Source organism: Pseudopipra pipra, chromosome 5 (assembly GCF_036250125.1).
Source record: "Pseudopipra pipra isolate bDixPip1 chromosome 5, bDixPip1.hap1, whole genome shotgun sequence".
In the NCBI taxonomy this organism is placed as follows: Eukaryota; Metazoa; Chordata; class Aves; order Passeriformes; family Pipridae; genus Pseudopipra; species Pseudopipra pipra.
The window spans coordinates 6,625,474-7,202,189 of record NC_087553.1 but is presented as its reverse complement, the minus strand read 5'-3'; the positions used below and the strand labels follow the sequence as shown (position 1 = coordinate 7,202,189).

Below are 576,716 nucleotides of genomic sequence, written 5' to 3'. Positions count from 1 at the left end.
GGTGTGATGCCAGAGTTCAGGTCATGAGATCCTTCATTGCTTTGGTAACAGTAACTTATTTTCATGCCAAAACATGTGGGCTTTAGCCAGCAGGACAGTCTGTGTTCTGCCACTAGCAAGTTTCTTTGCAATGAAAATAAACTCTGCTGCCAGTTCATCCAATAGATTAGCTTTTGCCTCTATTTCCAAGCTTTTTCAGGCCTCTGACTGGCTTTAACCTTCATATGGTGCTTGTGTGTCCTACAGTATTTGTGGCAGTTTGGATGGGGTGAATTTGTTTGCTTATTTCCTTTTTCTCAAATAAATTGGTAGCTTACACTTCCCCCCTTTTTAATGGTGAGAGGACAGTTCTCTGTGTTCTTTCCCTCCAGACTTCAGGAAGGTTAAAGGCCCATTGCAAGGTATCTGGAGCAGGGAGCCACGAACTCCCCTGCGGAGCTCCAGGCAGCTCAGAGTAGCTGAGGAGTAGCTGCCAACAAGCTCAGAGCAGGGCTGGCAGGGCAGGAGCCACACAGCTGCACTGCAGTTCCCAACCCTATTCCCCTGCATCATGTTTCCTGCACTGTTGCTAACAAACACAGCTCCCAAAGGGGAGCTTTCAGCTCGTTCCTGCGGCACAGCAGCGGCTCAGCTCGCTCCCTGTCCTTGGGTGGAACCCCAAATGCTCTTCATCAAACCAGTCCCTGCAGCCAGGTCCCCTCCTGGAACAGACCCCTCGGAAGGTTGCTGTGAAAGCACTCCCAGTGTCACAGGAATGTCCCTGAGGCAGGTGCATGTTTTGAAACGTGTAGGCTTGCTTTCATTTCTGGTTTGTTTTCCTTCCTTCATATCCCAGTTTCAGCTTCTGTCTTTCTTTCAGGTTCTTTTCCTCTTGTTGGGGAAGTGGTTTGACTGGAATGCTCTGCTGGCACCTGTGGCCAGTATTTTATGGGGTTTTTCACTGTTGTGAGGAAAAGGAACATATCTGGCTTCTATTCTTGAGAGAAGATATGATGTGGGCTTGTATGGGTTGCAGGGAAGTTTTTGCTTTATCATCTGTGGAAGAAAAGGGGATTCTGTGTTTCATGACAAAGAATTTAGTGGAAAAAAGTGCTATTCTCCCTCACCTCCCCCTGCTTCATCTATAAGCACATGGAGAGAAAGAAGATACGGAGTGAGAGTGGGGATTTTTGTGCTTGTGCAAGTAAAAGCTTGGGTTAACTGTGCTTTTCTTGATGAAGTACAGGAACAGCCAAACATGATTGCATTAAAAATTATGATAGTTCCCTTTTTTATTATTATTATTATCATCATTATCAGAGCTTCTCTCAAAGTCATACTAAGTACAAGTATTCATATATTAAACTTTTTAAAAAGAATGAAGAGAAAGCCCTGAAAACAATTTGTTTTCATGCTGCCCAGGGTTGTAAAATTAACAAGACCTAATTTTGCCCCCTTTACTGACCTTGACTAGTGCTCAGCTGAATGTAGAATCCAATTGCTAACAAACATCATCATGTCACAGCCCTGGACTCTTCTCCATGTTTACTGACCCCATCCATCCTGTAACAGCTGCTTCTGAAATGGACTGGGAGGAATTGTGCAAATGGTGGGGAATTTTTATGCACTCTGTTGGCCTGAATACATCTTTCACATGAGCACAGGGCCCTTTTATGTCCTGACTTCAAACATTCTTGAGGCTCAGAGCATCTTCTTCTGGAACTTGTAAGCTGAGATGACAGAATCATAGAAACATAGAATGGCCTGAGTTGGAAGGGACCTGAAAGATCATCCAGTTCCAACCCCCTGACATGGGCAGGGACACCTTCCACTATCCCAGGTTGCTCAGAGCCCCATCCAACCTGGCCTTCAACACTCCCAGGGATAGGACAGCCACAGTTTCTCTGGGCAACCTGTGCCAGGGCCTCACCACCATCCCAGGGAAGAATTTCTTCCTAATATCCAATCTAAACCTCCTCTATCAGTTTGAAGCCATTGCTCCTTGTCCTGTCACTCCAGGCCCTTGGAAGTAGTCTTTCTCCACCTTTCCTTTGGGTTCCCTTCAGGTCCTGGAAGGCCACAATTAGGTCACCCCAAAGCTTCTCTTCTCCAGGCTGAACAATCCCCAACTCTCTCAGCCTTTCCTCACAGCAGAGCTGCTCCATCCCTCTGATCATCTTGGTGTCCCTCCTCCGGACTCACTCCAACAGATTCGTGTTCTTCTTGTGCTGGGGACCCCAGAGGTGGATGACTTTGCAGCCCCTCAGCAAGGTATCTTTGGAGACTGGGCAACTTGTGCTTTAATCATGCATTTAATGCAACTGACTGGTTTTGCACGTCATTTAACAACTGTTTGGGTCAAAGGTGGGCAAATGGGTTTTACTGGTCTACAGCAGAGGCTGTCATAGTCTCTGAAGAGCTTGTAGCTCTATGGACTGTGAAAGTGTTTGGGTACCAGGCATCCATTTGGTTGTGAAAGCCCACAGAGGATCACAGGAGAAGGAATATCTGTGTGCCTAATGGAATCAGGTAGGAAAGGGCCATGAGCCACCTATGTTAAAATCATCCTGCTTATCTCTGTAAGTGCAGGCATGACTTGTGCTTATCTCTGCTACCTCACCTGGCTCACCAAAAATGCAAACCATGGGTTTGCTGGGAGGTGCCCTTCAAAATGTGTTGTACAACTTTCCTTTCCTTAAGAAGGGTCAGTGCTAGTCCTAAGCAGCTTGGCTGTGGTCCTGTTAATTAAGTAGCTGTCATTGATTTAAAGGATGAATCAGCAGGGACTTCATTTGCTGCTGGCTGAGAGCATCCAAGCAGTCAGTAAAGCTGCCAGAATGTGTTTATTCCTACATATCCCTACACTGTCCCCTACACGTGACATGGTCTTGTGTGGGGCTGAAACAAGTCTGGCTTCGCAGCAAACCATTTCTGACATACACGAGCTTATACTAATCCAACTTAAGGTTTATGCAGACCCAGTCATTCATAAGTCCATCAGTCACCCAGCCCCTCATGTGCGCTTTGAGCCCCTGGAACACACAGGGCCATCTGTTGCTTTAATGGAGGATTAATTTCTAGGAAACTCCAGTGCCTGGTATCAAAGCTGATATGCTTACATCCATGTTTGGCCAATTTTTTTAGTATTTTTATTCTGGGCAGCAGTTGAATCTCAATCAAGATAAATAACATGCGCATATCTTGAGATCACTCCAGCATGTGCAGTTTTCAGAGCAATACAGTCAGATTTGCTCAGTCCTGTGACTTCAGGTGAAGGCTTTGCCACTCTTTGTCCTGCTCCTGTAAATGTGTATGGAGATGATCAGGTATTGTGTCATTTTGAGGAAGAAAATCAAACAAAAGACATAAAATGAAACACATTATCACAGAATCAGAGAATGGTTTGGGTGGGAAGGGACCTTCAAGGTCATCTCAATCCAACCCCCTGCCATGGGCAGGGACACCTTCCACTAGCCCAGGTTGCTCCCAGCCCCATCCAACCTGGTCTTGAACACTCCAGGGATGGGATATCCACAACTCTGGGCAACTTGTTCCAGTGCCTCACCTCCCTCACAGGGAAGAATTTTTTACTAATATCCAATCTAAACCTACTCTCTTTTAGTTTGATCATGATGTCAGAATGAAACCAATGTTACAGATAAATCTATTTGTTTACTTTATTGTTATTTTTTTTGGCAGTAAATTAAAATATGTGCATTGATAAACATCAAATGCTTGTAAGAGGACAATGAGAAAGCCACTGTCAGTGTGAGGGAGGGGCCTGCAGCTTCATTAAATGGTGTGATAAACATTATGGGAAGTATCTGTTTTCCTCAAGCTTTGTTTTTCCTTGAAGGAGATGGTAGGTTTAGGGGGAAGACACACATTTCTGGAGATTGCTGTTGTTTTTCTGTCAGCATTTTCTGTAACAGCTTCTGCAGTGAAGGTTTTCTGAGTACCTAATATACAATTCCAACTTCCATTCGTAAGCTATCTAGACAAGGAAGGCTTGGAGTGCTGAGTTGCTGAGTGCTTGGAGCTCTGACTGGTCCCATGGATTCAAGCTGTACCTGAGCACTCCACCTTCAGTTAAATTTAGCAGCATCCAGCATTAGCACAGAAACCCAGACTCTACTGGAATAGAGATGAGTGCTCACACAGACCTTTTTTCTTTTTTTCATTCCTAATACTCAAAATTAAACAGCTTCTTCAGATTTGGTGGGATTTTAACTGAGGGATTGAATGCTGTTCAAACCTCACTGAAGAGGTACTAAATCCAAGAGCAACAGCTCTCTTTCTCTTCCAGAAATAATCACCATCTTTTTTTGGCTGCCCTCATTTGTAGCTTGGCTACACCAGGAGATGGAAAAGCTTTTAAGGAAGAGCTTGAGTACCAATTATGAATAAATTTTAGCCTCTATGGTTCTGCTAAAGACTAAAAAATGCCTGTCCTTCTCTTCCTCCGTATTGTTCTTTGCCTTTTGATCTCACTTCTCTGTCTTTCATAGGTTAGAAAAGACCTCCAAGATCATCGAGTCCAACCTTTCACTGAGCATTTGCATTTCAGCCAAATTCCTTCCTGTTATTCCATTATTTGATCCACAACAATCTCCAGCTTCTTACTAGTTTCCCGTATGTTTGTACTCTCTCCCCATTGCTTCCCATCCTTGACAGCCACTCTCCTGCTCCTGTCTCCTCCAGCTTCTAGTTTTCCCCAAGTGTTGAAAAAGTCTATGACTCATGTTTCTCTCTGCACAATTTCTGGAAAAAAAAAAAGGTGATGGGATGACTGGAGCAGGATCTGTATCACTCTGACCCACCACATTCCTCCAAGTCACATATTTAAGAATCTCTGGCCCACACTATTGGTTTGGTTAGTTTTCTTGGGAGCCTGTGGTGCATCCATGCCATGGGCTGCATGGCTGGCTCTTGACAGCAATTCTCTTGGCGGAAAAGCCTTTGGGGAGGGGAGCAGGAGACTAAACATCCCTGCTCTCTGCCTGTGCTGGTGCTGGATCATGCTGGTGTTGCTCCGTGCTGTGATTCAGTTCTGCTCAAACAAAGCCTCGACAGTCTCCCAGTGAGATACTTCTTGTTGACTCCAAATTCATTAAAAAAAGAAAATACCCCAAAACTGAGCTTATATTTGATTAAAAGGGCAATTGGTCAGACCAGTCTGAGCTATCTCCTTTGTTTTAACCTATCGTAAGCAGATTTCTTTCTGTGCTAACAAGAAAACATTTTGCTGCAGTCTACATTAAGCCCAGAGTCACTGACAAAATATTTGAATAGTGGGTTAAATATGATACAAATATCACTTGGTTTTTTTTTAATGGGATGTTTTTGAAATAGAGTGATTAATGCTGCTTGAATTAAATTAAAAATTAGAGAAAGAAATAAGGAGAAACCAAATATAACATCTGCAAGTTGGGAATGAGAATGCTGAGAACAGATTTGCCTCGACCCGATGTCTTTAAACTCTTCTTTTTTTAATATTCTTCCTGAACCTATGGAAACAATCTCTTTTACTACAAGTGTATGTTTTGTTGTGCTGATGCACAAACAGGAAACTAATCTAGGATTATTTTATTTATTACTCTCAGACAATACTGATTGAAAATTCTTGTATGAAGGAACAGAACCCATAGGGAACACAATGCCTATCTTGCCATGAAATCCTAGATCTCCACATTAGAATGAAGAAGCATTTAAAATTTATTGATTTCTTTAAATAATCAGCTCTCAACCCCTATGGCTGGAGCAACCCTGTTATGCTGTTGTGGTTTTTACACCATCCTGAGGTGTGTGCTTATTTTTAGGTTTAGTTTTTATGCCGTGCCTTGCTCAGTTCAGCGCTGCCCAGGGGGATCCAGGCATATGAGATCTCTCCAAGCTGATGGCTCAGTTTGCTCCCAGATGCACAAAGCCTGTGTTTTCAGAAGCCCTAGGCAGCTAGCCTGCTCCAGACTTGGAATAATAGAATCATCAAGGTTGGAAGAGACCTTAAAATCATCAAGTCTAACTGCCAACCACACTGTGACCTTGGATTTCCTCAGGCACTGTACCACACCTCCTGGCTGCATCATCTCTTCTCAGCTGGGCACATTCTGATTGCCACGACAAATAAAATTCATTAAATGTTAGTGTTAAAGAGCACTAGTGTACTGTGCAATGATTCGAAAAAAAATTGGCAATCAGGTAGATTCATATTTTATGTAAACATATAAAAAATGAAGGGTGTATTAAAACTGTCATTAAGATACTACTGAATCTTATTATATACTGAAATATATTATGCCCCTCTCCCTCGCTCTGGGGGGACCCCCCCCTGCAGTGCTGCCTCCAGCTCTGGGGGCCCAGCACAGCAAGGACATGGAGCTGTGGAATGAGTCCAGAGGAGACTGTGAAGTTGGTAAGGGGACTGGAGCAGCTCTGCTGTGAGGAAAGGTGAGAGAATTGGGATTGTTCAGCCTGAAGAAGAGAAGGCTTTGGGGTGACCTAATGGTGGCCTTCCAGGACCTGAAGGGAGCCCACAAGGTAGATGGGGAGAGACCTTTTCCTGGGATGATAGGACAAGGGGTAATGGCTTCAAATCGACGGAGAGTAGATTTTAGGAAGAAATTCTTTGCTGTGCCGGTGGCTGGGGCTTTCCCATCCCTGGAAGTGTTGAAGGCCAGGTTGGATGGGACTCTGACAACCTTATGTAGAAGGTGTCCCTGCCCATGGCAGGGGGTTAGAACAAGATGATCTTTAAGATCCTTTACAACCCAAACCAATCTGTGATTCCATGATGATTCTGTGGTTGAAAGTGACTCCCTGGCTACAGCAGCAGTGAAGTCCAAGCCCTTAATTTCCCTCACTGTTTGAAATATGCCTTCTGGCTTTGGGGATTTTCAGCCCCCCTCCTTGTCTTTTACATGATACAGGCAGAAAGACAAGGCCAAAAACGGGGATCAAATTATGGGAGAAAGGTGGAGAGTTACTTCAGGCTGAAGCCTGGTACATGTCCCTTGGAGCTGGAGACCTGCAGGTCCACCCACCAGTGTTGTCCTTGGTTTAGGGCCCCCTATCTATCTCAATCCACACATCACCATGTCCAGAGGATCAGGCTGATGGTGCAGCGTGTCTTCCCCTAAACGGGCTGAGAGGCAGCGGGTGTTTTTGGCCGCGTCTCTGCTGGTCCTGAGCTCGGAGCTGCTCTCCGCTGCGGGGTGTGGGGCATCCCTCGGCTGAGAGGCAGATGCCAGAGCTGTGGCCGCCTGGAGCGCGGGCTGTGCGGCTTGGGCAGGATTAGGAGCGGGTGACAGATGCACAAGGTGGCCTGAGGGCTCGAAGCGTGGCTGGCCAGGCGTAAATACCACAGCTTATACCGCAGGCTCGGGGGTCGGGGAGGGCTGGGGGCGCAGGGAGGCGGCGCGGGGAGGGAGGAGCGGGTTCAGACTCCGTAAGGTGCAAGGGAGAAAGGCAGCAGATGGGTTTTAAGGAGGTGGAAGGCGCATATCCCCGATTTAGGGCTTCGGCTGCGGGAGAAAGAGCCAGTGTTACAGCAGCGTGGGGGGATTCTGGATTGGGCAAACGCGGCAGGCTCGAGGTGGGATGTGAGCAAACAAATCTGAAGGCACGTAAGGATTTCTGCAGAAACGCGAGGCGTGTTTGCCTGTGCACACGCGGGATCACAGGTCCCGGTGCTCCTGGTGCCTTCCCTTCGCGGGTATTCCCGGGATCCCGCAGCCGGGTGTGGCTGTGGCTGTGCCCGTGTCTGTCCCATGCCTGCGAGATCCCGGCACTGGTGCTTCTGGCACTGGTGCTCCCAGCCCGGCGCTGGGATCGGGGCTCCCGAGGGACAGAGACCCCTCGGCAGCGACCGGAGCGGGGCCGCCACAACTGCGGAGAACCGGCGCCATCTCCCGGTGTCGGGAGAGAGGGAGGGAGGGAGGAAAGGTGGGAGGGGTGAGAGGGAAGGAGGAGGAAAGGGAGGAGAAGGAGGTAAGGAGGGAAGGAAGGGAGAGAAGAGAGGGAGGGAGGAAGAGAGGGAGGAAGGGAGGGAAGGCGAAGGGGAAGGCGAAGGGGAAGGCGAAGGGGAAGGGAGGCAGAATGAGAGTGGCCCCACTCGCTCCGTGGGGCGGCTCCCCCTGCCCTTTGTGACCCTGCGAGGCGGGTGCCCACAGCCCAGCAGGGCGCTCACTGAGCATCACCGAGGTGTGACAGGCCACCCTGCAGGGAAAGGGAGCACGCAGGGTTCGGAGATGCTCTTGGTCAAAAGGAGTGACGGAAGTCTGACGGTCCCCAAAAGCTGACAAAGTTTCATTATTAAATTACACACTCGGCATGGAACTGGGTGTTAGTCCCCAATTTCCTGGTATAAGCACACGTTGATGGGTTTGGAATAAAGGGACAGGGTGAAAGGGTCTGTTTGGTTTTGGTTCTGTTTGTTTGTTTTTTCCTTTGATGGAGGGTGAAGACTCAAAAAAAAGCTTCTGGCTTTCCTTGCAAAATAAGTTGTATGTCTGCATAGATGCTCGGTTTGGGCAGCTTCACAGAATCTCAGAACCTGTAACCACAGTGGGGCATCTGGTCCCACTTCCCTGCTCCAGCAGGGTCATGGCAGAGCACATGGCACAGGATTGTGTCCAGATGGTTCTGGAATATCTCCAGGGAGGGAGACTCCACACCCTCTCTGGGCAATCTGTTCAGTGCTCGGTCACTGCACAGCAAAGAAGTTCTTCCTCATGTCCAGCTGGAACTTCCTGGGCATCAGTTCCTGCCCGTGGCCTCTTGTGCCATTGCTGGGCACCCCCGAGCAGAGCCTGGTCCATCCTCTGCCCCCTCCCTGCAGACACTGACACACATGGATGAGGTCCCCTCTCAGTGTCTCCTCTGGAGGCTGAACAGCCCCAGCTCCCTCAGCCTTTCCTCCTCAGGGAGATGCTCCAGTCCCTGAATCATCTCTGCAGCCTCCGCTGGACCCACTCCAGGAGCTCCATGTCCCTCCTGTCCTGAGGAGCCCAGGACTGGACACAGCACTCCAGATGAACCTTATACTAGGGCTTCCTAAACTGGGAGGTTCCAGGAGGCCTAAAGTATAGGGCCATTATATCTTTTATTTATACCCAACCGAGCTGAAGTTAAACACCATCAGCTGCTTTACTACAGGAGAGCCCCTTTTCCTGCAAACCTTTTCACTCCTGTCCTTGAGTCACTCCAACTTCCTGATCATCATACCACCTGTACCACAACTTTCATCTCCATCTCTGTCTTAGGTTTGCAGACACACTGATTATGGGAGATTTATAGATGCAGAATATTGTGACGGTCACTTTTCCTCTGCATACTTTACCGAGGGAGGTAGAGTTCTGCACCAACATTTTACTGCATGATGTTGGATGTAGGATCAAGGGAGCTTACTCTCGTTACAGTATCAGAAGTATTTTTGGAGATTCTCTCTGCTAAATGCTGAAATGGCAAAACTTTGCAATGGTTAATGGTTTAAATGTGGCAGGTATGATTTCTACAGAATAAAGGTCTTTTTCTAAACATGGAAACAGCAGTAAACTATGAGTTACCGATATGGAGAATTGACTGGGAAAACTCACACTCTTCTAGATCTCCCACAGACAGACATCTCTAATGGATGTTCCAAGAATTGCCTTCAGTTTCCTCTCATAAAATTTGCAGTGTACTCTGTCAGAGGAGAGCTGTTTTGTATGGGATTGCTGCAGTTCTCACTGGATTTGAATGCCTACCACAGCCTGTTAAGCAAAGCAGAACTTTCCAGTGCCCTTGTCAAGCTTGTCTTTTCGTTTAATAAGATTTTAATTAAAAAAAAAGAAAGGTGAAATTCTTGAGTGACCATACTTTTAAGTAGATCACATCACACAGATGTAATTAGAGCTCCTAAATTCTGCAAGTTCTTCACGTGGAACTTGACATCTTCAGTGTGGAGTGATTTTTCTTCCTCCCCCTTCCACTCCTCCCCAAAAGGGAAATGGCTCCCAGGACATTAGGGCAGGAGATAGACTAGTGTGGTGAAACCTCAATGGTTTCATGCTAAGGCAATTTTATGACTAAATGCAACACAGAAAAATCATCATTGGAGACCTTCTACTTGGTGGAACCTTTAAAAAGCAGCTTTCAAAGTAAAATTCCAAGCAGGAAAAAACCACCAAACACCTCAGTTGAATACGATGCAATACGGATAACAAAGTTTTCCTATGTTTTGACAAATAAATTTGTAATTATTTACTTCTTTCTGATTCTCACTGTGTACTGAAACATTTCACCTGCACCTGTCATGGGAATTCATAAATTTAAGCACTTGATATTTCTTCCACGTTTGGTCTGGCAGCTTTACACTTTAGAGAACATTTGCTGATCTCTGTCTTTATTTCTGAAAAATGCTGATTAAAAAACTTCAGATGTTTGCAGGAAAGTTTAGCTTCTGAAAAAAAACTCAGACTCAACTAAATTTCAAGATAAAAGTTTCAAGATGCTCTTTGCTATGACTTAACAATTTTTAGGATTTTTTAATGTTTTTCCCCCGCTTAAAACCTTAAAACCACTTTGCACAACATTCTTTTCAAGTTTAAACTGTAATTAAAAAAAAAAAATCTTTAGGTTGAAATAGAATACTTCATTTCCTGAAAATACTTTTTTTCCCCCCTGCAAAAGATCACTCTTCTTGAGCTCTTTGGAGTTTTATCCTAATTCAGGAAAGAAAACAGTAAAAATCAGCATATCCAAATTTTTAGTACAACAGCAAACCATTTCCCACCTGGAGCCATGGGCACCTGGGTCTATTGGCCCGGATTTTTGCCTTATAGCTGAAAGTTCTTGTACTGACAACCCTGGATCAAGTCATGATTTTGCCATATTTAGAGGGGAAATATGGTTTGGGTTTCTCTTGTCCCAGGATATTGTCCTCCCAAAAGCGATGTTGTCTGAAGTCTTCAGCAGGTTTTTTCTTGTTCCAGGTTCAGCCTGAGTCACCTGAACTGAAACACCATCTGACAGACTTGCACAGGTCTGTAAGACATGATGAAATTACATAAATTAATTTTTACTGACGTGTCTCATGAAAGGAGCAGGAGGTGCAGATCAGGAAGCATCTTGTCCTGTGTAGGCAGTGGAGGAGGATCCATTGCAGTATATTTGCTTTATTTTCACAACAAAAGTTTCAAGTTCATTCATGGTTACACATTCTAAGGACATGGGTTACACTAATGCCCATATTCTTCACTGTTCTTTCAGATTAGGGTTGAAAAGGGGATGCAGCTCATTCAGCCTGTTTATTTTCCTTGGGTGTTGGTGTCATACCTTCGGAGTCTCTTTTCATTTGGGAAAAGAGAGAAGGAATGTGAATAAAAAGCAGGACCATATTTCCTAAGTGCACCAACAGGACTTGGCATCTCACCCTTCAGATCACATTACAAATGAGATTCAGCAAGTTTTTCAGTCTTTCCTGCCTCTAACAATCACTTTGAGTTTGATACCCTTTTTATTAGGGACGCATTTCTTTTGTAGATTCTCTGTTCAAAGTCCCTGTGTGTTCCCCATGTTTCTTCTCCATTTATCACCTCATATCACGTATTCAGGGTACTCCTGGGGCACGGTGATTTTTGTCTTTGTTAGTCACAAAGTATCTACTATATTGGTGAGTCTCTAAAGGCTCCTGGGAAGGACACGAAATATAAAATTACCCAGCTCTGTCTTCAGATCATCGTGATAGTCCTCTAATCCCAGTGCACAATATCAGATGCAGATGAATGTCACTATCTGAAGAAGAACAAAGATTCCAACTCCAGCTCAGCTAGGCAGTTCTGAGTGCAAGCTCTCGTCCTTCCCATCACCAGGTATAAATTTGTATTGGGCATTTAGTTTAACTAAAATCCTGGTAGATTGCCAGAGGATGTGGCTTAAGATGATCTGCCTTCAAAGCACTCTGTGGAAACATAAATTTAAAAGATTCCTTGAGGAAAGATTAGCTTGAGAAAACTTACTGGAAATTAAACATTCTTTTAACTGAAAGGTCTGTGCAAATGCAAAACCCAGTCAGAGCACTAAGGAACACTGAACTGGATTGTGTTTCTTCAAATAAAAAGTTTATTTGTGACATATTTGGTAAGATAAGGAGATATGGTATTACACCATTGTCTAAGGGCAAGGATTGCCTGTTACAGAGCTGTTTGTCTTCCACTTCTGCCATTTTCTTGATCTGGCCTTCCTGCTATTGAACTTCCCACAAATAATGTCGACTTGAGTACTGTGAAATAGTATTCCCCTCTTCACAGACACCACTATGAACTCTTAGACTTGTATCAGACAGATGAGATGACATTGCTTTTGTTTCCTTATTTTTGTACCCCACAGATGTTCAAAGACTCTCTTCTTGTCACCTGGAGGTCCTGTCCTCTGCAGGTGACTTCGACTGGCCCAGCAGTGATAAAGACCTGACCTAACTGGGTTCCTGAGCAGGACACTGGTATTTAGAGTAGGGTGAATGGACAAGGGATCCCTGGAGCATGAAACTAAAGAGTCCTGCTGTGCTGCTTTGCTATGCTTATTCATGCATGGGGCTAAGTGGAGATTTTCCTGTTTCCATTCCCCTTTTTTTGATTTTCCAATAAGTGGCTTCTGAGAATTTTCATGTTTCTTAGTGGGGAAGACCCAGTGCCCGTGCATTTTTTCCCCTACAACCTGAATTAAAAACATAGCTCAAAAAAGGGACTTGTGGTTTCTTTTCAAAAGATATTTAGCTGATCCTGGCAGCAGGCACAGACTGCAGATGAAGCAGATCCTTACAATGCTTTCTCATCTGTTCATCTGCTTGTGCCCATGCTTTTATTTTTGAACCAGAGATCACCTCTCTCTTCTGTCTGGGTACCTCTGAGCACAATGGGTGCTGGTAAGTGGAGATAATTCTGCAGTTCTGCAATAATCCAGAAAGCCCTTATTCAAAAATAAGTAGTGCCTCTCTCAGACATAGGAATATTTCAGTGTCCTTGAGATTCTCCTTTGGTTTTGCCTCTGCTTTAGCTAATATTTATCCTTATTTATGATTCTTTTTTGCAGCTGCCAGCAGAAGCCTGTGCAGCCTTGAGACTTCAGAGTCAGATGTTGGTGTTATGAGTCCTATTTTTGCTCTTAGTACTGGCAGGGCACCCACAGGCGGTCTGAGATGGCTCTGGTTCATATTGTCCCTTGTTGTCGTGTCTGTGTGTTAGAAAGAATATCTCTTCCCCTTGACTAGCCTTCCTGTTTATACTTTTTCATGTTTTCAAATGACTTCTCTTTTTCTGGACCTCAGCCACTCAGTAATAATTTACAATGCAAATGGAAATTACAGTCAATCCTCTCTTACGCTCCCTTGGTTCTAAGGGGTTCTGACATAAATATAAATAATATAATTACAGTGTAATCCATTCATGGACAAAATTCCTAGTCCTGGTGAGGACTTCCCGGCAAGATCAGGAAGTGCAGGAAGTCAGTGCCATCCATGTTATAAAGGAGTAACACCATCCTATAGAACTGACGTTATGGTTGCAGTATCAGTCCCTGTGGAGCTGCTGTTTGCTGCTGCTGCTGCTGGTTTTGTGGAAGTGAATAGTAATCAATATATTTTTAGTCTTTTTGCCATATATCCAGGGCCTGACACCACTGGAGAACCACCGAAGAAGGCTGAACATCTCCTTGCAATAACCTCCCTCTGTGCTCCAGTATCCACCAGCAGTGGAACCTTGTCAGGCTCCCTGTGTTTTAGGTGCAATACACCTAAAAATAGGTGGATCTGGACATAATGAAAAGTTTGAAGTTTGTAGGGATTGAAAGCTTTTTCCCCACAGGCCTCGGGGACTCAGGGCCCTGAGGGAAACACGACAGAGTTGGCCAGATGGGTTACAAATGCCTTGCCAAGTCAAGAAGGGAGAGAAGGAAGGAAGAGGAAGAAGGGGAAGAGGCAAGGCAGTAGTTTTCATGCAAAGGAGCTTCCCTTTCTGTACCTGCACTGGCTTTTGCAGGCAGGAGGTTGCTGTGATCTTGTCTTGCTCCCCGACGTTAATGGTGCCTTTTGCTGGTGATGTCCTTTTGAGATGACTACCAGTCTTCAACACTCACTGTCTGGCTCTTTAGAGTATCTGCCTTCCATATATTGGATTACTTTTATTGTTATTAAAATTAGAACAATAATTTCCCACAGGAGGGCTGACCAGATGCCCTCATTTAATCAGAACAGATCCCTTTTTTAATGCGTAATATCCAGCTGTCCTGGAACTTTTCAGAGCAGACCCATTAATCTCCATTTTCTTGGTGCTGAGATCCCTGAAACCCGTCAAGAATTGCTCACTAATAATTGCATCTCTGATCCTCTCATCAGGAGTAAAATACGATTCAAAACTCTAGGAAATGTTGATTAGTGCTCAGAACTTCTTTAATAAGAAAAGGAACTGACACTCTATTTCCAAGGAAATATTTAAGTGCCATCCCTGGGATGTAAAATGTTTTTAATGGAGTTCATTATGAAAGTATTTTTGGGTTATCTTTGATTTAGCTTGTGTGGTGTTTTCTCAGGCTGTAGGAATGTGGTCTGACAGAATGCTCATGAGAGAGAAAATACACATCTTTACATACTGGAGTGCTGGAAGGCTGGGTTGACTTTAGCTTGACAGTGCAAGAAAAGAAGTTTTCCTTAAGAATGATAGCCACTGTTGAAAATGAGGCTGATCCACAGGCTCTGAGTAACATGGAAGCTAAAAATCCTTGTCTCTCCTAACAGCATAAACAGCACAATTCAGTTGGATGGATGATTGGAGATATTTTTATTCCAGTCATAAGACCTTGGTGCACTGAGGGATAATTTTTATATTAAGTATTTTTTTTTTTTTAAATATTTGCTTTATCTGTTTTCACCAGGTTGGAATAAAGACCTCTAGGATAAACTTTTTCCACTTTTGGTGCTGTTTTAATTGAAACATGGTCTCTAATTCATAGAAATTCTTGGTGCACGTAAGATCTCGGTCTGAAAAGGAGAAGAATATGGTATAAAATCATGGGTAGGTACCAATGTGTTCGCTCCCTATCCCACAGAAATCTGCCACTCTGCTCAGATATTTATTGTCCACTGTAATTGTGACAAGTCTTTAAATCCTTTCAGTTGTTACTTAGATGCTCTGGGGGCTCATGTCCCAGGGTATCTAATTTCCATTTGGCAAGATAGCCAGAGTAGGCAGAATATGGATTAGATTTAAAGGCTTAGGTGAATTCCCAAAGCAGCATCTTATTTACACATATTTGCTTGAATGGAGAAGTAGGTTCTTTTTTATATAAATTTATATATATAAATATATATAATTTTTATAGAGTTTGTTGCCTGTAGTACACAACAAATTCCTTAAACAGTTAATAAAGAGAAAACAGGCCCTAGTTCGTTAGGACTTCTATTGACCTGGTGCTTTTCATCCAACCCAGTGCAGCAGAAATCCAAGGAGATTCCTGTCAGTGACAGCAGTTTGAGCGAGACAGCAAATGTTTTGGACATTGTGGTTTGGCAAGTGTGTTACAACTGCAGGGCATGGCTAAGGTTGAGGCTGGACTTGATGATATTGGAGGACTTTTCCAGCCTTAATGATTCCATGACTCTGTGATGGTCTACTTACCAAGAGGCACCCAGAAATATGGCCAGGGATACAGGGGAGGGCTCTGACAAGGGAGGCTGGAGCCTTTTCCATCAGAGAAGGGAAAGGAATGTTCCAGAAAACGATTCTGAACAAAGTATTTAGTGTGTGCTGGGGAAAATGAGAGTGAGCTGAACAAAACTTAGAAAGGCCCTTTGATGGTCAAAGAGCAACAGAGACGAGGGAGGAGTGTTGTCGTGTGGATGAGAAGTCAGTCATGGTATATTTTAAGCAGCCAGCAATAGATCCTTTCATACCTAAAAATAAAGACCTGTGGATCTCCTTCAAAACAAATGGAAGCAAATGAGATTATTTTCACTGACCTTTGAATTGAAGACCATAAATAGATGTTTATTCTCTCTTTCCCCTTCTGATGGAGAGGAAGAGGACATTTTGGGTTGCATAGCTCTTTGAGCTAAGCTGTTGACTTTGCTGATAGTTATGCACAGATCCCTCTCCGCTCCCAACCTTAGGAAAACAAGCACTGGATCTGGAGGTGAGATGAGCTGAGAATGGGTGAATTGTAGAAATGGCAGCCTCCAACATCCCTAAGCATGAGGAAAAGAAAAGGAAAATATTTTTTTACAGAAAACATCAATTGGGAAACTCTGGTGTCATTAGTGGGGGTGAGAGAATTGTTGTTTTTTGTTTTGTTTTTTTTTTAAGGTAGTAAATGAATGATTCTTCAGATACCTGTTCTAACTTTCCTTATACCTTGTGCTATGAAGCCATGCTTGGCAGTGAGCTTAGGGCTTCTGGGTGAGCAATAAAACATCTTAGAAAGCTTTTTCCTTGATTTCAAAGCAATGTATGTTTAAGTGACAGAAAGTGTAGGGTGCTAATTACTCCTGTAAGAGATGCCTGGAAAGGTTTTGGATCTATACAGAGTGGTCCCTGGTTTGCTTGATGTTTCCATTCAATCTTTGAGTTTTGTCTCTCTGGAAATACTTGGACAGTGTTGGGAACCAGAGTCCTAGTACCCCATCCCATCTCCCACAAATGGAAAACATCTCCAGTTGTGCCTGGATTATTATCTGACCGCGCTGTTGTGTTTGTCTTCAGAATCATTGCTGAGCTGTTCTCGTGACACCTCTTCATTTTTTGATGCCCTTTCTGTAAGAAGCAGAGCAGCAGCAGCAATGACAGCTCATGGAGCAACAATTAGTAGGGTAACTAGTTCACACTGCCTGCATTATTAATGTAATATTTTCTGTATTAAAATCTATTTTTTCTTTTTTTTTTTTTTTTTTACTATTTCTTTAGAGTAATTTTTGAAATCCTTTTGATTTGGAGGAATTAAGAGCAACGTACCCAATGTACCCAACCATTCTTTTTTGAGACAGGAAGCACCAGAAGTATTGAATTTTAAATTTAAAGTTTTGTACAAGTACCTTACTTCAGAAGCCATGTCCTAGCCCTCTTTTATCCACAAACACAGACTCAGCCATGCCCAGTGGTGCCAGAAATGGCTGCATCATGTGATTCTGTGAGTACTGAAGCGTGCAGTTCACCAAACCTGTGTCACTGTCAGGCAGCACTGGACTCTTTCCTCCTCTAACCCCCACAAAGGATGTTCCATCATCTCCTGCCACGGAATTGCAAAGGCAAATGGGAAGAGATTCATCCTCTCAAACAGATAATCGAAACTGCTCGATCTGTGAACCCCAAAGCCCAGTTCTCTTTATTTACTCCAAGAGGACGTACTCGTTAGGATTTAAGTCCATGGTTAACTTCAGGCACGCAGCTTCCCACGGGCCAGCCCTGCTCATGCTCAGAGATAAGAACTTACACTGTGATTCATCAAGCTGTTAAAATAAGCTTGCCAGGCTGAGTGAAGCCAGCAGGAAGAATCCTGCAGATAGCCATGTCCTTTGATATAAACCAACCAGAAATTTATCTCATGCCCTGATTCTGTCCATATCCTTAGTGCTCTGATTCTGTCTGTTCTAACTCTGAAAGCAGAGTTTTGCTCATTAATACCAAAATCATATTTGTCTGGCAGCCTTGGAAGACACAGATAGCTGCAGTGTGGAAGGAAGAGCCAGAAGGTGGTGGTTTTCCTTTATGTTACTGTGAATTAAATACCCATACACCTCTTTCCTTTGGGGAGAGACAGGAGTTGGAGAGGAAAAAATTTCTCTCATTTTGCCTGAGAATGAAAACAGTATTTGAAGGTTTATTTAGTTATTTCTAATGAAAAGGAGTTGCTTTGAATTCTCAGCTAACTCCTGTTTCAGGTATTTCTTTGAAATTTTAGGGCAGATATTTGCTGTCCTACAGCAGGTTACTTCTATTTAGAAGCTGAACTTATGACATAGCATTTTTTATCAGTGCCCAGCATTTTAGAAGAAACTCTGTGCTGTGAAGCTTATTCAATTGCATTCATCAGTAATGCAAGATTTTGCTGTTATGAAGGAATGGAGATTCAGGCCTTGGGGAGGGGATTCTAGCACTGTTGAGATGGATTATGGAGACCTACCCATGCATATTGCTTTTCTTTTTCCCTTGTCTTATCAGATACCACACCACACCTGCTTAGAAAGCCTTGTTTGCTGTTGAGTTGCCTGCATCTCCAGAAACTTGTTTTGCCTGACGTTTAGATAGAGTTTGAATCACTTTTCAAATGCAATAAAAGAGGTCTGAAAAACACTCAGTGATCTACTGTGGTCTTGGTACTGCCTGGACCCACTTTTCTGGCTCTGTTAATTTAGTTTAACTGGCTTATGAAGGCTCTCCAGTGAAAACATTCAGGCAACTAACAAAATAACATCTCTTCTTGCAGCACAAGAGCGGGAGAAACCTGTAAGATCCCAAATTTGTAATTAATTTGTAACATCACCTAAAGCAGACAAGCCTTTGGTTTTATCTGACAAGGCAGCAGTTCAGAAGGGTATCAAAACGAGTGCAGAGCTCTTCTGACCTCGGTAGGTGCTATGGGAGGGCACCACTTCATGATTAAAGGGGTGGGTGAGAATCATGGAATTTTAATGTAACAGTAACTTACGAGACACGCACAGGGCGAAGATGTTTGCAACACTTGGATGCTTTGTGTGATGCAGGACTGAGGCTTTTGAACTCCAGCCAGCACTGCTGGTCATGCTCCTGACATGCCTCCTAGCTGATTCCATGGAGATTTCCTTGCATTTTGCATAGAATGCCTCCTCTCAGATGGTGTTTCATATTCTCATGACTTCAGCCTGTCTGTTCTGAAATACCAGCATGCCTGCTGGTCACTCCTATATGCTGCAGTGGCTCAGTAATGCTGTTCTCTGGCTGATGTGGGGTTTCCCAAGGTTTCCCAGGGATACAGTGTTAGCATAACTGTCCTGGGTCTGTGTCCTGAAAGTCTATTTCCTCATCACTTGTCAAGCCACACTTGCCTTTTCTCCTTCTCCCCCCCCAGACTTTCTCTCTCCTTTTTGTGATGATGTTAGACTTTGAGTCTTCACTGGGACTCGCTTCAAGCTGAAGTAAAAGTGCTTGAAGGAAGGAAGGAAAGGATATAATCATTAAATTACAGGGACTCCTTAAACAACAACAAAAAAAGGGAATATTTATCACTGTAGTTTTTCCACAGTTTTGGGATGGGAGAGATGGTTCTCTTCTTTCAGCCAGAGAAAGATTTTTCAGAGCTTTAAGAGTAAATTAAATATGTCCTTTAAAATATATGATTGTATCGAATATAATGGTGTTTTTCTGCTGAAAAGACTATGCTCTTTGCAACAGTTTTTGCTCTGACTCAACTTCACAGTCCTCAGGAAGTTCTAACAGTGGAAGGAAGGCAACTTTTCCACCTAAAGGAAAAGGAAATAAGCATAACAGAGAACCTGAGAACACCCAATTTTTCATTCACAAGAGTATATAAGTACCCTGGTGTGGTAGCAGAGTTTCTTCTGGATGAGGAAGAACGTATGAGCCAAGTCCCTTAGTAACTTACAAAGTATCCTTCCTAACCAAGTTTTCCACTGCACTGTGCCTATATTTTGTATCCCTCTTCTGTGAGCAAGATTCCTGCTGCAGAACTTTTTACCTCATGCTGGACATGAGTAAACCTCCTCTCCTCCTGTTGTGTCTGCTGTACATTTTCTCGTCCCACTGACTCCCTTGGATGGACAAACCAGGGCACCAGGGGAATATGTGACTTAATACCCTGCAAGGAGACATTAACAGGTGAAGAAAAATGAAGTTGCACAAGTTTAGTCTCCACCACCAAACCAGTGAGAATACACACTTGTCTCATACCACAAAAAGGTGATAGTGAGAGACATAAGCTGCTACCATAAAAAGAACAATTTAGGATATATATATTCCGTGACATTTGGAATGTTCTCTTTCCATATGTAAGAGATGCAAGTGGCATTCTAGCTCATATACTCAGGCTGCAATGTGTCAAATATAACATGAAATTCCAAAAGTTTGATGCTGAAACAATGATGAATGTGTAGCAAAATTGTAGGAACTCACAGATCTAACTGCTGAGATCCCTTTTTCTCAGTGTACATACCATGTCCTTCATTATAACCATCTTTATATTAATATTCTTTTTTTTCTCTTCAGGCTGTGATACTGGTTATTGAACTTCAGCAATTGTACAGGCTGATAAAAAAGGACAAGTAAAGTGCAGATACAAATGATTATTCGCTACCTTCTGTGTCCATTGTTAATTTTGTGAAAGATTTTAATCTGTAACATGACAGATGTTTTTTGATATGATACCTTTGAAAGCAAAGTGCTTTAGTGCTCAGTGCTCTGCAGCTTTAAATTCTTATTTAAATACTTGTTTGTACTAAAGACCATTTTGTCCCCTGAAGGCCACAGCCTTTACCACTTGAGGCATCTTGAGGATACCCATCTTCCTCCTGGTATCTTCTTCCGTTCTTCTGATCCTGCTGGATAAAAATGGGCAGTAAATTGGAGAGAAAGGGGAGGACTGATGTCAGCTATTATGCTGTGACTGTGTGAGCTTCACTGACTTAGGAATTCATACCTGAAGATTGTAGTAGCTCATCCTGTACACACAGATAACTCCTTGCAGCAGCGTAAAAGTTCAGTCTATCCTAGTGGTGTTAGAAAGTCAGAACTTATTGTCATCTCAGTAAACTCTTGGGTTATCATTTTAAAAGTAGTTTAGGTACTTTGTTATCCGAAGTCCTGGTTAAAAATATTTAACCATTCATAGCCTTAGTGTCCCTAAAATGGTCGTGAGATTTAGAAAGCCTAGAGATTTAGAAAGGTTCTGTGATGATCATGAATAGATATCTGAGTATCTTTAGGAAATAGGGACCACATCTCTCTTTAGAAAATAATTCTTGACCATCTGGCCTGCAACCCTTCCCCTCATCAGGAGCACACCTTCTGTAAGAAGAGGCAGAAAACAGCTTCTGAATGCTTTCCCAAAATTTCTCTAGTAGTGGAAAGCGAATCAGGCTTCAAGACTATGCAACACCAAATGTGAAACTCTGAGGCAAGTCAGTCCATCAGTGTGCCATGTTTGTTCTAATTCACTATAGAACTTTAATCCTTCTGGGCATGAATATTGTCCAAATAGATATTGATGGTATGCTCAGCCTTGTTTTTCCCAGTGTTGTTTTGTTGGCTCATATCTCAGCAATTCCTTGCCTTTCTCTTCTTTATCTTCCTCCTCTGGTAAGGCATGTTTTCTGCTTCCCAAAATTTGAGCACATTTGAGCCTAGATATGTCTGTGCAGTCAGCCCATCTGGGTACCCTGGTATGCAACATCATCCGACCAGCCATCCCAAAGTCTCTACTCCCATTGTTCTCGTTTCCCACTGCTCTTCTCCCTCCTTCTGCCAGATGCTGCCTCATTCTCAGTCTGACTTGAGGATATTCAGTCAGTTTGACTTGCATCCCCAGCTGTTATTTGATTCCATTTCCCCCTTTTTCTCCCTCCTCCCCCACTCAGTTTTGATCTAATTCCAGAGTTTCATTATCTAATTAATTTGTTCTGGTAGACCTCTAATTTCTTCATCTTTTAATAGGTCTTATGAGATTTTTTTTTTTTTTTTCTTCACTTTGGAGCTTAGTGATGGCTTCTTTTCCCATTGAATATGTACAGGCTGCCAGACCTTTCTACCAGACTTCACCTCAGCCTCCAGCAGTCGCTGTTCAGTTCATGGTTGTTATCTGGCCTTTCCCAGCAGTTGTTTGGCTTAGAACCAAGAATGCAAGAATGCAAAAATGCCCGTGTGATGGTCTGCCATAGGCACTGTAAGACAGCTACCAGCTCACTTCAGAGATTTTCACTCTGGAAATGCTGGGTTATGGTTAATTTTTGAGGTTTGTTTGGAGAAAGACCGGAGAAGTTGCATATTCTGCAACGAAAAGATGTTCACTTGCCTTCTTGTCGAGTTTCAATACACAGGAATCAAAAAAGCCATGGATCATCTTGGCTGTGATGTAATGATGGTAATCCCTGAGATCAGAGTGCTGAGAGGAATAACTTTCTGTGCAGAAATTGGGGATCAGTTTCCAATCATCTTATCTCCTAGTTAAATATCTGGGTTTCTTTCTCCTAACAAGTCTCATCTAGGGCTCCTAGATATTGTGCAATATAAGTATAATATAAAAATTTTAGTGAGTAACTGCTGCTTGAATGAACAAGGACGGTGACTAAGAACTTGAAAAAATTGCACTTTGAGTTGCATCTTAGCCAAAGCACATGTATTTATTTAGGAGTCTTAGGGTTCTTCAGTAATATTTTGGTCTACTAAGAGTATATTATCACTTCCACATACAACAGGAGAAAGAAGGAGTGGGAGGAAGCATGAAGAAGGACACATTGATCACGTGAATTATGTGATCTTTATTTTTTTCCCACATAAATGCTACAGATTTCTCTAAAGATTTTCTCTATTTAGAGCTCCTTGGAGAACAGGATCCCCTTTTTTCTCTCTTTTTTTTTTTTTTTTCCCGGAGAAATATAGGGAATGTGGAGATTTCTAAGCTTCTGTACAATTCACTCTTATACTGATTTCTTGCAGGTGTTGAGGGCTGCCCATACTTGTGGAATGTTGTGTGGTGACTTCATAGAACCTTCTAGTACCTGAAGGGACCTACAAGGCAGCCAGAGATGGACTCTTTATCAGAAACTGTAGTGACAGAACAAGGAGGAATGGCTTCAAACTGGCAGAGAGTAGGTTTAGATTGGATATGATGGTGGTAAGGCCCTGGCACAGGTTGCCCAGAGAAGCTGTGGCTGCCCCATCCCTGGAAGTGTTCCAGGCCAGGTTGGATGGGGCTCTGAGCAACCTGGGATAGTGGAAGGTGTCCCTGCTTAGGGCAGGGGATTGGAACAAGATCATTTTTAAGGTCCCTTCCAACTCAAACCATTTATGATTCTGTGATTATTTTTTCCTATTGTTTAAAGCATGTTAGGGTAACACAGTTTTAGTCAAAAGCTCAAACTGTTCTTATCCAAGAAATGTACTTAAAACAGTTTATTTTTTGGTTTACTATGCATGGTTTCCGTCATTCTTGTTGGTTAATGAATTCCTTGACTGAAGTTTTGAGTTTGCTGTTCTGTAGTGATGGAAGAGAGATTCACATCCCTTTGGCCTCCATATTTAATTGACATTTGGTTTTGCCTTACCTCCAGAGAGCTTTTTAGATGGAGAAAAATCCTACCTTGGAATGAATGGGTAACTGCCCTACAGTAGCTGCTATGGGGCTGTGTTTTGGTTTTGAGCTGAATGTAGAGATGTTGGTAATAAAGAGATGTTTTTGTTATTGCTGAGCAGTTGCTTGCACAGAGCCAAGGCCTTTGCTGCTTTTCCTGCTGCCAATGCTGGTGAGGGCACTGGGGGTGCGTGGGAAGCTGGGAGGAGACACAGCTGGGGCAGGTGACTCCAGCTGACCAAAGGGACATTCCAGACCATATGGCATCACGTGCAGGATATAAAGGGGAGGGAAGAAGGAGGACAGGGGGAATGTTTAGGGTGAGGACATTTGTCTTCCCAAGTATATGTGATGTAGCCCTGCTCTGCTGGAGGTGGCTGAACACCTGCCTGCCCATGGGAAGTGGTGAAAGAATTCCTTGCTTTGATTTGTTCGTGCACAGAGCTTTTGCTTTCCCTATTAAACTGTTTTAATCTCAACCCAGTTGAGTTTTTTCTCACTTTTACCTTTCTGTTTGTCTCCTTGATCCCACTGTCAGGGCAGTGAGCGAGTAAGGGGCTTGGCTGCTGTCTGGGGTAACAACAGGACAACAACTAGTTTGAAAAATGTATGGGGCACTTCCAGTAGACTGTAGATGGTTGGGGTTTGTGATTATTTTGCTGTATAAATATCTAAGCTTATTCTGTCAATGAGGCTTGGCAGTCAACATGAATGCTGCTTGCTCACTGCACCACGGCTTCTCCACTTCATAACCCTGAAATGTGTCTTTCCTAAGAGCAGCTGAGTGTATTTTGTGTGACAGAGTGGTCTGGGCTGAAGCAGGCAGGGCAGGATACATAAGCCAGCAGGATACCTGCAGCAGGAGGAGACAGGAAAACACACGGGGGTCCATAAAACACCAAGGAGCAGATCCGGAGTGAGGCTTTGGGTAAGATGGAGAGAAATAAGTTTTTGTTATTCAAGCAGTAGGACTTTGTTGTAGCTTTGTTGGAACAGCTAAGCAAAAACCATAATTTTTGTGATAGAAAGTCTTTATTGTCCCTCATTTTTTATTTTAAAGGGAGAAAGAAGGACTTCAGTCCCCAAGCTCTGGCTGCATAGAGGAATGGGGCGTGGGGGTTTGTGTACATTTTATGAAGTACAGAGTTCAACCATGGATCCCAATGCTCATACGAGGATGTAAGCACAAGAAACAACCAATATGTCCAGGAAGTCCTCTACGTGGTCAGTAATAGTACTTTAAGCCAAATCATTTTGCATTCTTAGCAAAGAATAAAAGTTCTTTAAATCACAACTTCAGTGAAAACATTTCCCCAAGTTATCACAACTCAGCTGTGGTTACTTGGTGCAACCCAACCTTTTGTAATAAAACTTAGGTGCGTGAAGCTAAAGAAATCGTTTTCATTGGGCATTTCAGCAGGGATATAAACTGATTTTGACCAACCTGTAGCAATGAATACTCTGGACAGAACCTGTGCAGTGCTAAGGGACATCTTTACTCTCAGGATTAAGAGTGTTTTGTTATTGTGAACAGTCAGTGTTATGGCCTGAAGGGTCTGTGCTTTGTTTGATTACTGTAGGTTTTTCCTTTAGTTTTCCTGGATGTGATTTGACACATCAGACTTCGAGCTCCTCTAACTGATCTCCCACCCAAGAGATCTCCTGTTCAGCAGGCTATGGAGAAGTACAACTAAGGAACTGTGGGCACTTTCAGAAGGTGCCTGTGATATTTTCTGCTTTTCTTCATGCCTTCCCACGTGCTCTTGCATTCCTTGTCTACAGTCTTGCAGGTTCCCCTCTCTGTTCACCAGTTTCAAATTCTGCTTCAGTATTTGGCTGAAGGTTTGGAAGTGGATTGACTCACAGAAATGACAAAGGTAGCACAGCTTCATCTGGTAAAAGAAAAAAGGTTTTTAGTTTGTAGCTTTGTTTTCTGGAATTATTTACAAGAAAAATTAATTCAGCTAAGGGTGTCAGACAGAGTTCCAGTCACATTTGTGTTAAACAAAGAAACCCCTCCTTACAAGTACAGTAGTGAACTTTATGTGTCTTGTAGTCTCTTTTACTTACCAAATGAATTTTCCCCTTCCCATCATCTTGTTAGGAGTATTAAACATGTCTACTTAATATATCCTATACTTCTGTTTGTTCTGGCAAAATGAACAGGATTTGTGCTCAATTTCCCTGGAAGGTTTCAGAAAAGCTGCTTTCAGCTCAACTAGTAACAAGGCTCAGCAATGCTTTTGGTAGTTTAGAAAAAGCTCTGCAGGTATTTGGGACTGTTCCTGTGAGATGCAAAAGGTTTGAACTAAATGTAACTCCCAGCAGCTCTCAGCCTCTCTTGTTCTGCTGACCTTTCCCTAGAAGTCTAAGACAATTCAAAATGGTGAAAAGGAAACCATCTCTGAAAATCATTGTTATTTCTTCAATTATATCTTAATCTATACAATCAGCAAAAATCAGAAAAGTGTATCACAAAGTTCAGAGATTCATGAATTTGAGCAAGTAATAGTCAAAATTGCAACTGCCTGAAAAATCAGTGAATTAAGTGGGACATTGGGGAGATCTGTCCATTAGCTAAGACATCAAATGAATACAGTCAATAAAGTAACACAGCATGAAGACAGGACTGTAAAATACTAACCTCTAGAGCAGACACTTCTGCATTTAGCACTAAACCTTCTACAGGAACATTTTCAGCTAAATGATCGATTGAATTAATTAAACATTTTTAACATCAAACCCAAATTATTTACCCAAGAGTACTTGAAACAAATTTAGATTCCTGGATCTCTGTACACCGAATATGATACATTTGATGTGACCCCCTCTCAATCTACTTGCTTTTTGATCCCGTAGCATGAGCTGATTTCACTTCCTCCTGTAGAGCACAGCACGGCCTTTGCTGGATCTTTCTACTGCCAGATGCCTGGCAATTCTGAAAGTAGGAATTGCATGGCTAATAAGTTTAGGAAATGGTGACAGATGTCTTTTTCATAAAAGCTCATCTATGTGTGCTGGAATTCAAACACATGTTTAGAGCTTCGAAAATGGTATCAGATGATATTCAACCCTGTAAGAAAACAGGAAAAAGATACAAATAGTTCCTTAAAAATCAGAGGAAAGATTCATTCCTTGATTTGCATAGTCTTTGGATGTTTGTGGCAGCAGGCAGTGGTTTGGAGAGTGTGCTGACATCACTTGTTCATGACTCACCTTGTGCTGATGGCATCATTTTGAGTGCTGGGGCTGGTTGAGTCATTGCTTCACCTTCTCTTTCCAAGCTCAAAAAGCGGGTGTATCACTCTTTCTTGGTGCTGCAATTGCCTGGAAAAGAGCACCATCTTGTGCCTTCAGCCTTTAAGGTGGTGATTCTCACCTTTCTCCTCCAGGTCTGCTCATTGAACCAGGAGGTGCAGACACCCCCAGCTCTCCCCTTTCTCTCTGTTTGCCTGCTTGTCCTCATGACCCTTGTCATCTGGGAAAAGCACCCTGAGCCTGGTAGTTCCTTTTTAACATCCCCTGTTACTGCCACAAGCGATGCAGGCTCTGAAAATAAACAAGGAGTGGGATAAACAGGAGGTGAACTTACGGAAGCTGCCTCAGCCCCCACTTCTCGGGAATAGCTGGAGGGCACCACTCGACACCAAAGTGTGGCCATTTTCCCTCGCCCACACTCTTACATTTGAGGGTCTTGACATGTTTAGGATTGTAATTGGTTCTATCACAGAATATCCTGAGTTGAGACGGTCGACTCAATAGTTGCTGCTCCTTCTCCATTCTTCTACATCTCCACACATTTTCTATATATGCTCTTAATCCTTCCTAAAAGAGACACAAATGCTTTTTGGGAGCTGTCACATCACCCATTTTACCAAGCAACGATTTAGAGGATTAAGGTTATGAAGCTTTAGGCAGTACAGGGATATAGAGTCACTCCTATCAGTTGCTAACCAGGAAACAAAGTGCTAATTTAGATTTCTAGCAATATAAGGTTCACACAAGGTCAAGAAGATCAAAACATGCGAACATACAGTCTGACTTCTGTAAATTGTGAATGTGATGAGAGTTTAAGCAAATGTACCTCACTTATTGAGGGTTTTTTTGCACAAGCAGAGTACAAAATACTAAAGTGTTATTTAAAACATTACTGTGTTCCTAATCAAACCAGTGTATTAAATGAAATGCTTCAAAGAGGAATCAGTGCAAGAAACCAAAAATTTACTCTGCATTTCTGGATGCAGGACATACACCCACCTTTTGAAACATTATGGCTTTTTAAATTGACTGAAATTGCCTGTCCTGAATTGGTAGTCAGTCCAGAAAGATGTCCACTAAAATTTTTCTATCCAGTGCCCATGATTTTAGCCACATTTAGAATGTAAATTATTTCTCATTACTGTAAGTTATTTTACGTTACCAGTATTACTTTTTTAACAGCTGAAGGCAAAACCATTTTAAGCTTTTGAGTTTTTTTCAATTTAAGAATAAGTTATCTATTTGCTTAATTTGGTGAAAAATAGTTTCTTCCACCTCTAGCAGTGTCATGGTTCAGTGCTGCTGTGATCATCCATTGCAGGAAGAAAGGAGCCTTTTCTTCTCAGACATCTCCAATCACTTTTCAGTCTTTAAAGATCCTCCCCTGAGTATCTTCTGATGCTACACAGTACAATGTCAAGCCCCCACACTGGGTTATTAATAGCTTTTATTCTGAAATTATTAAACTGATTTTTATGTGACTTAATCTAATAATTCCAGACAGTAGCTTTTGCAATATGTTTATGTTTCCAGCTTGGTCACAGGGAATTTTACCTGCTGTCCAACTTCTTTATGACGGAAAGTGGAGGGACAGGCATTGATGTCTTTTCTGTGGGGACCAGTGACAGGACCCATTGGAATGTCCTGAAGTTGCATCAGGGGGGTTTATGTTGGATATTAGAAAAAGGTTCTTCCCCCAGAGGGTGGTTGGGCACTGAACAGGCTCCCCAGGGCAGTGGGCACAGCACCAAGGCTGACAGAGCTCAAGGAGCATTTGGATGATACCCTCTGGCACATGGTGGATTCTTGGGGCTGTCCTGTGCAGGGCCAGGAGTTGGACTTGATGATCCTTGTGGGTCCCTTCCAACTCAGAATATTCTGTGATTCTGTGACCTGATCCAGCAGCCTGGAATGGGATTAAGGGTTAGTAAAGGAGGAACTGCAAAGAGCAGAGATGTTTAAGGAAGTGGCTCAGCCATCCTGTTAAACACGCTACCGAAGCCCGTGAAGTCCCAGCAGGTTACAGGCAAAATCTGACATTTTGCACCTTAGTGGTAAAGGCAGGCTGGGCTTTGTAGCCACTTGAATTTTACCCTGTGGCAGGCAGGGGTGGCTGAGACATAGAGGGCACACTCTACTTCCTTTTCCCACAGATTCAAGATGTGCTTCTTACCCCACCCCCTTCAACTGGCTCCTATTCAGAACTGATTTAGAAGCAGGGCTGCAGCTGACCTGGGTGTGACTCGTTGGAATTGGGTCGTCCCACATCCGATTCCTTTCCTTCCTAAGGTCAAGATGTAGTGATAAGCTCCATGAAAGGTAAACTTTTGGGATGTGCTTCTGGACTGGAGGGCACTGCTGCCAACCCACCCAGCTTCTCTTTTCCCTGGTACACCCATCACCACCCCCGCTTGGTTTTTAATGGTGACCGACTGTATCTCCATGGAGGTCATTGCTAATGCGAAGTCTGGGAAAGAAGACAGTAAACAAAATTTGATCAGGAGGTATGGGATGAACACCTACTTTCCCAAATGCATTGTTACAGTACACAGGAGGCGGTGGGAAAAAATAGATCACACAGAAGTGCTCGTGGAAATTATCTTTCCTTTTTCGGTCTGCTCGGAGGAGATGTAAATATCCTGGCGTGTCGCTTGATCACAGAGTTTATATAATCTTTTCAAACTCTGTCTGGTAACAATTTGATTTTTTAGTTTCAAATATACAACCTTTTCTCAGTCTGGTCATTACCCTGAGCATGATAGTGCAGGTACTTTTATAGCCCTGGCTGAAGTCATTTGAGCATTGGATGGCCATAAACTGTTGTTACTCATAATATCTGATTTTTACTCCAGCATTTTACAAAAGTATGGGCAGATATTGATTCCAGGGTGCTCATGGCCCATCTGCAAAGTTGGGACTATAGAAATCAAGTTTGTTTTGCTGCAGAGAGCACAAGGACTGCCAAGCCACAGCTGCTGCACTGCAGAGTCCTCTGGAGGGCACTGTCTTCTCCTCTCTTCTGAGCTCACCAGAAAGGTGTTCAAGCTTATGGGAAGAAGCTCGAGATGTGAGGTTTTGTGCCAAAGATGAGCACTTCCTTTCTCTTGCTTGCCCTTCAGCTGTATGTTATACCTTGTCACATTTCTTTTCTCTCTTCCTCCATCCCCTTCTCCATGACTTGCTACTCAGCTGCATTGAACAGATGGAACAATTCCTAGCCTGGCAAAATTTGCTGATTCTCCCCATTTCAGCCGGACCCATCCTCTGAAGCCCCACCAAGACAGGCCCATGTGTCGAGCGGAGTGTGTAGCAGGGTGGTGGCTCTGCTCTGTGTCACTTTGCACTTTCATCCAGCCCTCAGAGGTTCTGAAGTGCTGCAAGCACGTGAGGTGTTCCACTAACTTCAATTATGCTTGTTTCCTGTTTCAAAGCTGCTTTTTATTGCCAAGTAGTGCAAAAAACCACATTAGAATAAATGAGATGCAGGTCACAGATTTATGGACACAATACCACAGCCAAGAAAATTAATCTAAAAATACCCTCTCAGTTCACCTGGTACAGCATTATGTGCAGATAAAGCCCAACAATATATTCTTTATGACAAATGGGCATTTTTTTTCTTCCTGTAAATTTACAGCACTTAGGACCTTGTTTGTGTGATGCTGATTTAAACTGAACTGGTGAAACAAGCTCAAGACCAATGTGATTAAATGAATGCTAATCTCATGCTGTCCCAGTTTAATGGCATTTTTTTTATTTTATCTGAAGTTAGCAATGATATACCTAAGGTCACACCTTCATAGTATTGAAATAAAGATTTGCCTGTTTGGGGTTTTTTTTGGGGAGGTGAGTTGTTTTGGTTTTGTGGGTTTTTTGTTTGGTTGGTTTGGTTTGGTTTTTATTTGGTTTCTTTTTAAGGCTCAACTATATGAACACTTTGCATGCAGCTGCAGTGTTTTATGATGCTGTTGCCCCTTCTGTGAAGGATTTCCCCCCACACAGGCCAGAATGCACTCCCTCTCCTCAGACACCGCAGGGAAATTCTGCCTCTTTGTGTACATCTTGTAGGACAAGTGAAACCACTGGGAGTCACACTGAAGCATCTAAGAAATGCTCCCACATGCCATTCCACAGACACTGTTGGGAAAGTGGTGACTTCACCAGGGCACTGTTAACAAATAACAAAGGTCAATGACATCTTGACACGGTGCAGCTGCTTCCTACTTAAATGGGAGTCCAAGCTTCTGCTGTATCAGTTTTTAAGCTGATTGAATTGGTATCTGCAGTTTCCTGACTAGACAATGCCTCACCAGTGAATCCAAACAAATCTGGCAAAAGAGGTGGATGAGAGTGTCTCACTGATGAACTCTGAACTTTTTTTCACATGTACTTTTGAATTATAGTGAAAGAAATGATAAATATTTAAACGGGAAAAAGAACACAAAAAACACCCACACTCCAAAGAAAAAACCTTCTTCCAATGTGTATTTAAGAAAGTAAACCCTGAAATACTTGGTTTAAAGCAAATAATGTCCTCAGGAACCTCACAATATATTCATATACACTCCACTGGTGAGACATTTCAGTGATGCCAGTATTAGCTTTGTGCTCTGGAAAATCTATTTGATAACTAATTATGTTTTTTCCTCTGTTCTAAAGTAATTTTTAGTACACTTATTAGAAATAACAATAAGAATTACTTTACCCAATGATCCAGGATGTGAAAGGGCATCAAAATTACTGGCTATTCACAGTGGGTATTTTGGTTATCCATGCAGTAGTCCTTTTAATTCTTGATGCAGTTCTTTATGCATAGGGATCACTAAAGCTTTGTAACATACTGACTGTAACCCAAGGGGGTTCATGTCCAACAAAATGCTACAGGCAGGGAAGGGACACAGAGCTGGACCTTCAGGAATTTTGAAAAGAAAGTACCCGGAGATTTCATCTGAGGTTTCTCAATTCATGTATCTGTCTTGGATTTTAGCAAACAGCTCCAGTGGAAAATGCATTAGAAAATGTTTTAAGAAACACTCTGAGGCTACTGCTTAGTGACCATGGGAAGCTAATTATTCCTCAGCGTGCTGTGAAAAAACTCCTGCCCAGATTTTTCTTGATGTTCATGCATTTAAACTTCCCGTGTGAGCATGGTTGTGTCTTATATATGGAGCTTCTCATGTAGGATGAGGTGAAAGGTAGAAGCCAAGCAATGCTAGTTGCTTGATCTAGTGAGCTGGCTGCTTTGGCAGGAGGACATAGGTTAGACCAGTCTCTCCTTTCCTCTCTGGACTTGAAGGGATAGGAGGATCTTCCCACAGGATCCCAGGAGATGCTCTGAGAGGGGCACAGGTCTGTGTAGCCCCAAGGATCATGCAAGTCCCAGTGATGACACAATTGAAAGTAGCCTAAGTGTGACACAATTATACTCATTTGTGTGTGACTTTATTGTGAGGTTGTTAAAACTTAAAGCAAGTTAAGATATGGACATAACTACTTAATCAGAATTAACTATTTTGGGAAAGCTTATTTGAAGCCTTGTCCCAGTCAGAGAGATATTCATTGTCTATTAGTGCTACTTATTTGTACTACCAAAATGCCTGCTGCAGAGAGAAGGGAAAATACAAGGTTTGGTTATTCTTGTTTATTCTCAAGCAGATATTTGCCATTATTTTGTCTGTAGTCTCTTTTGCATAACGAGCAGGGTAAGAGGTCCATTGGGAGCCAGAGAAACTCCTCTTGGAGCTGAGAACAGCCAAGGACAGATCTGAATAAGCCCTTGGAGGTCACAGTGCAATCTGAGGGTCAAGAGGAACACGATCCTCGGGCTGCCTGTCAGTGAAACACATTTCTGCCACTCTCTGAGGGGGTGGAAGTGAATGGGCAGGCGTGGGGGTGGTGCCTGGGTTCCAAATCAAGGCAAGGCAAGGGAAGAGCACACTGGGTCTTCTCCAGGATACACAAGTTCACAAATATTAGGGTCACAAGGCTGGCTTGTTGATTTAATACTATTCAGCTGTTCTCTGTTTGCATGTAACTGTAGACCTTTCCTAGCAAAACTATTTGTTATCCTATATTAATAATAGCAGTGTTTTTCAAAGTCACCTACCACAACCTGTCCTCACACATAAGTCTCAGACTCTCTTGGGGGATTCTGGGAAGGAATTGTTCTTATCCTACCCTAAGTTTCATGAGGTAGCAGACACTGCTTGTGTAATGTTTCTGCCCTTAAACCAGAGCTCCCATTTGGCTGTAAAAGCCTTGAAGCACAGAATGTTCTTTGTCATTGACCCACTGATTCTAAACTTGAAGTTGCATGTTCTCATTACAGCCAGGGAGTAGCATCTCTTAACAGAAAATAAACCAAAATAAAGTGAGGTTGGGCAGTCCAAACTAGCCAGAAAATTTAGGACCCTTTGTGATGGCTATGACAGGACATTGAATTATGTGTGATAGTTATTAATTCCTAGTTCATCTTATTTTTTTCAATCAATTTATTTTGGGATTTACAGGGAGACATGAAAGCATTTTTTGTGTCTGTATGCATGTGCTGCTTTTCTTCATAATAAGGACTCCTTAGGCTAAAACATGGCAGTCAGACTACTCCTTTATAGGTTCACTTTGAGTAAATTATTTGGTATTCCTTGAATTGGACAGCATTTGATTTAAGTACATATTTGGTTATGTAAAATATCTGCTATGATTAAAGTTATGGATTAAGAGATTTTCCTATTTGAGTTGTTTAACTAGGCATTCCTTATTTGAGACTCAGGCTTGACATCTCTAGCCAGGAGCATTTTCTAATTAAAGAAAATATTATTTTGAGGTCAGGCATGTACTAGTAGCCTTCAAATTAAATTAAAAATCCCCAAAACAAAACAAACAACAAATCCCCAACACGTTAGTCTAAGACCATATTAAGAGGATGTTTTTTATTTAGGAAAAATGCATTAAATGCTTAAGGAAAGAAAATGGGTATTTCTGTTTTTGAACTGGAAATATAATTCAGATCTGACATATCACTTATACACCATCATTTGGTAATTCTGGTGAAGCTGTACTCTGAGGAAAACAGGTTAGAAGGATAAATTAGATTCTGAAAAAAATTTTATTCAGAAACACTCAAAGTCTTTTTTGACTCCTTAAAGATCTGTTCCTTTTTCATGAGCAATTTTTAAGTAGAAGCAATCTCCTCTCCTGATAGAAGGCAGAGTAGCTCCACACTATTATAGCTGACAAAAAAACCCCCCAATCCTCAACAAACAAAAAACCAAAAAAAAACCCCCAAAAAATATTGGGTTTTTTTACATTGTGGCCCCAGTAAAACAGTTGCTGAACTGAGGAGTTATAAGATATCAAATCACCCCGGGCCTGATTTGAACTCTACCAAAAATTACTCGTGTGACCTTGGGTGAGTTTTTTATCATTTCTAAAACTGGCCATCTTAAAATGGCAGGCACCTAAATCTGTAGTTTCAGTTCTGCCCCTTTGGAAATGCTAGGAATAGAGTCTTGGAAGGATGTCTAATGCACAGTATCAACAAATATATTTTTGTCTATTTTAATCATCACACTTGAAACAAGCCAAACAGCTGAAACCCCACAGTTCATTGGTTGCTTCAACTGAGTATAAACAACCTTGTTCTGTACAGCTTTGCATGGCCCAACACTATTTTTATCATCATTTCACTAATAGGTGTCAAAGGCACTTAACACTTCTCTCATTAAGGCTCCTCTTACTGCAGTTGCCATGGGGCTGTGTGCTCTGAACCCACCCACAGTCCTTCACTTCCCAGCCCTTAGGGCCAGAAGCAGTGAGGAGGTGCCACCTCACCACGGAGGTCTCTGTCCCCCACCTCCCCTCCTGCTCTTTGTGCAACATCAGCCTGACAGGGCCTACACAATACAAACAATATCCCTGGTGTTCAGAATTGGTTTTTCAACTGTTGAGGTTTACAGCTGAAACCATGCAGCTACAATATGGTTTTTTTCTGCACACACTACTTAGAAAGTGGGGTGTGAGTTTTGCTGGGCTGGTTGCTCATTCACTGTCTAACACGTGTGTGTGTATAAATATCATAAAATCATAGGATAGTTAGGGTTGGAAGGGAACTTATAGATCACCTCATTCCAACCACCCTGCCATGGGCAGGGATACCTTCCACTATCCCAGGTTTACCAGAACCCCATCCAACCTGTCCCTTCCAGGAATGGGGCAGCCACAGCTTCTCTGGATAACCTGTGCCAGGGCCTCCCCACCCTCACAGGGAAGAATTTCTTCCTGATATCCAATCTAATCCTACTCTCTGTCAGTTTGAAGCCATTCCCCCTGGTCCTTTCACTTCAAGCCCTTGGAAATTGTATCTTTCTATCTTTTTTGTGAGCTCCCTTCAGGCACTGGAAGGCCACAATTAGGTCACCCCAAAGCCTTTTCTTCTCTGAGCTGAACAATCCCAATTCTCTCAGCCTTTCCTGTATGCATGTTTATGCACACATATGCATTTGTGTAATTATACAGGAAACTAGGCATAGTCCTTAAATCCTCCCTTTTCAATCTACAGCTGGAGGGAAGCAGACTGCTGCTGATTCTTGCTTCAAGTCCCTAAGCTGAGTGTTTACTCTCACCCCTGAAACATGGCATGCTGCTCTGTGGTTAAATACTCTCCCCCTGGCCCATTTACATTCAATTACTTTGAGAAAACCCAGATGTGGATACAAGTTCTACTTTTCATGGCTTCATTGGGAAGATTGTTGGAAGTACACAATATTCCTGTGATACATGGGGGGAAAGAGGACTGAACCCAGTGTGACCAATCTCTACAAGTCTCTACAACTGGTGCTGACACACTGGATTACTCAATATCAGCTTGTGAAAAGGTAGTGCTGCACTTGCTTGTGCAGAATCCACCAATTAATATTTACAAAGATATTATCCAAGGCATTAAAAATACCCACTGACAAGGCTGTCTTTGCTGTAAATGGAGAGCTGTTCTTCAGATGAGTGACCCCAGGAGGAATTTCCAGCAACTGCTACATCAAAAGGGAGTTTTCTTTCTACTCATCATTCTCGGAGGCCTAAAGCTGTGGTGCATCAATAAGAGTTCCTGTTTGTGTAATGTGATGCCACAAACCATGAAAACTTAACTTCAACAAGTTACTTGCTCAAGTAACCAGGGAAACCAAAAGCAGCAGCAAAATGTCCTTTTCCACCTCACAAAAACCCTCCCAAATGGTGACCAGTGCCTTGGCACAAACCTGTTGTTGTCTTTAAAGGGAAAGGTGAATTTCAGCCTCCCATTGGAAAAATCAATTGCAAACTGATCAGTGGGGATCTGCTGTTGGTTTCATCTCCGAAAATTCAATTTTTGTGGCACTTATGGTGAAAGGGAAATGCCATGTCTGCCAGTGCATTATTTATTCCTGTTAGCACAATAAGGGATTGACAGGCAAGATGTGTGGGAAGCCAGATGGAGTAAGGGAGCAAAGTGGGTGGTCATGACTTTAACAAGACATGTCCTCCTTGCAGATTATTCCTGTCAGGTTAGCCCTGACAGGACAACCACTTGCTGGGAAGAGCAGCCAGAGTGACTAAAGTCCAGGGACTACTGGCTGGTTAAAAAGATCCAAAAAAATCCCTAAACAAAAAAAAACACAAACAAACAACCAACAAAATTAATTTTCCATGCCTAACTGAGAGAGGCCAAAAATGCTAATAAGTTTCTAGTTTTTTACAAGGCTGTTGCTGTTTTCTTCATGTTTCAAAATATTATATTTTCTAAAGCAATAGAGTACTCATTACCTTTAAATATCATTTCATGTTTTTAACCAGCTTTCAAGGTTCTCAAGATTTCACATTTAAAGTTCTCATACATGGAAAATATGGAAATTGAGATCTGAGCAGATTTTTGACCAAGGCTTTGCTAAAAAATAAAATAAAATCTAATCAGTAATTTACATAAAGATGATTTAAGTTATTGACTGAAGTCACTGACTTAAATAAACCTGATTTCAGTAATGTTATTTAAAAAAGTGGGGTGCAGCAGCATGCAGTGACAGCCCATACATTGTTACTGTGTTGAAATATTGTATGAATCATGTATTTTTATATGTATATTATAAATATTATTATACCAGATCATGACTGAAGAGGTAGCAGAATTGGAAAAATTAAATATGCTATATTTTATATATATATAATATATATATAATGTATATATATTATATCTGAAGTCGTTTGGCTTGTTAAAATGAACACTAAATTCCAGGCTTATCAGGGTTAGATACTTAGAAATTATTCAACTGCTTCCAGCTACGAAAGTTGATGTAATGAAATGTTTTATCAGTACTCAAAGGCTTTGTCACCTACAGCTTTTAAGGCACACAGAAACTGTAGTTAATCAGGTTGTATGGAAATAGATGAAGTCAAGCTAATCAGCCTCTTATTCATTGGTCTAACTTCTAGCTCCTAAAGGCAAGGACTTCCAGAAGCTAAAGATGCCATGAATAAATCTAGGAGCTATGGAAACATTTGGACTCAGTGGTCTTGGATGTCTCTTCCAAAATAATTCTTTGATTCTATAAAAAGAGAGAAAGTGGCCATGTAACTACATGATCTGAGCAACAGTAGTGTAAGCTATGGAGAGCAAATGTGGGCAGCTACACACAATATCTGACTTTCTGCAGAAATATAAACAATGCCTGGTGCATGTTGATTTTTCCATGTGCACACTGACTATCCTATTACTGGCTACATTTCTGCACCAAGCAGAGAGAGTTTTCAAGGGAAAAGACAATGGGATGTCAACAGTGTTTCACTCTCACCTTCAAGGACAAAACCTGGCTTGCAAAATAATAATGAACAAAATTAAAAAATGTGCCAGACCCCTCCTCCTCTCCTGTCTCCCACTTTATTGATTGTGTCCATGTTTCTGTATCCTAGATTTCCCTGCTCATAGTAGCTGCTTACTCCTAGTAGCTGTGATGGAAGCTGTACAAGGGTAAGCAACTAGAACTGAGAAGCACATTGCTGTTAAAGTATGAGCAGGAGTAGAAACACAGCCCCATCCAAAGGACCAGAAAAAGCCATATTCACCTGTTAAAACTCATATAAGTCCTGTTTTGAGATGTTAAGAGATCCTTTTACTGGAGCTGGAGCAGTGCCAAGTTTGTCAGTGCCCTTTCCTGCCTTGGATTTACAGGTTTATGAACCAGCAGAAAACACACTTATTTTGACCTGGGTGTGTTTTCAGATGCAACTACATTGCCAAGGAACCAGTGCCCTTCCATAGATCTCATTTCAGGGCACGATAATACTTTTAATCAGTCAAAGTAGTTTTCCCTCTTAAACACAATTGTCCTATTAGATAATATGCCTTTTTATGACTAATCTCTCTTAGTTTCTTTATTGTAGCACTTTACAGTAGATGTTGTAATAAATCTTTTCCCTATTTTTATTTGCTTTAAATGGCAATTCAGAGCATGGGCTTCATCATCCTGCAGAAAGATCCTTTGTTTTCAAAGCCATAATATATCCTGCTTGGGAATACATGGGCCTCACCCAAGCAATTCCTCAACAAAAGTGTAAAAGAAATGTATGTTTTTTGGGAAAAGACACGCTAGTTTGCCCAGGTCACTTGATATCCCACTGCATAGGCTGAATACAAATTTGTTGTTGTAAGAAGAGATTTTCTGCCTTTGTTTAGGGCTGACTCAAAGGGCACCCTTTATGCTTCTGCAGTGGTTTTACTAGGAATAGACATATCTAATATCTACTCCCCCTGACACAAACACCTAGTGCTTTCCATACAGGCTTTGAAGTCCTATGGAGATTTCACTGATGGCTATCAGTAAAAAACTGATTCCCCATTTGGAAATGCCCATTGCATTCATTTTCTATGCCTCATTGTATCTAGGAGCAAGATTTATCCGGGAACTTGGAGTGAAGCTTTTTCCATTTAAAAAACAAGATATATTTGGATTTGTTTTGCTCAAAAATGTAGTTTAAAATATAGACTAAATAGAATAGATTAAACTGACAAAACTTTTACAATCTCAGAGATTAAGAAAAGATTTTCTTAATAAACAAAGAGAATGGCAGCTAATACATAAATACACAATAGAAAACTTTTCTAACAAGGTTCTCATTGTTTAAGGATTCTTCTTCAGATCATAGCCCTGCTTATCTTTCCAACAACAGTCTATTACACTGACATAACACAAGCTAAGCCAGGTAAATCGATATGGGGCTGGGTTCAATATTTCATTGGCCTTTAATCTAAACTAGGTTGTATTCAGAACCCTTTAGTCTGTTCTTGCTTTTATCTTGCTGGTTGCCTTTGTTAATGGATTATATTCTTTCTCTCTTTTAACTTAGTGATTTTGACCAGAAAGAAAAGAGTGTTTCTGGTTCAGACTTTAGAAGTGCATGACCAGTTGCATCTGGCATGAACTGGGATGCACTTAAAAAAACAAGTCAGTTTATATCCACTCTGTTTGAGAAAGAAGGTTTAAAAGCTTTTCCAGTTGCAGTTTTATAGTGGTTGCTTTTAACACCAGCTAGAGGAACTCTTGCTATAACTGGTTTTTGTTTTCATGCCTATGAAAGTGGATTTTAGGACTGAAGAATTAGCACAGCAGTTTCATCAGTGCTGTATGATGGGACAGTCATATCTTTCATATAAGATTGATTTCCTTGTAGTGTTTTAGTGGATCAGCTTTGGGAGTGAACTTGGCCTAAAAATGTGGAGAGGTTTTAGAAAACTATGGTATTTTCACCACCTGAAATTAGCCAGGAGTAAAATACAGAGTGTAGATCTCTCTCTCCTTCTCTCTCTCTCTCTATATATATATATTTATATAGATATGCCCCTTTCAATGCATGTGTCTACATGTAAATTTAGGTGTTATTCAAAATATGATACTTTTACATATATATTAATATACATTATGTACGTCTCATAAAATAACACAGAGTGTTATTGCAGAAATCTTTAATAAAAGAACCAACTCAACTACTCATCCACTTTTCTGTGTTCATCCCTTCAGTACTGATTGAAAATCCCTTTTTCCTCTGTAAAGCTTCTCTCTGAAGTCTTCAGAAAATGCACTCTAACTTAATGTATTTCAAGTGCAGCTATCCTGCTTTTGCTCTTTCAAAATACAGGCTACAATAGAGTTTAGAAACAGAAAGATTTCTCTCTCACACATTACAGAAATACCAAGATAAAAACAAAGAAATTGTGATATATGTATATATATATAAAATTTACTGTGGGCTTCACTTTGTTTCTCTTTATTCTCCATCTCAGTAAGCTAAATCTCATTTTATAAACCAACAGGAAGAGTTCTATTTAGGTTGGTAAAGATTATTTACTGTGAGGTTTCGGAGTAAATAATTCAATGAAAGTTGCTTCAAAATTAAAAAGATTCACTTATCTTTGTCAGCTGACTTGTTTATTTGGCTTCATCTTTTAGTTCCACTTCCTAGTTGTTATTCTTCTGTTCTTTCATGTTCCTAGATCACTTAAAGTGGATTTTTCTCCATCTTCAATTGTTAAGAAGCTCTTCAGTTATCAGTGGCTGTCCATATAGTGTCAGTACCAAATCTGTCCCTGTATTTTGGGTTTATATTCTGTGACTCTCTTATATTAATCCCTTTCTATGCTATTCTGGCTTATGTGGTATAATAAAATAAGCAAGAAAAAAAAAGAAAAAAAAAGATTAATAAAATGCAGTTTTCCTTCTGCGGTGCAATTTTCTAAAGGAGATTTTGTTCTCCATCTGCTCAAATAACTATGCAAATGTTCAGTCTTCTCAGAAAATGTACTGGAAAAAAAGACTTTTGTGACCCAAGAGGTGTCTGTAAAAGAAAGTGAACAGGGTACACAGAGTAAGGGAACACTTCAAAGGTACATTTGTGGGCATGATACTTAGAGGTATTTTAAGCTGACACATTAGAACAAAGGAGATTTGGTCCACCTGAGGTCAAGTAGTAAATACTTTGCTTAGTTTGGAGTCCACAAAAAATAAAAAGTAACTTCATTTCAGATCTCTTGATAATATACTGAAGAAAATCAGTATTAAGAAGGGTGACTTGACATGATTCTATCAAACACTTCCAAAACAAAACACTGAATGTTTCCCAAACAAGTCAAAGCTCTTTTGCAAAGAACTTTTTTTTTTTAATAGATTTTTGAGTAAGATTTTATTTTTAATGGGCATTTTTTGAAAGGATATTTTTCTTTCTTGCTGTCACACAAATCAGGACTTCTTACACACAGTAATATAAAAAAGGTAAGGAGGCCTCTGGGCCTTTCTCTTCCGACCACCATTTGTGCTTCACTTGTGCTGCATCCAGTTTGAGTGTCCCCAACATAAGAAGGACATGGAAGGACAAGGAACAAGTTCAGAGGAGGATAATGAAGATGACAAGGGAATTGGAGCACCTCCCCTATGAAGACAGGCTGAGAAAGTTGGAGCTGTTCAGCCTGGAGAAGAGAAGGTTGTGTGGAGGCTTCACAGCACCTTCCAGTACCTAAAGGGGCCTCCAGAGAAGGTGGAGAGGGAGTCACCAGCTGGAACTGTAGTGACAGGGCAAGGGGAATGGCTTCAAACTGACAGAGTGGAAATTTAGGTTAGATATACGGAATAAATTCTTTCCCATGAAGGTGGTGAGGCCCTGGCACAGGTTGTCCAGAGAAGCTGTGGCTGCCCCATCCCTGGAATTGTTCAAGGCCAGGTTGGATGGGGCTGTGAGCAACCTGGGATAGTGGAAGGTGTCCCTGCCCATGGCAGGGGGTTGGAACTGGATGATCTTTCAGGTCCCTCCCAATCAATGATTTATGCAAATGGTGGATGCCAATGAGTCCCAGGTATCATTTGGTTGTCAGGGAGCCTGTGGAGATAATGTAGGAGCTATTTATCATTTCCAAATTAGGCCAGATACCTACTGCTTTCTACACTTTCTACAGTTGGTCTGAAAGCAGCCCTGAGACTCTCTCTGGCTTACATCTAATGGGTAATTCATAACACTACTTAAGTCAAACTGTAGTGAGCAAAGTACTTCCAAGCCAGTCTGCAGGATACTTGATCTCTTGTTGTGGTGCCCATCCCTTTTAATGTTGGGCCCCTCTCCCCCACTCCTTTCCTTGGCGGCCCTACAGTTCCTGTTCAGGCAAGGCTTGTGCTGGCTCTAGGGAAACCACAGGATCCCCAGGCTTGACCACCAAGTGCTTTGGTGCTAAATTCTGCCATGTGAACCCACCAAGACACACTCAGGCGATGGGATGGTGCTCTGAGCCAAGCCAGCAATGCTGCTGCTCTGCTGCTGGAGGGTGGGAGAGGATAATCAAGAAAGGATCTGAGCCAACTGTGCTTGGAAGCTTTCTAAATCAGGCCTGAGCAGAGGTGTAGTGACTACACGGTGTGGAATCTGCCCTCCCACACATATTGCAGAGTAAGGTAATGAATGCACCCCCTGACAGGGCATTTGTGGTTTGATTTAAGCAGCAAAGAGGAGTCTGGAGTGTTCAAGCTGCCCAGTGGAGCAGTTCAGGGGAGCCCAATTGCTGTAGCGGGAGGGAAAGAGTTGTCCACACACTCAAAAATCAGAAGCCTGAGATCAACCCCCTTCAGTGCTTTCCGTGGGACTGAGTTGCATCCTTGAGCACCAGGGCATGTGGAGCCCTCAGAGAAGCAGAAATGCTGTGTATGGTTGGCATGGGGAAGTTTATGGGTACCAGGGGGGTGTTTGTAAGCTAAATGTGGAATTTCCACTGTGCCTGATTGCTAATTCTCACCATGAGAAGGCAGCTCCTTGCCATGGCCACTTTGTAGAAAACCAACTAAGAAGACTCCAGGAAACCTAAAATGTATTCAAAGTTCTTAAAGAAGAGGGATCTTTTTCTTTAGTTAAGGGTAAGGAAAATTCAGACATGACAGAGCTGCTGAGCCTCAGACTGGAGCAAAGCCAAGAAACCTGATGAAGTCCTTGCTAAAGCCCTGTGGGGACATGTCCAGATCTTGGCAAACCCCCTCAGCTGCCTGCAGGGAGCCGTGTAAACACACATTTGCAAACACTTGTGAAAGAACCACCTCCATTCACACAGGGCTTGGGTCTCATGCAAGCGAAGACCCTCTTTTCCTGGTTGTGGCAGTGAAACTAGATTGTCATATGTGTCTATTTTTAAGTTATTTCATGTAGCCAAAATGAGCTTTCGTGTAAAGGAGGGTCAGGTGTGGATCAGCTTACACAGATAGCATTCCAGGGATTTTGTTTGCCTGTCTTTTGTGGCAAAGGCAGAGCTATCCCAACCATTTCTTCAGGTTTCACCGCAGTGGCCCCATCCAACCCGGTCTTGAACATTTCCAGGGATGGGGCAGCCACAGCTTCTCTGGGCAACCTTTGCCAGGGCCTCCCCACCCTCACAGGGAAGAATTTCTTCTGTAATTTCTTCCATAATTTCTTCCACTTCTTTGACTATCCCTGGTTAGCCACAGGCATTCCATTTTTTAAGTGATGGGATAGGATTTAAAGCCTCTTCAGCCTTAGGAGTGAATTACACTGAATTCCTTACTTCCTAGATGAAAGCCCTATGTAATATCAGAGGTGACACTGGCAAAACTGGTGTATATATGCCCGGCCTATACAAAACCCAATTCTCACCTTCAAGAACACTGATTTTAGCATCTACTCCGTTAGTTTTCTTGTGTATGAGGCCCATCAGATGGGTCAGATGATTTTCCAGCTCTCTTGGCATGTCTCGTGTGCAGCTGGCATGCAGTTCCACGTGTAGCTAACATGTCACACGTGTATGTGCAACGTTTCCACCAAGGAACAGGAAAAAGATCTTCAGGAATTCAGGTTATCAAATAACTTCAGACTATTAATTATGAGGACTTCTGAAAAAAAAAAACCCCAAAGTGAATTGTCTATTTGTGATAAATGCTGGTTTATTTTTGGATGCGTTCTTGGCAAATATGACAACATGAAACCCTGAGAGACCAAGCTACTGAGTAGATTTTTGAAGGCAGCAGCTCTATCAGCAGAGTCTCTGCCAAGGTAATAACAACATATAATGAGCTGCTTGTTGTCAGAACCCTTAGGAGGCAGAAGGAAAAAAATGTCTTGGAAGCAGATAAACTTCACTTTAAGTTCTAATTTGAGTAGGAGAAGAGAGTGCTGAAAGATTGTCAGTAGATATAGAGATAAACTGAAAAAAACAACAACTTTTGGAAGCACAGTGGAAATTTGGGTCATTGTAAGGTTAGGCAAAGCATGGGTTGGGAATACACTGAAATATGTGCTTTTGTGAGTTTGTGTATGAGAGTAAGGGAATTTTTGGGGGTTGGCTTCCAGGTCTGATTTGCTTGTAAATACAGAGTGATACCCCAATGTGCCTGGAGGGCAGGGCTCAACTTTTGGAAATTGAATCTTGCACAAGGTTCTGTACAAGGGTTGTTAAAATAACTCTTGGAACCAAAGTGCCCATGTAAACAGCCAGTACTGCTGTCTGAAGAGCCACTCCTTTTGTCTGGAGGCAAAGGAACTTGTTTAAGGCTTGTGTGTATGTCTATGGGGAGAAACAGGTTTAGTGGCTTTCCTTTTAGAAAAGGATTTTGGGGATTGTCTGGAAGGAACACTTGGCTGCAACCTGAGTCATGGATCAAACTGCAAAGCAGAGGAAAAGGTTTCCGATGGTCCTTTTTTTTTTCCCTTCTGGGTAGGTGTTCACTTGCTGAGGTCTTTGGTCAATGTGCTGGTTGTTCTGGGAACTATTTTGAGGTTACATATTTAACAGTGGTTCTGGCATTTAATGGCTTCAGGAGGGAAACAGCAGGGAATGGAAGAAAAATTTGGACAACTGAAGTGGCTGGCTCCTTATTTCAAACCATCCTGTGCCTTCTGAAGTAACAGATCAGTGTGGGATCATGCCTGGATCTTAGTCTCCTCCTGATATCACTCCTTGGATTTCAGTGAACTCCTTTGTTTTAGATAGATGTGAGTGAGTACAGGATCAGGTCTCAGCTATGAGATACTTCAATTTATTTTTCCAGTGTCAAAATCTCGTGAGTTTTATTATAGATAACTCCTGGCATAGGTACAGAAAGCTGAACCTGGGAGCTGGTATGAACTGAAAGCTTTCATTATCTTGGGCCAGGAGTGTAATGTAACCGCAGAATAATTGGGTGTAAATACATTGTATATGCAATAGAAGTGGGGAGTTGTGACTTGAAGACTTAAAAAACAAGCATTTTTGAAGTTGAGACAACTAGATTTACCTTTGCTTTTCTTTCTAGAAGAAAGATTGAGTAAAACTCAACCAAGTGACACAATGATTAGGAATAAGAATGTGTCTTGTGGAGCTGAACGACTTATCAAACACAGGGTCTGTCCCAATAATTGATGTTGGCAGTGTGGATCTTAATCTGCAGTGAGTAGTGCCTTTCTTTCAAAGCAATTTTGCCAAAATGAGTAGAATTTACTGTGAATGCCTACACAGCATAGAATGGGAATGTATCCTCAACTTGTGAGAGTGCATAACATGCATGAAGTTCAGATTTGAAGAACAGAACAGAAGGCAGGAGCAGAGTTTGATTAGTTCTTGTACTCTGGCATTTAAAAGCTCCTAATTTACAGATTTCTACATTAGGTAACTTAAAAGTAGAGCTGAAAGGGAAAATCCCTGTCTCACCATAGCTGATAGAAACTCCAGAGGGGGCAAAATTTTACCTCTTTGTAGATAATGCTGATTTTGCCCATGAATGCGGGTTGAGCTGATAAACTGCTTTATCTGCCCCCTCTATGCCTGTGCAGTAATTATTCACTTCATGTTGCCTGAATTCCAGGTAGTTTCTAAGACAGTTGTTGTCATTCAATGAAGGATATTTCCTATAAAACACAGAAACAATTTCTGCTGAGAGGTCAGAATCACAAATTCACTGGTTTTCTCAGCCTCCACAGGAAGCTGTGGATTAGGAATTAGGTGTAAATTTGGTGAGCGTTGGGTAGATGTCTGATGAGAGTGAGCATAACACAAGAAAAATGGGGCAGGTATGGTAAGGAAAAGACTGGAGGCAAATTATGAAGCTAGAAGTAGCTGAGAAAGAAGAAAAGGACCTAAAGACAAGTGGACAAGGTCTAGTTGCAGGAGTTGAAGCCAACAAAATACTCCCTGCTAGAACTGGAAGGGAACTCAGAGCCACGCCAGCACACAGCTTTACAGTTTACTGGCAAGACACCATGGTCCACATTGGAAAAGCTAAACTGTTGCAGCTGTCCTCCACTCCATGAGCTCCAGGAACTGAGATTATACTGAGGTGACTCATACAAGTGTCAGGAAAATGCTGCATGATGAAGTGTCCTTTTTATTGACTTGGTAATTTTAGAGCAGACACCATGTGGGATCCCTGGTAACACACACACACAGGTTCTGCTCCCCTTTGACAAACATGAGACTCAGGATGGACTCCCAGTGGCTGCTGCCAATGCAATGGGTGGATCTGAGGAGCTTTACAACAGCACCATCTTTCAGGGCACAGCCTTGAATCCAGCACTAGATGTTGCAGTGGATGGCTTTGCATCCTGGCTTTGGTTTTGCAGGAGCTCTGGATCCTTGTGGCTGCAAGAGCATGCTAATTTTAGTAAGAACTCTGATTAATTTGGGCCTTCAAACTCAACTGTCACATGAGTGATACTCTACATTTTAACATCTCTATTTCTTGTCCCCATCAGTAAAGGCTGTTTTTTGGGAGAGCATTGTTCCTGTCTGTGAAGTTTTCATGGTGCTGTCAAACAAGCAAATACAGGATACTAAGTCAAGCATGTCTTTCCCTTCCCTCACTTTGGCAGTGAAGGACTCCAGCAGGTGATTTTTACTTATTACTTGTAGGAAATCCCACTGGGAAAATTAACCTTCTGTCTTCAGGACAGGATTTGAGTAAGTGTGTCCTTAGGCCACACAGAGAATGAGGAGAAATGAGAGAGGAGGATGGCAGAGAATGAGTACAGACCAGCACTTTGAGCACAGAGAGGGAGAAAGTACTTTAATATGAAAAGGTAAAAAAAGGACCAGGATCACTCAGTTCCAGAATTTATTGCATTTCAATCTCACAAAGGAGCTGAACTACAGTTCTTCAGGATCTACCTAATTTTTTACGTTTTCTATCTTTTTAATGCTTGACCTGACAACCTTTACAGTGTTCTAATACATTCCTGAGGGTGGGAATTCATGTACATACCCACTCACAAGCCAGGTGTGTGCACTATAGTTACTTAACATACACATTAGATACATACCTAAATTCAAAAACACTTCTAGAAAGCAGATTTTAGTTACCATCTATTGCTCTTATAACTGATATTCCTCACTTTGAGAACTGTTAAACTTTGGTTTTAATGTCTGAGCTTTACAAAACCTCTGGAAAGAAACTGATTATATAAAGATTGTTTCTTTAGTTAGACTAGCCTGCAGTCTATGTTAATAACCAATTAGCACTGAGATTTTTTCCAGTTTTTTTAAAACAATTGCCCCCATATTTTGCTTCTCTCTTATCTGCATCTGGTGAACAGGTGATTTATGTGTCTGGATACCTACAGCATACCGAGATTCACAAACTTGTGACGCATTGAGGCCAGAGCTCTCCATCATCCTGCATACCCCATATGGGCGAAGCATGACAAGAAGTCATCATTTCCTTTCAAAAAGTCCAGAAGAAAAGCAGAAACCTGCCTAGGATGTTGCCTGAGAAATGTCGAATCACAGAATGGTTCAGGCTGGAAGGGACCATAGTGGGACATCTGGTCCCACCTCCCTGCTCCAGCAGGGCCATCCCAGAGCACATGGCACAGGGTTGTGTCCAGACAGCTCTGGAATATCTCCGTGATGGAGACTCCATGCCCTCTGTGGGCAATCTGAAAGCACAAGGCTGGATTCAGTGACAGAGAGGTGCTTTAAGCACAAGGAAAAAGAAGAAGGCACAAGTAGCAGTTCTGTCTCTCTCCCTCTCTTGACAGGCAGAAATGTGTGTGATGTTGGCATCTTTTGAGTCACGAGGAACTTTTCCTGACTACCAAAGCCTTTGAGGATGATAAGACCAGCTTCCCAGTGACACCACAGGGTTCCCTCAGCACCGTCACCGGCACACCAACTAATCCCATGAACTGAGTGCATCTAACCAGTTTAAAGGCTCCCCAACTCTGTCTTCCTCATGTAATCATGAGGCAGTAATCATGGTGTGGTTCTTGGGGTTGTCCTGTGCAGAGCCAGGAGCTGGACTTCGATGATCCTTGTGGTCCCTTACAACTCAGGATATTCTCTGATTCTCTGGTTCCTCTACCGTGGTAATGTTATGTTCCCAGGATTAGTCTAAGTAAATTTAGGGATCTGGGAGACCTAAAGGCAGATCTTACCAATGAGAACACACGCAAAAGTTGTTTTGAATATCTAATTTTTTCCATTTATTTTGTCACTGTGTTCCCAATCCTATCGATCAGTGAGGCAGCTTTGCCCTTAAGACTTCATTTTGTATGGAAGCCCTTCCTGTTGCTCTTCATATCCTGGCTTGTTTCAGTTCCAGCTGAGCTTTGGGTTTTCTTACTCCATCCCTGCATGCTCAGGCAGTGCCTGTGTTCTCCTCCTAACCAGCCCAACCATGCTGGTATCACATTTACACTCACTTTCTGTGTTGAAGCTCAGGTAGATGTTTCTTGTTTACTCATGTTGACCTTCTGCCACGTATTGGCTTGAATTCCCACAAAGCACAATGTGATGCTGTTCTGCTTCGAGGAGACAGTGCTTGAAAACTCATTGGAGCTCATTTGAGCTTTCTTCCCCTCCAACGGGAAGTTGGGAACAAGCCAAAAGTTTCTCTCCTGAGGTCCAGAGCTGTGATCCTACTGTTGGCTTACTTAATTCTCTCAGGATCTTAAACCCCACCTTTTGATGACTGCAGCCAAGGCTTCCTTAGACTTTCACATCCCCGACCACTTCTACCTTTTTCATGAGCAGCATGTCCTGCAGAGCACATTTCCCACTCATCTCATGAATCCCCTGCATCATGGAATTGTCCTCAACCCACTCCAGAAATCACCTGGGCCATCCAACCCTTTTGCACCTTCAACAGATACTGGTACAGGTGACGTTCTCAGCAAGTATCAGAGCCTGTGACTGCAGGACTTCTTCTACCTGCCTGAAGAGAGTTTCTTCTTCTTTCTGCTTTCTCTTCTCAAGCAGGTGATCTGTAGCAGGTGCCTTTCCAAATATTAATCCGTACTCTGATCACTCCTCACAAACTCTTGATCAGTTTATGAACAGTCCCAAGGTTATTTGGGCACTTGTGCTGTCTCAGGTATTTCTGCTCTGGTCTCTCCTCCAGCTTCCATTTCTGGGGTTAAAGCAGTTGGAGTCACCTCAAGTTTATCTGTATGTACTGGTGTAAAATTACCTGCAGAAAGAAATGTTTGAGTCCAACTGTTGAAAGCAAAATTGAAATTCCAGATTAGAATTTAAAAAATAAAAATAGAAAAAAAATCTGTATTTATAAGCATTTATACTCTTGTGGGGTACTGGTGTATTTGAGAAAGCTAATAAGGGAAAATGGGGAAGAGGGAAGAAAAACAAAGAAACAAACAAAAAAGCAAACACAAAAAAAAGGAAGAATTTTGTAATTGGAAATGAATAAATGATTATGAACACTTTCTTCCTTCTTTTTATCTGCTGACGAGGTCTATAGCTTTAGATTAGCCCAGCAAAAGCTCATTTTCTGTAAACACGAGTCTTCTATTTACCGAAATTAGTGTCACAGTTGTGTGAGGTCTTTACCATGGAAGAAATTAGGCTTGCAGTCAGTGACATCCACAGCCAGGCTGGACGAGGGGCTTTGTACTGGACTTGATGCTCGATGCATTGGTGGAAGGAGCAGCAAATGAGGATACTGCATGTGTTTGGGAGAGGGAGAAGAGATAAACTGGCAAATTAGTCTCTTGAAATTTTGAGATAGGTGTACACACCCCACGATACCGTGTGTGAAATTACTTGTGCAAATTGACTTGGATATTCACTATCAAAGTCACTTTAATATTAATAAACCAACTTGTGGATCAGACTGGAATAACTTGTAAGAGAGGAATTGGAACAACTCAGTGTGCCATGTGGGTTGTCTTTCTTACATCCTTTCCCCAGCAGAGAGCAGCAACTCCCCAAGTGTTTCTTTTCATGTTCCTCCTTACAGAAGCTGTAAAAATGAGTCTTGATTCACTTCACATTTGAGTTCGTTCATCACAGGTTCAGTTAAACCTTCACAGATATTGGTTTTAAAAGTTCCCAAGAAAAGATAGTGAGAGGTCTGGTATTTCCTAGCACATACAGCTTGCTGGAAAACAGGATGAACAGATCAAATCCCTTATCTGGTAGTTTTTGTTTCGTTTCTATTAGCAGAATTTGCAGCATCTCTGTTTTAGACTTAAACTTTGTCTGGCTACTTGTAGGATAGGATCATTTGTTTTACTCCATCTCACACATGCTGGGATGATGTTTTTGATGAGCCTGGGTGAGATTTGCAACATTCTATGGTTTCATTTATGATTTTTTTTTCTAAATACCAAGTCAAGAAGAAGAAACAAAGTCATGTAACTGTTGAGACCCAAATGAATCAAAGAATGAGTTCTCTTTCTGTTGAAGATATGCAGCAAACATTTAGCCCTGCCAAAAAGGACTTTCTTAATATTTTAGAAAGCTATTTGAGAAGGATCATTGAAAATATTGGAGCTGTGTGCATATATTTTTTATGTGTTTGCTTCTTTATGAAGTACAAAGACACTCATTGGAGGAGATTAGGTGTGATGATAAAGAATTCTGTTTTATTTTTCCCCATTCCATTTTAGTATAAAACTTCAAGAATGCCATGTCAAATTTTCTCTTATTTTCTGGGGATCTTTAGAGATCTCATGCTTTGACTAAAAGGGACAAATTGTGATAAAAATTGAGCAAGATTTCATTCTTTCAAATTCGTTAGTAGTATAAATTAGGCAGTGAATAGCAAACACAGACAGCTCAATGTTTAAAGACTCTTTTTCCATGCATTGCTGATGTTCTTTTTCTGTCCTCTTGTGTCATCCCCATTCCACATGTTCTCTGGCCATGATAATCCGTAGAGCAGAAAAAGTCTCCTTGTTCTTTTGGCGCATCCTGGGTGGACCCAGGGAGTGCCAGTACTGTCAGTGTGTTCCTCCCAGTTTTGTGCAGGTAGGAAGAGGACAGGAAGGGATATGACATGAGCAGAGCATTCCCACATCCCTGTTAACACATCAGAGCTGCCCTAATGGCGGAAGTGAACCTATCTTAGCAAAAGCAGGAGCTCCAGAGAATCATATAATCACAGCATCAGTGAGGTTGGAAAAAACCTCCAAGATCATTTGTGTCCAACCTCTGACCGATCCCCACCTGATCACCCAGCCCAGAGCACTGAGTGCCGTGTCCAGTTGTTCCTTGAACACCTCCAGGGATGGGGAATCCACCACCTCCCTGGGCAGCCCCTGCCAATGCCTGACCACCCTTTCAGTGAAGAAATTCTTCCTAATGTCCAACCTGAACCTCCCCTGGCACAGCTTGAGGCCATTTCCTCTCATCCTGTCACTTGTTCCCTGGGAGCAGAGCCCGACCCCCACCTGGTTACAACCTCCTGTCAGGGAGCTGCAGAGAGTGAGGTCCCCCCTGAGCCTCCTTTTCTCCAGGCTGAGCCCCTCCTGCTCCCTCAGTTGCCTCTCATATGCCTGACTCTCTAGACACTAAAGAAAAAGTAGAGAAGGGAGAAGTAGAATGCAGCAGCCAAAAAAGCATCTGTTTTGTGTTTAAGGCCCTGTTTTACCTCTGAATCAGACCAGAAGATGGGACTGAAAAGTTTGCAGAGTACCAGAGCGGATCTACCTTTTCCCACAGCAGCAGCAGATGGATGGAAGATGGCCAGGAGCTGCCAGACTGTGGCAGTGCACAAGCAGTGGGAAGAGACTGGGGTTCCACAGGGGGAACTGCATAGGCCATACCCTAAATTTCTTCAACCTTGATGAAACTCCCCTTAGGATTCCTGCTCTGTTGAGCCATGGCCATCCTTTTCATACTGCTAAAGCCTTAAAAAGTCTTCTGCATGCTGGAACATTTCCCTATGATCTGAGTCTCCAGCAAACTGCTGTCATCACAGATGTATCACAAACAGCTCTTGCCCCAGGACACTGCATGGTGCTGAAGAACTACTTTCCTAACATTCCAACGAAATGCAGGAGTCTTCTCTTGTTGTCTCACAACACCTCCTCTTTATCCATTTTGCTTTTAAAAATTGTCAAATTGTACATTGTAATCTCTGTGTCATTAAATCTCTCTTTTGATATCTTTTCCCCAGAAAGAAAAGATATCCTATATCTTACTTGCATAAGGAAAGATGGTATTCAAATGTGGAAAACCACAACCACAATATTTTGATATCTTGGGCACATATCTAATTTTATAATAGTATAAAACTCTGTAAGAATTCCAAACAAGCTTTTACAGCAGTCTGAGTGCTGCTTTTATAAACCCAGATTATTTTATAAACCAAATTATTTTATAATCTTGATCTTCTATTACCACCTTTGTTTTGGTCAGGGGTAAGAGTATGAAATTTGTCAAATGACTGATACAATGTCACAGCTTTTCAGAGCCTGTCCTTTTCAGCAGTACCCTGGGATTGTATTAGTGTTAGTGAGGGACAGTAAAGGTTTGTCTCTGTTCTGAAAAGTGATTGTTGAGGATTTGATCCTTCCCATTAGCTCAACACTGCTGTGCCATGTATGCAGTCAGTGAGATGTGCTTTCCTTGGGAATAAAGGCAAGCCTTTATCCCTTTTAGCAATGCCAAAAGAGAGTGGAATCTTCCTGCATATACAAATGTACCAGCTCCCCTCTGCAGCACATTAAGCAGCTGCTCTGTCAAACTGCTCTTTGAAAAGCCTGTGTGGGTACCAGCATTACACAGATGCACCTGAAGAGCCATGTTAAAGGCAGCCACTTCCACAAGAAATTGTCTTTCCAAAAATCCATTTTCTTGGTTCTGAGTCAACGAGCTGGAATTCATTTAACCTGGAAGTTGGGGCTAGATTCTCGTAAATACACTTGCTGGTAGAGACACTTGAAAAACCAAATCTTGAAAGCTAGATATAGAAAGCAGGTTTGGGACGTTATTCAGCTGTCTAAATATCAGCATGTAACACCTTCTGAGCTGTTCTATGATACCAGGTTTACCTGGATCTGCTGCTTCAGAAGGGATTGGGTTTCCATGAATCCTGTGTCATTTCTGTCAAGATCATGTGAACGTCTTCAACATCCTCAAGTGCCTCCAGTTGCAGCAAATTCTTCTGTATGCACAAGTGAATTGCAGCTTTTGAAATAAAGATACAAAAGTATGGGTAGCGTTCAGACAGTTCTCAGAAATATTTTCATTTATTCATCTTCTATAACATCTAGAGAAATCTGCAGAGTTTGAGTTTTACATGTCAGATTTTGGTAGTGAAATGTTTGTAAATCATCTAATGGCCAAAAGATAATTGCAGACCTTGTCTGAACTGTTTGGAATCAATCAGATTTATTGGAGGGGTTTTTTTCCTGATGAAAAAGCTCTGGTTTTGAACAACTTAGATACTGTATGGGAAAATTACAGTTTTACTGGAATATTGCTGTTTTCTCTATGGAAAATCAAAACAGTATCTTCCCTCCAAAATACCTGGAAGACACTGGTCTGTTTGTCTCATTTTCATTGGAAAAAAAAGCAACAAATTTAAGAATTTCAGTAAAGGAGCACAGTACAATCTTGAAAGTAGAAAAAAAGGTGATGATCAAGAAGAAAAAGTATCTGGGTTCATAAACAATAGAATCCAAAAGGATAATTTTTGCTTTTTAAACTTTATTCTAAATTTAAATTATTGCAGGATTTTTTCCTGCATTGAGAAAGCAGGAATGATGATGCTTTTAGGCTAGGCAGCAAACAAGCCACCAGACTCCTCAAATGGAATATTTTAGAATTCCTGTCTCATGAACAACCCCCGGGTTTTTCTGTTTTGTTTTGTTTATTGTGAATCAATATGAACTTGTTTTCCAGCCTCTCAACATTTTCCATGGGATGTTGATTCAGTTTCTCCAGGCCACATCTATTATTAAGCTTTTGGGCAATAATTTCCAATGGCAAATAAATATAACAAATAAATTAATATGAGTGCAAAATCAATGTGATTTCTGGGAGTTATGCACTCAGCTGGAGTTTGGAATGAACTCTCTGAGATACGGATCTCAAGAATCTTGTCATGTCTCATGGCATCTTTCCCTACCTTTGGAAAGCAGCCTTGGTCACCCAGCCTGTGCATAACCATGAAACAGGTTGAAGCCCTGCACCTGAGGACTTCTGGGTTTTTATTTCCCAGAAAACAAATTTTGAAAATACAAAATGAGGTCCATGACCTTTCTGTATTTCTGTTACATTAGGAAGAAGGTTGGGGAGGACTTGATGATTGCGAAGGTCTTTTCCAACCTAAATGAATCTGTGTGATTCTGTGAATAAAAGGTCATCAGGAGCTCTGCATCAGGCTGCAGAAAGCTTTTCCCTTTCCCTGCAGGGGGCAGGGATATTCCTCCCGAGCACCATTTCCCACAAAGGCCAACAATCAGACTGGAAATTAAAACACAATCCAGCACAGCACCCTTGAAAAGCCATCAACACCGTTGCTCATCTGAGAGTCACACTGCATGGAGAAGAGCCAAACCACTGTTCCTTTGATCCATCTGGGAGACTGTCAGTGTGCCTGTGCCTCTTGCTCTGCCTCCTTCAGTGTCTGCTGGTGCGAGCGCTCAGGATCATGAAGGGTCTATGCCTGGAGGTTTATGTGCCTATGTTTCATAATTATCACCTATTCCCAGCTAAAGTGTGGTACTTTCTGGCCTCAAGTGAGGAGTGGAGGGCCTTGTTACTGATGTTTTATTCTCCTACTTACTGTAACCATTTTGGATTTCAGCCAGCACGTATAAACAATGTTCTTGTGCCTTTACAATTCTGCACTGCCATTTTAGCACCCTGGATATCAGCCAGTGCCCATAAAGTGTGTGGCATTAATTGAATTTCAGCTGGTTTCATAGACATTTGCTTTTGATAAATGAATGCAAGATGGACACGTTGGTCTAAAACAGGGATTGAACTTTGTGTTGGGAAGGGGCTGTATTTGGTTAAATTCTGTTGGTGACACAATTCTCAGCATTGCTTTTAACTTTAGTCTAACTTAATGCCAGATGAAAGATGCTTTAAAGAAGAGGATGGCAATGAAAAGACATCTTTCCAGTGGGGCTGGATGTTTTATGTTTTATGCCCATGTGGACACTCAGGCTGTGATGGAAATGACTTACTGCGATTTACCTCATTCCCATAATGCACTTGAGCATTACAGTATTGGACATGAATTCTTCTCATGTAGTCAAAAAGACTTGCTTTCATAAGTTCAAAGTGCCATTTCTCATTGATTAGAAGCAGAAAAAGACACAGAGATATCCCAACCCGGTGGTTAAGTGGTGGTGTGATTCTAAATTATCTCCTGAAACCTCTTTCTTTCATGGACAATGTGGAAGGAATAAATCAGAAACTACCACACCAGCTTTTCAACCTGTATTATTTCAGAGGAAAATTTTCTGCTTTTTCATTTTGTGTTGCAAAGAAGTGCTGAACTGGTAATATAATTGAAGGATCATCATAATATTTAAATTAACAGTAGGAATAACTCTTGGGTCGGGATTAAAATTTGTAAATAAGCATCAAAGCAACTTTATGAATTGCATCTTTTTTTGTGCTACTGTATTTCTGGTACCTTGAGCAGACTCTGTAGCAGGCAGTATCTCTAGAGTTACTGGAGATTAAATAACACAGGGGCCAGGGAAGAGAGAGAAGGGAGGTTGTAAACCATATCTGAACATGTGACAACTGTCCTTCGTGCTGTGTAGGAGGAGATGTATAATTTTATTTACTAATGCTATTTATCATTTTATTTGCTAATGCTATTTAAGAACCTAATTGCTTATGGTATTAAAATGCATAATGTTACAACAAATGGTGAAACTTCAACAGGCTCCTAAAATCCCATCGCCTCTTGTCTATCTTTTGTGGCTATTTTTAAGGTTATTTACACCACATCTCAAGCAATATTATTTTGGGGTCTATTTCTACTTAACATGCACATAAAGGCAAAAATTTAGGTGTTTCACTGTAATTAAAAGCTCTCAAGCAGAGACAGGATTGAAAGGGTTACCAGGAAATCAGAGATTGCAATTTTGACTGATTTAGGGGGAGCAGAAAGAAAAGCACACTAGAAATCATTCGTATGTGGAAAGGAAGCATCTTTTTATCTAGACAGAACATCTAGATATTAACTCACAGATTCAAATGCTAGCTAAATTTTATTTACAGTTTTGCAACTTTATCAAAAAAGTCAGAGCAGAAGAAGAAACAAACCAAACTTGTTTAAATAAATAGGTGTTCTGTTGCACAGCAAGGGGTCCAAAGAGTGGAATGCTCATATATAATTTCAAGGAGCTATCAAATTCACCCCTAGATGTTGTGTGATGTGTATCTTATACATGTTAGGATGTGCTGTGACTTTGAACCAACATCTTTCAGCTATTTTATAATGAGCATAGTAGAGCTGTGCATAGTCTTTTAAAGTTTTACTCTTCTGTGTGTGTCCTAAATTTCTTTTATATACATTTAGGCACCAGTACAGGCAAAAAAGATAAAGCAAGAAGCTGGTGTACTGCTCTCCTAATTTCAGTCCTACTGCTGCTGCAGAACAGTTATGGAGATAAAGAGAGCAATCTATTAATTCCCAGGTAATGCCCCAGTCACTAATCCCAGTCAGATAGATCTTGCTTGTGTTGAAGGTGGTTTTTTTCCCCACACATTCAACAAGAAACAAAGGAAGACACCAAAGAGAATTTTTCTAGACTGTTGATCTTTGGTTGCTGAAAACTGGCAACTCTACAGTTGGATTAAGAATCTGGGATTGCAGAAGCCACCTCAGGGCTCATAGCCCTCAAAGCAGGACATAGTGCACAAGGAAAACCTTTCATTGCAGCAGCTTCACAACATTCTCTTTGTGGAGCCAAATCCCCTGGAATGTGGCCTGTTCATGAGGGGAAGCAGAGGGGCAGGCACTGATCTCTTCTCTCTGGTGATGAGAGAAAGGCTGGAGCTGTGTCAGGGGAGGGTCAGGTTGGATCTCGGGAAAAGGTTCCTCCCCCAGAGGGTGGTTGGGCACTGACCAGGCTCCCCAGGGCAGTGGGCACAGCACCAAGGCTGCCAGAGCTCAAGGATTATTTGGGCAACACTCTCAGGAACATGGTGGGATTATTGGGGCTGTCCTGTGCAGGGCCAGGAGTTGGACTTGGTGACCACAAGGTGCCTTCCAACTCAGGATGTTCTATGATTCTGTGGTTATCTCCTTCCTTTAGCACTAGTCAATGCAAATTTTTATTTAAAGACAATGACAGTTTGTCAGGAGTGAGACCTATAAGACTAAATCATTGTGTTATGACAGCCCCAAATCCCCATGACAGACCTGTCAGCTGTACAAATTATTGCTCAGAGGAAGTGCTTATTTTCTTCCATGAAGGTTACCAATATAGGCCCACAATATTCATATGAATAAATGCCTTCAGATACTGCATCTCTGACTTTACTGACTGTCAATGTGATTCCTAACCAAACATGATGCAAATACAATTCTAGAATACAATATAAAATCTTAATGAAAAAAGGAATTCATTTTATGATCTGAAGGTGAAGAAATAGTTTATTTAAATGTTGTCTTGTAATTGTTGCTTACCTGTAAAAAGACAATTGTCTTGATGATCTATGAGAAAGATTGCTTTGATCAGTTGGGGATGACTGATTGTAAATTAATCAGAAAATTTCTGAGAGAGGGCAATACAACATATTCTGTATTTACTTGCATATTTACCAGAAATGTGTGGTTTAGGAATGCTGTAGAGTTCTAAAAGCATCCAAATGTATTAATGATTTTTTTACATTGTAATTGTTTGTTTTAGTTGCATCACTAACCCCATAAAGCTGAGGTTTTACAAGGTTTACAAGCTTCTTTGACTTTGAAGTCAGTTATTTGGAGTTCAGTAAGAACCAAAATGAAAAATACAAATTAATATGAGATCTGAACATATTTTGGGTTTAAGAAATAACTTATTGAGTATGCCCAGGACTTGTAAAGATATATATCATTCTCCTCTCTAATTTATCAAAGAATCATGGGATCATAGGATGGTATGGGTTGGAACAGACCTGAAAGATCATCCAGTTCCATGGGCAGGGACAGCTTCCACTAGACCAGGTTTCTCAGAGCCCCATCCAACCTGGCCTTGAACACTTGGAGGGATGGAGCATTAAAAAAGAAAATAAAAAAATTGTTCTTGTTTTGAGCTCCATCAGATTGATTCTTTGTACCAGGGAATCGTCACTGCTGTATTTTGGGGGAGTTTTAGACTGACAAGCAGAAGGAGAAAACATTTTAGCAGGTTTTTTTTTTCCTTTTTTTTTTTTTTCCATATGGCAGCTGCAGAAAACTCCTGAGAGGTCTGGCATGTTGTGAGCAGCCTGAGGGAGATGGATTAGTGAGTGTGGGGCAGAAGAGTTCATCAGAGATGCCTGAGAAATTGCAGAACTATGTGATAAACACTTTTTTTTTTAATCACAGGACTATCTTAACAAGCCCACAGTCTCTTCCTTCCTTCCTCTCCTCCTTCGTTTTCCTTCCTTCCTTCCTCCCTTCCTCCCTCCCTCCCTCCCTCCCATCTTACTGTGTCCTCCATTTAGGAATACCTGTCATTCCCGCATTCCCATATGGTTCTCACACTTAAAATATGGCAAGATTTTATATAATGAGCACAAGAATCCCAGCCCCAAACCCGAGGTTTCTGTGGTGTGGCTGCTGCACACAGGTAGTTTTCTCTGGCTTTTGGATTTCGAGCCTGTGCTGCTACACTGTCTCTTTTGCTGAGGAGAAATTTCTGCTTCATGAAACCTGGAACTTCTATAAAAGAAGCTCAAAATAATGAAGATAAATCACTGAGGACAGATCACAGAGGGTAAATACAGCAGCTATATCTGAGTGCCTTGAGGCTGGGGAACTTCTGTTTAGGAAAAAGTGTGTTGTCTCCAACTGTAAATTGCCACTTGCAAAATACAATGAACTAACCAACCACGCAGAGATGAGTTGAAAATTCAAACAAAGCTGCATCTGACTGAGTGCCACACAGAAAATATTCTCTACTGAGAAAGCTCTAGTTGTGGGCAGTGCCTGCATAGTCAACAGCTAATTTCTTCTCCTTGTGGTTTGTAAAGAGAAAAAAATCAACCAAAATCCCCAAACCTCATTTCTCCAATGAACCTCACAATATTTCAGGCATGATGAAGTCTGAAGCACAGTTCCCCACTTGCTGTTTTTCCTTTTGCTTCTCCCATAGGAAGCTTGTGGGCTCCAGCAGTGTCAGGACAGCGATGTGAGTGTCCCAAGGGCAGCACTCCCAGGAACTGTTCATCAGCCTCCAAAGCATATTTGGCATATGGTACTTTGAACCATTTAATGTCTAAGCTCTGATTTGGGTGCAGAAGAATTACTTTTCACTCTACACTCTACACCTTATACCAGCAGCAGTGAGGCTGAGAGCTCAACAGACCTTGTCTGACCCTAATCCCTGAGAGTACAGGGATTTGTTCTAATAAAGGAAGATAAGGGAAAAGAGTGATAAAACCTTATGTTTCTGTTCCCTCCACACCATCTCACGGCTGGCATGTGGAGCAGATGTGACAAATGCAGAGGGGACCCCACTGTTTTGTTGATAAAGGTGGTTGGATTGCTGGGACTAACACGCAACTTTCACAGAATCATGGAATCATAAATTCATAGAGTGATTTGGGCAGGTTCAGATTGGATATTAGGGAGAAATATTTCCCTATGAGGGTGGGGAGGCCCTGGCACAGGTTGCCCAGAGAAGCTGTGGCTGCCCCATCCCTGGAAGTGTTCCAGGCCAGGTTGGATGGGGCTCTGAGCAACCTGGGATAGTGGAAGGTGTCCCTGCCCATGGCAGGGGGTTGGAACTGGATGATCTTTAAGGTCCCTTCCAAGCCAAACCATTCTATGATTCCATGGTTCTAAGTTTAGGAGGCATGTGAGAAACTAGGCAGGAGAAACGTGTAATGAGAGTTCTTCACCTGAGATCTCAGTCCTGCCCCAGAAACCAGACAGGAGCTGGAAGCCACAACTGGGCTGCCACAAAACCTTGGATCCCCCTCACCCTGCAGGAGGACCTGCTGCCCTCAGAGTAAAACACTGCTTGCACGAGAAGGTGTGGAGATGTCAGTCTGCAGTATTTTATATGATGAAGAAGTTTGATTGTGTGTTTATTTGTTTTAGAAACCGAACAAAATCCCTGTGCAGTGGCATAGTTTTGTGCTGACTTGATGGGATATATTGAGTGAAAAGCTGGCAGGTGGGAGACATGATTTAGTCTCCTTGTTGATGTCCCTTCAACTCAGGTGGTGATTTTGTTGCCAGAGGAAAGGTTTAACATGTTTTATGTAATCTCTGAAGAAATCTTTCCCAGATCCCTGATCCAGCAGCAAATTCTTCATTAACTTGCCACTCTGTTACCAATTCCCTCATCCAGGGGTGAATAACTGATTGCTATCAGTCATGTCAATCCTTCTTATCATTCTGAAGGTGGAGAAACACCTGCTTTGTGGGCAGATTAATACCAGTTTCATAATGGATGGAGTAGGTTTTGGGGATGGGAGTTAAACACACCCTAATTAGGGGAAAAATGCAAAAGCATGACTGTTGGCTTTATTCCTCTGTTAGTGTTAAAACTGGAGCTGTTCCAAATTAAGATACTTAAATTTTAAGCTGTTGTTCTAAAAAAGATGGAATAATTACTCACTTTTCATCTCGAGGAGCCTACTAAGATTTCTTTGGACCCAAACTGGGTATTTTCCCCATTTTTTTTCTGCTAGAATTCTGCTGAGAATTCAGAAGCAGGGACTTGGGCTACTTCTCCAAACCTGTTTCTTTCCAGACAGTTAAAAGGTCAAACATTTGAAAACAATTTAAAATTAGGATTGCTGCCTAAAAAAAAGGAATGGAAAGAAAAAGCAGTTCTCATACATTTTTGAGAGGAAGGTTTTTCAACTATTCCAGTTTAAACTGTAGATCCAACAAAACAAGAATCATGGAGGTTTTATTACAGGCTCTCCAGATCAGAGCTGTATTGCCTGAGAAGCTTGTAAACATATTCACATCCTTCATGCAAACATACTGTTTCAGATATTTACTGATAATCTAACATCCCATATTTTATTAATTTAATCTTTTTCTGCTCATCAGTTTGGTTAGATTTGTCAATAAAATACATCAAGCTCTTGTTGCTTGACTTGATACTTGAAGACTGAATCTTCAGTTGCTAGAATTTCCATTCTAGGGTATCTCCATCATGTTGAGAATTAAGGAAAAGGTTTAAATATTTAAACCTTTTAAGTTTAAGGTTTAAGTGTTTAAAAAATAAACTATAAAATTAAAAGTTTTAAAAAAATTTAATATATATTCCCAGATTTGGCTTGATAAGTAAGTATGATAAATAGGTCATAATTGAAGCTTATCATTCCAGCTGCCTTTGAATAATGCTAAAAAAAATTGAAAGCTTATCAACTTAGGAGCAAATTTAATTTTACCATACAATGCTGAACCAAAAGTAATTTACACAAAAGTCCCAAAGAAAAATAAAACAGGAATTCTAAATTTTATCAAACTACTGTGGACAAACCAGACAACGACAGCATTTTCTGTAATACATAAAAGATAGGAAAAGAGAGTTCCAAAATGATGTAATAATAATGGTTTTAAAAATCAAATTAAACTCCCATAAAAAAAGTTAGTGATTTGGGATTTTTTTTGTTCACCACAGCTATTTTATAAACTTTGCAGTTCCGTTTTAAATCTATTTTCTAACCTAAGAAATCTATTTTCTAACCTAATCTATTTTCTACTAAGACAAGCTTAGTAATCTCTTGAAGTTGGTAGTCATCCTACCAGAGATTTAACCTTCAATGGTTTCTTAGCAGAGGAATTTTCCCAGCACTTGCTGTTCTGTAGTGGTAGAGGATCATATAAGGAACATACAGGTCTTCAGGAGTAGGGATTTTTTTGGAGGGATTGAGAATTTATTTACTGCGAGAAAACTGGAATGATTTAACTGAGAATAAAATTTTGAATGCATTAATATATTCAAGGACCTTTCCAAACCATTCCAGATCATCCTATACCCTTCATTACCTCAGCCCTAGCACAAAAATATTTTCCTAAATTTTTTTGTTTCATTCTCCTGCATTTTAGGGGCAAAGACATCATATTCTTTACTATCCTACCAGGCCATTGATCAACTGAGAAAGGAAAAGGGCCAAGTTCCTGGACTCCTGTAGGGGGGACAGAAAATGAAGTGACTAAGTCTGACCTCTCCTGTAGTGCAGATTCACCTCCTCGTCCTACATGTTCCTAAGGAAAATATTTTTAAATGCTTGGCATTCTGAGCACCTCCTGTTGAGCTGGGAGAGCTCTGCCCACCAGTTCAATAAAAAAAGTTTTAATCATCCCCTCATAAATAAATTTTTCTTCTTGTTGCTGCTATTATATTTTATGTAATGACAAAATTCCTCCAGCATGCAAACTGTGAAGCTGGAAACCAAAACCAGAGAGGTTTCCCTCTGCAGAAATCATTACAATCTGCAAATCTCCCGAGGAGCTCTTTTTTCAGCGTTTTCAAATCTTTCTGGTCCTCTCACAGAGCTATCAACGACTCTGTGGTTTGGAAATGAAGGGCAAATCTCTCTGTATTTACATGTGTGGGGAGTTAAGAGCTTAGAGGAGGAACAGAAAAGGCAGCAAAGTCCAACGTGCCTCTGTTAGGGCACATCCCAAGAAGAGGAAAGACTTGGTTTCCTCCATGGAGAAAATAGAAAAGGAATCTCACAGCAGTTGGTCATAAATTGCTGATGGAGGATACTTCTTCTCACTGGCTTTTTGGTAAAGCCTGGTTCGGTACCCACATTAGGGTGATGTGTTTAGGAGCAGCCTATGTAGCCAGATGAAGGGAGGAATCACCAAATTTGAGGATTTCTCCATGATTTAAGTTGTTCTGAGCAGTATTAATGGTGTTGAGACTTTTCCCCAGTTCAGAATGGCTTATTAAGCCAAGACCCATCTATTTCCAAATAGTTAGGCAAAAATTAAAAGCCTTGTGCATTAAAACCCTTTTCCCTATTGCATTAATTATTTTTGCAACTGTTAAAGGAACAGTCTCGACAGATTTTTATTATTTGACAATTTTCAAAGCTGAAATTTTGAGTTGCCTGTACATTAGAACAGTTTTAATTTTATTTTTTTTTACTGATGAGGGCCAAGACTAGAACATTATGTCTGCTTTGAGCTGTAGTAAACACAGGGTATAAAGAAAACAGTTTGCAGTTGTTTCACATACAACTGATTATAGTATGCAAACCCTGATGCCAGCTAGACCACTGCTAGATTCCTGCTAAATTCCCAACACCAGCAACAGGATAATCAGCTAATCTTGTAAGAGGTTTCTGCTCCCCTGGGGAAGGAATTGAGAACAGCCAGCAGCTATTAACCCAGGCTGTGCCCTTGGAGCCAAGGCTGGACTGCTCTGATGTCTCTCACAGGGAAACAGCACTGGCACCAGGATGTATTGCCAGTCTCTGTCCCAAAACTGGGGCATTGTAGGTGCTGAAGGGGGGTCAAGATTGGCAATATGGAGAAGTCAAAGAGGGCCAAGTAAAAATAAACCATGCAAGAGTCTCATACAATGTGCAAAATCAGCAGGGTCTCCACGGGTCCTTTCCAACGGCGCATATGGAAACAATGGAGGGATTTGGGTTTTTTTCCAGGCTTCTTAAGTCAGAAGGCTTGTTAAAACAAAAGAAATCCTGTCTAGATAAAAGAACCACATTGCAATGGTGGTCAAACACTCGAACAGTTTCTCAGAGTAGTTGTAGTTGTGAAGTCTCTGTTCTTGGAGCCATTGAAAATTTGAATGGATACAACCCTGAGCTCAAATTCAATATTTACTCATGGTCTGGTCAAGGGGCTTGGCCACAGGACTTCTAGAGGTATTTCCAGTGTAAATTATCTTGTGATTCTGTACTAGCTTTTGAAGGACCTTGTGTTATGAGGTAAATGCAGGTGCAATAAACATGGAAAGATTTTAAAAGGATCCCTCCTTCACTCTGGTTGCACCACTTCATTTCCAAGTTGAGGGAAAGAGTGAAAAGGCAGAAGCCATATGGCACTGGAATTGCCAGCAGCCTCAAAGTAATTTTTTGGGGATAGGAAGAGCAAAACAGATCAAGGTGGGAGTAGGAGCAGTGTGTGTGTTACACACAGGTACAATGGGAAACATCATTTGCCACAACCCATTTGAGCTCTCCTTCCATGTGGTATGTTTTGAAGCCACCACAATTGGAAACACATATGATCCCTTCCCTACTCTACACCATGGCAGGCCTTATGTACACAAATGCTTTAACTAATCCTTAATTTGCTGTTTCCTACTAAATCTGAAAAGCCCATGAAATACAGTGGTTATTGGCAGCCTCCGAGCTCTTGACTCACTGAATCATTCTGTTTATGTTACAAGGGAGAGGAGTCTGGCAAAGGCCTTGCTTGAAATGATTTAATGTGGTAACTCCTTTTAAAGGGATTTTTTTTCTTTATTTTTTTGCCTTTTCTTTGGGGGACTTTTTTTTTTTTTTTGAGGACCAAGGATCTTTTGTTTTCCCCTGCTTTTAGTCCTCCCAGCCTTGTCTTGACAACAACATAACAACTAACCAGAGGATTCCCTCCCCCTCAGATTTTAACACGAGATAGCTCAGCAGGCTTTTTCAAAAGAGTTGAACATCTGGAGATTGGGAAGTGGTGTCTTCTGAAGCACTTTCCTTCTTGATGCCTAACATCCTCCCTGGAAAGTTGAAAATGCAGAGATTTCAAGGTGCCATTATAGCTTTTGCTTGCAGGGACTTTGTTTTAATATGAGTCCTCTCCTCTCTTCTCCTCTCCTCTCCTCCTCTCCTCAAATCTTGATCTCTATTATGTGGCATATTTGTGTTGTTTTCAAAGGGTTATAGATATGTATATGAATATTCAATCTTATTCTGAATTTGACCACATTTTTTGGCATCCCTGCCTCTTAGTTTCTCACTGTACTTAAGCCTTACATGATTTTTTTCAAAGCTTTTGACACTTTGAAACTTCCTGCATTTAGATGTCATTAGATACCCATCATTATTCTGTTATGAACTGTCATGAACAGAAGCTTACAATATAATTACTTCCCACAACTCATTATTTTTTCAAACGCTGATATCTTGTATTTGCCCTTCCTCTCAGTTAAACATTTTCAGGCATTTCAATTTCTGTTTGGCCTTTTCTAATGTTGGGTAGTTCTCTCACACCTCACATGAGATAAGGATACTATAGGAAGGATTGTTTCCCTGAGATCTTTTTACCAGATATTTTACAGCCTGCAGGCAAGGAAGACCTCTCAACAGAATTAGTGTTGGGCCAAACAAACTCATGATAAGTCCACAGGAACATCTCAATGAGTGAAACACAATTTAAGCCAGCTGCAAATGCAGTGAACTGGGCCTTATACCTATCTTGGTGAAGTTATACAGTTATTTTATGATGTGGGGTTTTTTTTCCCACCAGTTCCGTATTAACTCCGCTGATATCCCTAAATATGCTTCTGCACAGTTCTGTGGGGCTGGTTCTCAGCACTGGTAAGATGTGGAAAAATTTAGCAGAGAAGTAGCAGCTCTGGAAACCAGAAAGGAGGAGAAGAATGGAAGAAGGAATGAGAAGAGCTAGGAAAAAAGTATTTCCAAATGGAAAAATTTGTGTAAGTAAATAAAAGATAGATGGATTCCCATTTTGCACACAATTTTGGAGGAAAACTATTTTTTCTTTGTAATATTTACTTCCTCTTATGCAGAATTATATTGATATCTTTGCTGGATTTATTTTTATTTTGTTTTGTTTTGTTTTGAACACAGTCCACCTGTCTTGAAGGTCATAGTGTGGAACTGATTTCAATTAAACACAGGAAATTAAGTTTATGATACTGATCTCTAAAATGATAGAATCCTCCTTGGAAGGCCAGGGCTGTTCCAGCTCCAGCCAGACCTCGGGAATGCCTTGGCAGGGACCAGTAAACTCAGTTTGATGTTCTTCTTTCCCTGGATCCCAGTGCCTAGGTCACACCCAACAAAAATCAGCTAACTATTAAGCAGGTTATCCTTTGTTACAGCCTGGAATCTGCTGTCCCTTTTATCTCTTCCCAGAAACTTTTTATCTCCCTGCTGAGGTGGCATTGGTGAAAATGAAAGTATTGTGGCTAATGAAGAGACACGAGAGAGACACTGAGAGCATTCTGTGGCTCATATGTTTGCTTTCTTTCTACCAGCCTTCTTTTGAGGGAGGCAGAAGACAAATTTCTTGGGCTTTTTTGACTCAATTTGTTACAGAAAGTTTCTATGGAAGGAGTCTTAAGTCATTTGTAACTTCCTACACTGTCAGATGTTAACACTGCCCAGCCAGGTGTAACATTGCTCTGTTTGTTTTCTCAGCAGCTTTCCTAAAAGCAGTGGGAGAGCTCCTCTAAGTACAACGAGTCTTGCCCGTGGCAGGAGAGTGTCTTATGTTTCTTGTTACTGTGCAAATTTTGTTGATTAGAAACAACTGCAAACCTTTGGGCCTTGCCCCGTTCAGCAGCCAAGAGAACAATTCCCTGTGCGTGTTCACATGGTTCCCACTCGCACTGACAGAGCCACCACCTCACACTTAAAACATAAAAATACTGCAGCAACTGCCTTCAGGGAACAGCTCTGTGGTATTGGCAGAGAGCAGGAACATTATTCCAGGGAAAAGCCCACGTGGCATTGTGCCTGTGGCTGGCACAGTATCCCTCAGAGCTCAGCATGACACGCTGGATGTAGGGAGGTATCCGTGCACACTTGTTCCTCTCTGTGCCCTCTTGAGGGACTAGAACAAGGACCTCTTCCTTAGAAAAGGGAGATCTCATATATAATACCTCCTGCTTGGGCAAGGGTTGGTGTGGCTCCCTTGGCCCTTTTGCCTTTTGGATCTATACAAAAAATCACAGCCTGAAGGGTGTTCAGTCTGGCAGAGGTTATTGTATCTGATGAGAATCGGCTTTGTAAGCGTTCCTGAATTAACAAACAAACAAAAAAAATCCCCAAAACCAAATAAACAAACAAACTCCAAATCAAAACAAGCAAACTAAAAAAAACAAACAAGGAGGGAGTGAAAAAAAACCAAACCACCTCAGAAAAAAAAAACTGATCTGAGTACAGTGTAAGAGTACTGCATAGAATTCAACAAAAAACTACTTAGAACTTGTACTTATCACAGAATCACAGAATCATTAAGCTTGGAAAAGATCGCCAAGATCATTTGTGTCCAACCTATGACTAATCCCCACCTTGTCCCCCAGCCCAGAGCACTGAGAACCATGTCCAGTCATTCCTTGAACACCTCCAGGGATGGGGACTCCACCACCTCCCTGGGCAGCCCTTTCCAGTGCCTGACCACCCTTTCAGTGAAGAAATTCTTCCCCATGTCCAAACTGAACCTCCCCTGGCACAACTTGAGGCCAATTCCTCTTGTCCTGTCCCTTGTTCCCTGGGAGCAGAGCCCGACCCCCAGAGAGTTGGGGCTACAACCTCCTGTCAGAGAGCTGTAGAGAGCAAGAAGGTCCCCCCTGAGGCTCCTTTTCTCCAGGCTGAGCCCCCTCAGTCCCCTCAGCTGCTCTTCACAGGACTTGTGCTCCAGACCCTTCCCCAGCTCTGTTGCCCTTCTCTGGACACCTCAATGTCCTTCCTGCAGTGAGGGGCCCAGAACTGGACACAGGATCTGAGGTGTGGCCTCACCAGTGCCCAGCACAGGGGGACATTCACTTTTCTGGTCCTGCTGCCACACTATTGCTGATACAGATTCTTATATTAAGAATAACAGCATTTCTTTGTCAAAATATATAAACAAAGAAACTACAGATTTTAGCAAATATTTATGACAGAAGAATGATCTTAGAAGAGAAAATGGATGCACTGATCATGGAGGGAGGAGTAGAATTTTTGCTGACACAAAAACGTCTTACAGATCTACTGTTACTGTTATCAATTACTTCTGAAATGCCCTAGAGAATGTAGTGAGATACTTGGAGAAAAATAAAGAACACATTTTTCCCTAGGAGAAGAAAAAGTTGGAAAAGAAGCATAATTCCTCACCTACATCAGTCCATAAACTGTGGCATCAAGTAGCTTGAATGATATCACTCTCATTTTCTAGTGAAACTTTTCATTAAGTGATTTGATTCTTAGGATTCAGACAATTAACGCTCTCTCAGGAAGATACAAGCTCCTTTGACCAAAACTACTGAACTGTGAGACAGAGACTGGGCTCAAAAGGAAACTTAAATAGTCAGAATACTTTGAATCAAATATTTTTCTGTCTGTTGCTGATTTAGGTTGGCAGTGAGTTGCTCACAAAGTACAGGCACTTTGCATAGGGTGAGTGAAGACTGTGATTGATCCTGTTGTTCTGGGCTGTAGTATGCTCAGCTTCTGCTCTTCTCAGCCTTCTGTGATGGGTTGAGCTTGGACTGCAACCAGACTCCCACCCAGCTGCTCTCTCAGTCCCCTTCCTCAACAGGACAAGGGGAGAAAATAAGATGCAAAAACTCATGGGTCGAGATACAGGCAGGGAGATCACTTACTATCATGGGCAAAACAGACTTGATGAAAATTTAATTTATTGCCAGTTAAAATATCTGGATGGTGAGAAAGAAAGACAAATTAAAACTACACCTTTACTCTACTCCCCTCCCTTTTTCCCAGGCTCATCTTCACTCACTCCCTCCTGACTCCTCCACCTCCCACCAGCCCAAGCAGTGAAGGTTGAAAGGGAGACAGTGAGTTATGGGATCAGTCTGTAACAGCTCCTCAGCCTCTCCTTCCACCCCACACTGTTCTCTTTCTCCATTGTGGGCTCCAGCTCCCCGCTCCAGGGGCTGCAGGGGAATCCTGCATGGGCACCTGCTCTCACCTTGGTGTCTGCAGGGATGCTTCTCACACAAGGTCACATTAAGTCAGACCAAGTTGTTGTGAACTCTGGGATCATTTTATCTCCCAATTGACTTTTTCTTGTAGAGGTATTGAGTCAGCACTGGTTCAGGGATCTGTCTAGCAGCAAAAATATAGGAGCAAGGAGAAACTACCTCTGGTTTATGAAGACAGAAAAGGGGGAAACTGTATTTAAAGAGAAGTGTGTTGGGCCAAGAGACTTTTCTTATTCCCACTACCAAGAGATTAATGTCACTTCAAGTCCCCTCAGACACAGAGGAAGATGATTACTAGAGAGGATGCCATATTTAGATCATCCATAATCGGAAATATATTTCAGTTCCACTGCATGCACATCAGCTCTGTCCATCCATTCTTTCCTTGGACACTCAAGGCTGCACACTGAACCAGGTGATGACAAACCTCATAAATCCAGGAGTAGCTTGTTTCCAACTTTCCTTGCACATGTTTGCCGGAGAGAAACAGTTTATTCTAACAATATTACAAGTAATAGCATAAGATAGTAACTAGGGCACTGATTGTTTGATCTTTTATTTGTCTTGTAAGTCTTTTTTATGATCAGTTACCTACAGGACCATCGCTGTTTTGTCTCAGTCATAAATCCCTTTGTCTCAGTCATAAATCCCTTCAATTAATTATTCAATTAATTGAATAATTGCTATTCACTTAAAAGGGAACAGGGCTTGTTTTTATTAGTTATCTGAAAAAACATGCAGGTCATGAGAAATTCCCAGGTTTCCTTGGAAAAACAAGTGCATTTCCAAAAGCCATTTTGAACTTTTGGCCTATTCAGTTTCCTTTTCCTACCAGCTGCAAAAACCCGGGGAAGTTTGGACTGTAGAAGGTTTTTAGTTGCTGACTGGCTTTTCCCTCAGGAAGAGTTCCAGTGCCGTGTCATCAGCTAAGCTCAAAAGATAAAAACCCAAGCCCCTTTTCTTGATCTTGACACCTTTTCTTTCCATCTGTGTTCAGTTCTTGCACCTCACCTGTCCCTTGTGTGTTTTAACATCCCTCAGCCCTACAGCTGGATATTCTCTGTCCTGATTTTCTTTTCTCTATGAAACTTCTTTCCCTAGTGAATTTTTGTTCCCTAAGTGTCTCTTCTCTGCCTCTGAATATGTTTTCTCTCCCTTACGTCACACGCACGTGGCCAGACCTGCTTCTTGCTCTCACTTTTGTTATTCTTCAGTCATTGTACAATAACCTTTTAATAAGGATTTTGAACAATAATAAGGGTTTTGAACTCTCTTTAATAGAGGAGAGAAAATAATGTTGTCCTTACTAAGGATTTCCAAACATATTGTGAAATTAGGTGTTTCACAAGCAGCAGCACCACTGAAGCATGATTCCTACTGAGTTTGTGCCATGAGGCTCAACTGGGCAGAAACTCTGATGCCTAATAAAACAACAAATTGTCTTAGTTTTTCACCCAAAGGGAACCTTAAAGGATCTCCTATGTTTCCTCAATTCCCTTTTATTAGTATATTATTGTGTCCCAATGAGTGTTACCTCCTAGGATAGACGTCCTCTTTGTGCAGACCAGCTGAGCAAAGAGTCTCTTTTCTGTGGTTTAACCCTTGGATCCCTTATGGGATGGCAGAGGGGGATGCACACAAATGTGTGCCCCCAGCCTGCCACATGAGGCCAAAGCTTGCAGCTGGACCATTAGCACAGCTCAGGAAAAGAAAACTTTGAAAACTCTGTGTTCCATTTCAATTAATTAATTAAATTTAGTTTATTAATTTAATTAATCTGGCTCTTGACAAGGAAACAAGATTAAGACTGAAGAGACCTAGGCTACTATTAAATGAGAAAAGCAAGATTATGAAGACCAACCTGCTTGGTTTCTTTATTGGTCAGTGATGATACTGTGCAATAATTAGTGCAGAGCTGTGTGACCGTGGTGATAGGGTTTAGTGAAGCATTCTGGCTCCTGGCAAGAGCAGAAGAAACAACACAACTGACCATCACCTTTTGGTAAATCTTCTTCTCCACAGGAACTCGTAGGTGGACAGAACGGAAATCAGTTAGAGGCAGCTAATTAATTACAAAGTGTTGTTCTTGCAGGACAGTAAAGTGAAGTGAGAGGACTAACATAACAACAACAAAACTGGGATTCTGAGCATGGCTGAAATGAAGCAACATTGCTTTGGAATATGTGGTGGGGAATCTGAAAATGGGATTGTGCTTTGGATCAGCACTGCAGTAAATCTCATATGTTTCTAAAGTAAGGGTTGTAACACTGGGGTGCCACTACCAAACCTTAGAAGCAATATATGCTTCACAAAGAAGAATCCAGTTAAAGATCTATTACCTTTTGCTGTCAATTATTATTTCTTGAAGTTGGAGGAGTTTTCTCTTTTTTTTTATTTTTTTTTAAAATTCTGGTTTTAGGCAAAAAAATAGTGTATTATGTGGAATTCAAGAAAGCACATGCCACAGGAATGTCATCCTACCCTTAGGGAAATAGCTGAGCAAACCCTAGGCACCAGATTTTCAAAAGCAAACTCACAAGCTGCTTTCTGCAACCTACTATATATTAGCAGGTGTGAATTAAATGTGCTTATCCCTCCCAGTGCTTTGCTGAGGCAATCCTTGTATAAGAACAAAACTACCTAGAGGGATAAGATCTCAAATGTCAGGTAATAAACCTTCCCTGTCCTCAGTAAATTTTAAAGTTCATATTTTTATAATACCGAAACCTAGGATATTTTTCTCCCTCCAGAGTTTTTTTTAGCCCTGAAAGATATATTGCTGATGAACACTAAGCACGTATAGTGTTTAATATTTGGCTGCACTGTTTCATACAAATAGAGGTAATTCTGGGTTAGTCACTGATATTATCTAAGAATAAAAGAAAAATATAAAAAAGAGGAAAATGACAAAAAAAAGTGTCTTTGCTAAACTTATTCCTGGTTTTTATTGGGTTGAACTGGACAGTAATAAAGGGGCCTCTCGATGATGAATTTGGCACTCATTTTTCTGGACAAATCTTTGTATTCGATTCTTGAGATGCCAATCTGTTATAAAGGACTGCTCCACAAGAGTCTAAGCCATGTCCAACATCTACTTCGCTTTGCTTTGTGAGCCTCCAGTATCCTGGAATACGTCTCCCAAGCCCAAAGTGGTGGCTTGAGCAGCAGGTGTTTGAGTGGCAGATATTCCTGCCACTAGAGGGTATGATGTCTCCATCATTTATACTTGGCCAGCCCTCAGTGGAGATGTGTGTACACTTGGCTTTTCCAGGAGTTTCAAAGCTGAGGCAAAGCTCCTCAGGGAAACCCAAAGGGATTGAAGTTCTTCTGGGTTTGAGCACCTAACTTCTGCAGGCTGCTTTGAAGATCTCAGCCTGAGATTACTTCTCAGAAAGCTGCAAGTGTGAGTGATAAGTGACCAATGGAACTAAAGGGAAAAAAATAATTATTGGGATTGGTGGGAAAACTTAATTAAAAGTCAATAACCAGAGTTGTTTAACAGACAGGGAACAGGAGAGGGAAATCCCAGCCTGCCATCCCAGGCTGAACACGGAGGGCTGATGTAACACGACATATAAGCCAGACATCCATTAATCATGCTTCCTTGTACTTGGGTGGTAGGATCTCTCAGCAGCCAAAACAAAGGTACCAAGGCTGAGTAGAAGCCCTGGATAAGAATGCAATTGAGGAGATCTCCGACTTTTAATTCTGAGGAGGAAAGAGCTCGTTCTCGGTCCACTGAGGTAGCAAGCTCTGTGCCTGCGCATCGGTGGTCCTCAACCAGAACAGAGGGTACCACAGCCCCAGCCAAGGACAAGGATGGCAGCTCTTCCTCTAGAGGACATGGGATTCTTCAGGAAGACAATGTATGTTCAGCTCTAGGATTTTCTTCTTCCAGGTGACAAATACATTTTTTCTCCTTCCAGCTACTGAGAAAACCGAGTTTTAAAAGTTACTTGTTAACCATTAGAAGGATCCATGCAAGTTATCATCCTAATTTCTAGCTTTTGGGAACAAGATGTATCTTTGATTGTCTGCCTGTACCTTGTTCTACTGCAAGTGGAATATCTGCTGTTCTACATAATGTACAAGCCCCAAGAAGAATATTTGCAGTCTAAATTACACTATGTGGAAACTCCTTCTTATACTTTTAGAAAAAGGGAAAAGACATTATCTTCTCAGTCCAACCCTTCTCTGCTTTGTGATCTCCTACAGAAAGGTTAAACAATAAAAAATATTTAAATCCATAGGTGTTGCACACGAAGAAAGAAGTTTTCGTCTAAACTGCAGGAGATACAAACCCTGTGTAAAAGTAGGGGAGTGCTACCTAGCCTTTTAAAGATATGTACTGATATGCAATCAAACACTGTTTTTAGGTCACCAGAACATCTTTTTTCAGCTAACAGAGTCAGAGCTCTTCACTGACCCTGCCTGCCTCCCACTCCCCTCAGAGCAAAGGTGCCTCCATGTCCCACAGTGCTGGGACCAGGGCACTTAGATGGCACCTGCCTGTTAACGTAGAAACACCAGCACCAAGTTCCAGATTTGCCACAGTCCAGCCTGTGAGTGTGAAGACATCAAGCAGTCTCAGAAGTATTTGCTCTGCTAATCTGGAGCACATTTAATGGCTATCAGATAACCTCACCATGGTGATTGCCAAGTGGCTTTTATGCCCAGCCCGTGGAAGTGCAGATGGCTGGGCAGCAAGACTGGCTTTATTGAGAGGGCAGTGCCTGAGGAAAGCAGCAACACAGAGTTTCTGTCTTAAAAAGCACTGTGAATGGGTCAGGGCTGCAAGGCATCCATGACTGAACTCTGTCCCCTCCATCCTGTATGTGGAGGGCCTAGACCTGTAAAACAAGTCTATGGTGAGAAGCCAAGTAGACATATGAGCAGAAGTGTCAGACGAGAGAAATTTTGACCTCTGGAAAAGGGGGCTACACTCAGCTCTGGGTAAAATGCAATCTGTGTTTATAGATTGAAATAGGATGTTTACCAGTCCAGTTTCTCTTCCCTAGCATAACCAAGAGTCTTGTCTGTCTTTCCAGTTTTTATCCTGTCAGAGTGGTAAACCCTATTTTTTTTTCCCGAATTATTCCTTAAAAAAGTAATTCTAAAAAAAAAAAAGCAGTCTCTCCTATTTTCTGAAGATGTGGTTATTTATTTACAACACTCTCAGGCACATGGTGGGATTCTTGGGGCTGTCCTGTGCAGTTGACCATGATGATCCTTGTGGGTCCTTTCCAACTCTGAATATTTTTTGAGATTTATTTACTATTAATTACTGAAAGCATTCTGCCACGTTTTTCTCCTGAAATACCTGTATACAGATAAAATGGGGGAATTCTCTGCACAAACTTCCCCACAGTTTTCAATGGAAGGAATGAGATGCTCACAACCAAGAGGACTATTGCAACAATAAAATATGTACAATCCATTAAAAACATACAAACAAAAAAAGAACACTTGCAAAGATATAAAAAAAGGTTTTAAAAGGATTATCTTGACAATAAAGAACATAAAAAGAAGGATTTATACGTTCTACCAAAAACATAGGGACTTGTCAAGAAACTGCATTGCAATTGAAGTGGGAATGATGTGGACTCTGTGTGAGTCTGGAAAAGACCTGGAAGTTGGAGTAACTACTTGTATTCTGTTATGAGTCCTTATTATATGATTTGATACTCAAATCCTAGTGGGTCCATATCAGTTCCTGCAGTGTAAACTGGCTTTAAATGCAAGTAACATACTCGTGTCACAGGATAGTTTTACAGCTCGTAGTAGCAGATGTGGTAACTTCCTTATCTCAACCCATGAGTTTTCTAGCTTTTACCCTTCCAGTTCTAGCTTTTTCCCTTTCCAGCAGGATGGGGGAGAAAGAACAAGTGGCTCGTTTGTCAGCTCAGGTTAAACCATGACAAAGCCTTTTGGAGTTCTCGTTCTGGAGGTTGTCTTACACTGGAGAAGCTACACTTGCTCTGCCTCATCTAGGACTTTATCTCCTGTGGTTTACCACATCTTAGCTGTGCAGATTGGATAGATTCCATGCTTGACTCGTGGATTTAGATACAGCAGTCACACCTTTGTCCATTTGTAAAAGTCCACTGAACCCAAAGAGCTCAACTGGGTGTAAATATGGGCATGTTTTCTCTGGCTTAAAACTAAACTCACTTTAGTGGATTTCCCCACAAACATTAAACGTAGTCTTCTCTAGAAATCAAGAGACATATAATTTTAGTGCGCCCTTGAAAAGAAGAACAAAATATCAAAATTACCCTTGGTAGCCACTTGCAAACTTCTTAATGTTTTCCAAATGCATTGCTACTTTCTAGAGTTATGATACAATACTGCTTATTATAGGATTGCATTACTGCCCAATTCTTCCTTGTCCTCGTAGTCCACAAGCATAACTCATGTGTGCATTCTGAAACCTGGAAATACCTAAGAGAAGACTCAGAATAATTTTCGTAGTCCAAAAACACAGAGCACCTGACACTCCTTGTTTACAGATGTGCCAACCTGAGCAGGTCAAGCAGACTTTGGGGGTGATTCCTCCTTTCCTTCTTGCTGGACTACGGCGCTCTCAGTCCTCCAATCTGTGGTGCTGAACAGCCTCAGCATTTGACTGAAAGCAGAAAGTTGATACATTTATGTTCTTAATGCCGAAAATTAGAGTCCCATCACGTGGGTCTCTTTATGGATGTGTGGAACATTAACTATGAAGCCAACAGAGTCAATGGCATCTCAACACTAAATGTGTATTTGGTGTGCAGGTGCTTTTGCATTTGGAGAAAAAGGAAAGATATCAAAAGCTTATGATTAATCATGCCCTGAATTATTAATTATTAATTACAAAAAAGTCTAAGGTGGACAAAGCTAAACATACTCTTATATAGGAACAGAAAAATCTTACCCGATGCATCTGTGAATTATAAAATAAGAATTTTATAAACTATACTGGGCTGCTTGTAGAAAATAGTCCTCCCCATACACACTTTCATTTTTGCTCAGTTTACAGAACTGAAACTTGTTAGCGTTGTTACATGAACTAGCACTTCCAGACACAAGTCTCCCTTTTCACTCAAAACTTGAGAAAATGGCCACTAACACCTCATGTGATGGGTGAACAAAGGGTTATAGTGAGGGGGGTTACATAAGCTGTTAACTCCCTCGAAGGCAGGGAGGCCCTGCAGAGAGACCTTGACAAATCAGAGGGCTGGGCAATCTCCAGCCCTGTGAAGTTCACCAAGGGAAAGTGCCGGATCCTGCACCTGGGATGGGGCAACCCTGGATGTACAGACAGACTGGGGCATGAGATGCTGGAAAGCAGTGCTGGGAAAGGGCCCTGGGGGTCCTGGTCAGTGGCCAGTTGGACATGAGTCAGCAGTGCCCTGGCAGCCAGGAGGGCCAACCCTGTCCTGGGGGGCATCAGAAAGGGATTGTCCTGCTCTGCTCTGCTCTGCCCTGCCCTGGGGCAGCCTCACCTGCAATACTGGGGCAGTTTTGGGCACCACAATATAAGAAAGACATTAAGCCATTAGAGAGTGCCCAAAGGAGGACAATGAAGATGGTGAAGGGCCTTGATTTGAAGCTGTGTGAGGAGCAGCTGAGGGCACTTGGTGTGTTCAGCTGCAGAAGAGGAGACTGAGGGGAGACCTCATTGAAGTTACAACTTCCTCGTGAGGGGAAGAGGAGGGGCAGGGACTGAGCTCTGCGCTGTGGAGACCAGGAACAGACCCAAGGGAATGGCTGGAGCTGTCTCATGGAGGGTTAGGCTGGATAACAGGAAAAGGTTCTTCCCCCCAGAGGGTGGTTGGGCACTGAACAAGCTCCCCAGGGAAGTGGTCATGACCCAAACCTGACAGAGTATAAGTGTTTAGACAATGCTCTCAGGCACATGGTGGGATTCTTGTAGTGCCCTGTGCAGGGCCAGGAGTTGGACTCTGATGACCCTTCTGTGTCCCTTTCAGCTCAGGGTATTCTGTGATTCAATGATTCTATGATTTCTTTTTATGAAGACTGTGAGTGTCAGTCACCTGTAGGCCCAGATGCACAATGCACGGTAATGGAAAAAAGGAAGTGATATATTTTAGACAGTGTTGAAACCCCCATCTTTACATTCCAAGTTAACATTAGAAGGATAAAGAAGTTGTGAAGTTAAAGGAAAACTTAATACAAAAGGCTGTTTTCAGTGATATATTCCTACAGGGAAAGCCTTTCCTAAATGTTCCACTCATTAGTTATAGTTTTAATAAGGCTTCTTTGAAACTTTTTAGAATTCTTTGTCAAAATAAAAATAGTAGTTCTTACTGTTTTTTTCTTTTTGTATCCCTGTAAAGTATACTTTCTCAAGTTCCCAAGATGGGTTCTCTAACAGTAAAAGGAAACTAAGCTTAAAGGCACTGTTTTTCTTCCAGCCTTCATCTTGTTGAGTTTGTGGTTAATTTTATATTTGCCTTGTGATTTTTAAATTCCTTCAACTTTAATTTCTCTGTTACTTCTTGAGACTATTATCTTATATACCCAAAAATGCCCTAAAAAACCATTTTGTAAAGGAAACAGAATTATTATAATACCTATTCTGTTCGTTGCTTTGGCAAATCAATTTGACAATAAGGGAAATTTAATAAAATGAAATTCATAAATACATAAAAATAAAACCTAATATCACTGTGGGGATTACACAAGACTTTAGACACACAGAGGCAATGTGTGTGGTGCCTGTTTGTGTTGTGTAGATTTATAACCCTGGGTCAGTTAGTAACTGCTGAGTCTAAAATGGGGATTTTTGGCTTTTTAATATCCCAGGTGGCACCAAAGTAGGTCTACAAGCAACCCCTTTTATGTGTGATGGAGGTAGCTGGACACAGCAAGGGTGTGAAGATCACCTGTCCTGGCTCCAGCATTGATCCTGCTGATGGGGAGTCCAGGGTCCTGGGGCTCATGTGCACCTGGGTTTTTTGGGGGTCCCTTTTTGCAGAAAAGTTTTCCCCACTCTGGAGATAAGTTTCTCATTTTTTGTGCAAATTAGTTATCACAGAATCATTTAGGTTTCAAAAGACCTCTGAGATTATTGAGTACAACCTTTGACTGATCACCATGTTGGCACCTTGGGAATTAGCCCATGTCATGAAGTGCCAGGTCCAGTCATTCCTTGAACACCTCTAGGGATGGTAAATCCACCACTTTTCTAGGAAGCCCCTTCCAGTGTTTAACAATCCTTTCCATGAAGAAATTCCTCAGGATGTCCAGCCTAAACCTCCCCTGGCACATCTTCAGGCTATTTCCTCTTGTTCTGTCACTGGTTGCCTAGGAAAGACTGCCCCCCACCTTGCTACAACCCTTTGCTTGACTCCTTGCAAAACATCAGGACCAAAACCATCTGTTTCACCAAATCCATCCATTATTCCATCGTGCAAATGTATGTGAGCTGCATTCCTCTGGGAGTTCCAAACCTTTGTGGGTCATGGCATTGTCCCATGGCAGTAGCAGTTTACGGAGTGTAATTTCTGCACCCACTCTGTCACCCTGAAAGGTTCAGCAGTCACAGGAGCAGCATCACACACTGGATCAGTAACACACCAGTCTAGCCACCCCTGTATTCTTTCTCTTACTGTGCCTTTCAGCTCATTTCAAGAAACCACTAACAGAACCTGTTGATCAAAGAGGAAGTTCTTTTTTTTTTTTTTAATGCTTCATTTGGAGGAGAGGTTGCACTCTAAATCACGAGGCTTTGTTTCTCCTTCCATTTACTCTTGGGCGTATTTTTCTTTCCCCCACTTCTTCCTGATGTAACTGTAGATGATACTCTTCATTATATAAGTGTCTTTGTTACTCTTGCTAAATGCTTAACGTCAAAGCTGCCTTGTGACTAATTAATCCCACATTAAATGGCACTGATATCCCATATAGGCCTCAGGAATCGCTATGCAAGAGGAACATTTTTGACATCGGTGTCAGGTGAGTTCTCCTTCCCCCATTAGCCTGAAGTAAACATTAGCACAGTATAGAGTTCTTCCATCTGTCAACATGTTCTATTCAAGTTAAGTGACCAAAATTCTTGATGCTAAACCATATCATTGCTAATCACAGAAATAAATGATATTTTGAAATCTGGAGTGTTTTCTAGTTCTACTTTCCTCCTTCAGAGTTGAGCAATACCAACACACACTCTGCAGCAGGATGTGTTCACTTCTTGAGGTGTCATTTTGATATGCTTGGAACTGTTCAGCTTTATAAAGTTCAAAATTTGCTCTGGCTCAAACAATTACAATCTGCTCTCTATACAGTGTAACAATAATGAAAGAATTGTGCCCACTGTCTTTGGGGAAAGTCAAGGAAAGTCATCAGGAGAACAGGCACAGAAAGTTTTAGAGATGCCCAGGAACCAAAACTATTCTTTTTGGTCTTAGCTCAAAATACTGAAAGATGTGCAAAGTGGGGTGGATGTGATGCCAAACACATGAATACTTTCCTCTGCATTGTACTTTCTTCTTTATGGGACCCAGCAGTGTCATTGCAGCCTCATTTGCACTGCTACTGTTCTGTCTGTGTCAGTATTTCCTTTGGAAAGCCCTATTTTCAGGGCTTTAGAAGCTGCCTATAAAAAGCTTTAATGGGCAAAAATTTTGGCAACCCTGATCTCAGTATGGGAGAAAGTCATTGAGTTTTAAGAGGGTTTATTTTCCTCTAAATTGTAACTCAAATTACTTTCCTTAAAGGAAAGTTTTCAGACTATCTGTGTCCTCTTGTGGCCTGGGTTAAAGAAGTCTTGCTGCTGAACATGAATAACACCTGTTGCCCAGTGAGGAACTTCATGGATGAGTCTCTTGGGTCACTTTTTCCCAGATCTCCCAGCTGTACTGTAGTCCTGGCAATTCTTGTACCAAGAAAGGGAGAGCAGATAAAACTGAGGGATAATTCATCACCCTTTCCCCACCCCCACCCCAATATATTCAAGGTACCAAATATAGAAGTTTCATATCCTGACCAATTCCTTTCCATTTGTGGAGGCCATAAACCAGGCAGATACATTTTATTTTTCTGGGTTCAGAGTTTAATTTCACAGTTTGAACATTCTTATTTACACCACAGGCCTTTTAGGCAGTCTGAACACATAAAGGCACGATTAAGAATGCATAAAGGTTATTGACACTCATTTTATGGGCCCTTTGAACTGTTCAAGTGATATAAAGGGAACACAAAGTAATAGGAAACAGAAACAGCAGTGTGTTAGTAATAAAAAAAAATGAGAAAAAAAATCTCACAGACTGGGGGGGATCTAAATTATTTGCTTCAGTCTTACTCCACCAACCTTGACTGTGTCCATTTGCAGTGGTCAGATGCCCTTTGCCTCCTATCCATGGGCTATCCAATGAGGAAATTTCTTCTGGTCTTAACATGAGCCTCATAGTGATTGCATGGATTTTATACCATGCCATGGCAGCATTACCCCTGGGAAAATTTTGCAGACGTGCTCCTGCTGCAAGCAGAAAAAGTTACTTGGTGTTGACCTGTGATGTCATTTTGGTCAATGGAATTGCAGTTGTGGGTGGTTTGCAGTGAAGCTTCCCCTTGTTATGCACCACTTATACTGCAAACAGGGCTGAAACACCCAGCCAGGGCTTATGTGCGTGCTGATGAGCAAACAGGACCCTCCAGAATATTTTCATTTCTTACCAACGTGACTCTGGATATCTTGAGAAATAACATCAAGAAAAAAAAAGGTGTGAAAACTTCTGCAATCCCTTCTGTAGCCACACCTTATTGCAAAGAAAGTAAAACACCCCACACCACCTTCTTTAATGTGCATATAACCTATATCTGTGCTCAAAGTCAAGGGGGATTCAATCTTAGCCCTTCTGTTAATGAAAGTACAGACTGATTGGTCTTATATGAAGGGATTCACTTTGCTCCTGTGCCTTATAGAGTCGTAGAATGGTTTGGGTTGGAAGTGGCCTTAAAGATCACCTCGTTCCAACCTCCTGCCATGGGCAGGGACACCTTCCACTAGACCAGGTTGCTCAGAGCTCCATCCAACCTGGCCTTGAACACTTCCAGGGATGCCTTCACTCTTCTGGATTAAAGGCATGCAGACTTTCAGGCTTTTCCATCTCTGATCACTCTTCTGTGGCTTTGTTTTTCCAGCAAGGCTGCACCTTTCCTGAACTGTAGCACTGGAGATGACACACATTGCGCCTGCTGAGGCCTTGGCATCACAGGTATGCTGCAGTGGTGCCTCACCCATGAAGGGCCTCTGAATCCATCATTCAATGTGATTTATCTTTTCCTGTTGTTGAGCTTCTTGTCACTCACAGTTATAGTCCTTTTTTTTGGTAGCGCTTCTGCCTGAGAATTATTTAATGTTTCATATGTTATTTGTTTGATTGTTCCTTCTTAATTGTATTGGTTTGTGCTTGGCTTCAATAAGATTCTTTTTGCTTATTTTGGACTGGTTTGCCAATTTTTAGAGATCTTTCAGATTCTGATCCAATCCTCCAAAGCACTTGGAACTTCCTTTTTCTCTATGTGATATTCAAGTCTTTATGAATCTCATTAAACACTTAGCCCCAGTTAATACTTTGTGCAAATAATGATTTTTTTCAGTTCTTAGACCAAACAAACAAAACATTTATATCTTGAACTTAAGTGATTTCTTTTTCTCTTAGAGAAACAAATTTAAAAAAAAGTCATTATGAGTCAAAGGAAATATTTTTGTTTTCATTGCAGACAATTCTAATACAAACAAAGTACTGGAAACGAAAAGCTTCATTAGGTAACACTGAAAAATAACAAAGAAATGCTGCTCTTTCTACCTAACCCAGTGCTTAAGCTGCTTACCCAGAGTATTGGAGATTTAGATTCACACTGCCTTCTCCCACAGAGAAATGTCAAATCCCCAGCTCCCAGGATACCCTGACCTCCAGACTCTATGGCAGAACTTTTCAGTCTCTACTTTGAAGTAATTAATTTTTACAACATGCTCAGGTAAGCACGGGCAGAGGGACAAGAACCAAGGCATTCCCCTTTCCAGGTGAGCATCCCAGCCAGAACAGGGAGATAACTACAATACAGTTGCTCTTTTGGTCTGTTCTTACACAGTGATAAAAATCTGGTTTTGAACAGCAGCCAGCAAGAGAAACCTTCCTCCCATCAATCTAAACCACAATATCCTCGATGTAGTGGTGGCCTTAAATGTGGAGCAGGGTGAAGTGAACAAACCTTCCTGGACTGTACTCTAGGCACATCTCTGCCCATGACCTCCTACAGATGCTTGGTGCCTACAGAGAACTTGTGACAGCTAGAAAAGCCACCAGAGCCTGCATTCTCTGTGTGCAAGGTGCTCAGCTATCTCCTTGGCTTCTCAGTTGCCTATCACTACCCATGATGGGGTTAAGGCAACTACTGATGTCAAATTATAGACTGGTTTAAAGATTTAGACCCTCTGGAGCAGCTCTTCTTTGCAAGACTAGTTTACAGCTACTTCCTTTGGTTCTCAACTCTTCCTCATTCTCTGGCATCTGGCTCCACCCAGGAAGATCCAAGACTGAGTCCTTCCAAAAGTGATAGAGGGGCCTCAATCAGCTTCTATTGAAAATGTCTGAAGAATTTCATAGCTTGGAGGCCCAACATGATGTTGTTGTGCCACAAGCCTAACAATAAATATGCTTTAACTGTTTTTTCTTTAGGTAATGTTACTCTGAGCTTCCAAATGTTGCCAAATGTTCTCAGACACATTAGAGTGCTTCCACACTCTAAAGCACACCACGATTGAGATGTTTAGAGAACATAATACAGAAACAGATAGGATTGGGTTTGAAATTCATTAGTTACAAATGTTGTACAAGATCTTCAGCGCTAAATAGTGGAACTCAAGAAAGCCAGTCCTACGTACTAGTGATTGGATGGAGTGGTAAAGAAAGTGCTGAATCCATCCTTCTGCTGAGCTGTGTATTCTCAATAGAAGAGAAAGATTTGTGCACAGTGAAATTGTGATAAAAGAAACCCTAAGAGACCCAGACCTCCATCCTAACCTTTTCAGATCGAGCACTATGGAGATGATTCAGGGACTGGAGCATCTCCCTGAGGAGGAAAGGCTGAGGGAGCTGGGGCTGTTCAGCCTCCAGAGGAGACACTGAGAGGGGACCTCATCCATGTGTGTCAGTGTCTGCAGGGAGGGGACAGAGGATGGACCAGACTCTGCTCGGGGGTGCCCAGCAATGGCACAAGAGGCCACGGGCAGGAACTGATGCCCAGGAAGTTCCAGCTGGACGTGAGGAAGAACTTCTTTGCTGTGCAGTGACTGAGCACTGAACAGATTGCCCAGAGAGGGTGTGGAGTTTCCCTCCCTGGAGATATTCCAGAACCATCTAGATACAATGCTGTGCCATGTGCGTTGGGATGACCCTGCTGGAACAGGGAGGGTGACCCACTGTGGTCCTTTCCAGCGTTTCCCATTCTGGGATTCTGTGATAATGTCATGAAATTCATAGCACACTGCAACAGCAAACCAGTGGCTCCTCACTTCCAGCATTGAAAACCAGGATTTCAACACATTAGTAGAGTAATAATAGTTTCTTCCCTCTTCCCCTCTGATCACAGCAATTCAAAATGATTATTTGTTTCTCTACCTAATAAAGGTAGTGAGATAGGAGCATCTCACAGCCACAGTGAATGAGGAAAAAGGGGATTGTATTTAATTGTGGGCTGCTCTGAATTGCCATGGCCTCAACTCAACAAAAGACTATCTCTTTTTTTAAGTAGCTTTCTTATGGTCAAATTTCAGTGAATAAATCTTATTTTTCTTTAAAATAAAAGCCCTAATGAACATAAATTTTAGCAGACTGGTACGAATGTGAAAATTCTTGAGTAATATATATGAGTGGATGTACACAAGTTTGGAGTTTAGAACTGCATTTTAACAGATTTCGGTGAGATCACACTAGGATTTGGGAGAAGAAATCATAAGGGCTAAAAGCCATATGTGTGGAATTTTCCCTGGAGTGAGGTATTTCTATGCAAGGATTCTATCCCCTGCTCATATGACATGTTAAACTCATGGTGGGCAATACACAGGTATAAAGGAAGGGGAAAGATAGGAGAGTTTTTTTCTCTCCTCTTGGGGCATTTTCTTTGTGGCTTGAAAGTTGAAGAACAAGTCCACTACAGAGAACTTTAAATTTAGTCTCCCCTTGGTGTGGGACACCACCATTTCAATATTTGCACAAGTGGCAAATTCTTTGGAGTTGGTTTTGTAGCCAACTGCAATCAAATCAAATATCCCACAGATTTAAGGTAGCAAAGGTCCTTTACTCTTTGAAAGAGCCTTGTTGAGTTTTAGGTCTTCTAAATACTTCAGAAATCCTTTTGGTTGCTAAACCAAAAACCATTGTGACATTTGTTTACAAATCTGCACCATTAAGGAAGATCTAGGTTGATACCTTGACTCAATGGGGATGCCAGAATTCCACCAAAAGGAAATATTCTAGGCAGACTTGTAAGTTAAAATGCTCACACTTTTTTTTACATTTTAATGCTATACTAGCACTGAATTAAAATGGAGTCCCGATGGTAATGTGCAATATCTGAATCAATATCACATGATTAGTGTCATGAAAATTAATATTAAATGATATAATAGCAATGGGACTCACAAAACAAGAAGGGATTTTTAGGGGAATAAAGCTCCTGGTGTCCATTAACTCATGCCTGACTAATGTTAAATTATGATCAAATATCTGGAAAATACTTGTGAGAGCTTCACTAACGCCCACAAAATGTACCCTGATTAATGCTATTATGATAAATTCTGAAAGAATTCATTATGGCTTAGTACTTTTAATAGATAGTTACCCATTAATTTCATCTCAACAAACTGTGGCATTATCAGCACCCCACTGATGACTATGAGTCCCACAAAGATGCAGTTTAAAAGCTCATGTTAACTGTGTCCAAACTCTTTATTTAAAGACTACCAATGACTGCTGTTTCTGTTTGACATGTTTCTACTGGAGCTTTCTGCCCTAACTGGAAATCAACATCTTGCCTTGTTTTGAGCAGCAAAACCTCAACTGGGCAGCATGAATTACACCATGTGCTTCATGGTCTGTGCAATCCAGTGCAGTCTCATCATATTCAACACAAATTTTACTTCATTTGCTAGAGAGAAAATTGCTTTGATTCAGATTCTGCTGTCACACACCAGATGTGTGGATTTTTTGAGGTTGTTCCCTGCTTACTTGATGTCTTCCACTTATATTTCCCTGTAGCTTATAGAAGGACCTGGTCACAGTGCCTTCAGTGTGCTGAGAATCTGTTTTATATTCTCTGAATGTAAAATAAAACAGTTTCTACTAAAATATTTCCCAGCAAAATTAACCTCCCAAATAAGTTAAGTGTTCCTTAACATCTAAAACATGAAAGACATTTACAGTTTATCCCAGTAAATTGTTAAAAATATGCTCAAGCACAGGGTAATTTACAAGGCATGGGAATAATATAAATTTAAATTAGACCTTTGTAACTTTGTGAAAATTACAGATGCTCTTTCCAGTTCCCTGTTACCTTCCTTTTAGTCGGATCTGCTCTCTGAACTTTAATGTACACACTCCTGATTTCACCCAAAACACATGTCAGGCCAGGGCAATGTTTTTGGAGCCTATGCTTTGCTGGATTTATGCTTGGATTAAATCCAGAAAAGCTCAGTGTATTCTTCTAAACAGAACTACATTCATACATACTCATATGTTTTTTTAAATCAAGGCATTTGAACATATAATGGCACTTCCTCTCAATTTATTGATCAGAAAATGGTTTACCAAAGTAAGAAGTATCATCTATGAGTCAGGACAGAGTTCTGCCAAGATTGTTTTCTGTGTAGCCAGTAGACAAATGAACAACAGAAGGTCTGTTCATTGCTTGTATGTCTTTTACTGTCCATATTTTTAATAGTTTATAGTCCCTTTTTTATCTACATTGTTTATGCCACTTAAAAATCATTTCAATATAATTTAAAAAAAATACCTTGACTTTTCCAGAATTGAGTAAAAAATGGATGCTACATTCTGATTAGCAGGGCAAAAAATTTACCATGGGACAGATTCATCCCTAGTGTGTGCCAGAGGTTAATTTGTCCCCATGCAACAGATTTAGAAATAATAAAATGTGCTTCCACCCTCAAATCATGTTACATCAAAAGGCTGCCTCTCATACCAATCTGTTCCCCGTTCTGAAGAATCACTCAAAACTGCTGACTTTGATGACAAAGTGATTTTTTACTGCTTTTTTTTTCCAAAGTCCATATTTGAGATTGCAACTGAAGAACATGCTTCTGAATATGGTAGAATTCAAAATATTTAGATGGCAATGCAAGCCTGACCTCAGTATGTGCTAAAGTGTTGACCCTGAAAAAGGTATTTGTCTGCACAGAGTAGGGTGAGGCAGCAAACTTCTGTTGCATCCAATAATTCAAGCAGGTCAGGAAGTGATCATCTTTTTTTCTGAAGGAAACTAAAAAGAACCTTCATACAAGACATTACCACCACCACAGCTTTTCTTTGTTGTTTTTTTTTTAAACATTATTTTCTATTTTTTAACTGGTCAAGATATCCCATTAAATAAGTAGAAGTGAAAATTAGACTCCTTTCAAAGAGTTCAGATAGCTCAAATAGTTCAAAATGTTCAAATAGCCTTGAATTTCAGGGAGTGATAAGGATATCTTCTTATCTGAAAAAGGTATATAGACATTTATATTTTTACATTTGCTACAGATGGTGCAAATCAAACACAGATTCTTCCCCTGAGTTGCAATACTGCTGCAGCACTGTGACAAATCTTAATGCGAGACTTTGTAGGGGAGAAAGGTGATTTTATTGCGATAGAAAATTAAGGCAAACCCAATTTCACTCATTCACCCTCAGGCTGTCAGACCCAAGCACCAGTGAACATGTGTCTAAGTTGTCTGTCCTGATGTCAGGATCCAAGACATCTGTATCCAGGTGAAGTGTCCAGTCGTCTTTGCAGTGACTCAGGGGACAAAGACACAGAGGACAATGGCTCCTGTTGAGAAATTACCATATCTTCAGGGTTCTTCTTATCCATCTTTGTGATCTCCCTTTTCTTATAGTCTTTATGACCTGACAGTGATTGTCACCTTCTGTGAGATGTTATGATTTATCCACTGTTTTGTGGTTTTTCTGAGATCCTTAGTCTATTCTTCCCTCTCCTACTCATCTGATCTTGTACTTCTTCCACAACCTTATAGTCGCATCTTTCTCATCATCTGAACATTGCTATTAGAATTCTCTACACCTAAACTTTCACTAAATCTTTCAGGGAAACTTAATGAATGAATTTGTTTTATACACCTATCTTTTTAGCTAATTTTTCTTCACTTTTTTTTTTTTTATATCTAGCACAAACTAGGGATCTTACTTTTGCTTCAACCAGAGACATCAAAAGGTGCTGATTTTCACAAAGGTAAATCATATCTCTCTTTTTACGTCAGTGCTTGCTTGACTGTTTTTCTTTTTTTTATGTATCCATAGGTACACATGTGTTCAAGCACTCACATGAAAATGAATAAACCCAATTGGTGCTTCAAGAGAGCAGTCAGGCCTGCAGCCTGCAGATTTGTCAGGCTTCAGCTGGGCCGGGCTACTAAGAGATCTCTGCAGCTGCATTCATGGCAAGCCCGACTCACTTTGAAATTCCACAGTAATCTGGTGGAGTCAAATGGCCCTTCACAGTTAGGCTGCCACTGTCAGGAGGTGTTCTTTGCCACATCTCATTTCAGTGTGCATGCACATGCATTATACTTTCAGATTTGCATGTCTGCATGCTGCAGTCAGGTCACCCGTGAGATCGCTGACAGTGCAGTAACAGTCTCACTGCAAATTCAGCTTGCATGGATCTGGACAGTATTTTCACATGAGATATGCCAGAAGATGACAAACTCTGGTACAGAATTTATTCTACTTTACATAATGTACCTTTGCATTCAGAGGTTTGCTACAAAGCCAAGGTACTTTTTTGTCCAGCCAGCTCCTCACAGATACTTCAGCACACACCCAACTACAGAGAGGAACTCGGTTATCCTGCGCTGAAATTCATGTGGCAAAAACTACACTGGTCACAGATGGCAAGTTAGTGCCATTTCAACTAGCCAAGACAGGCCTACAGGAACTCCAGCCTTCCCTTACAATCCTCCTCTCATGGAATTGTGACAGTTGGAATTGCATGGAAATGCAAGAGCATGGACTGGTACAATAAATGCTGTATTCCTGTATTCCTATCAAGCTTTATTTTCAAGATCAAAATCATTTAGACAAAAAACTCCATATTATCACCTTTGTCTCAGGTAGTCCTCAAGCTGATTGTTGGAGACTAGGAGACTATACTGGGGCAGTATCACTGGATATTTACTTAATTGTCGCTTGTTTTCCATGGAATATCCCATTTACCTTCTCGTGAGCCAGAATACTGAGTTGGATGGACTTCTGTCCTGGGATTCTGCTGTTCTTGCACTCAAATTTAATTTAAAATCAAACCATCTGTATTCAAGACCTGAAGTTATGAATAGACAGCATGATAATTCATGTAAACTGGTATTTTTTTCTGTGTTAATATTAAACAAGCAAATCTCTCAATTCTTCAAAATCTGGCCAGGCTGGGACCTGAAGGTCCACAGGGCTGACTGTCCTTCAGAGCTGTCAATTCCAGTTGGAAGAGGAGAGGCAGGAACTGGGGCAGGATTAGCCCTACTGAGTATTAGCTATCTGAAAATTAGATGTCTGGCTCAAGCTGCTCACAGAGAGCTCTCTCCAGTCAATGTATAAGCACCTCAAGGGAGTGATTCATCTCCCTCATCTGAGAGATTAAATTAAGTGAGGACAGATAAATGTAGGGGAAATCAATCTTGTTCTCAGTTTCACTCTCTTGTCTTTACTTCCTCTTTAAGTTTTTTCACCCTACTGATTATATTCTAAATAACTAGATAGTGATGTATAACAAGCTCAATAGAACTTATTAAATAAAAACTTATTAAACTAAAAAAAAAATGGATTTTCAAAAACTTCTTAGTCTACCAAGGTAAAACAAAAGAATGTTTTACATATTTTCTTCCCAGAGTCTGCAGGATACAGAAAGAGAAATTTGGAGACAAAATCTGTTGAAGTCAATCAAGACTTTTTTGTTCCTATGAGGAAAAAAAAAACAAAACAAACACCCAAGAGTATTCATTTCAAGGGTTTTCCTTTGCTCTGTTTTGTTTGGGTTGAGCCCAATCTTTTTCCCTTCCTGGAAAGAAAAGTTTCATTTTCTGTTGTAAAATTATTTCTACAATTACAAACCAACAACAAGGGTTAAGAATATGAACCATCAAGAGTTTTCAGAAGGAAAATGGTCTTATGGATCTGAGATTCCATTTTCTTCTGAATCGTGGCACCTGGGAAATTCTGAATTTTTTGTTTGCTTTCATTTCAGCCTAGAAAGGAAGAAATTTTGAATATTTAAAAAACCAATGCTTTTTCACAACTTGCTTTCAGTTTCTTCCAGAGGACTCTGACTGGTTCTGAGTGAGGAAGAACTGCTTCCAGAGCTGTCCATGAGTAAAGTCTACTCATTGCCTACAGCCAAAAATGGCCTTGTGTCTTGGGGCAATGACTTCCAAATCAGATTTCGGTTTTTTAGAAAAAAAAGCCCCCTAATGCTGCCAGCAGCACCTGTAAGAGAGGATACATGTCTGTGTGGGATGCTTCCTGAATCCAGACCTTCATCTCCATCTGGGTTAAAGTTTTATTTATCTGTCATTGGGGATCATATTTACATCAGCCTCACAGAGATGTTGCAAAATAATCTGACAAAAGTCAGGTCCTTGGAAACTAGATGGGATGAAATTATAAACATTTTATTTTTAGTATTCAGAAATTATTCTTTTAACCTGCCAAAACAGATGCTGTCTGCCTTTCTCTGTGCCCTCCAGGCTGCTGAACTCCGGTGAATCATGAGCAGAAATTAGCTCCAGACTTTGCCTGCAGACAGGGTGAGGATTGCATCAGACCTCATGGAAATAACAATATGTTCTCAAAGACCTGTTGGAATCCTTTTGAATCTGAAGATTGTGTTCAACAACTTCATATATGATTCTGCAGCTTTTTTCTTTTCTTAAAAAAACCTGCTATATAAAAGGTCTCTTGGAATCCACAGCCTTTAGCCCACTGAAATTTTGATTTGTTTTCTGAACTCTGCTGATTTTTCAATCATTTTCCCATGTTTGAAATTAGTAATTCTCAAAACTGTAATTGTGGATCTTTCAAATGAAAGAATGTATAAGAATACAATAAAAAAGTAGAATCAACAAAATTTAAAAAAGAACCCCAAAGAAATAGAAACCAGCCATGCCTTGAAAACTGAAATGAAACCCAAAAATGAGAAAATGTTAAGGCTCGGAGTACTAGGAAGGGAAAAACGCATAAAGAGTAAATAGTCAAAGATGATTTATTTAAGCTTCAGTTCTTTTTCTTAATTATGTTTTAAAAATGCTTCATTTTAATTATGAACATGAACAGTTCAGTGACCCAGCTTACAGACTTCAATAATTACAGTTCAACAACATGCAAAAGCTGTTCCTTCCACTATCTTTTCTTCTGATACTTGACCACTGCTGCTGCTATGTTTCAACTCAGCCATGTGCTACCAAAAATGGGAATGTTATGGAGAAAAAATGCCTGCAAACACTGACATTTCCTTTGCTGCATCATGAGAAATGCCACAGGACCAGTTGCTTACTGTATGGCCTCACTGCACAGAACAGACCCATGTAGAAACCATGTGCACCTCATTGCTTCCAGCTGGACAGACTTCCAGCTTAGAAAGACCCTGTGCTGGAGGTTTCCAGGGTGACCTGATCTGAAATAACATCACTGTGTCCTTGTCCAGTTCTTACACTCTTTGCCTGAGCACACACTGGCCTCTATCAATGGATTCAGACAAACAGAGAGTAGGTTTAGGTTGGATATTAGGAAGAAATTCTTCCCTGGGAGGGTGGGGAGGCCCTGGCACAGGTTGCCCAGAGAAGCTGTGGCTGCCCCATCCCTGGAAGTGTTGAAGGCCAGGTTGGATGGGGCTCTGAGCAACCTGGGGATAGTGGAAGGTGCCCCTGCCTATGGCAGGGGGTTGGAATGAGATGATCTTTAAGGACCTTTGCAACCCAGGGCATTCTATGATTCTGTGATCTAGACATGGGGTAGGTGATCTGATCCAGTCCACTGATGGCTGCACCACAAGTGGAAACGCTGTAGTGGGGAGGGATGAAGTCCAAACCTGGGACATGATCATCACACTACCAGGATCACTTCATCCTTTGATATGAGTTAGTGCCTCTGTGTGGTGTTGTGCTGCACCAGACAGATCAGCAGCTTGCTCAGAGCTAACTTCACATGATCACCCAGTCACAGAATCATTTCGGTTGGAAAAGACCTCCAAGATCATCAAGCCCAACCTTTGACCAATCACCTCTTTGTCAACTAAACCACAGCACTTAATTCCATGTCAAGACATTTCTTGAACACCTCCAGAGATTGTAACTCCATCACCTCCCTGGGCAGCCCCTTCAATGTCTGACCACTGTTTCTGTAAAAGAAATTGCTCCTGATGTCCATCCTAAACTTCCTCTGGTGCAGCTTGAGGCTGTTTCCCCTTGTCCTGTCACTTGTTGCCTGGGAGAAGAGGCTGACCCCCACCTGGCTACAGCCTCCTGTCAGGGAGTTGTAGAGAGTAAGAAGATCACCCCTGAGCCTCCTTTTCTCTGGACTGAACACCTGCAGCTCCCTCAGCTGCTCCTCACAGGACTTACTCTCTTGGCATACTTGGAGTTTAGAGTTTGAGGATGAACATGGGGCCATGAAAGCACCATTACACTGACACCACCAACTGCTGATGTGATGTTCAGCTGTATATTTACCATGGAACACAACCAACCAGGCATTTCAGGTACAAAGAGATAATGGAGACATGGTTCATAGAGGTGAATCACCTCATTTGTGCTGCTAAAATGCTGCTAATAAAATGTGATGACAGCTTCAGCGTTAATAACGTGTGCGCTATCTCTGTGATCAGCAGAACATTTATTTTAAAGAACGGTGTTTACTCCTTCCATTGCCTGTCCTAGTCATTCAAGACTGAACAAAAGATCATTTGTGTAGCACAGAGCTAGGCTTAATCCTACAAAGGTCTAAGCATTCTTGCAGCAGTGGACTTAGTCACATGCTTAACTTTAAGCATGTCAACAGCCCACAGTGAAATGAGCAAGACTAATTATGTCCTCAAAGTTAAGCATGCGCCTAAGTGCACTTTTGGATCACAGCCAGAATACTCAGCACCTTGCGAGGTTGATATTCCAGTGACCAAATTTTGGGTTGGAAGAATTTATGTTCAAAGAAAGCAAAATGACAGGAAAAAAAAAAATAAAGAAAAGAAAAAATAAAAACCCCTCCCATCTTTCTGTGAGCATTATCAAATTGGATCCAGGCCAAAACTTTACCATTCCCACCAGCACATGCAGCTGTTCTCTGAGGAAAGGGTGTAATTCCAACCCCTGGATAAAAGTGTACATTTCACGCATTTGCCATAAGGAGAAGTTTGCCATTTTTCACAGTTAAAGCAACTTTTCCTGGTTGGTGGTAGTTTCCTTGTCTCCAGTGAAAACTGCCTCAATTTCCTATGGAATGTTTACAGGCAGGAACAGGAAACAGTTTCATTTTATTACAAACCCAAAGTGCATTTCCCATTTCATCAGGCCTGTGAAATGTGCCTTTGAACCCCACAGGCTGAGCTGTGGCTCCAGGAACACTGGGACAGTTCTCAGGTCCTGCAGGAATTACATCAGGACCTCAACAAGTTGAAAAGAGCAACTTGTCATGGGCAGGGACACCTTCCACTATCCCAGGTTGCTCAGAGCCCCATCCAACCTGGCCTCTGACACTTCCAGGGATGGGGCAGCCACAGATTCTCTGGGCAACCTGTGCCAGGGCCTCCCCACCCTCACAGGGAAGAATTTCTTCCCAATATCCAACCTAACCCTGCTCTCTGTCAGTTTAAAGCCATTCCTCCTTGTCCCGTCACTCCAGGCCCTTGGAAATAGTCTCCCTCCATCCTCCTGTAGGCTCCCTTACAGGGCTGGAAGGCTGCAGTTAGGTTGCCTCAAAGACTTCTTTTCTCCAGGCTGAAAATATTTGCAGACACAGATCATTTCTCGGTGAAAAAATAGAGTAATATAAAGTGAATATGCTTTAAATGAGATTCAAGCTCATTGACTGCACTTGTATGAACTTTACTGTCATACTCCAGCACATTTCTGTCCAACTATGTCCCTTGTGCCTGAAAAAACTTTGTCATATGCCCCTGTTTCAGTGTGTATGGTCTTTGCTACCGTTGACATGAGCCAGAGCAGAAGTCACTCTATTTCCAGTAATCCACACGCTCAAACACACCTCTGTGAAACTGAGATTCCCCACTGCACAGCTTCCCAGCTCCTCCACAATGAATCTGACCTGCAAGTACTGCTCTGCTGTATTTAGTTTTTTCACCTGAATGCTCATTTTTCTCTGATGAGCGCCGACATTTTTCCTCAGACTGCTTAGATCCTCAGTTTTTCTCCTACTACTTGATGCTGCCTGTTCCACGCCTGGAAGTGAATGTAGCCCAGCAAACAATTTCTCATAGCTGAAGTAGAACAACTGCTCTTGCAGAGAGGAAATGGAAAGGGGGAGGGAAGCAGGAAAGAATCAAGTCCCTGAGCTTTGTAGCCGCCAGTGCTTTTCTAGCAATGCCCTCCCAACTTGCCAGAACCTGTCAGCCTAGCCTTCCTATTCTCACTTCCACTTTGAATTTCTGCTGGAATGTACTCGTTTGCTGATTTCCCGTTTGCTGTTTGGTGAGGTTAATGAGGAGCAGCTGCAGTACCTGTCCTAACTTCTTCATCTCTCCTCCTCCCCCCGGCCCTCTCTTTTGAAACCCATCACAAATGTACAGCTGCTCTGTCTTGGAGACCCTACACGGAGACTCCAAGCAATGTTTGTTAAACAGATCTTCAATTAGCTCTAAAATTCCCACGTCTAGCTCTGGAAACACTCAACTTAGCAGCTGAGTTTTCAGTTCAGTCATCTATCAACTGTACTAATTTTTAAACCCCAATCTCTCTCTAAACTCTCAGCACTGAAGGAGGATCTCACTTTCTTCCTCCACCTTTTCTAAACCACATAGTGACAGTTTCTGTTTTCTAAGAGGCCAAAAGACTATTTTGTCATTACATGTTCAGTTTTGCTTTTAATGCTTGGCATTTTCAGGTCCAAGTGACTTCAGAATTCACCCCTTATCCATCATCTATATAAGTCATTATATTCGGCCCATCACGGTGGGACAGGAGAAATGAGGTCACTTTCTTGGAAGGATATTAACTGCTCATTTATTTAATAAAAAAAGAATAATCTGTAAGCCCAGAAAAGTACATAATGGAGCAGGATGCTGTGACTGCCGCCTTCTGCTTGTTAGATATTCTCAGAATCACAGAGTGGATCAGGTTGGGACGGACCAAAGTAGATCATCTAGTCCCACCTCCCTGCTCCAACAGGGTCATCCCAGAGCACACGGCACAGGATTGTGTCCAGACAGCTCTGGAATATCCCCAGGGAGGGAGACTCCACACCCTCTCTGGGCAATCTGTTCAGTGCTTGGTCACTGCACAGCAAAGAAGTTCTTCCTCATGTCCAGCTGGAACTTCCTGGGCATCAGTTCCTGGCTTCTTGTGCCATTGCTGGGCACCCCCGAGCAGAGCCTGGTCCATCCTCTGACACCCTCCCTTCTTCATATTAAAATCAGTGACTACTTTTTTTCCCCCCAGAAAATCCCTTTAGCTCATTTTCTGCTTATATGTGAGGAGGCTGAAAGGGAAATCCAAGGTTCACATTTGTATATGGCCCGATTCAAGATTTCACTTGTTTTACTGTGTTGCCATGGCCATAGGTCCTTTCCAGTCCCGTGTAAACAGGTCTAATCATTTAAACATGGAGCACAAATTCAAGCAGTCTGGAAAAAGCAAGGCTTTTTCAGTGTAAAATGGTACAGAAGTTTGAGAGAAAAAGGCAAAGAAGACAGGTAGCAGGGGCAAACCTTCTGTAAGACAGCACACTCAGAGATATTTACTTTCACAAATGAATGCTGGTAAATATTTTATTTTGTCATAAAAAAAACCCAAACAAACATCTAAAATACTTTCTATAGGTTACAAACTTGTTTATCTAAGTTGCACAAGCTTTCTAGACATTCTAACACTGTTAATGCCCTCTCCTGCAAACTCTGAGGCATTAATGGTTCCTCTGTCCAATTCAGCAGTAGAAGTAATAGTAATACTGTAAATTTTTAGCAATCTGGAATAGTAGTAATAACAATCTGCAAATTTTTAAAGGAACAGGAATCTGAAATAATGTTTTGTTGGAATGAATATTTTCTTCTAAGATTCAACATGCTCCTCTCCCTCTGTGTTTTCATGCTAAGCTGGGTGAAAGCCTTGCAGTTCCTGGAGAGCAGATCCACACAGCATTTGAATGCCATGAGATGTCTGAGACATTCAAGGTTTATTTAAAAAAAAAAGGGAGTCATCATGAGAAATGTCTGTTTACTTCCCACTGGTGGAATTTGAGACAGTTCTGAGGAAGTAGCACTTAATAACAGTGCAACATTTTTGCAGTCACTGTGACATGAACTCAGTTTTTCTTGAGAAATTACATAGTTTGGAAAACTGTCAATGCATTGAGGGACAATACATCTTTTCCTGTTCCTTTTCAGAAAATTGTATTTTTTTGGTATGGCAGGACTGCTTTAACACAGGGATATTCTAAGACCAGAAGGGATCTTTTAACAGTTATAGTGAGGAAAATCAGTCTAATTCATTATGGAAAGGGCAAAAGTGACGGTGACAAATTTTTTAAAGTCTAAACCAAAGTATATTCCATGGAGAATCTTTCTTTCTTTCTTTCTTTTTCTTTCTCTCTTTCTTTATTTTTCTTCTTTCTTTCTTTCTTTCTTTCCTTCTTTTCTTTCCTTCTTTCTTTCTTTTTCTTTCCTTTTTTCTTTCTTTCCTTCTTTTCTTTCCTTCTTTCTTTCTTTTTCTTTCCTTCTTTTCTTTTTTCTTTCTTTCCTTCTTTTCTTTTCTTTTCTTTCTTTCTTTTTCTTTCCTTCTTTTCTTTTTTCTTTCTTTCTTCTTTCTTTCCTTCTTTTCTTTTTTCTTTCTTTCCTTCTTTTCTTTTTTCTTTCTTTCCTTCTTTTCTTTTTTCTTTCTTTCCTTCTTTTCTTTTCTTTTCTTTCTTTCTTTTCTTTCCTTTTCTTTTTTCTTTCTTTCTTCTTTCTTTCCTTCTTTTCTTTTTTCTTTCTTTCCTTCTTTTCTTTTTTCTTTCTTTCCTTCTTTTCTTTTTTCTTTCTTTCCTTCTTTTCTTTTCTTTTCTTTCTTTCTTTTCTTTCCTTTTCTTCTTTCTTTCTTTTTTCTTTCTTTCCTTCTTTTTCTTTTCTTTTCTTTTCTTTTCTTTTCTTTTCTTTTCTTTTCTTTTCTTTTCTTTTCTTTTCTTTTCTTTTCTTTTCTTTTCTTTTCTTTTCTTTTCTTTTCTTTTCTTTTCTTTTCTTTTCTTTTCTTTTCTTTTCTTTTCTTTTCTTTTCTTTTCTTTTTTCTTTTCTTTTCTTTTCTTTTCTTCCTTCCTTCAGGATCTTACACCTGCATGAACTCTTGCAAGTGTATATTCCTCCCTTGAGTTCTTTGCTATAAACTGGCATAGCTTTGCAGAGAGTCTTTTCCTTGTCCTTGAAATGCTGAATGATTAAGATACTCTGCTGTGAAGTTAAATGGTTAAATGCTGTAGGGCAATCCATTAATTTCCACTTGGGTTTTCCACCTCTAGGAGGAAGACCTAAAGCACTAAGATCCTGAACTGAAACAGTAAGCAGCAGAACTAGCAAAATTTATTTTATTATTCAATGCTACAGCTCCACCTCATCACTACAGGGGTTTTAACTTTTCCCACTCTCTGTTCTGTTGCCTTTCAAAACTTTTTTCATATCCATTCAAAAGACTTCAGGTACTTTGAGATATGAACTAAAAAAAATAAGTTAGTGGGATTAATGGAAGAGGACTATCCAAATCAGATCAGAACAAGTGCTGTTTCTTTTTCTGGTTTAGAAGATGAGTCATCTTTTTCACTGGATGATCAAGTTGAGTTGTAAATCCCTGGCTCATGTTAAAGAAATCTGACTTGAGGCCAATCTTTTTCCTCTTTAAAACAAGGGCTCAGATAACACACGGGAAAGTAACTTTTAAAAGCATTTAGCAGCTGGTGAATAAATAAATCAGAACAATGAGTTTTATGAATATAATATATTAGAAAGCTTGGAAAAGATATTATCTTCCTAATTACAGACTGTGAAACATCACTGCTTTGTGGTTGTAAACAAGTGTGAAAATTGACCTTGAGTCTGGAGGAATCATCTGTAGAAAGCATGTTGGATATGTATTTTTCCTATTTATTTTTCTTCACTTTTGCTGTGACTAGTAAATCAGATCTGGTTCATTCTTGGGCTTGGTTCCTGTTCTCTTATTTTTTTTACCAAGTTTTCATTATGTCTGCCAGTCTCTACAAAATACCTCAGGAACAATTAGGAGCAACTTGCAATAAACTATATAATCTTAGAATTTATATAAATGTGTGTATACTCATAATGGGTCTCACTTTGTAATTCTAATCTTTCCTTCATGTTTCCTGAGTAAGATCAGGCCATTTGTAAGCACTGCAATCATGAAGGAGTGAGAATTGTGCAAGCCAAGGGGAATTTCAGATTCTGTAATTTATTCGCGCAGTGAGGTTGTCATTAACCGCTGTCAGAAGATTTCATTTCAAGAGTTGTTATTATTGTGTGTCAGGAAAACCTTGAGGTGGAGAAACCATCGCGTTTGTGTGCTCAGTTGCTGAAAGGAATTTAGTCTGCTATTGGCCAAGGAACTAAAAGTTAGTATCCCAGAAAATGAATAGGATCTGATTACTAATCTTCCAGGCAATAGCAGAAATCCATATTCCATTGATTTTGGGGCACCTATAAATAGACTTTTGCTATTTTAAGTATTGTTGAGCAATAACCATTTGAATTGTTCACCGTGTTGATTACCAGACCAAGATATGACACTGCCAGGCTGGTGGACTGGCAGGATCTCACACCACAACTCTACAATGCAAAAAAGTATTCCATAGAGTGGAGGAAGGCTCAAGATGAACCAGAATTCCAGATGTGGAAAAGCAGGAAAAATGGTACAACATGTGACGATCAAAGACGTTTTCTGTAACTCAAGGAAAGCAAATGAAAGAAAAAAATTGTGTCATTTGAAAAAAAACCCAAACAACCCAAAACTAAAGCAGAAGAAAACCAAAACAACATTTACATTGTAATTAAAAATGAAGGTAGTTTGGTTTTGCAGATAGAGTAACCAAGAGCAGAGGCACAAGTCTTGACTCAAGAAAGAGATAACTGAAGACTTAAATATGAGGCCATAGGAGTGGGACCACAAACGGAAGGTAAGGAAGGACCAGAAGGAAAGGCTACATGCCTTCCAAGGTGTTTTCAACATTGATAAAATGTCTGGCATCATTTTCCAAACCTCATTAAGAGAGGGAATTTCCCAATGTACTAACAGAGACCAGATCTTTCAGTAGGCAGTGCCTTATCTTCGATTTAAGATACATTGCTGAATATTGATTTGCTGACTCCAATCAGGATGTTCTTCCAAGCAATTAGATCTTGTCTGAATATGTAGGAGTTGCTGCTTGCCTCTACTAATCCTGAGATTTCAATCAATACTCACGTACAAGATCCAACCAGCGCCAGAGAGAATGTGCGATGACTGACCATTTTAATGGGCACTCTGTCCACTGTGAGACATCCTCACTCCCACACAAACTCATATCTTCCAGAGAAGCCTCCTGCCTTGAATCATGCCCTGGAGGAACTGACTTCCTCTGCTGTCTGCCCTGAGTAGTCCCTGGTTCCAGTGCTCAGTTTGATGTTAGTCATATATTTCCTTTTCACCCCCTGATCAGACTGCCTGGAACAAATCCACATGTACAGCAATGAGGGGGAAATCTTTTGTTTCTTTGGTTGTGGCAACATGGAGGGAATATCATCATTCACGTCTTCAAGGCACCAGCAGAATATCAGTACCTTCCCTGGCCAGAGGATGGGGAGGGAGAAACTGTGACTCAGTAAAGCATCTCTGAGTCACTGCCCTCGCAGCAAACATCAGGGTGGTGCCACCGTCACCACCCTCCTCTCCCAGAGCTGCACTTGAACTCCCAGCCTGGCTCACTCCCTGTCTACATGAGGCTGTTCTCCTGAGGGATTGAGGTTTCTTCCCTCATCTACCTGATTTTGAAATTTGGATGACATTCTAGAAACTGTGGAATAAATGTAGAATCATTTCTTTGAAAGAAAAGAAAAAAAATGTACCCTACAAAGTCTGGCAAGACTTTAGGCACTTAACTAAACATTTCTGCATGCCAAATAATTCCCTTTCAAACTGGAAATAGGGTGACACAGGGGAGTTTATTTAAAACTGATAGAAAACCTGAGAACAACACAGAACTGAAGCTTTCCCAAACAGTTCTTCTCCTTTCTTGCAAATTCTTAGACACCAAAATAAAGACCAAGCAGGTGGTCTTGCCCTACAGCATGTAACCCTTATCTGCAGCTTCTCAGCAGAGTATTTTAATCACCCTCACAGCTTCTGCAGTGTCAGGTACCCCAGCTAACACAGTTTTCATAGTAACTACACATAAGAATTCTTACAATCACCCACAGGACATTATTTTCAGGTTGAGGAAAGTTAAAAACCATTTAAAAGCTATAAACCAGACACAAAGGACATTTATACTGCCTTAAAAATTGCACTATTTTTGCACTATTTATGAGCAAATCTAGGAATGACTCAGACTTGGTTCAGACCCATTAAGCCAAGAATTATATGCAATGCAAGATATTCTCACTTGCCATTGATATCAAGGCATTCAGACTCCTCCACAGGGTCCTTTATTTACAGCTTCTCCAGAGTCAAAGCAGACCCAAGACCCAGGAGTGAATCTGGGCTTTGTATGAAGAGTCACAAGGACAGCAGAAGTAAAAATTATTTGAGGGCCTGCTACAATTCAAAAGAACGTGTGGTCCTGGCAGAGTTTGAGGTGCTTCTGTAGGAAATCAATTTATTTCTGGCCCAGAAGAGTCCTGTGTGCATTCTGAGAGCTGAATAGGAAAAGGAAAACACTTCTAAATGCATTTGGATCAGTAGTTTTCTCTCCATTCACTGAAACTTCCTTCAGGAATTTACAGGAATTGTTTTAGTTAGTTGGTAATTACCACTCACCCACGGAAAAGCTTTTATTCTCTCACATTTTGAAATGGGCCTGAATGAACATAAGCAAGAGGAAATAAATTTAAAATAGAAATTCTGTTAAGATACCAGAGGTCATGTATGATATGAGAAAAAATGAAGGCAAGGGAAGAAGAAAACAAAAAGTTTATGTCTCTAAGAATCAGTCTGTTGCATCATCATCTTCAGAGTCATTGTGCCTGGCTTTTCTGTACTTATGTGTACTGCCATCACATTTATAGTTAGACCGTCCCTGAAATGTGTATTTATTCAGCTGTACTCCCCTTTTTTATTATTATTTTGGAGTAATATAAGTTCACCCACTAGTAAGAATGTGTATTCTGAAAAAGAAGCAGAAGCAGAATGGATCCATGTTTGTGCTATTTGGAGCCAATAGAAAGTCTGCTCAAAATGGGACTGCCAGGATATCCCTATTCCAGAATCATCTGCCCTGCCAGCACATCCAATATGCTCCAGCTCTGGATAGAAACGGTCCAGGGGTTTCTGCAGGGCACTCAGCAGGAGGTGGAGATGAGACCCTGTTGCTGCACAGGGTTGTCACTGATATGTGTCATCAGAAACATCAATTTAGGCCATATAAGGATTCGGCTTGGGACAACCATTTGAAAAGCAAGACCCTTGAAAGCAACTGGTGAGTGAAAATTCAAGGCAAACCATATGAAGAGAGCTTGGGCAGACCTAGGAAGTCTGCATCAGATCACATTTGTATCCCTCTCAGTTCAGCGTTTTGTTTCTGACTGCAGGCAGTGCCAGTTATTTCAAAAGAAAATCATCTGTAGACTATTGCAATTTATGCCTGGGGAAAGCCTGGTTTTATATTTATGGCCTGTGTTTTGAAGAGAAGATTTATATCTCTTTAAAAAAAATAAAAAAACAAAAAAAAACCTTGATAAATATTTGGTCTTTTGGACAAGACACTCTCCAGTCCCTGGGGAGAAGCATCTTGAAGAACCCTGTAAGGGGTTTTGGGGGCCTCAGACACACTGTTTAAGACTCAAGCCTCAGGGGTATGGGAGGAGCTTACGCTCATGCGAAGTTGCTTTAGGCTAGAAACAGGATAATTCCCTGGCAGATGTGAAATTCCCATCCATGCCACATGAAAAGCAAGTTTCTTTTTTCATGTAGAATTTACTCCGTGCTGACAGTGAAGACTGAAAACCACCCCACCGGTGTGAGGTGCTCTGTGCTTCCCAGGGAATACCCAGCAGCTTTCAGGGAGTTTGGTTCACCAGCCCATTCCCCTCTGCCCTGCCAAGCCCCACCTGTCCCTGGAAAGCAACAAACCCATCTGATCCACAGCTGGGAGATACGTCTCAAATGAGTCCTTTGAACCTGCTTCCTCCTTCAGAAGCACTCAGCTGACTAAAGATTTACTGGGCTGTCAGGGCAAAACAAGGCATCCAGGAGACCCCTTGATCCCATCCTCAATCTCATTAACTTCCTGCTTTGCCGAGTGCCCCGGTGGCCGTGTGTTAACGAAGGGCTGTAATTGGTAAATGAAATTGATTACACAACTCTTCAAATGAGGCAAATTGTCCATCTCCAGAGAAAAGGTATAATATTCCACCGTGCATAAATCAAAGGCAGGTCTCTTAAAAGCACTAGGTAAGTAGAGAGCATTTCAAATTGGCTACAAAGTGCTGGACAAAGCACTTGGTAGAAGGAAGGGCACGGGCAAAAATGACCTTAGCAGCTCTTTTCTCTCTCCAGTTTCTGTGATTCTATGAATTTTAATTCTGCACTGCACAATTTAATTACCACTTGCACAGAGCTGCAGAAAATGGATAGCCAGGCAGATCTTTTCTGTCATCTGTCAGCTGTGAGGGTGCTTAATTGTTCCTACAGAAATGTGGACATAAAATTGATTCGTGTCTATCCAAAGGACTGTACATTAGGGCATAACACTAGAAAAAGCTGTCAGAGGTAGTCCTAAAAACCCCAAACCTCTCTTCAGTAAAACAATCTGAACCCTGCCACGTTGCAAGACTACTCAATACCTTGTCATTTAATCATGTTCATATCTTCATATATCTGGGTTTGAATTGTTGCAGAGAGAAGAAATCAAGAGGGAATCAATTCCTTTACTCACTCTATTTATAGTAGCCATTTAACTAACGACTAACTTTGCTTTTTCCATCTTAGTTAGAGGAGAAATGTGTTTCTAGGCTATTCTTGGAAAGAAGGAATAATTCACTTTCTTTGTGAGATGCCCTTGTCACATTAATATCACACTTTCAACTCTCTAAAGGAGTCCTCCAAGCCTGGCGTCAGTTTTGTTCTGAATATTCTTCATATTATGCAGTTGCTCCTGAATCTGTAATGACAGCATAGAGACAAAAAGATCTTGGTGTCTGGCCATATAAATTCCTAAATTATGACCCTGCATATTCAGAGAATCATAGAATGGCCTGGGTTGGAAGGAAAATTAGGGATCATCTAGTTCCAATCCCCCTGCTGTGGGCAAGGACACCTTCCACTAGGCCAGGGTGCTCAGAGCTCCAGTTTAACAGTTTATTGCCTATGTATCCCTTAGCATTTCTGTTTGCTGCATCATGATTTTATGATTTTTCGGGGTCATTTTTACTGGTTTCAGAATTTCAGATGTTGCCCTTTGCAGTTGCATGTGTGATCAACATCTGCCTTGTCCATTCCAGTTCTTGGAGCTTTCTGGTGTGCAAACCTGATGTAGTCCACCAGCAGAGCTTTCGTTCCTAGGGCAGTGTGTCTGTTGTAAGGGACAGGTTACATAATTAAACATTTCTTGTGCATAAATATGAACCCTATTCTCATGCTGCACCTGGGCAGTTTCATCTCACAAATTCTGTTATTGCAGGAATTAAGGATCTGGGGGCATCTTTGATCTTCCTACTTTGGGGGTTTGGCCTGTGCTGGTTGGAGGTAGCAGAGTGTTCTGTGAGAAGTAGTTCTTGGTGATGGATGTTCTTTCATTCACACTAAACTAAAAACCTATCACTTGTGACAGCTGTGAGGAAGGTTTTACAGCCCAGATGATACCCTCAATTATTATCTTATTTTTTTTCCAAGTGGAGCTATTACTTTTAAATTATTAACCTGTGCTCAGCAAGTGCTTCTTGTATTGTGCTTCTGTTGAAAATTTTTTTCTCTTTCTTGCATTGCATTGATTTTCTCATCCAGTGTTTGATAGGTTAGAAGACCTAAAATGATCCCAGACAGAAAGTCCTTTCTCAGGGGAGACCTTCTCACTCTCTACAACTCTCTGAGAGGAGGTTCAGGCTCTGCTCCTGGATAACTGGTGACAGGACAAGAGGAAATGGCCTCAAGCTGCACCAGGAAAGGTTCAGGTTGGGCATCAAGAGGAATTTATTTGCTGAAAGGGTGGTCAGGCATTGGAAGGGGCTGCCCAGGGAGGTGACGGAGCCTCCACCCCTGGAGGTGTTGCAGGAACAACTGAATGTGGCACTCAGTGCTCTGGGCTGGGTGACAAGGTGGTGTCCAGTCAAAGCTTGTACTCAGTGATCTTGGAGGTCTCTTCCAACCTTAATGATCCTACGGTTCTATGATTCATCCTCCAAGATTTCTAAAAATGCCTAAGGATGGCAAGTGTTTAAGATTTTCTTCAGTTTAGCTGCATTTGGTAAACTTATTAGAAATTATTGGGTTCCTTAGTCTATAAAGGACTAATTATAAAATTATAACATGAATTCAGACAGGAGGACTAGGACCTTGAGTAGCTCAGGTTATCTCAAAGGAAGTTAGAGTGAGTAGTTTTTGCAATGAGGCAACAAATAATCATTTATATTCAAATGCTCTCACTTTTGATGACTTGATTTACTCCAACTCACTTGCACCAGAAGGGAAAGCACTGTTTTCTGTGATGTGCTGAATAAAGAAGTCTCCCTGAAAACCTAGTTTAACAGACAAATAAACATTTTAGCCATGGGAAGGCAGAAGCAGGAAGGCGTTGAGACTTGCTGAAAGCCACACTGGGTGTTACTGTCAGAGACCAGATTAGGATTTTGCAAGTCACTCATCAGCAATCTCACTTGATTTGGTATCTGGGAGTTACAAAGAAACTTGGCAAACTTTACTGGTTCTCCTAGCACTGGCACTGAGCTAGGATCCAGGGATAAGTTTGTGTAGGACAAAGATTCTGCCACAGCTACCTTTCCCTGTCATGTGTACTTGCAGTCTAAAGTGATTTGGCAGAAAGGTGCAAAAACTGTGGGTAGAAGCTGTAGTACACATTCTATGGGACTGTGAAGCAAGTTATGATGGGTGGTTTACTGAAAAATCCCTGCATTATGGTTCTGCTGGATTTGTTACTCAGGAATTCCTGTGGAACAGGAGGGAACCAGACAAACCAAGATTTTTTCTAGTTACTGCGTTTAAGGATTGTGTCCCTGATGAAATAACGAAGATAAAGATTTATTAAATCATAGAATCACAGAATGGTTTGGGTTGGAAGGGACCCAAAAGATCAAGTAGTTCCAACCCCCTGCCATGGGCAGGGACACCTTCCACTATTCCGGGTTGCTCAGAACTCCATCCAACCTGGCCTTGAACACTTCCAGGGATGGGGAAAATGGAGAATAATATCCACATACCTTCACACACATGTACCACTCTATTCCTAGAATCACTAATGAGTGTTAGGAATAGCTTGTATGGGGATAGAGCAAAACTTTAAGAGCATTTCTACTCTCCTCTGAAATTCTGGTAACTCAACAACCTGTTGATTTTGCTCAGTATCTTCAAGATAAAAGGCGAAGTTCCCTTTCGTGTTCACTCTGTAGCATTTCCTTGCACTGAGTACTTGCAGCTGAAGAATATATGACATTTTAATGTCTATTGCAATGTCCTTTTTCTCCACACACTGCAGTAGTTTGCCATCTCCAGTTCCTTCTGTGGAGGAGTGGGCAAGGATGGACAGCAACAGTTTGAATAACTAATGGCATTACCCCCTATCACACCAACAGAGCTGGATGTTCATGGTACACCATTCCAGTCCCAGGAGTTTGAGACCTGCCATCTCATGTTGCTCAATGAGTGATTTAAATCACAGTAATAGCAACACCTAAAACAATCCTCCCTAACCCAAGTGGAATTCCTAGCTGGACACAGACATATTCCCCCAGCTGCACAATTCCTACAAAAGTACTATTGAAAACTAACAGGTCAAAGACATTTGCAGTTAAATTCTACTGAAAGTGATAGTGTGAATCAATCTGAAATCCAGTAAGTGATGCCTAAACCCTTTCCAACTACAGACAGGAAAGCCTGCAATGTGGTACCGAAAGTGTGAAATAAAGCATCAATGAGATTGTAAGAGTAGAAAGTATAAATGGGGAAAATCTAAGACTGATCAGCATTTTAATTTGTGGCCCAGAGGGTTTTGTCACACAAATATTGCACATTTATAAATGCATATATACAATGCAATTATAGTGCTGTGTGAAAACATTTGGTTTCCAAAATGCATACCTGGGAAATATTACAGATATGTCAGGCAGATTGGGAACTACCTTAGTTTTAAAATGCCTCTGCATTTTCAATATTATGAGTGCTATATTGCTGTAAATTACTGGGTATTAATTTCAGGAACAATCAGAAGAATTACTTGGTGGCAGGTAACTGTCAGATAATGTTTGTACCTATAGCTGAGCAAATACTGCAGGATGTTTTAAAGATTATATTTTGATCAACCATTGTAGGAACAATTGCCTATTCTTAGAGATAAGAAAAGAAACAAACTCGTAATTATTCAAATATATGTCAGGTGGATATTGATATAGCTCTCTGGAAATTTATTCCTTTTCCCGCATTTAAAAGTTTCCATTGTCCAACTAGGGAACTTAAATATTAAAAAAAAGAGATAACACCAACCTTAGACACAGTTATTAATAGAGAATTTGCTGGCAAATAGATGATTAAAAAAAACCAAAAAACAACAAAGCAAAACACAATGAGTTTAATGGACAATTATAAGCAATAAAAACCTCCAGATTTTCACACTTCTTTTCAAACATGGTCTTGCTCTACTTGTAAAGACTGTGTGGATCCTATGGGATCAAAGTTATCGTGAAAGTCTGAGGACTTGAATTAGAATTAAAATTCTGAGGCTCTTTGTTTCAAGTGCTTCAATGTCTCGGTGACAGCACTAAATAGGATATCTCGTGGCACAAAAACTTGAAGAGTCCTCCCACAACAGTATCACATAGAAAGACAGCATTATTTCTCTCCATTATGTTTGCTGTCTGGAATCTTGCCACAGGGAACTGGGGAGACTCGTCATTGCTTTGACCTTAGTAATGAAAGCCATTGCTATCCCACATCCTACCAGTCAGCTGAACCAGCAGCACCAAAGCTACTCGAGCAGTTTGGAATTCCAAGCTCACACAGCAGGTCTTTTGGATATTTTGCTTTCCACACTGTTCATAAAAAGATCATAAAATTCACCTGATTTGGAGCCTTCCTGTGCTGGCTGCTCAGTTAAGCAGATTAAGCTGAGTCATGTCATTAAGCTTTATGTGGAGTGAACCATGACCCTTGTTCGAACTATCATGGGAGCTGCCTAAAATTCTACCTTGAGACTGACTCATCTGTAGAAGGTTTGTAAGGGCAGATGAAGCACTCTGGGTTGATCTATTTCTTTCTTTCTTTGGTAGGCCTTTGGGTTTTATGTAATGTACAGTCTCTAATGTGCTCTGGGGAGACCCTCCCCTGCAGTGCTGCCTCCAGCTCTGGGGGTCCAGCACAGCAAGGACATGGAAATGTTAGAGTGAGTCTGGAGGAGGCACCAAGGTGATCAAAGGGATGGAGCAGCTCTGCTGTGAGGAAAGGCTGAGAGAGCTGGGAATGTTCAGCCTAGAGAAGAGAAGCTTTGGGGTCAAGTAATTGTGGCCTTCCAGGACCTGAAGGGAGCCCACAAGGAAGATGGAGAGAGACTATTTCCAAGGGCCTGGAGTGACAAAAAAAGGAGGAATGGCTTCAAACTGACAGAGAGGAGGTTTAGATTGGATATTAGGGAGAAATTCTTCCCTGTGAGGGTGGTGAGGCCCTGGCAGAGGTTGCCCAGAGAAGCTGTGGCTGCCCCATCCCTGGAAGTGTTGAAGGCCAGGTTGGATGGGGCTCTGAGCAACCTGGGCTAGTGGAAAGTGTCCCTGCCCATGGCAGGGAGTTGGAATGAGAGGATCTCTAAGTTCCCTTCCAACACAAACCATTCTAGGATTTTATGATTCCATGATTCTACAGTGAAGTGCCAGACAAAGGTGAGTCGTGAATGGAAACTGGAAAATAGTTCCTTTGATCCAAACAAAAACTTGCTCTGGTACATTCAAAACCTACACATAGGCTGGTGTTTTACTTGGGACTCCTTTTTAGAAATGGTAGCAAAATCCCAAGTCTACACACTCCAGAGTGCTCCATTTTTCAACTTCCATTATTTTTCAGCTTCGGCTTGTATCTTCAGAGCTGGTATATACACTATCACGAATTCCCTTTGGGTAATTGAGAGAAGAATCATTAACTGTCTAAGAAGGTTGGTAATAAGTAGATATTTTGAGACAGTAGTCAAGATGTGCACGAGAAAATAGGGAAGGAGAAGAATAAAACCAGCCCAGGACACTTGCCTTAGAGGCATATCATAGCTCTGAAACACTCAGTTCCCAGTAAATTTATATCTCTGCCAAGTGTCTGCTTAAATATTTGGCCCCATAATCTAGGCCTACCTTGAAAAGAGCTTCCTGTTAGGAAAACTCTCTATTATCCAACTGCCTTATTCCTTCTAGTCTTTGTTTTGCTCCAGTCAAAGTTGATTTTCATTTAAATGGGGTAAACATAACAAGCTCTTTCATGAAATGTTAGATGTCAGCTGCATTCCCCTTTTTATTTAGTATATATTTCTTTACTTCATTTAAAAGAACTACAGCAAAACCACAAACTGAAACCAAATATCATCAAGCACTGAAAACAAAAAGGTGCTTATGTGATTGGAGTGCTGGGAAAAAAACCATCATTTTGTTTCGCAAAGTGTTTAGAAAAGTATATTTGATCTTCTTATTTCCTTCTTTGGGGCCTGATGTTTCAGCCATCGGTCCTGGATTTAATTCTGTGTGGTCCTGCCAGCAAATCTGGGGTCTGTTCCTGATTGTACTGCTCACCTACTGTGTGACATGGATTGAAGACCTTTAAGCACCTTGTGGTGCTTAAAGTCACCTGGATTTAAAATGGATGAAGAGGTGTATTTAATTTATTTTAAAAGTATATAAAAGTAATTTATTTTAATAAATTACTTTTATAAATTATATTTATTAATTATATTTAATTTGTGGCTTGATGCCAAAAGGCTTAAACATAAACAGTCTCCTCCTATTCATAGTACCTAAATGGGAGATAAAGCAGAATCGTTTTGTCTCAATTCTAATTTTTTGGGTTTGATGAACATGCAAGGTATGATCTGGGACTGTCCAATGCAAATTGCTCTGCGTCTTTCTTTCTCCATCCTCAATGCCTGAGCTCAAACCTGCACTTTGATTAAGTACTTTTTTGGGACTTCCTTTACCTTAACCTTTCTTATTTCCAGACTCAGGTACTGTTTTCGGGTGTCTCCTCAATATTTCTCCCTCCAGACTTATTATCTCAAACTTTAAACCATTTTTTAAAAAAATAATTCTAAATCAAGCTAAAAATACAGACCCCAGAAAAGGGAAATAAAGAGAAATTCCACCTCTCACACGTTTAATTCCTGTCCTTTTCTAATTTCATGCTTCATAAGATCTCTCTCATGTTTGGACTCTCTGTTCTGTCTTGTGTTTTGTCCACTCCAAGTCTAAATATGGGATATTTATTTTTTTGAATTTTGTCATGCTATTATTTCTGGTAATATTCTTTTAATTTAATTTTTATCTTTTTACAGTCCCAAATTCTGTAATGTCCTTTGAAACTATTTCTGTGGGAAGGACTGCTGGAGTGTGCTTTTCTCTCACATCACAAGCCTTTAGCAGATACAGCTACTCCATAAATAAACAAAATAAATAGGCTGAAAGATTTTTTGCTATCAGAACTATTAATTAGCATGAATTACCTTGGTTTATGTTCTATAGTTCTAATTTGTGATGACTTATATACATTTCTATAATTTTTATATTTGAGAAAGAGACATTTTGCCGTTTTTGTACTTTTTAATAAAACAACCTCCTTCCATGAACTTTCATATTTCAAGTGTTAAAATACCATTATATAAAAAAATACATTTTTATCCTTCTTAACAGAAGTATATCTTTGAAAAACAGAAGGATGGTAATTATCCAGCATTATTCTCCATAATCAGTCCTAGAAGCAGTGGGAAACATGAACATTGATAACTGGATAAACAGCACATTGACTGGGAATCTTGTTCCTTGGGAAGTCTGTTAAAAGCTGTAACTGTAAATGGGATAAAATAAATTTGTATGAGTAAGTGTAAAAATGTTACAGGAAATCTAGATAGAACTAATAAAAAATATTTAACACTGAAAAGAGAATTAGTAACTTAGTCTCATAACATGTTGCATGTGGGCTTCAATGTCACGTGTTAATAAACCAGATATGTCTCTTCCTTTATTTGAATCTACATAAAGCAAGTGTTGGTTTTAAAACTTCTGGAGCAGTCAGTCTAATACTTCAGAGTTTCCCTTTCCATTTGTATAAAATTATACCTGCGTGTACCCCTGTATTAAAATACATGATTTTAATTTATGTGCCACCTATGTATTTTTCTGTTCCATTCTCATGGTTTGGAAAGATTAAAGGGAATAGAACAGAATGGCGAGGCATTGGGTACTTGTCATGCTATGGTTTTCCCTGAAAAAGCAGGATTTGCCGCAGCAAGCAGGATTCCAGTACCAGAGACACTTAGACTTGACTTCAGAAAGGGTGTGTACAGGTATGCTTTTATGAACTTGATTTCAATGGGACAAGTTCATGTGCAGGATTATCGTGGATTCAAAGTAGGACTTGAATATCCTCATATTTCAGTCTTACAAAACCCCTGTAGATCATTTCCTACCACACAGCTCTGATAAAAACAACTAAATATGGTTGGAATGTAACACATGAGAAGAGTAGTTTTCAAAGGCTGCTTGCTATAGGTTAAGTGGGAGAACAGCAGTTTTTCATTTATTCCTCTGTAGATCTGCAGTCAAGAATTTCAGAGAAGGAAATAGATGTAGCAACAAACAGATGAAATGGTTGGGATTGCTTGGTCTAATGATATTTTGCAAGAATTTTTTTAAAAAGCGGAGGCATTTGTTCCAGATCCTTATCCAAACATTTATTTGTTTAAGCAGTTTCCACAGTAATTGGCTGTTGCAAACACCCAGAGTCTTACGGGGCTGGCATAATGGGCCTGCTCTTAATTCGTGCAAATAAATCACAACTTAGATGTCACTTTGCAATTCCATTTAGAAAACTTATAAAGAATGGTGAAAATATGCTGGTTTACTTTCCTTTTTTTTTTTTTTTCATACCATGGCAAAGAAATTTCTTTTCAAAGCTGAGCAGAACCCCAAGACAACACAACAACATTGGCACTGGTTAGCACAAGCCGATACTTTGGGTCATCATTGTTTCCAGTGTGGAAAATGGCTTTTAGTAAACTGTGCATGACATAAGTCTTCAAGTTATACCCAGATATGCACAGATGCCATATAAATGAATATATTTTCTATGTAAAGTTATTCTCTGCTGGTAATTTTCTGAAGTTCTGTGAGCATCTTCCCCAGAACTGGTAACAAGTACCAGCTAGAGCTGACTGGAAGACAAAAGTTTCCATTTTTATTAACGTTTTAGGGGCTTCAGCATTTGTTTGGTCCTGCTGTTTTAGGGGAAAAAAACACCAGAAACATACTGGAATAAAAATTTCACTGGAACGAAATCTTTCTTTCTTAGGAGAAATGAGAAAGCCCAGCCCTAAGATTGCAATACATATTGAGGGACACGCAGCACAACTGTGCCAGTGAAGGAGACCAAGGTTCTGTCCTCTGCTTTGTCTCCTTTGGACACTTGGATGACTGCTGTGGCCTCTGGGCTACAAAATGGTAGAATCACAGAATCAGAGAATATGACGAGTTGGAAGGGACCCACATTGAGTCCAACTCCTGGCCCTGCACAGACACTCCAACAATCCCACCGTGTGCCTGAGAATGTTGTCCAAACACTCCTTCAGCTCTGTCAGGTTTGGGGCCGTGACCACTGCCCCGGGGAGCCTGTTCAGTGCCCAACCACCCTCTGGGGGAAGAACCTTTTCCTAGCAGTCAACCTGAATCTTCCCTGGCACAGCTTCAGGCCATTCCCTTCGCTCCTGTCGCTGGTCACCAGAGACAAGAGATCTGTGCCTGTCTCTCTGTTTCCCTTCCCGAGGAAGCTGCAGATGCTGTGAGGTCTCCCCTCAGTCTCCTCTTCTCCAGCTGAACACACCAAGTGCCCTCAGCTGCTCCTCATGTGGCTTCCCCTCAAGGCCCTTCACCATCTTTGCAGCCTCCTTTGGACACTCTCTAATGCCTTAATGTCTTTCCTATACTGTGGTGTCCAAAACTGCCCCCAGACTCCAGGTAAGAGCAGAGCAGGACAATCCCCTCCCTAGCCCAGCTGGTGATGCCGTCCCCGATTCACCTCCAGGACAGGGTTGGCCCTCCTGGCTGCCAGGGCACTGCCAACTCGTGTCCAATTGGCCACCAACCAGGACCCCCAGGGCCCTTTCCCAGCACTGTTTTCCAGCATCTTATTCCCCAGTCTGTCTGTACACCTGGGGTTTGTCCCATCCCAGGTACAGGATCCGACACTTTCCCTCATTGAACTTCACATAGCTGGTGATTGCCCAGTCCAGGTCTCTCTTTAGGGCCTCCCTGCCTTCAATGGGGTCAACAGCTCCTCCCAGTTCTGTGTCATCTGCAGACTTGCTCAGTGTCCCTTCCAGTCCTGCATCCAAGTCATCCATGTAGAAGAGCACAGGGCACAAGCTGGAGACCTATGAAATCCCACTAGTGACAGGTCCCTCGTCTGATGTCACCCCAGTCACTGCTACCCTTTGTGCCCAAAACATGATCCACCCATCACAGGATGTGTTTATCTACCTGTGTGCTGGAGAAAATCAACCTGTTGTCTCATTAATAGACTCTATATTATTTATATAATTGAAAAAAAATGGCAATCAAAACAAACAGTCTTTGTTGAAATTGTCACTTCCAAACCTCCTGAAATATTTCCACAACAATATTTAGCAGTTACTCACAAGAGAACCACAGAAACCACAAACTCTGTATTTGTGCGTGTAAAGCAGAACAAACTTTATCCAATGCACCAAAAGTTAGATAAAAAAAAAATAAAATTTTTGCCCCCAGACAAACTTTTAAACAACAGATAAAGGATAGGAACAACCATCCCTCACATTTTTCACTAAATAATAGTTCTGTTTCTGAGCTGACAGAGATGATTTTGCAGGGAAGCAAACCTTTAAAATGTGCATCTGGAAAAGTGACACTTTTTACTCTATTAGATACTGCAGCAAACCGACCTGGTACAGATACTGGTTTTGTAGCTCATTGTAATCTTGTCACCCACATGCTCCTCCAAAACATTTAACTACTCCCTTTCATCTCAATTCAAATGGAATCATTTAAGACCTTTTAAAACCTATATTTAGCTTTAAGTTTCACATTTTGACAGACCCAATTGTATGGTGGTTTTTTTTCTCAGTTGTTTGTTTCTCTTTTCCAGCTATGCCCTGCTGGACGAAGGTGGTGCTATATTTCCCTGCTACACTTGCTTCTATTTCTCCTCAGAAGATTACTTAAAACATCCCTACTATTAAGTTGTATTCTTCAAGTTTCACTTCAATTTCTGATGGCTTACAGTGAAGGTGAAATGCAGTGTTTGAAGTAGACTGTAATGTATCATCCTCCTGGAAGGACCTTGCAAGGCTTTTCCATCTCTGCTGGTAGTTGCTGTCACATTTAAGATAACAGAAAATGCCTTGTAACCTGTCTTGTATGTAATTTTTGTGTTCTTAAATGGTCCAAAAAACCAAACTAAAGCCTTCTGTCATTCTGCTGCTCCAAAGATGCTTTTCTCAGCTGTCTGTCCTCTCAGTGTACGTGACATGCACTTGTTTGAAATATATCCAGTCAACAGCCAATTTTGACACTTAGGGAGACAAAAGAACACCTGCAAGGCTGACTGGAAATAGCAGGTCCATGAATTTTAGAGAGGTGAGTGGGAAGGGGCACCAGGAAGGACTGGAATAAGCATTGCAAATCATGCAGTTTTGTTTATTTTGACCTATAATTCAGAAGCAGAGGGAAAGCAGTAGAATTAGAAGTCATTACATTTAAAACTGATTAAAGGGAAGGGATATTTCAGTCAATGTCCAATTAGCTCCCCTTTATCTGTGTCTATTTTTCACAGTAAAAAAATTGTAAAAACACAAATACTCTATGTTTTTTTCATGTTAGAAAGTATAACTGAATATATCCCAGAAGTAGTTATATTAAGTAAAGATGTATCAGACTTATAAAGCTACTGTAAAGCTTACTAAGCCAGTTATTAATAGAATCATTCAATTTTTAAAATACTAATGAATACGTATTTAAAAATATATATTGCACAGTTTATAGGTACTATGAAGGAAGAACTCAAAATCTAATATATCCTTTAAAGTCACTTGTTTCTGGACATAAAATTTTTGAAATAATGAATGGTAGGATAATAATCAGTCAAGACAAGGATGGTTTGAATACAGTGATGTGCACATAAATGGGAATGCTGTGTGTGAGGAACAGAGGATTAGGCCGGTTCAGTTTAAAAAAATATTTTAAAATATTAAAAATCATGAATTTAAACAATTGTAAGAAACCACTCTCTCTTTAAAATAATTGAGATAAAAAGTAGGCTGCCACAGACTTTAAGAAGTCGCCCAGTCCATTCTCCCACCCCAGGCAAGGTTACATATAAGCAAACTTCAGTCTTATAACTCACCTGGCAAATGTTTGCCTAAATCTCTCTTTAAATCTCCAATGAAAGACTCCACAAATTCCCAAGCAAGCTAATCCAGCGTTTCACTATCTTGCCATTAAAAAGCCTTTTTTTTTTTCTAATTCCCACCCTAACTCTGTTGAGGCAATTCAAACACATCCTGTCTTGTCCTGTTCCTAGTGGCTATTATCATGTCTCTCCACATTCTTCCCTTCCCTAGACTAAACAAACCCAACGAGTTCCATCTTTTCTCACAAGCCATGATTTCTGAACCTCTAATAACTCTTGTTGTTCATCTCTGGAGTCTTGCCAATTGGTAGAAACATTTCTCAAACTGTTACCTGTCCCAGATGGGCTTTATCCATTTGAGAAAGAAGTATTGCTTCCCCTATCTTCTATGCACTCCCCATTTATACAGATTGTATGAGGATTCCTTTTTTGGATCAGGGTGAATCTGTTGACTCACATTCAAATTCCCTTTTGTAGGTCTACTGCCTTGGTCCACACCTTCTATTTGTCCCCTTGACTGTTCCTATCACTTGGTTTTCCTCATATTTTTTTTTCATTGGGGCATTTCTTTGAACTCTCATATTAAAAAAAAAAAATAAAAAAGTAATTTCTTAGTTCAAAAGATGAGATGTTCCAATCCAAAAGAGAAATTGTACATAGGTTTACGATGATGGAAAGACAGGGAAACAACAAACTTGCCATACAAAATTAGATTCATTTTCAGTACTCCACAGTTATCATTTTCAGTCTCTAATATCTTCTTATAAATGGTGACAAGGAAGTGATCTCTGGTACAAATTACTTCTTTTTGGCAACATTTGTATTTTGACTTAATGAAAAGAATCAATAACTTCTTACTTATCACGCATAAATAAAAAGAAAAAAAGTATGGGATCACTAAGCAAATGAATTAATAGAAGGACTTCAGAAAAAAGAAGTGAATGGATGTGTGGGATTTTCAGTGTTGTCCAGAAAATTTAGGAAGAGGGCAGCATTTTCTTCATATTCTTTTAAGTTTTTAGAGTAAAATTTTTCATTCACTTCAAATAAAAGAACAAGAAAAATTCCATATTTATATAGAAATACTTCATTCACAAGTCTTCGTCTTTCCTAGGAGCAAGAATTGTTCCATGATCAGCACAATGCCTGAAGCCTGATACCCCAGGTTTTGTGGTTGAGCTCTCCTCTGAATTACAAATTCTGGCCAAGCCTTACTTCATGACTAGAGCACTAACATTGCCCTGCTGCCCTGGTTTCCAATAATATTTTTCTACTCCAAGCTTTCTCTCATTAAGGATTGCTTTGGATCTTTTGTCCCAGCCCCCAGTTTATTGAAATTTGCAGTTTAGTGCATCTGAAAGCTGATGTTATCTGTCAGATCCAGCTGAAATTGGAAAAGGGTTTAGAAAGGACAATAGCAGGTATCAAACAGCTTGTTAACTTCAATCATGTTCCCATAGAAAATCAAGCTAGAAAGTCTGCCGCTCTCCATGCATTATCATACGCCTTCCTACAAAATACAAACTGCTTTGTTCAGGTTTTCTAGAAATAAATGGAAACAAAAAGTAGGTCTTGCTATAAAGGAAACTTTTTGGGGATCTGGGTATGAAACAAGACGAAGGAAAATTCTCTGTTGTCCAGAGAGAGTTTGGGTAAAACTTGTACGAACACTGAGAAAAGGGGTAAAATGAAAACCCCAATTTCATGCTGAATTGCAGCTGGCATGAGGGAAATCCTCTCCCAATTCGCTCTGTAGAAACATTATAATGACACTATCATTTAAATACCAGTGATAACACTGCTGAAGAACAGACACAGAATTTGAGCTGGCCAAAGATTTTAGGTTTTCCATTTCAAATGATTCACACATTTCTGTCATTTAGCCCTCTTCATATTGGGAACCCTCAGGTCAAAAGCAAACTGTGGAAAACACTACGAAAATTTATGAGATCTCAGTCTGGAAGTTTTCTGTGTTCATGTATCTGAAAAGTGAAGCAAAAGTCTGCTTGCCAATTTTCAGTTCTGATGTATTTTCTTTTTCAAGGGTAAACAAAGTCCAGTCCTCACCTCCTTCCTTCCAAACCAAAGAACTGACAGAGTCATAATTACATGTATTCCTGCTTTAATATTTATTTCTGAGGAAAAATTTTTTTTAAAAGAGTAAGACAGGAAATAAACTAGCAAAAGTATCTCTGATCTGCTTTGAACTTGATCATTAAATTGATAAGTTTTCCTACCTTCTTGTTTTTCCAAGGTCCCCTCTGTCTTTCCTTCAGAAATTCCTTTCATTGTTTCAACAGCAGTTCCCAGTTTATTAATTCAGGCTTAGGCATCCAGTTCTTTTAAAACGGGGTTCCCTCAATCATTTTCTGGTCATGCAAGTAACCTTCTTCTCAAATAGTATTTTTTTTCTCTCAAAAGCAAATCCACCAGTATTATATTTCCCTATCAGAGAACAAATAGATGAATTACAAATTCTTCCTTCTTCCCCCGACCTCCCCCCCACAACAGCCCATTGATTTCATGCACACTTTCCCAGAAAATCCAGCAGCTTCGCATTCTCCCTGCCCCCAAATCCACCAAGTTTCCCATTCCCACAGTCTACTCCGGCCACTCTGAGCACACCACGCTTCTTATTCCCAAGGACTCAATAAACAGCCCAGGAGTGAAGTGTCTCCTCTGGCAGCTCCTCTGTGTAGCAGCACCAGCATGACAGTGGCAGCAGATGGACTGCCTTTGCAAACCCCTGTGAGCAGCACGACGTGTCAGACCAGTCTTCCTGTGGGGCTCCAATTTTTGGCTGGTTGGCTGGGTAGGAAGTGGGAGAATCCGACCTCCCTCGTCTCTGTGAATGAGACATGAAACAAAAGCTTTCCCCTCCCTCATTGATTTCAGGGAGAGACAGGATTAAGTCCTTCACTTTGTGCAGACAACATAGACCTCCCCATCCTCCTTTGCTGGCTGGAAATGCTTCCCACTGCTGCATCACCTGCTGGAAAGGTGATTCCTGCTGTACACCTGCCTCCCTTGCTCCCAAACCACAGAAAAAAGACAGAGCTGTTCCCCTCATTCAGCAAAGAGCAAAGTACAGTGTCTGTGTGCGTGTGTGTGTGGTAAAGCTCCTCAAACCTTTTGGAGATATTTGGTTTGAAAACAATACTAATTTCTATCATGATGCCTTGAGTGTAAGTAATTAGTGAATTTTCAAGTATTGTATTCTGTGAAGTTAAAGAAATATAATTTAGGTATTTCTTTTTTGCTTGTTGGATTTAATAGGTTCAGCCCCCTAAACATCTATGAATGTTTTTATATCACTTAAGTTATTATATGGATATCAGTCTAGGCAAGTTCATGCAAGCCAAAGACAACGGGTGTTAGGAAATTCAACTGAAAATTCAAGGTTATTATAATGAAAGAGAAACTATTTAATTTGCCCTCATGGCAGAAACAAAATGAAGATCATGATTTGCAACATTACTTTGAGGAACAAGTCCCAAGAGCTGCCTTTTAATACTCTTTTGAAGTAAGTAAATTTATTATTATGTGACCATCCAAATATGGCTCATGGAACTCCATAATAAACGAAGGATGCTGTGTTTTGTTAATAAATATAACTTAATTAGCATTTTCATTCCAGTGACACTAATACTTACAACATGAAAAATTATTTTATTTTGAGTATATCATAAAATCAAAATACCTGATTTCTCACAGTGCTGATCTTGTACAAAAACCGACTTTCTGTCTTCTTTCTCTGCTTTGGAAACACACTCCAAATCTGATAAACTGAGAGAGCATAAAGTAGTTACAAGCTAATCCTTGTGGAGTGAGAAATCCTGAGATTTCTTGTTCCCCTCTCCCTTGGTAAGAATTAAAGACTTCCTCTTTCACATGGCAAATGTCTTTTTCCCACATATTTGGTGTCAGAGCTGTGTTTCATTAGGCCTTACAATTTCAAATTCCTTCAGTTCTCTTTTTTTTTACTGAAATCTATATTGTACAGGGAATACGAGTAGGAAGAATACACGTACTCTTCCTCCTCCTGTCGTTCTCTTTCTGAGCAGTTCGTTCCTTTCCTTGCATCCAGTACATACAGATGAGAACTAACAGCCTTGTGTTTGTAGGGTCATACATACCTTGCATATGTGCAGGAAAAATGCTGTGATTCCTGTTGGATCACTCATCCATGTCACCTCTTCCTCCATGGACCATTTACCCCTATTGCTTCCTTGCTGCTATTCCAAGGAGAGCAAACAGCAGAGTTGAAGAGGCAGCACAAATGTGGAAAAATATGGAGTAGAGGATGTTCTGCCTTGATAGAGGAAGTCCAGCAAAACCAGAATTATTATTATTATTATTATCACTAGTTTTACACTGTTTAGGGCTTCTAGAAACCCTCTTGGTTCCTCAGTTGACACCTCCTTGCATCAGTGAGGCTTAAAACTGTCCACCTTTCACATGAAAAACAGCTGCAAACACTGATGTTTCTGCATAAACATAACTCAGCAGTTATGTTCATAACTTATAACTTATATAAGTTATGAACATAACTTATAACAGTTCCCACCCTTTTGCCTTGGAAAAGCTGCCTCATGTGTTCCCACTCCCACTGCACATTAATAATTCTCCAACTGCTACTTTTAATAAACTGATTATGCACAGATCTCTACAGCTGAACTTGATGTGAATTCAAAACTCCCCTGTAAAATTAAGCACAGTGTTTTTAATGAGTTTGTAAGAGGTTCTGTGAGATTAGTCATATCTTAACTTTTGTGGTGTGAAAAGCACAGTGATTATTTGTTCCTGTACTCATCTCTACTGTCTTTGGTGAAATGAAGCTGAATGGAAGGTGAAAGCTTTACACCTCCTGCAGTGAACGTAAAGAGAGAGATTCCTTCTAAGGCAGCTTCTGAATGGGAACCAGTAGAGGTATTAAAAGGGGTATCACAGGTGCCACCTCAGGTAGGAGATCCCACCTAAGTCTAAGCATCAGTCCTAATGTGGAACCAGCCTTGCCTTGAGGATCTTTTCCAGGCCCCTACTCACCTCTTCAGCAATACTTTTGAAGGGGCTTGACCTGCAAGAGTTTGCACTTCTTTCAGAAGCCAAGCTGACAATGATTTTGCTGTTAGAAATTGCATTAAAACCCTCACAGACAGCAACTTTACAGAGCCACAGAATCATTAAGGTCAGAATGGACCTCCAAGATCAACAAGTTCAACCTGTGACCGAATCTTGTCATTTACACCAGAGCACTGAGTGCCACATCCAGGTGTTCCTTGAACATGTCCAGGGATGGGGACTCCACCACCTCCCTGGGCAGCCCCTGCCAATGCCTGACCACCCTCTCTATGAAGAAATTCTTCTTGATGTACAACCTGAATCTTCCCTGGTGCAGTTTGAGGCCATTTCCTCTTATCCTGTCCCTTGTTCCCTGGGAGCAGAGCCTGACTCCCACCTGGCTACAACCTCCTGTCAGGAAGTTGTGGAGAGTGAGAAGGTTCCCTCCAAGCCTCATTTTCTTCATTCTGAACACCTCCAGCTCCCTCAGACACTCCTCATATGACTGATTCTCCAGCCCCTTCCCCAGCTCTGTTGTCCTTGGCTGGACACCTCCAGCACCTCAATATCTTTCTTGTACTGAGGGCCCCAAACCTGGACACAGGATTTGAGGTGTGGCCTCACCAGTGCACCACAAACCTCCATCTGCCACATCAGAGATGCTCAGTGGATGTGCCCTGCTACGTGCAGAACATGCTCTACAACTCAAACTATGAGTGAACTCGCTTTGCTGGGATCTAAAGACATTGGCAGAAAAAAATTCCAGTTGCTCTTTTGAAGTGCAGTGACTGTGCCAGAGCAGGAGCCTTAAAATGCACCACGCAGTTTAATCTGCCTTTGACATGTTTGCTTTTAGCCCAGTTGTTTCTTATTAGAAAGCTCTTTCACTTCTTCTAGTCATTCATCAGCACTGCTGTATGAACACAGCGTTTAACAGAACACTGTGACCATCAGCTTCAGACATCAGCTGTTTTTCTGTTAAAAAACCCCAATCCTTCTGTGTTAGAATAACTGGGAAGTCATCTGAATCTCAAGGACACATTTTTATTAGCAGTGTTTAGGCTTATGTATTTTTATGTGCCCAAGTCATATGCACCCTGATTTACCAAATATATATTTATACATTTGTGTAAGTAAACAGACTGAAACACTAACTTACAGAGCTCTGCAGTGAGTGTTTAATGGGAAACACACTCCCTAGCACACTTCTGGCTCAGGCTAGATATCCTTGGTGTGGTTCAGGAAAGGTGACAGCCCAAAACCTGCATAGAACAGGCACTTCAGATGCATTCAGGGTAGAAGAAATTTTAAGCACATGGACAGAGAGCCAGATTGTGGCACTTGGCCCCTGGGCCAAGGCTGGTGCACCAGTCTGGGGCTGTTTTGTTTAGCAGTACAGAAGAAATCTACGTCCTATGCAATGTGGGTTTGTGTTTCTCCTGCGAAAAATAACACATGGAAATAGGTGACTTTATGATTAAAGGAGCAACTTAAAACACTCTGCCACTAGTGTTCCATTGGCCACATTTCCCCTCTGCTCACTCTCAGAGATTTGTTTTTTTGCAAAAGGCTCTAGCAGTGTCAGCAACACACAGCATTTTTGGAGAAAGGGGGGTGAGGTCTGAACTGATATACACAACGCAGAACGTGGTTCTGGTCAGGTTGCACAAGATTACATGGAGCAGAACTTAGAACCAGTATATTATTATTGTATGTTATCTATTAGTTTGCTTGACGTCCAGAAAAAGAGGGGTTTTTTTTTGATCTAGAACCACTGCAAATAACTGGCTAAGTAAGTTTTACTTTCAGATTTTTTATAATTAAATTTTTGTACACAATATAAGAATGGTCGAGAATCAATGGTAATATTAAGCAGTATTTCCATGTGGTTTGTTTGGGTTTTTTTTTGTTTTCTGTTTCTTTGAGAAACACTTTGGACAAAACTTTTAAAATACTAGACATGATCATGTGTTCAGAATTTTCTAGAAAAAAAAAAAGAGACCTTTGCAGAAAGCATAGTTGAGTCAAATTGTTTGGATTGCAGGAAAATCCTTTGTAATTACAACTTGTGAATTCAAAGCTTTCTTTTTTTCTGCAGCTTTTTCTCTTGGTCTAATAAAAATGTTATCTGTCCCTGCAAGGTTTGTCTGTCACTGTAAAAGCAGACATGATATACACTGCATATTTAACTAAAGACTGTCATTTTCTAATCAATATGATAGGTGAGATGAGAATAATTTAGATTTAGACTCTCCAGTGTTTAGGATTTTGAACCACTAATGGCTTTGAAAGAGTCAGTTAGTCCTACAAATATTTCAGGGCTTATATTGCTGTGGATTGGGCCACTTTTGCACACTGGTGCATAGATTGAGAAGCTCATAATCTGAAGATATAATTCAGAAAAGATTTAAAACTGTGCTTCATTTTACATGTGTAGGCAGTCCCAAAGAGATCAATGGGATAATTCATGTACATAAAGTTAAATGCACCCATAAATCTTTGTGAAGCTCTGACCCGAGGGGCCAGTCTTGTATTTATCTTCAATATAGATTTTAGTACTAGAGGCAATTTCATTGATGACTTAAATATGCTCATGCATAGTAGTATCTCATATTCATGTCTGAATGTATATAGTTGATCAAGTCCTTAGATAATAGAAGGAATGACAGAAAAGAGAGAACTCATTTTTTCAGTCTGCTCACTTTCAGTATTGTAACCCCAACCACCTTTAAATCCTTCTCTTTCCTTGCATTTTTACTCTTAAAAGTCAAAAGTCAGAAAATATTCATTAATTCTAAATTAATATGTTTCTTTAGTCTTCACCAGGACTTCTGATTCTATCACTGATGGGTCTTAACTTTAGTTTATAAATAGATTATTAGTGATGAATTGGCCTCCCCCTTACCCAAGTTCGGACTAGATCTTATTTGATTTTTTTATTATGACTGGTCTAGTGCTCCCTTTCCTGTAGGAATTCACTTTCCCTTCCCCTTGGCAAATATTATCTACCTTCATGTAAACTGCCTTGGTTTTGACCCTTTGCCAGTCACTAATGCATATTCAAGCATCTTCAGCTAAATATAATGGGGTTCAAAAAAGGACTGACCTCTTATTTTTACAGCTGTATCGCAGTTTCTCCTCCATGAGGATTTCAAATTTTATTTGTTACTACTGTATATAGTAACAAATTTTGTTACTATTCATCACTTCTCATTAAAGACGTCTCAGAAAGATCTTTTTTTATACTTATTGTGGGTCTCTGAAGTTGACACACATCCACCCTAAAATTCTAAAATTTGTGCTATGTTTATTAACTCTCTTCAAAGAATTAACAGGATTCTGATCACTTTCCTTTGAAGGACTGTTGCCTGAAAATTGTCTTCACAACTCAGTTCTGTAAACTTGAAACATTTTTTCCTAATGAGTTTCTTCATTAGGACCAATTGTCCACTCTGACTTTGAGCCTTAGCACAGAGTAGCTCTACAGAATTTAAGTAAAACATGCTGATATGAAAACACTGCAAAAGTAGAGGAAGAGACCACAACAATTTCAAATGTATGGCTTGGGACCATGATTCTGGTTTTCCTTCCTGAGTTCCACAGAAGATGACTTGTATTAACTGACAGGAGTCAGATTATGTTGGTCCAATAGGATATAGGATTGGAATCAATCCCTACATAAAATGATTAGACAGTTAGAAGCTGGAAAGAATGCAATCATTCATATTTACAATAATCTGCAAAACACTCTATATTGGTCTGAAAAACAGGCAGCACCTATAACCTGAATTTAACCAGTTAATTGGTGCCCATATGGGCATTCAGTGACCACGATGCTTTAACACCCAGCTGAGGCCCCCTGTCATGCCCAGTCTGAAGGCAGGATTAAAAGGCTGTTAAAGCACAAATTTGACTGATAAATATCCAGAAGAAATAGGCTGGAGACAACATGTATAGCAAGCCTGTGTAAGAGTATTCCCAGACAGACCACTGTCATGGTAATAGGATGGCTCAAACAACAGCCATGTTCACTGGTCATGGGCCATAATGAAAACCCTTGGGATGAGCATGGAGAAGTGATATACACCCTTCCTGGATATCTGTGGTACTGAGAAAAAAGGCAGGTGCTCCTAGAAATCACAAAATGCCTGTCTTCCAGGGAAAGTTTCAGATGCCTGAATTATTGATAGTTTTGAAGAATAGTACTGCTTTCTGATTAATAACAAAAGCAAAAAAAGAGAGAGAGTGAACAAACAGATCAGCCATAAAAGCCCCAACCCTTTCTAAATGCACAATTAAGTCTGTTTGGAAGTTCAAATCACACAGTTCAGCAAAACTTGAGCCCACAAACCCTAGGAAATTAAGGCTGAGGGCACACAGCTGCAATTTTGCTGTTCCAAACAGTCTGCTAAAAATGCCCAAATGCACATCCTCTCCCTTTGTGTTGCTCAGACCTCAAAGGTCTCATGCAATTTAACAAGGCCAAGTGCTGGTGCTGCACCTGGGTTGGGGCAACTCCTGGTGTCAACTCAGGCTGGGGATGAACAGCTGGAGAGCAGCCCTGGGAGAAGGACCTGGGGGTGCTGGTGGGTGAGAGGCTGGACGTGACCCACACCAGAAACCCCCCATGCCCTGGGCTGCACCCAAAGCAGCATGGGCAGCAGGGGGGGGATTCTGCCCCTCTGCTCTGCTCTGGGGAGACCCCCAAGGTGATCAGAGGGATGGAGCAGCTCTGCTGTGAGGAAAGGCTGAGAGAGTTGGGATTGTTCAGCCTGGAGAAGAGAAGCTTTGGGGTAACCTAATTGTGCCCTTCCAGTACCTGAAGGGAGCCCACAAAGAAGATGGAGAGAGACTATTTCCAAGAGTCTGGAGTGACAGGACAAGGGGGAATGGCTTCAAACTGACAGAGAGGAGGTTTAGATTGGATATTAGGGAGAAATTCTTCCCTATGAGGGTGGTGAGGCCCTGGCACAGGTTGCCCAGAGAAGCTGTGGCTGCTCCTTCCCTGGAAGTGTTCAAGGTCAGGTTGGATGGGGCTCTGAGCAACCTGGTTGGGTATAGTTTGGTGCACCCTGGTCTAGTGGAAGGTGTCCCTGTACATGATAGTGGGGCTGGAACTAGATAGTATTTAAAGTTCCTTCTAATCCAAACCATTCTATGACTCTAAGAAGGGACCTACTCTTCAACTCCTTCGCTGTGCTAAAGCAAACCTGGTGTTCCAAACACATGCAACAAGCTGCATTTGCTGCATACTTTGGGCACATACTCAAATAATAACTCCTTACCTACTCCATTGTAGCACCCTTTCATGCAGCTTACTTGCTCACAGCTGACAATATCCCTGGTAAAACAACCCCTGGCATCATTACTGAAATGAGCACCAACACAGCATCTGAGCACAGTAAAGCTGAACCTCTTGAAGTGCCCCTGCACCTGTTGCTTTTCATTCAGTAGCAGCGAAGGGTTGACAGACACGACCCCAAATGACCTTTCCTCACAATCCACACTCTGTCAAGGTTTTGCAGCCAGTGCCTCCCTTCACCATCAGACCATTTACACTTAATGAATGAAACTGGGTTTTATGGAGGTGGTTTTTAGCAGGTCCTAGTTTGGAAGAATGGAGCAATGGTTCATGGAATGGTTCATAGTTATGATACTGCACTCTGCAATTCAAATTACTCTAATTGTTAAATCCTTAAATAGGTATGAAAGGAAAGAGGGTGAAAGTTTGTTTACTTCTTAGAAGGAAAGTCTGTGGAAGAGACATTTAGGATAAGGCAACATGATTTAGGAGAAGGTACCTTAATGTTTGGTTCTAGTTCTGTAGTTTGCGTAGTTTACCTTCATCAAGTCACCCAGACCTTCAGGGTCACCAAGACCTCTCTTCTGCCTCTTTGTTTTACCTCCTGTTGGCAAGAAAATATAATTTCCATCCCTTACAATCATTCCATGGTTCAAAATTTATTTCTGAATCTCAGTAAATTTTTAATCTGACAAAACAACATCTCTGAAAACTGTCAAATAAAAATAGTCCAAAGTTCCGTTTACCAAATGTTGTTAAAATAATCAGTAGAATCACGTGGAAGACTGCATTCATCTCACATCACTTCACACATGCAGTTAAGGCATTTAGGGCACACTAAAAGTCTGCCAAGACTTTTTCTGCAGCTGATGGGAAGGATACCTAAAGTGGCAGCTTATCCCATTTTTCTGGAATGATTGAATACATTCCTGAAGATGCTGTTCTTTAATCACAAGGGCTGCCTAAATATCTAGCGTTGACAGGATACCTGTAAGACACTGATGTGAACTAATAATGTACAACCACTAACAGAACTTAAAAACCTCGTGAAATGAAACACACCTAGAAAATTAACACCAACCCCCAATTTTTATGTCATGTAAAGAAATGGATTTGTCTAAATTTGAAAAGCCATGGATGTGCTCATCCTTTTGAAAAATAGATGCCACGTCTTCTTCAGTCAGACTGCCTGAAAAGGGTCTGGCAACATTTTTGGATGGTTATCATTATAGCCATGTGTGCTGACTTGACAAGGTCTCTGGTCTTTCCATGCTCAGTGTTGGAAGAGTGCCCAGCCCCAGGAGGCTGGTTTGTAGGGCACTCTGGTCAGCCAGGCAACGAGAACTAATTTACAATCTGTGGACTGACAAATTTTCTGAGTTTCATTAGGACAAGGTTTACACCATAAAGAAGCTCATGAACACTGAAGAAGCCACTTCCTATGCTTTGTACTGCCCCTATCACATCTTTTTTTATTGTTAAAATGATACTTAATGGACTTCTGAAGCTCTTGAGGACATGTATTATTATATCCATATTACTTTCATCTTCTTTTCCTGTCTGAGTGTCTCATAATATTTTAGCATTCCACAGTGGGATGCAAATTTTAGTTTTTAATGTGCCAATAAATTGCACAAAGTGTCTTTCATTTGTCAGAGAAAATTTCTATTGCTTTAAAATACTGTTGTAGTTTTATGTCATTGCTTCTTTAGGCAATTTGCAGAAGCTGTAATGAGCCAGGGAGGCAGATGTCTAGAAATTTCAGAAAAAGCCCTCACATTGCACAGATTTCTCTGACTCACTGTCTTGTTAGACTGTAGCTGAGGTGTAATGTGGTCTGTTTCTCTGTTACTGTTTTAAACAACTATTTCATAAAACTATCAAGCAAAAATGACCTATGAATCATTAACAATGTTGTTTGCAAGATGACTTTCATCTTCCTCATGTTTTTCTATAGTAAATTTCCACTTTAATACAAGCCACAACTCCACCCTTAAGTGGAAATTCATTACCCTTAAGCTGAGTGAAGATATCTGCAAACAGAGCTTGGCTTTTGCACTTGTTGTTAACTATTAACAGTTAATAGGCTCTGACAACATGTTCAGTCAAGAGCAAGGCAGAACTGGAGGCAGTCCTCTGACTCTTGGTGGTTAAGAAAAGAGTGATGGGAGTCGCATGTTCGTGGAGACAGCTAGGGACAGAACATGGAGTTACAGGTACCTGTGGGGATTATTCAGATACTGATTCTGTACGTAACAGGATCCTGCCAGAAGCACAGACAATAATAAACCCTACTATTCATTACTTTCACAGAATCACAGAGTGGGCCAGGTTGGGAGGGACCTCAGTGGATTATCTGCTCCCACCTCCCTGCTCCAGCAGGGTCATCCCAACGCACATGGCACAGGACTGTGTCCAGACAGCTCTGGAACATCCCCAGGGAGGGAAACTCCACACCCTCTCTGGGAAATCTGTTCAGTGCTCAGTCACTGCACAGCAAAGAAGTTCTTCCTCATGTCCAGCTGGAACTTCCTGGGCATCAGTTCCTGGCCGTGGCCTCTTGTGCCATTGCTGGGCACCCCCGAGCAGAGCCTGGTCCATCCTCTGCCCCCTCCCTGCAGACACTGACACACATGGATGAGGTCCCCTCTCAGTGTCTCCTCTGGAGGCTGAACAGCCCCAGCTCCATCAGCTTTTCCTTCTCAGGGAGATGCTCCAGTCCATGAATCATCTCTGCAGCCTCCGCTGGACCCACTCCAGGATCTCCATGTCCCTCCTGTCCTGAGGAGCCCAGGACTGGACACAGCACTCCACATGTTCCTCACCAGGGCTGAGAAGAGGGGCAGGATTACCCACCGTGACCTACCGCCAGTACTCTTTCCAATGCCCCCCAGGATCCCATTGGTCTTCCTGCCCCCAGGACACACTGCTGGCTCAGGGACAGATTGTTTTCCACCAGGACCCCCAGGTCCTTCCCCACAGAGCTGCTTCCCAGCAGATCACCCCCAGCCTGTGCTGGTGCCTGGGGTTATTCCTCCCCACATACAGGACCCTGCATTTTTCTTTTTTTGACTTTCAGACAGTTCTTCTCTGCCCATCTCTCCAACCTATCGAGGTCCCTCTGAAGGGCTGCCTAGAACTCTGGGGTACTTCTTTATAGCTCAAATTTGAACAACATTGTGAGGAAATCTCTTTGATAGCCCAGAGGAGGAAAACTGGGATAGGAGCATAACACGAATAGTGAAGTCTGTGGCCACGTAGAAAGTGATCCATCGAATTACTGGTTCTGAGGTGGCCACATTCATGTTTTATAGATAACTGGGCTGCCAGCCATGAATGATGGCTACTCATGAACAACACAGAGAGTAAGTTGGGACTGTGGGCTTTCCATGTAAAACTTTGCCTGATGACTGAAGTCAGAGGCATCACAGGTAGCTGCTCTTGTGTTTTGACCTACACTGTTTGGCGTATCTTTTGCCTGAATCCTTTCATTCTACCCTACCAAACCTTTCCTAGAAAGCTTGCCTGGGAAGAAAGAATTTCAAGAATAGCATTTCCTTGCAGCTTCCTCAGACAAGGCTGACTGCAGTTTTCCCTGCAGGATGTAAAATAAGTGTAGACATTGCCAAACAAACAGGACTAACAGTGCTGTGAACTGCATTGTGTGTCTAGCAAGATGACTCTTCACCAAAGTTCAGAGGCTGGATTCTGATTCAGAAGCTAATGGGAAAAAAATGCCCCTGATGTCCTCAAATGAAAGCATATTCTGTCTGAAGAGGAGTTTCTCTAATTGTATGTGAAAAATTCCAGTCAGCAACAAAATGCATATGATGGAGTGGGTCCAGCAGAGGCTGCAGAGATGATTCAGGGACTGGAGCATGTCCCTGAGGAGGAAAGGCTGAGGGAGCTGGGGCTGTTCAGCCTCCAGAGGAGACACTGAGAGGGGACCTCATCCATGTATGTCAGTGTCTGCAGGGAGGGGGCAGAGGATGGACCAGGCTCTGATTGGGGGTGCCCAGCAATGGTACAAGAGGCCACGGGCAGGAACTGATGCCCAGGAAGTTCCAGCTGGACATGAGGAAGAACTTCTTTGCTGTGCAGTGACCAAGCACTGAACAGATTTCCCAGAGAGGGTGTGGAGTTTCCCTCCCTGGGGATATTCCAGAACAATTTGGACACAGCCCTGTGCCATGTGCTCTGGGATGACCCTGCTGGAGCAGGGAGGTGGGAGCAGATAACCCAGTGTGCTCCCTTCCTGTGCATACCCATTCTGGAATTCTGGAATTATGTGACTGTAGCAGCAAACATCAATCACAACAAATATATCACATCTCAGGGGAAAAATTGCTTCAACCAGTCAAAAAAGGGCAATTGGATGGCAGCAGTTCTGCTAGTGGAAGGTCACAATAATGCATGTAAAGTCAGAAGAAATTATATACTTTAATCACTTTTCTGATTCTTTATTTTTTTATTTCACTTTGAATTTGGTGCCTAAGCTAAGTTTCTAACAGTGACATCTTCATAAACTCACTTGACGTTGGTCAGCAAAACCTTCCTGACTTGCAAGCAGCATTTACAAGAGCCAAGGTGCTGGCCTAAACTTTTTTAATGTGTTCACATATCTTTATTCCTGCACATCACCAGTTTTTGACTGCCTGCCTGTGTTATAAACACAATAGCCTTCATGCTCCCAAATAAAGGTTTATTGAGAGTACCATGGAAAAGTTTATTACCTCTGAGTTTGAATGTGAAAATGTTAACCACAGACTATCCAAACAAAATCAGTGAAAAATCTGACAAGCAGTGACCTCTTTCTTAAAAATATTACTTTTTTTCCCCCCCATTGAGAAATCTCTTTGGTTTCTGTTTCTACTTTTTCCTTTGGATATAAATTGAGGACTAGACCATAGACAACTCTGTTATGTTACAGAGATTGAATCTCTTTTCCTTTTCCTTCTTCTTCTTTTTCTTTTTTTTTTTTTAATTCAAAGTTCAAGGGCTGAAGTGCTAAACTTTACGAGGCCTGTAATAGGACCTTGGCCTGAAAAATAGTAAGGAATAAAAATAAATAATAATCATCTAATACCAAGCACTTATGTCATGCCTTTCATCCGAGGAAGTCAAACCACTTTATAAACAGCAATGAATTAATAGAGGAATGTTTTGCCACAGGCAAAAGAGCGAAACAAGAAACCATCCTTCTACTCCCTGCTGCCTCCTGAACCCCACAAAGGCAATAATTCTGTGAGTGAAAATTATGTCGCTTTTTGGTGCTTACTTCTTAGCACTTCTGGAAACTTGGATCTTGTTCCTCTACACAAAGTCTCTCAGTATGCAAAGAGCCACGTGGCAGGATCGGTTCAAGTAAATGTCAGCCCTCTGTAATTTTCTTTTCCTCGTCTTTCTGCTGTGCCATTGAATACCAGGGGAGGAGATACAAATCACTGGTGCATTGATTTGTTACTCATTTGCTCCTTTTTTCTCTTAGTTGCACGTGGGTAGAAATAATTATTTCATGCTCATGAAAAATAGAGTGCTACTGAAGAAAGCCCAGAGTAAAGCAGTAAGAACAACTGGATGCCTAAAATATATAACCAGTGAGAAAAGGTCAAAATAGCTTGAAGTGTTCCTCTTAGGGAGGCATAAAAGTAATCATGGCAGCAACCATCAAGTGAGAAAAAATATTGCAGAGAAGAATAACCTGTTCTCCCTGAGCATTGTAACTAGGATGAAGAACAGAATCATAGAATCATAGAAATGTTTGGGATGGAAGGGACCTTAAAGACCATCTTGTTCCACCCCCCCTGCCATGGGCAGGGACACCTTCCACTAGACCAGGTTGCTCAGAGCCCCATCCAACCTGGCCTTGGACACTTCCAGGGATGGGGCAGCCGCAGCTTCTCTGGGCAACCTGTGCCAGGGCCTCACCACCTTCACGAAAAGAATTTCTTCCTAATATCCAATCCAAACCTCCTCTCTGTCAGTTTGAAGCCATTCCCCCTTGTCCTGTCACTCCAGACCCTTGGAAATAGTCTCTCCCCATCTACCTTGTGGGCTCCCTTCAGGTCCTGGAAGGCCACAATTAGGTGACCCCAAAGCTTCTCTTCTCCAGGCTGAACAATCCCAACTCTCTCACCTTTCCTCACAGAAGAGCTGCTCCAGTCCCCTTACCAGCTTCACAGTCTCCTCTGGACTCATTCCACAGCTCCATGTCCTTCCTGGGCTGGGGACCCAGAGCTGGAGGCAGCACTGCAGGGGGGTCTCTCCAGAATGGGGCAGAGGGGCAGAATCCCCCCTCCCCTGCTGCCCACGCTGCTTTGGGTGCAGCCCAGGGCACGGGGGGGTTCTGGGTACCAGCAAACACGGCCAGGGCAGGTCCAGCCTCTCACCCACCAGCACCCCCAAGCTCAAGTCCTTCTCCCCAGGGCTGCTCTCCAGCTGTTCATCCCCAGCCTGGACTGGCACCGGGGTCTTTTTCTTGTTAATGATTATGGAAGAAGTCTGAGCTGTCTCATTTCCTCTTTTAAACACCTAAATGAGGGAAGTGCCCCAAGTACAAAAGCTTCATCTTTGTGGTTGTGAGAATGAAATACCTCGAGCTAATTAGGTAATATATAATTAAAACAATTAGTTGGATAATTAACTAGATACAAACACAAGTTTTTCTCTAAGATTTGATGAGACTTTCTTGTCTCAACAAACTTGGGACACCAAGCTCACAGTTCATGAAACCAGAATAATTTACTTGTGTTTTAGGGGTTTTCCAGTCCTGAAATCAGACCTGCTCATTTCAGAGTCTTTTACCAGCCCACGAAAGCAAGAGAAATCTTAGGCTGCATTTTCAAAATCTTTTGCCCTTTTCAGAAAGCTAAATGTGCACTCTTATTTGTGATTTTGTGCTGTGCTATGCATATACAGACATTTGGAAAACTCCAGCTTCAAACCTTGGTTGTACAGATTTTTTTCCTGCTCACAAGTGAGGAACAAGACCTTGATCCTCTTGCTCACATGCACTGGATCCCAACATATCAACTAATTAAAAGATGTATTTAGACCCTGACAGCTCATAGACTATGAAATGGTACAAAACATTGCCCTTCAGATTGCATACATTTTACCTGACTAATTTCCGTCTTAGGTAGTTTTTTCTTCCTTTGAGTGATTCTAAGAAGTACTTCATTATGATTTCTTGCATCTTCTGTTTCCAGTGCACACATTCCAGCACTTCCTACCAGTTCAGAGACAGTAATGTTTTCCGAAGTGCTTAAAAGTCCTTTAAATTATGCTGACAGATGCATATTTTCAATAGAAGATTCTATTTTTTAGTTCCTCTACTGTTGCGTGCCTTACACTAGACATGTTTGAGCCCTGCTGCCAAGACTAAGACATGCATTTAAAGCTGCCATTTATTTCTACAAGAATTAAAGGGTAGAATTAATAAGGGAGTTGCTCATAGAAATTAAAAAAAAAAAAAAGGTGGGTTTTTTTCAATATTTAAAGGATTTTAATTCTGCATAAATAGTGCATGACAAAAATTTGTCTTGCGGGCGTGGCAAGAACCCCACATAACCTGAGCCTGAATGTGAATTTAGCTCTGCCTTTTTCTATGAGTGGTCATGTTAAAAACATTAAACCTCAGTGTAATCAGAATACATAACTAGTACAAAGTCACTTTTTTTAAAAAAATAAAAAAACCCTCTAGACAAGAAAAGTTCAAAAATCAGGAGGAGATAAAGAAAACTGCCTTGACCAAATGACCAGTTCTTTGTGCATCACGTTCTTCCCTTTGGACTTGTTCTCAGACCAGCAGGTATTATTACCTTCCTAAATTTCCATAGGCTCTACCCAATTCCCTAGAAAATCTGTGCCTTTTGACCACCCTTGAGGTTAGGTTGTCTTTGTGTCCTTGACTTCCTCAGGTATTTCCCAGCATTTTCCCCCTCCATGAAGCTCCTTCCAAGGCATTGTAGATGATTTCCAATCATAGGCATGTCATGCCTCCCATCAGTGTTGGAAATTTCTCTCCTTTCATGGAATTGTAGAATCATAGGATGGTTTGGGATGGAAGGGACCTTGAAGATTACCTAATTCCAACCCCCTGCCATGGGCAGGGCACCTTCTACTAACCCACTTTGCTCAGAGCCCCATCCAACCTGGCCTGGAACCCTTCCAGGGATGGGGCAGCCACAGCTTCTCTGGGCAGCCTGTGCCAGTGTGCATAAACACACACAGAGGCACAGTTTGTAAGGCAATATGTAGAGATAGGAATAGAAACTCAGTCCATTTGTCAGAGGGTTTTTTTGATTTCAAGTCCTGTGGGTGCATCCCTTGCTTCAACTGCATAGAATGTCTTACAGACCTTTTGGAGCTTCTTGAGAGCCAAGAGACACGTGGGTATGGGAAGTTACCAGCAAAGTCAGGTTCACAAATGATTCAGAAGCAAGAAGATTGACTGGAAGAAATGCTGAAATGAAATTTTGATAAATGCAAGCAAAAATATATATTCAGGATTCATAAATCAAGGTAGGTTCTCACTCAGTGTGGGGAGGAAGGAGTTGAAAACAGAAGGTTCATGAGGAGAGAAATCAAAGTTGGTTTTAGAGTTGTTTTCACTCAGGATTGGCCTTGAGGCTGGAAGGTGTTAAGAATATTCAGTGTGGGAAAGTTCTCATATTGTGGTTGCTTTTGAATTGTTTTCTGTCTGCCTTAAGAAGTGGAGTTTCTGCATAAGATAACAAGATATTGTGAAAACCCTGAAAACATTCTCTACAGTCCTGGGCCTTCAGGTGGCAGGGAAGAGAGATGAGAAGCTCAAAGGTTGTGGAAACACAGCTGGGTGAAGTGATGCCTGAGTTATGATGGACATCTACAAAGTAGCAAAAGATGTGAATAAAGTGACTGAGGAAGGATCGTTCCTTATTTCTTACAGAGCAAGAACTCAGGAATACCAGAGACAGGATACAAATTAAAAATTAGAAATGCTTTTGCACACAGCCAAATTACATAATTCATTATCCCAGGAGACTATGTACACTGAATATATATAGACACACTTAACAAGGTACGAGAGAAATTCCTGGAGGCTACACAGTTACTAAACATCATCTTAAAGATACAACCTCCAGATGTGGAAGCTTTTGTTTATGATTGTAAAATAATATGGCATCTCAGAATACAGATTACTGTACACATCCAGTATTTCCCTGTATATTGGGCCAGATGAATCTTTGGTCTCCCCTAGCACACCATATCTCATGCTTCATTAATATCTGTTATCCAGTGTCTGTTAACCAAAGTAAATCTTCTGGGCTTAAGTGATGCTTGAAGATTGATTACCTGGTTTTAGAGAGAGTGTATTTTATTTGTTCAGAAATAATCTATATCCTTTTATAGATTTAATTTAGTCTTTCAAAACCTCCATGAAGACTTGCATGAAAATACCTTATCAGGTATCTGTCGTTAGAGGATTTTAGAGTAGGTTAAATCATCATGCAATAGAAGGACTATTGATATATATTTATTGCAAGATAAAGTTGTGATTCAGGAAATTACTTCCTCAGTAGACAAAGTTACTGTCAACAGCAATACACCAGAAATTCAGGCTAGCATTTTATGGGTTGTTCCTCAGACAGTTAGCAAAAGAAAAGACATTGCTATGTCAAACCATTAAAAAATAGGTGTAAAAGTAAGGAATCTGCTATTTACAGTATCATTGTACACAATTAAAGATAACAAACCTTTCAGGGGAAAAAACCCCAGCCTCAACAGGACTGGAACTGGTTCTCCTGAGAAATTGGGGTCTAAGGAAGATCTGCAGCAGGTTCATTATGTGACTGCACAAATGCTGTTCCAAATGGTTGTGGACATGAAGCTCCATGTGCAAATGTGGAAGGAAAATAAAGAAGCCTTTAAAAATAAAAAGAAATAAACTAAAGAAAGATGCTGGGACTGACTCAGGCCATTTGATGCTCCTAACATTGTACAAATTGTTTGGAACAAGACCCATATTAGTGCTGGGAATATTTGCTGGCATCAAACCAGCATCTTGTAACTATGCCAGAAAGAAAAGAGATGTCTGAGGGAGAGGACAGGCACGGGAAGAATTTGGTTGCATGTCACATTCTAGGTGATATGACGTGGTTTGGCAGCAATTCCCCAGATGACCTCTGAAGTCAGGGTGAGTTAGAGCTGGCCAAATGAGTTGAGAATTAGAAATAAGGCAACAGAAGAAAATTGCATAAAAACCACTTCAGATTTCATGTCAAACCAAACCCCTTTGCAAAATGCTTAAAATGCATTTGGAAGCCACAAGAAAGTAAAAACACACCAAGAAGAAATACACAAAAAGAAGACATTTAATATTTTTTTCATTATTTGAATGTAACTAGTGTTACAAACTATTTCCCAGGCTGTTAATTGTTCAGGAAATGTCACCTCCATTAACATTTATTCCTTTAGTTTGTGGAAGACACAACAAAACATAATATGTCAAATCTAGCAGACATATCCAATTCACACATGCAAAAGGAAAAATGCCTTGTGAGCACTTACACAGTGATTTATCTTTACTCATAGAAGTAAACCTACAGAGTTTGAGAGAATGCTTTAGGGAATTAAATTAAGCCCTGTATGTTTGGGTGGGAGAGGAAAGTTTTAAACATCCTGCAATAAGGTAAGATACCCTTGTGTATAGCAATCCATAGGAAAATTAGTCATTTCAATCTCTTTTCTTAAGGTATTGCAGCTGCACAGCATTTAGTCATATTTACAGAGCTGCAGATAGGTGCCTTTGTTAGTTGTTGTGTACGAATGTACTGGAGATAAACTGGATGGAGTTCAAAGGGAAAAAAAACCCAGCCCTGATCAAGGGGCTGGAGGAACTGACACAGAGGGAAGAGGCAGAGAGGTTAAGTAAGAGCTGACTAAGGCAGGGGGAATGTCTGTCTGAAAACACAGAATTTACCACACAGGGAATGAAACTTAATTCGGGAAGTTATAATGGAATGGAGCACTCCACAAAAATAAAAATCTGTTCGGGTTTCTATTGCTTTGACTGTTATCCAGCAATATCCAAAGTCTTCCAGAGATACACATTACATAAATACTTTTTTTTTCAATTATTGATGATATTTCCTTACAAACATAGAGTCATAAAATGGCATAGTTGGAAGGGGCTTTAACTATCATTTTGTTCCAACACCCCTGCCATGGGCAGGGACACCTTCCACTAGCCCAGGTTGCTCAGAGCCCCATCCAACCTGGTCTTCAACACTTCCAGGGATGGGGCAGCCACAGCTTCTCTGAGCAACCTGTGCCAGGGCCTCATCACCCTCACAGGGAAGAATTTCTCCCTAATAGCCAATCTAAACCTGCTCTCTGTCACTTTGAAGCCATTCCCCCTTGTCCTGTCACTCCAGGCCCTTGGAAATAGTCTCTCCCCATCTTCCTTGTGGGCTCTCTTCAGGTACTGGAAGGCCCCAGTTAGGTCACCCCAAAGCTGCCTCTTCTCCAGGCTGAACAATCCCAATATTCCCAGCCTTTCCTCACAGCAGAGCTGCTCCATCCCTCTAATCAAACAAACTTGCAAGGATCTATCATTTAATTAAGGAATGAAGCTTCAGACAAACAGTTCAAGCCTGTAGGAATTCCTCCCCGTGGCTGAATGCCAGGATTGAGCTCTTCCCTGGGCAGCACCTTCCACAAGCCACTGGCTCAGTGGTATGGCAGTTTCATTACAGCTTTACAGCGTTTATAGAGTATTTAATTACTTTCTTACACCCTGTTCCTGTTTTAAGATTTGTTTAATCATTTGTGTCTCTATTTCTAATGGGGATTTCAGTTTCAAAATGGGCTTGAAGCCAGAGATGTAAATAGAGGGCACAATATATTGCTTCCTGAAAGATGAGACGGGGTACAGGGGAGGAGAAGAGGAGAGCGCAGAAAGAGAAAGGAGGATGGGTAATGTGGGAAAAAATGTGTTCTTAAGATTCAGGCTAATTGAACACACCAACAGAAGAAGATAGATGATCCTCCTGGGCAATTAGCAGACTAAGCAATATTAATAAAAGAGTCTCTTAGAGGGGACCTTCAACAGAGATAAAATGGCTCAGATGAAGGAGCTGCAAAGAAGAGCTCTGGAGAGTGATGTGGGAGGGAAGTGGGATGCACAGAGCAGCCATTAAATCAAAGTAGGTGGATTTGCAGCATTAAAGATAAGTAAAGACAAAGGTGATGCTTGACAGACAGGGTTGTCCCTCTGAACTTTACAAGGATACAATTCAGGAGGGATTAACCTTCTTAGATATGAAGAGTTTCCAACAAGCTGGGACAAGCTAATGATGGATTCAGAGTCAGCATTGGGTCTCTGTACTAAGCAGTTCTTCCAGTAGGATTTATGCCTGCCTGGCACAAATGTTCCATCTCACAGGAATCACAGATTGGGTCAGGTTGGAAGGGACCACAGTGGGTCATCTGGTCCCACCTCCCTGCTCCAGTAGGGTCATCCCAGAGCACATGGCACAGGGTTGTGTCCAGACAGCTCTGGAATATCCCCAGTGAGGGAGACTCCACACCCTCTCTGGGCAATCTGTTCAGTGCTCGGTCACTGCACAGCAAAGAAGTTCTTCCTCATGTCCAGCTGGAACTTCCTGGGCATCAGTTCCTGCCCGTGGCCTCTTGTGCCATTGCTGGGCACCCCTGAGCAGAGTCTGGTCCATCCTCTGCCCCTTCCCTCAGACACTTGTATACACTTATTTTCTCAGTTATCCTCTCTTCTGAACTAGTTTTTCACCTGGTCTTTTTTTTTGCCCTAACTGCTGTCTCAGGGAACATCATCCCATCCCAGTAACCCATGGAATTCTACCTTAAAAACTGCTCAGATTATTGCCTCACATCCCCTTTGCTCCTGCTGAACAGCTGTTGCAGGAACTGCAGTCCTTGAGAACTTAAGAATTCTTATCAAATTTCCAGCCTGGAGGTATTCCTGTCTAGGTTATACCCACTTGTTCTTCTGCCAATGTTTTCCTTTAGTTTGATCACTCTTCTCCCTTCCCAGTGTTTACTTAATTGCTTTTATCAGCTTGATTTAAGAGCTTGTTATGAAGTGGGTTTAACTGTCTTTTAGTTTGTTTCTAACTAGACTGTACAATGCCTCAAGGGGTTTGGCAGGGGTTTTCTGTTGTCATAATTCTCCGATTATTCTTAATCCTGTGAGCCGTTCCTCTATCAAGGATGGTATTGAGGTAATTAGAAACAGCAATGTTATGGTGTCACTGCTTAGACCAGGTTACTTAACCAAGAATATGCTGTTAACCAAAGCCCAGTCCCATTGACAGCTGTGAAAATTCAGAATGCAGAGTCATTTGGGGTCTATGGGCCCCCACAGAAATGATGCTCTGGAATTTTTAAGTTTAGGGTGACTGAACTGCTGCTTGGTCCAAGGAATAACTGGCCACTGTTCAAGTGGCTAGTGATGTTATTCAAATATGACTGGGATCTGAGTAAAGTGTTAGCTTTCAGCAGATATGCTCAGAAATAGCAATAATATTATTGATAATATTCCTGCCACTATTTAAACATTTATCTAAATAAATATACATTTAGATCTCAGTGTGTGTACAAGAACAGTCTGCTCCTCTCTTTCTCCAATATACTGCCTCTTCTTTACCAAGTGGGCTTGGTACCAGAAGGTAAACTTTGTCCTTTCTGTTTACTCCCATTTGGAAGTGTAATTCCTGCAGCGAGATGATGACCATGTCTTTTGCACTGTGGGCACCTAAGCCAACAGCCCTTTGATGGAAATGTTTTACATGTGGAAGCATCACATCAGTAAAGTGTCTGTAAGACTGGTATCTTACACGGAGTTTTTGGAGCAGTTCCCCTCACAGCAAACCCCTGATTGCCCCAGCTTTGTTGGGACCCTGCAGCCTGGGTGTGCTTGGCTCAGCTGTGGGAGCAAGTGAGAGAGAGCTGTAAGCTTTCCATGTACCTGCTTTGCTGCTCCTAAGCCAGCACACAGCATGTGTGTTTGATTTATTTAATGAATGGTAGTCTAATTATAAAGCAGAGGAAATCACCGAGGCATAAATTTGTGGCCTCCCTGAGATCACCTCACATGTTGGCAGGAATTAGTGGTGGGAGTTAATGCTGTGGCAGCAGCAGTGATGGAAGGAGGAGGGAGGATACCTGGAGGCTTTCTGTGACTCCTGGGTGGAGAGGAACAGGGCTGAGGAGGTGACAGCAACAGAAGAGGCTCAGTTGGCAATGGCTTGCAAGCATCTCCTTGAGTCCAGGGCGTTATGACAAGAGAAATAGGGACACTTGGATAAAAAGTGCAGAGTATTCTGAGAGCAGTCTGTTGAACTGTTTGGATATAGCATGAAAAACTGAGCCATAAAGGACTGCAGCTATACAGTGTAACTTTGTGCCCATTTTTGGCTACGTCTTGAATTACAAAAATTACAATGACTTCTTAGAAAGGAAAGCCTTGTCTTTCTACTAATATGCTGTAATATTCCTGGAAGGGAGCCAACGTGTCGGTTTAAGTACCCTCGCAAAGTGCGAGGGGCTGTGATATTTCCAAGTCACAATGCCAGCTCCAGCCTTTCTGGAATGTGTGCCAAAGTCTTTCCACCAAGAAGAATGCCTCACATTAAGCGTGTCATCCCTGGGCTGGCCCTCAGCTCCCTGCCCTCCTCTGGAGTCTCAGCTTTAACCTTCATTCCTGTATCCCATTTCCTCAGCCCCAAGGAAAAAAAAATTGCCGTGGAAACATCCCCCACCCCCATCTTCCCTTTACACATTAATGTGAAATGAAACATTCTCATGGCTGGCTGTTGAACAAGACAAAGCAATCCCGAGTGGGGAATTTTAATGTCACATTTCTTTCATAACCTGGATTCTGCCAAATGAACTCATCACTACAGGTTATGATTTGCAGGTGTCTAAGGACCCAGCCCTGCAGAGGTGATGAAAAGTATGGAAAGATCCAAATTTGAGGCCATCAGGGTGAAAAAAAGAAGTTTTGTCTGGGTACAGCATATTACAGAAAGGCTTTCTGAGATAACTTAGTCCATAAGACCATCTCCAGACTTGTGCAGCAATACAACCTTCTATGGATACATTAGACATTTAGAAATCCAGTTAAGCATCTTGTAGTTTAATGGAAATGAAAGTACAGCCCATTTTATGACTGATGGAAACTCAGACCCTCAGAAGAATATAATTAGATATATTTTCAAAATTTTTATGAGGTCAAACAACGATTCCTGAGTTGCACAACAAGAAATTTAATCTACTTTGTATGAGTATTTAAAAACAGCAACATATTGGTCTGTATCCTGACTTCTTTGGGCTTCAAATATTTTTCATTTTGCTAAAACATTGGAGACAAGGGTTTGTGTGTATGTGTGTGAGAATAAAAGGGAAGACACAAAAAAATCCATCCTCTGCAAGCACAGAGCAAGGAGAATTTGCACTTTGTCTGGAAAAAGGGGAATGATAATTACACTTCCACTGTCATTACTGGCACTGCTGATTTCCCTGGTTTCAGTTTCCCTGACATGCTGAGGGTCTGTTACAGCAAGAAGATGAATCTGAGAATGTCTTAATTCACAATTAATTTAAGTAACTTTCTATAGTACGAGAGTGGGAAAAAAAAAATCTCCAAACCAGCCTGAGAAACTACAAGACAATTACTAAAATAATAGGCTTTTAAAAATATGCATTTTAACTCAATTTACAATCTAAGGAGAAAGATTTTTAATATTTTGCTTTGACAGTGCTGCAAGATCAGTAAATAAAGAAGGGTCCCCCAACTAATGGACTGTGGATTGTATTGCATATTTTGATTGTTTTGCTTGCATTCCTGTTACAGCCTTTAAGACAGTCACCAGTAAACTGCTTTTTAACCATAAAAATTGAAACATCAGTTGTATTTTTGCTATTCTAGGTGTTGACAATGATATTATAAATTCCTGTTTGAAAGTCTAGTTGTGGGATCAAGGTTTCTTTCATATACAGAGAAACATCACCTGTTTCATTAGGCAGTTTCAACAGCCTTGGTGCCAGAACGTCAGAGATTTGGAAAAAAAATACAGGATATCACGACTTAATAGCAATGAGAAATTCACAGGAACGTTGCCTGGGTGTGGAATTATTAGATAGGAAGAATTCTGCTAGGAAAACAGGACTAATAAGCCTAATTTTGTAAAAAATAAGAGTTTAATGACCCATTTTCCTCCAGGAGGCCCCCATACACACTGTGCTTGTTTTCAGCTTGAGTGCATGTTCCGAGGTCTGAAAGGTGAGACCCACCATGGTAACGCCATGATATTTTACCCCATACTTGGCCATCATTTTAGCATCATTCTCAAGGGATTATCATCATTTACAACTGATATATCCTGTTCTTTAGTGGTTTGGGGATTTTGTTTTCTAGAAAAGAGTTTGGAGAGATAAAGAGTTAAGTACCCTGCAGCTCCCCTGGAGATGTGAAATCCAGGCAACTTGCTTTGAATTCTTCTGGTTTTCATTTGTTATTCAGTCCATCACTTTTCCTTTACAATTAACAGGAAAATATCAACTTTTCTCCCTCGTTGGATATTTTCAGTTTTTTATTTTGATTTGGGGTTGGGTTTAATAGATTTACATTTACAGATATGTGAATTTAGTGATATTTAATATTTATATTTAGTAATATTCATATTTAGTATATTTACATCAAGAGAGTTGCTTATTTGCCTGGATTTTTGGCACTTAGGGGAAAGGAAAAGAATTAAAGATTGACTTTATAGCTGTGAGAAGGTAGGCAGAATAACACATATCAAAATTTGGAAATCCACATATTCACAACAGGCTGACCATGAAAAACCTTGGAGTGCCTTTTGTCAGACTTTTCCTGGGCATAGTTTGTGACCCAGTAATAAAATTTGACAAAGCATGTGTTGTCACTTAGCAGTCTTTGCTTAGGGAGCCAAAAGGCTGGCTTGGCTTCTCCTTCTTCCTGAGGGAAAAAACTGTTGGGGACTCACCTTCAAACACAGAATCACAGAATCACTGAGATTGGAAGAGACTTCCAAGATCATCAAGTCCAGCCTGTGACCAATCCCCAGGTTGTCACCCAGCCCAGAGCACTGAGTGCCACGTCCAGTCATTCCTTGAACACCTCCAGGACTGGGGCCTCCACCACCTCCCTGGGAGGCCCCTTCCAATGTTTCACAATCCTTTCTATGAAGAAATTCCTTCTGATGTCCAACCTGAACTTCCCCTGGTGCGGCTTGAGGCCGTGTCCTCTTGTCCTGTCAAACACAGCACGGTCTCAGGAGTAGGGACACTATACGTGATGAGCTGGGACAGTCTTGCCTTTTCTTTGCAAGTGAGAGGATCAAGTTGCTTGGAGTTTCCACAGAGAACAGAATCATAGAATCACAGAATCTGCTGAGTCAGAAGGGACCCACAAGGATCATTGAGTCCAGCTTCTGGCCCTGCACTGGACCATCCCCAAGAGTCACACCACGTGCCTCAGAGCATCGTCCAAACGCTTCTTGAGCTCTGTCAGCCTTGATGCTGTGACCACTGCCCTGGGGAGCCTGTTACAGTGCCCAACCACCCTCTCAGTGAAAGAATCTTTTTCTAATATCCAATTTAAACCTCTGAGTCCATTTGCCACACAATTCTTTGTTCCTACACTATCTTTAATCTTAGGCTCTCACAGACACCTTTAAGTCCCTCCGAAGAGGGTTGTGCTCCCTTCTCAGCTATGCTGATGAAAATCCGGAGACTGTTATGGAAGTTTTAATCTTTAATTGACTCTGGCTACCACGGGAGCTGATCCTGTAAGAGGTCGAGTCCTGCTATGAAAATTAAAGGCTTTGGTTGTGATTTCACTGCTGCAAACCCACTGCTTTAATCGGGCCTGTTATTGGTTTACACGTGCGAGGGCCAGAGCAGCAGCTGAATGAAGTGACCCCCATGGAGGGCCTGGGCCTGTGGTTTGTTTATGGGAAACCGATACGGGGCTGGAAAGCTGGAGTGGTGATTACACAAACCACTCGCCTGCTCCAGCTCCGGCCCCTGTGCCAACAACAACAGCGGAGCGTGCCTTCGGAATCAAACCTGCTCGAGAAGCTGGGGATGAACGGAGGCAGCAGTCAATGAGTGGGACTCCTGCCAGCTCCCAGCCAGCAAGGGTGTTTTGTTCCTGTTTAATTCACTCAGGAGCCAGATTACGCTTGTCCTGATACGGGGTGCAATTCAGAGGTACCGCAGGAAACCAACAGGAATGTTTTGAGAGCTTTGGCACCATCCCCGACGGCAGCAGAAACCAACCATTCGGTGTTATCTCCTTCCTTTGTTCATTCCTTGACGCTTCCCAGCTCCTCTCAGCTTCTAATTTAACTTTGCCACTGAATAATGTGCTGCAGCTTGTTCAACTCCGTCTTCACTTTTAAAATTGGAATGATTCCATCGTCTTACAATATTGATTAGTGAACTTCAGACACGATAGTATGGAGGGAAAAGTCAGCAATGCAAATAGTATACATAAAATAAATAGAATTAAGCACAGTTACCTTTAATGACCCTGTGTATATATATATACATATATATATATATATATTTGCTTTAATATCAAGTGGGAGAGATTTATACATGTATAAGCTGCCTGTAAGTAGTCTCTAGAAAAATCAATGTTTCAAAAGACATAAATGCTTGTTGAGGAGCAAACAACATTTAGTTCTTCATCATTGAATGATGTGATAGAAATGGAAACAAGCCTTTGAAATCACTGGATAAATTATATGCTGTACTGCTCATCACAGAAAGGACAGAAGTCATGGGAGCAACAATGAAAAGGAGCTCAGAGGCAAAGATCCTCACCTGCAATAAATCAATACACCTTCCATTGAATCCACAGGTTCTTCAATTCTATGATCTTCCCACAAAAAATAGTTTCTTTGAAAATTTTATCGGTGCATTTAGGTAGGGAAAATGTTGGACAGTTGTTTATTCAGGGAACACAAACAAAAAGGTGCAAATTTTAATGTTATAAATTCTTGTAGCTCCTCTGAAGCAAAAGAAACAGCTGCTTACACCTCCTGTTGATCTAACACAGCTTAGCACCTTTCTAAAACATCTTCTAATGTCTCCAAGAACTCTCTTGAGGTTTTGCCATTTTGTTTTAATTAGATAGGGAGGAAAAAAGAACCCTCTAGAAAGATAAAGTGAAAGGCTGAAAGGAATGTAATGCAAATCTGTGGGCTAAGAAAAAAAAAAACCAAATAAAATTAAATTTTAAGCCGGGACAAAAAAGGCAAATGCTAAGATTTAACTTGTAAATTTATTAACACTATTCAGAAATTGCAAAATGCTTTAAATGTAAGACTCCTTAAATTTTAAAATTGATGTTAAAAAGGGGATACAAATAAATATATATGGAGAAGTTTATCAGAATTACCACTATTTATAACATTTTAAGAGAATATATGATTTTATGAAGTTTGTATTAATAATATTTGCTTCACGTTTTTTCAAAGGCACAAAACACTCCTCACTCTCTCTCATACGCCTAACTAGAAAGTAGAGGCACAGATAAATAGCACTTATTATGCTTTTAAGGCTGTTCAGAACTGACCTGAGATATACTTTACCCCCCTGATATCTGTGACTGACAGCTTTGTAGACCTTGGGGTTAGATGTGATCAGTCATGCAAAGAGTTTGGCCTGCATAGGAAACTGGTATTGTGAGATAACCTGAACTGCAGCTCCCAGGAATATTGTAGGAGACAGGGAGAGCCTAATTAGTGTGGAACTAACCCAAAAAAACCAATTCTGCTTCGAACATATTTTATGTTTTAGAATAACTAATATATTGCTTTTTATCTTGCCTTTTTTTAAAAAAATAAATATCTTATTTTTTTTCTGCTTTCCCTCCCTCTTCAATGAACAACCAAAACGGGGGGAAACTTTGTCTTCCTTCCTGAAAAGAAATCCAGTGGTTTTCATAGAAATTCAGACAAATATCACAAGGTAAGAGTCCAGTTTATGCCGTGGTCTCACCCTGGTGATGAAGAGGAGATATAACATGAGCAAGAAATTGCATTGGGCTCACCAGTTTTATTGATTTGTTTTCAGCTGAGTGTAAAACAATTTTATCCTCAGTGGGCTTTAAACACTTTGACTGTGGGAGCATAAAGAGAGTTTCTGAACTGCCTAAAACTTGATAAAGGGGTCATTTTACCTCCCTGGTGTTCACAAAGCAGTTTAAGGATCAGTAATACCTACTCCGTGTTCACAAAGCCAGCAGAAATCCACAATCACATCTAATAGAAGAAAAAGGTCTTTTGCTCCATGCCTTTGCTCCAGTAACCCAGACCAAAAGCCAGGACATTTCTCAGCAGAGCAGCCAGCAAGGGATCACAGTGCTTATCCACTTCCCTGGGGGCTGAAGTGTGTTTTTCCTTTCTTGTTATGTTAACCCCTGATACCAAATGTTAGTCTTGCCTGCCCTGTGTGTGACATTGGCAGGCACAAGGGAGTTACAAAAAAATCAGTCAAAAAAACCCCAGATGATTTTGGCTCTTCCCAGCAAAATAACAAGGATGGACCCTTTGTGTGGGCTTTAATTTCTATCCTGTGATCACTAAACACTTTGTGTGTTTTCTCAGTCATATCTATCCATAATGCAGGAGCTCTGGTGCCTAATCCACGTTTGAAAAGGTGCAAAGTGTACTTTTTTTTGGAGTTTTATATATGGAGAAGCCAGGAGAAGATTTGCCATCACCCTCCTACTCTCTTACCAGGAGGAAAGGTCAGAGCATAATCATGTGAGTCAGCCAACTCCAACTCTGCTCTGGGAGAAGTTATTAACAAAATATTCAGGATCAGATTTCCTGAGTCATTTGTACTGCACTTGGCCAGAACAGTCATCTAAGGGTGTTAACATCTTAATGCAAGCTGGGTGGAAATCTATTCATCAAAATACAATTTTTGCAATAAATACATAATTATAAGGTAAGTATTACAGTAGCATGTCATTCTCATTTAGGTTTTCCAGTCTTTTAGACTAAAATACTGACTGAACACTTTTTTAACATCTGATCCTGACTGGTCTTACTGTTAACTTTGAAATTCTTAAGTGGACTTTGAAAGCTGAATCCTTTTGAGTACAAAAGTTTCAAAATCAAAATAGTCTTTTAAGTAGAAATTCCAATAGTAGAAATTTTTCCTTGTGTAAAATGCTACTAAAATGTTGTTGTTTGTTTCACAGAAACAAAACCATTGGTTTGGTTTGGTTTGGTTTTTTAATCTGGTGGCAAAGTAAACATCTCATTTGAGATATTGGAAACGTTCAGTACCAGCACAAACTGTTCATCCTAATCTGGAACTAGTGACAAAAGAGTGTTTTTTCATGTCAGAGCTAGACTTTGGGTGCATTTTTGAGTAGAAAGAGTGACTATTCAATTGCAGCTTTTAACAACTGGCCTGAGTAGGCGGGAGTGTAAATAGTTGCAAAAGTGATTGTGCCTCAGGCCATTGTATAAGTAAAGTCGTGTCTTATCACCTTCCTCTGCATGTTGACATGATTTTGTAGCCTGAGTGTGCACGAAGTGTTATCTTTGTTTCTCTAAATTCCTCTGGCTGCAGTTATTCTTGTTCTTTTCAGTATTATTTGCTTTTCCAACCAGCTATTCCATCCACTTTTTTGTCTTCTTGTTTGCCTCCCACTTCCTACACACTCTCACTCTGCTTCACTTTTTTTTCCGCACAACTCTCAGAATCATTCTTATTAAAGGGTAAGTGACATGTTAAGCCCTTGGTTGGGACCTCAGAACTTGTCTTCTGGCACACAGTGCCAGGAGTGCAAAGCAGAAGGAGATGAAATGGTCTGTAAACTGGGGTCAGTGATAGTGGCCTGCACATGGGAGAGCTGCAATGATAGATCGGCCCTACAGAAAGAACCACAGAGTCACAGACTCACCAAGGCTGGAAAAGACCTGCAATATCATCAAGTCCAACCTGTGCCCATCCCCACCTTGTCAACCAGCCCAGAGCACTGAGTGCCACGTCCGGTCCTTCCTTGGACACCTCCAGGGATGGGGACTCCACCACCTCCCTGGGCAGCCCATTCCAGTGCTTGACAATCCTTTCCATGAAGCAATTCTTCCTGACATCCAATCTGAACCTCCCCTGGCTTAGGTTGAGGCCATTTCCTCTTGTCCTGTCGCCTGAGAGAAGAGTCCGATCCCCACCTGGCTACAACTCCGCTAGGTTGTAGCAAGCTGACAGAAATCACTGTAGATCACGCAGTACTGGCATTTCCACCTGGTCTGTGTTGGGAGATGAAAAAGAGCCATGAACTGAAAATCAACCAGAAGATTTTATCCCGAGGCACCAATTCTGTGCAAGCTGAAATTCAGAAGAACGAAATGTACCACACAGACAAGCTAAAAAGAATGAGCCTATGACCCCACCAGGTATCTGGGCAATGGGGACCTCTCTGTTGACATGTTGCTTCATTAATTCACACTCAGATGCTATCCCCAAACTCTGAATGTGTGTTCTTATATCTTCCTTTGACTCTGCCCTCTTTTCCTTTCTGATGTACCCATCAATCAGTGCATCCCACGCAGGCACACACAAGACAGTGACACAGGCATTAATTGCTAACCAAGCTCCACAGCACTGTGTGTGTGTGTCTGGGGGTGTTTTAACATCACAAGCCATTTATGTGTGAGCAGGGACATGTTTACTGCCTTTTAATAAGTAACCCAAGGACAATTTTGAATGTTCTTCATTTTATTAAGCTGATTCAGGATATCATCCCTGGGAAAAGCACAGTGAAGCATGGAAATTACCTTAAAGAACTTGAGACAGCAGCAGAAATGACATGTGGCATTTCTCTCAGTGCAGAGTAAGGCATGCTGCATGGTCATTTTTTTCCAAGTGAAACAATTATGACTTGCTGTAGGTATCACATCACAGGACAAAAGCCTGTGTGTGGGGGGAGGACTTAAAACTACGTTGCATGCTGGGGAATTTGTTGGTTCTAGATGGACATTTTTTAGGATTTTCTGCTATTTACTCACCTGCTCACTAAGCCACCAGATCTGTTACCTCGTTAGATACAGTAAAATATCCATTCTTTTCTTGAGATATCTTGAAAAATAGAAGTTATGCATAGAAGAAAAGAAAAGGTTGCAAAAAGCTAAGGGAAGATACAGGGAAAGTCTGGATCCCTTTCCCCACCCTCGACGTGGGGGAGCCCAGTTGTGGTTCCTTCTCCATCTGAAGAACCATTCCGACGTCTTGAAAGGACGGGGAAAGGGAACTCCAGCGCAGGGGTTTTTCAGGCCCCGAGCCTGGAGGGGAGAGGTGCTCCCTCCTCCCCCCAGCACCCACGTGGCCCCATGGCAGGCACAGAGACAGCACACCGGGCGTGGAGAGGAGGCAAAAGAGCGTTTATTGTTGGGGATGTCACATTTATAGGGTTAGGGAGAATCACAGGTTAACCAATTAGAAGTCTCAAGGGGCTTACAGGAACACCCAATCACAGGAAGGGGTTAACAAGGACCAATGGGACACCTCATGTGTTTACAAAGGGACCACAAAGAGCCATCCTAAAACATGTTCAAACAAGTTTCTCATCAGACTTAGTGCTACATCCCACCCTTTTTTATTCCTTAAAGATGAATATGTCTTTATTGATATATGGATTTTAAATTTACCCCATTCTCTTAGTGTCTGAGGGTGTCTCTATAAAACAGAATTTAAAAATGTTTTTATTGATGTATTCATAAACAAGTTTTTCACTTACACAAACTTCCAATTTACTGCTGAACCAAACAAACTACTTATTGCTGTTAATTTTAGTTTCATTAGAGTCCAAATGGTTGTTTTCTTCTGTTCCTCGGAGGCAGTCCTGGTGTCCAGAGGGGCTGCTGCGGCGGCTGCTGCCTCGGCCACATGGTGGGACGTGGGGGGTGCTGTGTGCGGCAGGAGCAGGGCGCAGGCGGGATCGACGGGATCGGCGGGGGCCACCAGCAGCGCCGGGGTCTCGGCGGGGCGGCGGTACCGCGGGTGTCCGGTCCGGTCTGTTGCGGGGCGGGGTGCGCCCCGGGCGGCTCGGCCGGTGGGAGCTGGAGCGGCGGGAGCGGGGCCGGCTGATGTAGGGGTTTCCCCAGAGCCGCGGCACGGCGGGGCCGGCCCGGGGCCGGGAGCCGCGCAGGGGAATTGCTGCGGAGCTGTTTCTAGCAGCTTTAACCCTTTTTTCGCCATGCTGGCGTGGTCTAAGTCCCTTGTTAGAAACGGGACTATCTTTAAGGTTAGCAAAACAGTCTTATTAGATGACTTGCGGATGGAATTAGATATGTTCTTTAAGCTTTCTTTTTCTCTCTTAAAGAGGCATGCACGCTTCTTGTAGTTACAGGTTTACAGGGGGAGAGGTTTAGGGAGTATGCCGAAGTCTGCTTATAAGGGAATATGCCGGGTCTGCTCCTTACCTGAATGTCCTCAGGAAGGTTGAGGTATTCAAAACAGGCTGCTCTCTTGTGGTGATGCCGTCTGCTAATACCTTGACGCTTAGACTCCGGTCCACCGTTGAGCACGACTTCGCCCCAGTCTGTGCGTTAGGACTGCTCTAATCTTCACAGAAGAGTTCAAACAATCTTGGCCTTCACCACGTGGCACCAATTACGGCGGATTGAGGGGGATTGGAGAAGACTTCGGGGCGTCGGGGAACACAGATGTCGCATCTGCGCCTTAGGAATCACCTATCTTCATAGAAGAGTTCAGTAAATTCGTTTCTTCACACGGTGGCACCAGTTCTGGATCCCTTTCCCCACCCTCGACGTGGGGGAGCCCAGTTGTGGTTCCTTCTCCATCTGAAGAACCATTCCGACGTCTTGAAAGGACGGGGAAAGGGAACTCCAGCGCAGGGGTTTTTCAGGCCCCGAGCCTGGAGGGGAGAGGTGCTCCCTCCTCCCCCCAGCACCCACGTGGCCCCATGGCAGGCACAGAGACAGCACACCGGGCGTGGAGAGGAGGCAAAAGAGCGTTTATTGTTGGGGATGTCACATTTATAGGGTTAGGGAGAATCACAGGTTAACCAATTAGAAGTCTCAAGGGGCTTACAGGAACACCCAATCACAGGAAGGGGTTAACAAGGACCAATGGGACACCTCATGTGTTTACAAAGGGACCACAAAGAGCCATCCTAAAACATGTTCAAACAAGTTTCTCATCAGACTTAGTGCTACATCAAAGTATCAAGGTGTGATGAGGAAAGTGAGCTAATCACTGAGGATGTCGAGTTTGGTAAGGACAGATTTAAACAAGTGATTGTTTATTTAATATTCTGGACCTAGCTCAGTATAATCATGTTTCCAAAAGGAAATTAGGGATTCCTGGAGTTTTGTTTTATTTGGAGTTGATGAGAGACAAAATATTTGTCTTTATCAGCTTGATCTCACTGTAACGCTGACTCGTGCCTTGCTGCAAGAACAATCTAATTTCAGGGAAAGTAACCATGCAAAAGAACTTTATCTGCTCTCACGATAAAAAAATTCATCTTATTCACTTCATGATGTTTAGGCAGAGACCACAAGAATTAATGGAAAGCCAAGATGCATACTTAGATTATAAACAGTGCCATAAAAACTGTCCTTAGTATCTTTAGATTGCAACTACATACACACATTTCAAGCCACTATCAATGATCCTTGTGAGTCCCTTCCAACTCAGCATATTCTGTGATTCTGTGAACATAATGATGTCTTGCTTTATGTCAAAAGCAAAGCTGGAAGGGATAGAGCCTGTCTTCAACAAACACTGCTGGCTACTGAGAGAAGCCATACTGGGGATTTGCCTTCAGCAGGAACTTCCCAGCAAGGAGAAAAAGCATCAAATTAATCACTAAAGGAAACATGAAAATCAAACACAGCATGTGCACTGGAGAGAACACACATGCCATAACCTCAGAACAGTTGTGAAGCCCCATAAAGTTTCCTATTGTTACTTGTGTGACCAGGCCTGTGTGACTCATGCACTGGCTTTGCCAGTCATGGCCCATTGTGTGACCGTGCCCATCTTCCTGCAATAAACACCCTCTGTGTCCTCTGCCTGATTCCTTCATTTTCCTCCCTTGCAGGGCAGTAACCTCAGTTGCTATTCTGGTCCTGGTGGGGCTTGATAAAGGAATGGCCCAACTACAGAACTGGAATGGGACACAGGACAGACAGCAAAACATGTGAGTAGGAACCTTTTATACAATTGTAGGCGTGGGTTGAACATCGATGATGTTTGGGAAGAGAGATTTGCCACAACCATGTAGCAGAACAGTATTTGGCATGAGCTGCCTCAGAGGAAAGAGAGAAGAATTACTTATAAACTAAGAACTTAGCTTAAACTTAGCTTCAGGCATGGACAGCCTGAAGCACAATCAGCCTCAACTGTCAGTAGTACTATTCAATCAAAAGAACACGCTGGATTTTTCCATTCAGCCTCTTTTTTTACCCACTACTCCCACGATGAGAAATGGGGTCAAAAGCCATAAGGTCCTCAGAATGAGAAGAAATTGTAATTTTAAAACCCTCTGTGCCTTTGCTTCTTTCCTTATCCCCTTACGGGCTGAACTTTTCATTCCAAATAAAAGTGGGGAGGGATGGATTCTGGGTGAAAAACATTTATTTGATTTAAAAAGACACACATGGCAATGAATAAAAGGTGTTCTCTTTCTTTTATTTGAGTGCCCTGCTGCCTGTTCACAGTTCTTGATGAGTGTGTTGTGCACCCTTGATCCTCTCTCTTCCCAAGTATCTCTCCCTCTGGATGCAGAGCAACAACATGTACCTTGCCCACAAGAGGGTGGGGGCACAGAGACTGACCTGGAGTGGTCCAGCTGCCAGATCTGCCTGGAAGCTGCTGAGGTGACCATCATTTGAAACAGTCCCAAATCAATCCAGGGAATTCTGAACAGTTCATTAGTTCACAGACAATCACAATGAGCTTAAACTTAACACTGTGGGAAGATGAATTAAATGTTTTTTCTATAGATCCTCAAGAGTATTTAGAAAGCGACATGAGTTTACCAGGCTTGGGAAATACCTTCTTTTTGTAAAAAAAGATAGGCCAGGATTGACAGAGAGCATACTTTGGCCTAGAGTTGTTTAAAACCCCCTGCCTGTACATCTGCATTAGCTCAAACAGGACTTCAGCTTTCGGCTGTCTGAAAGTTGATCCATACCACGTTTGCTGCCCTGCCCCTCCTCCAGCAGATGTGATTTCACACTAAGCTTTTAGAGAATTAAAATGTAGAAGCTCAGCCAAATGGGCATCAGCATCTATCAGATAAAAAGTTTGAATAAAAATTGCATTAGTTCAAATAAAATTGCCTTGTAAGGTCAGAACACACAAGTACTGCCTACAGGGGATACAAGCCAGTGCTGAGAAATGTCCCACTGACTGCAAAAGCTGACTTCTGCTATTAAATACACCTTGTCGGCTGTATTTTGAATCAAGACATTTTTTTTATGTTCTGAAAGACATAATCTCAGAACAAAAAGAGGAATCTTAACTAAATTATTTTATGAAAATAATCATTGCCCAATTGTATTTCCATTGTTACACCAACTTTTGGTTCTGCATGCAAGGGAGTGAGCAAGGCGGGGGAGCATTGATTTTCCTGGAGTGTTTTACTATCCAGCCTTCCTTTCTTTGTTTTGACCTATTTTCTATGTCTTCTGGTACTGACAAATGAGAAGGACACCTATATTTGACACTAAGAGTGGGAATGTAAACACAAACGTCAGGACATATTTCTCAGCAGCTGGAGTATGATCAGATGTATTCTGTGGAACTGAGCATTTCATTTCAGTGATGGGTTAAATTACCTGCTTGGATCTAACAGACACAGATAATGAAACCAGCGATGCTCTGAGGCCCTTCATTTTGGAACTGCTTGACCTCGTGGCAGATATTTTTATTTTCATTTTGAGAAAGTTAAACTTCTTGTCTTCTTTCTCTTCATCCTCTTTCAAATTGCTTCCAATATTATTCAGGTTCCACTGCACCTCAAAGATACAGAAGCATCAGTCCAGGTGAGAAAAGCAGTCCTGTGGTTTACCTCCCTATTGGGAAAATTCCCCCGGTGATAACAACACTTTATGTCCCAAACCAAGGATATGAATATCTAATAGAAACTTCCTGAATGATTTCGTTGGGAAGTTTTCTTCCAAACCTTGGTCAGAGTCCTAAGTACGTGATGTTCCTGAAAATATGGATTTTTCAAAGATGATCCAAGTCATGTGGTCATGGGAGAGATGGGCTGAGAGAGATTTCCTAGACCTTGCCTTGTCTCAGTGCAGGATCAATTACAGCCTTGTGGGTCCTGACAGTTTTCTTTACTCTGTCGGGGTGGACCTTCAATAAGGCAACCAGATCTGGAGCTTGGGTCTGCTTTTTCCTCATGTCTAACTTGACTAAATCGTGCTGCAATTTCTTCTTCCAGTGGTTCAGGATGTGATCTGCTCTCTTGGAGATGCAGAATTGCTCGAAGTATTCAATCATAACACCTTGCAAGTTCTCTCATCTTTGATAAGCAATTCCAATTTTCATTTTTCATCATATTGTGTGTTTTAAACTATCTTTAATCATGTTAATATATCTTTTAATCATTGCTTCTGTCATTTTCCAGGTCTTCTCTGATCTGACTATGATAAGAGCTGGATCCTGCATCCCAGTTGACATCTTACCAAAGTGCTTTATATGTCCCAGATTGGAATTTTTCTTCCTCACAAAAGAATGGTGCTGTTACTGGGAGTAACATTTAAAACTGAACCATTAAAAACTGAAGGCACCTTTTCCCAGTTCCAGAATAAATATTGGAACCAAACTTCTTCATATAGCTTTAATTTGATTTTTTTTCCTTAAGGTTTTTTTTACAGATATTCATGGAAGTTCTAGTTTGGCAATCATAACAAATGAGTAAGGGCTGCAAAAGTATGCTTATGGTTACAAGGAATAGATTTCATTTCCCAAAATGTTGCCTGTCATCAACTAACTTTGTCCTGCTGCAGCAATTTTGGATTGCTCCTGCAATAATGATCGTCTCTGAAAAAAATTAGATACCACCAGAAAAGGCAAATAAGTAGAGTAAAAAATATAAGTAAGTCCAAAATATGTGCTAAGCTAATAAATGATGTAGCACATTAGTAGTAGAGAGATTTGTAATCATCCATAAATCTAATCCAAAAACACAGCTATATATTGGCAAGTGTAAGTCCCCCATATATTACTTAATATATGGCTTTATTTTGATATAGGAGTACAGATCCCTACGTTCCAAGCATCAGGGAAACTTTGAAATGAAAAATATTTGTAAAACACTTAAAAATTTGGGGTGAATACTGCTGTGTTGCGTATGTAAAACTGCTGTGTTGTGTATGTATGTAAAACATTTCTCACAAAAAAGTACTAGTAGTTGTAATTAGTAGATGCAAAATAGTCTGTTGCTTATTATTTTAATTAACTCTATTTTAAAAATCCCATCTAATCTCACTTTGCTCACTCTTTGTCAAGGAAATAGGTTTGCAGGTGAACTGCATAAAAGGTAACTGTAAAATGTCTTGTTTCAGGAAGAGGTCTAAAGAAAAATGGCTTTTAGGGTGTGACTGTCATTCCTGCTTATTTACATGCATTTTTCCCATCCTATCTCTTGGCATGGCCACAGCTCTGGGTACCTGTTTGCCCCTGTGTCATCCTTGATCTACCATGCTAGTTGTTATGAGCTGCTGTAATTATTTTGAGAATTTAGTAGATTATTTTTTTTTTTGAGAAAGAGGAAAAACTGCAGAAGATAACTCCCAAGAAATCCATGTCAGAACCAAGTTTGATCTTGTTTCTGAATCCTGCTTGGAATTTTTATTTAATTTTTCTCACCTGTCTAGCCTGGGTGCAAAGAAAACCCAAATGTGAGTATATATGATGGCTCAAGAGAAGACTGAGAGGGGACCTCATCCATGTGTGTCAGTGTCTGCAGGGAGGGGGCAGAGGATGGACCAGGCTCTGCTCGGGGGTGCCCAGCAATGGCACAAGAGGCCACGGGCAGGAACTGATGCTCAGGAAGTTCCAGCTGGACATGAGGAAGAACTTCTTTGCTGTGCAGTGACCGAGCACTGAACAGATTGCCCAGAGAGGGTGTGGGGTCTCCCTCCCTGGGGATATTCCAGAGCTGTCTGGACACAATCCTGTGCCATGTGCTCTGGGATGACCCTGCTGGAGCAGGGAGGTGGGACTAGATGACCCACTGTGGACCCTTCCAACATTCCCTTTCCTGTGATTCTGGGATTCTATATAGAAGCCCAATGCTAATGAGGTTTCAGAAATTCTTTCAACTCTGAAATGGCACCATTTGTAGTCTTAAAACAATATTAACATAATGTTTAAATAAATATTTTCTAAAATAACCTATTCTTTCCCACCACCATTTCTCCCACCATGAAACCATACTTGAATTCATTTTTACTTTTAACAAAGCATTTGTAGCACATTTCAAGTAAGAAATTTTTCTAGAGGTGTTTTCAGACCCTTCAATAAATTCTGGAAACCTGAACAAAAGTGATTTTGACATTGGAAAGGTGAACATCCTCCTGTATTGAGGACCTAAGACAAAATGTTCAGAGTTAATCTCCTGCTTCTTCTTTGCCTTTACTTCAAAACTACCCTCTTATGAAGGGAGGACCACGTGGCTGGAACATATTTCCATCTCAGGTGTGTTTGTTGATGGATATAAAAACACCATGGGAACTGCTCAAACTTGCTGAGGCTCATATAGTGTCCCTGCAGTCACTTCCCCTTTCGGGATCTATTTGGGATTTCAACCACAAAGTGGTGCTGTTGCAAAAGCTAAACATTATGACACACACCCCCTGCTTTTAGAATGGCCCAAGGCATGCATTAAACCCAATAAAATTTTTATCTATTTGCATACTCACATGCATATCTTCCCTATAAATATTCAATTTTTTTATCATCAAACACAATCAGAGTGGTATCTGTTAATGCATAGAGAAAAATACGTGCCTTCAAAGTATATATAATATCACGTTTTGAAGTCTGGTCAAGTGCCTAATTAATCAGATCAATGTCTACTAATTATTCCAATTAAAAGTACCAGAATTCAAAGACGACTTTCCACAGCATGCTCTGAGCAATATTTCAGATTCTTCAAGGCAGAACAGAGCCTTGTTCTTGTTCAAAGTAACATTTTTTTTTTTTTTTATTTTGCCATGTCAGAACCTCAGACCCAAGGGCAACAGATGAAATAAGGTGACCATTTGGGAGCTTGATTGCTTCTCATAAAAAATTCAGCATAAAAGAAATCCATTTCTGCTAAGGGTTAGCATTAGGAAAAAACCACCCCACCCCCAGAATAATGGACGAAAAGGTGAAAATATGTAGAAAGAAGGAGCTTCTGAACAACAGAAACATCTGTAGAAGAAAGGTTAGAAAACTTGAAGGACCAAACATGTCTCCATTTTCTATAGCTGTGAAAACACCCTGCCTACAATGCTTTTTGCAGCGCACACGTATTTGGCAAGATTAAGGTGTCACGTCTCAAATTACAAGGCCTCTGATTGCCCACAGACCCAGACACAGGGTAAAACCCCTCTGCTTGTGCTCTGATAGGTTTGCCTCCCACCAAAGGTAGGCAGCCCCTCTGCTCAGGACATTTGCTTCTAGACTTCTCCTTTTGCTTCTTTTTTTTTTAACTGGGCTTGCTGCAAATGCGAAGTTCCCGGGCAAGGGCTGCCTTCACATGCTTAACCCTTTGCCTGTCTCCAGAGGAACATTCACCAGCCACAGGAAAGTTCTTCTATTCCTAGCACTGTTTGTCTACTTCGGGAGATTAAAAGCTGAGTCACATTTTAGGCATTTCTCAGATCTGACTGCAGTACCAGGGCTGGGTGGGGGACTCACAGGATTTAATTCTAGTTCCCTCCTCTTAGATGAAAAAGCACTAAATAGGATGAAAACAGCACTTAGGCACAGGGTGAATACAAAACCCGTTGATTCTAGAGTTATTCAAAGTTTGAGTGGTTTTTTGATTGGCAGAGCAGCAAGTTTTAGTAGAGAATTCTTAGGAGGCAGTGGTGGAAGATGACTCTTTCCTTCTCAGCACCCAAAGGGAACAAGCGATTCAGGCAGAATTTATGAGACGGATACAAATTGTAAAGTTCCCTAGAGAGTATAATTTTATGGCTGAAAACATTCAGGTAAAGGGCAACAACAACCAACATCATCCATATTTCAATCCATGGTGGAAAATATTTCAACAAAACTGTGACGACTCTCTAGGTAGATTGAAATGTCTTAAAGAAGATGGTACAATGCTTTGGCAGAATGAGAGGGCCAATCATCTTTACACAGGGAGGGGAGAAAGGAAAAATTCTTTAGTTAAATAGCAAAGGAAAAAACTCCATTAGCTAGTAAAGGAAGCATTCTTTAAGGAAACAATCTGGCAACCCTTAAGATTTAAAGTGTTGTATCACATCTTATATGACCACGTTCTTTTGGTTATGACTTGCTCAATTATGTTTGAATCAAACAGAAGATGACTTAAGCATGTAAATTTAGAGGGAGACTTTGAGGCATGCAGCTAAATTTATCAGCCATCTCTGTGAGTGATCACTCTAAATAAAAAGTTTGAAAAACCAGTCGCTGCTGGTTGCTGATGAACTTTCCATGTTTTTGGCACTTCCCATCCTTTACTTAATGGACTAATCTGCAAGTCAAAACAGGAGGAATGGACACAAATACATCCTAAAGCCTGTCCTTAACAGTGGATATTTCTTGCAACACTTATTTTTGTGTCATGGTGGGTGACTTCATTGACAGAAATGCTGAGCAAAGAAATAAATTTGTCTGAGATTCACAAATGATAGAAAGAAAAAAAAAAGAAAATAAAAAGAGGAACCAGAGTGAGAAAGCTTATGGCATTCTAGTTCCGTGTCTCTATTTCACCTGTTTTACATGTCCTATAATGACTTCTGAATATGGGTAAGAATAGCAACACATGCTGGCAATTTGAGCAAAATGTGTGCATGTGTGTCAGTGTGCATGTGGGAGACAGAGAGAGCATGGGGGAGAGGGGGGTGGGGGGAGTGCATGGACCATTAGAGTGCAAACACAGAGACATTCCTGCAATAAAATACTCATCTTCTGAGAATTGCAGTCTGGAAGAGATGGTTATGATTTAACAAAAGAATTCTCTAAAATGTTCCCTGGTGCTAATACTGTTCTTAATAATATGAAAAGATTTTGCCAGGAAGAGGAATAAGACCGTCAATCAGATTAAAAAAAAAAAAAAAAAAAAGAAAAAAAGAAGAAAATAGGTACAAGATGGTTTTTTTAGGGGGAAAATGACCTTTACGACAGTTTTATCATTTTCAAAAAAATGCCCTATTCTCTGAATTTCCCCAGCCAGGCGAGGTAGGTAGAGAAAGCAGAGTGTGGCAATAAAGGGGTTAATCCACGGAGCACAGAGCCATCTGGCTGAGCTGGTTTGTTATAATCGAGCAGATTATGTTCACGGGACTCAGAGTTTAAGGCTCCTCTCCCATAGAGTAACTCTGCACAACCCAAGCAGACCAACTTTGGGACTTTGAATGAACGTATTTACATCCACCTTTCTCTTCATGTCGACTTTTCTGGAAACATTCACACGGATGCCATGGTTACTCCTACCACGGTAAGGGAAATTTGACGTTTTCTAATAGGGTCCTAAGAGGGCGGGGAGGAGAGGGGGGGAGAGGGGTCTTTTAAAGAAGTATAATGGGGAGGAGGTGGGGGTCTTGTAAGCAGTAGATCTGTCCCACATGTTGCCTTTCCCATTGTGCCTCCTCCTTCCCCCACCCCTACTTGCCCTGCAGTTTAGTCCTGAGGTTCCCCTCTCCTGCGGCTCCTCACGCTGTTGTTAGGGTCCCTGGCAAGAAAACAGCAGAGGAGAAATACAAGGTGCTAAAGGAGTCTGATTTAAGAGGCAAGAGCAAAGGAGATTCTTCTTTTTAAGAGGGAAATGAGCAAGTTCAGATATAACAAAAGGCGTTGAAAGTCTTGACCGTGGGTTTGCAAGAACCAGCCTCAGTACGTAGCACGCTCGCCCTCCGGCAAAGTTAGAGCCCCTGACAAGCAAAGTCAAAATTCCCAATTTCTAGACCTCGTCTGTGTCAGGTAACCAGCTTCACTGGAGCTTTCTTTTTTTGTGTGTGTGCGTGCCAGACACTGGAAACCCTATTCACGACCTCTGAATCAGTCCTCATTCTCCTCAAACCCAAACACTAAATTCTCTGCGAGGAACTGGAGATCAAAAGACTCCCTGCACATCTGTGTCTAGGTGGAAAAGAAACACTCACTCTGTGCTAGGATGGCAGGGAAACTATTCCTATGCTGCAGGTTCCAGCGTTTGGTAAGTTCCTTCTAGGAATGCAGCACACAACTAATCAACGTAGACGCACATATAGAGAGCAAAATAGAAAGCTGTTTCTCATCTAAACAGCTGAAATGCAGCTTAGAGCGTCAGTTACTGGCGAGTCCTTATGGAGACACCAAACTGCTCTTAGCCAAGAGGGGAAAAAGTCCTTGAATGGTTCAGATAGTTTTCTGATCAGTTCTTAATCCTTCATTAAAATAAACGGGAAAGCTCTGTGTTGGTCCTATCTCCTGAACTATAAATATGCAGTATCTGGAGAGATGGATATTTTGGATTGAATAGGGCTGCTATGTGCACATTCTCTGGTTCCTATATTGCAAAACCAGTTATTTAGAGATGACTCTGTGAGTGTGAGGGGGGTTGCTTCTCCCCCCTCCCCCCTTTTTAAATAGACAGGGATGTGTGTTATATGGTCCAGGCAATTGTTATGAGCTACAACCTTTCAGAAAGCACTCTTTGCTCTCAGGCTTGTGTGATTTGTTGCATGAGGAGTGGAAATGGTATGTAAAGTTTTGCCTTTACATTGTGCCTTCAGGAAAATATCCAGACAAATAGGAGAGACATTCTCATGCACAGAAATACCTGATCTGTGCAAGCCTGTAAGTGGAGGAGTGGCGCAAGAAACACCTAAAAATGGGATGTAAGAAAAAGGAAAATCTAATAATAATTAAAAAAAAAAAAAGGCAAAAAAAAGCCTTGCTTTGTGTCAAGGCAGACAAAAGCAGCAGAGAATGGAAGGGAGTTCAGCATGGTTCCAGCTGCTAGTAGTAAAAAGACTGGTCTTAGATACACGTGTCAGTACCAGGAGCTCTGTGTGTGAGCGTGGTGGGGGGAGGAAAATTAGGCATGATTGCAGGTGGTGGACCCAAAACACGGGGAGAAGAGGCTGGAGCAGCAGAGCCAGGAGGGGAGTGCTTTGTGGAGAAGGGTGCTGTATGTTGAGGCACGCAAAATAAGTAGGTTTCAGAGGTTTTGTTTGGTTTGCTCTGTTGTGGGTTGTTTGTTTTTTTCTTTTTTTTTATTTTTCCCAGGGAAAGAAAAATGAAATTTTACATATAAAGATATATAAAAGGAGTCTGAAGGGAAAGTATGATGTATCAGGAATAAGGTGCTATGTATTATTGTTGTGCGTCGGGCTGATAAGGGCAGGTGAGCTGTGCAAAGGTGGTCAACTCAAAAAGGAAACTGCTGCAAGTCAACTGGAAAAAGAGGATCTTTGTGGGTGGAAAAAAGTGTAGAAGCTCGGAAGGGGAAGTAACACTTGAGAGAGATGGCAAAAGGTACAGACTGGAGGCAGGGTGAGGATATGAAAGGGACAAACAAGGGTGCCAGGGTCTGCAAGGGGGAGGTTGGGTATGGAGTGGGAGTGGAGGGAGAAAGGTGAAAGCGCAGGGCACAAAGGATGTTTGGAGGAGGAATTAAAATGTGAACTATTGGCTATTTGGAGAGAGGTATGGAAAATAATCGGCTACATGATGCTCGTGGGGGGCGTCAAAAGGAGACACCTTTGATTCTGTCAAGAAATAGATACGAGGATGTGTTTACAAGGAAGGTGCTATGAAAGGGGAGGCTTGCATGGTGGTGGAAATGTGCTGAGAACAGGAATGCAGAGGAAAAAATGAGCTGGATGGAGATAGGGTGATATGAGGGGAAAGGGATATAGGGTCCCATAACTATGAGAAGGGGTAGCTGATTAGAGAAATTTCAGAGGAGGTTGGAAACCTGCTGGAGTGTGCTGACTGAATACAAGGGAGAGATGGAGCTGAAGAAAAAGCCATGGGAAGGTGCTGTGAAGAAATTCAAGATAGTGGAAATCATAGGGGCAGGGTGAACAAGAATATAAAGACGTGGCAGGTGTTGAGAAGAATGAGAATGGGGAAAAAGTAAGGAATGTAGGAGGCATGAATGAGGAAGAAATGAAGAGCTGGGTTTTCTGTAAAGATGCCTCAGCAAGAGGTGGTTTAGAGGAGACACAGGGCAAAAGAGCAGAGGGTGAGAGGAGATTTAGGATATTATTGCTTAGTAGGCAAAGAGAGGAAATAATGCAATGGTGCAGTAGTGGTTTGGTCAGCAGAACAGAGGATGCCTCCTGACTGGGCAGGTGGAGTAACACAGGGAAAGAACTGGCAATATGTTACAGGGAAATCATTTGAGCCCAAAAATGGTGAGTGAGGAATAATGTGAAGACTGTGGGAGGAGGAGAACACATACACACACAAAAAAAATAAAAGAGCAATTTTCTGTTACAACAGACGTAGCAAATGTGTTTATATCTCTGTGGTAGGTACTGGCTAAGTGAAACAACAAGAGGGAATGGAACAAATGTGCTTGTGGAGAAATGACTAAAGATATCAAGGGGTGGGAGGAGAAGGAATGGGAGGGAAAACTACCTGGAGGGCTGTATAAGCCACATGGCTGTTCTAAGGTCAGAAGTAAAGTGTGAAGTTTGTGGGGAGGAGAGTGGAGTTGGGAGCTGTAGAGCATGAAGTGGAAGTGAATGGGAATGACAGTTCATGTTACAAGGGGTGAGAAGCTCAGCGTAGGTCGACACACAATGGTGTGTAAGGGAGGAAGGTACCTGTCAGCCCGTGCCTGCTCGCGAGGGCTGTGGAAAGAAAGGTGAAAGGAGTGAAAAGTTGTGCCTGATAAGAGAGATTTGTGCACACAGCATGGTCTGAATAAATGAGGGAAGCACAGGTGAGGATTGCAGACCTGGGTGTGGGGCCTGGGAGAAGGAAAACCGCTTATGGGGGAGGGAAGAGTGATGAGGAGTGAGAAAAAGTTTATGATGGTTTAAGCCATCTGTAGTTATCTGCCTCTTAGTTTAAGGCAGGCTGAGTGTACAAGGGGCCCTACGTGCATGCAGAATGAGAGCAGACTGGGAGTTCAGTGCAAGGGGAGAGAAAGCAAGAGGCACAGGTAAATCCATACAGTCATTGACGATAAGTGCATGGATATATGGGATGCTGGTTCTGTGTGAGGGTCGGGGACAGATACGCCCAGTGAGTGCTGTGCTTGTGCGACTGGTGGAGTTGCAGAGGGGAGCACGAGATGAGAACAACGCAGGAAGAAGCTGAAACCCTTTAGGGGCCTGTAAGTGTCCTGGAGTGCTGCAAGGGCCTTGAAGTTCCAAACAGCCACCCAGGCAGCCATGCTGGGGGGTAAGATGGCTTTCAGAGGCTGACTGGAGGATCACGTGTCCACCGCGCTTGTGGCACAACGCTCCGTGTCGAAATCAGTTATGTAAGGCACAGCACAGAGGTGAGTTTCATGAGTGCTGAGAAAGAAATGTTTGCATTTAGAAGGAGGGTAGGGAAAGATGACTAACCGAGAAAATGGTTTGGTGCGTGGGTAGCACCGAACGTGTGCTAGAGGTGCTTGCCTTCTGCTTGACTTGCACAGTAAGCAGACGCTCCTCCAGAGATTTTTTTTTTTGCAGGTTTTTTTTTGGTGAAAAACTGCTGAATAATCCTGAGAAAATCCTAGTATGTCTAACTACAATGTTTAAACCGGCTTCATTTTGAAGCATATTAATGTAGCTTATTTTTGTGAGTTAAAACTTCAGTGCTGCTGGCACAAAAAGGCAGGGAGATTTCTCTGGGACAAGTTAACAGGGCTACTAGGTAGTTAACAAGGTTCTTGGATGAACAACCATTGGTTTGAAGTGTGCATAAGGACTACAGATGTCAGTCAAAGGAAACAGGACTAGCTTTATCCATGGCTTGAAGCAGTGCAATTGGTTGAAGGTTGAAAACATAGGATACATCTTGGGTGTGAGAGAGAAACACTAAGAACTTCTTTCCCTTCAAAACAAATGCATCTGTTTTTCAAATGTGTTCTACGAGCATCTTCAAATTGTCCAGCTTGCCTAAGGCTTCAGTGTCTTCTTAAGTACTGCCCCACACTGGGTAGGAAAGTGCTCATTTCCACCCATAGCTGGTCACAAGATTGTGAGTAATCCTGGGAGACTTGCACTGGAAGAAGTCAGACCGATCACAAAGAACCTCTAAGCTTAAAAGTTGAAGCCTCTGAGCCCAGACCTTGCATACCATCAGTCACATGGATCGTGGTTTATGGGTCCCTTTCCTGTTTATTCCAAGGATCCATTCCTGCTAAAAAAGATAAGCAGGTTGTAAAATAATAGACAATTAGTGTTTGTGTAGCCATGGGTTGTGTAGGGAACCTATTGTCCTAGTTTTTTTACACTTGTTTCCCACTGTGGAGTCCAGCACAAGCTCTCCAGCTGGATAGTTTTCCTGGCAGTGCTTGCAGCTGGTTGTTGTCTGCAGAAAGCACCTTTCTCCTGTGGTGGGAGTGAACTTCCCATCATGGCAGGCCGAAGGTGGAAGAACAGTGGAGCATTTGTCCATGAGGGGGAGATGCAGTCCCAGACACCGGGATTCAACTTGTATGAACCGCAGACCACAGCCTGCTCAGCCCACTGCCACCAGTGTGACCCAGGGTGATGGCCTGGCCTCTGGGAAAATAAAAACCAAACCATGGCATCAACCTGCCAGCTGGCTGAGAAAAGGGAAAGGGACTGATGGGTACAATTCCTTCTGGATTGTTGCAGGAAGGGGATCAAAGCGAGAGCAACTGAGCTGTGTGGGGGGTGTTTGTGCCTGCCTGGACTCCTTCGCAGCCACGACACAGCCAGAGAAATGTGTTTGCAAGGGCTGGGACATCTGGGTGTCCCTGCAGATGTTTACTGGTGCAGGGCCATGCATGTGTCCCCCCTGGTGGTGACTGGGAGTGGACAGTGGAGAGCAGAGTGGCGTGGGCAGGGATGACAGAGGTGGATGGCAGCTGTTCCTGTGTGGGAGGGTGTTCGTGCATCTGTCGGTGGGGGATGTGGGGATAAGGCACTTTCCGAGGGGACAGATGGGATGTGCGTGTGAAGAGAGAAGCCATAAGGGTGGATGTGGAGTAGTTTCAAGGTTGTGCAATGAGTGCTAGAGGGAATACACACAGCTATGTTCCTGATTGTATCATGTCCATAGGGGAAAGGGACTCCCCCACAGAAAGCCTCAAGGAAGATTATACTTCCCTTAAAAGAAATACCACACTCAAGCACCCACTTCAGTTAAGTCTCCTTTCTTCACATTGTCCAAGTAAACTAAGCAAGGTGGCCCTTTCCTTCAGGGCAGAAAGCATTTGAAAGGTCAGAGCAGGACCATACACTCCTCCCTCTCTTATCTTTCTCTGCCTCTCTCTTCTCTTCACCTTTTCACGCACAGGCAAAAGGGTCTTTCCCAATTTGGCTTCTAAGCTGGTGTTCAAAATTTCTGTCTGAGGGAATGTGTGATGAAGATGTGTGTGAATGAGGATGCTGGTGTGTTGGGGAAGACTCTGTGTCTGAACATGTTGAAACAAAGTTTGTTGGGAGTTACCTGTGGCTCAGAGAAGTAATGCACTGGTTGCATTTCAATGCACATGGAAAGGATAACAGAGTATTCCATGTCTCCATCAGGCAGTGCTGGGAAACCAGTGTACATGGCTCGTTACCGGTCTGCTGGTACTCCAGAGGGAGTCACCACTTCCTAACCATGTAAATATACAGATTCTGTAGAACAAGGTCCTTCTGTGTTATCTACATCAAACCCACACCAGAGGTGATGGAAACGCTCTTGGGGAATTGCATCCTACAAGGAAAGATTTGCAGCACTCCTCCAACATTTCCTGTGCTTCCACTGTGCATGTCACCCATAATGGAACCACTGCAATAAATGGGCTTCTTCTCAGTTGCTCTTTCACTCCTTCCAGCAATAAATTCCTTTATTTTGAGTTTGCCCCTGCTATAGATCTTACATGTTTTGTCTTACATTAGCTGAGTTAGCATGTGAGAAAGTGTTAATCTAGTTAATTCAAAAATATGTATTTCTAGGCAGTGCCCTACAAAAATTCACCCACATTTGCCAGAAGTCTGAATCGATATAGTCAGAGGTAACTGGCAGTGAACTGTAGAGTTGCAGAAGGAAGAAGTACTTTGTGCTCTATGTGAATTTTTAAAGGCCTGTCCATGCTCTGAAGTGAATTCAGGTTGCGAGCATGAAATTTAAACCCAACAGCTGCTTCTGAATAGCTCTGTGGTTAGACAAGTTCTAAGATAGCATCCTCTCCTGTGGCTTCTGCCTCAACCAGGAGGTGGACACACTTGCCACAAAATCAGACTCTATCCCCTCAAGAGATGGGATTTGGGCAATGTTTTGTTTCTGCTTCAAGCCAAATCAAATACAGACCTTGTATATCTGAGGGAGACATTTCACCAGTTTCCCCAGTGTGCCATATGTGACATAAACTCATAGTACCACTAAATGGTGAGATCTGTGATGAGATTGGTTTCAGAAATCCTAAATGATAATGATAAGAGTGATGTCTTAGGGGAATAATATAAATAATATATAGTCAGTTGAGGTAAAAAATAAAAAAAAAAAACGTTCCTTAGATGCAATGGCTACGGCAGAAATATTTAAGAAATGCTCTGGAAGAATGTCCAAACATGTCTCCATGTGTCCTTTCTGTAGCATTCCCTGCACTTTCCTACACAGTCCTAGCACATGGTATGCACAAAACCAAACTGCAAGGTAGCAGTGAAAATAAACTCCACCTTGGAAACAGAGAAACTTTACCTTGCACTGGATCACGTAACAAACCCACAGCCATTAAGAAGGATATGTCATTTCACATGGTGGGGGTGGTCTTTCCTGGATTTGTATATCCAAAAGCTATAACATATTTATTCACTTCAATGTTTTCAGCTCCTGTGATAAGTAAAAAAAAATTCCTCCACTCATTTCTTAAATAATTTGCAGAGTCTTGTTTTACATGACTGACTTTCCAAATGAATGATGCAGATAATTCCACAACATAAAAAAATCCTCCTGAAAGGATAGGTTTTCTTTGCTGTTTATACACATTTGCATGTTATTCCACTTGGATCCCCCAACATCTTGAGCAACGTTCCTTCCTTGTCACTGTTTACTAAATATATTCCTCAAATAATTGACTTAAGCTGTCCTTTGTTTAATTCCATTCTTAACTCCATTCCATTCTTAACTCCATTTAGGAGTTAATATGTTGGGGTTTTTTTCTTTAAACTTTTTCATCTATTTTTTAATTATACTTTTTTCAGTTTTCTGACTTCCCTCAATTTCATTCACAACTTTCTGGCACTAGAGTATTCAGGAATAAAGGGGATGTAGCAAAAATAGGAGAACTCTTTCATTTCTTTGTCTGCCTTCTGTAATTACACTGACTTTTGCACTCTCTATTTCTCTTTTCCCTGTCTTCCTTCTACTATAAAAAAAATCTGTCTAATAAATATAGCACTAATTCATTGTTTAAATCACAGCTAGCTAATTCCCAATATTATGCTTTTCCAACTTCCTCCCTGAAATTTAATACAGGTGCTCTGAATTGATTTTCCCTAGATCTATTATCTTTGGCTCTTCTCCTCTGAATCTCTTGTTCTCTGCCCATTTTTCTAACTAATCTCTGTCCTTCTACATAAATTTTTTTTCTAACCTTTACGTTCTTTCTATCCATTTGCAGCCCATTCCTTCTCCCCTGTTCCGTTTTATTTCAGCTTTGCCCTTTAATGCTTTCAGACTGCTCAATGACACAACTGAAAGGAGTGTGAGGTCACCAGACACTGCTCCAACCTCACTACTTTTACCAGCACCCTGTTTTATGTCTTGCATCCAGTTTTCAGGCCAGGTTTATTTTGCAGATTAGAAGGGAGTCACATATAAGCTGAATGTCCATATGTGCAGGGACAGTGTAAACATGCAAGAATGTGAATGGGAAGAGGTCAATATGTGGTTGGCATCTGATTTCTTTGTCCTCTTCCTGCCCTTCCTAGCACTGCCCTTGCCCTCCCTCTAGGCCATGTAAGATTGCCATAGTTTTGCTCTTTGTTGCATTGACCAGCTCTTGGAATTTTTCTACAAATTGTGCCTGCTTTCCTCTCAGGGAAGTGTCCAAGGCCAGGTTGGATGGGGCTCTGAGCAACCTGGTCTAATGGAAGGTGTCCCCGTCCATGGCAGTGGGGTTGGAATGAGATGATCTTTGCTGTGCCTTCCAATCCATCCCTGTCTATGATTCTGTGATCTTGTCATCACAATGGTGTTCTGATGTATTTCACATCCACCTCAGCTCTGTCACTCACACAAGCAGCATCTATGCTCAGGCCAGACTCCCTCACAGTGGTCCCAACTGGCCCTTCCTGACCACCTCACATAGTTGCCCTCTAATTTCAGTTCTCTCTCAAGCACCAATTTCTTTAGTAACATAAAAAAACCTGAATGACTTAGGCTGGAAGAAGTGAGATCCTTCAAGATTTCAAACAAAATAAACTTCTTTTTTAAAATAAGAGGTGAAACTGTATGAGGAGTGACTGAGGTCTCTTGGTGTGTTCAGCTGGAGAAGAGGAGACTGAGGGGAGACCTCACTGCAGTTACAACTTCCTCGGGAGGGGAAGCAGAGGAGCAGGTCCTGAGCTCTGCTCTCTGGTGACCAGTGACAGGGCTTGAGAGAATGGCTTGAAGTGGTGTCAGGAGAGGTTTAGGTAAGATATTAGGAAAAGTTTCTTCCCCCAGAGAGTGGTGGGGGACTGAACAGGCTCCCCAGGGCAGTGGTCACAGCCCCAAACCTGACAGAGCTCAAGGAGTGTTTGGACAATGCTTTCAGGCACACGGTGGGATTGTTGGGGTGCCCTGTGCAGGGCCAGGAGTTGGACTCGATAATCCTTGTGGGTCCCTTTCAACTCAGGATATTCTATGATTCTATGAATAAAAAAGAGGGAAGACATTTTCATCTGATGAGCAATGAGTGGTATTATAACATCTCTGGAGTAACAGGACAAGGGGGAATGGCTTCAAACTGACAGAGAGCAGGTTTAGATTGGATATTAGGAAAGAATTCTTCCCTTGAGGGTGGTGAGGCCCTGGCACAGGTTGCCCAGAGAAGCTGTGGCTGCCCCATCCCTGGAAGTGTCCAAGGCCAGGTTGGATGGGGCTCTGAGCAACCTGGGATAGTGGAAGGTGTCCCTGCCCATGGCAGGGTTTGGAACTGGATGATCTTTAAGGTCCCTTCCAACTCAAACCATTCTATGATTCTATGACTTTTATGGAATAAAACTCATTTGGAGAGAGATGGCAAAAATCTCACCATATTGGAACACCTTTAGGAAATATTAACTTAATATGTCTTTCTTCCTACATGGGCTCTATATGGACTTAGAACAATGTATTAATACAAAAGCTATTCATGAAGCAATCAGGGAAGAGATTTTTTTTTCCTCTCTGCTGAGAGGTTCCATTTCTGTGTTCAAATTGCCTCTCTATGTTTGAAATACTCAAGAACTATGTTTAGTTTTTTGTTGAAAGGGTAACTGTTACAGTCTCTGAGAAATGTAAAACAATCTAAATACTACTATGAGATGAGTTTCAGGTGGAGCTTTTGTTGTTGTTTTGTTATTTTAATGAAACAAAACAAAAACAAACAAAAGCTTCATGGAGTTAAATCTTGCCCTGAGAAGCTAAAGCTGCTTTTCACATCTGCTAGGATAGGGAGTGGTCTCCCTTGGAAGAGTTTGCGTTTTGGGGAAACAGACATGTTTTTAAAGTCCAGTGATTTTTCTCTTTTTTTTTTTCTTCTATCTTTCCTCTACTAAGAAATCTTCCTGTTAATTTTACATTTCTGTCATAAGTTGCTCTCATTTGCCTCATTTGTCTGAAATAAGAGCTGATGAATTTTTAGTGTTATCAGTCCTTTGAACCACCATTAAGCAAATTTTGTTGGTTTAATTGTTCATTGGTGAGTTCATTTGTTTGCCTTAATCTTTCTCTGCATCTCCAGTTCAGACTGTGCCTTCACTGACTCGGTGTCTGGTTTGACACCAGCACGTCCACTGAACCCAATGCATTTATTTCTGATTTACACAGAATCAGGGGTCCCCAGCTGAGCAAACACAGAAACCCACCTGACTGCAGGCCAAATTCTGCCCTCAGCTGCACCCAGGGAATCCTACTAAAATTAATGGGTCTGTAACCTTGAATTTGCATATTTGTTGGGGTTTTTTTCCAAACAATGAATGCATATCCAAAACCTTTTAGTGTGCTAAATCATAAAAATCAGAGAGGGAGGAAAATATGCCTATATTAAATCACTGGTATATTTGTTCAGAAAAATTGCAATAAATCCTTTTCTTTGTTGTTTTCTTTTTTTTGCTGGAATTTGTCAGTTCCTCTGAAACAAAGCATTCCCCTGTTTGTTCTACTAAATCTCAACTAAGTCCCCGTGGATGCCAAAGTTTAAAAAGCTGGCAGGCTTCCCCCTTGCTCAAAACCCAGCGTCCTTGTTGACCCATCTGTTGGCTGTTAGAGACACCAGCCATCCACAGACCAGGGAACTGGTACTTGGAGCTGCAAGGATAACACCAGGGAAGCCTGTTAACCTGGAACAACCAAGAGCATGATGTTGTTCCCCCACAAGAGAGTCTGAAAGCTGCTGGGCTTGGAAGGTAAAGTGAAATTCCTCAGGACTGGAGAATTAAACCCAACAAAATCTATCTCCTAGCACAGTCTAATATCTCCTAATATGGTCTGTGGTTCTAAGATCCCAGTCAGCCAGATAGCATATTCTTCAAAGCTCTGTCATATCTAATTTTAAATTCATCAAGTGACTGGGCTTCCACCACTCCACTTAAAATTTTCATACCATCCCCCATCCAACTTGAGTGCCACTCATTACTACAGTATTGAGTGCTTTCCCATGTACAGTTGTTAGCAACAACACGGTCCTGGATGGCAGTAGGACAACTGGCAACAGACGTTTTTAGAGTAGCAGTTGGGTTCCCATTTAATTTTTCTTTAGTTAACTTCTAGAGATCATTTTTTTTTGATGGCATTCTTTGAGGAAGAAGTGAAAATAAAAGGTATCATTGTTGAGAGCAACAGAAATATTTTAATAAATAACTTGTTCGTGGAGAACAGCCCTTTCTCAAAAGAAAGAGGTTGCAGTGGTGGGGCTGCACCTCAAGTCCTGTGTCCAGTTCTGGGCCTCTCACTTCAAGAAGGACATTGAGGGGCTGGAGTGAGTCCAGAGAAGGGCAATGGAGCTGGGGAAGGGTCTGGAGCACAAGTCCTGTGAGAAGCAGCTGAGGGAGCTGGGGGTGTTTAGTCTGGAGAAAAGGAGGTTCAGGGGAGACCTCATCACCTTCTACTGAAAGGAGGTTGTAAGCCAGGTGGGGTTGGTCTCTTCTCCCAGGCAACAGGACAAGAGGAAATGGCCTCAAGCTGTGCCAGGGGAAGGTTTAGGTTGGACATCACAAAGAATTTCTTCACTGAAAGGATGATTAGACACTGGAATGGGCTGTCTAGAGAGGTGGTGGAGTCCTCATCCCTGGAGATTCCAGAAATCACTGGACGTGGCACTCAGTGCTCTGGGCTGGGTGACAAGGTGAGGATTGGGCACTGGTTGGACTTGGTGATCTTGGAGGTCCTTCAAAACCTAAATGATTTTGTAGGTCTATGAGAGGTTTAGTACCATCTCCCAAAGATAATTGATGTATCTGTAGCCCAGAAGCAACCGTGACAGAATTCAAGAAGGTAACTTTATACAAATTAAGATGCCTGCACCTTTGCTTATGGAGAGTCTCCAGATCCTCCAATCTATTAGCAAAACTGCACCAGGAGAAGTAGCCTTATTTCTGCTTCGATGACATTGCAGGGATCTCCAGGAACAGATTGCCAGAAACACTCTGCAGATTGATGTTAATACATCCCGCTGTGTACAGTGGTCCCTTCCTCCGCCAGGTCAATGCAAACACGCTGAGGGTCCTCTCAGGTAATCAGGCTGCTTGGTGGGACACATGAAATAAGCCATAGCCTGTTTCCAGTTCCCTCAGGACAACATGATCTTTTAGGATGACTGGAGTTAGAAATCTTCTTGGTCCTCTACAGGAACTGTGCCAAAGCACTGGCAAGAGAAAGGTGTAATCAGCTTCTCGCTATCACAGAATCGCCTGAGTTGGAAGGGACCTTAAAGATCATCTCATTCCAACCCCCTGTCATGAGCAGGGACACCTTCCACTATCCCAGGTTGCTCAGAGTCCCATCCAACTTGACCTTCAACACTTCCAGGAATGGGTCTTCCACAACTTCTCTTGTGTCAACCTATTCCAGGGCCTCACTACCCTCACAGTAAATAATTTCTTCTGTACATCTAACCTAAACTTCCCTTCTTTCAGTTTGAAACCATTGCCCCTTGTCCTGTCACTACAATTCCTGAAGAAAAGTCCCTCTCCACTCTCCTTGTAGGCCTCTTCAGATACTGGAAGGTGCTGTGAAGCCTCCACAAAACCTTCTTTCCTCCAGGTTGAACAGCCCCAATCTTCTCAACCTGGCTTCATAGGGGGGGTGATCCAGCCTCCTTATAAACTTCATGGCCTCCTCTGGACTTGCTCCAACAGTTCCATGTCTTTCTTATTTTGGGTGCATCAGAAATGGAGCAATATTCCAGGCAGGGTCTCACAAGAGCAGAGTACATATGGGCACCACAACCTTCCTTCAGTAAGGTCCATGCGTTTGATTATTTTCATTTTGATTTATTAATATCCCTAAATATTTATGGCTATTTGGGGAGACTTGTTTCTTCTAATTGTTTTCTGAATGTTTTACTGATTAACTGATATTTTTTAGTAATACATGGAAACTTATAGACTACAAAGTAGCATCCAAAATTATTTCCTGGTTACCTGGCAGATTTCCATTGATGGATTTCACTTTGGGTTTTTTTTCTCTTTTCCCATCCATCCGATTCTATTTTCCTCCTACTAAATTTTCTTGAATAGCCAGTTGCTAGCTCTGGAGATAACTAGCTTAACAGAGGCCTATTTCTGACCCCACTTACATGGAAGAAGCCTAATGGACCCCCAGGGAATAAGTTCATCTTGAGGCAGTAAAAATTTAGCCCAGAGTCAAGACCTGAGAACTCAACAGAGAAACTATTAGAAATAACCAGGGAAATGAGAGTGGTTGTTTCTGCACAAACAAACAAACAAAAAGTTTTCTCAGTGTAGAAACAATTTTCCAGATCTGAACTAGCAAAGCTTCATCTGAAATTCTTCTCTGACCTGTCTACTGTGAGATGGCATTAAATGTTGGCTAATCACAAGTCTGATACTACTCTTGTTTGTTTGCTTCCTTGCTTGTTTTCCCTACGCTTTTTGCAAGTAAGTGCTGATGAGGTGACTCCAGCCCTTTCAGTTTTTCCATCCATGTATTTCATCCAGACGAATTATCTCAGGCAAAATATGAAGTCTGAAACCAGCATTTTACCTTTGATCTGAGGGAAATAATCGTAGGTGCCATCACCAGCCTTGCACTGGAATGTGGTCCAGAATAAAGGACTTGAAAAGAACCTCAAAGATACTTTTAAAAGCCATAAAATGTTTTAGCAATTTTGGTTTTCCCTTCCTTTTTCTTATTGAAAAGGAACAGATGGGAACAAAAGTAAACTCTGCCATCTGGAAAGACTGAAAGATTAGTATGAAGAGAGCCAGGTGTCAGGTTTGTTCATTGCCAGCCAGCTTTGCCAATTATCAACATCAAAACCTAGTGTCAACAAGGCCTAAATTACATTAAAGATAAATGATTTTGCAAAGGCTTTTTTTCAGTATCTCTTTGTCTCTTAATTGTTCAGCTATCTTGAAAACTACACATTTAGGCACAAAATATGAAAGAAATTAATTTGAAGACTTACCTCTTGTGTCACAGGAAATTTTCTGCCTTGGTCTTTCCGATGCTACTTTTAACACTGCAGTCTTCATTTCAGTTAAAGTCCATTAGCTCCATCCTAATCTTTTAATATTATGTCAATTAAAATTTATCTGTAGTCAATTTGGACCTTGTTCTTATAACAGTTTGAAATGGAAATATAGCACCTGTAAATCTTTGCGTGGGAAATTAGAAGCATATAAACCATCACAGAGAAGTTCAGTCTCTGGATATGGTCTGATTCACTGTATTTTCTGCTTTAAATATTGGAAATTACTTGTGTATATATTAATATATATATTTAAAATAGATATTTATATGTACACACACATATGTGTGTGTATATATATATATATATCTCTACATGTGCATCTCTACTGGACACAGAACAAGAATGAAGATTTCATGTTCCTTAACTTAGTAGATTTCCTTTTTTTTTTCTTCTTTGCATTTCAATTTTGAGAATTCACACCACCTCTGGCTTTAATCTTATGACTACATGTGTAGGTGTCCTTCTTTTAAACTTTCCCCTGAAGGACATTTGAGCAAACGACACACCTTCAGCAAATAATGAGACTGGTAATGCACATCTCCAAAAATACAAATACGGAACCTGTGCCAACCTTGGCCCAGATCTAAGTTCTGTGAACTCACCATCATTGGTGACATGAATTCCACTTTTTTAAAAGCTTTTTTGTTTGTGTTTCGATTTTCCTACACTCTTTTGAGGTAAATATATTGCATCTCTTCCTCACATTTTTCACTTCTGCGTACCTACTTCTCTTAAAAAAGTACCCCAGAGTATCTCTTAACTTAGCTTAGGGGCAACTTTGGAGTTAAACACCTTCACATAACATCATAGCATTCCTTGAGGCTTTTCCATCATTTCAAACTTTAACCTGGATACAAAGGCAAAATCTGTAAGTCAGAAAGTTCTAATTTGGATTCATGGGAATGAGACTATTTACAAGGGCCTGGAGTGACAGGACAAGGGGCAATGGCTTCAAACTGACAGAGAGAAGGGTTAGATTGGATATTAGGAAAGAATTCTTCCCTTGAGTGTGGTGAGGCCCTGGAACAGGTTGCCCAGAGAAGCTGTGGCTGCCCCATTCCTGAAGTGTCCAAGGCCAGGTTGGATGGGGCTCTGAGCAACCTGGGCTAGTGGAAGGTGTCCCTGCCCATGGCAGGGGGTTGGAACTGGATGATCTTTAAGGTCCCTTCCAACCCAAACCAGTTTATGCTCCTATGACTCTAATATGTATATGTATATATAAAGTTATCCAACAGTTTCAATCAATACTTCCTTTCTTCAGCCACACAGAATGCTCACACACTGAATTTCTTGATGAATACCCTTAGCCCTCTTTTGCCATCTTTTGCAGAACAATTTCACTTCTTAGTTGCAAAACAAATCTTTCCAAAAGCTGGAGCTGCATAAACTGGTACTGTTTTTCCATGCATAATGAAATCCTTTATGCTTCTTTTACAAGCTGGCTCTGATTGCCTTTTGTCAAATTTTGCTTGTAGTCCTCAATTATCTTCTCTGTCTGCATGTTCCTATGGGTTTGTGGTTTGGTAACCCAGTCAGCTGTGGCCGTCTCCTGCTTTTCCTCCAAAACATGCAATTTGTTTTGTTTCTGCTGTGCAACCTGGCAACTTTTCATTACTTTTTTTCTCTCCCTAAACATAGATCAGGAGTTTGTAGTTTTCTTTTTCTCAGTTTGATGCCTCTGTGCCCCAGCACCATCTTAACAGATGGGGGCCACAAACTGCTCTGAAATTTCCTATTTGATTGAAAAAGCCTCAAACATGTGGTGTAAAAAAACTTCTGTCCCACCAATTTTTTTTTTTTAATTTTATGTGATGCTGATACCTTTCAAATGTCTTTACCACAGGGTGGTCACTGTCTTGCTCTTCCTCTCCTAATGCCATGGTATGAAGCAAATCTATGACCTCTGACCAAGCCCCCAAGACATAAATGACACAATTATTGTTGCTCATGTCCTTTTTCAATGCATTCCTTATTTTTGTGAGAAGACAAACTCCTGTTTGAATCCCTTCTTCTTGACTTCAGAAGAGGTTAGGCTCTTTGAGGACCTTTGGCATCTCTATTTTCTCATCATCTTTCTGCTCTTCATGCTTTACATATAATCTACTTTTCCTCATTTTTCTCCTTCTACAATCCACTGTGCCTTGATGCTGGTTAGACAGAACTCGGACAGAAAAAGGAATTAAGGAAAAAGGCATCACTGCATTCCTCTGTTGCAAAGAGAGAAATTGAAACCATCTTTAACGGTTAAAATCAAGGGGTTTTTTTTCAAAATTGTTTAGAGGCACAGAAAAAGAATGGCTGTATCAGACTTCTGCACTACACATCCATCAACATAATCAGATGATGATTTAACAGTTTTGTTTACTTGCCTTCCCATTTCATGAAAGACTTTTAGTAACTCTGACCCTTGTTGTGTTCCCTCCTAGATGTATGTACAGATTTAGTGTAATGGTTGTGTCTTAACCACAGAATTACCTCTCCACAATAAAAATTGTGTCAACTTTTCTTCAACCTTATTTCTTTTCTTCTTGGCAATATCTAATTCCCTTACAATAAATTTTTTGTTCATGTAAAAAATATTTGGGTTTTTTCCCCAACAACAAAGAAATCCCAAACTTTGGGATTTGGGTAAAGCCTAAAGTGTGAATTTAAAGCCAGCTTTAATTTATCAGCATGTCCATGTGTGCATAATCCATTCTGGTATAAAAGTGTCTGGATTTGAGTTTAACATAAATTATTTTCCAAATAACAGCGACTAAGCCAGAATTAGTTGTTTGTTGGCAGTTACATGAATGAAGTCTGGTTTCTTATCACTTGTCTCCTTTGCCTGTACTCCTTCCTTGAGCTTCACTCCCTTTCATTCTGCTGCACCTCAGCTTCCTCCTCCTGTCCTTCGCTCACCTCCCTGCCCTGTGAGCACCTTAACAGTGTTTTATCTCTTTCCCATGTTCTCTGACTTCCTAAATGTGCTTTAGCTATTTGAGAGCTCTGCTTATGCACAGTTTAAAAGCTACTGAGACAGACACTACCCTGAGTGTCCTTTTCCACCAGTTATCATGAAACTCATAGGAACTTGGTGTTTTTCAGAATTTTGCACCACTACCGGATTTGCTTGAAATGAACCTGAGTATTTAGAAATTAGTGGGAGGGATTAGAGGCAATGTGATCCTGAAAAATTTTTTCCTCAACACAACAGGCTAGAAAGGTGCAGTGGGAGTGCATAGGGGGTTCTGCAAGGTACAGCAATAATCATAAAATTATAGAATTATGGAATAGTTTGGGTTGGAAGGGACCCTAAAGATTATCTAACTCCAACTCCCCTGCCATAGGCAGGGGCACCTTCCACTAGCCCAGGTTGCTCAGAGCCCCATCCAACCTGGCCTTGGACACTTCCGGGGATGGGGCAGCCACAGCTTCTCTGGGCAACCTGTGCCAGGGCCTCACTTCCCTCACAGGGAAAAATTTCACTCTAATATCCAATCTAACCCTACTCTCTGTCAATTTGTGGCCATTCCTCCTTTTCCTGTCACTCCTGCCCTTGGAAATAGTCCCTCTCCATCCTTCCTGCAGGCTCTCTTCAGGTACTGCAAGGCCACAAACAGATCACCTCAAAACCTTCTCTTCTCCAGGCTGAACAATCCCAATTCTAGAGCAATAACTATATGGCTAAAGAATATTTCTGTTCCAAGAAATATTTTCATGTTTATTTCGTGATCATACCTATTTTTAACCACTATTTAGGAGCAACTGGGAGTTAGTCCAGACTGTCTCTGTGTTGGGAAATTCTGGAAGACCAGCCACCTCTTGATTCTTGTTTTTGTTTTGTTTTCTGATGGTTACTTACACCCAAATAATTTGAAGATAGCTTTCTCTTTTAGTTCATAAGTAAGGTCAATTTGTTGTCCTGTTTAAGGACATTGCATCAAGGGAAGCAGCCATTCACAGCCTAAACTTGTGATCTTCAGTGCTGACAGCCCAGTGTGTACAGTTGTCTTGTTTACTGCCTCTGTAAATCCAGTAAATTCAAAGGTTTTAGTGGGGCCCTGGTACTGGAAAAGAAATGTATTTGTCTGACATCCTGATCAGTACAGCTCTTTCAGAGGGATCAGCAGTCCATGAGAGTTCATAATTGTGCTGTTGGAGAAGACTGGGACCAAAGCTTTCAGGCCCTTTCACCCGCAGCAAGTAGGAACTTGCACTAGCTCATAGCTTTAAGTGAGTAAATTCCTTTTATCACCAGGCTGTAGAAGGGTGTGCATCTGAAAAATGCAGCCCTTCTCACTGGGCATGGGGATGTGATTTTTTTCCCAAAAGAAAAGGTACTACCCAGTGTATCATATTATAGTGTGAAATCTTTTCATAGGACTTCATCTGTCGAATTCCAGCTGAGTTTCCCATATAATTGGGTGAGAGCCTTCAAGTCATGGGCTGAAGATACCAGTTGACAGACAGCTAATGCTCATCACAGCAAAATTCCTATATTCTTTTAAAAAAAATTGGATTACCTTTACCATGTGTTTTTAAATCCCCAAGTATTGACTCATTAGGATATGTATTTTCATGTCGAACTCTTGCATTACAAATATTTTGGGGTGAGAATCTCTCAGGCAGTGGTCTGCCAATGTCACATCCACACAGATTAACTCACATCCAAACCAGTTTGAGTGAATGCTTCAAGGAAGATTTCTTGAGCTGTAATTAGTAATGCATTGCTAGAACCCAAGTACTGCATATTTAAACACCCTTCCATTGGCTCTTATTAGTAATGCATTGCTAAAACCCAGCTTAGCCTTCTGTCATTCATTCACTTGTTTATTCATTCATTCATTCATTCTTGTTTCTTTTATTTTCGGGGTAGGTTGATTTCTTTACACTTTTCCATTTCTACACTCAGCTCTTGAGATTCACTGAGATGAACAGAAAGTTTTTGAGGTATTTCAGCTGGATCAGACTTCACCTTTCATGAATCAGGTGCAAAGCTCTGTTCAGCCTCCATCTCTAAAACTCCACAGTATAAATTTTGTGCACTCATTGATACAACCCACCTTGTTTTCTAGATATAAAAATGCTTTTTATGTTGACCTATGTAGTTCCAGGTTATAGGTGATGCGTCTCCTAAAAAAAATAAATATTAATAACTACAGTTTGAGGAACAGAAACATTTCTTCAAGAAAAAGAATTGCCTATCAAGATCATTTTGCCAGTGTTTAGTGTCCCTTTTTGGTTTGCTTTCCATATTCACTCCTTTAAGTTCATGCACTTCTGAAGGAATTCTGGACTTTGAGCTGAGAGTAGTTATTGTAAATCCGTAAAAATAAGTATCTGTATGGAGACTTCTTGAAAGTGGAGTGTGTTGGAGAGGGTGTGACAAACCCATTTCATATATTTAGCAGTACAGCCTGACATTTAAGCAGTACATACACAGCCAAGCAAGGAATAAGGTGATCAGGGTCATCACTTCAGAGAGGCTTCAAAAGGGACACGTGACAGAGCCATTGCCCTTCTCCAAAAGGAGGGCCTGGAGATCTTTGGGGGTGCAGGAGTCTTTGCTGGCAAACAGCTGGAAGGAGCCCAAAGCAGAGGGAAGGGAGGGGGAAGGGTTGCCAAAACAGGCTCCAAAGTGTCTTGCTCTGACTCTGACCAAGTGCTTACAACAAACTCTCCAGGAATGAGTTCCAGCTCAAAAAAAGCAGTCACTCCGCGGAGGTTATTTGGCACGTCTGCCTGAATAACAAACACACTGGGGTGGTGGCAGGGGTGTCATAATTCACTTAAAACTAGTTCTGAAAGCTGAAGTTCACCCCTGACAGAGACCCGGCCATGGGCTCTTTCACCAAATTGATCATACGGCCTGTTTTTCCAAGAGTTTTCCCTGAGCCCAGCCTCCTTCCTAGTCTTCTAGCAGAGGGAGTTTCAAACAGAAGGAAAAAGGGGAATTCATTGAATATATTAATATTTTTGACATATTCATTCAGTTCTCCACACCTTAATGTTCCGCATTGATCCAGTGATATCTGGGCCATGTGTGGTGGTGCCAGCAGTATCCAAATTTGTGCAAATACCCAAGAAACACGGCTTGTTATGCATAGTTTGGCAGTTCCGTGTAGATAGCCTGCCAAAAGCAGACAGGAGCCTTATCAGAAGGAGACAGGAAATTCTCAAGCAAATTTGGGAGTTGACTTTTGAGATAGGAGTGTTGACAGGCACAGATCCCTCTGTCTGGCAATTATCAATTCTTCTCCCTTGTAACTACAGAGCAAATCCAAGTGCCTTCAGATTCTGCCTGGGCAGGAGGTGTATTCAAGCCCTGGCTCTCCAGAGCCATTCTAGTTATGCAGTGCTGGTTCTGACCTTGATCCAAAAGTGCAAGGGTCACACTTCCATGCTCCAGAAATCTCACAGCACCTTTTGTTTCTCATGGAATATTTCCACCCAATATGGCAGAACTTTCTAAGCATATCTGACAAAGCTGCAACATTGTCAAAAGAAAATATAAATTCAACACTAGATTGCATTTAATCTGGGTCTAAAGCACTGTTTAGGAAGTAGGAGAGGTGCTGCTGCAAGTCAGAAGGCTGTTTTTCCTGTCAGGTGCCTGTGATTTTTTTTCTGTTTCTCACCCATTCATCCCTTGGCTCTTCCAAATGCTTACATAGCTGTGGTCAGCTCCAGCCATGAGGATACTGTCTTTGTGTTAGTACCTTGTGTGATTGCTTCATCACCAGACAATGCATTCAGACAGCAGTAGGAGTAAGATCAGACACAAGGTGAATGACAGTTTTTCTTGAAGTGGAAAACTTCCTTGATTTTCTGTTAAATTATTCTGTCCCTATTGGCAGTTTGCTATTTCCACAGACTTGGCTCATAAATATTGGATGTCTGCCTAGCTGGGAAATTGCATTTCCATTTTCAACACCTGCTATGTGCTAGACTTCTACTAGAGGGCTTGTTGGCTTTCTGCAAGGATGGGATACTTACAGTTCCTATTGTTACCTGTGACTGTGGGTAAAACATCGTCCTCATCCCAGTTTTTCCTTTCCAACAAGTTTGTTTCAGTTTTCTATGAATTTTGAAGTATTTGTGAGATTCTTACTGGATTTTTTCTGTTCTTACAATGGAACTACTTAACCATAATTCATGCAGGCATAAAAGATTCCGAGCTCTTCCTTATAAACCCAGACTATGATATTCTTGGCTGATATCCCCCTCCATACACAGCCTTTCACAGCATGTTTGCTAATGGCTGTTTAGGAAGATGCAAGTGTTTGCATTTCATGGCACTGTACGTATAGAGGCTGCAGAGAAGTCAGCAGATCTACTGAGGTGTCACGTAAACAGAGGACCTTTTTGATAATTGTAATTATACGTGGTTGCATACAATTATCCAAGGAAGTTGTGAAACCATCGTTACATGTTTTGTTCACCAGTTCTCAATAACTGTTTTAGTAAGACAGAGAGATACAGGGCCAAATGCATTCCCTCTCAGGCTGGCAAACCTGGATTTCTGCCCATACACAGTGTGGGTTCAGAATCAGCGTGATATTCCATGTTTTTCTTACACAGTGATACATAAATAAGTAAAGGAAAAAAAAATTTAGGAAATCCAGCAAACTTAATCTGGTAGTTTTGGGAGTTAGACCTTTTTTTTTTTTTTTTTTTTTTTTAGACTCTGTTAGCTTTTGCTTTCCAGTGAGTTTACAAAGGTAATGAATTGAGAAATAGACATTCATACATAACTTGAAATAACATATCATAGTATTTCTGTGCAAGTTCTGTCATCTGTTAACCATAAATTTGCAAACACGTTCTTGTGCATGAGACACAACTCTCTCTCCTCTTGCAGCAGCCCTAGAGCTCTCAGAGAGTAAAAGATCCAGTTAAGAAAATCCCACAGGGTCATAAATGGAAATGAAGAGATCACCATCCTCTTGCTCAAAGACTCTTTCTGTGAATAAATATCTGTTCATCTATCCTGTTCTTGGTCCCCTCCTGTGAAGAAAACTAAATGTTTTCTAAGAAACTTATTGTTAGAAGGACATCCTGTGCCTGCCTGATCCTTCAGCCAAGCAGTTCTCCTCTTGCTTCACTGTCGCATTAGGAGGGACAAAAATCTGTACCAGCAGCTTGAGCTAATTATCAGCAAGGGAAACCCACATGGCAAGATCTGGAAAGCATGAACTATGACTTTTCTCATGTGAAATACATTGTTAATGCCACATACCTTGGAAAAGTAAAGCAAGGGGTTGTTTGTTGCAACATCACTGGGATTCCTTCTCGTAGCCAGTCAGGAAAAAAGTTCATGTTTTTGAATGTCTTAAGAACTATATGAGATGCCTGAAACATCCATGCAAAGTTTGTTCTAATTTATCAAAGGCCCTTCTAGAGCAGTGTGTCTTATTGGAGACTCTGCAGAATTCCTTTGGGAATACTGAATGGAAAGAAACACCAGTGGGTGAGCACCTGAGTAAAGCCCTTATCTATCTTGGGACAGTTACAAGGCAAATGGTCTTTACTCCACTGGTTTCTGTGTTGAGAGGTATCAGGAAATATCTACACTTATTTTCATGCACTTTTTTGGCTCATATCTTAATTTTTTCCTCATGAAACAATCACTTAGAAAGAGAGGTATAAGTAAGGTCTCACTCTGTAACCAAGTTGTATCAGTAGGTGGATTTGGATGGAAAATTAACACAAGTTTGCTGAACAGGTTGTTTATATGATCTCTTAGTCTCAAATACATCATTTGGCTTGATCCTCAGGTGTGCAGTCGAGGTTCTTCTCCATTTCTTAATCACAGAATCGTAGAATGGTTTGGGTTGGAAGGGACCTGAAAGATCATCTCGTTCCAACCCCCTGCCATGGGCAGGGACACCTTCCACTAGACCAGGTTTGCTCAGAGCCCCATCCAACCTGGCCTTCAACACTTCCAGGGAGGGGCATCCACAGTTTCTCTGGGACCTGTGCCAGGGCCTCACCACCCTCACAGGGAAGAATTTTTCCTAATATCCAATCTAAACCTGCTCTTGCTAGTTCTAGCACCAGCAGCACTGTGCAAAGCCTCACCTGCTACTTCTCACAGATGCATCATGTAGGCAAGACTCCTCTTCCATATGGTACAACCATGGAAAATAGAAGCACAGAGTTAAAATGACTGATGAGCACAGTGGCAGGAGATTTCTGTGCTTAATGGATTTGTTGCTATAGCCTTCAAGTATGGGTTTAGCTTACAGCTGGCGGAAGAATAAAGATGAAAATGCAATTTCCTGCCTCTCAGACTGAGTGAAATACACCTGGGAATGAACAGGACTAAGGAACACAATCATCTGGAGTCCCTGAAATGGAGGCTGGGTGGCACATAAGTTTTGCTGTCTCGCTTTTCATAGAAGCACAATTTATCTGCTGTGTTCTTTCCTCCGGCCTATGCTAAAGGTTATCACTGTCCTAGATTTTATGCACATTTACACATTAATCAGCAGAGATATGGCACAGAACTTTTCCTTGAAACCTCTACATATTTGCTGTCTTGCATGACATATGTATATATCATTAGTGGATGTTGATAAGAACAAACGAGAGGGAAATATTTAACAGACGCAAACAAGCACTATACTTAGCTTATGATTTATAAGTTTAAAATGGAGTCCAAATGCTAGTGGTGGGAGCCTTGCAAACTGCATATGCAGTGTTATGTTCTGAATCAGCACTTAAAAATGAAAAATTAAACATTAACTCCACTTACTTTGGTTACAATGAATATCTTCTGTGCTTTATGAATTACCGAGTCCAGCTTACATTCCAAACTAGAAGTAAAAAGTAAAAAACCCAAACACCTACAAGAAAACTCTTCTCTCCACTTTACAAGACTTCTTGAGTCAGAGACCAACATGTGCTTATGCCATCATAGTGTAGTCTGAATAAGACAGGACAAAACAAAGCATTGCAGAGTACACGAAAGCAAATTAATTCACTGGGAAAGCCCTTTGCAGGTCAATCCTGGAAGGCAGGGAAACTGATCTCCATACTCAGCACTCTGCAAAACAATCACCCAGCAGCATTTCAGAATGTCAAGTCAAGTGATGTCTGCAGGAGATAGAACCAATGGAAAAACTTTCAGTGTTAGATCATCCCCTATGACAGCTGAAAATGGGGGGTTTAATACAGAATAGCAGTGAAGGGAAGGAAAGGAGAGTTTTTATATAAAAGGAAATCATAAACGGAGAGAACATTCCTTCAGAAAAAACCCAAAAAGTAGTATTTTTTTTTTGCCCATTCTGAAAGCAAAGATATTAGTACCCCATAGACCAATCCAGACGAAGTTAGTGGAGAGAATCCTAAATACTTTGGTGGACTTAAGAGTTACACTGAACTTCTTGGACAGGCTAGTGGAATGTGGGTAGGAGGGATCCAGTCCTGTCCATCTCAATCCAGAAATAACAAAAACAGTTCAATACAAACCTATAAGTCATGACCTGCTTGTCCCATGGAAAAAAATAGGTAGGCTTTTGTGGTGATGGCACTTTTCTTCCTCTCTCCCCTTCACAATGACTCTAAACTGAAAAGAGGCACAAAGCAAGGTAATAGTGTTGAGGCAGATAGAAATCAAGAACGAGCTATTCTGGCTGGTGAAGTTATGGTGCTCAGGGAGACATGAAGCGTTGCTGAGATGGAGTGTTTACAGAAAAGGATCCCACAGCTCATATTTGTATTATGTATTTATAAATTCCTGGAACTCAATTTTATAGGGTTTTTGATTAATGGCTGTGCTGCAGTTCAGCTCCAAGCCGATTGAACTTACTGTACTGGAACTGAGAAAGACATGCACAAGCCAAATATGAACACTACTACTGGGCTGTGATTTAGAGGTGGTTTGCCGCTCAAAGGCATTGCTGTGGAGGCTCTGCTTATTGTACATGTAGAGATCAAAGATAAAGGAGGGCCTCTCAGCAGCCTTCTTAAAATCAGAGTCAGACATATGTTTGTCTCAGATACCTCCACGGCAGAAGAGCTGAAGAATAACGAAAAATGCTGCGATTTCTCCAACACTTTTACAGTAAAGTAGGTGCAGTGCTTGTTGATGCATGGATTCTCCTAATTAAGTATTTATGTCACTTCAATCACAGTATCTTCCAGGAGCATGGCCAAATGCTCCACTTTCTTATGCTGGTGTTGTGTGCCAAGTGTTCCCACACTGTGGTATTTGACATTAGCGCTGTTTCTCCCACACTTCAAGGAAGACATCTGTGGTTATGGCTGGCAAATGCCAACTTAATTGTTGATTATCATAATAATATAGTCAAAGCAGTCTCATTCTGCTGAGGTGGGAGTCACTTCATTAAATACAGTCCTTATGGCTATTACGATTTGTGAGGAGAAACTTGACGCCTCTGATCTACTGGTGTGCCAGCTGGAGCCAAATGAAGGCAACATAAAAAAATGAAAACAAAAAACCTGGATGAGAAATCTGAAGATTTGCCTATGCTGAGAGAAACTTCTACAGTCCACAACTTGGGTTGTGGCCTCCCCAGACAGTGTAGCTTTCAACTGTAAGATGGAATCACTTTAGGAGGTGAAATCTGTGTTTGATCCCAGGGCTGGAATGCGAGAACAGGATCCCTGGAGTATTTCATCCACCCTCTTACAATCACTTCTAGTGAAAAATGAAATGGAGCATTAATAATCATTGTTGATAGTACAAATCTTTAAAAAACATGAGGAACATTTGTACTCCATTTGAAAACCTAGGAGTTAAGGCAACCAAATCTGTTTTACCTCACTTCTTTCTGAGTATAGCATAAAACTGAAGCTCCATGTCTCTTCTTCCATGCACGTCCATGCACCACGAGAAGGAGCCCACCCCCTGCTACATACAGAGTAAATCCTGAAAAATTGAATTTGCAGGTAAAACTCAATACTGAAAAATTGTTTCTAAGAAAGAGTTTCTCCTTTAGTGGTTTGACTTTGTGTTTATAAAAACAAGAAACAGTTGCAATGATGCTGGCTTATTAAATAGCCCTAGACTCCTAAAAAAATGAAGAGGTATAGAGTTGCTGAAATTCATTTAATTACACTTTTGCAGCATAATGGGCTTAACATGAAGACAAGCCTTAGTCTGTTTTTAATGAAAATGTTACTAGTTTTTATGAATGCTTCCCTTTGGATGAATTTCTTTTATTGTTAAGTATAAATATTATACATAGGTAGTTAGCATGACCTATTTATGGTAGAATTGCATCACTTTTTCTGCTTTATCTGTGTCGAGTTTCTTCAGTGCTCATCCTCAATTTACTTTATTTATGCTTAGCTCTTCTTATTTGCTTTGAGCTTTACAGGACATAGTGGCTGTGTTTCCTTCCTCAGGGCATTTTGAAAGATGATTTGTTTGGAGTGACTCGTGTGTTCTTTTTAAAGAAAACTTTCATTTGTGCCTGTTGAGGTCCTTGTTCCCAGATGGTTCAAATATAAAGCAGCTTTTTTCTTGCTGTGCCACACTGTGATGGCTTAGTCACAATTAATATCTGTCAGGCAAACGAGACCCTGATTTGTTATTTCAGAAGTCCCTGCTGTAAGATTTGAGGGTGCAAAGTGGGTCAGCCATCAGTCAGACATTGCAGCAGACGGTCCAGCTCAAACAGGAGTGACAGACAGTCATAAAGTTGCCATTTTAATGGGACAATACTGTGGAAAAAAAACACATTCTGAGCACGTTAAGTCTTGGGAAAAAAAAGTGATGCTTTAAAAAGGAAGGGCAAAGACATCAGGAGTGTGTTCATACATATATAGGCAGCCAAGATTTGAATTCATACACGTTGCCAGGCTTTTCAGGCCTCCAAAGTAGAAATTATGTCAGGTAATGTATTTGAAAGTACCAAAAGTTAGAGCTTAGCCTAAGGATGCAGAGGACCATTCACACTGGATAGTTAATATTCCTAAACTGGTAATCCATGCCATCCTGGATGTAGTCATGCCTGGCAGCATTAGAGACCGAAAGGTGGAGGAGACATGAGTGATCTCACTCTTCAACTCCCAGAACTTGCGTCCCTTGGACACAGTGCTGACATGAATGATGTAAAGAGATTACAGCCCCCACTGTTTGGTATCACTGTGGGTATAGTGTGTTTAGAGGATAAATTCTGGTCTCCAGCATGTTGACATATTGTAGTACTGAAAATATGAAGGATTAGGGAATACCAGAGGGATTGTGTATTTTCATCCTGACTCATTAAGTAATTCTGAGTAAGTGTCCCCAAAGGTTTCCCCAGTGTTTCTCACAGCTTTATCAGTCCCATTCCATGTCTCCAAAAGGAGACAGGCAGACTCCCACTAATTTCTTTTGGAGCTGGATTGGTCCTGAAACATGTTGTATAGGGTATACACAGCTGTTTGCTCAGAAGCCCAAAAAATAGCAAAAAACAGTTGACAAAGTGCATGGATGGCCCTTAGCTGGAATTCTTTTTTTATACATTGTGTTCATTTTATTTTTCATGTTTCTGGCTGTCAGATTATAAATCAATGATCAACAAAAAAGTCATAAAAGATGGAGAAAAACACAGGATCACAGTCTCTAATTATGTCATGTAACCTGCATGAAAGAAAAACAAGGAAAGTCTGCCCTTGGGATCAGTGAAACTATGACCACTTAACACTTCAGACTTCTAATTCACTTCACTGTGTCCATTTTTTAGGGTGATAAATTGGGGGTTTTTTTCCACTAACATAATTTATCAACTAGAAACCACTTTCATGCTTTCTGTTATCAATTTAGTGTGAAAACTGGAGGAGAGGACTTAATGAAAAATATTGCAGTGATTCCACACATTAACCAAGAAACGAATTTTTTTGCAGAACAAACTTATCAGCCAAAGGTAGTTCTGCTCGAACTTCATGTGCTAAATCTGTTGTTGATACAGTTTATCTGTGTAGGGAATATAATGCTGGATTCTATTTTTTATCAATTCCACATTCCAGGAAAGCTGTGTCTTTGACAGACGACATAACAGCAGGACTTGTCCAGACGGTGGACGCAAAGCATAGAGCACTATCTCAGTAATACTCCTCAAATATCTATACTGCTTAAAAAGGTTGAGCCATTTTTCAAAGGCCATCAGAGGATGGGGGCTTTAAAGTTATTTTCACTTCCCAGAGTGTTTGTTCTGAGACCTGTAAAAGCACCAAAGCACTTCTGGCAACTGAAAGAGATTGATTCTACGTGGCCTTCCAAAAATCGAATAATAATCTGTGATCCAAAGTTAGTGCCTAGATAAATCTTATTAGCAAGAGCAGTATCATCATCAGTATCAAAAATAAGCCCAAATATATGAAGACCAGGCTGGATGGGGCTCTGAGCAACCTGATCTGGTGGAAGGTGTCCCTGCCCATAGCACGGGGTTTGGGACTAAGTGATCTTTAAGCTCCCTTCCACCCCAGGCCATTCTATGATTCTGTGATTCTATGATCTACTGCACCATCAGCAGAAAACACTGTTAAGTATCCTTCTGGAGGTGAGGAGTGAGTGGGTCCACACCTTTCTCAAGCCCTGTTCAGACTACCCACAGATGACGTGATCACTGTGTACATCAATCACAAGTCTACCAGGTCTGTGTCTATCAGTATAATTTACAGCTACATTCATGTAAACCTTTGCTACAGATACCCTGCAGATAGGAAAAGAGTGGCAAGCAATAGCCTAGTTTCCCTGTAGTCTTTATTTTTAGTTATCGTGACACAGATGAGTGAAATGCAGAGTTGAAACAAATATCTAAATATATTTTTGTCCATATATGAATATATCCTGAGAACCTTGGGCACAGAGTTATCTTCATCTCCCACAATGGCTCCCACAACAAATACAGTCTGTCAGCTTTTACACTGTACTCAACTGTGTCATGGAGAGAAATTTAATTACTATCATGCCCATTTCCTAGGTAGAAAAGTATCTTTAGAAAGCTGCATTCTTCTTTTACTTCAGAACCACTAAATGCATCCTAGTTACAAAACAAACAAACAAAACCTTCAACTGTGCTACTGAATCAACTTCAGCAAATACACTTCAGACTAAAACTAACATGTTTTGTCTTTACTGGTATAACATGTAGCAGCTACATGTTCATCAGTAACACTGGAGTAAAAAAAATCAAATTAATTTTAGCAGCGTAAACAAGTCCTTAATGTCTTTCCCAAACTTACAAGGGCAATTCCCATGGGAGTTAGGGACTGAACACAGGTTAGTGAATTTAACCGCTGGACGCTCAGAATCCCAGAGTATGCTGAGTTGGAAGGGACTCACAAAGACCATTGAGTCCAGCTCCTGGCCGAGCACAGGACCATCCCCAAGAGTCACACCACGTGCCTGGGAGTATTGTCCGAACGCTTCTTGAACTGTGTCGGGTTTGGTGCTGTGACTGCTTTCTGACTAGATGAGCACTGAGAAGAAATCCTGCAAAACTTCCTGGAACCATCAGCTTTCATTTGGCCTCAGCAGGACTTGCAGTCGGGAGCAGTTGGAATGCCACAAACACGATGCTGAAGCCTAGTTCTGATGAGACCATGGATGTTTGTCACATTTTTATAAAACCATATAAAAAACCCAATTTTAAATTTATTGTCCATTATTCAGTTAGTTATGGTAGATTTTTAATTGCTGTTACAATAACATCTGGAGGCCTTCGTAAGGATCCACTGCCCCAAAAGCATTCAAGATGCAACTTTCCTGCCTTCTGGTGGATGAGACCCCGCAGACTTCATCATGCAAGGGGAGAGGAAGTGGGGACATGCTTCTGGCATCTGGGGCTGGCAGGCAACCAGGATGCTCTGGGATTGTCCAATGGGCACATATCCAGTCGGGAGAAGGGCCATCAGCATGAGGCTGCAGCTGAAAATAAAATCTTCTCCTACTTTCACACACAACCCCAAGAGGTGGAACGGTTCAGCTGCAACATGACGTTCCTCCTGCTCCGTGACCTCAGTTAATCCAGCGGGCAGGTTCACAGGGCAGGAGAGAGGGAACAGCAGTGTTTGGGAAGGACAGGAGGTTTGGGAGTGGTGGGAACCTCATGCTTAGTGCCCAAGATCTGACAGCACTCACGTACAGCCATGAGGGAAGACGTTAGTCTCCCTCCAAAATCGGAATCCAACAGAATCCAACAGAAGAGATTTAACACACAGCTTAAGAAAACAAGGCAGGGGAGGGGAGAGGCTGACAGGAGAAGGGGGTATATTTATGTATGTACTCCATTCACAGATATGCCCCCAGGCAGTCTATACCAGCAAACACAGCAGTAAGCTGTACTTGTAAATATATATATTTTTGCTTACTCAAACTGTAAACAGTGATGACAGCTGGGAGAAGAGCAAAGATGGGTAGGAGGGAGGAGAGGAGATTTTTATTTTTTTTTTTAATTTATTATGAAGAAATACATTTGCCAATCTCAGAACTGGTGAAAAAGTGCACTGGCACCAAACCAAAAAACAGCTCCTGCGTGACACATGCTGACAATCAAGATTTGTTGGGTTTTTTTTCACTGAATGATATAATTTCACAAAGCAGTGGAATATTTTCAGTTAAGGGCCAGATCCTCACAGGGATGCAAACCACTTGTCAGTGACGTTAAACCGCAGAAAATATAACCTTCAAGGCAAAATTCAGATGCCTGTATTGTCAGACAAAATAGACTTCCAAGGCTTTTACATACTTGTCCCTCAGATCCTTTGGACAATATTGTAAGATCTTGTGATTCCGCTGTAATGACATTATCCTTCAGGTCAAGGATTGACTGCATTGACTTGCAGCAACCAGATGAGATTCTCACTTTGCAATAAACGCACCATGCAGCCCAGCCTTCCCAAATTCATGAAATGGTTTTGAATCAGAAAACTCTAATAAATTAAATTCAAACTCTGTGGAAGGAAAGCCTGTTCACTTCAAACAATTAAACAACTTGTACTTCTAAACCTATTTTTTTTGTATATTTCTTTTAAAGTTCAAGTCAAGCAAGCTGTTTTGATCTGTTGAATTGAACCCAAAATATTTTCAGATGGTCAACTTGGAAACTTTTTGATATTGACTCATGTTTTTCCTTGGCAAATTCATAACTTTTAACTCTCTGACACTCTCTCAGCTTTTGAGATCACTCTTCTCCATAATAAATAGTACTTCAAATCCCAATTAGTTTCTTTGTACCCGAAACAAGTTCCAGTGATTTAAAGCATTTTTGACTCTTTGCAATTCCTAAATTTAGCTTTAAGAAATGCCACTTTGTTTGTTTGTTCTATGTTAAATGTTGTTTCTTTCTCTACATACAATTGTAGTCAATATAGGTTCCTACACTCTCTTCATCAGTAGAGTACGTGACTGCACTTTGATTTGGTGGGATTTTTAAAATTTTCTTCATTTTGAAAGAATGTTCCACTCTTCTTTACACTAAAAAAAGACTGTTCAGCGAAGTAAACTTTTTTTCTGAGCTTAAACAGGCTGACAGAATTCTGCAGTCTACTCAGAAAAGTCAGCATTGTGGCAGACATTTCTCCTGAGTGTGAATAGAGGATTTCTCATCCTTTCATGAAGGGCTTTGTCTTAAATATCCTATAGAAACAAATCAAGATAATGATAAAGGACAGAAATACCTGAGAAGATATTTGTGCAGGTTCTGGTTATAACATAATTCAAGCTGAAACAAAAGTGATAAATCAAAGCACAGATTCAGTTCCAAGGATACTGAGTTCAAAACTGAGATCTTGACACAAACTTTAGCTTCTCAATCTTTATTTATGCCTGAGAGCCAATTTGTACTCAAATCAAAGACATGCACTATTCCTGAACACTACGGAAGTGGTGCATCACGAATGATGTTTGAGGGGATGTCAGACTGCTGTTCTCTCAGAACCAGAAAAATTCCAAGTAGCTAAGATCCTAACACCAATTTCTTCTGTACTCCTCAACACCATCTGAACTTTGCAGGGCTCTAAGTGACTATAAACCAGTGTAAGAATTGGACTAGAAGTGGAAACTTCAGTTGTTGCCTGCTAATTTGCTCAATTTTCTGCTTTCAAAGCCTGTCCTCCTTTGCCTACCTGAGTTAAAGCTTTCAGGAGCTTCTCTGGAGTAAGAATGTACCTGCCTAACAGCAGGGGAGCAGGGGCCTAGGTTTTGCAGCTCCTATCCTTTCTTCTGGAAGCTGTTCTGCAGACATGGCAGAGAGGAATATTTCCTGCTGTTGCTCAGGACTACTGGTAAAGTAGACACCAGGAGGAACTGGGGGTGCGGCAGAGAGAGTGAAATAACAGCTCTGTGCAACAGAGACCCAGAGGCTACAATGGTAAAGGGGCAAAACCCAGAAGTGATCTCCATGTCTTAGCTCTTCTCACCCAGTTTCCAGCAATTTCTGTAATATGTGAGGCTTATTTGGTGATAAATTCTATGTGTCTGCTCCTCAGTTCCTCCTAATAAACTTTTAGCTTGGCCATTGTTGAGAGAGGATCTTAAGGTGCTTGACTTTTTTAAAAGTCATGGAAACAGAAGGACAGAGAGAAAAGGTGGGAGTGCTGTGTTAGTGCTCTCACTGAGACAAGTCCAGCCAAGAGAGCAAATCCTGGAGACACTGGTAGCAGACAATCCCTGCAGCATAGGAATTTAAGAACATCCCAACTGCTGCAGGAGTTTCGGTTGCGGTTTGACTTTTTAGGAAACCAAAGAATCCAACCACAAGACACTACGTTACAGCAAAACAATTTGGTACTGCTCAAGGAAGTGTTCTGCTGCAGGAATCAGCAGGTCCAAACCCAGAAGCTTCTCTGGCCATTGCTTACTTTGGCTCATTTCGGTCCAATGCTGGCACACCATGGGCCTCCTGCAGGCCTTGGCAGGTCAGCTCGTCTCTTTGTCAGACAGATTTGCACCTGGAAAACAGGAATAATTGGAGAAGAGTTCAGTTTGATGGGAATATCATGAAAGTACACACTATGGAGATACCAAATCACAAGTTTTCTAAAGCTGAGGAGAACAGAAGGGGTTGTCTGGAGCCATGATTCCGCCTGTCGCCCCTGCCAACAAAGCTCTCTAATGGGATGACAGCACATGACAAGAAAAGGGATTTAACTACCAACAGAGCCATGCCCTTTCCCAAGAATAAACTGTACAACACAGGGCCTTTGCAGCAGCACATCTGTGTCCATGCTGTACAGGTAGACAGCAATGTTCATTTTAAAACACGTGTAGGTCTGGCCTGGGCCTACAGTGTATTTGCTGGCTTGATTCCATCAGGAAACAGCCACCAGAGGCAAAATCATGTATAGATGGGGCTATTTTCCACCAGCAAAGCACACTGGAGAAGGGAAAATCCGTTTTTGCCTGGAGGGATTTAGAGAGCCTTCTGCCCATATAGTTGTGTCAAAGGCAAGAAGAAAGAATTGTTAAGGTTGCAAAAGACCTAAGATCATTGAGTCCAACTGGTAACTCAGTTCTACTGTGTTCACCACTAACCTGTGTCCTCAAGTGCCATATCCACATGTTTTTTGGACACTTCCAGGGATGGTGACTCCACTACTTTCCTGTACAATCTGTTCCAATGCTTTACAATCCTTTCCATGAAGAAATTTTTCCTAACAGTGCAGTCCCTGACTGATCCTGGTATAAAACAGTGTGGTTTTAATACAGGCTCAGTTAAAATTTGAACTGGTGCAACTTTTCTATGTGATCCATTCTAAAACAATTTGTTTGATCTTTTTTCCTACCAGTAGAACAAACACAAGCTAAACTGATAGCAAGCAGATTAACTCACTGAAAAGACATTTTGTCAGGGTTATATTTTTGGATATTTGAAGAATGTGAATATTGGGAGAACAGAATCAGAAAGAGAGGGGGCCCTTCTTTTCTCATATGTGCTTGGTTTGCACAAGTTTCATTTTATCAGCTGCACTGGAGCTTCCTCCAGTCTAAACTAGTGTTAGAGAAAGAGGTGAGGCACAGGGAACAAGAGTGAGAATTTTGGAATCAGTGAACTGAACAATCTGAACAATTTTTAGTGCATACATTTCTTACATAGAAGACTAATGAGAAAACATAAAGAAAAAAAAGCTTGTGAAGATGCTAAATGCAATTTATTCCAAGAAATCAGATCAAAAGAAGCATTTGAGCAGGAAAAAATTTGCTTTGTATGGAAAGCATAAAAAAATACTTGGGAAGCCACTGTTAGCAAAACCAAATCCTCTTTGGCATCTACTCCAGAGAATTGTAACCAGGAAAAAAGAAGATAATAAGCTTCTGTGTTGCATTACTCTAAAAATTCACTTGAATGAAAGCAAGTAGTATAATAATGAACTGAGTCAGGAAGCACTGTTCAATTAGAGGTAGAGTTTAAGGGAGTTTATAATAGCAACACTTACCAAAGAACAACTTGGTTGGGCTTATTGTTATGGAAAGGGGGAAAAAAAAAGTTGTGGTGAGTTGAATGACATTTATAACATAGGAGGGTCTGATCAAACTGGTCCAGATTAGTCTTCCACAGCAGTAAGACCTTAAAATTGGGTCAGGGGGAGGAAAGGAGAATTGTGTCTAAACTGTTTCATACAAAGGCTGTGTGACATATGGAACATGTTACCCTAAAGGGTAACTAAAGCAAGGAGTATGAATGTTTTCAAGAAAGAAAATGACAGGGAACTCCATAAGGAAATTTCTAACCATGGAAGCTTCAAATACAATTCTTATTTATTTATGTATTTGTTTAGGGGAGTCAGCCACTATCTGTGTTCTGAAGAGAAATAATGATAAACATTCTTCATTCTTCTTTTAACCTTTCTGTGCTGTTTGTAGAGTTTAGTTTCTTCTGTTTTTATTTGGCTGCAATTTTGCCTTCCCAGAATACAAAGGACAGGAGCTAATAACATTTTAAAGGTTATTTTTTTCTAATGTTCAACATGTAATGTTTTAAAATCTTCTTTCTTTATATTCTCTTTTGCTTTCACTAGGAGTTCTATAAGACTTCTCCCGTACAAAATGGGCATTTTACCTTTTTTTTACCTGTCTGGAAAAAATTCATGTCCTGGAAATGTTCTCATGGTTTAGTCTGTCTTGAATTAGACACCAGAAGGCAATCACCAGAACAAGACATGGGGCAATAAGGTCACTTTGAAGCCTTCTCTTCTCCAGGCTAAACAATCCCAGTTCCCTCAGTCTTTCCTCACAGCAGAGCTGTCCCATCCCTCTGATCATCTTGATGGACTCCTCCAAAAGATCAATGTCCTTCCTGTCCTGTTAATCCAGAACTTTTATTTCAAATCTCTAACCTAATATCTTATTTTAGTATTAAAATTTCTCTTCAGTTAGAGACAAATAAAGGACAATTCAGAGATCATATATTGTCTTTATTCTGTGCATAAAACTCTATTTTTCACTGCCAGGTTAGGAAGAATGCAGGAAAATTACTATATGTTTTTGTGCAGTGATACTTGCATTTTAAGGCATTTCTTTCATTAGAATGCAGACAAACCAGTCCCCTTTCTTGCAGTAATGCTATTTTTTTTCCTTTCACATAGCTGTAGACCACGTGAACCAGCAAAACAGACCACTTCAAGCTTTACAGTGGAGGTTCAGCATTTTTCCCAAATTTAAGGAGAAGGAAAGAATTTGGAGAAATGCTGATCTTAGGTTTAACTTGTTGATAGAGCATAGAAAAGAGGAAAAGAAAATAAGTTGGGTTTACTACCATGTTCAGAATTTTCTACATGCTTTCTAAGTACTTTTGTCTGAGATCTGTCATGGAAGGTCTCTCAAACACAAAGTCACATTTTCTCCAGGTAAATCTGAAGTAGCACCACTCAAGTCTATAGAGTTATTTTAAGTCTGTATGAACAACTTTTAATCAGAAGACACACCATTGTTTCTTAAATTCCTCCAGTTTATTTGGAATTATGTTGATGGTGAGCATTAACACCGGACCCATTCCCTATTGGATTTCCTCAGAACAACTTACCAGGACTGATTTTAGCTTAGTAGAAAACCGAGCCAGCTCGGACTCAATGCCAGATTATGACCTCAGTTACATGCAACTCAGTCCACAGTCGCCTGCTTTCTGCGTGACCAAGAGCAGAATTTGGCCTCGAGCTTTGATTTTTGAGAGTTGCATACACACAACTGTCTCCAAGCATAATACCATTTAATAGTTTAAAACAGGAATAAATGTTCCCAGTAACTTTCCTTAATTTCTAGCAGTCCACAAATATGTGTCTTATCTTTTCTAGATAACTCTAGCAAATTATTTTGCTTGTAAATATGATTTCTGCACATGCACTCAAGTTCTACAGTCCAAATGGTCTGAATCCCCCAGGCTTGACCTGCCAGGTTCTATTCTGCTATCCATTCACCTATATCCTAATCAAAGCTATACTGAAAGTCTGAAATCACAAACGGTACCCGCCTTATGTGTGCTGACAAGAAAGAGATCTTCATGACACTCTCAAGGAAGAAGTTTCTAAGGATTGAAGTGTTTCTAACCCAGAGATGCTGGTTTAGGGTGAGATGATGGGAGCACAGGTCAGAAAAGACGCATATGTGAGGGGGTTTGTTTTTTCCTGGGAGGGCACAGGAGATATTTCCTGAATATGTGTAAGCTTCCCATCAGAGCCAGCCACAGGAAAAGTTACCTACCCTTGAAAAAGCCCTTTACTCCTGCATGTAGCTCAGTAAAGCTCTTTGCGTTCCCACCGTCAGAAAGGCCTGAGAACTTTCTATCCCCTTTACATGCAGTTATCCCAAGATGTTGACTGACCTCTCACCTTGAGTAAAGAGTTTCCCCATATGTTTGCCTCCCCAAAGTTCCTAAGGATGTGATTGCTTTGTTTTGTTTGTGCAATGGGCTCCTTTCCATATTTTCTAGCAACAGACTGAGAGCAGGTTAGGAAGAGGCTGGTCTTTCACAGGTTTCGGGATACATGTTCCCTCGTTTTCCAGCACTGGTAACATCCTGTCTCATTTTGACATGGGTCTTTACTTGGGAATCTATACTGAATGCACTTGCTGGGTTAAAGTCACCACAGGTTGCCAGTGCTGGCATTCAGACAGGAATATAAGAGAGAGGAAGGGAGGGAATGAGGAAGGAGTGTCCCTCCCTCTCCCCCAGCTTTGCTCCCAGGACTGTTAAAGTTAATACAACTCTGCCTGTAGCAAGAGGAGCAGGGACTGCTCACCCAATACTCCCTGCTGAGAGGAAGTGGGTGGAGAGGGGATGCTGAGATGACAGAAGTGCAGAGAGCCCAGGCTTCACCCCACTCCGCTTCCTCGCTAGCCAAAGGAGCTGGCTGGGAGCATGGGAGAGAAAACTGCTCCATGAAGAAAAAAAATAAAAAAAAAATAAGGATGAAGTAATTGACTTTTGTAGCAGAGCAAAGGGAGTGCATGTGGTGGTGGAGGGAAGATAGGGAGGAACTGTGACTGACTCACAATATATTCTGTGCTCTGCTCCTGGGGAGATGCAGCTGTGCATCTCCCCTCGTATAGGCTACACTGTAAAGTTACACCATCGTCCAAAGTAAGCATTCCTAATTCTCCTACTTCCTGAAGCACAACAGTCTTTGGCTCCTTTTTAATCAGGGATTTCTACTGTGCAAATTGAAGTCTAGGACCAGGCTTTTCCTAAGTGCAGAATTAAAAATCCCTCCCCTGATTGTTTTGTTGGTTCCTGGGGAAAACTACTGAACTGTTACAGCCGATTTACATTGGCCTGATCCTTTTTTAAAGCTCATTCCAAGTTATTCTTAATTCCTCAAGGCACCTGAGATCTTCTGCATGAGCCAGCCGTGGACACCTTTGGCAATGTTTTCCACATCCTTTTTCCTCCCTTTGCTTGCTTCCCAGTCACTTTTGACTTTGTTAGAGTAAGGACTGTTTCCTTACCACTTCAATAGGAAGAAATATTGCATGGAATTACTTTTGGGTTTGGCTAGCTGACTCAGTGGACTTTGGTTGAGGCCAGCAGAGTTTGGGGAAGAACCTGAAGGAAGAGGTTAGTCCAGGGTGTAGAACTAACCACAGCCTACACCTCAAGAGAGGAAGGTCTGAATGCCCACTCTCCAACTGTCTTCTCACATGACCTTGGCCTCCAGTGATCTGGGAAAAGTCACACAACCTGCCTGGGCTTTAGTTTCTAAACTGTAAAACAACAGCAAAAGCACTTGGTCAACAAAGCCACTCTTAGTTATGAAGAAAAGCTGCCGTGCCTGCAGCAAGGCTGCCAGCAGCCTCTTCTTACCCTCTGTTAGCAAGGGGGTTGAACTAGGTGATCTTTAAGGCCCCTTCTTACCCAAATCATTCTATGACTCTGTGATTCTATGAATTTTGTGGTGGTTAGATGTCAATAGGATTTTTTCATGACATGAACTAAGTGTGCATACAAGAGGTGAACAAAAGTCTATTAAAAAAATTAGTTTCCATTCCTTGTTCTCATACCCTGAAAGTTACTTTAATCCTGACCTTCTATAATATTTTTTCATGACCAAAATTTCTTTAGTAAGAAGAAATTTTCTAAAAAGACATACTAATTACTGACTGTATGAGGAGAGGCAAGGCCAGCTGCTGTGCGTCTCATTTGCCTCCCTCACATGCCCAGTTAAAACCTTGCTTTTCTATGAAATATCTGGAGATCATATGCTTGGTGAGAGAAAACATGTGTTAAAGCATTCCCAGTTCTAAAATTCCCCTTTCAAAGATTTTTGGCAAGGGGGAGGGGGAAGGCATTGTGTATCAACAGCAAAATGGCATCTAGATTAAAAGATAAGGATAAAGCAAAACCCAAGGCAGTTTTCAGATGAGCTTTGGACCTGGCAGAGGGGCAGAGCTTGCATTAGCACAACAGGAGGACACAGAGATCATTCTTTGACTTCAGAAATGCTTGTAGAGACCCTAATTTGTCTGCAAATTAGCAGATTTTGGATGCAATTTAGCAAAGCATTCAACCATGAGCCGAATGTGTGAGCAATCTACATTGCATCAGGGCAACACACAAATTTAAAAATCATACACTGCTAGCCTGAGACCAGAATAATCTCTCCACCCCTTGAGCATTAACCCCTATATATAGTCAAACTCACAGCAAAGTGTTAACTGAGAGTTAAAATTGGAAAACTTCCATGTCTCGAGGAGAACTGCATACTGGAAATTTTATCCACATGCACATTGATGAACTAGGGGACTCACAAGCAAAGTTCCACTTCAGGCAGATTTTTACAAGCAAAAAAAATGCAGAGCAGCCCGATTTACCAGAACAGTCTTTACCCTCAGGACAGGCCTACATGTAAACAATTTGCTATAAAGTAATACCAATTAGTAGAATGACTTTTTTCTCTAAATGGGCAATGGCTTTTTGAAAGATTCAGACACAATGTGAAAAAACACAAGCCTTTCATGAGCACACATTGTATTCATGAGCTCTTCTTCACAGGAAGGATTCGGGGGTCTCACTGTGCAGCTGGGAGCAGTTCTGGGAGAGCCCTCATGATTTCACAGTATAAAAGTGAGAAGGGTTTTTGGTAGAGGTGATCTCTCCTCTTAGCCAGATTACTTAGCTGGTCAGAATAGAAAAGCTTTTACTTATACAAGCTCTTTTGGAAGTCTTATATCTTTTGCAAGGAAGCACACTTTTCCCTTTTTCCCTCCAAAGCACTAACCTGTATTTTATCAGAAATACAAGGCTCCCGTTTCTCTGAGAATAACTTTAAAAACCTAATTTTAAGTTGGTTGTGAGCAAGCTACTGCACCTGTGCAAATGGCACAGAAAAGATACTAATTATACAAAGCTATTCTAATTGCTCACGTGGTCCTGATGCAAACAATGCAGTTGCATGTTGCATGTATGATAAAATAAGGATCAAACATCAACTGTGTGTGTTCACATTGTCATTCCCCCACACCCCTCACTGTGCAAAAGCTTTGTCCAATTCGTGCTGAATTCAGTGAGTTCCTGTTGGTGGTTTTAAGGTACATGGATCAGGCCTGGGGTCCTTTGCTAGAGAACGCTGCATCAGATACTTTGCACCTGCAAGCCTAACAAGAATTTTTTATTTGGAGGTTCGTGAACCTTTGAGGAACAGGGAACATTCAGAAAGCAGACTTTGATTCACGAAGTGGCCGTGGATGTATTTGTGTGGCTTCAGAGAAACCCAGAGTCATGGGCTTTTGAAAAGCAAACACAGGTGCAGTTTTGGATGAAATGAAGTGTATCTTCCCCACCAAGCCTCTTGTGTCACAGCTTGTCTCAGTCCCAGTCCCATGGAGCACGCGTGGCATGAGGAGGCACAGCAAGGCTCACACAGAGTCAGTGACTGGGACAAACTCTCGAGGAGCAAAGCTGTTCCTCCTGAGCAAATAGTGCCTAAAAAATCTGACTGGGCCTTGTAAGAGCTGGTGCTGCTCTCACACCATACCCTCTGTCCTGGGTACTGGTGAGGCCACACCTCAAATCCTGTGTCCAGTTCTGGGCCTTCGCTGCAGGAAGGGCATTGAGAGGCTGGAGCATGTCCAGAGAAGGGCAATGGAGTTGGGGAAGGGTCTGGAGCACAAGTCCTGTGAGGAGCAGCTGAGGGAGTTGGGGATGCTCAGCCTGGAGAAAAGGAGGCTCAGGGGAGATCTTATTGCTCTTTACAACTCCCTGACAGGAGATTGCAGCCAGGTGGGGGTCAGGCTCTGCTCCCAGGGAACAAGCAACAGGACAAGAGGAAATGGCCTCAAATTGAGTAGGAGAGGTTCAGGTTGGACATGAGGAAGAATTTCTTCACTGAAAGGGTGGTCAGGCATTGGCAGGGGCTGCCCAGGGAGGTGTTGGAGTCCCCATCTCTGGAGGTTTTCAAGAAGCAACTGGATGAGGCACTCAGTGATCTGGTTTAGTTGACAAGGTGGTGATCAGTCAGGGCTGGACTCGATGATCTTAGTGATCTTTTCCAACCTTAATGATTCTGTGATTCCATACTTTCAATGCAAACATTTGTATTCAAGGGTCACAGCAGAGATGTCCGAAAACCAAATAAATCCTTTTTTTTCCTTGGTCTTAGGTTAACTTCAGGATCTATTTTAATTCTAACTGAACAAAAGCTTATTTCATTTCTAACTAGCATTCCCTATTACAGTATTTCTGTTTCCTCATGGGGGGGAGTCCTGTCTGTACCCATAAACTGGGATTAGGTATGCAAGATTTTTCACCATGAGACTAACATTTTTGAAGTTGGACTCCTTGCTTTTTTCTCTTCGCTTGCTTGATTTCACTGTTTTCTCTACTTCATAAATAAAAACAGAAATGGAAGGTATTAAAAAAGATGGAAGAGGAAGTTTTCAGCTTCTGAACGAAAACAAAAGAGAAAGCTTTTGCTCTCCATGCAAAATCTTGCAAAATAATGATATATTGAAATTGAAAGTTTAAGTTGTCCCTTTGAGATTCCTAATATCAGAAAAACTAACAAATAGCAGTTTAAAACTCTCTTTTTAATTTCTTTCTGTAACTTTTTTTTCCAAAAAAATGAATTGGCCAGTGGGAATGTAAATGCAAAAACATTCCAGATCATCCTACATCACAGGGTCTCCAGGAGGCTGGCCTTTCATAGCCTAAGGAGAGGGACAAAATTCTAATCATCTGAGAGATGTTTCCCTTTCTCCTCCTGCTTCCTAAACAGACAAAACCCACCTCTGGCATTTATAAATAGAACAGTGAGAATAATCTGTTATAAGGCCAGGCTCGAACCCCTCAGAATTGTGGGGAGGTGAAAGAAGTGAGTTTCGTCTGGGAGACTGCTCTCAACTTTAATTATGGAAAACTTAAGCCCTCAATGGCCTGATTTTAATACAAAACAATTAATCAGCCGTGGTTGAGCCAAAGTAGGTACAGGTTGACTTGAAAGGTTAATGGATCTTCAAACTGTTTCAAAAAAAGACTTAGATGGAGTTTCAGAGCTGAGACGAAACATGAAACCAGGCCTCTTTGGTGTGGCTTTGGGTTTGTTACAAACATCTTGCAGAGCTGGAAAACTGCTTTTGATGATCAGCCTAACTTCCCTTTCCTTAGCTTAATCCCAGTTTTCCTGATTGCACTCTTTTGCCCCACCCCAAAGTGAATGTTCTCTTTCACCAATGCTCATGCTTTCCAGATCTTTACTCTGGGTTTTTTTCTCATGGCCTTTCTGTCAGCTCATAGCAAAGCCTTGCACCTTCAAGGCAATTTCCTCAGAGGTCAGTTTTCTAACCCTTTCAGTCATTTTTGCTGTTCTTTCCCGATTTTCTTTTCATATGACAATACCTTCCACCTTTCAAGCAGCTTTCCCAGTTTCACTCCTGTGCTACACAAAACTACAATTCCCTTTTAGCTCTGCAAAGAAATGCCTCAGTATTTGCCTTTATTAAATACTGTGCCTTTCCAAAGTTTTAGTTCATTCCTGGGTCTGATCAGGTATTGCTCCTTTCTAAGCTTCTTTTCCCCTCTGTATATCACTGTTCAATACCAGCATTCCCACAGCATGTTAGCTTTTAATTTCTACTTTGACTTTAATTTTGCGATTTTCTGCCAATATTTTTTGTCTCCATCTCCCCAGCAGAGATTGTATTTCTCTTTGCTTACTGCTGTTTGCTTCCCCTCCAAATTCAGCTGCAAATTTAATTTGTTTGCTGCTTGGCCCTGATGCTATTAACAAAGAGTAATGAAAATATTAACTAACACACAGTATATCAGCTTAAATTATCTGCTACCATGATTTACTTTGGGCAGTTTTCAGAGCTACACAGTGAATAATATGTAGAAATACTTCAGCTTTTGTGGAAATTGTTTGCTCTACCACAGCTTTATTTCTTTGCCATGACTAAGAAAATGGCTTTGTTTTTCATTCCCTTGCATTTCACTCTTGTCATTGATCAACCAAACTTCCATACAGTATTACAGGTTGACTTCCCTGACCAGTCAATGCAACATGAAAACCCCAATCTGTATGATGTTACAAATATCATGTGACTTCTGAATATTCCAGTTTATGCTCTTTTAAAATGGGAGCAATGGTATCCCTCCTACTTTGTCAGTATCAATCAAGATAAATGTTTATGGACTGTTCAAGTATCAGTAATGTGAGACTCATAGAATGGTTAAGGTTGGAAGGGACCTTAAAGACCATCTTGTTCCAACCCCCTGCCATGGGCAGGGACACCTTCCACTAGCCCAGGTTGCTCAGAGCCCCATCCAACCTGGCCTTGGACACTTCCAGGGATGGGGCAGCCACAGCTTCTCTGGGCAACCTGTACTGGGGCCTCAACACCCTCATAGGGAAGAATTTCTTCCTAATATCCAATCTAACCCTGCTCTCTGTCAGTTTGAAGCCATTGCCCCTTCTCCTGTCACTCCAGACCCTTGGAAATAGTCTCTTCCCATCTTCCTTCTAGGCTTCCTTCAGGTCCTGGAAGGCCACAATTAGGTGACCCCAAAGCCTTCTCTTCTCCAGGCTAAACAATCCCAACTCTCAGCCTTTCCTCACAGCAGAGATGTTCCAGTCTCCTTACCAGCTTCACAGTCTCCTCTGGACTCACTCCAACAGCTCCATGTCCTTGCTGTGCTGGGCCCCCAGAGCTGGAGGCAGCACTGCAGGGGGGTCTCCTCGGAGTGGGGCAGAGGGGCAGAATCCCCCCTCCCCTGCTGCCCACGCTACTTTGGGTGCAGCCCAGGGCACGGGGGCTTTCTGGGTGCCAGCAAACACAGCCAGGGCAGGTCCAGCCTCTCACCCACCAGCACCCCGAAGTCCTTCTCCCCACAGCTGCTCTCCAGCTGTTCATCCTCTAGAATGGTAAAAGTACCCAGAGGATGATTTACACTGTGTACGTTTATGGAAATATATTTGTTAAGATGTCTTGTTACTCTCAAAACAGACATGCAGCACACAGGGTATCCTACTGCACTGCTATTGTGCCTTGTGTGGAGAGAAGAAATCCTTACTTTTGCTCTCTCAGTAGGGGAAAAACAGGTAGTTCTTGGAGTGAAAAACCAAAGGATGCCAGGGTATATATCTAGGGTGATAAAACCCCAACATATCATTGCACAGAATTTCTTACTTTGCAGATATAGAAAGTAATGAAAAGAGATTTAGACTTGGCCAAACTCTTCCAACAAATCAGAGAAACTGGGATCCCAGCCTTCAAACTTCTTCTTCCGACCTTCTCAACACACAGAGTAATCAGTCGACTGGTTAATGCAAAATCATACCATGGCAGTCGGAGCAGAGACAGACTGGTGTAAATATGTAAACGTGTCACACAAATGTCAGTGAGGAAAGGAATTAAGCCAGAGAAGAACCTTGTTGTGACTGAGGAAACTTCTGTGGCTGATTATACAGCTGGGGATGGAGCTTATATGGCTGACATTATACCGGACATTATTCATGGCTGCCCCTCAGCGGGATGGCAAGAGGATGCTGGGGAGTGTCAAATGCCTCCAGGGAGGTCTTAAGTGCCCTGAACACCACCCGATGTCGGTGGTGGGGGAGGGAGGTGCAGGGCCAAAACCTAACAGATTTAATTGTGCACAAGGTGTGAGAAGCAGCTGCTGTTCCAAACAGTGAGGTAAGCACTGAGGAACTGCTCTTGACCCTTCTCTTGGAAAAGGGCAGGTACGTGTAAGTCAACCACATCTTCACCCCCGAAAAGATATAGATACATTTGTGGTGGAAAGATCAAATGTAGACACACATGCTGTTGCAATCACCTGTGTGAATGAATAGATGTTGCTGTGACTCTACATAGCTCATTTAACTGCTCCAAGAACAGATTGCTGCTTGCAGAAGATGTATTATTGCAAAAGTGTTCCTCAGTAAGATGTCACCAGTTGGGAAAGCTTTCTTCAATGACAAGTAGGGTCATGGTCACAATGATAATCATAAATAGCATTGTAGATTGGTTCAAAGTGCAGATGAGTTTTTTGTGCTGGAGTGAACAGCTGTCCTGCTGTGTTTTGCTCCACCAGTCATTTAAAGAGGAAAAGGAAATGTCAGTAACTCAGTAGGCTGAACTCCATTTCCATGAGAGATTAGGTATATACCAGTCACTGGAGGCTGTTTGGGCTTGGTGCTCAGATGTATCTTTTTTGAAAGTATGCTTGAGTAAAGCATGATTAAAGGCAATTGACCTGCTGCAGAAATTAAGAAACTTTGGTGGTCTCCCCCAGTTGGAGCGTGCAGCCGCTCTCCTCTGCCCATCTGCAAGAAGAATGAATTAGTTTTAAATTCCTTCTCTCTAACTACAGTTTGGTTGGCACCCAGAATGGGAGGGTTAAACTCAAGGCTGCCATAACTCAGTCCCACTAGATTTTGTCTCTGAATTCTTTGGCTTCTTAGAGGGTCTGGCTCTTGTGAAAGCTTCAGCTTCAATCCATATGTGTTGAAATTTCCGTATCCTGAGAAGTAGAAACGTTCAGGAGGGTCATAGTGCCTGTAGGGACATTCAGCACTCTGCAGCAATCTACTTCAATAAATCCTTCTGCAGGCACATGTTGTGCAAATAGTCGATTACTACTCTGAAATACAGTGCAAATTTTCATATGCAATCATTTCATATTCCCATCTTTTTGAACATTGAGAATGCAGTGACATTTTTCTTGTTCTGTACCTTCTGCATTTTCCCCTAAGCACAGAGGAGAAGAGCTGCATTTCTTCTCAACATAGTTATTAGGAAGAGAGAATCAACAGGGCTTTCCACTACTCGAGAGTATGGGAAAGCAGTGCTTAGCAAGCAATGAGTTTAATTACAGTTATGTAATTAAATTAATTACACTTTGTTAAAAGCCTGAAAAAGCTGTCAATCACCACAAATGATCATTAGCTGCTTGGTCTGAAGAACAGAAGCTGCTCCTAAATTTTTTAGAAAGTAGCAAATGCTTCAAGCTGACTTACACAAATCATACTGGGTAGCAGACTTCAGGCTGCTCAGGGAATTAGTAAGTAAGGTCCCCTGGGAAAATGTTTTTGCAGGTGCTGGGGTCCATCAGCACTGGTCACTTTTCAAACATCCCCTCCTAAGGGCACAGGAGCAGGCAATTCCCAAAAGTTGAAAGTCAAGCAGGTGAGGCAGAAGGCTGGCTTGGCTGAACAGGGATCTTGTCTTGGATTTAAGGCAAAAAAAGGAAGATGTATGCCCAGTAGAAGCAAGGTCAAGTGACATGGGAACAATTCGGAGATGTTGCTTGGTGCTGTAGGGAGAAAATCTGTGTGCCCGAAGCTCGACTGGAGTTGAAGCTGCCAGAAATGTGGGGGACAATAAAAAGAATTTTCTCAAATATTGAATGGCAATAGGCAACATAGAAATATCCTTGGCCTGTTACAGGATGGGGATGGTCACCATACAAACAGGGACAGACAAGGTAGAGGTGTTTAATACTTTCTTTGCTTCAGTCTTCAACATGGATGACAGACCAAGGGGGTCTCAGTGCCCTTGACTGAAAGAATGATCAACTCCCAGTTGACCCTGAAATTGTGTGGGATCTGCTGCTCCAGCTGGATCCCTACAAATCTATGGAGCCTGATGAGATTTATCCAAGAATCCTGAAAGAGCTGCTGATGTCATTGCAAAACCTCTTTCGATGATTTTTGATCAGTCTTGGGAATCCAGAGAGGTCCCAGCTACCTGGAAGCTGGCAAACATTGCCCTGAAGGGCAAGAAGCAGGACCTCGGAAACTACAGTCCTGTCAGTCTCACTTCAGTGCCTGATAAAGTTATGGAGAGAATTACTCTGGGAAGTATTGAAAAACACCTGAAAGATAACACAGTCATTGGTCACAGCCAGCATGACTTCGTGAGGGGAAAGTCCTGCTGATCAAACCTGATTTTCTTTCAGGACGAGATGACCCACCTGGTTGATCAGGGGAAGCCAGTTTATGTGATCTTTTTGGATTTCAGTAAAGCTTTGGATACTGTCTCTCCCAGTATCCTTCTGGACAAAATGTCCATTCCACAGCTGGATAAACTCATCATGTGGTGGGGAAGCAATAGGCTCATGAGTCTAGTACAGAGGGTGACAGTGACTGGCATCAGACGAGGGACCTTCACTAATGGGGTTCCACAGGGCTCCATCTTAGGCCCAGTGCTCTTCAACATCCTCATAAATGACTTGGACCTAGGACTGGAAGGGACACTGAGCAAGTTTGCAGATGATACAAAACTGGGAGGAGCTGTTGTGTCCCTCAAAAGCAGGGAGACCCTGCAGAGAGACCCTGATAAATTAGAGTGCTGGGCAATCACCAACCATTTGAAGTTCAACAAGGGAAGTGCCGAATTCTGCCCCTGGATGTACAGACAGACTGGGGAATGTGATGCTAGAGAGCAGTGTTGGGAAAGGGCCCTGGGAGTCCTGGTCAGTGGCCAGTTGGACACGAGTCAGCAGTGTCCTGGCAGCCAGGAGGGCCAACCCTGTCCTAGGGGGGATCAGGGAGAGCATCTCCAGCCAGGCCGGGGAGGGGATTGTCCCGCTCTGCTCTGACCTGGGGCGGCCTCATCTGCAACATTGGGGCAGTTTTGGGCACTGCAATATCAGAAAGATATGAAACCATTAGAGAGTGTCCAAAAGAGGCTGCGAAGATGGTGAAGGGCCCTGAGGGGAAGTCATGTGAGGACACTGAGGGCACTTGGTGTGTTCAGCTGGAGAAGAGGAGACTGAGAAGAGACCTCATTGCAGCTACAGCTTCCTCAGGAGGGGAAGAGGATGGGCAGGCACTGAGCTCTGCTCTGTGGGGACCAGGGACAGGACACAGACAATGGCCTGGAGTTGTGTCAGGGGAGATTCAGGTTGGATATTAGAAAAAGGTTCTTCCCCCCAGAGGGTGGTTGGGCACTGAACAGGCTCCTCAGGGCAGTGGGCACAGCACTAAGGCTGCCAGAGCTCAAGAAGCATTTGGATGATACCCTCAGGCACATGGTCTGACTCCTGGGGATGGTCCTGTGCAGAGTTGAGTTGGACTCAATGATTCTTGTGGGTCCTTTCCAACTCAGCATGTGCTGTGATTCTGTGATTCTGTGATTCTGTGATTCCAATGCTGAATGTAAAATTCACCAGTTACTTTTCCTTCTATTGCAGTTCCTCTTAGCAATGGCTTACAAGTAAATACTTAGGGAATTTTCACAGTACTAGGATTTCATTCTTTTCACAGAATATTTTAGATGATGCTTTGCTCCTCAGCTGTGTAGACTGTTCAGAGACTAATCAAAATAAAGTAATCCATTTATTTTTTTCAAAATGAAGCCAAGCTTTCCTCTACTACATAAAGTGTCGAGTCTGAAAAGAGCAGAAAGTGATTTGCCAGAGGTTATTGAGGATTTAATTTATTGATGGAGGGAAGAGGTAACCTTATTTACTTCTCCTAAATTTAGACCTTCCTTGGACCACCAGACAACATTAGTACCCCACTGACACTGTAGTGATAGGCAGGAATATAAACCATTAAAATAAAGTAAAACTAAGCCACAGCTAGAAGACCAAGCAGCTTTGCAATGCATGAGCTTTCCTTTTCTGTGCTGTTTGCTTTTACCTGCTGTGCCACAATGTCAGCAATGTTTGAGTCAAACTTGCTTTGTGCAAATTAGCAGTCTACTACCAGGATATACTGGTTTTCCAGCCATGCTGTGATATATTCTCCCACAAATCGTTTGGACCATTCATGATGCTTAATGTCACTTAGTTATAGTCCTTGTTCCCTTCAGGATCCTCTTTGTTTCTGTTGCCAAGTCTGTAATCACTTTCTGAAAGAAGAGCTCTGCAAAGAGACAAACTCTAAGAATCCTCCTACCTTGATGTCCAGTGCTTTTCCAAACTGCACGTAGCAGAGTGTTTTCCAAGCGCACTCAAGGGCTGATATGAGAGCCATATACTTCTCACCCTCTTTTTAATTACTTCTAGCCAGAGCTCAAAGCATCAAAGGTGTGACCCAACATCTTGAAGGGCACAAAGAATAGCAGAGCACGACAGCAGAACTGGTGCGTAGCTTCTCAGCAGCTCAGGAAAAACAGTTTTCTGGAATATTGGAGCTGTTCAGCATGGAGAAGAGAAGATTGGTGCATGGAGACCTCATAGCAGCCTTCCTGTGTCTGAAGGGACCTACAGGGAAGCCAGAGGGGGGCTCTTTATCAGTAATTTTAACAACAGGACAAGTGGGAATGACTTCCCAGTGAAATGGTTTTGGGACCCAAACTCAGATCCTAAATGTAATCTAATCTGTACTGCCTGTAGGAGTGTAAATAAGTATTCTGTCCATTTCTAGGGCCATTCAGCACATTTACTTGGCTACCAACAGTCCACATGGACAGCCAAAATGAACTTTTGTTAGGAATTTACATGTGGAAAATCTCAAGAAGAACCTTGTAGAACAACGAAAATATCTCACTGATATCAGCTGACTAAGAAAACTTTGGCTTGAACAAAATCTGTCTTTCTACCTGAAATGAATCATTTGAATTTAAGAAAAAATTAACGAAAGAACAGAATAAGTCATGTGAAGGGCTAAATACTTGGGAGATTTTTATACCATTCTTCAAAAGGCCAAAGAAAGAACTTTTCCCGAGATCCATATAAGCCCACGCCCCAGGAGCCTGGAAGTTAAGTCAGTCTTCTCTTAGACAGGATACCTGTGTTGAAATCTTATCTTTAATCCAAGTGTCCTCCATAGACAACTTACTCACTGGGCTACTCTGAGTAAGCACTTGCTCTGCTTTGTGAATTCCATTGTGTAACATCTGAAGCATGTTCAGAAACATCAGAATGATTTGCTTTGAAAATATGAAAAGATAAACATTTTGAAGTTTTACATTTTCCTCTGCTTTTTATGGATTTAACAACACATATGCCAAAAAAAATAATTTCAAATTATCTTCAGTTTGGACAGGCACTATGTTCCATTTTGGGCAAAGGGCCGTTTATCAAAAGCAATTCTCCCCAGACCTACAAACTTTTAAGGTGTCTTATGACCATATTAGAGCCAAGGCCATAAAACAGCTGTGGTTTCCCAGTAATGTCCATTTCTCCCACCTAAAACAGTGTCTTATATTCTGAGGTGCTGGACTTTATGGACAGACTGACTGTTTCTAGTCCTGGAATTTCTGAACACCACTGATGAACCTTCCTGGTGAATTGTCTTGGAAGAACTCCCTGAAAATTGTAATCTTACCAAATGTTTGTGTCTCCTGTCAAAATTTTGCACCCAGAAAAAGGATAAAGGTTTGTTCTGGCATATTTTTACTTTTGCAGCAAATAACTTGCCAACTGTAAATCAAACTGCACATCAAACTTCAGAGTAGGTTAACATCTTTCCCACCAAATCCACAAGACATATCACATGAAGTTCAGCAAAATACTTTTAGGCATTTTTCCCATTAAGGGGGTTCCTCCATGGACAAGAAAAATAGCTTATTTGAACTGTTCCAACTCCGAGGTCCCCAGCCCTTCTTTTTTGTGTGCAGTATGACATTAAAGAGAGTCTGCAGGAACTCCAGTCTTACTTTTCCCACCTCATCACCTGCTCCAACTTGTGTATTTTGCTAGTGCCACTTAGTTTTGAGACTAAGCAGAGCAGTGATTGCATGCAGCTGCATGTTGGCATGAATAATGCTTTCAGCCTTTGAGCAGAGCGTTGTCAGAGCTTTGCTCACCATCCTATAGATTTGTGTGTCATGCTGCATGTGGGTTTGCTCTCCTGAGTGCTGCGAGAAATCTGCTGAATGACATCTGTTTAATAATATTTTTACTGTTTTTAAAAGCAAATAATTTTCTGAGAGAAGACTAAATTGCTCTGCAATTTTTCATACAGTACAGTCTGGGCTCTGAGATCCATCTACATTAAGTTAGTATTTATATAGGTGTGACAGTAATTGTATGGTAACTGAAGATCTTAGATTTTTTTTCCCCCCCAAAGCAAAACATTGCTGCAAGTAACAGTCTAGATTTAGGTGAACTCATACTGTGACAAACTGAGAATGGAGAAAACACATTTCTTGTCCATAAAAGGGCAGCTCACACATCCACAGAGGGTAGCTCTGATTTTGCTGCAGTTCCAAACTATGAAGTGGGGACTCAATCTTGCAAAAAGGAATTTTACTTATTGTGGATAGAGGGTTGTGCAGTAAAATTTTTTTCATCTTTTTTTTCTTTGCCTTCTTATACAGAAAATGGTTCACTCTTTTAAACAGAAAATTATTATTTCTTTTTTTTTTTTTTTTTTAAAGGGGAAAATTTTCTGTTCGAGATGTCTGATATTTCCACAGTTTCTCCTGTGAAAAAAACAGAGTACTCAGAGTGTTGCCAGCAGGTCAAGGGAGGGGATCTTTCCCCTCAACTCAGCACTGGGGAAGCAACATCTGCAGTGCTGTGTCCAGTTCTGGCCAACCAGTCCAAGAGAGACATGGATGTACAGGAGAGACCTGGATATACAGGAGCTAATCCATGCAAATGATTAAGGGATTAGGGCAACTGCCATATGAGGAGAGGCTGGGAGACCTGGGGCTGTTCATGCTGGAGAAGAGAAGGCTCAGGGGGATCTTATTGAAGTGCAGAAATATCTGATGGGAGGCAGTAAAAAAGATGGGGCAAAACTCTTCTTAGAGGTGTCCCATGAAAGGACAATGGGCAATGGGAACAAATGAGATATAGGAAATATTACTGAAACATGACAATTTATTTTTTTTTAAGTGCAAGGGTGGTCAAACACTGGAACAGGTTGCCTAGAGGGCTTGTGGAGTCTCTATCCATGGAGCTATTCCAAACCTGACTAGACACAGCTCTGTGCAAGCTGCCCTGGCTGATGCTACTCTGAGCAGTGGGATTGGTCTAGATGATGTCCTGAGGATCCTTTCAGCTCCATCTGTTCCATGGTCTGTGACTCTGTGCCCTCATCCCAGAGTGTTGGTGGTATCAGACGTGTGGTGGATGTGTTTGCAGTGCAGGAGAATCATATTCAAGACTGTTCTGAGTCACTTGAATCAGTGCTACAGCCAGAGTTTATTACATGGGATGAAGGTGCTCTCAGTTTGATATTTCATTCTTCAATCCACTACTTATGCAACAAGTTTATAAAGGAGGTGTGCTCTGAAGTGAATAGCTTGCTTCCATCAGTATTTTTACATTGAAAATTGATTTCCTTTAAGTATGGGTGCTAATACAAAATATACAGGTGTCCACAGGAAATAAAAACAGCTCCCTAGATGGATGTGCATGGTTCTCAACTACACAAAAAAACCACAAAGGCTTAAAAAGAAATTACAAAGGAGTTTCTAGAATATGGTCTGAAGCTATAATTGAAAGGACACCCACAGGAATCTACATATAGCAGTGGATGGCAAAGAAGTAACACGTTTTTATGCACAGTTTTCAAAATCTTCAACCTTTGAATTAATTCTTCTTTTTTGAGGGGGGTGGGGAGAGGAGTGTCCTCCACCTGCTCTTGAATATTTCTAATTACTGTCAGTTTTGTTCCATTTTATATAAATGTAATGAAGCAACTTCATTTAACAAAAAAAAACCCAAATTGAACAAAATAAAACAACAGGTTCCAACTCTGCAAAAAATCACTACCAAAAGATCTGTGGATCCATCTGAATTCCCTACTTTTACTACAGAGGCCTAGCTAGTATTTTCTGAAGTTCAAAATACAAAAAATTCCATTTCGCTGCTTGTCTGCACGATTTTCCTTCAAGAGTATTTTCCCTTATAGCACCATAGAGAGAAAGAGAATGAAAAAAACCCTCAGAAATTAGTTACACTTTTTATAAAGTGTAACAAATATCTTCAAAGAAAGACGTAGCCTGTGTTTCTGTATCTATATATATCTGCATCTATAAAGTGCAGATGTTATAATAAAAATTCCCAATTTTCATGTTTACAGCCTCTGAAAAACTTCCCCCTTTTAATTGTTTTTATGTTGACTTTCTGTTTCTTTGCAGATCTTACAGGTGAACAAGGTGATGTCCATCTTGTTTTATGTGATATTTCTCGCTTATCTTCGTGGCATCCAGTCTACCAACATGGATCAAAGGAGTTTGCCAGAAGATTCAATAAATTCTCTTATTATCAAACTTATCCAAGCAGACATTTTAAAAAACAAGCTTTCCAAGCAGATGGTAGATATTAAGGAAAACTATCAAAACACGGCGCAGAAAGCAGACACTCAGCAAGACATGGACGGAGAGGAAAATGTGAAATCAGACTTCCAGCCAGTTATCTCAGTGGATACAGATCTCTTGAGGCAGCAGAGACGCTACAACTCTCCCCGAGTCCTCTTGAGTGACAACACGCCGCTGGAGCCGCCGCCGCTGTACCTCATGGAGGATTATATTGGGAATTCCGTGGTGAACAGAACCTCCCGGAGGAAGAGGTACGCGGAGCACAAGGGCCACCGAGGGGAATATTCCGTTTGTGACAGTGAAAGTTTGTGGGTCACGGACAAATCCTCTGCCATCGACATCAGAGGACACCAGGTAACTGTTCTGGGAGAAATTAAAACGGGCAACTCTCCAGTTAAGCAATACTTTTATGAAACGAGGTGTAAAGAAGCCAAGCCCGTGAAAAACGGCTGCCGTGGCATCGATGACAAGCACTGGAATTCCCAATGCAAGACATCCCAAACTTATGTTAGAGCACTGACTTCAGAAAACAACAAACTGGTAGGCTGGAGATGGATAAGGATAGACACCTCCTGCGTGTGCGCGTTGTCGAGGAAAATAGGAAGAACATAAATCTGCATCTCTTTGCTATATAAATTATTACTTTAAATTATATGATATGCATGTAGCATATAAATGTTTATATTGTTTTATATATATTATAAGTTGACCTTATTTATTAAACTTCAGCAAATCTACAGTATATAAGCTTTCTCTCTCAATAAACAAGAGCAAAGGGTGTGTGCCTCTGCTGTGGGCAGCTCCAGGTTTTTTTTAGACTATGTTTGTGACACTGCTTGTCGGCAGCATACCGTAACCTTCCTGTAAAATCTGTGTAAAATCAGTATTTTTCATTCAGTATTGTCAAACCAGTGACTGTCATTTAGTAAACTTGTTAAAAATCAGATCAATGCCAAGAGTTGTGTACATATTTATATTCCCTGCTCTATACATTCACATTTAATTGGATGCAATGTTAACTCCTCACCGCCAAAACAAACATGGACCAAAGTACGTGCTGTAGCCTGCAGATGATGTCAAATTTACAGACATCAGGTAGCCCTAAAATAAAGTTTCTGTGTATTATGCCAGTTTTGCCAGTGAAATTACCATTTTTCCTCTGTTAGCATTTCAGGATGGCTGCTAATAATCCAGCAACTTCCGTTTATGTTTCTGAAGCACATTTGTTTTGCAACTGTTTCTAATGCTGCCAGTGCATCATTGAACAAATATGAAAAAATATAAAATATTTGTAGCTGAAACCTACTGAAGCCAAGGACCAATCTAAACGGATCATTAATATAATACATGAAAGATGGTTTATTATGATCAGCCTCCTTCTCCTCACATGAATCATTATCTTCTGCTTGCATTGCTGGATCGTTTCTCTCTGTCAGAGTTTTTAAATTGGAAACAAAGCTGGTGGTGTCTCGACCTGAAAAGAGCCCTTGGCTTGGAAATTGTAGAAAAGAAAGATACGATATCCTGGCATGGATATCAAAGCCACACACCCATACAAAGCCATTCTTCTCAACAATCCATTCTTCATTTTTCACAGGGTGAAAAATGTTTAGAACTGCTGGAGAAACCTGGTACCTTTCACAGGAACTTGAAATGGATGGTGACTAAAATCCACAGAGTCTGTAGGAATAATGAAGTTCCTCAATTAAACAGATTTGTTGCTTAGGACAGACAAATGTACTTGCAAATATATACCTCAAACTCTTCTTTGGATTGTTATGTAGCTCCACTGGGGACAGGAATAATGACACTACTTGAAGAGAAGGTCTATTGCACGCTAGCTGTGTAATGCTCTGGATGGGATCCCACTCCCATAAAATAAAGGAGAGTCCATGGCTATCAACAGAATTAAGATTGGACTGCATGTTATCTGTGTCCGGATAGATCTAACACCCAGAAAGGGCTGGAAAACACCAACCACTCAAACAGCTTTACAGCTGTAGTGTCTGAAGGTTTTCCACCCTGGCTTTCACTGCGTGTTCAGCATCACAAGTGAAAATGAGATCAGAGCACTCAAACCCGAGGTTTCAGGATTCTTTTGTTCATGCAGCTTTCACTCCTGGAAAACCAACTTCAAACCTGCAGCAGGCCATGACAGGCAGCAAATTGTGTGGTCTTCCCTAATCCCTTACAGAGAGCGTTACACACCATAAAACCACCGGAGAACCAGACAGGTTGCCCATGAGGCCAAGCACTGGAATAGTTGTGTCTCTGGAAGCCAGGCTGGAGCGTGTAGGTGGTGTTTCTGCAGGAGAGGCCATAAGCAAGGTTTCTGAGAACCATCTCAATTCTCAGCATGAGGCCAGGGTATTTACCTCCCAGGAAATATCATCACCTTGCAGTACTAAATCCTTACTTTGCTTCAAGCAATAAGAACTTCAGAGGTTCCATACCAAGGCAATCGTTAAAATGAGAGGATGTAATATAACAAGGAACTCAGTATCTGATAGATCTGACTAGAATATTTCCAGTTTTCTCATTCCCTGGCAAACATTAAAAAAAAAAAAAATCCCCCACAGAGATTTTGCTAGTTTTACTAGTAGGAAAGCTTAAATTTCAACTAAAATTTTTTAGCTTGAGGGTAAAAGCATATTTTTCAGAGTCTTGCCCCACTGGATTTTTTTTGCAAGTTAAAAGCTTAATTTTGCACCCTGAATTCCCAAATAAAGATCATTTGCAGATGTTTGGAGTAATTGAGAGCTGATATTGTCATGGATCATTAAGTTTAGAAATCTTGTTTCACCATGCCAGACAGGTCTATCTCCATGTGACAAGAGGAGATAAGAAGACTAACTTAGTTTGGTTAAATCCTATTAATCACAAACTACCTTGTTCCTGCAGTGGGGATGCCACTTTTATTTACATCACTGTAAATTCAGAGAAATTCTCTTGAAGACAGTGGAGAAAATGTAGCTTTATAGCAATGTAAACAACATCAGAGTTGATCCTAATACCTTAGTTTCTTCTCAGTGAAAATCAAGGGAGGTTCGTTCTTTAAAGGTTCAAAGAAAACCAATTGTCGTTTTCCACTGTAGATCCAGTAAGAGGAACTGGTCTTTGACTCTTAACTCTAACACAAGCAGCCAGCAAAAATGTCTCAGAGTAAATACTCCTGTCATCTGAAACACATGAAATGAGAAAGAAGCGTGGTGTGTAAGGTTGTTAGGTCAGCTGCTTCTTTCCCACCCCAGGAAAACAATGAACGGAAGTGTTACCCTCTGGATCTGATCCAGTTTCCACTAAAGTCCATGGAAAAAAAAAATCTCACCTTCTCCAGTGGAAGCTGGATCAGGCCTCAGGTGAAGAAAAACCTGCAGATCTTGACCGGAGAGTGGAGCAATCACACACATCAGTAACGCGTTCCTGTAAATCCTGTGTACGCATAAGATGCTGTATAATTTTGTAACAAGTTTGTAAACAAAGCCTGTAATAAATTTGTTAAGGTCTAATTCTGCTTTCACTGTAGCCGGGGATGGTTTTATTGTCAACTTTGGTCGTGGCACAATGAATTCAAAATTCCTATCCAACTACTTGTTTGGATGTGTTAAGTAAATAAGTAAAATATTCAGCTCGCAACGCTTGTTTAATTTAACCATTCTAAAAATCACTTCCAATAGGCAGCTCAGATGCTCTGTCAATATTGTTTTACCAATGGATCTTATAAACACACATTTTATTTAGATTTTCTCCCAGATGACCAAATGCTATTCTGAAATTGCCTGTCTGTGTCAAACTGTATTTTCTCTGGTTTTTTTCCCCCTAGTTTTTTTACAGTCCATTTAGTAACAGCAAAAAATGCTCCACCGAGGTTTTGGGAAACCATCTGCATTTATTTTATCACCTTTGAACATGTGTTCAGGAATGAAGTCTGTGCAGCGAGTTTACTGCTACCAAGAGATTTGTGCGGCTGCACCAGGAAGAAACTTTGACTGGACTTTACAGAGTGTGTGCTCAAAACCACTCTCCTCATACTCTGTTACTTCCATCCTTTAGCAACCCGAGTCCTTCTCTCTGCTGTACATTGTGTATCTGCAGACAATACCAAACAGGAAACGAGCCTGATTGGGAGTTTCAAAATTAAAAATTTGATGATAATGACCTGCTATTTCTGACCTTTCAGCGAAGCAAAAGCGCAGAAACATTCATTTCCTTTAATAGAAACATTGTGGCAAAATCAATAGGATTCTGTGTTCTCCACGCTTGGTAAGCGTGTGTAATTCATCATGCATGTGGGGCAGGGGGAGGAGGAAGAGGAGGAGGAGGAGGATAGGATGATAAGCACTACAGCTTGTGAGAAATAAAAGGCTGTTCTCTGGCTTGGAGCATTTTAAAGTGTGGAGAGGTTGTTCTCTGAAATGCTTTGTCTGTATTTTGTTACAGCAGATGGCAGAATGACGAAGCAAGCACAGATGTGGTGTAAAAAAACCAAGCAATACAAGGACAACAAAAAACTTTCCCGGGAAAGTTGGCCATTCGCTACCACTGTAGGTCCATGCAGCTCTGTGCAGGTTATTGCAGAGCTCAGTAATGACATTCCTAGTTTAATTATGTAACTAACCTCTGTTTCTTACTTCCATGAGCTGGAAAATTTTTTTCCCTTTTTTTTTTTTTTTTTTTTTTTTTATTGTTGTTGTGGTTGTTGTTTTGGGTTTTGTTTGGTTGGTTTTGTTTGTTAGGTTGGATTGGGGGGTTTTTGTTTGTTTTGGGGGGGTTTTGTTGGGGTTTTTTTGTAATCTCTCATTGCCTTGGTACCTCTGGCAAACAGCAAACGGTAGTGCTTTGCATGAATGTTCCCAAATATAGATTTCTCCTTTGTTTTAGTGCTGACCTTTGAAGGCAGCGGCACCTGAAAGCCATACTTTCACTACGGAACTGGCCTTTTCATGTCATGACCTCATGTTTCCGGACATTTTGATCACAGGGTCCTATTTTGGAGCTCTTACCCACACAGTTGGATGAAACCATGACCAGGCTGCTCTAAATCATGGTCGAGAAGTGTCTGTGTACACAACAGACAAAGGAGCAAAGAGACAGTGGGGCAGCCCTGGGCCATCTTCAAATCCGCCTTCACACACCTTTCATTTCTGAGCTGCAAGTTGCACAATCAAGGGCCGGTGATCAAAGCTTTCTTTCTGCATGTCCCAGGGTTCAGATGCCCAGTAGATCATAGAATCATAGAATGCTTTGAGTTGGAAGGGACCCAAAGATCACCTCACGTTCCAACTCCCCTGCCATGGGCAGGGACACCTTCCACTTGACCAGGTTGCTCAGAGCCCCATCCAACCTGGCCTTGGACACTGCCAGGGGTGATCTTGGACAAAGGACAGTTTCTCAGTTCACTTTTTTTGCCTGCCCAGGAACATGCCTTATATGAATCTGGATAGATCTTCTGTAAAAGGATGCTGTGGTTGCAGCAGATCGATTAAACCTCTCTAAAACACAGCATGTTGTGACTCTTTAGCTGTGTCACAGGGAGGAGAGAGAATCATTGACAGACCAGCTCCATTATTTGTACATTATGTTGAGACCATTTAACAGAAAACATTAGTGCGTCCAGAAGATGCTCCTAAGGAAGAATGTAGGATGTTCTTTTCCTCTAAACAAAAATATTTCACACCCATGGAGGGTGTGAAAAAAGGAAAGTAAGTGCAGAAAAAAATAGGGAGTCAAAACTGTTGGGTGGCAAACCTCTTGCAGAGATTTAGGAAAGCAAAGGAGAATTCAGCTGCTCAACAGTAACATCAGATGAAAGGCTCTTTCCTGCTATGATAAGGGTTAAATAAATACCATTAGATCATCTGAAACAGTAATTCAAAAGGAAAATGAACCTCTATTAATTGGGGTTAATCTCGCCGTGTTGATGAGGAATTAACCACGCTCACTGAGCACAAATGATGAAGCCTTGCTCTCACTTATCCTCTGCAGTCCCCATTGTCAGCACTTGGGATGATGAGGCTCTTAAGTGAGGGCAGAATTTGGCTCAGAAGGTATTAAATCCAAATTGAATGCATAAGGGGGAGCCTAAATTGAAAGCATTATCTACCACACAACACAAGCCAAGGTTTTTTAACATCAATGTCATAAAAATTGTTCATTACTTTGTCCAGTTTCAGAGATTTAGGTTTTAAAAAAAGTTTTGAACTGTCTGGTATGACCAGTACACACATATTTAGCAGCAATTTACAAAATAAAAAAAACCCTGTAAATGGAAGTATGCAGTAAAATATTGTCTAGCACTGTAAATAACCTCTGTTGATTCTTATTTATGTTCTCAGTGTCTGAGAAAGGAATTTTAATATGAATCTTGGTTTTGTTTTACACACCACATTTTGTACAATAACCACCTCAACTTACCGCTCATAGATGTTTGGTGTGCAGTCTTTGTGGATAATGAAGCAGAAACATGGCTCTAAAGCTGCTGGGCAATGTAGAAGTTTCAAGTCCCACATTTGTACAGTAGACAGTGAAACCAAATGTGTGAAAGCGACAGAATTGGTTTCTCAGGCTCCGAGATTAAATATGTTTTAAAATATCGAATGACAGCTTTTGTCAAGTTATTACAAATAGCCCTAGTCAGATTTGCATGTGACACAGCCCACTGGTCATATGGAGGATAATTTTTCTTAATCTTCGTTATTGCACAAATCTACTAAATGTGATTCTCGTTAAGGTCAGAAAACAGAAATTTGCTCATTTCCACGCTGCTGGCAGAGCACGCAGGATAACCCCAATAGATGAGCCAAAGAACAGGGCAGAGCAGGATCTCTGGACTTATATCCTAAGGTAAAAGCTACCAGGAAGGAAATATTTCTGTTGGGCAAAGAGTGAGAGCTCAGCTGCCGCAGTCACAGTGCCTATGCCATATCACAAGGATAAAGTCTTGAGGGAGTAGGATCTGATCAACTGGAGAGCTGAAGGGTAGAAAGAGTGGGATGGGGGGCAATAACTATTACCCTGCTTCCTTGAAAATTAGATCCTTCAAACACATAAAACACAGCTGTCAGGATCCTCCTGACCTCAGGATCTGACTCAGAGGCACGTATTCCCTGGGTCAATAATCTTGGCCGTCTTGGATTCCTGAGACTTGGCATCGGGACATGGTACTTGTCCTAGGCGGGGGTAAAGGTGAAAAAAAAACCCCTTCTCCCACAATAATCAGATAACAGCAATTATGCAAAAGGGAGTTCTCATGGGAACAGTTTTGTCTCAAACTCTCATGGTTTTTTCTTATTTTGTTTTGGTTTCTTTTTTCCACAGAAATGGAAGATACGGCTTTCTGAGAAAGGCCTGCTGCATGTAGTTTTCTCAGAGTGATACGAGGGAGCTGGAGAGCAGAACTTTGACAGAAAGAGGAAAATTCTCATTAGCAGAGTTATTTAACGATCTATTTTCTCTTTAGGCTTCCTCTTACAGTGGTGGTGGTTCACTACAAGATTGCGTGGTGAAGTCTTCTGATGCAGATCTTGCTGAGGGGAGGATTTGCATGAGAGTGGAAACCAAAAGCACAGCAGTACCCTGATGGATTGAGGAGAGGGGCTTTTTCTAAATTCCAGGGAGACTTGAGGGTGTCAATTCCATTCTCTCAGAGGCTGATCCCAGAAAGGTCCTTCACCTCCTTCCATGGGGTCTCTAAGAGAAGGATCCATACTGGCATTTCACACATCTAGTTTAGGAAATATCAAGGCAATGCTGCAGCATAGACCTGGCTCACACAAAGTGAAAGACTAAAGAGGAAGGCAAAAGTGGGTGGGATTTTTTTTAGCAATATTTACTCTTGAACAGTTTAACTTGCATCTAGGATGTACAGAAAAAAACAGTGTGAATAGTGGGAAGTGTTTAAGTCACACATACAACTAATAAAACCTTTATTCCGATCTCACGCAGGTTTAATGTCTGACTTCAGTGGGATTTGTCCCAGTTTTTACTGATGCAATAAAGCTTGGGATTACATCTGTGACATTTTAGAGCAGGTGGTCAGCTCTGTACTAGTTCAGACTCTCAATTTTATATACCACATGACTGCTGTCTGTATAGCTACGTGATGAATGCCAGTGGAATTATTTAATCTGATAGATTATAGGGGCCTACACTTCTATGCTTTAAACTACATCTGCCCTGCAAGGAGGGATAGTGTTGTCAGATCTGAGACTGATTCAGTGCAGCTCCCCAGGCAAACCCCAGGGGCTTTCCATGTCACCCCTGAATAGTCTCCCCTGAGAACCACAACGCAGAGCATTCAAAATTAACTCCGACTCTTGCTTCAGATGGAACTTCAGTGGCCTTGTTTTGCTTGAAGAAATGGTAAGAACTCAAAATTAGATTTGCAGGTACTGACACTCAGAATTAAATTCTGAAATTCCTAGCTATTGTCAACAAGGGAAACACTGGGAAATTAAGGTAGCATATACACACTACAAACTCAGTGAAGAAGCTCTGGTTCAGAAACACAACTGCTCTAGACAACAGCGGACAAAGGTCCCAGTCCTATGAACAGAGCTACCTACCTCAGCTTCTTTTTCACTCACCACAAACTTCATGTTTTGTCTTTTTCAAGCATTTTTCCATAGGTAAATATGGAGTATAATTAGTATGATAACTTTCACAACAGGAGAAACATACCAGAACTATAATCTGAAATAAACTTAAATGATTAATTATGGGTAAGCATCACATCCTGAATTTTGTAGCCTTTACCAGCCTCTAGCACTTACTTGGTCTGCAAACTAGAGTGTACAGCTTGAATTTGTGGGCTTGGAAAAATTTCATTGAGATTTTTCTCTTCATCTGTTTCTCCATAATATCTTCATAAATACCAAAAATTTTACGATCTCCAGACATAATCTAAAGTGTCTGCTTCTGTCAAGCCTGAGGTTATCCATTATTCCACGAAGTGTTTACTAAATATTCCATTGCCCCAAGCAATGCCTTGCTCAGTGGGAACAGTGAAGGTTCCATAAGTGAAAAACTACAGCTCAGGAGGTGTGAATACAGCAAATAACACAAAAGCTGATACCAGGAAATTCACTGCAAAGCCAAAACTAGAGTTTAATAAAGACAACTATAGAAGAGAAAAGTAGGAGCTGAGGAAAAAGAAAAAAAAAATCCAAAATTTACAATCTTAGGACAAAAGATCAGCTGACCTTTGATTTTTATTTTTTTTTCCTCATAGGGTTCATTCTTCTCTGATTACTGCCTTGTAAAATCCATCCCTTTCCAATGAAAGTAAAATATAACAGCTTGAGCTGAAATTCTGCTGTCAGGAAGGTTTTCATCCTTAAAGCATTTAGTGGGTCTCTGCTGAGAGTCTCTGTAGGAGTGGTTTATAGATCCATTTCCCCGCCCCAAAAAAACAAACCACAATCAGGATCAGGATTTACTGAGAGCCAGTTAAATGGATTTATTTCACTCAGCCTGCTTGCACAGGTCTTGATCCAAAATACCCCTTAAGATTATGTTCAGTTTTAAAGAGAAGAAGAGCTGTCTAGAAGCTGGTAAAATTAACCCTGTGCTTAAAGCTGAGCACATGGACAAATATTTTAGGGCCTGGGGTAATAATAACGTTCCTTAGGGATTTTATTCCTGGAAATTATAGCTATTCACTAAAAAAAAAAACCACATGCAACAATAATATGAGCAAAATTAATAGTTCCCATCCTATAAATTTTGCTTAAAAATCCTAGAATACAATCTACAATCATTTAAGATATGATTCAAGGTCTATGGAATTTTGCAAAAAGCTTAAAAAAATTTCTAGTGAGTCCTGAATTATGTGCTTAGTAATTGAACCATGATCAATAGCATGCCATGGATTTATAGGACAAAGGAAAGAAAACACCTAAAAAAACCTGATCATTCATTTTATTTAGAAATCTGACCACAAAATTAGCAGTAAAGCACTTGGCAGTACTTCACAAATTCTCACTTGAAAAAGTCATTCAAATAGACTTGGGTATGAATGTGATTGCCTGGACAGGGTGTTTGGGAAAGGGATATGAGTTACATGCAAAGGTAACTGGAAATTCCAAGGGAAGAAGTCATTCAGTGGGTAACTGTGGAAAAAGCCTTAGACCTGGGCTGAAATTATCAAGACCACCCGAGTGACTTAGGTGCCCACATCAATATTTGAAGGCAAATTGGACACTTCCCTTAAAATAAGGGGTTTGACACCAACACTTTCTAAAAGGTGCTGAGGAAACAGAAAATATTTCAGGTAATGATCTGAGATTACTTTCTCCTTGCCTCATGACTCCTGTTCATAGAGCTGCTTAGGAGGTTCTACAACTGCAGGTGAATATTTTAGTTACATGTCCAAGAAACTTCCCTGCTGTTTCTCTGAATTTTTCCCTCCTACCCTTAATACACCCCATTCAACACTTGAGTTGGTACAACGAGGTCCTAAGCCCTTCCAGGTCCTTAATGGATGGCTCCAGAAATCTATGGAAGATTTAAAGCAAACACACAGAAAGCTGAGAGATTCTTCCAACATAAGACTATTTGTCTAGACTAAAAGAGTCCTTGTCACAGAAGTTATTTTCTTCTCCCTACATAGCAGGAGACCTGGGAGTGGGGTCACCCCAAGCAACGTTGAGCACTTTTGCCTTCTCATACTGTTTTGGTAAGTGTTTGTTGTATAGATAAGGGAGGAAATCACCATCCACTTACAAATGGAGTGTCTTATAGGCAAAACAGGTCCCATTTTCTTACCTTTCCTCTTCTGTTGATAGCTGGGCTCAGTATTGCCTTAACTCAGAGCCAAAAAGAGCTGTTGCTCCCCTTATTAGAAGTGATTGTCACTATAAGTTGAGTGGCAGAGACTGGGACACAGATCTGCAGCTTGGCCTCCCCAGCTCACAATCATGAGCACTTTGCATCAAGGTGTCAGATTAGGTGCAGTGGGGCCAAAACACAGCACCCATCTCTTCCAGAGGGAAGTGGATCGAGCCTAAAGTGGCCTGAAAAAGTAAGATATCAGTTGTACAACACGATTGCTCCTCCCTCTCCCAGATTAACATATATGGGACAAACACAAGCAAAAAGAAGCAATGTTTAGTGGCACTATTTCCATTAAAAATAGCTGATTCCAGCCTCCTATCTTGCTGGCAGTGAGTGCCATGCAGGTGATCCATGCAGACTTACTTCAGTGCCCAGCTCTTGCCCAGCCACAGCTCTCGATGGCTGCTGGAAAAGGAACATATGATCTGCCCTTTAGGAGCAGAAAGGCAAGTACTTGTTAATGGGGCACTTTGGAGATCTCCTCCCCACCCACTGCAAACTACTGCAGCACAGACACTACTTCTTTGGCAGCAGAAGGATAAAACCCTTGAGGAGACTTTTCAAATGTTTGAAGATGGAATTTGGATAGGACCATGACAAGAGAGCTTGGGAGATTTGGGGGTCTTACCAGCAGAGGAGACTATGTAATAGGAGAAATGGGTGAACAAACACTCACCCTCTTTTTGTCTCTTGTGATCTGACTAGTACTCCAGATCCTTAAACTTTATGTGGGATAATGAAAGTACTTTGAATCAAAGAATCACAGAATGGCTTCAGTTGGAAGGAATCTCAAAGATCATCTCCTTTCAATCCCCTGCCATGGGCAAGGACATCTTCCACTATCCCAGGTTGCTCAGAGCCCCATCCAACCTGGCCTTGAGCACTTCCAGGGATGGGGGAGCCACAGATTCTCTGGGCAATCTGTGTCAGGCTATTTCCTTTCTGCATCCTCCTGTATGGCTCCTTCCTGTGATTTTTGACTTAAATGCTGTTTGATGTCATCCTGGATATCAGGATAGGTGAATATCCTTCACTGTGGAGATCCAGAGGTGTTCAAAACAAAGGACTAATAGTTGTCACTGCAGCTGACAAACTGCTGTTGGACAATGCTCACACTTGCCTTAAAATCTCTCTTCCCTAACAGTTAATTTAATGTTCTGGATGGATGTTCTGGATGTTCATGTTTCCTGGTTGCTTCCTTTTCTGTTCCTTTCTGTCCTAATTAATTCTCCAGATTAATTTATCAGCTTGTCACTCATATGTGAGGGACTTTAGGAAAGGTGGCCAAACCAGACTGTGAGATTAATTATTTGGCCAGCTGGAAGCAGCTTGTGTGCTACAGGCTGGGCATCCCTGTCTTAGGGAGTGATGAATTCCATCAAAGACTTAAAAGAAAGACAAAAAGAGGATATATAAGGATCACAACCCAATTTGCAGACCACTTTCCTCCCAGCTTGATGTACACCTACAGATTAAAAGTAAGAGCTTCTTACTTTTGGGGTGTTCAGGCTAATTGAGAGAGATTTTTGGTACTGGCAGTCAAATGCTGGGACAACATGAATCTATTCCATAAAGGTATTAGTTTTCTCTTAAAATAATTAAAAATATAATAGTTCATCACAGGTAAATATACATTTATATAGTTATTGGTTACCTTTTGCCCCATGAGATGGCTGTGATTTTTGATTTCTTTTTTTACAGACCTACTGTGCTCTGCAATTCCAAAAGCCTTCCACAGGCTGGAAGACTTGTCCCTACTATGGTTTATCTACAAATCCCTGTTAGGAAAAGGAAAGTGGCATGGAGTGAGAAGCACAAGGACAGCATTTCAAATTAAGGTGTTCTGTCAAGAGGAAGACTCAGGTGTTTGCAGCACAAGCGTGAGCTCTGAAAACGAAGTTAAAGGTGTTAACACTGATTGAAAATTAAAGGGGTTATGCAGAAGGGTGCATAGGAGATGGAAATCCAAAGGGCAAACAGCTTCAAAGAGTGAAAAAAGAGAGGTGTGGAGAGAGAGAGAGGGAGGGCAGGAGAGAGCGGAGGGGAAGAGACATCTTTGGACACTGGGCAATGGGGACAAAATGCCAGTCCTCAAATGAGCAGTTTACAATAGAAATGACAAATTGGGTGCAAGACAATCAACCATTTCTGGGCTGGGCAGGGGACAGGATAAATCAGTAAAAAGACCAAGCAAGGTTAAGCATTGATTGAGGCCAAGGAGCTGAAGGCCACCCACTCAGATCAAATGAGAAAGCACTAATGGGAAAGACATTTTGGAAGTTAAAAATATAACCAATTCCTGAATCTGGAAACACAGAGCTGTAAAATAACAGCTGTACAGCAAGGCAGAACAAAGTTTTCTTTGGTGGTTGAATGAAAGGTGGTTGAATGGGAAGACACCGTCTGCTTTATCAGAAATAGGCTCTGCCAGGCCCTCAGCCAGGACGGTTTCGTGGGGAGAAAGGCAGGATCACATTCCTCCAGGGTGGCAGCACAGCTCTGTCCCACAGGCCAGGGCAGCATTCTTCAAAGTAACAGTGAAATATTAGACGTTTTAAAAGGATTTCCCACTATATTGATGTTGTTCCCATAACATCAGCCAAGGAGTAGGAAGGCAGCACATCAAAACACATTTGCATGCACTTGGGAGCAGGCGTCTCTTCTGTACTAGATAATGCTTTCTAGTGCCTGTAAAGGCAACATTTGGGCTGCAAGTGCACGGAAAAATCTTCCTGTGGCACCTGCACCAAAGGCAGGATGCTGGGAAAGCAGCCTTCAGTGCTGCTGGTGTTTGAAGTAATTAGTGAAACCCAGGGGCATGTTGAACCCCAGAGGGATGAACACTCTCATTCTGCCCCAGTGCCATTCTGACCATTTCCACTGCTCCCAGGGCAACACCTGGCCCCGTGATTTAGGATTGCTGTGACTGTCCATGAGCCAGCAGTGTGTCCTGAAGGCCAAGAAGGTCAGTGGGATCCCAGGGTGCACTGGGAAGAGCATTGTCAGCAGGTCAAAGGGGCTGATCCTGCCCCTTTACTCAGCCCTGGTGAGGAACATCTGGAATGTTGTGTCCAGTTCTGACTCCTCAAGAGAAATACGGAGCTCCTGGAGCGAGTCCAGCAGAGGCTGCAAAGATGATTCAGAGACTGGAGCATCTCCCTGAGGAGGAAAGGCTGAGGGAGCTGGGGCTGTTCAGCCTCCAGAGGAGACACTGAGAGGGGACCTCATCCATGTGTGTCAGTGTCTGCAGGGAGGGGGCAGAGGATGGACCAGGCTCTGCTCGGGGGTGCCCAGCAATGGGACAAGAGGCCACGGGCAGGAACTGATGCCCAGGAAGTTCCAGCTGGACATGAGGAAGAACTTCTTTGCTGTGCAGTGACTGAGCACTGAACAGATTGCCCAGAGAGGGTGTGGAGTTTCCCTCCCTGGCGATATTCCAGAGCTGTCTGGACACAGTCCTGTGCCATGTGCTCTGAGATGACCCTGCTGGAGCAGAGAGGTGAGACTAAATGCCCCACTGTGGTCCCTTCCAATGTGACCCATCCTGTGATTCTGTGACTGCAGTGACTGACCCCAGGCAGAGCACAGACATGAACTGTACCCCAGCTCAGGCTGATTGCAAAGCATTTGTGCACTCCAGAAGTGCAACAGGTGCAATACAGCAAGGAGTTCATCTGTCAGTGGCTCCTCTGTTTGACAGTGAGGACTGGCAACGCTCAAAGAACCACAGAAGAATCACAGGTCACAAGATCCAAGAGACTGCAGGCTCAGGAGCTGAAAACACTCTTAGCACTTCCCAAGCATCACATTTTGTAGCAGCAGAGGACACAGCCACTGATACTGTCTGCATCTCTGCACTCTGCCTTCTGCCAGCTCAGTGTTCCCCACTGAGTTTAAGTCAAAAAGTTTCAGATTTCTCCTTCAAGCTGTGGTACACAACAGAACAGCGACAGCTTCTGTGGTTTTTTATCTTAAACTCTTAGTAGCTCTTCCTAAATCTCCTGCAAAGCTTGAAAAAGGAACAAGGCAGAAAAAGATCATCACCTTACAGCATAACCAGTGACTGCTTTATGACATAGTAGCTGCTACTCACATTTTCCCCTGGATAAGCTGCTGGCATGCTGGAAGGAAAGGGCAGATTGCTGAGCTTACTTATGAATTTCTTGCAGACTAACCACATTCACACAAGAAGACTGTGTAGATCCCCTACTGCTTCATCAAACATTAATTTGTAGACAAGCCTGTCAGCTCTTTCGATTAAAACTTCTGTTTTTTGATGGAAATCAGGCTTCCAAATTTGTTTCCTTTTTTTTTTGCAGATACTATTCTTTATTATTCGGAAGTTATTATTCCAATACCCATTATTATTCCAGTATCCTTATTATCCCAGTGTTATAACCTATTACTCTTCAGGAACTAGTTTTAAACCATTCAGTGGAATCAATATTTTTAGCTGACATAATATGGTTTGTATCAAAGGTGGCAACATTTGCTGCCGCTGGTTAGTGAATCACAGAGATCTGAGAAAGGCATCCATTGACATCTGTTTGACACATCACATCCCTTTTAGCTACCGTGCCTCTTATTACCTTCAGCTGCTACCTCTGCCTTGGATTTTCAAATCCAAGAATACTGAACTTTGCTTATGCAATAAACAGGACACCTGCCTTGCACCTGTTTTAAGCATTTACTAATGACAGTGAAGCACTGAGCTGCCTGTGCTAGAGGGAAAAACAAAAATATTCCTTCAAATTGCAAGAGAAGTAGCCTACAGAGGACTGCTTTATCAGTGTAATCTGGCAAAATGCTGCATCCTGGAACAAACCCTGCTCTTCAGTACTGGCTAAAGAATAGAGACAATTTTTCAAGGCTATGGATATTCATACCAGCAAATGATGTGCTACAGCATTTTCACCATGATCAAACACATAAGAAAAGTCAGACTTACCTCTAGATGAACCTTTTTTGATCCCATATGTGAGATGCAGAAATCAGGAGAGGGCTGTGGAAAAGCACGACAGGTACCAGTTGGGAGGCAGAACAGGCTCCCAGCAGTCAGCACTTGCAAAATGGCTACGGAAAGACTGGAGCAGTTCTGCTCTGCAGAACTTAAAGGGCCAGATTTCCACAAACACACTGGGGCAAAAACCTGTGTAAGAGCATAATTCTCCACTGGGAGAAGGCAGGCCCCAGTCCAGGAAATATTTAAGCATGTCCTTAACTCTAAGCATATGAGTTCTCCTTTTGACTTCAGTCTGTGCAGTCCTGTACAAGCATGTGGATAAAAGTCAGCAGGACTGTATTTACTGACATGCACAAAGTTACCCAGGAGTGGGATGCTCTATCACAGTGCTTGTTACAGCTTCATCACAAAAGCAGTGAGGTAGCATCACAGTTAATTCCCCCTCTGGTGAGTTACTCTGATCAATGATTAGTGTTAAGATACATTCCACAAGTCCAGAAAGAAAAATAAAAAATAATCAAAATATGCCCTAAAAGATCTCAAATCATTGCAACAAACATTGCTCATCTGATATTTCTAATTTTTTCAGCATAATGACCACAATACATCCCCATCTAATCGAAACAATTTCAAAGCACTTTGGACTGGTCAAAGTAAGTGAAAATACCCTCAGTTATGGATTTACAGCTTCCCTCTCCTCTATAACTGAATCACAGAGTGTCAAATATTTTGAAGGGAGAGTAGAAACACCCCAATGACCGGGCACAGATATGATTTGTAGGCTCACCATTGGCAAAGTGATCTTATGCATCCATTTTCTGCTTCCATTTGCTCCTCCTTATCAAAGGAATTGTAACTTTTTTCTCACCTGCAGCATTGAGTGACTCTCATGGTTAATAAACACTTCAACTTTTAGCACTTACTCTTACAGTCACATGGATGGAAAGGAGACTTTCGAGGCACAAGACACCAGAATTATATCAGAGGGTTTTAAAGGAGAGTTTCCTCTTAGTCTTGCTGCCCAAGGCTGTCCCAGCATTGCTGCAGAGGACAGGGGGAGCCTATACAGTGTGCCCAGACCTTTGTCCACCACAAAGCCCCCAAAATGTCATATACAAAGGGTCCTGTCAGTCATGAAAGGTGGTATCATGGCTTTGGGACAGGTAGGAGGGTATTTCTGCAGTTACAGGTTATGAATAGGTCACAAATCTGGTCAAAGGCTTGCTTTGAAATAGCTGTTCTATGTCACAGAATCATAGAATGGTTTGGGCTGGAAGGGACCTTAAAGTTCCCACCCCTCTGAAAAAAAGGTATGGGTTTGTTTATGGGATTTATTTGTTTATATTGAATAATATAACCATTCAAATGCAGAAATAAAAGCTTAGTTTTTTGCATATTTTTCCTTATGATTAGGAGCTAATCTTAGCTGTTTTCCCAATGCCATCATTTTCCTCCTGACACTGAGTTTAATCTATATTCTGCTCATGTTTCCACAAATATGAAATCAACATTAGGGTCAATATTGAAAATACTTTACTTCGTAAAACTTCATTAAATTCGTATCACCAAATAAAACCCTATATTTGCAATAACTCTGACTTGCACACAAGCCATAAACCACTCATCTTTGATTGCCTCCAGACACAGGAGGCTATGACCTCCTCAGACATCTTAGCACCAGAGGAATTGCTGTGCAAGTTTCATTTGCTGCAGCTTGTTTCAGGAAACGTGGGGGGTTTTTCCCCACTAATTGAAATGTCCCGAAATGTCGTGAGGCTCATTCTGGTCCTACTTTCCCCACTAATATGTTTTATACCAGTCATTTCAGTCAGGGTGAGACCAGACCCCTCTGCTCAGTGGAAGTAGTTCCCACTTCATGTTTTGTGTAGCTGTGTGGGCTGTAGCATTTTTGCAGTATGTCATTAGCATGACTGATTACATGCTATTGGCACGTCATGAAAACCTGCCAGATGCAACCGAAAATTGGGTTCTTAATGAATATCTTTGCCTGGTTGTTTTTTTTCTTATACTGTGTTCATGCTGGAGTAGCAGCTCTGAAGGCAGCATTGGAGAGAGATTAGAAGGGACCCGTGGGCTGGATCCTACATCCAAGAGCATCCCTGAAGATATTGGGGTGGGGTGATGGACGTTGAACATATGGCAACTGGAACATGAATTTTGCATTTAATATTACACAATGCAAACATTACTAATAGGTTAAGCATTCATGCATCCTGTAGTCAATTAATGGGGTTTAGTTTATCATCTCAAGACCTCTTAATAATAGAAATTCACTTAAGGGGACTGCTTTATACCCTGCCATTATAACAAATGTTCCTTGTAAGGTATTAAGAGGTGGGAAAAATTTAACATACAGGGATAAGAAAATCAAACAGGAAATGTTCCAATGATTATATTAAATAACTCTGGGTGAGGTAGCAGATAAACAGGGCTAAGGAACTTCAGAGAGTTTGAAACCTTTTACTTTCTGAGCCAGAACTGGCCTTTCCACAGACATACTCCTAAAAAATTAGGTACCAAAAGATTTATTAGCTGGAGAGGCAAAAAGTTTTAAAATACTTCTCTTCATTGCTTTAACATGAAGCAGCTCACAGCATGTGTGTCCCTAGACATGAAGGCAGAATAAGATTGTTTTGTGATGCAACTATGCTTTGATGGAATAGGTCACTTTATATAGCTTGCTGTAAAGTTTGGTTTAATTGTTTAAAAGCTGGATTTGCGCTGCCTTGAATATGTGTAGACATAAGAATTTGGTTAAGTCAGCATATACTTTTTTTAATGTATTGGAGCTTAAGATTTCATCTTTTGATGTATCAAATGCTATCATATGCCACATTAGATGCTTATACCACACACACATACTGATGGCTGGTGTGCAAGTTCCTGCAGCCAGGGATGTGTCCAACAAGGCCCTATACAAAATGAAAGTGCTGTTTAGCATACAATGGTCTGGTGGCTATTTTAGATTATGTGAAATTGCCTCTTCACTCCTTATTTCCAAAGCTAAAAAAAGGTTTCTATAAAGACTGTTGGCCCAAAAGCAACATGATAAGGAAGGAGATAAAGTAGTTGGCAGCAGAAACCTGTAATATTTGCAAAAGGAAAAATGAGGAATCAAAAGAAGCAGCCCTGATGGAGGGAAAAAGAGAGTCTAAGGAAGATGTTTCCTTTCTAGTGAAGACAATAGGCACTTGCTTGAGAAAGCAAAGTGGAGCAGACAACAGCAGGAGAAATGTTTCCAGTGGTTCTCACAGAATTGGAACACAGAGTTTTCTTTGGCAAAAGAATTCGCTGTGAGAGCCAAATGTCTTCAGAAACAGCTTATCCTCTGGTAGCTGTCTTTTGCTTAAACACTCCAAAAAAGCATCTGTAAAGCACTGTGAAGCATGAAGCCATTCCAAATGCAATCAGTTAGATAAGGCAACGTCCACTCTGACTTAGCCACTTGTTCTGACAAACCCAGTGACTCAAAGCTCTGTGGAGAAGCAGCTCCAGGCTGCCTGTTGCGCGGCAGGACGTCATGGATTAGGTGCCTATAGACAGGCCAAGTGGTTTAGCAAGAACTCAGCCAAGATGCAAAGACCAAAGGGAAAATCCCACTCTTAGATCTGCAGGGCTGACCTCAGACCCCCACATCTATGAAAGCAGAGCAGAGATCTGCTGCTGTACATTTTTTTTTCTTGTGCCTGCATTCCTGGGAGAAAGCACCTAGTGGAGAAACACCAGTTGCCTACAAGGACTTTGTGCACTTGTTTTCTGATGTTTGATGGGAGGAGGGAAGAGGCCAAGGGACAAGACATATCAGTCTCTAGCATTCCACAAGAAAGGGTTTTTCTTCAAGAGCATACATCAAAGTTCCCGGATAGCTGCATTTTAAATCCATTCCTTACAGGGCAATGATCTGATAGAAGAGGAAAGTCTCTGGGGAAACATTGGCTCATGAGAGGAAATTAATGAATGGCATGCAGCTTATACACTGCTGCTTATGTCCTTGTTTGTCAGCTAGCAGCAATACAGGCAATTAGGAAAATTCAAGTCCAGCTGAAGCGTGGACACTGGTTGCCAATTTGGCACTGGCTTCCCTGCTGTCAGGTCTTAGCTGACAAAATAACCCTGTTTCAGAGTGACTCAAACATTTTATCTCTGTTTTAAATAAATGATGAAAAGCACCTGCAATACCAACAGCAAATGCTAGAATATCTTCATTATTACCTAAATGGACTTGGGGTCAGGGTCATGTATTCTATTTAAGTCACATCTGAGGTATAATTTCAAGAAAATAAGTGGATAAAAGAAGAGTCATTTGAACCAAGATCCTATGGCTCCACTTATAAAAAGACTTATACTCATGGTTGGCTTCACACAGTGCAAAATCAGTGTGTGGCAACACTGTTCACAGGTTTGAAATCATACCTAGAGGTTTGATAGGGTTGGACCCCTCATTTGCTAATTGAAATGGAACTTCTGTAAAAGTGCTACTCATGTTGATCCATAAAACTCATAGAATCATCAGAGAATCATAGAACTGGACAATTATTTGGGTTGGAAGGGACCTTAAAAATACTCTCATTCCAACCCCCTGCCATGGGCAGGGGCACCTTCCACTAGACCAGGTTGCTCAGAGCCCCATCCAACCTGGCCTGGAACACCTCCAGGGATGGGGCAGCCACAGCTTCTCTGGGCAACCTGTGCCAGGGCCTCACCACCCTCACAGGGAAGAATTTCTTCCTAATATATTACCCAAACATTCTCTCTGTCAGTTTGAAGCCATTCCCCCTCGTCCTGTCACTCCAGGCCCTTGGAAATAGTCTGTCTCCAAAAATAAATACATAATTTAATCTTACAGCCCCATAATGATTAGAAGGAGTCTTTTCATAAAAGTTGGACAATAATTATTGATTTCCTTATTTTCAGTTGTATTATTCCTTGAAATGGAGATGTGCAAAATTAGTTCTATTTTTAAAGTTAACATTTTGCCTCTTTTGTCTTAGCATTGTCCATCTCTGTGGTATGGAATTTTTTTCAAATATGAGACATAATGATTTATGCTCCTATTAAAGATGGAAATCCATGGAAAATTGCTGTTTATTGTAAGAGGGCTAGGAATTAACCCGAAATTTATTTATTTATTTAAATTTAGATGTACCTGGCACTTCATGGGGAAGGGACAGTGGTTTCCTTGTCAGAGTAGGGAGCTAACTCAGGATATAAGGAGTATCCCCCCTCACCACACCTCAGAAGACCAGGTTTCTGCCTTCTCAGCATGTGCACAGTTAACAGAACAGAAGATGTATTCCCACTTTGCATATTCCAACTTTCAGCACTTCAGTTTGATTCCTTTTCCCCATTCCCCAGGGGACTTATAAAACAATCATGACAATAATCATACTTAAAAATTGCTTTTGGATACCTCTGTTTCCAAGCCCTGACACTGCTTTGGTCGATATTACAGTGTAATTGGAATGGCTCCCCTGTAACATCATTGTGGTCAGATTTATTTGCTCAGCACAGAGAGTGAGTGTTCGGCTCTTTCTTATCATGCACAGAACTGCCAAAACCATTCCAAAAATAACAGAGGTCCTAAGCATCTATATGTGCTCCAGTCTTTAGGTGAAGGTACTCTGTAAAGGCTTTTAATCAGAGTTCTGCCTAACAGCCTGGATGCTCTGTCTTTTGGAAGTTAAAACAAGTATTTTGGCCTGACAAGAAAAAACTGAGTGCACGCATTTGGATGATCGGGCCAGTTCCAGGTAACTTGGAAGCCAATGGAAAGACTCTCCTTGTCTTTGGTGAGGTGTGAGTGAAGATGCAAGCCAAGGGAGAGTACAAAGGATTGCTGTGACAGTTCCTGTCCTCTGATGGCCAAGCTTCAGAGATGATAAAGGGAGTTCTGCAGGGCTTTTGGTTCTCCTGCTTCATTAAGGAGTCTATATTTGGCAATGGAAAATTGCCCTATTTAGAGAATTTTGTAAACAATGTTAGTTGTAGGCAATGAATTTTTTCCACCGCCTATATATAGTTATCTGAAGCACTGATACGTTCAGGTCAAGAGATGAGGAGTCATTTAATCTGACTTAGGTTTAATGCCACTTTGAACTGCTTTAGCTCAGCACTGAGAAGCACTTGTATTCCATGAGTGTGTCCCTGCAGAACTGTACGAGAGAAAAGCTAATTTACCAAGGTCAAACTGCAGCAAACCTGAAAGTATAACCCCAGACACAGTAAGAGACAACCTTAGCAATCCCACATCCCAAATGAGCTGGATACACCTTCGTGGGTTATTGATTCTCAGCTAGGAAAGGCATATCACAGGGACATCCAGACAGGTTGTAAACGTATAGGGCATCCATATGGCCACATCCATCCCAGAGTGCTTCATGAACCTTGTGAATACACAGGCAGTGAGAACATTGATACTTCTTGCAAGATGATCTACGTGATCTGTGTAAGGATGCCAGATTTAGTTTGTATAAAAATGAAAAACGTTACTCCTAAAGCATATTTCAAAGGAATTTTCTGTATTCCATTGGCGTGACTACTGGTTGGGTTTTTGTTTTTTCATCTCTCTAAGTATCCACTGAGCCAACAACAGTATAGGCTACTAGTCTAGACAGGATTGGTGGGTTTTTGGTTTAGAGAACTCAGATTTATGGTTGGAGGGATGCAGCACCTCTCCTACAAGGAAAGGCAGATTGTTCAACCTGGAAAAGAGAAGGCTCCAGGGTGATTTAATTGCAGCCTTCCAGATGGAAATTTCCAGGGCAAAGAGCTTCCAAGAGTGAAAAAAGAGAGGAGAGGGGATGGGAAATGAGGGGGTGGGAGGGGAGGGGAAGGGGAGAGAGCAGGGAAGAGGCAACTTCTTTACACATTTGGCAGCGGGGACAAAATGCCAGCCCTCAAATGTGTCTGGATCTCTCTGCAGTGACTCTCTGCCTTCGAGGGAATCAATAGCTCCTCCCAATTTAGTATCATTGGCAAACTTCCACAGTATCCCTTCGAGTCTCTTGTCCAAGTAATTTTGAAGATTTTTGCCTGATAACCCAAAGTAGTAGGGTGTTTTGGGTGCAATCCTGAGGGATACGGGTGGGGAAAATCTCCTGAAGCAGAGAGTTTAATGATTTTTTTTTAATAACTTTATTATGGTAGAATGCCCCAGGTGCTAAACACACTATAGCAGCTTCCCAGTAGCAAAATGTAGTTGAATTCCTGTTCTTCTCCTGCATCTATTCTGCTTTTCAAGACAAGTTTTTTGAGAGTTTCCGATACAGAGTTTCTTTCTGCACCTGAATTTGCTGAATAGTTCAAGGATTATGGAATTGCATTGTGAGACTTCTATTAAAAAGGTAATTGCATTAACAAAAGAGTGTTTGTTAAGGTTAAAGACTCCTAGACTAGCCCACAAAGTGATAGTTTCATCTACAGTGGCCTATGATGCTGACAACCTCCCCTTCTCACATGCCAACCTCCAGTTGTGGCAAACACTTCTAAGGATAAGTTCAAGATGTTTTCATTTCTTTCTAATTCATCTCCGTGTGTTGCTCCAGGCATTGCGTGTGTAGGAGATGTCAGGATTTGCTATTTCCTCTCTTGCCTAACTCTGCAGTGGTTTTAAGGTTTACTTAAGGACATGCTGACCAGTTAGAAAAGATTGTTTGAGTTAAATTTTGTCAAGGTGCCCAGAGTCTTTCAGAGCAGTGGGTGCTGGGAGGGGGGAGAGAAAAAGATGCTTATTATTTACTCATGCACTCACAGCTCATTTCAGCTGTGCCTCCCTTCAGTCTTCCATGTCTGAAATGGGCACATGATTTCCTAGAATTAACTCAGATACTGGACATGTGAGGTTTCAAGATGGGCAAATAACTTGAACTAAAACAGCATTGAACTGTGAACCTTGTCTGAACGTGGAGAATCTGTAATTTATCCTAGTTGTCAATGCACACCCAATTTCTCTGCATTTTGAAGGTGCAGGTTGTCCTTAGGAACTATCCAGTGCTTCCATACATGAACTACCCAGGCTGAGCCTGCCAAATGAGGTGGGCAGGGGAGCCCAGTTGTGTTTAAAAGACATTTTTGAACAGCCTTGCTCAGTGCTGCAGTCCAGGGAGCCATGAAACTGCTCAACCAGCACCTGAGAGGACTTGCTGCAGTCAGCACTGCTGCCAGAAAAAAACATCAGTGGAGTCATGGCCAGGAAGAAAAGTGCCTTGGAGACCATATTTCTAACTAACTCTCTTCTGGGAATGGTTAAAAGGATTTCTGCCTCAGTGTCTTACAAAGTATGTGCTCAGCCCTGTTTACATGCAACCAGTTCTTAGGTCCATTCGTTCAGTGTCTCTCTCACTCTTTCATCCTAGGGAAGAAACTTAAGCTGCACAGACTCTGTCATTTTTGTCTGAAGAGCTCTGCAGTCATAGAAAAGTCCTATCTCATTTTTTTATCTCCTATATCCCGCCCACATCCCAGGAATCATCACACACGAACCAATGGCACTTTGTAACAACTATGGAAATAAACCAGCACAGGTTGTTTTCTTTTTCCCCACTAGAAATTGTAGTGGAAACACCCCAAATTGCTAGTTCTAGCTCATGCCTTTGACAGGTGAGAGCAGCAGTAATGAGAGCACCAAATGGGTAAACGGGGGACTAAATTTCTAACACAGCAGTGACAACATGGATGAACTTTACCCAGTCACAGTTCACCCCATGCCTCAGTTCCCGACCTGTGAAGTGGGAATACGATGATGTACAGTTGAGAAGCACCATGTTAGACCTGGACAGGGCTAAATGGCTGCCGAGAACAGAGTCCTGGTGTCAGCATCAGCTGATCCTCTGGAAGCCAATTTACCCCTCCCCAAAAGAAGATATCAAGAGAAGACATCCTGCTTCCCTGTATCAAGCAATTCAGTGACACTAAAAATCCTTAAACACCAAGAAGCTTCGGACAGGTTTTAAAAAAAGATAAAAGCAGACACAGCCACATGGAAACACAAATGACATCCGTTCAGAATTAGCTCTCCCCCTTTTATCTTCATAAGCAGCCAAGCTGAACTCCAACCTTTGGATTCTCCCGAGGCATTAGCTTTTCATTAAGAATGAATGGCTGATCACATTATGACAGACAAATGATCAGCAGCAGGAGGGTTTACCAACATGCCATGCACTCCCACAGCCACTGAGGGGGAAGTCTAATGAGCAAATAACCTGCTGCAACTTTCTACATATTTCCTGTAATTGAGAACTCTTCTGTACTTCGTCTGGAATGCAGATGCCTGTCAATCACAGGGTCATAAATAGGATTAGGGGCTGTTTCTGAAAAAGCAGGCGACTGGCTTTAGATGCTCAGTTGAAAATACAGATGTTTTCTGGCTGCATGCCTGTTAGGCAGTGGTATCTCCAACTCTATTTAAGCATATTTGGCTACCATCTCTTCCCTGAGGCCCTAGACTTGCAAGTGGTGCAGATCCTTTTAAGAGTGCAGATCCCTACTAATTTTTGCAAGATCCAAGCTCTGTTTGGAGATGTACAACATAGAACTAACTCTCCAAAGAGAAGTTAGTCCAAAGAACTGACTTCTATCAAAATTATCTCCACATCTGATGGGCACTGAGAAATTTTTTTATGTTAAGATATTTGTTTCAGACCATTGCACAAAAAGGATTAAAAGTATAATCTCCCCATAATGAGAATCCCTAAGTAACTTCCCTAAGTTGTCCTGAGAAATCTGATAAAATAACATAGTCTTCTGAGAATTTTAACCTCCTGTATCCCAATTATAGCTGCTGTGAGAGACATATATAATAAAAAAATAAAAAAATTTTTAGTGCCACTGGCCAGTACATTTATTTCACCAGAACAGAACAAAAAGAAAATATTTCAAGAAAAGAAAGCAGTTTACCAAAAAATGCAGGTGTTTTGGTTTGGGATTTTGTGTGTGTGTATTTGTTGCTAAGGGGTCTTTTTTGGTGCAATGTCTAATTATCAGCTGAATTGCTTGTGCAGAGACTGTGAAACTTGTGTAAGTTTTATCAAAGTAACCAACAGGCCTCACAGCTTTGCTGTTCTTCTGCTTGTCCCTTCACTTCCACATCTACATTAGAACTTATTTCTCTTGTCAGTAGAAGCCATTTCTCCTGTCAGTAAATCTTCTTATTTTCGGAATGTTACAAAAGAGCCTTAAGATCTCAACCAGGATCAAGGCTGGTGAGCCACTTCATAAGCATGCAGAAACAATCCTTCCCCCGAAAAGCACTTCCAGTCTCAACAGCCAGGATACAAAAAGGAGAGGATGAGAGTTACGGCAGTGAGGCAGCTTCCTCAAGGTCACCCAGGAGATCTGACCAGGAATAAAACCTCCACCTCCCACACCTCTCTGCTGTGCTCTATTTTTCTTTAGCAGAAAGAAGCCAGTGCTGAAGTTTATTGGTTTCATCCACAGCAAATTCCACTGGCTCTCACCATAATGAAGGCAGGGAGAGGGGATAGATCCACTTTAATCAGTCTACCAAAGTTTGCAAAACCCTTGCATGGAATGCAGCTGAGTATAAAACCATTCCATTTCAGCAGCTTATTCAGGATATGCAAACCAGATGGAAATCTATGTATTACATGATTAAATGTACTCTGGATAAGAAAGGGGCTACGGCCAAAATCATAATGATATGAGAGAGGTCATTGTCTTCCATTCATCTATGTTAAGGTCACAAAAGCCTCCACAGAGATAAGGGAGTGTGGTCAGCGCCCTGCAAGGCTGACATGCTAATTACAGACAGAACAAAGGGCCAGGGGATGAAGCACAAGCCAGGGTAAAGGAATGACACGGGGTGATGAGGATAAGGCCACAAGGTTATTCAGCAGAGTCATGATTAACAAGGCCGCCCGTGTCTCCTGCGAACGTTGGGCTGCTCCTGGTGCAGACAAGGTTCTGCCTCTTTGGGAACATCGTTGTGAAGTGACCATGGCCAAATACACTCCTTTGTCACAGGACACAGAAGAAGGTTTCAGAGGAATGGTTTCTTCTGCTGAACAGTGTCCCTGTATTCCAAGATCGTTGCTCTCTCTCTCTCTCCCCCTCTCTCTCACACACACAAACACACAGATACATGTTGTATTTACAGTAAAAAACATATTCTACCCAACTTCCAGCCCTGCTTGTGGATTTTACTTCCAGACAGCATATCACCCTCAGCACGAATTCATATTTTTCAGGTAAGATACAGTTAATAAACACGTTGAGTTGGCAGCTAAGAGAGGACATGGAGTGTTACCATATCACCCTTGTATTTTCACTTGTTAGGTTTTATATTATGAAACATAAAACTATTCAAATTTTGGCATCTGAGATGTTTGGGTGAGTTTTATCTTGAAACAAAAAAAGACACTGACATGTTTGCAGGCTTGTTTCCTCACACTGGCCTCTTGCAATTTTTGATGTAGCATCATTCAAACTTCCATGAAGAATGGTTGTATTTTGTCCCATAGCTAAGCTAAAAATTCTATCGAGGATGGCCAGAGCAAACCTATTTCAGTTCCATGTGATGTTTCTCTGTCTTCCCCTAACATTCCATTTGCCTCAGCAACATCCTGAATGAATTCCACTCCTCATATACACTCAAGCAGACAAAAGGGGATCTTAAATAAGTACAGGACATAAAGTACTTCATACAAAGGGACTTTACTCACCACTAGTCTCCTCAGTGTTTTGAACACACAACTAACAGCAGAGAGGTTTTAAGACATGCCCTTGAATTATCTTCATGTTGCCAGCAGCAGGACAGGATTGACACTTAAACACTTCAGCTTTGAGAAAGGTCCCAAGAGGGGCAGAAAATCAGGACCAGCCCCAGCTTCAAAAGTCCCAGTTCTCAGTGACAGATTCACAAATTTCCCCAAATCTCTGCATTTTTTCCCTTTGTCCAGCTGGACTCCCACAGCCATGAAGACACTGAGGTCTGTTAGTTGTGTCTGCCAAAGTCCAACCTTTGTCCCTCGGGTTAAGAGATCTGTGGAGTAAATAGATGCCATATTTGTCCGGTCACTTTGTGACCACAGTAGCACCTTGAGATAATGATCAACAGGCCTATAAAAATATTTTGATGCTTATAAAAATATTTTGGTGTCTAAAGACACATGTGGAATTAGCCAAAACTACTAAGCTATCCAAAGTCCAGTGCCACAAAAACCATATTCCTCTGTCTCTGGGGAAGTACATAACTTGAGAAGTTTTTCTTAGAAAAAAAAGGCAAAGAAAATAAAGCTTGACCTTCCCTGATTTTCAGTCTTGAGCAGTGTTAAAGTCTATTAACAAGAACACTCATAGAGTCTTTAATCTTGTTTTTCTCCTCTTATGGAGTATTTGTTTCCAAGCTTTTCTTCCCTTTATCTGTCACTCAGGTTTCTGTATCAAATGTCACAGACTTTTCAGCATTCCTGCTTGTGCACCACCTGGCTCACATTCAAACTAAACTACACTGATATTCTTTCTTTCTGTCTTTTCCTGTGGCAGGAGCCATTCCATAACTTCTCACCTGTAAGGCAGTAAAATTCAGTTTGGGGTAACATTGCCAAGAACTTCCCACCTTACTCAAATTGCAAAAGGTGTTATTTACAGCACTGTGCAGGTAGAACATTGGGCAAAAAGGAGAGACCAACAACACAACTCTGTTGCTTTATGTACTTGTCTCTATCCATTTGAGCTTGCCAAGCATAGTCAAGCTCACTCCCAACTGTCCTAATGGAAAGGTCTCCCACAGGATTTGTGACAAACCAGACAGACTCACGAGGATGTTTCCCATAGCCCAGAACACCTTCAGGAGGCAGAACTCAGTTGTATGGGGGTAAGTGAAATGATCCTGAGGTGATTCTCCTCACTTACCGTAACAGCCAGGTGTGAACTTGTGCTTCCCATACCAATGTCTCAGTCATAAACCATTGAGCACAGCAGGAGCCCTGCAGGAAAACCTCTTTTGAAGACATGTTTTATTTATTTGTGTCAGGTAGACAATGTAAATTTAATGACTCAGCTATCAAGAGGGATGGGCCAAGATAGAAAAGTTGGTGGTAATCACCTAAGTTGTGTCATGAAAGTAAATGAAAGAATATATGAGGACAAAGGGGAAGTCAATAATTTATGTCCTAGAATAGGAGCAGGACCCAGGGGCAATGCAGCTCTTTCAGCAGTCCTGAGTGTGTGTTCATGAACTGCCTGTGCCAAGAGTCTGGCAAATATTTAATACATAAAAATCTCCAAAGGGCTGAAGGTAACACAGACCTCACAGTGCTTCCTGCCCTTCAGGCAATACATTTTCAAAATCAGAAGTGCTGTCTGATGTCAGACCTGCTCAGCTGTGGACACAGAATCTCTTCTCAAGGTTTCCCTGAGATGGACCTGCACCCTGACAGGGGGTGGCTCCCATGTTTTCAGCTTTCCCACCTATGAACACCAAAAACACCTACTACCAGTCCAGAAGCAAGTGGAATATCAGTGACATTATCAGTGATGCTAAAGAGCAGCAGGAGTGTCTTCAGGGTGAGGTGTTTGGAGGGTTATCAGCTGAAGCCTGCTCTCTGTCATGTTGGGGCCATGAGGAAAATGTGTCCACCAATAGACTCATTAATGGGCAGGGATCAGTTTGGGGCTGTATAATTATTTTGGAGAATAATTCTCCTTTCCAGATGAAAAATCCATGCAAAAACCACAGAGCAGCCCAACCACTATATACCATTTTTCACATTACCAAGGGAAAACCCAGGGAAGCAAGACCACAAACTGATCCTGTTACACCACAGCTTCTTTCTAGTCACCATAGCTAGGAAAAATATATTTTTATTTTATTAAAGAAGCCCACTGCTTGTGCTCCAGTGCAAAATGGAACTAACATTAGAGGACTGCTTTCTTGAGATGGTTTGGGCCTCTGCCTCAGCCTCTTACCCTCTGGTGTTCCTTAATAAACACAATTCCAGCTCCAAGTTGACATTGCCTGTTATTCCCAATACATGTTTCCATTCAGAGCTGGCTCAGTTTCTTCTGCCTACAGTTTCCTATAGGGAAAAGGAAAAGCAACCTTACTTTCTTTCTTAGCAATTCCAATAACCAAATACCAAATAACCAAATAACAAAAAAAAAACCCACAAAAACAACAACAACAAAAAACTCCACTTGGTTGTAAATTCATGGCAAGGACTTTGTTTTCTTGTGAGCTCAACTTAGCTCACAACTCAACTTAGCTCAACTTAGCATAGTTCCTGGGCTAAGATCACTGCTGCCAGAGAACAAGTGAAAAATTGTCCCAAAAATGGGTATGTGGAGTATCACTCAGGGATCTTCACTTCACTGACACCAAGATATAAACACTGAAGGCTTTTAAAACAAATAGTTTTGGAAAAGGCTGAATGAGCTTATGAGAGGTAAAGTGAGCTGATTGAAAACATGATATTTTACAGAGATGAGCTTTATAGAAGGGTGTAGAGGCTAAAGGTTCTGGGAAATCCAAAACCCAAGGTCATTCTAACTGTCCACCTGGCTGAGTAATCTTTTAATGATTAAAAAAAATAATATAAATTAAGAGAAAAAGATACTAAGTTGTCCATGTCTTACACCTGAGGTAGAACATTTTGCACAGCACTCACACAATTCTCGCTCCTAGAACTGCAGTGGATGTGCAGTTAAGCACTCTCAAGTGGATTAAAATTGGATGAAGTACCACAAGTTATGGGCAAAAAATATATCTGGCACTGTTTCAAGCTGAGAAGCAGCATGTAATTATCTACCAGAAAGGAATCACTGTTCAACTAGGGCTTGCTAATTTTCTGATTAATTAAATGCAACACACATTAATAATATCTGTACACTTAGCATGCAGTTAGATTTTGATCTTGTCTGCAGGGTTTCCCACATCTGTACAACTGCCTTTTCTTTCCTTCCTCTGACTGCGCTGAGAGCTGGCAAATTTAGAGGTGAGGAACGGTTCCAAAGATCCAAGCAGTTCTGTACCAGTCTGTACTGGCCACCTGGCACCTGTTTTCCTCCTTAGTTTCAACTTGGGTCACTTTACAGAGCCATAATCTCCATGACTCTGGGGGAGGCTGGTGTTTGTGGGTGGCTGGGAGGAGAAGACTGTAACTCAGAAGAAGAAAATCTTGCAGTTGTTTGAAGGATGGAAGGACTGGCCTTTATCCTGCATCAAAGAGGGTGGCTTTGAATGGAAACTCAACTTCTCATTTTAAGTATTCCTTTGAACTGAGGAATGAAACGCATAGTCTGTTCCTAAAAATAGCATCCTTTTATATTTATTTCTTTTTTAGTTCTGAAGAAATCTATCTCTGCCCAAGCGTGGTATCTCCTTCATATTTAGCATTGAAAATTATTTATATCAGAAATTCAGGTTCAGGAAAGAAAAGATGGACTTGATCTCATTGAAATGGATTCCTAGATTAATACCTCTACTGACTTATTTTACCGCCTTCGTTTCTGCTCTGAATTGAGGGTAATGTCCTCATTGTCTCTTCTTACTGCCCTTTGTTTCATATGGTCTCACAGCAGACATCACAGGGTTATTTTTGGAGGAAGCTAACCTGGAACAACAATTCAAAACTGTACCTGAAGGGGTCCAGACATGAATAGACTTCAGTCCAGAGATCCAGGCTGGAAATAGTCTGAAGGAACTACTAATCTGCTTCCAAGCTCTGTACCTTGCTCCTGTAGGTGTCAGCAGTGTGACCCCCCATTCTTATAACATTTTAGCACAGTCCTAACATCACCAATTTAATATAATATCTAAGGGTTTTGAATGGCAGCAGGGGAGGGGGAATTCTGCTCCTCTGCCCCGCTCTGGGGAGACCCCCCTGCAGTGCTGCCTCCAGCTCTGGGGGCCCAGCACAGCAAGGACATGGAGCTGTGGGAGCGAGTCCAGAGGAGGGACACCAAGATGATCAGAGGGATGGAGCAGCTCTGCTGTGAGAAAAGGTGAGAGAGTTGGGATTGTTCAGCCTGGAGAAGAGAAGGCTTTGAGGTGACCTAATTGTGGCCTTCCAGGACCTGAAGGGAGCCCACAGAAAAGATGGAGAGAGACTATTTCCAAGGGCCTGGAGTGACAGGACAAGGGGCAATGGCTTCAAACTGACAGAGATCACGTTTAGATTGGATATTAGGAAGAAATTCTTTCCTGTGAGTGTGATGAGGTCCTGGCACAGATTTCCCAGAGAAGCTGTGGCTGCCCCATCCCTGACCAGGGGATGTGTGTTCAAGACCAGGTTGGATGGGGCTCTGAGCAACCTGGTCTAGTGGAAGGTGTCCCTGCCCATGGCAGGGTGGTTGGAACTTTAAAGTTCCTTCCAACCCAAATCATTCTATGATTTTATGGTCCTATGACAAATTTCCTACCACAGAAGGAAAATACTAGAAAAGTTTCCAATGGAAACAAGTAGATCAATACACTAGTACCAATGAAATATATATATACAATAACAGCATTGAAATGCTTGAAGTGTGTTTGTGTTATTGCAAAATTGGCCAGCTTTTGTGGTATCTGAGTGCACTGAATGACCACATGGTCAAAATCCTGAAGCTACAGTGTGTAATAAGTTGTCATCTCCTTCACGAACAGCTCTGCGTAAGCAATGCCTATTTTTTTCTCATCACTCTGGTATATTTTAAGAAAATATGATGATTAATTGAAAATAGATATTTTTTCCATATGGCCTGGAACAAAGTTTTGGATAAACAGAAGACTGAACCGTCTGGAAACAACAGATGGCAGTGTTTTAAAGATGAAGAGATGAAAGCTTGGATAACCAGTGCTGAATGTCAGCAGTAACATGATGGAGGCAGTACATTTACATCTGGGAATTTAGCTCTACCAGAATTCTACAGGATGGACATGTGGCCCAAGGACAGACTTTTTTTTTAAATAAAAAAGAGGAAAGTGAGCTACCTGTCATACTCCAGCGTCCAGACACAAGTTCTCCTTGCATTTAACTTCAAAAGTATCACTTTCGTCTGCAAATAATGTCCCCAGAGCAACTGGCAGATGCAGAGGGGTTTATACGAGCAGTGCAAAAGCTTAACCTTTTTCTATTATCTATTTACTTAAAATCCTGGGAGAAACATTCAAAACAAAACATTTGAATAGCACATTCAAAATAGAATGGGAGTGGGAAATGTAAAAGGAGCATAAAAATCCTCAAATACATCTGATAACTACGGTATTTCATAAATAAAGAAAGAAACCTACCTCATCCCTTTACAGGTCCCACATTTGTCTGTCACTAGTTACCATGTAATATAACACATCTCCCGTGCATTTAACTGTGACTAAAAGGCCTTTTTCCTTGACACTGGAAGGAATGGGGACTCATTTGAGTAATGCCATGCACTGCAAAGGGAGAGTTCCTTCCAGCTTTTGCAGCAAGTTGTGCTAAGATTGAAAGGAGATCGATCCCGTGCCAGCTCAAAGAGTGGCTGGAATAACACTGCCTTCCCTCACTATAATCCTCAGCACCACTTCTGAATCATTTCGTGTGGGATATGCAACATTTTACAGAGAAATTTTTACGGCAGAGAAGGAAACGATCCACTTTTTACCTTTCTCTCTTATAACCTGTACTTATTTTTGGAGATGGGAGAAACGGAGAGAAGGGGAAACCCAAAATCAAGTCAAACAAAAGGATTTCAGATAAAGACAAGAGAGTAACGTGGTTTAAATCTTCTTACTTGCATTTACAACAGTAAACTTCTTTCAGTTGTCCCAAGCTAAGGATCTGAGCTATAATACACTTTTTTTCCAGCACATCTCATGCATATATTTTTTAGAAATGATAAAATTTGCTACCTTATTTTTATTTATTTATTTTATTTATTATTTTATTATTTGGGCTTCACGGTCAGTTTGGAGACCCACTTCCTTCCTCTGTCTGTATACACACAGACTATTAAAACATAGTATAACACTGTCACAGCTGGATGTTTGACTTAAGACACAGAAGGAGATCAGTTCTTATTCTTATTTTGAGTTGAGTGACTTCTTTGAGAATGTGCAAGTTCGTGCAGATATAGTCTTATGTAATAGACACATAATTATCATTAATACATCTCAGTGTTCACATTAAAAGAAATTGATTTAAAATGCAATATGTTTTATACATACTTTTCCTCCAGTAAAGAATTTAAAGATGTTTTAACTGTTGGTGGTTTTTTCTGTTAGCATTCTTGGATTTCTGTTATATTTAACTAAATATATGTAAGTATAAATTGATATTTTTAATTTCCCGAGTTTGAAAAACATGGCTTTTTTTTAATGATTACAGTGGGTTTATGACATCTATTGTTCATGTGTTGCTGGTATAGGCTCCCAAAGCTCTTCCCATCTTCATGTGACTTTGAGTCTAGGAATCACTGATACACATAAGCATATAAAAAAACCATCCTTCTTGAACAGCAGTGTCAGGAAATTCAGCAACAGTACAGGTTTACTGTTAGTAGCAAACTCTAGTGTGGACAGAGGTAAATTTTATGTTTTAACAGAAGGTTGTGCATTTAACGTTCACCAAGTGCCACAACAGGCATTTTGCACCCTTAAATCTCATGTTCACTCTGTGTTTTGTATTATCTCATTTACAGAGCTGGAATTGCACTTCAAAGTTCACTGAAGTTAGAGAGGAAGAAAGCAGGAACAGCTGGGGAGTGTGCCCCAGCAGTGACGGCACAGGATCTGGATTTTCTTATCAGATTTTTGATGGAGTCTCCTCTCACCTCGGCTTTGTTTGTGAGGCTGATTTATGTCTGAGAGGGGAGAGCAGGTGGCCACTGAAAAGGGGTGTCTGGTCTCCATATCCACCATGCTGAGATGAGAAATCATGAGTTGCCTTCAGCATCTGCATGTTTTAAGCCACTTAGTGGCTGCTGGAATGAAACCCACCAGGCTTTAGGCAAACCTTGTTAGTAAGGGCAGAGATCTGCTGGGCTGCCTGGATGGCTCGAAGGGCAAGGCTGTGACTAATAGATTTTCCTGGGATCAGATTAGAGATATTAATTGTATCTCTGTTTAAAATGAAAAATCCCCCAGCAAGTCCAGTCTTCTTGCCATTAGAGCTGAGTTTTCTAAGATTTTTGCAAGAAATCAAAGAGTCGTTTCCACTTTCAAACGGGTGAAATTAGGTGTGAGCCCCTTGGAGTCAAAGCAAGTTAATTCTTTAAAAGAATGTAACATAACAGGACAGGATTTACAAGGTAATACTGTTCCAATGACATACAGGCTTTGCTTTAGCATCAACTGTATCTCCATTTATCCACTAATTGTGTAATTCATTCAAAAGAGCAACCAGATTGGTTTAATCTGCTACATATTGTATGGGCCAAACCCCAGGAAAATATTTCCCTTGGCTCATCCCAAGGAAAACACTCACACACGCTGTTTATTTAGATATTTTCAAATACTAATTTTATCTTGTGTTGTAGCTAGATATTCCTTTAAACTTGCTCTTCTGATTCCTTGTCCCTTTGGTATCTCTTAATTAGACCTGGTGACTAATTCAAAAGGAATTATTTATTTTAACAAATCCCACCCTTTCCCATCACAAAGCATCTACAAGCAAAACACTCTATTTTTTTTTTCCCAAGGTGGTGTTAATTAAAAATTATTTACAGACATTCTGAGCAGAATTCTTGTTCAGTAGCTTTGCCCTTGTGCTTCTTTGAGATGTACCATCTCTGCAAGGATGTGCTGTGCAAGGCAGTGATGCCTGAGTGACTGACATGGGCAACTATGCGACAGCTTGGAATGGAAAATGTTTATGTCCAGACACACATTCTTGTACAAATATAGACTAATTAATAGTGTCAGACATCTCTCTGTTCTTCATTCACTCACTGTTTTGCCTTCCCAGTCCCAGACAGAAGTTATGGTCCTGTACAACTTGGGAAGGTCTCCATGCAATTGTTTGTCTGTGCAATGGCAGCCAACAGCTGTAAAATGCTGTGTGAGCACAGTCTCCTGGCTCCCTGGCTCTGTTCCTTCCCTGATATGCTGGCTCTCATCACTCATGTCTTCCCCTTTTACTGAATGGAAAAGGGGAGGGAAGGAGAGAGGAGGAGAGCTGTGTTTACTTCTTCGCATCAGGTGTCCACACTCCTCATCTTGGCCCTGCAATATGTGAGTGGGTACACAGCTGGATACACACCTGGAGTGTGGTCTGGTGTGTGGGAACATCCCTGTACCTTTCCATTGTCTTTCTTGCACACCATGTCCCAGACACAGACCATACAGATCTCTCTGTGCCCATGGCAGGCACATGCTGCTGGACAACGCGAACACATCTGAGTAAAGGGTTATTTTGTAGCAGACAAGCGAGTCATTGCTTTTTACCAGAGTTTTGAACCTGATAAAGGAGAAAAAATGGGTAGAAAAACTGGCTTTATTGGTTAAGAGAAAGAAAAAAATATGAAACCATAAAAACCTGCACACCTAAGTGTGTGTCCCACCTGAATCAGCAGCTGTAGCCTGGCCAACCACTGCTTCGAGGCAGCCTTGCAGTCAGGTACCAGCACAGCATCTCTTCCAATTCAGATCCTTTATCTGCCAAACAAAAACACAAAACAAGTCTCTGTCAAAGATGCATTTTACAAAGCAGGCAGATTTAAAGAAGTTTAGCACCTTTGCAACATTTTTCTTGGTTTTTTTTAAATTCTCTTCCATATGATTTTAAAAAGAAATGGACCACAATTTTTTATGTTGTTTTCAGAATAGCTTGTTCAGTTCAACTTTGGCAAAAAAAACTCAGGAAATTGCACAGAGACGAAGCTGGAAAGTGAGGTCAAGCCGTGCGTTGCTGTCACAAAATTCTGTGGAAATGGCATGGAAAACACCTTCCAGTGGGGGTGACCACAGAGGGCTTAGAAGTGATTGCACGGGGCTGAGTCTCAGGTTTAGGAGTAAGGGAAGAAGCAAGAAAGAGAACGTCTGACTTCCCTTGAGCCTGGAGGAGGAAGGAGACCCTCCTCCTCACTGTCAGCAGAGGAAGAAGCCATGCTTGCAGATGTTCCCTTTTCCCTTAAGCTGGGTGTCACAGACTTCCTGGGCCAGTGATGGGACGCAGACCTCGCGGATGTTGCTGCTCGTCCGCCGGAGGCTTCCGTGATAAATAGGTCCAGTTCAAAAAAATAATCGCTGGTGTGAGGATGACCTCTTCCCATTTTTTTTTCACCAATACAAGTGGGATTTGTTTTGTTGGGTTTTATTGTCTTCTAGAAGACGTTAACTTGGGGGGGAAAAGGAAAATCGAAACCAACCAAACAAAAAAGTAACAGTCGTTTTATCGCAAATGAAGAGTTCGGCCTTATTTTGGCTGCTGAGGTGCTGAGGTGTCTCCCAGGAGCCTGTGCCTGTGCAGGGCCTCTGGCCACATTTCCTGCAGCACATGATGCTCAACCCATTAGTAAACAAGGCATCATCCAGCACATAGAGTCGGGGGAGAGAGGCAGTGAAAAATAAGAGGCTGAAGATCATATGGGATATGTAAAGCTTGTCTCTTTTAATACTTCTTCACAGCATTAGCTTTTGTTGAAGGATTAAGCCTCCCTAATCTCCACTAAAGCCAAGAGAATAACAAGCCAGTTATAATTAATCTATTTTCTTGGCTCTCGAGAAAATCCCAAGTGGTTATTTTTCTTCAGCTACTAAGCCAATTCGAAGGAAAAACTCCTGTCATGGTCAGTTATGTGAAGGGTGGTTCTGACTGAACTTGAAGCCGTGGAGTAGCTTTCGAAGTGCTTTCTCCTCCCATGGTTTGAAACATCTTTTGTGAACGTGTGTGCAGTTCATGTCCCGACTCACGAACATGTTGGATGTGACGACCTTAAAGGTCTTTCCAACCTAAATGGTTCTATAATTCAATGCCCACCTCCTTTGATTGAGTGCTCTGGGTATGTGGCATTGTTTTCCTTCTGCTTTCTTGCTCCATCTACTGGAACCAGTTCTACATGTTATTTGAATGAATAAAACATGTTATGAGTATATTTATTTATTCTTGTTGGAGGAAAGAAAAAAAAAAGAAACTTCTTAATCCAGTCTTTACAGTGTATTTATTTTAGTTTCATAGCTAAATCCACATTTTGTAAACTAAATCTTCTCCTTTTTCAAGCTCTTAATCAGAGCCCTGGCAGTAAGAATACTATTTTAGATCTAAATGTCCTCATAGGTTCTTGTCCTTACTGACCTTCTGTGTTTCCAAACTCTTATGAAAATATGTTGCTTTTTCTCAAAAGATTAGATGGAGCAAAACAACAACTAGAAGTAAAACCCCTCACCCAGCATCAATAGAAGGATGTTTTGTCAAAGTTAGCTGAGATTTGAATTGTACCAGCCATATGTAACTGGTTTTTTTTTTAAATAATAATAATTTTAAAAAAAGAAAAACAACAAGAAAAGACGCTTCATAAGAGATGAGAAAGAAACAAAAAATCTAGATCCCAGAGGAAAGCTTAAACCACACTTGTAAGACTGAATATAACATTATTGTCATATTTGTTTGTCCCTTGTTTAAAGAAGTAGCCACTGGAAAAGCTTTTGGAAAATAATCCTGTTAAGAATAAGCTCATTGGGATGGGGCTCTCTGTTTAACCACTGGGTAAAAAATGTTGGAAGTTCTCTCTGCATTTGTGCAGTCAAAAATTCCACAGATTTTTGCTTGAGTTTCTCTTGCCTTTTGTGCATAAAATTCATCAGAGGAGCCAGGAATCACTCAAGAAACAGACTTCACCTCATGGAGCAGATTCAGGCAGGGCTGTGACTTCTTCCTGTAATTTTTCTTTAAGCAGAGAACAGTTTGCTCCAGCAAAAAATGAGGTTGTGGACTAGAATATTATGTTGGTAAGCTCTGAAATGCATGTGTCTTCCAGCAAACAGTGTGCAGAGACCTTTATTGTCACACCTTCATGGACCTGTTTTCCTGCTCCCCCATTCCGCCTTCTGAACCAGCTTCCTTCTAATTTTAAAGGCACAGCTTTCATTGCCTTTCCCAAAAATACCTGGTTCAGTTAGAGGGCTGCAGTAGCCTTTCCAAGTTGTTGGATCATGTTGCTTCCCTGTTTATTCTCTCCCTAAACTTGCTGAAATCAAACACTACAACATTTGATAACAGGCACCCTGTTACGAGAATTTGTCTGTGTTACAGAAAATGCATAGATTTAACTAGGTGTTGGATCAATATCCCTTATATATTTTAATTCAAGGATCACAGCTTTCCAAATTGACTCATAGTTGTGTCAGCCTTTAGTCCATGCCACGTGGAAGCACAGAGTGGTAACAGTTCTGAAAGTCAAATTTACTAAAGCCAAGTCTGACAAGACATCAGTCAGTTGCCAGTTGGCTTTGAAGAGAGATCCTATCTCAGGAAAATGCAGGGTCAAATCCCAAACTGCTGGCTCCACACATTTTCCATAGTGGGATTCGTTCAGGACCACAGCAATGGAAGTTTGCTGTGGATGCACATTTTTTCACTACAGACACATTTCTCTACCTAACTGGTGGAAAGCTGCACACAGAGTTGCATAGAGGAAATGCTCTCTGATCAAGGGGATACTGAAGCCAAAAGAAAGGCTTCCACCGAGGTTTGAATCTGGGGATCTTGTCTCAGGTGGCCACATTAATGATATGTATATAATCCTTTGATAGTAATCATTTTGCTCATTAAAAGTGTATCTGTGGAACTGGAAATAGCTTGGAAACACTGTAGGTGAGAGTAGGAGTCATTGCTAGTGACTCTCTTAAGAATCAGGAAAAGCTGCAGAATTGTGTCAACAAGCAACTGAAAATACATATAAATAAAAAGATTTCATCAGATTATTATGTATAAATAAAGCATGTTATCAGTCTGTCTCAGGAGTTGTTACAGAATCTGGTTGGTTTTAAGAATTCTGCTGGGGGTGTGAAAGAAGCAGAAAGGCACCCTGTTAATTATTGCAGCTATTAATAATTTAGTAATCAATTAATAATTGAGTACATTTGCAGATGATGGGTAAAGGATGGGAATATTCAGAGTTTTGGTAGTACTGAGGGATTCAGTACAGATTAAAACACATTTAGAAAATAACTAATGCAGAGAAACTTCCCTGAAAAAGATGCACATAGGGCAAAATGAGCACAGATTCTGTACTCATTTTTTTTTTTTAAAATATTCTTCATCCTCCATTGTCTGTGGGCCTTTCAGAAGAACCATGGGCTGATGGCCTTTACAAGGTAAGAACTGGGAGTTCAGGTGTACATCCTCCTTCTCTCTCCCTACCTCTAAGTATAATAAAGACACTGTTGTGTCTGAAAAACTTGTGTTATTGGACACATAAGTTACCCAGTATTAGGTGTGGAGGAATTTACCTACAAAGAATAGGTCACAAACAAAACTGGTTTATATTTTCTCTTCAAAAGCAAAATAATCAGACCAGACGGGGAACAGAAAGACCATCTGTGCCTAATTAAAGGGTGAGACTGCATAACAGCAACAGATGTTATATTATTGTAGTCAGAAGAGTTTATTGCTAACAGTGGTAAATATTGTGCATGGTGAAGCAGGAATTTAACAGACATACTTCCACATAGGCTACCCTTTTCTTCCTGGAAAAAGGAAGACTTTGAGTGTCACGAAAGCTGGTTTTTTCCTTTCTTTGGCAGAGATTTTAGCTGGTTTTCATTGCTAAAGCAAGGAGTGGCGACAGCTCACAGGTTTTGTTACCTCTGCGTTTCTACTTGCACCCCTCTTCTCCTGGTCCCTACAGAGAGCTTTCCATGCACATCTCTTGGAGCAGCCACTCTCTGCTTCTGAGACACGAGTTATGGCAAGGGGGAGCTTTGTGGGTAGACTTACAAGTATCATGCTGATAAAAAGGGAGCAGATAAAGTCTGCCTTTGTCCAAAAGAGATAAGTTAGAAACTGAGAATGAATGAACACCTGATCAGTGATCTACAATTACAGCAGCTGATGGGAAGCGGTGTCAGGAGAATCCAGAGGTTGCCATAGAAATGTAACAAAGGATGCAACCCTCAGGGACTGCACCTGAGTCAGCTACCAAACATGCAGGAATTCTCAGTGAATGAAACTCTCAAGTTTAAGAGAAAAACAGAAACCACATCACAGATAAAGATAACTGAGCTGTCTGCCCTGTCTGTGATATCATGGGAGATCCCATCTGGACGTCAGCCGTGATTGCTGCTGTGCCTCTTTCCCAGCCTTGTTTGGGTGAAATATATAAACCTCAGGAGAACACTCAGAGCATCAGTGTACGTCTGCTGGCTTCTCTAGTTCCTTCTGCTAGGAAATCTAGAAACACATTATCATTTTTGGACCATCGCAAGCATTTCAGTTGCTTGTTATGGAAATTCTGTGTAACAACATCCTAATGCACTCGACTTTGGGATAGCATTTTCTGACTGTTTTCCAGTGACTCATAGTTTTTAAAAAGGTATTTCCTGGGTGGAGGGAGGGTGTACAAAATGGTTCTATTTTAAGAAGACCCTTAACTCTGAATATCTTTCATCAAACAAGTCACTGGAGATGAGGGTGCCATGTAACCTGCCTGCATCCTCTTTCTAAACCCATTTCTGCACACCTTCCCACATTCCTGGAAAAAGGGAGGGACCATTATGATAATCTAAAGGTCTGGCAGCATTGATATTTCTACTAGTTGGAAACATAAAGTTTCTCCCCATCAGAGGCTTTTTGAAGAGAATGGATTGAATTTCAATCAACTAGAGTTGTAAACAGCAAACATCAGCAGTTCCAAAGCCCCAAAAGTTTCAAATTTCCAAATCCACCACCAGAGTATCCTCTTGTAAATGAGGGAATAGATGTTATTAATACTGACTGCCTTAATGTATTAGACCATGGAATCCCCAACAGAGCCTGCTGGTCTTTTGAAAGTAAAATGAGACAATTTGTTTTCAAGGAGACAGAGTTCCCCCATTTAAATGTTAATCTTAGAGGAGGGAAATCAAAGGTTTTGTCTCAGCCCTGTCACAGATTTTGAGGAGGGAGACAAATTTTTAAAGAAAAATAAAATTCATTCAAGCACCTAGCAAAATTTAAACAAACAAAAGCAAACGGTGACTTGGGAATGCTGGATCACTGCTAGAAGCAGTTGTTATTTTTTTCTGTGATCTTAACATCTTAAGCACCCTGACTTGGGAAGTTTGGTGATGATCTTCTGTCAAAACACACAATCTAATAGGAAGACATTGGGATTCCTGCTCAGGGCAGGGAAGGAGATGGACAGAGAATCAGAATACTTTGAGTTGGAAGGGACCTGAAAGACCATCTTGTTCCAACTCCCTGCCATGGGCAGGGACACCTTCCACTATCCCAGGTTGCTCAGAGCCCCATCCAACCTGGCTTTGAGCACTCAAGGGATGGGGCAGCCACAGCTTCTCTGGGAAACCTCTGTCAGGGCCTCACCACACTCATAGGGAAAAATCTTTTCCTAATATCCAATCTAAACCTGCTCTCTGTCAGTCTGAAGCCATTCCCCCTTGTCCTGCCACTCCAAGCCCTTGGAAATAGTCTCTCCCCATCTACCTTGTGGGCTCCCTTCAGGTCCTGGAAGGCCACAATTAGGTCACCTCAAAGCCTTCTCTTCTCCAGGCTGAACAATCCCAATTCTCTCAGCCTTTCCTCACAGCAGAGCTGCTCCATCCCTCTGATCATCTCGGTGCCTCCTCTGGACTCACTCCAGCAGCTCCATGTCCTTGCTGTGCTGGGCCCCCAGAGCTGGAGGCAGCACTGCAGGGGGGTCTCCCCAGGGTGGGGCAGAGGAGCAGAATCCCCCCCTCCCCTGCTGCCCACACTGCTTTGGATGCCTAAAATTTTAACAGTTATGTTTTGGCCATGCAAATCCGATCCTCTGAGCCTCCCCCAGATGATTTTCTGCATGACAAAAATGCAGTTTACATGACCACAGGTGACTCTGAGGTGTGTATACTAAGAAAAAGCTAAAATTGTATTAAAGAGGACTTTTCCCTATGAATTTCCTATCTCAGTCAATCAGAAAAAACAAATGTATAAATTGTCAATAGTTTACACACAGATTATTATGGCAGAAGCTCCTCAAATATCGTCTTTTAGATAATGTATGCATAAAAAAGGGAGACATATTGTAATACTACACATTTTTGCACATTTACAAGGTGTATTTGTAATCTTAGGCATATATAGCCAAACTGAGATCTGGGCAATACCCCTAGCAAGTCATCATTAATTAAAAAAAAAAAAAAAAACCAACAAAAAAACCAAAAACCAGTTTCTGAAAGGGGAATAACTGTCTCTGAATTCATTTAAAATTCAGCAAATGAGTTTTGACAAGGAAAAAGAAGAAAACATTTGGAAAGGTCAGACTTTTTTTTCAACGAAGTTCAACACTTGCAATTTTATTCAAGATGATGTTATCATTTCAAATTTGATTACTATATAGGAGGGATAAATTACCTGAAAGTAAATTTAAAAAGTAAAACTCCAAAATGATTTTTTTTTCATTTCAGCCCACACTGAAACAGTTCTCCCATTTTGATTTGCTTTAGTTTAGGAACTGATTCAAAAAAAAAAGAAAAAAACAAACCAAAAAAACCCCCACACCATTATTTTGACATCTCTCATAATACAAAAGATGTCATAGAAGAAAAATTTTTCCATCTACAAGAACAATGAAATCTTAGGCTTCAGAAATACATAAAATATGATCATAATGTTAAAGAGCAATCCTATAGAAGGCCTGAAACCGAAGCACTTCTTTGGTTTGTATTTTTGAAAGTATTGTTGAGAAGACAGGATGGAAAGAAAATCTTTTACCCTGAGTCTGAATTTCAATATGAGTAAGAGACAGAGCCCACAGTAAAAAAAACAGATTTTTTAAGAAAGTTTAATTTTCATTCATGACAGAACAAAGTTATTCATTAAATGCTTGTAGCTGAAAGCTTGGTTAGTGAACATGTGTATCTTCCAATGAAATGCAGTTCTGCAAAATATTTTACTTTACAGTAAATCACAACAGCAGCAATTTTTGTTACTTTAAGCGCGATGTACACGAAAATGCCACATGATTTACAGGGCTTAATTGCACTCTCACTCCTCAGCTTCACCCTGGTGGTTCAGTGGCATGATTCCTCTGATACTGGCTGAATTCCCAGTTTAAGTGAGAGAAGAATCAAACATGCAGAGGTTTGTTTGGGGGTTTTTTTGTGTTCAGGACAATGAACAACAAGGAGCTTCCCTGGTTGTAGCAGCTTCGGTCATTCTGATGCACATGTTGTGGCCTCCCTGCTCATCAGCACATGCATTCAAGCTCCTGCTAAACAAAAAGCAATATATCTGTGGATGCAAGTGCACAGGGATTTTAATTCCTTGTGTTTCCACATCTCTGTGCCCTTACCAACAGCCCTGCCTGCCCTGCAAGGGTAGCACCTTGTGGCAGTGTATGTTAGGAAGGCACAATGACTCCTTGAGGCTCCAAATGTTTGTCAACCACCCACTGGCAGCTACAAGCAATGAGACCATGAGTTGTGCACTTCTCCATGGTCAGTCAGACCTGCCCAAAGGTAGATATGAGAGCAGGAGTGTCCCCATCCCCACGGGGTGTCTGCAGGCAGAGGGATGGTTGCAGTCCTACTGCAGAGACTACACGAGCCGGGAGAATTCCTGCATGTCTACCCAAGTCACATCACCACAAAAACCAGCTACAGCCACAATATAGCCCTTATCTTGCACTGATAAAGTCTGGAAATGCTGCAGCCCAGATAGCATATAAAATATAACAGAGTCCCTTGCAAATGGAATTTCTAAGGAAGCAAAAGAAGCCTCCTTTTTGCTCCCTGTCCCTTGCTTGACTGTCTCTCCCTCCCTTGCTCTGGATTCAGAATCACATCACACAGTAAGCAGGTGTTGCAGAGGTAAGCACAGCATGTTCCCCTTCCCTAGGGAGTCACACCACCGTGTGCTGTGAGCTAAAGGAGGTGAAGCTGCCTTTGGGACTCCGGGTAAACTGGGAGAAGCTGGCGGCCCGGCTCCTTCTGCTCTTGGTCCCACTTTTGCGCTTCCGCTTGTCACGTGCCATAAAGCTTTCTATCAGCTTCAGTTTCTCATGCTCCTCCTTCAGGAAGAAGTCAACAAGCACGCTCTTCTCCTTCTTGATCTGTTGACTGATGTCCTTGGGGATGTCAGGGATCATCCAGTCAACCAGAAAACTGAGGAACATCACCAGGTTCTGCAAACACAGCAACAGATGTGAAGCAAGTGTGAAAAATCCAAAATACACACACTGGACCAAAACCAAACCTTTTCTACTGCTATGAGACAGGTATCAAATACATTTTGCTGATGGTGTGTGGTAGTAAGCACTTGAGTAAGGCTTTTTTTTCAAGAAACAGCTCAGGTTTGTGTGAAGCTACCCCTCAGTGGAGTGGCTGTATTGAACATGTGTTTCAGTTAGGTTTGAAATGGGAAAGGACTTGGATTCATCAAATGATTCATTGCCTTAGGAACAAAAACAGCCTTATTCCTTACAGGCATCCACAGGTGCTCAGTTCTCAGCATCCAGTTCCTTAAGACTGAGTTCAGAATCCATTAATATAAGGGCATCCTCCAACACAGACCATACCCATGTGCTGCCAATGTGGCCTGAGCAGACTGTATACAACTTTCATGGTCATTCTATCCTCAAATCCTTCTCTCTGCAGACAAGTAGGATTGTTTTTACACTACCACAACCTGCAAGCCACAACCCCAAACCTCACCTGTCAAGGTCACTACAGGTGATGCTCATAACACCAAGCAGGAAGCAGACTAGGCAAAAAGTTTTGCTGTTTATGAAATTTATAGATAAATGATGCTATCATGGTAATTCTTTGAAAACTGCTGTGTTGTGTAATGCCTCAAAATGTGTGAGAATGTTTGCTGACAAGGCTGCTAGAATGTCTCTGTCCCCAGCCCAGACAATGGAGCTAATTAACCAGGGAATGCACTCTGGCAGAACAGGCAGAAGGCCTTTCTTCCGTTTGAAGCCCAGCAGAACCAGTTGGTTTCAACTGTTTTACAGCCAGTGGTGGAAAATTACTGAAGGCACAGCAAAGAAGCAAAGAGGGCAATACAAACCAGGCAAGATTCACAGTAACACTGGGAGTACTTGGCAGGTGAGGTGGAAACACAGGCAGATTTTCACAAGAGTGATGGACCCTGTGGAAGGATCCCAGGTCAGGAGGAGAGGAGAAGGAAGCCATCCAGAAGGCAAATCATAATAGCAAATCCCTTGCTAATGAAATCTTCACACTGAGAAGAATTTGCTGCGCTTACTTCAAGAAAGTAGCAAAAGACCTCAGAGGTTTTATCACTCCCTGAGAGGATAAAAGTTGACAGAGTCCACTTGAATGTTCAAGAGCCTGGGTTTTTTGGGATCCCTGTTAGTGCCACAGGCTAATGCAGGCTGTGGCACTGTCTTCCCCGAAGGGAAAAGAAAGCTCTGCTGAGGAAGTTCCACAGTGCTCCAAAGGGAGAACCTGTGCTGCAGCCCACTAACCCCTCAGCAGGCTGAGTATGCACAAAGAGAAAAGCTCCAATGGACATGGGCTGCTTTGGCATGTGCATGTCAATCTGTTTTTTACTATATTTCTGAAATAAATTGAAGCAACTCACCAGACTTACCTGAAATAGAATAACAAAAGCCAAGCGAGCAGATAAGACTGCCCAGTACTGCTTAGAAAACTCATACTGGTTTGGGGACCAAGGCGGTTCTCTGTAGTCTTTGAACCTGTCAGTGGAGACAGCTCAGTTATCACACAGTTCCAGATTTCCTCCAGCACCAATTGCTTTGATTAACATGATTTTAGGGTCACAAAACCTAAAGAATCAAACCCTCCAGATGTTCCCACTTCAACCCTTATTATGAAATACAACTCCAGAATTAAAGCTGGACTACCTCCACTGAATTTAACAAGCTTAGCCTGGTTTTCACAGTTGTAACCAAAATCAGAACATTGTTCTAATGTTGGAAATGTCCAGATTTTACAGGATTGACAAATGTCCCCTTTTTATTCCTGGTGTTAAATTGACCTCAGTGTACAGGGAATAAAGTGCTGAAGTGAAAGCAGAGAGTTAGTACAAGGCATTTTCAGAAGGAGATAAGCCTGCATTCATCTCACCTAAACCTTGATTCATTTAGGGAATAATTCAGCCCACATAAAATGTGACTTTCACTTTGGTGGTTCCTGTCTTTGCATTAATGAAAGAGGGAGCCATGGGAAAGGCACTTCCTAAATTAACTGTCTAGCCTTAGACAGGGTAAAACAGAGCCTTAGTGGTTTAGTGTAAAGACTGTTGCTTTTAGTATTATCATCAATCATTTGGAAGTAAACAACAGGCTAATAAAAATCACAGATGCTCCTAAATTGGAAAGTTTTGCATATAGCAGGAAACACAGAAAGCAATAAGAAATGAATACAGGAAACACAATGCGAATAATACGGGGAAATGGAAAATAATTAAAAATAAAACAAGTGAAGGATCTTCAAAAGGATAGAGTTTGAAAGAAAATGCAATGAAAATGGCCTGGAGCTTGCAGTGTCCAGCAGGTTAGCACAAGTTTGAAATATGGTAGCAGGACAGTATGACTTGTGGGTGTATAAACACAAGTCACGATGGTGCTGGGGGGGTATCAGCCTTTCTCTGAACAGCTCAGGTAAACCCACACCTGGAATGCTGCATTCAGCCATTCAGCTGTGCAGATTTCAGAGGGGAAAAAAGATTAAAAAAAAGGGGGGGGGGGCAGGGAAGGAAACCAAAGGAAAAAATAGCAACAAACTGAAGTTAGTTCAGCAAAACAATACAAGGGCTGAGGAGACTGACTCACCAGAAAAGATTAAAGAGCAGCACATGTACTGCTCCACTTTGGTAAGTAACAGCCACAGTTGGACATGATAACCACGCACAAATTGTGCCCTTAGGACTGAAAGGGATAATTTAGTGCTGTTCCCAGTGTTTGACTACGAGTAATGGGATGAAATTAAGAAAGGGAAAATCTGTTTTGAATACCACAAAACCCGTTCTGACAGTAAGATTCATTAGACTCTGGAAAAGCCTCCATTGGGGGATAATGGAGAAAGTTCATATATAACATCTGTCAGCTTCAGTTTGCAGGTGTGCTTACCGAAATTACCTTCAGGTTCTATCCACATGGCTTTGCATGTTAAATTATACATTTACAATCCACGCATCCTCTACAGCCTGCCACTCCTCACCCCCAAGAAATTGAGTCTGAAATGCTGGATGCAATTCTGTGCTGCAGCTTCTGGAGACACAAGGTGCAAGCCACAATGGGGAGAGGGAGGTGGGAGAGGAGGAAAAAACAACTTTAAACTGGGGGCTGTACTAATTTATGGAAGCACTACCTGGGCTGTGTTAGGCCCTGGTTTGTTTGTTTTGTGCAGTGGTTTAAGCACAGCAGCTGAGCTCTCCATTGCATCTTACCCCGGATTCCTGTGCTGTGCCTGCAACTGTGAGATCACCCCTCTGGTACCTTTCTGGACATTGTGGATTCCCACATGTTGCTCAAATCTGTGTCCAAGCCCTGCAGCGAGGGCCAGAGTCAGATCCCTTGAATTTAATCTGCTTGAACATCAAAGCCAAGGAAAACCACTGAGTTTGTTGTGGATTTTGCCTAGCACTATAAATCAATCCCAGTCTTGAAACGCAGCCCAGGTTCACCTGGAAGGGTCACCAACTGTGGTGGGTTTTCCATTTGATGTATTCAGAGCTTCACAAACTATGTAAGTGTTGCAGGACATCAGACCCCTTGGAAATTTCACCTGGCTCAGCTGGAAATCACAGGGCTTGTGATGCCTGAATCTACATTCAACAGAACACTAGCAAATGATTTACAGGGAAGGGATATTTTGCCAGAGCTACAGATGAGGTAGCTGGGCCTCCTCCCCACCTCCCTTTTTAATTATTCTGTGTCACATGGGACTTCAGAGTGCAATAACCTGGCCCTTTTCTAACCACTATATTCCACAGGTAGTTTCTTTTTTTACAAAGACCATCTTTTCAGTTCAAAAAGTGTTTGGACAATGCTCTCAGGCACTGAGAGTCAGGTGTGATTCTTGGGGTGGTCCTGTGCAGGGCCAGGAGTTGGACTTCATGATCCTTGTGGGTCCTTTCAATTTAGGATATTCTCTGACTTTATTATTCTGTGATTCCCTCATCTCTTCAATTCTTCATTCCTAAAATACTTGTTTCAGCAGGTATGACAGGAACAGCAAACAATCAATGCTGCAAAGACTATTGTGTTTCAAAAATAGTAAGCAACTCCAATGCCCCTGAAAAAGGACAAGATTATGAACTAGTCAATATGGTTGAAGAATGAAGTACAGAAAAGTTCTGAGGGAAAATAGAAAAATACACACTGAAAGTAGAGAAAAGTTGGGGAAGTGACGATGGATGGAGGAAACCACACAACACTTGGACAAGAGTGAACTGAAGCCAGAGCTAAGAGAAAGATGCTATTGTATTTCAGAAGTATATAGTGTGGGAAAAAAGAAAGACTGGTAAAAAACATATCAAATTGTACATGTAGGTGGAACTGCAAATCAGTCCAAATATGCTCATCTGTTTAATTTCCTTTTTCAGCTGGTCTTTGAGTAAAACATCCTGAATCACAAGAAAGTACTTCTTCAGCAACGAGGGAGTATACAAAAATTAGTCAGGGAAAAATGTTAGAATTCAGCACTGATCATTAGGAGTTGATGAGATGAATCCCAGGACACTAAGAAAATTAATTCATTCAAAGACACTTCATAAATTCCCTGAATATCAGAGCAGATCCATGTTAAAGTCCCTTTAATGAGTCCATATCTGCTGCTTTCTTCTTTTCAGTGTGACCAGCATACTTTTATGTACCCCATTATCACAACAGATTATAAGGATTAAAAGGACCAAACCAATAAAAATGTCACATATCTTAGCAAGCTTCGCTTTTAATTTGCCTTCAGCTACACAAATGTCATTTTTCTGTGGAAAAAAAAAAATTCATTAAAACTAATGCTGTGCGTCAGAGCGTCGCTGCAGCAATGTTTATTTGGCAGCAGTGTCAAGGAGTTCACAGCATTGGAGAAAATGCTGCCTAAAACATTCAAAGAATGTATTCTGTATGTTCGGTGGCAGAGCTGTTTCTGGCTTGTTAAGGTTTTTTTAAAGACACCTTAATCTCTGGCAATGCCCGTATGGAGCAAAACTCAGGCTTATTGTAACCACATTTATCTCCAGAGGTCACAGAAATCTAAGAATAAGAGAGGTCAGCTTGTTCCCAACATATTTGCCAGAAAAAGAAATACAGATTTTATTTCCAGCATAAGGGGCAGTGTTTGTTGCCTGTCCCTTGGGACATGAGCCAGATACCCCATATTTTATCACAGCGATAGCTGTGTCCAAAGCTGAGATTTTGATAAGATTGAAAAGAGGAGGATGATAATGAGAAAGTGTATGTGGCTGTTGATGTCTTCTCCTAATTGTTTCCTGATAACAGAACAGAAACACTCTCACAGTACTTTCCCATTCAGATTAGCACATGATCAAACACTTATTAATTTTTCCTTCTTCTCAGCAGCATGGACTTGATATTATCAGGCAGGAACCACTATTATGCTTAGTGTAGATTATTCCTTTCTTCCCTGTATTTGGGCTCTGTTAAGTAATTTGGCTGTATTTGGCCATCCTAATGTGAGGAGAGCATTTTATCACTGTTGTTCACACACACACTCCCAAATACAGTGGCACTCACGGACAGAGGCTGACACCAGGTAAACAGCAGCACAGCGAAAGTAGCAAAGCCACAGAGAAGTGAATCAAGATGTTTGCTGAAGGAAAACACAGGCTAATTTGGGGAAACAAATTAAAAATGCTAGGAACTGAGGGTGGAAAAGCATTTCACAGTCATACAAGTCTATCAGAAAGTAGAGGTCTGAGCTGTGCGCTCTCCTATCTTCTGTTGTAGTCAAGGTGAGAAGGCAGGTACACCCCAAAGGCAACCCCAAGAGCAGTGCTGGAGTCACAGGGCCAGATTTCTCTCCCTGTTTCTTCTGCTTCCAGCGAAGGAACTGAGGTGTGTAATTTGTGTGGGTTGTAGTTGGGTAGTTGGGTGAGATAAATACCCTGCTTAAAACCAGTGGGATCCTAAGTGTGAGATATATTAGGCAACAAAACAAGGGAGGTCAATTAAAGACCTGTGTGTAGTAAAACTCATATAAATTAAGGCTCTCCTTAAAGAAATGGAAAGGGAACTTTTGTGCTGATTTTGTGCCATTGCAGAGACCAAGGACAGTGGATTTCAAGGGAGTCCACAAGGAAGGTGAGGCAGGCTGTTGAATATAGCACTGACCCAATTTTGAGCAGCCTTGGGTTGCACTGCCTTAAACCAGCTCTTTGAATTTCTGCATATTTTTATAAAAAACCAAGGTTACTTTGAAAGCCCTGGAACCACCTTAGTGATTTCTCTTGCAAACTAGAACTACTCCATAGGCATCTGACATTTTGGACATCTTTTAAAGGAAATTGAGCCTTGGTTCCCCAGTCTGAAAGATGAATTTGAAATATAAGACATGTAGATGGCAAATGATGCAGGTTTTAAAGATGGGCATAATATATTGAAAACTCAGATCTCAGCAAAAAATAAAGCATGGTTCTAATTACTGGGCGTCCATTTTGAAAATTAATTCTTTTTAATGAAAGCTTTGTCTTTCAATAAATAAAATATTTTTTCATTTGAGTAAATCTGCCTAAATTGCCTATTTTGCCTTTTGCACTGGAAAAACCCTTTTAAGAACCTTCTAATACAGTGGGAATACTCCAAAAGCTGTACTTTTAAAACCATCTGTACAAAGGCTCATGAGTATTACTGAATGTGTGGCTGTATAATTGAATATTGTCAGTTCCCACTTTGAAAAGAGGTACTTTACCTGCAGAATAAAACATCCTGTGCAAACAGGGAGTTTTCTGGCTGTGTCCCAGCCTTGAGATGACTGACATTGAAGTAGGAGAGCGTGTGATTGATGAAGCCATGCATGGTTCCATTCTGACTGTATGCATATTGGTACATAAGGCGTGGAATGAAATCGGATGTGACAGCAATTACAAAAGCCTGGGAGACAAAAAAAACACCCAACAAAACAACAGCATCATGAATCTATGAATGACATGTTCCAGGTTAATTATTTTCATGTGCAAGTAAATTTGGAGTGGTGATGAAGTGAGAATCGAATGGCACAGAATATTTGCATATATAAAAGCACAGTAACCTGCTCTGTCTCTCCAGGGGAAGGCTAAGTTAGGAAAGTGCAGTATTTCTTACAGCATAGAGCAGCAAAAGCAATTAATGTACTCTCCATTTCTCCAATTCTTTCCATCCCTAAAGCCATTAGGAGGTTTATTACTAGTTTAAAAAAAAACAAACAAACCTGCAACAAGACATAATAGCTAGTTAGTATAATTTGGAGCATATTTTGGTGTAGTTACAGTGTTATTTGAGACAAACCTGTTCAGTGTAAAGTATTCATCCTCCATTTTCCCCTCTGCATCAGGATTTACACATCTGACATGGGTGGGTCTCATGCTGGTATAAAACTCTCATAAAACTGGTATCCCAGTAATTGTGAAGTCAACCAGACACAGAAGTATCTAGATCATATCAATAAGAATTCCTTTGACTTGTCCTCTGGACTTACTCCTGTGGGGGCAGATCCAGAGGAGGCCATGAAGATGATCAGAAGGATGGAGCACCTCTCCTATGAGGAAAGGCTGAGAGAAGTGGAGTTTTTCAGCCTGGAGAAGGCTCCAGGGAGACCTTAGAGTCCCTTCCAGTGCCTGAAAGGGCTCCAAGAGAGCTGGAGAGGGACTTGTTACAAGGGCCTGGAGTGACAGGACAAGGGGAAATGGCTTCAAACTGACAGAGAGTAGATTTAGATCAGATATTAGAAAAAATCCTTCCCTGTGAGGGTGGGGAGGTCCTGGCACAGGTTGCCCAGAGAAGCTGTGGCTGCCCCATCCCTGGAAGAGTTAAAGGCCAGGTTGGTCAGGGCTTGGAGCGACCTGGTCTGGTGAAAGGTGTCCCTGCCCGTGGCAGAGGGGTTGAAATGAGATAATCTTTAAGGTCCCTTCCAACCCAGACCATTCTGTGATTCTATGATTATTTAAAATTACATTTTTCTAAATAATAATTTCCTGTATCAATATTACTCAGATGCAGAGACATAACTGGGCATTCAATATTTTTTTCAAATGGGTATGAACATGTATACTTTTCTGTCAAGAAAAAATCTTACTGATATTTTAATGGAATCCCCAGTAAATAAATATTTTCAGAGTTTTTCTGATACAGAAAATAACCAAAGATAATAAATCTGCAAAGTGTATTCAGATAAAAACAAGAGGCTGTAGAGTTTTGCTCATCCAGCACAGAGCAGTGCTAGACAACTGCAACTTGTGCCTGACATCATAATATCCCTTCAGTAGTGAAAATCTTCTGATTTTCTAAAGGGCTTTGATGTCTTTGATATTTTATGGTTGGACTTCATGATCTTAAAGGTCTTTTGCAGCCTAAATAATTCTGTAAGTTTATGATCTGTGGGTTAAAAACCCACTAGTTAGTACTACAATTAAACTCGTAGGGTATGAGTCTTTTTTATCATAAGACATATCAGGAAAATTTTACTTAAGGAATACATACAGAACAATAAACATAATATATCTGTATACCAGATACGCATTATATTGAAGTAATTGGTTTTGTTCTGTAAAAGAATGTATTTTCCCACTAAGATTTTTTTTTTCTGGCCCTAGAATCCAAGATGTAATATTTACATTTTTTTTCTTCACACCAATAGTTACACTGGCAGAGTAACAGAAAAAGCTGTGGGTATGAATGGGAAGTAGATCTTTATTTATTATGTGGAGTGTTGCCTGCTTTACCTCCCCTTCACTGGTTGTTCTTATATGGATTAGTCTTCCTGATCTACATAACGTGAGAATAGAGAGAATGGGATGAGGGAATGGTAATTTGTAATTAAATCATGTTTTGCAATTCAACAAGAATGAACTGGATAATTTAGATGTCACAGAATCAAGTAGGTTGGAAAAGACCTCTGAGATCACCAAGTCCAACTTATTTTCTTGGCAAATAGAGAAAACTATACTTCACTTTTAAATTATGTTGAAGGGACAATATAAGCTCCATTAGACTAGAAACTAGTATAACCAAATACTTACATTAATGATAACTGAAAGTTTTCCAATGCCACTCAAAATGTCATACCAAATTCCTGTAAATGAAAAACAGAACTTGTTATTGGATTTACTATCATTTTTCTTCCTTTTTTTTTTTTTTTAATTGCACTTTTTGCATTATCTTCACTTCAAAGCTTTTTCAGTGCTTACCTATATCTTTTGCTCTTACTGTGTCTGGCCTCCTCAGTTCAGTAACAAACTTCTTTGCATCAAGCCGGACTTCTATGACGTTGTTCAGGAGAGCAAAGAGAGGTGCCAGAGGGAAGGAGGCAACAAAGAGCGTGACAAAGCCAAACTGGATAACTGGAAAAGAAATATTTTTGATAGCTTCTGAAGGGAGTAGCTGACAGCAAATTGTTGATGAGCCTTGTGCCTCACGAGGCCCACGAAATTCCGCTTCCCAGTTTGGGCCCAGTGATAAATGTCACAAAGTAAGGTTACAAAAGAGAGAAAGGTTTGTCACTGTGCTTCATGAATGCTTCTAATAATGCTTCAAGTCACTAGCACAAGCACAAGCCAAAGGAAATACTAAATTTAATAAAGGACAAAGGGTTCAGCGTGCATTCTTCTGCATTTATACATAATTAACTGATTCAGACTGTGCTGTTCTTCCCTGCCTTTTGCCTGCAAGAAAAATTATGCACAATCAAACAAGAGAAAAAAACCTACAAGGTGCCACTATTTCTTTCCAGCTTTCTTTGAAAAATTTAGTGGCAATCTGTCAAAAGCATGAACAGAATAAGTATTTCTGTGGATGCAATGAGCCTGTGGTGTTGAATAGCACTTCCATCCCTCCTTATGTCACTGATATCCTCCCAATTTACAAATCTTCCTCTTTCAATCTTAACAAATGAATATTACACATATATATTCCTTGTGAGAAAGGAAGTGATAGTTCACTGGTCCTAAAGAACAAGCAAGGAAGTACATTCCTCCTGAGTTCTTTATGCTTGCTAGAACAGATACACAACTAATTAACCCTGTCTTCTTCCACAGGGGGGAAAAAAACAACCCACCCACCCAAAGGGAACCCTCTCACTTTGCAGTGGATGGCACATTTTTGTGTCCTCCTGTTCCCAGCATTGCATTAGGAGTTTTCACGCAGACAAATTCTCCAGTAAGCAGGTAAGGAACCAACATCACCCTGCAAAAGCACAATGCTGACACAGCTATGTTTTTCTGGCAAGTCTCAGTGCTCTTGAGATGCTTGGAATAGTCTGGCAGAAAATCCTGTTCCACCAACCAACCTTCTTCAGATTTTGGGTGGGCAGAGTATTCTTAATTCCTGCCTCTTTCAGAGTCACTTCAGGAACAGTCTCATCTGGATGAATCTCTATTGGGTACAACGAGAATCTGAAAGGCAGTTGACTCTTTACTTATTTCTCTGAGGGGGTGGGGAATTAACAAATTGCCTAAAAGTTTGTGTCTTCCATGGAAGACAGGAGGCATCGGCAGTGAAAGCTACTCATGAGGCTGGATCCCTTCCTTGTTTAAAGTAATACTTCAGAGAAGTGAGAGAGGTTTATTACTCCAGCAAACTAATGAGAAGTAGAAGAAAAAGAAAGGGACCAAAATCTGTGCTGCTTGAATGCAGATTAAACTAATAAATCTGACTGTGATCTACATTTCAGAATTATAAAAATAGCAGTATAGAAAAAGGGTTGGTGTGTGTGAGGCCTAATTTACTGTGGCTTCTTTTTTGGCAAGTACAAGTTTTGTATAAGTCCTCTCTCCACTGTGGAAGGAATCTGTTGCAGGGTTTTTGTGAAAATAGAGGTATAAATAGCAAAACATTTTAGTTTAAAATAATTTCCTTCAGCACTGTTGTCACAACCTACTATTGAAACAGCTTTCTCCAGGATCTTCTCTCAATGCATCTTTTTTGTGTGCAGGTCTTCTGATATTCCTCCTTTTCTCTTCTCAGAGACAATAAACTATTATCTCTGTATATTTGTTATCGTTTTGTGTGTTTTATATTTGTATATTTATATATTATATGTTATTTATATACAGTATATTATTATTGTTTTGCTGTGCAATAAATTGTATATCCCAACATACGCTAAGATGGAGCTTTTTAAAAGCATACAAACATCCTATCCTTGAAATCATACTTTCCTGAATATTTTATGTTCAGAGTCAGGAAAAGGAATTAACAAGGAAATAAAACCACATGTTAATGTCTCCAAAAACTGTGAAATGCTGAGAAAAATACATAGCACCAAAATATGCTTTATTTGGTTTTAAGTGAATTTAGCAGGAATAGAGCTGGGAGGATTCTGTTAAAAAAAAAATAAATCAATGTATTTGTAATGATTTAAGAATAAACCACACACACATTTGCTTTGATGTTGCTCACAGGCCCTTTATTCACTGCCTGGGAAAATGCAGTTTAATTTTTATTCAAGTTCATGAAAAAATGTTAAAGGTATGCAAAGGACTTCTGGATAATTGTGCAAATACATCTTCATAGAAAATGCTACACCAGATGTGTTTGTGTGGCCACCTTGAAATCTCTTCAACCTTCTAGACTCCCTTTTATGAAAGTGTAAATGATGCAAAAAACAGGCAAAACCAAAAAAAAAAAAAAAAGAAAAAAAAAAGCTGAAGCCCAAAAAGCAAACTCAAAATCCCAAAACCAAAACAAAGCACACCATAATTCAGATGGTCTTGTTTAGTAAGCTAGCAAACAAGCATTTAAAATGAGCAGTCTTTGAACACCTTGGCAATTTATAGGTACATGTTGAGTGTGATCAGTGTTTCTAGAAGCAAATCTGAATGGATTAAAAAGAGAAGAATCCCTGGAGTTCTGTGGATGCCTGTCCAATCCCAGTTGGAACATATACAATACATTTAGGGCACTCACAAACACTGTTCCACCAAGGACAGTTGACACAAAAACATCCTTTTTTTTGGCTGGAGAACCTGATGTCAACCTGGAAATACCCTTTTTACATTAGCTTTTGTGCCACAAGGTCTCCATACAAAGCTCTTTTAGTGTTTCTGTTCAGGGAAAAGGCTAAAGAGACCCAGGAGCTGGACCTCTGGATATCCAGCCTGTTCCATAGGTTTTATATTTCCCTATCAGTCCAGCCTGGAGAAAACAGAGGGGGACATCACCCAACCTCATGGCACAAGCTGGTGAACAAAATGTTTGAAGGCTGTGTATAGGGTGAAGTCAAGGACACAGGAAATAATGCCAAAGCAGGACACTAAATGTGCTGTCAGTGACACAGAGTCTATCTCTGATGAGACTAAAAGCCCAAACCACATATTATCGGTGCCTTCTCTGTCTGACTTGAGCAGGAAAGAGGCCAAGGGCTCAGAGCCAGTCCATGAGGTTCTCAACACCTGATGCCACATCTGCAACATCTCATCCAGGCTTGGGCCCTGAGACAAAAGCTATAAAACACAAACAGCATCAAAAGAAGTCTCTCAGACCACAGCCCTTCCCAGAAGTCCGCTCTGCCCAGAAGCTCTTCCTCTGTGCAGGGCCTGAACAGAACCCAAGCCCAACAACGACAGCACACTCTGTCCCTCTAACTCTGGCATCCAACATCTGATTAAGAGCAGAAATCAAGGTTTTAAATTATGGATCTGGAGAGTGCTAGTTGTGTAGGGGATGCAGAATCAGTCCCCAGCCCAAAACCTTCCGTGGTGAATATCAGCCAGATTTACACACTGAGGAGTATGAGCAACCCTAGGATCTACTGTGAGCAATCCCAGCACCTTTAACATCAAAACCTAACTTAAGAAAAGGTAATTTTTTGTGATGGTGTTGCTTTCTCTGTTACTTCTGTATCAATAATATCTGTCATGGGATCATCTGTTGCTGGAAGTAAACAACAAAAGGATCGCTCCTGTGCTAAGGAATTTTCCAAGTTCTAAGAAGAAACTTCTCATATACAGATGAAACTTCAATATGGCCAAGCCTGGCTGAAAACTTTAAGGAAAAGGTGTAGTAAATGTATGCAACAAGCCTACACATAACAGCCTGAGTTGGTAATTTTCATAACCATTCTCATTATAGAGATTATAGAAAAATGCAGGTTTCTCTTCAGCGATTTTTTTTTCTTTTGCTGCCTCACACATTGCCTTTTTGATGGCTTTTCCTGCTTTAGGGGAAATTCTTCCAAATCTCTCAGATTAATCCTTATGATAGTCAGTAGCTACAGACATTGGATCTGACCATTTTCTTCTTAGAATTCAAAAGGGAGTTTTGCCATTGTTTTTTTACAGAAGTTGGATGACAAAACCCTTTATTACGATTTCTCTTCGAGGAAAAATGTTTTTAATTAATTGCCACATGAAGCCTGGAATCCTAAAGGGGTTTGACTAGAGAAGGAAAGATCTAATGAAATAATCTAAAAGTCATTGCTGATATCAGTTTCTTCTCAAGAAACTATGAGTGGTATAAATTTGAGACATCCATGTGCATCATTTAGCTGCTTTTGGAGCCAATTTCATAAAATTTGTTTCATTAGCGATATTTATTGCTACTCTAAACATCAATTTCTTGCCAACTCCTATCACTGCAGGCTAGTTACACGTTGCAGACTTGCTACCCTGTGGACCAGGAAATTGCTGTGCATGCTGCCTGCCTTGGGAACTCACGGGGTGTCGGGCTGGGTCAAAAGTCATTGCACAGTTTTAGAAATAGGAATTGCTAATGACAAATTTGACACATGCTGACACTGGCTATTTATGTTTCAGGATTACTTGAGCAAAACTTTCTGATCACTCAGGAATTTTAAGAGTGCCTCTGCTGAAGAGTGACTGCTAAAAAATACAGCTATGTATCAGTTAATAATATCAAAACAAACAGTCATCAGGCATTTCACTGTGCAAATCAAAACTTTGTGCAGACTTGCTACTTACAGCCAAGACCTGTTCAACGAAAAAGTTCAGCACAATCTGCTGACTGAAATCAGATTCAAAGTTCAGCTCACTGAAGAAATGATCCACAAAAGCTTTCCCTGAAGGAAAACTTAAGGGTTTATTTGCTATGGTAAGGTGTTGGCCTCTTCCTCTCACACTTCTGAGATCTGAAAAACGCCACTGAAGTCAACAGAAGTCTGCCTGACTCGTAGGCTTTGGGTTTTACCTTCTTAAGTTTTCTCTTTTCTTAGATTTATATATGACTTTTACTCTAAAAAATAATCACGGAATCATGGAGCAGTTTGGGCTGGAAGGGACCTTTAAAGGTCATCTGGTGCAAATCTTCTGTGATGAGAGGGGATATTCAGCAGGTCATGTTGCTCAGAGCCCAGATCAGCCTGACCTCGAACGTTTCCAGGGATGGGGCATCCACCACCTCTTTGGGCAACATGTACCAGTGTTTTACCACCCTCATTGTAAAAAACTTCTGTCTAATATGTAATCTAAATCTACTCCCTTTTAGTTTAAAACCATTACCTCTTTTTCACTCTCAACAGGCCCTGCTAAAAAGTCTGTTCCCCATCTTTCTTTTCGGCCCCCTTTAATTACTGGAAGGCTGTTGTAAAATCCCCCCAGAGTTTTCTCCAGAATAAACCACCCCAATTCTCTCAGTCCAATTTGTGGCAGTGACACCAACCAGGGAGCCACATAATAATAGGCTGGGTCCATCTGTTTCTTCAAATGTGGTTGCCCACAACTTGAAGGAGAAAACATCGTAGTGTCAGTAGTTGTTAGCCCATGGGCTCAACATGTCACCTTTCCTGTCTAAAAGAGACAAAATTACAAGTAGTTGTACTTCTCTGGGAGTATTTTCCTGGGGCAAAGAGTTCTCTGCAGGCTCATGGGTTTGTGGATGAGGAGGATGGATATGAAGCCAACAAGCCAGTAGAAACTATCATTTCTCCTTCCCATGACATCCAGTGTAAATAATGAGAAAGCTTCCCACAGACAGACACTTTTGCTTTGGGCTCTGGTGTTAGAGGAGTTGGCTTGGGGACGGCTGGAAGTGGGAATCCTGAGGAACAAGTTCACCAAGCAACTGATCCAATCAGTTTTAACTGATGTTAAAAATCCTAGTCTGACAGAAGATAATATTAACATTGACAGAGCTGAGCAACTCCAGAAGGCCTTGTAGAACACGTGATCTGAAAACTTACCAGGACACTTGAACACAGGGCAGCTCTAAGACAGAGATGGCTGTAGCCTGAGTGAAAGAAACCTGGATTGTTCTTCTCTTTCCAGCTTCTCTATCTTTTATGTTTGTGATTCCTCATGCTTAGTATTAACAGATCAGTCATGATCAGAGGCACCAGCTCTACATTGCCATCAGCCTTCATACTGTCTCTTGTTTCACTGGTGCTCATGGTCTTGCTGGCATGGAATAGAGGGACTAACATTTTGCAGAACCAAACTCCACTAAACAAAGGCAGAACATTTCCCAATATGAAAATAAAGGAGAATAAAACATAACCAGTAAATCTCACTATTTCTACTAACCTACCAAGACATAAACAAGGGCAGCAGGTGGAAGAGGAGGAAGCCTCTCCAAGGCTTCAGGCTTCTTAGAATAAGAAAACAGAAAAAAAGAGAAAGCAATGGAAAGAAATGGCCATTCCAAAATTTAAGTGGGATAGTTATCATCAATAACTCCTTTACCTGTGGCTTATTACACTGCAAAACACATCCTGAGATTGCTCCAGGCCCTATCCCTCAGAGAGGTGGTGCTTTAATAGGGTTAATTTGCTTCATAACAAACTGCAAAGAGAATATATGGTTTGCCATGTGAGGAGAGGGCCAGAGTCCAGGTTTCCATCAGAAAGGGGGCATGTCCACCCTTTTGATAGAAATCAGTAGGAGAGACTGGATATATGGATACAAAAGGCAGGGACAGCCTGTGATTAGGATCCAGCCTAGTGCACAGCAGACCTGGAGTCAAGAGTCTTAGCTCGGTTAGAGGCTTTCTGTGTAATCTTAAAAATGTCACCCACTCTTAAAAGTAGGAGTATCCTAAACCTGAATGTAGGGAATACTCACACATGGATACATAATCTGGCTGTGCCTGTTTCTTCACGAAACCCCATCATCATCTGTATGGGAAAACCCAAAGGCAAGCCCAGTCTGCAGTTCCTTATTCAGCTGCTTCATTGTTGGTTGAGCAGATAACCACTAATGCCAGTGGGAGCTTGCCTGAGTAAATCAGTGTGAAAATTAAGAAAGAAGTTCTGAAACAGCAGCCAGATTCCTCTCTTCTTAATATCATACTTCTTACATTCCAGTCATTCTGCCTTTTTAAGCAATTCAGTGCGGGGAGAAAAAATGCTTCCTCTGCACTTGCTGCATTGTTTCCCTTCCCCATTGCCCCCAAATCAGAATTACAAAAATAGGTAAATAAGCTGTTTAACTGCCTCCTGCAGCTCGATGCCCTTCAGAACAACCCCAGCTGACAGGTTCAGTGCTGAGCTGCACAAAGTGCTTCCTGCCAGCGTGGGTGGTCTGAGTCCCAGCACAGCGAGCCTGACAGCTGAGAGCAGGGATGTGGACCCGGGGCAGCAGTCGGGGCTGGGGAGGTGCAGCTTGGGTTTCATCCGCTGCACATTTGTCTGGAATGCCACAGAGCTGGCAATGGCACTTCTCCACTTGGGGAGCTCATCCTCCTGCTGTAAACAAATGTTTAGATTAGTAATGAATCCATTTATTTTCAGGGCATCTGTCTAATTATCCCCGATGACTGCAGGATGAGGTACTCAGCCTTGTTTATGAGCTGGGCACAAGGGACTAATCTAAATTACAGGCTTAGTGTCCAGTGATTTATAACATCTGTACTTAGGCCCTGTACTAGAAGTTAAAATCTTAGAGAATATTCTGGGTTGGAAGAGACCCACGAGGATTGAGTCCAGCTCCTGGCCCTGCAGAGAACACCCCAACAATTCCACCACGTGCCTGAGAGTGTTGTTCAAACACTTCTTGAACTCTGTCAGGGTGGGGCTGTGATCACTTCCCTGGAGCAGGCACCATAAAACCTTCACAGATTATGGTGATATTTCTACATTTCTTTTCTAAAACACATTACCCCACTCAGTTCAGTGGCCATGATTTGAATTATTTTCGCAGTTTCTAGAACTTGCTTCTAAAACTTAAAAAAGGCCAGTTCCCTAAGGGACAGCATAACAAATGGCTAAACATGGGAGCTCCAAGAGGTAGTCTGGAGTCAAAACACAGTGTCAAAACCCCACTGTAGCATGTCTTCTTTGCAGGACCGACTACTGACCTGCTTCTTTTCTGAGTAGGTGGCCTTAAATGAACTCATAAAACAAATCTGACATTAGTGAAATTATGTTCAAACTCGAAGCAGCTGAGCATCACTTTTCCCACAGCAGAATCAAGACTGCTGATAGCAAATCAAAGCAATGTTGACAAACATCATACCAGTGTTACTGTTATTCCAGTAAGGCAGAACTTTGCACCCAAGTAGTGTCCTTATGAATAAATCAAGGGTGATGTCATACACAGACATCTTGAATCAGGGTAATGGCATCATCTCAAATGCAATGGGAGCAAAAATATTAAAATTCTTACAAGGGAAGATGTATTTTTTCACCATTGTTTAATTTCAAAAATTGCAAAGAAGCTTGCCTAAAGTTTACAGCAGGAAAAATCACCTCTGGCTGAATTAATGCATGCAAAAAAAAATCAATCCTAAAGGACAATTTTTTAAAAAATTATCATCATGTGCAGAGGGGGATGAGGTAGTAGAAGCTGCAGCACAGAGCCAGATTCTAAGCTGAGTTGAAATAATTCAGAGGGAGATGATGGGAGGTGAGGGATTTTTTACGACACTACAGATCCACAGGTTTGGATCTGTAAACATATCCATTAGATATTTGAATATCCATAAGAGATATTCAAATCTGCCATCATATAAAATACCTTGTATACTCTTTCTTATTTATAGACTTACATAAATCTACCATTCTATAAATTTTCATATAAGCATTTATAATTAGATTACAAGTTATACCTGTAAACTTATATAACTATTTCTATATAGAGAGATAAACTATACATGGTATTTAACTTTTTTGCCACAAAATGAATTCTCTTCCAGATGTTTGAAAATAGTGGCTTATTAAAACAGGAATTGTCATAAGCAATATTTCACAGATGTCTGGTTTTAGATACCATGCCCATTGACAAGCTCTGGTTCTTCCTGAATTCTTTTATGCCCTAAAGTCTGGGTTTGCCTGGATTATTCCTCTCTTTCCACTTCCCCCACCTATACCATTCCCCCTTTCTCCTTCCCTGCCTCTGCAGGTTCTACTCATGAGGCAGCTACAGGGCTGAGGGGTACACTGCAATTTTAGTTTGCATCTGGTGTGAAGAAGCAACCCTTTTAATACTCTAGAGCATCTCTATGTGCTGTTTCCTCTCAGGTTTGTTTTCCTGAAGTTGGATTGTGTCCCAAGGCTGTAAGTCTGAGTTATTTGGTGATTATTTGCAACCCTGTCCTCCTGGGTTCTGTTGAGTCATAGAGATATTCCTTGGAGTTTATAACAAGCACAAGTCAGAATGAGGAAAAAAGGCATGTATGTATTTCAGTTTGGAATTCTCTATCAGATGCTTGATATTTTTCCTTGGATAATTTATCTGTAGTGGAACCTTTATCCCACTTTTTGACCTGCACTTGCTGGAGCAGTGGAAGAGTGTAAGTGGATGTGAGAAGATGAATGTGATCAAACAAACTCAGTGAAAGCTGAGAGGAGGCAACAGAGGATTCCTTACAGAGCAGAATTATTGTATAATTCGCTGTTACTTTGAACTGCTACCTAATTAGTTGTTGGGTTTCTCTCCGTATCCCTTTATACAGCCAGCTATTGTACTCAGAATTTCAAACATAGTTTCATAGGTATCAGCACAACATTTTTACTTGAACAAAGAGTAATCAAGATGCCAAAGGAACCAGATTTGCAAATTATAACTACTGAGGACAGTGGCACAATGCCAAACATGCTGGAAAGAAAATGAATTGTTGATGATATTTTATTTGAACAAACTCAGTGCTTTCAAGTTTCTTTCTTGACTCTTGTCTTCCAGAATGCAGAAAACACTGTAATGCTGCATCTGAAATAACTTAGTAGCTGTTTGATCAATTGTGAAAACCAGAAGTATATATGAACACATAGATGATATGCACAGGAGAGGCACTAGCTTTACAAAATCAGAATGCTATTTAATAGAGTTGCTCCTACTTCACACAGGTTTGACACGTGACTGAATGCTGGCACTCCACTAGTGACATCAGCCACTCCAGCAGGGTGATGCATGCAGAGGAATAACATATATCATTTAAGAAACTAGAGGGTGTACTGCTATGAAAGGCGGCAGACTGAGAAATAATTCCCAAGTGCATCCTAGATTTCTGTAAAAAGTGTGGCAAACTCAACATCTAGCGGGAAAGGCCCTGGGAGTGCTGGTGACAGCAGCTGGACATGAGCCCAGGTGTGCCCAGGGGGGCAAGAGGCCAGTGGCACCTGGCTTGGATCAGCAATAGTGTGGCAGCAGGACCAGGGCAGGGATTGTCCCTCTGGACTGGGCACTGGTGAGGCCACACCTCAAATCCTGTGTCCAGTTCTGGGCCCCTCACTGCTGGAAGGACATTGAGGGGCTGAAATGTGTCCAGAGAAGGGAACGGAGGTGGGGAAGGGTCGACAGAGTAAGTCCTGTGAAGACTGCCTGAAGGAGCTGGGGGTCTTTATCCTGGAGAAAAGGAGGGTCAGTGGGGACCTTATTGCTCTCTGCAACTCCCTGAATGGAGGCTGTAGCCAGGTGGGGGTCGGCCTCCTCCAGACAACAGGACAAGAGGAAATGGCCTCAAGCTGTACCAGGGGAGGTTCAGGTCGGACATCAGGAAGAATTTCTTCACCAACAGGGTGGTCAGGCATTGGAAGGGGCTGCCCAGGGAGTGGAGTGGTGGAGTCCCCATCTCTGGAGGTGTTTGAGAAAGGTCAAGAGAAGGATCTTTCCCCTCTACTCAGCACTACTGTGAGCACACCTGAAGTATTCTTTCCAGCTCTGTGCTCCACAGTAGAAGGACATGGACATGCTGCAGAGTATCCAGTGGAGACCCATTAATATGATTAAGGGACTGGAGGACCTGAGGTACAAGGAGAACCTGAGAGCACTGGGGTTGTTGTACCACAGGAAAAGAAGACTCAGGAAATCTTACCAATGTGGTGGGTTGAAGAAGACAGAGCTACAATCTTCTCAAGGGTGCCCAACGAGAGGACAAGAGGCACTGGGCACAAATGGAAATTTAGGGAATGCATTTTAAACATTTTAAAAACCTCTTTTTTTCTTTTTTTTTTCTTTTTTGTGTGAAGGTGATCAAATGGTACAACAGGTTGCACAGAGAGATTGTAGAGTCTCCATCCCTGGAAATATTGAAAACCCAACTGGACATCTGGACAAATCCCTGAGCAACCTGCTCTAGCTGACCCTGCTTGAAGGAGGGGTAGGACTAAATGATCTCCGGGGATCCCTTCCAGCCATATCTATTGATTCTGTGGCCAAGTGGTTTCTGTGCACTTTTCTAAGCTGGGAACACTGGACTCTGACAGCATAAGTAGCAACAGATGCTAGGATTCATGATTATTGCTGTGTTGGTACTGTGGTACTCTCACACCCCTGCTGTCTTGCATGTAATTTCTGCAAACTACAAGTGTTTGGGGTTTTTTCCCTCTTTATCATAACAACTTATGATATAGAGTTATGTGATCTATGGTGATTGGTCCTATGTAAAGCTATGGTTATTGCAGGCAGGAAAAGGGAATTCAGGAAACTTACTCATTTCCATGTATTCCGGAGTCAGTCCAGTGAAAGGTTCTAAGGTATAGTCGAGTTCCCACTGCTGAGGGTCCTTTGCTTGGTTGGTGTCCACTTCTTTTGGCTCGGTTCTTTCATCCTTCAGCTTCCTGAAGAGCTTCTTCAGCTTCCTGAGGAACAAAAGTTCAGATTGAATCAAATATTTTTTTACCTTTTTTCCCCCTTCAAGATTTGGCTCAAGTCTGTGTGCAGCAACACAAAATTCATCTCATGTTACTTTGGTGCACAATAGGATGAGTTTACACCACCCTGTGAAGTTTTGATGCTGCTTATTGACAGATGACAGGCTGCTGGACTTGGATCCAGTACTTTTTAATATTTTTTTTTCTCTCTAGGTGGATATTCAATGGGGATCTTCCTGAAGTTCAAGCACCTTGGACCTAAATAATGTTAGTAATAAGTAATACTCTCAAGAACAACACACTGAGAACCTCCCCTTTAACAAAATGTAAAAAGATTATGTGACAGCTTCATGCTACATATCAACCATAGGTGCACTTTTCTCTCACCATGAAATTGTGAACTGCCAGTATAATATACTAATAAGGTAAAAAATTACCAGATATGCATAGTTTGCCAAGAGAAGTTGTGGATGCCATCTCCCTGGAAGTGTCCAAGGCCAGGTTGGATGGAGCTCTGAGCAACCTGGGCTAGTGGAAGGTGTCCCTGCCCATGGTAAGGTGATCTTTAAAGTCCTTCCCAAGCCAAACTATTCTGTGATTCCATGATATTTCCAAATAAAGAGGGTGCAAGAACATACTGATAGCACAAATAGTGGTATCAATCACTGTCCCACTAAAATGGGGATACAAATTTCATGACAGTGACAAAGGCATGAGAGTAAAGCAAAACCATTTTAAAAGAAGAGTAAAGTACTCCAAATGTGCCCCCCCAGGGATGACATTTCAAATGCACATGCATCAACAGCATCACACTATTTTACACATCAAGAAATTCCCGTGGAAAAACACAGTAGAATGAAGTATTTGTTCAAAATCAAGGAGGTGAAACACAGTTGAATTAGCATAAAATAGCAAGATTTATACTTTCTTTTGCAGATGATATTTATCTTTCACAAAAACATACGACACTATTTTATAGTTCTTCACATATGTGCCATATGAGTGAGAATCCAGATTAATTCCAGTGATGTCTTGCCAGTAGTCTAAGCAGGACTCTCCCACAAACTCTTCTCCCACAGCTTGTGATAAACCCTTTGAACTGTAGGTGTGTGGCCTGGAGAAGGGAATACATGGGGGAAGGGGTTTTCCTCTGTGCCTCCAGTGAAGCAGAACAGCCTTTCTCAGACCCTGATTTAAGTATCAGGGCAAGGCAAGCTGGCAAACACTATAAAGGCTTTACTGGGTGGGTTTTTTGCTTTATTCCTGAATTTACACTCAGGCACACAGGATCACTGTGTCACCACATTGCACAAGGCTCTGTAGCAGCCTGGAAATGAGTGGCTGAGGGATTTCTACACTGACCAGTGTTTACAGGACCCGATTTCATCACCAGGATGGAGGAAATGGGGATTGACAGACTCTCTTAAAACAGACCTGCATTGCCTCAGGCTCTGTCAGTCCCAGGATCACAAAGCTTCAAAAACGAACAGGTCAACCCCATTCTTTGTTTCAGGTGCAATGAAGATGTAGCTCACAAGTCCAATGGTAACATCCTCAGTATTTTGGCAATGCTGGGGCTAACCAAAGAATTTTGGTACCCAGAACACTCAGATTACACAGTTTTAAGAAAAGGGTAGGGGAAGATTTCAAATGTTTCACAAGAGGGAATTAGGTGAATCCCTACAAAGACATTTACCTCCTACATGGTGCAAACTCAGCCATTTCAATACACTAAAATTCCCTTTCTCCCCCTCTGCTTTTATGGCAGCCAAGGGAACTCTTCTGTGACAGATGTGATGCTAGTATTCAGAACGTAGGAGACTGGGGCAGGATTTAAAACCAGCAAAGAATTCCCAGGATGCTCTTCCAATATACCCCAATTAATTTCCTAATGCGAGGGACTCTCAGAGGACAGCGGACACTGAGTTCAAGACAGTGCTGATTTCTGTTCCAATAAAAAAATCCAAGCTATAAATGTCCCTCACACTTCTGTGGGCAGATGACACTGAAGATCCTCTCATTGTCACAGTGCAGCAGCTGAGATAAAATTTGGGTGTGTTTAGATGTGAAGTCTGTGCATGTGTGATCTGGTTAGAGCCCCACAGAACTGAGACGTGGAGTTTATTGCACACCCAAACCTCCCAGGAGAACTCAGTAACTAAAGCAATAGTTGTTGTTTTTAATGTTTATTTGGGAATGCACTAAATCCAGGACTCAGTCACTCAGGATAATTTTTAATTTTTCATCTGGCTATCTGTAAGCCAGGCAAGAGGAGCTGCATTTTTAACCATTTGGAGCTCAGCTTTGAAGAGTGTCTGTATGCTTCTTTTATGACATTTTTTTAAAATATCAACTGACTGAAAGCAAGCCAAACTAATTATTTCAAATTTTCCACAGAAAAAAAAATATACCTTTGTGTCATATCCAAGCATGTGAAGTTTGAGACCAAACAGAAATGTGTCAGAAAGTTAGAGGAACAAAGATCAGGGATTTCCAGAGTGTTATTCTCCAGCTATACAGCAATAGGGCCACGAAAATGAGTTTTGCAGAACCCTATAGCCATACATATGATTGTGATTTAAAACTGAGTACACTTTTTAAATGCACTTGTGTGAAACCTGGTTTTTAATTACTCAGATCAACATTTTTAAACAAGGTAGACAGACAAAAGATTATTTTAGCTTCTGATTTCTGCATGCCAGGCAGTGTGGAAGAGGTAGGTTTGCCCATTCAGGATGAGCTTCCGGGAAGCTTTGTGCTGAAGAGGCACATGCAGTAAACTTTCATGACTCCATGTGAATTTGGGCAAGCAGAGAAAATGGTAGAGCTGCAGAACAGCCATTATTTCTGGTCCTTTTGCCAGTGAATATCAAAAAGCAAGGTGCATTCTTAAGGAGACTGAACAGCATGGAAGAAGAATCGACGTGGGACCAGAGGGAAAGAAAGTGAACAGGTTTTTGTCAGGCTGTGTCTACAGCAGTTAAAAATGATGTTGCAGATTCTCACAAAGGATTGGGAACAACCTATTGAGTTAGATAAGAGTCAGGAACAGGGGTTAATTATGTTGTTTGCAATTCCCAATATAACCAACAGGTATTGCATTATGCAAGTTAACCAACATCTGAAGAGAGCATAAAATCACTACAGCCTCATGCCTGAGGAAAAGATTCCCTCAAGGTTCTGAGAAAAAAAAAAAAAATAGGAAAAGAAGAGAGGAGTCAAACCTTGAGTGATCCTTGTTGGGCTTCTAAGCACGTGGTGCTCTTAAATGAAACCTTTCTTTAAAAAAATCAGAGAGATGACTATACTGTTTATACAGCAAGAAGGAGTATCAGGATTTGGGGATCTAGACATGATGATGACTTGGGAAAAATGAGAAATTTGTGGAGTGAGACCTAGTGCAACATATAGAGGCTGGAGAGGCAGGACATCTGGAGGGCAGGTTGAAATAGGACTTTGTGGGCACAAGTCTTTGTGTCTTCGGTGGCTGTGCAGTCCTCACAGTGCATCTCTACCAGAGCTTGTCAGAAAGATTGGAGCTGTGGATCCAGTTAGAATTTCTCAAGACTCTCAATTAACAAATGTCCTTGGGTACTGCAAAGGCAGATCACCTGTGACAGTCTCCAGGAACTGGATTTGGAAAGGGACACCAAGATGATCAGAGGGATGGAACAGCTCTGCTGTGAGAAAAGGCTGAGAGAGCTGGGATTTTTCAGCCTGGAAAAGAGAAGACTCTGGGCTGATCTAATTGTGGCCTTCAGGACCTGAAGGGAGCCCACAAGAAAGATGGAGAGAGACTATTTCCAAGTCCTGGAGTGACAGGACAAGGGGCAATGGCTTCAAACTGACAGAGAGCAAGTTTAGATTGGATATCAGGAAGAAATTCTTCCCTGTGAGGGTGGTGAGGCCCTGGCACAGGTTGCCCAGAGAAGCTGTGGCTGCCCCATCCCTGGAAATGTCCAAGGCCAGGTTGGATGGGGCTCTGAGCAACCTGGGCTAGTGGAAGGTGTCCCTGCCCATGGCAGGGGATTTGGAACAGGATGATCTTTCAGGTCCCTTCCAACCCAAACCACTCTATGACTCTGAGAATACTTGCTAGAACGGAGATGCAAGAAAGACAGAAAAGCCCTAGATTCCAGCTGCCAGGACTGAAGGATTATTTGTATTAGGTGTTTTTTAAGGCTATCCTTCCAGTTGATGCTTTTTGATTTGTAACATGATAGAAAAGGGTACAGGAAGAAAGCTAAACAGAAAAGACTATTTGGTTGAGCAGCTGGAGCACTTTTGTCTAGAGGAAAGGAAGAACAGTGACCAAGACTCTCCAGCCCTTGCCTGTAATTTTGTTCCCTGCTTTTGGGAAGGAGCACTGAAGATCCATGTTTTTCTTCAGTCATATTCCTACAGTCTGTTCATGTAAGGAAAGACCTTCTCATATTCACAGGTAAGGGGTAAAAGAAGGAGGCAGGAGAAGAACAAAAGGATCCAAATCTCTTATTCTGTTCCACAAGTGTATGGTATAGTCATGCTTCCTTGGCACACTCAGACTTACTGGATTCTGTGGGAGTTTCAGTTGTGCTTGGGATTTATTGGTTTTTCAGTCAGAGGAAAACAGCAATCCAGAGCAGCAAAGGAAAAAAAAACCAAGGAAATAAACAAACAAACAAAAAAACCCCAACTTTAATTAAGAATAATTTAATAAAGGTGAAAAACAACATAAAAGATAATAGCTATGAAGGAGTGTCTTTAAATGGATTTTATTAACTCTTTGTATTCTCATCCAGCATAGTTAAGTGCATTTTGAAGGAAGTGATGGAAACTGATGCTGAATAAAAAGACCATAATCACTAAATTCAATAGAAGTTTTGCCATCAACTTCAGTAGGGCCAGGATTTCACCCTAAGGGTTTAGCACCAAGGTCAAAGACAGAGTAATAAAATAACCACATGGATGTTCAGGAAAAAAAAAACAGAACTGAAGAAGGGGGGTTTAAAAGAAACTCTAGGTTACAGTTTTCAAGCCCTGCAGCCTTTTAGGGTCAGTTTCTGTCAACAGTAAAAGAATGATGGTATGTGACACATCGGAGTGAACTGTGGCATATTTACATCTGTTAAACTTGTGAATTCCAGCCACACAGAATACAACATTTCACTTCAACAGGGCTTAGTTTTGTGTAGTTCAAATGTTGGTGCATTTAACTAGCTGGTTTGATATTTTTGGGTACACACATTTTAAAAAAAAAAAAAAAAAAGAAATCACAGAAACCTTTAGAAGACCAGCAAGCCACATCTACCACAGTTGTGCAGCAGTTTCTACAAAAGCACTGAAGGAAAAAAGAAGGATGTGTCCCCCGCGACCCCAGAAAATGCAGGGCTGACATTTGAAATTTAACTTCTCATCCAGCACTGACTCTGGATAAAGCAGAATGAAGACATTGGAAGATGCTTCCCAGTTCTGGCAGCATTTGGGATCCTAGAGGCATAATGGATGAGTGTTGTTTGTAAACTCAGTTTATCATCTACTTGGCAGAATTCTTGAGGGAAAGAGACAGAAAATGGGACAGCTTTATGACCTTCTGCAAAACAACTGAAATGCCTTGGGTTTTCTGGGGAATAAAATCAAAAGGTTTTCTGCAAATAATCCTGAAATCTTGAGATTTCAGTAAGGAAAAAAACTGATGTGGGTCATCATAAAACTTAGCAGAGTGGTACTTCCATGTTACAGACATGTGGAGGACAGAAGCAGATTCTGAAGAACAAATCTGTGATGGTCCCTTCTGCCTTTCCGTACGGGAAAGGTTGGTTGCAGCACCTGTACTCTGCCCTCAGTGAAAATACAGGGAGCCAATGGATGAATCTGTATTATTCACTCTGATTCTCAAAGAGGCACAAGGAAAGAAAGGGGGAAAAAACACAGCTGTTGGAACTGTAGATAAAAGACATTGATTTGTTTTTCTGTCACAAGAGGACTGTTCATCACAGTGTGCAGCCTGTGCAAAAGTAGACACCCAAAAAAACCCAAGGGAAAATCTGATGGATCAGTCCACAAAGTGTGTCTGGGCCCATGTGTGTGGGGCAGATGAGATAGAACAGGGTACAATTAAGGATCTAGCCCACATCAGTGGAGTGGTCCATGCAGAAATAGGAGGCTAACCCTAATTTAATTAAGGGTTCACTAAAGCACTGTGCTTCTCCTGGTGCAAACAGCTCTGGTGAGAAGGGCTGAGCCCTACAGATATATACGTGATTTTCTTGAGAATGAAGACAAGCAAGGGGAAACTAGGTATGCTTATTGCAGGATGACGAGATAGCATTATGACTGAAATGATTATTTATCTAGGGAGGAGAGGATGAAAGCATGTTTGTTTCTAAACAGTTTTAAAAATTGAGGCCACCATAGTTTGTTGGCAGAAGGGTGGGTGAGAAGAAATGCAGGAGAAAAATGGGATGAAATGGTCACATTCTTGCAACAAAGTGAGGGAAATGAGAAATAATTTTACATGAATTTCTGTTTGGACTGGATCAGCCTGTGCTTTCATGAGTCAAAAATAATAAATACAGTATTTCCAACATCATAAAATCACCATTAAAAAAGTCCAGTAGCAGTAAGTTTTTGGAAGACGAGAAACATGTCACCCAGGATTACACTGAGAAAGCTTTAAGCCTTCAACATGTCAGATATTTTGGGAATGATTTACCATCTTTTTCTCAATATAAAATGTAAACCCAATGAGATGTAGACAGAAAACAGGCCTCCCTATTGAACTTTGACACAAGAATAATGAAACCATCCATAATCCACATCTGATTTGTTTGGGATTTTTTTTTTTCTATTTAAATTCCTTCCAAGAAAAAAAAGATCTTGCTTGGAAAAGGGAGGAAAATGGTTCATTTAAAATATATTTCCTATCTTTTCTGTCTTTTGTCTTGGTTTCTAGTTAACATCTTCAAGGCCTTCCTTATGGCTGTGACCCAAAAGCTGCTGACACCAGAGCTCAAAGATCCTGACTAATTTCAGTGGAGTTGAGACATCTAAGTCAGACTCCTCCTCTGCTACATTTCACAGGCCACTGCCACCAGGAAGCAAACTTTCCAAGAGGCAGAAGCAGGACATTCTCAGTGGATTCTCAGAGCCTGAAGATCCCCTTGGCACTGGTGACAGACAGAGAGGGTTTTCCTGCTGTATTTGCAGCAGAGGACTGTGCCCTGAGAATCCTTGGCAGCCACTGCAGTGACAGCATCTCTCCCATACTCCAGCTCTGGCCTCACACAGTGACACACTGACACACAGACACCTTGGAAATGTGTGCATTTCATCTGTAAATCCATAAAATAGTCATAGATCAAATACTAGATTTTAACATGTTTGATGAGCTATTGCTTTTCCCCATGCTAGCTCTCCTCCACTTTAAACTAATTTATATTCAATACTGCTATACCAAAAGCTTCTCTAAAACTTCCCAAGAGATCTATCACACCTTGCCTGTTTTTCCAGGTTTCTAAAATTAATTTAAATCAATTATTTAATATATTCAATCACTTTCTTTAAGCCATTTGCTGCAGATATAGCCAATTATTCAATGTAAAATACAGCCAGATCATTTCACCACAACCAAAAATGTGATTTATCATCACATTCAATTAGAATCCACTGAAGGCAGTGGCAAAAGTTCCCATTCAGCTGAATAAGGATCAAGCCTTTAATTTACTGTGTCATGGGAATAAGGCATGGTAATGGAGAAGGCTGGGATACATACGGGATTCCAATTTCAAACAGATTATTTTGAATCAGTTGTTTTCCAAGCATGATGATGCTCAGCTGAATGCAGAGTTCCATCAAACAGCCTCCTGGAGCACACTGTAATTAAACAAAACCATGGAGTGTGAAGGGATTAAGAGGATTAATTTAAAATCACCCACTTGGGAGAGCTCCCAATGTCTCCATGTGCCCGTTGCCCTTGCCACCAATTTGTGTGGGAGCACGGAGCTCATCCATCATTGCAATTCTGTGTTTGACAAGGTATTTCATCTCCACTCATAAAACTCCATTATGGAAAATATGCAGAGCTCTGAAATAACTTACTGTGCCCTGGGGCTACTATATTTCCTTTAAAAATATTTACTATATAATCAATGTAATAAACATAATGCAGTATCACCAATACTCTCCCAACCTGATGTCTCCCAGGGGGGAAGAAAGGCTTCAATCTTGCAAAGACTTATATGTAAGCTTTATTGTAAAACCTTGAGCACATCTATCAGTTTTCAAGGAAATACCAACAGCAATTAAAGGGAATTTTGAAAAGAAAAAAAAAATTACAGGTTTAGCACCAAATGGCAATGGGCTATTAAAATGGCTATTAAAATTTCCAAGCTTCTAGTGATCTAGAAGGAGAAGCAAGATTCAAGTTTCCCAATGGCCTCAATCAAATCATGTACTGTTTGTGCCTAAGTGCTCAGTTGTAAAGCATAGAAATGGTGAGGCTTCACCTGAGAGAGACCATGAAGGACTCAAAACTGCAGAGAGAAAGAATATAAAATTGCCTTAGATGGAAAATTTGGATTTTGTCTATTTACGGTGAAGATTTAACCTCTTGTTTTAATGTGTTTTCTATTTTTCCCTTATTGTCTATACACTGTATACATATTTCTCTCTGTTAACGATTTTTTTGGTGTTTTAATTTCATATGTACTTATATGTACTTGCCTCTTCCATTCGATACCCTTCGAACACATACACGTAACGACCAGGACGGCCAACAAACCTGAAAGCAACAACAATCTATGAAATAATATACAAATGGGAAATATGAACTAATAAAAAAACAGGAAAATAAGCTGCCTTTAACACCATAATTATTCATTCATATTAGCTACAATGTTTCAGAAGTAGCTTCTTCAATATGAATTTTAAAAGGCTCAGCACTGACTCAATTTTGATCATTCAAAATCATTTCAAAGCAGTAGGCCTTTACAAATTGTTTTCTGATATGTCTTGATAAAATAATTTTAATAAAATATGTTTTCTTTGTTAAAACAAAATAATAACAAATTCCCTCTTTTGATTAGAGATCACAAATAGAAATAGGAACACATATCCTAACTCATATTCTCTTGCATCTGAGTAATGCCTGAATAGAATTATTTACACATCTATACACAATCAAGACTCTTCTGACAACACAGGGGGAAACAGTGAGATTTGATTTTATTATAACCATACAATACAAAAATATGGTCAAAAAAATAAAGAATTCAGTGATATTTTTCGTTGGGGCCTTACAGTCTTTACAACTACTGGCAAAATGTATCATTAACCCTCAAATCAAAGATGCTGAATAGGATTAGTGAAGACTACAGATTAACAAATTTTACAGCCCCCAAAAGGAACAGAAAAATGATATGGAACAGAATCCAGAGGATGTTCTAAACAGTTTTTTTGCCAAAGTTTTAGAAAATCATTTTAAGCTTCCCATTCAAAAGCATGTGGATGACCTGGTCCCAAAAGACAGTGATCCTGAACCCATAGGAAGTCACACTTATTTAGCAGGACAGCTGAATTAGCTTTTTGGTCAATCAGTTCATTTGCCAAACCTCAGCTTCCAGTTGACCATAACCATTCCTTAATTTAACTTGATATAGGATAAAAATGCAAAACGATGAGAAACGAATAGAAAAAAAATAGTTCCGTAATTTTAAACGAGACAGGAAAACCTCTCTTTGCTGGATGATGCCTCAAGGAAAATTTGCTAAAATGTGGAAGGTGAAGGCCTGTAAGCACTACCTTTCACTTTTAAAAGCAACACCCTTTTGGGGATTACTCTTATTTTAAAAAGAACTGGTCGCAGTTCAGAACAAGGCTCAGGCCAGTACTCAACATCATGCCCTGCCAGTCAAAGGACAGCTTTAAACAACCCTGTTTATGATATTTTTTGCAGAGCTGGTGAAGCTGTTCAGTCCCAGGCCATAGTTAGGTAGCCCTTAGTGCCCATTTTTAAACACAGATCCAACTAATATGGACATATATAGGAATACATATACACATATATATCTATATGTAAAGGATCTTTATCCTACCTTCCTTTAAAAAAGGCAACATAAAAAATTGGTGCATAAGAATTCACAAACTTCAGTAGAAACGCCTTCAAAATCAGTCTCTCCTCAAAGGTTTTCTCTGTTTTTGGTATTTCTGGGGGGAAAAAAACCCAATAAAGCAAGAAAATTGAATTAGTAAATGTGTAGAAATCCCTGAATCCCCAAATACACTCAAAAACCCATAAAACAACCTGCAAACTTTGAGATCATACTGATTTTGATTTTGTACTTTTAATTTGTAGCAAAGCACACTAGGTCTGATTTCCAGAGTCTTCTCAAATTTCCAGATGGGAATTGGAGGCTCTTTGATAGAAACATTAATAATGACAACATAATGAACATGTTTTTCTGACAGGCCTCTGACAGCTCATCCCAAGTTAATCTTGATTGTCTGTCCAATACCCTGGTGGCAAAAACCCCAACAGATTCTGAAATCTGCCCTGGACCTGACCATACCTCACTTTTCCAGCCTTTTTAATTCTCTTACTGAGAGACCTGGGCAGATGCCATGAGCTTATCTCTGCTTCAGGTCATATGAAGTTTTAGCACAGATCTCCTCTGTCATTTGCTCTGGCATCTCTTATTAAATACATACATTTTAATACAAATATAAGTACTAAATACATATATTTCTTATCATAATGTATATATCAATAAAAATAGATAGAAAAGATATATTTACATGGTTCTCCTCCTAGTTATCTGGAGTTTGAGAGGGAAAAAAATTGGATCTTGATATTCAATTGCACAAAGTAAAATTAGTATCAATTACTTTGATGCATGTAAGACTACGGATATTAACATACACAAGTATATCAGTTACACAACTGAAATAAAAAAACATTAATATTCTCAATTCATGAATGATGAAAGCAAAGTACCAAGACTTTCAACCAGAAAAAAACACCTTAAAAGCCTCCTTAGCTTTGTGTACACAAACCTTCTTTTCTGTAATGAGATTGTTAGTGTGCTTACTGCTAAACACAAAACTAAGCTCCTTTTTGAATCAGGCATTAACTGAATTATTAATTGCCATGCAAAATAAAGGCACATTCTAGATTTCTTTAGATAATTTGTAAAAATGTGGCTTAAACATTTCCCGTATTCATTACTATGTTCCCAGATTTATTTCCAATTTCCATGGAAATTTTTTAGCAGCAGAACATATAAGACATAGGTTTTTCAAATGGACGGTAGAATTCCCTTTAAAATATTCTATAGGGATTAAACTGTTGTATTTCCACACTCATCCTGGGCTGTAACTAATGTAAGAACAGATAACTTTATAATTAACTTTATTATTCTTGGCTGAGTTTCTGTGGCACAACAGAAGTGGGGAATAATAAGGAGATGCAGAGCTCTGCCTTTAAGGATTTCATTGAGAATACTGCTGTACTTGCACAGTTTTGTTTTGGGCACAGTTTGGTTGTTTTGTTTGCTTTGTTTTTTTGGGTTTTTTTCTTAAAAAAAAGAAGCATGATGGCTTTTTTGAGCACTAAAGGAATTGCCAGCTTAATGAGTCTCCACTGCCAGGCTTTATTTGTGATACTTTCAACTATATTTTCATTAAAAATCAGTGCACAATCTGATGAGCCCTAAGGCTTTGTTCACCTATATGTATAGAAAAGCTTAATTAAACCTTCAAGGGATTTGGACATTTTGTAGGTGATCCCACATGCTGAATAGATCCATAGGAGAACAGCTCAGGGCAGCAGGAATATCAAGTAACAGCGGTGTGTTCTTAATTTGAGGGAGAAAAATCCCAATCTTTGCCTCACAGAGAACCCCCCCAAGGATGAGCTCAGCCTCTGGATGAACATTTGCACACCTTATATGGTCCCAGAGGCTCACACAGCACTTCTCTCCCTCCCCACACTCAGACATGCTATACCATAGCCGTAGAGGCATGTGTAGAATTTGTCCTCTAGCCAGTCGAGTCTGCTGCACAAGAAATGCATTCAGCCAGAAGAGGTGTTTTAAGAACAGAGAAAACTTTCCCCCCCACACCTCCCAAAAAGATGAATTATGGTGGGCTGTGCATATTACACCCAAATTGGGCAGCTGAAACCTTCCAGGGGGAGAATGAGCTGAGATAACTGTGGAATGAGTCTGAGCTCACTGAAGGAGCTTCTGCTTTTGTAAGTCACAAACACAAGTTGTTTGGGTTTTTATCCCTGTTTGACTGGTTCTTCCTTGGCCTCAGTGAATTCTTCCCTGTGACGGTGATGAGGCCCTGGCACAGGTTGCCCAGAGAGGTTGTCCAAGGCCAGGTTGGATGGGGCTCTGAGCAACTTGGGATAGTGGCAGGTGTCCCTGCCCATGGCAGGGGGTTGGAACGGGATGTTCTTTAAGGTCCCTTCCAACCCAAACCATTCTATGGTTCTAAGTTACAAGTAGAGCACATGAGCTGTAAGTGTAATCTGGCACCACCTGATTACTGAAGATGATCTGTTCAACCTGGGAATGCCAGGATACAATCTGCACTTTGGCTGGTCTGATCTGTGATAAGGGAGCACCAGGGCTGGGCCTACAAGAGGAGTCCTAGTCCGTCCTGTGCGAGCTCTCTGTATTGATCACAACAAAACTACTTCTTCCCCCCCACCAAGCACTGACTGAGCAGGTATTGAGGCAGATCCATGACTTTGACCCTATGATGAATGCAATTGCTGTCAGGGGTACAATTCTTGTGCTCACAGATGTAACTTTTCAGTTGAAAAAGATTCAAGGGTACTTGGGGTTGCAATAGCAACCTATGCTGTCAAGAGCTATTCCTCCAGCCCAACAAGTGTGTTCCTCAGCTTGTCAATTAACTGCAGTGTGAAAAGAGAATGGAGTATGTTTTGCTCTGCTCAGCAAAATGAAAGTTCAAAAGTTAAGGAGCATTTATCAGCATGCATGAATAGTAATTTTTTTAAAACATTTTGATTGCATTTGGCATCTGAGTCTAGCACTGGTGAAAGCTGCCTAAATGAACTCTCTAACTCTTGTAATTTGTAGCACTAGAGATTATTCTGACTGTTTTGTTCTTAAACAAAACATCTGATTGATGATTAGGAATGTTGCCTAAATAAAGTTAACCATGTACAGTGGCATTTTGTGAAAATTAATTGCTTTCTCTTCATCTCTTTCAAACACTTTATGAATTTAATCTAAACTAATAGGCTGTCCTTACTGGTAAAACCACAGGACCACATTTCAAAGATTCAGGATTATCTCAACTACAAAACTATCCTGTTTTTCAAAAAACAGGACTAAAAGATATTTTATTCATTTGTGACTTTAAAAGCATCCAGAGAAAGTGAGAACAAGAAACAGAAGTCTTAAGAGTTCTTCAAGGTTTTAATCTGGAGTCTGCTGGTTCCAGCCAGCTTCACATCACTGCAGGTTTTGTAGGGAGGGAACCTGCAATTTGCAGTGATGTAATCAGGCACCAATTGTCATAAAGTTTCTAATTTAGGTGTCTAAGTTTAGATGCCCAAAACTAACAGGTAGAGCACTTGCTATAGTTAAAGGCTTTTGAGGTTGCTTGGAATAAACAACTTCATGTTCCTAGACTTTGAAGCATCTAGAATTAGAGGTGACGTGTGAACATGTGGGAAATAATATCTATAATAGTAGCTGTAAGAACTGCATGTTGAGACCCTCTCAGTAAACACCTTTGGTCTAATTTATAGAACAAAACAAAACTCCAGTCTAAACCCCTTCTAGTAAACATCTTTGGCCTAGTGTATATAACAAAACAATACTCTAGCCTAAATCTCTGTACTAGTCCAATGAATGACTTGCCTTTAAAGGACTTAAATATGTTGCCAACCTCTAACTGAAATAGGTATCATTATAAAAAGTCCAGCCCAGACATGCCTCTAAAACCAAAAAAAAAAAAGAATTTGAGTGGTAAAGAAATGGTTAATAATACCATGGTAAGCTTTTGCCAGAGTCATCAAAACCTTTGAAACAACCTAATGACTGTCAGTAAACCCAGCTCCCAGCCCTAAAGAGGTATATTCAAAACACACACTAGGGCAAAAATGCTCAAGGAGGTCTAGATAAGTGGACCTTGGCACAGAGCCAGTGCATAAATACCAGCTGACACCCTGGAAACAGCCCTGCTCCATTAACGTGGCATTATGGCCAAGCTCATTATCCCTGCCAGGGACAGGTTCCATGCTGCAGCTTTGACCCCCTGAACACCTCCTGAGCACCTCACCCTACACAGGCTTGAGAATATTTTCTCTGGCGCTCTCCAGGAGGAAATATTCCCACTAGAGCCTCCTTGCATCCCCTCATGTCAATACTTGTAATGTACTAGAGAGGAATGTGGTGAGATAGTTTTACCAATTTCTGTCAGCCATTTGGCAACAGCTCCATAAATTTCATCAAGGATAAGTATCACCACGAGGTTAATGATGACAGCAGTGGCAGTCACAGTCACTCGAACATTTGACCTGGTTGTCTGATTTGTGCTGTATGACAGAGCTGCTGCAGTGGTAATTCGGTACACAATGACACCAAAAACTGCTGAAAACGTCAGCATAATCTGCAAAGAAATGCACACATGGGTTAGTCCAAGTTTGCTACTGGCATTTAAACAGAAGCTGTGATGTTGGGTTAGTTCCATGAACTGGTATGAGTTATTTCTTAGAGCAACACGATAATATGAGGATAATCAAACGAAAATGTGAGAATTCGAAACTCACAGACAGGGACACAAATAAGAAAATGGGTGCAGAACTCCAAGCTGGCACAACAATTCAAGTGTCACAGAACGATCAGAGGGCTGGAGCACCTCTCCTCTGAGGACAGGCTGAGAGAGTTGGGGTTATTCAGCCTGAAGAAGAGAAGGCTCCAGAGGGACCTTATAGCACCTTTCAGTACCTAAAGGGCAAGGGGGTTTATAAAAAAAAGGGAGAGTAACTTTACATGGGCAGGTAGTGATAGGACAAGGGGGGATGGTTCTAAAAAAAAAAAAAAAAAAAAAAGAAGATATTTAGGTTAGATGGTATTGAAAAATGAGGGTGGTGGGGCCCTGGCACAGGTTGCCCAGAGAAGCTATGGCTGCCCCATCCCTGGAAGTGTTCCAGGCCAGGTTGGATGGGACTCTGAGCAACATGATTGTATGAATGGCATCCCTGCCCACGGCAGGGGGATTTGAAGTAGATAATCCTTAAGGTCCCTTCCAACCCAAGCCTTTCCATGATTCTGTGACACTGATTCTACTCCTGAAGTTGCCATATCCATTCTGACTAAAGTTACACACATCATTCATGTGGTGAAACTCGGGTTGTTTGGGTTCAGATGCAGCTACTGAGCAAGGTCTTTTTCTCTGGCAGTAGATTCAGATGCCTTGGACTGAAGGGCCTTCACGTGTATGTAGGTAAATGGGCTTTCCTGGCTGAAACCACCCCACCTCTGCACAGTGGAAGTGGCAACTTACAAACTAATAAAAAATAATTTCCCCTGTTATTATTGTTTTAAGACTAACCTAAGAAGGGTTACTAGGGCTTCACTTTACATTTGTGTCCCAGAAATCAATTGGTATCCTTGGCATCCCTCATGGGTTGGCCTTGACCCATGAGACGAGGAAAGTCAGTCCTGCTACTTAAGGTCAAGTTCCCACAAGAAGAATTTGAATTTCACAGGCCTATGGTATTCTGGTTTTAAAAAAAAAAAAAAAAAAAAAAAAAAAAGTCTAAAACACTGCGCAGTGAAAAAAAAATCAATAAAATAGCAATAAAAAATAGCAAATTTTCATACTCAGAGCAGAAAAAGGGGGAGAAGATGCATTTTTCTCTTTCATTTTTGCCTTTGGCAAGAATTCCAGTGTACATTCATTATTTTAGGTAAAACATCTTGAGATCCTCAGATGAAAGAGACTACCTAAATGTGAAAGATTAGACTATTGTAATTATTTCACTTGGCCTAGGGGCCCAGATTCACAACATGGGTTTAAGGAAATTTAACAGCTCATTTTAATGATCCAGCAGTAGTTTATTGAATTCCTGTATGCAGAGGAAGGTTGTTGCATGAAAAGGAACTATTGCAAAAGAACCAGAATGAGATTCGGAGCATTATTAAAGGTTGAAGGTGAAAACAAGGCACATTTTGCCTTAATGGAGAACTAGTAAACATACAAAAAGATAATGATTTGGAGAAACTCCTGGAGATATCAGATGAAATTCACAAATAAGTTTTGTCAGAAAATAGTAATGAAATATTAGATCTTGTAAAGTATCTAATTTTTACTTTTTAAAGACCTGTTTCAATAATTTTAAATGAAATGTGGGTGAATGATGAGTTTTTGCTTCATGCTAATATTTTTTGTTCAAATAATGGTCTAAATAAAAAAATCTGAGCCTAAACAAATTTAACTGAAAACTTTTCCAATGGCATAAAATATTCTTTCCTTTTGTTTTGCAGTTTTAATTGTGTTGAGAGAATATTTATAATTTTTGTATCTGTTTTTCTCTTTTTTCTTTTGACTTACCTACCAACCATGCAGAAAGAAATCTGATTCATGCTGAACTCCCTTCTCAGCTCTTGCTATGACAGAAGTGGTGAAGGAACACAAAGACCATAACTTTTTTCTTACTTGTTCATTGCAATCTCTACAGTAGAGAGTAAAACCCCCAGTAAAGAGAGGAAAAAAACAGCACTACCTGGAATTAATCTAATTCACCTTCCACCTCTACAGTTATCCTGAGATCCTTTCTTGTTCTCAGTTGGAGCCACAGATTCTTTCCTCTTAATCACCTTCCTAACACTCTTTTCCTGTTTCTTTTCCCTGTGGATTTCCTTGAAAGTTTTTACTGTGGTGGTGGACAAGGGAAACCAGCAAACTTGAATGCATCATTCTGGAGATGATGAGCTCTCTGGGCCTCCACAGGTACCTTTCCCATCACAGTTTCCACTTAGGAATATCTCAACAGTAGAGGAAGGAGAGTCAAGGACAGTCATCACTGAACAGAGAAAGAGGAAACTTCAGATCATGGAAGATGAACGAGCAAACTCTTAAACCTTGTCAGAGGATGGAAGGGATCCATAGCAATGAGGAAGGTTACTGGAGAGTGAGATACTATCAGAGCAATGCACTATTTTGGCCTCCTCCATTCATGCAGTGCAATTGCAAGGTATACAAAGTTACCAAAAAAAAATGTTTTATTTGCTTAAAGAACAAAAATATTTGCTTTGCAAAAGCACCAGAGCTTCAGAAACTGTCAGTTGCCTAGATGTTTTTAAACATCTGCTTAGATACAGATGGAAAAACACTCCTTTAGGAGTCTTCATTGCCTGTGCATCCAGCAACAAGAGAAAACTGAGGAGGGCTTGTAGGACTGCACGGTGAGTGAGAGCACAGTTCTCATTCCCCAGACAGTCACTGAGAGGGAAAGAATGGTTCCTGTACCTTCATAGCTTTTCTCTCATTCCTGAAAATACCTCTTTTGCCCAAATTCCAGGTCAGGTAGTCACCTTTTGTTCAAGTGCCCGCTTTGTGTTTTGTTGTCATTGCCAACGTTTCATCTGGCCAGTTCTCCCCCCCAGCTGTGGCCAACACTTTCTTCCCTGAACGTCTAAACTAGTCCGTCAAGGACTGAACTGCTTAGAAACAGATGTGAAAATTGGCTGCAGGAAAGGTCACCTACTGAGCCTGGTATGAATGAAGACAAACAGGAAAGCAAACTAGATCTGAGAAGGAAGCTATAAAACCCCGTGGGCTACACTGCTACCTTCATCCAAGTAGGATAACAAATTTAATGTCCAAATAGTTCTTTGGCTCCCCAGTAGAGCTATTCTAGAGTCAAGTATTACACCATGTGAGTAAGAAGAGGCAAAAGGGTCCAAAAGGCAGAACAGGCTGAGCTCTTGTGCCACGACACAGATTGGTTTTCTTCCTTCCTCTGACTGAGCCAAACGTGCTGCACACAAAGAAAGGCTCCAGAGATGGCATTGCCCTGCACCATCCTTCTCCCTTCCAGCAGCTACCAACATTTTCATCACACGCTCAGAAATCTTTGCCACAAAATTCACCTTCTAAATATGGAGTTTATTAAGTGTGACATACGTTATCACTAATCACACCCAAGTGAAACCTGTAGATGCCCAGCTGAGCTCAGATCTCCTGCTACCATTGATCTTACAAGGCAAAAATAAGACTTGTGAGCTTCTGTCCTAAAATCCCTGCAAAAGACGTTGCTTAAATCAAGGCTGGATCTGCGGCCCCCTCTGCAGTCCACTGAGGCTTTGTGTACAACAAAAGAACTGTGACCAGACTTTAAAGCATTCATAAATGTGTAAAACAATCCTTGAAATTATTTGGTGGTGTAAAATATGACCGATTGGGCAAGAGAAACAAACACAAAGTTTTTTTTCAACCTGCAGATTTAACAAAAAGGAATAAAAAAAAAAGAACAGAGTTCATGAAGGAGGATTTACAAAAGCGAAGGACACAAAAAAAGTACAGAAATAAAGAGTAAAAAAAAAAAGAGGAAAGATTTTACAATTAGAATACCATTCGCAGCTTCAAGAATCATCAGGGAAAATACGGGATGTAAAGGTGGGGGACGGAACACAACAGCATCTTTCTATAGTAATGTGGACATCTTCATGGACAAAGCCTATGGATTTGGGACACCAGACCCTTTGGGCCTGAAACAGGGGGTATTAAAAATTCAACAATCACTTCTGCAGCACTCGCAATTGCAATGTCTGTGTGTGTGTGTGTATGTCTGAGTCTTCTCTGCCTGTGTGCTGTAGAAATGCAAACACACATGTAAATTAAAGATTTCATTACCTATTACATGTTTAGTGCTTACAGCTAAAAAGATTTGTGAGAATAACGGAGGTAGACCAGACCAATTAAGTTTCCCCAGTACAATTCCATTGCACAGACCAACAACAAACTTTATGTTTCCAATTCCTGGTTAACTAATCTAGCAGACAAAAAAGGAAACATCACATACAATAAAGAGCAGATTGTAATGTCCACATAGGAAAGCAGAGCCAGCTCTCCCTCATCAAGAGCTGGCTTGAATTCCATCCAAGGTTTGCAAGTTGTCCTACATATAAATAATGTTCAAAATATTCTAAAAAAAATCATTGTACCCATTTCACCAAATGGTGAAAGTCAGCCTAGTTCCATTAGTCTCTAACAGAAGTTGAAGAATTGGAGCTCTGAATTTTACATCTCACAAACTGTAGGTTATAAACCCTTCATAAATCTCTCTAAGAAGTTACAGTGAGCAGGGAATGTAATACATAGGCTATGACTCAGGAAAGCACTTTAAGCTCATGCTTAGGGCAGATTTAAACATGTGGTTAAAGTCAAGAGCACATGTAAGCACCTTGTCTGCAAAAGAATGACTTGTAGAAGCTAAATCAGGGATATATGCTTAGTCATGCTTAGTATACTCCGCTTTAAGTGAAGTCATGACTGGTGCCAGTTAGAGGTTCTGTCTAAAAAGCAAATGGTTGGTATTGCCTCAGGATGGTAAACTAACTCAAGGTATTGCAAATACATACATATATATATGAAGGACACACCTAATACGTACAGAAAATGTGCTTAATATACAATTCATACATCTTTATAAATATATGTGTATGTATTTATGAACGTGTAGACATTAAGTCGTCTTCCGTCTGAGCACAAAATGTTTTTGCTTGTCAGTAAAAAAAAAAAAAAAAAATCTTCAGAGGACATCTGTTGCAATACAGGCAAGTTTGAGTAAATTAGAAATACACTTAGGTATTTTAAAATAATTTAGGCCTAAAGTGAATTTTCCATGTTAGATGCTCCGATGGTGTAAACAGGCCTACTTCATGGCCATTTTATACTGGCTGTAGATGTGAAAACAAGCTTTCAGTCAGCAATTACACTAACCAGAGGGATAATGGGATCCTCTACAATGTAATTTAAAGTTTGTTAGCCACTCTTTCCTATTGTTCAGCAGCTTGATGATGTGTTTATGCGTTGCTGAAAATTTCGTGAGGACAGTGGTGTCCACACTTCAGAATCGGCTGACCTGCACACCTCATTCTTGTTCTCAGGTGAGGATTGTGTACCATGATCTTCCTCAACTACAGTGCAGTCCATCCCTGAATGTGCCTTGGACAAATACTCCTCAGCAACTGCTGTATTTCACCCTTTTGTCACCTGTTCAGAAGGCTCAATGCTTCTGAATGTCACTGTGACCGAGACACATAATACTGTGCTCACAACCAAATGCATGGTGGATAACAGAGGATGGAGGAGAAATCCCATGGGAGAGGCAAAACCTAATAATGAGCTGCTGCCATAACAGCAAGTCATCCAGCCAACAGCCCTTCCATAAGCAGCCTTTGGAAAAAGGGAATAAAGCTGGAGGTAGACCCTGAGCTCTCTAAACCCTCCTAGTATTTCTCACAAACTGGAGGTTATAACCCCAGCTTCAGATTTTTAGCGTATTTGAGAACACCAGTTCAGGGTTCCCGCTCAAGATGCTCATCACAATGTCTCTCACACCTAATAAATGTGAAGAAATGCAGGTTTTGTTACCATAAATAAAATCAATCCGAAGTTGGCTGCGTATCCAGGCATACGGTCACTGCACGTCAGCTTCTCCTTTTCATCCTGTAGACAAAACACACAGAGAAAACAACAGCCATGACAGAACTGTATGATAGGAAATACTAGAATTAGTAAGACTTGTTGTTGGAGCACGTTCTCAAATTCCCTGCTGTGATTTTGAAGAAGATTATGTGGTTTGGAACACCAGTATTTTAAGATAGAGTTTAATTGGAGAGAAAAGAGGGTAAGAGAGTAAATGAGATGTACAAAACGTCTGCAAAAATCAGAAAATATCCTATGTAACTATGATTTGAAAAAAACTTTCCAGGTCTTACTAAATTTCATACTGGGAGAAAGCCCTGTGACTCACCTTAATTTACATTTAAGCAAAACAAAATTCAACCTTTTTTTTTAATTGCTTCTTGTAAAATTACAGAAGAATAGTGCTTGAGACAGAAATCAGGACAAGAATGCTGATTACCACTGAAGTAATTTTCTTTGTCTAATGGTCACACTAGCCCAATGTAATTCAAGTATTTCCTGCAAGTCACCCCAATCCATCTCCTGGTACCTGTTCTATAGGAAAGAGAAACTACAAAAGCAAGTCCCCTCTGTGATCTCTGCTGCCAACCTTGTTTTCCTCATGCATCTCCCTCTTCATTGCATAATCTAAAGCAACTGTGATCAGTGAAATCTAGTACGCTCTTACTCTCCCCACACAAATTCAACTCCATCTCCAGCCACATGTACATCTAAAGAAGATATTTGAAGATGGATTTATATAAGAAATATGACTCCCTCCTCTCAAAATAGGTTTCTTAAAATAATAATAAGGTCACTACTTTGTTTAAGTTAACCTAAAACTATATAATCAAATTAACTAAGGACACAAAGCCAGCTGCTGTTCATATTTCTGTGAACCATCCGTTGCTATCCCTTGGACTGGTACTACACTTACACTGCAGTTAGCCCAGAGTTATTCTGAATTTAAATGAGTTTAAATCAGATTAGAATTCAGGTCAGAGGTTTCCAACAGACCATTTCTAAGGCACAATTGTCCTCAGATAAACATAAAAATCTAGGAGTGTTATGCCTTTGCATAAGGTTTTCCCAAAGTAGCATTAGGAATACAGCATATTCTCTAAGTGCAGGAATGTGGCCGTGGGTTTTTCTCAGGGAGTTTATTGGGATGTGCAATTGGACCTAAGACACCATCCTGTCTACACATCCACTGCCATGGTGGTGGTGCCTCAAAGGCTGTGAGAAGGAGGATTACTCAGCATCCCCTCTCCTCGGCTCAGCTGTTCAAACACACAAACAAAGCGCGTCTCCTTTGGGACAGTGTTGGCAGGACTGGGCCAGAGCAAACCCAAGCAGAAGCACAAACAGTTTTGCCCAATGTGTGCAGTACATAAATATGCTGTACAGTGCATAAATGGAGTCCATCATTCGGCTGGAAGGTTACTTGGAAAAGCATTTCTGTGAACACACAGATGCATTTCATTTCACTTTGGCTTTTGCCGCTCAGCAATTACACAGGACATTAAGAACTTCTAAGTGATTATGCTCCAAGAAGGCCTGAAGGATACCACGTTTTATAATTTCACCAGGGAAAAAACACTAAAGAAGCAAAACAGTAGAATGAAGGCCAAAGCTGTTAAAGGAAAGAAGAAAATATTTTGCAACCGCACTGAGGTAGAAAGAGAAAATTGTGATTTATAAAAAAATGACCAGGAAGAGCCAAAATGAGAAAGAAAATTGCTTCAAAAATGTCTCTAGCTTTAAGAATTTTGAAAATTAAGAAATCATAACATCAAGACCAATTTTTCACATATGAATCACAGTTGTCAAATACTGAGTAGCAAATTAACTAAGGTTTTTCATGTTTAGGGAGTGTTTGCTTACTATTTCTGTGATACTATTTTGGTAAGACAGTTACTGTATTTTCAAACATCAGTAAGAATTCGAACATGACCTACTGGCTTTCCAAGTCAAGAAAAACCTCACATTCTGGAAGACTCAACAATTTACAAAACTGAGAAATTAGGGAATACTCTAAGAAACAGTTGTCCATTATGAAACAGAAGTAACGATCTGCCCTGCTTGCCCTACCTACCACCTTTTCTTTTTTGGGGTTTTTTTGGTTTTTTTTGTTTTTTTAATAAAACAGAGCTGGATAGTTAAAAGAAAGAAGAAAAACTAGGCAAGTTGAGCTATGATTGACATATACTTTTAGAGATTAATACAAGAAGCTAAGATGTACCTAAGCCTACATTTTTAGGCATTAAGATACATTAGGATTAATTCATTTAAGAATGCCAACTTCAGGAGAGTTTAAGGACTGAACATATTAGTGTTTGCCTTGTGTAGTCTCAGCGTATACATTAGGAATGCACACACATCTACCATCACCAGCACCTGGGTTTAGCACCTGAATATTGATGAGTTCAGTAATATAAGTTCCTGGAATAAAGATTTAAAAGCATGATTGATTATTAAAATTTCAATTTATTACAGGGAATAACTAAATGAAATATGGACCGCCTCAAAAAAACCCAACTTGCTGAACAGGACAAGATTAATCCTTCTTTTGGAATGTGTTGACCTTGGTTGGTTCTCAGATGCTCACCCAGCTGTTCTCTCCCTCCTGAGCAGGATGGGGGGGAAAATTCAGATGAAAAAGCTTGTGAGCTGAAATAAGGACAGGAAGATAACTTACCAATTGTTATCATGGGCAAAGCAAACTTGACTTGGAGAAAATTAATTTAATTTATCACTATTTAAAATGGATTTGGAAGGTCAGGAATTAAAACAAACATTTAAACTTCCTCCACTTCACCTCCCTCCAAACTTCTTCCCAGGGCCAAGTCCACTCCTTCATTCCTGGCTCTTCTACTTCCCTCCCCAAGCAGGGCAGGAGGATGGGGAATGGTGGGTGATGGTTTCTGTCCATAGGGACTCCTCTCTGTCACTCCTTCCTCCTTCCACTGTTTCACTGCCCCAACATGGGTCTTTCCAGAGGCTTCAGTCCTACAGGATAGACCTGCTCCAGCATGGGCTCTCCAGGGGCTGCAGGGAAATCTCTGCTTGGACACCTTGAGTAACTTCGCCCCTCCTGCTCTCACCTTGGTGCCTTCAGGGCTGTATCTCACACTTTTCTCCCTCTCTCCCCACTGCCAGGCAACCTTTTACCCTTTTTACACCCACTTTTCCAGAGATGCCACTGGCACCAGGTACATCTACGGTATTGGTGCAAGGGCACAAGGAAAATCACACTGAAAAAAGCAATGCAGACTGAACAGAGTCCAGAGCAGTGACAGACACTCTGGCAGTGCAAATTAGGAAGATGAGGGAGCACAAGTGGATAAAGGAAGGAAGAGAAGATCACTGTGCTGGTTGTGGCTGTGATAGAGTTAATTTTCTTCCAGTAGCTACTATGAGGCTGTGTTTTGTACCTGTGCTGAACACAGGAGTGATAGTACAGAGATGTTTTTGTTATTGCTGAGCAGTTGCTTGCACAGAGCCAAGGCCTTTGCTGTTTTTCCTGCTGCCAGTGCTGGTGAGGGCACTGGGGGTGCACGGGAAGTTGGGAGGAGACACAGCTGGGAGAGTGTCTCCAACTGACCAAAGGGATATTCCAGACCGTATGGCACCATGATCAGTAGATACAGTGGGAGGAAGACAGAGGAAGGTGTGGATGTTTGGAGTGATGGTGTTTGTCATCCCAAGTCACTGTTAGGCGTGATGGAGCTCTGCTCTCCCAGAGATGGCTGAACACCTGCTCACCCATGGGAAGCAGTGAATTAATTCCTTGGTTTGCTTTCCTTGTGTGCATGGCTCTTCCTTTCCCTATTAAACTGCCTTTATCTCAACCCAGGCTTTTGCCCTCCCAATTCTCTCCCCAACCCGCTGGTGGGGGAGCGAGGGAGCGGCTGTGAGGGGCTTGGCTGCTGGCTGGGGTGACACCAGGACAGTCAGCAATGCCATCTAGGCACCTTTGTCTTTCATGCATGTGCTTCCTTTAACCTTAGGTGACTTTGCCATCACCCTGCCATTCTCTATAGCATTCAGCCAGAGAGAGATTTGAAAAAACATGCCGGGCCAGTAGAAGTAAGAAAAAGCTGGATGAAGACATCACTGAGTTACTCGGCACACATGGCAAAACCAAAACTTTGAAATGTAACTCAATACAGTGGGCAGTGGACAGCTACCTTCTGTTAAGTTTCTTGCTAAGAAAACGAATTCACTTGGTATTTGCTGTGGGGACTGATCCTTCCCTCTGGCAATAGTGCCATCTAGCCGCTAACAGGCTGTACTGAGAGGTATCCGCAGCACCTGGGCTGCTACCAGAACACTTGCACACTGAAGCAATCGTGGTTTATTTAGTTGGTGGAATTCATTCATGTGTCCTGTTTCTCACAGGACACGGCCAATACCCTGTCCTGATCACTGGTGTAAGCGTTTATTGACGTAACAAGATGGAACAGATCACCTGAAGAACAATCTCTGTGAGAGATATGTTACACTGGGGAATATTCCCCAAGAGGAGCTGTAGTGCAGGGAAATATTTATATTCGGACAGAAAACCTCATATAGAATTTTTTTTTTCTTTTGTGGCAAAGACAAACAAAAAGATACACTTTAAAATCGTTCCTTCTTTTTCTTTGAATACAGCGATGGATTTGCAATGGTATTGGAGGAAAAATCAGTTGTTCTGAGTGTTCCTGTTTTAATATTTAATGAGGTGCTGAACGTGTTCCTTGAAGAGATACAGCTTTTTCCTATTAGCAAACAAAAAAAAAATTCAGAAAAGAAATAAAAATATAATTAAGCACAATCCAGATTTATCTGGATGGTTTATTTCCTTATGAGTTGCCTATCATGGCAAAGATCCAGTATGTGCAGCTCTGCATTCTCAGGTGGGTGAGCCTCTGAGCTGTGGAAACCTGGAAATACACTGCACTTGGACAGCACCAGGCAGCTTTGTGAGAACACTTCTATGTTTCTCTGTAAATTAAACCACAACCAGTTTGCTCAGATCACAAGTATTTCAGGTGTTTATTTATATTTTCCCACAAGAGAACACCTCCTCCAAGCAGGTGTTTCTAACCACCAGCCATGCCAGCTCAGCCTGCACTTGGGGAGCAAAGCAAGAGCTTTCCTCTCTTCTACATCCTGCTTTGTAACTCTAGTGCTGAAATTTGGGCTCTTCAATGTGGTTGCACCTGGGCAGTCCCGATGATTTCACTGGACTTGCACAGAGCTGCAATAATTGACTGGAATTTAGCAAAAGATGCTCAGGGAAGAACAGAATCCAAAACCCCTCTCTCCTGGCTTCGTAAGGTCTTGCACAGCTAGCAACAGCAAAAATCTGCAAAATTATATTTCCAATGACAAAATCCAGAAGTTCATCTCTAAATATGCCCAGGAAGCATCAAACAAGTAACTCATTTTCATAACTGCACTATTCTTACAAGGTTTCTACTTTAATTTCTACTTTAACACAAAAGCTTTATTTTTGTGTAAAAACTGTGCTGTCCAAATAAGTATCTAGAAATATGAACTGTGGTATCACATACAGCTCTTCTTTAATTGTGTGACACCCAAAACATTGCCTGTGCATTGCAGACTCAAGACAAGGAATGAATGAAATGAGCTTTTGGTTTAAAACCCACTAAAAGAGAGAACAACATATTCTGTTTTTCTCACTCAAGCAGCATTTTAGGAGTAAAGATGGTTGTGTTTTGTGAGCAAAGTTCTGTTTCAGGATTGCACATAGAAAACAAACTGCCAAGATTCATTTGGAGACAGCTGAAGGACTGCAAAAACTTTAATTAAAAACTTTTTGCTGTCTTTGAAACATGTAGAATAGCACAGACACTGAGAGCTTTCAGTGGAGTTTAGTGGGCACACTCTAAATCATTTGTGGAAGTAATGCAGAATAGAGAGCTATGAGAATTGTGTGCAAGAATCAAGGAAATCAATGGATATTAAGGCTAAGCAATGTTATTTTTAACTACCCAGTCTTAGTCTCCTTTGTAATCACACAAATTCTGAGACAATTTTTGCTGTAAGGATAAATACATGTGTTTTAACTGATTTTTTTTCTTTAAAGAAACCTCTAATCACAGCTTGACTATTTCTGTGATGAACAGTCCATTACAAGCCTTATTAGGTCATTCCAGTTGCTAATTATCCCAGCTGTTGAAAATGTATGGCTTATTTCCAAGCTGAATTTGCCTATCTGCATCTTCCAGCCTTGGCATTTAGCTGCAAATTTGTCAGTTAAGAGCATCTATTGGTGGATTTTTGGTTTGGGCTGTGCATTCGTACAAACTGTGATCAGGTCACCTCTCAGCTTTTCTGTTATCTGAGACCACCTACTCAGAATGGGGACAACAATCAGTCAAACCCACAGATGTGATCCTTTCCCTGAAAATGTGACTGGAAGCAAATCTCCCACTGGCTACAGCCCTGACATGGGCCACTCCCTTGGCCTTTCACATAACAAGGCCCATGAAAGCACATGTGAGTAGCCAATCTCTGAGCCTGGAGATGCTCACACCCCTTCCACAGGACCAGAAATAAAAACATGATCATGACTGGGTTAGGTGAGGGTTGTAATCCCAGTCATGGAGCACAGGGAAGTGTGGTGGAAAAGAGGACACCAACCTCATCTCTGTCGACAGAGGTGCTGGAGGAAAGGATCCCTGAATCCAAGCACTTCGTAGTTCTTATGAGTCTTAACACTATATTCTGAACTTCCTTAAAAAAAAAAAAAAGAAAAAAAGAAAATTCAAAAGCCCAGAGAAGCTGTGGCTGCCCCATCCCTGGAAGTGTTGAAGGCCAGGTTGGATGGGGCTCTGAGCAACCTGGGATAGTGGATGGTGTCCCTACCATGGCAGGGGGTTAGAACAAGATGATCTTTAAGTTTCCTTTTCAACCCAGGCCACTCTGTGGTTCTAAAAATAGAACCATTTATATATATATATGTATATATATAATGTCACACATATATACATACACATCCATGCAATGAGTACCTTGATAAAAACTAGCTCTGGTTATAAATTAGAACTGAGACAGGATATACAGTTTAGAAAATCACAGAATTTCAGAATTGGTAAGGTTGGGAGGGACCACAGTGGGTCATCTGGTCCCACCTCCCTGCTGCAGCAGGGTCATCCCAGAGCACATGGCACAGGATTATGTCCAGACAGTTCTGGAATATCTCCAGGGAGGGAGACTCCACACACTCCCCTGCAGCAACAGCAGGTACCTAGACTGTATTAGGATGCAGATATGAGCTGTAAGGCATGTAGACAGGTAGGGTCAGAAGAACTCAAAATCACGTGCACATATGACAATGCTACTGAGAATTCTACCTTAATTTAAAAGACAAAATGCTCCTTGAGTAGTTTCATGGAGATGTTTCAAGCTGCTTCATTCACATAGTAATAATGGCAAAAGGCTGGAGGTCTGCTCTCACTGTAACTTAGATTTGTAAAGCTGGACTTGGTTAATTTAATACACCGTAGTTTCTTCAGAAATAAAAATGGTTCCTTTCTCTTCTATATTTAAAAATTATTTTGCTCTTGATACTCAATGCATCTAGTGCACTGTGGCTTATTGCAATTGTTATTGTGAAAATGGCATTAAGGTGCTTAGTCTTTATATCACTGTTTAATGTCAAGCTCTTGATATTTACATATAGTTCAAGGGAAAACTGGCAGCACTTAGTTTTTTACACTGACAGTTTAACATATGGCTTTACAAGTATGAATTATTTATGTAAACTTGGAGCCATTCAGAATATTACCAGAAAAACACTATAATTTACGCAAACAATAGGGTTACATCTGTAGTCATAAATATTCATTGTTTATCAATGCTCTTTGTAGATGATTAATAAATCATACTGAGTCTGATCCTGAGAAGGCAAAGGGCCAGATGTACAAATACATCTGGTGGGATTTTCCAAAGAGACTGACACTGGTACACAGGTCTGTTGGTAGTGGAATGTCACAAATTAAGCTCAGGGCATGAAGGGATACCCTGCTCCATTTTTGGATTTTTGTGTGACTCCTGAACTTTCTCAAAGAACATAAAGAAATGCCACACATAGATTTAAAATATGCTCACGTAAATATAGTCAAGCATAAGGGAAACAGATTCTGAGCCATACATCCTGCCTTCCTTTGCATGGCTAAATCAGTTTAATAGGCTTTGATCTTGACTGGACATGGACCTATCAGGCAACTTAAACAAAGGGAGAACAAGGTAAGTTTCAAAGAGCTGCTGTAGAAAAATAACAATTATCAGCAGTAGCCACTACCTTACACCTGAATTTTCAACCACTTTGTACCCTGAAATCCCGAGCACCGTTACTGTAATAGTCAATCTGGTTTCACACTTTCTCATGTAAACTGTGAACATCTGATGGAGAAGTTAATGGAATAATAAAGGCAACCCATTTTAAAACAATTCATCTACTATAATTTTTCAACAAAAAAATTACCTTTTGCCAGTTCCCATACTTCAGCAACATATTAATAACTGGAAGTGATTTAATTTAAGACTTTCTCTCTGTAAATTATTTTAAGCACAGGACTATCATCTCTGTGTAAGTCCTTTTAAAAAGTGTTGGTTACACAATCAGCCAGCTACTTGCAGAGGCTCTCCCTAATATATAAAAAGTTCCAAAATTATATAATCTTTTGTTACTTCAAACCTATTTGTCTTAGGTAGACAACAGTTTACCTGAATTTTATCTTTAAAATCACTCATTCAATCACCATTATACACTTTATTATAAGCACCTTGGGCCCAGTGGAACCAAGGCAGTTGGCAATTTTGCAATTTGAAAAGCTCAAATTGCAATTCTTTATGTGGGAGTCTTGTAGCAACATTTGATAGTCATGTTGCTTTTCTAAACTGTATGTATTAGTTCCCTTATCATGAAGGGAACTTAATTTAAAAATTTAACTGAGCATGTGATTTCAGTTCTGGAAGAGATGCATTTAGTGCTACACTCTGAGGAAAGATGTCCTTTCTGTGTTCCTTTGGAGCTTGTCTGCCTCAGTTCTGTGTCAGTGTCCTAGCTGGAAGAATCTAGGCTGAACATCTTGCTCCTGTGAAATCAATCACAGAATTCCTAGTGAAGGAAAATCCCACCCTAGGGCTTTGGCATTGCACACTTAAAACTCATTTCTCCATTGTCTTACACCATGTGAAGCCACTTATCCTCACACAAAGTGGGAGAAAGAGGCATGCAACACATTATCAGTTTCCTTTGGTGGCAATTTCAAATTCAGCTTGCACAAACTGTGAATGATCACATCAACACCAGAGGAGAGAGGAGTGGTGTAAATTTTAGCAACACTTTTAAGTTGGTAATGAAAAGTCTGAGAAGCAAAGAAAGAATTAAAAGGGGGATGTGGCTATGCCAAATTCTTTCTCTGACTCCAGGGCATTTATTACCAGCTGCAAAATGTTAATGAAGTTTTTATTCTAGCTTTTGAATATCTATAAAAATTGAAACGCGATTGCGGGACACAATCTACAGAGGAAAACTTTTGCCAATAATATAGAGATGCTGTGCAGAAGAGTTCTGGGTGAGCAGTCAGCAAAGGGAAGACAGAAAGGACGGGGCAGAGTACAAGAGCAAGGCAGCCTTCAGCTCTCTCCGTGACTGCTCCAAAAAAGACACATTTTGGAGATACAAGAGTCCTGCCCACGCGCTTTCTCGCACTGAGTTATTCTGCCAGTCTGTGAAACGGGCTGGTGTAAGCACCACTTCTGCTTTATCTCTGTAGCCAACAATAGAGAGGCATCACCATGCCATGAACACACAGAATGAAAAGGACTGGGAGGTGAGAAACAGAGACACCAGGGGTGTGGACAGATGCAGCATGAGGGGAACAGGTGCTCGCTAAGTCCCTCTTCAGGGTAGCAGGAATGATCGTTTCTGCCTTTCTCTTGACACTGCCTCTTGCTCTGAGCCCATGGCTCAGGAGAATGTTTCTTTTGGCTAATTATGGAGAAAGTCTATAAGAAGTACAAGTCCATAATGAACAACCCTGTATCTTCAAACACACACGGTCTCCCCCCAAAACCTACTGAGGGAGAGGAGGAGTACAGAATAGTAATTAAGAGATGTCAGTAAAACATTGGAAGGCAAAGACAGAAATGAGGAGTTAGTGGAGCTGGAAGAGTTAATAAAATACATACATTTTGGTACTATGAGCATTATCATTAGACATTTGAGAACTGTGAATTCATGGAATTACAACCATCAGAGTTTGAATCCAGTTTCATTTTTCCAAAATGTAAATTCAAATATATATTTCTTTTTTTTGTAAATTATATACATTTCTGAATAAAATTGGCAGTCACTTCCTCATGAGTCACAGGATCAATTAGGTTGGAAAAGACTCCTAAGTCATTGAGTCCAACCTATGACCAAACACCACGATGTCAATGAGGTCATGGTGCCACAACCAGTCTTTCCTCAAACACCTCCAGGGACAGTGACTCCACTACCTCCCTGGGCAGCACATTCCAGTGTCTAATCATCCTTTCTGTGAAGAACTTCTTCCTAATGTCCAACCTAACCCCCCCCGGCACAGCTTGAGACTGAGTCCTCTCAACATCTCACTTTGGCCTGGGAGAAAAGGCCGACTCCCACCTGGCTACAGCCTCCTGTCAGAGAGTTGTAGAGAGTGTTAAGGTGAAGTAGGATACTTCCCTGTGTTCCCAAAGCTGGAGTTTCAAACCACAGAATTGCAATGCCTGGTCACTTGATTGTTTTGCTGTTGTTTTTTTGTTTGTTGCCTTGTGGGGATTTTTTAACACAAGGAGGTAGAGATGTTAAACTGACAAGCACATTTTAACTGCTTTACACTAAGCCAACAACAACTTCATACAAAGTTTTTTAGATTTCCCAGGTCTAAATATAAGATGGAGAGCAAAAGTTCCAAACAATCTAATTCTAAATCATTTTCAGTTTCCAAACAGGGAAATAATAACTATGCATACACTAGATTGAATTAAGTAATATTTATTCAAATTATATGTATGTGCTAAAACTGTGTAGGAAACACACGAAGATCTCCAGGGAGCTACTTCCCACCAGCATCTCAGATGATTTGCCTTTTTTTTTTCTTTCTTAAGAAATAATTTTGTTGGTAGTTGGCAGTAAAATGCAGATCTATTGAAAGCTGCTTTGAAATGCCCCAGTTGGATTTAATACGAAAGAAGTGGGCAAAATGGGAAACAGTGGATATCAGTGCTTCACATTTTATCATCTTGAAGATGCTTCTCTGATTTTTTCCCTATCATTAACAAAAAATGGAGTAGGTATATCAACAAAACAAATTTCTATACTCCCATTCCAAAAAAAAATGTTGGAAGTAGTGGCAATATGTACAAGAAACTGAGATGAGGTATCAAATCAGAGAGCAGTGTACTGTTTATCCTACATTTAACATAGCAATAACTGTGAAAGTCATGTCAGTTGGATTTGCAGAGGATGCTAAATGAGGAAAGGTTATGAATACTGAAGAGAACAGAGACTTAAATACTGGGCTGTTGAGAAGGCAGAAATACAAGTGTGAAACAGAATGAGATTCCAGTAGGAGAAATTAATGCTGATACAACAAGGAACATTATTAGAAACAGCAACAATGCTCAGCAACATAAAAAGTGATATTAAATAGACTCCTGGAGAGCAATGAGTTACTGTGGGAAAATGAATCTGGAGAGGATAGAAAAGGTGGTGATTTATACTTGAGTCATCCTCACAGGCAGTGAAGAGATGACTGGTTTAAAGCACAATTTGCATGGGAGTAACTTCAACATACATGAATTATATGGAATGACATGGGAAGTGGTGTGCACAAAATTAGCCTTCTATTGCACTGGGTTTGAAAAACTCTGGCATTCCCATCCAACAAGGAATGAGGCTTTATTTCTGCCAGTTGTTTACACACAAGAGAGAGCAAGAATAGCATGGGTACATGTATTCCATTGGATGAGCACAGGCCTGATCTGACCCTACCTGTGGCATTTCCAGAATTAGAGAAAGGATCACCAAGATGACTCGATATGAGGACACCAAGAGGATCTCTGGAAAGAGTCATAAGTCAAAAAGGGTGTTCTGTAATGCTCTACTTCCCATCAGAGACTTGCTCCAAGTCCTCAGACCAAGCTGAAGTTTTTCTGAACTTCTGGTGTCACAGAAAGGGGACAAGATCCTGTTGCTAAGATTATTCATAAACTGGGTCATTTAGCTAAGCTTTCAGAACAAATTCAAAAGTACTCTAGAGAAATAGATACTATTCAGTCAGAGGCAATGCTGCAAGGGAGCCTCTTGTGCAGCATTTTATTGCCATGTACCTTCTGTAGTTTTAGACTACTGAAATGTTTTTTGTTCCTGGGGCATCACCTCTCCCTGCACTGGCCTGTGCAGAAGAGTCAGAGCTCCTACTGCAGAGCATAGGAGAACATAACACTGTCATGTAAACTACTCTTATTGACACCTCTTCCTATTCTGACACTGTGCTGACTGCATTCCAAAGAATTTACAGTGATATGGAATCTTGCATTAAAATCCTACGTTATGACCAAATTTCAGCAAAAGTTAAGAAAGAAGGGCTTTTTACCATAAAACAGCTTTCAGTGTGAAGTCACTAATGCAGTATTTCCTCAGAGTTCCCCGAAATATCCAGACTTCAATCCTTCAAACAGGCACAGGTAAGGCCTGGTGCAAGTTCCATAAGGAAGCTGTGGCACATTCATTGCTGAAGATTTTTAAGAACAGCTCAAAGAAACATCTGGCAAACGTGACACTGGGTATAGCAGGTCCTGCTTTGGAGCACAGAGAGAGAACTACGTGTCTCCATGGGTTCCCTTCTAGGCTTAATTCCTGCGTATTTTATTTTTTCCTGTAGTACCAGAACAATGACTTCATGGCAGTCAAGGCCTTAGCACAAAGCTGAGGAGTTAGAAAACAAGCTGAGGCAACAACTCACAAAAGCTGTTTTCACTTGTCCACAGCAGGGCAACCCAACAGAGCTGCCAATTCCTGCATTCCCATCGAAATATTCTGTCTTCACTGACACAAGTAGCAAACCCAACAGGGACCTGTCCCTTGACCTTCAATTGGGAAGTGTAATTTCCTGAGTCAACAGATATAACAGATATAACAAACAGACAAAGCAAAAAGAGCTGGCCTGTAGATCTTACAGGCAAGCAAAGGTGCCTTCCAGGAAGCCCAAAGCCTGAATCAAAGGCATCCTGTCACTTGGTCTCGGGCCAAAAACCAGAAATGCAAAGTCTACATACAAAGTCTTGCAATTTAGACACCACTCTAACAAAATGACTGCTCAGATGCCCCAGAGCTCCATGTTCTAAACATAAAACCTGACTGTGCAGAGGTTCAGACCTGTTAATATCAGCCCAACAGTCCATCCAAATCAGCAGCTCACAAAACTTTATCTGGCATTGGCTGAGGGAATAATAATTGTCTGATATCTCAGATACCAGCTTCTGCATCACCAATTTCCTAAAATCCATCATTGTCACTTTTCTCATAACTGTAGAAATGCCTAACAACCTACAGGATTATAAGAGAACTAAGAACTATATATTCATGTGAATAAGATGGAATCATTCCTTCAGAAACAAAGCAATTTCATTTATGTCCAAATAAGAATGAGCATATTAACAACAGATTAAGCATCTGGAACCTTTTAAATAATTTTACTAAATGTGTAGTATTATTAAGAAAAGATGTGTGTTTTTTCTGTTGGGATTTATGTTGAATACTTATTTCACCACAGATGAGCTTCATCAGGCAGCAGGAGAAACAGCCAAAAGAAAACAGTTTGCTTATTTGCTCAATAAATGAACTTATTTTAGAGAAGGTGAAAACTAACACTGTGCTAATCCTGCCAGGCACGGCCTGTGTGCGGTTGGTCAACTGAACCCTGAAATCTGGTTTACAAAGGTCTGGAAGTGATACAACACTGGCAGGTTCAAAGGAGTCCTGTGAGCTCAGTGAACTCCAACTTCAGATTTCCAAGTCCCATTTCCAACATTGCACTTTTAGCCTTCAGAGGCCCAGCAAGAAATTTCAGCTCCCACTTTCCTGCTACTGGCCCAGGACACGGAACCTGGCATATCTCTTCAGAGAAATTACATGAACATCACCCACTTCCATCCCTTTCTGTTCTGCTGAATTATCCTACTGTCAGTACCCCCAGGGATGCCAGGTGGCTACTCTTCATAAAAACAAGCTATTCAGAGATGCTATTCAGTATGGACTGGCAGTCTTTGAATCCAGAATGCCCTCTGGGGACAATGAGTGGGTGGGATGTTTCCCCAGCAATTACAAAAGAAGCTCTGTCACAATTTCTAGCCCTGCAGATTTCTATTGCTCTAGAAATAACCCAGACATCATAAGGCCCCTTTGTCACAGAATTTCTGGAGTGCACATTTTTCCATCCTTGCCTTGTTCTTTAGCAAGACACATATTTCCTTTGCCCTGCCTCCCACCAGAAGGCTTCTCTGGAGTGAGGAACAGGCATCTCTGCATCAGTGCCTCAAAAAAAAAACCTACCAATGACTTTATCTACATCATTCCCTTCTTAGCATTCCTCTTTTAGGGTTCCCAGCACACTAATCTGTTGGAGCAAGTCCAGAGGAGGCCACTAAGATGATCAGAGAGATGGAGTAGCTCTGCTATGAGGAAAGGCTGAGAGAGTTGGGGATTGTTCAGCCTGGAGAAGAGAAGGCTTTGAGGTGACCTAATGGTGGCCTTCCAGGACCTGAAGGGAGCCCACAAGGAAGATGGAGAGAGACTATTTCCAAAGGCCTGGAGTGACAGGACAAGGGGCAATGGCTTCAAACTGACTGAGAGCAGGTTTAGATTGGATATTAGGAAAAGATTTTTCCCTATGAGTGTGGTGAGGCCCTGGCACAGGTTGCCCAGAGAAGCTGTGGCTGCCCCATCCCTGTGAGTGCTCAAAGCCAGGTTGGATGGGGCTCTGAGCAACCTGGGATAGTGGAAGGTGTCCCTGCCCATGGCAGGGGGTTGTAACTGGATGATCTTTAATGTCCCTTCCAACCCAGACCATTCTGTGATTTTATGATTCTATGATTTCTCCATACACAGTACATGGCCCCATCTTAAAGAACCTCCAGCACACCTCTCACTTATCCTTGTCAAATCCAATTTCATTTGGAAACTCTGGCCACTGTCTCTCTTTGCAAAGGTCTCTGTCTTTACTCCCTCTTTTGCTCAGTTTTCTAATTCTACTCACAGAATCTCTGGTTCCACTACAATACAGTTATTCTACTCCTATTTTGTTCTCTCTGCTTCTCTTCACATGTCCATGTTGTTCACCTGCTCTCTGTTCAAACTTTCATCTTAGACACTACCTCATTGACAGAGATGGTAATTTGACATAGAATTCTGTAAAACATTCTGTTTATTTCCAAAATGTCTGTTAGAATGAATCTTAATGATGGTAGCAAAACTATTCCTTTTATTTTTCTTTAACCTAGGTGAGATCAAAAGGATCAGAATAATGAAGAAAATGGACAAAGAGTCATTTTCAGTCCAAAAAAGGAGTCAAAAGATCTGTTCTGAACAAGTGGCAATGAAAATCTAGGTTTCACAGGTACTTAAGCAAGATAAAAAGGGCAGTAAGTGATTATTTTTCTTTCTCCAATGAAAGTTTCATAGCATTTAGGGAAAAGAGAAGAAGAAGGAGGGAGATATGTCCCAAATTAGCATGAAAAGCTAAAGTGTTTGTTTTCAAAAGTGTTTTTAATTACTGTGAACCAAATGTTTTACGTCAACAAGTTATCATATTTTGTTTTGATTTCTTCTATTTTTAAAACCCCTCTAACATAAATTCCATTTTGAAATAAGAAGTCATTTAATAACAACAGTTGGAAACTCCTCACTCTATAAAAATTGAACTAAGATATTTTATTAAAATCAAAACATGTTTTACAAAAAAAATATAGCTGCAGTAAAGAGTATTCTAGTGGAGCGGAGTTTCAATGTATGGTGGCAACATACTGAGCAAAAATTCAGCATTTGCAAATGCAGATACATTTTCTCAGAAAATCTTCTTAACTTTTATCAGAAGAGAGAAGCAGTGTCTGCACCACTACAATGTATTGTCCATATTTGTATAGAGAAGCTTAAGAGAAAAACAGCAGAAATTCTAGCTCATGCAACAGTAATGAAAGACTAAGAATTGTTTTTGTTATAACTATATTAAGAAGAAACATCTTGCCAAATGCTTTTAGTTACACGGAGAGGAAACATACAGTGATAAAGCTGATCTTTAAGTTCTGTGGATTCAAAATTCTATGCCCTGCTAAAAATGGTACTGCAAAGGCCCCACTGTGGCTGAAATTCATTATACTCTTCAATAGAAGAGTCGTAGAATCACAGAATGGTTTGAGTTGGAAGGAACCTTAAAGGTCATCTCATTCCAACTCCCCATCCATGGGCAGGGACACCTTCCACTATCCCAGGTTGCTGAGAGCCCCATCCAACCTGGCCTTCAAAACTTTCAGGGGTGGGCCCATCATTGCAGTTGAATTCCAAGCTGTGACACTGTTTTGAGAGAATTTCTGTGGTTTAAAACTGGAAGCTGCTTTGTGCCCAGTTCAATAATTCAGCATTCTTGTTCTGTTAATGCAAGTCTTAATTGAACTCAGAGAGTCCAGAACATTCAGTAGCTCGCCCAAGATAAAGTTATGTTTAATGGCAACCACTGATACCACTCTAAAGGAGGACATTGGGACAAATCCTGTACCTGCAGGGATCCATCATGCTGTTCCATAAGCAGCTATATGGAAAACTCACTTGTGTTGTAGTCGTATTTCTCCCCAGGTGTTGCAATTCAGAAAAGCAGAAAGACATGGCAACTCCTCTGGCCTGTGCTTTCATTTTCTTGCCTACTTGGTATGAGATCTGTTCTGCTACTGCCTGTGAGATCTGGGCTCCTATTGGACTCCCCATTCACAGAAGGATCCTCGCTTTGCCTACTCCCTGTTCACCCTTACACAGACAGAGAGCCACAGGACAATATTTCTCATCTGAAAGCTTCTCATCATCATTCTTTTATATTTTCATAGTTAGCAGAATCTGTAGCCTAAAGTAACAATTAACCCCCTGAAGAACCTCTGCTGCAGATCTCAAACACATCACAATAATTGATATATTTCATGACCTTTTGAAGAGAGCGCTGTGAACTATGATATCATAGCTCATCTGAAGCAAAGCTTTAGTCTGTGTTTAATAGTTTGATAACACTTGTATTAATAAAGAAATGTACCCTGTGCCTAATGCTTGACATACGAAAGGTGTAGAGTCAGCAAAATGTTAATTGTAATAGCGAGTCTCCTTTTCACAGTATCAGCTCATCAATCTCCCTAATCATTAGACTTCTCAATTGTACTGGATTTGTTTCTGCTTCTTCCACACAGAACTATGTAAAAGCTGAGCTCAGGGCATGAGCCAGGGCCTTGAGCTTTTTAACACCCATGCAGAAGTGTTTGCATTAGGCAAAGAAACACAGAGTGCTCATGCACAGTTACCTCAGCATCACCACACACTGCGGAAGAGGTGATAGAGAGGGATAAGAGGAGTGTGGACTTGTAAAAAAAATGATCATGACACGGAAACTTAAGTGGAGGGAGTGCCAGCCAGCCACCTCTGACATCACAAAATTACAAAACAATTCGGGTTGGAAGGGACCTCTGGAGATTATCCAGTCCAACCCCCCTGCCAAGGCAGGGTCACCTGGAGTAGAGATGACACAGGAATGCATCCAGATGGGTTTGGAATGTCTCCAGAGAGGGAAACTCCATGACCTCCCCGGGCAGTTGTTCCAGTGCTTTGTCATCCTCAGTGTAAAAAATTTCTTCCTCATGCTGAGGTGGAACTTCTTGTGTCTTAGTTTATGGCCATTGCTCCTCATCCTGTCACTGGGCACCACTGAAAAGAGTCTGGCACCGTCCTCTCGGTGATTGTAAGGTCATTCTCGGCTCTTGTCAGCTACAGGCAAGTGTTCTCTGAGACAGTCAAATGTGGATTTAGAAGAACCTGATATGAGGGTTGCAAGAAAGACCAGCAACTGGTACAGAAATGTAATATTAGAAAATACAAATTTTCAAAATTTTCAAGTCAATTTTCCTAAATGCTTCACTATTCTTCTCATTTTCTTCCTCATCAGGCCAGGCTGGATGTGGCTCTGAGCAATCTGGTCTAGTGGAAGGTGTCCCTGCCCACAGCAGGGGGGTTGGGATGAGATGATCTTCAAAGACTCTTCCAACCAAGGCCATTCTATGATTCTATGATATCCAAAAGCAATCATTTAACAAAAAACCATGATGCTTCTTCGCTATTCACACGACTTCAAGAAACAGGGGTTGTAAAAAGTATTAGATATTCTGAGGTATGTAATAAAACTTCAGGACTCATAAACCTGGGAATTTATTGGAGGATCTCAAAGATGATGGTTGTCTGTGGACAGATTAGAATATGCTTTGGGTCCAGTGTTGATCTACAGGTAATTTAGCACTGTAATGTCCATGATAATGCTCTTTTCCTTCAAGGGTTGAATCTGGCTATGACTCCTACAGAGTCCTGGGAATGGAGTCAGGTCACTGGAATACTTCCTTTCCATCCCAAAGTGTGGAACAGAAAACTCATTTTGTGAGTGTTTCGTGGCTGTACTGGTGTTACTGAGCTCTATATTTCCACTTGATTTTTGTGTGTGTGTGTTTCAGAAGACACTGTTAAAAGGTTTCTCTAGAAAAGACTGAGCCTGACCCAATGAAATGGCCCTCAGTGACACGAACTGCAGGGAAAATGACACAGAGGTGCCTTGTGCCGTAGGAATACAGAAGAAGGAATTACAGCTGTCACTTAAAATCAGAGTTGCAAAGCAGGTAAAGTTTCATTCTGGTTTCTTTCTCTCAACCTGCATTCACAAACTTGGGCAAAACAGAAATTAGCTCACAGACTGCTGGAACTCTGTCTCCTTAATATTCTAGTTCTGTATTCAGATTACTACACACTCCCTGGATTTATGGACAATGGGAAAAGACTTCAGATACTTTTCCACATGTGGGCCAAAGGCTCAGAACATGCTTCTAAATATATCTTAATTGGTTTGGAGTATGCTCACCCTTTCTACTTTGATAAAGGGAAATACCACACAAGAAATTCAAATTATTCTCTAACATTCATGATGAAAAAATTCTGGGCTATGCATGCTCTGTTTTCTGTATCTTTCTTCCATTTTGCCAAAGGAAAACCTTATTATCTTTGTTAATGCAAGAAGCAGCTACTCTAAGTAAGGCATCTAAAATTGGTTTACATTTTCTTTGTGAATATATAGCAAAAGAGAATAGAAAAATTCCTTTGACCTTTTTTAATTTTTTTTCATGACAAATATATTATTTAATAATTTCATCTAGTTTTTGAATGCATCGGGGCTTGGAAGGAAATTTGAATTATTCCAACTTATCATAAGCACAAGTTTGTGCTGAAACTGGAGGTGAATGATGTTGAATATGGAGTAAGAGTTGGTCTGTGCTTCTCTTTGAGTGTTTGAAAGCAGTACTAAAAGTGAAAAAATCTAGAATAAAATAAAGTTCTTGGGTTTTGTTTAAACCTATTTTATCCTGCTTGGGGAAAAAAAAAATAAATCTCCAGAGCACAGGTATGTATATTCTTATGCTGACAGAATGGGTGTAAATAAAAAAACCTGTCATTCATCAATCATATTTTGTGACATTTATTGATTTAGAATGGATCATTATATTGCAGAAATGTAGATATAGGCTAATATCTATCAGAGTATAATTGCTACTACTGGGACTGAATAGAACAAAACTCATACTGATTTAAAAACTGGTCCTTCTACAAAAAAAGACAGAAGGGGGCTACCACATAATCAGAAAGACTGGGGACTGTGGTCTGCTCGTCAGGTAGCAGTCACCAAACTGAGTGCTCACTTTATAAGAACACCAGAAAAAGCACATCTCAGAAACAAAATGAAGAACAATAAGTAAGCTAGAAAAATGCACTAAGGAATAAAATAGTGCAGGTTTCTGAGGTGACCCCTCCAGCAGAACCGTTCACATCAGCTAAAACTGACATAATAATCTTCCACTGGAGACATCACCTCTGCACAGCAGACTTATCTCTCCAAGGAAATATGCTTCAGAAAGCTGATTTAGGAAATGGTTGGTGAGCTGATATTCCTCTGCTTAAGTAATACAGAAGAGTCTGTTATAAATCAACTATTTAAATCTCATACACCTCTCCTTCTACCTTAATGTGTCAAGAAACAATTATTAAACTGACATAGTTTTCTAACATTCCAAGATTACGTATGATAATCTTGTCCTTGAGTAGAGAATTACTGATATATCTTTTTATGACACAAATAAAAATGTATCATTAAAATGTACCATGTGAATCAGGAGCATCTTTTGTGAAGCTTTGGACTTGTAGCTGGACAGCTTGCCTAACTGGATTTATATCAGTGACAGAACTAATGTGGATAGTAGCAGTTTAATTAAGAAACAAACAAAAATGTTTAATACAAGCTACTATAATATTCTAGTTACAAGAGATCAACATTTAACATCTTCACTCTCACTAGTATAAATAATTCTGGAAATTCAGAATCATGGGAGTTTAAGGTTGGTTTTGACTTTTTGTAAAGAAAATTGTTTACCCAGATCATGAGAATTACAGAATTCAATGAATGAAGTGTAAATTTCATATATGAAAGAAATCATTCATTGACAGTTTTGTTTGCTTTGGTTTACTTTCTTTTCTTATGATGCAACAACATATGCAGTGTGCTAGATCATGATTTCAGTTCCACATGTGTAATTTATAAGGATTTTCAGAGAATCATAGAATTGTTAAGGTTGGAAAAGACCTCTAAGGTCATTGAGTCCAACTGATCACTATTAAACCATCTTCCCAAGTGCCACATCCACATGTTTTTTGAACACTTCCAGGAATGGTGACTCCACCACTCTCCCGGGCAGTCCCTTCCAATGCCTGACCACCCTTTCCACAATGAATTCTTCCTAACATCCAACCTGAACCTCCCCCAACACAGCTTCAGACCACTTCCTCTTGTCCTGTCACTTGTTCCCTGAGAGCAGAGCCTGGCTACAACCTCCTGTCAGGCAGTTGTGGAGAGCAATAAGGTCTCCCTTGAGGCTCCTTTTCTCCAGACTGAGCCCTCCCAGCTCCCTCAGTCACTCCTCATCATACTTGTGCTCCAGATCCTTCCCCAGCTTTGTTGCCCTTCTCTGGACATGCTCCAGCCCCTCAATGTCCTTCCAGCAGTGAGGGGCCCAGAACTGGACACAGGATTTGAGGTGTGGCCTCACCAGTGCCCAGCACAAGGGGACAATCCCTGCCCTGGTCCTGCTGCCACACTATTGCTGATCCAAGCCAGGTGCCATTGATCTCTTGCCCCCTGGGCACACCTGGGCTCATGTCCAGCTGCTGTCACCAGCACCCCCAGGGCCTTTTCTGATGGGCACTTTCCAGACCCTCTGCCCCAGCCTGGAGCTGCAGGGGGTTGTTGTGGTTCAAAGTGCAGGACCCAGTACTTGGCCTTGTTGAGCCTTAATTAAGCCTTGTGAATTACTCCAGATCTACACTGTGGAGATCAAGATCTTGTTCAGAAGCAACGACACATAAGTCAGGAACATGCTGGGACCACTAGAATTACAGTGACAATTACAGTTTGCATGCACATGTATTATCTACGATGATAGGAACCTGCAATTTCAGGAAAGCCAGTGTATTCCTCTCATAATTCTTACCTTCATTACTACTGGAGTTTATGTTCAGCAGAGAACTCTGTGGTGAAAAGATCATGGTTTTGACAAGTAGAGTGAGGCTGAAGACAAAATGCTAAGCAGAAACATACTTAAGTATGTGCCTGGATAAGTGTAAAATACAAACTCCATTTGCCAGAAGCAGGGACCTGGATACAGCATCTAGATTTAGACCAGCACATGCATGATAGCAGGAACGGTCTTAACCTCAGGGAAACAAATGAGCACCTAAAAAAACAGGATCTACTCTCTATATTCCTTCTAAAATAAGTTTACTCCAGTTATCAGGCATGAGGTTGTTCAAAATAGTCCTGAATACTTGTAACCCGAGGCTCAGTTCACACTGAAATCATCCATAGGCCTTAAGGAGATAAAAAGGAATTGTTTCCCTCAATGTTAAGTGAAAACTTGCTTCTTATAGAAACCTATAGAAAGTAAAAGGCAGATTAAGTCAGAAGTGAAATTCCTCCTATTTTCATGATAATCTCTGTGCTGTTAAATTCACAATAACAGAAGGAAATTAGAGCTGTATGAAAGCACACTGTTGTTTCTGAAAATGACATCTTGAAGTTGCACCTGACTACAGATTTGTCATTTTTTGGCTCATTCATACCTTGTCTTTCAATCTTCCTTTCATCACCCCTACCTCTAAGCCAAATTCATCTTGTTCTTGCTTCTGCTACAGTTATTACATACATCTCCACTTCTCCTTCTAAGTTTTATGATTCCCATGGCTATAGCCTCCTCAAGTCCCTATTCTTTAAATCACAAACAAATCCAAAAAGTTATTTTCAGATATCTCTCCAAACACACAGAAACAAATCAACAGGTACAAATTTACCAAGCAAAGCTCAAGTGGGTTCCCCAATAATATTTCTCAGGGAAATATCTGTGTTCACTGCTCACAGAAAACACAAGAATATAGACTCACATATTCAAAGAGCACTGTGCTGTCTCATGCAGATCACTCATTAGTGACACTTCAGCCAGTTTCAGCCCCAGCATCTCAGATTTTCCCCAGGTTTGCCATTCTCTGCCAGCCCAAAAGTAACAATCCTTCATTAAAATTAGACAGGTCTTGACACCTTCACATAAGCAGGGACTGATTTTTCACAAGGTTTCCTCTACAGTTCCATACAAGAAAAAAAGGTTTTCATTTCTATTTACCAACCTGTACTGGCTGCAGAGTAGCACAGAAAAAGTAATTACCTCTTTCTAAGGAAAATTTGACTAAGGAGAGCTGTGCTAGCCAAATCTCAGCAGCAGTCATGGAGCAACTCCATAAAACCTATTGCAGATCACCATCAGAGACTACAAGCTCATGTACAGCTTCAGACTCAACTAAGATGAACAAGTTTAGCAGTCCAAAAAAGAATTATGTGTAGGTAGAAGGAAATCAGTTCTCTGCCTCAAATAACAAGGGGAAGAAACAACACTGCTTATGTCCCCATCCCCCAGATATCCTTAGTAGGTAAACTGGAAGCCAGCAGGGCACATGGGGAAAATAAAGCGTGTTTTAAGAAGATAGGCACATCTGAGAAGCCTCTTAAGATACAGCAACCCCAAGTGATGCCTAAACCTGACTTACAGGAAACCTGCTATCCTCAGTGTGCTGGACATGGCAAAAATTAGAACTAACAGACAGTCATAAAAATCAGCTATGCTTTTTCATACCCTTCATGTTGTTGTTAGAGAATTCCTAGTTCACTTCAAGAGAAAATTGTTCAGTCTTCAGAAGCAGAAACCCACTTCCATACACAGATTCCTTTGGTTTATCTGTTAATATCCTCCACAGCAAAAGCAAAACAGGTTGGACACCTTTATTTTATTTAAAAACACGAGATGAGAAAAAGAAACAATCAACCAGTGAAGTACCATTTGATTAATTACACCAATTTGGTGGGTTTGGCACTGTAAATACTCAAAAGTGTGCTCACCTCCACTGTTCTGATTTTTGCCACACCACTCAAAGCTCCTGCCAGGATCTGTATTGGAGAACACTGCTTTCCTCAGGATAATCTTTGCTCAAATTTCATATGTAAGTCTACATGTCCTAATACTCACTGCAGTCAATAGTCAATATAGAGGCAATAATACTCCCTTTTCAAAGCAAAGTAATTCCATGATGTGAAATAGATTAATTGAACCTGAAAATTAACATTTTACCTGCTTTTTTTTCATGGTCTTGGCAGGAATATCTGAAAAAATACCCAACTTAATACCACACTGGCTTTGTTTATGAACTGGTTGTTGTTTTCTCAGTTAATGACAGATAAGATCTTAAGTAAGAAGTAAGGACATTTTCATTAATTCAGTCATAAAACTCTTTCCTAAGTACATTTAGTTCACTTTGGTTGGTATGGTAAATAATTTGGGACTTTTTGGCAAATATTTATACAAGAAACAAATCAATTGGCTTGCTTGCAGTCTTCACCAACAGTTTATGTAGGGTTTGAAGTATTTCATAAATTTTAGAATACCTTGGGTTGCAAGGGACCTTAAAGATCATTGAGTTCAAACCCCCTGCAACCTGGTCAGGAACACTGCCAGGGATGGAGCAACCAAAACTTCTCTGGACAAGCTGTGCCAGTGCCTCAACACCCTCTTCCTAATATCCAATCTAAACCTACTCTGTCAGTTTGAAACCATTGCCCCTTGTCCTGCCTCCACATGTTCTCGCAAACAGCCTCTCTCCATCTTTCTTGTAATCTCTCTTCAGGTACTGGAAGGCCACAATTCAGAAGAAAACATTCCAATTTTAACTTGTGTGGTTATTATGAGACAAAATAAACTTTTGCAGCATTTAAATATGCAGGCCAGTTTACTATGAGCTCACAAAGGTACAGCATTTATTTTGCATTGAGTTACAAATAAGATGCACTGGGTATTTCAGGAAAGAGTAAACACACATCAGTAATGGTTTCATATTCTGTAAAGTCAAATATATTCAACTTTACTGAATACTAAATATTCATTTAAATATTCAGCCTTAGAATGCAGTGTAAACCCAGATTACTTTAAATTTCTGAGACCATGACATAGTCTTTAAGCCTGGAATGTGCTGCCATTCAATAAAAGAATGTCAATGCTCTCTTGCATTAACACTGCTAACCTTTCCAAACATAGAATTATCCAAAGGAGATTTCAGTAATGTAAAACAAAGCTCATGATCTTAGACATTATTTGGCTTCTTTTTATTGTTCACTGCTGTGATTTAAATGGAATGTGATCCTTACAAAGTTATTCATTAATGTTCATGTACAGAAAAAGGTAATTATGCACTTAAACTCCAAGATAATTCACTGCCAACATATTTTTCACATAAAATCTTTTAAAATATAGACATACAATACAATAAGAAGCACTATTTCTACCCTTCTTCTGAAAAGCTCCACATTCTCTTAAACACTCCCATAAAGGAAGGCCTTTGAGTAAAAAGCTTGCTTAACTAACTTTTACAGGAAAATCTGGAATCAATACACTTGAAATCAAATGCATATTGATTGTGCCATTTTCCTCTTCAAAAATAAACTGTCTCAGTAAATTACATGAAGCTCTCAATTCTTGACACAATCCTTATGACTCGAGGTTCTTATTCCTTCTGTTAATTTTACTGCTGTGACTAGTCCCCAGCTAGCAAGATTAGTGCTGGTGGTAAAGCCAGGCACATGCCAAAGCTTGTGAAAAACTTCAAGTTTTAACGTTCTTTGTTCATAACCTATTTTTGATCAGAACCTCCACCAGTTCCAGCATCTGCACAATCACTATCTTTGACAGTCTGTGCCTAAGTGAGGTGAAATGACACAGCACCCCCTCACTCTGATGGGCTTTGGCTGCAGAGTAATTTCTACTGAGCAATCGAGGTAAAGCCAGTAACTTCTAAAATATAGATAATGATGGTTTTAATGTGTTGAGAACTCCTTATAAATATCTAATTTGAACACTATGATAAATTCAGATGCTATGTGTCTGCTTTCCAGGATAAAGCTTTCCTTAATGCTCTCTCATGCCAGGACCTTGTCTTGCAAGCTTTCCATTTGTAGCTCTCCCTTTGACTTCAGTAAGGGCTCTGGAGAAAGGAACAGCATAATCAAGCCCTTAATCAAATTTATTAAAACCCTGATGATATACAACCCAATTAAGGAATACCTCTCCATTCCATAAGAGCTTTTTACATTCCCTATAAAACATTTTCTTCCTCACCACATAAAACTTACTGCGTGCATTGCCGTCTGTCAGTATGAAGTACTAGCCCTAGAAATTAAAATGGGCCAATTAAATCTACAAGCTATTGCTGATTTAATTATGAAAAGATAATGCTAATTGGCTGAAGAACTTTCAAGCAATTTTCAGTCATGTTATTGGCCACATTTTGAAAGCCACGGCAATATTGTGATACACCAGTTTCTGAAAGCAGGATTTTTCTCACCTCATTTGTTAGTGCAGTACTTCCCTAAAGTGGTAAAGGTATTCCTGCCTATTTTGAAGTTTTCTCTATGATATTAAACAGCAAAAATGCATACTAAAGCATGTTTCCTAAACATCTTGAATTCTTGAATTCTGTATAAATTATCTTGAATTCCGTATTAATATAGACTCAACTCTTTTTTATTGCTGGCCTGTGTTGTGACCGCTTTGTTTGAGGTGCCAGACCCTTTAACTGAGCCAACCACAGCCCTACATAGAGAGATATGCTGGTAATATTCACTTTCAGATATATCTGACACATTTCAGAGCCAAACACCCCTGCTTCTGTTAAGCTGAACTACACAAGAGGCAGCTCACTGGTTCTGACATGATCCCTAGTCCCACATCTCATCCACCTCCTTAACACCTTAATTTAAGAGTGAACAATCTAATGAAAATTCTGCAAGGTCTTCATTTACAGAAAAAGAAAAAAAAAAGGTTGTTTAACAGTTAAACTCTGCAGTTAGAAATTTAAGACTTTCTATATTGGTATAGTCTTCTCCAAAAGCACCTCTCTCATTGATTATTTTCTTATGTTTTTGGCTAGGCCACTTTTGCACCTCTAAGTACCAATCAGATATGACTCAAATTACATCTTAATTCATGGAGATTGTCCTGGGTGAAAGCATACAAGCATTCCCAAATGTTTTCACAAATCTATTTACGTATCTATTAAACTCATTTCCTTCTGTGGGATTGGGTTTTCCACTGCTTTGTATCAACTGGACACGTGTGTAAGGAGAAAAATATGGAAATGGTACCAATGTGCACCTGTGCTACCTATGTATACTTGGAAAAAATTAGGGCAACAAAAAAGTCTGCTTCTAAGCCCTAGTTACCCATCCAAACTCTCTTCCAATAGTTCAGAGAGTTTTCTAAAGAAACACATCTGTTCTCTTAATGAATGTAAAATTTTGCCAGTAACCTCCCTTAAGAAGTCCACCAAGAATTCTCTTTTTAGAACTCCACTAGTAACTTCCATTTGATAAAACCTTCAATGATAAAATTTCTCTATTTCTTTAGAGCTTTCCAGCATTGTAATCTCCCACACAGCATCGTACCAAGAAACCATTGTGCAAGGGGTGCCTGGAATTGCATTATTTCTTCTTTTTTCTTTTGCATTTAGCACTATATCTCTCCTTACGAAAGGCATACATAAGCCTTAGGTTCTTTGTCTACCTGTTGCAAAGATGTTTAGGTTCTTTTGAAAACATAGCCATATATAACATTAAAATTATTTTTTTTCAGTTTACCCTCTGGCCTGCATTCCTAACAGCTGCAATTAGTATTATACCTCAAGCCTGTGGATCAATGAGCAGCATCCCTCCCCGAGAACAGCCCAAACCCCTGAGACTGCAGGAGGAATGTGCCATTTTCCACAGCAGAGAACCCCTTAAGCCACCTCTGCTGAATATCTGTGCTCCACCAGCATCAGCACAGGGCATCTGGTAAAGACTCAAGGTTTGTCTTCCTGATAAAACTGCAGCCAACACACTGGTCTGGCTTGGCAGGGAAATGCTTTGGTGTGCTGTAGGGACTCCAATTATTTTTCAGCTGAAATAGAGCATAACCCTTAGCGAGTTTTGTTGCTAAATTTATGCACTGGGCCACTCCTAAGGGCTGTGTCACATTTAGGCCCTGTGTCTGAACAAAGCTCCAGGAGCAAAGTGGGAAAACTGGAGAAACTTGCTGTAAACCTGGGACTCTCCAGATTTTCAGTGCAGGCTTGCCAGGGTTCACTGTTAAAGATCCATTTGTCGGACCAGATTTTATTTTGCTTGCCTGAAATTTCTACCTCCACTTTCACCAAAAGCCAAGCAGGGATTTCAAGCAGTCTCCTAACCACATAATTGGGAAACTATCAAGAACAAGACTTACCTACACTCTAAAGCTTTAGATCCACATACATTTTTAAAATAAATAGATCATCTGCGAAGCTTCCCCATATTCATCACATTAGCTTTCTTCAAGCAAGATATCCCCAACTCTATAATGCTTTTAAATCCTTTAAAAGATAGAGAGGAGGGGAAATACATGAAGTCTACATGGACAAATTCAGCATAACACCTTTTCCACTGCTGATACTTGAACTCATTTCTTCAGTGTGGATCAACAGCTGTGCACTTAAATACATGGAAAGAGGAAGCACAGAAAGAAAGTAGTCATGGCATACACTTACAGAGACTGAGCTACAGGTTTGTGTGGACTGAGAGGCGAAAAATAAATATCAGGATGAGAAGAGACAATGGTGAAGGGAAAACAAGCTCTGTGGTACATTACCTGCAATAAAAGCAACAAAAAAGCAATCACAGAAATAAACTGTAGAAGTCCAAATGGATATGCACTCTAACCCTCTCTCTTTCACAGGTATTCCTGTGAACCTTTAAAAACACTGAGGTCACCTCTTCTAGCCCCACAGTGATAGTGAAGTGCAACAAACCCCTTGATGTTTGCCAGAAACACGAGTGGAAAGTGTACAAGGGGTGCAGGACTCTCTCTCTTTAGGTATCTACTGAGAGATGTTCCCTCTGCTTAGACTGGATTAGCAGCTGCCCTCCTTTGTCACAGCATGCTGTGCTTTATGTTTGGTTCATTAAAAATAAAAGAAATTGGATGATGGAAGAATCATCACATGAAGGACAGCAGAGAAGAATGGGGCATGAAGCACCAAACAGCAGTGGGTGGAAGGCATTGTAGTTGCCCTGACAAATCAGCCATTTTAAAATCAGATTTTCTCTTTTTGTTTTAAATGAAAATTCCAATACATATTTTTCCAGTCAGTTCCAGTGAAATGTATTGATTTATAACCTATTAGATATGCGATATTCCTCTTGTGACATAACACTCCATGGGTTTACTGAAGTAAACTTCATTTCCCTTGCTTGGGAAATAAATTATATCATTAAACAAAGACACCAGTTTAGATGGCACGGTTATTAATCTGCCTTTAGTAAGCCCAAGTTACATTTTGTCCTATTTCTCAAGTACTTCTACTAAAGCTCAAATTACATTTTCTTTCAAAATGTGCCTATTGTGGTCAAACCAATTTGTCTGCAATTGTTTGAATAATTTCTTTCCTGCATTTCACAGAATTGCACAACAGGGGTTGGAAGGGACTTCTGCAGATCATCTTAGTCCAATCCCCTGCTTAAAGCAGGCTCAGTTGGAGCTGGTTTCTTAGGCCTTTGTCGAGTCAGGCTTTAATTGTCTCTAGGGATGGAAACACTACAAACCATGTGGGCAGCTTAGAATCATAGAATTACGGGATGGTTTGGGTTGGAAGGGGCCTTAAAGACCATCCAGTTCCAACCCCCTGCCATGGGCAGGGACACCTTCCACTAGACCAGGGTGCTCAGAGCCCCATCCAACCTGCCCCCAGGGATGGGGCAGCCACAGCTTCTCTGGGCAACCTGTGCCAGGGCCTCCCCACCCTCACAGGAAAGAATTTCTTCTTAATATCCAATCTAAACCTACTCTCTGTCAGTCTGAAGCCATTCCCCCTTGTCCTGTCACTCCAGGCCCTTGGAAATAGTCTCTCTCCATCTTGCTTGTGGGTTCCCTTCAGGTCCTGGAAGGCCACCATTAGGTCACCCCAAAACGTTCTCTTCTCCAGGCTGAACAATCCCAACTCTCTCAGCCTTTCCTCACAGCAGAGCTGCTCCATCCCCCTGATCACCTTGGTGTCCCTACTCTGAACTCTCTCCTACAGCCCCATGTCCTTGCTGTGCTGGGCCCCCAGAGCTGGAGGCAGCACTGCAGGGGGGTCTCCCCAGAGCAGGGCAGAGGGCCAGAATTCCCTCTGCCCTGCTGCCTACACTGCTTTGGGTGCAGCCCAGGGCACGGGGGGTTCCTGGGTTCAACCTCTCACCCACCAGCACCCCCAAGTTCTTAATATCCTGAGATATTAACTATTTTCAAATATTACACTAGGTTAATTTTTAAAGACCTCTTTGAAAGGTAAGAAAGAAGTATGAACACTTTCAAAAAGGTATTTAAGGTGTTTCAAGGAATGAGGTTCCACCTATTTTTCAGGCAATTAATCTCAGTAAGAAAATCAAAGTACAGGACAGGAAAATCAGGTCCAAAACAAACCAAACAGCTTGCAACACTTTGCCCATTATGTTCTCCATGCTTTCTCTAAGCCACTGTAATTTGTTATGCAAGAAAGGATGGCAAATGCTTCTATGGGTTAGGGAAGATTCCAGACATGCAAAGAACCTTCCCATTTTAAACCCATCAGGATAATCTTAACAGTGGTTTTGTAGGGAAAGGGGTTGGAGGGAAAGGGATTATACAGACTTCAATGCCAGTGAGGTGGTTATTTTAAACACGAGGCTGATATTAGTTTTAATATTTTAGCCAAATTTGACAATTGGGCCAAAAATAGTGATTAAATTATTCTTGCACTCCAACATCAGACAGTTTTAGAAGTTTTCTATCAGTCTTCTCTGATTTTGTGGTTGGATTTCCAGGAAATTTAAGAGTAGAAGAAAACCACATGGAAGGTTGAATTTTGAATAGCTACGCTAACCTACAAAGGATTAGTTCAAGCACATACATATCACTCCATCATCTTCCAGTGAATTCCTTAGCAGAGGAATTCCACTGTTTAAAAAGGTGGAAAAATGCTTAAAGGGTAATATTCCATCTTTATTTATATCATACCTATGCACCATTCTAGATGCATCTAAGACTAGATTGGGAGTATGCCACTGGAAGTAGTTAAATTAATCCATGCATCCCAACAAGCTTTATTTCCTGCTATATGAGCAATAGAGGTTGAAAGCAGCAGTGAATTAATAATTTTAAGTTTGGTCTCACTAAATTCAGAGTACAATACCCATATGACATCAATAGGAGAGAAAGTTGACTTGAATAATCAGATAAGAATTCAAGTTTATCTACTACAAGAACTACCACAGCGTGAAGGGGCTTTCAGACACAATGCCATCACATCCCTAAATCAAATGAAAATCAGCAGATCAGCAGGCAAGTGTTTTTCAATTAAGCACAACAATAGCTGCAAAAGTCGAGCAGTTCAAATTGAGTTCCTTAGCTCTTTAGGCTTGGAGTCTGTGGAATTTCAATCTTCATCGGACGGACGCCCAAAGGAACTGAATGTAAACGCAGTTTATTTCTTTAAAATTGCAGACAGGATTGCAGTATGCACCAAATAAAAAATTCTTGGCAACTAACTTAACTGACTGTTTTTTCCACAACTAATTTGTGTCATTTTTGTCCCAAATGTGGGCTTCTGTTTTGACCTTGGAGATAAATAGCATGAAATTTACCCTATAAATGTGCTCAAGAGAAGGTAAAAAATACACTCCAAGATACAAGAGTTTGTCACCAGCACACAGGAGAGGGAGAATACTCTAATTTTTCTTTCTAATTTTCCTTAAGTTCAAGTATGTGCATTAAATGAAACCCCAGCAGACTTCTGGAGATCTATTTTTCAACCTGGGGCTTTTCTGTAGTCTTCTAACCCAGTATTTCAGTCTTTCACTGGGTACAATGTAAGTCATCTGCAGTAACTGCAAACTTAAGGACTTAGAGTTTATTACTTACTCAGGCAGAACTCGCATTAATTCCAAGTCCTGATGAATAGGACCTGCAGGAATGAGTCTTTCCATTCAGTTTAATAGGAAAGAGACCTGCATCATCCTTAATGTCGTCAATAAGAAGCTTAGGCCTCAATTCCAAAAAGAAACATTTAATTGTATCCGTATTCAGGACGCTGAACATGTGCTTAACTTTAATCATATGCTTGGGTTGGAGTTACACGATTAAACAACGCAAGCTATAGTACCACCCCAGAAAGAATGCCTTCCTCGAGCCAAAATCTTAATAAGTAACACAAATAAGACCAACAAACAGCATCCCGGCCTCCCCTTGTTTCTACATTCAAAGATCTCTTCTGACGAAGACAACTATTATATTTATATATATTTATATGTATTTTGGCAGAAAGAGTCTCCCAAGCATAAGATACTTTTTTCTTAAACTCCTGGCTCTCACCTGTGCTGTTCAGCCTCCAATAGTTGAATCAAAAAAGCATCCAGTGTTCCTAGTTAAACACTATTTTGATGTCTAGACCAAAAAAAATGATTATTTATTCCTTTACAAAAGATAAGCAGTAATTTCATTGACTTATGACTGAAGAAGAGGAATGGGAGGCAGAGGAACATGGTGATGTTATTGGAAGTTGATCCCTATCATCTCTGGAAGGACATTGACAACAGAAGGGCCTTCGACAACAGGAGAAAGAACAATCTTGTATCCATCTTCACAGAAAGGACAAAAGAATACTTAAGGAGTTAGCCTCACTTTTGACTCTTGAAAAGAGAAGAAACCCATTTCTGAGCACATAAAGAAGGTGACTGGGAACAGTCATCACGGATTTACCAAAGGTGAATCACGTTGCAGAACCCTGATTGCTTTCTGTGAGAGAATGACTAGACTTCTGGGCAAGAGGAGACTTGTCAATGCCATTTGCCTTGACTTCAGCAAAATACAAGTCCAATGGTCTAGCTCAGAGGGTGTTAGCTGATAACTGATACTCTACCTGGAAACCTGGAACAGCTGGAGTAATGATGTGGTCATACTAGGACTGCCCTGTTTAATGACTTTAAAGGACCTGGAGGAGGTGGTGGAATGCTTGCAGATGACATCAAACTGGGGAGACATCAGTCAATATGCTTAAGTACACAGCTGCCATCCAAAGGGACACAGAAGGACAAACTTCAAGAAATTCTTCAAGCACAAATTAAAAGACTTACCTTTGAAAAGGAAAACTCCTTTCAGAAGGACAGACTACTGAAAAGGCCCTTTGGTGTCTCTAAACAGCAAGCTGAACAAGGGCCAGGAATGTGCCCTAGCAGCAAAGGCCAACAGCACCCTGGAATACATTAACAGGTGGATCCAGAGAAGTGATCACCTTTTCAGCACTCACTAGCCTGCACCTAAAATATTGTGTCCAGTTTTGGGCACTCCAGTTGAAAAAATAAATGACACTACTCTGAGTCAAGGGCAGAGCCCTGGAGCACTTGTCCAAGGAAGAGGAACAAGGCTTGTTCAGCATGTTTAAGGAGGTCATCAAGAAGACAGAGCCAGGCTCTTCACAGTGGTTCATGCTGGGACTAAGAGAGACAATGGTCATAAATTGAAAGCAGAGAGGATCTGGCTGGATGGAATGAGAAGCTTTCACACCATGAGGACAGTTAGGCAGCATTTGGAAAGGTGCTACCATCTCCATCCTTGGAGGTTTTCGATACCCAACTGGATAAAATCCTGAGTAACCTGGTTTGATGTCACAGCTGACACTCCTTTGATAGGATAGTCCTTTGGACTAGACAAAATCCTGAAAGCCTTCCCAACTTGAATTATTCTACTATACTATATTTCTAAGCATTTTTCTTTCATCTTATCAAGAGCACAGAAAGAGGTATCTCCTTCTGAAGGCTGACAGGAATATAATCATAAATACAGGAACACAGCACTGTGACCATACATTGGTCTGATAAAAATGAGAAAGCCCCACCTTAGGTTTTCAGAGGAACAGGGAGAAAGTGGGACATTTTTAGCTGCATTTCTTATACTACTCCACACAAAGATAACTAAATTCCAAGACAGCAACAGTGAAGAGCTTTGAATACACATCATATACACTGTAGTCAAAGAATCCACACATCTAAATAAAAAAGCACTGAAATGCCACATCAGCAGCCTTTTGTAGACACAAATTCAGCTTATGAATAGTCTGGTATAAAACTGCTGTAATCTAGAACTCGAGTATACATTAAAATAATCAGAATTATAACATTTACCCTTCAAATGTGATGTCACTTGATTACCCAAACAAATATTGCACAATAAAGAAGATGAGAGGTCTGTATAAGATTATCCTCATAAGTGTCCTCATCCATCTTCAGTTGTTCTCTTATTTTTATCCAATCATTTTTTATTTTCAAAAGTTAAAGATAAGAAATAAGTTGAAAAGGAAAAAGAAGAAGATCATTTAGTACATATTCCTCTTACTTACATATGCTTAGAAAGTTATTTGTCCAAGTAAAGAAATGAAAGGATAGAAAGACACTGGCCAACTTAAGAAATACTGGATCAAATTGATGGACTTATCAAGCTAATAATAAGGTTCAATAAATGCTAAAGTATGAGTGGTTAAGGAACTCTGGGTTTATTTAAAGTTCTTTTAGAGTTCTGGTTGTTCAAATTAATATCTGTGGCCAAATATCTTGCTTTCTTCTACAGAGTTTCAGCTAATATATAAAAAAAAAAGTAAAAGATTTTTTTTAGCTAATCCTATAAAGGATTTGCTTAATGAAGAGATGGGCTCCAACATCTTAGGCCTTGTGAGAGATTTGCTTATGCAAGACTGGGTAAGGAATCAACTGCTAGCAAGAATTACTATTTCCTATTTTGCAATGTTGAAATTTTAAATATATATATAAAATATTGGTCAGCAATGTACAATTCATCTTTATATATACCTGTATCATTCTTGCACTAGAAACCTTCCTCTTCAAACCAGCTTGGTGTAATTCAGTTATTAACTGAAGGAATGGTCCAGGAAGAAATAGTTCTTTCTTTTGTTTCAATTACCAGCTGAATTAACAATTTAAATAACTTATTCTGCCACTTTCATATCTAAAATGAATTAATGGAAAGACAGAACGTCAGATTCTATTATTCCCAGGATTGGCTCCAAGTAAGGACATGAGCCAAGAGAGAAAAGCCCCTATAAAGAAAATTTTCCTTGAGAAATATGTAGAATGAGTTATTCATTTTCCTGCCAAATAGGAAAGATAAGAATATATATATATATATATATATATATATATATATATATATATATATATATGATGTTGCATCATGTTTGCCAGATCAGCTGGATATTTAATGAAAAAGAGTCAGGGCCTGATCCATTTCTCTTAGAAACAACTGGAAACTTTCTTTCCATCAGCTCCAGTGAGAGTTGGATTAGCCCCATCTGCATGTTTTCAGGCACAAAACCAATTTTCATTTCCTGACCTGTGTGTAATTCCATCGAGGATGCCACTATTGCAGAGAGAGAAAAACTTATCACAAGATTATAAATATCCAACACCTTCTTAGTTACCATTGTGCAGATATAGTAACTTTACCCTATTCATTAAATATTTCTGTCAAGATCTTCAGTGTTACAGTGCATTAAACTAGAACAACAAAATACATTAATTGCTTCATTACAAAATTTGCGTCTGCTGCATTTTCACGAACGTGTTATCAGACACGCACATTCCTGCATGTATAAGCCCTCATCTCAGCTGCAAGACGTCCTTTAATGTACATGAATCACAAAGCAAGCCTTTACATCATAGAATCATAGAGTGGTTTGGGTTGGAAGGGACTTTAAAGACCATCTCATTACAAAACACCCCCCTGCCATGGGCAGAAACACCTTCCACTAGCCCAGGTTGCTCAGAGCCCCATCCAACCTGGCCTTGGACACTTCCAGGGATGGGGCAGCCACAGCTTCTCTGGGCAACCTGTGCCAGGGCCTCACCACCCTCACAGGGAAAAATTTCTCCCTGATATCCAATCTAAACCCACTCTCTGTCAGTTTGAAGCCATTGCCCCTTGTCCTGTCACTCCAGGCCCTTGGAAATAGTATGTGATGACAAAGAATTAAACAGTCCTATCGTCTACAGGTCAGATCGTTGCAGGTTTCTTGAATCAGTCCCTTAGAACTTGCCATTTTTAAAATGAATGTTTTAATTCATAAGGACTGCCTGTTTATGAATTTTCTACTTGACCTCAGACATGTTTCAACTCCTTTAGCTTTAAATTAATTATCTTCTGAAACAGTAGAACCCTAGGGTGTTATTGTTAGAGTAACTTCACACCAATCTTTTGTGAAGTGCTTTGAGCCCTCACAGGTTCTTTACCACTCTCCAAATAGCCAATAAAATATTTATTAAAAGAGCCTGAACCATACAGAGTAGTGTAGGCTGAAATTTTGTTCTTTGCTTATTACACACTAAGCACTATTTTGTATGAAAGCTGTGTTCTAGAACACAAACCCCATTGGGCAAGTAACACATTAGATGTGTCATATTTTCTATTGCCAGTCTCATCAAGCTGATTTGGAATTTGCTGCCTGGGCAGAGTGACTCATATGTTTACTGGCCCTGACAGGTGCTGGGCATCTTCCACACTCATTAAAGTTAATGACTTCAACAGCAGACAGGGAAAACTATATGTCGAAGTAGGTTTCCTCTTAACAGATATTCCCAAGTTATCATTTAAGAGAGTATGTAAGTGGTGTCAATTTTCTTCTGCAATCACAAAACCAGCCCCTAACCAAACCCCTTACTCTCTTTGCAAAAATAACCCAATTAGCTTCACAGGAATTTCCTGCTGGAATAAGGCAAGGAAAAAAAATCCACCATACGCAGAGCTTTGCACATAAAAGCTCAGTTTCTTGCCGTAAAACCTGTCACATCCTCACCGGAACAGAGGAATTAACATACTGGAAACAAGCCAGTAATTTTATAGAAATATATGCCTTTAAGTAAGCTCTAAATCAGTATTCTCACAATGGCCACAGCTTTGGCATCATTTCTATCCCAACAAGCCACAGCTGCTGAATTGGAGACTTCTGACTTCATATTAGATAAGTAATGAGAAGTTTCAGGCAGCAGTGCCAGACCCTGTCCTTTGATATTAACACAGCATTCTACAGTTGTTGACCAGCCACATCAAAGAGATTTGCCTTTAATTTACACTGGTTAGCTAAAAATATTCAGGAGACAACTTCACAGAGACTTCTCCCATGACATGAGACTGTCAACCAAGTTATGAAGAGATGGACACCTCACAGACATCTGTGTAGTCACACAAACCCAAGAAACGAGGAGGATTGAATCTTAAACTACAGAGACATCTCTACTTTGATGCCTGTCCAGCCAGTAGATCTGCACTGTTAATATGACAAAATCCTGTACCTTGGCTTCCACCCAACCAGAAATACCCAGCCAGAGGCCTCACAGAAACCTGTGCCTTGCTATTAACCTGCCCTGCAAAGCTCCTGACCTAATGGTCTGGCAAAGATTATAAAACAAAGCCATTTGAAGTAGAAAAAAGAAAAGACTGAAACCTCTAAAGGGAGGGTTGAAGAATTACTGAAGTTTTAAATACTCATCACTTTTAATATCTAACTTTTGAGGGTCTTCCAGAGCAAAATGTAATGGTGCATCTCCACAGTTAATTAAACATAAAAGTTCAGTTAAAGAACTGTCCTGTTTTCTCTTCAGCAGGTCTCACATGATCATTTCTTGCTCTTATAATACCATAAGACATTGAGGTACAAACATATGAGCAACTCATCTTCCAAACCCAAACTAATGTGCTGTTTGCTGGACAGAATTACAACAGAATTAGTAAGCAGCATGTTGACTGACAGAAAACTGCTCAGTTGTTTTTAGAATATATTTCAGTAGTTTGGGGAACACTAATTCAAGATTTAGAAATTCAGCAATTTTTCCATCCACATTGGCACAGAAAGCAATTAAAGAAAAAAGTATTTCAGGAAAGCCTTTTTATTCTTGATGTCTGAAAGGAGTTACTCCTGGTTTTATAGTGCATTGGTCCTTATTTTCCACACTTTTTTTTCCTCTTTTTTTTTGCTTGTTTTGTTTTTGTTTTACCTTAAATTAATTTCTAACTTATAATGCTGTGATTTCTGCATCTCAGATAAGCAAGATAATTCTATTCTACAGCATCAGTCGCTGACTTGTGTCCAGTTTTTGCATACTTTAAAACAAAAAAAGCTGAACAGCAGCAACTGTTTTATCCAAATTTACAGCCTTTGATCCCTCACATGGAAGGCCATTGTGTATTGTGTAAGGGAAGACCTGTCCATAGTGCTGTGTGAGAGTCTCTGCTCATGCTGGGCAAGATCCAAAGCCCACTAGAATAACTGGGAATTTTTCACTGTCTTCTGTGGAGTTTGCTGGGGCATAACAAGTGAAAAGCAGTTTCACTGAAATGAAACATTCCCCAGAAACACTTCACAATCCTGGTGGTGACCAGAAGAAAGGGATAGTGAAGTTCTTCCTTAAGCTGCAGGGCTAAATTTGTTGGACCAAACCTAAGGTATTCTCCAGTTCACATACTGGTTCTCAGCATTTAAAAAAATTGAGCTGTTTTCTTCTACCTGGAAACAGAACATGGTATTGGAATGCTTTGGCTTTGCTGGCACACGAGGTATGCAGGGAATGAGCAGTGGTTAACCAAGCCTAATGGACCAAGTCTACAGAATTTGTGAATGCTTAGGAAATACACCTTTGTCAACAAGAGGAGATCGATAAAAAAGGGCCTGTTCTAAAAGGTTTGAAATAGCCACAAAAATCATAAACTCACTTCAATCTAAAAATAATCAACCAACTATTATTTTTTCCATCTATCCTGGAAATGCTGTCAAAACTTCACAACTGTGTAACTGAGACATGACTAAAGACACCAGTGTTACCTATGCAAATAAAATCACTATAAGTCCAAAAATTAGTGACATTCTAGGTCATTGCTGTAAGAATTCTTGCAGTGATTATCTTAGGAATCATTCACTACTCCACAGATTAGATCCTGAACCACCTGTCAACCCTATTTCTGTGCAAATTGCTTTACTTTGCAGAGCCAGCAAAGTGATGACCTCAAAACCTGCATGACACCAGACCACCAGCAACCAACTTACAAGGCTGTTTAAAAGCACCAAAAAGCACCTTTTGCAAACTATCAGACACAGACAAAAATATAATCACAACGTAGCAAAACACAAATCCAACATAAATTAAAAGGGTAAGCTGCATCTTACCTCATTTGGATTGTCTGCTGTGATGGTTTTATTTTTCAGCTTTTTCTGCAGCAGTTTGGTTTCATACTCTGGTCTGGGATGCTCCTGAAACAAACAAACAAACAAAGCAAACATGTGATTATGATTAAGGGAAAAAACCCACAAAGTTATGGTCACTTATTCACAAGCCAAGCCATCCAGAGGATTCAACACTATGGCACCTTTTGGACTCAGGGGATCACTGCCTTCAGGTATCTGATACATTATAGGATGCAGGGGAAGAGCATTTAGGGATTGCACAGGACTTACTATGGAATGCTTGGAGGAGGAGCCAAAGGTGGAGAAGGGAGGGATTTAAGCCACCTGGGGAAGAACAACTGTGAAAAAATAGATGGATAAGGGGATAAAAAAGGGTGGTCATATACAAACAGTTTGGTGGTTTGACCTACAGCACATGCAGGAAGTGCAGATGTGAGGCTTAGGATCTAAGTGCTAGGGGAGATCATGCTGATCACCACCACAGAATATTCTGAGTTAGAAGGTACCCACAAGGATCACAGAGTCCAACTCAAACTCAAGGTGAATGGTCCCTTGCCATTGTTAGCACTCTGCTCTACCCACCAGAGCCCATCTCAGCTAGCAGGTAGGTGAAGTGCCTGGGAATCAGGAAAGTGTAAGTTCCTAAGGATGAGACCACAGTGGAGTTGGGTTATCAGAGGGACCAGGAGAATCCCAGCCAACTGCCAGAGAGATCACAGGGTCTGGGGGTCTCTGGGACTGTGATGCACTAGGGTGTGGGGTGGTGTCTTCAAGGCCAAGAATAGGGTGTTTTGGTTGCTGGGGGGCCAGGGAGTCCCAGTCAGCTCTGGGGAAGCAGGATGTGTGTGTGAGTGAGCACCTGGACAGGGGATGTAGCATTGTGGGCTTGTACCTGAGTGCCAGAATCTGGGGAGACTGGGGCTCAGGGTGAGCTGTTGGGCAGAGTGAGTGACCCCAGCTGCTGGGGGGATCTGCACTGTACATTTGTGCATATGGACAAGAGGGCTCGGTCTTAAGCTGTGCCAGTGGAAGTTTAGGTTGGATATTAGGAAGAAATTTTTTACAGAGAGAGTGATCAGGCATTGGAATGGGCTGCCCAGGGAGGCGGGGAGTCACTGTCCCTGGAGGTCTTAAGATGAGACTGGATGTGGTATCAGTGCCACGGTCTGGGAACCATGGGGGGGTTGGATCAAGAGTTGGACTTGATGATCTCAGAGGTCTTTTCCAACCCAGTTGATTCTATGATTCTATGATATATATACACACACATATATATTCTCCCTAGCAGACCTCTGCAGTGAGGGAGAGGAGCAGGATAAGGCTGTTGTGCTGTGTTTTGTGCATGTCTGTGTGATCTGTGTGCTGTCCATGCATATGTGCACATATGTGCTGTGTGTATGTGCTCTGTGTACAAATGTCTACTGGGAATACATGGTTTGCTTCACTATAGGTGCAACCCAGGGGTGTGGAGCTGTGGCTGCTTCACCTCTCTTGGGCTGCTGGATTTGGCCCAGTTTCCCTTATAAACAACCTCTCAAGGTTCCCTTTCAAAACATGATTTTCTTTTCTAAATTAGAGCATAAATTAAGCATGGTGGCAAAAATTCACCAGGCTTTCAAAGAAAGTAGCTCATAAAAAGGACAAGTGTCATGTATCTCCTCATTCCCACCAAGTTCTGAATTCATTCAGAGCCTGGAATTTAGATTTGATACCTTCCACAAAAAAAAGGCTATTCCTCTAGCATTGGTCAAATTATCATCTTTACTATAATTAGAACATTTGCTTATCAGCCCTATCAAAAATGTTTGGCTTACTAACACTTTTTAATGAATCTGGTAGCCATGAAGAAACCAAAAACCATTTCAAATAAAATTATTTAATCCTCATAAGCAATACAATGGAGGCTACATGGAACTTTGGCAGTCTTGCTTGTGAACATCTTCCGGTGATGTTCATTTTCCGTATCTGTAACATTTTAACTACTTCAGACACAACTTCCATCATTCTCTGATGCACACAAGAATATAAACACTGTGAGATCCCCAACCTATTATTTATCTTGATCATGAGATTTTCCTGATGTATTAAAAAGGTATGTGACATACTATCATTTAAATCATAGAATGGTTTGGGTTGGAAGGGACATTAAAGATCATCTCGTTCCAACCCTCCCTGATGGGGGCAGGGACACCTTCCACTAGACCAGCTGTGATGTCCCCCCACTGAGGGGAAGGAGACACCTGAGATTCATAAATGCTCATGGTGAATAGTCAGAGGGTCTGCAAACAATTAGAAAGTCTTAATAGTAAATTGCACAATTGGCATGGAAAATGGTATGTTAGTCCCTGAACTACTATACAAGCACACAGCAGTGGGTTTGGGATTAAGGGGTAAAATGAAAAGGAAGAGAGAAAAGAAGAATTCAAGAAATAATTAGAGAAATAAAGAAAGAAAGAGTGAGTTAATTCAGCAGTCCTGGTTCCAACATCAATCCAGCTGATGGGATATCCAGGGATTCATCCTGGGGGATGCCACCAGGGTTTGGGGTGGGTACCTTTTCATGGATAGGTTTCCCCACACTGAAGATGGGCTTCTCTTCTAAACAAATCAGTGTAAATGTTTAAAGATGCTGCAGTCAACACCTGTATCTTGATGTTTTGTAAGTTTTCACCACCTTTTTGATCTGCATTATTTTTTATCACACTCCCTTAGCTACAGTACAGAGCTCAGATGCAAGAAACATCTTTAGACTTAAGAGATCTAATGGCACTATGGGAGCACCTGGAGATCTGAATTGGCTTTTTTCCTTTTTTTTCATCTTACTTCCTGGTAAGCACAGCATTCTGAGCCACCAGGGGCAACTTCCAGAGGTCAGAGCAACTTCTGAAAACTGACTTGAATGGAAAAAGGGTGAGAAGATAAATGCCAAGCAGAACATTGCAAACTTACTGTTTGCAATTGACAGTTTTGCTTTGAGTGCATATTCTGTTCAATTTTGGGCAAGTTATGCTTAGTTTTCCTAGTTAGAGATGCCAATGTCCTTTTTAACTGCATTTCATACACCTACATCTGGATTGGATAATTAGTTATCTGTCTTCTCTGAATCTGCCAAGTCATCTTACCCTTGATTGAACAGACCACAGAGCTTCCTGGAATGCAAGTTTCTATATATTCCTTTTATGTGTATTTTGCACAAAATATTTCTTTACAGTCCAGACTCAGAGATATTTGACCCATACATACATGGATGTGAAGGGACAATTCCACTCAGCTGTAAAAAGAGTATGATTCAGAATCAATTCTTTGTCTGAAAATGGGAAGAGTTCTACACTTAATAAGCTAGAAATAGTTGTGATGACTTCAAGAAGGCCAAATGTCCATGTAGGGATAAATATGAATCCCACGATGCTGGAAGTTTGCCAGTACAGCTGCCAGACACTTATTGAAAACCATGTGAGCCAAGGTACTTTGAGGCCAAATGAGTGCTCAGAGTAGAAAAACTGTAATTCCCATTCTGAAAACAAAAAGCCAAATCGTGGAATTTTTACTCAGGCTAAACTCAGACTGACGTCAGTGGGAATTTTCCCTGAGAATGGTCTCCAGGATTTGCCTCAAACCAATACATGTGCACCCAGGATACATTGCAAATTCTGGCTGCATGGGTAATGATCCAGTTTGATAAGAACATAAGATGTGAACTCATCTCTCCTTAATTTCTTTTTGATTTAGGAAGAAAGTGATAACAGAATTTGACAAAGCATACGTGACAAATTCATTGGATTTATAAGAAGAAAAGATAGAACCTTAGAAACTACTCCAGATTGACAGACCAAAGGAGTTACCATCAAAAAAAAAAAAGAACCCATATGCTTAAAGTCAAAAAAACCAGTACAAATTCATTGAACAGTCTTATCCTAATATGCTGTGCACAAGCAGAGCAGCATATCAGTGCACACTGATAGGAAGAAAGGTTTCCAAAAGGAAAAATTGGAATGACCCAGCTGCTGCCCCAAAGCAAAATGGAAACTTGGAATGAACAGAACAGAGAGCCCAGCTGTTCTTTGCTGCAGAAGGGTTAATTTTTACAAATCAAGGACCAAACCCTTCTCTTTCTTATGATGATGATGACAGAGGGTGGTGGGGTGAGAAGTCCAAGGAAGAGTTTGTTATTCACACCAAGGATCAGTTCAGACTGTCCCTCTAAAGGGACGCTCATCCAAAGAAAAATGGTTTTATATCTCAACATGGGGCTGCTGGTAGATGTCCCCAATCTTTTTAGTCCAGATCATTTGTACGATACATTTGATAAATGCAAAATTAAAACAAAAGCTTGATTAAGTCATTTAACAAGTTTAGCGATGTTAAAAGCCACTGAGCAAGTACACAGGACTTCAGTTATCAAAGGTATTCTAAAGCAACATAAAACTGAAGGAGTTAAAAGAAACTATGGGAATACATTTCCCAGACAGATAGATAGATCTTCACTCTCATTGAGCGAGAACAGTGGTAGTGTTTCAGGAGACTACCTGCAAAATTAAATTTTGAAATATGGCCTCAGATTTTTAAATGCCCTTAGGCTGGGATCAAACAACCAAATGCTGTCACTTCAATGCCAGATAACATTTTGAGGGTAACTGCAGCAGAATACAGCATCATTTGGTTTTGTTCATTTTACAGTTCAAATTCAATCTATTTAAATACTCCTATACTGGTAATTGGAATTGTGTGAATCACAGCATCACAGAATGGCCTGGATTGGAAGAGACCTTAAGATTACCCAGTTCCAACCCCCCTGCCACAGCAAGGCACACCTTCCACTATCCCAGGTTTCTCAGAGCCCCATCCAACCTGGCCTTCAACACTTCCAGGGATGGGGCAGCCACAGCTTTTCTGGGCAACCTGTGCCAGGGCCTCCCCACCCTCACAGGGAACAATTTCTACCTAATATCTAATCTAAACCTACTCTGTAAATGAAAGCACATTGATATGTCATCTAGAAGAGACATAGAAGAGCAAAATTAAATAGAGTCCCAGGATGCTGGGGCAGACCTCTGGATCAGCTGTCTGGGAATGAAAAAATGTAATCATACATCTTTATCAACTTCTTGGCAAGCAAAACAATTATCACCTACTTTGGTTCTTACAACTTAAAACATGTTTAAAGGGGGTTGTCACGTGTAATTTTTCAGTGGAGCAACAGTTTCCCCTTAATAGTTTCCCCAAAGACCTGAGGGACAACATCCGGTTTTCAGCATCCCCTTCCCAACTATCCTAATAAAATTCTCGGCCTCTTAAACATAGGACTTAAGTAGAATGTTGAAATGAATTGGTTAGTATATCAGAGCTATCATGGGATCATTAAATAACTAGTGTTAATTGGAATTTAATGAAGGTGAGAGAAGATTCACTGGAAAGAGGGATGAAACCCAAGGAAAGCTAGTAAAAAAGCAGACAAGGAGTTCAAAAATATATGGAAATGTGGACCTAACAGGAAAATTAGAGTAGGTATGGGAAAAATGTGAGATCATGCATCTGGGGAAAATAATCCAAAGTAAAGATGTCATTGGCATAAGAAACCAAAGGATGTAGAGAGGATGAAAGAGACAAGACAAAATATTGTAGCCACAAATTCCCCCTTTAACATTACTGACCATTTTTTCTCCAAGAGGGCTACACAGTTATTTTACTTTTTAAGCAAACAAAAATATCTTGTACTTCCAGGTTTAGTAGGTACTATTAAAACTTAAAAAAAAGGAGTCTGCTTCTATAGTTTGCAAAGTGGAAGAAAAGGTGAAAACATCGAACTCCTCAGATCACAATGAATTTTGAAAGCATAGTACAGAACATCAATTTAAACCAAGACAGAGTTAGGAGAGAATGGGATGGATGTGTAAACTTATTTAATGTCACAAAGTCAACTTGCTATTTAATTCTGTCTTACCCAGTCTACCTTCCTTATTACTTTCTCTTAACTCAGCAGTAATCCACAGGGATCTTAAAGGAAGAATGAGACTTTGGGAATTATTTTGAAAAGAAAAAACAAACAAACAAACAAATAAAAACAACAACCAAAAAAAGCTAGTAAACATTTTACAGAGCACAGGATTTTAACTTGAAATTATATCTTACCAAAAATGTTCTTAATGAAGATAGACATCCAAGCTCCTCCTTGTTATAATGAAACTGTGTGACAACATGACTATTTGAGCAATAACAAGAGCAATGAGTGGAGACTCCTTGGCATTTCAGTCAGGGCAGATTTTCTGTCCATTTGACTTCCAAGTTCTGGTCCATATTCTAAAATTTCATCATTTATAGTTGCATTTCTATTTCAGTTTATACAGCAAAATGACGTAAAATCTCTTCCACCAAAAAACCTAAAGCAGGAATATCCTAAGTCCTAGAAATACAATTTCTGAAGATTCATGGGAAGGCAACAGTTTCTACTGCCCACAGAGTCCCTCTGTACTTCTTCACCAGCTCCTTCACAAGCAGATTCTCCCACCTCCACCCCTGCTTTATCAATTGGCCATATCCCTTATCACACAGCCTAAATTATAAACAAATGCACAACCCGTTTGACTGGGTTACACAATCACACATTTGTGGCAAGACATGTTGAGGGAATGAATTTCAGGAAGAATTTCTTCATGGAAAGGGTTATCTAGCATTGGAATGAGCTGCCAAGGGAGGTATTCAAGAAACAACTGGATGTGGCACTCAGTGCTCTGGTCTGGTTGACAAAGTGGGGATTGGTCACAGGTTGGACTCGATGACCTTGGATGTCTTTTTCAACCTTAATGATTCTGTGATTTTGTGAGTGTTTATGTATGTCCGAGGCTTTGTCTGTTGTCATGGTTCTGGTCTGAGTCTGGTTTTTCCTTTTCCTCTGCTATTTATTTATCAGTTGCTCAATTGCTTTTCAACACAATTATCTCTTTTGCAGTTTGTACCCAATGCTACCTATTATTTTGTGGTTTTCAGATGTAAGAACACAAATGTTCTAAGTTTGTACAGCTGCCAGCTGCAAATATGCATGTAAGCCTTGGGGAGTCTGCTTTCTCAGACTGCCCTTGCCAAGATATTTACAAATAAAGGCACTAAATTAATCTCTCGTGTGACTCTTTTGAAGCAAAAGTTTTGGCCCAGTGTGCTTAAAGAAAGTAATTTACTGAAAACTTTATAGTCAAGAGTCCAGAAAAATTACACTGAAGGCATTTATTTCAATTTATTTCAATAATATTATTCTCACAAAGTACTTCTCAGCTCTTCAATTTTTATGGCTGTTTTCCTCCGTGCTTTGGTTCCATAACTTCACATCCTAAAGAAATTGATAATACATAACTTAAACTCATCTAGTCTTAAAACTGTTAAACCTCCTGAACTTCTTCCTTGTCCTTTTCTTGCTTTGTTAAGTAATCTTGTGCATTCCACTTCTGGTTCCTTCTGACCTAACTCAATCAGACACGATTTTCCAATTTCCAATATTATTTTAAACACTTGTAATGAATTTACCACCAATGAAACCTGGTGCCAGTGTCTCCCTACAGACAACTTTATCCTCATCTTCATGAATCTCAAGAATCTCATGAACGAAAGGCAAACAAAACCTGGTCTAACTTTTGTGAGTTATGCCACAAAAAGTACCGAGAGCTGATAGAAGATGACACAGACCGTGACTTTCTGCTTAAGAGATCATGTGAAGAGATGCCCATTTTGAGCATTAGTCTTCAAAAACGAGCTGGATCAGCTAGAAAACATCCAGAAAGGAACAAGAATAAACAGACATATAGAAAATCCTTCCAATACCTGAAGGGAGCCTACAGATGGGAAGATGGGGAGAGACTATTTCCAAGGGCCTGGAGTGACAGGACAAGGGGGAATGGCTTCAAACTGACAGAGAGAAGGTTTAGATTGGATGTTAGGAAGAAGTTCTTCCCTGGAAGGGTGGTGAGGCCCTGGCACAGGTTGCCCAGAGAAGCTGTGGCTGCCCCATCCCTGGAAGTGTTGAAGGCCAGGTTGGATGGGGCTCTGAGCAACCTGGGCTAGTGGAAGGTGTCCCTGCCCATGGCAGGGGGTTGGAACGGGATGGTCTTTAAAGTCCCTTCCAACCCAAACCATTCTATGATTCCATGATTGTATGAAAATGTTTAGGAATCAAGACTGAAAGAGCAGAGGCTAGCTCATCTAAAAAAAAAGTGGGGTGACAGAGATATGATATTGTGTTGGTTTGTTGAAAAGAGGACAGAATTATTCCTTCTCTTTGTCTTTAAAAGATGAAAAAAAAGGAGAAAAAAATTAACATGTAACAAGGAGATTTAAAAAAACACTAGCAAAAGCTTATTAGCAATACAGATAGAAAAGCATTAGAATAGATTACCTAGGAAGGAATTGAAATCTCCAGTGCTGGATTTATTTAAGTACAAATTAGACAAACATCTCTTCATAATGATTTAAGTAGAGTTGATCCTACCACGCACAAGGGATGGCCCCTTAAGGTCCATTCCAGCCTTATTTTTATGATTCTACTTTCCTAATTCTTCAACTTGTGTTGAGATTTGTCTGGCACTCCCTCACTTGTCATAAACAAAGGATTCTTGCTGATCCCACAGTTCCTATCCACAAACTTTCACCGGATCAGGCCTCTTCATCACAGGACCTCAAAATCTATAGATTCTTTCACAGCATTTTACAGATATTAAGCTAAACCTTAGGATTTTGTACTGCAAGTTGAAATTCAGTAAAATCCAGTTGGTTCATCAACTACCCTGCAGAGCCAACAGATGACTCTCCAGCCTCTCCTTTTGTACTGTAATTGGTATAGAATTTCTGCTCTCCCAGGGAGATTCCACATAGGACAAGCAGAAACTTCTGATGTGCTGATGCACTGGGCTTGTATCAGAACTCCCAGACTTGGAGGGTTATACTGTAAGCATCACCCATGTCATAACTGGAGAGAGAGTAGTTAAAAAGCTGAGAAACCAGGTGAAAAATAGAGGAAGTTGTAGTCAAGTGATCAGTGAAATTTTTGGGAATATTTGGGAGGTCTTCCATTCATTAAAGGTGTTGCTGCATGATGGGATAGTGATGGAATAAGAGGCATACAGGAGTCTGCTCTCTGTTCTCAGGGTTATCTTTCCATTTTATCCAATTATTCTTATCTGGGGAATAGGTAAAAGTGGAATAATATTATCACCATCCTACATCATGAAGTTCATGATGTCAGCTTACGTTCCTTCTATGTTATTTGCACTCTACATCCTCTTTTTAGCTGAGCTCAAGTAGCAGGACTGAAGGCTTGTTTGTGGTCTGTTGTTTAAAGAACTGTACTGGAACACCAAGAGAAGAAATGGATTCAAAATGTCCCATCATATCAAGATAGGCCTGCAATTCACTTTCCAGGAACTGAATGAGTTAATGAAGAGAGCAAGGCACATTGAATTTTTCCAGACAGGTGGTTGGCTCACCACATGCCATAAAAGAATCTAATTGCTGCAGTTCTGAATTCCTGAATAAGACCCTGACCTTAGAGACACCTCAGCATATACTGCCAGGGGAAGGTCCAAAGTCTACCTGTTCTCAATATGATATTTATAGCTACTAACTGCACTCTCTTTAGTCAGAAATTAATCCTTTGGTGAGAAGCAGTTCAGCATTTAAACAGAGGCATTTAAACAGACCAATGCCCAAGAACAGAACTAAAAACAAAATTAGGGACATTGTAAATGCCAATAAGCAAGTATATCTCACTTTTCAGTCAATTCAGGTACAGCTGGAATCCCCATGGCTCATTGAAAAGCACTTTCTGAAGAAACCAGCCCCATTTATTGCTTTGAAACAGCTCTCTTCACGAGTACCTGGAGCTCAGGATGATGTATCTAAGGCATCACAGACACCACACAGACCTGGATGCAAAAATTGCTTATGTGACCTATGGCTATCATCATCCCAGAGAATTTTAGTTATACATAATGAAGCAACATCTATACGACAAAGTATTTATCCTGTGTCATTTTGTTGCTGCACACTGCACAATGGCATACGGGCATTGTCAGCAGAACATGACCTGCTGTGAACTTATAATCCTTTTCAACATTAATTATTAATATTAGAGTGCTGACTAGTAAGATAGAGGTGATGATTTCTTAAGTGACACTTTGGTGGTCAAAACTGTAGCAACTACGGTCCTTTAGAAAAACACAGCTATGAACTGCACTGGACTAGAAAACACTTCTGAGAAAACTATGGATACATATATTCAAATATAGGATAATTTATACAGCAAATTAACACATGGAGAGGAAACTTACTTCTTCCTCCTCTAGTCCAGTTAGATCCCAGAAGTAACTCAACCTCATCTGCAACCGCTTCCATTGTTCAAGGAACATAGTAGCTTTAAAAAAAAAAAAAAAAAAAATTTTAGAAAGATACATTTAATGCACTATGGTGGATGTTTGTGTTACTTATAAGCTCCAACTGATATTTGAATCCCATCATGCTGGACCCTTTATAATTAAGCACCAAGAAACAGCCTCAGGCCCAGTCTTAAAGAAAGAACACAAGTAAAGCATGGAAACAATAACTACTGTCTTTTACAAATAAAATAGAGGAAGATACAACATGGGTTGCCCAAAGCCACTGGTAAGTTCTTGTCAGAGAATGGAACTGAACCCACATCTGCTGTTACCACTCAAGACATCACCTCTTCTTATTCACCATGAAGTAGGTGTAGCTTGCCACTGAAATAATGAGGATACCCACTAATATGCAGAAAAATATATTATAGTGATACAGTTGAATGGCTTTTTCCTGAATGGACATGGTGATTTTTTTCTAAAGGGCTGGTGACTGGTTCAGCCTCCTGCTTCTCCGTTTTATTAATATGAAAGAACAGATGTTTTACTGTTTTCTCATATTTACAGTCTCCTGACTTTCCTCTCACAATTCCTATTTCCTCCAGACAGCCCTTTGTCTCACTGCTCATGATTTATGGACTTACAGATTTATTAGAAATAGCACTTCTGACTCTTGACTTGCTGGCACCTATTTTCAGATAACGATATCGAAACTAAACCAGGACATGCCAACTGAAAACACCCACCATGCTGATAAAAGCTATACCTATAGACAACTGTGAGCACCATTTTCCACTGAATTATGTTTCACTTCACCTTTTCAGTTGGTGAAAAGGGTATTGTAAAAACAGTTTGATCACAACAGTATTTACATGACTTTGAAGAACTTTTAGGTGGCCCCACAAGACACACAACAATGGAGAGTTAGATCCAGCTTCCTTTGACTTCATCTACACTGTAAGATAACTCTGTGAAAAGTTAGAACACTAGGAAAATAACCTGGATCTTACATGTCATAGTCTATTCCAACAGTTAGCTGCAAATATTTTCTGCACAGATATCCTCCTATCATGTAAGAAATAAATATAATTTAAAGACAGGACTGAAAGCAAATCGAGACATAATGCAACTAAGCTCCTATCTGTGCTCCTTCCTTACAGAGGAGAGAACATATAAAAGCTATATTTAGCATGGTATGAAAACTCAAGGTTTTTAGACATCCTAAATACAAAAACATTTGGTTAGTTTATAGGGTGCTATTACTCATTCCATTTTTTCCTTTTATACAAAAAGTCAGTTCCACATTTAGCTCTGTAAGAACTTCCTTGGCTTGATGCAGCACCTGTTCTGAAATCAGCAATTTTGCACTGACTTACACTAGCACAGAAACTAAACTGTAAGAGAGCAGGTTTAGATTAGAAATTAGGAAGAAATGCCTTACTGTGAGGGTGGTGAGGCCCTGGCACAGGTTGCCCAGAGAAGCTGTGGCTGCCCCATCCCTGGAATTGCCCAAGGCCAGGTTGGAGGGGGCTCTGAGCAACCTGGGATAGTGGGAGGTTTCCCCACCCATGGCAGGGGGTTGGAACTGGATGATCATTAAGGTCCCTTCCAACTCAAACCATTCTGTGATTCTGTGAAACTGTCCCAATAAATGCCTCTGACAGCTGAAATCCATCATCCCAGAACACCAGTGACATTCAGCACAGTCAGCCAGGCATTACTCTCTATTTTGTGAATATGGTCACTTGCAAGCAGGATTGCTGGAATCACAGAGACACTTTATAAGGTATCAGGATCAGCTAGTAAAAGCATGACTCCTTTTGAGATATTGACCATAGCAAGCCACCTACTCTTTAAAGGATGGGAGCAGACAAGCAGGATGAAACAATTCTTGCCTCCAACACCACGGTGGAATGAAGGCAACCCAGACAACCACACAGCTCTTTTCAGTGTACAGCTGTAATCAGTGTGTGAATGAGCACTGCTTTCAACAGATCGAGGTCTAGATACAACCAGTAGAGTCTTCTAGCAGTTAGGCACCAAAATTTGGTGTAATCTAATACTTAAGAGGCAAGCTGGGCAGAGTTAGTAAAGGCTACTTTATTTCACTTTGCTGTTCTTTGTATGTGCCGGCTGTATTTTTGTGCACTGACAAGGCTCAGTTATCATGGTCCCAAGAACAGACTTTTCCAATCTGTGGGAAACATTTTTTGGAGGCGGGCTACAGCTCAGAACAAATTTTGTTATTCTTGCATGCCTTTTTTAAAAGCAGTGCATATGGAACTTTTTGTCCTTTTCTGTTCCATAACAGATTCTACTAATTTGTCTTAGTGCAAGGATGTATCAACATTTTCCTTTGCACGACGCATTGCTAATACTAAAATATAATTGCTCTGGATGAGGCTGTGTGGAAATGGTCATTTGTATGGATGTAAGTTTACAGGAGAGATTCTCTGTCAGGAAAATGCTATTTACCTACGAAAGAGTAAATGAATTGTCCTGCACACAGGTACTGCCCAAACAGCTGCACTGAAACTTGGACAAGGCAGCGTAAGCTGTGACACTTTATCTGCCAGTCCACCCTGTAACTGGCAGCAATCTGAAATAGGAAAAGAAGTCATTGTGAGAGACTATAAATTCATCCTCTTTTTCCATTTCTCAGTTATAGTTCTCACATATTCCCTAATTTCTGCTCTAGGGTTTCCAGGAACTGGTAAATAAACTCTTCTTACCTCCATGACATGTTCTGTCTGCAAGTTCCTTAAAAATTCTGTTGTCCTGACCCAACACCAAGCTACCAACACCAAGCTACCAACCACTCCTTTCTAAAAAGAGCTGTAAAATTTTAATAGGTTTGCAAAGCATAACACACTAATTGCTGAGGAGTGGCTATATTACAATAACATATTTGCTCCATTTTATATCAAGAATGAAAATTACTTTTGGGGAGCAATGGATAGGGAAATAAAAAAATCATTTTACAGTAGCAATAATACTTTCAACTTTCACAATAAAGAAGATCTAGAGTGTATAAGGGCATAATACCAGCAATAATTTATGCAAGTACAGTACACACACTTTTCAGGGCAGAGGTGAGGCCAGAAATAATAAGAATAATACTACAATGCATTCATTTGTGTTCATGAAGTGTTTTGATATCCTCAGTGAGACAGGGATATTTGCCATTAAAGAAAACCAAGCTTGTTTAAATGGAATACTTTAAAAAATATTATAATAAAATGAAAATAGTCCCATTGTTCTTCAAAGCCCATAAAGTTTTGATAAAATTATGTGACTAAGTTGTCCCACAAGGAAGTGCACTCTGTGCTTAAATTAAACCCTTTCAGCTGTCTGCACCATACCAATCCTCAAACACATTCTGGCCCCAAATGCAGAAGGTGTTAAAAGGACTTGAAATGTCAATAGAGGAGGAAGAAGAGAGAACAAAGAAGCGGCAAAGATTAGAAGTGCCATTAAAGGCACAATTTCCTCCATAGAGAAAAATGGCCTCAAGCTGCTCCAGGAGAGGTTCAGGTTGGACATAGGAAGAATTTCTTCACTGAAAGGGTGGTCAGGCATTGGAAGGGACTGCCCAGGGAGGTGACAGAGTCTCCATCCCTGGAGGTGTTCAGGAAATGAAGTGGACGTGGCACTCAGTGCTCTGGTCTGGGCAACAAGATGGGCATCGGTCACAGGTTGGACTTGATCACCCTGGAGGTCTGTCCTAGCTAGAACAGCTGGAACCAGTTCATCACTGGATGGGTGTAACCCAAAACTATGTATTCTATAGCCTTCCATGCCATTTCCCAGAAACTGGTATCAGCAGACCATTCACACCCTCTGCCCTCAGGCTATAAACTGGGTGTTAAGAGGCCTGTGAGACAGGAGTTGCTCTTGTCCTCAAGCCCATTGAGGAACCCCCCGCCCTGAGGGAGGTACTGAGCATTCCTGCCTGAACTGGAGGATATATAATCTTGGAGTCTTGGGACTTTTTAACCGCTCATGGGATCCAGAGGAAGACTGCAGATCACCACTCTCAACCAGACTGCAATCACCACTCTTGACCAGACTGCAACAGCACTCTCACCAACAGGTTTTTCCCCTCTCCTTTTACTTTGGACTCAGGGGGGCCCAAGGAACACCACTCTGTTCATGCCCCAGGGTGCTGGGTTATACATTTCGGTTTTGTGGGTTAAAACCAATTGTTTGTCCGTATAATCATACTTATTGTATTATTTTATTAAATTGTTATTCTGACTTATAATCTCTCTTTTGAGTTGGGTTCATTTCCCCTGCCTGTTTACCTTTAAACCAGCATAAGATCTTTTCCAGCCTTGATGATTCGATGATTCTAAACAAGGCAGTAAGGAAGAAAGGACATATTTTTCCTCCCTGAACTACCCAACTGCTCTCCATTTATTCCAAAGCTTGGTGCTGACAGCAGAAAGCCTTGTAATATTGCTTTCCCCAGCCTCAGCACAGACAGCCCCTCACTGCCCCCCCGAGGATTGCTTCCTAAAGCATCACATTCAATCTAACAGCACTTTATTACTCTGTCCAGAGTCCAAAAATCAAGTGACACTGTTAACAAGCACAGCAATACTCACCCCAGAGAGCCATGAAGATGGAAAAGAACACTGTGGCAGGGTTGTCAAACAAGTGACTGGCTCGAGCAGTAGCACAAGCAGAGCTGAGGTTCCAGTAATCACAGAACTTGTCACACAGGGGGCACATGGTGAAGGCATTGCGTTGGTCACACATCTCTTTACTAGGAATGACAAGTGCACAAATTCCTCTGAGTGTTACAGCTCAGAAAACAGAGAGGTACAGCAGTGATATCAAGCTATTTGCAAGATATGTGGCCTGCACTTGACAGAAGCTGTGTGTTTCTTCAAGGCTTATTGCCATGTTTGTTAATTTTTAAAATACTTATAGGCACCTTACCAACAGAAAAACAACACAACACTCAACCAGACTGATCACTACCCTGCATTAGTGAATTAGGGAAGGTAGCATCACTGAAGACTGAGGTTACCACACTAAAAAAACTCATTCAAACACAAAGTGGAATTTGCCATCTCTGAAGTCAGTTACATGATTTGACACAGATAAGATATAAGTTAATGAAAAAGAACACTGAAGTGGTCTTAGAGGAAGTTCAGTGCCCTTGAGAAAATGCACATTAATATGGGGGCACAAAAATGTAGGAAAAGAGAATTTTAAACAGATTTTAAAATCTTTACTGTAAGGTTGATTTTTTAATTCATGGTCTTATTTGCTACGTATGTGTTCAGTTTCTAAAAATCTTTAAAAAATCATTATCATTATTTCTTTAACAGGCCAAACTCTACTTGAAAGTACTGACTATGCTTTCAGTTTTTTCCATAGGGCTTGGATTGTGAAAGATGTTCATACCTGCACAGACTCATTTAGGTAAACCAAGTAGTTCAAAGCTCAAGTGTTCTTGCCAGGATCATGAGCTAAGGAAAGACTTGCACCATTGCTTCAAGGATAGCTGGCATATCATGATTATGTTTATTCCTCTATTGACCATCATTAAATAGCTTTTTATGTGAATTCAAATGAAAAAAAGAACTATTCAACTGTAGTATCAGTATGTTTAATATTATATCATTTGAAATGCACACAGCTGTTTCCAGCTCTCCTGTTGTTACAGTAATGCTCTCTTCTATTTCAAAAGGCAGTAGAGGGTGCTGCAGATACATCTTAGCCATAAATCTCATTAAAATTGAAATGTTAGCACAAGCTTTCATGCAGTCAAGCACAGCCCATCAAGATTCATTGAGATCAAGCTAAGAAAACAGACCCTGACTCAGATGTGGTGCAGTTCGTCATTTACCTATCAGTAATCCTGTCCTACTGCAGTGATTCACTTTAAAAGTTGTCAGTTCATTTAAGCAAATGCAGGAACCATCATGAGTGTGACCAGCAGTACTGGTAATGCAATATCCTGTCTCCACCAGAAGTCAGACACAGATAACAAAGAGGAAGTGTCCTTTTTATTTACACTGAAAGTAGACATTGACATCACAGTGTCACCTTGGCAGTTTTGTGTAGTGTATCACCCTCAGGATACACAGCACAAAACTTAATATTTTTGTTCTAACTGTCTACATGGAGAATATTGTGGAGACCAAACATGGAGTCATAGAATGGTTTGAGTTGGAAGGGATCTAAAAGATCATCTAGTTCCAACCCCCTGCCATGGTCAGGGACACCTTCCACTAGACCAGGTTGCTCAGAGCCCCATCCAACCTGGCTTTGAGCACTCACAGGGATGGCGCAGCCACAGCTTCTCTGGGCAGCCTCTGCCGGGGCCTCGCCACCCTCAAAGGAAAGAATTTCTTCCTGATATCCAATCTAAACCGGCCCTCTCTCAGTCTGAAGCCATTCTCCCTTGTCCTGTCACTCCAGGCCCTCGTCCAAAGTCTCTCTCCATCATCCTTGTTGACTCCCTTCAGGTACTGAAGGCCACAATTAGGTCACCCCAAAGCTTCTCTTCTCCAGGCTGAACAATCCCAACTCTTCCAGCCTTTCCTCACAGCAGAGCTGCTCCATCCCTCTGATCATCTTGGTGTCTCCTCTGGACTCGATCCAACAGCTCCATGTCCTTACTGTGCTGGGCCCTCCAAGCTGAAGGCAGCTCTGCAGGGAGGGTCTCCCCAGAGAGGGGTAGAGGGACAGAATCACTTCTCCGAACCTGCTGGCATACACTAAATCTTCTAACTGCTGTTCATCTTACTTGTACAAATAATCTGATTTTCAAATTACTTTCTGTGTGAACATGGATATATGTACACTCATAAAAAGAAAATGAATGTCTTAGAAAAAGAACTTAATGCAGTAGACTCACTAAACAGTTCTGTTTCAGGAGCTGAGGCACTGAACAGCCCTTGTGACATTCAAATGTCATATCTGCTCAATGCATGTGTGTTTCTAATGCTCACAGGGTTGGTAATGATACATCACTGCTCTTCGCATAACTTAAAAGCAATCATTTTCACTAAGGATTAAGAACAAAAAGCACAGTCTTATAAATTTCAAGCAACAAATTGTGGATCACAGATGAACTTACCTAGGAATGTCACTTTCAATGGTTATGCATCCATATAGAAATACAATAATCCCAACTACTGAAGATGGAATGAGGAATTCTGTGTACAAACCCAGCCATGCAAAATAAAGTCCTATCTTTTCTCCAAAATACTTCCTAAAAAAAAAAAAAAAAAAGAAAAGCATGTGTCAAAGGTATAGTTTTTAAATGTGTCTTACAGCTACTTGACAATCTCAAAAAGTTAAAATACTAATTGTCAAAGACATGAATGAAAACCCTGAGCATCTTGAAGACAATATGACCAAATAAAGGAAGTGATTTGTGAAGTTGGAAGTTTGGGTTTCTCTTGTTCTGAGGAGTTAAAGACAGTCCTGCATCATTCTCCTGAGCACATATTAAGTAGGCATCATTACAATACATACCTAATATGTGCTCAGGGAACACCATGGATTTTGCACCTCTAAAATTAAGTCAGTGAAATAGTAGAAAACCTTGGAAAATACTTGGCTCCTCAGAGGGGTTTGCAGATATACAACTATTTTTTGCCTCCTGGATTCAACTGGTGAGAGTCATGGAAATGACATCTATGGGACATCATACTGATGGCATCCTCTAACATGTTAAAAGATGAGTAATCCTGGATTGCTGTTAAAAAAGAAAATTTTATTTGTACACCTAGAATTGGTTCTCCAGAAAGAATAGTTTTGTCCAGTTAACAGTCTCTGGAGAGCTGCTTTGAAAAAACAGTTTCTGCTCTGAGGTACAGTCCACTGTAGCTGTTGATAAATAAGTGCTAGTACTCAGCCCAGCATCTTCATGAATCACACTGCAGCAAATAAACTAAACATAGATGAACCTCACTGATTATTCCAAAGGACTGTTGGGAGTGATTACAAATATTGCAAAACACCAAGAACTTGACGGAGCTCCAGAAGTCACCAAAATTTAGGTAAAACCCAACATGGTTAGAAACATTCCACAAGCCAGAGAACGGGATGGAGCAATGCTGGACAGAAAGCAGCCACACAGAGAGCACTCAGGGCATGACATGACCTTTGAGTCAGTGAGACACATTCACACTGTGGTGGCAGCAAGAACTAAAAGAAATTCATGATATCCTGTGTAATAAAAGAAACACAAGACTTGCTCCTCAGAAAGGTTGAGCACAATCTCTCGAGATTTAGTCTCATCTCCTTCACACTAGGAAGGTTTTACCCTAGTTTAGCACCCCAAATTTAAATTATTCCTAATGAAAATGGTTAAATGAGATTTTTGGAGACCCGGGCTTTCTTTTAACAGATATAATCCTATTCTGACAAAGTTTAATGACAAACCTCCACATATATTGAATTGAGCTCAAGCCCTTTCAGCAGCATAAGTCAAACTGAAATTTCCTACTTCAGGATTTGAGTCTGAGGGCCAGACTGTTCCTTTCATAGGAGAGACAGGAGCAGGACTGCAACCACGGCAGAGAGCCATGGGATAACAAGACAAGAATCCACAGTCATTTCCAGCTCAGATGAAATGGATAAGGGAAACAACAGTGGGGGTTTTTTATTACTACAGATCCTGCTGTTCTCACACCATCCCAGCTGCAACTGACTTCACAGTTCCAGGCTCTCACACGGAAAAGCTGGCAGTGCAATCCTGCCAGCTTTTCCTTCCATGAGTTCCTGTATTTGCTTATGTCTAAGCAAGGTTGCTTATCCTTTCGAAAAGACACATGAAATCATAAAAGGGAAAACAGAACAAAATCACTTCAAGGTGATATAGAGACATTATCTTCAGTATAAGGGGATGCCATAACTTGGAGAACCAGCACATAAACGAGGAAATTTCAGGACTTTCTGGGCAATAACTTAATTAGCTCTGTCATCCTTCTGTTTCAGAAAGACAACTTGCACGAGCCAGAATGGGAATACTATTTGCAGTAACCATTCTTTAAACAACTTATATCAGCTCCATAGCTTTACATTCACATCACAGCATAGTTTTTAAGCACTTGGGACAATGGATGATCACATTTGGAGAGAATATGAAGAAATATGATATAATACAGTATATTTCATAAAATGATAACCATAAGTCTTGATTTGGCAAATATAAACAGAATCTTGTGAGACTGCCCTGTGACCTGGCACATGCCAGGTAATTTTTGAGGCAATTTTTAGGAGGCAGTTTTTCTTTACGTTCACATTTGTTGGGAGTTTTTAAGGATTTTCTTAATATGAAATGAAGGAGGAAATACTTGATTGAAATATAAAAATAATCAGAAGGGCTATAGCTTTTTTGCAGTCCTGTGTGATTCAACAAACAGTAGCAATGGCCTTGGAACAGCACAGGATAGAGGGAAACTCAATTTGCTCTCAAGTTTCCTTTGGACTGAGGAGTGACACACATTGCATGTGAGAGTAAGGCAAATATAACTGAACACATCCTAACAACACAGAACAAGAAGGAGGAGAGGAAGATTATTCTGATTGTGTCTTCTTACTGCTTCCTTGTTTGTAGAGTTGGGCAGCATGCACAGCCAGCAAAGTGCTTCAAAGGGGTCAAAGCCGACATGAAAAATAGTCCACAATCTAAGATGTTGAAACTGTCTGTTCTTTTGACAAAGGGCCTCAGATTAGCACAGAAAGTGTTCAAATCCCAGAGGCATTACAGAGTAGCTGACCAGGGTCAGAGAAGTTGAAGTTTGTGGCTCATGAGGCTTCCCCTAGAATTTTTGAGCCTTCTAGGGATAAATGTGATCTGTAACCTATAAAGCCAAGGGTTTCTATTTTCACCCGTGCCAAAAGAAAGTGAGAAAAGCTCAACAATGTCCTAGCAGTAATTGGCAAGAAGAAAACTGTACAGGGTTCTGTGGCTTAGCTGTTTTGAAAAAGAAAAATAATTCAGACTGGTGTGCCCAATCTCTTGCCACCATGGTGCCAGAAAGTGAAATAACCTATGGAGAAGTAATGGCAGCACTTGGAAGCATAGTGATAAATTTAAATATGAGTTTATCAAGCTAGAAAAACACAGGATGTAAACATATTCATTCCTTTTTTTGACATATCCCAAGAACTGTTCTCTAATTCCTGTGAATAGGAATCAAGGCTCTGCAGACACCTGTGACCACCTGTGCCAACATCTACTGCAGCCACTGCTGGATTCTGTAGTGAATGAGCAGGAAAAGAAAAGTGTTCTTCAATGGTAGAGAAAGATACAAGTCAAGAAAAGGAATTTTTACAAGTTTTTGCATACTTACACCAAGAACTTGGCATGTTCTCTCATTTACATTGGGATAAAATATGTCTAACTTCATTATACTCAAGGAATTACCCATAGTTTGCACTGGCATGTAAAAAGAGGAGAACTGAGATGAGAGTTTTGTTGTACCTCAGCAGCTAACTGGCATCCAGTTCATATATATCCAGACCAAGCTAAGGATCAGTCCTTTCCAAAGTGTCTCATGGATACTGCAGAATGCCAGAGTGTGCCCTCAACATTGCATGAGCTTTATTTCCACATTAGCTGTGATCTAATGCAGGGAAATATCCCTTCATACACACATGTGCCATGAGGACACCCAAAGCAAGGGGCAAATGGCTTTGATAAGGAGTGTGTACTGCTCCTATCAGGAGCAGCAGCCAAGGCTCTTGTTCTGTGTTGATACAGCATAAGGCAAAACTTTGTGCCTTTCACTTTGGGAAGCTTTCAAAAGTCTGGTTAAATGGTCCCCTACCAAACACTGAGCTCTCTTGAGTAAGAACCTTGTCTTCAAGGAAAGATTTGGCCAAATCATCCATAACACCTTCAGCAGCTGAACTAGAGTTGCACTTGCAGCAAATTATCAGAAACAACATGAAAATACTACAACAGCAACAACAACCACCTGTAGGAAGTGTATTCCCTCCCATAACTGGAATAAGAACTGTTGAGAAGGCCTCAGCGAAAATGTTCACTCTGTTTCTTGTGTTTCACCCTTATAACACTCAAACCAGACATCTGCAATGCACCCTTGTCTGTCTGGTTGCAAAACCAACACCAGAAAGAAGAACTGATTATTAAACCCTACTCTTGCACGTTGGTCACGGTGCTCCCGTGCCAAGTTGTGCAATTTATAAATAGACCAAGGTCTGGGGAAGGGGGGAGAAACAGAGAAGGAAAAAAAGCACTTCGTTTTTGACTCTGTGAAAACAAGTGTGGGATACCTGGAATGTGAACAGAGCATGCGGTGCGTGACACATGCTGGAAAGAACTCTGGAGATGTTCAGGAACAAAGTTAAAAAAGCGAGGAAAAGACGCTGTGAGTCACCTAACTGGGAAATCTGTTCAAAACTCCTCAGTTCTTTAATTTCCATACCCAGTTCTAGGCCAGCTGTCATTTCATTTTTACAAATCGTTCCACCACCCCTTTGGGGAAGGGATGTTCTATATGCAATAGTTTCTATGCAAGACTAAACTGATTTACAGCTACTTATCGGGTACGATTCCCCCATGCAAATGGTCCAACAAGTCACGTGTATTACTTATGCCTTCAAAATAAACTTATTTGCACAAGATTCTGGTTTTTTTACTGTCAGGAAGGACAAGAAGTCCTCTAAAAGTACAGTTTCATGTCAGAATGCCCCTACTACCAAGGCCAGTTTAAAAACAGTCTTTCCCTCCCCAGCTTCCAGCCCAGGTGCACATCCCCTTCCTGACTCTCAGCAAGGCAGTTCCCAGTACAGGCTTGTGGACAGCTGGGATGGAGCAGTGGGAAAAATGGAAACCTGTTGCAGAGGGCCAGGAACACAATTGGTTCTTTCAGGGGCCTTTGTCACGGGAAGAAAATCCACTATTAAACTGAAGGTAGAACAATGACTACCCTTACAAACAGAGAATGAATTTCTAGCACATATTAAGTGAAGAACACAGACTTGTCCTCAGTCCTGAGATAATACTTCACACCAGATTCAAGTTTCCATCTCAGAACTGCACACTTATTAAGGAAGACTGATAGAGCATAGGGAAAATGTCAGTCACTGCAAGATAATCAGAAACAGTAACAACTCTGTCCACCCCACCATTTCACTCCAGGTAGAGTCGCCTATGTCCAAACTTTTCTAGATTTGTTGTTTTTCTTCCATTTAAAATTTTCTCAGGGCAGGATTCAAGCATTTATTGCAACCATCTGGGACACCTGGGTGGAATTACTGCTCAGCAGCAGCACTGAGGCTGCTGTGCATCCAGAGATCTTAGAGATTTCTACCATGTTTGTGCCTGACTGTATCCACACATTCCATCCAGACAGTCCCAAGAAGAAACACAGCACTGCTAAATCCAGATATACAGAGAGTGCACCAAATGGAGCAATATGGAAGCCAAGAGAGGATCCTGGCAGAAGACAATCCCCCTTGGAACAACTTGCCAAGAGACTGGAAAACTTTTTTGTATTAAAATTTTAAGAGGAGGGAAAAAACCAACTAGAGAACCTCAGATAAATTACATTGCAGCTGAGTCTGAGGTAGGAAAGAAAAGTCCATTAGAAAGGCCAACTCGTTCTGCATAGAGAAAAAAAAAAAAAAGGAGCCACTATCCAAGGTAAAAGCAGATGGTTTTCCTTAAACTGGATATAAAGATGAAGAATATCCAGTAGAGAGTGATTATAGGGGTGTTTGTGAATATGGTTGCAAATCTGACCCTTTTCCACTGAAAGCAGAATGAAGAAATGTGCCACGAGAGCCATTTAGTTAAAGTTCTTGTTTGAAAACATTAGTTAACAAATATTTGCTGCATCCTCCAACAATACGTGAAGTCTAGAGCCAAGTGTGTCTAAATTACAGGTATATTTTCTTCGATGGACTGTGGAATATTGATTGTGATCCCTTCTAGGACAAAAAAACCCACTGTTAAAATATTGCAACTTGTCAGACAACAGCAATTCTGAAATTCACTTAAATGTAGAATTATGTTTTCCTCTGGTTTCCTGGCTCTTAAGAAAAAGTACTATTCAACAAAATAGCAGGATTCTGTTTAGGGAGCAGCTGATGTGTGTGGAGGGAGGGAATATTCAAGTTCTTGAATTCTAATGTACTCAAAAACCTAGGTGAAATATATAATAAATACTAATATATAAAATAATAATAATAATTTGTGTATAAACTGAAATTTAAAATAGCAAAAGGTCAAACCTTATCCTGCAAAGAAATAAAAGTAGGACAAGCCACTCACTGAGCTTCATAGATTCATGAACCTTATGCGTCCATTCCAAGAAGTTGTCAGAAAGAACTGAAAGTGCATAATTTGTGGTGATGAATTATAAACTGAAAAAAAGTTTTTGTTTACTGACTGTAATAGAAAGAACAATAGAAGCATAATAAGAAGACATGTAATGTGACCCAGACAAAAATTAGGGCTGACTACCTTCCAAATGTGCAAGCAAACATGCTGGGTAGTCAGAAGCGCTGTGACTGCATTCTCCCCTCTGTTATGGGAAAATAAAAAGCTTCAGAGCTTCCACAGGGCGTGTTTTGGTTTCACATGGTCACAGAGTATGCCAAGTTGGAAGAGACCCACAAGGATCATCCAGTCCAACTCCTGGCCCTGCACAGGACCATCCCCAAGTCACACCATGTGCCTGACGGTATGGATTTGTGCACGGCCTTTGTAAAATGTCCAGATCCCCACAGATTAAAGAGACCTTTTATCAGAGATCTAGACACAAAGAGAATGTGATTTTCAGGAATGTAAAAACAACAATGTACTCATACACAGCAGTTCAGATACAATAACTGCAGGTCTCAACCTTATGTCAAGAGACACTACTAAGGAGAGACATTTTCAGCCAGATTAGTAATGCAATGTTTGTCCTGTCACCTCTAAGAACTCGTGCATAAGACAATCTATGTAAACTCTGTCTCTCTTTAGCCTTCTTTCCTTTATTCTGTCTTTATTTAGCATTTTAAAAAAGCATCAGTAACCCTCCAAACCTGGAAAATTAAAAATCCTCAGCAGGTATTCTGGCTTCCTGAGGCTGAGTCAATACTAATGTAAGTCAATCAGAGGTTACCTGTGAGGAAGGGAGTACAGTTTCATTTTATAAACTACTCAGGACACCAAGTGACACTCTATGTAAGAAACAAATAATTCACTCACTTATAAGTATAATTTTTTTTCTCATCATTAACTCTGTCAGCTCATACCATTAAGGGGTAACCTATTTAATACGATACAGTGAATCAGCCTTTCTTTTCAACTGGAAAGGAGATTACTTAGTAATTTTCTTTCTATTTTTTTTAATATCTATTAGGACTTAGCTTTTCTAGCTTATGGTTACTTGAACAAATGTGAGCTCACTGATATTTTATCACTTTCCTAATCTTCAGTTTTCACAAGATAATATGCACAATTTTCATCATCTAGGTTAAGAGTCTGAAACTCAAATACTTGCTTCTTTTCCTAAATAAATTTCATTTATAATAACTAATATTTCATTAATGCTTTCTTGGTTTTCAAGCTAACACAGTTAATCCTTACTAGAATCTGAATTCATTTAATGTGTTTGTTTTAGTAAGTAAGAAGTGGTAAGTACTTCCACTCTAAGTATTACTACTGTCAGATAGACACCATATAGTGGCTAATAAACAGATGCATAATTTCTAATAAAAATAGGTATAAAAAATTGGGTTTTGGTCACAGTATTACTGCATGCCTTGAGACGGCAAGGGTTGCCTCTTGTCATTTTGAGACGATGAGAGAGTTACACAACTTTCTCGTTTAACTATAATTTAAACTAGTAGTCCTCAAGACTTCTGAGACCGTGAAAAATGGAAAGGCAAACAAAACACCTTCAAGTGCATACTGTAAGTTAAGTGTGTGCAAGTTTCTGGTTCATTATCTTTCAGGCCTTCAGGAATTCCAGGTCCCAGAGATCAGGTGGAAAGGCTTGAGCAAGGAAGATGAAGCCTCAGTGGAAGAGGATCAGGTCAAGGAATACTTAAGCAAAGTGGAAATACTTAAATCCACGGGCCCTGACAGGATGCACAAGTGCTGAGTGAGCTGGCAGATGTCATTGCAAGGCAATTCTTGATAACCTTTGATTGATGATGGAAAGTGTAAAGGTGCCCAAGAAAACAGATGTCACCCTCATCTTCAAGAAGGGCTACAGGCCAACCTGCCTCACCTGAGTACCAGGGAAGGTCACGGAGCAGCTAATTCTGGAAACCATTAACAGACACATTAAAGATAAGAAAACCCCCAGGAGGGTCATATTGCCATTCAGAGGGACCCTGACAGGCTGCATAACAAACCTGGAAAATTAAAGAACCACAGCAGGCAGCCTGGCTTCTCGAGGCTGAGTTAATTCTAATGTCAATTAATACTAAAGTCAATAGAGGTTAATAAATACCAGATTGTTCAGTACAGTCTTCCCAGCACAAGACACGGACACATTGGAAAGAGTCCAATGAAGGGCTATAAGGATGATTAAGGACTGGAGCACCTTTCATATAAGGAAAAGATAAGAGAGCTGAGATTGTTTTGCCTGGTGTAAAAAGAGGATCAAGGCAGGCTCTTTTCAGTTGTGCCCAGCGACAGGAGACGAGCACAAACTAAAACATGGGATGTTCCCTCTGAACATCAGGATGCACTTTTTTACTGTGAGGCTGATTGAGCACTCAAATAGATTGTCCAGGAAAGTTGTGGAGTCTTCCTGTTCTAAGAAATATTCAAGTAACATCTAGTCACAGTCCTGGGAAACTGGCTTTAGATGGCCCTGTTTGAGCCCAGGTTTGGGACCAAATTACTTCCAGAGGTCCCTGCCAACCACAACCATTCTGTGATTCTCTGATCTTTGAGCACTTCGGTTGCAACTATTCCACCAAGACAATAATACATAATGTCAGTAACACCTGCTCAATATTGCATTAAAATGTTCATTTTTCTAATCTCTGTAGCGACTGTGGAAGTTCAAAGATTTCCCATGTTGGAAATCTTCTTTATGCTTGTGTTTTCTGGGGATAATTGTTACATGGTGCCCAGAACTTAATCTCTTCCCTTGTCACCTGGGGTTTTTTCCACTGTTAGAGACAGATTGCTGAATCAGACAAAGCTATGGTCTGTCCTAATGTAACTTATGTACAAAGAGAGAATCCTCATACAAGGCATCTTAGTATTGGGCTATAACTTTAAACCAGATATGGGTTGGTCTTAACCCCTGGTCAGCACTCAAGGAGTCAGAAAAGGACCTCCTCTCAACCCAGCCTACCACAGCCAGCACTTTCTGCAGAGATTAAGATGTCAAGAGCAGTTTTACAAGAAAGATAAGCAAAACTGTAACCACCCAAATGCAGAAGCTGTTTCCCACTCCCTGCAGTTCCCAGCCATGTGTACCTCTAGATGCTTACAAACATTCACATGAACATATATATTAAAATGTGCAGAACTTTCTCTTTTGTTTCCAAATGTGGCCTCTCAGCTCTGTCTTTTGCTTCTCCAGTTTGAAAGAACAAACTTTCATTTCTTATCAAAATACCCCTCCAAAGACACCTTTTGGTTTGGAACCCATCACTCATGCCCATTAAAAAATATAAGTTTATGGCTGTGAAATTTAGGCTTCATACCAGCACTGTGGAACTTAGCCTGAGACAGTTTTGCCCACAGAGAAAACTGAATTCTGGCTGCCTAATAAAGTCCAAAATTCAAGGGGGAGACAGAAGGAAGCTGTGCAGCAACTTGAATCTTCAGAGCCTTGGCTTGTAGATATAGATATGCACATGTAGATGTAGATATGCACATCCTTTGCTGGACCTAGCTTTTGAAAATCCCACTGAAGGAGTGAGGAATCTGGGTGGTAATGAGGATCTAAGTGCTCAGGCAGTGACCTGAAGGCTGGGAATTATGTTTATCAGAAAGCAGGGTTCTGTTTTTCCTCACCACTTCAATACAAGCCTATCAGTTTTAAATTCCATCTCTCATACAAGCACCAATAAATAAGACCAAGCTCTTGCCAAAACAGACAGAGAGAGAACTACTTCCTACAGGACTGGCAAAGTCTATGAAACCCAGAGCTGTAAGTAAATCATCTCACTCCAGTCACAGGCTGGAGAGAGAGCATCCAGCAGAATAATTCAATGCAAACTCTCCAGTGATTTATGCATCATGAGCAAAAACCCTCTGCTTTGCAATAAACAATGGCTGGAGCACTCGGGTAAGCCCTGTGATGAGAAGTTCCAGCAAGGGGAGGGGAAACTCCCTACAACTCACATGAAAATTGCTGTCCTAGCACCAAGCATCAAATATGCAGACCATTTAATGGGTGTATGACATGATGCTAAAGGCTATTCATAAATAAAGTGGTGTTGTGAGGGGTAATGAGATCACACAGACATTGGAAAGGGGAAAGAGTTATAATGATGGAGAAAGTGTTCCTTTTTCAATAGCTCGGGGCTCTGCCCCAGGGTCCCATCTCCTTCTGGCTTCCTCCAAGGAGCTCTCTGCTGTAAAAACTGGCATGCAGGATGCCAAGGATGAGTGGATGCTGCCATAGCACTTCCCACCATAACCTAGACCTTTAATGATGAACTGCAAGCTGAATATATCACATGGTGGGAACGAAATTTTGTTGTAGAGTTTCTTGGAACTATAAAAAGATGTTGGACCCAGAGTGCAACAGGGTTAAAGTGAGAAGATATGCTCAGATTATTGCCTCAGGCATGTTCTTGGCAGAGGTTTGGGAAGGAGCTCGATGGACAGCTGCCAAAGTCACTGGTAGAGCTCATGGGCATTTTTCTACTTAGTGCTGTGTTTTCTCACTTTGGACTTTCCCAGGCTTAAAGCTGTTTTCTCTTTTTCCTAATACAGAATTCCTTGCATACAGGCTCAGCATCTTTGTAAAGGGAACTCTCTCCAGGACGGCAGGAATCAGCGTTGTCTTGGAATGCTACAGTAACTCACTGGACCAAGGGGGAAAGCACAGCATTCTCAACACACTGGTCACTAGTATCCAAAAAGAAAGCAAGCTCCCTCCTCCCTCAAAGGAAAAGGAAACTATAAAAAGAGAGGAGAACTCCACTGGCACCCAGTGCATTGAGGAGGGTTGTTCAATCCCCACGAGATAACCACATACTAGAGGGCTGTTTTCTGTTGAAGAGGTTCCATTCCACAAAAAATAAAGATCAGACATTTTGTCAGATTAATGAACAATAAAAACTGAGGAGTGACAGGGAAGGAGAGAAATTAAAGCATACAGGAGAATCTCCACTTTGAGGATCAATAACCCCAAAGTTAGGATAAACAATGACTGAACAACATGTGTGTGTACATCTGGAATTAGGGAGGGGCACCACAGACTTTATTTTCAAGTCCTTAGAATTCTTGACTGTGTGTGGAGACAAATGTTCCTTCTCAAGACATGTGACTACAAAGCATGGTGGTGAAAGAAGCAGTGATTTGCTCGTGTATTAGGTGGGATAGATGGCCACAATTAGGGGAATGCTGTGCCACAAATTAATCTTAACCATGGAAGAAACACTTATCTCTGAAGACAATAAACCCACCACTTCAGCAGATCTCCCCTTTTCTTATTTTATCTCTCCTTTAAAGGTCCCCTGAGTAGGGTGAGCAGACATACCCATTTTTGTTTCCTATGGTGAAGATTGATGAAAGAAGCAAAAGGTAAAAAGGCAAACCAGCAGCAACACTTTGGGAGCCTTATATTGCTTACATTGAGCCCTGCACTACACAGACCCCAGGACACTGACAGAGAAGTCAACAGTGTCCAGAGCTGAGACAGTCAAACTTTGGATCATAGGTCTGTCATTGCTTTAAAAACTGCCAGGAAGAGCAAGCTAAAGGATTTAGGAACACAGCATCCATGTGCAGGAGCAGGAGGGGACTGGTAACTGTTCTTTCAAGAGCAGGTTCACCACGGGTACACTGCGAGGAAAGGCCAGAATTCATTACACACCGAGTTCAAACAATTCTCCATACCCAAGGAAAACACAGTTGAAGAGAGGAAGGAGGAAATATATTAGGTAGACAGTTTGAGCAACAGAAACCCCCCAAGTTTTGATTTATGGGCTATACACTGTAAATAATATTTTGGTTCGCACGCTTTACTACCTACTCCTGCAAAAAGAGTTATTGTATACATAGTCCTAATGTCCACATGTCTTCCCAGCTTTAGGCTTTGCAGCAAGAGGCACTTGGAGCTTTGAAAGTAATCATGCTATAGATAATGTAGCCTGTTAGCTATTATAAAGTTTGGTGAAGTCCTAGAAATGGGAAATAGGAATTAGAACATGAAAAAGGAGATGGATTAGCTGGGACCTTATAGAAGCACTAGTATTAAAATAAGCTCCATCTCAATTAAAAATTATCTAGCTCTGCTTGATTTTCCTAAAGTGAGGTAATCTTATATTAATAACAAGACACCAAAAGGGGACCTTCTCTCTACAGTGATGGTCCCCTACCTAGAATTTCAGTTCTTACATGGGTTTCCACCTGCAGGTGCTTTAAGAGGTCCATCAAGAAGAAAACTTCCTGGTTTTCCAGGAGTTAAGTAAGATTTTGTATCAGAAGGATAACCACCTCTTTGTGATAGCAGTAACCTTGGATTACACCCTTCCTCTGTCATTTAGACCTCCTAAGTGACAAAATTTGCATTACAACCAGAAATATAATTTATTATAAATTCTACTGTACTTCTTATAGTTGCTGTGTATTATCTTGACTTGCTATAACTCATCAGAGGTGAACTGCTAAAAGATAAAAAATAATAACTGTAAGTCATATCAAGGAATATTTGATCTGGACAGGAGGAAAAATTTCTTCCCCCTGAGAGTGGTGCACTGCTGGAAAAGGTGTCCAGAGAAGCTGTGTCAGCTCCATCCTTGGAGATTTGAAAACTTATTTTTTTGGCCTGGCTTTTAAGCCAGCCCTAAGGGTAGATCTAAGGACAACGTATTAATTCTAGAATCATATAGTTAAAACTCTGATTAACCCTCTATAACATATAAAAAATATCATGAAACCTGCTTTCGTCACAGAGGGTCATAAAACTCCTAAGGAGTGTTCTCCATGTTTCTGAATCAACAGTAGTATCACTGCAGAAATTGCTAAAAACTGGGTTTGAACACATCTTCATTTCAGAAAAGAAAACCGTCAAAACAGAAGAAGACCACTGAACTACAGATGTTATTACAGCATCTTTTACATTACGTGGCAAGGAGTGAGAAGAACTACTGTTGATAAGTGCATTCCTACAAGACAGGCACACTAGAGAAACTCCTCCCTAGTAAAAATCAATACTTAAACTTGAATGACAAAAAAGGTGCAAATCTCTAGAGCTCTGCACGTCCTAGAACTTCAGCTTTCATCCTCTGCTTGTAAATACATCCCTCATGCCTTCCCAGTCCAGGGGTGACTGAGAGACAGGGTAAACCCTTCTCAGTACTTCTGGCCTAAGATATCTGTTAGCAAATAATTTGTGATTTCCCTCTCAAAATGTTTATACAGATTAAGAGACAGAGGTAAATGGAACTGTCAGTGAATATTGTAATGGTCTTTTATTTCTTTTTGTTATTAAGAACTTTTAAATTTTCTAAGGCTGACTGTGCAGTTAAATTCCCTCAGGATATCAGACCTTAGAAGAGACCTGTACCAAGAGTGAGAATAACAAATATGTGTTTTCTAGCTTTGGTGTACAATCAATTAGAAACCTGCAACAACTGTGTGGTCAGAAGTAAGGTGCTGAGGCACCAGTAATAATTTATAATAATTCTACAGTGCCACATCTAGTCTTCCAGGATAGGCACTTCAGTTAAAGAAGGACTTGCAGTCTGCATTCCTACTGAATAAAGGTAAATGAGGAATAGTTAAAAGTATTTCCACTGTTGCAAGCTGTATTAAAAATTAGACTAAGCAAGTCTAATAACCAGTGAGATTCTGTAATAATATTCACATTTTGTTATTATTTAAGCAACGTACTTCAACAGTTAATGCACTTGAAAACACCAGTCAAAACAGGGTTTGAGTTTAAGGCAAAATAAATGCTGCTTCTTCTGTCCATCAAAGCCTGAATATAAACTTGCTACATTTCACAGTCCTGCTATAACCAGAAAAAAATGTTGGGTACAATCTAAGCAATCTAAGAAAGAAGGGTCACAGTAAATTATCAAAATGCACAAAGTGTGACTGATGTCTGCCAAGGGAATAAGTATCTGCACTGAGACTGAGCTCAAATCCCCCCACAGTGCAGAAGTGCAGAAACCTCCTGCAGTTGCAGAAAGAGAGGGGTGGTCTTTCCTCAGGTATATATACACTAAAGTTCTAACATTACCTAGGAAATAAAAACCACATTTATTTTAGTGGTAACAGCCAAACTTGCAGTCAAGCAAAGCATGGAAGATAAAAGCAAGAAAAATCATCTCTGAGCACAGAGAATCAATTGCACATGTCTGGTCTTTTTTTTTTAATTTTCTCACAGAAGTTTAAACCACAGAATTTCTATGAAATCATATCAGCATAAAGAAACATTATAATGGAGACTGTGAAATACAAATGAAGATGGAGTGTAAGCAGATGGACCTTTACTTTTAATTCAGCTGGTCTAATAAAACGGGGGAATTCCTCTAGACAGTCACAGTTTAATTTTACAGCTGTAATATTTACTAACAACATAGCAGGTGGTGTATTCTTGTTCTGAGTTTACCTGTTCCATACAGTAGCTTGGCCTGAAATAACTGTTATTCCAAAAGCACATTAATCTGGCACAAAAATAGATCATACAATAAAACCTAGATGGAGTTTCATTATTCAGAAGATAAATAGTAACCAATGCCAACTTTCTTATGTACCCAAATTATCCAGAAACATGTATTTGTTGAGTTTTTTCCTATTTTTTCTCTTTGTTAATATCACGGTTCATTTATTCTTATACAGATATCAGAATATTTCAAATCAGCAGTCTTCTCAAATATTGCTTTTCTTTACTCAATATTTATAGTATTATTATATTATATTATTAGTAGTGTTATTTTATTATTATAGTAGTATTATAGTAGTATTGTTTTAATATTACTGTATTTTATAGTATATTATAGTATAAAACAAAAATTGTTTTGTTTTGGCTTTCTTTTAGAGATATTGTCTGAAATCCTTAAAAAGCATGGTAGGTTTGTTTTGTCTTATTTTAAGGCCAACTTGTTCTATGTTTGTAAAGAAAAAATTCAGAAATACACAAGAAAACCACTGGGATCACATATGGATGTGATCACAAATTACTAAAACTTGTAAAACCAGGAGTAAAAAAATCAAATCAATTTCAAAACTGTCAAATACTTTCACATTGATTCACAATGTGAACACCAGCTTCTGATTATTCACCAGCTTTTATGAACATAGTCTCCAATAAAACTTTGTCAATGTAAATGGAAATTCCTTTCTTTTGATAGAACTCATACTTTAGAAAAACAAAACAAAACAAAACAAAACAGCCTAGAGTATGATATTCTTCCAGGGATAAGCACTATACAAAAAACAGAGGTACATAATTGTTTAGTGTATTTTTGTTTCAGTAAACTATCATCAGAGCCACAGAAAAGCAGTCAAAACATTTTTTTTAATGTTCTGATCAATCCAAGATTTCATTTGCTGCAGTAACTAGAAATTAACATCAGCTAAGAACCAGGTCCCTTGATGTTTTATTCAAGTCCATGTTACCTTATGAGTTGAATAGGCTGAAACTTGTAAAATGCTCCATATCTCGCCCATTCTCGATACAGCAACTAAATAAATTAAAAAAGAAAAAATCAGAAAATTAACTTAAAACAAGTTACCCCTTCTGTTTTTACAAACATCTTCTAAGAGTTAAAAATATGTGCACCAAAAAGAAGAAGTTTTCCATACTCCAATGCAAACTTACAAGTATATTTTTCAGACATTTATAGAAGCCTCCAACCCCACCAACAATGGGAGGATGGTGGAAACACAACTTTCTTCACATACCTACTCCAAGAAACTGGTAATTCAGGTGTGAAGGACCTGACACTACTCTGAAACAGAAGCTAGATGGTGGACAGAAACTACCATGCAGTTAACAACTTGGTGAAAGAGTTAATCTGATAGCAGTATGTTTTATAACTTTGGATGAATCCACTGATAATCAGAAAGGACATTCCTAAATGAAGCTTTCCAGAATGAAGTGAAGAACAAAGGAAGCTCAGAGGAAACATCCTCATGATCTGTTAGCTGACTATTCACCATATTTTATCTTCTGAGGGAAATAAAAATCGGGGCAGTCATGGAATCATAGAATGTTTGGCTATGAAAGGACTGTAGACAGTCTAAGACAACGTGGTCATTGAAAACTGTTTATTGAAATACAGAGTGCATTAAAAAAAAAAAAAAAGAGAGAAAATTACTATAAGTGAAACTAAATTAACTATGTCCCTACTTACAGGTTATAGGTCTTTATTATCCAAAAAGATAGGTGTCAAACCTATTGTCCCTCTTTTCCAAAAGAAGTGGAGGGAGTTCAGAAAAAGAGTAGGATATGAGAGGTGAGGTCAATTCCTTTCAAATAAGTCTCCACATCATTCCTAGTAAAATTGGAGCCTAAATGATTCTGTGATTCTGTGACCTCAGGCTCCACTTCCTCCCTTGCTGTGAACACGGATTGTCCCTCACCTGTCTAATGGAAATTGTAGTTTATATGAAGTAACCTGAGTTAATACTTTGGACACTTCTATTCTTCTGTAAACTTTAGTGGGGAGTAAGACACAAACCAAGCAAAACACAACCAGCAAGAGCTGCAGAGGGTGTTAGGAACAAAATACATAAAGTTTTTGAAATTATCAGAAGTTGCATCGTGAGATGGTCCATTCTGACAGCAGTGCTACACCACTCTATGGAGCAGACACCACAATTAATATAAGTGTGGAGAAAGTCCAGATACTGTAACTGCAGTTATCTCAACATATTTTGAGGTTTTCCAGTCATATTTTCCTCCTCTTTAGAATGCCTCTCCTCCTGCATATGCTATGTGAAAGAACTAAATAAATATCAAGTGAGCAGCTAAGACCTGGATTCTGCAAACATCCTCCTGATGAAGTATTATTGTTCAGAATAATGAAAATTTAAGTGTACAGAGCTATGCCATTGTGTACTCATCAAAAGTACAGCATGAAGTATTTTCTGTTCGCAGATCAAGGAGCAAAACTTTTAAGCAACTGGGAATTCAGCGATGAGATTCAAGGATTGTGGAGTCTTGGATTTTAGAATATTGCCCTTACAGAGCAGATGCTTTGCAATTGTGGAAAGAAATGATGAGACTATGTTTGACTTTCTTAGGCTTCATCAGGAGTTGAAGAGGCTGGCATATTGCTATTTTCATATGAATACTTGTTGTTGCCTATTCAAAATCACCCCTTGCCATTACCCCACAACATGACCTACAAAATGCTATTTACTTCCAAAAATAATCATATTAATAAATGCATTCACTCAAATATACAAAAGAAGAAAGTTAAAAGTACTAAATTCTTAAAACTACCTAAAAGCTGTTTTGAACACAGCTGCAGAATTTTAGGAGCAAAAAGAAAGATCTTTCTAAAATTGCTGTCTGTTTAGGAAGAGGCTCATATGCCATTATGTCAGACTGCAGAATCACACTGGTTATTCTGATTCCAAAAGCCATTGCAGCAAAAGTGGCATGAAAATTTTCCATTCAGTGTATTGCCCACCTTAAACCTCTGTCCCAACACTGCAATTTTACAAGATTAACTTAATCTGGAAGCTGGAATGTGCTTCCTTTCATGATATTTATTAAATTGAAAGGAATTCTAGGACGAGTTCTGTAATATAGTTTATTGTATTTTATCAGCTTCATTTAAAAATTGTGCTCCCTGTAAGTTTATAATAACATTCTCTAATCTGCTTCTAATATTCTGGGGATGTTGCTGTAGTATATGACAACAGGTCATATTTCCCAGGCAGGTAACAAAACCCTCATGGATTTCTTAATGTCAAACATACGGATATCAAGGAAGGGTTACAATTTGCCAGTGGGCTGGAAGCTTAAAGACCGAGCCAGTGTTTATACTCATGGTGAGTTATTACCAGGCTGCTGTGCAATAGCTTTCTTTCCTGAAACAGGGAAAATCCTTTATTCCAGTCAAGACTTAGGAAAGACTGAAACCTTCTTATTCTAAGGGTTCCACTGACTGCAGATTTCTAATTCTCATAGGATGTGACAGAAGTGTTGTTTCGCTGTGCACTTTCTCCAAGGAAATTCTAAAGATGGTTGATAAGGATTATCAACCTTTTATTTTATTTTATTTTATTTTATGAACTGGTGCATAAACCTTAATTACTTGTGCTGCCTTATCGGCATAAGTAGCCCAGATGGACTCAGTTCATTTTTTTGGGCTTATGCAAAAGAAAATTGAAATAGAAGACACAGAGCAAAAATGAAAAAGGGGTAGAAACCAAAAAAAAACAAAACAAAAAAAGGCTCAAAAATGCCCTTCTTTCCTTTAAACCTGATCAGTTTTTTTCAGGAAATTAAACACTGAGACTAGTAGATTCAGATAGAAAACAGATGATGTTAGGCATAGGAATACTACAGAAGATTCAATGGCTGGGCAGCAGAGACATATGTGAATAATCAATGAAGTATTTCTGGAAAGAAGCTTTTATGTTTTTAATACTTAACACTTCATAACTGAGCCTAATAGGCAGAATAAAAAGAAGGCAGCACAAAATACAACTAGTAGGGTGAATATTTTTCCAGACACTAATTCTTTTAGGTCCTCTTTCCCCACTATTTCACAGTACCCAATCTTCCTTCATTGACTAATGTTCATTTTTTTTCTTCTCCAAAAATTTTGCTTTACTTCTCAGTCAGTAATCCATGGAGCTGCCTCTCATAGTCCACTACTGTACCTCTATCACTTGCTCAGAGAAAATTCTGTAAGTGCAGAGCAGACAATTTCTTGACAAACAAAAAAAGTTCAAAGTAACGGGCACAAATATAAAAGCTTATTTATAGTTAGCCTTCTAACTTTGTCTCTTTTACTTACCAAGGTTCATACACTGAACTAAATTGTATATGGTACATGAAGACATCTAGTGGCCAAATATTAACATTATTCACCGAAACCTACAAAGATTATGTTTGCAAATTTTACTAACCCAGAATTGGAGAAATCAAATTTTTTTGTATGACCTATGAGCTCAGTCTCCATTTTAGTGCTGAAGAAGTTATCATTTGTGGCAATTACACTCTTGAGAACTACGCTGTGTTTTGCCAATTAATGGCATTTTCCTAACTCTCCTTCAAGGAACACATGGTTCATACCAAGATCTGAAGCCAGAGTTAAAAAAAAATATTAAATAACTTACAGGTCACCAAAAATATATGTAAGTTGATTTCTAGTATAATAAATACTGTAAGTATCCAAACACTCCCTTTTCCTTCATTCTTCTCTCGTCCCCTTCCTCTCCCTACTATTTTCCCTCTTCATTTCCTATCCTATTGTTTGCATATCAAGGAAAATAAAATGAGTAAACATTAGAGAACAACATGGAACGGACCTTAATAAAATAATTAAATGTTTTCCCCAATTTCTAACAGTAAGCATGTGTATTAAACACAGTTTGAATTCACAGTTTCTCTCGTGCAGACAGTTGGTGGGTGATCATATTTTCAAATGTCTTTTGATAGAAACTTTATTTACAAAATAATTGGAAGCAGATTTTTAGAAATCGCATGCCATTTAAATGCATGCACAACCAAATGAAAAATACAACTGTGTTTTATTCTAGTAAACACTGTTCTCTGGTACCATTTGGTTAGGACAAGAAGATTAATATATAAATTATTTAACAGCTTCTGCTTCCTGACGGGTTGAAAAATCTTATCTATGCATGTGGAGAGAACCTTGACGCACCTCGAGAAATAAATATCAAATTAATTTACTCACAAACTTCATAGAAGACTTTATAAAAATCTTGCAAAAAATTTTTATATGCAGAAATACAGGAAAATATGTAATGCAAAAACTATATGCATTTGTAAAAACATCTACCTGCTTGAACCTTCTGGCTAGAGATTTACAATAGCATTTAGAACATTAATTCCCATTTATCACATTAATTCTAATATTAAAAAAAATTTTGCAATGTATTTTACCTTTCTTTCATTCATGTCATCATTTTGGCCTTCATAATGACCCTAGAGAAAGGAAGTAATTTAATAACTGATGTAAAAGCAGATAAAACTAAATAAAAGATTGCTGAGTTGTTCCTACATTGTTGATTTTACTTTCAAGTCACAACTTGAAAAGTACTTATATATGAGTTTTCATATTAGAATCACACAGAATATATTTTCATTGTTACAGACAGCAAATATTAATGTCTATGCACTACTGAGTGATACCAGCAGAGAACTAGATATTTAATAGTGTATACATACATCATGAAGTGGGTATGCTGCATCATAAACATTGTTTGCTATTAATGTGCTAATACCTAAATGAAAAAAAAATCAGATGGTCAGCAGGTAGGCACAGACAAACAGAAAACATCATTACAGATTTCATTTTATGACATTACCTAGAAGTTGTAAAAAAATGTATAAGCTAATGTGTTTGAAGTGTTGTTATTTTCTTCATATTGTGTTATGAAACATGTTTATGACAACCAAAGACTGCTACAAGCACTTCAATATCACTGCCCTGCCTCTTGTGCAAAATAAACAATGAACTCTTAAAAAAACCCCAAACAATAACCCAATGATGTTTAAAAAAATCTTTTAAACCAGTGATGATGAGTGGTTTTAAGCTTAAGAGGAGAAAAATGGGGAAGCCTTAGTGACAAATGAAACATAGTACTTTTGGGGGAAGGTCTCAGAAGACCAAAACAACTAGTAAATTTAGGGTGAACATGATGCATAATCATCGTTTGGCTGTGGACCAGAAAGTTGGAAAGGATGAGAACATTAAAATATTTACCTCATGTCAAATGGGATCTTGAGCTGACCTGAGCTTGAAGTGCATCAGCCTGTATTTTCACCTTAGCATTAAAAAAATCCTGAAAAATCACTGCTAGTGCTTTGATCTCTACTAATGGCTTTTATTACACTATAAACCAGAACAAGCTATTAAAATAGAGAAAATCTTAGGTGAGAGGCAAAAAACCTCCACTGACAAAGTGCTCTTTCCCTTCCCACTGTGTCCTTGTAGGACGGATTGCTTCTCTCAAGCTTTCTCCCCAACACCTTCCAAAGACCTTAATTTTTCAACAGATTCTAGAGATGTCTACAGGTATTTTTTTGTAAAGGAAACAGTGCAGTAATCATAACTTTAAAACTTTGTAGTGGGAAAAGGTAAGCATTTTTGATTGAAAATGAGATAGCTTTTTGTTTGGGGGTTTTTGTTTGGGTTTGGTTTTCATGTAACTTCAAAAAAATTGTATCTCTATTTCAGGGAAACCTAAATTAATCTATTTTCTAGCCCAGCTGCTGTACCAAAGACATCTGTTGCTGGACAAAGTCACACCAAGACTGTGAAGAATCTTGCTACAGCACATTCTTTTCCAGGTACATTATCCTTGGACATTGTGATCTGTCCATAAGTGGTCAAACTTGCAGAAAGACTTCCAGAAGACATGCCAGACAAGGAGCACCATCACTTCTTTGCCACTAGGGAAATATGTGTCATGATCTCACAATGGATGAGATAAAAGAGAATAAGCATACCTATATATATTCTGAACCTCAAGAAAACAATAGCTCTGAATATTTCAGAGTTGTCCCCAAAGTGTCTTCAAAATGGTCGTATTTAAGTCATATATTTCACTAGGCAGCTCATGGAGATAATTTTTAAGGCTGCAGTAATAAAAATAATCTGGAAAGATGTATTATTCTATTGAAATGGCAAGAAAAGTATGCTCCTGCAAGAAATAATACAACATATTGCACTTGAAATCTGAATTTTCAAAAGCAGATCAAATCCAATTTTATAACAATTCATGAAATGCAAGTTATGTGCCAGATCCTGCACCTGTAGAAATGAAAACCAATCTCCCATTACCATGTCCTATCCAAACCATGGTCCAAAAAGTCTGACTTTATATCTCAGAAAAAGCATTTGTTTCGACATCTACTTTTTTTTTTTTTTTTTTTGGTGAAAGTGTGCCAGCATACTTTTGTGTCCTGCTAGAAAAATCAATATTCTGTGAGATACCCAAGCAGTTCCTTTCAGAAGCACACAAATAACTCCCTTCCCTCCATCTTACCCATACTGTTCCTGGCCTTTGTAGACGTGCGCTTCAAAATTTCCCTCACCTGCGGAAAAGAACAGTGGGATAACACTCAAATCCACTTTTAGCACGACTTTCACCATGGAGCTACAAATAAACCAAAGCTTTAAAATAGGTGGCTTCTGTAGTGTTCATTTGCACATATATTTAAATGATCTAGCAAGTTTTGCTAGTGGATCATCTGCCCTAAGACTTGTAGGCTAAATCCTGCTGTGTCGCATCCTTATAAAACTATATGAAGTATAGTTGAATATTATATGAATATATATATGTGGAATATATATTTTGTGGAATAAAATCTGATTAAAAATTAGAAACAGGGCTTAAAAGAGCTTTGAGTAAGGGAGAGGAGTCAGTAGTTTCCATGTATAACACCTCCTACTCCTGGACCACTGTGCAGCTCCAGAAAGGGATTCCTTACATACATATGACTTCTTAGTGTTTTATAGGAACAGAGAAATGCATAAATTGATGAGATTAGCAAAGTATTTGCCACCATTCCATGCTAAAGCAAATCCCACCCACCATAAGAAGATAATATATTACTTTTGTTAACTTACTATTCGGCTGCGGGTGGCATTGTCAAAAAAGGTGTCTTTGTCTTTGATGTTATACCTAAAACAGCAAAAAGAAAAAGAATCAGTTCTCTTGTGTGACATGGAAGTAATAATTAAGATAACATATAAGCCTCTAATTTAGAATTCATTTAGAAACCACAGCTAATAAGAAAAACAGATGTTTAAAGGAAATAAAATATAGATGACATAGTACAGCATAATAGACTATGTTATTTAAGACACAGACATTCCGAGTTCTACCTGATTTGCAGTTAAGCTGGGCATAAAAATGCACAGTTATTAACTAATATAAAATAATAACCTGTCTATTGTTTACATAATATGACCTTTTAATATTTTTCTTATAACATCCACTCAACACTACAGCATTCTGAGGTGATGTTATTAGATTTCAATCAGCCTAATGCACATGTTCATTACTCTTTTCCAGGCGACCAAACAGTCAGCATTTCACTTGCTCTCAAATAACCATTCCACTGGAATTATGCCTTCCCTTAAACCTTAAAATCATCATATGTGAAATTAGCTTCCCAGCTTATTCTCCTCCATCAATTTGACTTGTATTCAGAATTAATTAAACTTGTCAGAGGGCAATAAATGATATGGCGGGTCGTTGTATTTATTACTGAATTTTATTTATCAAACATAAATACAAGGAGACACTCACAAGTTAAAAAAAAGAATGTTTAATGTCAAACCGGACCCAGAAATATTATTCTGAGTGAAAGGGCAAGTGTCAAGAATTCCTTATCTGCATATTATTAGACAAGTTTTAATTACTATGATAAATCTATCAAGAGGGAAAATATTATCAGATTTTTACTAGTTCTCTGTTTCTTCAAAACAGGCAGTAATATCCTGAATAAAATAATCAGGAATTTGGTGGTAGGATTTTTGCATTTCAAGCTAAACACATGGATATTTTATTTGATGCACTGTTTCCAATGCTTTATCCAGCAGAAGAAGGTCTCTGCAACTTAGGTTTCTGTTAGTCCACTGAAAATCTGACAACTTGAGCCTTTCCTCAGGATTTCCAGAAATATTCAATGAATTTCTGAATTTTGACTGAAATACAGGTAGAAAAAATGACAACATTAAATGATAAATTACAGCTTTCTTCATTGTTTATCACATTTTCAAATACTCACAAATATATTTTCTCTCTGGAAAATGGGTAGGACAGGTTTTTCATCTTAGTATTTTCTTGTTGTGGCACCTGGGGTTGCAGAGGTTCAGTCAATTTGCACCATATTTCGTTTAATGTCTTGAGTATTCCTCCTTCTTCTGTGATTTCATACATCTGAGTAAATAAAACTGGTCATTAGCAGGTGCCTTCAAAAAATCCACTATATATAATGAATCCTTTTTTCCCTTCCCCCTTCCCTTTCCCTTTCCCTTGTGAAATTGTATATATATTTCAATTGTATATAACTGTAATATAAGTGTAAATATATTTTTATATATTGCTTTAGCTGTCTCTCTCTCGTTTCGGTTTTTCTTGGTTGTTTTTTTTCCCTCTTCTTCCCTGAGGTTTTGGAGGGGAGGACGATTTCTTGTGGTAAGGTTTGGAGACTTGGCAGGGAGCCAGCTTCAAACCATATCAGTTGCACTTCCAAAACGCTGCTTTCAGAGAAAAACTCAGAGCAGAATTGTTAATACAAGAAATACCACAGAATCATAAAATCATAGAACAGTTTGGGTTGGAAGGGACCTTAAAGATCATCTCATTCCATCCCTCTGCCACGGAAAGGGACACCTTCCACTATCCCAGGTTGCTCAGAGTCCCATCCGACCTGCTTGGACACTTCCAGGGATGGGGCAGCCACAGCTTCTCTGGGCAACCTGTGCCAGGGCCTGGCCACCCTCACAGGGAAGAATCTCTTCCTAATATCCAATCTTTCAGCCAAAGACGATTTTGTTATATTTTATCCCAAAGAAATCTAACTAAACTAGGAGCTGCAGGGAGATGATAGAAAAGCAGAGTGATTATTTTGGCTTTGTAACTGGAAATACAGAGAGCAAACAAAGCAGGAAGGGCCTTTACCTGCTGCAAATTACACTGCCCCAGCAGAGTAAATAATTGGTGGGTGATAATTGCTATATGGTGTGACAGCACACGAACACATGCCATTAGAAGGGAGGATGACAGGCTCGTGGCTGTGAAACAGTTCTAAGTGCAAGGATACAGCTTTTGCTGGTTTAGATTGATGTGAAGCGCTTGGGACCTTCTTAGAAATATGAAGGTATTTTTCCCCGAAACACAGATAACCTCACCAAACATGTCCTCATCACAGCACATTCCTTCCAGCCCTTCCACCAGCTTTGTTGTCCTGCTCTGGATGCCTTCGAGGACCTTCACATCCTTCTGAAATCGTGGGGCCCAGAGCTGCCCCCAGGGCTCCAGGGGGTCCCAACCCAACACTGGGCACAGCAGGAGGATCCCCTCTCTGATGGGCTGGGCAGGCTGTGTTTGATGCCCCCCAGGATGGGCTTTGCCCTCAGGGCTGCCAGGGCACACACTGCTGCCTCACAATGCCCCTGCACCCCCAGATCCCTCTCTGCAGGGCTGCTCCCCAGCCACACCTCACCCAATTTGTACCTGTGCCTGTCAGACCCCATCATTTCTTGTTGAATTTCACACTATTGATTATTGCCCAATAATCTATCTAGATCCCTCTGCAAGGCTTCCTGTCCCATAAAGAGGGTCAACAGCACTTTCCATTGTCAGTAAACTTGTCAATGGTGCATTCAACTCTTGCATTCAAATCATTGATAAATATATTAAGCAGATCTAGCCCAAGAATTGAGCCCTGAGGTCATCAGCCACTAGAACACTTAGATCCCTGACCCCTTCAACCCAGCTCTTCATCCAGCATTCCATGTGCTGCTCATCTCATAGTCAAACCTGTCCAGAAGGATGCTGTGAGGGATAATATCAAAAGCTTTACTAAAATCCAGAAAAAAAATCACATCTACTGCCTTCTCATCGTCCACTAGACAGAAAACCTTATAGCAGAAGGGTATAAAATTAGTTAGACAGGACTTTCCCTTTGTGAAACCATATTGTCTGTGCCTTTCAATTCCACCTGGAATGACCTTCTCCACAATTATTCCCAGTACTGAGGTTAGAATAACAGGTATGCAATTTCCTGGGTCTTCCCTCTTGTAAATTCTAATAACAGTGTTTAGCTTCCAGTCGGTGAGTACCTCCCTAGACTCCCGAGACAGATGATTGAAAGTGGTCCTGCGAACTCCTTCAGCACTCTGGGATGAATTCCCAAGGTCCTGTGGACTTAGGAACATTCAGCTGATGCAGATAGTTCCTTAAGAATTCAGAGTCCACAAATGGAAAGTCTCTGTTCCCACAGCTGTGGTCCTCTGACTTAGAGGACCAGGCAGCCCAAGGTCTACCATTAATATAAAAGACTGAGGAAAAAAAAAAAAAAAGGCCTCCACTGAAGGCCTCCACTTTTTCTTCATTCCCATTTGTCAGGTGACCATCTTCAACAAATATTGGTCCAATATTTTCCTTACACCACCTCTTGCTGTTAAGACACTTTAAAAAGCCTTTCTGTAGTATGACACAACACTGGCCAGATTTAACTCTGGATGAGCTTTGGCCTTTCGTGTTTTCTCCCTGAATATGTGAGTCACAGCCCTGTAATCTTCTCATGAGGCCTGGCCTTGTTTCTGGAGATGGAAAATTTCTTTTTCGTCTTAAGCTCCACGAGCAATTCTCTGTTCAATCAAGCTGGTCTTCTGCCTCACTTGCTTGACTTAAGCTGGCATTACAAGGTCCTACACTTTTAAAATATGGTCTTAAAGCTGACCAGCAGTCATGGACCCCTAAGCCCTCAAAAGCAGATTCCCAGGGAACACTACTAACTAGCTCACTGAGTAGCTTTAATTTTGCTCTCTTGAAATTTAGACAAGACAGCCTCGTACCATCACACATCCCACAGGTCCTTCTCTATTTATCAATATCAAGTCTGGGAGGGCACCTTTCCTAACTGGCTCATCGAATCCTTCAACACCCTTCAAGAACTGGTCAGACTTATATATGACAGCAGTACAATATTCCCAGTCAATGTTTCGGAATTTGAAATGTAATTTCTCCTAGTTGCCTTTAGAATAACTGATCAGTCCTATCACCCTGGCAAACAATACACCCACAACAACATCTGCTTTGTTTTCCACTCCCCTAATCCTCACCCAGAAGCTCTCAACTTTATAATCTCTAACTGCAACTTTGCCTTTCCGTACAGTACGTTCCATCTCTGCCTGTCCCTCCTGAACAGCCTTTAGTCCTCCATCCCAGAACTCCAGTCGTGGGACTCATTCCACCAAGACTCATTAATCCCAGAGACATCACAGCTCTGGGAATGAAGCAATGCTCCCAGCTGTTCCCTTTTTTTTCTCCTACTGTTTGTTCCCTGCACTCATGTTTGAGTGTGGCCCAGTCTCACTCACCAAAAACAACTGTATTATCGTACCCAGAAGTTTATATATAGTAAAAAGTGCTCAAAAGGTACTTCTTCCCAGCCTGTCATTTGTTCTGAAAGATGATTTAAGACTGAACAATGAAAAAATAATTGCAAACAATTTGTTGTGTTTGGAGTCGGAGAAGTATTTTCCACGGAAAATACTTTTTTAATGGCTTCATGGGATCCTTGAATAAATAAAATAACATCACAAAAAATACCTAATGTGCCTTGAGAACAACGTTTTGTCTCTCTGAACAAAAATAGAATTTTCTTTTAGTGGTTGCTGACTAAATTTTTCATTTTGTGTTGCCAAATCCCCAATATACAAGATTTCAGTTTTTTCAAAGTTGATTTTTGATTATTTTTCCAACTGTCTTTAATTAAAAAAAAAAAAAAGCCATAGGACAGGAACAGAATTTTCCTGTCAAGCTTGGTTTCTGGTAGTGCTGCCACTTTTTCACTAGAGATAACAAATGATTCTTTTTCTCCCAATCAGAGGAGACAAGGGGATGCAGAACCATTTGTGAATGACTAGGGAGGCCTTTGGAGACCAGCAGCTCCTGGAAAGACCTTAACTCAGACCAACATTATGGCAATATTCATCCATTAAAATAGTGTAAAATTTGCTGTGGTGTATCTGCAAAAAGATAGAATACACTTCCCATGAGGGCAGAGGAGGGAGAAATGAGCAGTCACTAAAAATGCACAAAAGGAATGAAGCTGGGAAGGGATCAAAGAGACTGTTAAATATGTAGGTTCATTTCTAGAAAGTTTCTAGAGATACTGTAGTTATCCAAAACCTCCTCATTTTCAAAGATTGATCAGAAATATCCAGATTTTTTCCCCTGGGGTGCAAACACAATCCAGCAAGAGTATGCGAGCTTGATTTGGCCAGTCTTCCAACAATGACAGATTGTAACAGCCTGATATGTGAACAACATTGAAGATTTTGCTTGGTGAAAACAATCAATATGAAAAAAAACCCTCAAACAAACAAAAAACCAATCAACTCTGTGGAATAAAATAAAATTAATCTGTCTTTTAATTCTAATGACAATTCAAAGAAATAAGTGTTCATCAGTGCAATTGAAGAGCACCACTAACTGAAAGCACAAGACAGTTCCTCTGACTTCAGTGGAGTTGTTAGTCAACGTGCTAAATCATTGCAGGGCCACAGATTTGGGAATCTGCTACTCATAAGTTACAATGTTTGCCAGCAACTCTTCTAAAAACAGACTGTAAGGAAGATAATGAGCTGAAGCTTTAATGACAATAGGCAGGTCCCAATTCACTATGTCATTAATACCACCAGAACACACTCTCTGGGCACCTGCAGACTTTAGAGAAGTCTTAAGGCAATGTCCAGCTATCACACTACCTTCCATACTTCACCCACCTTTGAGGAAAAGTCCTTGACAAAAATCCAAGCAGCCACTGCCTTCTCAATTTTCAAAGCCCCCCCTTAAAAGCCACCTCTGTTATCACTCTCCTGGATGCAGACTATCAGCCAGCTGCCTTTGAAAACCCCTTCGGAAATCCCATCTTAAATACGACTCTGAACAGTAAATCGTCCCAAAATATTTCATGTAAAACACGAAATCATCATGTAAAACAATAAGCCTGACCACTCATCTGCTCTGATTTTGGAAATAAAGTAACTCCGTGGGTTTCTATGCAGTTAATGACCATTCTGATCCCTCCTCCCTCAGTCATACAATTTGTTGATAGGAAATGGGAGATACCTACCTTTTTGGTGGGCATTTTTATTTTAAGGAGTTCTGCTTCTCGACTGAGCACTTGCCAAGGTGCATGGATACGGACAAAACTCAATCCTTGGCTCTTATTCTGAAACATAAAACAAAGTCAAAACAATGTATTTAAATGTTATTGAACAGAAGTAGTACTGTTCCAAAGTGACAGCTCCAACTAAATCATTAATCAGTAGGCAATCACAGGGAGTAGTCAATTTGTGTTACAGCTGGGCTCCAAAGTGACATTTTCCCTAAAAGATGAATCTTCTAATGCTCTAAAATCCATAAATCTCCTGCATACAGTGTAGCTGTGTGTGCACCACGATGACAGAAGGCTACAGGTCCAGATTTTGGAACCATGTGAACAAGAAACCCCAAGCTAGAGCTTTTTTGTGTGTTGATATTTTGTAAAGTTATCTGGCTTCATTAGTGAGCTTTTATGTCCATCTGAACCAGCAAGGAAAAACATTTCCCCTGCTCTAGCTGAGCTTTGCTTTAGGCTCCCACTTTCAGTCTTGCCCAGCTATTTCTCAGACCCTTCATCAGATTAGTAGTTCCTTACAGGGGATCAGGCCCAACATTTGTTGCCCTAAATACCTGCAGTTGAGGTAGGAACCCTAAAACATGCAAATTTAACTTCTGAAGAGAGATATAAGCCTCATGCTCATGTAAATAACTGGTTATGCTGTGCAGAAGCATAAGACTGCACAAGAGGGCTTCTGCACAGCCAGTTTGCTGGAAGCTGGGCTGTTGAGGGAGTGATGCCCTCGTAGCACATCTGACCTACACAAAGGCCCTCTGAGAGCACAGAGCAGCACCCCTGGCAAAAGCACAACAATTAAATGCAGGCAGATTCAGACAGATTTCTCCTCAATGCACACAAAGAAATGATATCAGCAAATCACAGAGATGAATGCTTGATGTGGAAATGTAGGGAAGAAAAGTTGGATAGGAGATTAGGAAGAGAATATCAGAGAAGTCCCAAGGCAACCACCAGCTATCATACTGCACCTCACCTTTGAGGGAATTTCCTTGACAAAAATCCCAACAGCTACTGCCTTCTCAGCTTCCAAAGGCCTCCTTAAAACTCACCTTAAAACTCGCCTCTGTCATCTCTCTTCTGAATGCAGACTGTCAGACCATATCCTTTTGGGAAGGACATGGAAGTGGGCACAAGTAGGCTTTCAGGAAGCATTTCTTCACTGAAAGAGTGGTCAGGCATTGGCAGGGGCTGCCCAGGGAGGTGGTGGGGTCCCCAAACCAGGAGGTGTTCAGGGAATGACTGAATGTGGCACTCAGTGCTCTGGGCTGGTTCAGAAGGTGGGGATCAGTCACAGGTTGGACTCAATCTTGGAGCTCTTTTCCAACATAAATAATTCAGTGATTCAGTGATTCAAAGGTTTGATTAATGCTAAGATGAATGATCTCTGTGTATCTATGGGCACACTGAGGCATATTGTCACCTTGCTTTTTCCTCCCCATATGTGTGTAAGGATCAGGACAGTCCCCTGCCCTCAGGGAAGCATGAGCCTCTATTTGCACTCTCTAATATAACCTGAAATTAAGAAGTGAGGCAAGAAAACTGAAGCAGGGTGTCCAACTTGATGAGAAACAGAACTGGGTCACACGTTGGGCTTAAAAGCAAAACTGGGGTGCCCCACATGTGCCCATCATACATACAAATAGTTGCATGTGTCTAGAGAAAGGATGTTAACAGATAAAGCTCAATGTGACTATGATTAACAGGCAGCATGAGTCTACAAAGCTGGGAACATAGGTCATATCCATGGAAATGTAGCATCTTCTGTTGGAAATTGACTCCAAGAAAGTTGTATTTCTCAAAAGCTTTGAACTAAGAGAAATTTTCAACAGAAATTAAAGAGTATAAATATATGTCTACATCTAAAAGACTGTGTAGCACTTCTACCTCAGGAAAGCCTCTCCTCTTAGTAATTTTTTTGTTTGTTTTGCCTACAATTTATTCCAGCTTCCAAGGCTATATCATATCACATTGGCATCAACATTTACAATGAGTTTGTAATCTTTTGAAGTATATAAATGCTTGCAGCTTCATGTAAACCCCAAACATGCATTTGCTGAATGTTTCCTATTGCCTCCTTTTTAAAAAAGAAAGTTAGATGGAAATGAGCTAACATTTCTTCAGTGGACCAGTGCTATTTTAAAGAGAAGAATGAGCTGCAGAATGACTCTTTCATCAGCCCACTGGGGAAGTCAGCTTTAAGAGAAGGAAGTAAAAATTTACTGGGCATGAGCAGATGTTCTGGTAATCATCTGCTGAAAATAGATTAATAGCAGATGAGAGTTTAAATTTCAGTGGGTGAAGATCAGGAGGCTTCTTCTCAGCTTTTTGGCTAAAATCAAGCATGTGTCCCCTGTCTGGGGGACTATATTCCACATTGACAAGAGGAGGGACAGTCTGATCTAATTGGTTGTTTCCAGCTCAGGCTCATATGACTACCCAGATTGCAAATAAAATCAGTCAAATAATTTGAGAGAAAAGAATATGACCTTTGTATATTTGAACAAAAATATGTTGGAAGGTTGTGCTGTTCATGAAGTGATATCAGATGCTGAGGAATCAGACCACTAAAAATCTTTAAAAGGCTTAAAAATCACCCCAAGGTAGGAAATGGAGATAATTTTAATAAAGACTAATGCAAAGTAAATGAAGTAGGGAAAACAGGACCAGCTGATTCTTGTTCCATGGCAAACAAAAGATGCAGAACAATGGACTGCTGAATATTCAGCCTGGGGTTATTAGAACCATATCTCCCATCTCTTCCTATATGTTCCTACCATTCAAATGAAGCAAAGAAATTTAAAATACATTTTAAATCATCAATCTCATATCATATCTCAAGGGATAAACCATCTAGCTAGTTTCCTATGGGTCACCAAAATAAAAACCTGCAGGGCTACCCTTCTGTTAAGGCTCCTTTCCCCACTTTTCAAGGCTTCACCTGCAACAGTTCCAGGTGTCTTTGCATTTTGTCATTATCCTTATAATGTCTGGCAAAGATCTGTTCAACTAACTTATTCCCAGAGTGCCTATTGTGTTGCAAACATCACCAGGAGTTAGAACTTGCTTTTCTCCTTGCCAGAGTGGGTTTGTAACTGTTTGCTGGAGACACCCACTAAAGGGTGCTGTCTGCTGAATCCCCTGAAATGATCAAGGAGCGTGTGTCTGTCAGTTTGCTCTGATGAGCTGCTGTCACTCTGCTATTTTGAATGCTCAAAATCACCACTGCTGATTCATTGTACTCTGGCTGTGTCACTAAAGCCAACATGTACTGCTGGCTAAGGTTATTTTTGTTAGACTATTCACTTGTTATTTAATACAGCCATCCTTAATCCAGTCCTTTTCCACTTACAGCTGATGTCCCACAGGACTTTATCCTTGGCCCTTCATTTTTCTGTGTCTGTATCACTGCACTCCCCGATTATATTATTCAAATGAATAATTATTCCTATGCAGATGACAAACATTTGTTGCTCTCATGATCCCTTTTTTTTTTTTTTTGTCAAATCTATATTCCATATTACAGAGTTCTTCCAATAAGTTTCAAGGGTGGAAGTTTTTCAATAAGTTATTTCACGATTATTCAAGACATATTTATATCTTGGCTTCTTTTCTGTTTTCTAAAGTTGAATTAGGTTTTCCCATTTCAATAGGAAAACTCAGCATTAAAGTCAAATGGAAGGAAATCTGGAAGGTCTGCTTTGTTTTTCAATCAGCACATGAAGAAAAATATATTGGTTTTTTCTTCCAGTCTATCATGTATTCTTAGTAGTTTAAAGCAGGACTTTAACAACAGTCTACATTGCATTTTTTTCTGTCTTTGAGTGGAAATGTACAGGGTGAGTAAGATTTAAATTTCTCCAAGGAGACTTTTTCAGTCTTTTCTGCCTTAACAGTAAAATACATTAGGACCTGCATCAACTGCAAGTCTAAGATTTATTGCAAACTTATCATCATCAAGGCCAGAGCAGAGAAAAAAACATGCAACTACAAAAGCTCTCATATAGATGTATATGAAGGATGGACTTCTATTGGTTATAATTTGACTAGTGATAACTCAAAACCTGATTATTATGGTTTTTACTGAAAGCTGAACATTCTGAAATATGGCCAGACAAGAATAACTAAGTGAGACTAAGTTTATTTAGGCACCTTTAATATGAGCTAAGTCATATGGTACTAAAGATAATAATCATATTTTTCAGTCACAGCCAAGACAACAGAAAGGGCAAAACCAATAATTTTATTCAGACTCTTTTTGTAGTTAGCATATTGCCCCTAGGAATTTTGCAAATACAAAATTCATTGCTGAATGCAGCATTTTAGTGAGTATTTCTCATTATTTCCTCATCATGAAATCACTAGTCACTCATTTTTTATTTAAGGAATATAGTAATATATAATTATATGCTAAATAAAGAGTTATTTTAAAGTGCTTGTCCAAAGAAATACCTCTCTGCTGCGTATCTTAACAAGAAAAAGAGTAACACTGAGGGGTTGAAAGAAGCTGAAAAAAGTCATCAACTACTGTATAAGGGATACCAAAGGAACTGCTAATCTTTATGATTTAAAAAAAAAAAATACATAGAAAATGAAAAGGCATAAATAATAAAACCTGAAGCATGTAAACTTCCTTCTTAAAAGACAAATTAACTGGAGTTTAAACATTTTCAATTTTTATTAAATAGACAGGAAAATACCAGACACATACAGACAGGAACTTCTAATTGTTTCAGGTAATATAATGAGACATCTTTTGCTGACATTGGTAACACAGATGCATTAGGAAAGCAACAGTGAGGCAGTTTGTAGAGGGGGGGGGGGGGGGGGGGAAAGACAGGTCCTAGTAGCTCAGTAAAAATAATCATCTTCCCATTTATTCCATCACCAAACGGATCCGTCATGTCTGCAAATGCAATTGTACAAGATTAATGTCTACTCTGCTGATGCCAGCCCTGGACATTGAGGCAAATAACAATGTGATGTGATAGTGCAAATAAAAAGCAATTTCTTGTTATTATCACAGAACTCTGGCCACGGTTATTTCCCAAAAGCAGAGCCAAGTGCTGAGCTTTTGGCCCCCAGCACGGGCAGCACTTTGCATGACACAGCACTGCCAGATCCAGACAGTGACTGCAGAAGTGTCTGTGCTCTGGGCCAGATGTATTGAATCTCTGTCTGTACAAGGGATGGTGTTTCTCTGTCCCAAAAGCTTTGTATCCAAGATACAAAATCGGTTCATCACCAAGCATGGATACCAAAGTGTGTGACACTTGCACGAGCAGGGCACTAGTCCAGGTGAGACATCAAGACCCAGAATGTCTTGACAGGGATATGTCAGTTCAAAGCAACTCCTTGCTCGTGTTATCTATACAACTGGAGGCACTTAATTTAATTCTGTGCCTGATTAAATGAAGATAATGGAATGTGAGGATGAGTATGTTATAGATTTGAGAAGTGCTCAAGTAATACAACAAACAAATAAGAGAGTGTGGCTACATCTTGTGCATCTCATAACTTTCACAATTTCCTTCAAGAAACTGTAGTCTTTTGCCAACCTTTCCCTTTTCTATTTCACTATTTCTCCAGGTTATAGATTTACCTTACTACACATGTATATAAACATGCTCAAGTCATGATTTCACACCTTGAGCAACGCTGCTATAATTTACCCATTTTGACAATTTGCCTTTCTCTTCCTTAATTTCTTCCAAGACTGACAGTGTAAATCTCCTGTTTATTTTACTCTCTTACTCCCACCTGTGAACATGACCAGTTAAGGAATATATTAGTGTGTACAAGCAGAGAACAGAACACCCTGGCATGAAAAATCTGGCCAAAACACACTAAAAAAACCCCAGAAAAACCCAACAATATAATCTGAATTTCTTAGATAAAGCACTGTGGAATGAAACAGTTGACTTTGCTAATCCTCTGCAATGTTTCTTCATGGCATTGCTACCTCTCCAACCAAAATCTTCCCACTCATGTATAGACAGGAAGTGTCTCTGAATGGAAGATGATACAGGAAGCCTGAAAACACAGGCGTGCTTCCCCTGAAGAAGACGGAAATTTTTAATGGCACGTAACAGAATGAAAACGAGCTGTTAGAAACTCAAGCACAAATGTAGAATAGATTGGTGAATCTGCCAAATAAAGAGGCACAGACCTGTGCATTCCTGCTGTACTCCATGCAGGACATACATGGAGGTGAGCAACAAACATGCCAGGACTGTCAGTCATTTTAATTCCTTCTAAATACACAGTTTGGATTTTAAAATTGCTTTACTTTTCCTGTTATTTTCCAAATGTTTATCCATGGGCACTAATTACTAAAGCATGAAAAATGTGACTTTTAAATGTAAAGCAAAATCATCCCTATTTGTTTAGAATAATTTTATCAGAAAATTCCTCGTATGTCAATGACACAAATTTCTTGCTGCAAAAGCGTAGCACAATCTCAGTACATCTTCTGAGACTGAGGAATACCATATATAATAACAAAATACAAAATTGAAAGCCCCACAAATAAATCAAACTTCCTCAAAGAGGAAGGGAGGAGTGTGTCTCCTCTGCCACCTCCTGTATTTCAGCAGTGTCAATGGAAAAATCACGTAATCAGCTGACCTGGCTACACTCTGTGCCAAATTAGCCAGAAAATAAGCCACTATTCTGTAAAATACATCATATCCAACTTGATTATCAATAATAAAATCAACAAACTTCTTGAGGCCAAAGAGTTAACATTAGAAAAGGGTAAAATGTAATTCCCCTTGAGGGAATGAGACACACTAATCTGCACAGAGATTTATACCCTAAGCAATTTTCCAGATGAAGCAGCAAGATCATGGAAGTCAATCTTTAGACCAGATAACAGGCATGTTACCAGTAGGGGGATTAATGAAACAGAGACTGAATCCCCACTCTAGTAGACTCAATTTCTAGGAAAAAAGAGAAAAATAAAAAAAATAAAAAGAGTTAGTTAGGACACCAAACTGAAAAACAGAAGAATGGTACCTTAAAATATTGCTTCATCACTCAATACTTGATCTGGGATATTAACAAACCAGCCTATAAAAGGATGATTCAATTTTGCATGGAAAGATTTTAAATTTCAATTCATTCTTAGCAAAATTATTTTAAGGGGGTTACTTTAATTTAAAAGTGCTAACAGATGGTACAAATGTGTTTCATGTAGTAAGGATGTTCTCCTAATCATATGCTACAAACCCTTGCAGGATGGTGTGTCCCTTCAAGGTCTCTTCCCAAAGATCAGTAGCAGTGAAAGGAAGGCTGGCCGTATTTGCAGAGGCTCGACTAGGAGGGGATTAAGATGAAGATAATCAAAGTATTTGGGCTGGCTTGTTTGCTGGCAGGGAATTCAAAACCTCCCTGGACTGCTACGGGGAGAGATGGGGAAGAAGCACTGACAGTCTCACAGTAACATCATGTGACTCATTTTGGATAAGGCAACATGTCTTGGGGTGGATAAATAACCAGTTAAACAACAGGAAACTGGGTAGGAGGAGAACCTGCACTGCTGAAGAAAAGAGTCACCAAAGGGATTTTGCAGTGTCAGCACTATAAAACATCATATTAATTGGCCTGGAAAAAGATAAGCAGTAGGAAGGCAAACAACGCTGATGAAGGTTTTCAAGGTAGCAAGGATAAGAGCAGACTGCTAAAAATTGCAGGAAAGCTTTGCAAGAGTAAGAGCCTGAACAATGACAAGTGGCTCTCAACGTAAATATATAAATAAAGCAATATCTGTGGGTTAAATCCAGATTCACACATAAGATGCTGGCCTCTGATTTGACCTGCAGCTGTCAGCAATGACATCTTGGGGTTGCAACGTAAAAATATCAGCTCAGTATTTTGTAAAAGCCAAGAAGTAAAGCAAACATTACATTCTATTAGGCAGGATAGAATAGACTCTAAAAAAATCCAACATTCAAACACGGCTGTATCCACATCTTCAACTCAATGTGCACTCTTTGTCTCCTCAACTCCGAAGAGATAAGTTAGACCAAAAAAAAGGGTTCAGAGGAAAGCAAGAATCAGCATAAAAGCCTTGCTATGACAGCTGTAGAGGAGTCACATAGGAGACCGAGGTCTTTTGTTCTGGAAACTTAAGGAAGTTACTGTAGAAGTCTATAAAGTGATGCATGATAAGCAGATGGGCTGTGGAGGGACAGCCTAGTGCCTCTTTCAGAGCAAGCACTAAAGGGCCTCAAAGCCAGACTAAAAATAAACAAAAGGGCATAGATATCAATGCAGTGGGTAAATAACTCTGCCCTGTCACAAGACTTTGTGGGTGCAAAAACTGAAAAATGTTTCGAGAAGAAACTAAACCAGACTTTGGAATAGAGATCCTCAAGGAGGATTTTTAGGTAGGCAAACTACATCATGTGAGGGAAAGTACCTGAAGTGAAAGTGTTTGTCATCGGGAGAACATTAGAGGAAAAGTGCCATAAATTTTTCTGCCATTCCTGTTGTTTCCTAAACATTTCACCATTGCAGCTGTTACATGCACAGAACTGCACTGATGGACTCTCTCTCAAAACACATTTTGTGGTAATTATGCCAATACCTAGAGAAGCAGTTCCCAGCCAGAGAAGCACAAGCCTTCTCCAGATGCAATGTGGAGTTGATGAGCAGATGATTAGAAGGCAGCAAGAACAGAGGCAGCAGCCCTGAAATTTGAGCAAATCATCAAGGAAAGAAAAATAGTTGCTTGAAACTTTGCAGCTGAGATTAACAGGAGAAGTTTGGCAAACTGGGGAATCAGTGCCCAAGAAATGCCTCGTTCATGGATGGAAAGTGTGGTATTACAATATCTCTGAGGCTCTAAGAGAGCCAGCACCCTCAGTTAACGTGGTACCAAGGAAATAGTATCTTCCCACAGGAGCATGGTGATCACTGAAATCAGACAGTAAACGGACAATATTAGATTTTTAGAAATGTTCATTAGCCAGCACGTTCTAGTGATCTCTGCAGAATGTGCTGAGTTATCAATAGTTTTGAAAACCAGGCCCCAGTATACCCAGTTCCCCAAAAATTATGTTCCAAAGGGCAGTCACTCAGTAGATATCAGTGGAGTATCTATTACAACACATACTTCAGTCATCCATCCTATCACTATATGCCCTCATCTCCATCACCATAAATTTGGAGACACTCTGCAAATAAAAAAGAACATGGCAGCCAGTCAGAATATACAAGTGCCAATTTGATCCTCTCTAACACAAAAATTAAAGGAGGATTATTAAAAAAAAAAAAATCAGTCGCCAAGTCATTGTAACTAAAATGTGAGTTTCGTTTTCTATTACAGTTCTAAGAATAAACTGTCAGCAAATGTTCTCACAATACCAATGTTTATAAAGCTTGACACATTATAAAGTTGTAGGTTCCCCAATACATTTCACAACAGCATGCAAAACCCCCATATTTTAGTAAGATTTTGCTTTTGGGTTGATATAGAGATATGAAGATTTATAGAAGATATAAAGATTTCTTTTATGTAGAAATCACTTCTAGAGATGTAAGGGTCAGGTGGATCATTAACTTTCATTGATGAAAAAGATACTTAGCAGATAGAATGCAGAATATGAATATTAACCTGATAAAATGCCAAAGTGTTTTATGCCTTCAGGGGAAATGAATTAGCAAAGCAAAAAGGTAAGATTTATTATTCCAAATCTGGTAGAACAAACAAATAGAAATTTACAGGAAATCACTACCAGAGTTTTGTAAAAAACATGATGCTATACACTGATAGCTGTAAGTATCTTCCATCCTTCACTTCTTAAAATCCAGTTTATGTCTCATTAGAAGTATTCTGCATTTTGTCATTTCCATAAATCTTTTTGCTCTTTTGACATCAGCTTACTCAAAGAAAAATCACCTTGTACTCTGTCTAGACAACCTTTTAAAAATGTATATTACATCACAGTGAACATTTTTATACTTTTGTTTCAGCATGTTTGTGCCATATTTTTCCTACATTTTTACCATATTGATTTTCTGATAAATATTAGAAATTCACAAAAGGGAGGCCAAGCAATAAATCCACGTGCATACTATGCTGGGCTGTAAACTAATAATGGGAAGATATGTTCAGCAACAGAACACCTAAATCACGGAATCATAGAATGGCACAAGTTGGAAGGGACCTAAAAGATCATCTATTTGCAAACCTCTGCCATAGACAGGGAGACCTTCCACTATCCCAGGTTGCTCAGAGCCCCATCCCACCTGGCCTTCAACACTTCCAGGGATGGGGCAGCCACAGCTTCTCTGGGCAACCTGTGCCAGGGCCTCACCACCCTCACAGGGAAGAATTTCTTCCTGATATCCAATCTAAACCTCCTCTCTGTCAGTCTGAAGCCATTGCCCCTTGTCCTGTCACTCCAGGCCCTTGGAAATAGTCTCTTCATCTTCCTTGTGAGCTGCCTTCAGGAAGTCACCCAAAAAAGTCACCCCAAAGCTTCTCTTCTCCAGGCTGAACAATCCCAACTCTCTCAGCCTTTCCTCACAGCAGAGCTGCTCCATCTCTCTGATCATCTTGGTGCCTCCTCTGGACTTGCTCCAACAGCTCCATGTCCTTGCTGTGCTGGGCCCCCAGAGCTGGAGGCAGCACTGCAGGGGGGTCTCCCCAGAGCGGGGCAGAGGGACAGAATCCCCTCCCTCAACTGAATCTTACACAGCATAAGCCAGGTACTCTTAGGAGAGTTTTGTAAAGTCTGCCTATAGCTCAGTGGATGAGGATGCTCAAGACAAATCATTCCTGTACATTAGAAATTGTGATCCTCAGACATGTCCCATAACACATTTATTTCCTTCTATACGTCACGATAGCAATTCACAAGTGCTAAGTCAAAGCTTTCAGAAATCAATAGGGAAAAAAAAATCTCTTTATATCACAGCTATTAAGGCCTGCAGAATGTAGCCATCACTTTTAAAGCCCTGAGAGAGTCACACACTTAAGCTCATATCTTAAGAGAGTACTTTAGGAGCATTGAACATACAGGAAATCATTTCTGCAGCAGAAACTCTTCTGCTAAGTTTTGAGTGGCTCAGTAGGGTGTGCTCCTCAGGACTTAAGAGACTGCTTACTGGAGAAAGAATGTCAGGACACATTCTTATAATAAACTGCTATATATATAGATAAATATTCACTGTCCTCACAGCTGGCATGGCTGAAGAAGTGTTACATACATGAACAGTTCAAAGGTGATCACACACCAAGCGATATCATTAACTCCCTGTTTACAAGAAAGGATATTTTGCCTTTTCCCCACCCCCTGCCACTTGTTTTTGCAGTCTTCAGTAAACATGGATGTTTCAAGCAAAACTCTGGTCCATTTGCAGGGGGCATGATTGGGTCTGTCTGTTTAATACTGATCCCAAGATGCCTTTTCTTCTGGACATTTAATAGGGAGAGTATTCTGAGATGAGAGGTTTAGAGTTATTTTGAAAAACTGGGAGCAAAAAAAAAAAACAAGGGAAAAAATTAGCAGATTTAAGCAGTAATTGGCAAACAATAAGGATGGGGAGACTAAGGCATGGCAGTGTATTAGCTGCATATTTTGGTTTGCTAAAGAAACAATACAGAAAATTGTGTCTTTGCCTTCCACTACCAAATATCCATACTGGCATTTCTATTACCCAGATATTTCATTTGTTGGTCAAGGATAGTTTGAATACACTGTGATATCTTAACCATAAAATTATTTGGTCAGATCAAGATCTCATTTGCACAAGTTTGAGAGGATGGCACATATCAGAAAGAACACATATGTGTTTCTTTGTACTCACACCATAATTTATCTTGGCCACTCTGCTCTATTCTTACACTCAAATTATGACCTTGGTAATACAGAATCCATCTTTTTCTTCTGTGTTTGTTTGGAACAGGCTGGATTCTCATCTACTGTACACCACAACAGTAGTATAAATAGCAGTAACCACATAGATCCAGATCTGGTTATATAACTTTTGCACATGATGTGAAAACATTATAAATATAACTTTAAGTTTAGCATTCACTATTAAAAATATTGAGTGGGGAATTTGCCAAAATATTCACACATCAATCACAGATAACTGAACAGATGTTTTGGCTGAAGCAGATTTCAACTGGAACATTCACACATATATAAAATGACCTCTTAATACTGGTAGGATATTAGGATTTTAGAGCTTTCTTAAATTTTGTTTTAACAAAGACTCTTAACTAAATATTTGCAACATGTGTTAGCACTTTTCAAATATTTATAGAGAGGGTTTACAAAAAAAATACAACTAATTGCAATGCTTCCTTTCAACTAAAAGCACAAACACACATACACAAGTTTACACAACTCTGAAAATCTAAAAAGTACCTTAATTCCCCTAAATTCCACATGTTAATATAGATAGATACATATATATGTATAGATAGATAGATAGATATGCACAGTATACATACACACAGTTATATATATATCCAAATTAGAAACTCCTGCTTGAACATTGAGCCTCCAAGGAAGCTGCTTTGGCATTCAAACTTTCTCCTCCTGCTCCCACCACATTTGGGCTTTTCACATTTCCCTCTCTACTCCAGCACACTTTGGCTGCCTGTAGGTAACAAGTATAGATCAATGTGTGATCGTGATGTATTTGTCAGACAAACACAGTTTACTGGAGGAAAAAATTACCAAATTTATGGAAGCAGTGCACCTTTTCCCATCAACTGAACAAAAGAGATTGGCAAGCAATATTTAATAACTAGAAAATTCTACATAATTTGTTGGTATTTATTTTATGATTAGTAACTAAAATTTTATAATTTCTAAGAAGTAGTCTGTAATAAATACAACTGTTAGTGTTACAGGCAGCTGAGAGTCAGGATGAACTTTTCAAAGGCACTTACCCCTTTATACTGATTATACGAGCACACATCTGAACACAGGCACTTGGTCATGGAGAGTATTAGGCAATAGGAGTTCATTCTGTCCTCTTTGTACTTGAAAGAGCACCTAGGTTTGTACTAATGAAATGCCAGCAGGTTAAGAGAGGTGATCCTGCCCCTCCATTCATCCCTGTGAGGCACATCTGGAGTGCTGTGTCCAGTCCTGGGCTCCTCAGGACAGGAGGGACATGGAGCTCCTGGAGTGGGTCCAGCAGAGGCTGCAGAGATGATTCAGGGACTGGAGCATCTCCCTGGGGAGGAAAGGCTGAGGGAGCTGGGGCTGTTCAGCCTCCAGAGGAGACACTGAGAGGGGACCTCATCCATGTGTGTCAGTGTGTGCAGGGAGGGGACAGAGGATGGACCAGGCTCTGCTCGGGGGTGCCCAGCAATGGCACAAGAGGCCACGGGCAGGAACTGATGCCCAGGAAGTTCCAGCTGGACATGAGGAAGAACTTCTTTGCTGTGCAGTGACTGAGCACTGAACAGACTGCCCAGAGAGGGTGTGGAGTCTCCCTCCCTGGGGATATTCCAGAGCTGTCTGGACACAATCCTGTGCCATGTGCTCTGGGATGACCCTGCTGGAGCAGGGAGGTGGGACCAGATGACACACTGTGGTCCCTTCCAACCTACCAATTCTGTGATTCTGCTCTTACATTTCTTCCATCTTCCCATCTAATTTCAAGGGTCCAGGTAGCATGATGATGCCCATTGCCTCACTTCCTGCATTTGGTTTACAGCTTTTGATACACAGTTTGGCTACACTTACTATTGTGATTTTAATTACAACTGGAGTGCTCCATAATTATTATTTTCTTTGACAATTACCACTGATGTACAAGTGGAGGAGTAGAACTTAGAGTTACCTATCAGTCTTTCACAGTACTTAGGATTCTACCACATTAACAAAATTGCTTTTACCTTATAATTACATTTGCATTTTTTATGAAATAATGGAAGTTGAGAATTACAAGAAGCACAGTACATGACTACAGAATAGCTACACTGATATCAGGAGGATTATGAATCACTATATTATAAAACCACACCTACTTTTTAATACTAAGATGAGCTGCCTTTAATAACATAATCCAGCAAGTCACCTGATATGCGAGTTTTGTCCTGCATCTGATAATGCTCGTAGAGCATTACGAAGATCTGGAAATTACCAACCATTTACAGCTGGATCTTGTAAAAGCATTTTTTGTGCTGATTTTTCTGTGAAGAGACTTGCCAGTTGGTGGCCAGATGTGACAAAACATCCCTAAACTAACAAATACTTTCCAGGAGCGTCACTGGTGAACTGTGGCTCACAGGTGAAAAACAAACTGGGGTCCCCTGTGGTGCAGGCTGTGACTTATGTCGTTACCATGGTGCTCTCAAATGCCTCCTGCAACAGAACAGTTGAAAAGTAAAGCAAGTCCTCTAATGAGCAAACTTTGGTGCCTGGCTAAAGCCAAACTTTGCCAGCTTCGGGAGAGCAGTTTCTCAAGCAAGGCTTTACTTTAAAACAGGAGAGAATAAGGGGGGACCAAAACTTTGCACAGAAGTCTTTGAGAGGGAAGCAGTTGTGAAGTATGAAATCCCTGTGTATGTAGCAGCCCCCAGATTTTTCTCAGATGTCTTGGATGTTACGAGTTCATGTCTGCAACTGCTGGACATCAGGGAACAGTGAAGGGCTGACAAAAGAAAAGGACAGAAGAGGGACAGACCAAAGGACTGCTATGGGTATAGGATATGGAGAAGAAAGAGCATCATGGACAGAAATGGAGCCTCCTGGGAAGGGCAGAGGTGTGTGGTGGGCAGGCAGGCAGTCCTGCAGGAGACTGGTGTGAAGGTAGGGCAGTGAATACGCAGAGGCCAGAGTTAGGTGAGCAGGTCAAGCACTGGTGAGGTGAAGCAGTTACCGTGTGTTGACCTGTGTAAGCTGAGCAGTGTCACTGGAGGGAGAGAGTAAACATTATCCAGTGAACTCACAGAGACCTGTGACAAGCAGGCAGGCTTGCCAGAGCTGCAGGGCACTTTGAGCTGTGCTGCAAAAGCTGACAGTACAACTACATAACAAAAAATATCATATAAAATTTCATAGGTCCCACTAACTCAACTGTGCACAATGAAAGGATGCAGAAGCCTTCCAGTGATCTTCCATAGGTACACTATCTTTAGGACATTGCTTTGTCCTGATGACCTAACAGGGTTCAGTCGCAGTTGAACACATGCAAATCTTGAGAGGCAGGTAAATAGTGCTTATTCAAAGCCTGTAAATGGAAGTATGGAATATGAGAGCTCTAAAAAGAACAGGAACACCAGCAGTGTCCAAGTCAGGCATCAGGGCTTTGCAACTTAAAAATGAGTGAGAATAATGGGAGTGAGCTGAGCAAGGGAGAGAAGCAATTACACATAAATCCAGAAAAACTAAAACCTGAAAAACTAAAGGTGACCTACAGAACATGCCTGGAGAAAGACAAGTAATCCTTCACATCCTGTGACTAGTTTCAATGGGAGCAGACTTTGAGTGATTTGAGGAACACTCCTAAGTTATAGGATGGGGAGGGATATTCTTTCCCATTTTTAAGGGTCTAAAGAAAAATAACAGTAGTTTGAACTAGCACTTCAGAGATGTCAGCCTGGAATCCCTAAGTATTTGCAAGATCTTAAATATATATCCTATATCTCTGAGATGCTAATTTTTCTTTGTATTATTAAACTACTCCAACTAAACTGTGACCAAGCTTAGTGGACATGTAGACAAAGCCTGCAGAGAAATTCTCCCAGTCCCCACTGGTAAAATGATGCCATGTCCAAGGGAAGTGCACTGTGCTCCTCCAGAAGAGAAAGATGTTGGTATTCTTCCAGTGCACTCAGTGCTGGCACCAACCTATGGAAAATAATGGCCACCTCTCCATTGTCAGGAGAATGCTTATAAGTGGTGTCCTTATGTTCCCCCTAGAAACGTTGTTGTTTCCAAAGAAAAGAAGGAATATCAGTCTACAAAGCTGTTCAGTTGTTTCTCCCCTAAATACAAGTATGTCATTCTCTCTCAAACGTGTTTTGCTCATTTGTTTTACCACTGGACACCTTATGAAATTCCAAGATCATCTAACTAAGAATTTCCTTAAAATATATAGTATATAGGTCTCAATCATTTTAGTGATTCTATAATGTTATAACATAATTACAGAGATCCAGGCATTGATGGGAGAAGCCAGCAGGGAACTGATGAATTAATTCCTAGATGACAGATCTTGAGTATTAAGCCCAAAGCAAAAATATCTACCATTTCCATAAACAAATAAACAAAAACTCCCAAAACCAAACAAACAAACAAACAAACATGAGAAGCCCCACAAAAACAACAAATAAAAATCCATGCACTGGTTCAAAATAAATAATTGTGTCAAACTGTTTGGTGTCAGGTGATTAAATCATTGTTATATCAAAAGTAACCTAGAATAACTGCATTAAAATTACATAATATTACAGAATACAGCACAATAGTGCATAAATCGAGCTCTAACATTATTTTTTCTTTGGCCTATCACCATGAGCACACGCCTGCACACATAACAGTGATTTACTAGAGTGCACACATTTATCAGCACTGGGTATCAAGGAGAGAACCCACCCCAAAGGGTAAACTTTCCATGCTGTGAATGGGGATTTAGTCACCAAACTCCCATTAATGTTAATGGGAAAACTGTGCAGCCTGATGTCACTCTGCTAAATTATTTTCTTTCCTTGTTGTTCTATTTGGGACAAAACAATTGCTGACCTGGGACAACTGGAAGAGTGATACAGTTTTGCATTATTTACCCTGTCCTATGATTTAATAGACTTTGTAATGACTGGCAAAGACACATTGAAAACAACATGATTACAACTTCTATGTGGCTTAGATATCACAGTTTCCTTTTTTATTAGGATGTGGGCATGTGGCACAGTTAATTAACCTTTCCCTCTGTGGCAGCTTTCCCCCACTAAATCTGTGCTCATCCACAGAAACTACTACTGGGTGGCTGGAGCTCAGCCCCTACCTAGAACTTAGGTCTGCAAAGGATATAAAAAGCAGTTTGTGTTGAAGAGGGTGTGCTGATTTCTGAGGGGAAATTACTTTTTTTTTTTCTATAAGAGACCCCTCCACTGTCCATGTTTAACACCTTGGATATGAATCCAGTTTTTACTCCAAAATTCCTCCTTCTCATATACAATATAACACTTGAAAATGTACACAACGTAAAATATCTTGTTGTGCACCTGGAAGGGGAAAATTCCTTCTGTACAGTGTCTCACTTCCTGAATGAATATGCTTGCCTGTCTAGGCACAATGTCATGAGAAACAGACCTTCTAATAATAACTCAAATTTGGGCAGAATGACACACATAGCCGTTAGAGTAATCAGTAAGACAAGAAGACCTTAAAAGATTTCAAACTATACAAGAATCCCACAAGCCTGAGTCATTATTTACATTACCTTTCCCTGGATCTAGCAAAAGACAGCAAATTCCACCCCCTCACTCCCCACACACACGAACAGTTGGTGTTTTCCCATAAGACAGTCCTATCCTTCAAAGACTAATTTCCATAGCCAGATTCCCCCCAGCCTTTTCTCTGCTGGAAGCTGCTCCTGAATCCGAGACGGCAGAAGCTGGTGAATGACACTTCGTGGAGTGCCTTTTAATCTGTTTTCTTACAGGCCAAAAGAACAGAGAGGCACAACCCGAGCTCAGATCTTTTATAACAACAACATAAAACAGTACATAAATTAATGTATATATGTATAAAAGCAACATATTAAAAACAGGGACCACTTATCCACAGTGTTGCATCCACTCCCAAGGAGGATTCTCAGCACTCTTATTTATGCAAAGGAGTTGCAGGAAGGCCTCCCTGCTTTCCTTTGCATGATGTATGAAATCATGGCTAACCAGCAGTGCCTCTAAAAAGTTAGCAAAACCACAGAGTAATTATCCAATCAGCAGAAATGCAGAAGTGAGCACTCCTTTGGTACCAGAGATACCCGGAGGGCTGTTTGCTGCTATAGACAAAGTAGGCAGTGACCTGGGGACAGGAAAGCAAAGCCCCTTTTTCCCTACAAAAGAAACTGTGAAATTCAGGATGTCTTACTCTGACAAAGAACAGGTTGAGGTGCACAGGGCAGCAGTTTGGGGCAGTCCTCACACAGCACCTCACCCGAATCAACAGCAGCGTGACTTCTGTCCTTTAACATTTCAGAAAAGTGACAAATCACAGGACCAAAATCCCTAAACTATCTCATATTTTACTACTTTATTTCCCTGAAACTACTACTATTCAAGCTGTACTGGCCTAACCAGCTTACAGAAATTTTCACTCCTTCAGCCTCCTCCACAGGCACTCTGGCTACGGCAGCGTCACTGTGACGTCCCTCAGGGCTTCAAACCATCCCCGTGGATTAAATTTGCAGATTAAAACTTCTGCTGCAAACAAGACCACTGATAATTAAAAAATGTTTTCAGGGAATCATCTGTGAACAAGCCAAGCAGCTGATTTTGTTACTCTTGTTACTTTTCACTCCCTATCCTGCAAGCGTCCTGCTATGCCCTGACAGATGTACAAAGCCATTTCTGGGGGCTTCCCATCCACCTAGAAATGAATGTAGTTCTTCCAGCAGGTGACAGAACTCAGCACAGGACACAGAGAAATGAAGACACGAATTAAAGAGTCTATTGGCCACTTCTACCAGGCAAGTCTGATAGAAACAGCATTATTTAAAAAACACATGGCCCAACTCCCACTGTAAATACCACCAGAATGTACACCCCAAATCTATCACCACATGAAATTCAGGATATTGATGCCTCCACTTCCCAGTCTAAAGAAAATTGATTACCTTTACCACTGCTGGCCCAAGAGCTTTATAAATATTATTGATAGCACACAGGTGATTTTCGTACATCTTTTCAATTTTCTCTAAATCCCTTAGAAGCCACTTTGACTAAGATACTTCATAGCTGAGCATTAAGTGTCTGGATGGTAATTAAAACACACAGAGTGAGTCTGTCAGCCCATTCATCTATTCAATTCACAACACAATCATTAAAAAACAGGATTCATAATATGGACTTTCCAGCTTTGACAGTAAAGCCATTTTACCTCAACACCTTTTATCATGGAGCATTATTTTAATGCTGATTGAATCACACCTAACTCCCATGGGGCTACTCCAAAATCCTCTCTAAAATGGAGACATAATTTCCTCTTAAATAGTTCATCAACTTGTCAATATTTTCATCACATTCACTTCACTATCACTGAAAATCTTGCCTTGCCTGTTCAACTTTAATTTTATAAGAGGTGTGTATTACATTTCAGCTCCATATAACACAAAGGAGCAGAACATGTTTTAGCTAATTAATGTTTCTGTAACAAGAGTGGTTGAAAAATATGCATCAAATATTTATATAATTGGCTCCCCAAAGCAGTATTCCCTTGTTCTGAGTGCTGAGAGACTGAAATACAAAGTCCAAAGACCTGGAGCACAAAAGACCCCCGTCTGCTTTCAATACTCCATTACTCTGTGTGCATTCTCATTGGCTTTGGGAGGCATTCATTAACATGGATAAAGGTCTTGGACTCATATTCATTTTCCCTACCCTTTTAAAATTAATGTTAGCTAATATTAATATTTCCTCTGCACTTTACAGGAATTAATATTTTGAGACAATTAAAACTTTCACACCGAGTTCTTGCAAGATGTCTCACATGTAGTAAAGGCATGAGATGTTTTTACTGGGATTATCCAAAAATCACGTTGATTTAGGAACAGAACATCACTTTTTTTCAGGGTTTTAATTACTCCTAAATTAAGGAATATCTATTATATTATTTTTGCTACTTTTCTCCTTTACAGCTGACAGAAGACAAAGCCTTTTCCCACTGAAAAATGGGGAGCACCCTTAGTACAATGAAATATTGTAAATTTAATCCCATAAATAAAATGTAGCTGCAGCACTATAAGCATTTCTATGGTTCAGGTTGGGGGTTGTTGGGAGGTTTGTTTGGCAGGTTTGGTTTTTAAGTTTGTGCATTTTTTTCCCCACAAAAATTCAAAACCACGCCTTGGAATATGAAAAAGAAAAATCCAACCACAACCATCACCATCAGTAATATTATTAACAGTGCTGCACAAGCTGACACATTGAGGATCTTAAGGACTTCCTTCCCTTGAAGTGTAATGCAATCAAGGAAGTTTAATGAGGCATTTTCAAAATGATGCTAGCTCTAAAATTCAGATTAGATGAGTTTCTTGGAGGGTAATTTACACCTTGTTTTAGAATTGTCATCATCTTCCCCTTGAAATAATTTTCATTTCCTAGTTGCTTTTTAGCAAAGTACATTTAGAATCATAGAATCATTTCCAATGTGCTCAAAAATTATCCTACTTTGCCCAAATGCCAAGGTGCATCTCCAGCCTCTTCTTATTCTGTGCCTATTATGCTTTGCCATAAGTAATACTAATTGATACAGTGTGTGTTGCATTTCCAGTCATTAAAGCAGCAGTGCAATTCAAATTTAAGGGAACTACTGGTGCTCCACATTAGGTAAAACACAACAGTTTCCCCAGAAAAAATAAATAATAAAAAAAAAATCAATTCCAAGAACTGCCTGCAATATCCAGGGTATTTGTTGTCTCTCCTGTGAATCGAGATGCAGTTTTTGAGGGCACATTCAAGAGTCCTATCAGGTTTATTTTATTTAAACTTCTAACTTTGTAGACTGGTCAAACAGGCCAGCCACAGATTCAAACATTATTTTAACTCGTGGCAAACTATGCAAAACAGTAGTTTCTTATGCTGCTGTCATCAGAAGTGAGTAGGGAGTTGCCTCTTCTTTCCACCAAATATCAGTTCCCCATAACCCTAAATTATCCAAATTCAGTTGTTTTCATGAGCACAGGCTATACTGGACCATCCAAATGTTCAGATTTGAAGAGACAACCAACCAAATTGCTCCTTGAACCTGATCTACCACTTCTGGTCCCTGACACACAGCACATCAAGACTGAAAATTGATAGTGGCAGTATTTTTTATAACACATGAACACATGCTATGGATCAGATGTGATTTGGACATACAAAATATAATCTCAATTTAAAAACAGGAAAAAAAAACCAAACCAAACCAAACCAAAAAAAAAACACCACAAACAAACAAAAAGTTGCATTAAAAGAAAAGAGTTTCTCTAGAGGATAGCAATAACAAATTATAGAAAGTTATTAGGAAGTTGAAAAATTAGTCAAAAAGTCCTTAATTCACAAATAATAACTGGGTGGTTGTAGAGACAGACCATAATCTTATTTTCCACAAATTCAAAAAAGAGTAATCCACTTCTCCCCACACACAAATTATATATGTTCACTTGTTTTCTTTTCTCTATTCTTTGACACAATTAATTGACAATACAAATGAGAAAGACGTTTCTCAGTAGTTATTTAGCATATAAAAACCATAATAACACCAAATGTTTACGAGCATCATGGAAATTCCCACTATTCCAAAACAAAAATAAAACCAAAAAAACTGGTGTTTTAGGGCTATTCTGAGTTTAATGAACTTATAGACACATATTTTTCCCACGAATAAAATCAGAAATTGTTCTCATATCTGCTCAACATGCAATTTTAATCAACATATAAGGCCAGCTGTCCTCTTCACATGTTCCTAATCAGCATTTTCTATGAAATACACAGCAAGAACCTTCAGCATGTTCCAACATGAATTAACTAACAGAAGACAAAAAAACTCAGCAGTGAAGTGAGAAAAAGAAAAGGAAGTAAAAGCCACATGTCATGGGCAGGGAAGAAAAAGGATAATGCATAGTCCCTTCCAGTATTCTCAGGAGATTCTGGAGGAAAAAAACCTCTTTCCCCTTTTGATTAGACAGCTTATGTGCTGGGACAGGCAAGGGGAAGGCCCAGGAGTGACTCTGTACATACACAGTTAGAGAAGGATGGAATTATATTTTTCGTAATTTTCGAAATCAAACAATTTTTTTCTCATTAAAAAACTGAACAGCAAATGGTTTCCTGAGAACTTCCCAGTTCATTTACAAAAAGCATTTTCCTCTTCGTAAGGAAAACTGTGACAAAAGGGTTTTTCTTCATCAACGCTCCACAACATCATTTATCATTTTGTATATTATTTAAGAGCATATGTCATCACTTGGAAAGGAGCTGAACCAGAATTTGTATCCAGCTGGACTTCGGGTAAGTAATGAGTCAAATAATCAAATCCAAATCTCCTGCTAGACTTTTTGGGTTCTGATGAAATTCAGAACTGAAAGAAGTCTCCAGAAACAGCTCTTCTCATGGGTTTTATGAAACTTGTTTATAAAAATCATAGCAGCAAGACAGCCATGTATTGAACCATAACCCAAATGTTCAGCATAAAAGAATCAGGATCTGAGATCACCCTTTTCTCTTCAGTGCAAGGATGGCTTAGCCAGGCTGTGCAGTGAAATACAACCCAGAGCCACCTGCAACCCAGCAAATTAAACAAGGGAAATGTTAAGAGTCAAAGCCTTTTCTGCTTCTTTCCATCCCTGCCAGTGATTTAACCTGCTCACACTATGCCGAGTCAGTCGGACTCAAATTTTCAGACGCGATCTGTGATTTGCTCCACGTTTTTGGAAGTGTTGACTGGATGCACTGGAAGCAACACGAGCTGTAAGTTCTCAGCACCTAAGTTACTCAAGTTTGGTGTAACAAAGCAACAGAGCACCTCAAACTAGAACCCAGCAGGGACTTCCAACAGATGTAAACACCCATGGCTTTCAAAGAGGTACAGAGGGAGAGCACAGCACTCAGTGCAACAACAGGGGATTTGGAAGACCTGAGCCCAAATAACCCAACCACAGCTCCCAGCTGACACGACCATAGAACCAGGCAACACCATGCACATGTGGGAGAATAAAAACATGAGAGTCTGGGAGGTTCTCCTGTTGCAGCACAGGAGCTGTTCATTTCACGGATGGAACAAAGAAAGGACACAGAACTTACATACGGCTGATAAGAAAACTGAGAGTCACACTGAAAATCACTGAGTTATTCTGAGGAAATATGAAATGTCTCAATGGTGCTTTGTGTTCCAGCAAAGTACTGAAGAGATATTTTCTTCATTTTAACAATATTTAAATTTATTTTATATATATATATATATAAGAAAAATGTGTTTGCTGCATGTCATAAGAACAATAGATAAAGAAATATGTTTTCTGCTGAAGAGTGAAATTGCTACTCAATAGCACATTGAACAACAACAAAAACCAGAGTTTTTTCAGGTAGTAAGAACCAAGCAACACAGAAACACCCGTGGCATCTTCTTGGCTTCACACTGTATTTTAGGCATGTATAAATAATATATATAATACATAAAAAATATATAATATATATTTAATAGCGTGGGCAACATCTTTCTGCATATCCCTCATTGGGGATGTTCAGTACTGAACCACTGTTCAGCAGTAACAAACTGTCTTCAGGACCAGCTCCTCAAGCTGGGCATGAGACCCATCTCCAGGACATCCCACATTTTCTGTGTCTGCAGAAATGATGACAAGGGAACCAGCGAGGATGCGTTATGAGGAAAACAGAGTATTTTAAAGAGATATTTAAAATATATTTATTTTTAAGATGTATTAAAGAGATGTTTTTAAGCAGCGATTTTTAAGAAACGGCACGGGTGTGATTTGCCTCTCAGTTAACATCGATGCAAGGCTGGCCCAGCCATGGCCATGGCCACGTCCTGCACGTGGCCACCTCTGACACCAAAGTGGTCATTCCCATCGGGACACCCAGTGCCAGGCACAAGGCTCCAGTCTCCCCCTCTTACCTCAGGGTCTTTCTCAATCTCCAGCCCCGCTTCCACCAGGTTGCGTTCGAACTCCTCCCGCTGCAGCCGCTTCTCCTCCTCCAGGGCGTCCAGCGGGCTCAGCGCCATCACCTCCACCCCTGGCAGCCCCGGCCACTCCTGCAGGGCTCGCTGGCCATCGTCCTCCACACAGCCCTTCCTGGTGCCTCCGTTGGAAACCAGGGCCAAGGAGGCGGATCGGCGGGTGCGCTCCGGTGAGCCTGGCCCGGGCGGGGGCCGAGCGAGGCGCTTTCGGTAGTGGTAGGCTAACACATAGTCCACCTTCCTCTTGCTGTCCCTGAAATGCATCCCACTTGGAGATGCCTTGTCCATGGCCCCTCTTTGTGTCCCGTCCAGGTAGTTGTTGATAATCTGGGAGAGAAACACAGTAGTCTCACAGACAAGACACCAAAAAAGCCCAAGGAGAAGGGAGGTGTGGGGTCTGTCTCCACACAAGCATGTGAACCATAGAATCAACTGGGTTGGAAAGGACCTCTGAGATCATCAAGTCCAACCCTTGATGCAACCCCACCGTGGTTACCAGACCATGGCACTGATGCCACATCCAGTCTCTTCTTAAAAACCTCCAGGGACAGAGAATCCACCACATCCCTGGGCAGCCCATTCCAATGGCTGATCACTCTCTCTGTAAAAAATTTCTTCCTAATATCCAACCTAAACCTGCCCTGGCACAGCTTAAGACCGTGAAGCTGTGAAGAATCCAGATTGGAAGTCAGCTGGGGGGAGGTGTGACCTACAAACATTCACTGCACACCAGCTTCAGTCACACTTCATTCCTCCTCTGACCACAAACAAATGGCTGGAGATAGTGGCCTTATCCCAACATGTGGGATACCTACCCCAAGGGGTAGGCACAGAGGAGCAAATCCTCACTGTCTCTCTGTCCTGCACATACACAGACCATACGGGAGAAGACACCCACACTTTGAAATGAGACAGAGAAGTGAGAATAAGGATCACATCAAACACTGGGAGATGAGAAAGCATGTGCTGTGGAGCAAAGCAGGGCAGGGAAGGGAAGCAAAAACCTGTCAGATGCCAAGAAACTGATCTTAGCTGGAACAAGAGAAATATCTTCAATGCAGTTCAAGGTCAAGAAGGGCGGGGATGGACAGAAACACTTTGGAAAACACCAGGGATTAGAAAGGGTACATCCCATGAATGGCTAACAGTGAGAGCTGACTTGTATTTTAAAGTGTTATGAAAAAAACATGTGACTGATCAGTAACACTGCAAAAGGAAATCAATTATTAGTAGCGTCCAAATTACCTAAATTGCACTCAGTTTCCCCCCCAGACCATCCCTGCTTCCTCATCTCCACTCTCTGAACCTTGCTGGGGCGAAGCTGCTCCAAAGCTGACCCTGCCATCGTGCCCCATTCTGCAGCACCCGTGTGGAACTCTGACACCTGGGCATTCACTTGCACTTCTTCTTCACTAAGGGAGCCCATAAGTTTTCCAAAACTGGTACCAAGCAACATTCCCAGTACAATCCTGTAGTGTAAGACCCTTCACAGGGCTCTCCACAGTGTCATTCAAATAGGGTCAACCTGATCCAAAGCAACCTAATTCCAGACATTTATGGTTCCCATAGGTGGCTAAACAGGCAAAATCTTGACAGGTACCAGTCACAGGTTTCTTCTTTCCCCTTCCATCACCCACACTGGTAGTCCCAAATGCAAAGTTAGCCACACATGCTGCATGGAAATTCTCTCATTTATTACCACAACACAATTTTTTGAAGGTATTATATAAAAGTCCATATTATTATATATGTAAATATCTCCCAGATTCTTGTTTTGCTTCACTTAGTTTTCCACAAAGTAGCTTTCAGCCATCATATCACTAAATGAATCTTGGTTTTGTATGCATACTACATCCTTCATTCTCCCACTAAATTACCACCAAATGATCTGTTCTGCGTATTACACTTACCACACGTTTTCTGTATATACATTTCATATGTATACACACTGTGCATACAGACTTTATGTAGCCCCTTTAGGCATATCTAAACTTACACTTTCTGGCAGAATATAAAACTGCATTTTATTGCCACTCCCCATTTCCTAATTAGATATATTTTCATGTGGTACTCACGGGCAGTCCATGCAAACCTCCTGGATCCATCTCTGCCACAGTGAAGGAATACCCTCCTTGTGGAGGCAGATTTCTAGTCTCCCTCCCAGAGAGTTTCAGGCTATAGAGCGCAGGAGTAATGACATCACCACCACCAGGCCACTGGCACAAGGCAGTGCATTAGCTGGTTCTGGAGAAGATAAGCTCTAAGCATCCTCTCCTCCTTTATTGGAGAGTGTGGGCAGAAATGAGAAGCACAGAAAAAAAATCTTGAGATGGAACAAGGAGGTTGGAGAACATAAAAAGTCACTCAGAGGTTTTCCTGTTTATTACCATGTGCAGCCAGCTGCCACATCCCAGCCACCTGAGAGAGCACCATAGCAACGTTTGGTGTTGCTGGAGTTACACAGAGCAATAGGATGAAGAGATTCGACAACAGCTCTCTCGCCCTCTCTCTTGTCTCTTTTCCTCCCTCTTGCCAGCAAAGTGCTATCCCCCCACAACTATGGGTGTCTGTTGCACAGAATGCAAATCGAAATTCCCACAGATTTTAGTGAAGACATTTCCTGGCCCTAAATTGGCACTGCTTTCCTTACCATGTGACTTTCTGGCTCAAGAAGACTTTATTAGGGAGGAACGCAAAGAAGTTGCAATTTTCCAAAATGCCTCTGAATGAACTATCAGGATCTTTTGCTCCTCTTTTCTCACAGCCATTGCAAAAGTCAGAAACAGCAATTTAAATTATTACCTTTGGTATCACTTTCACTGCTTCTAGTGACATTTTCAAGACAAGAAGCCTTCAAATAAAGCAATAAGAAAATGGAATGGTGGGATCAGCATTTCATGATGATTTTATTCTAGTCCTCTGATATCCAATATATCACTACAAATACATCCCAACAGCTCTGCTCTGAAGACTGCAGCCACACTACTTTTCTACCTTCCAATCCAGGCCCCCCTAGCCCCTGGGCATGTGCTGGCTCAGGGTTTGAACAGACACACCCAATTTAGTCATCAACCTGCAGATCTTTTCCTACACTAGAGGTTATGGCAACCCCCTTCTCTTGCTCTGAAGGATTTTGGCTAAAGCAAACAATTAAGAAAAGCTTGGTGAGATTACTACTGCAGCAATTAGTTCTTCCTGTACACTGAGAGAGACAACTGAACCACCTGGGGCTGTACTATCAATTTACTTTTATAGTCACTTTCCCAGCTCTGGATGGATTTGATTAACACACAGGAGGAGTGCACCATGCTTTGCTCACCCTGCTTCAAGCCTCTTCCTCATCTCAGAGGCATTTGAGGTAAGTCAATGAACATTAAATCCTACTTACAGAGCTACTGTAGGATGCCATTTGTGCTTCAAGAGCTCCATTGGTCCTGCTGCTGTGCAAGGAAGTCCTGTTGTGAGGAACAGTGAGGTATTTGCTGTTGTAGGCTGAAAAACAGTCCCTTGCTGGTTTTGCTGCCTTCTGTCCATTCAGAGTTGGGTGTGAGGAGGGTAGAGGAAAGTCTGAGAATGAGAGATAAGTGTTGTTATATCAAGCAGGTTTAGTGCAGGTAGTTCCCTAAAGGACTGGGAAATACAGTTAAAAGACACTATTCAACTTCAGCTGCTGCACTTCAGTAAAGGGAGAGGGGTGAGTACAACTGCAGAGGAACAACAGGTTCACCTGTGTGAACTGCTGGGGAATGGTGAACAATGAGATACAGCACTACCCTGGCTGGTCAACAGCATTTGTACTCCTGAAATTTGGTCAAGAGGTTAGGAGCTGGAAAGTGTGCTTGCAGCTGGCTGAGCACCTCTCAGGATATCAAAGAACAGAACCATAGATTATTCTGAGTTGGAAGGGACCCACAAGGGTCATTGAGTCCAATTCCTGGCTCTGCACAGCCCCAAGAATTCCACCATGTGCCTGAGAACATTGACAAAATGCTTTCCCAATCTGTGTGTCTCCAGTGACTGCACCCTGGTTCTCTGGATGCAGTGTTCATGGCAGGTGGGAGCCAAATGAACACCAGCCAGTTGTGCCACATTTGCTTATGGCTTACAGCTAGGCCTGAAATGGATGGTGTTTCAGTTGTGGTGTGAGGTGAGCAGACCTAGTGGCATCAGGTCAGTATAGAAATTTGTGGATAATGGTCATCTTCCCCAAAGTAGTCTCTACTTTTGGACATGTAATGGTGTGAAATTCTCATTAAATACATCTAAGTTTATACCTATATGTTTTGGTTTGAGAGACTAATGTCTGGAATCCTTTACTTTTAAACTTGTTCACCATCTCTTGTATTTGACAAATTACAGGGCCACAGTGCAACACAACAGACCTTAAAGTTCATTTAGTTCCAACCCCCTGCCATAGCAGGGACACCTTCCATTAGACCAGGTTGCTCTGAGCCCCATCCAATCTGGTCTTGAACACTTCCAGGGATTGGGCATCCACAACTTCTTTGGGCAGCCTGTGCCAGGGCCTCACCACTCTCACAATAAAAAATTTCTACCTAATATCAAATCTAAACCTACTCTCTGTAAGTTGGAGGCCATTCCCCCTTGTGCTGTCACTCCAGTCTCTCTCCACATTTCTTGTGGGCTCCCTTCAGTTTCTGGAAGGCCACAGTTAGGTTACCTCAGGGCCTTTTCTTTTCCAGGCTCAACAATCCCAATTCTCTCAGCCTTTCCTCATAAGAGACGTGCTCCATCCCTCTGATCAACTTGCTGGCCCTGCTCTGGAGTCACTCCAACAGGTCAATTCCAGACATGCAGTAGCACAGTGAAAAAATGCTGATAGAAATGGATAGAGAAACTGTGTTGACATGCAAATGTTTCATACTCTTTCCCCCTCTAGTGGTGCCACAACTGAAACAGGGTTGACTGATCTGTACCCACAGTTTCTTTGAGAAGCTCTTACTGTGGAGGAAAAACTACAGCTTGGTCCTTCCAGCATTAGTGTTTTATCCCAAGGAGAAGACAAAGATGTAGTGCACCCATCTGTCCACTACCACTAGAGAGACAAAGCACCAATGCCTCCCCAGTCAGGTCGTTTATCTTCCCCAGGAAAAAGAAGTACCAGCTCCAGTATATCCAGAGAGACACTGCATCCATAGTGTATTTCCGAAGTCTGGAATCCATATTTCCCCCTCATTTAACTGAACTCCTTCTGTGCCCTGTAAATAAGCTCGATCTACTTACCCACAACCATGAGACAGTGGGGAGACAGTGGAATGCTGAAGAAGGAAAAGCTTGGAGATGGAGGGAGCTGACCCCTAAATGTTATGATTATTCTTATGTTTCCTATCAATAATAGATTAGGGTCCAGCAGCACTTGAACAGTACAGTAGACTGACTCACCAGGCTTCCCTTTCTGATCTCCCAAGGAGATTCGTGCTTGGTTTACTTTAATGAAGCACATAATGATGCCACAAGGGAAACTCCAAGGAAAATAATTAATAAGTGAAGGTTTCATTCCCAAAGGCCACACACAATGTTTCTCCAGTATTTTCAGACTAAGTCTGGGATATCTCACAAGACCTTTACACAGTCAATTAAAGACCTTTTTTATTTCCAGTCCTTTTAACTAGGCCTAGGAAAAAAGCTGCAGTTCGTTTATAATAAAATGATTTCATTTCCATTATGCTTCCCAGCCTCCAGAAACTGTGTCACAAATCTGAGCTTAGCACTGAAACTGGTGAGGCAGTGAGGGACTCCCAGTCAGAATAAGTTTTTTGATGGAAATGCAATTGTCTTTTCTGAATTTGGAAGACTCCTGTTCTCCCAAAAGCTTTTCATCTTAGCAAAACAAACTGACTGAACCAAAATGTTTTGTTTTGAATGAATTCCACGTTGATAGAACTTGCCTGTGGTACTGCAGAGCCTCAGGGGCTTCTGCTTCAGATGCTGCCTGACCTCATTCTACCCTGTAAGGCTTTACTACATCTGGCCTTACATGTTCTCATTCTGTAAATATTCTGGAGGAATTAGTACCGATAGGAACAAGCTGTGTGTGTATGTATGTGCATATATATAAAGATTTTATATATGCACACATGCATAGCTTTGGTGTATATTTATATGTCTCCCCAGAGAACAGCAGCACAGTGAATCTTGAATTCAGACTGGAAAACAAATGTTCAAGAACCACACTCATTCTAGAAAAATAGCTGGGGAGCCATCCCTCCAGTCAAGCTTCCTGAAGTTGTAAATGGCTTCCAAGGACAAGACACCTCAAGGACAGAGATCAGTGACCAGGTCTGATTCCAGTGCCAATTCACAGCCAGTCACCACCTGTTTGCTCACTCAGTCTCTCTGCTCTCCTTTGCTTCAGCTTTTTGTAAATTTAAAGGTTGGCCACATGTGCACCAGTTGACCTCCCTGATTGTGTTTCCAAGTCCTTGTCCAAAGTGCCAGGATGAAGATGTTGCACTTGCTGTCAAAAGCAGAAGGATTGAGAGGGTGTGTTAAAGGACCACACGGCTTGTAAAATAAGCAGAATGGAGTCTGCCTAATTAGGAGCTCTGTATTAAATCCTGAGTAACAGCCAATTAACTGATCTGAGCGGTCCAGATGATCAGATTATCACAGCACAGCTACTTGCAGAATACGCTGTGAGTGCCATCCGGGGCACAGACAGTAGCCTGCTTTCATTTATCTTTCTCTCTTTCCAGTTAAGTATTAGAAATTACCTCCATTTCTGAAAGACACCATAGTTAGATTATTGCACAGACTCCTCTGCAAGGCTGTTCAAAAGATCTGCAATTTAGGAGCACTGTTTGGCAAACTTATTCCTTCCACCCTCTAAGAGGGCAGGAAAAAGAACTACTTGAATTTACTGTTTCTATGGAGCTTTACTCAAACATATCTTTTTCAAAGGATATATATATATAAATAAAAAGATGCAATATGGTTGCTCTTTAGGTCTCCAGTAAACAAATGACTTCTCACCTCTGGACATGCACATCTAGAGTTGCTGATTTCAATATAGCCAGCTGCACTTGTATAACTGATTTTAGATAAGTGCAGTGTTCTCAGATGCCTTATTTGAATAACAGAAGGATAGAATTTGACAGTTAAATTTCAAATATCTGGTATTTCTTTTTTTTTAGGATGGTTCAAGAACTATTTAGGTGTTTAGTCCTTTACTACTTAACTGCTACTAAAATCAGTCCCATAATTAAACTCTGCATTGGATGGTTCTCTTTATAAAGAGTATTTCTTCTCTAACCATATTCTGGAGATTGGGAAGGAAAGGGGGAACCACCATTACGAAAAGTCAAATGCAGAGGAAGACAACTGAGATACTGATTCCTACCCAAGAGATCCTCCTTGCTGATTGTCCTTGAGGCTCAGCATGTGGCAAATCAAACTGGGTGTTGGGAAGTGGTTCAGACAGGCAGATTCACCCAGGCTGTCCAAGGCATTAGTCAGGACTTGTCACAGGTGGTTTTGCCCTTTCCCTCTGCAGTCTGAGAGGTACTCCATAAGCACTCAGATTTGCCCTGTGTGTCTCTTGGTGGGAACACAGGTGGGTGGGAACAGGGAAGAATTGGCACACCTGAAAAATTATGTTTTCTGCTTCTAGCTCCACTTCTTCCTCCCTTTGGTTACATCCCCAGTTTCATTCCCCAGGAAGTCTGCTAGCCCAGGGCATATGGCTGGGACAGGGTGCTGAAAATTAATGTGGTCAGGGAACTATGTGAGACTGCTGCCTACCTCAAGCCTTAGCAGAACTGTCCATCTCTGATCTTGTCTTAACCCTTATTTCTCCAAGTCACACCTATACTTCAATTTCCCTGAAGCTTCCTAAAAGTTCCTCCTCTTCATGGCAGTTTTCATACCTTCTAAGCTGAAATTTGCTTTAATCTGTACCATGCTGCATTAGATGGCATTAGAGACAATCAAAACAGCCCTGTCTTTAATTCCTACTTAAAAGGCACTGAAATGGTGGTTTTGAAGACACAGTGGAAGAAATCTAACTCTTCTGGAATTGTGTTGAGTTTGATGGAGATTTGCACGAGAAGTAATTCTGGAACAAGCTGGGCTTCTTCATCTACATAATACAACTCTGTCTATAACTTTTCAGACCCCTCTCCTGCTGTTTGTGGTTTTTTTCTTTGTTTGTTTGTTTGTTTTCCAATTCTACTGTACATGTAGAGATTACAGAAAGCACCTCATTTTTCTGACCTAAAGCCCATATCAAGACTAACTTTAACAGTGAAGGACCTGAGATAGAAAAAGGGCACTGGAATAACTCAAAGATCAGCAGTAGACATTAAATCTAGTGCAGTGACATTAAATCTTGCACACTGTGGTCTGTTACAGAAATAATTTTAGGAAAGGAACTGGATGGGAGAGCACAGAAATAGCAAGATTCTGTGAGCTGTGTAATAGTTTGGAAATCACAGCAGAGATACAGCCCCAGCAACGGTGAGACAACGTGGAAGCAACCACAGAGTTTAGACTGTAACAGCAAAGCAAAAGTGACTCAACATCAGCTGAATGTTATTCTAAACTTGAACACTGGGAACTCAAACACAAAGGTTCTATGCACTGAACAGATTTGCTCCTCCTGGATGGGAATTGAGAGCTCGCTCCTGCACATTGTCTTCTGGAAAAGGATATTGCTCACTCCCCACAGTTGCATTGCAATAAGGCAAATGCAGGTGGAAGCAGCAGAAGTCCAGCACAAGGCATTTGCCTAGTGATTGTCTTTTCCACATGGATCACAATACTGACCCACAGCTGCACTTCCTGAGGCTTCAGAAGAAATGAACTCTGCATGTTTTATCTCTGAACTCTCTGTCTGTAACCTGGGCCATAGATTTCACTTTTTTTTTTCCCCCAAATGTCCTGAAAGAAGCCAGAGGAATCCTTCCAAAGTATTCTTTTCTCCGTTCCCCACCCCCTTTCCACCTATTCCACCTCATAGGCAGCAATTAGCAATGAAGCAGAGAATAAACTTACCGGGCATGTGTGTTTCCATGTTGCCTGGAGGTTTGGCTGGAAGTTGCGTCAGTGCTAATAGGATGTGGCTACGCTGATCCTGAGCACAACCTGCACTGGCTTAAGCAGTGAGCAGCACTAGCAGCTATTTCCATCCTGGCTTGATCCTGCTTTAAGCAAACCACAAACAAGCTAATTAGCGAGACCTTCTGTTTTGGTGATTACCCTCATGGAGGAAAGAAGGGGAAAAAGACAATGCTCCCATGACATGAGGGGCCGTGGCAATTCTCTGCCGGAACTTCAGCGTCTTGTCTTCATGCTCCACAACACCTCAACAAGCAACATAACAGGCATGTTTTGTCCTAACTCCCCAGAAGGCAGTGGAGAGGGAGTGGAAGAGAAGACACAAAAAAAACCAGCTAATGCAGAACCAGGGCTCTACAGCAGAGCCAGCTCTATCCAAAGACCCATCATTCGAGGCTTAAACCATCTTGGAGGTGGTTTCTGTGGGGAAGAGTGTCTTTATATCTGCAAAGCTTTGCAGTGCTTCCAGGTAGGAGGTAAGTGCAGAAACCTTTCTATAAAGCTCTGTTTCAAGTTCTCAAGTTACCTTACTGCCTGGATGCAGCACTGTCATTTCCTGCATGAAATATTCAGAGGATTATCTTGTAATCAACAGTCTGATCAGAATAGGTGATGGGTCCTGCTTAGCCTTCAACCTTACAATTTAAGCAATATATTGGGAAGAAAAGTTATTGATGCCCAGTGCCATCCAAGAAAGGACTTTTAGTTGCTAATGATAATTGGAGGGAGATGTAATTAATTGGTCTTCAAATATTTTTCTTCTTTTAGCTTATTTATGATGCTATTATGGTTTCTCTAACGTGAGAGGGAGAAATGGATTTATTCAATGACTGAGTAAAGTCCAGTGGTTCTACTAGCTTGTGAATTAGGACCACGCATTTTGTCATGACTTAAGGAAGGAATAGAAGTCGTCTGTGTCACATACAGATGTGCTGATGCTCTCTGGCTGTGCTGTCAAACATGCTGAGTATATAAAAGGAGCACTGCAGCTGTTGTGTCCCAAAAATTGGGCTGGGTGATGTAAAATTTTCCCAGAATGGTTGAGAAATCTGTATGGTGCTTTAAACTCATTCATTTACCCCACTGTTCTTAGTCCCTCCTTTGGAATAGCATTTCCTAATTTCTAAGTAATGTATCAATAGGTATCAAATACTTTTTTTTCTTTTTACCCCTGCTAGTAACTCTCAGAACTTCATTCAGAAGTTTTGAAAACAATTAATCTCTTTCCTAGATAGAGAACAAATCTACTGCTTTCTATACACTTATCTCAGGGAGAGGGAAATGAAAACTTTCTGAAAATTACACTATTTTATATCCACAATCTACACTGCATCTACTAAGCACAAAACCAGAAAGGCATACCTGCTAATTTTGGAACAGTATAGGAATGTAGAGCCAGGTCCTGCTGGGATCCCTGTGGATTTATAGCTCTGCCTGCACAGGTTCAAATTACTATGAGCCATAAGGATGGGTGCATTACAGGTAACACGGTTAGCTCAGGTAATAAATAATATACACAGCACGCAATATGATAGGAAGCAATATCCAGGTGGTTAGAAAGGAACTGGGATTGTAGTCTATTTTAAAGACTTTCCAATGGAGAAAATCATATCTTGGCATCACTGTGTTTCCTGAGGTACCTGGGCATGATGTTAGTTGATAAGGCAGAGCTGTGACAAGTAATACCAATATACTAGATTGTGTTTCACTGCTGTAGAGGAGTGGTGCTTGCAAGTCTGTAAAAGTTAGCAGAGAGATTAGGTGCTTTTAATTATTAAGAAGTTATGTAAGACTCCTCCCCAAATCCATTTGACATTCCTCTAAATCTATCCTGTAGCACACTCAACAATCCAGACAGAGTTCTGAAGTGCTGGGATGTGTCCCGAACCATTGGTGGAAAGGCAAGGCAAGGAAGCTCCAAACCATCCAGAATCACAAACAGTCTGTACGAGCTGGAAAACAATACTTGGGGGGAAAAAAAGCTTGGATTCATGCTCAGATTATGCAGCTCTGTACTAAGCAGAGTAGCAAGTCCAGCAATTGTAGGCTGCACTATGCTCTTCACTTCTGTCAGGGAAGGATGCTTCTGAAAATATTGGAGCTGCACTAAATGCAACTGCTCCGTGAGAAAGGCAATGAAAGGTCCATGGAGGGGGTTGGAGCCCATGGTCTTACCAGTACCACCTGAGCCCTAGGCAAAAGACACCTCTTTTAGGTCAGGCTGCCTTAAAAAGTTTAGTTCTCATGCCAGCAAGTCAAAGCCAAAAATGTATGTATACCTCCTCGGTCTGCTAAAGGAGATGTAATATTCCCTTCCTCTTTTTCTTTCCTGCCTGTCTGTTCCTATGACAGGATTTTCAAGGAAGAAGCTTCTTCTGGCCTTGAGCACAACAGGGATTTGGAACACACAGGTACTAGCCAGGCCTGAATAATAACACATAAACCACCCCAAAGTCCACAGGACTATGTTCTGTAAGCAAAGCCAGCAGGTTCTCATGGTCTAAGCCGGTGCCTGACTCACACAGTTATCTGATTAGAAGACCTGTCTGCAGCCATGAAGCCTGAGGCTGCAATCCTGTCAGCTTTCATGAGATAAGAAGGGTCAGTCTGGGTGAGAAAAAAAGGAGCATTCCAGTAACAGTAAGAGGAAGACACTGCCTTTACCTGCTATCCACTCCTTTTCATGGAATCAGAGAATGGTTGTGGTTGGAAGGAACCTTAAAGTTCACCCAGTTCCAACCCCCTGCCATGGGCAGGGACACCTTCCACTAGACCAGGTTGCTCAGAGCCCCATCCAACCTGGCCTTGAACACTTCCAGGGATGGGGCAGCCACAGCTTTTCTGGATGAGCTTCTTTGAACTCTTTCTCTCATTTGCTCTGCACACCTCAGGCTGTGCCAGTGCCTCACTGCCCTCAGGGGAAAGACTTTTTTCCTAATATCTAATCTAAATGCACTCTCAGTTTGAATCCATTTTCTGGTCCTCACCATTGCAGGTGGCTGTTCCAGGAGTTGCTGACCTGCAGCTTCAGATGAACTGCTGTGCAATGGGTGACCCAAACCCATCTGTCAGGGAGCTCAACATTCAGAGCCAGCTACAAGAAGGAGCTGGTGTGAAGATGGAGGTAACCTGGTGACAGAGATCTACTGCAGTAAGTGGGGCTGGTACCATTTAAAACTTAGTTTCTCTCCCTGGTGTTATTGTGGTCCTAGAGCAAAAGACAGAGATGCATAGAAGGCCTGCACTTCTAGCACTGTCCAGCAACAGAGGACATCTTGAATGAACAATAAAGACAAAAAGGGCTTACAGCTCAATGTGTGTTGAATCCACAGCTGAATGGCCAAAGAGAAGAAGCAGGGATCTGCCTGGTTCCACTAAAAAAAAAATACATCTTACCTTTTTAGCTGAAAGCACAGTTCTTGCTTGCTCCCGAAGAGAGCCTTTCATGCAGATGGGGAGGTGTTTGGACTATTTAAACATGTGACAGTGGCATTCATTATTAAAAAAATGTTAATTAAATGAGACGTTTAAATAATCCTTGTCTTTCAAAAGTGCAAATGGAATTAACAATCTTCCCTCTCTCATATTTTTGAGAAATTAGTGCTTCCCAGTGAAACTCCTTCACTGACACCAGATTCCTCCAGGACCAAAAACATTCTGGAAAATCTTTTGTGTTCCATGGCCTGGTCAGACCAACTGGAATTTAAATCCTGGTAAATTTATCCCTGCTAGCAGTAACTACATTAAACCTGCTACTGATAATTCTGCATTTGAAAGAACTCTAACTTTTGTAATTAATACAACAGATGAAGTTCTGGTATCTGGAAATAAGGGAGATAATCACTGAGCTTTCTCCTCAAGTTGGTCTGTGGTAGGGATGAAGTAAATAAGACTGTCCCTAACCCCGTTCACAAGTACTGAGGACTTGCAGAATTTACACAGCCTGTCCTCAGCACACACAATTTCTTTGCATCCAGCTTCAAGAGAAACATGTTCATGCATTGCAGAAATGTATTTGGTTGTCTGAGCCATTACCAGTACTGTTTGTGTATCAGGAACATCATGCTCTTACTGAGAAGTACTATGACATAAATACTGTAGTCCCTGAGCAGAGTTGGGGGGAAAAAAACTTAAAGTGTGTCACTCAGGACTGAGGTGGGGAATGCCAGGGTAATGCCTCTGAAGACAATGCTGAATGATTTGGGATATGTTCTTTAAGTATAAGCAGCTGATTCGGGGTTTGATTTTTTTGATTATGGTTGTTTGTTTGAGTTTTTCCTTGGACTACTTTCCGCGGAGAAGATGAAGGGGAACAATACAATCTGAAATATCTCTAGTATAGAGCACCCCAAGATGAATCAGAAAATACTCTGTTGTGCTAGTAAGTTTTATTGTTTGCTGTGTCGATACAATTAGTTAGTCAGGATTCTACAGGATAAGACAGTCTACAGAGAAAATGAGGCTTGCACTGTGAAGTTCCTTCATGATAAAACTTCAGATTAAACAACTGGGCTTCTGGGAAAGACTCATTCTGTACACTTCCGAGAGTAGCACTCGCACTGGGAGGCAGAAGGGATGTAGTGCTGCACCACCGTCCCGTTGGCACATCGGAACGGGATCGTGACTGTGGTGGTTTGAGTGGCCTTACAGCAGCTGCACAGGTCTTCCCATTTCTCTGTCTCAAGAGAGTACCTGGTGTTGCTTCTGCACTTGCCCTAAATGGAAAAAAAGAGATAGGAAGGTTGAAGAGTGCCAGACCTCATTCCACTCAGAATCCCAGTTCTTCCCTTCAAAACATCCACGGACGGCTTTGCCTGAGTTCTGTAAACATGAACTCAGAAACAGGGGCCTGATTCCAGAGTGTGGGATGCTGCTCAAAGAGTAATGTCTGACGAGCATAAGCATAGGAGAGGTGAAGAAACTGGTCACACACAAAAAAACCCCCGTAACTTCAGTTATCACAGGGCTGCTGTGTTGGCTGCTGAGCACATATGGTTATCCTTCAGCTGTATGAGATCATGCATTCAGAAAATGTTTTAGCCCAAATGGTGCAAACCACACATCCATTGTTGTCCTGCTGGTTGCTATTTTTTCTTGTTCTACTTGTCTGGCCACTTTAACAACTTAGAACAAGCTGTCAATATCTATAGCTATAACCTTTCATGCTGTAAAAAGAAATGGCCCCATATCACACCCTGTCAGAGTCCACTTCTTTCTGTGGCTCTGTGGTCCTATTTGTGACTCCAATGAAATAAAACAATACATATAAAATCTGTACTTTTGCAGGTGAAACTTCAATACATATCATTTTATGGCTAAGGACCACTGACTTTGTGGACAGGACAAGAGGTCAAGAATTATTAGTTATGTCATAACTTGGACTGTATACAAGAGTTGATTAAAATCCCTGTATGAGGGTTGGTTATCTTGGACTGAGCAGCTTTCCTGCTACAACCCAGTCTGGGAAGAGAATGTCACCTTTGGTTCCCAGTCTCAGAGAGATGGGAACACCCAGAAGGGAAACCATGCTCCTGTTTCAAAAGGAAGTTGCCCTATAAGGTATAAGCAGTGACGGGCTGGAAATTAACCTTTTAATCTGATTATGGAAGAAATGCACAAGACATGTAGAACACAACAGCTTAGTGCCAAGGCTAACAGAGAGTTATGTAGCTTATAGAGCACAGAACTCAAAACATGGCACTCTAGTTTAAAGGTCTTTTAAAGTATCATTCATCTCAATACCTATTTATGTTCTCCTAATGAACCTCAGAGCCTCGGTGCTTAACTATAGACTCAGATTCAAAAATCAGCTTTACCAATGCAAAGATAAAAATTATTTTATTTTTTTGTAGAAATTCCTCACAGAGCCACTTCAGAGTCATTAATTTCTGGTGGAAGCAAAGGAAAGTGGGATGAACACAGCCTTTGTGTCTAACATATATGCCTTTTCTTCATGCTGGCTTGAATAGGGAAAATTCAGCATCACCAAACCACTTTAGGAGATAAATGCCAATGAGTTTTACACTGAGTCAATCAGTGAGGACAGAAACTGATGCTCCACTCACTGAAGTGAAGCCATAGTGGAGGAAAATGTTTGCTTTCACAGGAGAGAAAGTGGGGAAGGACAGGTCTTGGGGCAGAGGGTGGTTGCTTTTGTTAGTTACCTCACAATGAGAAATGGGCACTTCCCTTTCAGCCACACATCCGTTGATATTCCCATACTGCAGTCTGGTACTTACTGGCCGACATTCCACTTCCACACCTAAAATAAAGCAGAAGAAAAAAGTGTTTGACATTGCTGAAAACTGTTTTTTGTAACTCAGTTCCCCTTATTCCTGAAACGGCTGGTAGCAAGATATTATTCCTGGTAAGATCCTTAGTGAGGGGTGTCTCCTTAGAGGAGTTAATGTAGAGTTGTGTGACTATATCACACTACAGCCCTAAAATTCCACTGGAGAGCAGGGTTTTCCTCATGTTTCTTTTCAATTGACTGCTTTGTTTTAAAGTCACCTTGGCCATCTAACACCTGCCTTTTGGTTTCTGTGTTACACAACTCTCCTTTTAAAGACAGTTCAGTGGCACATGGGGCAAGCAGGAGTACAGGGAAGGGTGACACACATGGGAACCCCAACATCCTGAGGAGAGAAACAGAGCACCCTGACCTGGCTATCCCTGTGCCTGTCACAGGAGAGACATCCCATTGCCTTGGGATGATGCCCCTTCAAGGACAGTCAGTGGGAGCAGCAGCTCTGAAGGTCACCTTAGAGACTGAGGAGAGCCACTGCCTTCTGGGCTGTGTGGGACTCCTCATGCAGTGCTAGGGAGGAACATGACTGACTTGGCATGGGAGTTTTAGGAGAGGAACAAAAGGTGGGGGAAGAGGATTAAGTGGTTTGGTGAGGAACAAGAGGGGGGAAAAAAAAAAGAAAAGAAAGTCAGTGTTTCTGGCTCCAGGGCTGGAACTACAATTTCTCTTTTAATGATTTCATCACTTCAATTGATAAAAATTGTCCACCTGGAAGGACGATTGCGTCCACCCAACTGAAAAGCCCAAGCAAAATAACTGTCATGAGATGAAACACAGCTTCATCCCCTTTTTGATCCTGACTTATCAACTTGCTTTTGAGTTACTTTATTACTCTCATTTATCTTTTTTTCCTTGTAGGCTGTGCCTCCTCTGCAAAGGCAAATGCTTGTAACTTAACAAGACAAATACAATTGGGATCAACAGAGAAAAGGTGTAAGAAGCAGAGATGCAACTGTTAAGTGGGAAAATAAGTAATATCCTTTGCAATTATCAAGTCCTCTGCCAGTTCCACAAAAATCCAGTGAGAAAATAAGCCTGTCCACTGACCACTGTCGTGCTCCTACGTGCTTAAAACCTGGACCAAAGCCCTCAGACACACTAACAAACTCCAGTTATGAAGGTATTACATAGAAAGGGAAACTGGCTTCTGAAACAACCTTTGCCTGAAGACATGTAGGACTCTACTGAGCCAAAGGCATCACCCTGGGCTTGAGAGGAGTTCTTTGCCCAGTTCTTATGGTACTGAGACATTTGGAAGATAGACTCTCTCAAGATCTTGCAAGGCAATGTAATCTGTGTCCATGAGAAGCTAATTATGCTCTTGTCTGACTTTAAGAATAATTAAATTGCTGTGGTTTTACAGTAGCTTTGCCAAGCCTTGGTGTTCCCTGGAGAGTATGTAACAGGCTGCGTGTTGCTACTGAGTGCCCTGGTGGCAAGATATAAATACAGAGGAGGGAAAAAGAGAGTCTTCTGTCTAAAAGTATCTGTTTGATTCAAAGCCATGTGTTAATCACCATCCTTCAATTGATAACCCATACTTAGCTGGCTGGAGGCAGTATGTTGGGTTTTTCCTTATGAAAGGCCCTGAATAGGGAAGCACAGGACTGTGCTGTAATACAGGGCTTTTCAGTTTTGACCTCTATCCAGGCAAACAGCAACAGGAATAAGGATTTGAAGGTCCATACAATATGGGAGTTTTTAGGCACGCAGCATTTCACTTAGATCAGTTTGCTTTTGCTGCTGCAAGGAGGTATCACTTTTAAATAACTGTTTAATGGATATTTGTATTGAGCTGTGCTCATTTGGGACTAGGTTTCTCCTCAGTTACTGATTGGCACTCTCATTTAGTGCAGCCTTCCCACCACCCTTCTCTGAAATCTTAAATCTGTTTTTGTTAATAAATAATTTTGGGTATTCCTTACTTGAAGCCTGGTAGATCAAAGCTCTCTCAACTAAATTACCTCTTTGATCCATTTGATGACAGTCTATCTCAGTAGCTTTCTATTTCTCAAGCCAGAGCTCAGTGATTATATAGACAGGCAGTGGCTGCAAACTCCCTAGGAGTTGACATCCTTCATCAGGGGTATTATTGCAGCAGTTCCTGTGCCAGTGTGGTGATGGGCTGCTATGCTGGCCATCTTTTATTTATTAGCACATGCATAGCAAAAAAAAATAGAAAATTAAAAAAGTAAAAGACATAACAGGACACGGGCAAGATGTTGATATTCTGACCTTATAAGAGAATACCAATCTTTTGTTACTTCTTTTAAAATTTTAAATATCTACAGTATTATTAATTTTTTACTTACAGGGGAGAAAACTGAGAGGTTTTCTGTTCACAAAAGCATCAGAGATTCATTTTAGAAATGAGAACCCAACCCTGCAATCCTTCCTTATGTAAGCAAAACCCTTTCCTACACTCACAGCCTGACTGACATTTGGATACATGAAATTAAGAGTTGCAGGACTGACTCCTAAACTGCCACATTTAAGATGCAGTCAGGCTGTTCCATAGGAATGCACCTTTGTCAAGCATTTCCCCTACCATTTTTTGGTTATTATATCATCAAAAACCAGTACTGCTACTAGGTTTTGGGGTTTGGTTTTTTTCTTTTGCTAAATTAATTTTAAGTTGATTGATTATTCATGAAGTGTTTTCCTCACATATTCAGTAGTATCAGGTTATGTGCCTTGTCAGGCTGTCTGTGCAGTGCTGTTCCTGTTATCACCAGATGAACAATAAAATAAAGCATTCATAATTAACATCTGCATAAAATGTGGGGAGTATCTATTTCTTTCTAAGCACTTGTGAATACTGTCAAAACACGTGTTCTAGATGACAAAACATGACAGCAGGATCCCAATCAGAGGGCGGAATTCTTTGCTGGTTTATTACAACCACACTGCTGAGCTCTGTTTCATTTAACTGCACATTATGCAAAATGCAGCTCCTTACACAGTAGCTTACACTCTCTGCAATTTCCATACAAGACTCCTGGCTCATTTACTTACATGTGTCACAGCAGGTGTTACCAATTTTTGCAATTCTGCCCTAAAACAACAAAAAAACAGAAAATTCAAATTTTGGCACAAGCGATACATGTTTGTTCTGCTGAAAGAACCCAAAGAATGGGTATTACAGGATATTAGGGGCAAAAAAAACCCCACCTGTATCTATATTGTATAAAAATATACATCTACTTCAATAGTCTTTTCTTTATCCTTTTTAATGCTTTGAACTGGTGGCTGTATTTGCTGATAGCTGATTTGAAATAATTTACTATATTAGCAAGTTCAACACCAGAAAAATCTTGCTTTCACCTTCTAGTAGGAGCTTTCTAAAGTAAAAACATCGGATATAAATAAATTCCTGGAAACCAGAGTGATAAAATCAATAGCATTCAAGTCTTATGTCTGTTTAAGAAACGAAGTTAAACAGCCATTCATTATTATTTCAGCAGTATAGGTGAAAGTATGTCTATTCCACAATAGCTGAAAATGTACAAACAAATCAGCATAAAACATCACATCTGTCAAGCCAAAAACTTTGTTTCTTGTTTCGCTACTACCATTCAGAAAATAATTCTCAGAAATACGTGTATGGTGCAAATGGTTGAAAACCCATAGTGAAAGGAAAAAAGGAGCAATATTTACTCTGCAGGATGATGCCATTGTTGCACTAAACCCCTGAGCTTCCTACAGCATTGTAAAACTTCATTTCCCTAACCTCAGAGAAAAAATGTCTTAGCATTTCAGATGCATATTTATTTGGAAAAAAAAAAAGAGGGGTTGATCTGATTGTTTTCTCAGTTTGTGTAATTATTTACTGAGTTTTCCTCTGGACATCAAACTGAAAATTATATTTTATATATTTTACATAAATATAAAATGTTATATATATATAGTTAGAAGAACCATTTTCATATGTTTGATACCTCAAGTAGTCAGCTTCATATTCGTCTATGATGCTTTATAACAGAGTTACTTCTCCACCACAGTACTGCCCCACAAAAAAACAACATATATTTTAAACAGAGAAAACTTACATCTTTCTGAATTTCAAAGGAAGTTCAAATTCAGTTTAGCCAAGGGGCTGGGAGAGGGCTGGGGTTTCCCACCCTAACACACATAAAGTACCCATATACAGCACCATAAACATGACAGAGTCCATCAGAAATCCTGGAAACAGGAGCCATTTCACTACTTACTCCTTCAGCCAAGCATCTCCTGGAATCAAATGGAGGACAGCTCGTGATTCTCCTTTCCCAGACAAATTCCCCTTTCTCATTGACTCTGCAGGAGTGACTGTCACAGCCATCCTGAAGGGTTTCATTTGGCTGTAAAGATTTAAGGGTTGTTAGCCTCACACAGAAACAACCGGGGACAGGAAGTTTTCAATCATTTACTGATATTTCAATTAACCTACCATGGTGGTGACATTATAAAACACAGAATTGTTTATCAACTATTTACTCATCTCCTATTTACTTCCACAGCCATATTGGTTACAGCTCTGTCAAGACTGCCAAAGCCTGACCTTTTCCAGCTCTCAAAAGGGAAGAAATTTTCCATTAACTTGAATGAGAAACTTCCCTAAGTGAGAAACTTGGGAGTTTAGCCTATGAATTGTGTTTTAAAGAGATATACATTAAACTATTTGCCTTCTGACTGAGTTGGGAGCTTCTTTAAAAAAATACATAAAAACACACCCCCACCAACACCCAGGATCATTTAGGTTGGAATAAACCCTTAAGAACAAGTCCAGCCATTAACCTCACACTGCCAAGCCCACCACTAAACCATGTACCCAAGTGCCACATCTACACATCCCTTAAATCCCTCCAGGGATGGTGACTCCACCATTGCCTTGGGCAGCCTGTTCCAGTGCTTGACAACCCTCTTTCAGTGAAGATGTTTTTCCCATATCCAATCTAAACCTCCTCTGGCACAACTTGAGGCTGTTTCCTCTTGTCCTGTCACCTGTTACCTGAGAGCAGAGCCCAACCCCCACCTGGGTGCAGCCTCCTGTCAGGGAGTTGTAGAGAGTGAGAAGGTCCTCCCTGACCCTCCATTTCTCCGGGCTAAACATCCCCAGCTCCCTCAGCTGCTCCTCACAGGACTTGTGCTCCAGACCCTTCACCAGCTTCATGGCTTTTCCCATACTCTCCCCATCTAAAACTTCTCTCAGGAAAGGAATGAAAGAAAATTTTACATGCTGTGCCTTGTGACAGATGATGGGTTTTAACCAGAAAAATATGCATTCCTGTTTAAGGACCTATCATGCATCAAGGCCAGGCTGGATGGGGCTCTGAGCAACTTGGTCTAGTGGAAGGTGTCCCTGCCCATGGTAGGGGGTTGGAACTGGATGATCTTTAAGGTTCCTCCGAACCCAAACCATTCTAGGATTCTATGCTGGATTTTTTGGTTTTAAATTCCTGTTTTCAACTTAAATTATCTATGTCACATTTTAAATTAGATTTTAATTTCCTCTAAGTACTTGTATTCCAGTTAAAGTTCCTTGATTGCAGGTACATCTGGAATGTCGCTCTATAATTCTGCGCTCTGGTATGAAGCAGCCTATTTTCTCATTTACTAACAGATTAACTTTCTTGGCCAATCATCCTGAGATATAAAAGAAAAAGCACTAGTAATCCCATGCTACCTAATCAAAAAGGAGGAGGAAAAAAGCATTTTCCTTGGGTTCAGCAAAAGCCTGTGATACCTTTACATTTATTCATAAATAAAAGAAAAAGTACTTAAAACTTACTTGAAGATATTGAATCCTTCCATCTTTCAGCCTGATGGTACAGGAAGTTGGCACACATTTTCCACAGCAAGAGCCAGGGATATCCTGCCTTCTGTAATTCTAGAAGGTAAAGGACATTTTTCTCGATTTATTTTGTTTTAACTATGCATCCTACATTTATTTTAAGAAGGATTTTTAGAAAAACTAAAATACAGTGGACAAAGTGATAGCCAGCAAAATGCTTTTTTAAACAGTAGGACTAGACTAGCTTAATGTAATTAGTTGCATACTTTTCCTTTTTTAAAAGGCTGGCATTAATCCTTGTACTGATTTATTATACAATGGAGAAAAAAGTTTATTTCCAAGTATAAAGCCTCCTGTGCCCACAAAATCCAACATTTTTTGACTATAACAGTTGCAAGGTCAGGATCACTAAACAACACATGACAGTAGGAGAGGGTAGCTTGGAAAAGTAGTTGGAAGTGCTTAAATCAAGGAGAAAAGGGCAGGATAATCAGTGGGGAGGGAAAGGGGAGGAAAAGGCTAGGGTGGAAAATTTGGACTATGGAAAGAAAAAGGAAATGGTCTGATAAAACAAGAAATTAAAGGGCATCCGAGGGGCTATGATATAATAGGGAAGGGAGGAAGGGAGAGGGAGAAAGGGAAGAAGAAAGGGAAAGATGGGAGAAAGGGGTAATGAAGAAAGGAAGGAAGGAAGGAAAGAAAGGAATATGGAGCCCCATAAACAGCACAGAAGGAAAAAAACAGTGGCAAGGAAAAGAGCATGGGAGAATGAGCAACACTGTATGGAGAGGAAGAAAGATAAAGAGTGGATAATGGAAAGGAAAATAAAAAAAACCAAACCAGAAAAGAACCAAGTTAACATGTGAGGTGTCCCACAGTAATGTCTCCAGCTGCTCCACATAACCAACAGCTGCTTATGATGAGCTGAACATTTTCAAGACAACAAATACTTTCTTCTTGAGTGAAGGCATGTATGTCATCCATATGTTTTTTATAGAAAGAGAATTTGGGAAAGGTGGGGGGTTACTATTAAATCATTGGGAAAAAACATAGTTCATTGTTATTTAGGTGAACTTGTTCTACTAGCAAAAATGTAAGCACCTAAAGTAGGTCGTAAAATGTCCAAAAAAAATGACCCTCCTGAGCAGAATATGCTGCAGTTGGCTGCACTTCAATTACCAGTGCATTTACTTTCACAACTTCAACATCCAGGAGAAAACAGGTGCTCCTGAGAGAATATGTACTCTAGTACATATCTGATTTTATCCATTATGAAGGAATTGCTGAATTGCTTTTGATCTAGGTATACCATGAAGTCAAAGACTTTGAGACAGCAAGGATCCTAAGTCTGTGTGTGAATCCCACTGGCCTTACAGGGATACATTCTGTGTCTCATTTGATATTTTTTACCCCTCAAGCTCCACAGATTCATTACAATGGCTAGAAAGGGATATCTATACCTAGACCTGCAACTTCCCTTGGGTAGCTGCACATCTCCCAAACACAAATTCATAGTCCTTAATAAGCCCAACTGGAAATGGCCTTTCCTTCAGGGTTTTTTGTTTAGTCTGTGCTTTTGGGTCAGGTGGGGGAAAGGAGCTGTTTGGGAATTGTGTGGGTGGTGAAAGAAGCAGGAGTGGAATGCTTCCCCATTCTTTTTACCACGTATTATATTGATTCCTCTACCTTTAGTTCCTACAGCTGGCTTCTTGCACTGAACAGCAAGAATGAATGTTTGTGTATTTTGTGTGTGGGAACATACATATGCATACGTGCTTCTGGCCACAGATTCATTCTAGTGTATCTGGTTTTTTTCATGGATCTGCCAGGTTATATTTTGTGGAAGTGAGAAAGATGCTCAGCACTGAGCTTGGCCATTTATTTACCCTTCAGAAGCTTGTGTCTACAATCATACCTTACAGGAGGGGTGATATTAGAGTTCAGAACCACAAAAAGCATTCCAGATTCTCTCTTTTCCCACAGGCCACATCCACATCAGCAAATAAAAGGGGTCAAGGCCAGCTTTCTGGCCCTGCAGACATGCAGAACACATATGTAGGACTAATCTGCATTGTCCACACAAAACAGGCTGGCCCTGGGTTGTCCAGTGCCCAGGCACTATTTGGAAGTTTTCTAGTCTCAACAGGCCATCTGGGACACTGCAGACAATTCTTCAAGCTAAGGGGTGTCAGGACATAATCTGAGCCTGCAGTTTTGCTCTATTTTGTTTATTAGTAGGGACGAATCTCTACAGAAACTTGACTTACTACATTTCCAGTCTTTTCCATTTCTGCTAAGGGATTGAAAATTGAACTCAACCAAAACACTGCCCCTTTATTTTCCAGGGACCTTATCCATGTATGCCTGTCCTGGACATCAGTCAGGAATCCCATATGATCATGTTAGAGATGTGGATTTTTGGTGCTTGCACAGGCCCCTGGGTTTGGTTGGGCCCATTGGACTTCATCCATTACCCAGGAAAAGGCAGAAGAGGAAGGGGCATTTAAGCCTTTTTCTGTGAAACCTAGCTGCTGGTTTGTGCTCTTTGGACTTGGGGATATTAAACCATCCTCTACAACTTGCTCAGGTCTCCTTCTACTTGAGGTATTGGTGTCAAAAGAGAAAACTATTTGATTTAGCAGAGCTGGTCAGGCCCTCCACTCACACAGTTGGTCAGTGAAGTAAAAATGGGAGATATTTTCCTTTGGCTTTCCCAGCCAAACTCATTCCTTGCAGGTGATGGCAGCAAAGCAGCAGCAAAGACTTCAAAAATTCAAGTGGAACTGATGGAGACAGTCACCTCAAATCACCTAAGGCATGGCTGGGAAGTGGACAGAAATACTAGTGAGCCCACCTATTGGACAATTCGGAATAGTCATGGAAAAGCCCTGAAGGATGGAGATCTGGCTGAGCTGCCAGTCCCTGGAGAGACTGTAGGAAAGGGGACACAGCAGGTCCTGTTGCAAATGATTTGCCAAACATTATACTGCCTTAAAGGTAAGTAATCCAAAATACACAATAAAATGTGCCCATGGAGCTGACAACCATGTAAAGTTATCTTTCCTGTGCTGTGGATTTATATCAGATTTGGTCTTATATCATCTAATTCATGGGAAGAAGGACACAGAGCCATGACTTCTCAGAGAAACCTGAAGAAAGGCAAAAGGTCCCAGAGTTATACCAAACAGAAATTGGTGTATACAGTGAAAACAGGACCTTCTCATCAGACAGTTCTTAATAAGAACATCCAGACTGCTCTCACTTACCTGTGGGCATGGTGGGCAGCTCACTTTTGTACATCTCAGAGTGTATTTCCGAGGCATTGACTGGAAGTAGCAGTCACACGTTGTGCACTGATCCACCATCAGGCGCCTCCCAGCCTGAAACATCAGAACCAGTTTGTCAGTGAGTGACTGTCTCTTCAGCAAAACTCAAATAAACAAGCCATTTTATCTAGGATAAATCTCTTTCATTAAATATCTCTTTCATTAAATCTTGCATTGTAACTCTTTGCTAGACAAACAAGAAAACCAATGCCCCCCAGTTTCCAGAGACCCAAACTTTTGCATCTCTAATTCCAGAACAAGCAGCATAGCACAAGGCTATTTTTCAATAAAGCCCTTTAGAAGTTCTTAATCTGAGAAATGGCACCAGCATTTCTTACTCTGTTGCTTACAAAGCTAGCAAGCAAGAAAGGAATCCTTGAAAGTCATGAGGAAGATCTTATCATGAGCTGTCCTGACTGTGTGGTTGCCAACAGTTCATTTTTTGACTGTAATGAATTGGTTTGCCAACAAGTTTTTATTCTTGAGCCACCACAACCCACAGATGATGGGCAGAAATTGCTTGTTATTGTTCTTGTACTAATACTGCTTGGAATCTCTAAAGGTTTAAGAGCTTAAAATTGAGAAAGGATGAAATAAAACAAAATCAGAAACAGAATTACTGATTGAAGAACCCTACTTGTCCATAGTTACAAGCAAACCAGTGGCTGAGCTGGCCCACAGTGCAAATTCCCTGAGCTCTTCCCCAACACCTTTTTTGCTGGATCCCATCACCTTCTCAAAGCAAGTAAACTGACATTTCAAATGTAGAGCAAAAATGCCAAACCATTAAATGGGAAACAAAAGGATGTGGGGTTAGTAATTGGATTCCCATCACTGAAAGGATTTCTAAATACAAAGTCTTTCTTCTGCCCAAGTGCAGAGCCTTTCATTTCAACTCCCAAATAACAAACCACTAACACTGAAGGGACAAAGTGGGAGAAGTCTATTCAAGATTTTCACAAAGAACTTCTAAAAGCTAATAAATAAGGTAAACAGACATTTCATATTGCTAGATTATGAAAACTTTGAGTTGTGCTTCAAAAATCAACAGAATGCCACTGCTGACTTCCTTTGGAACAGGAACTTCCCATGCTACATGCTGTGCATATCCTTAGATTCCTTTTTTTAATTATTACACACTAGTAAATGTTCATGGAACAAATGGAGCAAAAATAAGAAGCTGGATAAAGTAATTGTGTAAAGGTAATGCACTTGTGGGTAGTTTAGAGCCAATACTCTGACATATACCCTCAAGGACAAATGTTCTGATTAATGGATTTTAGCTACCTTCTTATTCTGTGCCCCAGGACAACAGAGACCCTCAGGCCTCAGCCACTTTCTATAAAGCACCAGCAACAGTAATGGCTTTTTTCTTGTTTTGAGGAGGTCTAGAAAAGAGATCCTCCACATACAACATGATGGAAGAGGCAATACCAGTGGGGGGAGATCTCACCTTGAGGCCTCAGCATGGGACTCAGCTTTCCTGGTTTAACTTTTTGCAGTGAATATCATTAAGCTGGAGCGTTAAGAAACCTCAATGGATACAGGCATGAGGATACACTCCTATTTCGCTATGGGAGAGGGATGGTGGGCTGGTTTTGGCTGGGGTAGAGTTAATTTTCTTCCCAGTGGCTACTATGGGGCTGTGTTTTGGATTTGTAATGAACAAATTCATTGTGATAATATAGATGATATATATTTTACATACACACACACACACATATATATATGTATATGGTGATAATATAGAGCTGGTTTTGCTGTTGGTGAGCCATTGCTTGCTCAGAGCCAAGGTCTCTTCTGCTTTTCCTGCTGCCATGCTGGTGAGGAGGCTGGAGGTGCTTGGAAGGCTAGGAGGAGACAGAGCCAGGACAGGTGATCCCACATGACAAAAGGGATATTCCAGACCACATGGTATTATGTATATAAAGTGAAGGGAAGATGAAGGAAGGTGTGGACGTTTGGAGTGATGGCGTTTGTCTTCCCAAGTCACTGTTATACATGATGGAGCCCTGCTTTCCTGGAGATGGCTGAACACCTGCCTGCCCATGGGAAGCAGTGAATTAATTCCTTGTTTTGATTTGTTTTGCTTGCATGGCTTTTTCTTTCCTTGTTAAACTATCTTTATCTTAACCCATGAGTTTTCCAACTTTTACCCTTCCTGTTCTCTTCCCAACCCCGCTGGAGGAGGAGTGAGTGAGCTTGGTTGGTGGCTGGGGCTAAACCACAACAGATGGATAGCAAATACTATATGAAACTCCAAATTTTTTGTTTCATCTCAACACTGGAAAGCATTCAGGCACCGGAGTGATGGTCCTAGGGCAGAACACGTGGCATTCAACCCAGTGACACGAGCATTGCTCTACGTGTTCGCAGCTCCACACGCACGTGTACATGTACACATATTGTGGAGTCAGTAACTGGATTCCTTGCAAATCTGGGAGATGCCCTCATCATGTTGACCTGCTTCAAACTGTGGCTGGATTTGTTCAGTTTAGTACCATAACCATACTTAATTCAGGCCTTCTAGAAGAATGCCTCAGCAGCTCCAGGCTTTAACACCACAAAGAAAAGGTTTATAAAGCCCCAACTGATATTATAATTGATATCCTTGTCGAATCTCCTAATAGTTCTGACATTCCAATGAATACAAAATAGATAGATAAAGTTGAGTTTATATCAAAAATCACTGTTACAGGCAGGAATACAGGGATTACTAGAGACATGTTGAAATGAAATCCTCACACACAAGCGCCTCAAACTTTAGGGGGCAGGTCTTACCTTGATCCAAAGTTTGCTTAGCATGGCAGAACTGAATGAAATAATGGATTGGTACATCTTTTCTCCTTTATATAACACACCTATCATGTGTTTTCTTGGCTAATGTGAAATGAAATGTCAATATCTGCTAACCCCTTGCAACCAAAATAACCTGCATAAAGCCCAAATCTACTCAGGTCTGCCTCAAAAATGCCACTCAGTAAAAGCCTGGGAACATAGATGAGTGATACAAATACAGCCACCTGCTTGGAATTCTGCAGTTGAAACCCAAAGCATTGTTAAGAACAGCAGAGTGAATGCAGTGCAGCAAATTACTGGAATATAATATTGGTAACCAGACATAAGACAAAAATGTAAAGGGATTAAGGACACAGTCAGTTACCAGCACGGCAGTAAAAGATTCAAAATTTGGAACTATTCAGTGCATGAGTTAATGCAGCAAAGTTTTCCCTTGATATAAAATGAAACTTGAAACCTGTTCTTAAAGGACCCAGAATAAAGGTTTTGAAATCCAGGAAGTAAAAACTTCTGTGGACAGCACATCTTTCCTGACCAGGACTCTGGAACCAGTCACTGGAGCAGAGAATAGTACAAGGCAAAGCTGTAGTAACGCCAGCTGCTCGAAAGTTTTCAGACATACAGTGAATTAACTTATAATATCTCATTAAATGAAGCTTAATTGAAAAGTTCATTCCTTTTAGACAAGTTCTAATATAGTAAGAATTAATCAAAATGTAGTTTTGTTCAGCTGAAACACTTCATAAATTTAATTATAAATTTGGATAATTTGATTAAATAGGAATTTTTTTTTTCAATACTGTAGAAGCAGAAATGTTTTGAAGTCTCAAAAATACAGGTATCTCTCATTTCACCTTCAAAGTGGCATTTTGTTTCAAAATTTGCTTATACTTTATTTTAAAGTATTTTTAAATATTTCAAAACACTTGAGAAGAAAAAAAAAGACTTTACTTGACAGATCAGGTAGAGGTTTTGTTGGAAGAGGAAAAAATTAGTTGGTCATGAAAGAACAGCATGCAAGTGGAGAGACAACTGTTTGCAACACAGAATTTATATATATATATGTTTATCCTATTTATTATATTCTATATATAATAATATAGAATATATATCCATATTTTTATATTCTATGTTTATCCTCAAAGAAGGTGGCAGGAGCTGGGAATTACTATCCTGCTTGACATTCCCTACAAGTACGGTCTCTATAGAAAGCCACAACTAGTTCTAAAAACACACTATAGAGGATACAAGGAGAAGGATCAAAGAAAAGAAGATTATTTCAGATTTTTACCACTTTTAAGCAAGTGTTCTGACAAGAAAGGCAGAGTTATTCCTTGGATTTAGTTCTCCAGGGAAGTAATCCCTACATAGAATGATGGATGCTTGATGACATGACTTTAGCTCTAAAATACTGATAAACTATGAAAAAAAAATCCAAGCCAAGGGAAATAGATGGAGAAATGTTCCCCTGCCATATCTCCTCTAAAATAGAAAGAGATTTGAGTAAATTCACCTTTAAATAAATGAAAAAGGAAGACATATGTTGACAAAGCAGGAATACAGAGGCTAAAAGTTAGGTTAAATGACTAAAAGAGAACCTGTTTCCCTGGGGGATGATGAGAATATTTAGAGCTCCTTGACACCAGAGGTGCTGCCAGAATATGGATTTAGGGAAACAATGGAGAATTGACAGAGCTCGCCAAAGATAAATTCGGCATAAATGAGATCAGATGCTTAACTCCCATCATTCCCACTGCCATGGGCTGGGTTAAACATGTCTTAATCTATCCATTAAATACACAGTTGAGGAAAAATTTCCTCAGAGGGCATATCAGCAGGGATCTTGAAAGGGAAAAGAGGTCAAACAGTGAGGAAGCTCAGCTTTCCTGTTCCTGCTAACAGCCACGGAGGGATACCTCTCCTTCCACACAGGTGGAGCAAGTCTCCATCCTTTTTTAATCTGCCTTATCCTCTAAACAGAATATGGGAAGTTTTTGCTTCCCTGAAGTGGGCAAGGATCATTTCTGAGATTAACCCTCACAGATAGTTTCCTGTGTGTTTGGTAGTCTGCAAACCATTACATAATGCAGATTATCACAGTTTCTAAGCACTTTTCTCAAGCACCCTTTCAAGATAAGGAAACATTACTGTCCCTATTTTGCAGAAATACTCACTGTCATATAGGAAGACCATGACAGGGTCATGAGCTGGACACAGACACGCTGAGCCCCTTGCCACTGCTTTTACTCCAAGGTCTCCCTTGCAGAGATTGTGTCTGAAAAAAGCTGCCCTTTATTCTCTCTGTGTATATTCTGGCAAGTGTGTTTCCTTCAAAAGCTCATTCATATATCTAAATCTCTTACCATCACAAGTAAAAGGAATTGTATCTTACCCCAATTACAGTGCCATTCAAAGGACAACCATTCAAGGGGACTGAAAAAGAAGACAATATTCCATTTAGCATTACCATTATAATGACAGTACCAAGATTTAATCAATCACAGGTATGACATTATAGTTCCAACTTGAAGAAATGTACACCAAGTTTCACTGTAAAGAGACATATCTGAGCCCTCTTACATTATACCTTGAAAGGCAGCAATATTTGTCAGTTATCCTTAATTCCACATCAAAATATCCCTTGCTAAGCTATTTTTTAACAAGTACATGGTACAATGTAAACTTTCCCCTCCAGTTCAAGCCTCACATTCTCAGGAGATGCACCCAGTTTTTCTGCAAGTTAGAGTGTGTATATCCTCTCCTCTTCCACTGCTACCTCCTCACTCTGTGGTTGCACACATAGTTGTCAACTAAACATGACTGTGAGTCCTCCCAGATTGAGCCAATTAGCCACATCTTTAGATTTGGACTTTGGAGCCAAGTCTATGCTAGGAATCACAGAATCATAGGCACATTGGAAGGGATGAAAGATTATCTTTTTCCAACCCTCCTGTCATGAGCAGGGATACCACTATCCCAGGTTGCTCAGAGCACCATCCAGCCTGGCTTGGAACACTTCCAGTGATGGGGCAACCACAGCTTCTCTGGGCAACCTGTGCCAGGGCCTCACCATCCTCACAGGGAAGAATTTCTTCCTAATACCTAACCTAAACCTACTCTCACTGTTTGAAGCCATTCCCCCTTGTCCTGTAACTACATGGTAAATAGTCTCTCTCCATCTTCCTTGTGGGCTCCAGAGCTGGAGGCAGCACTGCAGGGGGTTCTCCCCAGAGGGGGCAGAGGGGCAGAATCCCCCCTACCCTGCTGCCCACACTGCTTTGGGTGCAGCCCAGGGCTGGCTGACTGCCAGCACACGTGGCCAGCTCATGCACAGCCACAATCTCAGAGACAGGGAGGACACCACGGCTGCCTGCAAACTCCCTTTTCCTGGCAGGCACTGGAAAGAGCTTTGAACCTTCATAGGCCAAAAGCATCTCAAGATCTCTCAAATGCCTAGCAATGCAGAAACAAAGCCCAGTATGTGTCTCTGAAGCAATGCAAAAGAGCTTCAACAGCACATGGTTCAAAAGGAGACAGTGAACAGCAGCTGGGAAGAAGCTGGAAGGAATGCTGAGTTGGAAGGGACCCACAAGGGTCATTGAGTCCAACTCCTGGTCCTGCACAGGACCATTCATTTGTTATACACAAAACCTTACCACATCTGCAGGAAGGACAGCAGTCAATTATTTGGTTGCACTGCAGCTCAGTTCCCTCTGGGCAGGCAGGCACATCCATCTGAGCACAAGAAACATTCTTTTCCTGCACAAAAACCTCATTGTTCACCTGGACACAGGAGTTGATAACGCAGCGGTTGAAGGGGGATCGCCACTCTGAGCCGACCTGATGGGAAATTATAAAAGAATTAAATATAGGCAGCAGTGTTTGTGCCACTGGAGAGAGAGAAAACCACCACGGCCAGCATGCTGGTTTGCCAAAAGCACATTTACTGCATCAGGACCAGCCTGTTCTCCACAAATCCTTACTATGACAATCACTTTATAGAGCTGCTTTGTTTGTAGAGAATAGGAATTACAGGAATAATTCCTAGAGGTGGAAAATAAAAGGACAGGTCAAATAACATATGTAAAAAGCACTCCAAAGTAGATTTAAATCTGCATTTGTTGCCTGGTAGCTGGATGCACTGCATTGCTGTGTGGCTGAGCTGGCTCTCTTTCTGCTGGAGCCTGCTGCAAATGAGCTCTGCTAAGCCCAAAGAAGGCTTTGTCAATAGGCTCCAGACCTGAAAACACTTGTAAATGTAGAAGAGACCAGATCCAGGATCTGTTGATAGTTTTACTGATCATAATCACCCATGGGGTCAGATAAAATGGGAACTTCAAGTGCTATTTATGGGAAGGGACATCACCACAGATCAGAAAGAAGATGCTGCCACAGTTCAGTGCTGGGATGAGCTGGTCACTGCCCTGCAGCTTTATGCCTCCACTGGTACCATCCCAAACACAGTTCAAGAACAGTGAAAGTGAAAATCAGACCCTCAACTGCAGTAAATTCAAACATCTTTGCTCTCAGGCTACACTTTCCTCTCGTGTGTTAAATATTTAGTTCTCAGTTAATGACAAAAGATTTCAAAGAGGACACAGCAAGAAAGAGACTGCAGAGTATAACACAGTGGGACATTAAATAGGGCTTCTGAAGACTTGTTTTATGAAAATTATTGATCCATATTAAGAAATGCCCTTGTTAAAATCAGGGAAGAGGCAGGCTGCAAAATGATATGTTAAACATGTCTGGGGTTTTTTAAGACAGCAGCAGATTCCTTTGTCAAAGAAGAAATTAAAAAGTTAATACTAAATATGTGAAAGTGAGATGTAGATAAAGACACAGACACGTTATAAAGAACAGCACTTGGAGGAAAAAAATATGGGATGGCCTATTATTTTAAATATATTTAATTTACTGTTCTTGCCTTTGTTGAATCCAAAGCTCTACACAGGATTAAGCAATTTAAGGCTACTGAGGCTGGCAAAAGCTTGCCAGAGTGGCTGGGTTACGGATAGAGTGCTGAATAGACTGAAGGAATTAAAATTGTAGGGAAGAAAAAAACAAATGTCCAAATAGCTTTGCAGAGTGGTAGAGTATTTGCAGTGCATTTTAAATGGGTGTTGCATGCACTCACTTCCTGGCGGGTCTTTGAATCCTCAGAGAAGAGGGACATTGCTGAAAATAAACTGTTATTTTGAGGAGAAAACAAGTGTGGCCTGGACCACTGTGGTCTGATCTGACATGCAGCAATCATCTTCAGCAACCAGAGAATAATTCACCTTTCTATCCTCATTGATTTCCTGATATTTCAGTGTGTACCAAATAGGATATCCTATTTGAATAAGACTGTGAAAATCAAGCATTCCACTACCTCATCCACCTGCTGTCCACAGAGCAGTACAAATTAATCGGGATAATTTAAGCAAATAGCTGACAGCATTATGTCCCACTAACATTCCTTCAAGCTACCATTTCTGAAATCAGTAATTTTACACAAAACATATTACCCAGAAAAGGGTGGGGAAGGTTTACTTGTTAGAATCAAGTGGGTAAGTCACACGCCACTTGAACCATTGTTCCCCAGTGCTGCTTGATGTGTAGAAGAAATAGCTGGTGTCTTCTTCACCTCCTTCTGTGGAACATGAAACAATTCCCAGGTGTTTCTGCAAGAAGAGGAAGTGTCCACACCATTGGCACCTCACCTGATACAAAGGAGGATCTGCATCCCCCCGAGGCCGAAACCGCGGCTCCTCACAGGCAACCTTCTGGCACCTCCCACAGCACTCCCCTTCTGGGACAACATACTTGTATCCCTGTAGGAGAAAAGAAAAGGACTGACTGATCCAGGAACAGAAGACAAATGAGAAGATTGATCCTAAAAGGGTTCAATGTTTAATGCCAGCACCAGTTTCTGAAAAGGGGAGCTTGAAAAACAACTGTAAGGCCACACATTGCTATTACAAGTGGTTGACCCAGCTCAGCATCCTGTTAAACCTTTAACATTACCTGTCAGAAGAGATAAATTAAAATGCACACAACGTTAGAAGCAGAAATTCTTATCTCATTAGTTCCTGTCTAATCTGTATTTTGAAGACACGTTCACTGCAGCTACATGGACTAACTCGAGATGCTGTCCTTGCTCAGGTCATGTCAATTGACAGGTGGGCCTTGTGTAGTTTCTTTTAGCAAGCTGTAAAGACCAAGTCTTTCCAATAATACAGCCCCACAGAGAAGTGCAAAAGAAAAAAAATAAGTCCACCTCTAAAGTTGCCAGAATTGCCCTGCTATTAGGTAAATTTTGAGAGAAAACTACATGTGAATATATATCCAGTTTAAACAAGCCCACTTAAGTCACTGTTTTTACATACAACACATATATAGTTATGAGATTTATTTTTATTTAAAAATATTTTACATTATATATATAAATATATTTATATAAATACATATTTTATAAAAGAAAATTAAAAGGAAAAATTGTTTTTGTGGTATCTTGGAGATTAATCAGTACTCAGAACGCCCCTTCCCACTCCTGAGAATTCAAGGGTAGAATTCAGTCTGAGCACATCCAAATATCTGACTGCCCTGTGCTTAAGCAGAGAGAAAAGGTTGGTCAGATGTAGTCCAGGGATCAGTTTTGATTGATCATTTCATCTTTTCATACAATCACAGAATCATTTAAGTTGAAAAAGACCTCTAAGATCATCAAATTGAACCATTAACCCAGCACTGCCAAGTCCAAAACAATATAAGCCCATACATTAACTGCAAAAGGTATTTTAAAAAAATTCTAGAAATTAAGATAACATAAAATGAAACTACTATGCAACACTAGAGATAATGTAACTTATCAAAGTCTAACACTTAATTATGGAAAATTAAATAAACAGCATGAAAATTATCATTGAACAGCAGAACCTCTGATACATTCATAGAGCAGAGAACTAAAAAAATCTTGCGAATTCAGGGAAATTATAAATAGGTCAACTTAAAAAAAAAAAAAAAAAAGAAAAAATACCACAGAAAGAACAGGAATCCCAATTCTCTCTTTTAATACATATTCATCTCCTGAAACAAGTAACCAAATACTTAAACATTGGAGCATCTAAGTGAAAGAAAGCAATGAGCTTTACTCTAATTAGAAATAATATATTCTACATTTAATAGCCAAGCAGTCTCCAAGGGGCAAAACATAACACTGATTTCAATACAGAGTTGAAAGAAAGATGTTCTGCCATAGAAAATACTGTTCATGTGAAAAATGCCAATGAAAATAAGCATAATTTTATTTTGGTCAAACCCTTTGAACTGAATTACTGAAGTATTCCCAACTGCTCCCTTCCTTCATGAAACATCCTCGATTTGCAACATGAAGCACATTAGCAAACCTTGGTAATCAGTGAACTTTGATATGGAAGTGTATTTCATATAATATTATAAAATGTGATGCCAGAGTTTGACCAAGCTTGGGGGGGAAAGTTGTGTTTTGTGTTTTATGCTACTTTTAGCTGCTAAATACAGGTCTGAAGCATTGGAAGTATCACATGCAACTTTTTATTTGTGTGGCAAACTCAGAGAAGTAAAAATCCATGACATGTTTGTGTCTAGAATAAAGCAAAATCCAGCTGCAGGACCCAAATTTCACTAAGTTGGTTTGAACAGAGACATCTTAAGTGCAAAGAAGTGCTACACAGCAGACTCCAGGGGTGATTTGCACCTCTAAGGCACTGACAAGATCACAGAATCATAGAATGGCCTGTGTTGGAAGGGACATTAAAGATCATCTTGTTCCAGCCCCCTGCCATGGGCAGGGACACCTTCCACTAGACCAGGTTGCTCAGAGCCCCATCCCACCTGCCCTTCAACACTTCCAGGGATGGGGCAGCCACAGCTTCTCTGGGCAACCTGTGCCAGGGCCTCACCACCCTCATAGGGAAGAATTTCTTCCTAATATCCAATCTAAACCTCCTCTCTGTCACTTTGAAGCCTTTCCCCCCTTGTCCTGTCACTCCAGGCCCTTGGAAATAGTCTCTCTCCATCTTCCTTGTGGGCTCTCTTTAGGTACTGAAAGACTTCAATTAGGTCATCCCAGAGCCTTCTCTTCTCCAGGCTGAACAAAACCAACTCTCTCAGCCTTTCCTCACAGCAGAGCTGCTCCATCCCTCTGATCATCTTGGTGCCTCCTCTGGACTTGCTTCAGCAGGTCCATGTCCTTCATGTACTAATGTAGGGTTTGGACAGTTCAACCTGCCTGAGTGGCCCTTTTGGTGCTTGGTGTGTTCAAAACCTGAGGACTCTGCTTCCTAAGGGGAAGAAACACAGGAGATCACAGCTCCCAATCTCAGCACCTGCTGAACTTCTAATACACCCCCTTGAACCACCTGCAACAGCCTATGAGCTCCTTAAAAAGCAGAGCATCTCTCTGTACTTGAGGAATAAGGTGGACAGTGACTCCTCACACTCACAGATCCTTCACAGCTTTAGAAAATCCCACCTTTTTCACCTCACACAGTGGAAATTTGGGCCCACAGGAACAACAAAAGTTTTATTTTACAGGACTAAACCAATTTTCCTGCCCCAGGAAGGAAGGGGTGAGGCACCACAAGGCAGCCCTTGTGTTTGAACTCCCTCCTTTATTCTAGTGTTGATCAGGACACGTAGTTCATCTCTTCCAGAGTGCTAAGGCTTTGGCCAGAAAACTCTGTCCTGCCTGTTGGCCAACAAAGCAGGAAAGAACAGAAATTATTCCTCAACATAGCGTTTTGAAGAAGGCTCCACTGTTTGCCTTTTACATATTGAGATGATGGTACCTAGAGAGTGTTGGGAGGAACCAAAGACAATGAAAATGGCACCAGTAAACTGAGAAAAAACCCATTGAGATGGATAGAAGTCAACTTGAAATGCTGAAAGCAAAATCTTCAGTGGTGATGAGCCAGGACAATTCTGGAGACTTCCCTGGAGCTGCACTCATTTACCACAGGTGAGGACTTACAAACAGAGTTAAGTCTCTAGAACATTAAAGTACCATTTCCTAATTCCCATAACAAAATATGCTTTAAAATGCAAGCAGGATGTTTGAAATTACATCCCGAGACTTCCACAGATTTTAAATGAGATTCTGCACATCTAATATTCAAACAGTCTTCCCTTTACATTATTTTCTTTGGCCTCCCCTTAATATACGCTATTAAGCCATTTACTACCATGCTTTATATGCTACTTCAAAGCAGAATATTCCTTTAAAATACTGGAGATTAAAGTCCTAGCTTTTGCAGTCAATATATATTATAACCATCATTCACTATGCTTTTGTATGTAAGGCACAAATATTCTTTATTTTAAGTTAATTGATCAAGATGCTTGGAAATCTAACCTAATTAATTTACAAACATTTGGCCAGATGGTTTTGTCTTAAACACTCACCCCAGAAACCTATGCTCTATTGTTCTCATAATCATCTAATACTTTAAATTATCCAATAAATTCGTTCATTTAAATGAAATATCCATCTTTTTTCCATAGTATTTATTTACCTTACTCCAAAATTACAGATACGATTTTATTTGAGTTTTGCCATGCTAAGGACAACAGTACCATCTTTCATTCATAAACATGAAGAAGTTAGTACATATTATGGGATTTTGGGGTTTTTTTTTCCTCTTTTTGTGTAGCTAGACAAAAAAACTCCAAACTGTTTTCACAAAAGTCAGAGGACACAGTCATACAAGATACTGCACAACTTTAACACCTGACAATGAAATTAATGACCATGAGCAGCAGAGAACCTAAATGTCATCTTACTAATAATCTATGATTAAAGTATGTATTTAATGCAAATACAACTTTCAATGCCATTTAATCTGCACTGAAAAATAAGCTTTAAAGTCTATTCAAACTGCATTACAGCACTACTGCTATCCTTGATACGTATACCCATGAATCTGGAATAAGCAAAGGAAAAAAAAAAAATCTGAGCTATCCAGGTACTCCAACAGCCACAGTTTTGGCTGTACAACTTTGATACCATTAAAGGAGCAGAAGAAATGACAGATTCCCAAAAAGAACTGGCAGCATTTCCACCTAGTCTTTTTATTTGTTCCTAAACAGGTTGGGGGTTTTTTTGATACTGCAATGTCAAGGAACTGCAGCTCTGCAATATTTTACTGAATAACAAATCATTGATAAAGTTATGGCTATGAGGTGAAACACAGCCAGATATTTCAGATCTAGTATTTCATAGTAATTGCCATACTAGAAACAACAAACTGAAGGGATTCTCTTGCAACAGCTGAAAACTCTCACATCTACCCTCATGTTTTCACTGCATTTGGCAACCTCAGAACTTTCTCACCCAACTCTGCACTTGCAGAAGCATTTAGTGTGGTTTGTTAGTTTTTCTTCAATGGACTGGGTTTTTGTCTGGTCCTAGAGAATGATGCAGCGTTTAAGACATAGCAGAGGAAAATATTATTCAAAAAAAGTTTATATCTTGTTCATAGCTTCTCAAGTACACACACATATGTGCTGTCCAGCCTTGTTCTGATACAGAGACTATAAGTTAAATTATACTGAAATATAGTTGCATTAAGGCATTTGAAATTCTTTGAAAACCAGGGCACAATTATCTTAATAGAGTTCAGAAATGAGAATTGCTGTACAGATATTGGTTTGCTTAACTGAAAAATTCATAGTCAAATTTCAGTGCATGATTTACTGGTTTAAAAGACATAAATAAATTTAAAAGATAATTTAAAACTACTTAGACAATTCGAGGTTTCTGCCAGAACATTGAGTCTTGAGGTGCTGCACATAAACGCTCTACGCCCAAGGTCAATCTTTGCCTCCCAGACACATTATTAAAGATGTTACAACACACATTTGGAAATGTTGCTTGGTCAACTGTGTGAATTTTGTGGGGGCTGATGCAATATGTAGCCTTATACAAACCTTTTAAAACTCAGATTTGAAGAGCATTAACCAGCTCATCTTTGCTTCTGCACTGGGCAGTAAAACAAATTAGCTGCTTCTGTATTTCTGTTCATGGTTCAAGGAAGGACAAACTCATGGGGAAAATCCTGGGTCAAAAAAGACCTCAGAGAATACTCTGAACCCCAAACAGTTGCTCCACATGGACCCTGCACAGCCTCCTCAACCTGCAGATTGTGAGCACATGAGACCACAGACTATGGAGGAGCTGCTTCAAGTCATACAATCATGGAATATTCTGACTTGGAAGGGACCCACAAGGATCACCAAGTCCAACTCCTGGCCCGGCATAGGACAGCTCCAACAATCCCACCATGTGCCTGAGAGTGTTGTCCTTGAACTTCTTAGACAGGTTTGGTGCGATGACTACTTCCCTGGGGAGTCTTTTCCAGTGCTCAACCACTCTCTGGGTGAAAACCTTTTCTTAATACTCAAGTCATATTCCTCCACCAACTTTTTGTACCAATTATCTGTCTGTTCCTGCTTGACTAGCTATGTCAATATAACAGAGCAGCTCATACTTCCTTTGCAGGCTTCCAAAACATGGAATTTTATGGCATGTAACAGATGTCTGAGCGTAATAAAGGCCACAGCATGTGGTGTTATTACTGCTACAATGGGCTGAGCTGAGCAACAGACAGATCTGAAATGTGAACTTCAGAAAGTGAACTTGAGCTAGAACAGACATTTGTAATTGAACTTCAGGCATCATGAACACTTATTGTGCAAGTGGTGTAAATGACAGACACTTCAGGATGCAGTTTTTCTTTTATCAAAATACAAAATAAACTTGTCACTGATTTTCTTGGCAGCAGGATACGATCCTAAAGCAATAACACTAAAATCAAGTCAGTAATGCTCAGGCCCTCTTAGACTCCGTTCCCAAGATAATTTCGTTGCTACAACACTTATTTTCTATTTTTCTCTGGTTTCTCTGTAAACAAGCAGGTTTTAAAGCAATCATTTCAGATCCCCATCAGGGCTCTGCTGGCTAAAGCACTGTTTAGATTGTTTACTCACCCGAGAGCAGAACGTGTTACACACTTTGTCACGACATTCCATCATCTGAAGTCCCGTAACATCATCCCTCATACCAGTGCAAGAGCATTCCCTGCAACCATCTTCCCAGGTCGTTCCAACGGAGTAGATTATGTTGTTGTGCACACACACCTATTAAATGCAACAATTGATACATGAAAGAGCACACTGCTGCTGTAAGGGCACACTGCTGCCTCCAAAAGGCTGCATTTCAAGGTGTGAAACCTATTAAAAATTTTATGGAATACTTTGAACCCCCTAGAAATGCTACAGGTCTTAAAACTGTGGCCATTCTGTTGAGGAAAGGAAAAATAAAATCTAAAGAAGTTTTCCAAAGAATAAACTAGAGAATTTTATCTGCAGCCGGCAGAATTGCCTGGGGTCTGACTCAGTTTCCCTGTAAGTATAATGTGACACAATATTTAGAGATACCAAACAGTGAGTCCTGTAGAAGGAGTCTTGCATGCAAAACTTCTTCCAGCTAAATCATCTGACCTGGAAAGATCCTACTTGGGGCTAAAAGCACTCATTCTCTTGTATCCTTAGGCCATCACAGCTACCCCAAAAAGCAGTGCCATCCCTTCTATTGAACTTTCTATTAGTACATTTTACAGCACGGTGTCAAAGAGAAGAGCACCACTTATTTTCACAGATATAGCAAGTAAGTCCCAGAGACATAAAATGAATTATGCAAGGTCATGAACTACTTAGAAACAGGGAAAAAAAAAGCTAGAACTCCTGAGATGCAAGAAAATGTAACCCTATGTTAAAGTTTAATGAGAAGGCTCGCTTGCCCTGCAATTTCTCCTCTAAGCAAGCTTACCTTAAAGGTAGACATAGTATAAAAACTTAATAAAAGGTATGCAAAATAAGAAAAATATACCCTAGTGAAGCTTTAAAAGAGTGAAGTATTAATTTGGCAAAATCTTAAAAGTGGGAATATAGTTCTTATAAGATACAACACCTCCAGCAGTAACAAAGGTAATCGACAGTCACAAGGAGTTTAGGTCTAAGGTACACCAAATATTTCCATAAATTTAGTATGAAATTGGAAGAATATATATTAACTGTAGTGATGCAAAGACATGTAGCTCTGTTATCCCAAACCAAATTGGAAATCTAAAAATTACCGTTGAAATTCCTGTTTGAATGACCTTTAAGTTTCAAATGGTTTGGTACATATATATATATCTCAAATATATATGTATTATATATATATATAAGTATTTTATATATATATGTAAGTATTTTTTATATATATATGTTTATACTTTTGGGGTTTTTTTTAAATTTGGTTGTTCCAAAGCCACAAAAAATGGATTGGTTCTGTCAGAATAAATTACTGTAATAGAAGAAGCATCAGTATATCTTTCAGCCACGTGTAAATTAAAAGTGCCCTGGCACCATTTTCCAGCAGTCTCATCAGTTTGTTAATACCGGCTTACTTTGGTGCTGCCACTCCATGTATAAATGACACTGTCATCTGTGGAGAAGACGTTTCTTTTCCCTTACCCTGTCTGGAACGCAGGTGGTGGATACACAGCCACAGTCATTGGTGAGAGACGTGGAGAGATATCCCAGAGGGCAGCTCACTGTCGAGTTCCTACAGTTGCAGGTACACTCATATTTATCACAGCACTCGGTCTTCGTAGCAGTCAGCTCCCGATGCGGTGGGCAGGAAGGTCTTGGAATTGAGCTGCATGCTTCCCTGTTGCAGGCTACCAGGAGAAGGTGGGTACCATGTCAAACTCATGGAATTCCAGAGCACTGCTAGAGAACAAGACAGTTCTCTGGCAGCAAGGCACTTATTGCTACTGCAAGCTGTTGTAAATCTACTTAAAGACTAAGTAGTAACACAGATATAAAAGGCTCAGGTCAAAGACTGTGCTGCAGGTTCAGGAAAAGTTCCTGCCCTGCCAAAATATTCTTGTCTCATATACAAACAAGATGTATAAAATAAGCATAAAGGTCAGAGCGCACATGTCCAAGAGCAAAGTGTTTCTCTAGTCCTTAATTCAAAAGTGTACTCAGAAACTGCCAACACCCTTCTTTCAAGTATGTGAAATCATTACATGTCAGTTGGCTTCAAAATTAAACCTTTCAGAAAGGAAAAAAATAATGTCTAAAGGAAGTTGTCAGTGTTGCTCAAATGCAATGCTCCAGTCTCTCTCCCTGCTAAGAAAAAATATCTTACCACATGTATAATTTGGTCTGCATTCTCCTGGGTTGGTCAGAGCAATCTGCTGGCCAAACTCACAGACAGGGGCAGGAGGCAAATGACAGGAAACCAGATCACAGACTAAGAACAGAAATTGAGAGTGTTTAAGACCATGCCTGACTAGTCAGTTCTCAAGACCCACACACAAAATGCACATCCCCATTAAATTTTTTTTTCCTACACTCAATTGCTGTCCTAAAATATGAAGTATATTAGAGTTCAATAGGTCAGAGTTTGTTTTCAAAATAGCTTAGAGAAGAGTTCAAGCTTGGGTTATGGGGATTAAGGTTCTAATGTTATATTTAATGTACAAATATAGACCATGCAAAAATAGATACTTGAAAAAAGACCATTCTAATGTCACTTAGACAAAACCAAATTGCTCCATTCCCTTCCTCAAGTGTTACAGAAAGAGGGACAAAGTTGGAAGTGAAGGGAGAATCACATCCTTAGGAGCTCTTTCTTTTTCCATGTGGATGACTACACAGTCATTCAGTGGTTTCAAAAATGCAGCATTTAAATAAATTTTAAAAAAAGGATTGTAAACCTTAGGAATCTCTGGTAAAAGTACAGACAGAAGAATCCAAAAGTTTATGAGAACCTACCACACTCATACTCGGGGCAGCACTGGCCGGGGCCCCAGCGCAGATGAGGGATTTCACATGGACCACAATGAGCAGCTGGAGTGAGAAAAAAAAAATCCATAAAACAAGTTTGGATTAGAACTAGAAAACCAGGGCACCAAAACCATCAATTCAAGCCCAGTCATACTTAGAACAAAATGGATTTACGTTTGAGAGTTGGGCAAGGTCGGACCGTGCAGTTTATTTTCTGGTTATCAAGACACGTGCAAATCATGCAGGGCTCATCAGCAGGAATCCATGTTTCCATGTGCTGCAGGAAAAAAACCCAACAGATTGTTAGAAAGAAATCAAATATTCTGGTCACTGATATGTTAGTGATGGGAGTGTGTGAGAGTGAGCAACAGTAACTTGGAAAATCAGAAGCCTCTGTGGAGGGTTGGCTGGTTGCTCTGTTAACACTAAGAAACTAAGGAGACACATAATTCTGAAATGACTGTAGTGTACCAACTTAGCAAAGGATGTAAAGAATGCATGAGTGGGATGAGGAATTACTATTGTTTTAAGCACGAAAAATGTTCAGATGTTATACATGCAATTGTGGGCTATTGTGAGTAACAGTAGAGCAATTATACACCATGATTGCACGTTCAGGGGTAATAAGGGAAACATTATTATTTTGGGAAATACATAGAAGTGTCTGCTTTTCCAAATTAGTAATACTTAAACACAGAGAAATAAACAGTGCATTTTTTTTTTAATTAAGAATATTTGGAGTGTCATCACTTGATTCTCCAGTGGACTGAAGCCTAGAAAAGCACTATAGCAACCCCAAAACTGAAACTATCATTGTAGTGACTACCTGGAGGTGATAAGCATGTTCAGAAACCGCCAGTAAAGTGATTTTTCAGCCACTGCTCCTTCCCATGAGAGAGAGGAAATCATTGATGTTGAAGATGTAGTTGCCTCTCCAGAACTATCTACATTTAACACCAATGTGAATAGGGAGGTAAGAGGGAAAAGATGTATTATGGGATAATAATGTTCATTTGCACAACTGAACTGGGTTAGGATGGCACAAAGGAAAATGGTTCATCCAGAAAACTCTGGAGCAAAACTAATGCTCTGCTGAGCCCTTGAGTGATGAGAAGAAAGAAAGGAAATATCTCAGCATGCTGCCACCTGTACCCAGTGATATTTATATGTTTTAAGCCATCCTAGGAGTCCAAAAAGCAGTTTCTTTTCCAAGGTTAACCACATGGCAAGGATAAAATGCCAAGCATGTTAGAACAAGCCAACCAGAGGTTTAACAAAGCTTAGGAACCAAATCACATAGGGCTGGTTAATCTATAGAAAATATATCCCAGTCAAAGAAAGCTTGCATCAATGTATTGACAGTAAACTATCTTGGGAAAACAACTCTGCCCTCTGCCAGGACACTCCAGGCCTCAGGGTTTAACAAGTCCTGAGAAGGCAGCAGACAGAGAATTCCTACATTTGCAGGTGGGTGTGTGTAAAGATTGTGGCTATTTTATTTTTCTCTTTCTCTCAGAAAGAGAATCACGACATTTGCTCTAACATTTTCAGCAGGTTTGATCTTCATGCAGGTTTTCTTCAGAGTAAGGAGGAGTCTCTCCCTAATTACCAGAAGAAATTACAAGAGAGTACAGTGTTAGTAAAGCTCTTTATGAGTGTTGGTACTGAGAACCCAGGCACAACTTGGGCTAGAAAAGAACAGAGGAATGAACCCCAGAGGGAAAGAAGGGGGTTAAGGAAATCATGACCCATCCCCAGTTGCACTGCCAGTTGTATTGCTCACACAACTAATCCTTCAATGATGGAGACACAAAACAACTGCGTGAGCTGATCCCTCCTGCTCTCCACCAGGCAGCTGCTCCTGAGCCTGGCCATTGGGGAATACATGAGAGGTTGTTGAAGTTAAAACCCAATAAGGGACCTGGGACCACTCCTGAATTTCAGAACTTCTGCAACAACAAGTAGGTATCACTGCAGACATTTATTTCCAAGGTGTGCACTGAGCTTTTCTCCACAAGTGCTTGAAACTATTATTTAAAAGGAAAATGCACTGCATTTCCTGAGGATTCAGGGATTTCAGGCACACAGATTCTAGACTTTAATCTACATTTGCAATAACTGTTTCATATAGAATCATGGTATAATAATAGAGTTGTCAGGGTCACCCAGGAATTGTGCACAACTGATTTGTGTTTAGAGCAGTGATTATACACATTGCAAGCCATATTTTCCTTCAAGAGAATTAGTTATATTTGCAAGTCAAGGGGAGTGATCCTGCCCCTCCACTCAGCCGTGGTGAGGCACATCTGGAGTGCCGTGACCAGTCCTGGGCTCCTCAGGACAGGAGGAACATGGAGCTCCTGCAGTGGGTCCAGCAGAGGTTGCAGAGATGATTCAGGGACTGGAGCATCTCCCTGAGGAGGAAAGGCTGAGGGAGCTGGGGCTGTTCAGCCTCCAGAGGAGACACTGAGAGGGGACCTCATCCATGTGTGTCACTGTCTGCAGGGAGGGGACAGAGGATGGACTCAGGGGTGCCCAGCAATGAGACAAGAGGCCACGGGCAGGAACTGATGCCCAGGAAGTTCCAGCTGGACATGAGGAAGAACTTCTTTGCTGTGCAGTGACCGAGCACTGAACAGATTGCCCAGAGAGGGTGTGGAGTCTCCCTCACTGGGGATATTCCAGAGCTGTCTGGACACAATCCTGTGCCATGTGCTCTGGGATGACCCTGCTGGAGCAGGGAGGTGGGACCAGATGACCCACTGTGATCCTTTCCAACCTGACCCACTCTGGGATTCTGTGACATGGGGCTGCATCAGCACAGCTCTGGCCTGGAACACTTGCCTCACTAAGTCAACTGCATCCCCTGATGGTACTCTAGCACCTAAAGAAAGGTGTTCACTCTGTCAAGTTTGATGCTTTTTTCATTATGTTAATCAATGCAAACAAATATTTAAAAGAGCTGTTTCAGCCACTGCTTCCTTTCAGCTTAACTGTAAATATTCATAATACTTCATTCTTTCTGAATGAAATGTGTGTCTAAATTTGCATGTGTAAAATGAAGTTATTCAGAATACATACATTCATTTAGCTTTTTGTAGTCTATCTTTTTACTTAAAGAATAAATATCCACACACAGAGGTTTCTGTTCTTTACAGAAGATCTAAGTTAAAAAAACTATTACGCCTTTGACAACAAACAAAAAGGTTTGGTGGGCATGAAAAAAATCCAAAAATCTCATTAAGAATCTAAAACCCATAAAACACTGAAAGTAGAGTCCCTTCTTCAAATCCTGTAACAAAAATGTAGGTTTCAGAGGACTGGCTGATTTATGTGCAAACTCCCTGAGCTGAGTAGTTGGGGGTGAAGAGGAACCACCCCTGTTACCTGGAACAGGGGACACAGGGAGGGGCTGTCACACCCTCTGTTTGATGCTGGAATCAACAGCACCCATAGGTCTTCCCAGTCCCACACTGACACAGAGAGGGCTGACTTAGCTGAGCAAAGTGGATTTTCAGAAGAACTAAAATGATGAATTTCATCAAAGGAATAATTCTCATAAAAAAAAAAAAGGATATAGACCACTGTGACTTGACATAAGGTTGTCTTGTTCTCACTGCTCCCCATCAATACTGAAAATATTTTGTAGAATCATAGAATATCCTGAGTTGGAAAGGACTCACAGGGGTCATCGAGTCCCACTCCTGGCCCTGCACAGACACCCCAACAATCCCACCCTGTGCCTGAGAGCATTGTCCAAACACTCCTTGAGCTCTGACAGCCTTGGTGCTGTGCCCACTGCCCTGGGGAGCCTGTTCAGTGCCCAACCACCCTCTGGGGGAAGAACCTTTTCCCAATACCCAACATAACCCTCCCCTGACACAGCTCCAGCCATTCCCTCGGGTCCTGTCCCTGCTCACAGAGCAGAGATCAGTGCCTGCCCCTCTGCTGCCCCTCCTGAGGAGTTCAGTAAACTTGGCCAAGACAACACAGCACATTATAAGTAAGGGTTCCAGATTTATGATTAAATTGTCATTACAGGCAAAAGCCTGCTGAATGGGGGTTATGCCATCCCTCCACTCTTTCCTCCAGACCTCCCTCCACATGGATTTGTCATGCCTTTCCAGGTCTGTACAGTCCCAGCTGCGAATTTTATATCCATCCTGGCCAATTTCGCAGTAGGGGAGCTACAAGGGGCAGACAGCCGGCCGGTTATGAGGAACTGAGATAGAAGATAAAGCATCCAAAGGGGATTAGACTTATTGGGCAGATTTACTTGTGAAAATACAAACCTCAACCACTCACAAAGGTAAGTTGCCATGTATGTAGTTACCTGGTGGCGTGTGCCATCTTCAGTGACACACTGTGTGCAGACTTCTTCACTAACACAGCTGTCACCAAAAATCACCTGTCCCTCTGGACAGAAGCAGCCTTCTGTGGGATAATCCTTGCAGACACTGACTGTGGTACTGTTCTCACAGCTCTTCACGCAGGCTCTGTGGCAGTGATCATATGTCAAGTATGTGGCACATTTCATTGCTGAGGAAGACAGAAAAAAAACCAACCACCTTTATCTAAAGAGATCTGAAACACAGATCAATCTTTCCATTCAAGTTTTCTTTAGAATTCTTTGGATTTTAGAAGGGCATCAGCCTTTGCAGACACTAACATCCTGGAAAATACATTTTTTAAAACTAACAAAATCCACAGTGGAAAGTGATGGAAGGCATTTGCCTCTGTTACAGCAAACCACATGAATAAACAGCAAATGACTTACTCTGACAATGATACAATGGCTTGGATGAGTTGCTCATCCAACTCATCCTGCCTAACTTTGTTTTCAACGCTGGGCCAGACACATAAGAATTTAGAACCACTTTTATGTGTATTAGAGAAGCACTGATAACTGCATGATTAGAAAACATCCAGGACAGACTAAAACATTGAATAAATTTTTGATTTTTTTTTTTTAAACAACTTGATAGGCCACAGTGTTCCCAGGAAACTAAAGAAAGCTGAAAACCATTTTGGTACTTCAAAACCGCACCTGCTAGATTTCTGTTTCTTTTTAACTGAATTGCCACATTAACAGAATTAGCTGAATTAAGGAAACGTGCATTCACCTCTAAGTCCTTCTAAAATTTTTACTGATGCATTCACAACACTGGGACTATTGTCTCTATAAGCAAACACAAAATTAAGGCTCCAGCTATTCAAGAAACCTATGGATGCAGCTTCCATACTGTGTACTCCCTCAAGCCTACTTTATTTTTCTCTACAGCTTCAATTAGGAAAAGTGTTTCTTATTTCCCAGTCTGTGACTGCTGTGAGGTTTATAAAACTTTTTTTCAGTCCCCTGACAAAAAACACTGAACGAAAATTACTGAATGAAGACCTGAGATGCCAAATAAATGTTCATCAGCTGAACTATCTACACACACCCTACTTAGCAGCCAAAGGAAACAGAAAAGTAATGTATTTAATATTAACCCTTTCCTCCTTCAAGTCATGTTTAATCCAATTATTTCATAGAATCATAGAATGCTGGGAGTTGAGAGGAACTTTAAAGCTCATCCAGTTCCAAATCCCTTCCATGGGCAGGGACACCTTCCACTAGACCAGGTTGCTCAGAGCCCCATCCAACCTGGCCTTGGACACTTCCAGGGATGGGGCAGCCATAGTTTCTCTGGGCAACCTGTGCCAGGGCCTCACCACCCTCCCAGGGAAAAATTTCTTCCTAATAACCATCTAACCCTACTCTCTGTCAGTTTGAAGCCATTCATCTTCATCTTTCTTGTGGGCTCCCTTCAGGTACTGGGAGGCCAGAATTAGGTCACCCTGAAGTCTTCTCTTTTCCAGGCTGAATATATTTGAATTCCAGAGAGTATATTCACCTATACAGGCAGAGCAGTCAGAAAGGTCTTGTACTGCTTGGAATGTCCCAATATGGCATGACAAAACCCCAGATCAAATGCTAAAAGAATGACAGGGACTCACTGGATTGGAGAGAAGGAAGCAAGGTAACCCAGAACCAAGCCATTGCTATTAAACATGTTTTGGTAGAGTGATTAAGCTGTACTATTTAGTCATTAATGTAATCTGTATAAACCAAATGTTGGCAGTTTTATTTTGGCAATTGCACACAGGCATGTGCTTGAAGGAAGATGATGATGCTGTTGTTAAGACACTAAAGACTTTTATGCAACTAGTGTTAAAATGAGCAACTCTTTGTCTATCCCTATACACACTGTGGCACCAGAGGGGAATTTGAAAAATGCAGAGAGTTATTAAGGTAATCCATTGACATCCAGTTTTGGATGTTACAATTTGCAAAGTCTGATTGAAGTACCAAATTTGGATATAGGTTGGCAACATTCTCTCTCTGTTTTCTAGGACTATACTCCAAACAGACTGTGTTCAATATCCTATTATTCCTGAAAGATATTTTAAAAATTAACTGGAGGCTCAGACCAAATTCACATTCTTGACTTCCTATCCTATAATTCCCTCAGTCTGAGTTTAAAACATGAACAAAAGCAGAACATGGAGTGATTTTTTATTATATCATGCCATTAGGATCCTGGTTCTCCAGTTCTGAAATGGAAAGTACTAGGGCAGAAAGACGGAAAGAAAGCAAAGCAACAAGAACCAACTAAACTAGAGAGGCAGGAGATGTGAAAGCCAACTGGGACAATCAAGACAGAGTAATGAGGAGGTGGTTGGGAAAGAAAATACCTACATACATATCCATCTGAGATACTCATATGAACCAGAAGTATTGAGTGAATATCTGAATGTCCAGTGCCATCACTGCAGACAGTGAGAGGAGAAGAAACAGGAAGATAAAGCAGAAGCACTTGTCTATAAGAACTTAGGACAGTAGGCATACAAAGCAACAACTGTTTGAATTTGGCACTAGCATGCTTGTCTTGCTAGTCTTGATTGGGTTCTGGGTGATTTGCAGGACTCACATCCTGCTGTGCTCCCTTCTCACAGCACAAACTTTTCACTTCCAAAACACAAGCAACACACAGGCAGAAAGAGAACCACATCTGCAGAGCAAATTACAGCTGGTTCAAACAGCATAGCATGGCATGTCCTGGCAAGAAATGACACCACAGAGAGTGGCCTTTCCCAGTTTCTCCCTGTAGCAGAAACTTAAAATCTCACTGGCTCTTCCATCACATTCTCAAAAGTTTAGGCTTTGGTTGAAATGGAAGGAATTTTATGAACCAACTACAAAGAAAAGTCTTATTGCATGTCATTATGCACAGGTATGGGAAGCAGTTCCACTAGTCCAAAGTATGAGTTTCCATGGCCACCTCAGACCCTCCAATGTCTGTATCAAAGCAAGGACATCTGCTGCTAAAACAGGCAGAATGAGAGCAGGCTCTCAGCCCAAACCTGGCCCCACGATGGTTCAGTGGCTGCAGAGTCAGGTACTGTCACACAGCTGTGTGTACCTGTGCACAGCTCTCACAGTATTTTTATCTCTCTAGCCTTGCATTTTACTAGTTAGCAGCCTACCAACTTTCTCCACAATATGCAGCTCAGTGGATGACAAACCAGTTATTTGATCTGCAATACGACCTGTACGATAAACGTGATCTGGAACTTCTGCCCTCTTGCAAAGCCTTCAAAAATCAATATTACACTGACAAGACAGTCACTGTCACCCCCATCACACAGTGAGACGATTTCTACACCAGTTTTAACGCAGAGTAAAACCCTTACGACAGATCTCGGGTGTTCTCCAGTGCACGCAGACGTCGTGCTCCCTGCAGAGGTGAGCGTAGGAAGTTATCATCTCACAGGCTTCGTCCTCATAGCAGCTGTTCTCCATGCAGGCCTCGTAGAACATGTTGGGGGAGATTATCCTGTGGCACTCCACAAACCGATCGGAGAGCAGGAGGTGGCAGAGGCTCGTGGCGTGCTCAGAGCACCGGTCTTCCCTCCGGATCTCACAGACCTTCCCTGGCTCTTCCACTGTCCAGTCTTGGATAAACACACTGCTGTCAGGAGTGACAGAGCCATTGCGTAACGTGAAGTCGTTGACGTGGTTCTGGTCACACACCCCTGTAGGAGGGTGAGTAAAAGGAAAAGGAAAAGTCTGAATACAGTCAGCAATAAAATAAACCTGGAGAAAACAGGGACAGGACAGATGACACTGGTTGGGGCGGCTCAGTGGCTACCAAGGGGGAGAGGAATGAATGATCATAGAATCACAGAATCAGCTAGGTTGGAAAAGACCTCTGAGATCATTGAGTCCAACCTTTGACTCAACACCACCTTGTCACTCAGACCATGGCACCAAGTGCCACATCCAGTCTCTTCTGGAACACCTCCAGGGATGGTGACTCCACCACCTCCCTGGGCAACCAATTCCAATGTCCAATCACTCTCTCTGTAAAGAATTTCTTCCTAATGTCCAACCTAAACCTCCCCTGGTGCAGCTGAAGACTCCACCCTCTATTCCAACTGCTGGTTCCTGGGAAAAGACACCAACCCCCACCTGGCTACAACCTCCTTTCAGGTAGTTGTAGAGAGTGATGAGGTCTCCCCTGAGCCTCCTCTTGTCCAGGCTGAGTCCCCCCAGCTCCCTCAGCCCCTCCCTATAGGACTTGTGCTCCAGTCCCTTCACCAGCCTTGTTGCCCTTCTTTGGACACGCTCCAGCCCCTCAATATCCTTCCTAAATTGAAGGGTCTAGAACTGGACAGTTATATTCCTTATCATTCCTATTACAAATAGAGGTACAAAAATGGTCTCCATTCCCATTTCCTTTTTAATTGAGGTACAGGTTATGCCACAGAGGTTTAAGCTGTACCATAGATTATATCATTGAGGATACCATAGAATTAATTCTCCCAGGTAGTAGTCCCCCTCTCAAACATTTCACCTTCCCTGCAAGCATAGGTCATGCCTCTCATAAACATATATGCAACAATCTAAAGTTAAACCCTCGCGCAAAAAAAGCCACCAATCTCCCTGAAAATATGACTAAGAAAAACACGAGAGCAGTCTTACCTGTCCTTTCTAAGGCATTACTGGGAGTCAGTAGTCAGTGAGCTGTTACACTGCTGGCCATAGTAGAAAAAACTACACAGATTTGCAGTGCTCCCTCAACAGTGGGGGATCAGTTCAGCCACAGAGTTTACAGCTTCAAAGCCACACAAGTTACAATAAAATAAATAGAAGCTCGAGCCCAAGTGGGGAGCTGTTAAAACTACTACCTTTGAAACTTACCACAAAGTCCTTTTGTTCCTGAAGAAAAGCTCTTTGAATTAAGTTTAAGAAGAAATTCATTGTTTATTGGAGTAAATGTGAGATTATGTCCAAGATGGAAGAACTGGATTTCATGGATTACTGCTCCATAGACAGTGACTCCAAACAAAGAGTTAGAGTAGGGGATACGAACCCTTTCACCATTAACAGTCACCTGTTTTCAAAAAAGGCAAGGTCATCACATCAGTTTTAGCAAGCAGTTAAAAATCAACCCAAATTTACAGTTGAAGCACATTTTGACTTCACAAGTACTTGAAGGTCCAACTGAATCTGGATATAAGAATCAATTTTGCTGAAATTTTCTATTGAGTCTGAAAACCTACAGAAGTACTTGACCTTCATTTTGTGAATTATATGAACAACTCTTTCAACATTTTCCCCTATAAGTGCACTCCTCGAGCATCAAGTATTGACAGAGTAGCAATCTCATGCCATGAAGTTCAAATAATGCCTACAGGCCCTGATCATCAATACCTCAGTGAAAAGTCAAGGCTGTCCATCATCATGCAGAACTGGGTGTAGGTGTTTTGGTCCACCCTATTTTGCTACACGAGTCAGAAGTGATCATCTTTGCAAGTTAGACAAGTTATGTCTGAGGACCCAGAGATTGAAAAATGGGTCATATTGGGTTCGAATACTTCTCTGCCCATAAAACAGACGTAATGATACTAAGATGCTCTTTCTTCTGACACTGAGGCTCAATCACACAAGGCAAAAACCAACTCTCTTCAGTGAGCCAGTCATTCACAGCTTTGTGAGGAGCAGAGTGCTCTCCCACTCACCAGACAAAAACATTGTATAAAGGACCTCTGCCAAAAGAGGAGAATCACAGTGCACAATGTCTTGTCTATAATCCCTGCCTTTCTGGATGAAATGTCAGGGAGATGTTGCCAAATCCCACGTTCTTGACATTGTCACACCAGCACAACGTGGAGAACAAGAGGAAAAACGTGTCTGGCTCGTTATGGGAACATCGACTGTATCATGAAAAGAGGCATTTGCTCAGAAGCCTAAAAATAGGCTGAAAGGGTTCAGAAATTAGATAAAGGGAAAAAATTGTCCTCATAACCTGGATTCTATAGCATGAGCAGCCAATGCACAGATCAGTTCATTGTGTTTAGCTTACTGCCATGTTACTGAAGAGCTGAACAGATACACCACGATGTTTCACTTCCATGGAGTCCATGCAGTTCATCTTTGGTGCTGCTCTGCAGGGTCCTTCATGGAGGAGAACTTCAACATCGTGTTGCATGTCTTGAAACAAGGTGTAGGAGCAATTGCCAGCCAGCTTAAAATTCAGGCCATCAAAGGTGACAATGTGTCGAGACGAACTTCCCATACAGACACCTGTAAATAAACAACAACCACCAAAGAAAGCCATAGAGGCATTTGCTTTAGTTTAAATTAAGACTATTTCTCCACAATCATTATGGGCATGTGGAACCAATTAATTGGGAAGGCGAGGAAAGTAATGAATTGCAAATGATGCAGCACATCATAGACAAGAAATTTTGGTAAATACTTCATCACACGTGGTGTTTTTTTGAAATATCTTTGTCTGGAACAATTACTATTACAAGAGATTTAGATAAACCCATAGAAAATCCTTTTGCCTGAAATTTGCTCACATTGAATATGATTTAGTAATAGATATTACATGAAAAAAAACCAGGGAAAATCCCTTCCATATTTGTAGAAAGACCATAACGCAATTTTATAATTTTTGCATTGTATCTTAACTATGGCATTCTATTTTATTCTGTGTAGTATTACATTTGAAACCAAATAACACTATTTCACTCCTATCAAACATATGTCCCAAGTTAATACCTGGGGACTTTTTTTTTTTTCCCAATTGGAAACAAGAAAAAAGCAAGAGAAATAATATGCACAGGATAAACCAATGGTCAGCTGACAGCTCAGTGTTCCAGTCATTAGGTTGTAAACACCTCCTTGTCTTCACAAACTAGAAAACAAGGAGAATTATAATCTCAAGAATACCAAAACAAAACCTGATGCTTCTGGCTCCTATGTTTTCAAATCTCTTGCCTAAAGATAATAAGGACAATAAAAGCAATGCCAGCAAAACACGTAAGGAAGAAAATTATCATTGTTAATAATTCAGTACTTGGCTTCTAATTGAGATCTGAGAATAATCTGTTTCCTAATCAATGACCTTCAAACTTAATTTCCCAGGAAAAACAGCAAACAACTCAGAGGAGGGAGGGAAGCCAGTCTATCTTGTGTACTGCTGGGCACTGAGTTGTCAAGAGATACATCCCTTTGAGAGCACTGGAGCATCCTCAGGCATTTTACTGTATCTGATTATTAAGTTCATATATAAACAACAATGTTTATAAAAAAAGCTATAAAACCATGTTTTGCAACCATTATTTATTCATGGACATCTAAAAAAAATTCTAAGGATAATGGGAATCCTTTCAAAATTCTCATAGGCATTCCGTAGCACAAAATGCATTAATGCAATTTATTTTAAAGTAGCCCAAGAGCACACAATAGTCATGAGTCACACACTGCAAATCACGTTACTATAAAACTATAAAGCTTGCAACTAGTTCAGCAAGTTATACCTTTAGTTACACCTTGATAGTCTAGTTACACCTTTATAGTGTAACTCCTGAACTATTCTCTGAACTTTTAAGTGACATAAGAACTCTTTTTCAAGTACTTCCTCTTTACAAAACCATTTGTCACATCACCCACACTGTCAAGCCATCACTTGAAAGCATGTTTTAGCTCTCTAAATATGTGAATCACAAGTCAATTTAAGATGCATTGCCATGATTCTGCTGTGGGTTTTGGCTCTGACTTCAGCACACAAAGCATCAAAATCAGTCTTTCCACCTGCTATGAATGTTGCTTTAGTTGACCCAGCATGACCCTGGTTGCACTAAGTTGTCATTGAAACAAGGGGCCTTGACCCAGGAGTTCTTTAATCACCTGGATGGGGTTGGGTTTTTTTAATTCTCTTTTTCTATATCATATGAAAATTTACTATTTTTCCCCTCACATTCTGCACCACCTTAGGAAAAAAAAATATTTGGGTATTGTTGCTCATTAAATTCATAAAGAGTTGTTAGCTCTTCTAAATACCAACAATCTCAAGTGAACCATAGGTCTTTTCCTGATAATCAGTTAACTGTGCAAATGATAATTCTCATTTCAGCTTTTCAGAAATTTTTTATAAAGGCACATTTTGCATGCCTAAAGTAATGCCTTCATGTTGATCCTATGTATGTAGTAAGGATCAAGAAAATTATTAAAGATGGGTCGGTAACATAAGAATAATCTTTCAAACATTATAAAATACTTAAGACTATCTAACTCAAGCCTTTCTACCTTTCTGAAATACTTATATCAAAACAGAAAGGTTAGATTTAAAGGGTTTGGATAATCAAACACACTTTTAGGAAATGCTAAAACTTGGGGTGTAAAAATTTTGTGTGTATAACAGTTCAGGGATCAAAATCTTTACCCTGTAAGTGTGAGTGGGTACACTTAATTTCTGTTCCTGTCATCCCAGCCAAGGCACCAATCACACAGAGTGTGAGATTATATGGAGACAGGGAGCATTTTTTTGTTGATGTTTCTATAATACATGTGTGTGACTGAGGTCAGGTCAAACTCTCAAGCCTAGAGGTCGAGCAAGAATAAATCACTTGCTTACAGCCTGCCAAGGTAAATTCCTGTTTGTTTCCATACATCCTCCTTCCCAGTACACACAGCTTTGGAAATCGAGTGTGAGATTCTCTGATAAAACACCGCAGATCCACTAATGCAAAAAATAAGCTCACAGCGGCCCCGAACTTGCAAACAGCACTGGACATTCCAGCAACAGGGCAACTGTCATGCTCCTAGTTATTCTGGTTAATCACTGTACAGCAATTAAACAGCAATTCCTCCCATCCCAGCCACCTTTGATGTGTACAACGGCTGAGCAGCTGCACTCAGCATCACATTTCTGAGAAAACATTTCAAGTGATGGGGAAGGAGAGGCAACACATGCAAAGACAGATACTCACAGGGACACATCCAGCGGCAGCCACACGTTTCTTCAACCTTCACAGCAGGGAGGTTGCTGTGACACACCGGCTTTGCCATCCTCTCACAGTTAATGTGGTGGCTCTCCAGAACTGTGTAATCTCCTGGAAAGCATGTCACAGTGTGGCACTGGTCTGGTAATGTCCATTTATCACCAGGCTGGGTAGGGAGACACGGAGATTCAACAGTGAAAAGATGGGCAGGGGGCAGGAAAACACAAAGCCTGGCTGGTGCCACAACCCCACAGTTAACAAGTACAGTGACTGGGACTCAAATTATCCTTGGAAAACTAAATAAAGGAATGCAGTGTATTAAGGACTCCACGACAATTAGAAAGTTGAAATTAGCAACACTAAGAAACAGACTCTGAAATTCCAAGGCAAAGGTAACAGTCTGGAACAGGAAATGCTTTGCTACAACAAAATGAAGTGTCTGATACTCCACCACTTGCCATCCTACAGCATGCGTGGATAGCAGAGTCAACAAGGAATTGCCCTCAGCTTTGCTTTAAATTTCAAAGCCTTTAGTCTTCATAAGCCACAGACGGTCATGGCACAGCAGGAATCGACAATATTTGTTCCAAGCTAGAAAGGCATGGAATATTGTAATTATTTTATCCGAAACTCTGAAATTTTAAAACAGTTCCTCCCTTCCCAAGGGGAATTTGTTCCTTTACCATATCAATGTTATTGCATAAATGTAGTGGACTTGTAAAACTAAAAATTAAATGTAAAATATACTCTTAGTTTCTAAAGGCCAGTCTAAATTTTAAGGTACCAGGATTACATACTAATAAATGACAGAGAAATAGATGTGGTCACAATCTGGAGTATCTCAAGATTCCTATCTGCAAAAAGCTGAGCTCTCTGGCCCAAATCCCACAGAACTCTATACTCCATAAATAGGCTCAATGAATTTCAAAACAGCGTTCATCCCTGAGGTCTGCATTCCCAAGAATATCCCCAAATGTGGGAAACAGCACTTCCCAGACTTATCCCTACAGAGGTGAGTCCAGAAACACCAGCACAAGTGAGACATTGGTTCTACGAACTGGGTTAACATTTCTTGATATCCACAAGCAGAAACACGTGGGAAAGAAAAAATTGCTATGGGGGAAGGTGATCTCCCATCATGTCCTTCTCACTTTAACCATCATTCCCATAAAAAAGAAGAGCAAAGGATTAAAACAACTAGATAACAACATAATTCACAGATGAGTCTTGTCACTGAATGTTCAAGCTGAGAATAACACTGTGAAAACATTGCTCTGTATCTCTGAGCTATGTGATTCCATCAAGTCTAAACAAGAACAGTCAGACTTGCAGCCATAAAAAAATTACATATTAAATACAAGTTAATTTACTGGACCTGTTTCAGGACTTTGAGAAGGCAACTGAAAGTTGCTTAATACTTTTCAGGCTTGTGAGCCTAGAGGAAGCTGTAAAAAAGTGACAAGAGGAGCTTTAAGTATGGAAAAAGTATCTAGATAGGAAGAAATAGAATGTTTTTTAATTATAGTTGTCTCGCCTACAACTCACTAGAAGAGGAGCACCTGGAAGGGTACAAATACAGCTGTGCAAGTCTGGCTTCCATACATATTTAATTGTTTTTATTTCACTCCTTAACAGGACATCTATTGGAAAACATCTAAGAGCTGGACAAGAATAGCAAAGCACAGCACAGTAAAACGAAAATACCAGTTGAAATATCACAAAAAAGCCAAGAATCCTGGTGCAGAGGAAGATGCAGGGACTCTGAAGACAAAGAAAGCCTAAATCCCAACTGATATGAAATTGTAGGAGTTAAACACGACAGAAAGGGAAGGAAAATCAGGGGTTTCTAAACAGTGAAGGATGTCTGCTGAAAGCAGTGAGCCTGCCAGGACACCGCAGGAAGCCTCAGACTTCCTCTCTGAGGGAGCTCTGAACCTACAGACCTGGACTTGTACACTCTTCCCTTGCTGTGCATCTGCAGGAGGGAGAGACATGTACCTCGAGCAGCTTTCTCAGCCGGTACCTTTTAATTTAGTCAGGGGTTTATTTGTTTGTTTGTCTGTTCTGTAAGCCAAGAGCTGAGCTATACGAGAAAAGCCATGGTACAGACACTGCTAGTTTAGGAACGTGGTTTTTATTGCCATACATAGACTAGAAATGCAGAAGATCAAAGATCTCTTCATGATGAAATGCTACTATTATAAGACAAGTACCCACACTTTTATTATCATCTTTATGCCTGCTGAACACCATCATAACAAGACTAATGATGAAAATTAACTACATTAACAAAAAACCTTAATCTACCATAATTGTTCTGATATTCTGTCAGCTGGCAAGTTCAAATATGAAACCAGTGGCTCTTTGCACACCCTGTATTTAGCACTCCTGCAACTCCCTGCCACTGGATCTGATGAGTACTAAAAACTTACGTGGATTCAAAGAATGGCTGAATAAATTCATGGAGGACAAAACTATCTAGCCCTATCTAACATAAAAAGGTGTCACTATCACCTGAGGGTGTCCCTGAGACACAAATTGTTCAAGGCTGGGACAGTTCAAGGAATTTTCACACATATTTAATTACATTCCTCCCCTGGCTCCTATTTTTGGTCACAAAATACAGGGGGCTGGATGGGATTTTGGCCTGTCCCAGCACATTTGATCTGCTATCCTTCTGCTACTAACAGTGACCTTAGTCATGAATCTTCCTTCAACAATCCTTTCCAGGGTAGAGGTAATAACAAAACCAAAAAGAAAAAGTAAGAAATCATGTTGTTCATGATACTGATAGGATTTAGGCTGATATTTTTGATCCTGAGTGCTCTGATTTCCTTGCGAACTGCACGAGATCAGTTCCCACAATCTCCAGGTGCATGACAGACATCCCGCCTGGGGAACTGAGCCTCCTGCAATAACTCTGAGTAACCCCTGAAATACTGTGAATCCAATGTAAAAGCCTGTGTTTTCTGAATTAGGGAAGAGCCTTGATTCTTCATCCCCGTGGATTTGTGGAATTTGCTGGAAGAGGGGAACAGAACAGTGGCACCTCCCTGCCAGTGAGGCAGCAGAGGCTGCAGAGTGTGGGTGCTGCCCCGGGACACTCCCACGGTGTCCTGGAGGCTCCCAGGGATGCTCAGCACCCTGTTCCAAAAGGCAGTGGCCACCACAGTGCCTTGTAACACCTATTTTTTTCTGGCTGACAGAAGAGGTAACACAAAATCCCCCTAAAGGCTGCCCTTTGAAAGTGTGGCTTGTTTTCCCAAGGACTGGAGCCCGGCCTGTTTTCCTCGAAGAGCATTTTAGCCAGAACGGAAATTGTGCTTTGAGTTTATCACCGAAAAAAATGAAACCTGACATGTCTGAAATTCAAGTTTAGCCTTCCTAGCATCTATCTCCACATACCTGCGTCTGCTCTAGGAGCCCCGAGGCCTGGACACGTGCAAATAATCTGATTATTTTTTGGTTTTAACTAAAGAAGTTTTTCAAATTTATTTTTTGTTTGTTGGTTGTTTTTTTTTTTCTTATTTAGGCTGTCAGCCTCGAAGCCTCCAGATTATTAGTGCCTGATTTAGCTAAAGCCTTTCTGTGTTCTCACCAGCTGACCGAGGCCAGCCCTGTAAGGCAGTTTTGACATATTTCCTGTGTCTAGACAATTCATAAGCATTTCTTTATTAGCCACATCCTTCCTTACAGTCATGTCTTCACAAGGGAAAAATCAAAGGAATATTTTTAAGGTACTAGAAATTCAAGATAAATCCTAGACTAGAGCTCATAACTGACCCCTACTAGAAAACATGGTACAAGCTTATGCTAATATTTTTAAAAGCACAAAGGATCATATACTCTCAAAAACCTCGGTGTTTCACCTGAGATGAAGAAACTTAACCTTTTATAACATCTAGATCGTTGCTTTCTTAGACCTGGATCACTTTTGAGAGATCAGACAGGTTTACAAGCATTTCTGAGCATTTTCTCGGGATCAATAAGAGCTGTACCACGAACGAACACAGAGAACTTTGCTTCTATTACTTGAGAGATTATTTCCCCTAAAGAGATAATTATCACACGATAATTATCTTCCTAGAAGATTTCCACAGGGACAAAGTATTTGTAATTTTAGCAGAAGGACAGGGTCTGCACAATGATGTTGCCTCCCCCTACACATGCACCCTTTTTTTGGCCATGTTTAGCTGTCCCAGAAGTTCTTTCACCAGGAGAAGGAAATGCATTTTTCATTGTCAGGGAAGACGCACATTATCAAAGTTTTGGTTCTGCACTGCCTTCAGTAGCATTCAACACTGCAAGATGAGGTGTCTCCTTTGTGTGCAAAGTTACCCCACTGCTTCAAAAGGCAATATTTCCCTCCTAAAAACAATTCTTAATATTTTCCCATACTTTTTTTTTTCATGTTATCTCTAAAGATATTCATGCTCCTGCACAGACTTTGCAACTTGAAAGCCAGATGGACAACCCAGGCAACACACTTACTTTTTTTTTGTTTCCATCCTCATCCATACATTCTCTGACAGGGTCTGAAAGAGAAGAAGACATATTTTAGTCATCTCACTCCCTCACCCAGCCTTTTAAGTGGTGGTCACCAAAACACAGAGTGCTTATTTAAAAACATGGTTTAGGTTGTAAGTTTATTTGTGTGTGTTAGAATGTGTGAATCCCTAGCTCAAGACTGCAGGCTTCTGTACAAAGTGTATGAGTAAGTCACAGAAGGTATAAACTTTGTTACTGCTCCCATTTCTTTACTTTTGCAATGATGCTGATCCCAAAACAACCCGTGAGCAACAGCTGAGCTGTAATTCTACAGCACTTCTGGTACTGACAGCTCCACCCAGATGGTACTTTAAAAAATCCTGACTTTAACTCTGAGTGAAGGTCCAGCCTTACTTCTGAATCATTTGAGGAACTGAGAATATTTCTAGGAAGTAGCAGGTGATAAGAATTTACACACACATTTATTAAATGCCAACAGACAAATACAGCATAAATGTGCAAATAGCTGCAATAAGAGCACTCAAATTCAGCTTCCTTACATTCAGGCATTACTGTGATGAGCAGTTTTTTTATAGAACCAGTTAAATGGTCACAGGGCACCCACTGAATTGCAGTTTCTATGTTTATGTGCTCTCACTACACACCTAGAGATATATGGGAAGCAATCTCATATAGGTACTATGGCATGACAACGTGATAACCACAGGTCTAGGAAATTAAAACACTGACTAGCAAACTCTTTCTAGAATATTATACTATGCTATCTTATATTCACTATGTGCTCTGTCTTTTCCAGGACAAGTAATGTATTTTGAAAGCATTTAGGAAATCTTTTAAACCTTTTTAATAGTATTATTTTTGGTACACTTCCATACATAAGGCAAGACTCCCTCCGTACAAGAAATCCAACTGTGTGAGTCTGGAGGGGAAAATTATGCTTTACAGATTGTAAGAAACTTAAAACAAACAAAAAAATCCAAAGAAGAAAATAAATCCCCACCAAAAAATAAGACTATAATTTTCCACCCCACAGCAAAGGCTTTGCCAACAGCAAAAGGAAGAGCTAAATTTTTCAAATTGAGGTGTTGAAGATTAGATATCTATGATTCAAGGTTTTTTGAGCTGTTAGAAAAGCTTTCATAAAAATACAAAGCTCTCACCTCTAGTACTAATAGGTTATAGCACAGATTGCAATAAGAAAATAGTTAGTGGTTCCAAATTCCTGCTCCCCATCCTATGTCTTGGATCAATGTAATTTACAGCAAGAAAAATCGCGTATTTTACAGCGTGAAGAGAGGAAATGCATCTTTAAAAGCTTATATTGAAAGAAAAGAAAGAAAATGGCAGCTGTTTAAATCTAGAAAATGGCAGCTGTTTGATGCTCTGGAGAGATTTTAAAATGCCAGAAGTGATCCCGGCGGAGAACGATCGGATATCTCCAAGCTGGACTGTGAACGCTCTGCAACTTCCTCATTCTCAGTGGTACTTGGCTCTGCAAAAAAGTCCACTTATTGTAAAGGAGATGTAACTAAGCCCTTGTAATGCTGGTAAAAACCTGTGCAATGACTAACACTGTGAGACAGTAGTTCGTGGTGAGAACACAAAGATGCTATTGGAATAGAAATAACAATATGCGTAATAAATATCTATATACACATAGATCAAGGAGGCAAAAGTAGTAAAATACTGGTCAGTGTTGAATCAAGGTTCCTTAGAGGAGGAGTATTTTCATGTATAAATAAATTAATATTTGTTTAAAATATTTTACACCTTTTTTCCCAGTATTAGTTTTCCTGGAAAAGTCAATTACTTCTTCTTCTTCTTTTTTCTTCTACTTGGGCTGAATTTTTTGTAGACATACTCATCACGTCTGAAAAATACGCAATTTGAAATCTGTACTCACAGCTAACATTTCTGAAGCATGTCCCATTCAGTCATGACAGCTTGAGCTGTCCTTCAGCTGATGACCAGCCCCGATTATTAAGAAGGTGACAACTCAAAAGTTCAGGTCCAAGCAGTTCTAAAAACCTTGCTGGAAGTTGGCTGATTGGAATACCAACTGACTACACACTTTAAAGGCTCAGGTTTTGTTTCACATGGAAGTGATGACAGCGGTCTAGGTTAACACTTGTGATGATTGTTGGTAAAACACTAGAGAAGGAACGCTGGGTTGACTTCTACAATGAGAAAAGTCATTCTGGTTGGGGCATTTCAATTTTTGTGTTTTGCTCCAGTCACGCAGCCACAACTATTGGACTTACCCATGCACACTTTTTTGATAAATTCGCTATTCAATGTGATCATGGTGGATAAATCTTCGAAATCCTGGAGCTTCATGATTCTGGTAGCAGCAGATGGCCCAGCCAAAGTCCTTAGTTGCTCTTCATCATAACTGTTCCCAACACCAATTGGAAAAAGGGATACCCCTAGAAAAAGAGAAGAAAAAGGTTTTAATTAGGCAGTGCAAAGGAGAAGGAGATCTTTGCTCATGGGAGTGGTGGAGTCATCATCGCTGGAAGTACTTAAAAGGCATGGAGATGTGGCACTTGGGGACACGGCGTAGCAGTGGCCTTGGCAGTGCTGGGGTAACAGCTGGACTTGATGATCTTGAAGGTCCTTTCAAACATAAATGATTGTATGATTCTATGGGGCTTTTTTTCATTTGCTTCTTAAAAAGAAAATTAAAAAAGAACTGAGAAAAGTTTTTCTACAACGGTTAATTGTAACGTATTCCTTGCATAATTCCCTCCACATTGGCTAAAGGCAACTAAGGGATGATATGGTAATGCTCTAATCACAGCATTAACTAGGATGAGCTCTATTAATCTCAAGCATAGTAAGATCATGCATGGTCAACAAAATGCAGCTGCAGACTTAACGAAAACATCTTCACTTTCTTTATAATGCAAAAAGTCTCAATATATTGCTTTCTTTCTTCAGTTACATGGCAACTGGATTATTTTCAAACCATTTAATTAAAAATAACACTTGATAGTTGCTGTGTAGTCCACGCCTTATTCAATGGCTCCCAAAGCAACCTTCAAAGTAAGTCAAAGTTCCTCAGCTGAACACCTGAGGAAGCTGAGGTCAGAAAGAACAGACAGAAAACTTGAAAAATCATCATGCAGCACACACTGATAGTAGAAGTATATTCCTGTACAGGTCAGTGCAGAATCTGAGCAAAACCTCAAATTATTATAATTATATTATTATTATTATTATTATTACAGTGAACCTTTCAAGGATCACTGCCCTACAACAGTACTGAATTTATAATATCAGATACATTCCTGTCATCCACGTCTGTCCATAGTACTTTGGAAAATGAAATGCCACTAATGGAAGCCCGTGGAAGCTGTTCAGCTTAAACTGTAGACTGGTACTGAATTTACCAGTAACTCGAAGGCATCTTCATCAGGCACATTTTGTTCATGTCTGTTTCTTACTGGAACATCTGTAAGGCCAGAACTTACATGAACATACCAGTGTCTTAATTTTCCATCTTTTGTTATAGCACATTACTTAAAAAGCAACAACCCTATTTAAAAATAGTGACAGTGAAAGGAGATTTACTGTTGAGTCTTGCAGAAAGAGCAGCAGCCTCCACGGAGTCTTCTGACCTCCCCGACACGATGACTATGGCAACCTTTGATGCGCTGGGTCTGCCCCCGTGGGATTCTGACATTGCATTCTGGACCACAAAATCAATGGCATTTCCTGAGAAGAAATGAAGAGATAAATAAGAGATATGATAGAAAACTCAGATGAGACTATAAAACTAAATCTTACTTTACTATTAGTATGTTATAGTAGTAGGTACTGAAAAATAGTGATTCTTAAAGGACTTTTAATGCCTGCTTTATTGCTGCTACATGAAAGATCTCAGCTATTAAGAACCTTCCAGTACTATTTACACATCCCAACACAGGAGGACCGTCCTCAGCTACCCAGTTTCTGCAGTAATGGGAACTTTACTACCTTTCCTTGGCCACAAGAATAAAGCTATGCTCCTCGCTTCAGTGCAACGCCACAGTAAGACTTCTGGAAAAGGCAACTACTAAAGGAAAGAACATATTGAAGAGATGATGTTCTTATTTCCCAACTGCCAAGCAACAGTGACATCCAGTGGCGATCTGATGCACAACTTCACACCATGCCGAGCTGTACACACGAGTTTCTCTTGCTCCTAGTGAAGATCTATTGCTTCTTTAATTTCATCAACTTTTAGTATGGGTGTGAAAAGCATACCTTGCCTCCCTACTACCAGCAACTTCTCTGAAGTCTAATCTCAGAGTAACCCATAATCTAACCGGGTGGTCCATATTAAAAACAACAAAAAAAATCAAAAACACACCAGACCCCACAAAACCTGCAAAGAAATTCTACCTTAGCTAGCAAATCACAGACTGGCTTAAATTGGAAGCTGCTGCCCTTTCATTTAACATCTGTGAACACTCAGGCAAATTTTTGTTGAGAATCATGACCTCAGCAAGAGAGCACTTTGTTAGTACTTGCATTTAGACATGTATTTGCACAAATATTTATACTGGGAATCATGATATGCAGCTTTCTTAAAAGCTCCTTTGGGCTTGAAAGTTATCAGGTCAGGAAGTAAAAATGGTACCGGGTGACTGATGTGACATTCAGGGCAAACAGTGAACAGTGAACAATAAACACTTTAAAAGACTAGTTCCTCTTAGTAATCTGTAATAACTCTGGAGTAGAAATAGGTTTGCCTAAGGAATTCACTGTGCAATTTATAATAACAAACATATCTGAAAAACACTGGAAGTCAGACCGTAGATAATTCACCAGCACACCCTCAGTGTACCTCAGCACACCTCGGCACTTGGTACTTTGCCTTTCTGCATCATGTCACCCAAACTTATTCAGTGACAGAAGCAAAAATCCTTTTCCCAAGGTGCTGCAAGCATGGACAACCTCTAGGAATCTCAGTCAGCATGTTGACTATTGATAAGGCTGAGAGAGCTGGGGTTATTCAGCCTGGAGAAGAGAGGACTCCAGGGAGACCTCACTGTAGCCTTTCAGTACTTAAAGGGAGTTTAAAACTAAAGAGAGAGAGTGACTTTATGCATGAGCAGACAGCGACAGGATGAAGGGGAGTGGTTTTAAACTAAAAAAAGAGAGATTTAGATTTGATGTGAAGAAGAAATTTTTTACTCAGAGGGTGGGGAGGCCCTGGCACAGGTTGCCCAGAGAAGCTGTGGCCGCCCCATCCCTGGAAGTGTTCAGGGCCAGGCTGGATTGGGCTCTGGGCAACCTGGTCTAGTGGGTGACATCCCTGCCCATGGCAGGAGTGTTGGAAAGAGATGATCCTTAAGGTCCCTTCCAACCCAAATCATTCTGAGATTCTATGGTATCATGGCAACAGCAATTGGATATTCTACAAGGTTTCAAAAAGAGTTTTAGGAAGAATTTACCCCTTGGAAGAATCTAGCCTAGAAGAGGTATCTGAAAAAATCCTCAAATGTTTCCTTTGCCACAGCACTGGTTTGCAGGTCAGGCTTCCTTCTCAAATACTGTTGCTTCCCCCACCCTTCCCTGTTGTCCTATACACCCCTACAGTCCTTGATAGCCTCATATCCCCTTTCCAACTTATCTAGCCACTTCTCCATTAGCCCATTATCACTACTTCCTCCACAGCCTCATGTTCAAGTGTCATCTCTCCACACAGATGCCCAAAACTAAAGATCTGGGACCAACCAGGAACTGCTGCCAGGCCCTGTTGGACCTAAAGCAGGAATAGGATCCACACCAATTTCCCCTTTTATAAGCTTCCCTCTCTCACGTGGCGTTACCTCCACTATAAATCTCCTCTCTAGAAAAGGTCACCTATTTTCCCAAGCCCAACTTCTTAAATAGAATGATTCATGTTTGTTTAAATCAATTCAACAGAATGTTTTCAACAGTATTTAAGAACACAAAAGGACGTCTCTCTTCTGTTTCTTGCTATGCAGTTATTATCTTTTACTTAGTTCTTACAACTGTGTAGATTAATTTCATTCCTATAATTTGATTTTCATTCCCACTATAATTCTGAATTATATTTTATATATGAAACAAAAACGCTTCTGAGTTTCTGTTCAGTGAAAACCTCAACATTTTGAATGTTTTTCTACTTGCAAAAAAACACATTTTGAAGCACCATTATTGTAGAGGTGATGGTGATTCCATTTCACAAGCTACTATTCCTGACCACAAAAATTAACTAACTCCAGGTATTAACTCATGTCCTCTACAGCTGTCTCACAACCCTTGCTACAAATGGTTTTGTGTCTGTAGAGGTGGAATGTTAGATGCAAAGTGGCAGGTTAGCTATAAATAACTGAGGATAAAACAAAATACAGAAAATTATTATGACTATATTCCAAATCCCTGAGATTGCTCCAGGATGGTCACTGTGCCAGAAGATTGACTCATTTCCCTTTTGTCCTATAAATAATTACAAAAAAGAAAGTATTTCAGGTTTTAACTTTCAAATATTTTAAGTTAAACTTTTGCACAGTAAGAATCACAAATGATTTTTCATTCAATTTTTGACAAGCACTTGAAATTTCTGTTTGCTGTTTGGTTTTTTTTAATGACCCTTTGACTTTTGTGTGTTGGTGTGGTCACCAGCAGCTCCAGCTCCCTTTCTCTTTCTCACATTAATTCTGAAAATTTTCAGAAACTTCTATACATACTTGTAAACTGGAAAATCCATTATTTTTATAATTTCTCATAAAGAAATCAAGTACCATTGCAACAGAACCAGTGATTATTTTAAAGTCCCCCAAAACCAGTTACTCAATTTAATGCACGGAAAATTTGTTTTAGTGTCCTAAAAACTCTTCGGATTTCTCCCCTTATTTTGAAGCCAGCTCCCGAGAAAAGAGCCAGGTGTCTGAAGACATGATCAAATGAACACTTTTGTCCTGCTAGAGGGACTCAAAGTCCCCATCCCAAACTGGAAGCTGTCACTTCTCAGCTGTTTATCTCTATTTCTCACCACAGAGGGAAATACCAAATCCCTCAGAGGCTACAATAAAAACTCTTCACCACTAGTGAACCAACCAACTTGAACATTTCCTTACTATGACACAACAGTAAACTGACATTCCCACACCAATAAAGGAAATTTAACATGTTTACACTGAGATAAACACCAACACAAGGCTGTATTAAGACCGGAAAGAGTGTTCAAAGCATAGAAACAGAGAGAGAAACATAGAATGGTCTGGGACCTTAAAGCCCATCTCATTCCAACCCCCTGCCATTCCAACACCTTCCACTAGCCCAGGTTGCTCAGAGCCCCATCCAACCTGGCGTTGGACACTTCCAGGGATGGGGCAGCCACAGCTTCTCTGGGCAACCTGTGCCAGACAAAACATCCCTTGGCAGCACTGACAGGGGGTATCATACAAGCCCCAGTGAATTGAATGGGAGGTTTGTTATGGGCTTTAGGGGTTGGTTGCACATTTTTAAGCATTTTCTCTGTGACCCTAAGCCTGGAGTAGCAGCCAATACGTTCCCACATACTGAATACAAGAGTAAACTATGTTACTGTCATGTATTCTTTTTACAAATGGTTTCTGTTTCTTACATACACAATGTGCTACCAAAAGAAAAAAAAAAAAGGCAACAAACAGCTTTTGGAAGCAAAATTACTTCTACACTCACATGTATTTTAGGCATCAGACATACAACCCATGAGAAATCAAGAAGGAAGTCTCAAAGCCAAGAGCATTCACTGCATGCAGGAGAACAGCAGAACTGAGAGCAGTGTGACACACAATAAAATATCTATTCCCAAAGGCAGCAGATGCTATGGGGAATGTGTGTCTGGTTGTCTGTCCCTGACTTCTTGTCCCCTCTTCTCCTTCTGCCTCCTAACCTGTTACACTTGTGGTGGCCCTGACAGGCATAATGACCACAATTAACTTCTCACATGCTCACACCCTCCCTTCCCAAATTTCACATCTAGACATTTATCTGAAGAACTGAACAAAAAGGCCTGGCCTGCAGGAGCACTGAGCCCTTCCAGCTCAGTCAGTAGGGCTTGACCCAAGTCATCGGGTATGTCCAGGGAAAGAATGCAAATAAATAAAAAGAGAAAACAAAATAGCAGTTGATCGATACGGGCTACTTTAAAAAAAGGTGCTTCTAAATCAAGAGGCATTTCAGTCATTCCAAAGGCTGCCAGCACAGAATAGCACCCTCTCCCCATCTTCCAGTGCTGATACACTCCTGCCTTATTGATACTATAGAGTATAAAAATTGTCATGTTTGGAACAATCATTAAAGCAAAACCAACAGAAGATATCCTACAAGGCTGAAGGCTGGGGAGGGGAAAGGAGAAGGGATGGCATTACTCCATGATCCTCTCAGCTAAGACACTGAAAATCTGATGTTCAACTTCTGACAGTCAGAAAGGGCTTTGTAAGAACCTTTTTTTGATTGAATTCAACGAGACTATTTAATAAGGGCTAATTAGCTAAATAATTTTTTCCTAATTTTTTTTTTAATCACCTGATGGACTTTTAAGCCAGAATTGTATTCTGAAGTAATAATTCAGAATGCAGAAACTTCTACACGAACCGAAGACTGCAAGCTGGTTAAATGGACATAAACAAGCTTAATGATAAAAGACAATCTGCTATTGAGTAGGGTTGGAGGTGTTTACTGGGAGTCTACAGGGAATTACACCAGATTCTGCCTTATTGAACAGTTTCATTAATGATTTGGATGGAGGAGGAAAAATGTGTAAAAAGGCATGCTAATCTGAATCACAGATATTAGACTGGCAGCAGCTATGAACACCATGGAATGATTTGAAAGAGCACAAGGTGCCCAAGAAATGTATGAAATATATCCAAGAAGTAAAAATGAAGCTTCATCCCAGAATAAGCCAATCTGGAACACACAGACACGTGTCTGTTTGGTGGACACCTCAGGGAAAGCACAAACTTCCTAAGAGTAATGTTTGCAATTATTCTCTTTAATTTTGTCTGAAAGGAGGAATGAAATGTAAAGCCCCCCCATGAGGGTCTGGGAGTTGTGACAGACAAGGGATTCCAGTTGGATGGAGGTTCCTGCTGGGAACTTGCGAATTAGTGCCTTAAGTGGCACTAATGTTGCACATTTCTGCAACATCTTGACCAAAAAAGAAAAAGTACTGCAAGAGACCTTAATCATCCACAAGTCCTGAAAGCTGCCTGGTAAAGAAACAAAAAAGAAATGGTTCCTCAGAACTCGAAGTGATACAGAAGCAGCCAACACTATCTGAATGGTGGATATTCCAGATTGGATCTATTTAACCAAGGACTTGTCTAATAAGGAGCAACCCTCCATAATGATAATCATGGAAACATAGAATGGTTTGTGTCAGAAGGGACCTTAGGCATCATCTAGTTCCAACCAGGGCCACCTTTCACTTGACCAGGTCACTCAGAGCTCTGATCCTGAAGCTGATCTTGATATCTTAATTTAGGGTCTTGAAACTGAGTTGGGATTTTTTACTGAAAATAGAAGAATATTTTAATTTTGAAACAACTTAGCTATTGCAAACTGATCCCACAGATCCGTGCTTTAGATAGTCAGTTTTGAGCACACTGATATTCTGGCACTAACACATGTCAATTAACAGAATGGCTGAACTTTTCATGACCATCACAAATCTCAGTCCAACACCTCACCAACACTGAAAGAAGCAGGCTACAAGGCCCCAAAACCTCTCTTCTGCTCTCCTGTCTCTGCAGGAAATCACGAATCCTGCATTTTGCTTACCACTAAGGGCTTTTGATGATCCCGGGCCTCACCAGGAGCACATTCAACTCACAAACCTTGTAAGAAATGAACTGCAAAAATACAAGCAAGTAAAAAAACCTGGAGGACAGTGAATTAAATTAGCTCAGGCAAGAGATTAGTAGGCACCCCAAGCTGGCTTCAGAAACCAGTTGACACCACCAGCTCAGAAATACTAGCAGGAAAACAAGTGAAGAAGATCTCTGTCAGTGAATGGGAGCCCTCCGATCAGAGCAGCTGCTGGCAAACCCATGGCCTTGGGTGGGTGATGGGGAGCAAGATTCTGGAAATTCTGTATAGACCACATCATCTGGGGCACACATCTGCAAAAGGAAAAGTGCTATGGTGGGCCTGTGCTTCCTAAACTACAGTGATGTTTAGAAGAAAAAGACAATTTATACCTTCTTAATCATGACAGCAAAGATGAATGCTGCTAATCAAATATTTTAATAATAATTGAAAGTTGCAGTAAAACTACTGAAGTTTTTTTTTTTCTTAGTGGTGGGGAACACACATTTCTTTCCCTGATGATGCTTTTAATACAGCTGAGCCACACTTCGTCCAAATTTTGAGTCTGAGGCAGACAGTGGGCATGGGAAACATCAGCCTAAATGAGAGACTTTTACTAGCATTATAAGCAAGCAAAGCCATGTTTTTATAAAGTGTTAAGCAGTATTTACTGTAGGGATTGCTCAATGTGCTCCCTGTGACTCTCCTAAACACCAACGAATGCTGAACAGAGGCACATTTTTGTGATCCTCAGTTCTCTTGCACAGATCACTTTTTGAGCTGAATGAAGGCTTATTCAGTCAGCTCTTCTTGCAGTTATTCTTCCTTTTTTTTTTTAGTTGTTTCTTAAGTGAAGTTGAAAACAATTTCATGATGTTTTAATATTCCCAGAGCTTCCTCTTGATAAGTTACTTGAGCCAAAATTTGCCTGATGTTATTGAATGTCCCCATTGCATAAGCATGGGGAAGCTTTGTGGTATAGGCTGCTTTTTTCTGGTCTCTCTATGCCCTCAAATACTCTGTACTAAAAGGTCTCTCTCTCTTCTGGAGTTTCCTTGTGATTTAGTGATGAAGAAAAGGGAACACTTTCTGCTGATGGCAACAATCTACAGTTGCTCTCTGCACATACAGTTTTTTTTACTAAATTAGCCTGATTTGGATCAGCAAAGACAGAATAAAGATTACACTGGATTGTGCTTCCACCATAGGGAGGCCAGTGGAAATGAGAAGAAACATCACCAGTCTAATAGCAATGACATTTTTGATGGGTAAATCCTGAGCAAGCATAGGCTAGAAAAGATTTCCAAAGCTGCCTAAAGAACTGCAACATCCTGACGGAGCCATCTAAACTTCTCAAGCAGCCTCTGCATTTCCAGAGGCTGAAGGACAGACACAAAGACATGAATGGCCATACTTTTCCTGTCTCCTACACAGCCAGGAGGATTCAAGGTGCAGGACAGGACCGCAGTGACTTATTTTCATTACTTCATTTGGGAGGAACTACTTCTACTCTATTCCATTTTGGTTCATTATAGCACATCCCTCATCACGGTCTCTGAGCATTTTCCAATGAGACATAAACAAATCACTAACGAGGATGTCATGTGGCTGCCTCTCCCATTTCATTTCCCAAAGGCCATGTTTGCTCTGTTTATCCTGCAGTTCCGAGTGCCTTTCTATGCACATTACATGGAAGGCTTCACAAAACTTATCTCTGTGTATGCAACAACTTATCCCACAACGAGCCTATAGAAGTCTCATCAGCCATCTGGTATTTTTATTTCTCCAGGCTGAGAAAGCAATCATAGCTAATCCTCCTGCGAACTATGGAAGTCAAGTTTTATTTCTCACTTTTCTGGACCAATAACTCTTTACAGTCCAAAGTAGGCCAAAGACCCTAAAAATCTCTGTATTCCTTGACTCTTAAAGGACCCTAATGCTAGGTGTCTGCCAGAACAAATGTGGTTCCGATCCAGAAGAACAAAATTCTCAGTATATCTGGTGAAAGATCAGATATGCTGCAGGAGAATAATTTCTTGTTGAACCCTGCAACTGATACATGTGTGTGCACTGAGTTTCCACAGACCCAGTGGGAAATCTGTGTGATGTTTCAGCACATGAAAATTGAAGTGGACATGTTTTTCCGTTGTCTGGAACAGAAGATGACATTTCACAAGGAACTCTTAGCTAAGGTGCCGCCTTGGGCAATCCTTGCTCCCTGGCACCATCCCCAGTCCTTGTGCCAGCCCAAGTCCTTGTGGAACAAGCACAACAACCTGGATGGGGGAGCTGAACCACAAAGAATATAACTGCTGTTTTCCTGGTTTTCAACCAGGTGGGTTAGACTGGCTCAGCACAAACATCTGCAAGGGCAGCTACTGAAGTCAGTGTAAGCAGTTCTGCTGCTAAATGTCTAATCAATTAATCAGCACTGAAAGGTTAATGATCAAAGTCCTTACTTCTTAATTATGTTTTGCTGGCTTGGAAGGTAATGAATGCAAATCCTGAGAATTACTTCAAGGCTTCTTTCCAAAATGCATTAAGATAAACTATAATTCGTGTAACCTACTAATACATTTTAATAGAGAAAATTGAACCTTAACAAGCAACATACACATAATAAAGGTATGAATGAACAAAAAAAAAAACAAAACAAAACAACTTAAGAGTCCTACTCCAGAACACTACCACAATGGCACTGACATAAATTGCTGCTTGGGGTCAGGCTATATTTAGCATTTCTGAGTGGTGGTGGATTTCCTCTTCTTGCTTGAACATCAACACGCAAAAAATCACTCACCTAGTCTGGTAGGACCTTGCTCCCTTTGTTGAATGGACTGCACCATGTCTACGAGCCTTTCAGTCTCTTGAGGCACGTTCCACGAGATTTCTAGATTATTTTCCCTGGCATATTGCAGAACTGACACATGAACTGAAGTATCACCTGAAGCAGAAAGAAGAAAATAAACACTTTAAGCAGTGCATATGAATGAATGCCTTAAAATAAATCTAAAGGATACCTTGTGTTTGTGATTTACATTAAGCACAACTAGACAGTGATTTTTCCATCGGAGTGTGAAAGTTGCATTTTCAATCAAAAGATCAAAATGCAACAATACCCATATGAAAAAAATACACAGCTGCTGGAAACCGTTGATTTTCTGTGAGGAGTCAGCATGCAGTGTTTTACCCCAAATCAATTTGACCATGATTGGAGAATTTCACTTTATTGATCTCCAATATTATTCCTTTTCCATTTTAAAATTGTCTAAACATCACCTTTTTTATGTGCATATTGTTTTGCACAAGCAGTAGTTTGATGCCCCATTTGTCAGGTGGGCCAAGCTCCCTGGATGACACCATTCCATGCAAAATTCCTTCTGTCATACATCACTGGAGTGACGTGCATGGGACACAATGCACCCAGGGAGCTTGAGCAGCGCAAGCAAATGAAGAGAAATTCCAAGTTCTGCTTTCTTCTGACATCCTGGTTCTGATTATACATTATGTAAGAAGTATTAATAAAACTGTTAACTGAGAGTTGATAGAGATAGTTATAAAATATCAGATTTGCAGAATTGAACCAGGCAACACATTGCTTATAATGATTGGCTGTATCTCTCCTCATGGCCTTAGAAGGACTTCTACTGTGTACTGAAGATATTTATGTATAGACCACAATTAGTCTTTACCAATTCGTTGCAAAACATTTATGAATGAAGTTAATCATTGTTATTTCATCTACCCAAATGTTGCAGTGCTATATTGAATATTGGTTACCATCTACACTTTATAGTTTTTTCATGGAGGAGTATTTCATAGCTGGTTTATTGATGTCCTTTTGTTAATGATATAACACTTGTTATTACAGGCTTCAAAGATAAGGAAGACATCTGGACTAAAAGAAATTCCCTCTTTATTGTATAGTTTGTGTTTGTTTCACTTGTCTTGCTTCTTTATATCATGCATGCATGCAATTTTCAGAATCAGAGTGTCTTCCATGTAGGATCTCTAAAAAATCCAAGTTATTCTACACATACAGAAATGCTATACTTTTCCTCTGTGAGCTCTCTAATTATCACCTCTTTTGGAAGCACAGGTATAACACAAACATGTCAAAAACCAGTGAGAAACACCACCAGTAACAGCAGTTGCTTCCTGGAAATGGTTTAATGCTGAATTGAAAAAGTACAATTCTAATTAAGAAAAATAATCCCGGTTTGTTAAATGCTACTGGGAAAACAAGGGATCCTGTGTAGCCCTTGCCATGTGGATGGACTTGGTACAGTGGCACACAAAGACCAAAACCTTGCAGTCAGACCAAACCTGAAGCAAAACTCCTCTGAATTACCCATTCTGATTTGGACCAGAACTGAACTTGAGCTATTATTTTCAAGTATGTTGAACCCAATTCAGAACTGAACCAAAACCATGTATTTTCACTTTTCTTTTTAAGTAAATCTTTTTTTAAAGTAAATCTCCATCCTGTGACAGAGACCCCTTGTCCTGCTTGGTGCACACAGTATTTACATGGAAGTGCTCAACACCACACGTCCAAGCTACTCCTCATCACACGACTCACAGAACTGGATGTCAAACCTGTATCTACCTGAACCACAACAGCTTGATTTGGGAGGAAACTGAACTGTATCTGAGCAAAAAACTTGACTAGCCTGATTTCCCCGATATAAACTTCAATTGGAACGAGTTATTTAAAAATAAAAATTGAAAAACCTACGCTGAGGAGCTGCTTTGTCCTGTACAAGCAAAAGAACACCAAACATCTTGGTGTGTTTTAGTGAAAAGACAGGTACGTACTGATCACGACACTTTCAATAAATGCCCGCACAAAGCTTTTCATTTCCTCGAACTCTGCTGCTCCAATATTGGAACTTCCATCCAGAAGAAACATGACATCCATAGGTTTGTTGCACAACTCTGAGGGTGGGGTGGAGGAAAAGGGAAAAAGGTTATTTTATACATGATAAGCAGAAGTAGTATCTGCTAATCTATGGGTAGGAGCAGAAAGGGCAGATATATTTGTATCTTGGGAAAACAAAGCAGGATAATGACCAGTTAAAACAGTAAGTGATGCCCCTTTAACGAAAGCCCTGAGATTCATATTCAGTGGGATGCATGAGTATTTCAATTCCTGCTTTTGTACTAATTTTATTTTACTCTCAGGGGACTAAAACGAAAACCAACAACAAACAATGACAACAAAAAAACCCCAATACAAACCAACAACAAACAAAACAAAAACAAACTAACAAAACCCAAAAAATAACTTCATCACCCCCAAACAAACAAACAAAAAAAAGCAATAAAAAAAGAAAAAGCCAATGAAGACTTCAGGAAACAGAAAGTAAATTCTTGTATTATACTAGAGAAGAATAAGTGGTTTTCTCCTCTAGCTGATTTGAAAACTACTGTACTTTACTGACAAAAGAACACAAGAAATTCTGAGCCTACAGAAGGCTCACTGTAGGTCTGTGCAGAGTTCTGCTGAACTGGGGCAACATCTTCATCCTCCAATGAAGACAGATAGTCCTTCCCTGGCATTTGGACAACAAGATACCAAAACAGACACAGGGGCCCTTCAAATTTCATCAATTTCAGGGGTAAAGGGAAGAGATAGGACAGAGGAAAGAGGAAATTACAGAGAAAATACATCCAATTTTACCTATAATTTCGGCCCAACGTCTGTGAGAGCAGCATGACTGCAGCACTAATTCAGGTGCTTCTTCAATAAGTCTGTTATAACTATTCAAGATAATTGGGTTATTAGGCTGGCTGATCCTTCTGAGCTCTTGGATATTTGCACCAGGGGTTATGCCTATGGGAATAACATTTATGCTCCTGGGGGGTTGTGTGATAACATCTGTGGAAGGACTGGATGACACCATATATACCAAGCGAGGAACATCTTGCCTGCCCCCATTTGCTGTTGTAAATGTGTGTTTGGAAATATAATTGAGGGCATTCCCAGTGTTGGTAGCCTTCCCTCCTTGGTAGGGTATGCCCCTCACCTTCTCAATAATATTTTCCTTTGACTGCATTTCCCTAAAGGAATACTCCAGAGTGACAGTCTCTGAATACTGCATGATTGTAACATGAATATCGTCCCATCCCACATTCATTCCTGTGACCACCTTCTCAATGAACTCCTTCACTTTATTGAAATTTTCCTCCCCCACATTGTCAGAGCCTTCCACAAGAAAAGCAATATCCAGCTTTTGGGGAGGGGGCTTTGCTGAAGAGGGTGATGGGGCTGTGGATCCCAAAGGGGGAAGGAGGACACCGGACATTGTTGGAGCGGATGTAGCCAGTAACAGAGAACTTTCTTCAGGTCCAAGTTCACACAGACCATCAATGAGATCATCTCCCCTGTCCATTAGTTCTAAAACATTGCTCACTCGGTAGGATCTATTAAGTGGTGACTGCCTTTCAATGAACTTGACTTGCTCCACGTTGATGTGGGGCCCGATCCCCACAGGTATTACTGCGATATCTCTATTCTTCATTAGTTGGAGGATGCTGCGGACTTTTCCTGAAGACTTGCTTGCTATAAATAGCACTGCAATTCTGGCAGCATTGGTCCTTTCTGCTTTTCCAAACACGTGAAACACAGTGTATTTAAGGACTTCAGAGGCAGACGCTTCTTTATCACCAGTGTATTTTATGCCTTGGACAATTTTTCTCATCTGGGAATTTGTTTTAATGTCTTTAAGGCCAAGATAGATTGTGGGACCACCCCTATACACTAGAACTGACACTCGGATCTTCTTTTGGGAGATGTGGAGTTTCTTCATCACACCAATTACAAAAGACTTCAGCTGTTCAAAGTCCTCCTCTGACAGTTTATTGGAGCCATCAATTAGGAAGGCCAAGTCCATCATCTTGCTGCACGAGTATTCACTGGCTGGTCGCTCAATATCCTCCTCTGGAATAGGTGTTGTCAGTGTTAGGGTGCTCTCCACAGGCTCACAGGCTACACAGGTTAAGTTCTTCCCTTCACATAGACTACGAAAATTGGAAGCAACTGTAAATAATAATGCTTATAATAACACATCATCCACACATAATAAAAGAATGTTCATACAAAACCAATTAAATATCTCAAAAGCACAACAAAAATAAAGTATGACATGAAGGATTTTTTTCCCCTCCAGCCCATTTCCCCACAACTCCCCTCAAGGTATTGCACAGCTAAATCCTACATGTTTATGCACGTTTGTCCTTACATAAGCCTTTGGCAGAATGTGTAAAATCCATGTCTGAAAACTGTCCAGGAACCCACCGAGCATCAGTACAGATGCCTACAAGCTAATGGTGGACTGAACTGGTTAATCCAGTTTGCTTCACAAGGAAGCAAACCATGAGGCAAACTGGAGGCAGCCAACACAAAGTAAAACCCTAGAGTAGGAAAGATGTTTTAGCTCTGATACGACTCCGCACATTTTGTACAGGGGCCTGGTTTACCCAGCTTTTAACCTTGGTGAAATTAAGCCTTTTTTCTTCCTCTGAAGTGCTCCGAATTCCTGGGGTTTTTTCCTGACTTCATTTTGTTCTGAATACAACATTTAGCACATGTTTGTCCTCCATTGTTTTTTATGTCTCTTATCTTCCTGTTGTTTACCATGATTTCTTTCAGTCCCTTTTCTCATATTAAATGGTTTATTTCCAATATTTCTACTCACCTCCATTTTTCCCTTTCTATATCAGCTCCTATTTTCGTTTTCCCCCATCTCTGCCTTTTCCACTATTCACCTTTCTGTACCACTGTGAGCTTTTTCACCTCTGTCACCCTCCACCTTTCAGGAACTTGTTTATAATTCATCCACCTTTAGCAAGTCTTTAAAACTTCTGCCCTTCTGATTCCTGCTTGCACGATTCTCTTTATCTCCTAGAATCATAGAATCATTTGGGCTGGAAGGGACTCTTAGAAGCCATCTAGTCCAACCCTCCTGCAAAAAGCAGGGCCATCTTCGACAGATCATGCTCCTCAGAACCCCATCCAGCCTGACTTGAAATGTTTCCCGGGATGGGGTATCTACTACCTCTCTGGGCAACCTATGCCAGCGTTTTACAACTCTCATTGTAAAAAACTTCTTCCTTATATCCAGTCTAAACTGGCTCTCTCTCAGTTTAAAATCGTCACTCCTTGTCCTGTCAGAGCAGGCTCTGCTAAAAAGTTTGTCCCCATCTTTCTCATAGGCTCCCTTTAAGTACTGACAGGTCACATCAAGGTCTCCCTGGATAATTCTCCTCTCCAGGCTGAACAATCCCAACTCTCTCTGCCTTTCCTCACAGGAGAGGTGTTCCAGCCCTCTGATCAGCTTCACTTATCAGAGCAAAGAACATGACTGTACTCACACACAGGGTGGAACAGAGTCAGTCTATATGTTCTCCTTGTCTTACTGGACAGTCCAAGAAACAGAATAGGGAAAGGTTGTCAAAGAGCAAGGATCAAAAAATGCTTGTTTTCACTGCCAGAGAAAACCCAGGATGTACGAACTAAATGAGTCAATAATGGAAGAAGGCGCCATTTTCCAGGAAAATGCTTCACTTTACACATGGCACCTTCATTTAAGTTCTCTTAGTTTAGGTGTTCTGTTCTCTTCAGGCTTATTGTAGTATCTTCCTAATTGCAAAATGCACAGCTACTTCTGGCATTAGCATACAGCAGCAGAAGATTTATTATTTTAATCCTAATATGAACAAGGCTCTTCTAGTTTCCAATTTCCTTTGGATATTTGCTATGAAATTCATTTTTGTGCAATATTTTCTATTGTTTGTACAGATGGTGTAGGCATCTAAATTAGGTGACAGTTATGCAAAAGGATGTTTCCCTAGTGAGGTAAGTTTTCCTAATGTTCTGACATCTTTTGTGAGCAGTGGCCAGTGTATCAACATTTAAGATAAATTATTATTAAGGATTACAAAAATTAGGGAACAGAGACTCATTTATGGAGACTCTTTTTTGACCTTTTGATGGAATTCAAGGTTCTTTGTGTATATTGTTAAAAAAATATATATTTAATTGATCAGCCTTGGAGCTCAAGCCCTGGGTTTATAGCACGGACGTACCTGAGCTCTGGCAAGAGACTGGAAATTGGAAGTTTGTACCCATTTAGAGCTTCTGTGAGGTTCAGAGCACTTGGAGCTAAGGTGTTAGTTTGGCTTAATAACTGCTGCGGTTTCACAACTCACTTTCCATTAAATCTGATCAATTTACAGGATGGAAAAATCTCTTGTATTCACAGCATTGTAAGTGACTGGTGAAAGTATCCATCAAGGGTCCAGACATCTGGAGAATGCCAAACTTCCAGAAAATACATAATATGCCACAGGGCATTATACAGAATACAAACAGTCTCTGCTGCACTGCAGCCGAGGGCCCTCATCCTGCTCGGTGCACAGCACCATGCACCCTGCCCCCTGCCATGCATTCCATCACATTTGGAAATGCATGCATGCAGGATCAGACCGCCTTAAAATCTTCTGGAAATTGGTTTTCCAGTAACAGTACACAATTCCAACTGCTAATAATCTCAGCAAGTTCTACACTGAGTGCACATTCGGACCCTGCGCCATACGCAGGATATTTTTTAGCGCTGGCAGAGGGAAAGAGTCTGACAACTTTATTGATGTTGAATCACACATTGCACAAAAAGAAGTGAAACATCTGAAGCCAGTAGGGCCACCTACACATGGGAAAAGGCCTTTTTTGAAAGGAATTTATGAATTTTAGTTCAGCTGACATCCTATAATCCCTACTGTCACTGAAAAACTTCAGCTTTGGGCTCTATGTGAAGGGGAATTGATGTAAAAAGTGGCTCCAAGCTTCCCTGTCAGCAATACATTTAAATTTACACCAATAAACTTATTAATGTGGATGTACTTCACCCCTGTCCCTTCATCCCACTCAACATTCACTGCATAAACCCATCATACCAAGATTGACAGCGCTGTAGATCATCTCTGTTCAAAACTACTCTCCTTCCATGTGGGATCTTGTCATCTCCAACTGCACACACGGGACAGTCTTCTGGACTGACACAATCCAGGGACAGTTCATCAAGTATTTTCCCTGTTTCGAAACAGCACATCAGTAAAAAGATGCCAATTTTCACGAATTTTAAAACTAATCATTGCACTAAAAACATATTGACTCTTCTCAGGTGGGCTCAAACCTTCTGAACACTGTGTTTGGTTTTATGGCCACTGCCAGCTCAACACAGAGCAGTATCTCCTTCCTTCATAATGGCTTTTATTTAGATATTGGAAGTACTTAACCTGGTGTATAACCTGCAACAGCCAGCACCACATGGAAGGTGAACATATCTTTAGAACAAAACAGGGGAGAAGACAGGAGAAAATGGCATTTCCCTTTGTACATGTGTATTGTTTATTTCTCCCCCTATCCCCTACCTCATTCTGGTCAGAGACACCAGGGCCCAGAATAGTTATTTTGGTTCTTAAAATACCTTTTTTCTTTGCCTTCATGTCTTCTTGCTCTGTCTTTAGGAACAATTTATCTGAGTTTTCACTCTCCTTTTGGCTCTTGTTTTGCACTCTTTCTCTTTCACTCCATCTTTCCTCTCCCTGCCCCATATTTACTGTATTTTTTTCCTTTCCCTTTTCTACGAGGTAGTTGTTGGGAACAGTTAAGCTGGAAGCTCAGGCTCACAGGGGGATGCCTGCTGGGCACTCTCAGGAGCATCTTGGAGGTATTAAGCCCATCAAGGCAATGGGTTTCCCCCACTGTCATAGCTGCTCTGAAGGAGAGTATTTTATCAATGTCCAGGACAAGTTCATACCCTACTTTAACCACATAGCCAACAATCTCTGTTGCCACACAGCCCCTAATCCTCCTATCCTCCTTTCCTATCCACCTGTTCCCATCTTCTCTTGTTCTTGCTGGCAGTGTTTCATCCTCCTCTTTTAGGCACCACTTCATGCCCTCCCCCACACTGTGCTCATTTCACAAACCCAAACCAAGATGATCAACCATCTCGCTACTTAGGCAGTAAGAAACTGTAGTGAAAACACATCAGTAAGCCTGTCAAGCAGAAGAAAAAGATAAGTAACTGTTTAAGTAAAGTAAAAGATGGACTTACCTGCAGGACAGTGTACGTGGCATCCTTCCACACACTGCAGAGGACACTCCAAAGGCTGTGGGTGTTGGCACGTTATAGGACAAGCAGGCCCACAGCTGTTATATCTCCATTCACACTGATAGTCTAATTCATTTTTGTTCAGGTCCTCACAGCTTTGTGCTATGCAGGGAAAGAATCAGAGGCAAAAAATATCAAACCAGAGTATTTATTCACCATGCCTCTCAGAACTATGACACCAAGTGTCATATAAAGTGGACCACGTATTCCCAGAAAAACAAATATTTCCACCTATAAACAATTTTTATTTATTTATTTTTTTACTACATGCAGGGCAGGCCACTTCTTCACACTTGCATCTTTTTTTTACATAATTAAGTACTAGACTAGAGTCTAGACTAGAGATATTTGGGTTTGATAACTGCAAATGCAAAAACTCCACAAACTTTAAGCTTTAATTAACGCACACATATATATATATGTATTACAGAGAACGTTTCTGTCTCTAGATTTGTTTGCACCACACATTATGGTATACTTTAATTGATGGAATGGAGTTTTGAGGTACGACTCTGAACAGAAATAGAAAAGGGAGTGGAAATGTCAGCGTGAGCTGCCAGCCCGGTCCCATTAAGGTGAAGTTCTCTGGACATCAGTGGAAGTAGAGCTAAGTCTGACCAGCTTATCTGAGCCAAAATCCTGAATCTTTTCACCCAGTTCTTCCTCATGTACCCAGTACTTACGGCACAGGGTCTGTGACCTCCAGTGAACAGCGACCCCCTTCTGTGCACAGACATGAGCGTAGGATGCGATGGTGTCACAGAAACAGGCACAGTCCCCAATAGATTCACAAGCACAAGTGTCATACATGCAAATGTCTATGTAGGGCTCAGGATTCACCTACAAAAGAGAAACATGGAGCACAGTACACTCAGTGATTCCCCTCATCTCCTTCCTGTAGACATATTTAACCTTCAGATGGTTTGGGTGCTCCACTTGTCAAGAGTTGAGGTGCCACATAAATCAGTGCTGATATTGCTCCTGATGTCAGCAAGACCACACCCTCAAAGATGCTATATAAACTGCAGTTTGTTGTCTCTTACTATTCCCCATATAAAACAATTTTATATGTTTTTAGGTCTCATTCCCATCCCTCTTGTGCAGCACCGTGGGTATTACATTAGCTCAGCTCCCCCTTCCCTCAAGTCTCAACCCTTATGCTTCACTTCATGTGCCAGCCTCTGGGCTTTACAGTAAAATCTCCCTCAGTTACTCTATAGCTTACTCCCACATGCTATTCTGCATTTTCCCAGGAAGCATCAGCTACAGGACAGGATGAGAGATGAGAACACGAGTCAGCCTCCTCCAAGTCCCATGTGCTGTCAGCACAACCACACCTTTCCCCTTAGCTATAACCAGTGTCAGCACAGACCACACAGAATTGAAGAATGTGAAACACATGATTCAATACTCACAAATTTTTTGCATTCTTTGAAGAGATCTCCAGACAAAATGCTGCATGATGTTTCTACCATCATCTGCTTCACTATGTTTCCATCACACAGTGGTGACATCAAGGTCTGTTCCAGGTTGGGCTTAATATTGTAAGAGACAGTAGAGATTGCATTAGCCTTGCCTTTAAGACCTCAGTGCTCCTCAAACTGAAGCAAGAGGCTCACTAGTAATTTTTCATGACAAAGGTAATTGTTTCTTTGAGTAAAGTTTCAACTCGTTGTACAACCCGCACAGATCCTGCCATGGCAGAATGCAGAGCAGAGCAGATCACCTCCTAGATTTTCTCCAGCTCTTACCTGTACACTGCAGTTTTAACTTAGACATTTTGATGACAGTAAGACACTCTGTACCAAACACTCATCCTGAAAAATGATCATCCACATCTCTGCAGAAGGTCAACAAGGCTCAAAAATATGATCAGACTTCAGCAAACAATATCCAAGGCCACTGCTGAATGATTCAGTAGTCTCTCTCTCTCTCCCATTCAATTTATCTAAGAGCACAGAGCACTAGCATTGACATGGCATTTATCACTGTGACACTCTACAGGTTCTGTCCTGTGCCTTAAGTGTGTTACACTTAAATGAGAAGCTGCTCCTTCTCAGCCTTACTCCTCAGTATTGCAAATTCCTCTGTGCTCCAACCAACTCACATGAACAGTGACATTCAGCATTCAACAACACTGTGGCTATGTCACACTTGCACATAATTAGCAAAGTAACCCAAAAGATTTCATGTGATCAAGAATAAATGTTTCATTTCAACTTTCTGACCGTTTAAATATTTTCTTAAAAGATCTAAAAAAGGCTTTTTTTTCTTCCTCCCACCCTCCCCTCTGACCATTTAGACAAATTTTCAAGAAAAAGTTTTTAGCCTTAAAAAGCATCAGCTGAATGAGATGCTTCATTTTACAATTGTCAGAACAAGTTGTCTTCAAGCTGCTTCCTCACATTTTTTGATTTGGAAATACTATGGGTTATTATTATCATTTGCCAGCTCAATATAAATTTATTACTCAGTTCCATTCTTTCAAAACTCTGTATTTGGAAAAGAGAACACAGACTCTCATGTGTAATTTAATTAGCACCCTATGAAATCTCCAGCACTGGGACATAGATAACACTTCCAGATAGCAGGTACCCCCCCAAAATTCAGATGCAACCATAGATGGCAATAAAGTCTCATGTCCCCTCTCAATATCCTGCTCTTTCTGATCAAGCCACTCCAACTTTAAAACAGCAACTGAATGCTCTTTAGAAAAAGAATGAGAAGCAAATAGAAAGAAATTAACCTAAGTATTCTGTTGTTTGTAATGGACAAACTAAGATTTGGGATATAGAAATTTGGATAGGGAAATACGAAATTTTTATCTGAATTCCCCGTGACTGAAACTTACAGCTGGTTGTCTTCAGGTTAAACTGTAAAATGAGATTTCCAGTTATACCTTGATTTCAAGCATCTGGGTTGGATAACTCTATGAACAGCCCCTACACCATACAGATTGGCTGTTTTGACATTCATCTGAGGCCAGGCAACACAGCAGCATTGTGTAAGTTAATTGATCTCCTATCAGATTTCAAGAAATAACATTATTTGGCAAAAACATGGGGAAAGGAGTTAATTTCTACTTATCCTTTCAAACCTCTTTGCCCACTCCTGAGTGATACTGTAACCCACATTAATTAGTTTTCACAATTCATTCAAACTCACCTTTTCAACATCAGCACAGGATGGATTAACTTTCCAAGAATTCCCAAAGTCAACTGGATCTACTTCAAGATGCTCACTGCTGCTGGTCAAATCATTGTTTTGGATTCCATCAAAATTTCCACAAAGACCACACACTTGATCCTTGCAGGGAAAGAAACACAAAACACATAAATCTTACATCTGTACACTGGCTTAGGGTTTTGTTGAGAAGTCTTTTTAGCCTACAGCTTTAATGCCATGAGGCTTAAAAGCTGAATTACCCAGGGTCTTGCCAAGTCCACTAAAATAGGCATGGTCTTTCACAGAAAAGTTTAGCTCTTGTTCCCATTCTGCTTAGCTGAAAGTAGGACCACACTGTCTCCAACTCTAATCAGCAGTGCCTGCTGGCTGTACTTGGAGTATGGCCCTACAATCCCATTTTATTTCTGGAGATGAGAGTCCTCAGGAATCTGGCTCCTTACACTGCTCTTCCTGAATACAGAAGAAATCACTCAAGGCACAGTTATTCTGAGGCACCTCAGCATTCAGCCTTTCTGTCATAGCTCATCTCCAATGAGCCAGGATTTACACCTCACAATTGAACTACCAGGAAAGCAGGGCAGTCTAATGGTATTACCAAAGAAAAGCCTTTATTTTCAAGCAAGTGCCTAATACTCCAGGAAATCTATCAGCAAGTCTGCATTAAAAAAAGAATGCTGTTCCCCAGAGAGAGGGTAAGGGCATTCTTTAGCGAGAATAAGAAGAAAAACAAAAAACACTTACTTTGAAATTGCCTTTTAAGATAACAGAGACTCCCATGGCCAGATCCCAGGTCACACTGATGCTCTTACCCAGTAAAATGATGTAATAACGGCCAGACTTCATGACTTCTAAATTATTTTCATCATTAGGAGGTATCTTGATGTTCACCTGAGCAAGAGAAACACATTGTGCTATCAACAGTGGCTCTAGTTACTATTTCAAGTCCCAGTGGAACACGTGCTCATAGGTCAACAGGTACTTTCAAACATGCTGTTCTCTAGAGAGTTCCCACACACTATCCAGATGCTCCAGAGTAAAACAGAAAATTGGGATACAAGTGCAGTATTTCTCATCCCATTTCTATAATTTTTGGATGTGGTCCCTCATGCTCCCAGAATATAACATACACTCACCACAAATACTGACACACAGAGCAGTGAGAGCTGATAAAGAAGACAGGGTATTCCTAATTAATGATCAATTTAGTATTTGGTCAATGGTTCACTGAATAATTATGTGTTGGTTTTTAGTTTTTGGGGTTTTTTTGGTTTTTGTTTTTTATTTCATATTTTTAGGAAACTAATTCTGTGCTCCTGAGGGCTGGCAACAACCAAGGGACTGGTTAGGTTTGAGTTTAATAGGAACTAGAAAAACCACATGCATCAGTGGCTTCTAAAGGACCAGAGTCTGATCTTGAAGTCAGGAAGAACTTTCTTCCCAACTCTACACCAAGAGAGATCTACATCCAGAGAGATTCCTTTCAGCGTATCTTCATTTTTCCATCGCTTTCCCTTCCCCTGTGACTATTTCTCTTCCATCTGGCTGCAACTTCACTGCCTCCAGCTTCTAAGAATTTAAGAGATTAATTTAAAACACTTTCTTTCACACCATAATCCCCTTTCAATGGGTACTCTAATAGAATTATTAACCACATTTGGAAAGAAAAGTCTGGCACAGCTGTTACTTTAAGCACCATTAATGCATTAACTGCTTAATTGTGAAAGAAGTAGATGAAAAGTTTCAATCAATACAATCAAGGGAGAAAGAGGAGCCCACAAACTATTCATCCACTCCCTAGTTTGAGGGAGAAATATTCCTTATTCCATTATTCTTTCTTGCTCAATTCGGCAAAAGCTCAGCAATGAAATTCAGTTCTCCTCACCTCTGAGTTATCATCAGAAACTTTTATCCCCAAAGAAGACAGTTCACATCTTCCATGGATCTCCTAAGGGGGGCCTTCAATGTTTTTAGAGGAGAATATCTTAAAAATATTTAGGTAGTGGAAGTTCTTTTACCTTCTCCTATGGCCCATGTATGACTACACAGCCTAGTCACTTGGTTGCTTCTAGAGCAGCTTTTGTCTTTCCAAACTCAGGCAAAAAACAAAGGACAAAGTTGAGCTGGGAGGTTGACCTAAATTACAAAATTTCTATGTTTATGGAGGCTTTTTTCCCAATCATGAAGTCCAACTTTTGACCTTGCAAACTGGCAGATTTATTTCACAAATCTTGGCAGAAATTATTTCACAATTTTTTTTTGTAAATGTCAGCCAGAACTGTAACATATATATACTTCAATTAAGTCCCCATTTACCTAAAATTAGAAGCTGCTCTCAAAACAGATCATCTTAAAACAATGCTATTTGGAAACATTTTAATGGAAAAAAAAATAGTCGATACCTGGGCTTGCTTTTAAGGATTCTTGTGGAAAAAGAGTGCAGGAGGTCATCACTGGGTGAGAATTTGCCTAAGAGTTGTTTTCCCTTGATCTCTATTTTGTTTGCTGTTATTTCTAGGCAAACTTGTTCTAGATACTGTTACACTGAGAATTAAACTCTCTAAAAAGACAACTAAAAATTCAGTAGGGTTGTGTGGACAGTGTAGTAATACAGATCCAGCTCCTGCAAGGACAGGCTCTCTCAGGAACCAAACACCCTCTGTTGCTGGAGTCACTGGATGCTGAATCACCTCCTGCCTTTTCTGGCCCTTTCTTAGGAGTCCAAATGGAAGCACAGTTTTTCTGAAAATCTGTCACCTAAAGAAGCTTTCAGACAAAGCCTGACTTGATGGAACGATCCCTGTACTGCTACTCACCCTCAACCAGGCAGGGAATTCTTAAGCAGTAAAAATAAAGAATTGGGTAATCAATATGTCCTATGTTCGTTCCTCCAGCATCCCAAAGCCTACGTGGATCATATGCTGCCAAGATGCCCTGCACAGACACTATCAATAATGGGCATGTTTTCTGTCTTCCTGTCAAGGATCAGTGGCACTTTGCAGGAAATTCAAAACCTGGTACAGCTTTGTCTGTTAACTCAAAATAAGGCAAATGCAGAGTGGTTTCACATTTCACTGGGAACATTCTTGCAAATTCTCTGGTCCAGATGCCAGTTCAGAGCACAGGATTTCTGAAAATGGAGTGATTGAAACACTATAATCCACTGCAGCTCTGCAGTGTTCGAACACAGACGGCCTTAATTGTTGCAGTGCTCAAGGCAAAGAGCTGAGTGAACTCTGCCCTCTGGAAAGCTTGTTTCCTTCTGTGGAGGGACATGGGAGATGGAAGTGATTCTTGCTCAGTTCTTCAGTGTTTGTGGGTAGGAAAGGGGAGGAAAAAGAAGAATCCAGTCATCTGGATATTCCATCCGGCAATTTAACATTCTGCATTATCAACTCATTTGAGCCATGACTTCTTTTTTTTTACTGTGTGATCAGTCCTTCAGATTGTTAAATTAGGTCTGATATTTTACTAGTTATGGGTCAGTGACTGGGTTGTCCAGAGAGGTTGTGGCTGCCCCATGCCTGGAAGGGGCCTAGGGGAAGGTGTCCCTGCCCACAACAGGGGGGCTGGAACTAGGTGGTTTTAAAGGTCCCTTCCAACCCAAACCATTCTGTGTGAGACAAATTTGTTGGCATCAAGGAAAAATACCAAAATGGCATTATACCTCTTGGAGCAAAATGGGTTATTATAATCCTCCTAATCTTTTCATTTTATGATCAAGAACCCCTGAGCACGAGGTCATTTATGCCTCATATCTTACTAAACAATCTGAAATTCTTTTCCCAAAAAAAAAGAAAAAAGGAAAGCAAGAGAAAAGAAGCATACATACATTTCCATTAAACAACTCTATTTCCCCTCCTCCATACAGAAGGATAACTCTTTTGCTGCACTTTTCTCCAGTGAAGCCGCAACCTTCATTTGCAATGAGTATCCTGAATGTTCCAGAGTCATCCCTGCAGAAATCCTATCAGATAAAAAATAAATCAATGAGTCAGTAACATGGTACATTTTAAAAACACGTACAGAGAAAAACACCTAGAGCAAACAGAAGCCTCAGATAACACCCTGTGTAATCTTGACCAATAGGATATATCTTGACATGTCCAGTATTCCCATATTCATTTATTTTGTCCTTAGCCTTGATATTCATGAGGTCCATCCCTGAATACACAGATATTGTTTGATTTACAAGACTCTACAGGTTCAGTGCTAAAATTAAAATACAAATCTAGAAGGTTAGGTTAGAAAGAAGAATTAGGAAGAAATTTACACAGTCTTGAGTCAAAAGTTTGATACCCATGCTTTTCTACCTGTACATGAAAAATAATTACAGTAATGCCAACCTATTTCTTGGGGAGCAACGATGTATTGTAATATATTGATTTTCTTTTCTTTGTGAGGTCCATCTCTCCTCTTTGCTGTGAGGGAAGTGGATATTTTCAATGTACTCCAAAAGGGCTGGTGCATGGAAGAGGACAGTGACTGTGCTGGAGAGAAAGAGCAGAGTCTCTGTTCTGGGGGAATTTAGGGAAGGTTTACTGAGCATTCCTTGTCCCAACCAGACAGTAAGCCACTAGAACAGGATAAAGAGTCTAGAGGAGAATGAGGAAAAATTGATTTTTTATGGATATCCACAATTCCATGTTAGAGATGAAGTTCGGACAGCTCTTCTGTCATAAGGTTTGTGGCTGCCAGCTAGACACGTGACAACCTAAATTTCTATACAACAAAATGCAATCTTCAAAATTCTCAAGTCATCTTTGAAGTCTGAAAGCTCTACTCTCCTCTACCATCCATCTGGCTCACTAATTAAAATATTTTACTGTGATTTATCCCAACATTGGCCTTCTCACCTGATGTAAAACACCTTGTATATTATCAGGCAGCTTTAGCATTTGACATGATCTTACCTGAACTAATACATAAAGACAGTTTCCTGGAAACTTGTATTTCAGTCCATCAAATGTCAAGTAATGGGCTGTGCCAATAACAGTGCAGGTGCCATCACACAAATTTTTGGTGCACTCCCACTTCCGACCCTGGCACACACTGTGACAGAGAGAAAAAGTCAGTGACAATTATCATTATTGCAATGTATATAATAAGCAACAAAAGGCAAGGTGCTTTAGGCAAAGTGAAAGTGCCACAGTTTCTGCACCCAGGAGCTCACTACCACACACCAGATGAGAGGCTCTCTCATCAATATAAATTAGCATATGTCAGCATTGGGTGTATAAATCCAAATTATGCATTAATGTTAAGTGAATAAGGGATATGATTCTCTGTTTCTTAAAAACTGCATGTAGGAATACGAGCTTTTTGAATCTCCCTATTCCAAAAAGTGGCCTGGACAGGCCTCCTTTGGAGTAATATTTTGTAATATCATTAACATTTTATTTGGGATATGCTGCTGTGCTTCAAGTACCATTTTAGAAAAACAGGGCACCAACTCTGTCTATTTGCCCTTTTCCAGAGATATCCTGAAGGACCACAAGCCTTGCTACAGAAGCTGAAGGTATGAAAGGGGATCTTTCCTTGAACACCCAAAGGCTTTTGATCAGTGACATAAATTGATTTGCTAACTAGCAAGAGACTGAGCAAATAAAATAAAAACCAAGGTCAACGGGGAGTTAGAACAGCAGCTGACACCATATCAAATAATACAACTTTAATAAAATAATAATCAATATCTTGCTTGAGGGTGGCAAAACATTCGTCTACTAAACACTCTATGAATGCAGATGGACACCATCAGTGCCCCAGGAATTTTCTAATCAAGTTCTGAAAGGGCAGGGAAAGGGGAATTTTATCTGTGCTTTACAGAAATAAAAACTCAGGGATAAAGCACCTGAAATACTTTCCCAAGATCAAACTGCTACCCAAAGAAAAACCAGGCACTGAACTGAGTTCTCCAGTAATGCCTTAACCCAAACACAAGCGTTGTTTAATCTTGGTAACATTTCACATTATAACAAATATTCTGCAATACATTTTCTTCAACGAATGAAACTTCAGTAATATGAAACCTATTACACCCTCTGACATTAATTCTCTGCTAATAGTTAGAGCAAGACCAAGGTTTTGTATATATGGGCACGGGCAGATTATAAAGTACGTGGTGGAGCAAAATTCAGATTAGCAGATTCCTGCTGTGTGCTGCTTCCTAAGTGTTACTCCAAAACTTTCATTGAGCTCTGCAATGAATTCCCAATACATTGCATAACAAAAGTTTTGCCACTGGCTTAGGCCTGGAGACATTCCGTTGTTCATGAATTAGGGCCTCCCATATGTCAAGCTGGATGTAAACGCCAAATCTGACACCTCTGGCTCATATATTGCGTTTGCAGGTGTTCACATCTGGCTAAGAACAAGTGAGAATGAGAACTCCTGCAACAGCAGTACAAAAAGCAAAAACAAAAGGAAAGGAAGATCTGACCTCCAAAATGCAGACTCTCAATTCTTATTAATTCTCAAAGCAATAGTAATTTCCTATATCGCTTTCTAAATGTCATTTGACTTGATATTTGCTGAGAACTATCGTGAAACTTTTCAAAGACACATAGTTCAAAAAAGCCCTAGTGGCATTTTTGAGGGACCCTATTTCCAATTTTACTTTCACATACAAGAAAAATACCTAAAATGCGAGGAAGAACTTTTTATCAATGAGACAAAGCCTGATTTCTAACATTTTCTTAACCCCGACATTGAAGGAAATTCTATGTATTTGAGGAAATGTCACAACAGGCAGTCACAAGAATGAAGCAGCATGGTTATGACTATTTTAAGATCAAAGATTATAAGAATGACTGAAAATAGAAGGACTGTGCATGGTTATTACGAAGAATCTTGCAAATTTCACAACAACACCCAGGAGTTTTACTCTTCTTGTTTCAATAAAATTTTCATCGTGTCTGTTTTTCATCTGAGTCACTTTTACCTATACAAAATGTAAGCAGATTATAACACTTGTATCTATGCAAAATATCAGCTTCTCCTCCATCTTTCTCCCTTTCAAGTCGTACTTTCCCCCAGGTTTAATTACAGTGGATGATTCACAAAGTTATATGTAGCTACAAAGGAAAGAAATGAAACAAAACACCGAAAGGTCAAAATTTCCACATAAAACCTTAATTCAAGTCTAACTTACATTAGTTAGGAGTGGTACCACTAGTTTAAGAACACAGGACTTGAAATCACTGTTACTCAGAGGTCAATGTACCAAACAAAACTCAAGTCAAAAGACTATTCAACAGTGATTCTCTGATCCAACTCCACCCAGTCACGCAGAGAATAACAAACATTGTTCCTGGGGTGCCACAAAGCTGGTCAGGGACATTTTGGATAGAATTTATGACAGATTCTGAGGTGTAAATTCAAGGAAAACAGAGTTTTCACACTATTGGTGGTTCAGTGTCCTACACCTTGGACTCTTGGAGCTCTGCAGGGGAGAGTCAACATTCCCTCCACGCACACATGCGGAAAGCAAAGCACCTCCAGTGCAGCCAGTGTGCTGTGCAGGTAGAAGACAAGAGTGGCAAATACATTCTACCTCACCAAAGGCTGTGCTGAGGACTTCCCTTCATGCAAATTGAACAGCCCATCACTTTCTTGTGAACCTATAAATTCCTTTTCACAGACCACACAGGATAAGGGTGAAAGACATGGAGCACTTTTTTCTTCTAAGCTATCAGAGGTTTCACTCTTTTTTCCCCCTGATCTATCAATGGGCTGAGCACTCTTTAGAGATATAAGAGGTCAACTCTTTCTCTGCCTAAATCTTTAATATTTTCCTGAAGGGCATCTATCATATTATAGCTGGCACATCACACCCCTTCTGCTGATGCAGCTTCTGGCTGAAAAGGACTGATTTGAAGGGTCTCAAGTAGCAAAAAAAAAAAAAAAAAAAAAGGGAAGCATGACAGAAAAGTTTAGTGACAAAGTGCAGACTCCATTCCTCCCACCCCAGAGGAGCTCCTATATTGTTATCTTGTGCTGCAAAATCAAGGAGCAAATCCACTAGCTAGTGCCTACAGAGGATTTGCACAGACACACAACCTATTTGTAAGGTACCAGGTACAGGTTGTTAGATATTACGAGGAGTTTTGCTGGGTCTTCATGCAACATGCAAAGGGAATGTGATGGTCTGTGCAATATGTGCTGCAAAACCTGAGTTCCCATGAAACAGAGACCTGTTAAGCCAACAATACTTGGTGTTATTAGAAACATGTCAGATGCCCAAGAGAAAAACAGGAAAGTGATGTTCCAGTGGCTCACCAGGTGTTGCAGTCCTTAGTCACTGTCTCTCCCTTGGCATATTCTCTTCCATTGTGGAAACATGGGCATCTCTCAGGAGCAACACACCTGTTTTCATGTCGCACCTACCAAAACACAGAGTTTGTCACCACGTGGGTCTGTTGGTACCTGTCCCAACAAAGGGGAGCAAGGAGTGAGGAGCAAACAAAGAACATGTGGATAAAGAGTAAAGGAACAGATAGACAAAATGGTTCAAGATTATCTAAGGTAAGACAAGGTACAGCACTACTAATATTTTTCCCCCATAAACATAAATAGAACTATGGGCAGATATATTACATCTTGCTCCCACCAGCTTGAGCTGCTGGGGGAATGGATTAAATTATACAGGAATGTCACAGTGAGAAAGTCCAATTTGACCCAAAGCAGGGTGCAGTGGGGATAAAACAGGTGAACCCAAATATGGAGAGCAGGTGAATAGCACGTGCTTCTCACACACAGCAAACTCAAGGAAGGCCTACCACAAAAGCAGCCAGACACAGGGCTCAGCTGGACTAAAAACAGAAATAGGATCACTGAGGAGGAGACCAGGAACCACGGTGCCAGAAGAATCCATGTGCAAATGCAGATCCTGTTGTCACAGACAACAGACCCTTAACAAAGCCCACTCTCCTCTGTCAGCTCCCCTCTGAAAATTGCAGTAACCATTCATTTTCTTTCAACTCCTTACTTACTTCCTAGAAGGTAAGACAAATATCAACCTACTTGAGATTTTATTCCACTCTCACAAACTCAATTGCTGGGAAATAGGTCATTATGTACTATCTACAATTTTTTCTTTCTCAGTTTTACCCTACTGATCTTAGTTTCTCTTTGTATAAAAACAAATAATTTTTCCCTCTTAAATGAAAAAAATAAAAAACAAAACCAAAACCCCACTAACCAAACAAAAGCAAGCAATGCCTTTAGACTATTTGGGTTTTTCCATTCTTTTCCTGTTTTCTTTTTCTGTGATTACTTTCCATTTTGAAGACACGTAGTTGTAGAGAATCAAACACAACCAAAACTGGCTATGCTGAATTTTCACTCAGTCATGGTTCTGCAAAGTCAGGGATAGGTTTGGCTCTTGCTTCATGGAATACCTAAATGGAGAGCCCTTCCCCTTTCTCTCATTCAAAAGTCACAAAATATCATCTTCCCACTTTAAACTCGTTCAAATCATTAAAATAGTTTCTTTTTTACCATTAAATACGGGTCAATGCAGTCTGAACACCAGGTTAATAAAGAACAAATCTGCCTTTTCCTATGGGGACCTAGAACTGCCACCCAGAACAACTAATAAAAAAGATTTCACAGCCCGGAGTCCCTTCATTCTCATGCAGTTTCACGTGCTCTGTGGCTTGTGGAAAGCTGTATTATGCCAAATAAAAACCCTCCAGCAGAAGCAAGATGGAAACAAAGAAATGCTTTTCTAGATGATAGAGCTGCAGCTCTGCCTCAGACTTAATAGTTACAAAGGATGGTGAGAAAACAGTTCAGAAAAGACCACATGTTTCCAAGGGAGTTTAATTCCTTCTTTCCTTCCTTCCTGGTGCCATTTAGAAAAAAATAAAAGCACTATATGACTTCACACTCCTGGCTACGTTTGAGTTTTTGCAGAGTGTTCAGCAACACAGTTCACAATAAACTCGGGGGCTTGCCTTGGGATACAAAACTTGGGATTAGACAGCTGGTTAGTAAAAGAAGGATTAGGACCTATTCTACTTGCTCCTCAACATCTTCACAGACTGGTATTAGCATTTCTATCACAATCAGTTTAGCAACTGTTGATCCAGTGACAAAGAGGGGAGAGCACCTTGCCTGAACACTGCAGAGTGGGGGGGGTTGGATTTAGAAAGCGGGACATAATATCCCGAAGTGGACTTTCACTAGATGACTAAACATTTTTTACTGCAAAACTCAATGAATTATGATTTTATTAACAGTAACACACACAATCTACTGGTTATACTGACACCACATCCAAAAGCTGGTCTACATCTGGCAGCCCAAAGCCATGCAGCATTACAAGCACTATCTGGTACTACAAGACCAGTAGCACTATCCACAAACAGCTCAGTTTTCTGGGGAAGTCATAGAATCAGCTGGGTTGGAAGGGACCTCAGAGATCATCAGGTGCAACCCTTGATCCACACTACCGCTGTGGTTACCAGACCATGGCACTGATGCCACATCCAGTCTCATCTTAAAAACTGCCAGGGATGGAGAATCTACCACTTCCCCGGGCAGAATTTCTTCCTAATATCCAACCTAAACCTGCCCTGGCACAGCTTAAGACCATGCCCTTTTGTCTTGCTGATAGCTGCCTGGGAGAAGAGACCAACCCCCACCTGGCTAAAACCTCCTGTCAGGGAGTTGCAGAGAGTGAGGAGGTATCCCCTGAGCCTCCTCTTCTCCAGGCTCAACAATCCCAGTTCCCTCAGCCTCTCCTTATAGGAGTTGTGCTCAAGTCCCTTCCCCAGCCTCGTTGCCCTCCTCTGGACCTGCTCCAGCCCCTCCATGTCCTTCCTGAACTGAGGGGTCCAGAACTGGACACAGTACTCCAGGTGTGGCCTCACCAGCGCTGAGTCCAGGGGAAGAATCACTTCCCTGGTCCTGCTGCCACACTGTTCCTGAGCCAGGCCAGGATGCCATTGGCCTTCTTGGCCACCTGGGCACACTGCTGGCTCATGTTCAGCTTCCTGTCAATCCTAACTCCCAGGTCCCTTTCTGCCTGGCAGAGGTCCCTCAGTATAACAGTAGATAGCAGTTAATATGGAGATTTAGCAATCCTGAGTGCTTGAGATGATAGGAGGCATGAGTTCTGGGGAGGCAACTTCAAGAAAAGACAGGTCTGTAATGAGAACAGCTCCTGTTTGCACCAATAAACACCCTGACAAAGATGCTCTACATCCATGGGATTACAAGTGGTTGACTAGCTAATGATTCCCCCACTATTGAGGGAGAAGGCAGAAATGTCCATCATTTCCTTGCTCTGCCTTATTAATTGCTAAACAACAAAGTCTTGCAAAGGAAAGGACAACATTACAGATTTCAGAAGCTTTAAGATTCTTCTCACCTAAACTTACAGGGAGTGATTATCCCACACTGCTCTTCACTGGTGTGGCCTCACCTCAAGTATGGGGGCAGTTTAGGGCACCAAAATATGAGAAGGATCTAAAGCTGTCAGAGTGTCCAAAGGAGGGACACGGAGATGGTGAAGGATTTGCAGGGGAAGCCACACCAGAAGTGGCTGAGGGCACTCAGTCTGTTCAGCTGGAGGAGACTGAGGAGAGACCTCACAGCACCTGCAGCTTCCTCACAAGGGGAAGCAGAGGGGCAGAAACTGATCTCTTTGTGACCAGGGATAGGACTCGAGGAAATGGCTGGAGATGTGTCAAGGGAGTTTTAGGCTGTATATTGGGAAAAGGTTCTTCCCCCAGTGGTTGGGCACTGAACAGGCTCCCCAGGGCAGTGGTCACAGCACCAAGACTGACAGAGCTCAAGGAGTGTTTGGACAACACTCTCAGGCACAGGGTGGATTCTTGGGGTTGTCCTGTGCAGAGCCAGGAGCCAGACTCAATGATCCTTGTAGATCCCTTCAAACTCAGGAGATCCTCTGATTCTAAACTCCATCTCAATAAGCCTAAACTTTGATCTCTCCTGGTCAACACAATTCGATGAGTATCTCTGTGTCAAGGGAAGCTCAGATATTCACTCTGTTCCTCCTGACACACCTGCAGGGCTTCAGCAGAAAGTCAGCCAAAGGTATAAAGGAGTACAGGATTAAGCAAAGGAAGTGGGTCATATTAGAAGCCAATAGTTAATAGGCTTTAGAATAATAGACTGGCCTGGGTTGGAAGGGACCTTAAAGAACATCCCCTGCCATGGGCAGGGACACCTTCCACTATCCCAGGTTGCTCAGAGCCCCATCCAACCTGTCCATGGACACCTCCAGGGATGGGGCAGCCACAGCTTCTCTGGGCAACCTGTGCCAGGGCCTCCCCACCCACAGTAAAGAATTTCTCCCATAAATGTATTGTTTTAACTAAAAGAGCTCGTGACCATTTCTGTGCAGACAAAGACAAGTCAAAAACATGTTAGGAGAGAGCATGAAAATGTGCTGGTTAACACTTGACTTTTCTTTCTTACGTTAGCTGTACACTTCTTTTGTTTATGTACCCACCTCCTCATGAAGACATAACACAGGATAAGCCTCCACTGAAAAAAAAAAAACCAGAGCTAGCTAGCTGGAAAAATCAAAATAACACTCAGGTAAATTTTAGTTGAAAACAGTTTGGAAGGAAAAAAAAACAACCTTCCAAACTTTCCTGATTAATATGTTTAGGGTTTATATTTTTTTTTCATTTTTCTACTGATATAAAGTTCTAGAATTAGTTTTATTTCAGCAGTCAGAATGTAACAAAATGTTTCATTTCACAGTCGTTGGAAATTGAAAGAAACTAATTTTCTTGTTTTGGAGCGTCTGGATTTTGTGCTTTCTGATTGTTCTGCTCCTCTTTTTCCCCAGAAAGGTGGTTAACACTCCATTTGTATATTTATTAATATTTTCCAATGGGAAAAACCTGGAGTGCAGTAAACTAGTCTGAGAAAGCATATTTTTCCCCACACTTCTGCACATATGTTATGATTTATCTTTTCTGCTCTGCAAAAGGGTGACAAGTATGGAGAATTTCCCACCCTCCAGATGATCAAAGACAGAAAAAGAAAAACTACTTTTTGTGACACACTGAACATTTTTATTTGCTAGAAATCAAAACAATGTAAAATACTAAGTCAAGATGAACTGGAAAACTTATTTTTCAGTTGAAAGAAATTAGGTTTTATCTGCATTTTCTGGGGAAATAATCAATTGGTTGGCAATTTCTCACCCCAGCAAATTTTCCAATTCAAATCAAGCCAGCTGGAGCATCATGTTCATGAGCAATCATTGATTTATTTCTTTTTCATTATTTTTCAGATATGTAATTGAAAATTGGCAGGGTACTTGTCCACACAGATTTTAGACTACGGATTCCACTGTTTAAGACTGATAACTAACTGACCTGTAAATATCTCTTTACACATGTAGGGATAACTTAATTACATATTAACTGCCACATACACTTGCAAATTGTACTGGAGAGCTGTTTATGTAAACTACATATTTGACTGTGTTTCCTGATGGTATCATAGAATCATGGAATGGTTTGGGTTGGAAGGGACCTTAAAGATCATCTTGTTCCAACCCCCTGCCATGAGCAGGGACACCTTCCACTATCCCAGGTTGCTCAGAGCCCCATCCAAACTGGCACTGGACACTTCCAGGGAAGGGTGAATCCACTACTTATGAACCATTTTAGGCAAGCAAGAAGATTAATTATTTTGCTAACAAGTTATCCATGATCATTGATAATTTACATATGCTACAGTACCACAAAAAAAGTCTTTAGTAAAAAGGCACAGTTTCTTCCAGAACATGTAAATATTTATGGGAATAAATATTCAGTAATCAATAATTCCCACAGACCTTCCTGCAAACAGTAGCTCACCTCTGTGAGTGCTTGTAAATTAATCAGGATTACAGAACACCAATGAGGGAGACCAACCAGTAAAAGAAATATTCATTTCTTTTTCCACTCCCTTCTGTTGGTACAAGTCTGGAAAACACAGACTTTGTGACTTTGCAGAGCTTTGTCTCATTGTGCCCAGCCTAAGTTAGAAAGAGGTAGGATGGAAAGGAGCAGCTGGTCACCACCCCAGATCCTTCTCACGTTGTCAGGTAATTCTGGGAGCACAAAGGCTCACTGAAGAACATAGAAATAAGAAAGAATTCTCCCCCAAACCTCATCCTATTGGTGAGGAGGAAACTGCTCTTTGACAACCAGCTGGCAGGTCCTGTGGAGCCAGGAGTAACACATGGAAAAGGGGACCCACACGGCAAAGGCACTGGGGTTGATCCCATTTTTGCATGGGATTGTCTCTACACCAGCTTTTCCCAGCATTACTTTCGTGTATCTCCTAAATTCTATTCCCTGCCAGATGGGAAGCCAAGAACAAGTAATTCCAGGCCGAGCTTAGTGGAAGATTGAACCATACTGTCATCTAGTGGACGAAGAACTTATTTTACTAGTTCTTTAAAAATAAAAAAATACTGAGCCCGATTCTTCTATCCAAAACCTGACAAACCATCTTGAATTCAGGGGTTTGTTCCACACCACCGCAAAGTCAACTGGAGTTTCCAATTCCAAAAGGCCAAAGACTGCTCCCATGGCAAGAATTTTATGAAGGAATTGTTTGTTCCAACTTACTGAAAAGGAATACACAATTCTGTGCTAAACATGAAGGTTAATTACCAGGAAGCTGATTTTGGGGAGTTTTCTTTTTCCTGTTGAGTCATTATCATAATTTGTTTTCCACAACTGTGTCCAAAGATATTAACATATCCTGGAACCGAAACAAAATCTCAAGCCCCTTCACGAAATCAAAGAGGTCTGACTGTCACATACAGAGAAAAAACTGTTCACCCTGGCAATCTAGGAACTTTACAAAGTCCACAAGCTTTTTTAAGTTTAGTTCTCCCACTACTACTTAGGAATATTCTTCTCTAAATGGACATACATTTGAAAACTGAAATGGGAAAACACTTTTTTTTTTAAATTGTGGTGAAAATTTATGGATGCTTTCAAATTCTGTTCTGTATTTTTCACTTTGTACCTCCAAGACATTTCACAAGCCTGAGCTTTTGCCTACAGCTGGCATTTTATTCTGGAGAAGCATCTATTGATATAAATGTGTATATATCAGCAAAATATGGTAGCAGTGTTCAAGAAATATGTTAATATTAATGCTAGAAATTACTGTATTATGAGAATTTAGGGGAGGGCTGTTTTTCTAGAAAGATAATGGAAGGAATCTGGGGGCAGAAAACACCTGTATTGATACAGAAGAGGAAAAAACAACATACCTTTACAAAAAGACATAGTTCCAAGTGAAGTTAATTGCTTTTTAAAAATGAAATTTAAAGTAGTGAAGTAAATTCATTAAAGCTGAAGCCTAAGCATAAACATACATCTAAACCCTAGAAGTAATAAGACACATTTCATTTGCTAACACTCCATGTCCAATTCATATTCATGAGCCTGAACCTTGAGCAGGTATAGAGGATAAAAAAACCCTAAAAATAATATTTTTCATGTCTAGACTTCCTGGGATGCAACATTTGAGAACATCAGGCTTTATTATGTGCTTCTCTCAGTCTGAAAACTGTACCAGCAATGCCTCCAAGCACCACAGCTATCAAAAACCATCTCAAACAAAATAAAGGCACAACCTCAATTCTTTTTCCAACATTTGCTAGGTATGTTCATCTGCATTTCATGCACTGAACATCAAAAGTTTCTTAGACTTCCTCACTTTCCCTGGACATGGAACTCAAAATTGCCATCTACTGAACTTCATAAAGAGTGTACCATGTGCTCCACCTCTATCCTGGGCTAAACCCCAGTCCCCTCTGAGATCCTGTGCGTGACTTCTCACCTGCCCAGATGTCTTGCACAGCACTGAACTGATGCTTGTTTCTACTGCTCAGAGAACAGCATCAAGAGAACTGCTCTCATCAAGAGACAGAGAACTGCTATTCTGTCTACTTTTTATCAGGGCTCTAAATTGACACTGAGTTCACAGTCACTGACCGAGTAAAAACCTATTTGCTCTATTTAAAAAATTACTAAACTATTGATTAAATTTGAGGGTTGCAGTGGGACATAAACCTGAACTCCAGAAAGCATCTTAGCAGTGAAAAAAGCATGCTCAGCACACCACCTGCAACTCCAGGACACCCTGTGGCATCGTCTTAGCAAGTTCTGTGTCCCACATTCCTTCACGTGGGGAAGTCTCAGCTTGGTACAACACAGGAAGGAAGCAGTAGAGATTGAGACTTGACAAGGGCAGGGACACCTTCCACTATCCCAGGTTGCTCAGAGCCCCATCCAACCTGGCCTTCAACACTTCCAGGGATGGGGCAGCCACAGCTTCTCTGGGCAACCTGTGCCAGGGTCTCACCATCCCGATAGGGAAGAATTTCTTCCCAATATCCAATCTGATCCACTCTCTGTCAGTTTGAAGCCATTCCCCCTTGTCCTGTCACTCCAGGCCCTTGGAAATAGTCTCTCTCCACCTTTCTTGTGGGCTCCCTTCAGGTCCTGGAAGGCCACAATTAGGTCACCCCAAAGCCTTCTCTTTTCCAGGCTGAACAATCCCAATTCTCTGAGCCTTTCCTCATAAGAAAGGTGCTCCATCCCTCTAATTAACCTGGATGTGGGGTCAGTATTTGGGATGCGGGTGTCTGTGTACTTCTAGCTCTGACTAGGGAAGTTCAGAAAGACTGAGGAGGTGTTTAGTAGCAGAGTTGAAGAAAGACATAAACTGGTCTTAAAAGTGAGTTCTGGCATTTTGATTATTAATTATTATTACAAACTAAAGTTCATCTTCTATGCAGATATACTAATACACATTCTTTAAATCAGCCAGAATTTGACAGCCAATACCTCACAACCACCTATTTCCAAGGTGCAAGAAGACTGTTGGTAGAAAAGAAAGAAGGCAAGAAAGCAAAGAGAATCTGCTTCTCTGTGCAGTTAAGCCTGCTTACCATCCCTTTTGGACAGGCACATCCAGATATGCAGCCGTGGCTGATGCACTCCAAGTCATAGTTCTGGCAAGTCTTGGCACACTCCAATCCTTCTGCTCTTGGGTTGTTTGCAGGACACAAAATGGTTTCCATGGGGGGTCTGCACAACAGGCTCCTTTTTACTTTAAAGAATAATTTTACAAAAATTGCAATTAGAACTCAAGTATTGCTAGCACAGTATTTTTTCTAAAAGATGGGTCAACGTTTCTAATAGAAAACTAATTTTTAGAATATAGACACTACACCACTGTGCCATGAAATTGTAAAGAAAACAGTCCCTACTTTCCATGAAGTGAGCTCAGTCAGGCTGCCATAAAAGCATGTATTCTAATACTGAAGCAAAAAAAAGCTGCACTAAACATAACAGTGCAATTCCAAACATTAACCATGCCAGTGGAAAACTGATATTCCAAGAAGCAACAGCATCACATATGATTGTATTTAGAACCACTTCCCACACGGAGTATAACAACTTTAGTGACTGTAAATAACAACACCCTTAACTTAAATACAAGCTCTTTGAGACTTCCAGATTCCGTCAGAAGGTCAGAATGTCCCAGGAAACTCCAGGTCATTATTTCAAGCACTACTAGCAAACATGCCTCTCTGAGGTTTTGGTAAGTCTTAGCACCCTGATATCAGGAAAAGTATGCCCTAACAACATTGGTTAGAGATACCTAGAAGGCTTCACCTGAAGAACAGCTGAGCCAACCTGGTGGTCGACCAAGAAACATTAAGCAGGTCACTACCCTGTACCTACAGTCGGATTTACAGTGTTTTCCACTAGGAGCTTTGGCAACAAGGATGCCTGGTAGTTTATCAGAAGATGCAAAGACCAACAATAACCCTTTGTCTCTAAGGCACCAGCAAATACCAACCAAAAACCTTATGCAAGCACTGTGCATTTGGCAGTGTGCCATGGAAGACACCGTGTTTGACACTACCCCTGGGGTTCACAGAGGGATCATAGAATCCTAGAATATCCTGAGTTGGAAGGGACCCACAAGGATCATCAAAGTCCAGCTCCCAGATATTCCCAAGCCTCTCCAAATCCCACTAGCCCTGTCCCCTCTGAGATGCTTCCAGCCTCAAACCCCCTCTCTGATCACAACCCCATAAATTCTATCCATATATCAGCGGGAAACCCCAAAAAATCCCATGGCACTGCTGTTCTGTCTCCACTGCAGTGCCTAGCTCTGTGAGGCAGCTGTCAGTCTCCAGGAGGTTTTATGGCTGGAAGGCACAGTGGGAGCCTGGCAGCAGTCTGACCTTCAGGCCACAGAAACCTTCATTTGCACCAGGAAGAAGAGTTTGCAACCTGCCAGTCAGAAACAGGAGGTATAAGCTGGTTAGTCACTGATGGTATGTGATCCTCAAACCTGGGGGCCTCAGATCACTGCCAAGAGACCCTTTAACCTCTTTGGCTCAAGAGAGATTGCAGTAGCTAATTATGATTTTGAAAGGTGAGACTCAATGAGTTCTGCATCCTCTCAGGCAAACATATTGTTTCTATCCTATAACCAAAAAAAAAAAATTAGAAAAATACTCACAAGCTCACCAGCCATTGCAACCTCCGGTACTTCTTCCCTAATCTACATTATCAAGAAATTGAATAAGAAAAAAAAAACAGGAAATAATTATTTTTTAAGACATACTAACTTCTGGCAGATGGCCTCTCATCAGCAAAAACATCAGGCAGGAAGGCACCAGGAGCTCTGTTTGTACTGCAGTGCATGAAGCCATTTTCACAATAGCTTAAAAAAAAAAAAAAAAAAAAAAATAGAGCTTATAGTTAATCCAATGACATTTAGCTTTCACTCACATTGTGGTTTTCAGACAACAGGGAACTTGTCAGTACTAAAATTACACCTCTCATTGGGGCTGATTTGTTCTCTCCATCCACTATGCCTGTCAACCTTAGAGGCTTTCTTCAGAGTTGATGTGATATACTAACATAGTAACCCTGCTGTCTGCTAACCCTGCCCTGCTGAATCCAGTGCATCTGCACAGGGATAAAGCTGGGCAAGGTAATAGGTAGTATTGCTGTGGAGAGAGGTATGGGACAATCTAGAGCATGAAACTCAGGATTTTTGTGGTAAAGGGGAAAAGGAGAAGATACTGCCCCAAAACTGGGCTTGCCAAGAACTGCCCAGCAATTACATTCCTGTTCTCAGTGTGCTGCTACTCAACAATTAGAAATGCTCTTTAATGTTTGTATCTCTGATAGAGGTAATTAGGTTTTAATGTTTAAGAAATGTATCACAGTACATTAAAGTGACATTTTAAAAGCCTACAGAGTAGGTATTGTCAGTAATTAAACTCCATTTCAAACTGGTAGGAACTGTTCATAGAACAGGGTTAAAGACTGTTTTCTGACTGAGGTGGCATTTGAAATTACGTGGATAGAGATGCAATAGCAAAACTCACCACTTGGTTTTTTGGAGGCACAGGAACTGACCCTGTTAACCACTCCAGCTATCCAAAAATTTGAGTCACAGTGCTGAGGGATGAGTTACGAATGGCGCACTTACCACATGGTGTAATGATCCGAAAAAACATCCTCTGGCTGGAAGATCTCCCCATCATAGTAACAAGAGCAGTGAGACTTTGGCACACACTGCTCATGCTCGTCCAGGTAGTGCCCAGGGGGACAGTAGCAGCCTTCCACACAGAGCTCCTCACAGTCCTCATCCGGGTAGGACAGGGAGCGGCAGGTCTGGTTGCACGGCGTCCCGCACTGCTGGTACACCTGCCCTTCAGGACAGGCCATTGCTGTGGGAAGACACGCACATGAGGGAGACTGGCATTTGATCCGAAGCCAACCAAAGGAAAAGCTGCCTACACCAGTCTGGGAAGTGGGATTGAAAGGTCTTTATTTACTATCATCAGTACAGGCCTGTATTGCGCTGTCTCTCCTTAACTCTGCAGCACCAGTGCAGCCGAGGGCACTGCTTGTGTTGGCACAAACAAAACCTTCCTACATGCAGTTCCCAATAAGTGTCAGGACTGGACTTCAACTCCTGCAATGGAAACCCATCCACAAAATTTCATCCTGAACAAGAAACACGAGCTCTGTCCAACACCTGTTATTATTTGGATAGAAGCCTTCTGGTACCCGAAGATGAAGAGAGACTATTTCCAAGGGCCTGGAGTGACAGGGCAAGCAGGAATGGTTTCAAACTGACAGAGTGGTTTAGATCAGATATTAGGAAAAAAAATCTTTACTATGAAGCTAGTGAGGCCCTGGCACAGGTTGCCCAGAGAAGCTGTGGCTGCCCCATCCCTGGAAGTGTTGAAGGCCAGGTTGGATGGGGCTCTGAGCAACCTGGGATAGTGGGAGGTGTCCCTACCCATGGCAGGGGGTTGGAAGAAGATGAGGTCCCTTCCAACCCAGGCTATTCTACGATTCTACATGTTAGGAGCATTACAAGTGTCATGTACACGTTCACACCCTTCTTCCTTTCCAACATGGTTAGGGACAATTTGGTCAAAATAAGCATAAAAGTACTTTTCTGCCTTGATAAGCAGGTACTGCAATACTTTACAGCCTCACATCCCAGAAGCACTTAGTGATTTCCATGGAAACAGATGCAAATAATGAAGTAATTTAGCAATCATGGAGCCAAACCCTGGGTACTAACGATTTTTGATTATGAACTCATCTTTATGGAGACCAATTATGAACTTTGGAGCCACTTTGGCTTCTTTGTTTGTATAACTCACTTCTAGAGTGCTGATTTTGAGGCGTTCACCTCTGCACACATCAGCATCAACACTAGGTGGCAGCTACGACAACATATTGCAGAGGAGAAGAAAACAGATTAGTATTATTAAGGGCTTTAATTTAACAGGCCTCCTGATAACCAGGATTTACAAAATCTATTGTTTATAGCAACCTTCCACAGCAAACAGTCAGATTTATAAGATGATGAAGAAGGATGTTCAGCAGAGCGAGGGAAGCAGCTGCAAATAAAAGTTGGCACATTTGTACCTTGCTAAAACCAAGATCAAAGGGTTACATAGAAAGCTCTTCCTCTCCTTATACCTGCAGAATGATGTGATAATCCCTACCCTCTCTTCTGGGAACTGTAATGGCAGTGGCAGGAAAACAATAACAAGGCTACAGGCCTGCAGCCTCTCCCAGGTGTCAGCTGGGCTAACAAAGCAAGGACTTCATGCCAAAAAATGTCTCACAAAATTCTTCTGAAATGCAGAATTACTTCTGCCTACTGAAGACAGACATGGTGGCACCAACATCTCCCCAACTTCTGTTGAGGCTCCTGCATTCCCATAGACAGGAGCACAATCCCCTAACTTAAGGATCCAGCCCAGAGGAATCTAAGGTGGCTTGAAGCCTCCTCCAGAGCAAAGATCTCCCAAGTTTGCGACTTGTGCCCAAATTATTGAATACATCTTTCAAAACACAGTCCAAGAAATTTATGCGTGCTCATCCACACAGTAGGCAGCGTAAATGCTTCCTAACTCAAAACCAACTAGATGAAAGGTTCACTCATAGTAACAGGAGTCTTTGGCAGAAGCTCAAAGAAACGTGCTTCTAATTTACATAAACACAATCTTTGCAGTAAATCAAATACTGAACGGGCACAGCCCAGGGCTGAGGACCATTTTAAAAATAACTTTCATCACTAAAGGCGTGTCCAAGCAGGAACAACCATGAGGCCTCAGCCAAAACTATTATTTGCTACACATGAACCTCTAGAAATAAGGAACTGCTCTGACAGATTTCAGGCAGGTACATCAGTTTACTAGACAGGATAACTGAGCCCAAAATCCTGCCCTATTTTCTAGTCAGTGGTGACACTCCCTGTCCACAGTGACTACTTTACAGTGGATCCCTTTCTTAGCTCAAATGTGTAACTCATTTGGGTGAATGGCTTCAAACTGAAAGAGGGCAGGTTTATATTAGATATTAGGAAGAAATTCTTTACTGTGAGGATGGTGAGGCCCTGGCACAGGTTGCCCAGAGAAGCTGGGGCTGCCCCATCCCTGGAAGTGTTGAAGGCCAGATTGGATGGGGCTCTGAGCAACCTGGGATAGTGGGAGGTGTCCCTGCCTACTGCAGAAGGGTTGGACCTAGGTGACCCTTAAGGCCCTTTCCAACCCAAACCATTCTATGATTTTATGATTTACTTTCCCATGCACCTACTAGGATTTTTGAAACATTCCCTCTTTTTCCAGCTATGCAACCCAATGCCATGCTCACAGTCCATGTCCCACTCCACTGCTCTATCACCTCCCAGCAACATCTGTTTTTAACAGAAAAAAGGTGAGACAACTGACCTGGGAGGGGACTTGTACACTGTGTAATACACTGCCACTAAAAAAAACCTCCATCCAATTACTGCCAGGAAAATGAGAGGAAAAGGCAAGGTACATTCAGTCTTTGTGGATGCCTGATATGAAAACTAAACAGCTCAACACTGTGCTCTGAAGCACAGCCTACCTATCCCAGGAATAACATGAGAAACAGTGGGAACACACTGGAAAAATGTGTATGCATCAGACAGCTCATGCAGCTTTTGTGGGTGGAGTGAAAGAGGCATAAACCCCAACCAGTTTCTTGGGTAACACAAGGTGAAAACGTTATCGCCCCCAGCTCAGAGGCTCTGGGTGAAGGTGCACCCTGTCAGGACTAGATTTAACACAGCTCCTCCCTCCATGCTCCTCCCTCATCATGTGATGTAGCCACCCCCAAACTCTGCTCAGAGCCTGCCCTTAATTCCCCACTCCATCACTCTTGGATTTATCCTATACAGATCCTCTTACAGAAGCCATGCAAAGACAAGGACTGTCCCAGCACTACCACCTCAAGGAAAATAGTGGGCTTAACAATGGGTCCTAAAAACCGAAGATCAAGGGACCTGTTGATTGAATCCCCTTTGCCAAAGAACAATACATGCACACATAGACACATATGCTACAGAAAATCATAGAACCATTTATATTGGAAAAGACCCTAAAGATCATTAAATTCAACCATTAAAGTAACATTATCAACTCCAACACTAAACCATGTCCCTTAGTGCCACATCCACACAGTTTTTAAATACCTCCAAAAATCACCACCCTGGGCAGCCCATTCCAATGCTTGACAACCCTTTACGTGAGGAAATTCTTCCTAATATCAAATCTAAACCTCCCCCGGTGCAACTTGAGGCTATTTTCTCTTGTTTTGTCACTTGTTACATGGGAGAAGAGACCAACTCCCACCTGGCTACAACCTCCTGCCAGGGGGTTGTGGAGAGCAATAAGGTCCCGCCGGACCCTCCTGTTCTCCAGGCTGAGGCCCCCCAGCTTCCTGAGCCCCTACTCATAGGGCTTATTCTCCAGACCCTTCCCCAGCTCTGTTGCCCTTCTCTGGACACCTCAATGTCCTTCCAGCAGTGAGGGGCCCAGAACTGGACACAGGATTTAAGGTGTGGCCTCACCAGTGCCCAGCACAGGGGGACAATCCCTGCCCTGGTCCTGCTGCCACACTATTGCTGATCCAAGCCAGGTTCCATTGGCCTCTTGCCCCCCTGGGCACACCTGGGCTCATGTCCAGCTGCTGTCACCAGCACCCCCAGGGCCTTTCCCAATGGGCACTGGCTCTGGTGCTTAATCATGGTGGGCTGCAGGGGTGTGAGTCAGGCCTTAAATAATCAAACAGCAACTAAAATAATAAAGACATGGGAGTTGTTAGCCTGACACACAGCAGAACTGCTGTGCTGCGGTAATGACTTTCCTCCCTGACACTCCTCCACTTCAAATCAAGCAAACTGGTTCTGTCAAGTCATTTTTCAAGAAACCAAATCTCTGTGGACCAAGGCAGGAGTGGAGCACACATTCAGTGCAATGGGCCATCAGTACAAATTACACAAGCTGCACATTCACATCTTGAGACCATTAAAAGAGGGATTGCTCTCCTTTATGTGACAGGAGATGTCTTGGGCATCAGAATCATTTAATGGAGGCTGATGGATCTGCAATCAGGGAAATCATCACAGTGTGAGAGCACAAAGCTCAGAATGTAATGCACAGATAGGAAGGAGCAGCTCTGCACTATTAAAGTTTAATTGTTAAAATTGACTTGCTCAATTACAGAAAGAACAATGGTGCATTATCACTGCACCATTTGTTTCAGCCTCCAGACCTGCAGAGTTTTAAAAGGATTTTTATTACATTACTCTTCCACTATCTGAACATTTACATAAATTAGGTAAAATATTATGAAACCACGCAGTACTTAAACACAAACTGGTTTGTTCTCATTCGCAGTAAATATTCTCCAGCCTCCAGGAGCTGTGGTTACTGACTTTACTTGCACAGACCCTACCAGGTGGAAGGCCAATGACCCCTCTTTTTCACTCTTTTCCAATTTCTACACACTCAGTTTATAAATGTTCTTCCCACCCTCTGTTTGGAAAGAAGCAGCAGAACAGATCTGGAGAGCTGCCAAGCACACATACTTTTCCCCAAAATTTTCAATTGTCTTCTTTCCTTAATAACAAAGTTGCTCAGGAAAATGGAAAAACATCCACTTCACAAATATTTATGGGGAAGAGAGTGTCCATGCTCAATCAAAATTGCATTGCAATGGATTTTTTCCTCCCACATTGACCTAACAGAGAAAGAAAAGAAATAAAAGGTGTTGGATTCTTCTGCTCCAGCCTCCTAGCCATTTGGCTGCTAATCTTGCACTGGATAAGAGACATGTCAGAGAGCCTGGGGGATCTCCATCCTTGGAGATACTCAAAACTTATCTGGATATGATCTCAGGCAACCTACAGTAAGTTAGCCCTGCTATGAGAAGGGTGGTAGCACAAGACTGCCAAAATTCCCTTCTGATATAAGTTTGTCTCGACCAAGTACCTGCCCTTGTGCTTTCTCCAGCCCCTCACATTCAGCTACATCAGGAGTCACTGATGAGGTCAGGACATGGGAAGCATGGGCCTCAAAAGTAGGCAATTCATGGATTACTGCAAATCACTTGGAGATTCCTACCCTGGGATAGTCAGAAAGTTTCCAGGTGAATACCTAAAGCTTAAATACAGCTGAAAATGGAAATCCAGTTAAAAGTTGTGCAGAGGTATGGCAGCTGAGTGCTCCTCTCCCCCAGTGCAGAGCAGTGTCTGGGAAGAGCTTTTGCATCCTTGCTAGTGTAGAGGAAAGACAGACTATCTCATCATGCCATATTTAGCACCTTGCAGGAATCATCTCATTCTAGATTTCTCATCCAACATTGTCAGAAAAATTCCTTCAAGACAAGGAACATAAGTGGGTGTGGCAGCATTTCACTTACGGCAGAAGTCAGGTTCTCTCCACTGGACCAGGATGCCCTTCCTGGCACAGGCTGCTGCATAATTAGCAATAGCAGAGCACAGGCAATCCTTGCCACTGGAGCAGGAGCAAACGTCAAAGCGGCAGTTCTTCACGTAGGGAGTGGGACTGACTTCATGGTGACAGGTTTCAAATGCAGGAGACATCAGAATCGAGCAGGAGTCCTCAGCATATTTGGCTACAAAGAGAAAAATTACATTTGCACTGAATCAATCAGTGGCTTGCAAGAAAAGCACAGAAGAATAAAACAGGATCAAGCAGGCACAGATAACATCATAGCTCATATGTCATGAGCTCTACTGGAAGAATAATGTCTCACTAGTAAAACAAATCAAGGAAAAGCAATGCTTTTATATTCTGTTACCGCTGTTTCTGGTGCTGTACTTCCTTTTATAGGGCCTTTGCTTTCTGCTGCTTTTTATATTTGCAAAATTAAACCCTCTAGGCTGCACTACACTTACAAATCACCAGTGCCTGCTCTGCCCTACAGCAAGAAATTTTTTTCTGTGCTTGCTTCTCCCAGGAATCAGAGGTTGCTGGAGCACTTGGAACAAGAAAATTGCTCTGAGAATTTATCCCCATTGTCCAGCCAGGAGAGCCAAGCAGTGTGGAGGGAAGAAGGAAGGGTGTCTGTTGGGATGCAGTAAAATGAGGGATACAAGGAATTGAGAAAAGTGTTTAAGCTCTAAGCAGAGAGGGACCAAGAAAAGGTGTTTTCTCCATCCAGAGGATAAACATGGTATTGCTCACACTTGCAAGAGGTGTGCTGTGACTGTGATGGTCTAACTCCAGCTGTGGTCCAAACTGATCAGCAGCATGATTCCACAATACTGACTTTTGTTTTCAATTTTCACAAAATATTACATTTTCCTGCATTGATGTGAGCCTTTGGGGGTTGTTTTTGTTGTTGTTTGCAAGGTTTTTTTAAACATATATTACAGTTGCCCTGCTGGTAATGTAAGCACTATTAGCTTCTTCTCTTTCTCTTTATTTTCTTTTATTTATTTTCAATTGTTATTGTAGCTTCTTCTCTTATTCTTTATTTTAATTTTAGAGGGTTTTTTTATGTAAAATTAAGGATCACAGTTCGGAACACATTTTCATTTTGGATGGATTTCAGTACCTAAACGAGGATTGAGGTTGCATGGGTCACTGTCTTGTTTTAACAAGTCTTGGCAGTCTGCATTGAGCTTCCAGGAGTTTCCAAAATCTTCCAGAAGAGATTCTACCATGCCAGAAGGTGTAAGAAAATCATCCCCTTGGTTTCCATTGTAATTCCCACATAGGCCACACATCCTTTCGGAATAGACTGGAGACAGCTGAGGAACACAACATTAGCTTGGTCATCCTGCAGAACAGGTTACCATGGTATAGCAAGATTTTTTAAAGAATTCACCATACACAATTCAATAATCAAGAAAATTATCATTAACACTCATTAAAATACTACAGATGATGTAATTCCACCACACTTTTAAACCCCTAGAAAAATGCTACTATTAGTAGCAGCAGGACAATTTTTGCCCAGTACAGTGATAATTTCAGATGGTAACTGAAGGTTACTAGGAGAAAAATAGCTTATTTTTGTGCCTTGATCATCAGTACAGTTTAGTCTTTCCCTGTTTTCCCACTTCATGCATATAAATGAGCAGGGCAACACTGGGGGTTGCATATTTTAACGTAGTGAGATGATTATACTTCCAAGGGCAATTTGGGAAAAGATACTGCACCTGAAACCATTTCCCATTTTAAAGGAAAATCTGAAGATGAAGGAAATTTAAACAGGCTGCCTTGTCACAAAACAGAGGAGATGTTTTCCTCAACATTATTGAGGGAAAATCAGGAAGAAACAACTACCCCTAAAGCTGCCTTACATTAGAACTTCCTCCTGCCTAGAGGAACTTCTGACACAGTAAAAGCAGCATTGCTAACAACCCACAGAGCAGATGCACTTTTCACCATGCCTTATTCCTGCTGCAAATCCAGGGCCAGCTGAAATGTGACCCTAAACCTAGAGGTGAACAGGGAGAAATCTCCTAAGCAACATCTGCAACACAAAGGCGCCAATAGGTTTTATTTTAGTAGGAACTGTCAGTCTGTATTAGAAGTAAAGCTTTGGGACATTACAAGTACTACCAACTACTTGAGAGCTGACTCACAGTTTTAATGCATAATTAAAGATAAAAAACATCCTCCAAAAGATACCCTAACACTACCCACCACTCAAACAAGGTGGTCAGAGAGTAAATATGGAGCATCAAAAGGAACAACCACGAATTATTAGAGTATATGAGTCCTTACTACTCCAACAGCCAAGGAAGCTACTCTTTCATGTACTCTGCAGATGGAACAATGACTCATAGAAATCCCAATTCTGGTGTATTTTAGAGAGGAAGCTCAAATCACAAATATCAAGCAGTCATAGAAAGGGAAGCCTTCTTGAGGAACACAAAGAATTTTTGCCAGAAGCCTGGCCAAGGTGATGGAAGTGTATCACTTCCCCCAATTGTCAGAAATACTTGGCAACGGGTCAGTCTACCAATCCAGCATAAATTAACTCTCCAAAAGCAGTTGAAAAGATGCTTTAGATACCCAGCAAGGGAAGGAGCAGATGATTGGAGAAACTTCCACCACTTTTATGGGCAGAGGATGTGGAGCAGAAAATTAGATTTGCTTTAAGGGAGAGAAAAAATTTGCCAGGCAATACAGGCCTCTGACCAGGTAGCAAAATACTTTGAATACTGAGGAAAGTCAAAACTTCTGAGATGTGCCAAGGGACTGAAGTGAATCATTCTAAGCCCAAAAAGAACTTGGAGAACAGAAATACAGGTTAAATCAAAAAAACCAACCACAAAACCACAGGTGCTTTCCAAAGTTATTCTCGACTTCCCTTATCTGTTGTCTTTTCAATTCTTGAACTCAATTGTGAACCAGCTTTCAGGAACCTTTACACTGTGCCAGTCACGACATTTAAGCCAGATTTCAGGGCAGGCAAGGAGAATGCAAAAGCAAGGCCATGGGTCAGAGAGGGCAGCGTTCACTGCTCGGTAGAAAGTGCCAGGAAAACTGACTTTCTTGGCAAAACTCCTCTCAGTGAGCAGAACCACCCCACACAGGATCCAGCTGCAGATCCCCTTTTACGAGGGGAGTTCAAAGGCAGCAGGGGCTGTGGTTACAGCTTCCCTTACAGCTCATTTCCTTTAAACCTGGCTTGGGTATTTCTACACTCTGCTCTGGTCTGCAGCACCAACAAACCCTAATTGTTAATCAAGCCTGACTTCAAACATTCCTCACGGTAGAAGGAGCACGCAACACATCTACAAGCTAATTCCTTCTTCCTGGAAATTATGAGTAACTGTGTCCATGGAGCCATTTTACTCCCTTATTTTAAGTCATTCATATCCATTGTTTTAGACAGGACAGTCAAAGCAAATAAAAAGCAAAAACCCAGTTTGGAGGGTATCTGCTCAACAAAACACAAAACTATTCCTGGTTAATAATGGCTGTTAGAGCACCAAAAAAAAAAAAAAAAGAATATAAAAAAGAAAAGAGAGGAGAAAAAAAGCTACCAAGTTGCTGTAGGATCAAATGTTTGTTTCTGCAATACAAAAGGACCTGTGTATCACTCTGGGGGTAGCAAAATAGAAAGGAATTTCTAACATGCAACACAAAGCAAGTTCTCACTTCGGACAAGAAAACCTTTGTACACAGGGTGGGAAGAGAGGAGGAGTGAACAGTCAGAAATAAAACAGACAGAAAGAGTACCTTCACCAGGAGTTCACCACGGCCATCCCAGTCAATCTGCAGGTGCTCCCCATAGGAAAGGCGAACTGAAGTCCTCACCACACGCTGGATACGGAGGGCACCTGAAGACAACCCCAGAGTGTGTCAGTCAGTCAAGGCAGGATGTGATGTCTCATTGCCTGGGACAGCTGTGTCGTGCTGAAAGGGCCAACAGAGCAGGGGGCACACAGGCCCACCAAAGCCAGGGGTGCCCGCAATGCCCACATCACGTTTCCCAAGCTTTGTGCCCCCTCAGCAGTTGACATCTGCATGAACTTGCCCACAGGCTCTGCTTCAGGGCACTAAGGGGTCCTAGCAGAGGATATATGTGCATTTTGCCAAACTTCAGGCATTAACTGTGACATTTTGCAAGATGTAGAGACAGGACAAGGGGGAATGGCTTCAAACTGACAGAGAGTAGGTTTAGATTGGGTATTGTGAAAAAATTCTTCCCTGTGAGGGTGGTAAGGCCCTGGCACAGGTTGCCCAGAGAAGCTGTGGCTGCCCCACCTCTGGGAGTGTTCAAGGCTGGGTTGGACGGGGCTTGGAGCAACGTGGTCTAGTGGAAGGTATCCCTGCCCATGGCAGAAGGGTTGGAATTGGATGGGCTTTAAGGCCCCTTCCAACCCAAACCCTTCTATGATTCCATGATTTCAAGCTTCTGGATAAAAAGTAATAGTTTCAAAAAGAATAGACTGACAGTGGCTTTCACAAGTCTGATAAATGTAGACCAGCTTAATTCTCCTGATTTTAGAGGATCTGAGTCAACATGTGTTGGCTGCACAGAGAGAAGCTAAAATGACAGAGCCTGTAGAAGAGACTGCACGTGAGAATTTGGTACTAAAAACACTTTTTGATTGACCTGGGCTAAGGCACAAAAGGAAACACTAGTAAGTAGGACTCTTTCAGTGGTTGGCCAGAGTCAGCCCGTGAGAACACACCTTGTAGCAAAGGGATCTGTATGTCTTGTCCATTCAGTGAAACTCCTCCACCATGTTTCATTTTAATGATGCTGTTGTCCATATCCCGGATCCGGACAGAAGCTGAGCGAGTGCACACGGCATCAGGATCATCTGCACACTACAGAGAAGGGAAAATCTGCCTCAAGCTTTCACTTTATTGGTGACTCAGCCCCAGGCCCCCAGGAGGCATTTCAGCATCTAAATTTGGAGGTGTTGGGTGTCACAATGCTTTTATGGATCTGGTTTCTGCATCCCACAAACACTAGGCTGGCAGCCTCCCCTCCATTATCCCACTAATCATACACCAGGGAGCTCCCTGTCTCAGAGCCTGGAAAGCAATCTGTGGGTGCTATACCAGACCCCAGGGAGTAGCCCATGCCAATGACAAGCCCCCAGCTGTGGCATGGGCAGGAAGGGGTGGAGATATCCTTGGGGGGAATGTCACTGCACTGACCCACATAGCCCATCAGCCTGGGAAACAGCTACGAAGTTCACACCACCCGAGACTTGTGTGGTATTTATTTTCCTGGCTGCGGGTTACACAGCTGAGGAACAAAGATTGCAGGGCCCCAGGTCTCCTCCCTGGTTTCGAAAGGGGAGTTTCAGTGGAAACCTGTTCTGCAGGTTCCCAAGCACAGATGATCTCAAAGCTGCACTATCAGAGCTTACTAATGCCCGACACAGACGTCGATGGTGTGTAGAACCGTCACAGCCCAGTTCTCCAAAGCCTGGGACTTCTCTGTTGCTGTAAAACAGACTGATACTCCCCTTGTCTCCTGTCAGTGTCCTGACTCCATCACACCTCTCCCTGCCTTCAGTTCCTCCATCCCCATCACCTTTCTTTCTCTCCGCTTCTTTCAGTGCCCTTTTCAGTCTCTGGCTTTCACCTATTCCCCATGGTCAATTAATCATGACCACATTAACCTTCCTGAGACACCAACCCAGGATCTCCATCCCTCCCTGCACTGGCCTGACTCCTTTTCCTGCCCCTCTCCAGCTGTCTCCACTCCTTGCCTCCAGCTGCCTCTCACACATCCATGGGGGGTGGGGGGGATGGCAAAGAAAGTCAGGAGCTGCTGACTGGCTACAAAAAAAATCAGCAGACAATATGACTAAATGGAAAGCAACTCAAGGCACTGCTCTGCAAATGCACTCCCTTTGGTATCCAAGGAAATGTCCTTTCCCCACAGGCATTCCCCAGTGGCCAGGGTGCTTTGCAAGGGGTGAACCCTTGCCTGAGTTTGTTTGCTCAGCTGGCAAAGAGGTGGTAGGGGCCCATTCTCCAAACCTCCATCTCCAAGTAGGCTTCTGGGAATGTCAGCAAGGAGAATCAAAACACTTATTAACTAAGGAGAAAGACTGTTATTTAAACTAATTATTTCACAGGGAAATTGCTCCTGTTTGCCTGTGCATCTGCAATTCCTATCACACTCTCCCAAGAGGATGCGCAGACGCTCCAGCCGAGGCTGCTGTTACCTGCACGGTCTCAATGATCACAGAGAAGGAATTTTCCACGCAATCCTTGGCAAATAAGTACTGACAAATCCCGCTGAAGGTGAAATACTTGTTGTCAAAGCTTTTGAAGTGGGACTGGCCGGTGACAGAGCATTCTCCTGGAAAAGGCAAAGAGCCATTAATCCCCCCCGTGCCAGTGGTGAGCAAAATCCTGCCTGGACCCCACAAGCCACTGAGGGGGAAGAGTAGCCTGGTGGAACAGGTTGTACAAGGCCCAAGCTCCCTGCAGAAAGCACCAGCAAGATGCTTATCTCACTGTTTATTCCTGTAAGGCATTACCAGTAGCAACAGAGGCACCAACAACAGCTGGGGAATACAGCATAAATCGCACTCAAGAGTTGAAATTTGTGCCTATGGAAAAGCCTGTATAACATTTCAAATGGATGATCATGAGAACATCAGTGAAAAATGCCCTGGAAATTTATCACTGTCATCTCATGGTCACGAGCTCGTGGCAAACTAGGTCATACCTGGTACCTGAGATAGGTGCTGGTGGCACTAAACCATTTTAAACAGCAACCCACGCTCTGTCATGTAGGAACTATGTTACCCTCTCCCTACAATGGGGAAACTGAGGCACAGAGCGTCGAAGTACTAATGCCTAAGGCTGGCAAAGCTGGGAAACACACTCAGGATTATCCAGTATTAGTCATACACTGCATACAATTGGACATGTTGCCTCTTTTATCCGTGTGCAGAAGCCTGCAACATCTTGACATTACATACTTTAAATCCAATTTTACTTAACCCAGTGGGGCACATCTGCATCCATGGAGCTGGTAGCAGAGTGCAGGTGTCTTTACAGAGTTGAAAATTAAAATTCTTAACGAAACTTGTTGGACTCTCATGGCTGCTTTACTCTGAACCATTATCTTAATTAACTAGCATAAAGGTTAAAAAATTATTCTATAATTACAATAGCTACATCTAAAGTCCTTACAGAAAAATGTGGAAGTCTGGCAAGCTCACTCTTCCAATACAAAATGGGGCTACTTAAATATATCAGCATTTTAAGATGTTTTGGTAAGTTGTGGCTTTTCATTTCCAGGAAGTCAGTAATCCAGATGCCACAGCTGGGATCTAGTACCCTGTTATGCAAACACGGGGGGAAACTCCAACACCACAGACTTTGCAAAGAAAATCTTTCATATGAGAAGACCATCACAGTTAGAGATGATCCCATAGCAAACGAGGTGGGCAGCAACATCCTTGTCCAGGACAAAATTCAGGTGCTGGGCCTACATTGGCAATCTCCTGACAAAGGATGGAGAAAGACTAAATGTTACAAGCTGGCAGGTGAACCCCATGAGTTATTCTCTCTTCACTGCCTTTGAGTTCCACATAAGATCTATTCAATGACCATCACATGGAAATTTCCCTCTTCAACATGTTATTCAGTGTTAACTGTCCTAAACCAGTCAGTGCTAAAGCACAGCTTCACAGATCCTGAGGAATTCTTAGCCTTGCACAGCTCTGATTTGCCCTAAGAGACATCTGCACCATCCAGACAGGTGTCTGTCATCCCCTGGAGAATAAAGCAGCTTGGCACTTACTAGCTGACCCTGGAAATGCTACTTTCTGTTCAATTAAACTTGGACAAAGGTAAACCAAGTATTATTGTACTCAACTTCAGAGTCAGTTAACTGGCTACCAGATGGGGAAAACAGATCTAAAGAAAACTAGGCCTAACCCACCATATTACAGTTTGATTTCCAGGGCATTCTCTGCAATTAGGAACCAACAGGACAGGTTTGCAGCTCGCAGAGCTAGGGAACTGCTATCCAAGACGAGTCCCAGCCCTTTGGCATTGCTCCTGGAAGGGAAATTTCTTTCCTGAGGCAAAGTCTCTCCTTATGAGTCCCTCTGTCTGCTCCATTTGGTGTAATGCATCCCAGGAAATTTCCTGAAACCTACTGCCTTCATAATTATTTCAATTATGATATCAGCTTGAGAGCTTCTTGCTAGTGCCAGCCAACTTCTGCTAGTTGGCTGCCCTCCCTCCATTTGGGGACCCAGCTTTATCACCAAACTTACTGGTGCCAAACTGGGCAATTCATTCCCACAATATCAAAGCCATCTTTCCTAACAAACAAGTTGGTAAAAAAAAAATAATGGAACTACCTAGAGTTTATATAAGTACATAAACTTTCTGGACACATGATTTTAGAAATATTTGTGGTAACCAACCAACGATAAAAACATGCTGCAATATTGCTGCAAATAGAGACAAACAGCACAGGGAGCAATATAAATCTGGCTACTTTGGGAAGTTTTGCTGCCCTCCCATACTGTCTCAGCACAGTTTACTGTTGTTTGTAGGCACATGTACAACAATGAACACCTCAAGCACAGGGCATAGCTCACTAAAAACATCATCTCTGGTTTGAACATTTGCACAGACCACCACCACCCCTTTTTTAAGTGCTGACTCGTGGAGGCAAGTGCTCTTTCAGTCTAAAGCAGGAGGAAATGGAGCATTGATGGGTCAGGCAAGCTTAATGTTTATAGAAAGACAGATTTTTTTATTGAGCATTTTAAGACTGTTGCGACGTTCCTAATTTGTGAGTATTGCACAGTCTTATTTGCTCTTTCCCTGTCCAGCCATAACCCCAGTCTCTTCTCATCCCTTCCACTCTGAGTTCCCCAAATCAAGGAGAATAATGAGTTGAAGGAGCCATGCTGTCTCCCTGCAGATTTCTGCACACAATGCAAGAAGGGTCAGATGCTGTTTCAGGTCAACCAGGTGAACATGGTGGCCGAACATGGTGCAGGAACCAAGGCAGTGGTTGAGCCACAGGACTAGCAGGAGGAACTAATTTGCTGGCCAATGCACAACATGAAAAGCCACATTCTCCAGGCAGACAAAAATCTGGGACAGTAGCCATCAGTACCCATGAGTTTGGGAGGGGGAGGAAAAGGAGCAAGAGCACCTGCAGAGCTGCCTCTCCAGTCTGTCACCATCCATGGAAGGCAGGGCAGCCACCTTCTCCCTGGGGCTGTAGATCCTTCACCCACAACGTGACCTTTGGGGCCCAAATCCTGGGGGTATTGAGTAATCCAATCTATTCTCAGTACTTCCAATTGTCCCATCAACACAAGTATGCTGATTCAAACAATCAATTTAGGAATTGTGTCTGGTCAAAGAAACCCAGGAATGTTCCTCTACCTGAAAGCCAGTCCTCTGAATACACAGACCCTTATATCTTGGTAAATCAAGTAAATAAAAAAAGAACCATTCTTCTCACCAAACAGGATTTTTCATTGCTACACATAAACCATACAGCACAATGTCTGACTTGTCTCACGAGAGGAACCTACAAGTATGATCCCATCTGGATGCACTGGAGCGAGCAAGCAAGAACAAAGACAGATTCATCTTTTGTGTGGAAAAAAAAAATATAAGTGGGATGTAAGTGGGAGGGATGTAGGCAAGGCTTGCTTGTCAAAACCTGAAAAGAGTAAAGCCAACATACCTGGGCATTCCCCATTGCTGCAGAGCCAGGTGCCACGTCGACAAATGCTAGAAAACAAAAGGGCAAGTTAGACAAGAGGATGTGAATTCAAATCTTCTGTTGCAAATTTTTCCCAAACTACTGAAACACAGGCCCCTGTTCCAGGGAAGTTAGACCAGTCCCCAGCATCCTCTCCATCTCCCATAACCTCATTTCTTAATGTATTCATCCCTTCTTACCATCATTTGACAGCAACTGTTGGTGATATGAATGGAAATGGTTGCAAAATTCAAGAACTTCTGATGTTCCCTGCCAAAGCTCTGTGTTTAATATATATATATTCAGCTGTATTCCACTGATGTGGAATGCGTTTTCAATGCAGTTCTCAAGGCATGTTCATCAATACAACAGAATCACAGGGGGAGAAAAAAAGTTTGAAGGGACCTTTAGAAAAATCATATACTACAACCCCCAACTGAAAGAAGGCAATGTCAAAGGTATACCAGGTGGCTGAGGACCTTGTCCATTTGAGTTTAGAAATATCCAAGTTGAGGTCCCACAGACTCTTTGGGCAGCTGTCCCAGTGCAGCACCATCTCAGGGGAAGAATTTTTCCTTGTATCAAAACAGAATTCCCTCTACTGCAGCTTGTGTCCATGGCTTCATACTCCTCTTCTATTTGCCTCTGAGAAGAGTTTGGCCCAGTCTTCTTTACAGCCTGTCTTTAGGCAGTGACAGTCCCCTCATTACTCTTTAAACAAATCTATTCCCCTTTGCTTCTCCTCACAGACTCCCCTGCTGCGATCACCTCCAGTGTCCTTCACAAGACTCCCTCCAGTCCACAATCCTCTCTCTTGCATTGCTGGGCCCTGGCAATGCTACTCCTGTCATGTCCTCATGAGTCCATCACTGGAAAGCAATAATCCCTCTCCTCCAAGTCAGTCAGACTTCTGCTAAAGACTTGAAAACCATTTGTGGGGAGTCAGTGTATTAAGGATAAATGCAGAGTCAATGGAATGATGTTCTCCACAGCAGTATCAAGTTTGAATAACAGGATGCAAAAAAAAAAAAATACAAGCAACAAAAAAAATAGCCTGTCAGGCAGCACTCATCTCCCAAGGGCACTAAGTTTGAACAATGTGGCCAAGCTCCAGAGAGCTCCAGGGAAAAAGACAAAATGTTAATGTCATGGTTCATGTTCTGTGACACGTGGTGCAGGTAATGAAAACGTTCTGATTAACAAAGATGATGCACAGACCACCTTTCTTCTGCATTTTCACTGAGTCCTCCTTCTGTACACTAATTAGAAACTTCTGAGTACAGAGTTGTCTGAACTCCTTCCACAAATGTGTCTACACTTTAAACAAAACCAGATCAGGAATATATTAGTCATTCCCCTTCCTTTCTTTAAACTGCTAGCCTTCCCCTTCAGGTTGGCATTCCTGAGTTCAGGAAAAATCATGGGCCATGCTAGGAAGACTCATTAGCTTTGTGATAAGTTCCAAGGACGTGCCTTAGGCTAACCCCTCTTGGAAAGAAATGGGGCTTAGAGGTTAAATAAATGTAGGAAGTCAAAACAAAGACACCACTGCTGACACTAACCAGACATGGGAACCTGCCGGTCAGTCTTATCCACAGGAAACAGGTAGTTCTGTCTGTTTGAAGGAGTGTGACCTCCACATTGTTCTATCAGATCAAATATCCCTTTAAAAGCAGAGCTGATTTTGCCTTTGTGAACAGCTCACTTCTTGGAAGGGGCTGACAATTCCAATAAGAGAGGCAAGTCCTTTGCCAATAAAAGGAAATTTTTAAAAAGTAGAGCGATTTCTAGAAAGATCATCCAAAACAGTAACCAGTGACCCGTGTGCAGTGACTCATCTATGGCAGCCACACCAGAACAACACAGAGTTTACCATGAATTGCAGTCCTGGGAGATGGTGAAGCCAGGAGGATAATGTTTTCCAGAGTGGATGCAGGAGCACTCGGAGCTTTCAATGCAGTGTTCACCATCAAGGAGCAGCCCCTCTGGATAGGTTGGGTAGCATCAGATACATGTACCACACACACACAGGGACAGAAATGCAAATACAATTAGATTTTCTAGTTCTTCATATATTTTGGCAAGACTTCATGTGCATTATTATTCATACTTAATCACATACAGCAATAAAAAGGAATGAGGCTTGCCAGAAAGCCTCACAGGGGTTGCTGTCTCCTTTCCCTCTAGTGTTGCCTCTCCCTCAGATGTGCTGAGCAAACCATTTCTGGTGCTCCCAGTAAAGCTCTTTGCTTAGCAAGTCCCCAGGTCCAAAACACCTGACTGTTGGGAAAACTCTGCACTGACTGCAGTAAAGGGTGTCCAGACAGGTTTTGTATTAGACATAAGAGGACCAAAGGGTAGGCAATGTAGGGAATGAAGAAACAAATTTGGATACCATGTCAGTCTAGCAGAGAGGTCTGAGAGAAAGAAACATCATGAGGAGCTGTGGAATCTCTTCTCAACTTCAGCAGAAGCAATAAGCAAAAGGGCCAACTTCCCTTGAGGTTTCCGTATTACACAACTGTAATTACCTGCTCTCTATAGAGAGTTTTTTATCTACAAAGACAAGGGGAGGCACAAAAGAGTTACAGGACTTGTCTGAGGTAGCACTACAAGCTAGAAAAAGAAGAAAGGACAAGTTTCTTTCTCTGCAATCCCTATATTGAGAGAGAGTTGAGATTCCTCCATTTTTAAAAGAGCTGCTGTAGCAAAACATTTTGTTTCTTGAAAACCTCTCTCCCTTCTCCTCGAAGGACTCCTTCCAATAGCCCGCAGAGACTTTGGCTCTTTTCCCTGGCAGGAGCAGTCACCACAGACAGGGAGACACAGGTAAGTGCCCTTTCTCCCATTCTTTCCATAGAGCTGCCTGGAAAGATCTTGGCTGTTTAGAAAATCCTTTCAGTGAGGGATATTCAAAAGAAGATCTGAGCATTTAAGAGATGCATGGCTCTCCAGAGAGCACAAGAAAACGGAATGCCTGCCCTTTATCCTGGCAATAGTAATTCCATTTACAGCAATTAAAGGAACTGTGAAGCATTTAAGAGAGGAAAAGACAAAAAAAAAGAAAAAGACATTTGTTGAACAGATCCTTCAGATCCTTTTTTACGCGTGGAGAACTAGAAGAAAGATAAGTAAAGGTATAATCCTCATCCTAAATCCCTCTAGCCATCTGCCAGATTCTCCTGGTTTTCTATTAAACTCAAATCAAGGTTCTCCCCTTTTGACTGCGCCCTAAATAAAAGTTTTGAAACCCTGATTGTTATTTCTTTCCATGCAGTTCCATCTACCCATCTACTTGTTCCTCATGCCCTATGCCCTTCATGTGGAGCTCCTGCTTCTGTGCTCTTCAGTGTCTGTCCCCTTAGACCTTTCCTGTGCTGAACTGACCAGTGTGCCTACCAAGGGAAGAACACAGTGAGAGCCCTTGTGCAGCAGTGGATTCATCTCCTTCAGCTCTTGCCAATACCCCCAGCAACTGCACAAAGGTAGCAGCCAGATCCTTCCCAACAAAATAAGCTCCTGTGTCTGGTTATATAATCTGTCACCCTCCATGGGCACCTTCCCAGGTCCTGCCACAGAGTGACAGCCTTGAACCTCCACTAAGAGAGTGGCAGATAAACAGGAAACTACTAAGCTCTGAATGCAATGACTCCTCAAATGAGGCTGACATTGTCATTACTGCCTTGTTTTGGAAAGCAGACTATGATCTCCCTAAACCTCCATTGCACTTGGTATCTTGTACAGAAGGACAGTAAATACCTCTGTGCATTCACATCAAGTCCAGATTTGACAGGGTGAAAGGCAGAGACAGTCCTATTGAAAACAAACAAAACCAATGAAACCAAAAAACAGCCAAAAATCAGCTTGGTCTGCAAGCATGTGGAGCTTTGCAGCCAGGAATCAAACTCTCCCCCTGCAGTTAAGTACAACAGACAGAAGAGGAAGATTGTGGTGGTTGAGCTTCCCCCTTTAATCCAATCTCATCTCCCGTATGAAAGATTCAATAATAAGTGAAATTATTCATCTGAAATCACAAAGATTTTTGAAATTATATTGTGAGTTCTACATGGACTGTTTTTTTGCAAGAAATGATTTCAGTATATGCTCTGTTGTTTCTTCCTCTGTGTGCCTCTAACCAAAGCAATTCAGAAGGAATACATCAAGGATAAGCAGTCCCTCACCAAGAAATAAAGGCAATCCTAGAGTAGTAGTTGGTACTGATTTTCACAGAAACATTTACTTTTTAGTTGGATCTGAAAAATGGCCCTTTCATGGAGTGAGCATACAGGCATTACAGAAACTGGTTTATTCTGGGGCTTGAGCACAGAAAACAGAAGTGTTTCTGATTTAAGAAAATTTAGGGGAAGACACAGCTCTCCTTCTTCTAATAAAATAGGTAGCATGACTGCCAAATGTTTCTCTTTAAATAACCCAGTAAAAAAATTACCAGGGCAGCTGCAGCCATCAACACATTGTCCATGACACACTTCATTGATATTCAGGCTCTGGCAGGTTTTGGTACATGGGGATACACATTCTTTATACTCCATGCCAACTGGACATCTTGGCCCTGAAACAAATAAAAGAAATTAGAAATGCAAATTCTTTAATAAATCTTAAATAAATAAATCCCTTAATTATCAAAGGCTGAACCACAGAGACATCAAAAAGGTCATATCCTCTCCAATCATTGATTCCTTTTTCAGAAGCAGGACCTTTAAGAAACATTTGGTTTTCATTTTGCTGCAACACCATCACATGTCAGGTAGTGTAGTAGATACTTAAGACTTAATTTGTCTTCTAATAAATTGAGTCTTAATAGCTAAACCCAAGTGCATTAAGAACAATCAAACAATGGGGAGAAGTTTTGCAATAAGTCATTCGGACAGACAGGGTGTTCTGTACCTTTAAGCTATGCAGTTTGTGGAATTATACTCTTTGGTAAGACTCCTCCTTACAGAGAACTGCCAGCACAGGGTAACACCAATGCCATGGTACCTTCACTGCTGCCAGGCCATTATACAAGCACACACTATAGCCATTCCTTCATTCCAATGCACAGACACACACTACCCTTCAAGACTGCATGGGCACGGAGTGGGAAGAAGAGATTACAGCCTGCCCTTTCCCATGAAATCCTCCATTGAAGGAGGTGGGAGGGTAATGGAGGAGTTGTCTTGCCCTTGGTGCCCTGGGCTTGGGCACCAGCTCACATTCGTACAGTGTGCCCAGAACTAGAGCCATTCCCATACCTCCAACGTAACACCATCATCATCTCCTGAGACAGCATAACAGCAGAGATGAAGGGTGATGGAAAATTAAGTTCCTGATGTGGCAGTAGGCCACTTCTCTTTTTCCTAACTCATTAAAAAAAACATGGCTTGTGAATTCAAAGGTTAGAAATGAGCTTTAGAGCTCCTGGGATCACAGAAAGGTTCATTTCACTTGTGGCTTTAATCAGACTTACAAACAGCCCCAGCAAAAATGGGTTCTCTGGATCGAACCCTGAGCCAGGAGATGAGCCTTCATCAGATCCCTTTTATGTCCCAATGGAAAGGTAACCAAATACTGCTAGAACTCAGACTCTCCTTCGTGTGCAATCTCTATTCCTGGTGTACAATCCCTCCAACAAGTGGTTGGCAGTATCTTCCTGCCCTAACCATCATCTGAAGGTACAGTTTTCTTCAGTGGTGGCCAGTGGCATAATGCCTTTACCAGAGAAGAAATTGTTGTCAGTACAAACGAGTCAGTTATTCCACAGAATCAATTTACATAAACATCCTGAGAAAATTGGGGGTTTTGTGTAATGAAAAGCTATGAGAAAAACATCCCAGTCAGTCTGTGCACTTCCCTGTTGCAAAATCTCAGCAGAGATGCAATCAGGACCTCTGACGAGAGCAAAACTGGGCTAATAAAGGCAGCAGTTCAAGATGCAATCAGGATCCCTAACCTAGACAAAAACTGACTTAAAAAAGGCAACATCCTAATTTCAATGTAATTGGTTGAAGCAAATAAAAGGTGAAACAATTGTTTTTATGGAAAAAAGGTTAGAGAGCCTTTCACTAGACGCTGATTTACAAGTACCTGTTGAATAATGTCACACATTTGAACCATATGTGAAATAGCTCCTAAACATCCCAGTCTATACCTTTATGTACCAAATAAGTCTTCACAGACTTTGTAAATCAAGGTGGCACATGTAACAATTCTCTCTTAGGGACAAAAACTTCTAGAACAAAGGCGGGGGATGGAGAGCTGAAGGAGATTGTAACCCGCCGTGCCTGAACCAACATCCTTAAAAAGCACTGGTTGCTTTTAGTTGCAGGACATAAATCTGCAAGACAGGCATGATCTTATTTGGGATAAGCAGCCTAGGAATAATTCTGCCAGCTTACTGCATGAGCTCTCTTCAGGCCACCCATCCAAAATCACTCCTTCGTGGGCACAGTTCCTTGCGTAATCCAGGAATGCTGGGCACTGACAGTCCACGTGGGTGCAGGCACAGATGTCTCTCTCACAGAGACTGATGTAGGGCTCTGGATCTACTCGATGGTGGCACCGGGAGAAGGTGGAAGATGTTCTCAGCAGCTGGCAGGCTTCCATGATGCCCTGCACAAGAATTGAGGAGCAAAGGTAGAAAGGAGAGAGAAAAAGAGACAAAATTACTTCCTATAATCTCAGGAAGAAGGGAGAAAACCCAGCTTTTCCAAACATGCTGTCAGCACTGCTCTTAAACAACATCACAGTTATTATTTAACACCACCATGCAGTTAATTACATCATAGTCAAGAGGTAATAGTGATTAATGTCCGTTCCTTCACCACATCCACATGTACAGAGGTACATTAAATCACTGATTATTCTAGAATAAGGTGTCACACAAGGGGTGTTTCACGCAGAAACATGTCAGCCAGCCAGCAAATGGATGGAAGCATTCTACCTTCTTCAATCACAGAGCTCACAGAATATTCTGAGTTGGAAGGGACCCACAAGGATCACCAAGTCCAACTCTTAAGTGAATGGCCCACACAGGGGCAAAACTCACAACCTTGGCTTTATTGGCAACACATTTTAACCAGCTGAGCTAATCTCAGGGCCTGCTTTCCACCCAGCAAAGAATCAGATGGTGTCTGGTTTACCAGGAAAAGAGGAGCCTAGGACTGAGGCACGGAGGAAGAAAAATTACCAGGTCATCTTTTGAATAATGGTGGAACAGGGTAAGTTTTAGAGTGAAAGACTGAGCCTGACTTGAAATCCCAGGAATGAAATTTGTTTCCCACTTCTGGCCACACCTGCCTGTTGCTCCTGCTGGCTTGTCCAATGCACAACAGCTCAGATAAATAGCAGAAAAATAACCCAGGGAAGAAAAGCAATTTTTTTTCTGCTCTTCTGGTGAGTTAAATCAGCATGTTGACAGCAAGAGCAAGGGGAAGACAGCACAGTGAGAGGGGGGGAGGATATCAACACCTCTCTTTTCAGACAGCAGCAACCTAAGAGGAAACTTAGCTGTATGTGAAAAGAAACCTAAGTGTATGACTAAGTTTTCCATGGGAGGCCCCTAAATAGATTCTTATGTGCACATTATATCACATTCAATAACTCTGAGGTCCTCAATGCAATTTTCTGAAAGGATGGCACTGAGTTTAGATAAGTGGGAAAATTATTTCTTGATATGACCCTGGCACAGAGAGTTGAAGCATAATTTTATTCTACTTATTTGTCAGTTTTTTATGTAATCGAGTTATGTTTCATATGTTACATTCAGTGGTTGGAGGTGGTGAGCATATTCTTCAGAGTATTTCACAGTAACATTAATCCTGAATACATTAACATTAACACACATTAACCTGAGGTTACAGCACATACAAGTTGCTGTGTAAAAAAAAACAAAAAGGAAAAAAAAAAAAGTCTTGCTTTCTCTTTTTTGGGAGATGAAAAATCCCACAGAGTTGAGCAGTCAGCAGAAATTTAGAGATCTTCTCTCAATGGCAGCTGTTATACCTGTACAGGAAAACTGCTGAGTAGAAAATACTTATTTTGCTAAAGGGTGCTTTGTTCAGGTGATCAACTCAGGCTAGTACATGTCTGAACCAAGACAGAATTTCTTACTTATGAAAACAAACCAACCAGAAATGTGTAGTCCATTTTGAGTTTAGCAAAGGGCTCAGTGAACAACACAGAGGTTTTGAGCTTTCTGAGAGTGGTCTCGGGGAACTTAAACCAATGTTAACTGAGAGCTGAACACGATGGTCCTTCAGAAAATCACTGGAATAATTCTGATGCCTAAATAACAACCACCATGCTGAATCAGAGGGGGAGGAAAAGGAGAAGGGAAGGAGCAGGAACTACATAAATGGTGGTTGGTGCTGCTGCAAGACTACACAGAAGTACAAGAAAGCTGAAAAAGTGCCCTAAGGGTGGAAGTAACAACAACAGAAGCAGCCAAAAAAGCTATTACAGCAGTGCTTCAGGATGAAACTGATAAAACCAAAAGTGAGCTCAGAGCCATTCAGAGGATGAGCAGCACAGCAGCTCCTGGATCAAAGCCTTGATCCAGACAGTATCAAGTGCACCAGAAAACCAGTATCTGCAACAAGCCCGTTTAGGGGCTGTGCTAATAAAATTTCTTAACAAGGAACTTGTTAAAAAGTTAATACAACTCAACTGTTATGCTACAGTAAAACTCAGACTGTATGTTCCTTTAAAAGGAAAACTAGCAGAAACAATTTTTATGATCATGGTTATTACATATCAGTAAATTTTAGATGTGAAAGCAACTTAAAAAAATAAAGCAGTTTACATACACACAAAAAATTAAACCATTTTTCTTTTCCTATAGTGTTCTTTGGTCTTGGACTTGTTCAGCAACAGCATAGCTAAAGGTTGAGCTCTAGTTGATTGTCGAGAAGCCAAGTCATGTGTTAAAAAGCAACAAAAAGTATTTTTTTTTCCCATGTAAAGGTCTTCTTGTCATTCAAATTTCTTCAGATTTTCCAGTGACTTTATAGAAGAAATTAGAGCTGAAATTTTCCCATCCTTTAGATATATCTCAACTATTGTGATGAATTAATGAACATAAGCTGAAATATCCTAGAATCATACAATATCCTGAGTTGGAAGGGCCCCACAAGGAGCATCCAAGTCCAACTCCTGGCCCTGCACAGGACACCCCAACAATCCCACCCTGTGCCTGAGAGCATTGTCCAAATGCTCCCTGAGCTCTGGCAGCCTTGGGGCTGTGCCCACTGCCCCGGGGAGCCCGTTCCAATACGAGTAAATCCAAAAAGATACAAAACAAAACAAATTCACCATGAGGGTGGTCAAACACTGGAGCAAGTGTTCAGAGAGGCTGTGGAAGCACCACCCTTGGAGACACCAGAAATGTGAGTGGACAAGGACCTGAGCAGCCTGACCTAGGATGGCCTTGCTGGAAGCAGGGAATTGGACTCAATGACCTCTAATGGTCCCTTCAAACTTAAACCATTCTGCAAATTCTTTTTATTTTCTCTCCCTTTCTTTAAAACTCAGTGGTTGGGCTGAACTGAGAGAGGTCCTTATTCTTTAGTTTAGGAGGCAGTGTGATATGGTGAGCATCAGATCTTGGCAGCCTCATCCACTGCTGTAACACTCCTGCTCATGGATCAACAGCTCCAGAAACTGCTCCACACAAAGAAATATTTAAACCCAACAGACCAGGGAGTGAAGCTTCAGGCTGAAACAGTGCTTAGAGTAAAGCTGTCTGTAAGATTAAAACTAGAACCGACTGCACTATCGAAAATACAGGTGAAAGTCATAAAACTTCTCCCTCCACTTCTGTAGAATTCTATTTTAAATGTTTCTTTAAATGGCTCAGCAGCAGCCTGGCACTAACAACCCTTAGTGACCACAAACTTGCTGACCTTCCTTCTTCCCCAGTCCCACCACACAGAGCTGGAGGTGGAATTTTGTACATTCTTCCCATTTCTGTGGCATTGCCTTCTGCTGCTGCATGAACTGCATTTGTCTGTTGCTTAACAAATGCCATTAAAGAGATATAACCTAAAAAATAACAGCAGAAATCAGACACCCCATCTCATTCCCTTTAATTTAAGCCCTAAGGTATATAGATGCACAGAGTTTCTCCAGATCATTCCGGAAGGGTATATTTATGGAATCACTGAATTACTTGGGTTGCAAAGGACACTAAAGCTCCTCTAGGCCAATCCCCTGCCATGGGCAGCGACACCTTTCACAAGACCAGGTTGCTCCAAGCCCCATTAAACATTTCCAGAGGTGGGGCTGGACCTCTGGACCTTTGCTGGACCTGCTTCTGATCTCTACCATGACAAATTATGGTTCAAAGCTGAAAACTTCCGCTTGATTTCCGATCTGGAGATGAATGCTATTACTTTATTGCATATGGAAGTACTCTGTGGGATAATGAGCAGGACTATTTCTTACCAATCACAGCAAAATCTGAATTTTGGGAAAAGCAGAAACTACTTGAATTTCACTTTCAATCATTTTCACATCACATGTTATAAGTATAATTTCCTAATAAGAAAGAAAAAAGGAAATAATACAATGAATACAGTGAAGTCTGGCCTCCACACACCATTTATATTAGATGTGAAATCTAGAATATAAAGGTAACACATGAGAACACATAAATCAATTGCAATGTTTTAAAAGATAAATATTTTTGTTTTCAAGGCTGCCTCATTACTACAGTTTTCCACATTACTCTTTTATACTTCAACATCCATGTTACCCATGCCATTGGTCACCTGAGAGCTTCTGAGATTGCATCACTTCATTGAAAAGGCAGCCTAAATCAGCACGAGCAAGTGGTGAAAAAATGGATCAGACAAAGCAGTGAAGCTCCTTTCCAGTAACTAAAGAGCAGCTGCTGAGGGCAGGGCTTAATAGGAAAGCAGCAGCTTACTTCCTCCTTCTAAATCTACCCAGTTTGGAATGCTCTCTGGATCACAAGGCAAGGTAGACAACAGGTAGTCACATATGTGTAAGAGTGTGTGTGTGTGTGTGTGTGTTAGAGGTGGCGGGCAGGGAGAGTCCCTGAGCAACAGTGGAGTAAGAGTGTGAGCTGATTCAAGATTTTCAGCTGATACACAGAGACATTAGTCAAGACAAAACCACAAAATTTCCAGTGTTTTCTAGGATTTGAAGATAAAATTGCTACAGAGCTTTCTAATTTCACTGCATAGAATCAGAGTGGAGGGGACCTTAAAGATCATCTCGTTCCAACCCCCCTGCCACAGGCAGAGACACCTTCCACTATCCCAGGTTGCTGAGAGCCCCATCCAAGCTGGCCTTGGACACTCCCAGGGATGGGGCAGCCACAGCTTCTCTGGGCAATCAGGGCCTCACCACTGTCACAGAGAAAAACTTCCCAATATCCAATATAAACCTACTCTGTCAGCTTAAAGCCATTCCCCCTTGGCCTGTCACTACAATTCCCAATGAAAGAAGTCAGAAGTCATCTCTCCAAGGGTGCTGTTGGACTGGGAAGGGGGACAGGGAGGCTGAGAGAGAGGGCAAAGAGAGCCACAGACCTCCCAGCATGAGGGCACAGGGGTGGGAGGAGTGCTCTGAACCAGAGCTGTTGTTTTCCTCACCTAACAGCTGATCGGGTGCCAGGGAGGGAAGGAGGCTGGGAGACAGAGGAGATTTACATTCCTGGAGCTGAAGCAAGCAAACAAAGCACACTATTAAAAAGCCCTACATTCTTCAGCAGACACTTGTTTGGCCGGACTTCTATTAATAGCTCTGTATTTATTCTTGCACAGGGAATAAATTAAAGCAATGTTAAACGCTGTGGGCTCATGAACTCACACAAGAGAGAATATAATTTCATTCACTTTGCAGGAAAGCAAACTTTACCCACAAAACATCAATATTTAATATGATCCGTAGAAAACTCACAAGTTGCAGTCGACCCATCAGACTGGAGTTTGCCCTGCATGCCACTCCCCAGCCTCAGCTGCAATTTTGACATTTTCTAAACGTTAAACTTGCCTGAATAGACCAACTTCCCACATCCACAACCAGTCACAAGAATTAGCCCTGAAACCATGTTTAAACCACCATAGAACAGCCTGGGTTGGAAGGGACCTCAAAGATCATCTTGTTTCAATCCTCTGCTATGATCAGGGTCACCTTCCTCTAGACCAGGTTGCTCAGAGCCCAATCCAACCTGGCCTTGGACAGTTCCAGGGATACAGGGGCAACCACAGCTTCTCTGGGCAACCTGTCCCTGGGCCTACCACCCTCACAGGGAAGAATTTCTTCCCAATATCCAATCTAAACCTCCTCTCTGTCAGTTTGAAGCCATTCTCTCTTGTCCTGTCACTCCAGGTCCTTGGAAATAGTCTCTCTCCATCTTCCTTGGGGGCTCCCTTCAAGCACAGGAAGACCACAATTAGGTCACCCCAAAGCCTTCTCTTCTCCAGGCTGAACAATCCCAATTCTCTCAGCCTGTCCTGCTGTGCAGTCCTGTCCCTCAGAAGATCTCAGCCAGATAGGAACTCCTCGTGCTTTGGTCCCACCCTTGGCACCACACACCATTTCTCAAGCCAGGTGTTCAATCAGTTCTGACCATGACAGAAACAGCCCACACACACCAGGTCTGCTCAAGCAAGAAACACAGGCTGGAGATTCCCAGCCTGAAATTAGGGCTGTCATTTCCTCAGCCAGTTTTGCAGGCAGCGAGGCTGAAGTGAATTTCAGAACATGTCTGAAGTACCCCCATCCAAAAGCTTAGTGGAAGTATAAATTTAGGGTCAGAACTTTGCAACTTGTCCAACTCTTAGTTAGCCTTTTCCAGGAAACTGTGAAACCAGCACTCAAAGTAGCTGGTTAGCAGATATGCTCCAGAAGTGTTACTACTTTTGAGAAATGATTTGAACCTAGTTTAGCAAGTATCACTCTACAGGACTTGAATAGCAAGAAACTAACAGCTCAATTTTGTCCTCAGTTACTCTGGTATAAATCTAAACCTGGCACCTACCAAGTAATTCTGATTTACAACAGGGTACATGGAATCAGATGTAACCTCTCAGTGGGTCAATTCACCATGACATTCATCATCTGTAACACCACGTTTCAGAAATATTCAAAGCTACTTTCCTCCCTGAGCTGGTGACCATCTGCCTGCAGCCACACTGTGTCTAATGGAAACAAGGAACTTATTTATATTTATAAAAGACAAGAAAAAACTAGGTTGATGCAGCAAAGGGGGTCACAGAGTTGACCAAGACAAACAGTTCTGTGTTTATTCAATAAATCAGCATTGCTATCTGTATGCATAGCTGAAGGAAGCATCTCCTCCTAGCAAGGGAAATAGCCTGGTGCCAAACAGTTTTTGCAACACCTACAGAAAACATCTCCTCTGTCAGAAATAGCCTGGCTGGAGCATCTTCTTGCTCTGCTGACTCCCAGGTACATAAACTGCAACACATTCACAAATACAGTTCGGGTGGTGGTGCCCACAGAGGTTTCAGAACTGACACTTCCCTGATGGTAGAGTCAGAAAGGGAATTAACTACCTCATTCTACAGGTATCACTGAAACACATCTTTCCTAAGTAACACCAAAGTTTCTTTGGCAGCAACTCACACTTCAGGCTCAAATAAGCTGTTGCATTCACTGCTTGATTGATGCTTGTGTGTTAGGTTTTGGGGTTTTATTTGGGGGGAAGGAAAGGGGGCTATATATATATGTGCTGCAGCTTTAGGAAGAACAGGTAGGGTTCAATAGGAGAGAAAAATTGCATTCACTAGTGAGTGAACAGTTCCTTCCTCAAGAACTTATGTAAAACTGGTCAGAACATGCAGCCTCCAGGGTCACTTCTCCACACCTTTACCATACAGTCCAATTACCAAACTGAAAAACAGAAAGGTTAGCATTAAAAGAACAATCCCAGCGTGCAACAACTGGGAAGGCCAGTGCAGAAATCCTCCTGCCAGCACCAGCAGGGAGGGCACACCAGCTCAGGAACTGCAAGCACACGGCTGCATCCTGCACTCAGCCCCACGCTGACAAGGGCCCAGAGGCAGCAGGAGCCAACGCTGAGGATGTGTCACTTCCACCTTCTGCCTGCACCTGACCCTGCTGCACCACAGCAGGGCCCACAGACAGCCACCATTAGCCCTGTGGTTCACACCTGACAGGCTGGAGGAGGAGCTGCACACCTTGCTCCAGTGCAGCAGCAAAATCAGTGCCTGGCACAGCTACCTCACACCACAGCACCCCAGGAACACAGCATGGGTATCTCCTGCATCTCTCATCCTAACCACTTGCTGGGGGAGGACCACGTTAGGTACAGATGCAGATTCAAAGAAGCATTACCCTCGTTGCAGTCTACAACTTCCTCAGGAGGGGAAGTGGAGGGGCAGGCACTGATCTCTGCTCTCAGTGACAGGACCCAAGGGAACTGCATGAAGCTGTGTCAGGAGAGCTTCAGGTTGGACTTTAGGAAAAGGTTCTTCACCCATAGGGTGGTTGGACACTGGAAAAAGCTGCCCAGGTCAGTGGTCATGGCCCCAAACCTAACAGAGCTCAAGGAGTGTTTGGACAACACTCTCAGACACATGGTGGGATTCTTGGGGTTGTTCTGTGCAGGGCCAAGAGTTGGGCTTTGATGCTCCTTGTGGGTCCCTTCCAACTCAGGATATTCTGTGATTTGTGTTCTCCTGCCAGAGGGCAGGTGAGTTGCCTTTCAGGTAGGGGAGGACTGAAACCAGAATAGCATCTCGCAGCACCAACCTTCTCTGCAATATCAGATGAAATGTTGCAAGTGTTGCTTGGAGTCCGCACTCTCTTGCAGCGCTTGTTTTCACTGTGCAAAGCCCAGGAGTTTGCAAAATCATAACTGTTCCCCACCAGGGTCCCTGGGAATGAAAAAGAGGAGAAGCACATGGCTGTTGAGGGGTTTCAGCAACAAGTGGGCAGTACTGGCTATTCTCAAGGTGACAGTCTGCTGAAAGCTGTCTTTAAAAATAAAAACTGTCATATCAAATGGATTTCTATTCTAAGAAGATTGACCATAGAAAAGCCACTATCAGTGACCTGGACTGACTCCTGCAGAGGAGCTCTCTGAGCTCAAGGACACACTAAAACTTGCAGAAGGCAGATCCCAGCACTTCTCACACCTGCATGAATGTGGTAGAGATATTGCTGGTAAGCTGTGAACTGCAGAAGCCAAAGCACACCTACACGTCTTCCTACTATTTAGAAGTTGTCAATAAAACACAAGATATATTAGAGAGGCAAACAAAATGCAGCTGTTTTCCCCACACAAGCATTAGCATTCCTGATCCCAGCTAGCCTTGATTTTTCTCCTATCCAAAACTAAATCACGTGTGCTAAGAAATGGTTTGAGCCCATCATCTGTGATGATGATACATCTTCCTGTGTAAGATTTGCATCCACTTTGCAAAAAAGCAAAACTGAAGGAGTTTGTATGGCTGCCACTTCCTGGGAGATGCAAAGCCACCTCTCTGCTTTTCTTGCTCCATCCTCCTGAAAAGGGGGATCCTCCCAGAAAGAGAATGCTCCCTCCACCCCCTTTTCCCTCCCATGATCTGTCTCATTTCAGGACTACCTCTGCTTCCTTCTGTGGTTTTCTGCTACAAAACAGTTCATTTCATGTGTCTCAGTTCCCTACAGTTGCTTTTTAAAACCCTGCTGTGTTGCATGTGAGAATATCAACTGCCACCATTGATGCACTCTCAAGACCTTTATGCAGAGAATGTGTTGAAATACAACCCTGACTGAATCTGGAAAAAAAAAAAAAAAAAAAAAAAAACCCAAAACCAAAAAACAAAAGAAATACATCCCAAATATATCTATATTTTATAATATACGTAGATATAATAAAGACTCCATTGAGCTACCTGCTGCATGATAAGTACAAAAACACAGAATATACTGACCACTAAAACTGTTCCTTAACTATGGGGCAGTCATGAAAACTGCACTGAGAATGCTATGGCAGATGCATTAAAGCCTGTAGCCTTCAGTAGACTTTTGTCTACTAGTGCAAACCAGAAATTAGGGACTTACAAAGGTAGCATGTGCTAGGCCCACAGCAGATGTCAGAGCAGGAAGACTCAGAGGAAAGGATGGTAGGGAAAGGTGGTAAAAGGCACAGGAGAAGACATGCAGCAATAAGAACACAAACCTTTAGCTCAGCACAGATTATATACATTAGAGCAACAGTGGAATCCAGCCTGAGGAGAAGCAAGGTGCCAAATTAAATGTATCCCCTTCTGTTTGCAGTAATTCAGTCTTCCAGGTATGTAACAGGAATTGGGCTCCGCTCCAAAGCAATACTCCTCTGGCCCTGAATGCACATCCATGCCAGGCTTCCTGCTGGCAGGGACCCATGGATGCTCATTCATACAGAAGTTAAGTTTTGAAGGCTGGGACAACTGTTGGCTCAGAAATGCCAGTCACCTGTTTTTCCAATTCTCCCCCTGCAATATATTGTTTTTTTCTTCTGTGGTCCTTGTAAATTTATACCTCTTATACAACTCTTTTACAAAATATTTCCATCATACTATTTTAGTTCTTCTGCTGCATTCTATGATTAATACTTTCAAGTAAGTGAGGGGTCTAGAGAGTAACTCCTATGAGGAGCAGCTGAGGGAGCTGGGGGTGTTCAGCCCAGAGAAAAGGAGGCTCAGGAGAGACCTTATCATTCTCTACAACTCCCTGAAAGGAGTTGAAGCCAGGCTCTTCTCGCAGGTAACAAGTGACAGGATGAGAGGAAATGGCCTCAAGCTGTGCCAGGGGAGATTTAGGTTGGACACCAGGAGGAATTTCTTCACTGAAGGCATTGGAACAGGCTGCCCAGGGAGGTGATGGAGTCACCATCCATGGATGTGTTCAAGAGCAGAGCACTCAATGCTCTTGTCTAGTTGACAAGTTGGACTTGATAATCTTGAGGGTCTTTTCCAACCTAAATGATTCTGTGATTCTGTAAATTCTTTACAAAATAAATAAATTTCAAACCTTGTTTGGAGTTGTTTGGGGTTTTTTTAGAACCTGCTTTTCAAACCCTCTTGTTGCCAGCACCTGACTGTGTACTAGCAAACAGTGGAAATGTGAAAAGGAGCTGGACATGAAGGTTTCTCTGATCGTCAGAAGACCTCTAATATGAAATTATGAAGTGACTTGGGACACTGAGCTACTGAACAAATTGGCATCATGGAATAAGTTATTTCTGCAGAGGGTTCCTTTGGAGAGGACTCTCATACTATGCACCCTGTCGATCAGTGTGGGGATTCTCAAATACTTCATCTACTTGATGAGGTTTCAGGGAAAAAAAGCAGGGAGGTAGAAATGTCTCCAGCACATCTGACTGCTCTGGGCAGAGGGAAGAGCAACTGCCAACACCTCTGCCTTTCCCCACGGCACCTACTTTTCCTTCTGCTGAAAGACTCGAGTGGGTAGGAAAGGAAAGGCAGTGGAAGAGACAACGAAAGCAGCCTAAAAAATGATATTAAGTGTGCAGGTGATGTTATCAACAGAGCATCCAGGCAGCTGAGCTGCCTGATCTGGCACTGCTTTCCCACTATGCCCTCCTCTCCTGCACAGCAGAGCTTTGTTTTCCATCTGTCCCTTCAGTTCCTTCAGTTTTTTTTTCCTTCTTAAGGCAGCCAAGATTCTGGTGAAACAATTCATAGCCAGGGCTCATCAGAGCCCTACACCCAGAAACTCTCTGTATGGCCTGGGTGGGACTTTTGATAAAGAACTTGTTTAGTCTAAGTTTTGCAGGAAATGTGTTGAAAATAGAAGCTGTCACAAAATGTAATGTAAGCAAAGCATTTGAACACCAGTGCTGGAAGAACTGGTGCCTGATATGGACCACGGTACACAGACAGAAACCAGCATGCAAACTGGCTGCTCAAAAGCCAAGACCCCCAGGCAGCCAGTTGGTGTGCAATCTCCTTTTAGGACTCAAGATGGGTTCAGGAGGTAGATCTTAAAGGACAACACAAATCTCACCTTCTCCTAGCATCCCAGAAACATCACTACACTGAAAACCCTGCAAAGGTCTTCAAGGAGAAGGCCACTCGCCAACCACCTGAGCAACAGGCAGGGTCTCTGGGGGGCATTCTTTAGTGCTCTGATTGCTGCCCTCACATGTCTCTCACTTTGGAGATGCTTACAGATAGGTGATGTTCACTCTTGACAGAAAAATCTGTGTCCACACTGATATGTGAGTCTCACAGTCACCAGTTCCTTTTGAAATCTGAAGCTGGTATGCTGCTTGTTTACTTTGAGACCTGTGGTCAGGCAACACAACCCTGTGCTCAAGGCACCCAATGGGAAGCAGGAACCCTGACCTCCTCCAGATTTTCCATATGGCCATAGGCCCATCAGATAACTCTCTCAGGGTCTGTTAACTCATCTGTAAAATATCTGCAAGAATTTGCTCAAGACACTACAGTCCTGTGAGTTTTAATTGGTAAATAGAGTCTTAGCTGGTAAAGAACCAACTTTCACATGTTGGTTATTTACCAAGCAAAGAGGGGGATTTTGGTTTTTAGGGTGGGGTTTTTTGTTTGGTGTTTTTTGGGTGGGTTTTTGGGGTTTTTTTACACAGTTTGACATGGTTTAGTACATAGTTCCAGATGAGCAAAACTATTGGCAAGGTTGACCAAAATTGACCCATAGTTTGCATCAAAATAATGACATGAAATAATGAAGTCATGGGCTATAAAGTCTTTCCTGCCCTCTCCAGATCAATGAACACAAAATTAATAATATTGAACATGAGAGGGAATGAGCCATCCCCCAAAATCTACAGCCTAGTGATGAAGGCACACTCCTCACAACAGAAATGTCTGACCTCAATTCCAGAACCAGATTAAAGCAGATTATGAATGCAGGTTTTTGGCATCTCAGCTGAAGTCCTATTACAAAGACAGGTGCAACATAAGTCATCTTCACCTTTACCATTTGTGACAGCTTAATTCCCCTTGCTTCCAAATGAAAATGCAGGAAAGAAAATGAGATCACTTACTCACACCAAACAAAATCTTTAAACTAGCCTAAAATCAAATTACTGATATTGTTTAAAATGCCAAGAAATTTGCATTTCAGAATGACCAAAATTTTCATTTACTTTCCTAGGAAATAAAAAAAGATTAAATATTTATTAGCTGCACTACTATCACTGTGAGTTTGGAACATGCTTTAAAAGCTTCTGACACCAGGTACCACACACAGAGAAGTTGTATATTCAATCATATGCACCTATACTACTTCTGGAATGAAATCATTACCTGAAATATCAGATTTTTTCCTTGCAGATATTGTCTGCTTCTACTTGTTTAACCTATATTCACTCTCCTGTGAAGAGATATATTCATCATATATTCTGTATTTCAGCAGCTTAAAGGCTGGAATATGTTGCTGACACCTGTAGCAGGCTCAGAATATCAAGACTTTATCCAAAATTCTCCAGGGGTATTGTTTTATCATTAATATCTGAGTAATTTGGAGACAGATTCCCAGAAACATGCCTCCTGCCAGTGCCAAGAAAAGCATCGTGGGATGCTGAATTTATTTAGGTTGGTATATTTTTTAATTCCATTATGCTAAGAGTGTGTAACATGGACAAAAAAGAAAATGACGGATTAATATCCCTGTGTTGGACTTGAACGATCTCTTCAGCACAAACAGGCTTCAGTGAGGACCTGGACATCCAAGCACACATCACAGCAATATCACAAACCTATAGGTTGCCTGATTTCTTTGTATAAAGAATATTACCTCTCCCAGCTGCTACCAAACAAAAAACCCTACAAAGCTTCCAAGACCTTTCTTTTTATATTTTAGTTATGCTTAAAGTGTGAGAACAAACTCTCAAGGGGCTTGTTTTTGCTGCCATATCCAATAAACAAACAACCCCGTACAGGATAATCCATCTTGTTTGTAAGTCTAGACAGGACATGAGCACTTCTCCACAGGATGAACTATTGTAGTAACCATGTCGATGAGAGTGACTCAGCACCCCCATCCTCTGTCTGAAGGGCAAGGTGTGTCTGCAACTTTAGGAAGAGGTTCTTCCCCCAAAGGGTGGTTGGGCACTGAACAGGCTCCCAAAGGAAGCATTCACAGCCCTAAACCTGGCAGAGCTCAAGGAGTGTTTGGACAACGCTCTCAAGCACAGGGTGGGATTGTTGGGGTGTCTGTGCAGGGCCAGGAGTTGGACTCAATGATCCTTGTGGGTCCTTTCCAAGTTGGGATGTTCTGTGATATCTGAAAACTACAGGGAAGGCTTTATTTTTATTTTTTTTCTGGGGGTGGGAGGGTGTCAAGAGCTAATGCCTAAGGCTGCCACCTTCAAAGCTGGGTCCTACCAAGGTAAATTTGCCAAGGTATCACGTCTCAGACCCTCTGGGAACTCAAACAGCTGAACATCAAAAGTGTACACAGAAGCAATGTGTGTTATCCTCTCAGCAGTTCTCAGTTTCCACACCAAAACACAATGAGGATTCATAAGAGTGCCATGACAACATATGATTGGGTGGATCATAAAGCATTAGTATAAATAGAATATGAGTATAAATATATCAAGAGAAAAAAAAAAGAAACTGCACACTGTTCACTAAGTTTTAAACACTCTTCTCTTTGTGCCTCCTCTATTTATTTGCTGTAAGTGGTACTGTCCAGTCACACAGCAGGTGTTTTGCCTCTTATTTCACCACCACCCTAAAAATAATCCAAATACAAACAATTAATGAAGTTCTATATCACTCTCTTAGGGGCAAAGCAAACTAACTCTGTGTTATTAAATCACAATAATTTCTTTCCCTAAAATATGGAAAAAACATATTTTCATTTGTTTTCAGTATAAACATTGCCTTTTTTTGAAACTGTGACAAAACATGGGATGAAAGACAACATTTGTGGGCTAGATTCTACCCAAAACAACTCTGACTTCTGCATAAAATCAGGATCTGGTCCTCTGGTGCTATAAAGAAGCCCTAAAAACAGGCCATCACATCACGTGAGTTTCTTCCTATGCAGACAGACACAAAGATGATACAGAAGAACCATCTGAGCTACAGCCTGTGAGAGACTTCAGAAGATAACATTTTGGCTGCAGACCTTTCCATTACAGTGGTTCTTACAGGCAAGGACTAGCAGCAACCAGACAGGTACCATTTCAGTGTAAATCAACACAGCTTGAAGGCCAGGGCATCCTGAGCCTTTAAAACACCTGGAGGAAGGTTTCACACATCTCAGCTATCTGTGACAAGCTCACTGGCTATAGCACAATACCTGAGGCACAACCTCTGATCACCTCCTTCCTTTGCCTCTGACGTTCAGATCTGCACAGTGGCCCTCAGGGCTTTCCAGATGAGAGACCATAATCTTGGCAACATTAGATTGTTGTCTTTTCCCTTTGCACACTGTGCTTCCATTGCATATTATTCTGAAGCTGAAAGATCTTAATGCATTTATTACCAAACCCATCCCAGAAAGCTATGTAATGGATTAGAACTGAGGCCCCAATCTGATAAATTCCTGATTTTAACAGGAAGCAGTGGGCACACCAACAGGAGAGTTCAGTCTGCTGGTAACCTTAAGGCAACCCTTCAGTGCCCTCAGATCACTAAGTCTTTACACCAAGCTCACATCCTGGGATGGGTTGACCTTTATGAGATGTAATCAGGCTGAAAGGAGAGCAAATAAAAGTTGCAGTGAAAAGAGAAGGGTAAACTTCTTCATAGCCTACCAGTAGGCTGCCAGCTCTTTTCATTTAAAGAATATTACCTCTCCCAGCTGCTTGTGTTGTCCCTTACCTGGAAGTTAGCTTCAATAGTTGGGTTTTTTTTAAAAAGAAGTGATCTGAATTATTAAAAAACTGATTTTACTTGAAGCAAGTTAAGAATTGCTCCAATGAACCAGCAGAGCTGCCAGAGAGACAAACAGAGCGTGGGTGGAGTGACATCCCTCACTGATACAACAAATTCAAACATAACTCATTCTAATTCCTTCTAAATTAGTTTAAATGAAAGCTCTATCGTATCAGAGTGAAATACTGGCAGAATTGCTGACACGCAATCGTGTTTTTCAGGCTAAAAATCAGAGAAATGTATATCCACACAGGATACTGTATAAGGAAAGCTCTGACTTCTCTAAGAGACACAGAAAACACATGTTCTATGTCATCTTCTCTATTTTTTTTTCAGCTCCTCTAAGCAGTGACCTTGTCATGGACTTCATTACACTCAGAAATCTGTGGCTGTGAAAGGACTGCTTTTGTTTTTTTAATAGGGAGGATACAGCCTCCAGCATGTAAAACAAATACAGCATGAAATACATTTAAACATGAGCAGCAGAGGGGCCTCTTCTACATTTGAACAGGCAATACAATCTCCTTTTCTGTTCCTGCTTTTCATAAAAGCCTTACTACTATTTACTGTCTTGAGAAAAGCATATAAACTTCATAATCTCAACTCACTCAGACATTAAGGTATCCAAGCCCTGCCAAACAATTCTGTGACCAGAGGTTGTTTTTCATTTTTTACGCTGCTGAAGAACATATTAATCATTTTAACACACTATGAGATATGGTGGGTTTCTGTACACTGAAGCTATGCTTATGTATCCCAAGTGTCAGTAAGACATCTCTGGAGCACTGGCAGGCTCCTTTTCAAGTTGCTTTGTCTCCCTTTCTATTTTCTGAATCATTTATTTTTATTACATGTAAAGTATTACATTATCATTCTAACTTACTAATGTATTAACTAACTTTCAACCTCTCTCTTTCAGGTAAGTGCTCAGAATTAAAAGACACTGAAATACCAAAAATCAAGATCAGTCATAGGACTTCAAAGCCATATTCAGGGCTTTTCAAAAACTCTTAGTCTTCACCCACACTGGCAGACTTCACATAAAGGTGTACTGAGCAGCAAAAGTCACTTCTCACCAGGAATTGGCGTGATACCAGGTGCACCTCCAGTCCAACAGCCCTTACAGACAGGGAAATGTCATTGAAAGGTAACCACCTAATAGAACAGCAGCCCATGCCAAATCCAAGTACAAACCTGCCAGCAGCAGGAATTTAATCTCCCACTGTTGCAATGCTATTTATTCTTACTCCCACTTGCCTAACTCATGAAAAATTAGAGGTTGAATCAATGTGTATGTCTTACATCTATTTTGCTGTGTCTTCTTCTAGTCAGTCTCCCCACATCCTACATTGTACATGGATTAACCTGGAGCTTTACCTTTGTATTTTAAAGTTTCAAGGTTTCTAAATGTGCTAAGTTCAGATGCCTGGGCTTCTCGCAGGAATGAGATGTGACAGCAATTTCCTTTCAGGAGAAAGGGAGATGAAAGGACTTAGACAGCTTTTCAGCACACCAAGATGAGGTACCTGACAGGTTCTGCAGAAACATTTTGCTGTTTCAGCAAAACGTTTGTTGAATCACCCAACAGGAAAAGTGTGCAGAGCATACATTAAAATGCAATCAGTTAGTCCTGGTCTTACCTTCCTGAGTTCTGAAGTCATCTTCAAGGAATTTATTAAAATTGCCACACAACCCACAGGTCTTATTATAGTGCTTTTCTTGAAGGAGTATCTGAATGTTTCCACTGATATCAATCTTCACCACAAAGCCATGCTCATCACTAGATATTTTATGATTACCTGCCTCCTTCTCTATAAATATGCCATTGGAGGCAAAAGGTATGGAAACCCTGTGAAGAAAAACAGGAGATTCTCAGAATATGACACACACAAAAAAAAAAAAAATCAGGTTGTTTTCTGTTGGAATACCAGTTCCCACAGGTACCTTTTGTCTTCCTGCATCACAGTTCCATCTAAAGAGAAGTGGAGATTGAAATATTCCCCGAGGTACACAGAGATGCCAATTTTCTCCCCATTCTGGTAATCACCTGCAGAGATGAGATATAACCAAATACTGTTAGTTCTGGGAGCTGGGAGGACAATTTGTAAGTACATATTGCAGGATTGGGAGCATATCTTCTAACATACAAAGAATTTGTTCCGGGCTGTTCGAATTGAGGAAGAAAATTATTTAAGTTGGTATATATTTCCTTTTCAGAGTGACAGGATCAGTTTACTTAAATTTACTTGCAGTGACTAAAAACTCATGTTAAATACTAAAAACATGTTAAACTATGACCAATACAGAACAGTCATCAGTGAATATAAAAACATCTACCAAAGCAGATTGGTATGAAAGTAATATCTAGTTTTGGTACACATATCATCAGTTTCTAATCCCAAGAACAACTCTGCAAAGGCTTATGCTCATTCCAAGGTCTTTTGTCCTCCAGGATGGGATTTTTCTTACTGGGGTGATTTAGCATACAGATAAAATTAGTTCTACAGGGTCGAATAGTTCCTATTCCCATACTCAGCTTTAAGATCCACATTCTCCTGGAAAATTCAAAATTAAAAAAGGTCTTGCTTTCCCTCTTTAGAAGAGCCAGTAAGAAAATCTCTGTTTCTTAGCAGCTTATTTACATGACAGCTACATTACCAAGGGATAACAGAAGCCTCAAAATTAATCCTACTTTCTAAAACAAGCCCCCAAAAACCAACACAATCCACCAAAAAGAAACCAAAACAAACCAAACAAACCAAAAAAAAAAAAAAAAAAAGAAAAAGAAACTAAACCAGAAAAAGAAACTAAACCAAACCAAACAAGCAAACAAAAAAAAAGCCCCTCAGCCAAGATCCTTTTTATGCAGTGGTCCATCCTATCTGACAAAGAGCAACTACTTGGGTTCTTTCAGTGATGGAACCCAGCTCAGACTCACCTAAGAGCATGAAGGAGTGCTTGTGACAGTCCCCAGCAAGGAGGTAGCTGCAGTCCCCAGCAAAATCATAGAAAGAACCATCAAAAGTTTTGATATGATCATTCCCAAAAAGGCTGCAACGGGAACCCGATGACTCCTGAGGCAAAGAGCCTGATAATCCTGGATATCAAAACATAACATAACAATGCAATTTCAAACAATCATTTTGTAGTTCAGGAATTTATCTGATGGAATTTATCACCATTGATCATCTCATGTCCTAGTAGCTTCTAGGCAGACTGTAAGCCTGGCATGGCAGTCCATGGGATCAAGCACAGATTTTTTTATTACATACATTCGTGAAATGGTTTTTTTGCTTTACTTCTACCGACCCAAACCTTGCATGGGTAATTTCAGTCCTGATTGTTTGAGGAATGCCATTTGTTTGTGCCTGCCTGCAATCCCATTAAATTCTATAGGGCACTAGCAAAGCCCCATAGTTTGTTCAGCCAAACATCAGTGACTTCAGGGAATTTTTGGGACTCAACATAGTGCTCGTTTCAAGGTAAAGAGACAAAAGGAATAATTTTATCAATGTCTCCAGCATGATGAGAATAATCCCTTAGCCCATATTGCAGGACTGGATGGGCACAAAGGAGGAACAGGGGCAATATCTCTGATGCAATTGAAAATAAATTGTAGTCCCTAGACAGCGGAAAATAAATGTTTTCCTACCTGTGACTACAGTGGCCAGCAGTAGGTTTGTTTGCAGCACTGCCAAGAGGAGCATCTGTCAAAAATCCAAGAGAGTTTAGAACACTCTTAGTTTAGGACGCACAGTCTGTTTCGCAACTCCTCACCGCCTTCTATCCTCTCTTTATACAGGTATTTTCAAGGTTCTGCAACATTTCAGAAAGCAATAATCTGTGTAGACAGTAGTTCAGATACCCAGCCATCCTGCTTTAATGAGGTAATCTAGGAGGATAATCATTCTTTGCTTCCATTTTCACCTCTCATTGCAGGAAAATGGGCTAGTCCACAGGAATTGCATCCCAAAATACACACGTACTCCAGTTTACCTCAGTTAAAACATTGCACACACAAAGCCCTTCAAAACACAGCATTATTTATCAGACAGCCTGACTTGAAGAAGCACCTCTCACTGGGTCAGCCAGCTTGGCTCCAGTAGAAGTCACCTCTGCTGCACAAGATCTGCATCCTGCCCAAACATTCACAAAGGGAAAGAATATAAAGGTTTTGCGCCAGCCAGCAGGTCTGGCTGGCAAACCACTATAACCACATGCATTTAATGCACTGATTTCAGGGTGATAATGTGCTTGAGATAAGAGGCAAGAAGTAAAGGGAGGAAATAGTGCAGAGATTAGAGACCCAGATTGAAAACTTCCATTCACCAAAATCAGTTTTAGCATTGCCTCCTGCTTTCTACAACCAAAACATCAGCCTTTGTTCTCTATATGTCTATAAGCTACCTTCTGTACAACCAGGCCTTTAAAAATAATATTATTAATAATAATAATAGGATAGGAGTGTCATGCAGATGGTGAACTACATGTGTTCTGTGGCAGGACATTAACAGTTCAGGATGAAAGCTGTAGGGAGCTCCATCTAAGGGTGTTAATTTCAGTGATAATATAAGCAACTAGAGAGGCATAAATATACCATACTTAATATATTAGTGCCAGGACACCAGACACACCTTTTCCTAAGAGCCCTCCAATTAAAGATTGAAATGCATTTTGCAAAGACAAATTCTGATTTCAGGTTCTTACTGCTGTTAGTTATGGAGGCCCCATTCACAGCCACATAAATAAATGCTGAGTTTCCCTTGCTTGCAAAAGACAGGAAAAGAAAGATCTACTATGAAATTCAGTCTAACATAATGCTGCTAATCCCAAACTGACAAGAGGCTCCAAGATAGCCAAGAAGTGGCAACTGCATGGGAATGCAACAAAGTAATGGTAAGGAAAACAACAGGCATTATCTCAGATTACACACTTTCTAGTGTATTTTTAGTGCATGCACAGTGTAATTGTGACTGAATCAAATATTGCTTTTCTTTATTAACCCTTCAGCTTTACAAATCAGGCAAAGAAAAAAAGACAGGGCATAAACTCCTTCCCTTCAGTCCTCTTCCACCTCCCACTCTATTCTGAACTGCAGATGAAGTTTCCCCCAGTTCTCGTGGAGCAGGTGCCACTAACAAATCAGAACACAACCCAGTAAGATCCAGCATATCCCCCTCCATAATTTTATTGCTGGTTTAATTAGAAATGAAAGTACCTTCTGTGTGAGATTCCTCTTGCACATGAAGAAGAAACTCCTCCAGTTTCCACCTTTAGCCTACAACACCATCGTTCCCCTGTTGCTTCAGAAATCAGGACTGGAATGGCTTTGGTCTGAAATTTCTTGTTTTTGTACAAGCCAGGAACTCTTGTCCATTTTAAAGGAAAGATAAAAACAAAACGTCACATCCGCCTGACCCTCAAGACAATAGATTAAATTGCTATCATGGAAATCAGCAGCCTTAATTGCCAGAATGGTACAATGAGGGGAAGCAGTTTTTAAAACATACATGACAGATAAGTCTTTCAAATCCATTTTGCATGTGTATGTGTGACAAATCTCACTGGCTGAGCCAATAGGCAGCATATTTATGTGACAGACTATTGTTAAAGAGGAATAGTAGGATGCTCCATACCTCGAAGACCACAGAACCAGGTAGTATTTTTTTCCTACAAACAACTGCCATAAAGGAGAAAAAAAGAAAGAAAAATTCAGAGCTAGTAATGACCTGGGCTCATTCTCTAGGTACAAACACATTTGAATTCTACCACATTTGGTCCTTGAAATGTTGATGAGGGTACCCTCTGGAACAACAAGTGGTAACAAGTTAATCCTGCACTTACTTGTTTGTAGAGTGGGCACAGGTTTTATGGGCACATGTGGAGCACTGAGAAGAAAAATGCAGAGCAGATGCCATCTTACTTTACTTTCCATGTATTATTTTCAATAGCAATTCATATTTTCAATAGTAATTCATATTTTCAATGAACAAAGGGGTTAGGAGGTGACACATGCCATTGACTGGGAGGTGTTCTCTCCTCTTGGGTCCAGCTGCCACGTCTCAGCAGGTCCTTCATACCTCTGAGAGCCTAAGCATGAGTGATCCCAGAGAGATGTTCTCCCTTTCATGACAGGAATGCCAGTATTACTCATGATATGGGGAATAAGATCTATCCCCATGGTCACTTATCTTCTCAGTTTTAATCCTTTCAGTCCCTGAGCCCCAAATAAGTCACTTAATTTGGTAACTTCCCCTTGGAAATTCAAATCCAACAGGCCTTTGATTCACATTTCTTTGTTTCACTCTATCTTGTATGTGTGAAAGTCCCTTTAAAAAAGTCCTTAGAAACAGAAGCATTGCTGGTTCTGGTCTGTAGAGATCTCTTGTCGTTATTACAAACAGCAGCCAATTACTGAACGACACTGGGCTGTTTAGTCTGTAATGGGATGGATGGCCCAGGTCTTCCTTTATTAGATTTTGTGCCACTGCCTTCACACCCTGACAAGCTGAAGGTCAAGCAAGGGACAAAGCAAAAGTCTGAGCCTATCAAAAGGTGCTTTGGAGAGAAACAGGCTGCAGAAGGACAAGTTACTGAACCTGGACTGAGCCTCTGAAGATCTCAAGCCCTCCTCTACATGAGGGGACATTTTGTGTCTTGCACTGCCAGTGTCTAAGAGATGGTTCAGATAAACTAGACATCAAGACACATTTGAAGTGTCTGAGGGAGCTTGGGAAACATAACAGAAAATTAATTAGACAGACACACAAAGAACAGGCTTCCTTTTCCCCTCCTGGCTCTTTATCCTCTTAAAAAAAAAAAAAAAAAAAAAGAAATGGTAATTAAAGAATGCATTTATTGGCTGATATCCAACAGAAAGTTCAGTGGTGCTTGGGTAGATCTGAAATGCTATTTTCCAAATAGTACACCTGAGACAGAGGAGAAAATATATAAACAACTATGCATTGTTGTCAAAAGAACATCTATAGTCCATTTTTGGAATAGCATAGGAAGTACTTCTGAGAAAAATTATCCCTAATACTGCTTTTCATTGCTTTGTTCAAATATGGTGGATGAGGGGAAGGCTGTGGATGTGGTCTATCTAGACTTCAGCAAGGCCTTTGACACTGTCTCCCATAATACACTCCTGGAAAAGCTGGTAGCCCATGGCTTGGACAAGTATACCCTCTCCTGGATTAGGAACTGGCTGGAGGGTCGGGCCCAGAGAGTGCTGGTGAATGGAGCTGCATCCAGCTGGCGGCCGGTCACCAGTGGTGTTCCCCAGGGATCAGTGTTGGGCCCAGTCCTGTTTAACATCTTTATAGATGATTTAGATGAGGGGATTGAGTGTATCATCAGCAAATTTGCTGATGACACTAAATTGGGAGGGAGTGTCGACCTGCTGGAAGGCAGGAGGGCTCTGCAGAGGGATCTGGATAGACTTGAGAGATGGGCTGATTCCAATGGGATGAAGTTCAATAAAGCCAAGTGCCGGGTCCTGCACTTTGGCCACAACAACCCCATGCAGTGCTACAGGCTGGGCAAAGAGTGGCTGAAGAGCAGCCAGGCAGAAAGGGACCTGGGGGTACTAATTGACAGGAAGCTCAACATGAGCCAACAGTGTGCCCAGGTGGCCAAGAAGGCCAATGGGATCTTGTCCTGTATCAAAAATAGCGTGGCCAGCAGGAGCAGGGAAGTGATCCTTCCCCTGTACTCTGCATTGGTGAGGCCACACCTTGAGTATTGTGTTCAGTTCTGGGCCCCTCAGTTCAGGAAGGATATTGAGGTGCTGGAGCGGGTCCAGAGAAGAGCAACAAGGCTGGTGAAGGGACTTGAGCACAAGTCCTATGGGGAGAGGCTGAGGGAGCTGGGGTTGTTTAGCCTGGAGAAGAGGAGGCTCAGAGGTGACCTCATCACCGTCTATAACTACCTGAAGGGAAGTTCTAGCCAGGTGGGGGTTGGTCTCTTCTCTCAGGCACTCAGCAATAGGACAAGGGGACACGGGCTTAAGCTCCGCCAGGGGAAATTTAAGTTGGATATCAGGAGAAAATTCTTTACAGAGAGAGTGATCAGGCATTGGAATGGGCTGCCCAGAGAGGTGGTGGATTCACCATCCCTGGAGATTTTTAAACGCAGATTGGACGTGGCACTGAGTGCCATGATCTAGTAAATGGACTGGATTTGGACCAAGGGTTGGACTCGATGATCTCGGAGGTCTTTTCCAACCCAATCGATTCTATGATTCTATGATTCTATGATTCTATGAAATATTAGTTTGCATGCAACAAGTCCATGAGAGAACACACACTTGTCACAGAGTTTGTTACACAAACAAATACATAAGTGCCTGGATTATGAAACCTGCAATGCTGAGTGCAGGAACAGCGATGAAACACGCAGGGTCAACAACATACAGGGCTGAACAACACCAAAACCAGTCAAAATAAACCACAAAGATTTCAGCCTGATCCCAGCCCTGCTGTAAGTATGTTGAGTTGAGGTATTGTACTTAATTTCTGCAGGCAATGGCATTGATTGGTTTTTATGAGGTCTGAAAAAGTGTTCTTGGCATCTTGAGTAAAGTGAACTCCCCAATGCACACAAAAATCAAATGAAGGATGGAAATGTAGGAAAGGACAGAAAAACAAAAGATAAAATCATGATTAGAGGTAGGAAGCAACTTCCCTGAAAGGGGAAGAAATTCCTAATCTTAGAAAAACCATTGAAAGAACAGACAAGGAGCACCTATCACATCAAAAACAGCATAGAGAGGTTAAGTAGGAAATAAGTGCTCATCATTTCTCCCAGTGTAAAGGCTGTGAGTAAGCAACAAAATTTTCAGGGAGTTGCCTTTAAAGCACAGAACTAGAAGGTCTCAGCACAGGTTACTATGTCAAAAAAAAAAGAGTCAAATTAATGAAGGGCTACTCCATCACAGGGGTGGACCAAACCTCAGGGATCAAATGATGAATCAGAGAGAGCTTGTGGTTTAGAAAGTCTTTACCTTACTGAGTATTAGATACAGAAACATTCTTTCTTATAACCTTTTCCTAAGCAATGCTGCTAGCCACCAAAATCCCACCTTTTGGTAAAAAGAAAAAAAAAATACCAAAACCCACAACACCAAAAAACAACAAACAAACAAAACCTCCACAACCAAGACAGATTTCTTTATCCTGTCCCAGGCTACAAGAAGGTCTGTTTCAGTGGTTTTTCACAACTGAGATTCACATTGACTTTCCCATTAGTGACCCACCAGTGAAACTCAGCATAAGCAGCAACAAATAAGCCAAAAGCAAGAATAATTGCAAACAGTTCTGAAAATAAGAGCATCTCATAATAGTTCCTGAAAGTTTAGAAAAGTGTCTTCTGCATTCCCTCTTACCTTTCCCGTGCCCAAGGAGGAAGGAAAGAGAAGGGGGGAAAGAGAGGGGAGAGATGGGGAGAGAAGGAGGAAAAAAAGGGGGGGGGGGGAGAATAAATCAAAAATATCCACACAGGAGGATATCAGCTGGCAAAGTCCACATAACCACGTATTTGAACTTTTTTCTTTGGAATATTTAGGCTACTGTACTCGCTGAGGAAAAAGCCAAGGTAGATGCACAAAGCACACTAGTACAAAAATGGAGTATTGATCTTCCCCATGCAGAAAAATCCTTGGATGAGATTTATACTCCATCATTTTTCATTGACACATTTTAAGGGCGTAAGTAAGGGTAGGGGAAATAAATCAGATATTCAAGAGTAGGAAGACAGCCCTAGTGGCTGAAACAGCAAACTTAATATGTCCCAGCAGTGCAGATGGTACCAGGAGTAGGGGATAATCATGTGGGCTGCCCTGCCCATGTCCCTGAGTAGTGCTGGAGCAATGGAAAGATGGATAATAGCCCAGCTGTGTAGCAATAAGAAAGCTGGAGCCACCATCCGTTCCTCTGTCAGCTGCACACGACAGTGTAAAATAAATTTCAGCAACAAGCAGCAAAATAAATGTCTTTGAAGGGCATTTCAAAGGGGTTCCAACTCCCCCACACACACTGGAACTACATCATCTTTAAGATCCCTCCCAACCCAGGCCGTTCTACGACATAGAAATGCCCAGAAATTCTATTTGAAAAACTAAACAGTGCCATTGGCTCTAGTTCCTTTTCCTGGCACAATAAATGATTGATAGTTTAAAGGCTGATATCCCTCAGAGAGGATAGGAGGCACCAATCACCCACATTTTGCATTTGAAAACCCTCAGCCTCCGGACATCCTTCCACACTCTGGGAAGTTCACAAGGCAAACCAAACACTTGATCTGTCCTGACTGGGCAGCCCAGCAGGGAAGGGCATTATTCAAGATAATCCTTCTTACTACCCTTTAACTCCTTCCCTGATGTTAAACAGCTGGGATTTACAATTTTACAGCATTTCGCCGGGTTGTATTTTGAGTCATTGGAGCCAAAAGGACCTCGGGCCCTTTGGTGCTACTCTTCAGCATAGCTACCAAATCACCAGGCTACAGACCTGGCAGGTAGCAGTACAATAATTCTACAACATCTCCAGGGAGTAAGAATTATCCCGTTGAGAGATCTTCAGCTGGTGCCAACTGGTGCTGCTCTGCTGAAGTCAGTGGCACTGTTTACTCTGTGCTTGCTAAAGAGCCATAAATTTGCATTACATTACAAAGAGTTACCAGAAACTGAACAGAAGGGCAGGGGAGAGATTATTTTTCTCCTGGTTATGGATAATTTATCCCTTATGTAAGTTAGGCATCGCCTTGATATGCCTAACTGTACCTTCTAGACACCAATCTCAGCATTCCCAGTCTCAGCATTCCCAGGAAGGGTGTGCTCCCATGGCAGAACAGCACAGCCTGGGAGGGGATTGCCCATTTTCAGTCTCCTCCTCTAAGGGTTTGGAAGCAGTTGCTCACTGCTCTCTCCTTCGCTTGTTAATGTCTTAAATCTCCACCCCTGGGTTGAAAATTTTCTGCATAAAGAGAGTCAAACAAGGCAAATTCAACGATTTCCTCCTCAAGTGTGGTTTTTCTATTTTTCTGCCTCGACCTCCCAACTAGCCAAAACTCTAGTCTTACTGGTTTACACGGTGTATTTACAGGTTTTCCAAGCAGGGTACACAATACATACCTGATATTCACTTTACCAAGTCCACAATTAACTCTGTGGGATGTTTTCTATCCATGTAGCCTGTTCCAGACAGAGCAAACATTTCAGCATCCTTGTCATAACTTAACATCAGCACTGACATCAGACACTAATCAGTCAACCACCACAATATCACCATCAGGCTGCTGAATAAAAAAAAACAACATACAGTGTGAGGGAATTTTCCCAATAATATAATAGGAGAAAATGAGAGCCTGAATTGTGCAGCATGATGTCATGCCAATTTTCAACCCCCATGCTTTAAAAGCGGTTAATCCCTCTCTCCAGGATTAAATTTGTCCAAATGCATGGCTGTTAAAAGGTCCTTAGCTGAAACCATGAAAATAATTACCAACTAACACTTCTAGGCTGCAGATCTGTAAAACAGGTGCAGTAACAATTCACCTTGTGACACTATATATACAGTACAATAATTAATTACTACATTAGGCAAGCACTCTCAGATACACACCAATATCTCCAATTCTTATTTATATGAAAGATGTCCTCAGTTGGTCTTTTAACTGGAATATCCGAGGTTTGATCAAGCACCACAAAAGGTTGCATGTGCAAATATACACCAGTTTATTCACACACTCACATAAATCCACCAATTACATTGGTGTTGACAGGAAAGTATTAATATACTGTGAAAGAAGGAGAAGTAAACAGGAACAGCCAAAAGACAGGAAATATCCTCTTAATGTGGGTAGATAGATGAAAAAAAATAGAGGAGAAAAGCCTTCTTTCTCATATGTGTGTGTGTTCTTACAAATAATGTCCGGATTTGTAGGTTCTTATAGCTAAATGTCTTGATTTTGTACCACCTATCTTGTAAGTATCTGTGATTTTGCTCCTAAAACTCAATTGCCCTTCAGTATAAATCCACTTATTATTTCAGCAGTTATGGCAACTGAAACAAGAGCTACAGTTTTCCAGATGAGAACTAAACAGCCTGAGTGGCTAATTTTGCAGAGTGAGGCCTTGCCATTACAGAAGGGAGCAAACACAGACTTGTTGCTGCTGCTTTGAGCAGCAATTTCATCCCTCTCCCCTTCTGTAATAAGACAGAAACAATACTTTGTGTATTTGCATCACAAGTGTGTCAGCAAGGATAAATTAATTAACGTCTTCTTGCTCCACGCACAGGGCTGGTCTAAGGTCCCAGGAGAGTTACTAATTATGTAAAGTTTACTAATGATAGACTTCCTGAGATGCTGCTGCATGAGCACAGGTTTCCATCCAGGGTCACAACAAACATCTCTCCACTGCCCAACTCAGACAGCATCCAGAGCCAGCTGGAGCTTCTGTGTTCAAGGCTGACCCCTGTAGGTTTGTCCCAAATTAATTATTTTTCAAACTAGAGCAGCACCAGGGTTCATTCAACATTTCAACACAAATGTCAGCAAACTGTTATGACAATGCCAAACCACGTTAAAAATGCACGCTGTAACTCGGGTTTCTGCTGGCTCAGTACATTAGTGAAAACTTCAGAAACACCTCTTACCATGCCTTCTCCACACACCTGCCCTGACAGCGAGTTCAAGGCAATTCTCCACCATACACTTATTAAGTCAAATCAACTGAGCTCCCAGGTTGACTCCCTGAAGTGCATTTTCCCCCATTTTTAATGGTTTTCATGACTCATCTCTAACTCTGTCCAGAAACCAGAACTAGAGCCAGGTTTAAATATCTAACAGTGCTGCTGTTCCTGGAATGCAACATTGCCCATATCCCTCCCTCCCCCACCAGCACCTTCTACCAGCTCACCACTGGTAGAAGCTCACTTTAAATAGCATAAGGCAGAGATAAATGTCATCATACTCTACCAGAAACAAACCACCTCAGAAGGATAATTATCATTCAGCAATATATAATTAATGTGATGAGCACTCGGTTGTTGAGTTTTCTAGTCACCCAAATGAGGTGCCTAAATATGTTGTATTAATACAATTTTCCAAAGTTGTGATCTCACTAAATATTTGTAAGGTTTGTTATACACGATCTGTTTTTCCTAAAGCCACCAAAATTCATAGAAAATTCGAGTAGCATAATGTCTACCCAGATCCTTTCACATTAAGTATAAATTATTTGGCCTTGTCGTTTTAAAATATCAAACATGAATTTACAATGATGTTTAGCAAGATTGTAGATGTTTGCTGCCCTCATAAGTAATGAAAAAATCGTCACATCATTTCCTGATGAAAAGCTATTTTTACATAAAAACAGGTTACACTAGTGCTGTCAAAGTACAGCTGGCCAGAAATACCAGTGAGAAAGGGGAATCTTATCCATTAAAATATTTCTTCCATTAATTCCAACTTTGCTGGGACTTCAACTGTCATATATCTACGTGAGTTTCAATCACTATCTTCACATTGGCCTTCACTTATTTAAATATTTATACATGCTTTCAGCCTCGTTGATTTAAATATTTTTTGAATATGGGCTAAAAAAAGGAAATTTCTCTGACTAAATATTACTATACCCTTTCTAGTGTCAGGAAACTTCTGCACAAAAAACAGTTGTAGAAGACTGAGTTTAGTGTTATGAATTAAACTGAATTGCAGAAAGATACCAGTTCCCATTGAAGAATAGGGGGTTTCTGAAAATCTTCACTAGGAAGAGTGACCTTGGTCCCCAGGATTGAAATTTTGTCCTAGGGAAGATATTACAATGCATCAAGTAGAGCCAAGATTTTACCTTAAATGCTTATTCCATTTTCTTAATCACTTTTGAAAAAGAAAGGGTGTGATTTTAACTCACTTCTATAATGGTGAGCAAGAAACAACTCTAATAATAAGCAGATCGTTAAGACAAAAATCCCGTGTTCCTCTTTCTGAAATGCTGATTTACCCCAGTACAAGACAGAGCATGTTACTCATTGTGGAGGACAATTAAGTCGCAGAAACATTCACTGCTCCTTGTGAACAACTGGCACCATTATGTGACCAACAACTCTGTGTCCCATGCACATTCCCCACCACCATCCCTCTTTTTCCTGCAGTCATCTAATATAAACACAAAGGATGAAAAAAAAAAAAAAAGGGCAAAAAGCTCAGATTTTCCTCTAGTTCCTGGTTTCCTTCCTCACATATTGGGATAGAGTACATATCCTAAAATCACAAGACATCAATAACAATACAAGAACTATGAAATATTAAATGGTTCTCTCTCATATGCCTTTTGATTTTTTCTACCATTCAAGATTAGCATTTATAAGATTTTCTTCAGACACAAGAAGGGTATGTTTCTGAAACATACTCCAAGATAAAAAACAAAGCTGAGATATTCACAAGAACTTCCAATTCCCACATTTAGCACTCAAGTAAAAGATAAAACTGTCCAAAATACTATAAATTTCCAACATATCATCAAGCAAGTTGACAATGCAGATGAAGGGATTAGAATCACAGAATCATAGAATATCCTGAGTTGGACAGGACCCACAAGGATGATCGAGTCCAACTCCTAGCACTGCACAGGGCAAACCCAAGAATCCACCATGTGCCTGAGAGCGTTGTCCAAATGCTCCTTGAGCTCTGGCAGCCTTGGTGCTGTGCCCACTGCCCTGGGGAGCCTGGTCAGTGCCCAGCCACCCTCTGGGGGAAGAACCTTTTCCCAATATCCAACATAACCCTCCTTGACACAGCTCCAGCCATTCCCTCAGGTCCTGTTATTGGTGACCAGAGAGATCAATGCCTGCCCCTCCTCTGCCCCTCATGAGGAAGCTGCAGATGCTGTGAGGTCTCCCCTTGGTCTCTTCTCTCCAGCTGAACACACCAAGTGCCCTCAGCCGCTCCTCACACAGCTTCAAATCAAGGCCCTTCACCATCTTCACAGCTTCCTTTGGACACTCTCTAATGGCTTCATATCTTTCTGATATTGTGGTGCCCAAAACTGCACCAGTGTTGCAGGTGAGGCCGCCCCAGGTCAGAGCAGAGCGGGACAATCCCCTCCCTGGCCCGGCTGGAGATGCTGTCCCTGATCCCCCCCAGGACAGGGTTGGCCCTCCTGGCTGCCAGGGCACTGCTGACTCATGTCCAACTGGCCACTAAGCAGGACCCCCAGGGCTCTTTCCCAGCACTGTTTTCCTCATTCCCCAATCTGTCCATACATCAGGGTTGCCCCATCCCAGGTGCAGAATCTGGCACTTCCCCTTGTGGAACTTCAAATGGTTGGTGATTATCCAGCCCTCTGATTTGTTGAGGGCTCTCTGCAGGGCCTCCCTGCCTTCGAGGGAATCAACAGCTCCTCCTAATTTAGTGTCATCAGCACCCTTAGTTATTCCTTCAAGTCCTCTGTCTAAGTCATTTATGAAGATGTTGAAGAGAACTGGTCCTAAGGTGGAGCCCTGTGGAACCCATTAGTGACCAGTCACCAGCCTGATGGAACCTCAATCACTGTAACTCTTTGTGCTTGACCCATGAGCCAGTTGCTCACCCATCACATCACACTGGAGGTGATGGACAGAGAGAGAGTGTGTGTGTGTGTGTCTCTCCCAAAGTTCCTAAAACTATGGAATTTTATAGAAATGGCATTAAAAATTAAAAATACCCTCTACGTTTGTCTTGATCCAAATAAAACGTGGATCAAGTAGTCCAATCTTTTTCTATTTGGAGTTGGGCAAGAACCATACAAAATTGCATCCTAATAAAAGTTTAGTTTTTCAAGAGCCTCCAAGCTGACAGCTACCTTGGGCTCAATATTTTATGGGCCCATTTCCAAAGGCTTTATCTTCAGAACAACAATAAAAAGACAGTGTCTTCTGTGCTCGCTTAATAAAATCCTGGTCATAAACTGTTCAAAGCACAAAACAGTTAAAAATTAAGCTTACTTTCTGCATCAAACAAAAGTAATCAGAACCTATTCTTTTTTCCTTCTCTTGCTTAGTAGAAAAATGAATGGTATTTAGAAGGAAAGTGCCTGAAGATATTTGCAAGCATGAATGAATAAAAGGCGTACATTAAAAGGTATAAAACACAATGCCTTAAAGGATACGCTTAACATACCATCCACACAGCTCTAATATTCATTTGAAGGTGGTAAAAGTGATGTCTTCAGGAGTTCCACAGACTGTCTCTTGTTCAAACTTCCACAGGAGACTACACCCACCTTTCAGACCCGGTGTTCAGGTGCTTTATCATGGTAGTTGCAATGTCTTTCTTGCTCTTTCCCATTTCACCTTCCAACAGAGGGCATGAAATCATCTTCAATCACATTTCAACTGGAAAATGAATGGCAAAGGTTTCCAAAAGCTAGTTCACATTTTGCTTTAATACAGACTTTTTAATTAACGTGCCGTGACATACACTTCTTTTACACACATTTATCTTTCCATGTATTACTCTGTTTTTCTCTCCTTGTACCCCTGATTTAGGAAACACATTCCAGGTCACATCATCACTTTCAGACCCTCAGGGGATAGGAGGTAGAGAGGCACAGGAGGTACTGCCATAGCAGGTGCCACACTAATTGCACAAAGAGAATTCTACAGCAATTACAGTGACGGCAGAAGTGACAAAACTGATTCCAGGGAGATATTTTTTCCCCCTCACAAGTCACAAACATCCACTATTGTAATGAAAACTGCAAGCCATAAACTAAACCACAAGAAGTTCCACCTCAACATGAGGAAGAATTTCTTTACATTGAGAGTGGCAGAGCGCTGTAACAGCTGCCCAGGGAGGTCGGTCGTGGAGTCTCCCTCTCAGAAGACATCCCAAACCCACCCGGACACATTGCTGTGTCACCTGCTCCGGTGTGACAGTGATCGCACGGACCCACCAGACTGAGTTCAAGCTGGCACATGCAGTCGAGCACTTTCTTCGGGGGGTCAGCTGTGGAGACTACATTTCCCATCCTTCCATGCGACATTCTTCCTGTAAAGAGTTAACCCTTTCCCCACACTCCAGGTGACCCTGACTTGGCAGGGGGTTTGGACAGGATGATCTCCAGAGGTCCCTTCCAATCTGAACTATTCTGTGATTCTTTAATGTGTGGAACCATCAATTACTCTACGCAGGAGAGTGGCAAAAACAGAATAACTTCTCTGTAAGTAAAAAAAAAAAAAAAAAAAACCACCACATTGAAAATGTTTTATACCTATTATAAAATATATTATAGCATAGGCATTCCTTTGGGAAAACAAAAAGAAAGAAAAATACCTTTCAATTACTTAAAACACTGCATTCTAAATCAGGAACAGAGTCACATCTTGTTCATTAAAAGGCAACATGAAACATAATAATCATAAATGCATACTGCTTTTCTTCCAGACTCAAAAGCATCAAGCCAATTACATATATCTAAAACTGAAAATGCATCCCACAAGACGTGTTTTATTTATAAAGAGGAAAGAAAAATACTTCCATTTTAGACCCCTAGGAGTACCTACAAGACTAGTCACAGACCAGTGTCCCACTACAGTAAGTGCTGTCCAAACACAGAACAAAATACTCTGGCCAAACCAAAGCATCAGCAGGAAGACCACAGAAAGAACACTTGAGTGAGGAAGTTATGCTGAAAAAATTTTACATATCACTGAGTTGACCTTAGCATGGTTTGGGAATTTACTAGCTTTAGAAGTAAAGTAAGTTTTAAATATTTTAACACTCCTTTCAGCTATTTGTAGCTTCAGTCTAAAACTTGTAACTCGAGTTAGAGCAAAAAGGCCTGTTTAGAGAAGACAAACCAAAGAAAGCATTCCCCAAAGAAAAGCTGTAAAGTACTGAAGCCTGAATTTCCAGTTACTAGAACTACAGTGTTACAAACATGGGCTAAACCACAGATTTAATCCCGCCAGAGACTGAAAAACATCCAGCTGCCATATTTAAGCACCAGAAACCAACTTGTATGACATGTTATTATGTCCAAATCTGTGTTCCATGAAACTGTGGAAGGGCTCTGTCCTGAACTGGTGGTTCTGGGGCACTGAACTCAAGTTTATGATGAGCTCCTGCCCGTGGGACCAGGCTCTTCCAAATTTCTGGCCTCCTGATTGATGGTTGGGGATTAACAGCACTGGAAAGTAAAATTCAAAATTTCCTAAGGAGATGTATTTTAAGCTTGTTTTTCATCCTAGTTTAAACCTTACTTATATACATATTTTAATATATATTTAATTCTTTGGCCCCTTTTGACCAAATCATGTTTTTATGTGATTCATGAAGATAAGCAGCCTTGGTGGAATGGGAAATACTGTCCTCAGCAAAAGAAAAACTGAACCACCCACTCAAGCAATTACCAGCATTGCCTCAGCTACAAACCAGTCAATGGTTTTTCCCTGACGGTAGTTTGTAAATAAAGGAGGGGTATTTAACTCCACCATCATTCCCAACATTATTTATATATGTATAGACATATTTTTTTAATGTGCCATCTGGAAAATCTGGCATGGGATTTGCAAAGTTCCTGTCCTGCCTCCTGGTGAAAAGGCAGAAGCTCAAAGTATGGGAATTCCCATTAGACCTGTAAAACTCCACAATCTGGTGGTAACTGAGCTAACTGGGAAAAAACATTTTTGCCATTTAGAAAATTTTTCATTTCCAAAAAGTTTTCATCCCAATTTGGGAGGCTTCCTACATATCCTACCTCCCCCACTACCTAGGAGTCTAATGAAGCTGTGGGCTGAAAAAAAGGAAATTGGGCAAGGGGGCAGATTGATATCTGAACCAAAAGTACCACAGGCACATCACCTCTCCTGATGATCTAGAATTTTCCATCAATAATGTTAGAAAGCCTCTGACCAGCTGTATTGAAAACTCAGGAGCCACAGCTCCTGTCAAAGAGTGCCACAGTGCCCCTTCTCGTCAATTAATTTGCTCAACAAGTAATGCACCAAGAGAACAAGGAGGCTGTTTGAAGGACTTTTGGCGGGGACAAAGGAAGGCTTGCGAATTTACCCAGAAATGCCACTCAACCAGACAGGAAGATAAATCCTACACGGATGTTCTGGATAGAATAATGCTCAGAGCAGTTCTCAGTCTGGTTTTATCCAGTTGCTGCTGAACAGAACAGGAGCTGAGCAGTTCAGGGACATAAAAGAATGCAAATACTATTCACATCATTTATCCTGACAGAGATTAAAAAGTGTGATGCCAGATCTGCTCAGACCACCACCCTACCAGGGTGCCCATAAAGAGCAAAACAGGACCTTGAGGGTGGCTTTGACTACAGAACTGCCAAGGACATGGCCAATATTGGTTCACTAATTATTGTGCCTCTCCTGTCTACAAGTAACTTTTGTCTCATCTTTTACATACACTGCAAACTATTTGGAGCTGGCACCTTCCTGCTATTCTCAGTTTGTGCAGCACATATAGTGAGGACTGGGTGCACAACTCTTGTTACAAATAGCATCGGCACCACATCACCAGGGGGAAAAACAAAACAAAACAAATGAAAAAAAAAAAAGGTCAAAACTGAGCTCTACCACATGCACTGAACTTGTTGAGTGTAATCCCATGGAATGGAGGGAAGGTAAAACCTCGGAAAGTGATGAAAGACACATTCATACCTAGGCTAGAGTTTACAGCCATCAAGGAGCTAATCTCACAACTGACATAAATCCTAGTCTAGACAAAGCTTTATACACTGAAAGGAGTGAAAATACTCCTTTGATGCAATGGCATCAAATACAGCTTCACACCCTTCTGTAGTGAAGGTTGAGACCATTTAGCTCAGGCTAGAGAAGATTTTAAGCACCAGAGATTCATGCTGGCTTCCACTGCCTTTTCAACACACCATGTAAGTTCAGAGCCCCTCAGATATGGGCCTACGAAGCCCACACCAGTTATTTGCAAAGGTTATTTTGCATATTTGTGTCCCAACTGATGCCACAGTTGGTTACCTACTGCCCCATAGTGAGAACACGATGGTCCTCAACGCTGTTTTGCAGAAGTCCCTCACAACCTCATGCACCAGGTCAGTCAGTCCCCGATTCTTGCTCCCTCTGTCCGTTTCAAGCATTTTACATATCTTAGGATGCCTCATGCAGAAAATAACAGAAAGGGTGTTGCACTAGCCAAGAAGAGGGAGTGCAGTGGATTAAGAGATGGTAAGGAACAAGCAAGCAGTCAAGGCACCCCAATTCCCAGTCACTGCCAGGAAGCCAGACTCCAAAATATTCAGCCAGGGCTAAAGGAGCATCCTGAAAAATTACTTTTAAAAAATTGCACACATCTTTACAAAATAGTCATTGTTAAAAATCCTTGTTCACTGAAGGTAAGGATGTGCAGCAATAACTTCTTGTCAGTGCTACAGAAATCTCCAGAACCCAGAGACCAACAAGGTAAGGCACTATAAATGCAAACTGCTGAGAAGTGAGAAATGCAGAGTTAAAGGCTGCTTTGTGAGAAGGTGGATACCTTAAATCCATCCTGCTCGATGCAAAGCATGAATAAATCTAAACTTCTCTTGCTGTTGTTACAGAGGCTGCCCAGCAATTACTCCTGGCCTCCAGAATAAAACATTTCTACCACAGTAAGGGCAGAGGACAGAGCAGGAGGCAGCGTGGGCAGTGCTGTGGTGAGTCCAGCTGTGTTCACTGGCACAGGGAAGAAGAACAAGGCCAGAGGGGGATGTGTGTATCTTCCAAAATGCAAACATGCAGTGTTTCAGGAGAAGTTATGTTCTGAAAGCTTTCACCTGTCAGATGCCAGGACTTCCCTCCCTGCTGCCCCAGCTACCCTGCTCTTCAGCACATGTATCATTACTCTTCTGCAACTTCTGTTGCCATAGAACCAGTCTTGCTGTGGTTTGTATCTTGGCAGATCTTCAGATAGGAGGAAAACATCCTTTCTGGCAGGCACAAGCCCCTGCAACATCATGAGACCAAGTACAGCAAGGGCCAGATTAAATCTGAGGTTTATTAATACCGACTCTGGGCAAAGGCTTTACTCAATATACAATACTAACTTTTCCAGCTCAGGATGTGTTAGGGTGAGGTTGCTCTCAAGCATGACTATATTTACTATAATCCCAGATCACATGCTCGTGTATTAAGATAAAAATGTCTTTGAACTTTTAAATTTATTTCCCTGGATTTTTTTTTTTTTTTGGTACTTACTCAGCACTGGTACTAGTATCACTCTGATAAGAGAAAGCAGGTTACATTATTCTAACTGTGCAAATACAATTCAAACTGTTTCTGGGGAATATTTTCTATACACTTTAAAGTATGGAGTTCTAAAATTATAAGAACACACCTGGATTTGCATCCAGCAAAAAAATACCTACTGGGCTGCTGCTGGCTGTGCTGAGGAGCCCTTGAAATGAAAACAAACCAACCACAAATCACACTAATGGGAAGGCTGTCACTTCTGGATTCAGTCCTAGAAATGAAATATAATAGGAGAAAAGAAATATTGGCTTTAGTCCCAGATACAAAAAGTAAATCATCAGAGAGCAGAGAATAACATTCCTCTCCTCCCCTTCATCCCAAACCAGACATCAGATTTATCGACACGAGTAATCAGAAACTTTCCCACCTCCTGACAATCCAACTTAAAAAAAAAAATTGAGAAAAGGAGAAACCAAACCCAAAACACAACAAACAGAACAGCTGTATATGGAGACTACACATATCTATCATATCTATTAAATACATGATACAATTACCTACAAAATCAGGAGTCTCAGTTCAGCTGTAAATTTCCACAGTTTCCTTGGAGTGGGGAATGTTACACACATAAGGTATTTTGTGAAATTACTTACATCTATATATTTATGTATATGTATACATGTAAAGGTAGATATAGATAAATGTCTGAGGACTGAAGTATTCTCAGTTTCCTGACCTGGTATCTCAAGCTTCCCCCTCTCAGGTGCATGGCCACAGACTTCAAAAGGACTAGAACATATTAAATGGCAAAAATCCTAGTAATAATATCCAACACAAATATCATATCATTGCTGTGGGGCTTTTAGCTTTATTTTTGTATTATCTAACCTCAGGTTTGAGCCCACATTCCATGAAGCCTCCGTAGGATCAAGCACTTGGACAACACATATTTAGACGCTAAAACTAATGGCCTTGAATTACAAGTGGAGACTTTTTGAAATATGCATTTCTAATCCAGGCACTCAAAGAGCATGTGGGACTTTCCTAAAAGTTTTGCTACCAAGTGGCAGCTGAGCAGTGGAAAACCCAGCTTTCACATGGTTGTTAGTTCTGTGGTCAGAGAAGAATAGCTGTGTACTCAGCTCCCAGAGCCTTCTGAAGAATATATTCCAGTCCTCCAGAGCTCTGGTATCTGGCAAATCTTCAATATCACATACTTGATGACTATCCTAGTGTGCTCCAGGATAATGCTGAATTATGAACCCAGCCCTTTGCACAAAGTGTTCCCGTGTTTTCTTTTCAAAAGACTTCCCTCCTCCACCCAGAAAGTTAAAGAAGCGATTCAAGCCCCGCTGTGGTAACACCAAGTCTGTGTCTTTAGCTAAGAGAAGGGCAAAGCAGGGAGAACAGAAGTTTACAGGGAAAAAGAGGGACAAATCAGCAGCCCTGATGAGAAGTTAGAGCCCAGGCCACATGGAAAAAACTGTGCCTCTCATCCTTTCCATGTAAAGGATTGAGAGCAAAATGTTTAGGAAATGACAGTGCTCACGTCAGAGATGATTGGAGAGAAGCATGAGTCCTGAGGAAGCAAAAGAATTCCAGGTAAGCAAGTATGCAACAAAGTTTAAGAAAAATAGATTTAGAAAAATAAAACAATCAAATGGATCAACAATCAGATGGACCTTGGCCCGAGTGCTGCCTCTTAGAGGCTGAGTGACACTTGTTATGCCCTAAACTGCAACCTCAAGCCATATCCACAGGGGGTATTTTTTTTAATTTCAAAAGATACCTTTCAAACACCTCTTTCTGCTAATTTTTCATGACTTGCTTTGGAATAATAAAGATACTTGGCAAAATCTTCAAGCTTAGCAATTTAAGTTAAGCACTTCGTATAGAGACCTAAAAATAGAGATATCCACACACCTAACTCACTGTTGAGTATTTTTAAAAGACTCTTACTTTTTAATGATGGCAAAGCCCTCTGAGTGAAGGACCATGAGGACATCCGAGAACTACAGCTTAAGTTAACACCAAACTCTGAGACTGAACAAAACAAATCACTTCTTGCTCTGTATATAACTGACAGGTTAGCAATTCCAGCCAAACATTTCCTCAGTTTTCCATGATGAGTCATACCAAACACTGGACAGCTTCATGGCAACAAGTTTGTATGCAAGTAAGGGAAGGTACAAATGAAATAATTCAAAAATTGCTAAACTGTGAGATTGGTATCTACACTTAATATTAACTAGACATGTCAGATTTTATAGCATATTAGAGACCATACCTGGACAGGCAGAACTGAGGCTCATTTCATGTACACTTGTGTTCAGGGTCAGATATACAATAGGTTATTTGAAATTTTTAGGAATAAGCAGGCATGCTATAAAACAAACTCAATGTCATTGTAGCTAGCAAGGAACCATACAATGCCCACAGACAAGCAAGATCATAATATTCTGTTAGGAAAGTGATTTATTGCTTGGCATTTCTTGAAGTTTTAGAGCCATTAGTGGACTAGACTCACATGCCAGTTTTGAGACACACCTCTGAGTCTGCCTCTGCCTACTGGCATTTGAAGACTGGTTGTTAAAGTTAAAAACTCTACTCCTTTTTTCCCCAAGACACTCCAAAAGGTCTACTGCTTCTATTTTTTTTTTTTTCTAGGTCTAGGTTATCCAGGTTTGGGTCTACTTTACTTCAATCCCTTATCCTCCACATCATCTGGAGAGACTGTTCCTCCTTCCTCCAGGAGGAGTCTTCATAGGTTTATTGAGCAGCTATAATCCTTTAAGGAAATAAGAACACCCAGTCTAGCCCTGAGAAAACATGCCTTCAGGTATCTCAAAAGATTTCTGAAGAGAACATAATTACCTCCTACTTCAATTATGCTCACTATTAACATCTTTTCCTTTCAGTTTGGAGTTAGAATCAATTGCCTTCTAACAAGGCTTCTCCAGAGCCAAGTCTTCTTTATACATTTTGGCTTCAGAGCGCTCAACTTCAAACTCCTGAAAGAGGTTTCAGCTTTTTAGGAGATCCTCACTGCTTGCTGTAAGGCTCCCTTGCAGCAATCTAGAGATAAGCTCAATTGTTCCTTCACACTTCCCTGCCACAAGACACTTTCTAAAGAACTCAACAGTGCTTTAAAGCCTGAAAGCCACAAGCCTGCTTGATCAACCGAAGTCCCCTGTCACCCTGACCTGAGGTCATGAGCTGGAGAAAAACTGACCAACCAAAGCTATAGATCCAACACAACTTTAGAGCAGTAATATCTGAAGTTATGGCTATGCACGGTACAAATATAATTTCAAATGTAATAGTGAGATAAATAAGATTACATCTTAAATCAAAACCAAGGTATTTTAATTGTGTCTGGGAAAAAAAACAAAAACCAAAATAATATGGTGATGCTTATTTACAACCTCTTTAGCTTCTCAGGTGGAGACTCGTTTCAGAAAACATTACGTAAACAAGACTTACAATTTAGAGATTCTAACGCTCCCTCTTTGCAAACATGAAGAATACCCAGAAATACACATACCAACCACCATTTCTAAGGAGGCTTTCAATCCTTACTTCATGACTTGATAGGTATGGAAGAGATGATTTTCAGTGATGCCCTGTCTTGATTCTTGTTTCGATCCACAAGTTTCATCTGAGGTTTTGGCATCAGGTCAGAGAAGCTGCAGTTGTCAGTGGCCAGCAAATTGAAGTTCACCTGGGGCTCACCAAGCAATCCTAAGACCTATGGCTTTGCTCCACAACAAGAAAGTTTCACAAGTTGTATTGACATAAGTAGCATAATAGCTGTGCTTTTAAAGAAATAGTTTAAGTTTAACAAGCTGAGGTTGAGATGGGAAGAAATACAAAGCCATGGCTTTAAAAACATACCTTACTCTCTGAAAACTCTCCTATGGAAACAAGCCTTCCTGACTGATACCACAGGGCACGTACTGGCCCAGATTTCTCCAGGAGGGTTTAATTAATCATTTAATTAATGGTGATTTGAGGAGTTGAGGAAGTGTGTGTCCATCATTTCAAGGCAGCGTGAGCCACAAGAAGAAACACATGAGAATAGTTGTAAGATATAAAACATAGCGCTCCTTTACTTTACTCACCACATCTTGTCTTTGATGAAAGAACGTTACCTTGCCGCTAATACTATCATGTGGAAAAGGGAAAGCACATTCAGCAACCTGTTCATACTGAAAATCTTGCTTTGCTTCTGGATTTAATGTAATTACAGCCTTGTCTAGGCACTCACTAAAGAAGACTTGGCAATCAGCTCAAATTTGCTGTGGCCTACCTCATCTTAGCTTTTACATTTCTTTTACCTCTTCTAAAGAGCAGTCCCATATATGATGTATTTCTTTCCTGTGCTATTTCCTAAACTCTAATAATTTTTTCAAGAAAGAAGGGAGTTGTTTCCATTTTACAATGCCTGAAAGTCACAGATTGAAGGTAGAAACCTTTTTTCTTGCTCTCACTCTTGAAGATACAGATTGGTTTGCCTCAAGCAGGTCTTGATGATTTATGCTTCTCTCATTCCATCACTGAAGTGATTAAATGTCCAGGTAAGCACAGAGAGCAAAAGAATCAAAGCAGATAATTTTCAACTCCCCAGACCACATCCATCACCTGTATAAAGCCTCTTGCAACAGCTTCCCAGCTGATTTACATTTGACAAGAGCAAATGTGATTGGCCAAATCCTCTGAAGTACTGAGAATAGGAAGGAGACCCATCCTATCATGCTTTTCAGTAGCAGCTGTAGCAAAATAAATTACGTAATGTGTTGCATATACTAGCTGGATGCCTGCCCACAACACTTTGCCCTCCACTCTTATGATATTAGAACAACTAAAAATAAAAATGTCAACACTGCATGACACTGGCATTACTTTCCAAAGCCTGAGAAGATACTCAAGTACCTCCTGGTAATTTCAGAGACAAATACTCACCTGCACTTTAAAAGAAGGGTCCACAAGGAACACATTTTCAGTCCTTGTCAGCTGATTTTCCTAATGTAAAGGATGTGACATGATTAGAAGCCCTCCTTACATACAAAGATAAGCTGCAGCCCAACACCACTGGCAATTAAAGTCCTGTTAGGAGTTTTCCTATGAATAATAATCCTGTGACACTGGCTGGGATGACCCATATGCTGAGATCAAAAGCAGCAGTTGTCACCTGTGGGCATTGAACCTTGTTCCAGGTCTGCAGGAAAGATTTTGTGAAGTAAAAAAAGAGATGCTGAAGGAAAGGGGAAGTGAGTTTTTCACAGGCTTCTCAAGCTATGAAGCAATCTGTGGTGTGATCAGTAGGAAATGACTGGAGACCTCATGATGACACTAAGAGTCTGTAACCAGAAATAGTTGAGAAACCCTATTCTTGCTCACTTATCATCCCACAGAGGCCATTAAAGTCAATGACTTCACTAGAATTACAAAAATAAACAGTTCATTTTCAGATATAATTCCATAATACTTTTTTTTTTCTCAGAGACCTCAAATGACATCTGCAGAACTGACAGGTTCAAAGGAGCAATATTCAATACTGCAACTTCTCCTATTCAGCAATATTTCCTCCTCAGTTCTCAAGACAATTAAAAGAAACTGAAGGGAGAAAATGAAAATAACCAAGAAAATGTGAAAAGAATTCAAGATCCAATTGGAGTGGGCATGGGAGGTAAGGAGTAAGAAAGATAAATCAATGGAACAAAATATAAAGCTCAACCCTACAAACAGCTACCTCTTTATCCATGTACCCAAAGCTATTCATAGCTGCTTTAATAACCAAAGAGTGGTTTGCAAGCTTAAAATTCATGTGTTTGTAAAATAAAGAATTTGAGAGCAAAACTGGAAAACAAAGTCAGCCTGATTTAGTCCATCATGAATTAAACCTGTGCTGGAATATCTGTCTAGGTCAGCTTCCTCAGACGCGTGCTTTTTC

General features: G+C 41.1%; 3 protein-coding genes and 2 long non-coding RNA genes across 6 annotated transcripts; 2 read left to right on the top strand and 3 right to left on the bottom strand.

The window, feature by feature from the left end:
• Window positions 1-17,641: 17,641 nt before the first annotated feature.
• Window positions 17,642-18,293, top strand: LOC135415265 (uncharacterized). The gene is made up of 2 exons (XR_010431033.1): window positions 17,642-17,692; window positions 18,162-18,293. It is a non-coding gene; the product is annotated as an uncharacterized LOC135415265 (long non-coding RNA).
• Window positions 18,294-158,078: 139,785 nt separating this feature from the next.
• NTF3 (neurotrophin 3) lies at window positions 158,079-218,635 on the top strand. The gene is made up of 2 exons (XM_064654294.1): window positions 158,079-158,373; window positions 211,859-218,635. The coding sequence occupies exons 1-2, from the start codon at window positions 158,356-158,358 to the stop codon at window positions 212,648-212,650; spliced, it is 810 nt and encodes a 269-aa protein (XP_064510364.1). The 5' UTR covers window positions 158,079-158,355; the 3' UTR covers window positions 212,651-218,635.
• On the bottom strand, window positions 187,628-228,151 carry LOC135414041 (uncharacterized). 2 transcript variants are annotated; one of them, XR_010430547.1, is made up of 4 exons: window positions 227,820-228,151; window positions 215,367-215,470; window positions 215,053-215,217; window positions 187,628-191,835 (listed from the first exon to the last, which is right to left on the bottom strand). It is a non-coding gene; the product is annotated as an uncharacterized LOC135414041 (long non-coding RNA). The 2 variants fall into 2 exon arrangements; XR_010430546.1 differs by lacking the exons at window positions 215,053-215,217; window positions 215,367-215,470.
• A 27,627-nt stretch (window positions 228,152-255,778) lies between these two features.
• On the bottom strand, window positions 255,779-410,763 carry ANO2 (anoctamin 2). The gene is made up of 24 exons (XM_064654295.1): window positions 410,509-410,763; window positions 408,371-408,760; window positions 384,507-384,605; window positions 379,425-379,576; window positions 378,259-378,313; window positions 377,675-377,723; window positions 375,852-375,907; window positions 375,567-375,608; window positions 371,096-371,160; window positions 355,430-355,564; window positions 352,941-353,101; window positions 348,289-348,371; window positions 337,961-338,044; window positions 298,705-298,779; window positions 292,509-292,710; window positions 288,156-288,267; window positions 286,786-286,843; window positions 285,836-285,936; window positions 277,922-278,070; window positions 266,294-266,446; window positions 266,126-266,178; window positions 263,821-264,002; window positions 258,518-258,623; window positions 255,779-257,084 (listed from the first exon to the last, which is right to left on the bottom strand). The coding sequence occupies exons 1-24, from the start codon at window positions 410,536-410,538 to the stop codon at window positions 256,803-256,805; spliced, it is 2,874 nt and encodes a 957-aa protein (XP_064510365.1). The 5' UTR covers window positions 410,539-410,763; the 3' UTR covers window positions 255,779-256,802.
• Window positions 410,764-421,881: 11,118 nt separating this feature from the next.
• Window positions 421,882-554,901, bottom strand: VWF (von Willebrand factor). The gene is made up of 52 exons (XM_064654293.1): window positions 554,770-554,901; window positions 553,204-553,258; window positions 552,490-552,648; window positions 551,496-551,598; window positions 551,192-551,400; window positions 542,440-542,564; window positions 534,072-534,285; window positions 532,124-532,246; window positions 529,550-529,661; window positions 527,659-527,705; window positions 524,147-524,283; window positions 522,650-522,788; window positions 521,691-521,791; window positions 519,049-519,244; window positions 517,888-518,103; window positions 512,117-512,357; window positions 511,245-511,339; window positions 509,547-509,707; window positions 500,876-500,979; window positions 497,512-497,650; window positions 496,431-496,565; window positions 493,343-493,489; window positions 492,581-492,721; window positions 490,831-490,950; window positions 490,099-490,255; window positions 489,359-489,517; window positions 488,193-488,328; window positions 483,919-485,258; window positions 483,054-483,173; window positions 481,036-481,179; window positions 471,996-472,139; window positions 470,684-470,848; window positions 468,405-468,448; window positions 463,902-464,079; window positions 460,985-461,205; window positions 459,820-460,012; window positions 458,310-458,651; window positions 454,909-455,114; window positions 450,750-450,852; window positions 450,564-450,638; window positions 449,935-450,039; window positions 449,253-449,458; window positions 447,723-447,872; window positions 441,419-441,529; window positions 439,370-439,553; window positions 438,106-438,146; window positions 432,855-432,968; window positions 429,586-429,684; window positions 428,027-428,155; window positions 426,831-426,870; window positions 423,673-423,770; window positions 421,882-422,223 (listed from the first exon to the last, which is right to left on the bottom strand). Exons 1-52 carry the CDS (start codon window positions 554,794-554,796, stop codon window positions 422,035-422,037), a joined length of 8,439 nt encoding a protein of 2,812 aa, XP_064510363.1. The 5' UTR covers window positions 554,797-554,901; the 3' UTR covers window positions 421,882-422,034.
• Window positions 554,902-576,716: the final 21,815 nt, after the last annotated feature.

Coding starts and splice junctions, on each gene's coding strand:
- ANO2 (XM_064654295.1), bottom strand. CDS start 410,538: ATGGATCCAGGAGGTTTGCATGGACTGCCC. Junction 408,761..410,508: donor GAGGTTTGCATGGACTGCCC/GTGAGTACCACA, acceptor TTTCTCTCCCAG/ATTATCAACAACTACCTGGA. Junction 257,085..258,517: donor CTTTTGTTATTCTATTTCAG/GTAAGTCTGGTG, acceptor CTGTGTTTGCAG/AACCTGGTGATGTTCCTCAG.
- VWF (XM_064654293.1), bottom strand. CDS start 554,796: ATGTGCAAGAGGAATCTCACACAGAAG. Junction 529,662..532,123: donor TGATGGCTGCAGCTGCCCTG/GTAATTTTTTTA, acceptor CAACCTATCCAG/AGGGGCTGCTCCTTGATGGT. Junction 472,140..481,035: donor GCAAGGTCCTACCAGACTAG/GTGAGTGATTTT, acceptor ATTTCTTCTCAG/GAAATGCCATTGATTTTGTG.